Below are 409,244 nucleotides of genomic sequence, written 5' to 3' on the forward strand. Positions count from 1 at the left end.
CGTTTTTTAAATGGAATGAATAGTAGATACAATTACACTTTGAATTAAAAAATTAATGAAAATACTCTCTTCCTATCCATACACTCATAATGTATATAAAACGAAATATGTGAAATACGTGAAATGCGTGAAATAGCTATTTTCATTTTAAAAAAAAAAAAAAAAAAAGCTAAAATATGCAAATATAACAAAAGAGCAATATGCAAAAAAGGTATAACGGCACTTCAGGATTTCACATCATCTAAAAAAATTAGTTTTTAAAAGAAGTTCAATACATTTTTTATTTAGTAAATAACTTAACATTCTTTTTTCATTTCATGTATATATTTTACATATATATGTACGTTCATTTTTTTAGTGACATAGGAAATATATTATTGAGAGAGTATACATATTTTTAAGAACACTTTAAGTTAAAAAAAAAAAAAAAAACATTGTAATAATAGAGAATATAAATTAAAATAAATAAACCCTAAGAAATTAATAAAAAGTCCCTACTTTAATAATAAAAAAAAAAAAAAAAGAGTAGAAAGTTGTTGCAGTTCAAAATATAACCATTAAAAAAGGGCTACTAAAAGGAGAAAGCACACAAAAAAAAAAAAAAAAACACACATATATGTGTGTGTATGTTATATGTATATATATATATATATATGTACATATGTATGCATATATTTATATATAACAAATTGATTATACAAATTTAAGACATTAAATAAAAACACTTAAACATCCACAAAGAGAAAAATGTTAGAAGCTAAACTAAATAATGCATCTATTTTGAAAAAATTATTTGAATGTATCAAAGATTTAGTGAACGATGCAAATGTTGATGCCGATGAAAGTGGGTTAAAATTACAAGCATTAGATGGGAACCATGTCTCGTTAGTTAGTTTACACTTAGTAGATTCTGGGTTTTCTCATTATAGATGTGATCGTGAGAGAGTGTTAGGTGTGAATATTGCATCCTTAAATAAAGTTTTTAAGTTATGTGGAGCAAATGAATCTGTTGTTATATCCAGTAAAGATGATGAAGACAATCTTAACTTTGTATTTGAAAATAATAAAGAAGATAAAGTAACAAACTTTTCTTTAAAATTAATGTCCATTGAACTAGATTCCCTTAATATCCCTGATTGTGAAGAAGGGTTTGATGCAGAAGTAGAATTAAGTAGTAAAGAATTAACAAATATTTTTAGAAATTTATCTGAATTCTCAGATACAGTATTTATTGAAATAGATTCCAATAGTATCAAATTTACAACAAAGGGATTAGTAGGAGATGCAGAAGTTGCATTAAAACCAAGAGAATCAACAAGTGAAGATGATGTTGGTGTTACTATAAAATCGAAAAAAAAAATTAAACAATCTTTTGCTATAAAATATTTAAATTTATTTTCAAAATCCACTATTTTGTCAGACGTAGTTACCTTAGGATTAAGTGATAGTAGACCTATTGAATTTAAATATGAAATAAAAGATACATCTCCCGACGCAGATACTTTAAAAGTTGGATTTGTGAAATTTTTCTTAGCGCCTAAAATGGATGATGATATGGATAATAAAGATTAGAACTCCTTTTTTTTACCTTCCATTTTTCGTAAATATATGCATATACACACAAATGCTTATACGTATATATATTTTTAATTCGGTTATATTACATATTGGTGCATTATTATGCGCATATCGCATATGTCTATGTATATATATATATAATATACCCTCTACACGTATGTACATATACATTTATATAAATGTATACTTTACATATATTTATTAAAAACAGCCTTTTAAACAACAACCTAACATATTCAAACACGCTAATAAATAACATTAACTGTAAAATTATTTATAATATTTCTATCTTTAAAAAATCATCACAAAAATTTTATAACATTTTTTAATACAATTTTATGATAATATGTATTGAAAATAAACTCCCATAAAATTAATTAACCTGAACAATTATAATTATTTTGGTATAGGGGAAAATGACTGAAAAAAAGTAACAATACATACAGCAAATTTTTAATTTATTAGGTAAATTAAGTCATTCGCAAATATATAAATCACCTACGAATAATGAAAATATGCAATAAAATCGTTATGTACACTATATATATATATTTTTTATTTTTTTTTTTTATTATATATTTATTGAGTATTCTTTTGTGATATAACATTTTGTAAAATGGGCTCACGCATACAAGCGGATGGAACCGGGGAAAAAGGAAAATTGGAAAAGAAAAAGTAATATAATTTTATACTATTCTTATTTCATTTTTCTCCTCTTTTAGTACTCAAGTAGGAAGGGAAAAAAAAAAAATATATAACAAAATAGCAATTTAATAGAGCTACACGGAGCATATACAAAAACAAGAACAGATAAAAGAAAACAATTCCGGTAGACTAAATTAGTGGGAAGGGGAAAATAGAACGAATGATTTGAAAAGAAACAAATGTTTTATGCTTAATGTATTATGTGTTATGTATTGTGTGTTATGTATTATGTGTTATCTGTTTAATGTGTTATCTGTTTTATGTGTTATGTGTTTTTTATACTTTTCATATACTATTATATTTCATATATGTGGCGTGCAAAAGCTGCTTTTTTATTTTTTTTTATTTTGCTTCATTTTTTCATTTTTTTTTTGGGGGGTGGGGGGCAACTTAATAATTATAGCTAGCGGCGTCACGCCAAAGAACAAGCAAATCTACAAAGGCGTCTCTCTCCTTTTGCGTTTTTGTTTTAATTGGTAATTCTAGTCCCTCTGGGAAATCTTCAGTGGGTGGTCCATAGATACATAATGTTACCTTTGCATTCACTTTTCTAGGTTCTCGTTTATTACTTGCTTTTAATAACGGATGTGCTAATCCTTTCGATATATTTTTTATACGAACCACAGATATTTTAAATATATGATCTGAATCATCACCGATTATCCATTCCAAGGTACTCAAGTCTTGGCTAGCTTTCCATTTAAATGGTTTTCTTTGATCACTATTATGATATATTTTACACGAACCACCTTTTCTTAAAGAATCCTTAATATTCGAAGCTAAATCGTGTACACCATTAACATATGGATCTTTATCAAATTCAGATAAATTAAAGTCAAAAGTTAGTAGTGTATCTTTAAATGCATCCAATGGGTCTTCTGCTGAATTCATTGCATCTAATGTACGCTCAACTTTTTGTACAATTTGTTTATCCTCCTTTTTATTACTCATTTTTGATATAGACGACTTAAAACCTTTTACAATATCTCGTGAAATAGTCCTATCATACACTTCTGCTGAATACATTGCAATGTTATCTATACACAGAGCCAATAATTGCATAATAACAGAATCTCCTCCAAAATTATTTAAATTCTCCCTCGTTAAATTATCAAAACCAGATGCGGTCATCGAAATAATACCTAATCTATGGTATGCAAAATATGCTAATAAACCGAGTGATACTTTTTGTAATCTCAACTGTTTCAAATGATTATTATCATTTGCACAAGTTAGTACAGATTGTAATATTATATCAATCATTTCTTTATCCATACTAATGTTATACCAACCACCTAATCTTGCATTATGTAATTCTTCTTCCTCCTCACTATATTCATTTGTTACACCTTCTATATTTTGTGTATAATATAATATACAAAGTAATAAACGTAATGCTTCTAACATTACAATTGATTTTTTAACCGACTTACATATAAGATTAGCTATGGAAGGTACTCCACCACAATTACAAAATTCATAGGCTAATTCTTCAGATTGTATTAAACGTCTAACACATCTAAGAGAAGAAACAACTAATTCAGTCATTTCAAACTCTTCTGTTTCTGCTTCCATACAACTAATTAATATACCAAAAGCGTCTGCCTTTACTAATAAAGGTAAACTAGATTCAATTTTACATTGATTACTTAATAAATGAATAGCTAAAGTTAGTAAATTAATATCATAATCATATAATTGTATCACATTTATAGTTGCTTCTATTCCATCATTATCAGCAAACATTTTGGCATTTTCATGTAATCTACATAAAGAACATAGAATATCTAATAAAAAAAATATGACTTTTGTATTTTCTCTATTCTGTTTTAACACATTTAACACTGGAATTAATGTGATTCCAAAATTTTTCATATTTCTTTCTTCATTTTCCATAACTAAATTTGATAACGTACGTAAACCTGTCTCCAATTCAGCGTCAGGAAAATATTCATTTAATTTATTTAACCATGATTCATAGGAAACCTCAATTTGTGCATCTAGAAAATATTTAACATTTGTTGTATATAAAGACAGATTAGAAATAGCTTTAAACAAACTCTCAATACATCTTACAGCATTTTTATTATCACTGCCATCATAACTTTTTAAACATTCTACTAATTCAGCAGGAGCACCATTCGTTCCATAAGTTTTTTTCATGTCTTCATTTCTAAATAAAATGTTACAAAGTAAAACAGAAGCTGCATTTGTTACATCAAAATTAGATCTATATTCTCTTAAAATTTGTACATTTAAATCAGGTCCTTTTAAATTACAAAATATACTAGAATTAACCTTGTGATCTATACACATATTAGCTAACGCCAAACAACTGTTTGTTATAGTTGGTTCCATTTCTTCTTTATTTAATGATCTATATAATAAACTGACACATGCATCTACACCTTTTATTTCTCCAATTTGTGTCTTTATTTCTTTTACTACTGATAAACTTCCAACTAAAAACAAAACATCTGGATAAATAATTTTATCTGTATCAGTACTGTTTATAATATTGGTCAAACGAACTAACACATCTGCCTTTAATAATGTCTCCACATGTGCGTCAGATACAACTTTTCTCATAGCTCGAAAGGTGTGACGTAATAACGAAATAGAATAATCCCCATGATCATATTGATTCCATATATCTATTAAATAATGAATAGCTTTTGTGTTGTCATACACATTTCTATTATAAGCTGTTCTATCAATTAACAAAACACGATTTATTAGAAAGTCTTCTTTATCATCCTTTTCTAACGTTTCTTCTGAACACAAATTACCTACAGATTTACTTATAATATTCGCATAATCCTTTATCTCTTTAACCACTTGTTCTAAACCCTTTGGATTTTTTGTAAAAGCGCATAACGCACGACATGAGTAATGTTTTACATTTTCATTACTTTGTTTTACCAATGAACTAAAAGCGGTAGTCTGAAATCCTTTCTTTATAAGCTCCCCAATATTATCACTGTTCTCACAAAATAGTTCTATAGCCATATAACCATACGAATTGTCTATTCCATCTTCCGTTGTTGGTAATAGATTATCCTTATTATACACTCTTACTCTATCCAATACAAAATTCATATCTTCTTCTAAGGATGGTTCTTTTAAAACATTAATTTCCATTTCCTTTGTTTTATATTCTGTTAATAAATCATATATATATTTACATGTTTTCTCTTTCGGCTTGTCATCATTTACAGCATTACGTATATTATTAATTTTCATTTTCATATTATTAACAAACTCATCACCTAGTTCTTTCCTCCTTTCTTCAAGACTATTTTCTAACTCTTCTAATAAGTTAGTCAGTTCATCATTATTAGCAAGCTGTCGACCTATTCCTTCATTAACTAATAATTTTTCCAAAGTTTGCAAAAATGCTTCGGTCGTTTGTGCATCGTTTATTATATTATCATGATTACTTTGAATAATAGAAGGCAAAGCAGAATTTAATATTTTTGATGCTGTTGATGCATCTAAAGATGCTATCTCACTCAGTGCTTCCAAGACAGCTACATGTACTTCTTCATTTGATTCATATTCCATTAACTTTGCTAAATTATTCAACGCATTCAATTTATCTGCTTGATTAATATGTGTAAATAGTCCTGTGGCAGCTGAATCTTTCAGCAAGTTTGCATATGACTTTATGATATCTACTCTGTCTTGTGTTGGATAACTAGATAAATTTTCTTCTGATACTAAATTATTAATTTTTCTAAGAGTTTCGGAAGCTACTCTCTCATCTAGGATATTGGATAAAACCATTGTATCTATTAAATTTATAAATTCAACAGTTCTATCATTAGGTGAACCCAAATTTAACAACAATTCACATGATTCTATTACATGACCAGCATCCATATCATTTACATATCCAGATGTGCTTGACGTTTCTGCAATAGCACCTAATAATTTAATTCCAGACAAATAGACGCAATCGTTTGCTCTATTCAAATTCATAACTGCTACTGTCTGTTCTACTAAATTGCCCATTGAACCATTCCATTTCATATAGAGCAGTTTAGCTCCTTCTTCATCTTTCGCCACCTGTTCCAGTAATTCAAAAATTCCTTGAACAACGTTTGGCTTATTTTTATACTGTTCCAATACATCATATGAATTGTCTACTATCGGTGATAGTTTATCCATTACCAATTGTTTTGTATATGGATTCAAGACACATCCAGCTAAAACACTATAAACAGATGATACAAACTTACAGTTTGACAATCCAACTTTATTTGCAATCATATCTGTATATTGATTTAATATGCCCGCAGAAGCTACAGCCCATGCTCCCAATTGATCTTCATGATCATATTTCACACGATCTACTAATCTTTTTGTAACTAAAGCTACATTTGCTTGTAAAGAAACGTTATCTAATTCAGAAGATAAATAGCCATTTAATTGCTGCAGTGTGGCTTCTGTATATTGTAAAGCATCCTGAGGATTTTCTAACGGGGCTCTTAAAAACATCTCTAGTTTACTAGTCAAGTTATCTATTTTTTGGACAGCATCAGTATCACTACTTTTAACATTTAATATTAATTTCATCAATTTCTTTACTTGTTCATCAGCACCCATATATGAGAACAATACTCCTCCTAATCTTGATATCTCCTCATTTTCGTTGAAAATCATAGTCACATCAGAAATGATATCAACAGCACCCAATTCTCTTAGTTTCATTTTATCATTACCATTACATAATTTAACTAAAACAGTCATTATTTCTAGAGCTGTTGATTCATCATTCTTATTCTTACCTAACGTTTCTAGCAATATTTTCATAGCAGAATATTTATCTATTTTCATCTGCTCTTCTATATTAATGTGATCAGCAAAAAATGCTAAACATTTTGAACTGTCCTGAACAATAGGCAAATATACTTGATATTCTCCCATAATTTTAAACAGATTGTCAATAACACGAGTTTTCTTAGATATATTTGTTATTATATTTTCATTTTCAGTTTTTAGCAATTCATGTAAAGCTTTTATTGCACTTCCTCTAGAATTCTTATTTTTTTCTGAATTACCTATTAAACTCACAATTAGCGATATAAGTGTATCGTACTCTGGATGACTAATTAATTGATTTACACGTTTTTCACTTGTGCACATATGCGCCAAGCATCCAAAGGTACTCTTTATAACCATGTCCGATTCTGAAAAGTAATTTATTCCTTCACACAATTTATTAACTAAACCTAAGTTAAACGCTAAATCTGCATTTGTAATATCATGTTTGAGTAATAAACTTAGAGATTCTAATATATTAGAAACTGCTTCTTCCGTGTGATCATCTCCAGGGAACACTAAAAGATTTTCCGCCTCTATTAATACAGATACCATATCACTTTTAGTTAGATGCACTAATCCAATTCTTGTTTGAGAAATATTTATACATGCATGGGCAACCTCTGATATAATAGCATCATATAAACTTCTTCCTAAAATGCTATAATCTTTGTTACTTGTTTCTTTGTAGCAGTTAGGATTCTTTTTTAACCACGCTACAATATTACGAAGAGATTCTCCTATGTTACAACGAGAAGATATTTTACTTGCTTCTGCTGTTAATAATAATTCATTTAAAGAAACTAAATATTCATGCAATTGTACAAGATCTTTTTCTTTCATAGATTCATCACATAATTTTAAAAGATCCTCAATTTCTTTCGTCAAAGAATCTAATGGCATCAGAACTGCTAACAGAGGAGCACATGTTGTTTTAAGTTTAGGATTTTTTACATGGGTCCTTAAGGCATTTTGAAGTGGAACTAATGTATTTGCTTTTTTTATAGCATCCAGTGAATCAGGATAAATCTTAAGTACGTTTCCTAAGACACTAAAACCAATTATCTGAACATCCACATACATAGGAACTTTATGAATATATGTCACAATTTGTTTTACATATCCTTTATTAACCAAACTTTCTGAACCTACTACATTGCTACTTAAAATTATATTGTTAATCGCTGCAAGCAAATTCGTTTGAGTTAAACGAGATTCTGAATATTTTTTCATTAATTTAAATATACTGTCTAAACTTGCCTCTACAATTTCTTTATTGCTTACTTTGTATACTTCTGTTAAATAATTTATACATTCTGCAGATGTTATCAGTATATTATCATCTGGTTCCTCCCCTTCTGCTAATCTTTTTACTTGAGAAATACACATTATATCAACTATGGACGCTATCACCTCATGTAATGTAGTTGCTGCATTTAGTTTTAATATTTTTATAGTTTTTAACGCAGCTTTAATTAACTTAGTCTGTTCATTAAATCTTGGTGACTCGATCCATACTTTAATACCATTGAAAATACAAGAATCAGCTCCTTTGGATTCTAGTATACTTTTTAACGATTGAATTCTTGATAATCCAGATATAGCTGCTAATGTTTTGTATGCACCTTCTGGGTTTGATTCTGCTAAATTTATAATCGATTCTAAATTAGATATATGTCTTTGACAGTCACTTTCAGTAGCTAATTTCTCCATAATTTTTGTTCCTTCTTGGATAATAACTTCCTTAGTTTCGTTTTCTAACATGACAGTTAATACAGTATCAACCACTTGTTGATTACTCAAGAATTTTAAGGAATCCGACGCAGTTAACATTTTATTTATTAATTTCAGTCCAATTTCTGATATTGCGCTATCCTTACTTACTGCTGATAAAGCATTCGTAATACCAGTAACCCCTCCATATTGACTTATTGGTTCAATTGTTGTTATGTATTCCGATAATCTAAAATATGTCGTAAAACAATTTAGAAGATAATCTAATTCTGTTAAATGATATTGAATACACGTTGACAAAATTTCAATTGCTTGATTGTTTACCATTTGTTCATGAAATTCATTTATCATTGATGCAGAAGCTATACATGCCATACTAGCTTTTGCTAATTCAATTGATTCCAAAGATGCATATAAAATAGGAAATAAGGAAGCAAATAATGAATAACTGTTTATTTCATTAACATAATTAGATCGAGATACAAATGGAGTTAATGCATTACATATAGCACTTTCGCAATCGATATCATTAGGAAAATATGACAATGCCGTACAAAGTGTGGCAATGCCTCCATATTCATATACTATCAAAGCATGAGGAGGATTATTTGATATTCTTCCTAACATTCTGGATGCTCCAGCTACTAATCTAGAAATTTTTTCAGGGTTACTTTCATATTGTTGTAAACCACTATTGATTAATTCGATAAGTACAGGTATTCCTCCAGATTCAACAACCTTATCTGTTATAGATGAAATGTATGAAAGGGAACTCAGTAGTTCCAATGCAGAATCCTGCTCCTTTGATCCTTGCTCTGCTTTTTTTAGTACATTTAAACAGTCAGTTAATTGTTCTGGTCCTACAGCACATTTCATAGCATCACTTCCTTTTGAAACAATTCTAGGGTAAGACTTAAATTTATCTAAAATTATAACTGATTTTTCAATTATAGTTGGAACTACAAATCCATTTGAAGATAAATTCTTAATTGTATCAAAAACTCCTTCAACTATTTCTGCAGTATCGTCATTTATTGTTTGAAATGATAAACAATAATCTATTAATTTATGATGTGCTCCTCCTTTGTTCAAGTACTCTGAACTAGCAGGAGATTTAGATACAACTGACAAAGCAGATACTATCCCAACCCTCAACTTAATGTTATATGTGTTTGATGTAAACACATTTAATAAAGCAGTACTAAGTTCTCCCCCCTCTATTTGTACATTTGAATCGTTCATATTTTGAATAAACGTCATACAATTTTTTAATGTGTCTTGATCCGAGGGAACTGTTTTAATAATATCTACTATAGCTTCTACACCACCACTTGTAATTAATTTTTGTAATGATTCTAAATCCTTCTCAGAACAGCAATAATCAGACATAGCAAGCAATACTCTACTTGCGCAAAAAAGAATGTCATCATCATCCTTATAATTGGTTACTGCATTCTTTATTGGCTCTACGGCACCTCTATCCAGCGCATCAGATGCATTTTCTTTGTACGATTTTGATGTGGGATTGCAAAAATCAGATAGTGATCTCAATCCAAACATTAACATACGCTTAAAATTTTGATGTTGCACTATAGATGACACAGCGGTAATAACACCAGGGTCACCTCCCCTTCTCACTACAAATAAATGTGAATAATTATGCAAATTATAGCATCCTTACTAATAAGAAATATTCACATGGTTCATTTGCACCATATTTCATTATATATTTATATATATATAAACATATATATGACCACATCCTTATTATGTAAATGTAGTTTCAATGCAATACATACATAATCGGGCACATGAAATGTGTGAAAAACAAAAATTTTAAATCTGTCTTTCCAAATTGTAAATTTAAAAAAGAAAGTATTTCCTTCGTAACAAACAGATAATAGAAATATTTTTTTTTTAAAATGCAAATATTCGTCTTTCTTTTTCTTTACCTAGTGTCCTTGGCATTTTCTCTGATATAACGTATTAATAAAAAATGTATATATTTATGATGATTGTAGCTGTGCTATAAAGGACTTGGGCGTGTTCTTAGTTGTCAACGAAAAAAAAAATATTAATATTTAGTCCAATTATTATTTTTTTTTTTTTTTCTTTTAAATTTCAATATTTAAACAAACAGTTTTAATTAATAAGAATTGTTCTTAAAACAAATATAAGATACTTGTTAAAATAAAAATTCTTTTTGCACATGCAAGTTGCCAATTTCGTAATGCATTAAAATAACTAAAAAGACAAAATAAAAAACAAAGTTAAAAAAAGATATATTTTAATATAAATTTACAAGTACCATCTCTTTGTTAGCAACTTAAATATTTATATATTTTACTTAAAATATTTATGCAAAAAAAAAAAAAAAAGTACGTAATAACATATTACTTTAAAAATAATATGAATTTCTTGGGAACTAAAAGAGTACCAAAAAAAAAAAAAAAATATATATATATACATACATAATATTTATATGTATATGCATATATGTGTGTACACATATATGTATAAAAGCAAAAAAATAAAAAATGTGAAAAAAATGTATAAAATAAGATAAAAAAAAAAATATATTAAAAAAATAAAATTAAAACAAAAGAATGTATGCATATATTGTAAAAAAAAAAAAAGAAGAAAATTATATAATTGTAAAAGTGTTCAGTATAATTTTTAGTGTGCATTTGCATTCCCAACTTACAACCATAGTCTGTTCCTTTTTCTTTTATTTAATATTGTCTTAACTATATAAGAAAACTAGCTATAATTTGTAAATATACACGAATTTACACATTTTAACATGAACAATACATGCAAATTTGAAAAAAAAAAAAATTTAAAGCTATTTTAACACTTTATAACACAAAATGCAAATGGATTTTTACACAAGACAAAAAAAAAAAAAAAAAAAAATTTAATTAAAAATAAAATTATTTTTTTTTTAAAAGAACAGATTAATTCATAGTTACATTTATTCCAAAAGTGAAATAATCAATTCTGTGCATAAGAAGTGAAATTCCCATGAAGTTAATTCACAACTATTTTCACAAAAAAGTTGTGAATGAGTTCTATTATTTAAACATAACTTTCCATTCATTTAATATGTCACCTTTTTTTTTTTAGTAAAATATGGTGTTAATATTTTTTTAACTTTATTTTATATTTATATATGTGTAAAATAATATTGTGTTGCAACAAAAATGTACAGACAAAAAAAAAAATATATATATATATATTTACTATACGTGTACATGCGTTATCTCATACGTTTATAAATGTTTAACTTTTAATATAAATTTTATTCATATATACGTGTACAATAAAAACTACAATGTAAACTTTCAACTAATATAGTGTTTTGAACTAATGTCAATTATATTACAAGGAGTAAAAAAAAAGAAAAAAAAGAAAACAATAAAAAAGGAGAAAAAAAGAATAAGATGAAACTATATCCTTTAATTACTCATCATCATCTTCTGGTGGTGATTCTACTTCATAAATCCAATACCTTGAAAAGGGTGTGAAATGTTAAAAAAAATATACATATATGTGTATAATTTGCATATGTAAAATGCATGTGTTGCACTTATCTTTTATTTTTAATTAACTCATTACAAAAAAAAAAAATAATAAATATACACAGATTTAAATAAACAAATTAAATAAACGTAAATACTCGTACATGCACGTAAATATAAATAGATATACCTAAATGTGAATACATGCATGTAAACACAAACAAATATAAGTAGATATATTTGTAAAAATAAACCAATGCATTGTTTTAGAACTAATGCCTATTTCGTATGAAAGATGAAAAACTCTTTAGAAATATAAATCAGTTGTGCCATAACAACACAATAAAATATTCACACATATATGTAACAAAAAGGTTGATGAGGGAAAAACCTCTGATTTAAAATTACACATTTTATTTTTATGATAGAACAAACTGTGTTTTCTTCTTACAAACAAAAATATGTACACGAAGTAAAATTAATAAAAACATAAAAAAATATATAAATATGTATATGTGCATTATATAAATATTCGCTCAACACAAAATACTGCGTAGAATTGGGAAGAAATGAATAAACCCTTTTCATAGTGTTTATATTATACATATATTTTTTTTTTATTAGTACCACTGTCTCCCTATAACCTTTACTGTCATGGTTGTGTGAACTATTTCATCTAGCATATATAACATCGTGAAACATGGAATGGCTATGCTAAAAATAATAAGTGTTGGAATCCAAAAAAATAGAAATTCTACTTTTAAAACCATATTATAATTTCCCCAAACATTCAATCTTGTTCTAGACCAAAAAGGAATATTTTGTTGACTAACATTGAATAAGTATTCCATTGGTTTAGTTTCTTCTCCTTTAATCATTTTCTGTCCATTGACAATTACAATATTTTGTTTTGGTGTACTTAACCAATAATCATCCCAATGATAATTATCGAAATCGTATTCATGTTTTCTTGTTCCATCTTCATTTAAATGATCACGTGGATTACCATGATGATGATCTATATGATAATATAATCCCTTTGTGTGTCCTTCATGTTCGTGGACAATTTTTTCAGATAGCCCTTTGTCCTTAATCTCGTTTAATTTATTATTGGCAGGAGCATTCTTTTTTATTGTCGAAAATTCTTTGCATTTTAATGTACTTTCTCCAATAAATTTTTGCTTTATATAATTATTTTTATGATTACTAATTAAATGATTTATATTTCTTAAACGAACATATAGCCTGGAATTCATTTTAAACATTTTAGTATTAATGAAAGAACAAACATTAAATATACGGATCGGGGAATAGTAAAAAAAAAAAATTAAAAAGGTGTGTTTATAAACAAAAAAATAATATAACAATAATTTTCTATTCCTTTAAAGCAAAATACAAATTCTTTTCAGAATAATACTTTTAATTTAACGTTAAAGTACTTTTATATGTTAAAAATGTCAATTTTTGACATTAAAAATATGCATGTATGTACATGTTTATTTATGTATTGCTTATGTATCATGTATATATATACATATTCATATTTTATTTTTTTCCTCATTTATTCAGCATATCTTCTTAATACGCTTTGAATAATTTTTCACAAAATGAATATTTGTATTTAAAAATAAAAACATTCAAACATGTTTAAAATATACAGCTTGTTTTTTCTTGCACTTTTTTTCAAAAAAATTAAACGCTTACTTAAAATTTCCCCTCAAATAAGTGAAATTAAAATAAAAAATTCTTTTAATTTTGTATTATTTCTAAAGCCATTATATATATATTTTTTCTTTATAATAAATATAATAGGAGTTATATAGAGAATAATATAATTATGAATACTTTTTTCTGTTATTTCATTATATATTGCAAAATTGTTTTTAACATACTGTAAAAATTTTTAATATTAATATTAAGCAGTAGTTTTTTTATTACGTAAAACATTTTAAAAACAAAAAGGTCCATATATATATATACATACGAACTAATAATAATTAAGTTTTATATACCTTCACAACCATGTTCATAGTTTCTTAAGAATATTATAATATTTATTACACATTTTAGATAGAATCATTTTTCTTGAAATTATTGTTCGTCCTGAGGAATTGATCTTTATTTTTACAATGAACTTAAATACTGTAAAAAAAAAATAATAAATCATATGGATAGAACAGAATTCTATATGATTTAAGAATTATATGATAATATTTTTCGGCACACACTTTTCAATATAAAGTTTAATTGTGTTAATTTAAAAAAAAACAAAAACGTTTACTATGTAGTATTAAAGAAAAAGGGACTAATATGCGTGTTAACCATTAAACTTTCTAATAGTGCATATCGACGAATAACGGTATTTCAAAAAAATATATTTATTTTATAAGCTGATTGTACAAACTATTATTTAACGTTAAAAGTATAATTATAATTAGCAGAAAAAAAAAAAAAAAAAGAACAAAAACTGTAATTAAAGTTAAAAGAAAATAAAAAGGATACTTGGTGAGAAAGAAAAATTAGTGCAGAACAAATCCGAAAGATATATATAAAATAAAATAACACAAAAAAAATAAATTCTGGTAAAACATCCCTTGTAAATAAAATAATATAATAAATGTGTGGACCATATATAAAAACATGTGTGAAAAAAGAGAATACTGCAATGGTTTGTTATTGGTGCAAGTTAATAAAATAGCCTTATTGTAATATTTTTTTTTTTTTTTTAGTTTTATTTTGCTTTATTTTGCAAATTTCCCATTTTTACCTGAATAATCAAATTTGTTATTAACTTTTTTTTTTTTTTTTGAATGTGGGTAGATGATAAAAATGACAACAGGTAAAGTTAAAAAAATTTCGTATATTGCATTAAATAAATATTATAGTATGATAAGGCTTAAATGTTCCAAATATAGGAGTATTACATACTGTAATAATAATCCTTGTGAATTTTCATTTAATAAATTATCCTTTAATTGCAAAAGGTACTTAAACGATAATACTAAAAATGATTTAACTTTAGAATGGGAAAATTCAGATGATATAGTAGATTTACTTTATGAAGAATATAAAAATGTTGATCCACTAACATTAAGATTTGAAGAATTAGAAAAAATGATAATAGAAACGGTTGTAAATAAAAACAAAAAAAAGTTGAGTGGAAGCTGTAACGAAAGCGTTTTAGAAAATATACAAATGAACTGGTTAGAAAGGTATAATGAAGAAATTAGTTAACCCAAGTTTATCCACATATATATATATATGTATTTATTTATTATTATTTTTTTGTAATTCCTCGGTTTGTAATATTTAACGTTTGCATCATTCATTTGTTTGTACATTATATATGTGATTAGGCGATCTATTTAATCAAATATGCATATGCTGAAAAGGAACCTTTCTGGACACATTTATACGTATACATATTCGCTTATTCATGTATATGTCGTGTATATATATATATTTGCACTTACATGTACATGTGTACATATATATATATATATATATATATATTAATAAACTATTGAACATATATTTATTGATATTCTTTTAAGAATAAAAAAAAAAAAAAAAAAAAATTTCGTTAATAATTCACAGTTTTAATCGCATTAGTTCGTGCGTTTATATTCATTGTTTTCTTCTTAAAATTAGCACATGAATTTGTTTTGGTGCACCAATAACTCATGCAATATTTTTGCATAAAAAGTAATGGAAATAACATATACATATATATTTATGTATATGTACATGTTAACAAAAGGAATTGCTTTGTTAAATAATTTTTTGTATTTTTTTCGCAAATTATAGAAACGTCATTATTTAATTTTTCAAAGGAAATATATATTCAAAGAATTATAAATTACTTTTTTTTTTTTTTTTTAATCTTTTTCCAAATATTAATAGACAACATTCTTATACATGATGATAAAAGCATAAATTATAAGTAAAAACGATTTTGCATTTTTGTGAAAAAATAAACTCTGCAGATACAATATTTATATTTTTAAAAACATAAATTTTATTGAAATATTAACGAGAGCACTAAAGCGTTATATGTTGAGTAGACATAAAAAGAGTAAGCAAAAAGTAATGTTTTTTTTTTGTTTTTTTTTGAAGTCTTGTTCTTTAAAAAAAATTTTCCTTGTCTAATTTTTTTAAATACATATATTATATAAGAAGTATGAATATACCTTTTCCCACTTTTTGTTTATGATCTGTCATATTTCATAATACATGGAAAAACTAACAAGAGAAGAGTGTAACCATATTACAGAAAATACTAAAAATAAAGAGGTTATTTTATTACAATTTAGTTCTAATTAATTGTAAATTTTATTTTATTTTTTTTTTTTTTATGCCTCTTCGGTATTTCTATATATATAATAGCATTTTTTGGGACTACAGGAATTCTTAGAGTTTTCCGATGATTTTGTTTTGCGCTCAAGCTGTCATAATTTTTCGCCAGTATTCAAAATATAAACGCAAATATGTATCCTTATACATACAAAAATATATATATTTTCCATAATACCCATTTTTGTCATTGCTTTTCACAATTTTTTTAGTATTACAAAGAAGGATATTTAGAAAAAAAATGCTCAAATTCATGGTGTGGTTACGCAAAAAGATGGTTTCTTTTAAAAAATAAAAAATTATATTATTTTAAAACAAAAGAAAGTTTAAGACCGTCTGGTGTTCTAGACCTAGAATTAATTCATATGAATATTAACGTAAATATGAAATTATTTATCATTTGTGTAATATTATCCATCATTTAAAAAAAAAAAAAATGCATACTTAACCCTAAAAAAACAATAATTTTATATGAGAATATTTTTTTACATTTACCCACAGAACATATTGAAAATTAGTAGTTTCTTTTTGTTACAACTTTATATAATTCTTCTCTCATATTTTTTTGCGCTTCCATTTTTTTTTTTTTTTTCTTTCTTGAATTTTTATAGTATGATCATGGAGTTAATAGGAAAAGAAATGCCGACGACTGTTTTTTATGTAATATTCGAAAATTCTTGTACACTAATAATATTAGCGATGCTTTTCCACATTTCGGATGTTTTAATAGAACTGTACTTTGATATATGTATGCACACATATGAAAATACTTGTAGATGTATTATATATATACGTATATATTTACTCATGTATGAGTTCCTTTTCGCCCTTAATAGATTGCATTGAATCAAGAATGTACAAGAACGAATCATTATTAATATTAAACCCCCAAAATACAAAAGTCAAGTTTTATTTAAGGGTATATTTATATAAATAACAGTAGAACTAAAAATTATAATCAAAGGGAGCTCATATGTTAATACTAATTATATTTCCTTTATTAACTAAGATATTTTAACAAAATTTTGTTTGTAGGGTAATGATAAAGATATATGTGAGTGGTACAGTTTATTAAGTAATTCAATGATTAACAAAAAAATTACAACTCAACCTAAATTTATTTTTTCAGAAAATAATTTCTGGAAAATAGATAGGATATCTGTTGACGTTTTTGAATCTATCGCAGACACGGGTGATATAGTCTTATTTAGGTTAAGGAATATTTTCAAAAAATTAATCTTATTCTAAAATTTTTTTTTTTTTTTTTTTTATATGACGTGTATTTCAATAATGTATACATAATTTCTTTTTTGGCAAGTATAATTTTTTATAAAATAATATTGAATGATTTTTTTTTTTTTTTTAAATAAGGTCAAACGTTGTCTCAGCAAAACTTCAGCGTATGTTGACAAGGGGAGAATATGATCACATTGGAATGATTTTAAGGAATGACAAAAATAATTTATTCCTTTTAGAAGCGCTATCAAATATGGTTATAAAAAAATATACATACATATGTATATATACAGATGCATATGGGTGTCCAATAAGTATGGCACTTTAAAGCAACGAAGTTGAAGAATCTTTATTTTGCGAATTTCGTGCAGGGAATTGTCTTAACACCTTGGGATCTCTTTCGAAAAAACCGATGGAACGAAGCATATGCTAGGTTACTCCTTTTATGAGATATATTTTTCTTGTTTTTTTTTACTTTTTTGCTTTTATTGAATGATAATAGGCATTTAACAAAGGGTTGATTGTTAAACAAACAAAAGGCTCGAAAGAAGAAAAACTTAAAATGTACATGTGTTCACATATATGTATGTACGTATGTACATACACAAGGAAACATTTAATGTACGTACTAATTTATTTTCACTTGCACACTTTGACTTTTTTTAGGATTGCTTTAAGACGTCTAACATGGGATAACTCTGAAGAGAATCTTCGAAATTTATTAAATTTTTTGAAAAATACAATAGGAAAAAAATATAATTTAAAAATAATTAATTTTATTACTCCCAAATCTGGTATTTTAAATTTATTCCTATCGAACAAACAAAATTTTTTAGGCCATTCGATTCATGAACTTCATATTTTATGCTTATAAAAAAAACAAAACATAATGGAAGTAAAAATACATAGAATACTCCTGCATATATACATATATGTAAACTTTTAATTTCGCTATAATATCTAATATTAAATATTCTCTTTTTATAATAATTTTTTCCATTCACTTTTAGCGGGTACGGATAGTTACTTTTGCTCAGAATTGATAGGAGAGTGTTGGAAGGTAAGTCTTAAAAAAATAACGAAAAGAGGGAAAGAAAAAGGAAAAGAAAACTGCTAATATGTAAACATACATAAGTATATACATATAAATATATGTATACATGTTTATGTATTTTAATGTATATCTACAAGTACTACATTTTCAATTTTCCTTTTTGACTATTTAAATTCATATAACAACCAAAGATAATGGGTGTCATTCCTTTAAGTACCACTTGTTCTTATATTTGGCCAAGTAAATTATAATGAGAACATGTGTAAAAATATATATGCACATATACGTATATAAATATAATCATATAGATTTAAAATTTAAACATATGATATATTCTCTTCATTATTTTTATTTTCATTATTATTTTTCAATCCTCCTTCTATATTCTTTGTCTACGTTATAATGTCTTTTTTCTTTTTTTTTTTTTTAATAATACCCACAATCTGCCATGCGCCTATATATGTTATCGTTAAAGAAATATGTTTATAAAATGGATAACATAAGAAATATTAAAAACAAAAATTCCTTACCCTTATTAGGCAATTTTTCCGAAAAATTCGAAGAAAAAATTAAGTTACAGTCAGGCTGTCAGCTAAATAATGAACTGTGCATAGATTTTTCCCTATGAATAATTGACTTTTTTTCTTCCTCCTTTTTCCAATTTCGAAGTTTTAAATTTCAATTGCTTTTTGATTTGAAATGAATTTAAATTTGCACGTATATATATATATATATATATATATATATATATATATATATATATATATATATATTTGTATAAATATTTAAATATTCATTTATGTATATATGCATGTATGTTGGCAGAAAAGAAAAACTAGGTAATTTCCTACCAACTGCAGAGTGTCATTAAGAAATATTTTTTTTAACTTCTTCTCTACTATTTATTAGCTCCTCCGAAATTTCTTCATACTTTTTTGACTACTCCGCAATATTTATAGTGAAGGTATAGGTATTTACCTATCTTTTCTTTTTATTCATTAATCTTCATTTATTTATTTACCCAATTTTTTTTTTTTTTTCTTCCCATACTTATATATATACATCATATGTGTGTGCATTAATATAATTTTTCTAAACCAAATTAACACATTCCATGATAATACGAAAAAAAAAAATAAAGATATTAGACATAAAAAAAAAAAAAAAATTTGTCAGAGACATTTTAGAAGATTAATATTAGTATTAACTTTACAGATACTGGTAGGAAAATGGATTAGTTATTATTATTATTATTATTATCGTTTTATTGTTGCGCCTTTTATTATATCAGTGTTGTGAAAAAAAAACTATTGTCTAAGTTTTTATACTACCTTTTGATTAAATATCTAATAAAAAGAAAAAAAAAGATATAATACGCAAAAGCGTCTATATCATTAAAAAACAAAAAGGAATACGCAGAAGTTGAAGAATGAATTAAATAGTCACAGCGTAGCAAAAAAGGACACAAATAAAATAAATGCATAATAAAAATAATAAAGTTAGGCATAAAAACGCACACAAAATAAACACAGATAGAAAAGAGAAAAACCAAAAATAAATAAAAATAAGACATAGAATTAAAAGGTAAAAATGGTCTCAGGTGTTAGGGTATCAGAAGAATGTATTTACGAATTTAATAAATTGAAAGTTAAACATCTACACAAATATATGATTTTTCGAATAGAAAATTGTGAAGAAATTATTGTTGACATATTAGAACAGGATCCTGATTTAAAATCTTTGGATGATATAATAATAGGAATTAGCAACCATTTGAAAAAAACCGAATGTAGATACATTGTAGCAGGTGAATTCGTATATTACGAATACATACGCACGTACGATAAGTTGATGCTTTTATATGTAGAATGTTTTTTCTATTCCATTTTTTCTTATTTAGTTTTTTCTTATTCCATTATTTCGCTGGAATAATTTTTATTATTCATTTTTAAAATACTGTAGATATGCCAATTCCTACTCCTGAGGGTGTTTTGCGAAATAAAATATATTTTATTTTTTGGTCTCCTGATTCCGCAAGGGCAAAAGAGAAAATGCTATATGCATCATCTAAAGAATCTCTAGTACGAAAAATTAATGGAATTTTTAAAAGTTTCGAAATTACCTGTGACTTAGAAGAATTCGAAGAGGAGCTAAAGACTATTATTTTAAGCACCTAAATCGTGGCAGACAACTCGTTTAATGCCCATTCATAAAATACACACCTATGTATATATACACGGGTATATATATACATACCGTACATATCTAATGATAATAGTAATAATACAATTATTAACAACATGATTATGAAAATTGCCATTATATAAATATTACAACAAAATAATGTTATCGTAGGGGAAAAAAAAAAGCATTTTGTTATAGTGAAATATACATTCCTTTTTCGTAATATGCATTCTTCTTAACTATTGTCATTAATTTATTTGGAAATGAAGAAAAATATATATTTGTCTAAACATGCTTTACTTATAATATCTGCGGTCATCTCATTTTAATTAATTAAGTATAAATTTTCTATAAAAAAATAAAGAAATTAAATAAATACGAAAATATATTAAATAAATGAAAAGTATGAATTAGGATATCATATATTATTTATTCTATTCATTTTTTTTATTATTTTTTTTTTTTTTTTAATTTTTTATGTGCTTAAACTAAATTTACCATCTTGATGTAAAATATAGTCTTTATTTTTTTGTTTCAGTTTTTTCTTTTTCGATTTTTCATCTAATAAACTCTCTTTTATTTTAGATTTTATATTCATTATAGTTGACTCTATCAGCTAGAAAAAGAAGTAAAATTAATGAATTGAAAAATAACGGGTATAAATACTTGTTAAGGTAAAATCTACACATATTTACGCACACATATATATATATATATATATATACATATAATGATGCATCTATGTCATATGTATACTCTTTGCTTTTTATATTACGCAAGAAAAACCAGGTAAAAAAAGTGGCATATAATTATTGAATTTTATATTTTTAATTCGATGTATTTTCAGTAATATATATAAGAACTGCAAAACTAGAAACATCCTGAAGAATTTGAGAAGAATAAAAAAAATTAAATGAATATATATAAATACTTTAATATACACATTTATTCATTTTTCATTTCTTTTTTTTCTTTTTTTTTTATTTTATTGAAATTTTATTTTTACAAATTGACTGAAAAACTGAAAACTGTTGTTGCAAGCATGCGCCCATTTGTTATATTAAACACATTTATCATACAAGAGAATATTCCTATAAAATGAAGCAGAGGGTATTACACATACATATGTATATAATATATGCATGTGTTAAGGAAAAGTAACGTTTATTTTTCTCTTTTTATTATAAAAAATGAGCTTATAATAATAATAATAGTAATACTTATTATTAATTTAACCATAAAAGGACAGAATAGACACACAACTAAATGCCGTTACATTGGCTTCAAGCATTAAAGGAGGAAGTAAAAAAAAGAAGAATTTGTTTTTTTTACAATATATACAAACATCCATACATATACCTATACATGCATCCACATCCCCGCATGTACAAGCGCATATTTGAGACCAAGTACGTTTATACGCTTTATATGGGATAAAATAAGATAATGAACGCATTAAATATAAAGTAGTAGCTGAACAGTTGGTCCTATTTTTTTATACTTAAAAATATTGCGGTGCTTAAGGGGTTCCATTTATGCCCTACTAAAAAAGTATTATTAACACATTTATGGGTAACATTTCAGAGGAATCAAAAAATAAATTTTAATATACCTTTATTTTTTTTTTCATTATTTAAAAACAAATGTGTTGAATCTAAAAAAAAAAAAAAAAAAAAAGACATATATATATATATGTGTTTTTATTTTGTGAATAAACAATATGAACAGATGAGTATATATGTAAGATGAAAAAATAAAATTACTCTCAAAAAAGGTTGAGGAAAACAAAAATGATAACACTTGAGCTATAACAATGATTAGCCATAATCCTACAATGATTTTTTTAAAATACCATTAGTAAAATATGTCTTTTTATTCATATTGTTGATATACGGTCAGTAGTAGAGTATACATTTTACATTTTGGTTCGTTTAAAAATAAAAAAAAAAAAAAAAAGAACACACTATGCATGTATGTTTATATTATATATATATCTATGTTGTACTTCACCCTTTTAAGCATAAAAATTTACCAGACGTAATAGAATATAATTTATAAACACTTGAAAACGTTGAATTTCCTATAAAAAATATATTCTTCAAAAAAGGCAATATATTAGCACCTCCATATAAACATATATACATACATCTATACGTACATGCATACGTATGTAGTACTATCATTTTTCGCAAAAAATTACAACACTTTTTCCCATATTTTTTTGTTCTTTTGCTCTATTTATACCGCCAAGAGATTTATCATTATAATAATAGAACCGAACAATATAAATGTAATAGACACATTTTCAATACAACTTTTTAAAGAGCTTAGTTCATCTTTTTTAACCTTTCCAATTTTATTCTCATACTTCTTGGAATTTTTATTATGAAGTATATAATTTAGTATCATATTGCATAGTACAAATTTATAAAAAAAATATATATAAGAATGCGCGGTCACAAATAGAGTATATAATTAAAAAAAATTTTAAAACAAATTATTTTACTCTAAATTGATATATCTTATCAAAAATGAACAATAAAATTAAAACTAAAAGTATGAGTGGTATGGGCTTGGAAAAGAAAAATAAAAATTTTTGTAAAATGCAGAAAGACTGATAAGCATTTATTTTTTTAATATTATAACATGTAGAAGTATTAAACGTGTATATACATTCGTGCCTTTCTTCTAAATAATAATGAAATAAACATAAATATATATCCTCCAAAAAAAAAAAAAAAAAAAAAAAAAACAGAAGCAAAAACAGAAGCAAAAACAGAAGCAAAAAAGAAGCAAATAAAAAACGAAGAGCCAAAAGTGAAGCAGAGAAGTAAAAAAGTAAAAATTTATGAACAACTTTATTATTTTTTATACGTAATATATTTTTTCGTAAAAAGGTGCTACTAGTTAAAACACGGTTAGGCGTGTATACTACCATACGGTCACATTTACATCCATATATATACACATTAACATAAAGACTAGATGTTAAAAGCGTATTTTATGAACATGTAAAACAAATCCCTGTTGGGAGAAAATAAGAAAAAACTAAAGAAAAATGAAAAAAAGACAAATATGAAAAATTAAAAGAAGCAAAAAAAGTACATAAAATTATACGTAAGTACTATACGTACCCATATATACAAGTACATATTTCTTGAAGTTCAAATTTATCACATATTCTTCTCTACAAACGAAAAATTTGATGAACATGATTCCACATTACAAAATATTCTACAAAATGTATGGTTGAAAAAAAAAGAAAAAGAAAATAGATATAGCTGTTACATAATATATATATATATAAAAAAAAAAAAAGTTTAATGAAATAATCATAGCTTATATGCTTTTTGTAATAAGATATTCAAACGAAATAAATGCACCTACTGCGTCACTCATTTTATAGAAAAACATCTAACAGGTGATAAATAACACTCGAAATTATGCAACTGGGAATTTTTAACAATAAATAATTACGCGCAAAAACGTGTAAATATATATATATACATGTATATGTATGTATATGCATATGTACATACATGTATGTATATGTACATGTCTAAACAAGTAGACACATTCTATATGATTCAGTGTAAGTTCAAAAGGTATCCACATATAGTTCTAAGCACTTATAAATAATAAAAAAAAAAAAAAAATCATATAACTTAAAACTTACAATGTAACACCAATATTCTGTCCATTTAGTTGTTCCTCTCATATGTTATTCTTATTTAAGTAAACATACTGGGGTTCATAAAATCTAAGGAAGCCTGAAATACAGTATCAGGATTTCCTTTAAGTATAGTTAAATTATCATTTTCCAAATTGTCTTTATCTTTTTTATTTTTATTTTTATTTGCTCGTTCTCCTGATTTCCTTCCTTTTTTTTTAATAACCATGTTTTCCTTAATAATCTCATTATTCTCTACATTTCCGTTTGCTTCTATATTTTGACCTGTCTCCATATTACCCTTATCCTTTATATTTTCATGTATATCATCTATATTTCCATTTGTGTTTTTATTTTTTTTTGGTTTTATTCTTTCATATTTCCTTCTCGGTTTTTTAATTTTTAGTTCCTTATCCAGAGTTTCATTATTTCTTTCTGTCTTTTTTTTTCTTCTTGTTGTTTTATGTTTTCCTTCTACTTTTATACTCTTATTTATTTCATTTTTATTTTTTAATTTAAGGGCTTTCAATTTATTATCCAATTTTATTACCATCTTTCTCTGATCATATCCCATGTATCTGCTATAAACATTTTCGAAATGCTTTTTCATTTCATCAGTATCTGGGACCATGTCAAAATGTAAATGGTTAATAAACGAAGTTTGTTGTTCCCTTAAAAGGTTTAAAAAAAAAAAAAAATTACCAATGGAATATGTGCGTTTTGCTTAAACATATATTGATGCACAAATTCATGCACATATATAAATAAAAACAAAAACACAATGAACTTACAGGAACAATTTTCACATACTTGAAAGTGATTAAATATATATCTTTTGAAGAATAAACAATTTATTTTATTGTTAATAACAAAAAAAAAAAAACAAAAAAAACAAATGATATACATAAACGAATAATTTTTCCAAGCTGCACATTTCATGCACACACATTATTTTCCTTTTTTGTACCTCCACTTAATCGTAAATAACTTATTACAAAAATCAGAGTTCAGAATGTTTCTGTAATCATAAGGCGTAATCTGCGTTAAGAGTCTTTTTTGATTATACCCAACCTGTATGCGGTAAAATGGACGAATACAAAATGAAGGGAACAACTGCATCATTTCAGAGGCATAAATAAATACATATACATGTTTATACATATATATATATATATATATATATGTATAAATAATCACATCTTACACTTCTTATACTTACGAATGCGAATTCATTTGCCTTGGTTTCCGCTGTGTCTAAATCGAGCAGGCTATCGGTTGTGATGTTATTTAACGGTATATTGATCATTGTTTTAAAAAATTGCTATATATAAAATAAACAGAAAAAATTTGTATTTATATATTTATGTTTACATGTTATACTTATATGCACATTATTTTATATTTAAAACAAAATATGGCATACTTTCTATTTCTATAAAATATATTCATAATTACATCTAAAGATTTCTCATCTAAATAGGGTTCTTTGTTTTTGTTTTTGTTTTTTCTTCTCCTCTTTTTTGGTTTCATTTGATTTTTCAAATGTTCAACCTTTATCAAAAAAAAAAAAAAAAAAAAAAAAAAAAAATACAAAATGTTGGGAATATCTTATACCTACATATCTCCGTTACATACATCTATTTAAAACATAAAAAAAAAACTATATTTTGTGCTCTTACTAATTTATCATCTAAAGTTCTCTGATTAAAGTACATTATCAAGGAGTTTATATTCTATAAGGAAGAAAAGGTGTACGTGTTTATGTGCATATATAAGATCAGTGAAGTACATGCAAACGTACGTGCACATATGCATACACACTCCAAAATTAACCCTACCTGATGCACAAATAGCCTCGAGTTCTTAAATCTCGAATTTGCGTTATTTCTATTTTTTCCCAATAAATGAAAGTACTGATCTAGCCTGTAATTGTTGGAAAATTCTATTAAAGGCCATATTAAATGAAGTCTATCTTTAAATGCGTTTTTTAATATATCTACTACTTTTTCCACATTATTTATTATACAAGTAAATCCTAATGTACTTTTTATTTTGTCTAAACATATATGTATTCTTTTTATAATTAACATATCAATTTTTTGAAGTTGTAATTTTCCCATAAAGAAGGCCAGATTTTTCCTTCTCAAATTGTGTATGTCTTTTTTTTTAAATAAAGATAGCATATCTTTGTTATTATTGATATTCTCGTTTAAAGCAATAATATCATTTATATTTTTTTTCTTGAAAACTCTATTTAAACAAAAACTAAACTTTTTATACTTCTTTCTAAATGTGTTAATAGTATTTATTCTAATATTTCTACTTAAACTTTTAATAAGACTACGAGAACCTTTCATATTAGGTGTGAAATTACTTTGCGGGAAACATAACTTCTTCATATTTTTATTTTTTTTTATATATGAATTATTTTCTTCATTATTATATAAATCGTTAATGCTAGTGGCATCTTTACTTTCATAATATTGAAGCATCTGCGTCATTTGCATTTCTTTGGTTTTAATTTTACCTTTATTTCTTCGTGCTCCTTTTTCTTTTTTTATCATTTCCTTCCTAGCGTTTTTCCTTCTTGATTCATTGGTAACAACATTATTATCATCATTACAACTCTTATCATTAAAACTTTTAACATTATTATTATTAACATTATTATTGTCACTGTTGCTCTCCTTTTTGTAATCTTCTACTAGGAAATTTAACAAATACTTTGTAGAAAGGTCTTCATGATCACCCATATACGTATCATCCATACTGTTGAAATTGATCTGTTCTCCTTTTACATTTACATTTATTTTTCCCTCAGAAGATATATTATCCAGCATCATATTCATGCTATTATTATAAGAGTGTCCCTCACCTCTTCCCTCATAAAATTTTGTACTTTCCTTATTCATTATCATTTGATCAATTTCAATATTTACGTTTGCCGCCTCCATATTTAACAAATCAACATTCCTCTGACTACCATCCACATCAACATTGTTACAAAAAGATGGTGATAATTTTGTCTGATTTGTTAATTCTAAATTATTATTTTTTCTTCTCCTATATTTTTTTACTTTGCCATTTTTGTTTAAACGATTATTCAAATCCTTTTCACCTCTTTCCATATTTTCTGAACAAGTTATAATATTAAGCATATTGGTACTTCCTTTTTCATTAAGTATTTCATTTTTTTGAAAATTACTTTTGTTAAATTTATTTCTATTTTTATTGTGATCGTTTTCCAAATGCTGTCCATCATACATGTATCTGTTTTCTTCGTTTAAACTGTACATGCCACTTAAAGTTATGTCCTTATCATTAAAAGCTGTATTTTCCTTCGTCATATTTATGTTATTATTACTGCTATATTCTACACTGTTCATATTAATGTTCGTAGACAAGTTTAGCATACAGTCATTATTTTCACTTGTAAACCTATCTTTCGCATTAATATAAATGCCACTCACGGTTAGGTTACTCTGTACATTGTTGTTAAGGGGAATCAATTTACCTTGCTCGTTCATAAAAATTTTGGATGTATTGCTCTTAGTTGATTCCTTTTTGCTTATTCTAGATTTTCTGACTTTTTTTGCTTCTCCACTGTTATTGTTATTGATGTTGTTTCTGACAATACCACTGATATGACCTCTGATATTTTCCCCAACACTGTTTACACTTTTTTTTTTCCTCCTGACTTTGGGGGAGCTTAAAAGTCCTGCATTGGCATTGTTGGGTATAGGGTTACTATCTATGTTCATATTCATAATAAGGTCGTTGAAATTGCTGTTTATGTTATTAATTAATTTGTTGTTAATAAGGTTATCATGGCAGGTACCATTCATGATGGATATCTTAACATTATTATTATTATTATTATTATTATAACTATTATTATTATAACTATTATTATTATTATTTGTAATAGTAGTAGTAGCATTATTATTACTATTATTATCTGTAATAGTAGTAGTAGCATTATTATTACTATTATTATCTGTAATAGTAGTAGTAGCATTATTATTACTATTATTATCTATAATAGCAGTAGTAGCAGTACTATTATTATTATTAGTAGTAATAGCAGTAGTGGTAGTAGCAGCAGCAGTATCATAATTAGTTGTAATAGTAGCAGTATTATTATTATTACTGATAATACTCGTAGTAACTGTATTATTGAGAGAAGCACCAGGGGTGATATTTTCTAAATTTATTATTCCTGCTTTGTAATTATTACTAAACTTCATCTGTAAATCGTAGGATGCACTTATAATATAACTAAAACTTAACAGTGAACATTTTTCTAACTGATGTATTAAATTAGTTAAATTATTTGGGTAATAATTTTTTAAGTAGGGTATGAATGCAGCATACTTTTTCTTATTTTCATTAAATTCTTTATTTAAAAATAACCACACAAATTGTGAATCCACTTTAATTTTGTCATTTTTTATTAACAAAGTATCTTCTTTTTTTACTATTTCATTATTCAGGATGTTATTATCTACATTCATTAATCTTTCATTCATCTTTATATTTGTATCAGTATCCATATAATTATATGAATTTATCTGCATGTTATTACCATCTCCCTCTACTCCATTATGTCGATTGAAGGTATTTTCTTTAAATTTGTTATTAACAAGATCGTTAACATTCACATTGTTGCTGTGTGTACTTATATTATAGTTCAAGTTATTAATATTACTAGAGTGGTTTAAAGTGTATGAATCATTTAAACTTTTCAAGTCCTTTAAATTTCCAGCATTATTTACTGCATGGGCATCGACATAATTAACTCGGTTCATCCTATTTACAGTTTCATTTTCACCCAACATATTTTTTGCATTAGAAACATCCATATTTTTTTCTTTACTTAAATTATTATAATTTCCATTTAATGAAGAACTATTATAAAAATTATTAAAATAGGTATCATTGACTATGTTATTATTTATCATACCATTGTTCATATTTCTATTCACTCCTGACAAATTGTTAAGTAATATGTTTTGCTTTTGAGGAAATACCTGTTCATTAATACCGTACATATTTTCATACTGCTTTATAGAAGAGTAATTGTTCATTTTGTTTTCCATTAATTTGTTCCCCATTTTACTTTCTGCACACCTCGGATCTTCATTATTTGGTTTTAGCTTATCTCCGCCATAGTAATTATTATAACTATTATCAATAGAACCATTACTATAACTATAACTATTAATATTATTATTATTATTATTGATATTATTGTTATTACTATTAATAACATTATTATTGCTGTGATTAATATTAATAATATTATTATTACTGTAATTGCTATTATTAATATTATTTCTACTCGATGGGTCGTTATGAAGTCCTAGTGAGCCCGTCGAATTTGAAATAGAATTATTAAAGTAACCATTCATGCTGTTGAGCATATGTTCAGCACCCTTATTCGTTATAACCATCTGTTCGTTATTATTTGGAATAGTTTTATTTTTCTTTTCAGCACCCAAAGCAGAAAGAAGTTTTTCTTTGTCTTTCTTTTTCCTCTTTTTTGTACTCTCCATACTCATAGAATTATTATTAATAATTAAGTTCATAACATTTGTCGGGTTGTTTATATTATTAACGTAAGATGCACTTTGTATATTGTTTATATCATAAGTGGAAACGCTCTTGTTCACGTCTTCTTTACTTTTGTTTATTATATCTACATTTTGAGAAAGGGCAGATGAGTACATTTTTGGGTTAATTCCCTGTACATTTGAACTATTTAAATAATTAGTATTATTATTTAACACATTTGCACCATGGTCAATAACCAAAAAATTTGCATTCGTTTGATACGTATTATTTATCTTATACATAGGTGGTACGTCGTTATTGTTCCGGATAGTACCTCCAATATACTTACTGCTATTCGAATTGTAATTATTCTTTTGATGAAGAGAATTTAAATTATTATAATAGCTTATTTGAGAATTATCAATATTATATGGGTCCTTATTTGAATTATTTTTTATATTCTCAACTTGGAGTTTTTTTTTATCATTTAACGACATATTTAAACAAATATTGTAGCTTAAATTACTGCTTATGTTGTTATTCATTATAGAAGCATCTCCATTATTATTACTAATTTTATTTTTTTTATCCTTTAAATTGTTTATGTTAATCTTGTTCTTACTATATGTTTTCATATTATAAAAGGAATTGTTTATACTATTCTTACTATAACTGAAATTTAATTTATCTATACTATCCGTATTATTCTTCATACATGGAACTTTATCATCCGTCTTGTTATGTACGTCTGAGTGATTGCTTATACTGGAGCTTAAGCTCTTCCCATTACTTCCAACATTAGTACCTATATTCTTAATATTACTCTTTATATTACTCGTAGTATAATTCATGTTATTTAAGTTGCTTATTCTGTTACTCATGGAATCTGGATTATTAATGTTACTGTTACTATTATAGCTATTACTGTTGTTATTGTTCGTATTCTGAAAGTTAGGGAAAGTGTTAATTTTCCCCATGTTCATACTTAGGTTGTTGTTACTTAAATGGGCCATATTCCTATTTAAGTTGTTCATGTTGCTTTTTACATTACTAAGATTGTTATTTACATTGCTCATTTTTCCGTTCATCGCAATGGAATTTGCATTTGCACTATTAATTGCGTTTGGTTTGCTTACAATTGCATTAAAAATATTATTCCTATTACTGATGTTTGAATTATGGAAATTCTTACTGCTAAACATTTTGTTCGTGCTAAATGTATTAACAGCATTATTCGTATTATTCATGCTAATCGCACTATTCACGTTAATCGCACTATTCACGTTAATCATGTTCTTCATGTCAATAGCATCGTTGATGTTATTCACACCAGCTAAGCTATTTAAATCGTTTGTACCATTTCCTCTATTAATTACGTCAACTGTCTTACCTCTAATTAAATTGTTTCCAGTACTCCTATTACTTAAGCTGCTAGTGTTATTTAAGTTTTTATTAATGTCAGAAGAATTATAGAACTTAGAAGTAGTATCATTATTATTTAGCACAAAGTTTCGATAATTCGTTTGAGGAATATTCATACCTTGATCAATAATAGATCCTTTCATATTGTTAGAGAATTTATTGTAGTTCATAACATTTACTGATTTATTATTCATACTGTTATTTAAAATATAAACTGCGCTTTCATTTGTTTTTTGACCCATACCACCAATTTTCAAGTTATTTATTATGCTTGGGTTTTTAGTATTATTATTATTACTGTTATAAGCATTTTTCTTTATATTGTTGTAAGTATAAGTTATATGTTCATTATTATGACTATGTCTATTATTATTATTATTACTAATATTATTATTACTAATATTATTATTACTGTTGTCATTATAACTATTACTATTGTTATTAATACTATTATGAAAATTAAAGTTGTTGTTCACTGAATAGCTAATCGGAGAGGATTTTGACATACTCTTAAGGATGTTATTGTTATTATTTTTAAAACTGCTGCCGTTGTTTGGATGTGATGCAGTAGTATTTGATGGGCTTACACCCCTCTTTTGCAAGCTCCTATTAAGAGTACTAAGATTATTTATAAATGGATTGTTTGATACATTTTCATTATTTTCATTATTTACAGTATCTACATTACATTCTTTATTATTATTATTATTATTTGCGTTATTTCTGTACGAACTGTTTTGGGAGATGTAAAAGTTGTTATTCGGTTTCATTTTGCAATGTTTTTTTTATATGTCCGTTTGAATATGTAATTTTATTTACTACGAACTACTTTCTTTTTCTTTTTCTTTTTCTTTTTTTTTTTTTTCTTTTTTTGCACTATATCCTAAATTAAGCGATAGTTATACTGTTATAAATCTTTTGATGACTAGAAATATTTTTTTTAATGATGAATTCAAAATGGCATTTCATCATCATTGTAATCATGTAGGAATGCAAACATGTTTTACTTTTCACGTTTAGATTTTACGATTACATTTTACACTAACGTCGTCCTACGTTTTGCGCTCTTTATGTTTTGTGTTATGTTTTTTACTTCATATTCTTTTGTCTGCCATTTACTAAGTCAATTATTATAACACATATATATGTATATAACAGTACATGTATACATTTGTATGTGCTTGAATATTTTATATATTCTTTGTCATTTAAATATAGTATGTAGCAAACATTTTATTCTATCTTTTTCATCAATAAAAAGACCATTATTGTAACAATATAAAATAGAATTCTTTTCATTTACATAATTTTCATACTTTTAATTATTCACTGTTTTTAATTTTACAAAAAAAAAGAGGAGGAAATTAAATAAAATAAAGCTAAAATAAAATTAAAATACAATTGAAATAAAATTAAAATAAAATTAAAATAAAATTAAAATAAAATTGAAATAAAATTAAAATAAAACTGAAATAAAATTAAAATAAAACTAAAATAAAACTGCAATAAAACTGGAATAAAACTGAAATAAAACTGAAATAAAACTGAAATAAAACTGAAATAAAAATGAAATAAAATTGAAATAAAACTGAAATAAAAATGAAATAAAATTGAAATAAAACTGAAATAAAAATGAAATAAAATTGAAATAAAATTAAAATAAAAAAAAAATTAGAATATAAAATTATGATTTTATTAAATTGGTACAAAGAAAAATTTATCTGCGCATGACACTAATATTTTTATGTACGCTTAAAGGGGAAAAAAAATAAGTATGATTAAAAAATAAAAGCACAAAATTGAATTCATGAATGCGTATTTTCGTAACTTTAATTTCACAGTTTTCTTTTAAATTTAACGGGAAAATATATAATTGTGTTATTCGTTAAATGGAAAAAATGATTACGTACACAATCTACTCATATATATTTTATATGTGTGCATATATGTACTTACTTGTATAAGTATACTTTTATATATGAAGAGTCCATATGAAGAAATTGGCGAATCACCCGTTGACTTTATATTCAGTGCTGTTACGTATGTTACATATTTTCAGATGTTATTTCTCACGAGAGAACATCCACTACGATTACAATAATAAAAGAAAACTTTTTTAAGCATAACACAAAATTCTTTATAAGAATTGATTTCTTCTTTATTGTCTTGAACGATAATGAAAAGAAGCATAAAAATGTTTTGAAAAAAACAAATTTTCTTTAATTCTTTCAATATTAAAAAATTTTTAAAATAAAAATACATGTTAGAAAATATATTAAAATCAAAATGAACTTCATAAATAAGAAAAAATAAAAAAAAAAATTCATGCATGAAAGTATAAACGCTTATAGACTTCTGTTTTTTTCTTTTTATTTTTTTATTAAAGTACGCAGTGTTACTGGGTAAAAAATAATAATATAAAATATATAAATTAAATAATGAAAAATAAGCATAAACGACGCGTAAAATAATGAAGAAAAAAAAAAAATTTTTAAATAAGCTAGGGTAAGTGAATGATTATTACTACGAAAATGGAAGAAAAAATATATATGATGTATTATTATGGGTACAAAGTGTATATAAAACTTTTTTATCTCAACTGTACATATATAAATTTACATCAGTTCCTTCCGCTTATATGCATATATACATATACATATATATATATATATATATTATATGTTACATTTACTCATTTTAATGTGAATGAAAAAAGGAACGGAGGTAAGGGGCACAATATTAGCGCGAGAAATGTGTATACTTATAATAAAATATAATTCAATAATTTTTAAAATAAGAGTTCCAAAAAAAAAAAAAAAAATTAACGACCAAGTGCCGCAGCATGCGGATTGTTCAAAGAAGGAACAAACTGCGGGTATTTGGGACCTAAAAAAATAAAAATTTCGTAAACATATATGCATATTCATGTATCTCTTTACATACGAAACAATAAACGGTCAAAAAAAAAAAAATTTTTTTTAATTCAAAGCTATAATTTGTAGGATCCAAAAAATCACTTTATGTATAAAATGATTATATATATAATAATGTAAATACAAAGTGAATATTCATTAAAAAAAAGAAAAAAAAACTGTGCTGTAAAAAAATGTCCTTCAAACAATAACATTAATATAAGTTATAATGGAGATCTTTTGCTTTGTCACTTAAAAGGGAATATTGTGCACACAACTTAACTAGGTGTAAATATGCATATATATAATCACTTATAAATCCATTTTAAAACAAATTTTGTCAAAATTATACAAAAAATAAAATCCTATCTACATACATAACTTCACACATGTATATTATGTATATTTAAAAATTGTAATTCTTTTTATCTTACAAATTTTTGCTAAAAATTCTTTTAAAGACATCATCATGTGTTGTGATCTATCTTCAATTAAACATGAGAAAAATCTACAAGGTTAAATTATATATATATATATATATATATATATATATATATATATACATATAGACACATAGATATACATATATAAAGATGTGTATACATAATGTCACACGTTTTTTCCTTCATGCGGTCAGAAACACATATACATACACATATGAGGATATATAATGGAAAAATTAATGAGCATATATATAGGAAACATTACTTATATTCCAATGGGTCTCCTTGCTTCACGATCAACAGTTTCATATACGAGGGTGTTCTATTTTTCCTTAACACATTAATTATGTTTAATACTTGCACACCACAAGGATTACCGGTTGACCCTAAAAAATTTTTAAATAATAGGGGAAGGGGGGGGGAAAAAAAATTACATAAATGCATCTTCCACTACAAATTAACACAACACATATATATATATATATACATACAAACATAAATACATATCTTCTTTTCTGAATTACCTATATGATTTTCCGCATATTCCGAATTTAACTGTTCTATGGATTGAACTCCAAACACTGCATACATCCACTGGGGATTGATACTTCTGCGAAGGACAAATAAAAAGTGTACCGCACGTGTGCATGATCATGTACAGGCATTTGCGCACAATCATACACATGTATGTATGGACCGTTGTACTAATTCAAAATAAAATAGTCTTTCACGAAACAGTAATGTATAGACTTATTTTTCGAAATACCTCCCTATCCACATAACAATATGTTCCCCATCTTCAACTAAGTAACAACCATCTTGTGTCATAATTTCACAAGTCAAATTCAACGTGTCAGGTAGCATAATAGAATTGTTCTCATCATAGTTACCATGATGTTTTTCTAAATTGTGTAAACTAAACATTCTTGGATAAAAATAGGCTTCTACTGATTCCACAGGTATATTTTCAACTCTTGACCAATGAAAAATTCTTAAGTCAGGTGAAATGTCTCCACTATCCCTAAAAGAAATTGACTTTAGCATACCTAAAATATATACAGATAATAACCTAGCACTTTCTGATGGTAGTAACTGTGCCGATAACACCTGAGAACAAAGTGTTTGAATTAAATTTCTTCCATCAGCTATTTTCCCTTTCTTAGTAATATCTATTGCTTGATGAGATAATAATGATACAACAACTTGAGGATTAACTGAATCTGTAATGGTTTTAATATTCTGTGTAACAGGCAAAGCATAAGTATGTAAACGAATTCTTCTTTCACCATTAGAGTTCGTATATAATAAAGCTGACTGGACATAGACCACAGAATCTTGAACTACATTTTCTTCCAAATCAACAATAATACTAAAATTTTGATGAGAGTGACAATTTGGTAAAGCTAATAAGTCTACTCCTCTGAATTGAAAATTTCCATACCAGTTAGTAATTTTCCATCCTCTACTTATTCTTATTCTCATTACTGATTCCCAAGCAATTTCTGTTGTTAATGCAAATAATAATTCCTCTCTTAATTTATCACTATATTGATGTACATTAAATTGTGGATAATAATATAAAGAACCTCCTGAATTCTTAATTAAAGGGTATATGGTAGCTAAATCGAGATTATATAATGGGCATGCAAACAAATCTACTGCAATTTGATATTGTGTTATGTTTTGTGCTAATTCGGCATATAAATTATTAAAAGGAGTTAACATTTCCACTTCTCTTACCTTGGCATCTACAACATTATTTCCTGAACTATTTGAACTATATATATTTTTATAACTACTACCTTTATCTTTTATTTCTCTATTTACATTTACTGTTAGATCGCCAATATTTGGCACTGATGATACAAAAAATAAAAGTTTTCCACCCACTTTTTTTAATACCATTACTGCTGCTTTTAATGCATTACCAGCACAAGAATCACTCATTTTATTATTTCTCCACATAGTAGGTAAATTATCTAATAACACATCTATCACATTTTGACATTCATGGGCATTTACTAAAATATCTTCAGGTAAAGGGATAAATATATCTTGTATATCTGGTACTATCATCATTTGTGTTTGTTTTAAATTTGAATTTAAATTGTAAAAATGAACAGTAGAATCAAATGTCATAATTCCAATTAAGGTACGAGAATCGAATGAATTTTTATTATTAAGATCACTATTTTTTGGTAATAATTTTTTAATAGTACTACAAACCACATCTAATAAACCTGAATTAACAGATGTCACTGTTACATCAATTAAAAATAAATAAACAGGAGGTTGCGGGGGTCTTATCATGTAATCACTTGGGGCAATAAATTCAACACTACCCGTACATAATTCTGGTCTTTGAAATAAATCTTTTCTTTTTCCTTTCTCATCTAATGGAACAAAATAAAATTGAGGTGTATCATTCACATGATAGCACATGTTACAATTCCATTTTTTCCCTCCTGCTTCGAACCTAACAAATGGGTTTATATATGTTCTACATTTTTTACATCTAACAACAGTTGAATTTCCAAAATTTACTGATGATAACTCGGGATATCCCTCAGGTATTGGAGCTAATGGTTGTATTACAAAACCTAAAGGCACATATGCTTTCTGTTTTAATGTTGTATTTGCTGGCATATAACTTACAGAACTTTTTACAAAATGAGAAAATGCATTAAATTGTAAAAATTCTTGATAAGAATCATTTATAATTGGTTGTACTACATTATTTACATGTCCGCTAGTATCATACCCTAATACGTTTCCTTGTGTTTTTAATATATTGGTAGGGCTACCTTGTACAGGAATAAATTGATTAGGCACACCTCGATATTGTGCTTGGTTATTTAAATATGCATTTGTATTTGTTCCATCTCCATATATATTTTCGTTTATATTACTTGTATTCATATGTGGTTGATTTGGAATACTATATCCTCCCTGTTGCATTTGCTGTTGTGGATGATAATAACCTTGTATATACACATTTTCATTTCCTTTAAGATTATTACTATTACTTGCTATATCAGCAGTATTATTGTTATAAAAAAAAGGGTTGTTCATTGGTTTATTTACATTATTTTGATTACTGTTATTATAAAATGTAGCATTACTATTAGCATTGATATTGCTGTTGTTGTAACTGTTTAACCCTCTATTATTTTCATATGGCTGCATTTTAACTTCGAAAATTGTCTATTTACACAAGTGATAAATGTTCTTAGAAAAAAAAAAAAAAAAAAAACTAATGTTTCCTAATTCCTTTACTAGTAAATAACTCTTGCTCCTTTGTAATATATGGAAGTGAGTAAAGGAAATGGAGGAGAATCACTATATATAAAAAATAGCTTCAAAATATAATCGCAAAAGTAAATCTAAATGTACACCTAAACAAACACATAAAATACACAACAAATATACAGGTATAAATGTATATATACCCGCAAATGTACAAGTTAACGCGTAAATATACACAATAGTGTGCTCGCAAATTACGCAAAAATGTACACGCAAATTACACGAAAATATATATGTATATGTATGTATAATAAATGTATAATTTTTTCCTTTTTCACTAATTATATTAGCTATATAATCATTTGGCTATGTATTATGTTTCTTAAGCAATACTTTTTTCATCTAATAATTTTATTATCCTTTATACATATTATATCTAATGTTTTGTTTAATTTTTTTTTTTTTTTTTCATTATTTATGTTAAATTTCTTTCCTATGTTCGTTTTATTAAGTTTTTGCTTATTTCTGTAATTATGTGTTTAATTTTTTATGATTATGCAAAAAAATTAAGCAGTGCCACATATTTTTATGAATTCATAATAACACATACAATAATATATTTGTATGTATATAAAATATATATGTATAAATATACAAAACTTTTATTCGCTTAAGTGTATAAGTATGCACTAAATAGTTATTAACACAAATTGTACAACTTTTTGCTATTTTTTCTTAATAAGTGCTTTGTTATTATGAATATAATAATTACGTTCACATATATAATTATGTTCATATATAATATATCAACACGTTAAAATCTCTTTTTCCTAACAAATTTTTTCAATTTTTTTTTTTTTGGAATTTTACCTTATATAGGGAGCTTTATTATTTATACACTGCTACAAATCATCACACTTCAAAAATTTACAAAAAAAAATTAAAATAAAACAAACTAAAACAAAATAAAACAAAACAAAATGAAGAAAAATAAAATAAAATAAAATAAAACGATATAAAATAAAATAAAACAAAATTATTCTGTATTACAATATTTTCCCAAATTCAAAATATTCACGTAATTTTTATATTTTACGCGAAATTTCAATACAACATTTATATTACATCTTTGCGAATTCATGTTATTTTTTTATTTTAATTATGTGGAGTTTTTTTTGTATGATCTTTTTAAGAAGAATTTCCATTAAGAGGCTATTTACATATATATTTATTTTATATGTAGTTCACACACATACAAGTATTTAAATAATTTTATACTTTAGTAAATAATTTTAAATTGTACATTAAATATTATTTTTTTGGTCATTTCATAAAATTGCATACTCTTGTATGAACGTTATAATAAAGTGAATTATATAGTTCAGAGTTTTTACTGGAAAGAAGAATATATAATAGATGTACGTGGGCATATATACATACGTGTCGATATAACATGATGAAACGTATGAGTATGAGAAAAGTAGTAAAATAAGCACATTAATTTATATACCAAAACATGAACAAATTAATTGCGGAAAAACTGTAACTATTTTGTTACTATGTATTTCTTAGCATTATAGGCGAAGTTAAAAAAATTTGTGTTTATATATATATTTATGTTATTTTTGCCTTTAATCTCTTTATTTTTTTGTAAACTTGGGTCTCCTATAAAAGCCTCTGTGCTGTGCATAACTTTTTTCTTCTAAAGCGTTCCTTAACACTGTCCTTCCTTAAACTCATTTCTGTTATATTTTAACCATGTAAAAATATAATACTGTTTTTTGTTTAAACAAATATTGTTAAGACATTCATAAAGCTAAACAAACAGCGAGAAATAAAAAAAAATATAAATAATGAGAACATATACAATAAGCAAAGAAAACAGGAGAGGACAAAAAAGGAAAAGAAAAGAAAAAAAAAGTAACAGTATCACTTAATTGGCACTAAAATATATTTTACATGTTATTTGAGTATATGACACGCAAAAATTATTATAAAATCAAATTATGCACAAAAATGTATATATATATATAACGGTACACATAAGAGAATATTATGAAAATGACAGAAACTTTCTTAGTTGTTACCAGTAGTACAAGTTCTAATTCATTCTCTGTTAATATGATGTAAAGATGTTTTGTGCATTGTATCAAATTTATATCTGAAGTACCTATATCTTAAGAATGTGTATATGTAAATACTTAAAAAACTATATACCGTAAACGTAAATATGTGTGTGTGTAGGTGCATATTTAAACAGTTCTAATAATTAAAAAAAAAAAAGAAAAAAAAAACTTTTTTTTGTTTAAATTAAAAGTAGTCACTTATATGTATTAATCTGAATTATGTAAAAAGAAGTTTCTTAGAATATATTTATTTAAAATTTTTAATAAGATTAGTGAAAAAAAAAATAATAAAAAATTTCCTTTAATTTTTGATGAAAAAAGACTACATTTGTAATTATCTATAATTTTTACACTCTGTCCTTTACGCCAACTCTCGATAATTACTACTTAATCATTTTGTGTAATAATTCCATAACAAGTGTTTCCATATGTTGATGCTTACACAAGTAGTTCATATACTCTTCCAACGGTGAGATTGTATCTATTATTAACGCGCTCTTCAATTAAAATTAAATATAAGAATTGTATCTTTTGACTGGCAAATGGCGTGAAATTAGAATCTTAAAATTTTTTTTCATTTACGCATGGGCGAAATTAGCTCTTCCAATTATACTTTAGCTTATAAAATTATTCTGTTACGGTAAATATGGTATTAGTGTAATGATTTTTTTTTTTTTTTTATTACGACGAAACACCTATAGTAACACTTTTCATTTTGTTCAAATGTTAAAAGTCCAAAAACATTAGTGCTCATTAAAACAACAAATCATGTATACGAGAAATTTTTATTGCAAAGGTTTCGTTCTCATGTTTTCTAAAATATTCGATACTAAAGGTTGTACCTCTACATCGATATTAAAAAATAAAGCCCCACATTTTTTATATTATTATTTTTTTTCAAGTTTTGAGAGCTTATATGCTGTTATGAGCACAAAAAGGTAACAGAAAAACTGTTCTTAGTTAAACGGTTAAAGAGGTTATAAGAAAGCAGAAAGGCAATAATGACCATTTCATATTATTAAACTTATTTTGGAGATCATCTGAGAGTTATACGCTTTTGTATTAATAAATAATAAACTAAGCACGTATTTAATAATGTGTACTAGTATATATAGTCAAATTATCCATAAGGCATGGCATTTATATATTGTATAGATATATATGTATACATTTACTCACTCTCTTGAGCGGTTTTTCGCCTCCTCCGTTCAGTGCTATTATATTTTTGTTTCATTTTATGTTCTTTTGCTTTGAAAGTGTATGATATTTATTTAATAACGAATTGAATTTATATTACGAGCTTTTATTTCGTACCCCTTGTACAATAAATTTATTTAACCCTATCTATCATACTCAATATAATAACACTCTATAACGAGAAAAATATTGTGGTTTTACAAAAGCGTAATGTTTGTAAACACTTATTTGAATACGAAATGAAATTAATGGATTTCAAAAGTTGGGCTTTATTGAAATAGATACAAACAGAACGTATGTGTTATAAGCCTCCTCTATTTTTTTTACTAATAAAATTAAATATATACATTTAATAACATACATACAAACATACATATAAGGAGAGCAATAGTTCCTTACAAAAAATATTGTTCACGGAATACACATAGATTATCATAAAGCATATGAATAAATACGTTTGTCAAGAATACTTTTAAAAGGAATAGATTATGTAAAGGAAAAAATGCCTCTAAAAAACAAGTATGCAGTTTTAAAAATAGGAATAGAATATAATTACCATGAGGACGTAAGCGAAATAGATGATATTGATATAGATTTTTTGGTATGTAAACTGTTTAAAGAGAGCACCACAGACGGTAATCTTATTATTCCGTCTGAATATACTTCTTCTCTATATTCTAAATTATCGAATACATATAAAGTAGATCCCCTTTTTGGGAATAAATTTAATGATAGAGAAATTTGGAAAACAAAGATTTACGGTTTAATATCTGAATGGATTGATACAGATAACCCCAATGAGCATTTTAGTTCATACAGTATTGATGTATTAAACAAAGAAATACAATGGACTAGTTATATATTAATACCAAATTTAATTATTAATACACCATCTTATAATAAATGTGATAATTATGCAAGATGTATTAATGCGAATATTCATAATTATAACGGAGTATCCATAATAGTAAGGATACCAATAGCTAAAAAAATTGAACACACGAATTTGTATAGTAGTAATTCCCACAATGCTAATTGTGCAAAATCCTACAAAATTATAAACGGGTGGAATGTTTGGGCAAAATTTATCTCCTACTGTAATTATAATATATCCCATATGAACGTAGGCTTGGAACTTGTGAATGTAAAAGACTTCGAAATTAATGATATAAATTTAGATGTATGGAAATCAGAACCCGTAAAATTAATTATAATACCATTGAATTCATTTATCATTGATTCTAAAAGTGGATACCCATATTTACCAAAAAAATTAAAAGATTTGTTAATATTCTTTTTTAGAAGAAATATTGAGATAGTATTAACTGGATGGAAAGAAAGATTGAATCATTTGTATTATCAAGATAATGGTAAAAAAGACGTAGAAGGAATTAATGAAAAAATAAACTCAGATACAAGTTACTTAAAATTTTGTATGTATTATTTAAAAAGACTTTTTATGTCTATCGAAAATTTTGATAACGAAACTTTATTTGACCATGCATACTGGGACTACCTACAAATACCTTTGCAACCGTTAAAGGATAATTTATGCTCTCAAATATATGAAATATTCGAAAAAGATAAAATGAAATATGAACAGTATGAATTAGCTATTAGTAAATACTTATCCAAACGACTCCAAAATAGTAGTAATAATAGTAAAACAGTAAGTAGTATAGAATTCACTATTTTTGTCGTAGGAGCAGGAAGGGGACCACTTGTTGACTCCACCTTACGTGCCCTTGAAAAAAATAAAATTACCAATTATGAAATTTATGCTGTAGAAAAAAATGATAGTGCTATTTTAGTTCTTGAAAATAGATTGGAAGAAGAAGAATGGAAAAATGTTAAGGTTATTCATAGTGACATGAGATATGTACAAATAGAGAAAAAAGCAGATTTGATTGTTAGTGAATTGTTAGGTTCATTTGGTGATAATGAATTATTTCCGGAGTGTCTAGATGGAATACAAAAATATTTAAAGAAGGATGGGGTAAGTATACCCAAAAATTGTTTATCTTATGTTGAGCCTATATCTTGTTCTAGCCTCTATCATAAAATATGTCACAATTCTTTTTCAGGAAATAATGAAATGTTTTATGTAGTCAATTTATATTCTTATTGTAAAATATCGGAAGAACAACCAAAAGAGTGTTTCTATTTTGAAATACCCAATAAAGATATTAAAAAGGACAATACTCATAATAATCGTTATAAAAATATTAATTTTAAAATTAAATTAGATTCTTATTTGCATGGTTTCTTATGCTATTTTAAAAGTCAATTATATGATGATGTTTATATATCAATTGAACCAATTACTCATACCAAAAATATGCATAGTTGGTATCCATTATTTATCCCTATAAATAAAATCATTTTTTTAAGAAAAGAACAACATCTGTCTCTGAGTATTTGGAGACTAACTGATTGTCATAAAATTTGGTATGAATGGTGTATCAATGAACCCATTACAACAAGCATTCACAATTTCAATGCTCGACATTTTTTTATCGGAAAATAATAGAGATTAAAGTCATTTGAAGGGAGGAATGAACACCAAAAATAAAAAAAAATGCAAAGAAAAGAAATTAAAATATAATGAATAAGCAGTTGTTTAGTAGGTATCGTTTCCACCGTATTTCTGGAGTGTGTAAGCCTTTTTAATCCTTTTTTGTTTTATGTTATTCTTTCGTATATTTACTTTGTTTATTTATTTTTTTGTTCATCAATTTGTTCCTTTATTCACGTATGTGTTTGCTTATTTGTTTGCTTATTTGTTTGCTTATTTGTTTGCTTATTTGTTTGCTTATTTGTTTGCTTATTTGTTTGCTTATTTGTTTGCTTATTTGTTTGCTTATTTGTTTGCTTATTTGTTTGCTTATTTGTTTGCTTATTTGTTTGCTTATTTGTTTGCTTATTTGTTTGCCTATTTGTTTGCTTATTTGTTTGCTTATTTGTTTGCTTATTTATTTGCTTATATATTTGCTTGTGTATTAGTATAATTTTTTAATTATTTATTTATATTTTTATCTTACTTTGTAGGCCTACTATTTGCTTTATTATTAATCACAAACATCGATTCTCAATTTATTTACAGTTAAATTAGATTTAGCCTTATTTGTTCTAAGAACGTTTTTATCGTACCAAAAAATATGGGATACAAATTTTAAATCAGTTTTTGTAACTAAATATTTCACTTTTTAAAATTTTATTAACCCAGTATTATTGAAATATTATTTAAGTTTTGTTATTATTTTTTTTTTTTTAAATCAGCATAAACAAAAAATTTGCGTTCTAAGCAATTACTTTCGTATTAGTTGTTTTCCTCGACTTGTTACCATTTGATGTATGTTAAAATAATGTAGTATAGAAAAGAAGCCTACGAATAAATGCACATGCATTTAATATACAAGCATATGTACATGTATGTATATATTTATAATATATATATATGGCCTACCTTAATGAACGCACTATATTTGTACGAGTGAACAGGTGCATAAAGGTTACGTTGAATAATACATTTATTAAGCTAGTGCTAATAGATGACACTGTTGTTTATTTCTATTTTCGTTATGTATTCTTTTTCATCTTCCTTTATTTATAGGAAATTATCTCATATTCTCCCTTTTCCACATTAAAAACAATGGTACACATGTAAAAATATATATACGTATTTACACATATATGTATACACACACGTACGTACACAGAAATATGTACACACACATATGTATACACACATATTACACTCATATATTTACATAAAAATATATATTTTTGTTATTATATGCTACTATTTTGTGTAAAACTTTTCCTTTCAATCCAAAAAAAAAACATGTAATAGCAACTGCTACTAAAAGATTACATTTAAAAATACAACTTTATTTCGTAATATTTTCGCACAACATGTTTATTCGTTCTTTTTTGAGTAACATTTAATTCATTATAAAAATTTTTATCTTACACATGATTTCGTCTTAACAGATTTATATTCCCCTATTGTTTTCCAATATATCTGTAATATGTAATCAAAAATGTTATACACTTTTTTTTTTTTTTTTGGCTTGTGAATTTTTATTATTATAACTAATATGTATTAAAATTTATAATAACCTCTAAATATATGTGGGAAAAATATAAAAAAATTGTTCTTTGTTTTAAAATTACCAACAAAAGCATATAAATTTTTTTTAGTGTAGACTATATAAATATATAGCATACTTTTTCGGTCAAATATTTCATTGTGTTTTTGGTTTTTTTAAACAATATAAGAATTCGCTTTAAAAAATAGATTAACGCTTCCTTTTTTAAAAATACACGCATGGAAGTTATTAATTTTTTTTTATCTCTTCTTTCAAAATTGTAGTTTCAAAGAGTTGTATAATTAGTAATACACCCATTTATCGAAATTATTCATTATTCATTATTTGTTATTTTGTCGTTTTGTAATTTTGTTATTCTGTTATTTTGTTCTGGTATTCCGTTATTCTTTTTTTTTTTTTTTTTTTGCATATATTTAGATTCTATGGATGGATATTAGATATGTTTTATTTTTAGCTTTTTTTTTCAGTTTTTCCTTATTTTAAGTTTCTTTCCACTTTTCATATTTTATTTTTCTTTCTATTTTTTCTTATTTTTATTTATCATATTTTAATTTATTTTTATTTTTACTTTTTATCATATATATATTTTTCACACATGCTTATTTTATATATATGATAGTGAAATTAATATAATTATTTTTCACGGATTTTACACGTTATCAGAATTTGGAGAAGGCAAAAAACGTAAACGCATATTTATATATATATATATATATATATATTAAAAAAAGAAATAAAAAAAAATGCTCTGTATTTTTAGCATAATTTCCTTGTATATTATAATAGATGTATATATTAAGATGAGTGCATATATATTTATTTAAAGGCATTATTCAAGGATCGAACTTTAAAAGTTTAAAATAAGGATAAAAAAGCGTAATAACACTAATTAAATACCCATTATATAATGTTATGTATATATTATATGTATATATGTATGTATACATGTATATATTATATGTTTATACATGTATGTATATATGTATATATTATATGTTTATATATGTACATATTACGTTTATGCATATAAATATATATTTCAAAAGAGCAGACTAAAAAAAAAAAAATATATAATTTTTTATTATTATGTGTTTACTATATCTTTAGGGAAATCTTTTTCTTTTTTTTTTTTTTATATAAGAACTGTTATTAAAATATAATAAAAAAGTACATTTTAAAAGTATTTTAATATTATTTCCTTGATTGATTTTTTTTCATATACATATTTATGTATATTAATTCACTGATGTATTCACGCAATCTCATATTTTCTGTAATCTGTTTTTCTTTTGAACTTCGTTTTTACATTTTTTCCTTTTTCTTATAAGAACTATTACGTAAAACTATATAGTGTAATTAACAAAAAAACAAAAGATGTGAGAATATGAATTCGTATAAATATTTCAGTAAAAATTAATAAACGAATGATATACATTTACACAATAATAGCGTTTCTTTTAAACACAGTGAATATTTATTCACAATAAAATAACAAAGCATTATATATATATATATATATATATATATATGCATATATACGTACATTTATGTATATGTACAACTTATGTTCCTTCTTGTACAAATTCTTTTAAGGCCATTCTACTTCATTTATTGATTAATTTGTTTATCCTTTTACAATTTTTTTACAATTTTTAAAGTTTCAACACATATTCTAAAAAAATAGAAGATTTTTATGTTAATGGATTTAGTAAATATAAAACAAAAAAAAAAAAAAAAAAAAAAGAAGAAGAAAAAAGTGTATTGCATTGTAGTTCATTCAGTAGAGATATATTACATTATAAAGTTGTGTAATATTCTCTTGTTAGTTTTATTTTGGTGCTAAATAGCTTGTTGTGAATTAAATTTTCAATGTCAACAGAGCTATTATATTTTAAATATACTTTTCCCATTGATTGCTTCATAGGACAACAAGATGGAATGGAACAAGAGTTTTCAGTCGAATAGTATATTTGTTTATAATTTTCCTAACGAATGGATGGAAAATGACATAAAAAAAGTAGGAAACATAAATGAATAGGGAATATATAACATACATATACATGTGCGAAAGGAGAATTATTCTGAAATATGTGCATGTGTATACATACATATGTACACACACACACACATATACACATATATATAAATACATATATATATATACACATATATATACACACATATATATATACACATATATATACCCACATATATACACACACATATATATACACACATATATATACACACACATATATATACACACACATATATATACACACATATATAAACACATATATATATATACACATATATGTACACACATATATATATACACATATATATACACACATATATATATACACACATATATATATACACACACATATATATACACACATATATATATACACACATATATATACACACACATGTGTGTGTTTATTTCTCTCATCTTGTAGAACTTTTTGATGTTCGGAACAATAAATAACATAATCATAGACAAAGATATAAACGTGTACGCATTTATACAATATAACGACAGTGAATCATCACAAAAAGCTATTGAAGTAATGAATGGAAAAGAAATAAATGGAAAAGTATTGAAAGTTACTTCGACAAAAATGGTGGACGAGTGCCTAGATATGAATTCAACAAAAATGGACTCACAACAAAAATCACAAGTAAGAAATAAAAATTATAGAAACGCGTGTAAGTACATGTATATATATATATATATATATATATATTTCTATGTATACTTACCGATAAAGTAAAATAGCTTGTTTAACTTAGTATTTTTATAAATTATTTCCTTTTTTTATCTCATGACACATTCCTCTTTTAAGTTCTCTAATACATACAATAAGAACACACATTATTTTATTTTATTTTTTTTTTTTTTTTTCTGTTCCTTAGTCAAGTAACGATAACAAAAAAACAACACTTTTTGTTTTTTATCTGCCTCCACACTGGAATGATCAGGATTTATTTGATGTAAAATAATATTAAATTTCTTTTTCATTATTGCTTTAAAAGTTAAAAAAATTGTGTACATATATGACTTCACATATGTATGTATATATGTAAACTTATCTGTACAAGTTTATCCACATTTATGTGTATATTTATGTTTCTCACTTTTAAAGAAATTCAAAACATTTGGAAATTTAGAGAGCGCTACTGTAGCAAAAAAAAATGATAAATCAAGTAAGGGATACGGTTTTGTTGTTTACACCGACCCACATAGTGCTGCACTAGCTATATCAAATATGAACAAGGTCGAAGTATACACAGGAAAAAGACTTAAGGTAGGAATTTCTCAAAAAAAAAAAAAGATAAAATAAAATTAATTAAGATAAGAAAAAATACAACAAAATAATGTACAACAGAAAAAAGAAGTATTTTTTGCAAATATGCCTTTCATGTAATAACACATTTGAACACTTTCTAGGTTTTGTTAAAATCTAATTCTAATGAAAACAACAAGAAAAAGATAAAACCCGGATGTACGATTTTCGTTTTTTATTTACCTAACGACTGGAGTGACAAAGATCTAAAGAGGGTAAGAACAGAGTAAATACGAAAAAGGAGAAGGAAACTTGTATGAAATAATTAATGTGAAAATTGTGGAGAATTTTATCATTTATTTAAGATGGCTATTAATTTTTCACTCTTTTATTTATGTAAAGGAATATGTTTATTTATTCTTTCGTGCTTATTTATTTGTTTATATACATGTGTAGTTCTAATTATTTGCATTATTTTCCGTATTTCTTGTAGCATTTTTCGCATTACGGAAATATATTAGGTGCAACGATAAAAAGGGAAACTAATGGAAAAAGTAGGGGTTATGGTTTCATTAACTTTGAAAATCAGCAAAGTGCAATTAATGCTGTAGCGGGTATGAATGGATTTAACGCAGGCAATAAATACTTGAAAGTTTCAATAAAAAAGGGGGAAGAACAGTAAGAATTAAACGTAACAAGAATAAATATCAGCTATATTAGAAATCAATACATGCTTATCATTTTTAATTTTAACATAATTTTTTTTTTTTTCTTTTTAAAAACTTTTTAGGTACTTGGCTCCTCAATATGTAAATATAGATAGAATGCCCAACAATGTAATATAAAAGAATGAATACTATAAGGACGATATTTTTTCGTTACTTCAATTATCAATTTGGATATAATATATATATGCATGCATGTATATACATATAAACGTAGATATATGTGGAAATATAATTCTAATTTTAGTTATTTGTTCAATTAATACATTTTTTCGAAATTTATTCTATGTATGCATTATGCATATATTAAAAATTTTCTTTTTTTTTTTTTAACATTTATTTTTATTATTATATTTTTTTTTTTTATTCCCTTTTAGTCGTATACTTCCCCGCCTCCTCCACCTCCACCTATTTCATGCCACGGAAACGATTCATCAAATTTCGCTAATAATGAAATGTATTCTATTCAAAATACGTTACCAAATAATCGATTCAATTCTCGTGTTTCTACTAACGAAATGCACCAGTCATTTATTAATAGCCAGTATGGGCATTTTCCTTATAATTTTTTTAAAAATAATGAACAAGGGGCTTACATGCAGAGATCTTATAATAAGAACTATAACATGGGGAAGACCTAAATTATTTTATTTAATTATAATTCAATATATATATGTATATATATTCATATAAATTAATTAAATTAAAATAACTTCAAGAATTGTACATGTGTATAATAATATACATATTACATATATACCCACATCTGTATATGCGCATGCCTGCTTGTGCACATCTACAAATGTATATATATATATATATATATATATGTACGTACATTTAATACACGTTCATTTAATTAACGAAAATCTTTCTGTGAAACAATGTAAAAATGTTTCTTGTAGACTTTTCATATTTTTGCTTATTCCTTATAACATATTTATGATAATATTATAAGGTTTTGAGATTCAAATATATTTATAGAATTTTTTTCTCTCCAAAAAAAAAAAAAAAAGAAGAAATATATATTGTATTACTTTTTAAATTAACGAAATGTTTATTTCAATGTTTTACGTTATAAGAAATAGCTTTTAATTTATTACTCTGTTATATATATATATGCATGATAACCTTTCAATTTTGTTTAAAAGAGAGAGAGAGAGAAAAAAAAAAAAAAGAAAAAAAAGAAGCTTAATTAAAATATATACAAAAATAATAATGAAAATAAAGCATTTTATGTATGAATTTATGTTAAATTATTTACTTTTATTTTTATGTTTGGTATATATATATATATATATACATATATAAATAAATGAACCCCATTATACGCCACTTTTTTTCTTTTTTTTTTTTTTAAATTATAAAATGTATGGCTAACTTTAAAACTAAATATAATGTAACTATAATTTTAATAATTTAAAGCTGATGACATGAATTATTGTGTGTTAAAATAAACTCATTCGTAAGTAGGAATAACTTTCGAGGAATCATTTCAACAGGTCCCTTTTCGAATTGATCATTCTCCATTATACATATTTAATACGCTTATACTCGCTAGCGAAACGATATCATATCTACATAAATGTAAACTTGCATATATAATAGTACCCAAACAAAATAAGAAAACAAATAAAAAGTAAAATATCTGTGTGCAAAAAATTTTTATCGTGCTGTGTTATCCCATTCTTTGTACCATTTCCCATAAGGGAAGAATAATAAGGATAAGGTATGAACACATTTTTCCCTTCTCTCTTGATAAATTAAAAAAGTTAAAAAATTTTAAGCTTTTGTATTCTAAAGGATAATAAATGACGCGTTCTTAAAAAAAAAAAAAAAAAAAAAACATATTGTTTCCTAAACAACCACATATTAAAAGCTATAATTCTATATGTCTATCTATATTTCCCTTTTTTCAAACCTTAGGAATAACAAATCGGGGAAAATATTCATATTGGTCCTCATGTCAATAATTGTTTTTCTTCTCTTTAAATGATGTAAAGTATAAGATGTAGGAGAAAACAAAAAGACGTGTGACTACTTAAAGATGCAGTATTTAACAATAATTTTTTTTCTTCCATACTTGGAATGAGAGTTTAATTTTTTTTTTTTTTTTTTTTTTCCTATTTTATTCATTCCTTTTTTCTATTGGAATAACATATTCTTATAAAAGACGAGTTAACATACATGATTTATGCCTATATATATATGATCATATAAAAACATATACATTTATATGTATATAGATACATACATACATAGATGCACATGCACATGTATACATACTTATGTGCAAACAGTAAACGATGCAGTTTTAATATTTAATATTTAAAAAGCTTAAAAATTTTTATATTATGGTAGTTCCTCCTCTTTATGTACATAGGTGGAAAGAGGACACTACTATTACTCAATAAGAATATTTTTAAATTCTTTATCTACATTATTCGTGTAATCGTTTGCCTTTTCCTTGCTTGTTATGATAACGATACTTTTTTCAAATTCTTTAACCTTTTTTTCTAACAAATCTGCAAATTTATAAAAGTCTTCTTTTTTTGTGTTCATAATTCTATTTCTAAATTCAATTCGATCTTGCTCAGATTCGTTCGATATAACCCTTAAAAAGGAGAGTTTGCTCAGTTCAACTCCTCTTCTTGGTCTGTCAATAGTACCGATAGCATTAATAATGTATCTGAGTAAATCATTTTTCGTCATAGTATCTGCCATTTTCCTTAACCCTTGAGCTGCCTCTCTAAATGTTTGTAAAGTCTTTTCTAAATTTGGATCTCTAGCAGATAAAAATACTACGACTCCATCATATTCAATATCTGCAAAAACACCATAAGCGCCATTGAGGCCTCTAACAGTTTCCCAAAGATACGAATTTTTTAGAGCTGCTACAATTACTGTAAAAGCAGGATCTAAATATTCTCCTTCATTAAACAAAACACCCGACATTGATACAGAATTCACAAACGTTGGTATGACAAAAAATTCTTTTTTCGATTGTTCCCCTTCCAGCACTTTGCTTTGTTTTATTTCATCATTCCATCCAGTACCTGTTATGTTATTACCGTTGTTGTTACTACTTCTAACACTCGCTTCATTTTCCTCAAAATACATCAAAAGATTTTTAAACGTTTCTTTGGACTTCACAAAAAGTTGATTTAAGTCTCCAGCATCAGATGTTACACTTATTATTAAATTACTCCTACTGAATATTTTTTTTCTCATTCTATTTAAAATCTGCTCAAAAGCTGGGAAATCTGTTTCTGCTAACTGTAACTGTTCTTGCAATTTTAAATAATTTTCGTATCCATATGTCACATTGTGTGCATAATATTTTGAATTGAGATGAGACTTCACATACTTCATTAATATGGAATACCCTTTTGAACTAAATGCTGTTTTCATTCCATTAATTTTTCTTTTTAATATCTCTATAATTTTTTTTTTATTCGAAAAATCGGATTCTTTTAATGCTTCTAGTACAATATCTAATGCTTCATTACATTTATGACTTAATACATGAATTTCGAAATTAAAATAAGCATGTGCGTTATATTTATCTGTAACATTTAAACGATCACTTGTAGAATATAATGCTACGTTCGACATCATATTCCCTATATTTTTCTCTCTTAAAATTACAAACTCTTCTGATGATCTTTTATTCGTTTTATTTTCAAGAATTAGAGATTTGAATAAATTTAAGTAGCTCAGTTCTTCTAGTGTTAAATTGTCTATAGAAAATATAAACTGCAGATATAAAATACCACTAGTAGGCATTTCATAAATTAGAATTGGTACTTTTGTTTCATCCACCTTTTGTATAGAACCCTCATTCATATGTACTTTTTTTTCTGTAGATAATTTGCTTAAAATGTACTTACTTTGGAAATAATTCATATTTTGCTTAAGGATGTCCTTACTAGACTTTGCATAATTATATTGCTGCATATTATTTTCTTCCTTAACCTCTGTGAAGTACACATTTACCGGAATTTCTAACGTTTTTTTATTTAAATCCGATATACTAATAATGGGAAATTTATCTAAATGTTCAGGTGATTCTACAGTATTTTTGTACTTGTTTAATTGTTCAAAATCATTTATTATTTCTTCCTTTTCCTTTTCTGTAAAATTTTCAATTCTTTTCTTTAAAGACTCCTTTTCCAATTTCTCTTGTTCATTTCCATAATGTTCATCTCCTTCAAGTAAAATAACAGCACGATGATCATTATTAATGAAATGCTTTTCAACTATATTTTCTAAATACTTAGGTTCATTTTTTATTTTATGCTTAACAACGTTTAGATGTTTTTCAAAATCAAACATTAGCATTGGATCTCTATTATAATTCAATCGTGCAGCCATTTCAAATATAAAATCGATACTTTTTGAAGTTTTTAAATTAGCTTCTTTCAACACAAATTCTATATTATTTATTGCTGCTTCTACAGCTGATTTATTGAATCCTTCTTGTACAACTTTTTTCAAAGCATCCAAAACAACGTTTTCTACTTCATAATGTACTTTATCTATACTTATATTTCTTTCATTCTTTTCCTTAATTCCTTTTAATCCTATGCTAAAAACATATTGAACAAGACTATCATTTAAACCCCTATCAACAACACTATTACCCAAACCGCATTCAATTAACGCTTTATATAATACACTCTCTGATGTATGGGTCAAAAGGTTATTTACTATTAACAAAGCATAATAATCAGTAGGGGATTCCAAACTTAAATCTACATCAGAACTTTTACTTTTCTTTGGGTTTAATAACCAGGAAATAGAAACTAAATTTTCTTTTTCCTCCGAATGATCAGCAAATTTCTTCTTAACATAAAAAGGACCTTTTTTATAATCTTGATATTTTACATCCTCAACAGCATCATCTCTATATTTGGTCAAGTCAAGTTGACTCAAATAATTGTCCACAAAATTTAGAAGTTCGGTTGGATTGTTTTTGCTAAAAAAAAATACCTTAATTTTCTTAGGGTTGTAATTTTTGTAATAAAACTCTTTAAATTCTTCATAGGTTAAATTTGGAATTTCCTTAGGATCTCCACCACTAATATTTGAATGCACATTATCTGGAAATATATACTTCATAATTTCGTAATACAAATCTTGTAAGGGATTGCTAAATGATCCTTTCATTTCATTATACACTATGCCATTAAAAGAAACCTTATAATCTTTTATTTTTGGAACATCTAAATTTTTTTCCTCTTCCTTCAATTTCTCTACTTCGTATGTCCATCCCTCTGTTTGAAATATAAATTTATTCTCAAGTACATTTGGTTGAAACACACTATCCATATATATACTCATTATGTTGAAAAAATCTCTATTGTTCATTGATCCAGCCATATATATAGTTCTATCATTAAAAGTATAAGCATTTAAATGTGTGTTTAAGGTCCCTTTTTCTAATAACCCCATAGAATCTTTATAGTTGAAATTTTTAGAACCGGATAAAACTGTATGTTCTAATATATGTGGAATTCCTTTACCTGAATGTGTCAACGTTTTAACATAAAAAGCAAATGATTGATCAACATCTAAAGGATCATTTGAACCTAATGCTATCACTTGCGTTTTTGCCTTCTTATGCTCATACACTGTATATGTCATATTAAATTTATCATTGTATCTTTTTTCAACAATATCGTAACTTTTATGTTCCGGGCATTTTTCCTGAATCCAATCTGGTGTTTTATTCATAATGGCTGTAAATGAATATAAGTTTGTCGTATTTATGGAGTAAATAAAACTGTTGGTAAATAGGTTATATTTTCTTTTATCCACTCTGCAAAAAATGCCATTGACACAATTGGTGATAATGTTTATATATCCCAAAACTTTCATTAATTTCATTTATTACGTACGTATAAATAAATAAGGTAAAATTTTTTTTTTTTTTTTAATTTTGTTTTTAAATTTAAAAACAAATTATATGACAAAGATATTTGTTTTTTTTTTATATTTATTTTATTCAAGCTATGATATTCTTTTTTTGAAGTAAATACCAAAACGATTCGTGCAAAAAAAATTGATGTACTAATCAGTGTTCGTGTTTTAGGTGTACCAACAAATAATTGTTTAAGTTAAGGTTATTTCGTAAGGGGTACATAAATATATATATATACGCATACTCATTGAGCACTTTTCTTAGTGGTACCCCTTTATATATACATTATTTATTTTGTTTTTTTTTGTACGTTAATTAAAAAAAGTTTCAAATGTTTAACCTTATTTTATTTTTATTTTTTGTCCTATTCTCTTGAATAAAAAAATTTCGTTTCACCTTTATTTACTTTATTCCATTTATTGATTAAATTTCACTTAATATAATTTTACCCCTATTTTTAATTGAAAAATTTTTTTTTTTTACTAAGTGCATGTTATATTTTAGCATTAATGGGATCAATATTTTTTAGCTTTCTGCACGCCCGTTGCTTTAATATAGTCGAATACACATATTTCTTTGCTCAATATAATTAAAGAAATATAAACATATTTGGTCATTTACAAAAATATTAAAACTTACTTGTTTTTAGAAGTATGTAAATACACGCAAGTTTATGAGTACATTTGGTACATGTAAATATTAAAGCTTTTTTGCCTCAGATGCATGTTTAAATATAAAAGTGTATTTATATATAAAAATGTGTATACACATAAAAACGTTCATAAAATTGTAGATGCATTAACATGTGTAAATACTTAGAGAATTGTATAAACCCTTGACCATGTAAACAAGTGAATGCTTAAACTCGCGGGCATATGAATATGTGTACATATAATCATTTGCACATATAAACACTTGCACATATAAACACTTGCACATATAAACACTTGCACATATAAACACTTGCACATGTAAACACTTGCACATGTAAACACCTGCACATGTAAACACCTGTACATGTAAACACTTGCACATGTAAACACTTGCACATGTAAACACATGCCCATGTAAACACTTGCACATGTAAACACTTGCACATGTAAACACTTGCACATGTAAACACTTGCACATGTAAACACTTGCACTTAAACACTTGCACATGTAAACACTTGCACACGTAAACACTTGCACATGTAAACACATGCCCATGTAAACGCTTGCACATGTGAACACTTGCACATGTATATAGTACACCTGCATATATAAGCGCCTTCAAACATACGAACCCCAGTGAAGGTAGAAATACTTAATAACGTAAAGGAAAATGTTTATAAGTGAATAATACTCCCTCTATTCGTTTGCACATACATATATATATAGAATTATTTTTTTTTTCTTAATTCTCACATAAGCATAAAAGGGAATATTTTTAAATAGTTCTGTTCCATATTATGTTCCTGAGCACATTAAGTAATTTAAAAAAGGGGTAACAATAATTTAAATGAGTAGTACTACACAAAAAAATATAGCTATTAACAAATAAAAGCAAGAAAAATGCATACATGGTAGATAAAATAATTTTTCACCTATATCCCCAAAAATGCATAATCGTTTATCATTATGTATATATGCAATTTAAAGTACATCGTTTATTTCATTGTATGGCAAAATTATTATTTGTTTTTTTTTTTTAAAATTGATACATTTCCATATACGAAAAAAATTTCCGCATATTTTAAAAAAGATCCAATATCTGCATCTCAACCAACATTATAAGTATTAATTGTTATTTAATCATATATTCATATATAAACATTCGCGATATTACTATTTTACCATTTGAATGTTTTTTAAATACTAAAAAGTAATTATACGTAATCGTAAAAAAAAAAAAAAAAAGAATAAAAATATTATTTTTCAATAATGAAAAAGTACAATGATAAAAAAATAATTACTTCCAAAAAAAAAAAGAAAATAAGCATATATGTGTAGATGCGAATAAATTACAAAACTTTAGTACTTTAAATTTTTGTATATTCTAGCATGTTTTTTCCATACACATTATTCCACTGTTTTATTATTTCCCTAATTAAATATCCTAGATTTTGCTCTTTTATTTAAATTTTCATAGGTACGAATTGATATAGTAACCATATGGTTTCACCAATTACATTTCATATTTCATCAAACTTTTAGTCCGAAAAATGTATATGTGGAATTGTAATTTTAAAATATTTTTTCTTTTATTTCATTAAACTCATCAAAGATATTTTTATGTGTATATATATGTACCTATATAAAAACTTACACAAATGTATATATACAGATGCGTGCTTACTCGAGTTTTCAAATTCAGCACATACCTTATTACATTAGAATACAAAATATATGTTATATAAGTTATATAATTTATTAAATGAATATCAAACGTATAAGGGGAAAAATACTACATTAGTTTTTCACAATTACATGTGATATTGTATACTATAAAAAAAAATATACACTTCTGAAGTCCTTAGAAAAACAACTATAATAAAATATAACGGGGTAACATAAAAAATAATTTATACTAGTTCCTTTTTACTTTTAACGTTTCTATTCATTTGCGTCAAAGTGTATATATATATATATGTATGTGTGTATGTAGTACTGTACACGTGTAATATTATAAATATGTGTATATATACGTGCGTACATTCGTTTCTATATTGAAATCTATGTATTTTTATTACCCATATGCGCAATTATACAAGTGTATTTCACATTTTAAAAATAAAAACTTGTTATAATTAGACAAAATATAAAAATTATTTACTTGAAAAAAAAAAAAAATTAATCACGTAAAAATAATTTAACACATAATTTTTAATAAAATACAAAGCCCAACGTTTTTTATTATTATCTTTTAAAATATATATTTTTTCCAGTTAAAGTATGAACAAAGAAAGAGGGCTTTTTAAATTATTTCCATAAATGTGCTAATAAATTTACTATTATATTTATTTATCTGTTAATTTATTTATTATTGCACATTTTTGCTTTAATTTCGAGGGGCTTACTATATTCATATGAGTGTAGCTAACGGATAAGGAAAATCGCTATTTCAAGGAATTTTTAAAAAAATAGCGCACTTACGGGGAACTTAAATAATAATCTTATAATTTTATTTAAGTTCGCACAAATATCTATTATATATGTACACTTTATGTATAATTATTATATATAAATATATATATATATGTAGAATAATAAGTATATATTCATAAATATATCCCTATAATTATAAATATATATTATTTATGTGCAATTTCGTACATACTAACTTGTACTAATTTATAAAAAAAAAATTTAATTATATTTTTTTTTATTAAAAATCCAAATTTTTTACTTTTTAACGGTTTCACAATCCTGAATAGTTTAGAAATAGAAACCAAAAAAAAAAAAAAAAAAGAAAGAATTCACTGACACCAACCATTCACAAATTGATAACAGTGTTTATTTAATTATATTTACTTAGAAGTTTATTATATCATAGTTAACTACAATTACCTCTTTTTTTTTTTTTTTTTTTTTTTTAATAATGTTTAAGTAAATATTAGGTACGAAGAGCAGATAAACTTAATTATATATTTATTTATATTTATATATATATATATATATAAGTTTAAATACATTTTATTTTTTTTGTGAGAATTTTTTTTAGCATTATGATGCTTGAACAAATTTTATTGTTAGTATTAATATGAGCTATTTTTCATTTTCTTTTTCTCCTTTTTATTACTTGTTTTAATAAAAAATTTTTCTGAAATTTATATATACATAAAATTTTTTTAATTTACATATATAATTAACAAATATATTTATATATATATTTTTTATGTACGTATATATATATATATATATATATATATATATATATATACTTATACGAATTACACGAGAAGTAATATTACGCCTTATAATACACTTTTTCTTCGTATATAAAAAAGATTAAACTAGATTTTAAGTTATTAAAAATTACACAATATTAATTACATTAATGAGAAATATTGTTTTATACTTTTTGAAGTTTTAAAAAAATAGAAAATTTTGTCTTTTTTTAACATCCATTTATTCATTTTTAAATAATAAAGCTTTTTTTTAATAACATTTTACAAAATGTAGTAAAATATTTTGATGTACATGTATTGCATATGTACACATGCATATATATAAGTACATAAGATGTATAAATACATATACATGTACTTCGTAATATTTGCATGTTATGTATATTTATTTATACATATAAAGCTACATATGTACACATAAATGGGTATATATATATATATATATATATATACATACATAGGTACATAAGATGTTTACATTTATATACATATACATATAAATAATCTATGCATATTGTATATGTATGCATATCTACATTTTCGATTTTAATTATGTTTTTATTGTTAATTTTTTTGTGTGGATTAAATAGCTATTAATGCGATTATTGTATATAAAAGTTTAATTTTTTGTTAATAAAAAATAGTATACTAATAATATATAAAAAGCAGAAAAAGGAAAGTACAAAAAATATTTTAAGCTGATAGAAATAATACATTTAGGAAAAAAAAAATATACCTATATATATATATAGTAACAATGTCTTACAATGTTTACAATACTAATATGGCTGATTGGTAATGTTAATATACGTATTATTATCTTTGTATTTTTATGTATTGTGTTATTTATTTACGTAATATCATTATATTACTATAGTTTTTAAGTTTCTGTAATTTTTTAGTTACTCTCTTTTCATTTATATACTATATATATTGTTTTATGTATATTTGCTCAAAAGTGACGTAAAGAAAAAAATAAAAACTATATATATATGTTATCTGTTTTTTCCCATCATTTACAGCTTAAATAAACTAAGAGTGTATGACCTCAATCAGTTATGTCGAAAGTTTTTGTTACCACAGCATGGGAAAAAAGTTGCAATAGTAGAACGGATATTAGAGTACATTACAGATGTTGAAAGAGAAGAACAAATATATGAATTTATTTTAGCAACGAAGCCTTCCATTTTTGATTTAATTAGCGGAAGGAGAATAAATAACCCACTTAATAATAATATTATTAGTAACAGTCATAGTAATAATAATAAATATTTTAGTAATAATAATAATTTCTTTCTTAGTAATAATAATAATCACGCAAATAACCTTTTTTTATGTAATAATAATGATAGTGTTAATCATTCAAATAGTGAAAACTCCGTAATAAAAAAAAATAATTTACCCGTTGAAAGAAAGGGTAAAGGTAATCAATAGCACAATCATGAAGGAAAAATATACACATATGCACTTATATACGCATATGTACATATATGTAAATATATATTTGTGATGTACCTTATTCATTCGTCGTGTACATAAACGCCATAGACGTGCAATGTCTCCACTTTTCAGTACTATTTTTTACGAACGTATAGGCGTTTACATATATGCATACATATATATTTACACATTTATATACACACGTATATATACACGCGTACATATACACACGTACATATACACACGTACATATACACACGTACATATACACACGTACATATACACACGTACATATACACACGTACATATACACACGTACATATACAAACATACACATCTAATTCATTTGCGTACCTTTTTTATTAGCGGTGAAGATATACCAAGAGGACAGCGATTTTTCTTCGTGCGTTTGCGGAGGGATGAACAAAAATGTTATTAGTAAAAATTGCATAGTAAAATGTATAGAGTGCAACAAATTACAGCATGTCAGTTGCTATACTCAAAATGCATGTGTAAACAAAGACTTAAATAATTACAAAATATTATGTGTAGTATGTCGACTAAGAGATATTGACCCGTTTTATCCTCTGAAGAAAGTATTATGGATGAAAAATTTAAATGTGAATTCAGAAAAATTAGTGATTAATGCATGTGATATTAAAAGTTGGAGAAATGAAAATAAAGAAGTTATAATATTTTGTATGCATATTGACAAAAAAAATTTAAGTACTAATGTTAATTTAAAACAAGAATGGCCAAGGACTTTTATTTTAAAAGTGAACGGTAATGTTATTGAAAAAATTTTTGAACCCTCATGGGAACATAAACGACGGGATAGCCCATTAAAAATTACTCATACATTAAAAGCAGGAAATAATAATATTGATATAAATATAACAAATTATGAAATACCAAAATTATATGTTGTTGCTTTTTTATTATGTAATATTGAAACAGAACAAAGTATAATTGAAAATGTTATTGTTAATAGTTCGTTAAATTTTAAAGATTCAAAACAAAGAATAATTAATATATTATTAACAAAACATGATGATGATGAAGTTATGTGTATGGAAATTAATAGAAAAATTAGTTTGCATTGTCCTTTTTCTTTAGATAGAATTTTAATACCATGTAGAGGAGTAAAATGTTGTCACATACAATGTTTTGATTTAAAATCATTTATTGATGTAACTAAAAAAACAAAAGCTTTTAATAATAGATGGAAATGTCCTGTCTGTTCGTTATTTTTAAGACCAAAAGATTTAGTAATAGATACATTTATTACCTATATTTTATCACAAGTACCTAAAGACATTAAAGAAGTAGAATTGAGCAAAAGTGGGGAAATAATTTTTAATCATAACAGTGTAGAAGGGAAAGTGATTAAGCAGGTGGATGATATTGATTCAGTGAATCTTCAGAAGAGCAAAATAGAGATTAAAACGGAGTATAATACAGGTAACCAAAAACGATTGCACATGTATTCTTGTACAGTGTATTCATGTTTTTCGTGTGCATTAAATTTAAAAACTTAACTTTGTCCTGGTATATATATACATATGCGTATGTTTGGGTATATATATATATATATATATATATACAAACATTTCTCCGTTTACTTATTTTTAAAGCTCGTAACAGTATTGAAAGCGTAGGAGATAAAGACAATATATTCAGTCCTAATGAAATTATTATATTAGATTCAGACCCGGAAGATAACAATAATTGCAGTTCTTTTGAAAAAAGCAGCGTGCAAAAGAATCATAATGTTACACAGGGTATGCCTTTTGTTAATTAAATTTTCACACTTAGATGTATATATTGATAGAGTATATGTTACATATAAGAAAAATATTCACAGATAAGTATGTACGCATGCATATATATATATGTGTATATGCATAAACTTCGAAGTATATGTATTAAAAACGAATAAAACCAGACACAAACTACACATTAATACAAAATTCTGCATAGAAATTACATCTCGTTTAACACAATTTTTTTGTAGAATTTTCAAATTTATAAACGCATTTTCAATTAAAAGACAAAATGTTATGTAAAATATTAATTGAAAAAGAGGAAGAAAAAGTATATATATACTTATATGCATGCATGCATATATATATATATATATATATGTATATACATATACGCGTGCGTGGAGTTAGAATAGAAGAGAAAAAACGAATCTATGAGAAAAAGAAAATACACAAAGAAAAAATACATCTAAGCATATAATACACGAGATTAAGCGGGGGGAAATAAATATGAAAAAGAAATGGAAGTGTATTTTTTTCCATTTTGCTGATTGAAATTAATATTTTTATTGTTTCAACTACAAATAAAATTTACTTAAAATGAATTTTGGTTAATTAAGGAGCCAATTGAATTCTTTCCTTTCACTGCTACAAAATTTTATTATTTTATTTTTTTTTTTACACCCTTTTTATGCGCATAATTGCATATCTTTTTTGCTTGCATATATATATTATTATGTACATGCGAAAGTTTTAGGAGAGTTGAATGTTCGGAAGGTTTAATACCATAGAATTGTACATGTATATATAATTATACAAGTACATATGTATGTGTATGCGTGTGTACATGTATATGTATGTGTGTGTGCTTGTGATGTGAATGTGCCTACATATTATTTGTATATATACATAGAAAATATATTTATACAGTAATGTGCACGTATGCATGTATCGATGAAGACATATAAGTTTTTTTTTTTTTTTTTTTTTTTTGGACATTGCTTTAGGTGAACAAGAGGTCATATACATATCAGATAGTGATAATGAGGATAGTTTACCACAAACAACACACAATATTGACAAAAAAGGGAACGAGGAAAATTCTCCCTTTTTATTTGGAATGAATAATTATAGTACTAATAAAAGTGTTAATAATTTCTTAATGAGAAATATTAAAGGTTTAGATAAAAGAAATTTCCTTCCAAACTCTCGTATTTTTTTCAACCATATGGTTTTGGATGTTTTAAATGATATTAGTAAAATTCATGTGAATGAAAAATTGTCAACTGTGAACATGCAAAAGGAGAGAACACCAGATCCTAATAATAATACTAATACAAACAACAATAATAGCGGCAGTAATCATAGCGGAAATAATCATAGCAGCAGTAGTGATATTAATACTAGAAGTAATACTAACATTAATAGTAATATTAATCATAATAATAATAATGATTATAATTATAATAATAGTAGTAACAATAGTAATAGTAATAATAATAATAACAATAGTAATAATATTAATAGTAATAGTAATAATATTAATAGTAATAGTAATAATATTAATAGTAATAGTAATAATATTAATAGTAATAGTAATAATATTAATAGTAATAGTAATAATATTAATAGTAATAGTAATAATATTAATAGTAATAGTAATAATATTAATAGTAATAGTAATAATATTAATAGTAATAGTAACAATATTAATAGTAATAGTAATAGTAACAATATTAATAGTAATAGTAATAATATTAATAGTAATAGTAATAATAATGAAATTTCGAGCGCACCCCCTTTGGGTTTTTATAATAAAAGAAGCATATTAGCTAAAGATATATATCTTCTGAGTAGTCAGAATGCATTGAGCTTAAAAACAAATAATGAATATATAAGTAACCGTGATTCAGTAGAAGATAATAATTTATTTTATTTAAATAATGTGAAGAATGGGAAAATATGTTGTACACCTACCCCTCAAGGAAAGGATAACATAATTTCAATAAATAATAATTTAGTTGCAGTAAGTAATACTTTATTATCTTTGAATAAGGATATCAGTTGTAATAATAGTATTGCTAGCAGTCGTAAATATAGTAATGGTAACAGAAATTATAATAGAATTAGTGCCAGTAATGATAATATAATTGGCGGAAGTATGGATAATATAATTGGCGGAAGTATGGATAACATAATTGGCGGAAGTATGGATAATATAATTGGCGGAAGTATGGGTAATATAATAGGCGGAAGTATGGATAATATAATTGGCGGAAGTATGGGTAATATAATAGGCGGAAGTATGGATAATATAATTGGCGGAAGTATGGGTAATATAATAGGCGGAAGTATGGATAATATAATTGGTGGAAGTATGGGTAATATAATTGGCGGAAGTATGGGTAATAACGGGAAAAGTAAGGAGCACCTATCACTGCTTGACATTAAAAAAATGAGCGAAGCATTATTTTCAGAAAATGAAAGTAACAACCGAGCATGTTCTAGTGAGGAACAAAATTTCATTATTAATGATAAATCATGTATAGGCGAGAACAAGAGTAATTTTTATTTGAAAATAGAAGGTAGGTCTATTTTCGACAAAGATAAATTACCAAATAATGAAATAACCAGTCTTAATAATTTTGAGAGTTACAAATATCTTGACAGTGATTTAAGGGATATACTTGTGGACGAAAATAAACAAAATAAAAAGAAAAAGAAAAGGAAGAAAAAAGAAAGAAGAAGTAATACAATGGAAAAGATACGGAAATATGATAGTTTTTCAAGTAATTTTAATTTCTCCATGATTAATTTCAAAAGTAAATATAGTAGATGTAAACAGTTGAAGGATAGTAATAATAATAACAGTAATAAAAATAGTAGTAGTAGTAGTAATAATAATAATAATAATAGTAGTAAAAATAATAGTACTAGTAATAATAATGATAATAATAACAGTAGTAGAAACCGTAGTAACAGTAAAAATAGTAACAAATGTAAAAGTTGTAGTAGCACAAACATTAAGAATAAAATTTATCATGTTATGAATAGATCCAGGTACACCAAAAAAACTAACAGCAAAAACGATAGTTTAAATGGCAAAAAAAGTAAAAAAAAAAAGAAAAACAAGAAATAATGACCTTACCATACTGGTTGAACATATGCGAATGACGAGAACAATAACGTTCAGATAGACACAACAAAACGTGGTTAATAATACTCACTAGTAATTCCTATTTCAAAGTAATAACATATATATATATAATAAAACAACCAGAGGTGCATGTTTAAATTGTTATAACTAGGTTGATGTAATAAAAAGGTTTTTATTTCTATATCTGTAATTGTGCAATGATAATATAAAGAACGGAGGAACATATGGAAAAAAAAAATTATAACTGATATAAGTTTTAAAGTGTATAAATAATACGTGAGCCTATTATAAGAAATGTGAATTGTTTAAATTATTCTGATCATAAAAAGAGAAAAAAAAAAAAAAAAACGTAGTTTAACAGAAAATGAAGTTTATTTTATTCACACGTATATATATGCATACATACATTTAAGGGTATAGAATAGATAAAATACAGAAGGATATTAAAGAATATTTCTCCATCCTTGTAAAATAAAAATAAAGTAGAAAAACAGATGTATACACGTGTAAATATATACACATGTAAACATATGCGCATGCAGTACATATGTACGTATATTAGATTTATGTGTTAAGAATAGAAGAAAGTTGGCAAAGAGATATTATATAATATTGATATACCATATACTTAATATTTTTTTGAATTTTTAAGAAACAAGGGAAAACCATATTAATATTATAAGATAAATATATGAAAAAATTACTTTTCAGATTTGCTTAATTTTAACGTGTAGGAAGAAAAAATGCAAATACACATTAGTTCAACGGATACTGTTTTTTTAGTTCTAAAATAATTTTAATATTAATAAGATTTTCACTTCATTTCTTTTGTTTTGTTTTGTTTTTTTTTTTTTTTTTTTTTTTTTTTTTTTTACATAACGAAAAATGTATTAAATATTTAAGATTTTATTCTTAAAATGTATATCTGTTAGCATATGATTTCAATGTAGACAGTTATAATATTAATTAATATTCTCAATATATTTTTTAAAAACATTCAAGCACAATATACATTATTAACGTAACACCGAACTATATATATATATATATATATAAGCATATATTTTTCGAAGGTTCCGCGTCTTATTAAAATTTTAGTAAACGACATAATTTAGCTTCTCACCTTTAATCAGTCATCTACAAACATAAATATATACATATATATAAATGTATGTACTATATTTTTTTTTATTTTTTTTATTAAAAATGAAGAAGTATAAAGAGCAAATTATTTTTTATTTCAAATTTTGCAATAAATATACTATTCATTGAAGATAATATTTTACAGCTCCAAATTTTTTTTATTGCATAACATTTTTTAATAAATGTAAATGTTAAGCAAAATATGTGTATGTATTAACATATGTCTATACTTTGCGTTTATATACGTTTACGTACTTTTACATATGCTTTTACCCCGAGTTAACTACAAACGTACTGATTTAATTAAATTAATAAGAGTACCGAGAAAACTTGTTACCCCTGTTAGGTGTTTGTGCAAGTAACATTTTTTTTCAGAATGTTTAAAAATTTTCTTTTGCAGTTTTTAAAGTTAACAAACACTTCTATAATTGTCTTAGTTTTTTTTTTTTTTTCTTTTTTTTTGTTATAAGATGCAAATGCTGTAAATTTTATAAAAAAACTATGAATATTTTTAATCAACATATCTTCCATGCAACGTATTTATGGATGTGCTCATGAAAAAATAAGTTAAACAATTAAGTACATGAATAAATAAGTAAACAAACGAATAAGTAGGTGAATAAATAGGTAATTAAACAAATACATAGATGAATAAATAGGTAATTAAACAAATACATAGATGAATAAATAGGTAATCAAACAAATACATAGATGAATAAATAGGTAAACAAACAAATATATAGATGAATAAATAGGTAAACAAACAAATAGACAAATAAATGACAAAATGAATATTTACCTTTTTATATAGAGACATCTACAAATTTGTGGTTTACTTCCGTAAATTTTTTATTTTTATCCCTTTTGTTAAAATGCCCTTTTTAAGTGATTACATTCAAGATAAACATCTTTTACATTTTAAATACCCACTTACTAGGAACAAGTAAACAATGTCTATATATTACTTTTGCTTCAGTGAAGTTATGCTGAATTACATAAATACAGCTCGTTTCATTAATTATTGTATGCCATACAAGCATTTTATGTTAATGCCTTCTTGATTTATTTTATTTAGTTGTTTCTCTATATAATAAACAATTAGTGTTAGAAGTATATCGCTCATATTGTTCTGTAAAATTAACTTTTATATTAATATCGTATTATTTTAATTTTTTCCTTTATTTTTTTAATGGAAATATAAAATAAAAAAAAAGAAAATAACCCTTGTATTTTTTAACTTTTGTATTGTGTTGCTAAAATTTTGAATATGTATTGTATGTCTTTTGTAAAAAAAAGAAAGTTTAGCTAATTTAAATGAATAATATTATAAAAATTTTAAATATTGTAAAATTAGTTATTTCTTAATTTATTATTTCGTTATTTATTTCAATGTTTCAATATTTTTTTCATTCCCGTCCACTTCGTCAGCTTGTATGCTTGTGAATTCGTATTGATGTAAATGTAAACAGTGCTTCCTATGTTTTTTTTTTTTTTCTTTTTTGTTCCTTGCAAAATTCGCAAATATAGAATTATTATTTAATTTATTAATAAATATTAATTTTTTGCTTACTCTTTTTTTATTTATATGTTTAAAGTTTAGGTATCTTTTTACCCTTTTCTTCCCGCAATTTCAGTAAGGTTTCATAATCTATAATTTTTTGATCATAATCTTCATCATAATTTTTATCTTCTATAACGTATAGATTTATCTCTTTGTTACTTATATATATGGTTTTATAGTACCAAAAATTTAGCTTCCTAAAAAAAATAGAAAAAAAAAAAAAAAAAGTAGCTTATAAAGGCAATTGTAACACAGTGCGTAAGAGCTTCTTATATGCGCTTTTCACTAAATATTTGCTATAAGTTTTATTTTATTCATTTACACAATTAACACGTAAATACACACGTGACCACTTAAAAGACATAAGACTTCAACTTACGCCTGAGGTTCGTTTTCCATGAAAAAGTTTTTGAACTGCTCAGAGCAGATGATCTCTCCTGGTATTCCGTTAGATTCTATTTTGTTGGCTATTAATACATCCAATCCCCACATATCGTATCTAATTCTAACAGATCCGATGATCCCACCAACGCATGATCCATAATGTAATCCTATTCTCATACTGAAATCATGTTTCTTGAACTGTATTTTTATAGTATTAATATTGTGTAAAATAAGTTTTGCTAATTTAAATATATTTAGAATTCCTTCAACTGCTTGACTTTCATCAGTAATTGAAGAATTAGGTTGGCTAGTAGCTACATATGCATCTCCAATTGTAAAAAGTTTATACAATCCCAATTTAATTGTGTCTTTATCAATTTTAGATATTAATTTTTGTAGTAACTTTAGAACATCTTTAGGTGAAACTGTTTTACTCCATCTTGTGAAACCAACAATATCAGCAAATAAAAATGCTATTTGTTCATGCTTGTATGTTAACTGTAGATTATCATTTTGATATTCTTCTAAAACATGTCTCGGTAATATTCTTGTGAGGAAATCGTGTGATGTTTTTTCCATTCTATTTCTTTTCCTCTTTATTAAATACTGAGTTCTGTCTATATATTCTGAATACCAAAAGTAGAGGATATTAATAGAAAGAATCAAAATGATACTACAACATATTCGAATTTCGCTCAAATGTGTAATAAAGAGCTTAGAAAATGAATAAATAAGAAATACAAAAAAGAATACGAAAAAAAAAAATTTATGCTTAAATAACATATTTTTAATAAATATCAACTGCATACAAATAATTAACTCAGTTGCATCTTTCATAAAAAATAAAGATCTCTCATTTGAGTTTCCAACTAAATTACTATAGTGTATACAAGACAGATCTATTAATATAATACACCAAGAAGATAAAAAAATATTTAATATAAAAGTTGTCCACATCATTTTACTTGAATTATTTTTAAACTCCCTTAGTTTTACTTTTAATAAAAGCCATATGAAAGATATTATAAATAAATAAATAGATCTTATAAGCCATATAATTACGATAAAATCATTTGTTTTCGATTTATGATCATAATAAGATAACTCAATCACATTACATAAACTTAAAATTAGTTCCGATATAATAAATATTATAACTAATTTTTTGGTTAAATCAATATTTATTATTTCTTTATAATATCCTTGTGTGTATTCTTCTTCTAATTCTTCATCTCTAAATTTATAAAAAAGGTTATTAAAATTGGTGTCCTTTTTTTTATTTAAATGTAATGTGGACGTCAATTTTTTTAGCAGTTTCTTATTATACTTATCAAATTTATTTACGAAATCTAAGTTTTTGTTACTAACAGTTGTGCTTGTCTTAATAAGTTGTTCACTTCTCTTTGTAGTACCACTTAGAGGTGATATACTATTTTCATATTTATACTTAATAGATTTATTTCGTTCGCGTATATCCATACTTTTGAAATAACTTCTAAATATATGGTTAATTTTTGTTAATATACTCTTCTTTTTTTTGAGGGATGGACTGTATATAAAATATTCTTTTTTTGCATTATCATTTACTACGCTCATTGTTTCATTTGATTTTATAGCACAAGAACTATCTCCAAACTCTTCGGACATATAGCTTTTTCCATCCTCTTTTAAACTGTAAAAACTTATTTTTTTTGTGATATTTTTTTTCTTTTTTAACGCTTTCTCTGATTCATCCTCCTCCCTCTTTGATTTCGATTTATCTTCATAACAATAAGCATCATTAGAATCCTTCTTTTCCTCCTCACTCGCATCTTTTCTTTTTCCTTTCTTGCGGATCCCCCCACTTCCCGTCTGATCTCCTCCATAAAGTATATTAGCTCTGTCGCTTCCGTTGCCAATGATATTATCACTACTACTACTTCTATTGCTAGTATTACCACTGCTAGCACTATCACAACTACTTGCGCTATCCTTCACAGCGTTTTGTGCACTGCTAAAATTTACCTCCTTTTTTTTAAGCAAATTGCTCTCATTTAGTTTATGTGTGTTTTTTCCCTTATAACTATTTCCATTTAATTTAAATCTACTCTTTTTTTTTTCATTTCTTTCGTAGTTATTCTCAGGAGCACATTTCATGGCAGAACCAAATATTATCCCCTCTGCGCTCAGAAATTTTTTCACTTCTGTATTATTATTTAGATCTACTCTATTTTTTCCAAAATAATGACCTCCATTTAACGCGGTGCATGTATTTTTGTTTTTTTTACTCAAATCTTTATTCGATATTGTTCCCGATGAGTAATTGTTCTTATTTTGGTTAAATGTACCATTATTATGTGCATGTATTTTTTTCTTCATCCAAACATGTCCACACGGTTCGTCAACAGAAGAAACAAAGTATTTTAGTTTGTTTTCATAAAAAGAAGAATTAGATAGTTGCGTATACGTATCATCTACCATTTTTTGTGCTTCATGCTTAGAGGAATGAAAAAATTTTTTTTGTCTGCTCTTTGGGTAATCGTTTTGTTCATCGTCATACTCATTTTTTCTATTTTTAAAAGAAAATTTTCTTTTTCCTTTTTTTCCTGTTTTTCCTGTTTTTCCTGTTTTTCCTGTTTTTCCTTTTTTTCCTTTTTTTTCCTTTTTTTTGTTTTTTTCCTTTTCGCTCTTCTTTCCTTTTTTCTGGTTTGTCTTCTTGTTCTCCTCTAATTGCTGAATTTCCTTTTTTAATAAATTTTTCTTTTTTTTGTATATTTTAGTAAACAAATCATCGAAATTTATGAATTTTTTATCTTGCATTAGTTGGTTTCCATAATATTCAGACTCAGTGGAGTACTCATAATTTGATGTAAAATTATCATTTGCAAAATTGTATGATACTCCCTCATAGGTAGATGTATATTTATGCTTCTTTCCTTTTTTCTTTCTTTTAAAAACATTTGAATCTTTCAAAATTTTATTAAAATTAAATATAGGGGAGTAAAATTTACTTTGGTAATTTTTTCTTTCTTCTATATATTTTTTTATTATATGATCCTGTATTTCATATTCTGCTTTAAATTCGGATGGGTACTCTTCTATGTAACGTAAATACCGTCGTTTTTTCCTCTTTCCTTTTCCAACTGATTCTATACTATCCTCATCCACTAAATATTGAGAGGTATACAATGCATCAGACGCATAATCTCTTTTTTTGCTAACAATATCATTTGTTAAACTTACAGGAGTTTCCAAAATGTATCCATCATTTCTTCTTCCACTTAGAGGAGATTCAAAGATATATGCAGCATTTCTTCTTAAACTTTTTGCTTTTTCCAAATTTCCGAAGCTCAAGTATTTGGACTTTTTATAGTAAACATCCCTGGAATGGGTAAGAAGATTGTCACTTGCTATGCTCATAGTACTGTCATCGCTTTTGTTGCAGTAGCAATGTTCGCCTTTTTCATACATATCAAAAATATCTGCAATCAGCTTGTTCTCTGTTTTTTCTTTTTTTCTTTTTTTTGTTTTCGAAAGTTTTTTCACATCGTCCGTTTGCACTTTCGGCTTTTTTTTCTCATTCTTTTCTTCATTCTTCTTTTCCACCTTTTTTTCTTCACTCTTTTTTTCCTTTTGCTTTTTCCTCTTCTTTTCGTCTATCTCTTTTTCTCGATTCTCCTTCCCCTCCTTCTTTTCACTTTTTATCTTCTTTTTTCTCTCCTCTTCCTTAATCAGCTCCCCTCGTTCTTCCTTCTCCCACGCCTTTCCCTCAACGTTTTTCTCAAATATAGTGGAGCTAGACAATCCAAGCTCCGCAGGTTGTTCTTTTTTCCTTTTCGAATTATCTAAAATATCAACAAGTAAATAGGTTTTCATCTCTCCTTTTCCCTTGATGAATATTTTTCTTTCTTCCCACACTAGAGTCTTATCATCCTCTAAGTACTTGTATGTATCATATGAGACATGGATGTGATCTGCGAGGGATGTAGACTTCATTCTTGAAGCAGTATTAACAGTATCACCGAAAAGTGAATACTGAGGCTTGACTGATCCGATAACGCCACTTATTGCTTTACCTGTATGTATACCTATTCGCAGACTAATATTTTTATGTACATATCTGTCATAGGTAAACGCATTAGTATTGGTTCTGGTATTGGTACTAGTATTGGTACTAGTATTGGTACTAGTATTGGTTCTGATATTGGTTCTGATATTGGTTCTGATATTGGTACTAGTATTGGAACTAGTATTAGTGTTATTGTCAGCGTTAGTACCATTATTGTTATAGTTAATGTTATTGTTGCTGTCCAGGCTGGACTGTTGAGTGTCTAAAACTTTGTAGGTTATGTAATATTTTGCGCTTAGTTGAGCTATGGCCAATTTGATTGCGCACCTTGTATCATATTTAATTTTGTAAATGCTGTTGTTTTGTTTTTCACTTAGACCTGATGCAGCTAGGTATGACTCGAATACTGTTTCTATTTTGATGCAATTAAAATATTTTATACATTTATCAAAATATAAATATAAACTGTCTAATGTCTCAACTAGTGCATGGGGTTGTAAAGTAGAAACCATACTTTGAAAATCATCTATATCACAAAAAATAACCGATATAATTCCTCTGTCTTCTCCTGATATATTTTTTCCCACCATTATTCCATCAGCTTTGGGATGGCTTACTAATAAATATTCAACTAAAAAACTAGGTAACATTGTATGTAATATTTCTATCTGTTTAGCTAAATTAATCTTTTGTTTGTATCTAAAAAAAAACTTTTTTTTTAAGTAATAAATTTCGTAATATTTCATATATAAACATATTAAAGTAAAGCTTAATATACATATTAAAAAGGTTAGTACTTGCTGTTTACATAAACAGGAGATATTTACATTTTCTAAGTTATTTATACTTAGATAAGGATTTGCACAGAATGCTGAACAGGAAGAATCAAAACTCTTATTTTTATGATAGTACACCCATGTTGTTATTATTAGTATAATTACACAAATTAGTAATCCTTCTAATATTTTAAAAGAAATAAAATATATGTAAGAAACTGTAAAGGAATAAACTACTAGCATATTAATTATATTATAACTCACATTATCATATAATTCGAATATAAAACCAAGTATTAATAGAAATTTTCCAAATAAAAAAAAAAGAGTAGAATTAGAATTATTTCTTAACTTTATATATATTAAACACATTGCTCCTAATAAATAATACCATATCAAAGTGTAAGTTATGACGTTCAGATTATTTTTTGTAAGTTTTGAAGCTAATGCTTGTGAAAAAAATACTACTAAAAAAATTATAAACAGTATAATTACAATTATCCTTAGTTTTAATTTGTTTCTCTTTTCATATGTTTTATATTCCAAATTTAATTGTTGATTCCTGTATTTTATATTGATGTCTATAATTTTTTTGAAAGTTTCATAAATGAACTTGGTTTTGTTACGCTTGGTGTAATAATAGTTATTATCATCCTTTATTTTATAACTCCTTGGGGTAGGTATCAACTTTTGCAGATTTTTATTTTTATTGAAATCAATGAAATTATTTGTGTTATCGTCTACTTTGTATGAATTTCCCCACTTATCTTTTCCCCCTCTCTTTACAAACTTCTCGCGGAAGTAGTCAGAAATGTCTGGATATATGCTGCGGTCAGGAAGTGGAAAAAAGTAAAAAAAAAAAAAAGTAAAACAAAAGAAAACAAAGCAAAAAAAAAAAAAAAAAAAAAGCAAAAGAAGGCAAAGCAGAAGAAAACAAATCAGAACAAAGTAAAACAAAATAGTGCTCATATATATTAATTTTCAGTAGGCATGACAAATCACACAAATATGTAGAACAACTAACTTGCAAAATCATACGCCACATGCACACAACGTAAACACTTTCACTAGATAGATATAGAAAAAAAGAAATAGCCATTTATCCCATATTAATTTTTAGTTGTCATACTTGTTGCTTATAAATTTCATAGCTTTATCAACTAAAAAGTTAATATACATAATTGGAAACAGAGATACCCAAAAATATACATCTTCCGTGGTAAAAAGACTAAACTCGCATTTCCCCATTTTTAGACAATCAAATAGTGTGTATACATTAACATATATAAATAAAGAGCAAATAATAACAACCGCCATAATAAAGAAGTACAGATGCCACGTTTTCGAAAATAAAAGTATTTTTTCAGAAGTTATGAAAAAATTTAGGATAAATATGTGGAATGTAAAGGTTCGATGCGTAATTAAGTGAAAAACGAGAGTCCTTAAAATAAAGTATGAAATAAATGAAATCAGCGCAGCTTCCATAATTGTCAAAAATATAATCGTATTGTTTAAGAAGTATTTCCTTCTTGCCTAAAAAAAAAAAAAAAAAAAAAAAAAAGGAAGAAAAATACATATCTGTGGATTCACAGATACACACATGTTCCAGTGTACAATTAGGTTAAAATGAAATGCATTCTTTTTTCACATTTTGTTTTTCGTTTTTCATTTTTCTCTCCTTTTTCTTTCGTTTTTCATTTTTCTCTCCTTTTTCTTTTGTTTTTCATTTTTCTCTCCTTTTTCTTTCGTTCTTCATTTTTCTTTCTTTCTTCTTATTCTTCCATTTTTGTGTTACCAGCTGATAAATGTACGGAACGCGTCTGATGAATTTATACGGCAAGTCTATATCATAAGCTGAAAAGGCTATAATTAATAAATAATGAAAAACAGCAAACGTTGTTTGGGAGTATAAAATTGATGAAATGGAAGATCCTGAAAAATAATTGTCAAAACTGTGAAAAAAGTAGAACGAAACGATTGTGATCTTTAGATATATTATCCACAGGAATGCTCTACTATAAAAAAAAAAAAAAAAAAAATGCAAATAAATGAATAAAGAAGCAAATATAAATAATTTTCCGTTTAAAAACAAAAATTAATGTCTATTCAGCTACACAACAGGAATACTGAATCTTACGTGAATATGTGCTCAACATGTACCACACACGTACTAAGTATGTACTAATTAAGCATATACTAAGCATGTACTGACAAAGCATGTACTAACTAATCATATACTAGACAACAATGAAGCAAATCATGTATAAATGTGCACAAAGTCCGAAAAACATTAATTTTTTTCCTATTACCATAGGGAAAATCTGTTTAAACGACCTAATACAAGGAGATCACTAACGTGTTTAAACTTTTGCAGTACATAATCAGAAATACTGTACAGGACATTAACTTGTTCATTTAAACTCAAACACACACTTATAGTTGTATATTTTAATAAATAGGCATCATTTAATGTAGACCCAATACCTAATATTGTTAATCTAGGACTAGTAGAAGATAACAATTTTTTTATTATTTTCCCTTTAGTCTTATTTTTCAACTTACAAAACATAATAACTGTGGCTTTCATAGCTATACATAGGAACATTTTCTGCACTCCAAAAGGGAAATAAAATAAAATCATAATACGTAATATAATATATAACATTTGATATACATCGAAATTAATGTGAGGCTGTACACAAATTCGTAAGTAGCTTAACTGTTTAAGTGCATATGGCGAATTACATATATGTAAGTTGATAAGTAATAGTTTATGCACATTAAGGTTTATACTTATTGTCACAAATAAGCAAGTTCGTATGTAGCTTTATACATATTCCCCTCAATACATAGTGTTACATATATGCAAGCATGTATGTGGATGTAAACTGCTAAATCACAGTAATGCTAAATATGTGCATAAATCATTTTCACATAACTAACCATTGCATGCGCATTAGCCATAATATTTTTGATACTTGCATCGTTTATTGCGACAGCATATGAAGGAGGTTTTAGCTTTTCCAGGGATTGAACAAAATTGTTAAATAATATATTTGCCATATATTCAGTATTGTCTGTATTAAAAAAGTTTATTAGGAATAAATTCGAATTAGAAGCGATAAGATTGCATTCCAATGCGGTCAAATAGGTATCCTTTGAACATCCATTTGTAAATATACATGACCTTATATCAAACTTTATTATATCGTTAAAAGTTTCTTTTACTCCTTCTTTTAATTCATTTTTCAAACCTATTATGCCTACAACCTCCAAATCGTACAAAAAAAATAGTTTCATTAAATCGTATAATTTTAGGGACAATTTATTTCTGGAACTTTTTAGAAAAAGGTATTTTGCAATGTCTTCATTTTTTATTTCCTTTTTACAAATAAATAATATTCTTAAATAGTTCATTGTATATAGTTTTATAATTTTTTTAATTTTACTTAAATTATTTTTCGCTTGTGATAAACAAGGAATCATGTTAAAATCATAACCTCGAACATATAGTACCCCTTTGTCTAATTCATTTGCATATTTTAAAATGCACATGGAAAAATTATTACTTGTTAAAAAATCATGAAAACAAATTATATAATATTCTTTACATTCATTTTTTAAATTATAATAAAACACACTATTCTTATAACAGTAAGCATGAAATCCTATATTCTTTACAATGTTATATAAGCATACATCTTCATGTTCAATTGTATTTAAACTTTCCTCATCTGATTCCTCACTATAATCATAATTACGATGTTCATTCTCTTGTTCATTTTCATTTTCATGTTCATTTTCACTTTTCATATGTTGATCGCTATAATTTTCACTTCTACATTCTTTTATAGACATATGTAGGCATTTCTCATTAAAAATGATAATCCTGTTACATACACTCATTCCTAAAATAAATTCTTCTATTCGGATTGACTGTTCGCTCTTATTCTCTGCATCGTCAATTACTTCCTTGCAGTTATAGCTGCTTTTGTAATTCTCGTAAAATTCTAAAGGGAGTTAACCACATAAACATTGCGTCAGCATGTATATATATATATATATATACATTAGAGTAAAATAAGCATATAATTAAACACATAGATAACTCGAAACGTTCATTTTCCGTAAATTACGGAGAACATCAGACAGTAAATCATACATTTTATGTATCACGAGGTTTTACATGAACAGTTCATGCGATTTTTTAATGTTATAAATTTTTACGGTTATATCCTGCATTTAACTTGGATTTAATAAAAGATGTAAGTCTAACGTTCTTATTCAAAATTTCTTCGTTCAAGTAACTTTTATATTTTTCCTTTAGCAGCTTAGACAAGTCATCAACAAACGGGTCATATACCGAATTTACTCTTTTTTCAAACCTTTTTAGAAACAAACCGAAGTCTCTTGAAGGGAAGAGTATATTTTCAGGATCTTTAAAAATTCTTTCATCTAAGTTTAAAAGCTCCTCAATATTTTCTCTGAAAAATTTTATAAAAAAAGGAAAAGAAGTTTTTCTTTCAATTAAAAAAAAAAAAAAAAAAATTGTAAGGTCACTCCTATAAGTCGAAATGCAAATGCTCCGAGATTTCATAGAGTTTATTTTTGCTAATATATTAAACTTCTAATTTTGTACGCAGCTTGTTTCTGCCCATGTATGTATATATGTACATACATACATAAATAAATGTTTTTATATATATAAGCATTTACAAGTATATACACATGCTCACGCATAGACATACACATACTTATAATTATACACATAGACGTATGTATTTGCGCGTTTCTATTTGAACCTCTCTGCATCCAGTATGCTTAGAGTGGGCAACTGAAAATTTTCACAAGTATGAACAAAGTCTTCCTTCGCATATAAAACATTATTAACTACACATGATACAAATAGATCTTTTTTTTCTACAAGAATTCCATTCCTTGCTGTGGCTAACAAATCTACTGTGCCTAATGCATCATTTTTGTTTTTATTGAAAACTTTTGGTTTATCACTATCCTTGCTCTCTTTCATTCTTACATCATTTTCTGCATTTAAGAAAAGTTATTCAATAATTATTATTTTTTTTTCTTTGTAGTGTCGTATAACAGGTAAAATTACAAAAGTGCCAAAGGAAAAAGAGCAAAAATAAGAACTCATAATGCTGCAGTTTCCATCTCTTTTTGTATATATATATATATATACCTATTCTCAAACTTTGAATTATGTATATAAGGCTCTTTTCCGAATACATCATAATAGGCAAAACTAGTATATAAAGACCAATAAAATCTTCTAGAACATTAAAAAAGGAATCCTTTGTGTTATGGAGAGATTCATTTTTATGGTAGAAGGACATCTTTATTATAATACTTAGGAGGACAAAAAAGAAATACATAAATATTAAGTAATACACAACATTATTCATCTTTATGCAAAATGTTCTATTCTCTTCAATTTTGTGAGGAATATTCAAATTTTTTTTTGTGTCGGCCCCCGTGTATACAACTACTGCATCTATGTATTCTGCTCCTTTCAAAATGGAAGCTAAAAGAAGAAAAAGGTTATAATAAAAGAAAAAAAATAAATAAAAGCGGCAAAAAAGTAATAGTGCGTCAATAAATTTTTTAGTTGCCATAATAAGTTCCATAACTAATGGTGATAGAACGTGAATAGTAATGTCTTTATTTTATGAGGTATGTTTTATACTTTATTTTTTTTATTTGTTTATTCTTTTGTATATTCTTTTTTTTTTTTCTATACTTCATTTTTTTCTTTTTTTTTTACATTGAAGGACAAAATTTTTGTAGCTCAATATCAACGACCTCGGGTGCTTGTCCAGTTTGAAGTTACCTTCAAAACGAAATATATCCTTGTTAGGCAATTCACATCTAATGACGCCGTTTATTTCTGATAGCATTTTTAAATAATCTCTGTCAACTAAAAATAGAACAATAGAGCATGATAGTATTGCATACGCGTGTGCATACATATGCATATATATATATATATATATATATATATATATATATTTATTTATATCTGAAGAAGAGGAGAAAACAGTGTAAAATGTGCATTTGTACTTTTGTACTTATCTACTGGGTATTTAATGCTCTTTCTAAATAACCCATCTATTTTAAAAGAGTCTACAACTGCATTTAAATTATTTTTAACATAAAGTATGACTGCATCAGCTGGAAATTCATCACCTTGAAAAATTCTAATTATGTTTCCTACTTTTATGTCTTTAGTCATAACCTAAAGGGATGGAATTTTTTTTTTAAATATTTTACATTTTATTTTTAAGGACATGTTATAACAATTTTCTACGTAATTAGGATATTTATCTTTTCCAAATTTTTTGTGCTATTATTTTGCATAATTTATTTTTTATTTTTCATCTATTCTTGTACTTTTTCAAAGTAAGACATTTTAGGTACTATCCTAAGGTAACACTGCGAATTTGCATCCTTTATATCCTTCAGTAGTTTTAACTCATACAGAGTTTCTATAACAACTAAAATGATAATGTTTAAAAGTAAGGAGATGGTCGTATCAATAAATACATATTCTTTTGTTATTCCTTTATTAATTTCAGAAAATAAATAGACGGTTAAAAATAAGGAGTATACAATAACTGCGTCGAATGATATAAGTCTTCTAATGAAATTATATAACTGAAAAGAGGGTAAAAAAAAAAAAAAAAAGAGAAGAAAGAAAATGTTTACCGTCAATTAGTAATATTCTTAAATTGTATGTTTAGGTTAGAAAAACAAAATGCAATGAAAATTAAATGCAAATGTAACTTCAAAAAAAAAAAAAAAAAAAAATTCTTACAGAGAAATTATATATTCTAAAATAATTTCTACAAAATTTTTGTAAATCATCTTCGGAGGTTGGGTTTATAACAACTTTTCTGTAAATTTTATTATTTGTACCTATGTACTTTCTCTTTCCATCTAAATGCTATACATTCCAAAGAATAGAAGAAAATACATTTTTATTAAATCAGTATTAAAGAAGAAAAAATATATTAGATAAGTAAAACGTTGTCTTTTTTTTTTTTTTTCCCTCGTTTTACCATTAACGTTAAAGCTTCGGTTTTTATTCTATTTGTTTTCATTTTTACGTTTTATTTTTAAATAAAGAAAAAATAAATTTAAAATATGAAACAATTATTCTGTACTTTTTCACAGTAGCATATCAAAGAATGCCAAAAGAAAAAAAAGTAAAAATTGTCCTGTGTTGTATATATAGAATGCGTAAACTTCTCTTAGACGCTTAAAGTTCAAACAATGGGGAAAAAAAAAAATGTATTCTTATCCTAAATCATATTGCTATTAACCATATTGGAGCTTTATTTATTGTATATTATATGAATTATTTGTTTTATTTTTCAGTTGTATTCAAAAATAAATAAATCAAAAAAATTACATTGTTAAAGTAACAATTAATTTGATCAAGTGAGCTATTATTATTTATATGTAATAATTTTTCATTTTACTTTCTTTTACTACAGTTTAATGTTGATTTTTTTTTTTTTTAAGCATCATCTTGAATAATGTGTATATAAATATAAGAACGTTTATATATATATATACATGTACTCTTGTACACGTGTACTTATGTACGTATGTTAAATAGGCATAAGCAAATCGGTCAGGAGGATGTAACGCTACATTTTATTTTCCGACACATATAGCTCTAAAGAATATAGTGTATTCGTGCAATATTTCAATGTTCTACAAATGGATAAATATCATTTAATAAAATTGTAAGCATTATTGTAACTACGAAGTTTTTTTTTTTTTTTTCATAACTTACAAACAATTTGATTACATATTTTATTTTTTTATCTAAATGAAGAAAGACATATTACTTTTCATTAAGATTCAAATTATAACAGAATAATAAACATATAAATTCGCATACAAAAAATTAAATAAATTTAATTAAAAAGGTATTCACAATAACACTTGTTTATATGTGTTTTTATTAATGGGACCACGAAATATTAAGATGTATCAAAAAGAAAAAAAAAAAATTAAAAACTAAAATATTATATATATACATAAATCATAAGTTCCTATCATTTTACTTTAAATTGGTATTAATTGTGCAAAAAGATCAAATAGTGTTAAGGTTCAATGGGTAAAAAAAAAAAACTATTTTTAAAAAATTGATCTTTTTGGCATTGTACTTGCATTGTGTTTATTTTGTCTTAAAAAAAAAAAAAAAAAAAAAAAAATTGGGGGATTTTACTATCTACCTGTTTTTTTTAAAGAATAACTTCTACGTAATATATAAAATACATTATAACATATATACGTGGGTAAATATATATAACAGATACAACAAACAAATCAGTACTATTGTAAATATAAACTTGTGTAGGGGTGTCTATTCTTCTACAACATCCTGTGGATGCTGTAAGAAAATAAACTTTATTCCTTAAATTTATAATAAGTGAAGGGAAATAAAAAAGAAAGAAAAGAAATTTGAAAAATAAAAAAGGGAGAACCACTATTTATGTAATTCTTTTAAAACACTCATTTTTCCTGAATAATAACCGGAGAAATACCATGACATAAGGTACTTCAACAGTTCTTGTAAATCTTTATTTTGATTCATAGTGTTGTCAATTGTTGGATTAACAACATTTAATTTTTTCATAATAAACTGATCAAAATTGCTGCTTATGAAATTATTTTCATTTGTGAATGCATTTTCTTCAATACACAAAAGCTGAGAAGCTAAATATATGTTTAAAGTATCATCATTTTTCTTGTATTTCATAAATATATCACTTATTTCTTTATTGTATTTTTGGAAAGTCTCATTAAATGGTATTGGTGGTGGTTCTATCAGACTTCTAATTGTTTCATTGTTCATGTTAATGAGATAATTATTTATGTTTTCTTTTGTACACACATTTGTGTAATACTTTACATATTCCCCTTCGAATTCTTCCCCATATTCTCCTTCGAGTTCGTTTTCTCTTGTATACTTAAGACTAATTAATTCATCGCTGGAACTACATGCAAAGTCTTCTTTTTCAAAATCAAAATTAATCTTATTAATATTTAAGTAATTTCTTTTTCTTTTATTATTTTTCTTTCTATCTGCCAAAATGTTTATAGATGGGTTATAAACAATATTGCCTTCATTAGCTGTTTCCCCCCAATTTTTTATTTTATGTTCATTATTTAAAAAGGGTTTATTATTAATTACATTAACAAATTCTAAATCATCACCAGTTCCATATTTATCCTTTTCTTCATTGACTGATATATTGTCCTTACCATTGCTTTCAATAAAATTGGTTAATTCTTCATTTTTTTTATTTAAGAAATCTTCATTTTCTAAATTTCTCTCAAGTGAAGACTTTAATACATTTGTTATGCATATAGATATAATGTTTTCATCATTTAGTATGCTTTCATTGCTTAATTCATTTGTTTTTTCTTTTCTTATACCGTTATAGTTCTCATTATTTCCGCTCATTTTTATGATCTTGCTAAAAATGAACTTTTTTTTTATTGTAAATGATGTATAAGTTAATTCAAGATGAAGATCTTCGCTCTTTTTAGGATCATTCTCACCATTATTATTTTTATTCAAAAAAAAAAAAAAAAAAAAAATATATATATATATATATATTTTTGCAGTTAGATCGAAGGAGAATGAGGTAAGGTTTTTTCTTTTTTTTTTTTTTAATTTCTTTTTAATTAGGTCAAAAAAAAAGGTATGTAGTGATGTTTTTTTTTTTATAAAATAGGTGAAACAGGAAGAGTGTGTTTTTATAACTTTTCATTAGTATATAATTTTTTATTAATGAATTTGTTAATTTTTTAATGGTTCCCTTTTTTTCGATGAATTTCTTACAGCTAATGAAAAAATATGCTACATTTTAATTTCAAAATGCTGCTTTTTTTTGGCTTTTTATTTATAGTAACTGCAACTAATGAACTGATTAATAACAGTAGAACTTTAAAAGGTATGTATAATCGAATTATTTATGAAGCATTTTCGCCTGAACAGGTCATAATAATTAAAAAAAAAAGAGAAAATGCCGCTGCATTTTATTGTCCGTTTGAGAAAAAAAAAAAAAAAACCACGTTTGAATGCGTCAAAAGATATTTGCTAAAAAATAGTAAGAATTTATTTTACTTATGGAGTCACAAGATACCTAAAATACATCCAAATCAAATATTAGAAAGAGAAAAAATTTACACTTCAGAATTTCATGATGAGATAACAAGACGAATAATTAAAAAAAGACTGAACTATGTAGATATATCATCTTTCAGTACATATTGCTCATTTTATAAATTGTGTGTAAGTGATCTATTAAAATTTAATAATAGGGAAAAAGCATATAATACTCATATGGGAACCATGCGAAAAAGATATTTTGTAAAAACAGATCACTTAAATAGTGATCCACTGGATGAAAGCAGTTATATTTTTATTACAGGAGAAAAAAAAGAAAAATATGCAGAAAGTATTCCACAATTTTATGATAAATTTTATAGCTCTTTTTTTTATATAGTATATTATTATTATGTTACTTTTATGAATAACATATTGGACCATACTTTTTTTTTTGTATTTAACAATTATAAGGATGACAAGAGTGGAAAACAGCATAACAGTAATAAAATTGTTAGCAATAATTATATAATTTATAAAAATGAAATCATTTACCCATTTAAGCTTTTTAAGGAGGATACTACAACTATGATTAAAAATAGTAACACATATTATGATGATATAAATGACTTTTACTTAATAGAAATCTGTCATTACTTCAATGGAATAACATATAAACAAAACATGTATGGTTTGTTCAAAAGGCTATCTAATCTATATTTTAATATAGAACTCGTTTCCTACTTATTTCAGTTACCCCCCGTATTTTACCACACTCTAATTATTTTAATTTCTTCACTAGTTTTTGCTTATATTTTTTATAAAATCTTCTTAAAATATAAAAATTGTTTTTGAACAAGCAAATAATAACAACATATACATATCTTACATGGAAAAACATATGAAGTCGAAAAAAAAAAAAAAAATTAAGCTTTTTACTTATAAATAAATATTACATAATTGTTAATGAAATATTTTGTTATTTCATTTGTAAAAATTGGGAAAAAATATTTTGTTTAACTCTTCATTGGCATGAATGCTTACATACACATATATTACGTATATGTGTATGTATTCATATGCTTATATTAATTTTTCTATTTAAATAGCATAAATTTCGGTTTTAACATATATACAAATAAAAGAAATTCTTATTTTTAAACTGTATCAAAAAGAGGTATATGATTACTACACATTATTGTTATCGCATTCATTTTGTATAATAAAAAAAAAAAAAAGAAGTGTTCACATTATAAATTTTAGCATTTTTTGTTAATGCCTCTTTTTTTTTGAGAGTGCCTTTTTTAATTAACATCCTTTATCGTTACCATTAAGCAGTTCAATAGATTGATTTTACGTAATATAACAAGCATAATTTTATCTTAACTAGTTCAAATGTTCAGCCTATTTTTCGTGTTCTTATTACTCATTTTTTTTTTTTTTTTTTTTTATATTACTGTTACTTCATTTTAGTTAATTTTTTTTTGTTATTTATTATAATATACTATAAACAGATTATGACAGAAATATGCCTTTTAAATATGACATGTTATTTAAAATATAGTGGTATTCATTACATTAGAATATAGCGAAATTCATATATTTATAATATATATATTTATACGTATATATAATTAAGTTTAATTTTATCCCTCCACATTTTTATAATTCATAGCATAAACAGGAGAGCAAAAGTTTTAAAAAACAAAATTATTACAACATTATGTAAGAAGCATACATACATATTGGGACTTCATAAATAATTACCTTTTATGAAATATTTAATTTTAATTAAAATAAATAGAAAAAAAAAAAAAATTAGAAGAGATGGATGCATTAATAGTGGATGAACGAATTAGGATATATGCCTTATTGCCAATATTTATAATTGTAGTTTTAGTTTGTATAATAAAAAGTAATTTAGCACAAATGGTTCGACCTACCATGAAAACGGATATTGAGAAATTAAGACAGAAGTAAAATAAAGAATAAACATATAATACGCACACATAGATGTACATGCATGAATTACGACAATCTATTATTGCATATAAATAAAAAGAATAAGTAATAATTGTATAAATTTTTTTTCTCTTTTTCTTTTTGTTTTAAGCAATTTCTTAACAAGGTATACCCAGCTGAAAACTAATTACGGGTTTATCAGTCCGGTGGCTTTTCTAAGTCGAAAGTATTTTTTCAACAAACCGCAAGTTGGTTTCTTCAACGATTTGCCAGAACAGGCTAATCCTTTTGATGCACTTTTAAAACAAGACCCTTCGGACTTATTTGGCATGATGAAAAATCAAATTCCCTTTTTAGTTTTACAGTTAGGGTTAGGGTTTTTAATAAACCTTTTTTTCTCTGGGTTTTTAGTAGGTATGCCTCTTTGTACCTTCATGAGCAGATATGCATATATGCACATATACATTCACACGCAAAAGCACACGCACACGTCCATGCCATACACAAATATGTTCATATATATATTTTTACATGTTTACGCCTTTTTCTTATTTTTTTTATAGCAAAAATACCATTTCCGTTAACGTACAAATTTAAGTCAACATTACAGATGGGAATGGATATTGAGCTGCTTGATATGAAATTTGTATCTTCCCTGTCATGGTTTGTTTACATTTTTCACTGAACCCCATTTGGAAAATATATCTTTTTTTTTTTTTTATTTTCAAAATTTTCAGTATTAATATAACACTCCATTTTCTATTTATTTTTAAACTGTAGGTATTTTCTTGTTATGTTTGGATCGAACGGCATAATTAGTATTATTGATTATTTCGTTCTTCAAGGTAATTGTAAAATGATAAAATGGAAAATGAATATACAAATAAATAAACAGATAAATACACATACTAACAATCAAACAAACAAAATATTGAACAAATAAATAACATAACAGCTAATTAATATTCAAAATTTCTTTTTGCCATAAATTGATGTAGATAAGGATGGAACACAAAACAACGCAATGGATAATATAATGGCAGCCCAAAATCCATTAGCTAGACGTAACTGGAGGATAAATAAAAAGGATATTTTTTTATAATTAAAAATTGATAAATTAATAGAACGTTGAGGGGAAATGATCGAACAACACAAAACAGTTAAATACTCCATATGTACATATATGTATGTGTAAATTTATATATTTTAACTTAAATTTACTATATATTTTTTCATTTTAAACCTATAGAGCCGCCAAACATAAACAGCAACGTACCTGACTTAAAAACGTTTTATGAAAAAAAAAAGGAAGAATTAGAGAGTGTGGTATTTATAAAGAACATTTTACTAAGCCTTCATTTTTTATCATTCTATTTTTGATTGTTCCCATTTTAATATTTTATTTTTGTTTTTCTTTTTTACCTTCACTTAATGCTTTTGCTCCATCTGCCTGCACTCTGTCATTTTCTTGTCCACATAATGTTCAGGGGTCATTTAAACATTGCTATTTTTCTTTTTAATTTTTCAGAGGTATAAGTTTTTACTGGACAATATAGAATATCATCTTGTACAAAACTGGAAGTGAAAATTTTTATAGTTTCTTTAATATTTGTGTTTTTTATTAATGTTAAATTAAACTTTTTGCCTTTTTTTTTAAGGTATAACTTAATGAAATTTTATATTTATTTATTTGTTATTTTGTATATCAACAGTACATTTTGTTTTTTTCTCTTATGATTTCCATTTTTTTTTTTTTTTTTTTTTTTAAAAAACATTTTAAACTTTTAGAAAAAATGATTAAAATGAAAAATTTATTACCCAGTTAAATACATTACCCAGTTAAATACAAATTAAATAACTAAATACATGTATATGTATACAATATATTCACATACGCACGTATTTGTATGGATAAACAGTAAGTACATTCATTTGTAGTATTGATGAAGTCATTTTTGAAGGGGAAATGAAAGCATCAGTTCCATTATATGTAGATAACATAAGCAAGTGAACTTTTATTACGTAATATTCTTGAAAAATGATTGGGAAAAATAAAATTTATACAATAAATAATGAAAAATATAACGCGTATTTTACAGAAATAACAATTTAATATAATTTGTTTTGCATTTCACAAAATGTAATAATTTTTTTTTTTTAATTACAATTTTGTTTCTTTTTATTGAGTTACGTTAAGTATTTCAATGATTTTATGGATGTTATAAAATTTTTCATTTTATTTTTATGGTTTTTTTAATTTTTAAAGAAAAATAAAAAGCACATTAAGTGCATTTATTTGGTAAGTAAAAAAAAAAAAAAAAAAAAAGATTAATATATAGATGCTAACAAAGTGTAATTCATTTCAACTATTTTTTGTTAAACATATCCACGAACAAAAGTGGAAAAATACATACATATATACATATGTACATAATATATATAGCAATAAATGAATTCAAACGAGAAAGTGGAAACACAGAAGGATAATACATCCCCCTCGAAAGATGATAAAGATAACAAAAAAAAAGTAAATCATAAAAATTTGCATATATTTTAAAGTATCAGATTTTACATACATATTCCCTAACATATTTAATTGGTTATTATACATACATTTACATATACATATATATATATATGTATATATAACCATACTAACATAGGCATATGTACTGTATTATGGTTGTATTCGTATATAAAGTATTCATGTAATTATGTGGTGGCGTATAACTTTTGCAATATAGTTAAATTCGCATATATATTATAATAAACAAACATTCCAATGCTTGAATATATATATATATATATATTTTTTTTCTTTTTGCGTACATAGCCACACTTGCGAAAAGCAGCTGGAATTGTATGGAAGGATCCATCACTAGATGATTGGCCAGAAAATGATTTTCGAATTTTTTGCGGAAATTTAGGAAATGAAGTTACGACTGATATTTTGGCTAATGCTTTTAGGAAATATAAATCATTTAATATGGCAAAAGTTAGTAAAATAAAATTTCGAAAAAGATAAATAAACATATACATTTAAGTTAATCCTTGCTAACTTTCTGCATTAATCCGTAAACAATTAAATATATAAGTGTACATGTATATTTACAGGTGCCTGTGCATATTAAGCTTATCATTATTGTGCACATACTTCTTAATTTATGTAGGTAATAAGGGAGAAAAGAAATAATAAAACAAAAGGCTACGGTTTTGTATCCTTATCAGACCCCCAAGACATGTTAGATGCATTAAAAAATATGAATAATAAATTTATTGGTAATAGACCAATAACAGTTAAAAGAAGTAAATGGAAAGACAGAGAAGTGGACTCAAAGAAAAATAAGGACTTCGATAATTTTATAAAAGATTCTTATCTTCCAACCAAAAAATTTAGGAAATTCAAAAAATTTGTGAAATCCGATAAAAAAGGTTAGAATTAATTTAAAATTATGTGCGCTCAAGCTTTTTTGAAGTATTGTACATATTTCTTATCCATATTACAAACGTTTTATATTTATGCATATGAATGTTACGTGCAAGTAGATAGTTTTACGTATGAAAAAGCAAACATACGCATGTACATGTCTATATATGTGTGTATATTTTCGTGCACCTTTTTACAGAAGTTCAGGATAAGTTAATATCTAAAAATTCAAATAATTAACGAAGCAGGATTTACTATAATTTAAATTTGTTAATATGAAGATGTAGCCCTTAACAGGTAAATAGATATTTCTTTATTCATAAAAACTAAGAATAGGTTAAAAAGAAAAGTGCCCTTTTTTCTACCCATTTTTTTAATTTTGTGCTTCATTAAATTTATTTATATTGGCATTTTTGTTTTATTCCAATTGTTTTTTCTTTTCCATAAAATTATGTTTTACGTTTTACGTTTTACATTTTACATTTTATGTTATATTTTTCATTCATTATGCTTTATACTTTATTCCTTATTCTTTATACTTGATTTCATATATTTTTTTTTTTTGTGTGTGTGTGTATGCTTTTATTTTAATTTTAATTAGCTTTAACCATTTGTTGTCAATTTTAATTTAATATATACCATATTTACGGTTAGGAAAGAAAAGTGTATTTAAATAATTTTTTTTTTTTATAAAAATGTTAAGTTAAATAGTTTTTTTATTATTATTAATATTTTCAAGTAATACAACGAATTGTGTGTAAGTCAATAGGTGTATCAAAAAGGTATATAATACATACAAATATTTGAGTCTCTTGTCTCATATTTCTTTTTTTTTTGTATGTTTAAATTGTGTGTCAACGATATGGTTACAGTAATTATTGTTAGTATATCTTTGAATTTTTTTTTTTTTTTTTTTTTTTTTCCAAATTAAACATATGAACAGGTTTTATTGTTCTTTTCACTTGGCTAATAATAACATAGAAAAAGTGAAAGAAAAAAATAAACACCAAGTTATAAATGTTCTACTGTCATCTCCTCATATTATATATCATAATTATAAAAAAATAGTTATGTAGACTGCACCATGGACTTATGTTATATTACGCACACATGTATTCTTTTTCAATTAATTTTTTACTACCTTTTTATTAAAAGTTGATATAGGCGTTGCCTTAAGCTACATTCCTTCCCTCAGTACCTTTTTTTTTTTTTTTTTTCCCTTTTGTTAAATCATATTATATCTTATGTACGTAGATTTTCTTAAAATTTTCTGAAAGGATATGAATATTTATAACAAAATGACTAGTAAAAAAAAAAAAAAAAAATTTTAAGTAAATGGTGCGGAATATAATCGAAATTAAATTACAAAGCATATATAAAATATTTAAAAAAATTGAATTAACAAAAAAAAAAAGAATGTACACTTATGCATATTGCAGAGTAACATATTCATGAATAATCGAAACAAAAACAAAAAATAATTTTAATATGTGGGATTACACTTCAAAAGGTTGAAGGGAAAAACTGTGTAAAATGTACAAATGAATTAACGTGTTTATATAAATTATATATATATATATGTACACTTAATTGTGTATGCATTTTAATATACCCATTCTACGTATACTATTTGAGCATTTACATTAATGAATATCTTGAGCAATAAGAATGAATGTTTCAAAATGTTTGTTAAGCAGTTCGAAAATACTGAAGAGAAATGTAGAGTTTAAGGAAATATTTACTCCAAGATGGTTTCTAGATGCCCCGAATTACAGTCGTATGCCTTTATGGAGAAGATTTTTTGAAGGTCAGTACACAAATGGGTCCTTCTTATTTTTTGGAAACGCATGGACATCAATGTTTGCTTTTGCATTTGTTTTGTGGTTTTCAAGAATTTTCGATCCACCCCCATTAGAGAGAGTTGACAAGTATTGGTTAAATTCCCCAAAATTTCGTATCTTATCAGCATTTTATAATGAGGGTAAAAGACCAGGTGTGAAAATTTCTTTTATGACATATGAAGCTAGATATTTTTATAGAGGTATTGATCATCCTTTTACCATTAATGAAATTAAAGATTTGTGGTTTAAATTAAGAGAAAATTATTTAATCGAGAGTATACCAGCTATTCAATATCCTTATGTTTTTAGGCAGTACAATAATGTTTCCACCCCTGCGGATTTGCATGTGCATCTTCATTAATATTCATTTTGCTTTTTTCTTTCTATTTCTTTTCTGCATAGTGCTCTTTGCATTCTCATTAGACGTTCTTATTTACAGTTTCGTTCATAGTCTCATTTTTATTCACATCCTTATTTTGTTTTAACTTCTCCTTTTGCATTTTTTTTTTTTTTTTTTTTTTTTAAATTAATAATAAATTATTCGATAAAAGCGAAACCAAGTGCCTTTTCATGAATAAGCTTCCTTTATTTCAATGGCACATATATTTGTCGCCATATTTATATAAACATTTTTAATAATTAAAACATTCAAAACATTAAAGGTATTCCCAGTAATTGAGCGTACTATGGTACAGTTTTCACAGTAATAAATATTTAAAATGTGAAACATTTAAACATTTTGATTTATACCTTAACTCAAGATATGCACTAATTTCATAAGTTACAAAGGAGTCCTTACCATGTCTATTTTAACATCAGCGCAGACATAACATGTATTAATATTTTAAATCTTCCTTTTATTTAATTTAACAATTTTAATAAAAGTATGATTTTCTTCATTCGCTTCACCAAAAAGGAAGAGCACATCGATAATTGTAACTGTTTTTGTAGCATGCATTTCCTAATCCCACAACCCAAAAAAAAAAAAAAAAAAATATACACATATATATATATATATATATATATATATATATATATGCATATGCCCATTTACCGAGAATGAGAAACGTAGGGATATACAGTTTACCGCACACACAATGACGTGGAAATATGATGAACATGATGATGAATACCTTGAAAATATGAATAATATTAATATTTATTTATATACAAATCCTCAACTTTACAGTCTTCTAATATTTTTTGGAAGGGTTCAGAAATATAACATATGAATAGAATTATTAAATATATTATGCTTAAATTTACAATATTTATAATTATAAACAAATAAAATAAAAAAAATAATAATGAGATAATAACATTTAAATGTTACATTGCATTATATTATAAACAGAATAACAGAAAAAAAAAATTAAATTAAAAATAGTTCTAGATAAAACTAGAATGCATAGTATTTTTATAATACCGAGGTAATTCAAATATTTGCGCAACAATATTACGTGCAATTTTATTATAACTTCATACGCAATGTATTAAAAATATAAACAAAAAACTCAAAAAAAAGGGTGGGGAAGCATAAAAATGGTATATTTTAGTTTACGAATTCGCTAATTTGCTAATTCGTTAATTTGCTAAATTTGCTAATTTGTTGATATGCTAATTTGTTGATATACTAATTTGCTAATATGCTAATTCGCTAATATGTTAATTTGCTAAAATGTTAATTTACTAATTTGCTAATATTTTAATTTTTTGATTTTTTTTTTTTTTTTTTGTGCTCATCTGTGCAAGCTCCCAACTCCAGCTGGAGCTACTCTGAGCACAAAGACGTTGCCTCTTCTTCTGTCTAACCTGCTTACACGTTCATGTGCTCGAATATTAGATGTCAAAACTTCTCTTATATCATCCATAATTTCTCTTTTCACTTGATAAAAAGAATGTTTCAAAAAATCCACGTTCGTTTCAACAAATGTTGTATCTATAACATCCATGTCTAGCCATGCATATTTATCAAAAGATATATAAACTGTGTCTGTTTTCTGAGGAACTTGAAGGGACGTTTTAATATTTTTTTTTTTTAGTTTCAGCGTATACGGATTATTTGCTGATTTTTCATTAAAATATATATATTTTTTCTTATTTTTGAATAACCATTTTCTCTTTATTTTCTTAAAAGCTGTGGATAATCTAAACTTTTTTTTTGATTTAAACGTTTTTAAGCTGGTATCACTAAATTCAACGGTTTTCCAAAAATTGTCATTAAGGTAGTTCTTCGTGAGGTCTTCAGAAACGTACGAGCCTCCATCTTCATAATCAAATGTATAGCGCTTCAATTTGGATTTAGCATTATTTCCACTGTTACTTTCGCTGTTACTTCCGATGTTGTTCCTGCTGTTGTTCCCGCCGCAAATACCACCAGTGATCCCACTCTTGGTGGGATTAACCAACGATTTTCCATCGTCCACTGCATGTTCATCCCCCTCTATTTCCTTTTCCCTTTTATTTTTTCTGTCTTTGCCTAACAAATCGTCCTTAGTTTTTTTTTGCTTTTTAATATTTTCTTCCACAAATGTAGAGTTAGGAAATAAGATGTTATCACACATTTTAAACTTTTCTTCATAATATCTTTCCTGTAAGTTATTTATTTCCATGTTTAAATTTAAACAGTCTTCATAATTATATATTTTATATAATGGTAGCATTAATTTGAAAATTCTTTTCCCGAGGCATTTTTCCCTATTCCACGTTTCTGAGTACGTTAATGCTTGGTCTCGAGTATCACCATACATAACTATATGATTACAATGACTTCTTAATATAAAAAAATCTTTTTCCAAAAACTTATCTAAAGGATAATCTGGATTTAACAGAATTACCGTTTTTACTATGATCTGTTTTCTTTTCTTCTTTTTTTTTTTCTTTTGTCGGAGGGGTTTATTTACACTGACTTTTTTTTTTTTTTTTCTGTTTTGGTTAAGCTCCATCATGTTACATTCATCATTATGGTTCCTACTATCCCTATTGACCTTGTTGTCCTTAGTGTCCTTCCCATCATCTTCATCATCGTCTTCTCCCTCGTCCTCATCATCATCACTCTCTGCATCGCCTTCATTCTCACCCTCTTTGAATACATTGGAATTTTCCGAGCTTCTCTTAGTACGATTACTTTTCCTCAATTTAGGCTTCTCTTTATTTAGGACATTATAAAATAAGTTATCCTCTACACAACTTGCGAATCCGTTGAAAAAGAGTCTTGAACCACATGAATGACTTATTAGGTGAACATTCTTAACACCTGAATTGATAAGTTCTTGTATAAATGTCTTAAAGGAATTTCCTAAAACAGCCATTTCTGATCTCTTCTTTGCAATAGGATATGAAAGAGCAGAAAGAGCTCCCCACGTATGCCCTTCCCAATGAAAGACAAACGGTTGAATATAGGATGGTAATTTAGAAAAAGAAACTAAATGTGCTAACTGAGAACAACCATGATGTAATTTCACATTATAACCATGTATATATATAACAATTTCATCTGGCATACTATTTAAATTTTGTTTTAAAGATAAAGACTGCCATCCATCAACAACAATTTTTTCTTTATGTTGATGTCTGTATATTTCCCATTCATCCTCTTCAGCAAAAACTTGTGCAATAGTTTTATTTCTTTGCATATTAAATGGAGATAAATTAGGACTATTCAAACTACCAATTGATTCATTCAAGCTTCTCACTTTATTTCTTATAGAACCTATTATTTTTGTATTCCTACTTTTTGGTGTTTGTTTAGAACGTATAATTTTATCAATTTTTTTATTATTTGAAGTTATATGTATGGAACCTTTTCTGTACTGTTTTGTATACTTTTTTACAAAACCTTTTAATTTTGAGTTCTTCATTTTGTGTAAACTAATTTTTTTCATGGTTTTGCTAGGATGTTCCCTTCTATTTTTTTTTAAATTCAATAAACTTGTTTTAAATTTTTTATTTTTCATCTTTTCTTCCTCATAATGTTTTTGTATATACTCATCTACATCATCACTAGAATGTAAAGAATTTTTATTCCTTAACCTTTTCTGTGCCCCTGATTTAATAAAAGATTTAAATATGTCCGAAATAAACAAGTTTTTAGTTTCACCAAGTTTCTCATAATCATCTACAATTTTTGAAATGTCATGTTGGTTTTCACTATTCCGCTCCTTCTTATTAAACAAGGAGATCCCTTCAATATCATCCGATTCAGTTTCATCATAGAATACTTGCTCGCATGACACCTTTTCCTTATTTCCATTTTTATCCTTATCCCTTAGGGTCATCTTCTCGCGTTTGTCCTCATTCGGCTGCTTATCCGAGTGCTTATCTACCCTTTTGTCTGTTTGATTGTCAGTTTGATTGTCAGTTTGATTGTCGATTTGGTTACCAATTTGCTTATCTGTTCCTTCATTCTTGCACCCATTTTTTCCCTTACAATCACTTACTAAATTGACGATTTTCTTCCTCCCTCTATTCGAGTTCTGCACCTGGTCATATTCATTTTCATGGTACGAAAATGACATTTCCTCGGCATCTTGATCATCATTTCTTTTTTTTTCCTTATCGATCCTTATCATTTCATTGCTTTTATTTCCTTGCCTTTTGGAACCAAAAGTATGTTCTCTCCGAAATTTCACACACAAAACATTAGAACATACACGTTCCTTTTTTTGTGTTCTGAACATTTCGTATTCATTTTGACTGAAAAGAAGGTGTTCCTTTGTATTCTGCTCTTCCTTATACTCATCGGATGTAGAAAACGCACCAGGAGTACAAGCATCAAGTGATGTTCTTTTTTTACGAGAAAAAAATTTTCCCATTATTACTCCTTCATTAGAGTTGTCATTATTACAACAACTGAAGCTATTACTTGTGCAACTACTGATGCTCCTATTAGTGCTACTTCCAGTGCTACTGTTAGCGTTGCTGCTCGAGCTCTTCTCATGTACTCCCTCATTGTAATCCTTCACATCAACAACAAACTCATCGAGTTTTTTCGAACAAAACGACGAATTTGCCTTTGTCATACTTTCATTAATTGAGGAATGAAGAATGGTGGGGTAATTCACTAAGTCAATTTCTTCACTTAGATTATCAATTTTACTTTTTCTTTTTTTTCTTTTTTTTTTCCAACTTTCATATTCTTTCTCATTTTTTCCATAACTATCAATATGAGGTATATTACTATAATGATAACCCTTATTTTTGGGACAGTTCATAGGGGTACGCATACTAAGGTGATTCTTTTTACGATGATCAAACTTTTTACTTATGTGAATAGCATGACTACCTTTTTCTTTTTCGTCATTATATACACTCAGATCGCTAGGATAGCGTCTTTTCAAACGTTGCTTTATTTCAATTTCATTGTGTGACTTGAGTTGTAAATCTGTGAGAGTTACATCCTGCTTCGAGTCGTCAAAAAAAGGGCACTTGTGTATCTCCGAGGATTTAATTATTTTATTCATTTTATATAAATAAATATCATCATTTATTGAATCAAGCGATTTGTCTGATAATTTGTGTATGTAGTAGGATTGGCGATTTTCTCTAAACGAGTTTCTTGTAATAATATGACTACCTTGTGAACCTAATATTTTCATGTTATTTTGTATTTTATTTTTATTACTAAAAAAAAATTCATCATTTTCTTTTGTTTTAAATTTTTCATCATATTTGACAAGTTTATTTCTTTTGTACATTTTTTTATGTTTTTTCTCTTTGGGCACATTAACTAATTTTACAACAATTTCATCAAGAATATCATTCCTTCTTTTGATTGAACCTAATCGTTTATAATTATGCACTTTTAAACTCATAGTAACATGATCTAACGATATCATACAATTATTTGAGAAGTGTTCTGTAGTAGTACTACTATTCACTTTTAACATGTTGAAACACCATTTTAAATCATAACCTAAAATGTCTTCATAATTTTCTTTTAATATATCCTTTACTATAATATCATATCTGTTATTTGGTAATCTCCCATTTGCATCTTTTTGAATTTTAGGATTAAAAAAGTAGGTCAAAGGAAAATCATTAAAAAAATGTCCACTAATAGAACATTCAGTACATGCTACTCCATATCTGACATCAGACCAATCTTTACCTACACATGCAGCAAAACCAACCCTAGTATTTACAAAAAGAGAACCACTTCCAACTTCTTGAGATATAAAAGGACCTACTGGGTATCCATGAAACCAAAATCCCCTTAACTTTTCACCAAACGAATGATCCTCTATCCATTCCCCATATCCATGGGGTCTACCATATATATCTGTTTTTCCCTTATATCTTAACTGATGACTAAATGGTGCTTCATTAATACTATCTTTTGTAATTTTAAAACGCAAGTTTGCAAACTTTTTGTAAAAACAATTTATTATACGATAGAAAGATCGATAGGCACATAAGCAAAAACAACAAAAGTTATTACCGCACATTCCTGCAAAATCATTATAACGACTTATCGTAATATTTAACTTATTTGTTGATATCTTTTTTTTTAATATTCTACAATGTTCTGTACATGGACAGAAAAATCCATAGATGGCTAAAATGGGACCTATATAAACTATTATTTTCACTATTATAATTAAAGACAATTGAATTATTCCATATATCATCAAAATGTTTTCTCCTCTTGAACTCTTATCCGTTTTATCCTTTTCATAAAATATTAATAAAACAGATGCACATATAATAAATATATATGAAGCATATATTGGCCAATGTAAACTCAAACGTGTCTGAAATTTTGCAAAAATTATTACTCCAATAATTGCTAATGTAGCTTCTAAAAAAAATAAAAAACTTGTCTGAATTTCAAAACTAATAGTAAGCCTATTATTTTCATAAAAGGTTTGGAAATACTTCCATGATATTAATATTAAGCAAAATATTGTTATTATAAATACTATTTTTTTGGAGATCGGTTTTCTTATTCCATTAAATCTTCTTCGTAATCTCCTATAATCCATGTATCGAATTGTGTATATTAACCAATCCATATTTTTTAACTCATTCTTTGAATCTTTCTTTTTTTTCTTTTTTCCTTTATTTTTTTTATTCTCTCTACTACCACAATTGTTACTATTGTTTCGTACAGTTTTAATATCACTGGGATTGTTGCTACTACTGATATATTTTTTCCCTCTCCTATTGCAACAACAACAACATTCATTATTTACACACATCTTTGTTTTATTTATATCGCTTATGTAAGAACATTCACTATCCGTACAATAGGAGTTATCCTTTTTTATAATATTTTTAATAGCTTCGTCTTCTTCTCCATTCTCATAATCATCCTCTTTATATAATTCACATGTATTATTTTCATTATTACTTGTATTAGTACTGTTCTTATTTATACAACTTTTCCCTGCCTTTAAGGATTTCTTATTATTTAACTTGTTCCTACTTCCATAGTTTTGCTTCCGGTTATTTTCAAATTTTAAGTCAACACTTTCATCATTTACGTCTATGCAATTTTTATCTAATTTAGAATTTGCTTCCACCTTATCCTTCATTTTATTTCTTTTAATTTTGCTTACAACTTTTTCTTTTTTTTCATTTTTCTTCGTAGTAGTGATATCTGTAGTGTTATTCACCAAAATGATATCATTCTTTACAGTAGCATCCTCTTTTGCAATTCTATTTTTTGTACTATGCATATGCTGTTCTAAAAATAAATATGTATTTGCACTACTTTCTTCATGCTTGGTTGTTATTCTTTTTTCCATTTGCCCTTTTAAGTCTTCTATTTTAATATCTGTAACTCCTAACTTCATTTCACTACCATTTAGAAATAAGAAATTTGATTAATTATTTTGTAGCTCTCTTAATATTTTTTTTGTACTATCACTTGCACATATTTAAAAATGTTTTTAAGCGAACGCTTTCTTTCGCTTCCACTATTTTCATTTTTTTCTTTTTTTATACCCTCTTTTCATTATTAAAAATTCCTTTCTTTTTTTTTTAATTTTATAACACTCTCATCTAATGATAGAATAAGCACGAATTATCAATAAACTTCACGAAGGTTACATAAGTATATATATATATATATATATATATACATATATTATTTATGTAATAATGTAATGATTTTACTGCTGAATTATGATTTGTTTCTTTTTTTTTATTTCATTGAGTGTCAATCTGTAGTTGTTATTTCTTTGGCACACTTTTACTATACCACAAAATATTTCCTTCTTCCCTCTAATAATTTTTTTTCTTTTTTAGAATTTCTTTCTCTTCAAAAAGGGTTTTTTTTTTTTTTTAGATAAGCAAGAAAAATATTGACAAAAAAATTAATTATAAATAAAAATCTGTAGCTTTAATTATAACATGTAAATAATGCATACATATTTATTATATATTTATTTATATACATATTCAACCGATACAAGTTAAAAAAAAATTCATTCTTAAAATGAAAGTTATAAAAACATACAAGATTTTTCCATTTAAACATTTAAGGATACAAATACAATTATATGCAAATAATATGTACACGTATTATCGCAATTATTACAAGCACTTTTGTTAATTAAAGTTCCTACTTATTTTCAAAAAGTAAAAAAAATCTCCTATATTTTGTGTGAACAATTGCTTAAAAATAAAAAGTAAATTTACAGATATATGTAAAAATATATGTACAAATAAATGTGCATACAAATGTGTAAACAAAAGTGTAATCGAATGTGTAAAAAAACGTGTATACAAATGTGTACATATGCGTTTAAATTAAAAAAAAAAAAAAAATTGAACAGTTATCCTTTTAACCTTTTAATTTGTTATTGTGAAATTAATGTATCAAAATTTTATCTCTGTTTTTTCCTATTTTTCCCCTTTTATTCATTTACAAATTTTTGAAAAACAAAATTTAAAATTTTATCTTTTTAATTTTCTGTAGTTAAGGTATTTTTTGACTATGTGATATGTATATAACATTAAAAAATAGTTTGTTTTTTTCCTTTCTTTCAAAATTTCTATCACACATAAAATAAAAGAAGTTATAAAAATACATTATCTTCTGTTTACCTATTTGACCAAACGTTTTTCTTTAATACGTTATTACATTACATAACGTTTTCCCCTTTGTTCTTTTTTTATTTTTTAATAATCTAATTATAAATTTCTATCTTTTACGATTAACTGTATATATGCAATAAAAATATACCAATGTATGTTTTACCTTTTTTTAAGTTCAATAAAAAATATTTTTACAAATATATAAGCTAACAAAATAAAATATTTATGAGATAAGCACATTACACAAAGTGGTTGTTCCCTGAGAAATAATATCCACATACACTTGCTTAAAATTAAATTTATATATATATATATATATATATAAATATATATATATATGTATGTATATTTATATATGTGCATGTAAAAATACATACCTATACACCTATCGCGTTAACTCGCTTGCAACAAGAAGCTTGCTTTTATTTTGTTTTAATTAAATTGTAAATTTCTTAATTCTCTTTATTTTTTAAAGGCTGTTGTAAAATTCACCTTATCAGATTAGTATTTATATACATAGTTTAATTTCTTTTTATATTTTTCTTCAAAAATAATAAGAAATTTGTTGCATTAAGTCCATCCAATTCTTGTCTAATTTACAATTTTTGCAATCTACAAAAATGTGGTGAATTCTATTCCCATAATGATCAATTAAATCTTTAATTTTATACTTGATTAACTGTTGATTTTTAGTACTTTCATCTATATTGTTTACATCATTAAAAGTATTAAACACTAAAACAATACAAGACGCTTGTAAACACTCATCATTTAGCAAAAGGCTTATTAGTAAATTATTCTCCGTTATACTTTCATCCGATATATCCATTATATTAATAACGTACAAAATTGCATTTACTTTTACATTTCTATAAATTAATTGCCAAATATTCCTCATCTAAAAAAAAATTAAAAAATGCAAAATAATAAAATAATAAAATCTTTATTCATTAATAAAAATATTTGAAAAAAAAAACAAAAATAATTAAAATTAACTATTGGATTTCCCGAAAGATCCCAAAAACCAATTCTTCCATTTATTGACTTAATTTCTTCATAGTGATAAGATACTGTTGGTTCCATGTGAGAAGTGATGGTAGTCCATTCTTTTATAGTACGGAAGGGGAAATGAAAAAAAAAGAAATAGCTGTTTAAATTATTTTTTTATAAATGTGGAAACGTATATATATATATATATATATATACAGCTACATTTTGTAGCCTAGTAATCATAATTATTCACTCAATCGCTATATTAATTTTTTTGTGTTATTTTTATAACCAGGAATAAAATTATGGTATAATAGTGTCGTTTTTCCTGAACCATTAAGGCCTAAAATTAATATATTATACTTCTTGTCAGGTGCTTTCCTATTTTCCTCGACATTGTTATTTGTAAGAAGCGCTATTTTATTTACTGCGTTCCCCATTTTATGTACAAAATAGAACCAAAAAAAAAAAAAAAAAAAAAAATATAATATATATATATATATATATATATATATATATATATATATTTATTTATTTATTTATTTTAGCTAGTAAAAATATGTCAGAATTTATTATATTTCCAAATAATTTCTGCATTTTTATGCTATTTATAAATATCCCATTTTTCCTGTTTTAGCTGTAAATAGATCACTTAAACTAAATTTTAAACAACTAAAATTGCATTTTTCTTTTCGTGTAACATTTTTTGTAATATTTTGTTAATAATTTGGCCTTAAAAATTAATATATTTCTAATTGATGAATGAACAGTAAAAAATTAAAAAAAAGGTATTTTTTATGCATAAAAGTGTTAAATAAAAAATTATAAGTACAAAAAAATCTTTTCATTTAGACATTATAATTTGTACGGCTAATACACATTGTACCACAATTTTTGTGTAAAGCTGAGTATGTGCACAGAGATACTTTTTTATATTTACGGAAAATATTAAAAAAAAAATGTACTCATATGGTTGTGTAACATTTGTGTAATACTTATGTTACGCGTATGAAATATGTATGTAATGTATATATAATGAATATATAATGCATATGTAATGTGTATTTAATATATATGTATATATATATATATATATATGTATTACTGCCCTTGAACAAATGCCACTTACACAGTAAACAATGATTCTTATCAAGAACAAACAAAAAAAAATAATAAAACACATGTTTATATGTAATACTTATATTTATTTATTTTGCAACATGTTTATTACTTCACGTATAGGTTGTTTCTCATTTAACTCATATATTTCCGTTATTTTCTGGGTGTTGTCTACATTTATAATTTCCTCATGCCTTTAATTTGTAGTTTTTTTATGATAAAAATAAGCATCATTTTAATATTAACAAACTATGAATGCGTCCAAATGACAATTGCATCTGTTGACGCACGTGTGCACCTACTTGAAAAATACAATTTTACGCGTATATCTAAGCTGAGAATTTTATTTTTATTCTGCATTCCTTTATTTTAAAAATCTTCTATATAATAAAACATTCATAATTATTCATCAATTATCCATGATTATTTTCCTCCGCTAACTTAACTTATTTTCCTTTTCTTTATATTTCCCCCATTAAAAAAGTTAAAGCACATATATATCTAAGATAAATACAAATTATATGAATATTGTTTTATCTATGAGATATGTATATATAAATATATTTATTTATAGGTTTATTTGTCTGTATATTTATTTCTACTTGCACCATTCATTTTACCCCTTAACATGCTTTTAATTGTGAAGCAAATTTTTGAAAAAGCATTTACCACTTTATGTAGCTTTATTTATAACATTAATATAATATTTGGTTTTTGATTCCTTTTATTATTTACTTTATCATTTCTTAATTTCTTTATATACTCTAAAACTTATGGATTGTGTTACTATTTTCTCTTATAATGACCATGAGAACAATTTACTAGTGTGAACAAATAGTATATCATAACGTTTTACTTTTACTCAATTTACAATTTTCTCTGCTATTTATATTAATTACACATATTTTCTCATATTTATTTTTTTCGACCTCATTATCGTATTTGTTACTATATTTAAAATCCTCCATTTGACCAGCACCATGTTCATCAGTAATCGCACTATTTTTGTGTACATATTTTTCATGATCTCTATCTTCGCATTTACCACTGCTCGCATAATCACAATCTTTGACATTGTTTATGTCATTTTTATTTTCATTCTCATTTTCATTCTCATTTTTATTTTCATTTTTATTTTCATTTTCATTTTCATTCTCATTTTCATTCTCATTTTCATTTTCATTCTCATTTTCATTCTCATTTTCATTGTCGTTTTCATCTGATGTTAATTCATTATATTTGTTGTTTGTTCCGTCAAAGGAATATGGAACTACTCCTTTGCTCTTACACTTATAATATCGTTCCAGTTCTTTATAATTTTTTAATTTTGCTGTAAATTCTTTCGTACTGATTAATAGATCCATTAGACACGTAAATAAATAAGCAAAATATTCGTCTCTTTTTTTAAGTAAAAATTTTATGTTATCATTGATGTATTTTAAAATGCAATCAATTTTTCTATTAAAATGTTCTTCATTAAATAATGTATTATACCTGCTGCAGTCTAAGTTTATGTTACTGTATATATTTTCTATATTAACTTTGACTAACAAATTATTATTGCTATTACTATTACTATTACTATTATTATTATTACTATTACTACTACTATTATTATTATTATTACTATTACTACTACTATTATTATTATTATTACTATTACTACTACTATTATTATTATTATTATTATTACTACTACTATTATTATTATTATTATTATTATTATTATTATTATTATTATTATTATTATTATTATTATTATTATTATTATTATTATTATTATTATTATTATTATTATTATTATTATTATTATTACTATTACTATTATTATCATTGTTATTATTATCATTTATCCTTTTTATAACATTAATTAGAATTAGCAGAAAGTTACTCAATTCTACTGTGCTAGGAATTACACGAAAGTTTAGATTTTCTAAGAATTCCTTTTCATATTTAAAATTGCTGAAATACATAAATTTAAATAATTTGTTATCATTTATGAACTCTTTGAATATATTATTATTTGCGTTATAAAGTTGAGAAATTTGTACATTCCCCTTAAATTTTAAACGTATATCCTTCACCTCACCAATAATGTTCATAAGGAATTCACTATACAAATTTTCTGATGTGTTCATGTTGTCTACACCATATATATTATCACCTGTATCATGTGTAATATCTGCGTCATTTTTAACCTTTCCTTTTTGCTTCATTTGAAAATTTCTTTTTTCAAAAATTTCTTCATACTCTTTATATATAAAAAGCATAATATTCTGAAATATGTTCTCACTCGTACAATTTCTTAAAAATTCTAAAAAAAAATTAGTAATTATGTCATACCCATACCAACAATCAATGTTTATATGTCTCCAGTACTTTATATTAATGTTAGAATGATGTATGAATATATGTTTCGTTTTTGATTTCATTTCATCCTTGTTTGTCTTTATCATATTATTCGAATTTTTCATAACTAAATTATCATCTGTACTTTTATACACACTGTATGAAGTACCATTTATTAATTCCATACTATTTTGTGCATTCTCTCCTTCTGTTTTAATACTATTTTGGTATATTTTCGAAATAATACACGGATTATTGTCTTCCCCATCACATCCATTTAAGGACATATTATTATTATAAACATTATAGGTATTGAATGTTATGTTCTTAAAACTACTGTTATTATTACCTTTATTTGTGTTAATGGGGTCCATTATACCTTTACCAGTATTCATGTCAATAACGCCGCTGTTCATCCTGTTGAGCTCATCATTATTATGGCTATCACTGCAATCAATTATCTTAGTATCACCCTGATAAAAATTATTCTTACCATTTTGGTGAATCCCATAATTATCAATACTGCTATTATGCGAATCAAATTCTGACAGTATATGAATAATCAAATCAATATATTTTGTATGAATTATAATATATATTTTATCTTTGTCTAACAAATTTGTAAATCTAGAAGAGTTCAAAGAGTAAAATAGGGGTAACGATTTAAAATAGAAAATATTGTTACTATTAAATTTTATATTTGATAAAAACGTATGTAAAAGAGAATTTCTCTCTCTCCTATTTAAAAGAGACCAATTAATTTTTTTCCTGTTTCTATATAATGATAACATAATATCTTCATAATTATTTATTAAATGTTGTGTAAAAATAGCATTTGCTGATAATATGTTATGCATTTTCTTGTATCCTATTAAAAATAAAATTTTTTCTATATGCACATCCTTAAATTGAAAACTTATAATGTTTTTTATATCACTTACATTATGTACATACATAAATGCGTATGACTCATGATGAGTTAACATATCAAATGTTACTAATAAACGGAAATCCCTTAATGCCTGTAAAATATTTGTCTCCATGTTCTCATTATATAATTCATTAATCATTTCTAATAAGAGTCTACTATAGACAATGATTTTAATATCATGAGGAACTTTTACTGCATCGTAAAAGGAATTGCTAACATTGTCATTATTTTCTTCTATGTTTTTACAACAATAATATTCATTTTCATAAATGTTATTTGAGTATTCCTTTGAGTAGGATGGTAGCAAATTCATTTGGTTACTTCTACTATTATCATTAGAAGTTAATTCATTATAGTTATCACATGGGGAAACAATTTTTTCTCTATCCTCTTTGCTGTCATGTGAAGAAGAATAATGAAAAATATTACAATATAAATTATGCTTCAACACATTAGGCAAATCCGTAAAGCATAATTTTACTATGATTTTTGCTTCCAGTAGAAGAGATAAAAAAGACATAGAATAAAAATGTACATTTATAAAAATTACATTATTTAAATCAAATAAATAAAAATATTTAGAAGAATAAATTTTTTTGTCTTCATCATATTTAATCAAATGAATAAATTCAAAATTAAAAAATTCTTCTGTACCAAAATTATTATTTTTAATTTTAACAAAGTTATCGAGGCATATAGAATATATATTTCTCCTAATTTTCCTCGTATTACTGGAAAAAGAGTACACAGAGTTATCAACGAAATCTAACACTTTACCATCTCCATTTTTATTCACATCTTCATCCTCGCTCTCATTTTGTGTCTCATTCGTATCATTATTATAGCTATCATCTTTATGCATGCTATCTTTATGCATACAATCTTTGTACTTATCATCCCCATACATATCATCTCTATATTTATTAGTTCTATCTTCATAATCCCCCTCCTCGTCATCACATTTCGTTTTACAAAATTCCATTTCATTATTACCGGACGATTCCTTTTCTATATTATATACTATTTTATCCTTTTTTACATCCTCTATACATATATAGTTGTCTATTTTGCTTTTTAAATAAGATGAATTATAATTGTATACAAACAGCAAAGGCATGCTCTTTAAATAAGTTATTAACGTATCACGTGCATCATGTTTTTTAAAATCTGAAAAAATGTATTCCAGTAAATAAACTACGGAGGAAATTTTCTTTTCATTTAAACATTCTTTTATAAAACATACATAAATAGAAATATGCTTTTTTATTATACTTCTCAAATAATATGGTGTTAAGTTAAGAACATGTCCACAATTTTTTTCATGGTTAAATTCTTTTGTTAACGGAGTAACGGTACCATTTCCCCCCTTATCATCTGAGTAATGTGCTTGGAAACTATGCATAGCTTTATTATTCTTTTCCAAGTTCGTAAGAATATCTATTTCTCTTTTACATCTCAATTCATCATTATTCTCCTTGTTAGAACTATTCACACCGTACTTGTTATGTACATTCGTTGAATTTACAGTTTTATGCAAGTGGACAATGTTGTCAATTTCGTAATAGGGCAAGAGAACAGTTAAACCTAAGTCTAACAAAAAAAAAGTAAGTTGATTTACATATTTGCAGAAGGGATATATGTTAACACAGTTGTACATACTGCTCCAAAATAAGGAATATATTTTATCAATTTTTTTAAGACAAGGTAAAATATGAAGTTCTCTGCAATTCAAAAATACATTTTTAACAACGGAACAGAAAAAATCATTTTTGTCATATTTTCTTGGAATAAAATTAAGATATTTGCTCTTAAAAATTTGGTATATTTCATTAAAACTTTTAATTTCACTCTTATCTATTTTGTATATATAATCCAGGGTTATATTACCATTACTAATGCCACTATTACACCTAAAAATACTGCTCATCTTTTCAATTTTTGTATTATTATCCTTCACTTTGTTTGTGCTCGTTTCTGTAGTGTTTCCACTGTTGCTATTATAACATTTTTCCATTTGGCTTTTTTTTCTTTTAATCCATTTTCCCTTATGTTTGTACAATATTTTATTTGAATCATGTTTAAACAATTTTTTTACCGCATTTCTATGAGCTAATCTTAAAAAATGTGCATATAGCACAGATATATTATTTATCACGCTTTCCAAATTTTTATCTTTCTTCAATTTTTTTAAATTATAAATATTATTCTCAAATAAATTGACTTTAATATGCATAGGTAAACTATCAATATTTGAGATGATATTTAAATTTTGAAATAAATAATGTTTACGAAAAATCTGATAATGTTCAAAACATATTGATATGCCTACATCTCCTAATAAGCCTATTATCCATCTGCTGGACTTACTACCATTATATATTTGGCATTGCAAAAAAATTTCTAAATTTTTTTCATCTAAATTTAATGACGAATTTCCATTTTCTTCCTTATCTATATTATCTTCTTTTTTCCTTTCTTCTGACTTCTTAACAACAGAATCATAAAATTTTTCTCTTAAATGGAAATGGTTATTAGACATAGTAATACCTAAACTGGCTACATTTTCTACTCTTGCATCTTTTTCATTTATTTTTATAAAATCTAATTTGGTTAAATTTTTTGAAAAAAAAAAAAATTTTTCATTAAATTTTTTACACTCCAAAAATACATTTTCAATAATTTTTAGTAGTGACAACTTCTGTTTGTTGTACAGGCGAATGCATATCGTTCTATAGTCGTCATTGTTTAAAATATTTCTGCTTGCTTCTTTTAATTGATCTTCTCCTTCCACGGATTTAACCCTTCTCGAACTAACATATGTTGTTTCACCCTCCATCGTATTTATCCTTATCCTTCTCCTTTGGATGACATCTTTTTGGTTTCCCTCTTTCATAGTTACACTACTTCTAATTTTGGAGAGTTTCCGAAGGAATCCATTTTCATCATTTTTTTTTTTTTCCGCGTGTGCAAAAAAATAGTTATATAAAAAAAATTTTTTTATAAATTCCCCATCCTTTTCATCCAATGAACATTTTTTTCTATATATATTTTTTTTTCTATCATGCCATCCATTCCAATTTACAGTTTCATCTGCATTATTATTTATAGTGTTCATCCTTGCAATATCTTCTTCTTTAAGAGAAAAATTATTCTGTTCTATGCTGTTACATATGCTAAGTTCACTGTATAATTTCTGGTCATAACTATTTAAAGAAAATATATTAACTATATTAGTATCATTGCTTTGTTCATTATTTCTATTTCCCTCCTTTACCTTTGAATACCACTCAGAAATGTTATCACCATTTAGTATTATCAGATAATCTACTATTTGTGGAAAATTCTGAAACAGATATAAACAAATTAAATCAGCATACGTTTTAATCGGCTGGCAATTATTTGTGTCTAAATTTATTTTCTCCTTGTTATATATAATATTATAAGAAGAAGCATATATATTTAGCTCATCTTTATCCATCAAAAATTTCTGATAATTTTCATTTTTTACCTTTATATACAAACACATACATGCTCTTTTAAAAAAATGTCTTGGAAGGTTGTCTACTTCAAAAGTTCTTTTGTCTATAATAAATTTTATATCGAAACATCCTATATCATCTAAAAAGCATATGAAATTCTTTATTTCTTTAAATATTGTATTTTCATTCATCTCACTTGTTTTTTTTAATTCATTCTTTTTTAAATTATTTAGAGACATTTTACTCTTATCAGAAGCTACAATTTCGCTGATGGTACTTTTTAGTGAAAATACACTCTTTTCTTTGAAATTTACAGACACTTCTTCATTCTTCCATTTTAATAGTGATTCATTCTTTTTTGTGTTGATTATATTTGACTTAATTGATTTTTTATTTATGCAAGTTGTCATATCCGTTTTGCATGTCTTCTCCTTTCTGACCCTTGGGAGAGAACACTTTATTTTTGTTATGTTAGGAGATCGCGTTTGGCGTCTATACTTCCCTACAATTTTTACTAAATTTTGTTTCATTTTAGGAGACACTTTTTTTTCTATTATTGTTTTGGCTTTATTTACAACACTACTTACTTTTTCCTTTTTTGGTATATTTAATAAATCAATAGTAATTTCCCTAACGTCCTTATGAACAATTTTATTTTTCTGCGAACTGCTATTATGGAGTAATGAATTTTTAATATATATACACTCTTCTTTTTTCACCAAAACGCACTTGTTATTTGGCAAATAAATATGTTCAAAACATTGGCATTCTAATTTTTTATTTGCTTTTTCATTACTTCTAGATATTCCATTTTTTGAAAGATTTTCCTTTTCCACATAATTGGAATCTACGATTTTGTCCTCAATACATTGAAGGGCCTGATCACAAATGGAGATGTCAATTATGTTTAATGTGTTAATATAAGAAATTTTTAGTAAACCAGTTAATTGCATATTATCTTCATCACCTTTATTAGTTTCATTCTGTTTTCCCCCTTTGTTCTCTAATTTATTGATTATCTTGTTCAATATAGCAACTAACCTGGAGTGCTTTAGCTTCAATTGAATACAACTCATCTCTAACAAATTGGGGTATTTTATTTTAAATAATTTCGGTAATTCACACAAAAAAATGTTAAAAGGAATAGTATATCTTGTGATGAATACATCTTTAGCACACCACAGTTTATTCTTAATATAAATATATTTAGTCTTTTGTATATAATCTAAAAACATTTGATGCTCCTCCGTTAGGAATTGTCTAGAATCAGTTATGTCATGTTTAAATGTTTCACCTTTAATGGTATTTTTTAACTTTTCTTTTAATTTATTTTCACAAATATAATTTTCAAAATATTCATATATATCATCATACACCTTTGCTATATTTTGAAAACAAAAGCTTTTATAATTTTTGGTAAGCAATTCGACGTGATCCATTACAACATTTATGGAGGGTCTCTTATGTAAATTTAATAGGTCTTTCAAAGTTGAAGATATGTTAATTTTTTCCATTGTATAATTCTTTCCTTTTAAAAAAACTATATTAAAATATTTTTTATCATAACCCTCATTTATTCTAATAAAATCCTTCAAATATTTGTCATTTCCTTTTTCGGTAATGTGCTCCAAAAATAAATCATTACTATTGCTGATGTAGTTATTTGTATACACAGTAATGTTCCTACAAGTTCTGTTATTTGTACTATTCGATAGGTGGGAAATATTACTCCTTGCAGCATTATTATCCTCTATATAATCATCCCCATCATTGTCACTAGCAGCACGTCCGTGTGTGGTAGACCTTAAACCGTTCTTACATAACATTTTATTATTATTATTATTTTTGTTACTGTTACTATTTTTGTTACTGTTACTATTTTGGTTACTGTTACTATTTTTGTTACTGTTACTATTTTTGTTACTGTTACTACTTTTGTTACTGTTACTACTTTTGTTACTGTTGCTTCCATTTACTGATGAGTCATTTATCAAGCTGAGGTAACTAAATGCTTTACTACTAAAAATGGGGAGAAAGAAAAGTTCCCTCAACTTTTGCAATATTATAGGATCATCTAAGTAATTTATGTTTTTCTCTAATTGGCCAATTATTTTGTTCAAAATTTTCAGTTTATTCTGATAAGTACTTTTGCTAAAATATAATTTATTTAAATCTAGTAAAATGTCGTTTATATTATCATTTAATTTATACTGTTCATCGATGATTGTTAGACCTAAAGACTTCAGTTTTTCCATGTCTTTATTTCTAAGCCTTCTAACAAAATCGAAAGACAGTAAGTTTCCCCTATTTATAAAACCTTTTACCGTTGTGTTATTCGATTCTGGATTTGTACATTTTCCATCATTGTCGTTTTTGTCATTCTGTTTAAGTAACATATTCACATTCTGTCTATCCTCATCTGAAGTAGGTTTACCCTCCTTATTGCTTCTCTCCATATATATTTCGTAATATTCTTTGTCTAATGGAAATACTAATTCATTAATACTTTTAAAAATCTTTTCCTCATTAGGAAAACAAGGACATTCTTTTAGAAATTTATCTATAAGTTCTTCATCTAATTGAACTAAATAAACCAAAATTGGCAGACAATTTTCATATTGTACATATGGCAAATTATTTATAATAACATCGCATAAAAACTTATTAGTGCTCTTTTCCAGTTGGTTTTTTAATAAGTTATCATCATGAAATACTGTATCTATATCCTTAAAATTTAAAGAAACATTGTCTATATATTTCAAATTATGATTACAAATTTTTGTAATTAAATTGTACTTTTTGTCATTATATAATATATTCAAATAGTATAATAAAGCATTTCTAACCTTTTTACTTAAAAAGAGGAAATTTTTCTCATTTGAATATTCTATAATATCAGATAAACCCAAATAAAATGCTTCTTTTAAATCTTCTGAAATAAATATACATTCACTAAAACTTAACCATACTCGACCGTTAAAAAATAATTTTAACTTTCTTTCTTCATCAAATAATTGTCTATATAACAAATAACAAAGATTATCAAATGTTCGCTTAATGGATATGTCTAACAGTGGAAGATACAAACAAAAGTCATAGCTACAAAGGGAAATATTTAATTCTCGCAGTAACAACAAAAATTCAATATATATATCACATAATGAGGAACAAAAATTGTTTTCAGAATTAATATCATTTATTAGTGTTGTTTTGTTATTTTTTGTCCTCATAAATATAGGTAGATAATCTGTAAGTTTTTTAATACATCTATTATTAATATCGAGTGTTCCTTTTTCCACATTTATTTCATTATATTCATCTTTTTCGTAGGGTTCCTTTTCGAGTTTATGGATGAACCATATCTCATCCTTATTACCCCTGTAGTTATACTTGTCCTGTTCTACCTGCTCCTGCTGCTCATCATCAGGCATGCTTCTATCACTACTTTTAATTTCACTTTGGTAGACGACATATTGACTTACTAATTCTTTATATTTGTAATCAACAGAAAAATAACTTAGCTCCTTTCTTAATTTTGAATCTTTTTCTAAATTAGAAATACTTATAACTTTGTTATGCTTTCCCCATCTAGAAATATGGCCTTCATTTATCTCCATGTCAATATTTTTTATATTCTTCGAGAAAAGCAAGAATTCTGTTGTGGCTGTTTTAATTTTTTCATACATTTCACTTTTATCTAAATTTATTTCCAAAGGAAGTTTTATAAGTGTTCCAACGAAAGAGCTAACATTTTGTAAACCTAACGAATCAAAAATTTTTCTTAACTTAAATATTTTAGAATAACAAATTAACAAATTATTACATTCTGATATATCCTCCTTCACATTTTTGTCATTTGACAATTTACACATTATCAATATCTCCTTTAAAAATTCAATAGTTTCAATCTTAAAAGGCACTTCATATATGTCCAGTGCTAAAGTGTCATATATCAAATCAGTACAAAATGTGTTATTATAAAAAATAAATATTTCATAATATTTTTTTTCTTCTTTATTTACTATTCCATTATTTTGAGCTGTTAATTTTTTTTCAAATGATTCCATATATTGCACTTTTTTACTATCTAATATTTTTTTTTCTTGTTCCGTTGTTCGGTTACACTCTTTAAGAGACTCCTCACTATCATGCTCCTCCTTTTCAACATATTTTTCTTGTAGTGCACTATACGAATTATTGAAAATAAATATTTTAAAACTTCTTACACCTTCGCTGTTTGAGCAATCAAGATATTGTAGAATATTTAAGTATTCATTGATTTCCTTATTTTTAGCATATATCTCAGTTAAATGCTTGCATCTGTACAACTTCAAATTATTCATATTTACAAAAAGTCCTGTTCTAATTTAACCTAAATAGGGACAAATGGAGGATATAAAAGTAAATAAATCACTTATAGAATACCAGAAAAAGAAACGCAGCTTAATCGACGAAAAAAAAAATAAATAAAAAATAAATTAATTTTACGGCGAAATGGTTTAAGTAAACATAATTAAACAACGAAATGTGCAACGGGAGCTAGGGGTGGAGGAATAAAAAAAGAAAAAAAATACTTAACCATAGAAAAAAAAAACAATAATAATTTAAAATACTGCAAAAATGATAATTAACTGAAATAGAGCATACACATTATGAAATCCGATATATTTATTACAGCTAAAATTATTTAATTATTCATAATTAACAAAAGGAACGTCTTTAATAATTTTTTCATACATTTATTCATGTGCTGTTTAGTTTTATCGAAAAATTCTATGCCATAAGAATGTATATACATAAACTATAAGACGCGAGCTAAATTCTCAAAGGAATAGCGAATTTTTCTTTGCTAAATTAATAAAGATATTATATACATAATCATTTTTCATATTTTTATTTATTATACTTAATTATATCGGTAGAATTTCAGTAAAAGTCATATTGCATAACAAAAAAAAAAAAAAAAAAAAAAAAGAATATTAATTCTGCTACATTATCTGTATGTTTAAACGGGAAAATATCATATTATGTTACATTGATTAAAGTACACATTATATAATTTTAAGTGTCTTTAATGAGAAAAGTATAAGCGTCTGATTTATGATAAATTCGTTATTTAGCCATTTAGTTATTTTATTATTTGTAGTTTCGCATTTCCAGCCTTTTAATATTACTCCTTATCATTGTTGTAAAATACATCGTGTATATTTTTGCTATATATTTTTTCACTGAAATGTATTTCAACTTTATTTCCATCATACGTATATATATGTATACATAAATATATGCCAAAAAAAAAAAAAAAAAAACACCATTAATTAAATGTAGGCAAAAATAATAAATTAATTTTTGCTGTGCATTATTTTTGCTATTTTGTTCTAACAGCACATGTATAAATAAAGTTCTAAGTTGTATGTACATATTAACATTATTATTATTATAATTATAATAATTATTTTTACTTTTATTTTATTTTATTTTATTACTTTTTATTTTTTTTTTTGTAAATTAAATAAGGCAATTCTATTAATAAATAAATTTGCAAAATTAAAAATTAAACCTTTAAAAGAAATACTAAAAATTTAAATTAACATATCAATTATTTAAATATTTACGATTGGAAATGTCTATGAATTATAAAACTTATTACAACAGGTAATAAGGAAAATATATATTCTTATAATAAATAACAAATATTTATCTGTACACAGAATATTACATTTTATACACAAAAAACCCCCAATAAAATGGCAAATATCAAAAGTGTTTCTCAAACGAAATACTGTTAAAATGCTCCATAAAGCCAAAAAGAAAATTAAATTCTGTATAACGATAGTTATAACAAATTTAAAATTAAACAATAAAATAAAGAAGATACTTAATGCCGAAAAAAAGACGGGTTACACATTTACCATAACACCCTTTTTCTTTCGTAATTTACTGTTTCACATATATAATAACGACCAAAAAACACCAAAAAAAAAAAAAAAAATGTTAATAATATTTTGGAAATATTATTCTATAATTAAAAATATTATATTTTTTTTTGTAAAAAAAAAAAAAAATTAAGTTAATCTTACATAAACATATTCATGTTTTGAAACATTTAAAAAAAAATTTCTTTGATGTAAATTAATATTATAACTAAAAAAAAAATAATAGTACATAATTATAAATATTAACTATTGAAACATTAAAGTAAATTATTAAATAAATGTACTGAAATTATGCTTGTGAAGATTTAAATAAAAGAAAAAAAAAAAAAAAAACATAACAAAACAAAAGAGAATAAACAAATAAACTCTTTACAACTAAACAATTCATATATGTTACAAAAAAAAAAAAATAAAATAAATGTAAAAATAAGGGGAAGAATCAAATGGAGGGGGAATACATCCCCTTTTTTGGACAAATAACCGTATTAACAATATATCATGTGCTAGTTCATACGCTTGGGCTTACGCTTACGCACGTGCACACATATAAATATATATACATAATACATACATACAATACATATTATATGGGCATAAATGCACACATATGAATGTTGACAAATACAAAATAAATGAGTGAAAATAAATACAAACATACGGGTGTAGTAAGTGCAAACATGCGTATCATTATATATGTTAATACACTCGTAAGGAAGGTAAATGAAAAAAAGGGACACAGAAAAAAATAATTACACATAAATATATAACTTCTCCATTCATGTTCCTCTATTTTCCAATAAATATTTATAATGATGAAAAAAATATTTACATAAAAATATTTTAACAAAAAAGCTTACATATTATGTTATTTTATTATATATTATTTTATTTTACTCTGTTTTAATTTAATTTAATTTATTTTATTTTATTTATTTATTTTATTTTTTTTTTTTGTCTTTTATTGTAAATTTAAGACTGAACGACATGGATACTTTAACAGCTCGTAGTCATATGACTGTACAGAAAAACAAGACTGCATAAAAATAACTAGCTTTTCCAATGCACAATCCACACTAACTTCGTTTCCTCTTATTTCCATTAATCTTTCAGTAAACCCTTCATGCACTTGTACATACAGATTTCCTAATCGTACGTCTGCACCACATTCCTCTTTAATAATAGCCATTCTTTTGCATCCATCTGCTAATAACTTTTGCACACACTCAAAGGGAGCAACTAAATATATACAACATTTAGATGAGGACATTTTTGATTTTACGTAATGATATAATAATTGACATGCTCTTAAAATTCCAAATATATTTCCTTTTAATAAAAAAACATGACTATCAGCAAATCCAGGAAACCACACATCCTTCGCACTTTTATAAACAGAAATATGCAAAGATGATTTTATCGTTTTTACATGAATTCCTTTGGGACCCATAAATGAACCACTAATATCTCTTTGAGCTGCTATTTTTAATTTCCCAATTGAATTATTTGTATAAGCTAAATGAAACTTTTGAATAGATATTTTTGTGTCGTAATTATATTTTTCTTTATCATTTAATATGTTCTGTATATATTTGTTTGAATAATCGGCACTATCACAATCAGAATTATTTGTATTATCCTTAAGTGTTGAATAGCTGCTAATGTCATCTATTTTGTTATTTAAGCTCTTTAAAATCATGCTTTGTTTTTTTTTTAAATGCATGTTCTTTACATCAGTTAACTCTTTTTCTAGTTGTCTATTCTTAATCTTTAAACTATTTATAATATTTTGTAGTTCAACTATTTTATCATTTCTCATCATAGCTCTTGACTGTTTATCTAAGTCTTCATTATCACCTAAAATGAATTCCATATTGCTTTCAATTCTATTCATGTTGGTATCATACTTATCAGTGTCTATGAGGTTATTACATAAACTTCCACTAATATTACCTATATCATTGTTACTGTTATTGTTCTGGCTATTATTACTATGCCTGTTACATTTAATTTCATTCCCTTGTAAATTACTTAACTCGTTATATATATCGTCTTCTATATTATTAAACATGCATTCGCTATTTCCCATAATATATAGATCGTTATCACTGTTTGGTTGTAAATTATTTATTTCATTATAAATACATTTATTTGTAGCACTATTAATCATAGTATCTGTAAAATTATGCACATTTTCCATATTTTTATATACAATATTTTGTTCATCATCCACACTATAAAATATATTTTCCTCATTAGTTTTAAGGTTGTTATTATGAGTATTGTACATATTGCCCCTGATACCTAAATGAGGGAGGTACATATTTTTACCATTATTTATATCATTATATTTATCTAATTTGTTGTTAGTATTAAACATTATATCATCATTTTTTTCATCACTTAAATTATTAGGGATACTACAAAAGGTATCAGAATTCATACCATGGTCATTTTTAATACTTTGCTTATTACAACAAAAAATTGGGTTCATAATTTCTTTGTCCTTTTCATTTATTGATAAATTTATGTTTCCATCGTTTTCTAAAGGGTTGTTTGTAATGGGTAGGTAATATCCACCATGCATTTCGATACCTACGTCATATATATTATTGTTATGAATGTTATGGTTATTATCATTGCTATCCTTATTATCATTGCTATCCTTATTATCATTGCTATCCTTATTATTATTATTATTATTATCTTTGCTATCATTATTGTTATTACTGCCATTATTATTATTGGTGACATTTAAAAAATCGGGGGGATGAAGAATTTTCCTGTCCATATGCATTCCATCGTCCATATTGCTTGAGTATATATTAAAATTATTTTCTCTGATTATGTTACTGCTATATTTACCAGCATTTTTATTAAACTTATTAATAGCTTGTAAAGAATTCGGTAGGCTACCATTTCCCTTTTCATCTGTATTATATCTGTTATGCATAAAGGAATTACTATTTGAACACTCATTAAACTTACTATTAAGTAAATTACTTGACGAAAATTTTAAGAAGCCATTGTTCCTAGATTTATAATTTCTTATCATTTCACTTTTAAAAGAATAGTTGTCAAATTTAAAGTGATCATAATTAGCTGGTTCATAATTGGCTATATCATATTTGGCTATATCATAATTGGCTATATCATAATTGGATACATTACAATTTGCAGGTTCATCATTAACAAGATCTGAATTACCTTCAGGAACCCTTAAACTATTTTTGTTCGTTGAGTTGTTGCTCCTGCTATTATTTCCATCGTTACTGTTATCATCAGCAACCATGTCATTCTCATTATCATTACCACTATTACTATCGTTAATAATGTTATTAGAAGTTCTATTACTACTGGTGTTGTTAGTACTATCATTACTGAAATTACTAATGATCTTCAATTGGACATTATCGCTACTATTAATACTGCTTCTTTTATCCATCTTATTGTACATTTTACCATTATTATCATCACCAATGTTTTCATTATCTATATTTTCCTTATCCACATCATCAATATTATTACTGTTACAGCTACCATTATTATTCTCATCAACATTTTTCAAGTCCACCTTTTTGGTACTGTCATTAATGACTGACGAAATATCACTCGTTATCAAATTATTCATATTTGTTTTGCATAAGATAAGTTCGCTCGTTTTAGCTACATTTGCACTAATATTAGTTGTGGTTGATTCCTTGTTACCCTTTTTAGTGGTTTTACTAATACCTTCGTTTGAGTTATCCTTAATGTTGCTTTTACAGCTAGAGTTATTGTTAATATTAGTCTTGTCGTTGATATGTATATTATTTTTCACATTTTTTATATCAGTATTCTTCTTTTTCACTTTCTTCACGTTATTACTGTTCTTTTCCTTCTTATCCAAATGTTCCAAGTTCACCGCACAAATTAAAGTATTATCATCCATACACTTTTTTGCACATTCATTTTTATTTTTTTTAATAAATGAAAAATTTTTCTCATTCATATTCGCGCTATTCATACTGTAATTTACAATGCTACCACTGTTTACACCACTTATATTATTCTCCACTGTTTTATCTGCAATGGAAACATTTAAATTATTGTCATCCGTCAAAGTAATATCGTTACTATCATTTTTATGAATATTCTCATCATTGTTTAAATTGCTGCATGTTGTATCAATATTATTTCTACTATTCAAATTCTCCAAGCTTGTACCCTTGAAATGTTTGCTAAAATTAAAGGCATTAAAAGTAACACCTATACCATGACTATTTTCATTCTGTATAACATGGTTCATATTTCTATTCAAAATTCCGCTGCAAGTATCACTATCATCCATAGATACTATAAAAATGTTATCTTTTTCTCCATAATTTCCTTGCTCATCACCACTATAAATATTATTATTACCTTCTCCATGCATTTCAAAATCCATGGTCTTACTCAATTTCATTTTATCATAAAAACTCGAACAGCCTATCCGATTATTTTCCTTGCTTACAAAATTGTCGATCTCCTGATTATACCTCCAATCAGTTCCGGTGTCATCGAAATTTAAAAAAGACAAATTTTCTTGAATGTTCAAATTCATAGAAATATCTAAACCTTTTTCATGCAATTTTATATTATCATCATGATGTTCATTTTTCCCCAAAATATCAGAATTACCCATATTCTTCAAGTTCGATTTAATATTTTTTCTCTTTTTAAAAATATCTTCCTCATAATTCCTATGCATTACGTTCATATTTTCACTATCGTAATAATTATAATCTTGATATATTTCTTCATTTTCGTCCTCTTTGTTTTTACATGTATTTGTTAGAGTATTCCTGTATATAGTACTATCCGTCTTAATGTAATGTTCCTTCAAGTCTTTTGTGTTAACATGAACAGAACTATTGACTTTGTTGAAATTTTTGTTCATTAATGTAATATAATAATTCATATTACCATTAAATATCTTGTGCTGATTTTTAAAAAGGAAATGTTCATGAGATATATTTTTACACTCCTCACTGTTATCAATGCCTACTGGACATTCATTCTTTCTACCATTAGTAACCCCAAACGAAGCACAGGATTTATCGTTATAATTATCTACATTCACATTATTTAAATATTTCTCACTCATTTTATTATAGTATTGATAATTCTTTTCATTACTTAAATTACTGTGTGATATCGTATTTTCCTCATACATACTGTCATATATATTACTGTCATTATTAATAATACTTTCATTACTTCTAACATTAGACACATGCGTACCTACATTATTTGTATCAAAACCATCCTTGCAAATGTTAGAATTGCTGTAATTGTTGCAACGTCTATCCTCCTTATACTCTAACACCCTGTAGTAATTTTCCTTATCATTTGACATGCTGTTATAGCTACTACTCACAGGAGCATAGTATTTGTTCTTATCATTACTCCTAGAATTTCTTGATATATTAAAATATTCTTCGCTATTTACATTATCGTCTATCATATTTGATTCAATCATGAGGATACCATCTTTAATACAATTTCTGCTTGTACTTACACTTGGCACATTTTCATCATTTTGTGAAATGTCGTTGTTGTTCTCCTCATCATTTTTACCCCTAAAAGTGTGCATACTACTGTTAACATTATCCTGCCAAAAATTACAAGACTCCATACAATTTATATTTTTCATATTATTATCTACATTTGCAAATTCATTTATTTGAAAATTTTTTTTTATATTTGAGTACATTTTTTCGCAACTTCCATTAACTTCTGTATGTAAAAAGTTATTCAAGTTTTTTGTTTTTCTTTTGTTTAAATTGTAATTCTTAAAAGTACTATTATTCGTGTTATTAAACCCTCCGCTACTGTTAATACTCTTCAAATTTGCGTTTCTTAGTTTAGGTATACCCCTTTTGGAAATATTGTTCATATTAACTGGTTTATTTAAGCCATTAGACGTATCAATTCTTTTCTTGTTCATATTTTTACTCGTGTTATAACTTAAATCACCACTCTTACTACTATTACTAGCAATATTGTTACTATTACTGATATTATTTTTACAACTACTACTACTTCCATTACACTTATAATTATTCAGATGATTCTCTTCATCAAGCTCATCGTCTATAACACTACAGCCACCGTTACACTTGTCCTTTATAATTCTATGAACGTTCAACGGGACAAAAGCATTATCTAACATATTACTTTTACTATTTAAGTTATGATTAATTCTGTTACAGTTCGAATAATTTATGCCATCGTTTGAATTAAAAAATAAATCTTGTTCACTAACGCTGGTTGCAGTGTTCAATTTTTCGAAACTGCTAGATCCTTTACTACTGTAATAATTACTTTTATTCTTCTTCAAATCATTAAAAAGGCAATTATTATTATCATTATCATTAGTATTACTAGTACTATTACTACCACCGTTATTATTATTGTTGTTATAACTCTTATTTATGTTATTCTCACTACATGGACTTCCAAAATTGTAAATACCTTCTACATTATTAACTTCACTTGTTATCTTGTTTTGCTCTTTATTTTCATCTTTTACATTCACCTCCTCACTATTCGTTGTTCTGTATTTAATATTTAAAACATTTTCATAGTGTGAATTCGATATGCTTGTCTTTTCACTCACATCTTGTTGATTACTCGGTTTCGAATTTGTATCAATCTCTTTATTACTTATAAGAAAATTATTTATTTCTTCTTCCTGTAGATTAATAACACTTGATGGTGCATTTTTGTAAGTATCATCCATCTTCTGTTTTGCTAATTCTTAGTTTATTTTTTTAAAAGTGACTATTTACCCTAGTTAGTATTGTGCTCATAATACTACAAAATTTAAAACGGTTCTTAATCTAATGCAAATATGAAAATTCGTATATGTCACATACGTATATATATATATCTTTAGATGTATAGATATGTACATACATATACATGTGTACATGTACATATACATACGCTATTATAAGAATAGTGAATACCAACACACACGTCTAGAAGATAAGAAAAATATATTCAAATATATTAAAAAATTTGTCTTACGCTAAGCAACTGCTATATTTGTAATTTAAATTGTTTTAATATTATAACATTCAAAAATTAATAAAAAAATTATAATTCATTTACTTTTATAATTTATTTATAAATTTTACAGATGGATACATATATAAAGATTGCTATAACAAACTATAATCGTCACAAAGAAAAGGTTGTCAAAGTTAATAAAAAACAAATGGAGCAAGGAAGCGAGATGGGGATAAAGATGGAAGGAAAAAAAAAAAATTGAAAAAATAATAAACTATTTACGAAAGGCTTCTATAATTATAAGGTTTCTTAGGCATTAATAAAAAGTGTATAAATTAATAATTAGAATTTTTATTAATTCATAAGAACACAGTCATATATACAGATATATATGCACTATTTAACAAAAAGCAAATAAAAACATGAAATAACATAGAACACCAAAATATAACATGGGTAAAACGGAAAAAATGCAAATATTTCTCTTACATAATATCGAATCTCAATCTTATGCATACACACTTATTCACATATATATATATATATATATATATATATATATATGGACGTATAAAAAGACAAAGCTAAAAGCTCTTTTAAATATTCCCTATACATAAGACTTCTACAAAATATGTAATATTTGTGTTTAAAATAACTATAATAAGTATCACATACAAGTATATTTACATATACATATATAAACAAAAAGCTGCAAAAAATGGTTCGAATATTTAAATTTAGTCAGAAATTGGTAATGGGGTGTAAATTAAAAATATAAGATGCACTTATAAAAAAAAAAATAAAACAACAGAATTTTTTTTTTTCTTTTTATCTTTTTTTTTTTTTTTTTAAAAAAAGCTGTATACATACATATAAGTTTAAACACATGAAATTATCTAAATCTAACTATATAATCTTTCAAAAATAAAATAAATTACATAATTTATAGATATTGAGAGGTTATAACCAACTTTTCATATTTACATTCGGTTAAATGAAAAATTTACATTTTATGTATTAATTGTCACAACACACATACATATATAAGTAAACACACACATGTAAAAAGATAGATAATAAAAGCATATTTGTATAATAAAATATTAATAGATGAAGTATTTTTTTATTTTATTATAGTCTATTTTGTTTTGTTTTATTTAATTTTTTTTTTTTTTTTTAATAATTATCATAAAAAGAAAAGATCTCAAGAACTACATATCAAAAACTTTTACAAAAAAGTATGATAATTTTAATACAAAATAAATAAATTTGAATGAAAAATTAAGAAAAATAAAAATGTTCATGCAAAATAGGATATGTCAAAACACATATATTTACTACATAATAATAATTACATTTAATAGTAATTCTATTTAAAAGAATGAATAGATGTATGTAAGAATATATTATGCACACTATAATTATTTATGTATTTGTTAAATTATTACACATTTAACATTACTCAATAATCTGTTATATTCAAATAAAATTTACTTATCTATATACATATGCATAACTCTAAGTATATTTTTTTTTTTTTTTTGTAGCAGGTGCTAACTTGTTCATTAAAATTACATATGTTCATATACATATATCTATACACATATATATACATACATACATGCATACATACATACATATATATATATACACATACATGCCTTTACATAAGTATGCCTATATATGTATGTACATGTGTATTTGCAAGATATATAATCATACTCAACATTATAATATATATATACATACATTACACATTTATAAAATTAAAAAAAAGGTAAATATATATTTAATTTAGTCTGCCTTAGCATTTTGCTATAAATGTTATATAAATAAAAAAAAAAAAATCTTTAAAAATTAATAATATTGAAAAGCATGAATTAAATTGTCTATAAAATAATTTTGATGTTAAAGCATAGAATAAACACTCATATGAAAAAAAAAAAAAAAAAAACAAATACATAATCACTTAAATACACACGTCCAATTAAGTATACATACATTAATTTTATTTATTCAATAAAATATATTTTCCATGTAACCTCAACAACAATAAACAGTTCTATAAACATATGGACAAAAAAAAAAAAAAATTCTGATTAGAGAATTATTGTTAATGTATCATTATTATTATCAATAATATTCTTAATTGCATTTATTTTATACTTTATTATTTTTATTTTTTTTGTATGTTTATACCAGTTTTGCACATACGCGTTAGAATGCAATAAATCTCACACTTTAGAATACGTATTCTTGTATATACATATAAACACATATATAGATATATGCAGATTATTATCTCCAGAGATATATATATAATAGTGGTATGAATTTACCTACATAAGAATATTTATATATATACCCATATTTATACACATGTACTTATTTTTTGATGCATGTACACAAAGAAAAATTTGTATTATATAAATTAACACATTGTGCATTCATATGAAAATTATTAATAATTTATAAATTAATAACTAAAAATACATACATTTCTCATAAATTCAACATGTGTAATATTTATAAAGAATATGTGTGTGTACGTGTGTAAGTTTGTGTGTGTGTCTGTATGTACATTTGCATATATATAATTCTAATAATAAATACAGAATTTTCCACATATTTTTGTTGTGCATATACTTTTTTAATTAAAAAGTATTATTAGTATTATTTTATTATTTTTTTTTTTTTGTTTTAAAATTTGTAATACAATAAAATATTTGAAAATATTGCTTAATATATAAATGTATTAAAACGTAATAGTTAATAAATTTAAAAAACATAAAAATATTAAATAAATATAGGTATATTTCCAATTTTTTTTTTTTTTTTTCGTTCTCTTTTTCTCTTTTTTTTTTAAATAAAACTATATTTATTGGTTAAAATAAATAGATGATAAAAAAAAAAAAAAAAAGGTACATGTAATAGCATTATCACGGAAAAGAAATATAATATACTATTTTTAGTTAAAAGAATGTTATTATATCTTTATTTATATATATATATATATAATATACATATATAAAATATGTGTAAAAAATGAATAGCTTAAAAAATAATATATACATTATGCTTTTCATGCCTTTGTAAAAATAGAAGAATATATGTTATATATATATATATATATATAAATATTTACATTATAACACATAATTTTGAATTGTGTAAAAACTGTTTTCATAAACTACTGTAAATAAATTCATTACATATAAATTTTACATTAAAACTAATTTTCTAGATTTTTATAGGATTCTTATAAATGTATAAAACACATTAAATAATATAAAATAATATTTCATAAAAATTTCCTTTTTAATTTGTTATAGTGTAGTTTGTATATATTTTTTATATATGACACACATATAATATTATAAGCTTTATTCAAAGTTAAGATATACAATATACTATAATTTGGTAAAAAAATAATAGAAATAGTATCAAAACGTTTATTTCACTTTTTTTTTTCTAATTTTTTTTTCAATTATTCATATATTAGCACAATATTAATAAAAATGATTAATGCGAATGTATGCATACATGTACACTATACACTATATTACATATGTACATATATACTCTTAAGTATGTACGCGCGTATGCACTTATGTATACACTTATACACTTACGTATATACACTTCCGTATACACCTACGTATACACTTATGAATACATTTATGCATATATTATATATGTATATATTATATATTAATATATATACGTAATATACGTATGCATACACGTATAAGTGTACACATATAATTTATATATGAATTCATATAAATATATTTATATATACATTACTATTAAAAGGTTATTATTGTGTATCACTAAAAGTATTAGATAATTAGTAATGTATTATAAAAAATTTTTAAATAATTTTATTTACAATATATTTAAAATACTATTTCTTGCATTTTCATTTATATATGATTAGTCAAATAATTCGGAAAATATTTTATGCTTTACATTAATAAATATTTATAAATGATCATAAAAATGAGCTTTCCATATTTTATATTTCTGCATGCGAATCGAGAAAAATATGAAATTTAATATACTATTTTTAACACTTAAAAATTATGAATAGACTGATAAGATAAAAAATAAAATAATAAAATAAATTTTTTTTTACTATGAAGTTAGCACAGTAATATTATACTATTATTAAATCTGTATTACAAGTAATTTAATAATACATAAAAAAAATACTTTATTTTAAAGAAATGCATGCAATTTACATATATATATATTTATATTTTACATTTATTTTACATACATTTTTATACCCACCTTTTAAGTACACTTTACAAGCGCATTACATACTTATATCATATACACTATAAATAAGAAAGAAAAAAAAAATACTCCAAAAATGGTTATAACTTAACATTATTAAGCTATATATTACCATATACATATGTACATATATATAAAAATATGTATACGTACGTACATATGTGTTAGTTTGTACCAAAATAATATTTCATTTAACAAAAAATGTAAAATTGAAAAAGCGGCAAACACAAAAATGATTTTTATTACTTTTTCCTTGTACTTTGGTATTTGCTTTAATTCCTTTTTCAAGTTATCTGATACCTATCTTTAAATATTTTTTTGTAATATATATATAAATATATATGTTTGGAATAGGTCTGTTCAAAGCTATTTTCTTCTGTATTGTGGTAAGAAATATACGAATGGTCGTAATTGACTGTTAGAAAATTTACGTTTTTAATAAATATTATAACTATTCGGTTTTCACCTATTTTACTTTTGAATTTATGGATTTGTTATTTCTTTTTAAAAAAGGAAAAGAAATAAAAAATTAAATGAATAAGTAAAACACCAAGTATAAAAAGGAGTTAAAGCACTTATATATTTGGAAATTTATGTGCGTATGTGCATATAATTTTGTATATACATGTTTATAAATACATGTAAGTTCTGTCACATTCGATTTTATGCGTAATACACATATTTCCATAAGATACAACCCGATATAATCATAATAAAACATTTACACCACTAAAAGAATAGTAGATGTTTATTCATCGTATTTACTATTGTAATAATATAAACTCATAAAACGCAAAATAATAATAATAAAATGATAATAGTTAATGCTATATACTCTTCAAGAACTAACATTATTTCTTTTTATATAATAATTCATATGAAAATGTGCATTAAAATTTTAAAGCTCTTTTAACTATTTTCCTTTTTAATAAGGAAAATACATTTTTATTACTGCATCAAATATAAAGACAAAAAGAGGGTATATTAAAAAAGAAAAAAAAACGCATCAAACTTATACAATAAATTAAAATATTATAATACGCTATAATAAATTTATATTAATTTTGTTATTACGCTTAATGTAATGTATTTTATTTTTACATATGCATTTTTACTATATTATATTTGGATCGACATAATTTTTTTTATCATTCATATTTGCATTTTGCGTCGACATATCACAATTTTTTCAATTTCAATTGATAATTTCAAAATAAATTTAAATTATATATTAATGCTTTTTTAAAGGAAGATATATCGAAAAATTGTGTATATGTATATATATATATATATAACGATGATTTAATTTATTAAAAATTGGAAATCAAAACGGCTTTGCTATTTTTGCACTTACATGTGTATGTAAATGTGTGACTTCTGCTTTCAATTTTTTCCTTGTATTATCACTACTCCTTTCTCTGTTATTTTTATATTAAGTGCATTAAAAAAAAGATTATCACCCTTTTTTATAAAAAATCCTTTAAAAAAAAAAAAGCAACCAAGACACAAGCGCGTGTTAAGCAAAGACACATTGATTAATTAAAAAAATAAAGTAGCGAAAAAATAAAAAAATTAAAAATTAAGCATCAAAAAAAAGGTGTAAACATATAAAAAAAAAAGAATATTGCATTTTATTTTGTATTGAGTTCCCCTTTCTGTATTAAGCACATATATACATATATATATATTTTTTTTTTTATCGGATTTAACGAGACACGGTTTTTTGAAAAGAGTGCTTAAAAGAATAATTTTGCGAATTATTGATAGTAAAATGTAATGTGCAAAATTCAATTCTTAAAAAAGACATTCGTGTGTTGTTTTTTAAATAGTAAAGAGGTAAATTTATTTTTTTTTTTAAATTTTATATTTACATTTTACACTTAATACTTGCTTATGTGTTCTACTGAAACAACAGCTTAATCCTTTATGTTTCAAAAATATTTATTTATGTATATATAATTGCAATTATATTATATATGTATGTACCCATATTATAATAATAAATAGCATGCATTTTTTGTTTTTATTTTTGTTATAAAAGAAATTTTTAAATATTATTAATTCATCAATTAATTTACCTTTTCCCAAGTTCCCTCCTCTTTTTAAAATTACATGTGAATTTAAGTGTGCAAATTCCCCGTTTAAAATAAATGATTCGTTAAATAATCAAATTAAATATTTAATGTTTATTAAAAAAAAAAAATAATAATAAATTAAAAATATAAAATGCTTTCTGCGTTCTTTCAAAGGCATATACAATTTTTTTTTTTTTTTTTTCCATAAGCATTTAATTTTTTTTTTTTGTAAATAAAGATTTGTTAGTTCATACTTGTTTAAATATAAAAATTCTCCACATTTTAAATAATTTCTCCAATTTTTGTTTACATATTAACTCAATTTTTTAAAAAGAAGGAAATATAATAAAATGTTAAAAAAATAATTAAGATAATTATTGAAAAAATATGGAAAAGTGTCGTAAACGCGTTTCACCCTTAAGCAGTAAAAACTTGAAATAGCGATTAAGTATTTTCATGTATACAAATATATGCAATCATGAGAATACATACATAAACATACAAACATAAATGTACATACCTGAACATGCGTACATAAAGATACATACATAAAGATACATACATAAACATACGTATATAAACATATGTACATAAACATACGTACATAAACATACGTACATAAACATACGTACATAAACATACGTACATAAACATACGTACATAAACATATGTACATAAACATATGTACATAAACAAATGTACATAAACGTACGTACATAAACATACATACATAAATCTAAGCATATACAGCTGGAATGGAATTTTAAGTTCGTTATAATTCATTTTTTAAAGCGTGCATATAGTACCAAATAAAAAATACACGTGGGTTTATATATTTGGAAAAATACAACATAATGAAAAAAGGGGAGTAATAATGTACACCTCCATTCAAATTTTTAGTTAATAAGTTAACATAGTTTCATAAAATAATTTCTTTTCTTAATAAACCAAAATAGCAAGAAATCGAAGAATGTAGTTATCTCTTTTTTTTTTTTATTTAAAAAAAATACAAGTTACTTTTAAATGAAGTACCTTTATGCTCTGCCTCCTTATAAAGGAATGTTCCTTTGTAAATAGCTACATTCTTATATTTTTTTTTTTTATATATAAAGAAATTATCAATGTAAAAATTAATTTCACGTTGTTTTTTTCATCATTTTTTTGAGTTCATTTCTGCTTTATTTAGGGGTGTACAGTCAATTGAGAATTTTGAAAATAATCAAAAATTAACCGTAAGAAACTTGGTATATATGTACGTACGACTTATATATATATGTTTACATACATATATATGACAACTGAACGCCTATATTTCCTTACACAAGTAGGCACTTACAAATCTACATCCACACGACGTAAACATTTCTGTTGAGGTTATTTGTGAGCATTTATGCTTTCATGCCTTAAAAAACTAAGTATTATAGAGGCATAATAACAATTAAATTCTAATCGACATTTCGTTGGGAATGGGTTTCGCGTAAAAAAGAGAAGAAAGGAAAAGGGTGCCAATAGGAAATGCTCAACTGTAATGAGAAGTATATTATTTTTATCAGCAATTTTATTTTATTATAATTCTACCTTATTTTATTTTTTTTTTTATAACTGACTTTTACTATTCCATCAGTAGTACATATTTTACGATGCTTGTAGCTAGATAAATTTAAGTAATTTTTGAAAAAGAAAAATGCGCTAAAATTTACATTACTAAATCCTACATTAATTTTTGTTTAATCGAAATCACTTAAACGCAAAAAAAAAAAAAAAAAAGAATGAAATAAATAAAGAACTAAAGAAGTAAAAAAGAAAAAAAATTGAATTATAGCAAATATTAATTTGTCGAATTGATTCTACAAAGTATATACATACGCGTGGGTATACATATATTTGAAGTTGATTCGTAGGACATATCCCCTTTATGTTAACATGTATTCTACAACATTCCTTATATATTATCAGTGTACAATGTATTCCATTTGCGCAGATATTGCTTCATAAAATATTCTTTTTTTATTATTTCCCCGTTTGTATTTTTATATATTTGGAGAACTCTTGTTTACCTTCTATTCCTTTATTTTGGGAATGTTCATTTTAGATGTTTTTGTAATATTTCCACATGACATATTTATAGCATGAACAACTTTGTGAAAATACTTCTTGATTATTACTTTTCTTCAGATAAGAATAATTTTTTTTTTTTCTTTTTTTTACTTCCCATCATCCTCTGTTATTTAAATATTTTTTTTTTTTTTTTTTTTTCCTGGCTTGTTTCTGTTAAATTCAGCTTTTTCTCAAAAATATATGTTTTATTTAATGTATCTTCCTTTGCGAGAGGTATGACTATATCAAAAAGATTTTCTACAGATATAGAACTTTTATCATAAGAATGCTTGCCCTTATCTACCTGACTCCATTGATCTCTACACTCTTTTGTTGTATTCTCTTTATGAAACCTTCTATATGAGCCATCAGTTTTGTCTTTTTTACTGTTCGAAAAAAAATGTTCCAAGACTTTTATGTTTTCTAAATTTTTGTAACTTTTTCTTCTTCCTTTTCTTCTCCTTCGATTTTCCCACCTTAAATCAACTTCCCTTCTTATGCTAGTTTCAAAATTATTTATATATTTGTCTTGTATATTAAGACTATCCTCTGTTGTGTAATATAAATCGAAAACTTTAAAACTAATGTTTGTTTTTCCTGTGTTGGAAAATTCTATTTCGCTTTGATCTATTACATACTTCTCTGGAGTACACACATGTACACATATAGAATAATAATGTTTTATTAAATTCATGATGTGATACGTACATAAATACAGTGTCTTTACATTTAATTAGCTCATTTATCATACATATTGCATCTTGTATGCCTTATTTTGGACGTTTTATCCTTTAAGTTTTACATTTTATGTTATATCTTGCATAATTTATCTTTCTTACCTTTTATTTTATATTAATTTTAATTTTTTTTTTTATTTTCTTTTCACGCTACTTCCTTGATCCGATCGTTTAGCTATTATCATCTTCATATTTATTAATTTTTCATTTTTCATTTTTTTTTTAATTTTAATCCTTTAATAATAGGTATTATTCTCAATGAATGCAATTTTCCACTTTAAAATTATGCGTATTATACACATAAAATAATATTCCCATAATACAAACTCACGTTTAAGTAAAAGCATGTACACTGACATACTTAGACAACTATTTTTAACGACTTATTATTTAAGGATAGAAAATGAATATATTTTAAATGAAATCCCTGTTTAAGTCGCATATTACAATATCTTTTCACAGTTATCTCCTTATTTTATAATGCTACTACATTCTTGTTAAGGAACAAGTAGTAAAATGGAAAACCAAAAAAAATTAATATAACAGTCACCTTTCCCATTCTTTTCAAATTATGAACTCTATCCCAGTTATGCATAAATACGTAAAAAAGGAAAAAAAGCTTAAATGCGTTTGTTTTACAGGAAAATTATAAATTGTTACAAAAATTGATATGTAGTAAAAAAAATAAAGTAATAAAAAGTAAAATAAAGTAAAATAAGATAGAATAAATCAAAATAGAATAAAATAAAATGAAAAAGTGGAATACTTCAAAAGAACGTTAAGCAAATTTACTTATATCCTTTTATTTTTTATTTTATATTATATTATTTTTTTTTTTTTTATATCATCTCAAAAAATATTCGTATTAATATGAAATTCCTAATATTTCACATAAATTTTAGAACAAAAAGTATGATCACGGAAAACAAAAAGTTATGGGAAAAAGAAAAAAAAATTAAGACCCCTTTTTCTTTGCCATACATTCCATCCATTCTTTCTATTTTTTTGCGTAGATACATACGTGAGTATTATATAATATAGGGTTATTTTATTCTAATTCTTTCTACCATTTTAATTTATTAGAAAAAAATGTAAATCTATATAATGCTAATAAATATTTTGTTAAGCATATCTAACAGAATATATTTTTTTTCAATTTTCCAAAAAGATATATATATTTATTAAAAACATTAATAATGAGTTATATTTTGTTTTTTCTTTATTAATAATCGTAGGATCAAACTACACACACACAGGGAAACGACTTTTTTATTCAAGGGATGACATACATACGTTTCTTATTTAAATACAGAATTTTTTCTCTTAACCAAGGGAAGAAAGGCTTAACAATCGAATATATATATATATATATATATATATATATATATATATGCATACATACAAATATACGTATGTTGCGGAAGTCACTATACTTTTAAACGAATTATTTTTTGCTCATTTTAAAAACTCTGAAGAAATGTGCATAAAAAAAAATTAATGTTGTCACTAGAAATTTTTCAAAAATAATATATGGTGTTCAAGAAAAAGATATACAATTTAATAATGAATAGCACTTTGTTTATATATAACACGAATGAAATTATATTTATAATACATGTACACTTATTCCCGATTTTTTTATATATAAGCTACAATTTAATTTTCGCTTTTGCTACTAATCTTTTGGAGTAAAAAAAAAAAGAAAAGAAAAAAAATTGCGAAAAATTATACAAGCCATTCTTGTAGCTAAAAAATATACCTACTAGAAAATAAAAAGGAACGAATTTATCAGCTCGTTAAATATATACAGATATTTATACATAAAAATTATATATATGCGTATATATAAATAATCAGCTACTACTGCTGCGTGATGAAGGATGACCCGTGAAAAATAAACTCATTCAATATTTATAAAATAGTATTCCCTTATAGCACTAAGGTAGAGAAGAAAGTGTGAAAATTTGTGCTGCTTAATTAATCTACAGGTTGCGAAAGTATATACACTTGTATTTATATGTATATAAAATATATATATGAAATTTAAAAAAATTATGAGTACCAAAAATTAACACTCTTTCAGTGTTATATTAACAAGGACAATTTTCATGATAAGACTAAAAATGATGTTATAAAAATTATTTATAACACTAAGGATGAATAACACATAAAAAAGTCTCTTATTTGAAACGAAAAAAAAAAAAAAAAAAAATGGGTCAGGGAAACAATGTACACTGTTTTTTTTTTCATACTATTCACTTCTGTTTCCAACATTGGTGATGTTCTCAACTGAATTTTTAATCTCACCTTTTAAAAAAATTTAAAAAAAAACATTACCTTTTAAAGCCTTTTATTATAATATTTTTATATTCGGCTTGTGCTATTTCTTAAAATATGCACAAGTTTTATAAATATTCTAGCTTTTTATGTGCGCAATAAGAATAGCGTATGCATTTGTATGTATAAAAAATATATATTATATATATATAAGTATGCTTGTTTATGGAATAATGTTATATATAAGAATACATATTTATTTTTTTATTTCACATGCACTTTTTTTTTTACGTGCTCTTCTTATGACTTAAGTACAAAGCCCAAAAAAAAAAAAAAAAAAAATAAAAAAAACAAGGAGCAAAGAGAAATAAAAAAAAAAAATGAAAGGATTATTAAAATAAAAAGATGAATAATTAAAAATTATGAATTAAAAAGAAAAAAAAGAGATATTCCTTATCAAAATACAGTTAAGCATTTTCATTTTCTTATTTTTTTTCATCAACGTTACATTTATATTTTACGTGTGAAAGAGCTATAACATGTACTTACATCATGTACGTATATATTTATATATGCTTATGTATACATATATATATATATAAATATAGATATGCGTTTATATAAATTTGAAAAAACGGGATAATTTAAAAAAGTAGATAAGCATTTATGTGAATTTATTCTATTGCGAAGTACCATTTAACAATTGTATAATTCCTTTAATTTTTTTTTATGCCATACACGTATTGAAAATTATAGTGTATTATACATATATATATATATATATATACATAAACATCTATATAATTTTATAAAAGGCATATTATTGTTGTAGTAATATTGTAAAAAAGAGAGTACAAAAGAACAAACAAAATAAAATTAAAATTAAAAATAAATTTAAAAACAAAATTCAGAATAAAATTCAATGTAAAAATAAAATTAAAAAAAAATAAGAAGCTTTTAAAAAGCGTAAATTAATATTGAAGAGATTTTATGAAATTTATGTAAAATTTATTTTTTATATTTTTATTTAATTTTAAAATTAAATAGAGTATATTTTCTCTTTTATCTTTGTATATTATATTAGAAACGCCCAGCTCGAACACGTAATACGTAGGTTCACACATATATATATAATATATACGTACATATATATACGAACCTATATATATACATATACATATTTACATATAGAGCGCCTGTGAGGGACAAAGGAACATCAGAATTAATGACTATTCGGAATATAAGTATGGAAAATAGTGAGAACATAGATGCCAATGAAAATTCCTCTGACACAAATACAGCAAATTATATTCAGGGGAAGAATAATGAAAATATATCAGATGAATTGGATTTTTCAAAAGAAGAAAATGAATTAAATGGAAGCACAAAAAATGCAAAATCGAAGCAGGATAATTCAGTAAAAACAAAAAATTCGTCAGATAACAATGAAATTAACATTGATTACAGTGATCACAATTTTCCATGCCATCCAGCTCCACCTGTATCTATAAAACTATTTATTGGAAGGGTTCCAAAAAATTTTGAAGAAGAACAATTACGTCCTATATTTGAAGAGTTTGGAATAGTAAATGAAGTAGTTATCATACGAGATAAAATAACAAACATACATAAATCAAGTGCTTTTGTGAAAATGGCATCAATTTCAGAAGCTGATAATGCAATAAGGTCATTAAATAATCAGAGAACTTTAGATCCACAATTAGGATCACTACAAGTTAAATATGCTTCAGGAGAAGTTATGAAATTAGGTTTTCCACAAAATATTGAATCAGGTGTTGATCAAGCCAAATTATTTATTGGTTCATTACCAAAAAATATTACTGAAGAAAGTATAAAAGAAATGTTTTCTCCTTATGGTGCAGTTGAGGAAGTTTTTATTATGAAAGATAATTCAACTGGATTAGGAAAAGGATGTTCTTTTGTAAAATTTGCATTCAAAGAACAAGCCTTATATGCAATCAACACATTAAATGGAAAGAAAACATTAGAAGGATGTGCAAGACCTGTTGAGGTTAGGTTTGCTGAACCCAAGTCAGCTAAACAGACACAAATGCCCTTAACATTACAGCCTATGCAAAATGCACCACATGGAATTTCACCACAACCGCACATTACAAGCCCTAATAATATAAACTTCGGAAATAATTTTGGTGTAAACAATAATTATCCTCGACAAGTGGGTGCATGGAAAGAATATTATTCTGGAGAAGGAAGACCTTATTACTACAATGAACAAACAAATACAACTCAGTGGGAAATGCCAAAAGAATTTGAAACCATTTTTATGAACAATACGCCAAATATGCACAACCTTTCGGATTCATCAGGTTATTTTTATGAAAGATAATTATGTTTCTGCGTAAAAGAGCTTGAACGGGATATACATCCCATTTTTTTTTGCTTTCAATTAGTTGCATTAATGTTTAGGCGTCTGGGCAATTTTTTGAGGATTTTTTTTAAACATTATTTCATATTTGTGTTGTTTCTTTTTTTTTGTGTGCAATTTCTTTTTTCTTTTTTTTTTTTTGCTATATGTTATGCCATTTTTCTGTTTATTTATACCCCCCTTTTTACAGGTCCCCCAGGTGCAAATTTATTCATTTTCCATGTTCCCAACGAATGGCAGCAAACTGATTTAATCCAAGCCTTTGCTCCATTTGGTGAGTTGTTATCAGCGAGAATAGCCACTGAAAAGAATACAGGAAGGAATAGAGGATTTGCATTTGTATCATATGAAAATATTGAAAGCGCTGCCGCAGCAATTTCACAGATGAACGGATTTATGGCACTAAATAAAAAATTAAAAGTAACAGTGAAAAAAGGAGAAGAAGAAGAAATGAAAAAGTATGTTAACCAAAATGGAATAAACACATTTCAGCAAATTTCTCGTCCACAAAAAAATATCCCAACACAACCAAATACAGCACCACAACCGAACTTTGCTGCTCATCAAAATGCCCAAGCACAAAACTTTTTCTATTCAAATAGTAATAGTTATCGATGTGGTCCATATTGACATGCCCATTGTTATAACAATTTAAATTTTATTTTCAACTCTTATATGAAAAAGCGCAAAAAAATTATAAAAGTTAATATTAAAAAAAAAAAAAAAAATTTTAAATTAAGATTAAAAAGAAAATTATAAAATTAATGAAGCGTATATAATATAATTAAACTTATAAAAAAAAAAAAAAAAAAAAAAAAAAGATGAGATTATATGAGATGAGAAAATAAGACGATCTAATATGTACCATACTGCGGGCATATTGGAAGACAGTTGCTTTTATGCACGGCTCTTCATATTTAACTGTATAGAAGTGTTTACATATATATACAAATATTTGTACATATATATATATATATATGCCTAAGCAAATACCGTTTTTACTATATACAAAATTAGTGTACAAATGTTACTGAAGAAATGAATTATTAAGCTTTTGTAGAGAGAAGAATGGGGAAAATACATAAAAAGAAGAATATATACTATGTGCCTGCAGGTAAGAAATCGTAATAAATGTATTTGAAGCATTAAAGAGTATTCGAATGGAAATAAGTTCTCTTTAAAAATATGTTAAGAGTTAACTTCTATTAATTAATGTAAAAATATATGTATATAATTAGGCATTTAGATATTAACAAAGAGGTAATATCTTCTTTTTTTTTTTTTTTCTCTCCTTTTTTATCACTTTTTTTTTTTTTTTTTTTTTTTTTTCTTTTTTTTTTTTTTTTTTTTTCTTTTTTTTTTTTTTAATAAATATATATATAATATACAGCTATTTTAATATGTAATTCTTTTTTTCCCCTTTCCCTCCATAATTTTTTATTGAAAACATGTTAAAATGAATTACACATTTGCGCAATGGCTTTATTTTATTATATATATATATATATATATATATATATATTCCTCGACGCATGCAGTTTTGTTTATTACTTTATTTATTAGCTGTTTCGTCTAAAAAGTTAAATGAGTTATACTGCTGTGGATGTTGTTATTACTGCTACTGTTGTCATTATCGTTGTCGTCGTTATTATTATTATTATCGTTATCGTTATCGTTGATGTAGTTGTCATTGTCATTGTCATTGTTATTCTTGATGTCGATGTCATCATGGGCTTGGTATATTTCTAAATTTTAATCTTTAGTATTATTTTCAGCAGAATTTGTTTATTGTATAAATACATTAGTACAATATTTGTTTTTGTATTTACTCATTTTTATTAGCCCCTTCTTTATTCTCTATTGATTACAAGTTATTTTGATTTTTCCTCATTCTATATAATTCTACAATTTCGTAATTTATCTTGACATAATATAAATATATTTTTTATATTACTTTTATATTCCTTCTTTTCTTTCTCTTATTTCTTTGATTCCTTTTTTTTTTTTTTTTTTTTTTTAATCTCATTTCTTAAGTAAAAATATTTCAGTTAATTTGTGGTTACCTCGTAATTCAGTTTTTTTTTTTTTTTTTTTTTTTTTTTTTTTGTTAAAGATGAATTCGAAATTCATTTTCTTCAGTCAAAGTTTTTCATTTGAGATAATTTTTTCAATTTTTAAATATTTACAATCGTTTAATGGTTTATTTCTTCACCCTTATTTCTTATAAATATGTCGTATTTTGTTTTAAATAATTAATTATTTGCCAAGCTACCCATTTCCGTTATATCCCATTCTTATCTTCTTATTTTATTTTTTCTTATATCTTCTTTTTTTTTTCCGTACTTTCGGTTTTTCCCATTAATCAGTAGAGTGGTAGTCGTATTTTACTTTCTATATATGCATATGAGTGGGTACAGATGCTATTATATATACATTCATATATCAACATTTACATTTTAAATGTTCTCACACTTTGAAAAAAGGATGTTATGTATTATTTGTTGTACAGAGTGCAATATTTTTATGAGTTGTCTAATTTTTTTTTTTTTTTTTTCCTGTTATATTTGTTACTTTCTCCTTCGTTTAGTATTATAATGCCAAACTATATTCTATTTACAAAATGTGTCATATGTTGACAACTTAATATTTTGACATTCTTAATCTTGTAATACTTCTATCCTTATAATAATATTTGCAAAAATTTTGTCAATTTTAGATTTTATGCTTTTCTGCTATTTTACCTTTGCACATATTTGTATGTGTGTTGTTACAGCTTTAATTTATTTAAACTTTTCTCATACTTGTTTTTCTCCCATACATTTTTGCATAATTTTGTATACATAATGTTTTAGTAATTTTTTTTTAATTTTTAGTTAGTACATTGTTCATATGCATCGTTTTAATAATATATATATATATATATATATATATTTTTTTTTTTTTTTGTACTGTATTGTCATTGTTTGAAGAGAACATTTTCTTAAATGTTTATTCACAAAATTAAATATTCAAAAATTTTGAAAAAATATTAAAAGAAAAATACAGAATTAACAAAATACAAAAAAGAAATTTTAGAATTTTTTTTTTCTTTTCAACAATATGTAAAAACAGTAAAGACGTTACGAAGAGAGCAATGTTGGGGGTAAAGTGACAAGCTAACAAATAAAGAAAGACATGTACACTTATACATCTATGTATATGTATATATTAAGGCGTTTGTGCGCTCATAAATGTGTATACCTCTGTAGTAACCTATATATTATACACATGTATTTATGTGTTTATGTTTGCATGTACGAACGTATGTGAGTCTACACTATCCACACTGCTTCTTTACAGCTTTTTAATAAAAATAAAATGATTTTGACATTTAATTTCGTAACTGTCGACCTGCATGTGAACCTGTATGTTGTCATAAAATTTAAGGTGGAAAAGTTCTCTTTGGTTTTCGTCAATTTTGTTGAATCTTTTTCTTTTCTCGTCATATATAAATCCATCCTTTCTTTTTAAGTAACAGATACCTTCTATAGAATATCCAGGTACATATATTTGTATACCATTTTTTTTCAGATTGATAATAACAGCGTTAGTTATTTGATTTCCTATTTTTTTTATATAAAGATAAGAAAAAAAATCAACGGATGCCCTTGAGGCAAATCTTGCATTTCTATATTTTTCATTTAATAAGCTAATTTGTTTGTTTAAATAAATGATGTCTATATATTTGTTATCTAATTTCTCGATACCATATATATGATTTAATATTCTGTGCACCATTATATCTGCATATCTTCTAATTGGTGAAGTGAAGAAGGTATAAATATCTGCTGCTAAACCATAATGTTTTAACATTTGGTTATTATGTACATTATACCCTGATATAAAAACTGCTTCATTCATACATTTCGTAACTAAAACTTTTAAAATATTTGTTAAGATTTGATCGTTTTTTAAATTTATATTATTAAGTGAATGAGATAATTCCTTTGAAGTGCTATACTTAAAATCGTATACATTAATTGATTGTAAATAATCATTTAGCTCTTTTAAATTTTCATTTTTTGGAGGTGGGTGCCTTCTCAAAACACTAGCCGCTTTAAAACTTTGAAAAATTATTCTTGCCACTGACCTATTTGCTAGTAACATAAATGCCTCTATCAACTTATTTGTTTCATAACTAACATATGGTTTTAAATTTTTGGCTTTAGAAAAATCGTTTGATTCAAATTCGAATAACACTTCTGAATTTCCTCTTAATTCAAGGGCACCCTCCTCTGACCATTTTTTCTTTAAGCTTTTCGCAATTGCATTTAGTATTCTTAATGCTTGCGCTGTAGGAGTAGTATTATTTACATCATCGATAATATTTTGAGCTTGCTCATATGAAAAGGATTTATTACTATTAATAATACACTTGGAAACAGTAATATCACGTATATCATAATTAGTATCGAATGTAAAAATACAACTATAAGTTAGTCTATCTTCATTTTCAACCAGTGAACATAAATCTGTTGTTAACAATTTGGGAAGCATTTCAACTCTTTGATTTATTAAATAAACAGTAGTACATCTTTTTGAAGCTTCTAAATCCAGAGGACTATTCTGTTTAACAAAATAAGACACATCCGCTATATGAACACCAACTCTTATAATTTTCATTTCATCTATTACCTCAACTGATAATGCATCATCAATATCTTGACAACCTAGAGGATCAATGCTAAAGGTTAGAACATCTCTAAAGTCTTTTCTTTTTTTATATTCTTCTTCAGGTATTTTCCAATTATTCGGAGGTAAACACATATAAGCACTTTCACTAAATTCTTTCGTTGAAATATTATATTCATTATAAATTAATTTAGTCTCAGTTTCAATATCATCACAAGTACCTAGCACACTTAAACATCTTCCTAGAGGGTATTTTGAGTTATAATCCCAATTATCTATAATAACTATTACTCTTTTATTTCGTAGTTCTTCTTCTAAATTGCTTTTTATTATAATATATGGTATTTTGCTATTGAAAGCTTTAAAAAATAACATTTTTTTTATGTGCATATTTCTATTATTATCATACGCCTTAATTACACCACCATATTCTCTTCTGCATCTACTAATAATACCAACTACTTTTCCGTATAATTTTTTTTTACTTTCATTTAAACGTATTTGTTTTATACCATCATCCTTCGAATCTTCTTCATTTTTTCCAGGATGATTCCTTTCTTCATTGTTCTCTTTGAATTGATAGTTTTTTCTTTTTGACTGTACGATGGATTGCTTTTTAGGCGTATTTTCTTGCTCTCGCGTATCCTCCTTTTCTTCCTCTTTTACTTTTTCCTTCTGTTCTTCCTCCTCAGAATCCTCTGGACTGATCAACTCCTCAAAATAATCATCTTCTACATCCGACACTTCCCCTCTTTCTTGCAAAATTTCAACAACCACAATATCGTTGTGTATTGCTCTGTTCATTTTTCTAGCTCCTCTTATCACAATTTCTTCATTTTCAGAAACTTTTACTAATGCCATTTTATTAACACATATAATTTGAAAAACTCCTTTAACTATTTCATTATCTCGAAGCTTTTGAATTATATCCTTTTTACTTAAATGTGGTTCGAATGTTTGTTTTTTATCATAATATTTGTCATTATCTACAAGTATATGACTACCTTCCTGTTCTCTTACCATCGAATCGTGTTTATTATTTTCATTAGTCATATCATCTTCAAAATATATTTTTAACTTGTCTATATTAATTGGAGACCCCTCTTTTTTATTACTTTTTTTCTTTAATTCTTTTACATATTTAAATAAAGTAAAACAAGATATATCATTTTTCTCACAATCTTCTTTTAAAAACAAATTATTACTTATAACTATTATGTGTAGTTTTGGATTGTGGTGTCTTAGCCATATTACTATCTTTATAATTTCCTGTATTTGTTTTGTACTCTCCTGAACATTATCATCAACATAGGTAAATTTACAAAATTTATTCACGAAAACAGAATATCTTTTACTACTATTTGGTATATTTTCCTCTACCTCATAACATAGTTCATGTAATTTTTTATATAATATTTTATTGAATGTTCTGACATGTTCATAAATTGTCAATGGAATTAATATATTATCAATATTACATTCATATAAAAAATCCATATATTTAATTATACTATCCATATCTAAAATAAGAATATTTCTTTCTCCATCTAAAAATTTCTTCTTTTTATTTTCACAAACTTTACATTTTTCTATCCCGCAGCTTATATCATTTCTTAAATATATTTCTCTTATTATTTTTGTAATTCTATAATTCGCGCTGCATTTGTACGAACATTTCTGAACACGCTGATCGTTCTTTCTGTTTAGGAACCTGAACGTATGCATATTTTTCTAACTTTCATTGGGGGATCCTTGCACAAGGGGGGAAAAGTGTAAACAGAATTGTGGGGAAGCCAAGCTAGTGACTGAACTAACGAAATGGCAAAAGGATTAGCAAAAAAAAAAAAATATAAAATGAGTGCAATGGAAAGTAACAAAAGAAAGGAATATAAAAAGGCGACAAAACTAGAGGACAAAAGAAGTCAACTGAATGAAACTGTTAACAAAAGGTAATTAATAAAAAGCATTAAAAAGGTATTTAATTGCAGTATAGAAAATAATAATTCACTAATGAATAACATATGAGAAGAGTATTTTATAGCATTTAATGATTCTATATAACAACTGAAAAAAATATCTTGCATAGGATAAATAAATCATTAACTAAAAATAAAACAGAATAGAGCAAAATAAAGTGAAACAAAATAAAACAGAATAGAGCAAAATAAAATGAAACAAAATAAAACAGAATAGAGCAAAATAAAGTGAAACAAAATAAAACAAAATAAAACCGTAATGTACCTTAAAACAAAAACACGTGAAGAACATCGCTTGCGAAGTTTATTTTTCGTTGCGAACAATATTCACTTTTAAGGAGTGCAAGTGGAACTGTGAGGGAAAAAAAAAAAAAAATTCATGGAAAATGACTCACGAAAAATAAGGAGTAAAAGGAGAACACTAGAAAGCTAATTTGCACTTTAGTAGTGTTATTATTTGTATGCTTTTTCTTTTTTTTTTTTTTCTTTATATTTTTTCTTTTTTTTTTTTTCTATTATGCTGATTTGCTAATCTCGTGCATTTTGTGTAATATAATACACGAGACCTTCTTTTTCATAGCATATTAAAATAAAGAAAAAAAGCGAAATTACCCATATAAATAATTGAATGATTACACATTTATGAAAAAGATTATGAGATATTATGTGTACATTCTTTTTTTATTAAACATAACTCTTATTGGCTTTTCTTGAAATTTAAACGACGATAAAAATGGACAGGTATACATAATAATACCAAGCGGAAAATAATAAAAAGAGAGGAAAAAAAATTAAGAAAAAATTGAAGTAGTTAGGGAAAAAACTAAAAAGAACTGAAAAAAAACTGAAAGGAATTAAGAAAAAAAAAAAAAGGAAAGAATCAAAAAACACAAATAAACATTGAGTAATAAAAAGAATAACTAATAAACATAGTACAAATAATATTAGGATCATTCTTCATAAATAATCTTATGAAATAGACATGCTTACTAGAAACAAATGGAAATATGCTATATCGTGTTATTTTTATATAAAGTTTTTCTCTATTTTTCATTTCATGAACTTGTAGAAAAAAACCTAAAGCGCCTCCATCCTCTTATCTCATTTTTTGTAATTACGAAAGAGAAAATGTAAAAAATAGTTTGTTAGAGAAATCTGATAGCAAGGAAACAGTAAAGAAACAAAAAAAAAAAAAAAAAAAAAAAGAGTTACGAATTTGTTAACACAATTTTATGCCGTATTGTCATCACTATTTCATTTCTTATTTTTAATGAAAATTTTTGACAAAATTTTTTCCTAACGTTTTATTTTTATAAAGATAAGGATAACGGACATTCAGAAAGAACTAAGTAGTAGATGGAAGACCTTATCTCAAGAAGAAAGAAAGGTTAAGAATGACTTCATAACAGAGCAAGAGATAACGTGTAGTTTCGTATAACCAATTTTTTCATTGTTAAGTCTATAAATATGTGTGCCTTATTATTATTCCCGTTAGATTTTTGAAGATCAAGCGCAACTTTTAAAATTAAAATATAATGAAGAGCTCTTGGAATGGGTACGATAAACAAATGCAATAAAAATGCCAAAAAGCTGCAATATTAATTAAAAGGAAAAAAAAAAAAAAAAAAAAAGGAGGCTAAAATAATGCACAAAAAAGGGCTAAATATGGGAAAATAAAGGGGAAAAGAAATGAACAGCAATCGCTACCCACAATTACACATACTTCATTTTTTCCCAACATTTATTAACTTCTCAGCAAAAATCTGAAATGACGGACGTGCCAGGAGATATGTTAGCTCAAAAGCAGAGGACATATTTTTACCATATTTTTTCTTTATGGCCTCTTCCTTCTTATTTTAAAAATTTTACATCTAAAACGTGATGTGTAATATAAAAATGTATTTTTTTTTTTTTTTTTTTTTTTCCCTCTTTTTTATGAATACCGATATAAATAGCACAATTAAATTTCCCGTTTTGAAAATTCAAAAAATTATGCATTTAAATAATAACGTCAGAAAGGTAAGAAAATAATATAAAAGAAGAGAATGCTTATATGTTATTCAAAAAAAAGACACCGTTTTTTACTTCATTTCACATCACTTTTTTTTTTTTTTTTTTTTATCGTACTACAATAACATAGCAAATATCTTTTATCTTTTTGTTAACTTTTTATTAGATAAACCATGAGGCTATTAATATTTTCCAAAAAGCTTTGGTTAGTTAAAAATATAAAATGATGAAGTGTGGTTCCCATGGATATATGAAATAATATGAACATATACCCCTGCCTTTATTTAGATTACATAGTATTTCAAATTTCTCACCATTTTCAACAGATAAAATTTTTAATCGAATTAGTTAATAAAACAGTTGAATATAAAAATGAAAAAAACACTTCCCGATATATAACATCTCTTGATATAAGTTAAGATTCCATATGCTATCATATGTGATGACCGTTTAATATGATGGCTATTTATTCTGACTACTTATTGTTATCATTAAATATGATATCCATTTGTTATATCTATTTATGATGTCTATTTATTATAATGACTAAGTTTTCCTAAGTGTACACAGTAGTAAAATCACGTATCCGTGTATTATGTTTATTACTTGTGTATGTAACTCGTATGACGTTCGTACATTATGCTTGTTATGTTTTGTTTATACATATATGCGCATATATAACTACAATCATTTGTTATTTTCTCAGTATCGTGCATAAAAAGGGAAGGAATAAAATACAAATTTCTAGAAGGTTTTTAAAAAAAATTAAGGAAATACTTTATATGCTCTTATGAATATTTGCAATTGATAATTTGAAACAAATAGCTAGTTATTTAAAATAATTTTACATCTACTAATAACTAATATTTTGTAAGCTAAAAAATGCAAGCATTCTCTTTTATTTTGTGTCATTTATATAGATTGTTTGTACCTACTGAAAGAGCAAAGCACCAGCACATTTTTTGTTGAGGAGGATGAAAACGAAGGTAAGCTTTTTACGACATACAGTTATACGGATGTTATATTTCTATTTTGTAAAAAGGGGAAATACAAATTAATTCTTTTGTAACAAGAATTAAAGGTTTTCATTCGTTATTCTATTTTATTCTATTTTTATTATATTTTATGTTTTTTATTTTCTTTTTTGTTATTAACGTATTTTATAATTTTTTGAATTTTATAAATTCCGAATAATGTCAAGTTTAATTTTTCTATTGTTTCAAGATTATAGCAGTTCACACTTTCATACTTAAAGTATTATATTTTATCTTTTGTTTTTCTTCTACTAGGTCGTTTATACTCATTTTCCTTTTATTTTTCTTTTATTTTGTGTATGTACCTTTCTGTAACCCTTTTTCCATTCATTTACTTCAAAACAGAGACGATATTTGATTTGTGTGAAGAAGATAAAAAGGAATATAATTACGACATGGAAGAAAAGAAGAGCAGGATGAAGAAGAAATCACAAACTAACAAGACAAAAGAAAAAATCGGAGAAAATAAAAACATATATGCTGATATTACAACATATTTTAAAAAAATTTAAATGCAAAACTACATCTTTTTTGATCTTCTTTTTTGTACTATTACAAAATAAGAGAACATTCCCTTTTGATTTTAAAATAAAAAAATAAAATAATATAAAATAACAGGAAAAAAGCACAAGCTAGCTTTTTCGATTTTTTTTTTTTTTTTTTATTTTATACTAACAGCACGCTTTATTAAAAAATATCATCTATCATTCACATTTTAATTATGTAAAACTTTTTTTTTTTTTTTTTTCTTATGTCCACAAGTATAAATGTATATGTATATTCTAATCACATACCTTATCATATCCATATATATATGCGAATACGTGCATATGTATATTCATATAACGCATAAATAAACGTAAGGGGCAAAAACGAACGAATAAACCATAGGTGAATCAATCAGCTATGTAAACCTCTACAACAATCGTTTACATGAACAAATATACTTGCAAAATGTACTTGCAAATTGCTCTTACAGAATGTACTTACACATCGCAAATATGAGCAGCATCATTTATTGTAAGCATCACAATTATATATTCAGAGTCGACTGAAAAATAAGAGATTTTAAGATTGTAAGATTGTAAGATATTTTTACCTATTTTTTTTTTTACTTTATTTAATTTTGTTTCTTTTTGTTTCTTTAAGTTTCATTTTGTTTCGTTTTGTTTAACCTTGTTAATTTTCTTTTTAAATATATTTCAAAAGAAAAGCAAAAGATAGAAAAGAAGCTCCTCTGTACGTTATGACTTCATTTTAATATAAACAATAAGACGCTAAGGTTTTAAGCGACATATATTTTTATTCGCATTATTGTTAATTATTAAAGGTTAGCTTCCAAGTGTTATATAGGAATGAACTTCTAACCACTAACCGTTATGCATTAATTATTAACTACCACTCATATTGATGCATAATACAAAATAATAAATGGATTTTGGAGAGGGTGAAAAAACTATGGCCCTTATCGATGCAGACTTTTATATAATAAATTACAGAAGTTGCATAACTACTTATATACAAAGCATACATAATAATTTGCGAAGAGGTAGAAGAGATGCTTTACAAAATGGAGATAATAATGAGAATATAGAAAAAGCAAAAAAAATAATATGTATTTTCATGCTTCAAATATTCCTCAACAACATCGATAAAAATGTAAATCTATTTGATGTTTTACATGAAGTAATAAATAAATATCATTATTTAATAAAACGAGATGTTAAGTCACAGTGTAATAAATGTCAAGGGAATGCAGGAAATGAAAACAGAAATAGCAATCAGCTTCTTTTAAATAATAATGGAGGAGAAATCGATCAGGAGGAAAATATAATTGCCTTTGAAAACAAAAATGAATGGTTAGTTTCAGCAAGTAGGAACATAAGAATTGGGACCAGTCAACAGGTAGATATGAATAAGTATGAGGAGAGGAAAAAAAATGGGCAAAGCGGCGAAAGTGGAGAAAATGACAAAAATGGGCAGAGAAGCCAAAATGGAGAAAATCCTATAAACCAGTTAATTCACAACTTAATACAAAATGGTAACTACGTTAATAGTGAAAATATAGCTTCGTCTAAAATATGTGTGTTAAACATTAGTAACAAAGAGAAGGATGTAAAAAGTTCGTCGGAGTCGTTTGGCGATAATTTTTGTGAAGAAGAGAATTCTGAAGGCACTGAGTTATGCACAAATTTAAAAAGTGAGAAAGTGAAATATTGTAAAAAGGATAAATATACAAATGATAGTAATAACAATGAAGAGGAGTCCAGATGTAGTACATACAAATTAAACAATTTTCCCCCATCGCGTTTATGTAAAAAACGGTTTATAATAAATTATAATAATATAAGCTTAAAAATAAAAACCTTTGATAATGTATTAAATATGACACAATTTATAGAAGAAGAAATAGTAAAAAAGCATAAAATAAATGAGGAATACTTAAGAGAAATAAAAAATTTATATAGAATAATTATCCTCTCCAAATTACACATCGGTGTGTATAAATTTTTGTCCTTACTAAAAAAAAAAAATTTTTTTTTTATATTTTATACTTCAAATAAAAAATTAACTCATCTTCTATTTAAATATTTTAAAATTAGGAAGAGTTTTAAAAATCAATATACTTTAATAAATTCATTTGACGATTTAAAAAATTTTAAAAATTATAAAAAATGTCTAGTATTTAGCAATCGTCAATGTTTTGTGAACTATGCAAAAAGATATGGATACTTCAGAATAGCCAAAGGGAAAAAGAATTCATCAATATCCTCAAACTGTGATGATATTAATTGGGAGGATATAATAATAGCACATAATAAATGTAGTAAAGTTAGTAAAGATAGTATCGATAGTAAGGGTAGTACAGATAGTATGGATAGTAAGTGTAGTAAAGATGCCATATCATCAAACAGTTCAGATTATAATTCTAATAAATATAACGATGTTGTATATCCCTTTGAACGCAACTGCAATTTGACTAAAGATATATTATCATGGAGAACGTTTTATATATTTAATAAATATATTTATATATATGGAAAGGTAGTAAAAGGTTTTGGAAGAGGCAGTAAATACTTAAACATACCAACAGCAAATATTTTTAATAGTAATCTAACTTCAGCAGATATAATGCCAGGTATATACTTCGGCTTATCTAAATTGAAAAAGAAAATTTATAAAACTGTTATATCTATAGGGTATAACCCTTATTTTGAAAATAAGCACATAACTGTAGAAGCATTTTTGTATTACCAGACAAGTAATTTGTTCTATAATGAAAATATTCATTTAATTATTTTTGGTATTTTAAGGAGCGAAAGTAATTTTCCCTCCTTTTCACATCTAATACAAGCCATACAGTTTGATTGCGAACTCGCTCGAATTATTCTGAACAAAATTAAAAATGATGACAAATTTGTAATGTGTAAAAGTTACCTCAATTCGTTGTAATCACGTAAAACCGAAAAAAAAAAAAAAAAAGAAGAAATGAAGAAATGTAAAATTGAAGAAACGAAGAAATGTAGAAATGAGGAAACGAAGAAATGTAAAATTGAAGAAACGAAGAAATGTAAAATTGAAGAAACGAAGAAATGTAAAATTGAAGAAACGAAGAAATGTAAAATTGAAGAAACGAAGAAATGTAGAAATGAAGAAATTAACAGATCTTTTTTTGTGGCTATGGGGATGGACGTTTTCCTAATATACGCCCCTTATTATTTTTTGTCAGCTCGAGCAATTTCTTTTTTTTTTTTTTTTTACACCATTATATTTTTAAAATTATGTTAGAAGAAAAGAAATAATTATTTGAATACATCCAACTGCGTGAAGCGTATATTTAAGTGATGTTCTTTTTTTTTTTTTTTTTTTTTTTTTTTTTTGTCCTTTTCCAGGAGTAACATTTTGTGCGGGTACATATGCACACATACGTATACATATGTGTATACAACCTGCCTTGATTTTTTTTTTTTTTAAAGATTTTCTATTGCTCATCTGTAAACGTACATTGCTCGGCAATTTAATTCAATTTGCTTTCACATCACAAAAATCTGTTCGACATGATTGCTTCTTTTAAAATTTTCATTAGTTTTTTTTTCCTTTTTTTCCTTTTTTCCCTTTTTTCCTGTGTTATTTTTTAGCATGCTCGAGAAAAAAAATGCACGAAAAATGAATTATTATTCATTGATCTCTGAATAAAAAAGGTAAAATTGAAAATGGGCTTAAAATATATATACGCCCCTGAAATGTAGTAAAAGATGTGAAAATTTTCAACTCATTCGGTTAACTACTGTTTTTATCTACTTATTTATTGTCCTTTTCGATTCTTTCATTCTTAAAATATGTTATTATATAACATAAGTAGCTCTCTATTTTTCTTCTAGGTCACTTTTAATATTGACCATATTCAGTGTCTTACTTTTTTTTTTTAAATTAAAAAATTTTGACACATCCTCTTATAGTCATGCATATATGCTTACTGTTAAATGGGGTCTTTCCTTTCTCTTAATATGCATGTATATATATATACATAAATAATACAAACGCATATATACATAATACTGATGTACACATATATATATATATAGATGCATGCCCATTTACGACACTAAGCAGAACGAAAAAAAAAAAAATTACCTATTTTTTAAATCCTATTACTATAGTTGACATTTTTGATGTAATATATTGTTTTTTTCACTTGTACAATTTTAACGTAAGTGTTTTTATATATAATAAAAAAAAAAAATGAAGTTGTAATAAAATTTTTGAAATCTTACAAGATGTAAAATTTAAATATAATTAACACTGACACTGTTCATAACTCTTACTAAATTTCGCTATCAAATTTTTACCCTTTTATTCACCCTATAAAAAATGATCACTGTCAAACGGGCAAAAAGGTGAATGCACAAGTTAAGGTAATAAATAAAATTTTATTCTACTTTCTTTTTCTATCTTTTTTTTTTTTTTTTTCTTCTTTACGTTAACATCCCTTTAACACGAAATTGTGAATTTTTGATTTTTATTTACATATATACATATTATGCATTAAATGTAGTATGTCGCCTGGAGGCTCATTAAATATTATTATTTTTAAAATTTGTTATCTACATTTTGTTACATTTTGCTGCATTTTGTTCATTTTTCTATCTGCTTATATATTTTTTATTTTTTTGTGTTTGCTACTGTATCGTTTTGTACTTGTTAAAAATTATACATTACATATTTGCAAATTATTAACCATTTCTTTTTCTACTTTTCTCAATTTCTTTTTAATCTGTATTTTCTCATAATTTTGATAGAGCCCACATTTACTTCTATGCTTTTTTTTCCTTTTTTTTTTTTCTTTTCTTGCTCGTTTTCATTGCAATTTTGTCATTTACAGAAATGCCCCATATAAAAATATTTGCTTACAAACCATAGAGAAACAAAAAAATTGTAAAAAAGTAAAAAGGTGAAAAAAATAAGGGCATGTATATATATGTACATATACATTATAAATGTAGAAACGTGGAAGGAATTAAATGCATAAGTGTTAAAATTCCCATTTATTTAAGCTTAACAGGGATAAACATCCTTTATATTAAAAATAAATGTATTAAGCATATACAAAAGAGCAACCCTAGTTGATTAGCAGATAAAGTAGATTGCATGCCATTTATTTTACAAATAATTTAGTTTAAAAGTTCGATGAATGGAATACTAGCCCTAAATAGTTTTTGAAAATTATTTATCAGTGTATCAAGTCCTATGTAATATTTCTTCCATTTATATTTCATTAATAATATTATATCTGAATAAAATTAATTGTATGAACGTGTAATGTATATGTATACGCGTATGCACGTACGATATGCGTATGTACCCTTATTCAATTATGATATGCATATATACCCGTATGCACCCATAATATGTAGATATACCCGTATGCACGTGTAATATATATATTTCCCCATATGCCCATATAATTATATAAGTATATCCTTATGATATATACCTGCGCACAGTCTGCACAATGTTGAGCAAGCAACTACACGACCTGCGAATACAAAAGCAGGTGCAAATATTTGAAGACAAACACATTGATAAACTAACAAGAAATAAATATAGGCTATTTAGAAATATTTATAAGAGTATTATAGTGTCCCCATTGCATTTAGTATCAATAAAGAAAGTGTTAGAAAATTTGATAAGTATAAATAAATCATTTGAAGAATTTGAAAACTTATTTTATGTGGAAGAACAGAATACGGTACACTGTTTTTATGATGAAAATGAAAAAAGAGAAATTGAAATATACTTAAAGCATCGTGAATTTTTAACAGTAGAAGAAGAGAAGATAATTTTTAAAAAAATTAAAGAATTTTTAAAATTGTGTTCTCTATATTCAAATAAAAATGAAGTTAAAATTCTGATCGAATTTCTAATATATAAATATGAAATTAATGTAAAGTGTAGTCAGGATATTTTACTGTGTATTTTACCCAACATTTTTTTAGTAGAACTAAAAAATATTTTAGAAATTATATACATAGAAGGAACATCACCCTTTTTTTTTATAAATAATTTTAAACATGACCAATTAAAAAATGTAGACAAATCTGTTTTTTTGCAACATATAAAAAGGAATAATGCTATTTATAAAATTTTATTTGAGTATTTAATAGAATTAATCTTTAGTTCTAGTTGTGACAATGCAATCGTTAGAAAGAAGGAAACGCACATTCCATATATAAATTTTTTTATCACCATTACAGAAGATATTGTTAATAGTTTCATTGACATGCCCATTTATATAGTTGAATTTTACTGTAACGTGCTTCTTGTATTAATAAGCAATTCAAAAAAGGTCTTTGATTTGCTTGGGAAGAAGATATGTAGTGCGATAAAAGTAAATGAAATGAATTCAATGAACAGCTTAGTACAAGAAAAAGAGAATATTTTTCTTCTGCAAATTCAAAATTGCTGTCAATTTTTAGAAAAATTTTTGAAAATTTTTGATGTTGCTATGTTTAAATGCAAAAAAGAATTTGATTTATCATTTTTAAAAAATAAAATATTTTTGTTTATAAATTATGACTTTCTCTCGCTTCATGAAAATCGAATAAGGGAAAATTCGTTATGTTCTTGTTTTGTAAAATGTCTAATTGTTTTACTAAATATAATATACAAAAATACGTACAAAATATCATTCAGCAGTTATTTTAAAGAAACACAAGGGGATCTTCAATATAGTGATAACACAATGGAGCAACTAGAACAACAACAGCAGCAGCAACAACGGCAGCGAAGTGATGAGAAACACATTATGAACATAATAAATTTCGTAAAAGAAAACAAAAAAAACTGCTTTGACAGTAGATTGGACGCCATTATAGAGGATGGAAAAATGCTAGTAAAACTTTTACAAATATTTTATGAGTTAAATGATGCATACGAAGTTATTGACAATTTAATAAAAATTATTTTGATAAAAAGCTATTCCATGAAGTTAAATTTGGACCGATTAGACCTTATATTTTCCCTTTTACAAAATAAAGAAAATTATAAATTTACCATAATATTTATAGTTAATTTAATATCCTTTTATATATACCTTATTAGAAGAGAAGCACATAAAAAGAGTGATAAAGAAGGAACAGAGGGTATAACAGGAACAGTAGGTACAGCTGATATGGAGGAGGCAATTGAAGAAATGAAATTGGAACATGTGGACACCTTAGAATTGTTACTTAGAAAATATTGTTTTAGTAATACCCTAAATAACAGTGTAGTATATAGAACGCACTTTTATGAAATAGTTAAATATTTTATATGTGAAAATAGCGAATTATTTAAAAAGAAAATATTATTATTTGAAGTTTACAGCAAAATAGATGAGCATTTGTTAAAGCTTATTAACATGTTTAGTAACAAATTGAATATTGTCAAAATTTTTAACCATGTTAATGAAGAAAAAGTAGATATCGGTGATCCTGAAATTGTTGAACAAGCTCTGAAGAGCATTAAGTTTATTTATAATTATAGGTTGAGAGCAAAAAAGAAAAAGAATTCAAATGAGGAACAAATAGTAGAGGGAAGGGAGAAAGAAACCCAGAGAGAAAGAAGAACTGGTGAACAGTGCTGTGAACAAAGTCAAAAAATAATCCAAGAAACAAGCAGCCAACAAAGCCAAAGAGGAAATCAAACGAAAGACATATTCGTAAAAGACTTCCTTCCGTTGGGGTTCATAGAAAAAGGAATACAAAATATTGAAAAATCAAAAGGATTCCTCGAATGTTTATATGCAAGGGTTGTTTATCTTTTAAAAGAGAATAAAATGTTATTTACTGATTATGTACAGAAGTATAAAATAGAGTTGATAAGTCTTTTTCCATCCAAAAAATACTTATATCGAATAATTTTTGACGCATTTAAAGAATTGAAACTTCATAATTTTTGTGAAATGGATAAAAATCGCAATAAGATATTTTTGAAATTTTACATACAATTATTTATGATAAAACTGATAAAGATGCACAATAAAAATAAAGAAAAATTGAAAAAGGACAAATTTTTTAAAAATTTTATTAATATCAACTTTTCTTTTTTTTTTATAATATATGATTGTGAAAATAATAAGGATTTGTACATAAGTAATTCCTTTTTTTCACGAGATATTGTACACGGAATTTTCCAGTTAACAAAAAATTTCTTTTTTCTTTTGTGCAAATTAAAGAATGTCAGTTGTTACAATTTTGATGATTTCATCCAAATGCAAATGAAGCAACAAAGATACAAAACCATTGAAAATTTTGTAAAGCATAGTGTTCCTTTTCGCACCAATATCTTGATTAGAATACTATATTTTTTTTCAAATGTGGACCTATTTAAATGTTTTGGATCCTGCAATACAGAACTGAACACAACTCGTTATGAAGCACATGAAGTAGATGAAGGAGAATTAAATCAGATCAATGAAAATATTTTAACCGTATCTACGAAAGTATCATTAGATAATGAATCTAATGATGACTATGAAATCTGTAAAGAGAAAGAAATTAAACAACATGTGGAAAAAAAAAAATTAAGAAATTTTTTATTAAGAATATTTAAAATTTTATTCGTTAATATGGATAACAAGAATTTCAGTTATTATGCTTATACTAGTAAAAAAATGTACATGAGCGTAGTAGAATCATTTCAAAAAACAATAGTACAGTTTAATAACATTGACCCTTCAGTAACTTATTTCTTATATTTCAAATGCCTTAATTTATTTTATATGAATAGCACGTATTTAAAATTTGTGTGTGATACTTTAGATTACTTTATTTTTTTATATAACGTTGATAATATAAAAAAGTATATAAAGGATATTAATATGATGACCAATGCCGCTATAGAAATATACAAATACTTGAAAAAAAGAACGAGGAAATTAGATATAAAGAATTATTATGGAAATTGTTTCATGGGTATAATAATTCTTTGTACTCCATATGTTTTTTCTAGCACGAGAATTAGATATGTTATCAATAAAGCCAAAAAAATAAATGATAAAAAACGTGTAGTTATAGATTATCATATTTTAAATACATTGTTTGATAGAAGCAGAATTATGAAAAACGCAGGAATTTTTCATTTACTAGACAATGTGGAAAGTTGTCCCAGTTACCCAGAAAATTATATAACTGATGGCATCAGGAGGAATAAAGTTGTTAACGAAGCTAACTTTGTAGATGATAATAATAGCGCTAGTAATACTGTTAATAATAGTAATGATATTAGTAATAGTGTTAATAATAGTAATGATATTAGTAATATTGTCAGTAATAGTAATAACAGTAGTAGTAATAGTAAAGAAGAAAAGGGTGTTTGTCTTATGACAGGTGATAATAATAAGAATGAAGTAATAGGAAATATAGAAGATTCATTAGAACCATTATGTAATGAATATACTGTTCACGTTCATTCTCTTATTTACGGGCGAAAATGGGATAGACGCAAACCTCAGTGTTATGAAGTTATTAAATATATTTTATTTATATTTGCCTATTTAAATAAATATTTTTTTAATGTATTATTATCAAATTTCCATGTTGATATTTTTTACAACAGTATTGCAGTGTACTTCTTAAAAAAAAATTTAATACTCATACATTTAAGAAGAATTATGCAAAGAAATTCGTACCCATATAAAATAACAAAAATATATAAATTGATATTAAGCATGAATTGGAAACTCTTTTACAAATACGAGTACATCTACCCCTTTCTATATTTAATAGATTTTTATGTTAATGTGTTAGACAGTAGCTATCTGAGGAAGGCGAAAGTGGAGCGTTTAAATGATAGTAACATAGGCGCTTCGAATACCAATGCGAAGAGCATTATGAACAATGGTTTAAATTACGGTGGACCAGTAATCGAAAGAAGTAGTATTAAGAGTGCCGAGAATAAAAAACTAAATGAGAAAGTGAAATATATGAACAGAAAGTTACTTAAAGAATTTAGTTTACACTATTCTAGTAAGACCTCAAAGAAACCTATAAATATAATAAAGCTTAGAAAAATGAAAAGAATTAAATATTCAGCTATCTTGAATAATCCAAATATTGAAGAGATGGATAAAAAATTTTTTCAAAATCTGAGAGGCTTTTTCAAATATCATGAACAACTTATTGAACATTTCTACTTTGATAAAGAAAGTGAAATAAGGGCTATGTGTGAGTTAATAATTAAGAGAATAATAGAATACAATAACGATATATTAATAATTCAGTTATTATCTATTAAGAATTTTTGTACTAGTTCTTTATTTAAAAAGGATATACGTTCATGTATTGAAAAATTAGATATATATAATTTTATGTTATTTAAAGAATTATTTTCAAATAAGAAGGATCACAATTATAATTCCATATTGTTAATGTGCAAAAATGTGAAGAGTGTAGCAGAGAAAAACAAATTATTACTTTTTATAGAAACACATGTAGTGAAAAAAAAAACAAAGGGATCTCTTCGTTGTTTGAGTATTTTGAAAATTCTTATTATGTTATCAGACAATAATATAAATATTAGTAGTGATAATAATAGCTTGAACAATATTCATCATTATGTAGAATTTGTGAAAAATCATATAAAAATTTTTAAAAGAATATCAGTGTTTATAGAGACAAATAATATTTTATTTTTAAAAATAATCAAATATATAACAAATATATGTACCCTTATGTGTAATGTACCCGAACTAATAACATATCATTTATCGTTAGTTAAAAACAATTTCCTATCAGATATTGTTTCGTTATTTTCTAAAAATATCTATTTCTTTTATGAAGACATATCCTCACATATGAAATCTCTCTCATATGCCTTTAACAAACTTATAAAAAAAAAAATAAGGCTTTTTGTGGATTCTCAAAGGAAGCAATATTTAAAAGGGGCATCAACATTGGAAGGGGTATCATCTTTGGATGAGGCTTCAACTGTAGCTGAGATATCAACTATAATTGAGGCTTCAACTATGGCAGATGCTTCAACCGTGTTAGAAGATGCAGATAAAGAAAAGCAAACAAAGAGCCAACTCACTGACGGTAAGAAGAGACAAAACGAGCAGATATGTAGCCCAAAGGATGAATGCAGTATACGTGAAGTTTCTTTAAAAAAAAGGAAGTTAACTAATTATAATTCGCTTTCCCATTGTTCAGTATCAGAAGATGAAACACTTAGAACACTGATTGTTCATAAAAAAAAAAAAGGTAATCGTTGTTACATGGAACATTTTGTACAGAATGAGGGAGAAGCAGATATGATTAGCCATTATCATTTACACATATTTGCATTTATATGTACATTTATTAATAGAATTTTTAGAAACGAGATTATAGATTTACAATATTTCATAGTTTTGATGAAGAACTTAATGTTCTTGTTTAATAAAAATTACAGCTCGTATGTCATATCAATTTGTTTTATAAATTTTATTATAAAAATTAAAATAGAAGATTTACACGCATGCACACATTACATAACAGATGTTCTTAATATATATTATTCTCATGACATAACTTATTGTATCAGCAACCATTTGTTGTTGTTTCTTTCATTGTATTTATGCCCTCATTCATTTGTAAAAGATAAATTAGTGCAAAATGACCAAGTTAACAAGTTAAAGAAAAGGGGAAAAGTAAATACTAGCTATAATGACAATACTATTGGGTATGTAGAACATTTTGGCAGTATTAATAAGGAAAATTATAATAGTGAGCTTGAAAATAACAAGAGAATAGGTATAATTAATAGAACTACTTCTTACCCCGCTTATGTACAAACTAAGCTAAAATACATCAAACCACATTTAAAAAAAGTGAAGAATATGAAACTTTTATGTTTGAAAATTATTTCCTTAATTTCAATTATTAATTCATCAAATAAAAGTAGTATCAAATTAATTTCATATTTTATATATTTTTCCACTTTTCAAAACTTTATTCTCTGTTTTTGTTTTGCTAAAGATAAAGTTATCAATAAGAGGTTGAACATATTGTTCAAGAAATTCGCTTTTCGAAATACAGATACATTCATATTGGCACATATTCTGAGCAACTTTAAAGTCAGCGCTCGTGCTTCATGCAATTTATGTAATTACTTGAGGGAAAAAGGCATGGGTGATCAAGAAGAGAAAGAAGAGGAGGAACAAGTTGAAGTTAAGGTTGATGTAGCAGCAGGAATATCCGGTCAAAGGAGCGTGGAGCGACCGAAGAATAATAAACAGAACGATGTGCACTATTTTGAGAATTTATTTTTGTATAAATTTTTGTTTTACCTGAACAAGCAAAAAGAGTACATGGCATTCAACGAAGGATACAAAAAATATATGAAGCATAAAGAAAATTTGGAAAGCACAAATCAAGGTGCTGTTAACGATTTAGATAACAGTCATTTCGCTTATAATATATTTAACGATATTCTGAATATGGAGATAGAAAATAATGGAGATGATGTTGACAGTGGCAGAAGTACTAATAATAACAGGGGTAGTTGTAAAGTTAGCGATATAATAAACAGGAAACTCTTAACTTTTTATGATTTTATAGTGAACAAGCTGTTGAACATAAACTATGCTGTTGGTTCGCGCCTTTTTAATGAAATTATTGTGTTCATTAATCAAAGAATAAACAACCACATAGACGCAAAGCACATATTTGATGCTATAATGTATTCTTTATATAACCAAAAAAACAAAAAGTCATTTTCAATTTTGAACGAAATATATATACATAATATATTCAACAAAGCACTGTTCAAAATAAAGTTAGATAATTCTATGCAAATTTTAATTGTGTCAAAAATAAATGAAATATTAAGAAATCTGTTTGAGAAATATTACTTAGTTTTTGGAAATGAAATGAATGAAAGGAAAAAAAGATATGAATCAGTTGAGGAAGAATATTATGGGGAAGACACAGAGGAGGAAAATTGTGATGATTCTTCAAGAGAGAACAGTAGAACAAATAGCACAACGAATAGTAGTAATATCAAAAAGGGTAAAAAGAAAAAATCGTTGTACTCAGAAATGGACAAGATATATGAAGAGTATAAAAAATACACAGCACATGTAGGTACAATAAATGAGATTACAACTAGTGATGAAAAAGATTATAATTGTACGTTGGCATATACTGGTGCCTTTTCTTCCAACCTTTTTGATATAAATTCCTCAGGTTCAAAGGTCAACATAAATGATAACAACTGCATTAATAATTACGAGGAAGAGGACAATGGGTATATGAAAAATATTGTAGAATATGAATATGGTTCAGGTGAAATTCTGTATATAAAAGATACAAACAGATGTAAGGACTTAAACAAAATTTTTTTTATAGATAGTTATTATTTAAATACAATTTTAAAATGTATATGTTCCCTGTTAATTAATTTCCCCTTATTCACAAAGAAACGAATGATTGAATTGTTCTGTGCTTTATTTTTAAATAACAAAAGATATATATTAATGAATGAGAAGAATTTACTTAAGAGTAATTTCTATAATTTTAGCAAAGACAAAAAAGTAAAGCATATCAATAAAATTGTTATAAACCCTTTAAAAAAATTAAGTATATATCATTTATTTTTTATATTCTCAAATAATGATATTAAAAGTTGCTTAGAAAATATAACTAATTATTACCAGAAGAATTCGAATCTTTTTGAAAATCCAACTAGAATATATGATCATAATGGATCACTTGTTCTTAATAACTCTTTGTTTATATATCAACATCTGCTTGTATTTGCGCATTTTTTTGGTGCTAGCTACAACATAATCAGCGATTTAGGCCTAAAATTATTATTTCTGTTAATAAACTGTTATATAAGTAACTGTTATAAATATATCGCAAGTCTCTATGAAAAACATCAAGGTAAAATAATGAATTTAAACAGCCATGATTTCTGTTGTTATAGTGTTAAATACGATGTATCAAATCATATAGGGAATAAGACACAAGATGAGATGCTTATTGATCTTAGGGTAGAAGAACAAAATATAGTAACATCACTATTATATACATCATCCAAGATTAAGCTGACTTGTTTACAAGATTTATTTAGTAGACTCGTCTCATGTTTCGAACGAAAGATTTTTGAATCTAACGCATCTAATATTTTGGAATGTTATAAAACAGTCTATGAAAGAAGAATATATTTTATATACTTTTACAGGCTCTATCAAAACTTTGGTTCAATTTTAAGTAACAGGAGCAAGTACCTACTTGATCTACTCAACAATATCAAGCTGACTTTAATAGCATGTCAAAAGAATAGTGAATGCATATATGAAGGAAGCAAGTTCAGAATTACTGGAAACAACAGTGGTAGTTGGAATAACAATAATGATAGTTCCCTTTTGAGGAATGAGGCAGAAGAAAGAAAAGATGAGAACTATGGTAGAAATCGCGAAAATAAAGAAGACGAGGAAGATGAAAAATTTCCCAAATTTACAAATGATGTCGAAGACAATGTAGAACGAAAGAATAGAAAAAATGTCTTAAAAAATAAATGGTATTGGTTTGATCTTGGATATTGTGCATTAATTTGTTTATATGAAATTTTAAAAAATGAGAAAAAAAATCAAACAAATATTACACCTGTTTTTTATGAAATTTGTTTGGACCATGTTATAGACTGTTTTAACTTCTTTGTATATTTACCAAGAGTTCATGTAAATTATGACGTCCAAAATAATGTTAATGAAGATATAATAAGAAACAGTGAGCATATTGATATGAAAAAAACATCCATTATTTTATTAGACATACTCAAATTAATTTTATTTGAATTATATTCTTTATATCTTAACGATCCATCAAAAATACAAATTATGACTATGAGATTATCAATTAAAAATGATAATAATAATGCTAGTACTAAAATTACCATAGCTATCATATTAACATTAAAATATATTTACGAAACAATTGGCTATAAAGAATTATTCTTTTCTCTTCAAGATTTGTATCAAATATTTTCTGAACTAAATGATCATCCAGATGATGAAATTGAGCTCATATCCAAGAAGTGGTTTAATGAGATAAGCAAATATACGGGGAGGACTTAATACTCTTGTTTTACCGTGTAACATTGGTTATTCCTAAATTATTATCTATTATATTTTTTTAGCATAATTTAATTTTGACATTATATATTTTTGAAAAAAAAAGAAAAAATAAAAATAATAAAAAAATAAAATAGGTACATTTAGTCACATTTAAACAAACCAGTATTCAGCCTATTCATTTTAAAGACACATTAATATTCTTAACGCTTTATCAAAAAATGTTAATGGTGAAAAATTTTATCAAAATGAAGAAAAAGGACTGTTTTTTTAAAGGGTCTTAATGCTTACACATGTATATCTCTTCTTATATATATATATATATTTATATTCGTATCTTAATCTAATTCAACTTTTGAGTGTTCAAAAGTGTTATACATTAATATATTACTTTGCCATATTTGCAATTTTTAAAAGAATTTCTTATGAATATTTCGTATATATAACATTTTAATACAATTATATACATTATTTTATCTTTAAATTTTAAAATTGCCATTTGTAAAAAAGTAACACTGATCATGCACTCATTTATTTAATTGTTCGCCCATTAACTTGTTTATTTCCCATTTGGCTATTTATTTATTTATTCATTTATTTGTGTATCCGTTCATTTGTGTATTCGTTCATTTGTGTACTCATTCATTGGTGTATTCGTTCATTTGTGTAATCGTTTATTTGTGTATTCGTTCATTCGTGTATTCATTCATTCGTGTATTCATTCATTCGTGTATTCATTCGTATGTTTATTTATCTATCTGTTTATTTAATTTAATTTTTTTTTTTTTTCCCTTTATTCAGCAATCATGATAATCAGCTAAAACTCAAAAAAAATTTTAATTTTCTAAAATATTATGTATTATTTTGTACAGAAAAATAGAACTTGCTCAAAATAGTAAAAGAAAAAAAAAATTATTGTTTTTTTTTTAAAGTATTTAAAAAATTTATTTATAAAATTTACTTTAAAAAAAATAAACATTCCTCTAATTAAATGAATCCAAAAAAAATTTTTTAATGATTCAAGCAATAAATAAATGTAAAGCAATTACAACATCTATCTTTTCAAAAGATGGAAAAAGCAAAAATATTTTTTCTATATTTTTTTACAATAATATATATTAACACCATAATATTATTAGAACACATTATATCTCCATTACGTGTAAATATGCCTTTTTGTCCCTGTCACATTACTGTATATTAAATGAAGTATTAATATTTCTTCCTTTTTTTTTCTTTTTTTTCTGTAAAAGAAATAAATTTGTTATGTCAAAATGGGAATTCTAGAGGTAAACGCATACATTAAAGCTTTTGCATAGTTTTAGCTTTGTGTGCTCATATTTGGTGTGCATAATTTTTTTTTTTCAGAAAATCAAAGAAATAGAGGCCGAGATGGCCCGAACCCAAAAAAACAAGGCAACTGAGGTAAGAAAGATGTGCACAATGTTTTATTCTATTTTAATATTTTTTTCCTTTTTATTTCATTTTTACTTCATTTTACTTCATTTTACTTCATTTGTACTTGTTCTCTTTCGCTTGGTCTTATTTTTCCATATATGAATTGTTCGAACAAATGGACTTCTTTTTTTTAGTATCATTTGGGTCAATTAAAAGCTAAATTAGCGAAGTACAGGTACAAGCAAAGAAATATTTCGTGTTTCCATTTTAAAATTTTGTTCATTCCTTTTATTACAACATTGTGTAAAATTGTTCATTTATATTATTACTTTATATTATAATTTGTACACATGTCTACTTATGCATTCCGTTTGATATTATAACATTATTTATATCTTTATTATTTTATAACATTTTACTGTCAGATCACAACTACTTGAAGCTCCAAAAGGGGGGAAGAGAGGAGAGGGTTTCGATGTACAGAGGTTCAAATAAAAAGAGAAATGAAAATTAAAGAATGATATCACTGCATAGATAAAAAAAAAAAAAAAGAAGAGAATTGTTTGAATGTAACACACAAAATAAGTAAATTATTATTATTATTATTTTATTATTAGACAAGGAGATGCGAGAATATGCTTAATCGGTTTTCCCTCCGTTGGGAAATCAACACTTTTATCAAAAATAACAAGTACAACATCTGAAATCGCTGATTATGAATTTACTACATTAACGTGTAAACCAGGTACAATTCTAATAAAGCGCAAATACGAATTTAAGCAGCTTCTAAATTGCGGTTATGTTCTGTTTACTTGTACGTCTTTTCGTTTATTCTATTTTTGTTCTACTGTCCAATTTTTTTTTTTTTTTAACAGGAATTGTAAGTTACAAGGATTCAAAAATTCAGTTACTTGATTTACCAGGGATTATTCAAGGCGCAGCAGAAGGCCGTGGAAGAGGCAGACAAGTACAGAAGGAGAAAAAAAAAATATTTTAAAATTTTTATAATGTAAAAATAATAATCGTATGGAATGTATATTTTTAATTTTACTGTGACTGCTATTTTTTTAAAATAGGTAATTGCTGTAGCAAAATCCTGTGATATGATTATGATGATATTGGATGCAACCAGAGACAATAGACAAAAAATAAAACTAGAAAAGTATTTTTTTTTTTTTTCTTTTTTTTAAATACTCTAAATAATATATAAAGCATAGTATATGTAAATGAGAGTATTATAAAATTTGATTTTTTTTTTTTTTAGTGAATTGAAATCAGTGGGAATAAGAATTAATCAAGAACCGCAAAGGGTAAGTAGTATGAAAAATGTCCTAAGAAACAAATTTATTGTTTCTTTTATTAATATTGTTAGTGTTTTTATTATTATTATTATCCTTATCTTACATATTTTAAGAAATAAATTACCAGACTAATGATTACTTCACTTTTTTACACTTATCAGATAACATTAACGAGAAAGAAATTAGGGGGTGTTGTCATAAATAGCACTGTTCCATTAACTAAAGTAATTATATTAAATATTTTAATTTTTTTTTTTATTATTCTTTTTGTTCAATTGTTAATGTTGTTATTACGAATGCCATTGTTATTGTAACTATAATATACATTATTGTTTTCACAATTGTTAATATTTTTCCTTTTTCAGATGGACAACAAACTTATAATGAGCATACTCCACCAGTACAAAATACATAACTGTAATTTGTTATTTAACGAAGATGCTACTGTAAGAAACCCTATTGTGGATAACCCAAGAACTCATGGCGTCAATAATATCAAATACTTTTATTTTTCTTTTTTTTTCATAGGTAGATGATCTCATTGATGTTATAGAAGGAAACAGAAAGTATATAAAGTGCATTTATGTGTACAACAAAATAGATATGTTACCATTGAAGGAGATTAATACTATTGCTTCAGGGTATATCGGAGTTTGTATATTTTAAATACGCACACATATATATATATATATATATATATATATATATATATATATATGCGCAGTCTTATTATTTATAAGCTTTCTGTACATTTTGAACATTTCTTACGTTTTGTATTATAGTGAGAACACCGTTGTAATAAGTAGTAGCAAATCATGGAATTTGGATGTATTGAAAGAATATATATTTCAAAAGTTGGAAATTATTCGAGTGTACACAAAAGTTCGCAAAGAAAAACCTGATTTTACAAATCCCATTACGTTGACTAGACAAAGAGGTAACAAGAGATAAGGGGAAAAATTGAAAAAAGAAAAAAACGAAAAAAGACAACATATATAAAAAGAGTAATATTTTTTATTTTCTTCATTATTTTATTTTTTTCTTTTCTCATTTTCTTCCCTTTTTGCATTCTACCGGCTGATATGAATTTCTTAAGTACATAAAAGAAAATGTTCTATATTTCCACATTTTTCAGGAAGTCAAACTGTTGAAGCTGTGCTTAGTCAAATACATAAAGTAATGAGAACAATGATAAGAAATAAATGCGAAATTTTTTTTTTTTTTTTTAAGATATAATATTTTGCATAACGTATAAATGACAATTTTAATTTTAGGACATGATTAAAGATTTTAAATTTGCGTTAGTTTGGGGAAGAAGCACAAAACACAACCCACAAAGAGTTGACTTGCGTAAGCCAAAAATGGATATACCCACATATATACATACGTACATACATATATATATATATATATATGTATGGCACTTGCACGCGTTAATGTGGGCATACCTATTCACTTATATACCATTTTACATACGATTTGTTCAATTTTTTTTTTTTAAATCAGATCATAAACTAGCTGATGAAGACGTTATACAGATTGTAAAAAATGGCTAGCTAGAATAAAACAAAAAAGGATGTTTTTTTTTTTTTTTTTCTTTGTTTCATATCAAATTATTATTGTCTTTGAAAGTATGCTATTATAGTGTATATATTATGCAAAGAATAATATTCTCTACAAAGATGTTAATAAGCGATTTTTCTTTTCCTACTATTTTGTTCTTTTTTTCATTTTGATATTAATATGGTTATACTAATTTTCTTTTTCTTTTGATTTTTTTTAGAGCCAAATAAAAAATAAATACAAAATCTATTAAATATCATTGATGATCAACACCTTTTTTTATTTTATGTTACATTTTTGTTTATCTTCTCTATTTTATGCGAAACGCAAAAAAAACAGAAAATAAAATTTTTGGTATTTTTAAAAATTTATGCAGAAGTTTTAATAAAGTATTAAATACACATTAAAAATAAAAAATGGGAAAATATGCATATACGTAAATACATATATGCATTGGTGTATATACGTATGTATATATATATATACAGACGCACACTTGCGTGTCCGTTGTGTAACACAGTTTATCCGTTTAATTGGCTTATATCTATGCAATAAGTGCGCTAGCCGTACTGGACTGATATTTCCAGTTGGATGGTAACAATTTTTTTCTTTTGTAATATCTCGATATTCTATGTATTTTGGACTCGGTTAAAATTAATCTGAATTTGCAATCTTTATCCTTTTTATTTTTTTCCAAATGTTTTCTCATTGATACAGCTTTTTTTATTAAAAAATACAAATCTTCCGGAATCGTCGTAGCAACACCATGGGCTCTTAATATTCTTAAAATTTTATTTCCTGTAACTGCCTTTACCTGTGGTATACCATAATTATCTCTTAACGTTGCACCTATTTGAGATGGTGTTTGTCCTTTCTTTGCTAATTTAATTATTGCATCTTCTATTTCTGATGGTTTTTGTTTCAACCAACTTGGCTGTTTTCTTTTGTATGGAATTGTTGAGCTAGATATACCTTTTCCTTTACCGTACATGCGACCCATTGTTTCTTCTGCAAGCAAAAATTATGCAAATACTTGTATGTATTTGTATATACACAAATTAATGTGTTAATATATATATATATGTTTGCGTAAATAATATATTCCTACTATCCCTATATTGTAATAATAATTACAAATGTAATAGTACTCTTTCAATTTAATTTCGTTCTTCAAAAAAAAAATTAAAAAAAAAAATATTCCTCTCTTTGCTTAAATAAACACTATATTTTTTTTTTTTATTAACAAAACTAAATGCAAGTTAATTATATTTTATATTCAAATTTAAATACATTTACAAATTTTGTTCATTTCAATAATTAAAACTATAAGCAACTGAACAAAATGTTCTTATACATATTTGAAAATATTTAATTTAGCTACTGCAGAGGTACATTATATTACATATATGTATATATAATGATTTATTACATTTTTACGAATGTTTCCTTTTTTACCTTAGTGATTAAACGAAAGATATGTACTTTTACAATTATATATATTATATATATAACAATATTATATATAAATTAAATGTTTTTTTTTTTCTTATAAAATGTTAGAAATCTCTTTTCTGTGTTTTGAAAGAAAAAAAAAACTTTATACATTAAAAAATTTATTATTTTTTCATTTATAATTTATAGAAAATTTAATAAACAAACATCTTTTTATTTTTTCTTATTTTTCATCCTAGATATTTTTTTTTATAAAATTCTTTGAACTTTTCAATAAAACAGTTGTGAACATAAAAAATAGTAGCTTTTTTGCTATTTTTTTTTTTCTTTGTATGTAAAATATATTATTGTGCACATATGCATAATATATATATAATATATGCTTATTTCAAGTGTAGTAAATTTGTACATCAAAAATACTATCTCCTTAAAACAAATAAATAGAGACTGTTAAAATTTGTGCACATTTTCTATTATTGCATTACTAATTGCATCTTTGTATGCTATTAAACAATGTTAAAAATGTACATAATTTTATAAAGTTGTTATTGATTATATTTATTTTTCTTCCTTTTTTATGTATGCGTTTTTTCTAACTATCAACGAGGTGACCTAGGGGTACGGAACTCACCAATCCTCTTAAAATTGTCCGTTAAAGGGGGAAAATATATTTTTGCTTAATTTTCTGTTATTAACAATTTTTATATGCTTATTTTTTAAGTGAAATTATTTATTTATTTATTCATTCATTTATTATTTTATTCTTCTTTGTTTTTTATTTTATTTTATTTTATTATTTTTTTTTTTCATTTAACGTTAAAAGATGTATAAAAAGATAAAAACTTTTTATAAATGTTTGAGTAATGTTGTATATATGGATTTAACCATATGCTTAAACGGATGAAAGTAAAAATGTAAAGTTCTTCCCCATTAAGCAAGGATATAACATTATAAAATAAAAAATATTATTAATGTACACGTATGTATTTGAAACAAATTAATCTTTCCTTCAGCGAATTTCATTATCTAATAGTTAATAACTTTTTACTTTCCAATACAAAAAAGAAGAAAAAAGTGGATACCTTAAGGAATTTCTTTTTATCCTATGTTAGAATTTTTAATTTGGTCGTGCTTTATGTTTTTTTGCTGTGCCCTCTTATTCCTGTAATGATATAACATATATTTGTATGATAATCATTACATTGTATTATAAGAGGCTTTATAAAAAAAAAAAAATTTCCCCTATCTCATGGGTACCGAATGAATATTAATATATATGATATTTTTTTATGAAGAAATGTATAATAGTTTTATCATTTTATTCATTTTATTAAGGAAAACAAAAGATGTGTGTGTGTGTGTGAATAAATATATAAAGAACGATATCCAACGCGTATGCGTATATATATATATATATATATATATATATGTTCCTTTATAGAAAGACCAATATTTGAAAAGAAACAAATCCTACGTTCTTTTTATAGTCTAAAATTATGTGTTAAACTTTGAATCAGTGTAAAAACTGGGCACCTTTTATAAACTAATTATTAAAACAACATAAATATCTCTACAACTAAATGAGGGTTTACAAAAGAAAAGGAAAAAAGTTCATCATATCATATGAACATCATACAGTTAAAAAGTTTAGTTAAAAAATGTACACTTTTATTCATATTTTGAATAAAATTAAAAATATTTTTTTTTTTTTTTTTGATTATTTTATACTTAAATTTATCTATCAATAATTGGTGAAACGTGTAAATTTAAAAAGAAAAAAACAGTTTAATTAAAAAGTATGGTTTTTTTTTTTCGAAATGATAAAAAAAACAAATTCTATTATCTACTTCATTATAAAGCTGCTTCCTGATCATAACTGTAAGTCTATGTAATGTTTCGAAGGAACGGATAAGCAATAAAGAATTATTTCCGTATTTATTTTCCTTAGAAATGTAAAATGAAGTAATATAGTATGATTCTTATTATATGTATATGATGTATACTTATTTTTGTACGTATGTATATGCTTACATATATATTTGTATGAGCCTATAATTGTTCTTCTACTTAATTTTATCTAGCGCACTTGGTGGTGTGAAGGTGCAATAGCAATATATATTCCCGGTTCATTTGTAAATCAGGTTATTAACAAAAAAATAAAAATGAAAAAGTACAGTACATCATTCTCAACAATTTTATTGATAAAAATAGCTAATACGAAAGTATATATTTTTAGTTAGGAATTATTGTATCTGTTACACTAAGTGTTCCTTACTATAAAAACATGTTCATACAAACGCATAAATAAACAAATATATATATGTTAAATTTTTTGAGAATGCTATTTTTCTTTAGTAATATCGCTTTAACTAACGTTCACCTTTTCACACCTTGTGTGCACATATGATTGTTTATAACACTTGTGTTAACAGTACATATAAAACGTTATGATACAAGTGCTGTATATGATATATATACTTATGTTATTACTCTCTTTTTCGTCTCTGATTGTTAGTTAATTAAAATGTAACGAATTCAGTAATATAACAGTGAGAGATAATGGTGAAATATCCTACGTTCTTAAAATAAAAAATTATGTACCTTTTACTTTTGAACTAAAAAAAGATTCAACTACAACTGAAGTGCGCCTATATATAAACTTATTGAAAGATTTGTAAAATTAATAAGAAAGGGTAAAGCTATGTATATATATACGTATATACATATATATATGTGTACATTTTTTTTTTTTTTTTTTGCTAAATGTACTCCACTTCCGTATACCAAAACATAAGATATGGAAAAGTAAGATCTGGCGGAAAATAAAATTTATCTTAATTATACATTTACTTAATTGTTTATTTTATTTATTCATTTATTATTATTATTATTATTATTTTTTTTTTTTTTTTTAAAGAAAAAAAAATAATTTCTTTGCCTTTCAAACACAAACCGAATTACGTTTTTGAAAAGATAATTCATCCTTAAAAAAAAAAAAAAAAAAAAAAACATACTCAAATGCTTAACATTTATATATATATTTGCATTAATTTGTATAAGCATATATTATATTATACATATAAACATTCTCCTTTAAAAAATAAACTTAAAAAAATTGCTGCTACATACAATACACGTATAATCGTAAAACTTTATAAAACAAAATAAATTGCGAATATTCATAATAATTAACAAAATAAAATAAAAATAAAAAATAACCAACGTTTTTATATTAAAATATAAAATAATATTCATGTACATGTTTACACATATTTATATATATATAAAATTAAGTATTATGATTTCTTTTATTTATATATTTTGTTTTAATTAATCATTTCATTTAAACAAAAAAAAAATAATAATTTGTTTTTTCAGCCATATTTCCATAAAAAGTAAAAAAAAAATTGTTTAAAATATAAAAAAGCAGAATTGATAACTTTTTTTCTATTAGTACATTAAAAAGTAAAATACACGCATAATATATATTATTAATCATGTAAAAATAGTAATAATAAACAACACGTTTGAGAAATTTATATGTAAATAATATGTATTAGCATTATTACGAAAAGTTAAAATTTTTTTAGAAATTAAAATATAATTTACTTTAAGCATTGTTTTTTATCATGTTTAACACAAAAGCTTGTAACTATTTTAACCTTCCAAAGAATAGAAAAATATAAAACTACCTTAATACGTATCATTAGATTATTCGAGGTAAGCTTTTAAAATACGAATGTGTTATTATCACATTTTAATATATATATATATATATGTATATAATATGAGTGTACATGTATTTATGTAAGCACATATTACAGTGTATATGTTTACATGTATGTAATTTCGTACCTAAAGAACTTAAAATGAAGAGGCAAAAAAATTTGAGTGAAATACACATATAAAATGCTAATGATGATGTAAAGAATTATATAAAAAAATATTTTTTTTTATAACACAAATTTATCATATATATATGTGTATATTATATATGAGTAAATGTATGCATTATATATGCTTAAATGTACGAATTATATATGCGTAAATACATGAATATATGTATGTATGTATGTATGTATGTATGTATGTATGTATGTATGTATGTATGTATGTATGTATGTATGTATGTATGTATGTATGTATGTATGTATGTATGTATGTATGTATGTATGTATGTATGTATGTATGTATGTATGTATGTATGTATGTATGTATGTATGTATGTATGTATTATATGTTCGTATATGAATGTGTATATACGTATGTGCGTATATGAATGTGTATATATGTAGGTGCGTATATGCATATGTATATATGTATGTGCGTATATGAATGTATATATGTATTATGTCGTATGCATATAATTTATAACGAAGAAAAATAAAAATATTGTTACCATATATATACATGACGTATTTTTAATTTTTGCCAATATATATTTAAGTTATTACTTCTATTTGCTTAATTTTTTTTATTAGTCTTTTTGTAAAGAATGCATATATACATATTACTACTTATAAATGTATTTTGTAATATATATTGTATCTTAATATTATGTGCATAAGTAAAAAGAACACATTTTTTATCATTACTTTTGATATATATATATATATATATTTTTTTTTTAATATAAAATATACATTTTCGTTATTTTATTTCTCGTTAAAAAGTAAAATTGTTGTGCATTATTACATTTTTCCATGTTACCTTTTATTTCCCTTTTTTTGATTGCCTTTCACGTATTATCCTTTTCTTTATTTTTTTCTCTTTTTTATTTCAGATTTTGAAAACATCTTATTCAGATTACTATTTCTGTTAAACAAATATACATACACACAAAGATTTTTTTATTATTTCCAGAAAAAACAAATTAAAGTTTCCTTTTTTTTTTTTTTTTTTCTATATATATTTTCTTTTCTTTTTTAAATTATAAATAACATTTTAAGCAAAATGGGGTTACATTTATTTCCAAAAAAACTTATGCATTTAATAAATATGATAGTATCGGTCATATGCCCAGCAGTTAAAACATATAATTTACTATTAAATAAAAAAGATAAGCAGAATGAAGAATATGTGCAATATATTCACTTTTTAACATACTGGATAATATATTCTTCGTACTCTTACCTTGAAGCCGTATTATTAACTCATATTATGAATTATATTCCTTTTTATTCTGAAATAAAATTGATGTTTTTTTTTTGGTTATATAGTGATACTTTTCAAGGTGCAGGATATATTTATTTTAAATTTATTGAAAAGAATTATGCTCTCGTAGATAAAAAATTATGTGATTTAGTTCAGAACAAATTACCGAAAAACGTAGCTAGCTTTTTCACATTTAATAAATCTGATAAAAAAATACAGAACAAAGCTAAAAGTACTGTGTCCAAATAAGATATATATTAAGAACAGACTCTAATCAAATTTGTGATAAACACTCGAAGCTTTTTTTTTTTTTTTTAAATAGAAGAAAGAAAAAAAAAGGAAAAAGGAAAAAGGAAATATGAAAAACGGAAAATGAAAAATGAAAAAATTAAGACGATTTATGTAATTTAACTAGAAAACTGGATATATTACAGTTTGAATCATAACAGCATTAACTAAGTAAAAATGTACCATTTATTAGTTGGTATGGTTGTTGTGTACATACATATATGTATATACATATATGTTTTTTTTTCCCCCCCCCTCTATTCCCCATGATGATAGAAAAAGAAAATATGTAAAAGTCACGAAGAATGACCCTATTAGTATTTTTTAAGACTTATAGTTCGCATTATTTATATATATATTCTTTTCTCATTTATCTCAGATATTTACATTTTTTTTTTTACTCCCCTTTTTACTATTTAAAAATAACATGATAATCACTTTAAAAAAAAAAATAAAAGAAGGCACAGAATAAATAAGTGTCATTTAATAATGCACGCGGAATATGTTACCTTATACATGTATATATATATATATATATATACATACATGCATACGTACATAATTACTTATATTCATTTACGAAACCAAAACATTTTAGTACAAGGAATAATATACTTCTGTATACACTTATGTATAAATATATAGATAGATGCATACAATGTGTATGATATAATCATATTTGTTTTTAATTTTCATTTTTACAACATATATATATCTATAAATAATCCTTAGTTTTTAATTCATTCATAATATTAACTTTTCTGTTTTTAATTTTTTTTTTTCAAACCATTACTTTAAGACGTTTTTGTAAATATATAGAGAAGATAATATATTTACTTTTAGCAATATATAACCTCAAAAGAATTGGAGAAATATACATAAATTACCTTCATAATTTACAATAAAAAATAATACATTTATATGATATTTTGAAATGTTCCTTTAATTTCTGATTTAAGGATTTAAGCAAAAAAAAAAAAAAAAAAAAAGAAAAGAAAAAAAAAAGAATAAATCACTTCTGCCATATCAGTAACATTGATAAAACTTTTAAAATAGCAAAAAAATTTAGCAAACGTTCATATTTAATACTATCGTTTATCAAGTTGTACTAGGCATACATCTATATATATATATATATAAAACATATTTTAATTATCATGAGTATACTATTATATACCTACCTGGCTTGTATATCCACACGCTGGGTAAATATGTAGGTTCACAAACACATGGTTACGTTGCAAACTAATGAATCCATTTACGAGCTGCTGCATGCACAATTTTCAGACGTGTGCTCCACATTAAAAGAGACACACACTAGTTTAAGTACACCTCATCACAATATACTGAAGTGGGAGGGGGAGGACAATAATAATAGCCATAGTGTCTATTATTTAAGTTATAAATCATTTGCTCATTAGCTAGATGATTCATATGATATTGACTGTTGAGGTACATGTCCATTGCATTAGCTGGTGGTTTCATAAATTTATTTTCAAAACTCACGTTTTGTGCGTCATTTGCATTTAGAATATAGCTGTACACTGAGGAAGGGTTTAAAGGAACTTTTTGTTGTTGAACATTTGGGACAGTATGAACATGTTGAGCATTTTGAAAACTTTTGATATTTCTTGTATTTTTCTTACTTCCTTTACTTTTTTTTCTGTTATTTGCATTTTCATAATCACCTAAATGAATATCTTTGCCGTAATTATTTTTTTCATCCTTTAGTGAAACTAGTTTAGATATTTTTTTTTTTTTTGGTTTGTTGTTCTCCCTTTTATGGTCGTCCGTTAACTCTATCTTTATTATGTCTTCATATGATTTTTCTTCTCTGTTTGCATTACTTTGTTTTTCTTTCCTTATTGTACTATCATTTGTATTTTTATGTGTAATATTTTTTATATAAGTACCCTTATTTTTATCCGTATTATCCTTTTTATCTCTTATCTTCACAGTAGTATAATCATGGTTATTGTTCATTGTATTTCTGTTATCATTAAATTCAGTTTCGTATGTACATTTTGTTCTACTACTTTTTTGATGGTTTAATACATCATCATAATAGTTCGCTCCTTCAATGTTTGCTTCTTCATCTATAGCTTCCTTGAAGTATGACTCCTCATCTGTTAGTTCTTTCTCCGTATGCACTTTTTCCTTAAACATTTCTTCTTTGTAAATCCTCTTGCCGTGTTTATCATCAACGTATGTCTCTTCTTCAATTTTCTCTTCTTCATATAACCCTATGTTGTGTTTCTCCTCAACATGTACCCCATTTTTGTGCTTCTTTTTGTCATACTTCTCTTCATCGTATGACTCCTCAACTGTCCCTTTCTCAGAGGTAGTCATTTCCTCTTCATAAATCTCCCTATAGATGTTCTCCTCCTTCTCCTCCCCTCTCTTATCGAATCCATTTTCACGTCCATCTTTATCATTGCCACCATAGTTATCATTATCACCATCGTTATTATCACCATCGTTATTATCACCATCGTTATTATCACCATCGTTATCATTATCACCATCGTTATCATTATCACCATCGTTATCATTATCACCATCGTTATCATCTTCACCATCACTATCATCATTACCATCATTATTATTATCATAATCTTCATCTACTTCTTGCGAATGTGCATTTTTTATCAGTGCATCCATTTTTGTGCTATTCTGAGGGTTCACATTCTCGGAAGCAGTGTCATTATTCATTTTATCCATCATTGTAAACTGACTATAGTTGTATGGGTTTGCGTAATAATATAAATAGTTGGCATAATAATTGGGGGGCATATATGATATATTATTTTGATGATTGTAGAGGTAATATTCATATGGTTTTGTGAACTGAGAATGAGGATTAGACATAGCAGCTTCATTTTTGCCCATTTTATTATTTGTTTGGTTATAGCTCATATAAGGATTAAAGGTATTAAATTTCATTTGCATCATTTTGTTATATAATAATGGGTTTGCATAATTATAATTGTAGTCTATATAATTAAATTGTTTTTCTGAATTATTCATTATTTGTTCATTATTGTGTTCATAATTTATTTTATTTAATATAACAGAATTGCTTTTATTTTTTTCATCATTATGACTTCTAGCGCCATTTTTTTTTCTGCTTCTACTTTTATTAATTCCTTTTTCCTTATTACTATAATTAATGTTATCATTTTCGCTATTGTTACTATCATTTGTACTATTTTTCACCATTGTGTCTCCCCCAATACTCTCCTCAGTCTTTCCATAGCACTGATTAATGTCCACTATCTCGAAAGTATTGTTAATGTAGGCTGCGTTCGCTTCGTCGACTAAATTCACTTCATTAGATACATTCGCTTCACTCACTGCACTCACATCATCAATTTCGTTCACTGTACTACTTTTCTTTTCATCCTCTACATAATTGAAACTTGGCGAAATTGTCGTATCGCTATCGAAAAAATTATTTTGTTCACCCATGTTTTTATTAATAGAAGTCATGCCACTGCCATTTATAGTTGCGTCTTTATTTTTACTGTTATGTTCTATGTATTTATTATAATTAAAGTTTTTTAATTTTAATTGTTTTTCTTTATTTCTGTTTCTATTTTTTTTTTTTTTTTTCCTTTCTCCTCTATTGTTATGAAGTCCATTATTTCCGTTCATATGATTTATATTATTATGGTTATACACTTTCATACAGTTTGTGTTATTGTACCCATGTTCAATGTTTGCTATACTCATTACTTTAAAACTGTTTAGCATCATATCAAAATTTTTGTTAAAATTGTCTCTGTTATACCTTTCATTGTTATTACTATCATTGCTGTTTGTATTCATAATACTACCTTTTTTGCAATTGTTATTACTACTATTTTCTATAATATTATTATTGTCATTGTCATTATTCATTGACATTCTATTATTATTCGTTTCGTTTATATTCCCATTATCTAAAAAAGTTGTTAAGTCGTTTTCTCCAACTAACTCGGTATTACTTTTTTCTAATAAAATTTCTGGAATTCTTGGAACTCTTAGTTCATCAATGGTATGAGCAAAACGACATGTAGATCCATTTAAACAAGTTTTATTAGCTACAAATTTACACATAGAAGACTTATATGCAAATAAATTTTGTGCAGATTTTAATTCATCTTGGTTATGAGCATAATTACATTTTTTATTAAAACATTTTTCTCCTTTTAACAACTTATAACAAAGTTTTGTTCTTTTCAAATCTGGAATTGATCTTAAGTCTTCAATCGAATGAGCATAGTCACAATTATCTCCTTCTTTGCACCTATTTTCCATATGCAGAGGGCATAATTTAGTTTTCCAGAAATGCTGGCGAAGAGTTACGGACATTTTCATATTTCTATAATTAGGAATATTGTGTATTTAATTCGGTACAATGTGAGATAGTATAGACGACCAAAAGGAAAAAAAAAAAAAAGAGACAACAAAGGGGAAGCAATGAAAACGAAGAAGCAAAAGCGAAACAGCAAAAAAGAAACAATAAAAACGAAACCAACAATGAGCAACAAACAAAAAATTGAATTAATTAGGTGAAGAAAAAAAAAAAAAAAGGTCCAATTAATCACAACAATTGACAAAAATAAAAAATAAAAATAATAAAAGAAATAAAAAATTACATTGAAACAATATGAAATAGGCAAGCACTTTTCATCATAAGTAATAAAAAGATTAATTTTGTAACATTTTTTAACAATATTAAAATAAGTAGAATGTTTCTAATTGTCTTTATATAAATTTTCATATAAATGTTAATATCTTACAAACAATTTTATGCAGTTAGGTAGTTTATATTATTTCTGTTGACACACGAGAAAAAGAATAATAAACATACATGTATTTATGTAAATAAATATACATTTACTTCTTGCAATTTCCCTTTTTTTTTTAATTTTAAGCCAATAAATGAAATATCGAATGAAATACAAAAATGGAAGAAAAAAAAGAAAAATGTATGTATCTATTTATTTAAGGCGTATTTTTAAGGTATTTTTTTTTTTTTTTTTTTTTATAGTTTTTGTGAGGACAGTAATGTATCGAGTATTTTCTTGTACGTATATATGTAGATATATAAATTCACAAGTATAAGTATACATACACATACACATACACATACACACACGCACACACACACACACACACACACACACACTTAAAAAAAAAAAATATTTCCTATGTTTAATTATTTCCTTGCCTGTTCAGAATTTTTTTTCTTTTCATTGCATTTGCATACGCAACCAAAAATTGGTGAAATATATATATGCCAAATTTAAAAAAAGCCGAACAGTCGAATAACAAAAGCATGGAAAAAAAGGAAATTAAACTGTTTATCTTTTAGCCGTAAATGCGTATTCTTTGTGTATATACAAATAGCAGTTTTGTATAAAATGCTAGAACGTGAAAGTTGGATATATTTTTCTTTTAAGAAAAAAAATTAAATAATACACTAATTATACTGGAAATAACAGTCTTTATAAAAAGAAGACATATATAAAAATGAACAACAAAAAATGAGAGAAGTTACAACATTGAAACAGAATTCCTATTTTACATAAATATTGTTGAAATTTACCCTTAATTATGTTGTAATATCAAATAAAGCGTTTTTTTATTTTTATTTTTTTGATATTATGTACATATATATATGCGCTGAGAGAAAGTCAATTATTTAATTAATTGCTTGTTTTCCTTATGTATCGAAATAGCTACCTCTTTCTATATAAATGACTACTTTTATGCTTAGATGAAAATCACGTATTTTTTTGTAAATATAAGAAGCTAATGCATATTGTTACATAAATTAAAAAAAATGTTTAAATAAGAGAAATAATTTATAAAAAAAAAAAAAAAAAAAGATACCTGTGCTTGTACATGTACTTATTATTCCTTTCAATTGAAAATAATATCATTTTTAAGCGAATGACCACACAACATATGCAAAAGAATATAGACACATATGAAATATAATTCATTTCGAGCTTATACGTTAGTATATATGTTTATAGGTCTTATTAATAAAGAAATTAAATCATAAAATATAACACAAAAATATGCACAATTTGAATAATTTCCATAATTTTCATAATATGTATAATTTGCTTGTGATCTTGTTAGAATGATGTAGTACGGATACAGGTCATATGCCACTTTCTTTTTGTATTAGAATTCGGAATAAATGAAAGACAAACAACATATTAAGTATATGAAATAAATATTTAAATAAGACCTTTTTTTTTTTCTTTTTTTTCTTTTTTACATTAATATATATAAGAATTTATAATTTTACAAACATAAGGAAACTAAATGTATAACATTACAAACTCTTTAAAAATTTCTCACCCGCAGAATCTTCTAATAATAGAATATGTTATGTCATTCTATATTTTACTTGACAGATTTCATCGATCTTTCTGTTATACAAGATTGAGAATATATATATTAACATATATTTAATCTTTTCTACTTGTTCTATTTTTGCGCGTGTTCATATAAACTTCCGCCTTCCATTTAATAATATTTCCCTCCTAATACATACCTTTGTTCCTTTAATTCCTTCAAAATGAATCTTTTTCCTTTATTTTTTAGATATCATCCCATACATTTATTTGTTTTACCCTTTTGATTTTTAGTTTAGCCAAAAATGAATGTATAATAAAAAGAAAAATAAATAATATAATATAAACAATTTACATGTCTACATAAGGAGGAGAATCTTCTTAGTAATTTTCCGTTACCATAGAAGTAAGACCTAGCATGTCATTTTGTTCATATGTTCTTTCATATTCTTCTTCTTTTAAATTTTCATCCTCATCAATTTTATCACTAGATATATAACTATTTGAGGCAATATCATCAATGATCAAATCGTAAGGACACAATTCTTCTGTTTTACATAATTTGTATAAATTAGAAATTAGATTTTTAATTTTATGTGTAAAAGAAGCATCGCTATTTATTGTTATGTTCATGCTTTTTTTTTCATTTCCGTTCTCATGATTGTGAGTGTTAATGTTCGAATCACCAAGTAAAAATTTAAACTTGTCTTCCAAAGATTCTATTATTTTTATAATTAGCCCTTCAACAGTAGTTAGAGTACCACCAAGTGTGCCATATTCAGATGTTAAATCAACAATCGGAATATGAATTGATGCTGTTTCGGATTTAATTACAAATCTATTTAAATCACATTTATTTCTAACAGTGAGTATAATTTTTTTCCCTCTGGGGTTAATTTCCCCACTACTTTTAATTTCGCTTGTTTTAAAATTACAATTAGCACAAACATATGATAAAATTAGACATTTTTTAAAACCTGGTATGCTAATTTCACAAAAATTATTAACACCTAAATAATTGCAACATGGACAATTCGATGTAAAGGATTCAATTAATTTCCCTTCCTCCTCATCACTTATATTCTTATATTTCATACAAGTGTTTCCAGTGTCATTATGCATGTGAACGTATTTTTTTATAAAATCGAAGTTTTCTTTTTTTATATTATTTCCATCATCCTTTACTTTTATTTCCTTTGTGTTCGAATTAGTTCCTCCATGGTCTTCTTTTTCGTCAGTTTGTCTATTTTCGTAAACTTGGCTCTTTTCGTCAACTTCTTTTTTTTCGTCAACTATCCTTTTTTCTTCAAAATCCTCTTCATAAAAACCTAATTCATTTAACTCTTCTTTATTTCTCTCATAATGTTGAACAGTGACTACATTTGTGTTCACATCTTCATCATAATGTTCTAGTGAGCTTAACCCAGAAGGGTCCACAATTTCAACTGTGAAGGGTAATTCTTTTGATATAATAAATAAGGATAATTTATGGATAGTTGACTCAATCATTTTAATATAATTTTCTATTGTTATTTGTTGATACTTTTCGTTTGCACTAGATGAACGTTCATCTTTTATATAACCGCGGCTTCCTTTTTCGTCATCTGTATTTTCATTATCTTTTCCTTTTAATTGTTCGTTCGTATGGTCCTTAGCTGCATTTCTCGCTTCATTGTTTTCCTCTTTCGTGGGTGTTTTTTTTGGTATTTCGATATGTTCTATATTTTCGCCATTCCCATTTTTCTGTACTTCTCCCCCCTTCTCTTCATTAAGTGTGTCCTCACTAATTTTATTAACCCTATTATACATATCCTTTAAATTCTTTACATAATCACTAAGATTATTTAGGGAAGTTTGAATAAACCCTTCTATTGTATTAATAGACCCTTTTTGTGTTTCTTTCGGGATTTCAAAATCTATTTCAGGAATTTTAAAAACTCCATATTCAGACTTTATTAATTGTCTATCTAAATGTTCTTTTTTTGTTATTTTAAATATTATTTTGATACCTTTCTCCTTTATTGTATTTAAATCTTGAATAACATTATTTCTATAATTACAAAATTCGCACTCAAAAGAATGTATTAATGTGTTTTTAAAATAAGGAATTTCAATTTTCACAATTTTGTTTATTCCTTCTTTTTCACAATTTATGCATAAGGAACGCACTTCAATTGTATCATTAATTAAATCCTTTTCCCTTTCCCCACATTTTTCGCCTTGTTTTTCGTTTAAATTGTTTTCCATAGGCAATAAAATAAAATGGGGAAGGTAACACACAATAATGAAAAGTAGTATAAGGTAAATACAGCAGAATAATGCAAAATATAGTGAGAGATTTGTGCAAGATGTGATATGACAATATAATAAAAAATAGAATAAAACATAGTATTATAAAAAACTCCAAGTTGAGATAACCGCGTTTCGTAGGTAAATATGTTTCTCCAAATTTGCAGCAAAAATTGTGTTAAAAAGTGCTTATCTTACACATTGTAGTATGCATATATAGATATTCTGTATAAATGTATGCGCATATATATACCTAAGCGTTATTATACAGATAATAAAGCCATAATACAAATGAAACTTTTGGCCTTTTAAAAAGTTGAAAAGATAAGTTATTTAAATGACATTTTTAAAATAAAAAAGTTTTTAAAACATAAACAATTAAAAAAGGTGAATCGGGTTACACTCTTTTTGTAAAAGGGGGTATGTACGTTTTTCATTACAAATATATATATATAAAAGAGAAAAAAAGGGCCAAATATGCAAAAATTAAAATGGGAAAAGAATGAAAAAAAAAAAAAAAAAAAAGCGAAAAATAATGAAAAATAAATAAAATTTTATAATTCTGGCTTATTCAAATACATTCTTTTATTTTATATTTGTTTCTTCCTACTTTTTCCGTTTTGCCAACATTTTTTATGCAATATTTTTTCTGTTAAATATTTTATTTATTGTTTACATATTTTTATATATACGTTTATTTGTATATAAATGTTTGCTAATTTGTAAATATATGTTTATTAATTTTATTTATTTATTATTATTTTTTTGTTTTTTCTGTTCTATTTTTTTTGGTTTTGCTGTGTCGTAGTATTACTTAAATACTATGTGCTTCAAAGTTTTGGTAATCAGTCTGTAGTAACGGGGCTTCTTCAGTATTGTTATAGTCATAAATATAATATTTAACAACAAAACCAAGAGCGACAATAATGACTATATAGAAGAAAATGTAATTTACAAATATATAGGAAAAAATCGTAAAAAATATATAAATGACAATTGCCACTACTATCCATTTCTAAAAAAAAAAAAAAAAAAAAAAAAGTTTTAAAAAATTGTGTGAACTAATAATTGACATTGCCGAAGAAGGTTACGTCAACAAAATATTTAATTTTAAAATTGTGCTAACGTGTCTACATATGCGTACGGATATGTATATATGTACGTAAGCGTATGTACATACTTATGTGTACGTATGTTTACATATATATATATATTTGCTTGATGAAAAGTTCATCTGCGCTAATTTGGTTTTACTAAAATTTGGTTTTTGTCGAAAGTCATTTCATTTGGTAGAAGCTCGTGATAGTCACCTTTGCTTTGCATATTATCGCTCATATGTAATAAATTATAAATAGTTGAATTTCTGCAATATAAAAAACAGACAAATCGTTGGTTATTCATATTTATTTGTTAATTTTTTTTTTTTTTTCAGTTATTTTTAAGTGCACTATTTAAAAGGGTATTTATAGTATAGTAATTTTAAAGTATAAATGTATAATTATTGTATGTGCTTGCGTATGGTTATTCAGTGTGGTTGCTATTAGATGGGATAAAATGAAAAACGTGGTGTTCATCCTAGTTAATGACATAATACTGTACGTTCTTCTTTCCCATTTTTTCAGTGTTCTTTACACATAAATACGTGTGTTAATGCACACATATACATACATATGTACAAATGTATATATATATTTATATACACATGTACGTAGATATATATGTATACGCATATGGATATACACATATACGTGTGCAAAATGCCAAAATGAATCTTTTTTTTGTTGTTTTTAAGTAACCTTTGAGCTAAGCTGTTCACAGCATTTTTCATCAAGCCTACAGTACTCTTGAACATTTCGCCCAATTTGTCCAAATTTATTGTATTATGACCATCCATCTGCAAATAAAACATGAAAAATAATATTTCGTTTCTTAAAAAGGTAAGAAATTTTTTATTCCTTGTTTATGCATTTTTGTACCATTTAATATCAATGTACATATGTATGTATATTGTTATACTATATTAATGTAAAAACCACGCTGAATTTTCTTTACTTTTATTTAAAAATTAAGAAAAATGGTATGTTATATACTGTTCAAATAAAACAAATTGTGTATATTGTGTGTTAGATGATTTTAAATTTTTATTATCCTTTATACGCAGTAGACATGGAATTTAGAAAAACAAAGTAAAAACAGTGAAAACAATCTTAATATCAATAAATTTACATTTATTGTAAAAATGAGTGTTTTAATTTGGACAAACTGGTTTTTTTCGTTTTTATTTCTTTCATTTTTATTTCTTTCATTTTTATTTCTTTCATTTTTCTTTCTTTTTTCTATTTTTTTTTTTATTTTTATCTTCTTTTTTTTTTTTTCATGTATAATACACATATACTAGCAAAAATTTTTCAAATTAATTATTTTTTTGAAGAGGTGAAAATTAAAAGTTGGTGAGTAGAAGATGAAAAAAATAATGGAGGCCAAAAAATGAAGCGGAAAAAATGACGAGGTAAAAACGACGAGGTAAAAATGACGAGCAAAAAAAATGAAAAGTACAGGATGCAGAGTAAAAAATAACCGATAAAAAAAGAAATATATTAATTGAAGAGCACAAAATATGGAGTACAAAATGAGGAGTACAGAATGAGGAGTACAAAATGGAAAGTACAAAATGGAAAGTACAAAATGGAAAGTACAAAATGAAAAGTACAAAATGAAAAGTACAAAATGAAAAGTACAAAATGAAAAGTACAAAATGAAAAGTACAAAATGAAAAGTACAAAATGAAAAGTACAAAATGAAAAGTACAAAATGAAGAGTAAAAAAAGAGTAAAAAAGTTAAACTAATATGTCGTGATATATATATGCAAAATTTTTGCCTCCAATTAATGTTTGTAAAAATATATTTTCCTTTTCATGTTCTACTTTTACATATTTTTTCGTATGTACATTATTTTTCATGGATAAATTTTGTAAAATTTTGTTTTTTCAAATGAATGCAAAATATCACTACATGAAGTTTTGAAAACATTAACTATACAATTTTTTTTTTTTTATTATTTATTTCCTTCACACGTGAAAACCTGATCGCTGCTAATTTATATGCACATATATATATATATATATATATATATATATATACACACTCTTAATTATCTAAAATTTTAGTTTTACTTTTTACCTTTACATTATAGTTTTTTCTCTTTAGCCAAATTGTTCAAACTCTGCAAAAGTTGTGTTATGTCGTTAAATTAAAAAAGAGGTATTGCTAACTCTGACAGTGCGGTCATTGCATATATTGAATTTCTATATGTATGTTTACATTTGTACATTTATACACCCGTTTTTGTATATATGTACGTATATGTGTATGTGCATATGTATATATATATATATATATATATATGCATAACTGTGTTGTACTTTCTTACATGTTTGAAAAAATACTGTAAAGTTGTTTAGGCTGCAAGGTAGTGGAACTGGATAACGATTTCAAAGAAAGAATTCTCATATTAATGAGTGCATGTATATCTGTTTATCCATTTATTTATTCACATTTGGCTAGTTATTGTAACAAAGTGAACTAATGAAGAAGGAATGTGATCCGATGGCCCGAAAAAGAAATAGCCAAGAAGTGAATGGCTATTTACTTAACTGGCCAAAATAAACAAATTGAATTGTAACGCGCGTTGGATTAATTTATGTAGACCTCTTTTGAGACACCTCAATATGTAGTTATTCATTATCACCTTTTGTAAACTGTATATATATATACATATATATGCGAATAATGACACCTTTATGAGGATGAATATATTAACCTTTTTTTTAATTTTAGCACTTTTTACAAGAGGAAATTCATGTCTTTATAATAAAATAAGGTACAAAAAAAAAATAAAATTGTTTTTGAATAATAAAAATATCTTATTTAAAAATGAGTGCAAAGTTTATCATCTTAAAAAAGGTAAAATTGTAATGAAGATAAACTCTTCAAGGGGACCCATTTCTAATTTATGGCATGGTATAAAATTGGCAGATATAAAACTACGAAATGTAGGGAATTTCTTACATATATTAACAACTAGCCGAATAAGAAATATAATTCATAATAATTTTTTATATTGGAGTTATTTATTTAATAAATGTAAATTAGACAGGATAATTATAACCGTTAATGTATTCCTATATTTATATTTAAACCGAATAGATAAAAATGAAGAAAAAAAAATATATTTTTATAAAGGAAGTTTGGTAGAAGCAAAAGATGAACAAAAATCGGAAAAGTATAAATGTAATTATCATGATATTTATAAAAATAAAAATTATAAAACATTTTTTACGTCCATTTTTATTCATAAAAATATTCTACATTTATATTTTAATATGAGTTCACTAATATCCATATATAAATTAATTTCAAATATTTACTCAAATAGTCAAATAGGAACTATTTTTTTATTGTCTGGTTTTCTATCCAATTTTTTATCCTATATATACCACTTAAAACAAAGAAAGAAAAACATATTTTTTAACGATTTTATTAATCAAAATTATTCAAGTGAAAATATATCATTGCATAAAGATAATAAGATAATTTGTGGAAGCAGCTCATCCATTTATTCCTTATACGGAATGTATTTGACACATATTATATCTTTTTATTTTAAAAATAACTATATTGTTAATAGTTCATTTCTTTATAATTTTATTTACTCATTTTTAGCGTCCTTGTTTTTAGAAAATGTAAGTCATGTTAATCATGTTATGGGCTTTTTATGTGGCTTCTTCTTCTCCTTTCTTATACTATTATTTTATAATTAATTCCATTCAATATATTGGCACATATATATATATATATATATATATATATATATATATATATATATGTATATATGTGCAAATGTGTATGTATGTATGTATGCGTGCGTGCAGCGGTCTCCTTTGTAGACGCCAGTTACGTCGTTTATTCATTCACTTATTTTCACCGATTTGCTTTGTTTATCATTAATTCGTTTTGTTTTATCTGCAACATCTTCCCTTTTTTAATTTTTGTAATTTCTGTAATTTAAAAAATTTTTTTTTTTTTTTTTCTTCCTTTAAATAAAATTTTATTAATGTAATGAATACCTCAGAAATATAAATAAATATGATGCCTTAAATAACGTGAAATTAATTTTCTTTCTTTTTCTTTTTTTTTTGTAAAAAAAAAAAAGGCCATATGCAAATGGTTAAAAAATGAGATATGGTGGGGTAGTGTTTCTTAGAAATTATGAACTTTTTAAAACAAAAGGTAAATACAAGTATAAATATATTAAGAAGTTATATAAAAAATGTATGCTCAAATACGATGAAATAGAAAAGTGAACATAAATAAAATATACACACAAGCTCAAAATATGTAAAACTTAAACATGCACACGTATTTACATATGCCATTCGTCCAATTTTTTACAAGAAATCAGACACAAAAAAATTAAAGGATGAGATTTTGAAAATATCACCAAAAATGCAAATATTCATACGTTTAAAAAAAAAATAAAAAAGTTTTAAATACATTTACAGAAAACGTGCTTAAAATATTTTAAAACAAGTGGTTTAGTAAATATTCTTTACTTAAACTCATTCAATATAGCATCAAAATTTTCATCGCCATATGCATAGGGATTATTTGATAAGAACACATGGACAACTTGTGCATTATACATTTCCAAAATTCCTTTTTTCGCATTTAAAATATATTTTATTTTACAAAAAAGTAGTAAAAATAATATTTTATTTTTTTTTAAATTTATTAAATTCATGGACATTTCATCGGCAATTTTTAAAATACTATTTTCTTCCTGTGGTACAGCGCTTTTCTGTTCAAATTGGGGATCTGGGAAAAAAGAAGAAAAAAGAAAAAAAAAGAAGAAAAAAGAAGTGTCATTGAGTGAGTCTCTAAGCATTCGTGCGTTGAGCGGATTGTGCTGATATCGGTTTGTATGTACAAGTTCGTGAAAATATGCACATATCTATAGGTATGTATATATATATGTACACAAGCAGTTAATAAACCAGTGGGCATTTAAAATAACAAAGTTGTAAGAGAGTAACGGAGCAATGGGGTGTCGGAGTAGCGGAACAACGGAGCGACGAATGAAACAGAGTAATAACATATTTTTCGTACCCCTATAATTGTTCAAAATAAAGGATAAGCTATTTTGAATGAAGACAAGTTTTTCGTAGAGAAGTTTCCTCTCCTCTTCATCTATTCGTCTTTTATCCATTACATAATTATGAAGGTGTTCATTTATAAGGTAAAAGAAATAGTCTACTATGCGTAATACAATATCTTTATGTATTAATTTACACAAATCTTGAATTTGAAAAAATTCAAAAACTATAGCGATTGCTTTAGAAGAATTTATTAAAAATTGGTCATCTATGAAAAGAATATCTTGTTTTAAAAGATACGTAAATTTTTGCTTATAAATTTTAATAAACATGTTTTTAAAAACATTCAAATTTAAATGAAATTTATCAATAAACAGGTGTATTTTTTTTAAGATATTAATTTTATTTATGTATAAAATATTTTTCTTTGGTGAACATTTTATATGTTCTCTTTTCTTCTGCTTCATTTCTATTTCGAAGCTGTTTTTATCAAAAATATTATATTTTAAATGGTTATAACTGTTCTGTGCATGATATCTATTGTTACTATTTTTTTTGTAGCAATGTTTACGGTCCACATAACAATTATCACTGTATTTTTCACTGTGATTACTACCTTTACAATTTGTATTATTGCTTATACGATTTATATGCGTACCAGTATCAATGGGAGAATTTCCATCCCTGCCAAATAAGTAATCCTTATTTGTTTCAAAATTTTCAAATATTATATGTTCCTTAGAAATGGTAAAATTAAATAATTCTTTATAATTCATATAAACTCTGTTAATATTTTCTAACACCTTTTTTAAAAATATACTATCATTAATTATGCATAACAAATGTTCCTCCTTATTTTTTATATTCGGTAAACACGAAAAGCGAAAAATAAAAAAAGAGTAACTTAAAAACATATTATAAATATGTTTAATTATTTTATAAGAGAACAATATTATGTTAATATTTATAATGTATTTCAATTTTTCATTCATGTTAGAATTTCCATTTTTTATGTTATCCACATTCTTTTTTGAACAATTCCTTTTTTTGTTTTCGTTAATCTTAAACAAAACAGTATAAGACAAATGTACTATACGGTAAATTGTAAATACTAAATAAAGTAATTTCTTATGAATTCGTATGCAGTCTAGGTTACTTCGTCTAATAGTTATACTTACACTGTTTTTATCTGAACAGTGGTTAGAATGTTCTTCATCATTATTATCATCAAACATTGACTTCTTACCAATTTTACCTTGTTCCTTGTTGCCATCACCTGTTTTAACCTCCTTAGTTGTAACTAGCACTTTAGTTGTGTTACCCCTATTTAATACATTCTGGTTATGAACATTTTTTTCTGTAATTGTCTTGTCAACCAGTTCCTTTAGACTTTTATTCAATGCAATTTGCCCTTCCTCAATATATCTCAAAATTGTGTTAAAATTTAGTTCTTCTATATTTCTCAGATTGTAACTATTATTTATATCAAAAAATATATTATATACATAATTGTGAATATTTTGATCTACCAAAATATACTCTCCCTCTTTTTTAAAAAGAAATAAATCGTTTAATATAGAATAAACGTAATTGAGATAATAAATTAAGTTATTTTTAAAAATATTCTTAATTAACAGAAAAAATTTCTGCTCCTCTTTCTTCCACATATATATATAATATACATTACAAATATCCGTTAAGTTATTTCGTTTCAAATTTAATTTATGAAAAAAAGAAAATACATTTTTATTCAATTCTTTATTTAGTATATAGAGAGAAAAAAGGGTCTCATCGTTTTGTACTGCTTCACTGCTATGTTGCACTCTTTGCTTGATATACTGATATTTCTTTATTAACTTCTCTTTTATATTACTTAGCTTTTCTTCCTCATTGAAATTGTCTTCAAATTTATTAAAATATGCTTGCTCATAGCTAGTTTTATTTGTTTTATTATCAAAATAAAAATTAAATATATGTACTAATTCTTCTGGGCATATTTGTTTTCCAGTTCTAATATCTAAAAGTTTTTTTTCTTTTTTATTTATAACAAATAGCTGTTCTATAATATGGTGAAATTCGAACATACAACGAGATAAAATGATGAAAAAATCGTGACATCCTGTACCTTTATCAATTTTGTTCCTCATATCATTATCTTCATTAGTAGGAATACTACTGCTCGTATCATTCTGAACACAGTCATGATCGAATTTTTTAACATCCTCATTTTTATGGATTGAAATATTTGGAAAAAAATATTTCTTCAACATCTTTCCATTACTTCCTGAACTGTTCATAAATGTTTCATCATTTTTGTTACACACATTTGCACTTTCTGAAAATTCTTCCTTACGGGGTAAAATGTTCTGTGAATCTCTATTTTTGATACACTCTAATGACAAAAAGAAATTACTAAAAAAACTTTCTATGTCAATAAGGATGTATTCTTCATTATCAAATATATAATTGCTTAAGTATATTTTACTGAATAATATATCGTTTATTTCTTTTACCCTTTCAGATATTATGCCACTGTGTAGCGATTTATCATTATGTACACAAAATAGATAATTTTTAAATTTATTAAAAATGTTGTGAGAATCATCGGATATGGAAAAATTCATTCTATTTTTCCCTATCACATTTGAAACAAATTTTTTTACACTCTCATATGTTAAAGTGTTTATCTGTTTCACTTTATTTAGATTATGTAATATTTCTCTTCCATTCAAATTTTTTACAATGCAATAAAATAAGACCATCAATTTGAACAAATTTAAAAATAGGTAATTTTTTATTATTTCCAAATATTTAGTATGCTCTTTTAAAATATACGCAAAATACCAAAAGATAGAGTACGTAATTTTTTGTTCCCTGATATTTTCACTATTTAAAAAAACATCACTTGAATTCAAATATATGTATTTATATATTTTAATATTATCGCTAAGAACAAACATTTTTTTAAAAATAGTTTGCACAATATTCTTCAGATTATTTAATATGTTATCATATTTAATTTTAATTTCTTTCAAAAATATTACTTTGTTACTTGGATTAGGTGAAGTGGACTGTATTTGAAATAACTTTTTCAAATCTTCCATCAATTTTATGTCTGTATGTTTATCAGGCCCATCAATTGGAGCGGTTGAGTCATTATTACCATAGATTTCTTCATCACATTTGTTCTGATCATACTTGTTTTGACCATATTCGTTTAGGTCATTTTTCTTTCCATTCATAAAGATGCCTTGTGCCTCAAATTCTGCCTGTAATTTGTCCAATTTAGTAGTATTGTTAAATTGTGAATTATAATCTATGTAAGCATCCGCTTGTCTATTTTCCTCTCTTTTCTTTCCTTTTCCAAACTTGTTGTTTTCATTTTCATTTAAAGCGTGGTATAAATCGTCTTTTACACATTTAAATATTGCTTGTATTAATAAAATATGCAATCTACAATTTCTTAAATAAATTAATGATTTCCAAATATTTAATTTTTTATAATTTTTCTCCGATTTATCTAAAAAATGCATGTAATTTTTTAAACAGTTAAAGAAGTTTTTTAGGAACAGTAAGGACTCATAGTTTTTTTTTTTTTTTTTCCTTGTTATATATAATTCATACAAAGGGTTATTAGCCTTGAATTTTTTTTCAATATTTTTCATTTCCCTATTAAATTTTTCTGTCATTAAGATTTTATCACTATAGTCATTTTTTATTTTATTTTTGTTAATAAAATTTTCTAGATTTTTAATTCTCTCTATAATTTCATCATTAAAACTGTTTATTAGTTTATTTAAATCTTTAAATTCAAAAAACTTTTTATTTTGCATAACTTTTTTTACATTTATACAACCTATATTTTTATTATCCAATAAAAAGCCTTCTAAATATTCTTTGTTTTCTTTCTTTTTTTCTATTGATAGTTTCTTACTTATCGAAGATGTTGCGTCTTCTTTTAGGCCACTTTCCTGTTCAGAATGAATTTCATTGTTCAGATTTTTTTTTTTATTTAAGCTACCATTTTCAATATCACGACTTCTGTTGTTGATTTCCTCTTTTACATTTTTACTAAGTTTATCATTTAAATTTGTTTTATTAATAAGGGAACTCAAATAATTTATCGAATTGTTGCTAAGGAAGTTCTCGAATAAGTTCTTAATTTCAGGTTCATATGTTTTTTCATCTTTTTTTACGTTAGTGTTTTCTTTTATCTTTTTACTTAACTCTTTTAATTCATTCATAGTCTTTTTATTTTTTAATTTTATATTCCTATTAATCTCTCCTAATTTATTATTACATAACCTTTTATGTAAAAAGTAATGTATATTTTTGATTTGTTCTCAATCTTATTCATTTTAATGTTATGTATATGTTTACACATGTATAAAATTAGATTACCATAAAATTTTATGAACAATGCATAGTACTACTAATATAGGAACAAAAAAGGGAACAAAAATAGCTGTAAAAAAAAAAAAAAAAAAATATATATATATATATATATATATATATACATACATACATACATACATACTTAAATACATACATACATTTCTACACACAAATATATTTCTACGCTTTTGTACTTTATGTGAAAATAACACAATTCTTTGCCATACTTTAAGATAATATATTATCTTTAACCCTAAAGTGAAAACGTTCAGTATTATTACTACTGTACTCGGTGAAATTATATTAGTTTTTTTTTTCATAAAGTTTTATTTTTGGCTTGTTTAGAAGTTTTCTTTTCACAAATAATATTTACATTCGCCAGGAAAAAATTACTAGTAGAGTGATAAAAATATTTCATGTTCTGGATTTTTTAATTCTATTTTATATTCAAAATTTTTTTTTTTTTTTTTTTTAGAATAATTTTTTATTGTATGTAGCAATTACACTCAAGCAACAGCTGAATTTAATAAACCATAAATAAAAAATACAAAGCAATTTTAACTTGATCATACATACATATATGGACGTATAAACACCGTATGTATATATGTAAATATATGTATGCATATATATATGATTCAAAATAAATAGCTTAAAATATGGGGGATATTTTATTTTTATTAAGAAAATTTTGTAAGCGCAAAAAGTAAAAAAAAAAATAATATATATATCCTTATATATAGAGAGAGAACATCATATGTTTAATTAAACGTAATATATAACATAATTCTTTTACAGATGGAATCATTCCTTTTCACAAAAAAGGAAAAACAGTATTTTAAAATTCGTGTTTAATTTATTTTTTATTTTAAAATATAAAATAAAAAGTAAAAATGTTTTATTTAATTTATTAAAGGAAAAAAAGAATAAAACCTTCTATTTTTTAACATCACAACATTTGTTGCATGTTACATTTTTATATATAAAAGGTTTTATTTTGATATATTTTTATGTTCTACGATTTCCTGATTTTTCTGCGTAAGTCTTCCATTTAATGCTAATTACGTTATGAACTTGTATATATGCTAGAAGAAAATGAAGAAGAAAAAAAATTATATGTTAGTTGATACCAGCAAAATTAAGTTTGTTGAGAATTCCGAATCGGAAGATGTTGAATTTGAGGATGATGTCAATAGTAGTAATGTGGAAAACTTTAATTCCGTGGATGATACTTTAAGTGATAGTAACAATGAAAGTAGTGACCTCAAATCTACAAGCGGTAAAAAAAAAAAGAAAAAAAAGAAAAGTTTTGATGATAGTGATAGTGATAGTGATAATGATAATGATAATGATAATGGCGGTGATGAAGACAAAGACGACGAAGTAGAAAACGAAAAAGATGACGATTTCATAAAGATATCTTGGGAGAAAGATAAAAGAAATTACTATCAATATGAAAGTGAAAATTCGTCAAGTGATAATGAAGAAAACGATGAAAGAATAAAAGAAGCTATTTATCTAAATAAAAAAGAAAAAGAGAATTTGAATGAAAATGATTTTGATTTATGTGACATCTATATGACAGAAAAAGAGGACAAGATTTTAGAAAAAAAAAAGGGGGGCCATGGCATAGATGAGGAAGAGAACATTATTAAAAGACTAATTAGCGATGTGAGTAAGGATTTAAAAGGCAAAAAAAATGAAATAACCTTAGAAGGTAAGAATAAAAAGGAAATTGAACAAATAGTTATGAGTGAACAACAAGAATATAAAATTCTTTTAAAGGAGTTGTCTTCGAATATTCAAAAAGTTTTTAATGAAATTAATGATAATAAAAAATTATTTGAATTTAAGGAAATTGATGAAAATAATGTTAGTCCATCTGATATTAATAAGAATACTTTACTTTATCTTAAAAAAAAAAATGAAACAATGTTAACTTACATTATATATATTACATATTATGTGTTTCTTAAAATTATGAATTGTTATACTCATAATCACCCAGTACTAGATAAATTAATATATATGAACACAATCATTTCAAAAACAAATGATTTAGACAGTAAAATAAAGTTCAAAATTCAGCAGCTAAATAAATCCTCGGGTAGAGAGTTGGGCGAATTAGGGTCATCAAAAAAGAATGGTGAGACTATATCTAAAAAGGTGAAGATGAGAGAAAATGTTAGTAAAGGAGCGAATGAACTAGAGTTAGATGACGTGGAAGAAGATAGTGAGGATGAGGATAATGTTGAGGATGAAGATGATGTTAATGATACGGAAGATAATGATGAGGAAGTCGATGATGAGGAAGTTAATGATGAGGAAGTTGATGATGAGGAAGTTGATGATGAGGAAGTTGATGATGAGGAAGACGATGGTGACGAAGATGATGATGAGGAAGACGATGGTGACGAAGATGATGAGGCTCAGGATGGCGAAGTAAATGGTGATAACGAAAAATACAAAAACAAAAAATATAAAATCAGCAAAAGCCTTATAACGGAATACACAGATAGTCACATAAGGGAAAAGGAGAAGGAAGAAAAGAAAAAGAAAAGGGAAAAAATTAAAAATGAGAGAAACGTATTTTTAAAGGAAATAAAAGATATGGTATCAAATAGACCAGAAAAAATCGAAGAACATAATTATATGAAGAAAATGGAGGAAAAGTTAATGCATTTTGATGAAAAAATTTTAAATAAAAAAATTAAAGCATTAAATAAAAAGAAAAACAAGCTGAATAATTTAAGTAACGTTGGAATGACATCCAATGATTTATTGAAATTTGTGGAATTACCCGAAATGAACCAAGAAGAGAAAAATAAGAATTTGGAAGAAAAGAAAATTTTTAGAAGCAACATTAATAAAATCAAACAAATGAAGAAAAATAAATTAACAAATAACGTGAATGACGACTTTGTTTCCTTTAAAAAGTTTGACAAAATTAATAGCAGATATACCTCATATAAGAGTGAAGATTACAATAATTCTAATAATGCTAAATTTGGAAAGAACATATATAATGAAATAGATGATGAAAAAATCAAAAGTATGATAAGCTTTAAAAAAAAGAGAAAAGAAAATAAAAAATTAAACTTGGAACAAAAAAATAGAGAAATACGAAAAAAATTAGTGGACGAAGAAAATGAAATAAGTGATAGAAGAATACCAAATAAAAATATTATACAAAATAAGGGCTTAGTACGAAAGAGAAAATCAACCGATGGAAATGCAAGAGTTCATAACAAAATTAAATTTATGAAAAAAATGAAAACCTATAATAGTCAACATCCAAAATTAAAAGTTCATGAAAATAATTATTCAGGCGAAAAAAGAGGAATAAATCCATACCTAAAAAAATCCATAGATATCAAATAATAATTAAATTACAAAGTCAGGAAAATATAAAAGAAAAAAAGAAAATAATACAAAAATAAAAGAAAATTTTGCTCCATTTGTTTTATTTTTTTTTTAATTTTTTGTCACACATTGTGCACATTAATGTGCATATATTATGAAGTATACTTCATCATACGTCCATATATGTGTTATTTCTGCGTATTATACACATAATATATATATATATATATGTACAAGTTTACAATTATTTCATAAAAGGAATTCTTTTGACGTTTCTTAGTATATTTTGCTCAGTAGCAAATTTAAAAAATTTCCTATAAATATGTACTATATGCAAGCGTAGTTCTATCAATTAAAATGTTTATAATTAAAAATTTTTTCTTCTGTTTTCCTGTTTTCAATATTTACAACATATAACATTCACAATTTTTTATTTTTTTACATATAGTTTCAACCTTTTTCATCGTTTTAAAACTTAAGAGATATGTTGCATATATTTACATACATATAAAATAACTTAGCCATTTTAAGGAATCCTGTATCTCAAAATTAAAAAAATAACAAAAAATAAAACGTGCTAATTAGCATTTGTTTTGACAGATGCAATAAATTGTTATGCTTATCACTTGTTCAAATTTAGGTTAATGAAAATAAATATGCATACATATACATATATATAAATGTGAACATATCATATGAATAAAAAAAATATTTTGTCGTTAATGCTATAAATTAATATAGAGAATTGTGTCCCATGATAAAACACATTATAACATAATCAAAGTATATGAAATAAATACATATTAAAAAAATTAGAACAAAATGAAAAATGCAGAAAAAAGAAAAGAGTAAAAAGTAAAGAAGTAATTATATAAGGAACCAAAAACTAATAGAATTAGAAGCCTAAAGAAGAGAAAACAAAAAGCACAAAAAATTATTCTTGAAACTTGAGTCACATCAAGGGTAGTAAACAATGAAATGCTAAAGAATAAAGCATGTACTGTAAAAATAAAAAAAATAAATTATGAAAATATTATGGGAAAGCTTGAAAAAAAAAAAAAAAAAAAAAAAGGAAGATAAAACAAAATAAAATAATAAAAAATAAAATGCAAAAAAACAATAATAAAAATAAAAGGTTACATAAATTATAAGGAAATATTTGAAGAAATAGCTACGAAAAAGCAGTGTAATAAAATTATCCTTGTATCCTTTTTTTTTTTGCTTTTTTCCCTTAGAAAATATGTAATTTGTAAGAAGGTATGAACCTTTAAACATAAGCGTTTTTGCATTTTCTTTGTTTCATCCTTTTTTTTTTTTTGTTTTTATTTCCTTTTCTCCATTTTCCCATTTTTCCATCTTTATAAAATGATTAAAAATGTTTACCTATTTTTGGTTTATGCAATTTATTCGCTTCATATGTTTTCTTTATCATTAAGAATGCAAAAAAATTTGTTCAAGTATATTACACCTATATCAAGCAAACTTAATTTAACGAAAATTCGAAAAATCAAATTATTTAGAAAAGAAAAGCACAGAAAACAAGTTAATGTCTTTAACGATGTTGTAAATAAATACATAGGTACACAACAACATCTCCAAAATTTTATGACATCATTCATGAATATGTATGAAAACAAATAAAGTTCATGTGTTGTTCCTTGTTTATATACACTTACCACTTTGAAATTTTTCAATTTTGCAATTTATCAGTGTTTCATTTTTTCGTTTTTCCTTTTTTTTTCCTATCGCGTAGGTCTCGATTTGTTTTTCAAAAAACTTAACAATGTAACAAACAACGAGGAGAAACTAAATTACATAAATTTTTTGCATAAGATTGTTCAGGACAAAACATGTGAACGTCTGCTCCTTAGTAATAATTATATGAGAATAATTATTTATATATTAAATGAGAAATTTTTAAAATTAACAAAAAATGAAGAAAAAACGGAAAATGTTGATTATCAATTAATTTATAAATTTTTATTGATATTTAAAAATTTAACAAAATATAAAAAATTTTATCATGTTATTCTCAGCGATTATACACATAAAAATGTGAAAATATCCTTACTGTATATTATTATGAATATTTTAAATGAAAAGAGGAACAATGAAAAATACAAAGAAGCTAGTTCAATTTTTAATTATTTCACATCATTTTTTAAATACTCAGATGATAGTGGGAATAAAAATATAACTGAAGACACTTCAAATGTTGATGAAAAAAAAAGAAAAAACAAAAACAAAAACGAAAACAAAAATGAAAACAAAAACGAAAACGAAAACCAAAACCAAAACCAAAAAGGTGATATCGATGATATTAGAAATAAGATATATCATGTAGGTAAAAGTATATTATTAAAATTAAAGGAAGAAAAAATAAAAGTAGAAAACAAAACAAATGAAAAGCAGTGGAATTGTCAGAAGGAGGGGATGGTTAAAGAATGGCAAGAAGTAAAAAAAGCTTCAACATCCAACAACAATTATGAAAATGGTAAGGATATCGCAAATGAGGGGAAACAAACTAAACAGAATGAACAAAACAAAAAGGACGTAAATAATCATCATTATGAGAATAATGATAATAAAAGGAATGATGATCTTAATTCCTACAATAGGGGTGATATCGTAAGGGACAGTAACATTATGAAACAAAAAAGTGAAACGCAAAGTTGGAACAGTTCTAACGGTATCATATTAAATCCAAAAAAAAACATAGATGAAATAGATAACAACACAGATAATATACTTATTGATATAAAAAGAAATAAAAAAAATATAAACAATGAAAGGAAGGAAGTTGACTACAAAACGGTGAGTGGTGACCATGAGAAGGAACGAAATAATTCCAAAGTAGATGACAGTGATACGCAAAATTACAAAGAATTGGAGGAGCAGAAAAAGAATGCAAATAGGAGCAGCGAAATAAATAGTATAAACGAAATAACAAATAGCGAGGAAGGTAGTGTACTATTTCTTCCCTTCTACTTTAATAAAAATTCGAAAGACAACATTTTAACGAGTATAATAGTAAATTTTCAAAATAAGGAAGACATAATTGTGTACAAAAAAATAGCGAAAGGCAGGATGAGCGAGAATGGAACGGATAGGGTGAAGAAAAGAAATAATGTGTTCGACTATATAGGGAATGAGTACAACTGCAATAATTATTATGAAATTTATGATAACTACGCGGAAGATGATCAGGATATATTAAAATATGAAAAAAATAAGAATAGGAAAAAATTGCAATTAAGAGAACAAAAGGAAGAGGAAAAGGAAAATGATGGTAATAGAAACACAATAGATGAAACAAATGAAGAGGGTGAAGAAGAAGAAAAGGAGGAAGATGACGAGGGAGAGGTAGAGGATGAACAGGAAAACAATGAAGAAGATTCAAAGACAGATGAAAAAGATAAAGTAGAATACGAGAATAAATATGATGAAAATAATGTTAATATTGTGTTTAATGACTACGATATTAATGTAAAAGACATGGAAAATAAAACAGATACCAAAATTAATGTAAGTAGTGAAAATAAGAGTAAGTACATAAACATGGGATTACTAATTTTGGTTCGAAAAAAAATAAATACTACGGAGGAACATATAATTTTGAATAAACAGAATAATCAAATAAATGAAGAAATGAGTAACTCCAATGCAGGGAGCATTACCGATAGCAATAAAAAAGGAGAATGGGACAAGTCGTCAGCTATCAACTTACCAAGCCTGGGAAAACATAATTTATTTAACTATTTAAATATATATAAATACATAAATAACTTGGATTTAAAGTTTTCTTTATTCAAAAGGAATGAAAATAAAAGTAAGACAATTGAGGGGTATGAAGATATATACATAAAATACGACAACACGAAAGAGAAGAAGAATATGGAAAGCTATGTTCTTATTGGTATCATGAATTTTAACATGGATTTGATTAAAAATTTCAAAGCACAGAGTGAAAATGTAGTCAATGATACTACTAACAATAGTGTAGGAAAAAATGGAAATTCTATAAATATTACAAACCCGTATATAAATTTAACTCTACTAAAAAATTATGTCGAATCTTTATTCGTATACCTAAATTTAAATGACTACTTCACTAATAAGGTGCTAAAATTGCTGTATGAAATTTTAATAGAAAATAAGAATTCAGTTATTTATAATTTATATTATTATACTATTATAAAAGAAGAAAATATGAAGAAAATTATTGAAATATTGTCAAAAAATATAAGAAATAATTTACATAAAGCAAATACAACTCTTATACTTAGGATATTGTATATATTATGTTTTCAACAATCGTTTTATATAAATGTAATAGAAAAAAATGTTAAGGGAAAAGATAATTATTTACTTCTTTATAAAAATTTATCAAAATATATTGAAGATATAAAGATGGGGAACTTTATTAGAGAATTACAAAAAAATGAAGAATTAATTGAATGCTTGAAATTCTTAACTCTATTTTTTGAAAATAAATACAAGAAACAAAATTCTTTTTACATATCAGATGAAAAGAAAGAACAGTTTTTGTATGATAATAAAGTGGTAAAAAAAAAACTAAATAATATTTATAATAGACATTTTATATGTGAATATAAAGATTTAATAATCATAAGGAAGACAAATATAATATTAAAATCTTTAGGAGTTAATATGTTTGATCTATACAATGACATCATTTTTACTGATAGGGAACATAAAACACACGAATATTTAATGAAAGAAAATGATATCAAAAGAAATATTATTACTTATTTTACTGATAATGTTATAAGATATTTTGTCAAACTTAAAAAATATATTATCCCTAAAAGTGTAATGCTTCTAAATAAGGAACAAGCTAAGGAAAGTAATACATACCCATCCGTGAGAAACCAACAATATGGGGAAGTAAAACAGCATGTGGATAACCAGAGGAAGGAAGATCTTACATATCAAGAGAAAATGTCAATGAAAGGTAAGACCGATGTAAGAATTGAACAAACGAAGAATAATTCTTCGACTGTTCAGGAAAAAATGAGTGATCCTCCTAGCAGCACTGCTTATCCCAGTGATGAGATTTCCAGTGGAGGAGGCGCTGTTACTTCCTCTACGGAAGCTGCTACTACTGGAGCTACCACTGCTAATTCCGCTAATTGCACTTATCACTCAGATGAGGAGAAAAAGAGAAGGGAAAAAAAATACTTTTACAATTTAAACAACAAGGAATATATAAGTTTCGATAAATTTAGAAACATTGTAATAGCACTGAAAAAAAAAAAAAAAAGAAAATTAAGAATTCTATGTCTTGATGGTGGAGGTATTAGAGGATTGTTATCAATAGAAATATTAAAATGTATTAATAGTCATTTAAAAAAAAACTTGTTTGAATATTTTGATATCATATGTGGAACAAGTACAGGAGCAGTCATTTCCATTTTAATAGGTTTAGAGAAGGCGCACCTAAATGAAATCGAGTTTTTGTATAATATACTAATTAATAAAATATTTCAAAAAGATACATATGCTGTAAGAAATACAAGATATTTATTAAAACATTCTTACTATGATTCACACATTTTAAATGATTTATTAAACTCCTTTTTTAAAAATATTAGAATGTTTCACTATAATTCAGACTTCTTTACTCCGTACGTTTTTACTGTATCAACTCAAATGAATATCACCCCTTTACAGCCTGTCATACTAAAAAATTACAATGTTAACTTGAGGAAAATAGGAAATTATCAAGAGGGAGATAAAATAAATTATGACTCTGTTCAGGAAGGAAAGGGTTCAAAAAATGAGGACAATGAAGCATATGAATATTTAAATAATGATGTAGGAAGTGGTGAAGGAAGCAACAACAGCAGAAGCACTATTCAAATAAATGAGAACATAAGTAGTGTGAGCATTTACAAATGCTTCTACAACATCTTTGTTAAATATGTACTCAGGTGCACTACTGCCGCACCAGGGTTTTTCAATTTTTTTTCCTTTGATAATAATATATATGCCGATGGAGCATTATGTTTTAATAACCCTACTTTACTAAGTCTTAATGAAATGAAATTGATTTTTTACAACTATTTAAATAAAAAAAAAACAAGTATTTTTGATAAAATGAAAAATTGTTTTTTAAAAAATGAAAAAGTAAAAGAGAAAGAAAAAGAAAAAGCCATCAATTTGAATGATTATATTGACTGTATTGTAAGTGTAGGCACTGGTAAATTTAAACCAAAAATTATAAACGAGTTAAATGACAATAAAACGTATGATACATTTTTACGATGGGATGTTTTGTTAAAGCAAATTGTTTATTCTATAACAAACACGGAACTGACACATGATATATGTAATAATTTACTTGATAAAAACAAATACTTTCGTTTCAATTGTTTCATTAACAATATAAAGTTAGATGAGACTTCACCTGAAATTATTATGAAATTAAAACATATTGGAAAAAGATATTTCGAGGATCATAAATATAATCAAGAAAAATTAATTAACTTAATAAATATTTTAGAAGAAAAAGATGATATAAAGGAATATCATCAGAATCAGAAACGAGTATGGAAACCTTCCTACATTAGTTTATTCAAGTCCAAAATTTCAAATTTAATTTTTCCTAACGAACAAACATTTGATCATAGGGATTCTCCTCCCATCCCTAACCTTAAAACGATGCAAGGGAACGATAGTGCTATTTCAAAAAGTAGTGCCGACACTAATGCTACCACTACCATTTGCAGTAATAACAAAGTATCCCCTGATCAAAGGAAGGATGATACAAATTCATTGACCCATGGATCTAGCACAAACATGACAATGAACATGATAAATAAGGAGGGAAAAGCGAACCCTAACTCAGTCCCCTACCGAAATTTTAATTTCAAATTAACTGATGACGGTGATAAATTTGATCTGAACGATATTGAAGAAATATTAGATATAATAAATAAAAACAATAGTTCAATTAAAAATACAAACACATCTAACGGTTTCTTTAACTATTTTACAAATCTGTTTTATTATAATAATAATAAGTTTCTTAAGAAGTTAGAAAATATGCACAACAGTTTATTCATTCGGATGAAAAGGGAAAAAAACAATTATGTTAATGTTATACCTAACACGGGTATTAGGGTATTACTAAATGAAATTTACTATATTCTGCTAAAGAAAAATATTTATTTCCACACAGATGAACATGATTCATTAGCCGACCTTAATCAGAAAGACTACAACATCAACATTGATAAAATTATTCCATACGATCGAGTCAATTCCAAGGAATCTAACTTGAACGGGCAAGAACAAAATGGAAAAATACAAAACGAAAAAAAGTTAAATAGCCAAAATATAGGTGAACAAAAATTTGTAGAAGACGAAAGAGCTACAAAAAATGTAAGTAAAGACAAGAATAATAGTAACACAGACGAATATTACAGTAGTGAAAGCGGTTTGTATGGTGTAGATGCGAATAAGCACAATACTAAGGGCGCCCCAAGTACTAGAAGTAATGACAGTGGTAATAACAGCAATAGCGACACGAACAACCATAAGCACATGGCTACATGTGAAGGATACAAAAATACAGAAGGAAGTGATCCATACAATTCTGTGCAGCACCCATTAGACACCGCTAACAAGGAAGTGTTAAATGAAGAAAATAGTCTAACCAATATTGTTGACAATCCTCATATAAATAAAAAAAGAAATTTTAAAAATATTATGAGTTCGTGCAATATGAACTATGAATTTTTTAAATCATTAAATATAGAATCATCTGATGTTAAAAAAAATAATATAATACAGGTCTTAAGAAATTTCTTTTTTAAAAAAGATATTTAAAGTTTGTACATTAAAAAGTATGGCATCCTTATCATGGTTTACTGCAGTTTTTTAGTGATTTGGGACATTTGCTCAATTGTTTTCGCAGTTTTGCCATATTTTCTTTGTTTTGCTATATTTGCTTTGTTTTGCCATATTTTCTTTGTTTTGCTATATTTGCTTTGTTTTGCCATGTTTGCTTTGTTTTGCCATGTTTGCTTTGTTTTGCCATGTTTGCTTTGTTTTGCCATGTTTGCTTTGTTTTGCCATGTTTGCTTTGTTTTGCTATACTTGCTTTATTTTGCTTTACTCTGTTTTACTTTATTTTATTTTATTTTTCTATTCCTTCTTGTGCATTCCTTTTTTTATTATTTTTTTTTTCGTTTTTCACATATTCATGTATGTACCCCCTTTAACTATGCTTGTAACATATTCGTCTCTTTTTATTTTTTTTTATTTTTTTGTCAATTTAACTTTAACCATATGATAACTTTTTAAGTTGTGTTTTTGAATTTCTGAAAGCAAAAAAAATGTGCGGATAAAAAGTAAAACTTTCATAAAACGAGTTAGTCGATCATGAGCTCATGGACTTTGACTTAAGGCATGCAGAATCTACTGCATCCATGACTGTAGGGAGAAGGCGAAAAAAAAAAAAAAAAAAAAAAAAAATTATATAAATATATATATATAGCTAGAGAGAGGTGGTTAGATATATACAGTACAATGCACTATATTACAAGAACATGTGTACGTATGAGCAGAAGGTATGTGTATGCACGCGTTTGTTTACTTCCATATTTGAAGCCGTTTTTTTCGAGAACAAATAATCCCATAGCAGTAATACCACCAGGGGAACAAATGTTGTCCTTTAACTGTTGAACGGGTTGATCTGACGACTCTACCATTTTAACAGAGCCAAGTATAGTTTGCAAAGTTAATTTCTTTGCTAAATCCCTTGTTAAGCCATTTTTAACGCCTGCATCAATTAAACTTTCTATAAATAAATAAACATAAGCAGGTCCACAACCTGATATAGCTGTTCCTATGTTCATATCCTTTTCCTTTATTTCATGTATAACCCCACATGCACTAAAAATATCATTTACTCTTTTTTTGTCTACAGCATTCACATTTTTATTTACACAATAAATAAATGCACCCTCTCCAACTAAACAAGGGGTGTTGGGCATAACCCACACGATCTTGGCATCTTCTCCAGTCATCTACACATAGATATACATACCCACATAAATGTATTTGCATATATGTATATATAAATATATATATGTACATATATATATGTATATATACGCATAAAAGCATATGCGTATGTACAATATGCACTACACGATGAAGGATACTTAAACGAATGTCTGAAATATATATATGCTTGTGTTTTCTTTTTGTATGTTTTCTATACCTGTTCTAATTTTTCAATATTCAGTCCACCACATATGGAAATTAACAACTTGGAGGTCAAGTAGGGCTATCAAAATAAGGAAAAATTAAAACACCCGTTATACATATAAGTGTTTATATATGTATATTTATATGTGTATATGCATATATGCATATATGTGTAAATGCGTGTATGTACGTATTTATGTGTACGCATGTACGTACAAATACATATTCGTTAGAACACACGTTCACACTCATACGGAAGTTAGTTAAGAAGATATTATATTTTTCCGTAGTACCTTAATATCATTCAAAACGGAATTTGCAAGGTCCGGCTTAACTGCACAGATAATTATATCACACTCACGCGCTACCTAATAAAAGCATATATTATTTATTTTTATTTTTTTCCCGTACATTAATATAATTTTAAAAAAAATTTTATAATTTTATTATAATTTCATTATAATTTTAATTATATGTATAATATACTGTATGAGTGTATTATTTTTACCTCTTCGTTTGAGCTCAAATATTTCAAGGTGGTGTTTTTTTTTGATAGCGCATGGTAATAAATATTTTCCCTTTTAATTATATTAGAATTGGCAATTCCATTTGCTAGTGCAGATCCCATTTGACCAAAACCCATAAATCCTAAATATATAAATATATATACAAATATATGTCGAAAAAATATAAAAAAAAAAATAAATGTAGAGAGAAAAATAATTTTTCCAAGATTCAATGAAGTCCTAGCACATTTTAAATAATTCAAAGGATGTTTATGTTATTGTTTGGACATGTACAATAATGTATAATTACGCAAGCCTTTTCAATTAAAGACATTAATCGTTGATTATGTTTATTAAGAAATAATTTATTTAAAAAAAAAAAGGAAAATCCTACCTAACTTAATTTTTTCCATTTTTCTATAATACTCTATTATGGAAGTCTGCTTTAAAAATATATATATTTCTAGGTTTCTATATGTATTTCGAATTATACAGAAATACGCATCTGACAGTGCATAAATGTCTGATTTAACTAAAAATGAAAAAATACAAATTTAAACCGTGTAAAACGTGTTTTTTTTTTTTTTTTTTGTTAATTCTTAACAGTATATTATATAAAATACAGCTTAATTTTTTTTTTTATCTTTTTTATTTTTATTATAAAAGCCTCATAATGCAGATAATAATTAATTGCGATTTTACGCTTTTCTGCATTTGTAGGAAGGTAAGGTATTTAGAAAATATTCCTTCGAGTTATTAATCTATTTATATGTATATTATGTATGTATATATATATACACAGATATATATATAGATGCTATTTTTTGCTTTACTGTTACAACAGTATGGAAAAAGCTGTATTTTCTTTAAAGCATAATTATTATGAATTATAAAGAAAACGTATTTTTACTTTCATGAATTTTCGAAAACCCTTTTTTTGTTTTTTGACGTTTTTGTTGCTATTATTTTTGATAATAAGTATGAAAAAGTATTCGTGAGTATTATTTCATTATATGCAAAAAAAAAAAAAATAAATAAAAATAAAATATAAAATATAGAGTAAAAATAAAAAATGGAATAAAAGTAAAAAATAGAATAAAAGTAAAAAATAGAATAAAAGTAAAAAATAGAATAAAAATAAAAAATATAATAGTAAAAAATAAAATAAAAAATAAAATGAAAATGTATTAAATATATCTTTAATTTTAATGATATGTTAATGTCATATAGAATATTCTAAAAAGAGTTTATACTTATGAATAACTATGATGTTTGTAAAATACATTGAAGAAATGTAAACGTAAAAATGAATACATAATAAAAACAAGGAGGAGGCGCCATGTTTAATAATAAAACAAGGGAAAAAAAAAAAATATAGATAAACACATATAAATATACATGCATGCATAAAGATATATGTTAATCGCTGTGTAGGAAAATATATTTACCAATGTAATATACAGCATTTTTACTTTATATAGGTAAAAGCAGTTATTAATTAGGAATAATACAAGGGATATGAGAGATTCCCAGATTCTTCATTTCTTCTAATTTAACTACTTTGAATATTATATATATATATATATATATGTATATATACATGTATATATAATGTACGTTCATATAATTATGTATGCACTTATCAGCATATATTGTTTTATAAACTTCGTACTTTGAACTTCAAGCTTTTATGTAACATTTGTTTTTTGTTTTTTTAAAGTACAGATATAATAAAAATATTTTTCTTGATGTCGTTTTATGTTATCGTAACAATTTCGAAGAAATCTCTGTTTTGAAGTGAAGCATAATATATTATATTTTTCTTCCAATAAGTACAGATTTTAAGATGGATTAAGAAGGTCGTTTATTCACTTGAGTATATACACAGAAATACGTAGTATGTACATATATATATATATATATATATATATATATATATATATATGTACATACATACGTACAGGAAACTACGAACTAAATGTATGTGCCTTCCAGTTCCCACATCACTTTTCATTTGAATTTTCATTCGAATTATAGTTTAAGTCCTACTTCTATTTCTAATTTTAATTCTAATTCTTACTTTTGTGAGAATGTTTTATGGCTTATGCCGCATTTGGTTCACCTACAAATGACAGTATCGTCAATTTTAAGAATCATCATAACCGTTTCTGTTGCCAGCTTAATTGCGGTTGACGTAACTAGCAGAGGCTGAATAACATTTTCATCAATCATGTTTGAGATGGTACCTGTTCTAATGTTTATTCCATAATATTTATGTCCTTCTGCATGTTTGTTCCTCAATTCTGTTACTATATGAAGAGGTGATAAACCTGCATTTTCAGCCAAGGTATATGGTATTAATTCTAAGGCATCTGAAAAAGCTTTAACACATATTTGTTTAGAACCTTTTAATGTATTAGCCCACTGATATAATTTCTGAGAGAGTTCCATTTCTGGTGCTGCACCACCTGGTAGTATAGCCTTCTCTTTAATTAAACTTCTAACGACACATAATGCATCATGTAATGACCTCTCTGCTTCATCTAACATCAAATTGTTAGATGCTCTTAATAATACAGAAATAGTATTTTTTGATTCTACTCCTGTAATTTTCACAATTTCACCATATCCAATAGATTCTGTAACAACACTTTCTGCATAACCTAATTTATCTGGAGTAAAATAGTCTAAGCTAGCTATTGGTACACAATTACAAGTTTTTGATATAAATTCTATATCTTCTCTTTCTATATCTTTTATAACCATAATTTTAGCTTTGGCTAAAAAATCTAAAGCTAAATCATTTACTGCATCACGTAATATACTTTTTTGTATTAATAATAAATTACATCCTGTGCTAGCTATTTTTTTTATCATCTTACCTATTATTAATCTTTCTTCTCTTAATAATTTATCCATACTATTATAATCCTTTACAACAACGGTGTTGTCCATATCTGTTTTAGGTAAGGACAAACAGAATTGAATTAATCCAATTTTTGCTTCTGATAAATTTTTTATTCCATGTGCTCTTTTACTTATTTTATTACTTGTAAAAATTAGTCCATCTACTATTTCAGTATCTTCAATAGTGCCTCCTAACTTTTTGACAATCCTTATATTATTCAAGTCAACATTTCTATCTTTATTAATATCTGTAATTTTTAATATCACATCAACAGCTATTGGTGCTAATAAAGATGAATTATGCGAAACCACTTTTGAATTTAATGATGTTATTGCATTTTGTATTAAAATGTTTTTATCATTTAAGTCTATAGGTATAGACATATTCCTTAATATTTCTTCGCTTTTTACTGATGCTTCAAAAAAACTTTCTGATATTTTTTGACAATGAATATTCTTATCTAAAAGTGATTTACATACATTCAATAACGACCCACACATTACTACAACTGACGTTGTACCATCCCCTGCTTCTACATCTTGAGCCTTACTAAGCTCAACAATCATTTTTGCCGTTGGGTGTGCAACTGCCATTTCTTTCAAAATGGTAGCTCCATCATTTGTGATTATGACACCGCCTTTTCCGTCCTCTATCTATAAAAAATGAAGGGGGGGAAATGGAAAAAAACGTTTCCGGTTAAGATGCACATATACATTATATATATACATATATATATGGAATGCACATATGCGTACCGATATGTATACCCTCATACTACATATATACGTGGATGCGTATATATATATATATATATATATATATATATATATACATATATACCAATCAAATTGTACAGATACTAATGAACGTATCACATTTCATTTATGCTATATATTATGAACAAACCATTTTATCCATTCCTTTAGGCCCTAGACTTGTTCTCGTTACATCTGCAACGGCTTTAGCTGCTAAAATATTCATTTGCCTTACGTCACTTTGCTTCTCATTTCTATTTAAGTTCTCTGTGTGCTTACTCTCTAAAATAGAGCAGTAAAAAAAAAAAAAAAAAAAAAGGTAATTTTTTTAACGTTGTAAAGGTTATATGTCCAAACGGTACAAGCATAAACAGTACATACACAAGTGATATATATGCAAATGTTATATATACACATGTATTTTAATTTTATGTACTACTACTAAAATTAAGCAAACAGTTGTATATATTAACTTTAAGCATATGTTGCTTGTCATAATTGTTTTAATCTTCTTCAAAAGATGAGCAGCACAGAATATTCTAATTATACGTACGTATATTCATGCAAAGTGTATTGAGCATTATGTGTTACATATTATATGTTACGCATATCGTAGTATGCATCACGAGATATGTAGCATGTGTCATTTATGTAGGCAAAAAATTTCGAATTGCCGCTGAACATTTTTTCAGCCCCCCCCCCTCCTAAACAATACAATCTATGTATGTATTACATTGTAAGGGGAATATGACAATGAACTCACAGATCTTATTACCATAAAATAAAAAAAAAAATATATATATATACATATGTAAAAGTTAAAATATTCCTTTTTTATTATACATATAAAATCACATATATACATAACCACTTGTGTATTTATATATGAATTTTTATAAATTCTTTTAAAAAATTAACATATGAATTATTACTTGCTACTTCGGCCATTTTTAACACTATATGTGGAATTTACGTTTTTTCTGTTTAAATATTTGTATACATAAAATGGAAAGAACTGACTTATAATGTTATAGAGACTAATTATGGAGCTTCTTTTCTAACAAAAAAAATTATGAAAAAGAGTGAAAAAATTCTTTGCATTTATATATATTTTCCTACTTGAAATTGGGGAACGATAAAAAAATAAAATAAGTAAATATAGATAATTAAAATAAAATAAAATAAAATACAGCAGATGACAAAAAAAAATATATATATAATAAAACAGATAAAATAAAATAAACGATTAAAAAACAGTATAAAAAATGAAGTAGGCCACAAAGAAAATAATATACAAAATATAATATTTTATACCAGTAGGTGTATTTGCTCTAGCTGCATAAATATATTTTGTAATATCTTGTACACGTGTACCTATCTATTTGTACAAGTACATATATTTAACTACGCACTGCACAATATAAATTATATTTACGTACTTTCTATATTTGTTGATTGACGTTTTTTTTTTTTTTCCTATATAAACATATATATATATAAGTGGAGTAAAATTAAAATAAAATGATTTATTTTTCGACGATGGCTTTTTTTTTAAATTTCTTCATTTACATTTATATATACATACATATAAACATACATATGAACATAAGTACATATACACGTACATATACACGTACATATACACGTACATATACACGTACATATATACGTACATAAATATATGTATATGTAAGTATAGAATAAACAAGAGTAAAATATAAAAAAAGTATGGCTGAAAAATAAGTTAAAAATTAATTGATTCGCAGGTACATATATTTTTGTATATTTTAATTTGCGAATAAAGTTGTTTGTTGTTATATAAGAATGAACCCCACTTGTAGAAAACTTATTTGTAACATGTATTTTGTTTTTTTTTTTTTTTTGCGAACAAAATAATTTAAATATCTGTAACTCCTTTTCATTTCCTTTTTAAAGGCAACGCCCGTTTGTACTTTTGCAAATAATAATTTCTAATATTATAGGTTTATTTTTTTTCTATGTTTTTCTCATCCATCAGGGGAAAAGGACAAATGTAAATGTTCATACAAATAAATATATATATAAACATACATATGTATATACGTATATATATGTGTATAAAAGGGAAAGACGTACGAAGCTACGGGAAAGATTAAGGAGATAAATTGTGCACAAGATAACGCAAAGGAAGGCAAAAATTAACTCAAAACTGTGCAAGGGGATTATCGAAATAGCTTAGGAGGCAAGTGAAAATAGCTCCGAAAACGAGAAGGGAAAATAAAAAATGAAAGTGCAAAAGGATCCGTGTATTCCCTTAAAACTGAGCGATGTATTTTCCCCAGAGAAACCTAGTGAATCCAAGTGCAATGGTAGGCAATTAGACAAAACAAATAAGGAAAAATTCAAAAAGAAATCATGGAGCATACTGAATAAATACAAAATAACAGAATTTAATAAAAGTGAAAAGAATGACATACGTATAAGAAACAAAATATTCGTTGAAAACAGAATAAATAAAGAGATAGGAGGACAGTCAAGTGATGATAGAAGAATAGAATTGTGTGATAGGAATAATGGAGACAGTTATGACCATAGTGAAAAAGTTAAAACAAAGGTAGAAACAGAAAATAGAAATAATGCTTTAAAAGATTGTAAAAAAAGAAAGGTATATAAAAAAAGTAATTTATTAATAGCCAATGGAACAACAGGTATAATTGTTCATAATGGAATAATGTGTTTATCTATGAAAGGAATTCAACCATTTATTGTATCAAGTGTTAAGAAATCTTTTTGTATATATGATATGCATAAGTTGAGAAAAGCATTTATTTCAGATTATTATTCAGAAGATATTAAAAATTTATATTTTGCCAAGAATTGTGTTTATGTAGTTTTTAATAAAAAAGTATATAGAGTCAATGAAACTGGAGGTAGAAAAGTTTTCTTTTCAAATGATCATAAATATAACATCATTGACATTTTTGTTGTTACGGATTACTTATTAACATATAGCAAAAAAGAAATAATTTTATGGGATGACCAATGTAATGATGATGAAGCTTTTTCTGTGAGCAATTCATGCAGTGAGGATTCATCCCAGGAGGATGGACACGGAGATAGAGATAAAGATGTGGAGAGAGATGGCGATAAGGTAGGAGAGCGAGAAGAAATTAAAGATGGAGAGAAATTGACAGTAAGGTAGGAGATCGAGATGACGATGAAGTAGGAGAACGGGATGGCAATAAAGATGGAGAGAGAGATAGCGATAAGGTAGGAGAGCAAGATAACGATAAGCATATAGAGGAAAAAGGGGATGATAGAAAAAATGAAAATGCATCTGAACAGTGCACCGGTAATGGAAAATTAAGCTGTCAGGGTGATGGTCAAGACGGTACATGGGCTTCAAACAAATCATGCAAAGAAGGAAAAGAATTGATTGGAAAAAATAGTGTGAAAAAGAACAATGATTATGTATTCAAATGCATTTTACTGTTCGATGACAATTCCGATGTTGAAATTAAATGTATTTATCATCCAGATGGATACATAAATAAAGTGATCATACTAACAAATGAGAATAAATTATATTTATATAATATTAATAAAGAGAAAATTATACATGAATATGTATCAATAAATAAGGTAAACTTTAATAAAGGTAAGTTCATCAAATTAATGTCAGGAACATTAAAAAGAGAAGAACTTTATGTTGTTACATCAAATAATGAACTTTACATTATCAATATTGAAAAGGATGAAATAGTATATTCAAAAAATATACATATGAATGATGATACCATAACTTGTGTTAGTTTTTTTAATTATAAACATAATGGTGAAGAAATTTGTGCTGTTCTTCTTGGGACAGAACATGGGAAAATACTTATGATTAACTCAAAAAGTATTCAATATTTTATTTTAAGAAATGTACATGATCATGTAAAAAATATTTTAATATCTCCACAAGGGTATATATATACTGCTGGCTATGATAATACGATTAATTTACTAAACGTTAATAAAAGTACATTTACATTAGATATTATAAAGAAGAGAAATAGTTGTATTGGTATTATTAACAATATTAAATATATAGATGACGAACATTTCAAATTATTAGTATCAGCAAATATACCAGATAAAAAAGAAGGAAACTTATTTATCATATGTCCACATAACCCTGAACAAAATAAAGAATTTTCATGGAATAAAAGAATAAACATTTTGGATAAAACTATAATCGATTTTGACATAAACACAAACAGACATTATGATTGGAATAATATTTTAATTTGCCTAAACAAGTTAGATCGTGTGTATTTAGCATCTTCATATAGAAAAACTGTAGCAAATGAGTACTTATTATTACCCTCGAATATTATGAACAAGCAGCAGAAGCAAATGAAATCAAAAAATTTTATTAACAATGCTGATAATAATGGTGTTTTAAAGGATGACGCATGCGAAGATAACAATTTTATAGACGAGCATAATGATGATACAGAGGAATATAAAATATATGATGAACATAACTCTTTTGATTATAATATCAACTTAAAAAAAATATATAAATATGCGACAAGTGTATTAATATCAACCTGTGGACATATAGGTATTGTTGGTTACAGCGATGGAGAAATTCATTCCTTTAATATGCAATCAACAACATATAGAAATGAGTATAAACTAAATAAGTACTCATTTAAATCTAAGGCACATACAGATGGACTTATACTGAAATTGTATTTGTATGGTGTCAATTACTTCGTATCTGCTTCAAACAGCAGGGAGGATACCTGCCTCAGGGTTTGGAACATATACACTAGTGAACTCACATATTCTTACAATGTTAGAAGTGAGTACATTAACAGTTGTAGTAGTAATAGTATCGGAGGTAATGGCCTTGTCAATACCAGTAGTAACAGCGACGAGGTCAGTGAAGATATTTACATTTCCTCTTTCTATCATTTTAGCATCCTTACCGTTGTGTGTTTATCGAATAAGCACATATTGATTGTGGATATTGAGCAAAAGTGCATTACGAGAAAATTTCGCTTTTCCTTTTCAGTTACTTACGTTACCTTTAGTAAAGATAATAGATTAATATTCTTTGCTTTAAATAATCATACCTTATTAATATATGAAATAATATCAAATACTTTTGTTGATTATTTATTATTTAAAAACGATATTATTTCAATGATTTACAATGACATGTATTTACACACAGCACATAAAAATAACTATAATTTTTTAAATTCTTTTACGAATAAAAATTTATTTAATAATAATAAAAATAACTACTTTGTTAATGATTATAAATTAATTAATGCAATACCGATAGAAGATTTCTCAGATACCGACGACAATTATTTTTACAAGTGTACAAATTTAAAAGAACTAATTAATATGAAGAATAATGACATAGACAACACGTATAATAACACTTTATGTCTGAATGAACAAAACAATGATAAAGATGCATCATTAAATGAAAAAGGGGGAAATAATTATACGCATTTAATTCAGTCATATACGTCTAGAGAAAAACAAATTAATAAAAATTTATTAACAATGTCAGGATTTAATATGTCAAAAATTGCATATATTATATTTTTAGATAAAATTAAGGAAAAATGTAAAGTTGAAGAAAATGTAAAAAGAAATGAACAAATCCCATTTTTTCTCACAGCCAAGTTAGAAAAAAATATAGAATATGTAGATAATAAGGAAAAAGAATTCTTAGAAAATATCACAAAAAATGTTTTTAATAAAAGAGAACAAATAGAGGACCAAGAAGCTGAAGAAGAGAAACATGACGAAGCAACAGAAAAAGTGAACAACAGAAATGTTGTGAGAAAAAGACAAATTTTTAATAGGTATAAACCCCCCATGCCTTTATCTAAACTTCAGGAAATTCTGGCGAAGAACGAGTTCTCTTACATCAGTAAGGATCAAAAAGAAAAATGAAACGGCCAAATGAAATGACCAAATGAAACGGCCAAATGAAATGACCAAATGAAACGGCCAAATGAAATGACCAAATGAAACGGCCAAATGAAACGGCCAAATGAAACGGCAACATGAAATAGCAAAAATGGACAGCAACATGGGGCATCAAAACGAATGATAAGAACGAGGATATAACAAAGCGTCTCATGTTGCTTGTGCGTATATATATGTATATGTATGAACTTTTATATTTATTAATTCGTATTTATACATTTATTTTTAGACGTTCTGAAGTATCTCAAGAGTTTATCTCCGTCGGGTGTGCATTTTAACATCCTGTCTTTAAGTTCAAAGGAAGAGGTTACACATAAATATTTATATATATATACATATATACAAATATTCTAATTTTTTGCACACACCAAAATTTTGTACACAATATTATATATATATATATATATTTATATAAGTTGTCACGTTATTATGTCCACAATCACATGCTTTATGGGGGTACACCCCTATTGGTTTTTTCCCTAATATTTTATAGCTGGAAAATATGATGAATTTCTTTATTTATCATGTCAAGACGAATGATAATATAGATTTAATTCAGGCGTATATTTTAATATTCCTAAAAGTAAGAAATTTATTTTTTATTTATAAAATCGTATGTACCATAAACATACATATTATTATTGTAAAAATAATTCCCATATTAACATATTTTCTTTTGTTTGTTGTTTTTCTTTTTTTTTTTTCCTTTTTATTCCTTTTTTCCTTTTTTTTAATTACGTTTATATTTTCTTTTTAATTACGTTTGTATTTTCTTTTTATTACATTTATATTTTCTCATTATTACATTTATATTTTTTTTTTATTACATTTATATTTCTTTTTTATTATCTTAATACTTTTTATTTCCTATTTTTCTTCTGTTCTGTTCTTTTTTTAAGGCTCACGGAAGAAGATTAATCAAAATAAAAGAAAAAAATTTAAGGAACACTACCAATGTGTTACTTCAGGAAATTCAAGGAAGCTGGTCGAATATTAATTTTTTATTTGAAAATATAATTTTTTTTATCAAGTTTTTGACAAATATACAATTAGAATAATATACCGTAAGACGATCATCTAACTATTTTTTTTTTTTTACCACATAATTTGTTACTGCTTTTGTTTTTTTTTTTTTTTTTAATTTGTTCGCTCTTTTAAATTAATTTTTGAGTATTTATATTAGTTCAAATAGTTCTCTTCAAGTTCGATAAGTATGCAATGATTAATTCAGAATTAGAGCGCAAAGAGGAAAAATATGCAAGTAAAATTTATTAGTGCATTATTTTTAATCGACATAATTTTTGTTATATATCACGAATGTTGTATTTGACATATGACTGCATGTCTAAATACAGGATGTCACTTATAAAAAGAATGTGTTTTACTTTCATTTTCCAAGGGGTATATTTGTCTACATTTTTAATTATAGATAACTTTATTTTATTTTTTTTGTAAAAATACAATTTTTAATTAGATCTTTTTAACATATTGCAGTTTTGAATTATATATATATATATATAGAACAAATAAAATTATTAAGAATTATTTATTAAAAAGTGTTTGAAAATTACAAGAATTCAACAAGGTTATGTAAATATACATTTAAATGAGTGCTATAACTCGTTCATGTTTATTTATGAATATAACTTAGTTGCTTTAAATTCTTATAAAAAAATTCAGACATTTTTTCCATTATATGTTAGGAAATTACCCAATGGTGCATTGTTCATACAATACAAACAATATTAAAAATAAGAAAAAAAATACATGTACATAAATATATACATATATATATATATATATGCTCTTGTTAACTCTACGTTCAGATGATATGTAATAAATTGTCAAAATACACTTTTCTATTCCCATTATTTCCATATACATTTATTAAGTTAAAAAGAGCGTTCGTGATTTTCCAGCAAATTGGTCTTCATAAAATTTTGATGTACTATATAAAAAAAAAAAAAAAAAATATGTACAAATTTTTGTTTTAATATATAATAAGTTATTATCACCCGGACACCACACGGTAAAAGGGATGTGTTTCCATAAGAAAGTAAATATTCATATTAGCTCATGCATATATAAACATATTATTTTTCCTTTATTTTTTCTTTTACGCTGTTGTTGGTTAGCATCGATTACTCTTTGAATTTCTGACAAGTTATAGTTCTCTGGATTAAACCTAAAATTGTCAATTTTAATTTATTACACTTACAGTCTACATTATATATATATATGTATATGTATATACGAATAAGTCAAATGAAGAAAAATGGACTAGCCAAAATGATTAATATTTACTAAAATAAAAATAACTAAAATTTTTTTTTTTTTTTAAAATAGCTACTTGAAAACTTTGGAGTTTTGCATTTCGATTTCAATCAGAGGCTCCTCATTATAACTGAATTTAGAAGGAAGAATAAATAAAATGATAGTGAAAGAATATTGTATAGTCAAAATAACTAGACAAAAGGCAGTACACGCAAAGGAGTTAAACCTTTATATGTTGAAAGGTTACGTGCTCAGTGATGTAAGCACCGCTACTTTCTCTTATTTTATATCAAATTTGTTTTATCTCTTAACTCGATTAGCTCTAATTTATATTCTAAATTAAGAAATTTGTCTTTTTTCTGCTCTGCTTCAATATGATGAATTAATGTTCGGCAATTATCATTGTAGGAACCACAAGGATTATATTTTATGTTAATTCTTTTTATATATGCCAGAAAATTTACTTTAGGGAAAAAGTTAAATTTAGGCATTATTTATATATAAAATTAAACTTGCAAAATTGCAAAAAATAATGCAATAAATAAAGATGATAAATGATAATATCAAATAATATTCACAAAATATGAAAAATAGCAGAAAATGTTTAAAGGATAGATGAATACATGTATATTTTGAAATACAGCGTATTAAGAAAAAATAAATATACTTTTTATATAATTTAAAAAAATAACGAAATAAGGCGGAATAAAGCGAAACAAAATAAAATAAAAACGAATAGAATAGAATAAAATAAAACCACATAAAACAAAATTAAATAACCTAAAAAGTGATTATGCACATATATTAATAATTTACACTAAAAAAATGAAACGAAAATGTATGTATATAAATAATAGAAAAAAAAAAATGCCCCGAGGTTATGGGAAAAGAGATATACAGATAAAATATTAAAAATAAAACGAGTAACCTTTTAAAATTGATTGAACTTTAATTTAAAAACAAAAAAAAAACAAATAATAATAATATTTATAAAGGAAAAAAAAAAAAAAAAAAAAGAGTATACATTCAACACATTTTTTCCATTAAAAATATTATTTCTTAAATTTACTTTAAATTTTTATTTCTTTTCCATTTATGTAAATGCCTTAAAACAAAAATATTTTAGGCAGGGCAATCTTTTAAAGTTATGGTTTATGAAACTTTAGATTGAGAATACGTTTTCAAATATATAGCTTTGATGTAGGTCGTTCTTAATTTGCTGGATATTTTTACATAAGTTATCATCTCTTTCGACTTAATGCAAAAATGAAAAATTTCGTACGTATGTTTAGGTGTGTTTAAACATATGTTGAAGCAGAATTCCATAACCCTTAAAGGTGACCTTACACATATATTTATGTTTATACGTACGTAAAAACACGTACATATATATGTATATATATGCATATGTACGTATGTTCATATCCATGCAAGAACCACTAATAAGGTATAGCTTCAAAGTAGCTCTGTTTTATACTTCTTGCTTAAAAGGTTTGGAGAGGTACTACTTGAAGAACAGTCATTTGTAGGTGTTTCGTGTAACCTTTTTTTGGTAGATTTTGTAACGCTTAATTTTTCTACAGACTTATCACTAGACTTGAAGAAGTCCCTTATATCTCTATCCTTTTTATTTTGATTTGTACTATCAAATGGTTTATATTCAGATGATCTTCTTCTAACCTTGGGGGTATTAACTAATGAAGTTGGATATGATTTATTTGTATCATTTGTTAAATCTAACATAAACTTATCAAATTTATTTACTTCCTTTACATTTAGGGAATCCTCCATACCATTTAGTGCAGTAGTTAAAGTATTCCATTTTCTGTTAATAATTTTCCATACAATTTCATCAATAGTATTTTGTGCAATTAGATAATGAATATTCACATTTTCATGAGATGTACCTATTCTATGTGCTCGATCTTCTGCTTGTATAATTTGACCAGGTACCCAATACAACTCACCAAATACTACAGTATTAGCTGCTGTTAAATTTAAACCTATTCCACATGCGGTTAGAGATAATAATGCGATTTTCACATTTTCATCATTTTGAAAACTTTTAATATAAATTTCTCTTTTTTCTATTGGTGTTAATCCATCCACTCGTATGAATATGGTTTTTTTTTCCTTTAAAAATTGATCTATTTCATCCATTACTAGTTTATGATGACAAAATAGTAAAAATTTAATATCAGCATCAATTAAATAGGAAATATATTCTTTTATTGCTTTAACTTTAGCATATCCAGTCATCTTAAACAAATGAGATATGGATATATTTTCATCATCTGCACCATTACCCGAATTGGAATTGTTTAAGTTTGATAGATGTATATCATCAAAATCATCTATATTGATATTTTTCTTTGTTTCTAATTTTTTGTAGTAATTTAAAATTTCTCCTAATTCTTTGGGTGGTATTTCTACAGGAATTTTGGACCTTAATTTTTCAGGTAATTCTTTTAATACATCTTTTTTTAATCTTCGTATCATAATTGTATTGGTTAAAAATAAATGTAATTCTTCAGTATGTTTACATCCCACATATTCAATTTTCCTCGTATATATATTTTTGTCTTTAAAACAATATCTTTCACAAAACTCATTATAATTAAACAGGTTTGGAATTATACTTGACACCTGTTCATACAACTCAGAGGGTTTGTTTAATGCAGGAGTACCTGACAATAAAACACACCTTTTAGCATTTTTTATAATAGGTGTTATTGCTTTTGTTCTTTTCGAAAAAGAATTTTTCAAATAATGAGATTCATCACAAACTATGCAGTTATACTTGTTTTGATATTTATCATTTTTCGTTATTAATTCATATGAAATTATGATCATCTTACAATGACGTGGTATTTCAGCTTTTCCACTTTTAACAACACATATATGTTCTTCATGTATTAAATGAGATAGCCATCTTAAAGCTTGATCTTTCCATTGAAATCGGATAGAAGAGGGACATACGACAATAAATGGCCATTCTTTATGATAGAAAGCCATCAAAGCTAATGCCTGCAATGTTTTTCCTAACCCCATTTCATCACCTATTAATACTCTTCCATTTTTTTTTAATCCAAAATAAACACCTTCTCTTTGAAAATTTTTTAATTCTACATTTAACTTTTCACCTATTAACACATCTAATTTGTCATAATGTTCTTTTGTATATGCACATAAAGTATTCGTTAATATATTTGCAGTAATTTCTGATATTTTTTTAGGTTCTGAAAATTTAGAATAATTTTTAAAACATTTTAGTAAAAAATTAGGAATAGTCTGTACACCCCCTAATATGGTACACTTTTCTTTCAAATTATTTAAAACGTATTCATATTTATCTGATTCAAATGTAATACAAGAGTTATTATTCACTTTTTTTATAGTAGGATTAAATTCAGATAAAATTTTAAAGAGTTCTTTTGAAACAAAATTTTTAAAATTTATAAATTTTCTATTACTATTATTATCTTTTTGTACAATTTTAAAGCTGTCACCACTAAATATTTCAAATGCAACTACTATATCTAATTCTACTTTCTCTTCTTTCTGATTATAAAGATCATTTATTTCTTTCATTATGTTCTGCTCATAATTTCTATATTCGCTGCTGTTCATCTTGCCTACAATCTTTTCCCCCTCACTGCACCCATTAACACCACTGAGATTACTATTACTGCCATTATTCCTACTGATACTATTCCTATTATCATTCCCATTATTGTTTTCATTACTCTTACAATTACTGTTACTGTTACTATTACCATTAATGTTATGGTTAATGATATGATTATTCTTACCGTTACTCTTACTACGACTGCTACAATTATTGTTGTAGTTTCCATTCCTGCTTTTATCAGCGGAGGAGATGTATTTACAACCCGCCCTTTCGTAGTAGTTACTACAGTTAGTATTATTTTCATGCGTATTATTATTGCTTGAATGTTGCTCACTGTTAAGATTAATATCAATCATATTATCAGTTTCATTACTTTCCCCTTCTCTTTGTAGTATATAGTTTTTAAATTGAATTAATGAACCAGTAGGTTTATCTAGATTTTTAACCCATGTAACATATGACTTGTGTTTTTCAAAAACTTCTTGAAAAGTCTTTCCATTATATTTTCCAAAATTAAAAACCTCCATTTTGTTAATACACAATTTTTTAATGTATTTATGCCCCTTCAGATGTTATGTTAAATGGATTTATATAAGGACATTTAACGCACTTCCAAATAAGAGATATTTACTCCTTTTTACGTTTAACTTATTTTGATTTACTCCTTTATTTATTTCGCTTCTTATTCAGTTTGTTCCTTCTTATACTGTGCGCTTTTTTTATATTTTGTAACGATAATACTCACGCATATACATGTATATATGTATATACGTGTATATACGTATATGCGTGTATATATATATTATATGAATAAATATATTGTGCATATAATTTATTTTTTACGCATGTTTTCTCTTCTATTTTTGGGAGGTTATGCATACGCGCAAAATATTTTTCCATGTATATCTTTTACATAGCTTTTAAAATTAAGTGCATTCCTTAATATTATGTTACACGTTTTCGTATGTAATTAAGACATATGCATATTTTATGCATATCTATTATGTATATATACTATACATACATACGTGCATACTTCATAACATACGTAAAGCACATAAAGCGCTCAGAGCGAACAAAGAGCACTCGTATATGTGTTATTCATTTTTACCCACTTAACTATTCCTGAAATTAAAATTAAAGTGGCATAAGAAGATTATGCTATATTTTTTTGTTTCGATAAATTTTTTACTTTTTAAGAAAAAAAAAAAAAAAAATTAAATTCCTCTTGGGAAGAATTTCACGCAAAATTATCTCTTAAATATAACGATGCAATACATGAGTTGTTTTTTTTTCCTTTTTTTTTTTTTTTTTGTTTCTTTTTTTTATTTATTTTTCTTCATTTTTTTATTTATTTTTCTTCTTTTTTTTCATTTTTTATCTTTTTTATTTACTATTTCCGCACTTTCACACTATAACCGTATTAAGAGAAAAATAAAAAAGAAATAATTACATTTTTACGCTTTGCAATTTTATATAAAAGCTTTTAAAATGTAAAATTTACATTTTGTTTTACATGGGTATGATTTACGCTGTTTTGTTTTCACATAAATTTTTAAAATAAATGAATATTTATAAAAAAATTTAACACTCAGAATGTATAAAGCTGTTAAAAATATTGCGTTGACTATTGTTCAGAAGGGAAAAAAGAAAAATTAAGACAAAAAATTATAAAACGGTACATTTGTGGGAAATATTGTATATTACTGCAAATATATGTACGTATATATGCATGTATATATAATAGATATATATATACATGTTTGTATATTTTAAAAGTTTCCTTTACATAAATAATAGCAGAATAAGGGAAAACAAAAACATATATTATCATAAGCGGAATTGAAAATATACGTGTATATACGTAATTTCAAATTGTTATATGCATATATATGCAAGTGCGCAGGTGTACAGTTATGCAATAGTAAAAATTAATCGGTGAAAGACAAATAACAAGTGGATGTTATTTCTACCAGTAGGAAAACATCATATAAACATATGCATACATATATACAAATATATATATATATATATATATATATATATAGCAACGAAGTAGCTGCAAGTATAATTACATTAATGTTTTGCTTTTACAAAATGGTGGATAGGTACATTATTATCGAGGAGAAGTAAAAACATTAAAACGCAGATCATATTTCATAATTTAAACCATATGTGAAGTATTACCTTATAATGGAATCAGACTCATTTAGTTTATGTTGTATTTGAGATATGTCTATGTTCATAAGTATTTTAAAATCTCTATATAACTCCTTACTTAATTTTCTTGATAATATATATGCTAACAATAAAGGTTCTCTAAATAAGTACTTATTTTTATTATATAAATTTAATAAATTCATATAAATATATTTTGTAAAGAAAAACTTATAATGATGAAATACATGCCAGTAATATACAGTGGATACACAATAGGAACCTAACTGTAAAACTAATATATCTCTATCTATATAATTTTCAGACAGAGTTGTAAAACTTTCACATACATCTTTTAAAATAAAATTTAAATTATTTTCATTACACTCATTTCCCTTATATAAAAATTCATAATTCCCTTTAAAATTTTTTCTCTTCCTTTTTAACCGCTTTTCGTCCATATTACCAATATACCTATAACCATTGGACTCTTCATTTTGTTGTAAGTGATTCAGAATAAATTTTTCATTATTCATAATTGTATGACCATCTATATCGCTGTAATTATTTATTCGTACTAATAAATTTCTTCTTCCTTTTTCATTCTGATTTTTAATAAATAATCTGTTAGACTCTTTAATTTCCTTCATTTTCCATTCATCCTCTGTATTTATGCTACTATTATTCGATATATCAAGTGGACTATATAAAGTAGTATTTTGGCACATATTTCCAAAGCACTTAAAATTATTTACTTTCATAAAATTAAAAAAACAGTTATTCCATAAATCGGATGAATTATAAAACGGTTTAATAAAAAATACGGGGTATGCAGCATTTAATTTCCGATTACAGCAGCAGCAATATATTTTATTGTATTCTGAATAAAAAATAAAGATGTTTGCATAATTTTTTAAAATATTTTTAAAATTTGTTTCAAAAGGATGAGATTCAAATTGGTCCCTTTTTGATAAAATTTTATTTTCTATTTTTTGAATACATCTATTATAATGATTGCTTGATTTCTTCTTACTTATTTTACAAATCATTTTTAAAAAATCATAGTTATTAAAATTTTCTTCTTTCTTAACAAATTCATATATCTTTAGCATTTCATCATTTAAAATATCATGGATAACATTATCATTTAATTCTTCCATCAATTTTTTTTTAATTCTTTTGCTATAATTAAAAGCATATTCCCTTTCGTCACTCGACGTGTTTATAAAGCTATCATGATCCTCATTCTCATCTTCAAGAAAATCATCATCTTCATATTCGCCGGAGTCATATCCATCACATTCATCATTATCCGCATTCTCATTCTCTTCTTCACTCTCATATTCACTACTGATGCTTCGTTGTGCATTATGTTCTGAGCCTTGCTGCGTACTTCCTACGCCTTCCTTATCCCCCTTTGATCCCAGATCTTGCCGATCCTCCATTTTTCCTTCACTATCAGATTGTGTAATTTCCAAAATTTCTTCAAAATAATCCTTTCGATTACCCTCTTCTTCTATGCTTAATTTTACATATACTTCACTAGTGCTTTTTTCTATATTTCTATTTTTCTTTTTTTTTATTTTCTTTTCGCTTGATTGTTCAACTTCCGTTATTGAGCTAGAACTATCACTTAATATATATTTTTTTTTTTTTTTTTTTCTTTTGTTATTTTGATTTTTCATTTTCTCTTCACTAGCCTTAGAATCATCGTTATGAAGTTTACTCTGATCGCATTCCTTTTTTTCATAGCTATTTTCGCTATCAGTAATACAACGGAACAATTTTTTTAAGGATTTCTTTTTTTTTTCTTTATTGTTCCTCTTCATTTTATGTTTTTGCTTTTTTGTTTTCTCCTTTACTTTATCAGTCGAACCAATTGAATAATTATAACAGTCTTGAAGAGACTTTTTTTTTTCAAACTGTTTATGCATATTCGAATAATTTTCTTTTAATATATTTTCTAGGTTACTTACATTCTTAGAAATTTTAAAATAGTTGGCATCATACTGAAAGCTGGGCGATAATAAAGAAAGTGTAATAAATTCTATGTACAATTTAATTGATTTTTTCACACTTAAGGAGTTAAAATGAAAATCTTCATTAAATAAATTCTGTTCATTATATATTTGCAAATGTAATGCATATTCCTCTGATTGATTTTGCTCTTCATTTTCACTATCATATGATGCATTTGTCTCATCAAGTGAATTATCCTCCGTATGTTCATAATAATTAGAATAATCATAATTATTTGAATAATAGGAATAATCAGAATCTGCAGAGCATGGATTGTTATTTTTTTTATTACTTGTTAATAATTTCTTTTTCATTTTCTTTGTATTCTTTTTTCTTTTCCTTTTTTTTTTTTTCTTTTCTTCTGTGTCATTAATATTGTTTATATTTTGATCATTATTACTTTCCTTCTCTGCACTTTCACTTGATTCATTTTCACTAAAAAGATTTACAAATGATGTGTTATTTTTATTTTGCGCAATTCTTCTGCTTTTATTACTTCCATTATTCGACGTATCATTTTGTTTGATAATTTCTGAATTAGAGGTGAGGATATATCTATTTGTTTTATTTCCCCTAGTGATATTATTTTTTTCACATGAATTTTTGTTCATAATGTTATTACTGCTATTATTACTGCTATTATTACTTCTATTATTACTGCTATTATTACTGCTATTATTACTTCTATTATTACTGCTATTATTACTGCTATTATTACTGCTATTATTATTTTTATTTCTGTGAGCTTTGTGAGTGTAAAAGCTATATAACAAATCATGTTGGCCCTTTTCACTATATTCCTCGGTTTCGTTAATTTTATTGGCTAGTTGAAAATCTTTATTTATGACTTTTTTGCTTGTTAACATTTTTCTCGTATCTGTTTTGGCAAAAATATTATCGTTGCTTTTTTCAAACATAATAGATGTATTAATGTACTCATTAAATTTTGATGTATTTCCTTGTAAATTGTCACTTAAACGCACAATTCTTTTCTTTTTATTCGTATGATCATTTTTTTTTTTTTTATATTCCCTTTCTTCTTCTAAACTTTTTTTTTTTTTTTTCCATTTCTGTTGTTTACTTGTTCCTCTTCAGAACTGCTATCCATAATAATTTTTTTTTTTTTTAATCGAATTTTTGCGCTTAAACAATTTTCATTTAATTCATTATCATCATATAGTTTATTTACATTTTTAATATTTAATCCTCTAGAGAGCACACGCAATTTATCTTTTCTTGAATTGTTTGATCCCTTTTCGAATAGTTCTTCTTTCTTCTCTTTACCTTTGTCTTCTTTCTCGTGTGCATTTGGCTCATTTACATTTTCATCATTTCTATTATTAAAAGTTTTTAATTTTGCTATGTATCTGTTCATCTTTTTTTTTTTTTTTTTAAACATGCTATTTAGTAGTGTTCTAGCAAAAAAAAAATATATATATATATATATATTTTTTTTTTTTTTTTTCTTTTTTATTTGTTCTATTTTTATTATTCCCTTTTATTTGATTCTTATAAAAGTCTATTCAAAATTGGGAAGAGAAAAATATAAAAAACAAAACAAAGTCATTATGTACTCATATTAAAAGTTAAGAAAAAAAAAAAAAAAGAAACAAAATGAAACTAAATAAAATAAAGAAAAATAAATTAAAATAAAATTATTATAAATTATTTTTAAATTATAGTAAATTAAATCAAATTAAAGGCTATATACAGTAGAATCGAACCTGGAAATGACGATGTAGTTTAGGGAACAAAAAAAAAAAAAAAAAAAATTAAATAAAAATAAAAGAACTCTAAGAATAGCGATTTAAAAAAAAAAATATAATATACTCGTGTAAATACAAAAGAAGACTTCGTATCGATTTAATGCGTTTAATTGCAAAGAATGTTTATCCTTAGGTAAGTATAAATATGGAAGTGTAATTATAAACATATACATGTAAATAAAAACATATAACGTTAATTATATAAACATATTAGGGGAAGTATATATATATGTTTGAGTGTAAAAATATACGTGTAAATGTAAACATATAAGGGTAAGTATAAACATATAAGTGTAATTATAAATTTAAACATATATATATTTATATATACATATTTATATATATACATATTTATATATATACATATTTGTGTATATACATATATATATATATATAAAAATGTACATGTAAGCATACATACATGTAACATAAATGGATGCACTACAAGTGATGTTAAATAATTCTTCAAAGTTGTTATTTACATGTTATTCTATAACTCCCGTGATAATAATTTACACAGGAGTTAAGAAAAAAATAAAATAAAACTCAGTTGAGAAATAAATTATTCTTGTATCATTTTTTACGTACTAAGAAACTGCACTTATATTTATGCCGTATTTTTTTTTTTTTTTTTTTTAATATGGATATACAGATGATTCATCATAAAATTCAATGAAAAATGATAAGATCGATATATAAAAAATCTTTAATTTACGCTAATTTTTTTTTTTTTTTATATATTTTTGTTTATATATCTATATTAATTATTAGAAATTGAATATTTTATGCTTTTATTTGTTTAATTTTGTAGGTCCATATTTATATAAAGAAGATATAATGCACAAAATTTTTACATTTTTAAGTGCATCATATAAAATGTACACGTAAATAGTTTGTTAGTTGGTTTCTGTCATTGATTTTTTTTTAAAATATAAACATAAATTTATGTATGTATATTAAATGTATCCTATATATATTTTAAGTGTACATATGTGCATTTTAAGTACATGTATGTATATTTTAAATAAATGTATGTATATTTTTTTAAGTATACGTATGTATATTTCAAATATACGTGTATGTATATGCATGCATAAGTATGTACATGTATATATATATGCATACTGCTCATAATATCTACAATGTGCATATATGTTTATCTAGTGATCTATTTATCCTCTTTTTAAAATTGGATATAATTTGAGGTAAAAAACATGCATAAAATAACTGGAAAACAAAGTATTGCTTAGCACTTGAGCAAAATGGCTCACGAAAATTTTTCAAAATCCCTTCTACCTCTTACATTCATACATATTCGTAAATATTTTCACATACTTGCATATATTTGCATAGGTTTGTATATATTAAAATAGGTTTATATATTTCTTTATATAGGTGTACATATGATTAACTAGGTTCACATGCGCTTAAATAGGTTCACATGCGCTTAAAATGGTTCACATGCGCTTAAATGGGTACATATGTCATTATATAGGTTTACTTGTAATTACATAGGTTATCTTACGATAAAATGGATTCGCAAAGGATCAAGTGGATTCACAAATGATCAAATACGTTCATACATGATTACCCAAGCTCATATTTAGTTATACGGATTAACATATGATTAAGTAAGTTCAAATACATTTACACAGGATCAAAAGCATTCACATAGGTTTAAATAGGAACGTATTGTTTCACATGCACTTAAGTAGGTACAAAAAAGTTTGCACTGTTTCACATGCACTTAAGTAGGTTCAAAAACGTTTGCATAGTTTTACGTGCACTTAGGTAGGTTCAAAAATGTTTGCACTGTTTCACATGCACCTAAGTAGGTTCAAAAACGTTTGCATATTTTCATATACACTTACGTAGGTACAAAAACGTCTGCAATAGTTTTACATGCATTTACGTAGGTTCAAATATAATTGCAATAGTTTCTCATGCATTTACATAGGTTTTCATGGATATTTGAATGCTTCTACATGAATCCATGTTTATATATAATTATTTTTGATCAAAATTGATCCGCATGTATTCACATGGATTTACGGAGATTCACATAGATTTGTATATTAAAATAGTTAATTTACTAGATTTATGTTTAAAATAAATCATACAATTAAATTGGTAATTTATAGAAAAGGCAAAATTCTTTCCAACGATACATTGCCATGAACCGATATTTTCATTTTTTAAATTGTCTATCATATTTAAATTGTTTTCATCGTTTAAAATCTCTTTATTTAATAACTCATCATTTTCACATTTCATTTTTATTTGACTTGCTATATCCTTTTCATACTTATTCTCCTTTATAGCTTTTAGGCTTATTTTAAATATTTTCTCACTATTTTCGCTATTCATGCAAATACCTTTTATTTCGAATTTCGACAAATATTTTTTTACTTCGGTTTGTTCCATTTTTTCATGTATTGAGTTAAACAATATATAGGGATAAAATAACAAAAGTAAAATAAAGTGTAAAAAAAAAAAAAAAAAAAGGGAAAAAAAGTAAGGGAAAAAAAGGGAATAAATGTTGGAACAGTAAGGGGAATAATAGTAGAAGCAAAAAATGGAGTATTAAAGAAAATATAGGAGAAACTAAAAGAGAAATTAATATACTAAAAGAGAACGGAATAGAAATAGTAAAAAAAAAAAAAAAAAAATGGAAAGGAAAGGAACCTCTTTTCCAACATAAAAAACAAACATTGTGTTGGTGCAATTCCAATTCAGAAAATGAAAAGAAAAATTTTTATATTTCCCATCCAATTAATATAAAAATGTTTAAGTTTCCATTCTTTAAATATATTAGAAAAAAAAAAAAATAATATAATATAATATTGGCTATAACAAAAAGAAAATAATATATTGAAAATGTCTTTCCATTAATATTAAAAGAAAAAAAAAAAAAAATAAATAATAATAATAAAACAAAATGAAAAAAAGAAAAAAAATAATAACGCTTATATTCTCAAAAATAGACATTAAAAAAGAAACAATAGCAGAGAAAACATAAATATGATAATAAAAAAATGTTAATAATGGAAAATATAATCATCAATAAATGTAAGTTATTTTAATATATATAAGTAAATTTTCCTACGCTAAATTTTCTCTTCAAATAATGCAAAAGAGATGCAAACACTGTAGGGTTGGCAACCTACATACATATATCCTTATATATACACATAAACACATGAATATATATAGCCATATACATATAAACGTGTGCATATACACTCATATATACATAAACATATGCATATATACACATAAACCAACATACACACAAACATGTATATAGATACTCATATACAAATAAACCCATACACATATAAACATAGCATATATACACATATATAAATAAACTTAGCATATGTACACAAGTACATATATACATATACGTACACTTTAATTGAAAATTGTTTTCCCTATTATCCACGTAGTACATGTCACATTAAAATTTTATAACTAAAAAATATAATGAGCCGGAGTACATGGTATACGAAAAAAAAATAGAAACAACTACATACATATATATTATATATATATTTTAAATAGGCTATATTAAAAATATATGACTACGTTAAAAAAAAAAAAAAAAAAAAAAAGGGATGAAATGTGCCAAAAAAAAGGGAATAAATATAACAAAAAAAAAAAGGAAAAGATGTAACATATAAAATATAAAAAAAAGCTACAAATGAAAAGTTAAAAAATATGACAAATGAAAGGTTAAATGTGACAAATGAAAAGTGAAAAAGAATAAACACTAAACTCGGCAAAATAAACGGTCAACACACAGCACAGCGAAAGAGGGTGTATACCCATTTATGTGCCATATATGCTATTCAAATATTGAAGCCTGCTTTTCAAAGAGAAATAATTTTCCACATTATTTTTTTTTGCTGACTTCCATATGTTTATTAAAAGTATAAATGGAATACCTTTTCTTTGAAATGTTAAAAGAAAACGTATTTTTAATAAAATTTCCTTTTTCTTTAAGTTGCTATATTTCATAATATATTGTATTAATAAGTCAAAATCATTGTCCATGGCACCTTCTAGATTATCATTGTTTATATTTTCTTTGAACCATTTATATAACAAAACACTAATACTTTTTAATAGTGAATCATCTTTATTTAAATGATTCCCTAAATAATCATATGAAATAACATTTGTTATACACTCCTTTAGCTCTTTGTATGTATGTACATCGTTTTTAAATATACTAATGCATAACTCAACAAATTCGCTATTTCTTTTTGTTAAGACCCCATTCTGAATTAAGTATTTTTCCGCTTCACATATATATGTTTCCATGTCTTGCTCTAACAAGTATTTCCTATTCATCCATTTTAGTTTTTTCATGTCAAAAACAACTGAAGATTTGTTTAGTACTTGTATGTTGAAATTAGCGATAAGTTCATCCATGGTATAAAATTCTCTAAAAGGAAGTCATCAATTCGTTTCGAAATGAGCCAACATGGTGTGCATTATACATATATGTGTATATAATGCGTACATGTGTGTATTATACATATATTTTTATATAATATGTATATGTATGTATTATACATATATGTGTATATAATGCGTACATGTGTGTATTATACATATATTTTTATATAATATGTATATGTATGTATTATACATATATGTGTGCATAATGCATATATGTGGGTATAATAAATATAAGTGTGTACTCTGCATATATGTGTGTACTCTGTATATATGTGTGTACTCTGTATATATGTGTGTACTCTGCATATATGTGTGTACTCTGCATATATGTGTGTACTCTGCATATATGTATACTCCGTATGGTTACACTAAAATGTATTTATGTAACCATATATTATACATGTACATTTACAAATAAGAATTAAAGTACGCTTCTGCATTTATATGTACATGTACAAAATTCGTATTCCTAATTTTCTAACCTTTTTGAAACGCTACCCCATCCTAAGGTAGCCATATAATTAACTACACACTCAGGTTTAAAACCCTCATTCCTATAAATATAATATATATACATGTATATATGTATATATATATGTATTTATATATATGTGTTTATATATATGTATTTAATATATGCATTAATATGTATATATATATATATATATATATATTTACAACTGGTGTAAGATGAAATGGCCTAAATCTATAAAATTGCCAAAGTAAAAAAGGAAAAAAAAAAAAAACTAAATGTACCTTAAATTCTTAATTAAACATTCATTCTTCCTTTTACTAATTTTCTTTTTATCTATATTTGTTATAATTGGTATGTGTGCATATTGGGGAATTTTTGCATTCAAGGCCTCTAGTATTATTATTTGCCTGTATTGTTTAAAGTGTATTTGAGATGTGTATAACGCGCGTAATAGCGGGACGCTATAATTCATGTAGTATTCTACGTATGTGTATGCACATACAAGTGTACATATATATATGAGTAAGTGTATGTATATGTTTGCGTGTATAAGTTTATGTATGTATGCATGTACACGTGGAGCTATGCGCATATCTTACTTGAACGTATTTGAAACATGTTCAACACCCCTTATGACGTGAGATATTTTCATCAAATGATCATCCACTGAAGCTGCAAAATTGTATGTTGGCAAATAGCTACTTTTTAATATAATGAAATCTTCATTTACAACATCGACGATATTATTTTTTAAAAAATCTTTTAACACAATTTTTCTGTTATATGGTGATTTAAATCGTATTGTATATAACTTGTTTTCTCGTAAATATTTATTAATTATTTCCTCATTTAAGTTCCGACATTTTTGGTCGTATGTGTACTTTTTTCTCATCATTTTTGCCTGATAAGAAAAGATAACAAACAGGTTTTCATTAGTTTTTTTTTCTCATAATTTGTTTTCATAATTATTTTTTCATAACTTTGCTTTCATTATTTTCTTTGCATTATTTAACTTCGTTTATTTGTTTATTCAGTTATTTATTTACTCTTTTATTCATTTTTTTTGTTTTTTTCCTCCTTTTATTATCGAGGTTGTTTTAACTTTGGACACGTACCTTTTCCTTTTTTTGCCGTAACTCATCTTTCGTGCAAAAACAGAAATATGCTTTTTCTTGCTTAACAAAATCATGAGCTATTTTCCTAAAACGTAATTTTAAACATGCTTTTAGAATGATCCCCATAGAGTAATAAATAAGCATACGTGCGTATGTTTATATATATGCATATATGTGTATATATGTGTACATGAGCTCATGAACACATATGTCCCTTCATATAGTTTTCCTTTGTACTTGTAAAGTTCTATTTTTTGGGATTGTATATACGGTCCATGGTTACCCCCTTTGTCTATTCCTTCATCCCAGCTTAAATTGAGCCATCTGTTAATGATGAATGGAAAAATATATAAAATGGACTTTAATTAAGCAAAGGTGCGCACCTCGTTGTGACATTGTGTTGTTCCGTTATTTTGTAGACACTTTTCCTTACATGTTCATATATATATGTGTTTGTAATGTACACTCTTGTATGTATATATATATATATATATATATATCCAACATCAATCATCGCTTTCATAATAAGCACATTTTACATACTAAAAGGTCTTAAAAATAGTGTTCGTACTTTAGGTCTTTAATTATTTCATCTAATGATTCCTTGGTATTTCTCCGCATGTCCGTGTCTTCCAATCGAAAGATTAGAATTCCGTTCATTTGTTTTGACAAGATATAATTATATAAAAATGTTCTACACCCACCTACATGCAAAAAACCAGTCGGACTTGGAGCAAATCTTAATCTAGGTATAGTTACAGAAATATGGATATTTTCATTATCATAATTTTTTTCTGTACATTTAATCTTATATTTACAAAAATTCTTTTTAATATTTTTTAAAATAAAACTTAATTTATACTTTTTATGATATAATAAATGTAATTTATCATTTTCTTTTATTATATACAAAGACCGTTTTAAACCTTTTAACTCAATTGCGCTTATTTCAATTATTGAAATTAAGCTAGCCAAAAAAAAAATAAATTTCATATTTTCTACATTATACCCTTTTTTCTAGTTATGAAAATTGGGTGAAAAAATTTCAAATGCATAAATTCACATATGCACAGTTGCAATATGTTCATAATTTTGCAATATTTACAAAATATACTGTAGAGAAATTTTTTTAAAGAATGTTGTAAATTTCCTTGAGAAAAACGCATACATATGCGTTGCTTTATTTGAGTACATACATATGTATATATACACATATATATTTTTTTTTTTTTTCACTTTTGTACCATTTTTCTTGCACTTCCATTTAAGCCACTTAACTTATTTATTTTTTTCACCCGAAAAACTAAAAAAATGTATACGCATATATATTCATATATATGTATTATTTTTTGCCAGGCTTTAGAAATCAGTTATTTACTTCATTTGGCTAAATCTTTTCGTAACTACAGAGTAAAAGTAAACCATGCTGTAATAATGAATAACCGGGTTACTAATAATGAAAGCATACACATAATTGTAACTACAACAGAGAATGTAAATAAGGTTTAAACCGAAAATTCGAACTATCACAAGTATATTTTCTCACTGTAATGTTTATTTAAAAAAAAAAAAAAAAAATAAAGTAAAAATTGTATGATAAATGAAGTCAACCTAATAGTAAATTTTGACAGTGTTTCGCTTAATGTTAAAAATAAAATAAATCATGCTTTATAAAAAAAAGTACTCTAAAAAAATTTCCTACATACGGTGTTCATTTTATAATTTCAGAATATTATTTAATGATATTTTCTAATTTTAAGTTATATAATATACTTTATTAAATTAAAAATAAAGCAATTTCTATATATCAATGTTTCATTTTACATTTTTATATACTCGTACATGTATATACATATATACACATATATATAAATATATATATAATAATCTAAAAGCTGTTGAAATTATGTTATTACAATTACTTCTTAATAATATTACTATCTTAATTCTAATATTTATTCTATCCTTATTCACATAAGAAAAAAAAAAATAAAAAAAAGCTTTGAATAAATATGGGTATGTATGTACATATGTATGTATGTACGTATGTATGTATGTACGTATGTATGTATGTACGTATGTATGTATGTATGCATGTGTGTATGTATATATGTATGTAGGTAGATATGCATGAATAAATGTATGTATGCATGCATATATATATATAAAATAAACTGTACATAACAGTTATCTTATTTCTTTGCCGGTGCTTTGGCAGATACGGCACCTGGCTCCTTCTTCTCTACTGCTTTGATAATTCCAACAGCAATTGTTTGTCTCATATCTCTAATTGCAAATCTTCCTAATGGTGGATATTCTGTAAATGTTTCAACAACCATAGGTTTTTTTGGTTCCAAACTAACTAAAGCTGAGTCCCCTGATTTAATAGCCTTAGGATTCTCTTCAACAACTTTTCCCGAACGTTTATCTATTTTCGAATCGATATTTACAAATTTGCACGATATATGAGATGTATGACAATCTAACACAGGTGTATACCCATTTTTAATTTCTCCAGGGTGATTTAATATAATAACCTGTGCCGTAAATTTTGCACATCCTTTCGCTGGTTCATTCTTAGTGTCTGAAGCAACATATCCTCTTTTAATATCCTTTACTGATACGTTCTTAACATTAAAACCAATGTTATCACCTGGTCTTGCTTCTTCTAACACTTCCTTATGCATTTCAACTGATTTACATTCGGATACAACAGCTGAGGGAGCAAAGTTTAACACCATACCTGCTTTTAATATACCTGTTTCAACTCTACCAACTGGAACAGTACCAATACCACCAATTTTATACACACCTTGAAGAGGGATTCTTAATGGCTTGTCAAATGGTCTTTTAGGTGGCTCCATAGTATCTAATGCTTCAATAAGTGTTCTTCCCTTATACCATGGTGTTTTATCTGACTTTTCAATTAAGTTATCACCTTCAAAGCCAGATATTGGAATGAAATCCACTTTATCTGCTTGATAACCCACTTTCTTTAAATAATCTCTTACTTCTTTCTTAATTTCTTCATACCTATCTTCTGAATATTTAACAGTATCCATCTTATTAACACCAACAACAATTTGCTTTACACCTAAGGTAAATGCTAACAACGCATGTTCTTTCGTTTGACCTTCTTTGGAAAATGCACCTTCAAATCCACCTACTTCAGCTGGAACAACTAACAAAGCAACATCTGCTTGTGATGTACCTGTAATCATATTTTTGATAAAATCCTTATGCCCTGGTGCATCAATAACTGTAAAAAAGTACCTTGGTGTTTCAAACTTCCATAACGCGATATCAATAGTTATACCTCTTTCTCTCTCAGCTTTAAGTTTATCTAACACCCACGCGTACTTGAAACTTCCCTTACCCATTTCAGCTGATTCTTTTTCGAATTTTTCAATCGTTCTCCTATCTATACCTCCCAATTTGTAAATAATGTGGCCAGTAGTTGTTGATTTACCACTATCGACATGGCCAATGACGACTAAGTTGATATGTGTTTTTTCCTTTCCCATTTTTTATGATTTTAAATTAAAAAAGAATATACTATTTATTTGTAAATATTAAAAATGTGTTTATTATATACACAGAATATATTTTTGAAGTATATATAAAATTTTTTTTTTATTTTAAAATAGTGTTAAAAGAAAGAAATTTACTTTTTTTTTTTTTATTTGATTTAAAATAAATAAAACTTTTTGTATTTATAAAATTTAAATATAAAGAATACATATATATGTATAAAAATATTTAAATTAAAAAAAAAAATATAAAATACTATTTTTGTTTAACACAAAATGGCAATAAATTTATGACCAAGTCGTGATAATATAATGGTGAATATAATGTAAATTTTTTGCACATAAATTATGATATATATATTTAAAATTATATTATGGTTAAATTTTTTATATTTTTATAAAATATATATTTTTTCACAATTTATATTCTCTAGATAGCTTTGAGAACATAGTATTTTATTTTTTTTTTTCGCTATATATTTTTTCAATGGATAAAATAAATACTGGTGTTTAGAGGGGTGAACCCGAATATGGAAATATCTAGTATATTTTAATGATGGCAAATAATCATGTATAAAATTTTTTTAAAATTGTTTAAGATTTGAATTAGGAACATTATGAACATACGGTTATTTCACGTACAATAAAATATAAGAAAGTAGACTTTTTTCTTAATTTTTGCAAGTTAACAATTGTTCATATAACTTTTCATTTAAATGTTTAAAAATGATATATTTTTATATATACATAATATAATATTTTACACGCACATTTTTTTATTGTAAATATAAGATTTCTATGAGCACATACATTTATTTATATATATACATATATATATAGGTGGATATGCTATCATTTTCACTCTAATTTTTTTTTTTTATTAAATATATACATATATATACACTTTTTTAACCTTTAATAATTTTTGAAATTAATCATTTTTCATGTGTTTGCTTCGAGAGATACAATTTTTTCCATTAATTTAAATATATTAACATAATATACAAAAAATGCAATAAAAAAAAATTAAAAGCAAAATAATCAACAGGAACTTATTACTATTTTTTATTCTTTTGAAACAAAACTTTCTTTTTAAAATAAATGTATAAATTTTTTTAAAAAACATAAAATATTAAGATAAATATCAAATTCTTTTATATATTTATATTCTTCTTTAATTTAAAATCATAAAAAATGGGAAAGGAAAAAACACATATCAACTTAGTCGTCATTGGCCATGTCGATAGTGGTAAATCAACAACTACTGGCCACATTATTTACAAATTGGGAGGTATAGATAGGAGAACGATTGAAAAATTCGAAAAAGAATCAGCTGAAATGGGTAAGGGAAGTTTCAAGTACGCGTGGGTGTTAGATAAACTTAAAGCTGAGAGAGAAAGAGGTATAACTATTGATATCGCGTTATGGAAGTTTGAAACACCAAGGTACTTTTTTACAGTTATTGATGCACCAGGGCATAAGGATTTTATCAAAAATATGATTACAGGTACATCACAAGCAGATGTTGCTTTGTTAGTTGTTCCAGCTGAAGTAGGTGGATTTGAAGGTGCATTTTCCAAAGAAGGTCAAACGAAAGAACATGCGTTGTTAGCATTTACCTTAGGTGTAAAGCAAATTGTTGTTGGTGTTAATAAGATGGATACTGTTAAATATTCAGAAGATAGGTATGAAGAAATTAAGAAAGAAGTAAGAGATTATTTAAAGAAAGTGGGTTATCAAGCAGATAAAGTGGATTTCATTCCAATATCTGGCTTTGAAGGTGATAACTTAATTGAAAAGTCAGATAAAACACCATGGTATAAGGGAAGAACACTTATTGAAGCATTAGATACTATGGAGCCACCTAAAAGACCATTTGACAAGCCATTAAGAATCCCTCTTCAAGGTGTGTATAAAATTGGTGGTATTGGTACTGTTCCAGTTGGTAGAGTTGAAACAGGTATATTAAAAGCAGGTATGGTGTTAAACTTTGCTCCCTCAGCTGTTGTATCCGAATGTAAATCAGTTGAAATGCATAAGGAAGTGTTAGAAGAAGCAAGACCAGGTGATAACATTGGTTTTAATGTTAAGAACGTATCAGTAAAGGATATTAAAAGAGGATATGTTGCTTCAGACACTAAGAATGAACCAGCGAAAGGATGTGCAAAATTTACGGCACAGGTTATTATATTAAATCACCCTGGAGAAATTAAAAATGGGTATACACCTGTGTTAGATTGTCATACATCTCATATATCGTGCAAATTTGTAAATATCGATTCGAAAATAGATAAACGTTCGGGAAAAGTTGTTGAAGAGAATCCTAAGGCTATTAAATCAGGGGACTCAGCTTTAGTTAGTTTGGAACCAAAAAAACCTATGGTTGTTGAAACATTTACAGAATATCCACCATTAGGAAGATTTGCAATTAGAGATATGAGACAAACAATTGCTGTTGGAATTATCAAAGCAGTAGAGAAGAAGGAGCCAGGTGCCGTATCTGCCAAAGCACCGGCAAAGAAATAAAACTTTTATTCTTCATGTATTTTACTATTTATATTGATTACTGTTAAGAGGCTTTTATTTTATTATTTATTTTATATTGTATATTGTATATTTCATATTTTTTTTTTTTTTTTTTTTTTTGGTTTTAGCATATTTAGAATTATCTTGCTTAGAAAAATTTTACATTATTTTGTCGTTATGAGTAGTTTTATTAATATATATATATTTATATGATTGTATATGTACCTATATATATATATAACATGAAAGTTTCATGATTATTGTAATATTACATTGTGAGTATTAACTTGTGAAAATTATGTTTATGAACAGTTCATAAATTTTATTGGGAACTTTATTAATTTTGAATTTTAGCTAGTAAAAATATTTAAAAAAAAAAAAATTTATGGGTTTTTTTATGAAAAAGATGTGGCAAAAAAAAAAATAAGAAAAAGAAGAAAAAGAAAAAAAAAAAAAGAAAAAGAAGAAAAAGAAGAAAAAGAAAAAAGAAAAAAAAGAAAAAAAAGAAAAAAAAGAAAAAAATATCATTTAAATAATTCGTTACATATTTGTGTGTAAATATATATTTTATTTTAAGTTCTGACTAAATAACATAGCATAGTCAAAAAAAAAAAAAAAATAGGAAGAAAATAAAAAAAATGTAGGAAAATATATTGGTTTGTTTTATTTAATTTTCGTGCTCGGATGTATTACAATGCAATAAGTTTTTCTTTATATATATTTTTTTTATTAGAAAGGCATTGTTTTAATTTTTTTATATTTTATGCAATGATAATGTATGTATAGAACATATTTAAGAGTAAAAGCACAATATTTGTGATTTTTACTTGTAAACGAAAAATGGAAAAATATCATGGCTTGGAAAAAATTGGGGAAGGTACATATGGTGTGGTTTACAAAGCTCAAAATAATTATGGTGAAACATTTGCATTAAAAAAAATAAGATTAGAAAAGGAAGATGAAGGGATTCCTTCAACAGGTTAACATACAGTTATCTTTACAATGTGATCTTAATTTTGGATTGTTTTACTTACACATATATGCGTACATATATATAAGTATGAATATATGTATATATTTATGTTTCTATATATTTATGTTTGTATTTACGTATATTTGTATAAATTTATGTTCGTATGTATGTATTTATATGTAAATATATATAATATAAAACCAAATTTGTTGTACATTTATAAATAATACCAAATTCTTAGACAGCCTTCTTTTACCTACTACATATTATTATAAACACATGCATATGCATTTATATACAATCGCTATAATTTCCTATTTCGTATGTAGCTATAAGGGAAATTAGCATTTTAAAAGAATTAAAACATTCAAATATAGTTAAGCTGTATGATGTCATACACACAAAAAAAAGACTAATATTAGTTTTTGAGCATCTCGATCAAGATCTTAAAAAACTTCTAGATGTTTGTGATGGTGATAAATTGATAAAAAAAAAAAAAAAAAAATACTTTGCAGATACATTACCCTTCCAGACATTATAATTTTCCTTTTATACATAATGTCCAATGTTAATACACACATATTACCTTAACATGAACCTCCTAACAAATATTAAAATATCATATTTGTAGGGGGGCTTGAAACAATAACGGCGAAATCATTTTTGCTACAACTGCTAAATGGTGTAGCTTATTGCCATGAACATAGAGTTTTGCACCGTGATTTGAAACCTCAAAATTTGTTAATAAATAGAGAAGGGGAATTAAAGATTGCAGATTTTGGACTTGCCAGGTAACCCCTATAATGGTTAACTTAAATTATTACGTAATTTTTAACTGGTTTACTGTTCATATTTCTTGTCCAACATACAAATGGATATATATATATATATAAATATATATATACATACATATGTACACACATACTTACATACCCTTTTCGTATATAAAGAGAAGGGTAAAAAATGTAATTCTATCCAATAATGCTTTTACATTGGAGAAATGTTTCCTTAAGTGTGCATAAACGGGCATGTACGTATATATGCCTGTTTGTATATATGTTTGCATATACGTATGTACATGTAATTATGCACATATGCGTAATTAAATATATGCAGAGTCTTTGGGATACCTGTGAGAAAATACACACACGAAGTAGTAACATTATGGTATAGAGCACCGGATGTTTTAATGGGATCAAAAAAATATTCAACTCCAATTGATATGTGGAGTGTTGGATGTATATTTGCTGAGATGGTAAATGGTAGACCGATTTTTCCAGGAGTATCTGAAACTGATCAGTTAATGAGAATATTTAGAATTTTAGGTACGCCAAATCCACAAAATTGGCCAAACGTGATTGAACTTCCCAAGTATGACCCGAATTTTACCGTTTATGAACCCCTGCCATGGGAATCATTTGTAACACAAAAAATAAAATAAAATAAAATAAAACATAAATATATGTATATATATATATTTATATTGTTATTATATCTTTACATAATATGCAACTAGTGTAATCATATATATGAATTCACCATCTATATATACTCAAGATGCACGCTATATACAGAATATTTTTTCCCCAACATTTCACACCAACCTTCACTTATTTTTTGTAGTTAAAAGGACTAGACGAAACAGGAATAGACTTACTCTCAAAAATGTTAAAGCTTGACCCGAATAAAAGAATATCTGCCAAAGAAGCTTTAGAGCACGCTTACTTTAAAGAAAATAATTAACAGTATTTTATTATCCTTATATTCCTACATGTACACAACCAGATGGGTGATTCTTGTTAAATTAATTCGTTAAAATGTGCGTATATTCATATGTATTTGCATATATATATGTGTGTTTATATGTGGAACCCATTTCTATCTTACAATTCAATCCTTTAATATGGCACATATTTACACGTATATTATTTTTATGCATATACAGCATTTAACACATACATATATATATGTATATATATATATATACATAACATCCAAGATTTTTAAGTTTAATATTGTACCCTTTTATAACTAATAAATTTTAAAATGTGTACGAATAAACACCTCAGTATTATATTTCTTAAAATTGCACTTATAATAATCGTCAGTAAGGCACTTTATATGTTAGCATGTAAAACATAATAATTATAAAATAATTACCATTCAGTATGTATATTAGAAAATAGAAGAAAGGGGTGAGCCAAAATACGTCATTATTATATCTTCATTTTGATAATATGCTATTGTGCGCTGATTTCGATTTTTCTCTTACGAATTAAAGCGTCAACTGAAAAATAGAAAAAACAGCGATAATAACAAAATAAAAATACGTAAAAAGAAGTAAAAAAATGTAAAAAGAAGTATAACAAAATTAAGCTAAATGATAAAATATAAAATAATACAATGTAAGAGTTAAATTAATGAATAACCAATGTGAATTTTATCCTAGTGCAAACATTGTACATCATGATAAGCCTTACATAATATGACGAAATGTGGAATAATAATATTAATGAAGCGTAAACAATTAATTTTTACGTCCTTTTATTTAATATTTCCTATTAAATGGCATTGAAGATTTGCAGTTCATTTACAATGAACACATCCATCTGTTATTAAACGATGTTACCGCATTAGCCGTTTTAAAAAGAATAAAAGATGAGGTGGAGGGTATTATTCCTTCTCTGTTTTTACCCGTTTTTGAGTTTATATATAATTTTAAATCAATGTATGTTTATAAATTAAATATTTCTAAAAGATGTTATAGTAAAGTTCTCTACGAATTAATGTAATTTAATCAACGCTTATATCTTTTTCCAATATATTGATAATGAATACGAAAATTTTAATAAAGTGATATTTTTCTAAGGATAAAACAGAAAAACGGAAAAGCGGAAAAACGAAAAAGCGCAAGAACGAAATAGCAGAAAAACAAAATAGCAAAACACAGTGAACAGTTACATAAAATTTAATTAGACACAAATGATTTTAACCGTGTTTGTCATTTTCATTTTACTTCTTTAAGATTAGCAAAAAGGAAAGTAAAATATACCTTCATATATATACATACACATAATATAATTTGATGCTGTAGGAATAATAATAAATATTTCAATACATAAAAACAAAACGGAAAAACGAAAAAATTAAAATCATACGTAAGTTGTACATAAATTACATACAAATAATTTTTTTTTTTTTTTTTCCACGCATATTTTAAATTATGAACTTAAAAATTAAAGATCTCCCAAATAAATATATTAGAAAAAAAAAAATTGTTCTCCTACTTTTTTCTATAATTCATTTTAAATTAATTTCGATTATTTTGTGTAATAGGTAATGCTGGGTTTGCAAATATGTTTTTTGCGCGTTCATTTAAAGACATTTTTATTTCTGTTAATTCATTGTCGTCAAATTGCATCTTATGAGTTTTTTCTGCCTTTCTAATAACTACATTAATTCCTTTGTCATTACAGTTTAACAATTTCTTCACACAATATGTTTTATTATCCATTGTACTGTTAGACATACATCTAACATTTCTAATTTGACGGTGAGGGTATGGCGGGTTAGTTGTTTTTTCGGCATAAGTACATTTTCTATAATAATAGTTATTATTCCTATCACTGCAGTTCCTATCACTCACATGCCCATTATCGCTATTCCTGTCTCCCTCACCATTGTTGTTACCACTTTTTACCTGTTTTTTATTGGAGCAGCTATTGTATAATAAACATCCTAACACGTTATTATCAGGTACATTTCCAGAATTTTCTATACTTGAGCTATTTTTTCTTTTTACAAAGTCGCCATTAATACAGTTGGATGATGATTTAGAAACAACCACCTGCTCCCCTTTATTTAAATTATCTATATCAGGTTTGTTATAAACACTTTTCTTTGTATGATAATTGGCCGTATAGGATCTAGCGTTTTCTTTTTCCACATTTTTATGATGAATATACCTAATATTTTTTTCGTTCCTTAGGAAACAATTTTTTTTTGCCACATTATATACTTCGTTATTTGCTATGCAAGAATATACTTTGCAATTTTTCTCACTATAATTACCTGAACATTTTTTTACATTTCTTTGTTTTAATAACGTGCTTGAATCTATGCATTTATTAAAACTGCCATTAATACCGCTACCATTTCTGCCGTCATTGCACTTATTGGTAGGACCCCCTTCACATTTTTGTTCTTCTTCTATTTCTCTCGTATTACTTACTCGAGAAACCTTGGTTACACTATTACCCTCATACATTTTCATTATGGCCTCCTTTTTATCCTTATTCAAAAATGTAGATATAGGTGAACAGGGTAATACAATATTACACGAAGAAGCATCATTATTAGTACTAGTTTTAAAATACGGTTTCATTTTCGCTTTCGTTTTCGTATCATATATATTTTGATAATTTTGCATAATATTCTTCTTAATATTTCTATTATGATGATTCATGCACACATCAATAATACACATGTTACTTTTTTTTAAATTAGTTAAACGAAATTTTTGTTTCTCATTCACAAACATTGTATTACCGTTTTGTATATGCGGAAAACTCGATTTCACATCAAAATAATTCTCTGGTTCCATATTCATCAATTTATTACATAATGTATCATTTTTCATTATCTCTTCACTTGCCTTAACTATATCAACGCTGCTAACCTGTTGAACCCTTTCTGTTTTATCAGAACTAGAAGTGACACATCCCAAATTGTTAAAAGAAAGATGATTCAAAATGTATTGTTCAATAATATTTAATTCCTTTTCATCAAATGTATTAGATAAACTTGCCTTCAATTCCCCTTTCATTTCTTTTCTTATGCACATGAAATATTTCTTAAAAAGTTCATATAAATGCTTATTATTGTTTTTATCAAAATTAAAAGGATCATCACAATCTGTATTACTTAGTTTCCTTAAGTCTTCTATGTTACTACAGTTGTTTTTCTTACCGCAATACATATCATATTTGTCGTTAATTTCTCTGCTCCTGTTATCACCAGCGTAGATATAGCTAGAATTAATTTTAGGATTATCATCAACAGTAGCACCTTCTTCAAAGTAAGCCATTTCATCATACTCATTAACATCAGAGTTGATCTTATACTTATTATTATTGTGTATGTTACTGTCGTACTTTTCATTAATATTGTCCTGTTCTCCTTTTCCTATACTGTTGTACACATTTTTCTTATTCAAATTTAAGAGCTTATTTTGTAATTCTTCATCACATGTTATCTTAAAAAATGAATTTTCATTTTTCTTAACTGACCCTTTTTGCCCTAATAAATCTTTACTATACTCTTTTTTACTACTAGTAACAATACACTTAGATATATGAAATTTTGTATCTAATGGTACAGAATTTTGTCTTTTCGAAGTAACGTTATTTGATTTCTTATACTCAAAATTGGTAATCAAACTATTTTTGTTTTTTAATTCACCACTTGGCGAAGTAGAATACTTATTATTTGAGTACCTATTTTTACTTTCTAAAATTCTACTTGACGTTTCAAACGTATTTACATTTCTAGCTATCTCATTATTTTCGCCACATTTTTTATCTGTTATATCCTTTGATTTTTTGCATATAATTGTGTCTACCTTACTTTTAATATTCAAAACGTTTACACTTTTGTAAAACGGTATATTTGTGTACACTATGTCCCGTTTGCTACTACCTCCGCATTTACTGCCCCATTTTCCTCCACACTTACAGTCACAGTTATCTTCACAGTTACAGCTATAGTTACTTGCACATTTACCGTCATGTTTATGCTCATTAGCAGGACTACTCACATCCTTGTGCCTTAGTTTTTCTTTTTCCACTTTACTTCCTTCATTTAGCACTTCACCCCTTATACAGTCATTAATTTGTAATTCTTCATTATCATCACGTTTCCCCATTTTATCCATCGAATTATAAGAGATCAATAATTTTCCATCCGTAGGAACAAAACGGATATGCTTAGTTGTTTCACTTTTACTCCTAGCCAATAATTCTTTTGTCTTTACGTTTTTAGTACAGTATGTTTGTAAAATGGTCTCATTTTCACATTTTTGGGTATTCCTAGACAATATGTAATTTTTTTTCATTTTGGGCTCATTATTTTGTTTGTTAATAATTTGCTCTATACCACATTTTAGAGAAATTTCACTTACTGATCTTTTTCCCTCCTTTGAGTTCATCACCTTTGGACTTATCACCTTTGCGCTCGTCACCTTTGGGTTCGTCAATTTTGGGTTCGTAACTTTGGGGCTCATAACTTTGGGGATCGTAACTTTGGGGCTCGTAACTTTGGGGCTCGTCACTCTTGAATTTATGACCTTATCGTTCTTGGTGTTACAAAACATTTTTTTATTTTGGCATAAAATAGAATGATATTTTTCATTATACAAATCTGAGTACATAATTTCTTGTTTGTTCTCCTGCTGACGTACTGTTTGTACTTTACTTAGTACTGAATATTCCTTCTCTTTTTTTATCTTTTCTATTTTACTTTTTAGGTATTGTTTGATTTTTGAGTTCTTTATATTATTTGTGAGTATTATTTTTCTGTTACCTTGTAAAATATCCTCACCACTCTTACCCTCATCCTGTAAAGTGATACTTTGTGCATCTGATGTGTCTAGGAAGTTCGTATCTAAATTAGTAATGTTTTCATTCGATAAGCAAATATTTTCATTATCTTGTCCAGTTTTACCCTTTACATCATCTGTTCCATTTGATATTATTCCTTTAATATCCTTTTTATTTAAAGGGCTTCCTACTATATCCCTACTATTATCTCTCTTATTATTTTTACTTAACTGTAAACTATTAGATCTTTCCATGTTCAAATTTTTTTTTTCGCTCACGTGAACATTTTTCTTCTGTCTCGGTGAAACTATTTTACCTTGTCTCATGATTCTGTCATCCCATGGTTTTTTATTCTTATTATCATTTTTATTACTAATTTTATTACTATTTTTATTTCTATTATTATTATTACTACTATCATTTTTATTATTACTATCATTTTTATTATTACTATCAATTTTATTATTACTATCATTTTTATTATTACTATCATTTTTATTATTATTATCATTTTATTATTACTATCAATTTTATTATTACTATCATTTTTATTATTACTATCATTTTTATTATTATTATCATTTTTATTATTACTATCATTTTTATTATTACTATCATTTTTATTATTACTATCATTTTTATTACTACTATCATTTTTATTATTACTATCATTTTTATTATTACTATCATTTTTATTATTACTATCATTTTTAATATTATTTCTATTTTCTTTATCTAGTTCGCCCTTCCTTCTGTTGAGTAATATGATACCATTCATACCTTTACTTGAAACTGTCTTTTTTAATGTACAAAACATATCCTTCTTCTCAGCATGAATTTCCCCCATTCCACCATTAACTTTTCCTCTTTGATCAGCTTCATTTAATTTACTCTCTTCTTTTATATCTTTAAAAATTTTTGAAACATTATTGACAATATTATATTTTGGTAACCTGGTTAACATGCTACCTTCTGTATACTTCTTATGTACTCCTCCATCATTTCTTGTCATAGTACTGTTCTGTTCATCCAATTTCTTTTCTGAAGCAAAAGGTTTCATAGCAAGGCTAGTTTTCAATGAAGTAATTCTTTTACTCACGAATGGGGAAGTCTTTTTATTGCAAGTGTTGTTAGCAGTCGGCCTGCTACTACAATCTTTTTGAGTGCTACTAATGTTATTGCCATCTCTTTTAGATGTAGAACTGTTACTTCCATCTCTTTTAGCTGTATAAATGTTACTGCCATCTCTTCTAGATGTAGAACTGTTACTTCCATCTCTTTTAGCTGTATAAATGTTACTGCCAACTCTTCTAGATGTAGAACTGTTACTTCCATCTCTTTTAGCTGTATAAATGTTACTGCCAACTCTTCTAGATGTAGAACTGTTACTTCCATCTCTTTTAGCTGTATAAATGTTACTGCCATCTCTTCTTGCAGTAGAAGTGCTACTGCCATCTCTTTTAGCTGTAGAAATGTTACTACCATCTCTTCTAGCGGTAGAAGTGCTACTGCCAGCTCTATTGGCGGTGAGTATGCTACCATTACTTTTAGCAGCTATCCTATTACTACTACTTCTAACTGTAGAAGTGTAACTACTACCCCTTTTAGTGGTAGCCGTGTTAATATTACCCCTTTTAGCCGTTTCAGTATAACTACCACCTTTTTTAGCAGTATCCGTGTTACTACCACCCCTTTTAGCAGTATCCGTGTTACTACCACCCCTTTTAGGGGTAGTCGCAATACTGCTGGCGCTGACACCCCTTCTATTTCTACCTATACTGTTATTGCACACATTACCATATTTTGATATTTTAAAGACACCTTTGTTAATATGCACATTGCTGTTCACCTTAGAAATATTCTTACATCCATTTCCTACATTAAATGCAACTTCAGATAAACTTCTGTTAGTTAGACTTTTTTTCACATTTGTTTTACATGCAGTTTTTTGAAGAATTCCTTTTTTATATAATTTACTTCCACCTTTTTCTACCTCCTCGGTTAGAACATTATTTAATTTATTTTTCTGAGTTATTGACCTTAATTGTATATTTGATATTTTATAAGACATATCCTTCTTCGAATGTAAAGATATATTACCCTTCTTCTTATTTACCTTCATACATTCATGGTCATAATATAAATCTCCTATATCATTTGAACTTTGTAGAGCCATAAAAGTTACCTTGTTATTAAAAGCTAGTACTCCAAAAGGATCTGTGCTTTTTTCATCATCTTTTATTATTTTATTATTATGTGCATTATCCTTTTGATATTTATCTTTTTTATGAATACTATATGTAATGTCCATCTTACCTACAGTGTCTTCATAACTACTCATGCAGTTCTTTGGATCCTTGTAATCATTCCTTATTCGTTTTAAAAAATTTTTATATCCCAATTCAGCTGTTCTATTTCTCTTGTATTCTTTGCAAAGATATCTGTCACTCGAATTATCCGAATTAGAGGAACTTAATGTATTCCCGCTAACATGGAATAATTTATTTCCCCCTTTATTATGATCATTGTCACAATCACTATCACCACCTTTGCTATTACCAATGCTGTTATTATCACTATTGCTACTACCAGTGCTACTACTACCACCGCTTATATTACCATCCTTGTCATTCACCAAGGAACCCACATTAGCAATACTGCTCGAATTAATTGTTTTCTTATTCGGTGTAATAAAATCCGGGGTTATCCTCGTTTTGGCATTTACAGGACTAACATTAACAATTTCCTGTTTTAACTCCAAAAATGTTTTCTCCTTTTTGTATTTATTCATGAAATAATTCTGTTCATTCGTTACTCCTTTTTCAATATTAACTAGTTTATCATCTAAAAGTTTTTCATCACACACGTTAGAATATACATTCTTCCTCATTTTTGACATGCTCTTATTATTATATAAGAAATCCTTACTTCGATACAACTTATATTCACACGCATCATGAGAAGAATTACTTATACTATTGAATCTCGTCCTATATACCATATTTTGAAAATTTACATCTGTAAGTTTTTTATCAAATTTAATCGTGCTATTTGTCTTACCATTGACATTCCTTGTGTAACTCTTAAATTCAGTATCCCTACTATCCCCGCTATTCCTACTATCCCTACTGTCCCTTTTGCTATTATTTTCATTGACGCTTCTAACCTTTTCATCCATATTTTTTCCACTTTGAACATTCAAACGATCCTTACTACTTAGTATATAATTGTCTTCACTTGTTACACTTTTCCTATTTTCAATATCATACAGAAGTTTTTTATTTTTTATATTTAGATATAATTTATTTATTTTTTGTATATACTTATCATACAAACTTCCCCCATCTAAATTGTACACATTATTGCGTATACTATCTTCAGTATAATATGTTTTATCATTAATATTTTCCTTACTTTCAGTAACTATTTCTTTTCTCTTCTTTTTTAATGCACTCCCTTTGCAATTATCTCTTCCTGTAACAAGCTTTTCTTTACTATAAAATTTTCCAGAATTCATTTTTATTAAAATTGTATCTACGCTTCTGTCAATTAAGTCGTCTTTATTCTTTCCTTTAAAACAATTGTTTTCCTCCAGAGTTCTTCGTCTCATTTTTTCTAAATTATACGTAGATTTGTCCTTGATCCTTCTTGCTTGCATCCCTTCTAAATCCCCAGATTCTCCTTCAATTTGGTCAAATTTCTTTGCGTTTTTGTGAATATTTCTTATGTTTTTAATGATGTAATTGGTATGATCTCTTCCGCCTCCAATATCGCCGCTATTTCTGAAGCTAATCCTATTTTTTTTATTTATCACTTCTTCTTCTGTAGATTTATTCATATGATGCAAAGTTTTGTCATTTAACAGTTCATTACTGTTTTCCCCTATAACTTCAAATTTTTCCTTGTCGCTGTTCCTTAAATGCCAATCATTAGTCGTCTTCTTATGTAAGGATCTGTCTTTCAGTTCTAGGTTTATTTTGTTAGAACTATTTTTACTTAATAATTCTTTTTTCTTTTCCTTAATAACATAAATTGGTATATAGGATTTGTCTACTTTGTTAAATCCTTCAGTTTTTTGACTTAATTTATAGTTCCCTTCGATGGATGTGTTATTAATATTCTTGTTATCATTATTTTCTCCGCTTTTTATTACTCCCAAGATTTCATTAATTTCGCTAACCTTGTCAATTTGGCCAATTTGCTCAACTTTGCCAATTTCATCAATTTTATCATTTTGCTTATGTTCTCCCTTATTACCTTTATAAACATCCACCGCGCTGTTAAATATTACATCCTCACCAGCACCTACACTTGTTGTTACTTCTACAATTGTAAAATATTCACTTCGAGTATTCATATTTTCTCCTTCGCAAGGTATTTTACTACCATTTTCTAACGTGTCCATATGTAGAGATAAATTTAATGTAGAACAATTTTTACATAAATCATACTTATCACAAGAACGATATTCATTTTCGCTTTCAGATAACTTGTCATCATTTTTTTTTAATGTTTCTGACTGCATATCAACATCATCTAACTTTACATTTACAGTATTATCAAGGATGTGATCCCCTTTTTTGTTTAAAATTTTTTCACATAATACTTCTTCCTTTAGCATATTAATATTTGACTTTCTTTCATTTTTCTTCATCTCGTTGTAAACAATGCAAGCGTCTTCATATTCCTTCGTGTCTGCTTCTAAACTGATGGCAGAACAGCTCTTTTTTCTTTCTTCTGTTATAATTACTGAATGGGCCTTTTCGTCTATGAAGTTTTTTAGGCTCAGTTTATTATCCCTTTCACTGCTACTGTCATTGCTACTTCTACTACTTCTAATGCTACCACCACTGTCATTTCTATTACCACTAACAGAACCCACAACAGAATCGCGACAACCAGCGTTCGTCTTAGATGTAGACCGTCCACTGTTTGCTTGTACCATATCACCCATAATTTTAGAAGTGCAATAAAAAGATTCATTTGCAATGTTGAAATTTTCATTTTCCTCAGAATGATTATCATATTTATCCTTATTAAATATGTCTTCATTTCGGGATAACATTTTGTCACTCTCGCTATGCCCCAATATGGCACTCTCGTTACTTACTGTACATTTTTCTTCGACTATTTTCACATTTCCCAAATCTTTCCTTTCATCTATTTTTAAAGGGGTAGTTTCCTCCCTTTTATAGTTTTCCTCCTTCTCTGCACCTTTAGACACGTATTGGGGATCCTCATACTTTTCCTTTAAAAATCCCATTCTCCACTTTCCCTTATGTTCTAGTTTGCCCACTTTTTCGTATGACTCCGCTAATTCATTCCAATTTCTATTTACAGACGAATCACTTAGTTGAGAAATAAAAACATCGGATTCACGTGAACTAAGATCATCCGAACTGGAAGCATTTTCTTCATTGGTGTAAAAATTTTCTACTTCTAAATAATCTGCCAACCTTTGTTGTGTTTCTAAAATTAATGAATCGATATTCTCGCTATTATTTTCATGATCATCTTTGTCTAATTTACTTCTATTTCCAGTAGCGTAATAATTTAAAGAGGAATTTAAACTTCTTCTAGAAAAACACTGTGTCTTAATCAAAGTACTTATAAAATTAAAATCATCTCTTTTGTCTACCCAACACGAATTAATATTTTCATTCTTTACTAACTCCTTCTGAAAAGTTAATTTCCACATTTCTTGCATCCATGGGTCTTCTGATATATCACATAATTTGATTCTTTTATTTACATCTACTACCAACGCTTTTTTAATTAAATTTCTAGCTAATGGATTAACAAAGTCAGGAAATTTTAAATTACATGAAAAAATGGATTCTACAATTTGACTTTTTGTACCATCAAAAGGGACATCCCCTACTAACATTTCATATAATAAAACACCTAAAGACCAAATATCAGATCTCCAATCATATCCTTCTCCACTTGCTATTTCGGGAGAAAAATAAACAAGTGTCCCACATAAAGAAGAATGGCTTTTAGTACCTAAGATCATAGCAGACAAACCGAAATCTGATAACTTAGCATTGTCCTTATAATCTACTAGTACATTCTCCATTTTTATATCACGGTGAAATATACCCATTTGATTTAAGTAATATAAACCATTAACAACATGACAAAAATATTTATATGCTAGTTCATCTGGAATTATTCTTCGTCTAAAATTTTTTGATATAGAATAAATACTTCCTTTAGAACAGTATTCTAGTACATGATATACATACTCATCGTCCTGCATACATCCATACATTTTAATTATATTTACGTGACTCAATACAGAATGATATTTAGCTTCTAAATACGCTTGCCCAGCTGCTTGAGATTTTATTATATGATCTTTTGATATTTTCTTGATAGCATAAGATTGTGGACAGGTTAAAAATCTCATTTTGGTTACAACTCCAAATCCACCCTCTCCAATATTTCCTGCATCTGAAAAGATTTCCTCTTCATGATGAAATAAATTAATAGTTAGATCCTTTTCATATTTTATAAAAGTATCATCTAACAAGGAGTTTAAGTTTAAAGAATTAAGATATGCCTCAAACATTTTTTCGTTCCATAAATCGTTCGGGTAAGATATGCATAATATCGATTCAAGAAATTTTTCTTGCATATATCTCATTTTCTGTTTCCATTTTAATTTTTCATCCAAAGTATTATTTACGTAAGATGGGTCAAGACAATAAATAATTTTATCTATTAGATTTCTTTCCTTTTCAGAATTGGGAAGCATTATAGAGGTAAACTTCTTCTTTAGCTTATCTTCAAGTTGATTTTCACATGTGTTTTCCTCTCTTTCTTTATTAATTTTCAATAAATGCGTGAATATTAAATTCGTATTTTTCGAAAACAAAAAATGCATGATGTCGAGTTTTTTTTGTTTCTTTGTCTGCTTCTTTGCCTGTTTCTTTGCCTGTTTCTTTGCCTGTTTCTTTGCCTGTTTCTTTGCCTGTTTCTTTGCCTGTTTCTTTTTCTGCTTCCTTTTCTGTATTATTTTATTATTATTATTATTTTTATTTTTACTTATCTTTCTTTTCTTCTTTTTCTCAAGTGCATTGTCTTTGTAATCACAATCATTTTTATTACAACTACGACTACTACTACCACTTGCGCGGTTAGAGTTCGTGCCAAATATACCAACTCTCTTATATGATAATCCAAAATCATTTATTTCGTTTCTTAAACAATCCATTCTTCTCTTCAAACTTTTCCTTATATCAAATACCTCCTTGCTTAAGCAGAAACTATTTTTTCTACTTCTGTTTATAGTCACTTCATCGAAAACTTCCTTGATTTCCTTATCGTCAAAAATGTTTACACTACTTGAGGAGACGTAATAATTCTCTAGTTTACAGCATCCCGTATTAATTGATATTTTATTATCATCATTATTATTGTTATAATTTGTACTGTTATATTTATCAGAAAAGGTGAAAGAATGGTATTTAATTCTATCCTTCAAATGCACATAACCTCTTTCGTAATCCTCTGGTTCTTCACTAGAAAACGAGTCAGAAGAGACTACTAAGTATCCTTCCTTTTTAAAATATAATTCCAATTCCTTTTCTAATCTATTTCGCTCATCTATACACATATTATCGTCCTTTATATATGTAAATTTCCTCTCTGCTACAATTCCACCACAATCACCTACATCTGATTCTTCCAATTTCAAACTATTCTCTAGGTTTTCTTTTCCCATTGTCACCAGTGCGTCCACTTTACCAGCATCCATTTCCTTGGGAGAATATATTTTCTTTCTATTCGTGGATGTTCCTTCTTGTATTATCCTTTCGTCTATTCCCAAAAATTTTGCATCTTCCTTTTTTACCCCTATCTGTTCATTTGAAATGTGACTTAATTGTACATTTATATCTTTTATTTGTACTTCATTATTCATATGGCTGCATATATGATTCTTCTTAACATTATCCTGATTTGATTCCTTATAAATTAATGTCTTCGGTTTATCTACCTTTTCACTTGTATAACTTTGTGCATTCCTGTTATCCTTTTTCTTTCCTTTTTCAAATTTTCGTTTATTAATACTGATATGACTGAAATTATTACTATGCATATTTTCCTCTTCTATGTTTTTTTTTATTTGGTTATAGGATTGTTCTTGTGATAACAGAATAGCGCCCTCTTGCGTATTTCCTATTTTTATATCACCATCCCTGTGATATGAATATGTTTCGCATTTTTTAACATTACATATATTTGTGACTTCATTCTTAAAAGGACGTATTTCTTCTTCATTCAGAGTATTATTTTCTTTCCCTAAATCATCATATTCGTTTTTCTTTTCCTCATAAGTTTCATTTTTACTATTATCCTTTATTGATGTACAGTTTGATGCTTGTTCGGGTAATAAATTAATGTTATTATTTGACTTACCAGTTTTATCAGTCCTATCAATCCTATCCGTCTTATCCTCCTTATCTATGTTACTAACAATTCGTTCTTTTATATTTCCTTGAAATGATAAATCGTTCTTAAGTTTTTTTACCTTTTGGAATGAACTCAAAAAGAAACTATTATTTTCTAGTATATTTTTTTCTTCCTCATTTTTTAGGTCATGCTTACTAGTACTAAGACTTGCTGTTCTTTCGGATAAATCATTTTCTTTAATAAAATTTTCCTTTTTATATTTTTCACATTTATTTTTTTTAAAAATTATGTACGAGTTATGCGAATTGGCTTTTTCACGATTTAATAAATGACTATATGGCTGTGAAATTGGAAATAAATTTGATCCATCTGAAGATGTTTTACCTTTTCCCATCCTCAGGTTGTCTATTAATCGATATGAGTTCATTGCATCATATTCACATTTTGTGATGGTATTATTATCGCCATTATTTTCATCGTGTTTTTTCATCATCAAAGTGTCTGTTCTTGGTAACATAACTGCCATGTTATCACACCCACCCTCCTTTGAATGCAGAATATACTGTGTTATAGCTGTTTCTCTTATACGTTCTTCATCAGAATTAATTACAAATGTATTAGTTTTCATGTGTATAGTCTCATTTAAGTTGTCTTTTTCTTTATTACTATACCTCTGTAAGCTGATGTCATTATTGTCTCTTTCAGAGTTCATTACTTTTTTTCTGGTCATTTTACAGTTATTTGACGTTATGCTATTTTCTCCTATGGTATTATTATTTCCCTCCCCGAATAAACATATGCTATTTTCACGTTTCACCATTCTGAAATTGGTATTGTTAACATTGTTATCTTTTATATCATTTTTACGAGACAAATCATGGAATATACCTTGGCTATGTGTATTACCTTTAGAATAGCTTAAATTAATAACATTTTCATTACTAATATTATCCATATATACTTTATTTTTTTTATCTAACTGATTATTAACGCACTTTTTGTTAATAATATCTTCACCATATTCTTCGTAATTTCTTTCAGCAACCTGCCCTTTGGGACTTGCATAATTTGTATAAAAAAAAAGTCTATCACTTTTATTTCTTAAAGAATTTTGAAAAGAAAAATTATTATTCAAATTTAGTTCTTGATCGAAACAATCTTTAAGAATATTTTTGTTTTTACCAATTATCTTATTATTAATCGCATTTAAGTTTATTTTGTAACAGTTTCCTTCTGACTTTTTTTCATGGGACATATTAATAGTTGGATTTGTTGCGTAACGTGTGCCACTCATTGGATTCGTTCCATAACGTGTACTACTCACCGACTTCGTTGCATAAGGTTTACTACTATATGTCTTCGTTTTGTAACATGTATTACTCACTGACTTTTTTTCATAGCATGTATTATTTACTGGCTCTTTCTCGTAATACATGTTACTTGCTGTTCTTTTTTCCCCTTGGTACTTTATTAGTTTGGCAGTGTTAAAACAGGAGTTATAAAACCAATGAGTGTCTCCCATATCATTGAAGTTAGTATTTTTTTCTATTGTGATGTTGTTTAAACTGTTACCAATAACACCTGAAGTGAATTTATTTTTGCTATTCTTTGAAGTTCCATTCCGTGGTATATTTTCTTTATTAACATTATTTTGAATAACACTATTATTTGACATAATATATGGTTGATCCATGGGTTGATTTTTATTAAAATAATTCTTGTAGATATTATAGTTATTCTCATAATCATTAATATTTTCCTTACAGTTGTAGTTATAATATATTAGATATTTTTTTTTTTCTTCTAAATCCTTTTTTATTCTTAAATTTTGATCACATTCTATACTTCCATTAGTTTGCATATCTTTAACAAAAATATGTTTTGCCTCATTTTGGTTATTCTGCTTTGTATCAATCGTATTTGAAATATAGTTATTATGTAGGTTAATATTTCCCTCATTAATATTTTGTAATAAATTGGCATTTTGAGACTTCTTTATTTGTTTAATATTTTCCTTAATCTTATCGAAATAGTACTTTTGCATATTTACGTTTTGCACATTTACATTTTGCGTATATATATTTTGCGCATTTACGTCCTTCATAGTTTTATCCCGAATATTTATGATAATTTAGGAAGTTGATTCGCTGATATGTTTATCAATGTAAAGTATAAATCATCATTTAATTAAACGTGGAGCATTTTCTTGAGTTATGTTATGTGAAATAAATCACATGTTTTACATAATCGAAGATAAACACATAAATGCATAAACAAAAAGAATATTATATATAACATAAAAAGCTTAATATATAATATACAGCATACACCATAAAACGCATAATATATAGTATATATGCACACATCATATAACTCATAACATAGATCATAAAATAAGATCAATATGTGTCACAAACAAAACAAAACAAAATATAGTTTATGAAACAAAATGGTCAAGGTAGATCACAAAAACAAAGATAAAAATAGAAACTTGAACATAATAAGAAACAAAAAAAACAAAAAAATAAAATAAAATTGTAATAAATGTACGTTAACTAATTATATTCGTCATAAGCATCAGAAAAATACGACTGTTTTACAATTCATAATAAAAAAGACAAAAAGTTATAAGTGATAACAACAGAATTAATTTTTAAAATTATTAATAAGACATAACCTGATATACTTAAATATAAAAACGTGGTATTTGTGTAAAATTTTTTATAAATAACTACCATTAAATTTTTATAATTTTCCATGAATTAGTATATATATATATATATATTTATTTATTTATTAATTTTTTTTTTTCTTTTTTGTGGTTTACGTATATTAATTTTTGACAACAGACAAGAGTAAAAATATAACGGTTTCGGTTTTTAATAAACAAATAAATAATTAATCATTTTTTTAGATAAAAAATATAGTTTTTTATTTCAAGAGTTCTTTGTAGAATGTGTTGAAACAACAGTTTCGTTCTAACAATGAAGGTGTATACGTGTATATATATACATATATATATATATATGTATACGCGCGCGTATACGTTTATACGTGTTGATGAAAGAAAATATACTAATTAAATAAACTTAATATATTTTTATCTCTATAAAAAAAAATTCATTGGTACATTAATTTATATATTAAATCTGCAAAATAATTTTTATAAAAAATATATTTTAGGGGTGTTCTACAGAAGTAATCCTTTTCAAAAAAGATGAAAAAAAAAAGATTTTTCTTCATATTATAATTATTGATACATAAAACCATTAACAATGGAAAGTTCCTTTCTTATTCTGTCATTCTGTCATTTTATCATTTTATCACTTTATCATTTTATTATTTTATAGTTTTATCAATTTTTTCTTTTTTGCTTTTCCTTATTTTTAAATAACATATTTAAACAAAGATCAGGTAAAATCTAAATATTAAGCTTTTTTTTTCTTTTTTTTTTTTTCTTAATATTATATAATTTTAGCTTGTGTGCAATGTTTCATATAGCTTTAAAAAAAAAAAAAAAATGTTCATACATTTTTTTCATATTTTTGGTGAATTTTTATTAACTGTCATAATTTAAAGAAGTTAAAATTACCACAGTATATGAGAAAAGGATAATGAGAAAAATTACTGACAGTCTACTATTTTAATTTTTCCTAAAGCTTCTTTTATTAGTGATAAATGCGTATGTATATATATACCTCTATTAATACTCGTACTATGCCATATTATTCTTTTTAATATTCTTTTAATATGCAGGAATGTGCAAGTATGTGCACATAATTATGTGTTAATTATTTTTACTAATTTATGTGCTATTCATCCACAAACAAACACGTTGTTTATTTTACAAATAGTTTTCTGTGTTGCATCTTTTAATATCAGACTATTTTTAATGAAAAAATTTAATTCTACATTACACGTCGTTATAAATATTCATACTTTACACCATCACTGAAAAAATATATAATACCTATTTTGTAATTATGCTCTCTTCATGCTTTCTATTCATTGTCTATTTCTATTATTCCTTTTTTAATATAGAAAAAAAAAAAAAAAAAAATTACCTGTACATAATGGGCCTATTATTGAAAACCTTTTTACCTTGCTTGTTCATAACTTTTTTTAAAACGGTTCGTAACAACTCGCTTAATTACTACTTATAAATAAATAAATATATATATATATATATATATATATATATAATTATAAATACACATTTATTCTGCATAAAATGTTCTGTGAAAGAGATTCATATGAACCAGAAAACAACTCCCACAATTTAGAAAAAACATAAAAAAAATTATAGTAAAAGCAGTTACATAATTAACAAAAACAAAACAAGAAAAAAAAAATAAAAAAAATAAAATAAAACTATGTCACATATCTTTATTTTAATAAAAAGCTTGATGAGCAAAAGTTTATATATATAAATACCAAAAACACATACAAAAAAAAAAAAAAAATAGGTTGATGCCATATCTCATTATTCAATAAAAGTCCCATGTGGAAAAGTTTATTTAGATTAATACTAGAAACACAAAAAAAAAAAAAAAAAATGGAATAAAATAAATTATAAAATATTAACTGGATGTTCTCATAAAAGACGTATAAACATATAATTTACACGCACATATATATATATATATATGATAAAATTAAGGTATTTAAAACTGTATTTTAAAAATTTTTCATGTAGTTTCATTTGTTCTACGTGTTTTCTTTGTAGTATAACCGCAAATGATAATAATAAAAATAATATACTTATGTACACAACAAATGAGTGAAAATAAAAACGTAATAAACATTAAATTAAGAATTCACGAAAGCAGTATACTCAATGAAAGCCACGTATTATATTAGAACAGAAAAAAAAAAAAAAAAAAAAAAAATATATATATATATATATATATATATAAAATCATTAATTAGAAAATAGTGCATATAAATATCTTTTTCTTAACTACAACTATTTTAATAAGATAATGTAGAAATGAATATGTAGTAACATTATATAAATTTACAACATTTTGTCTAATTAGGAGTATACACAAAAATGAAATGGAATATTATACAAACAATTCAAACAATAAAAAACGTCTAATATTAAAAATTAACCAGATAAAATATATAATTTAAAAGATCTGTGTAATGCAACTAAAAATTAACGAACAACATGTGTTTATTCAAAAATTAATGCACATGTATAAATGATAAAAAAAAAAAAGAAAAAAACAAAAGTGCAATAGAGTTATCCCTACTAAAAAAAGAGTTTTTTTACAATAATTATAATTATACATATATATGTTCCTAATATTTATCGAATTCGGAAGCTCTGTAATAAAAAAAAAAAAAGAAAAAATTGTATATGACAATAATTCGTTGTTAAAAAGAAATATACTTATATTATGCCCAATTTAATAAAACAAAATTTCGTAATAAATTCCTGACCTAAATTTTCTTCCATGATTGTCTACCAAAAAAGCTCTTCCTATCATAACAAATTTTTGCAGATATGAAAAGTTGTATAAATTTATGTTTTAATAAGACAAACAAAACAGTATGAAAGAAGGATTATGCTTGATTTCTACAGTCAAGTGAATATTTTATTTTATTTTTTATATGAGTTACCATACGAATCATATATAAGTATGGGCTTCTCTTTAAAATGGCTCTTCAAACTGTTAAATATAAAAAACGTGTACGGTAACTTTTGTTGTGCAAAAATAGAAACAATACATCGTGTTTTTGAAACAAAGAATCGTTATACCATGAAAAAAAAAATAATAACAAAAAGAGATAAATAGATAAACAAACAAACAAACAAAATAAATAAATAAATAAATATATACATACATACATACATACATAAATATACATATTCGTATATGCAAAAGTTATATAAACTAGATTTGCTTATGTCCGCATTATTATTTTTTTCTTTTTTCTTATTACATGTACTCCTTATAAACAACAAACAGAAATAAAAGAGGGACAACAAATAAAGGAAATAACTTAAAAATTAGGTTTATGTAAAAATACTCCCTCGGGTGTTTATTGAAAATATCATTCATGGAGTAACCGTAATTATTATATGAGTATCTCTGACAATAAAAAAAAAATAAGATAAATGAAAACAAAATTAAATACATACATATATAAGTATATAAACGAATGAATAAGTATATGAAAAAATGAATATATAATAAATGAATGAATAAAAAAATAGACTGATTAACAAAATAGAAAAATGATGAAAAAACAAAATACTCTATTTTATTACTCTATGATATTCCTTTCTTTCATTTTCTCTCATTTTACGAACATCCTCGTAAAATGATCTCTGAAAATCAGAAAAATCGTCAGAATAGTTGTAATTTTGTTTATTCTTTGTCTCTTCTGGTTTGTTGCTTTTGCTATATGGGTTCTCACTGTGGTATGATTTTTCTATTAAGGGGTTATGTACAGGTTGTAGAGATGAATGGCATGTTATGTGTACATGTTATGTTGATATTTATATAGAAACATACACTTCTTAGCTAACTATTGTAAGATGAAAAATGAAAAATGTGCAATTCCACAAAATATTGTAATTACGTGAGTAATCGTCATTATGTAAGGCCTGATATGCTTCTTGAATCTGTTTAAATTTTGATGTAGCATCTGAACTTTTGTTTATATCAGGATGATATAATTTTACTTTTTTTAAGTATGCTTCACGTATTGTTTTCTTACAGGCATTTTTTGTTACACCTATAATAATAAGATTATATTAAATAAGTGTAAATAAATGAATATATAAATATATATATACTGTAGTTCTAATTAGGCTAATCCTTACACTACATAATATTTTACGCTCTTTCTATGTAACATATAATAGAATAAAAATCCCTTAAATTTCTAGTTATTACAATCTTATGTTTACAATTATGCATGTATTTAATTGCTTTTCTTTTTCTTTTTTTTTTTTTTTTGTACCTAAAATTTTATGATAATTCATTTTTTTCTTTTAAGAATATGTAAAACACACCCAAATAATGTATTATCAATAAAATAAAATATAATTCATAGGTGAAAAATATCAAAATATGTCAGTTAAATTAGTGAAAAATTCCTACTACATTTTTTTAAAAGAATTTAAAATTTTTTGGTTATTATTCCTTGCTAATCACTGTATACATATATATATAAATACATATTATATTACGAGAAATAATAAAAATTAAATTATTCTAAATTTTTAATATGTTACAAAAGGCAAAAAAAAAAAACATGAAAAAAACAAGGTTAATATATATAGCTTTCACCAATTTGCTATCTTTATTTTTCCTCTTTCTATATAAATATATTATTCGTTCACATTTGTTCGTCCGCGAAAAGTGCTGTTTGTTGCTTTTATGTGGAATGCTATTTGGACATAATTCCTTTTATTGATAATTACTATATATTTAGACAGAAACAAACTCTCCTTTATCTTTTTTTTTTGTTAATATATAGTAAAAAAAACAAACATGTTTAACTATGTATTAAATGTATACAAGTTAAAACACCCGCCTCAATTTAACAATTTCGGAAAATTTAAGATTATGCTATAATAACGCATTTTTGTTTTTCCCTCCCCCCTTTATATGTTAATATTCTATAATATATTTTTGTGCCTCACAAGTAATTCGCACATTTTTTTTAAAGATAAAGAAATTCCTCAGTATCTGCGCATTCAGATGAAATAAATTAAAATAAGAAGGAAAAGATAAAAAAGAAAAAAAAAAAAAAAAAGTAACAAAAATTGATTCCACTTATCCTGAATATATAGCACTACTACCCTAATTTGCAAAATATGTTCAATTAAAAAAATAAATAAATAAATAAATATATATATATATATATATATATATATATATATATATATATATAAATGTATATATAAAAAAAAAAAAAAAACAGTATTATAAATGGATAAGTTCCCTAAAAAATAAAAAATGAATAATTGTTAAAAGTAAAAAAAGATAAAAGCAATTTTTTTGTATACCATTATAATAATTAAGTAAAACAATTTTATAATATATATAGGATTGTTATTTTAGATGAAAACATTTTAACTTTGTTTTGTTTATTGTATTTATATTTTATTTTGGCAATCTGCAGATTTAAAATTTTGTTTGTTATAAATGAGCTAATATTAATTTTTTATGAAAAAAATCATTTTTTAAATGTTTGATTGTTTGGGGGAGGAGTTCACTTTCTTACAATCTGATTTATATGTACATGTATATATATATATATATATATATATATATATATATACGAATATGTGCATACATACATATATAAGTGCAAACATACAAATATACCTACATATATACGTATTTATGCGTGTACCAATCTTTGCAAATTCAAATATCACAATGCTTCCATTTTTATGAGTAAATGGAACAGTAAGGAAAAAATAACATAAAATATTGAGAATGCTTAATTTGGACAACTACAAAACAATGTCGTATATGTAAGTTTTAAAGGGAAAACGAATAATACATGGAAGAAAAAATAAAGGAATATTACACACTTAACATCTGACGCTTAAAAAATATAGATTATTACAAAAAAAGTGGAACCAAAAAAATATCAAAATGTGACAAAATTAGCACAAAAAAAACAGCGCGTTGTTTGTAACGCATTTTCTACGTATATATGTATTTGTGCCAAAAATGATTTAACCTTAATTTTTTGTTTAATAGTTTATAAATTTTATGTGTAACCCTTGATAATTTCTTACAGAAAAAATTATATTTTTATAGAAATTGAATTCCTAAAATGATACTTTATATGAAGCATATAGAGATAACATTAGAAACATAATAGTGTGTTTATTGGAGATTTTTTTTTTTTTTCTATATTTTTTTTGTTTTATTTAATTATTTGAAAGTGTAACAATAATATATGTATATTTTTTTCTTATTTTCCCCTTCTTCTACTTTACACCCCTTATGTTTTCAAACATAATAGCTTTACATGTAATAATGATTGTGGAATAATTTTTTTCATCCTTTTTTTTTTATTTTGAATGTAAAGAAATATAGAAAATTATATTAATATACAAAAATTAGTTTACGAAAACTTTTTTGCGCAGCACATAATTCTTAGCACAAAACGCATATTGAGTGTGTGATATTTATAACATTAAAAATATTTATTCATGCAAGTACGTATGTATATATATATATATATGATATGAGTACACACTTAAGCATATATTATGAATGCTAATTACATTTACACATATTTCATTTTTTTTTTTCGCGCAATATTGCAAGGAAAAAAGAGGAAAATTACAGTTTAAAAAATTACAGTTTAAAAAAATACAGTTTAAAAAAATACAGTTTAAAAAAATACAGTTTAAAAAAATACAGTTTAAAAAAATACAGTTTAAAAAAATACAGTTTAAAAAAATACATTTTTAAAAAGTACAGTTTTAAAAAGTACAGTTTTAAAAAATACGGTTAAAATAATACAGTTTTAAAAGATACAGCTTAAAAAAATACTGTTTTTAAAATGTGTATTTTCCTAATAAAAAAGATGAATAATTAAGTGCAAATAGCTATATATGTGCTCGTATGTACAGCTACGCATATGCGTGTGTACATATCATTTATTTGTATGTATGATAATTATAAGGAAAGCAATTTCTTTTGATATAACTTTGCATAGACAGCAATGTATTTATATTTACACCATTGTTACTTAACTGTTTGCGTATTATTGCTGTGTTTTAAGACATGTTTTAATACAAATAATTAGAATTTTCATTTGGTTTATTCATATGCATATATACACGTACATTTATGCCATGGACATAGACACATATACAAATAATATATACACGTACGCATAATGTATATACATATATATATATATATATACACATGTGCAGTCTTCTCTTTTTAGTATGAATTCTTTGCTAATATCCCCTAATCATATTCTTACAATACTTTAATTTTCCCTTTTTTTCCTTTTTTTTTCTGTAAACGTATAATTTTTTGTATGTGATGATTTTATTTTGTTTATAATTTTCTTTTTTCCTCCATCCCTCTTTTTTTTTTTTACAAAAAAAAAAAAACAAATTATACAGAATAACCCTTTGTTGTATGTTAATGCCTAAAATAAAATGCCAAATTTTTTTAAATTAAAAAAGTCCAAAGAAGAAAATGTGTTACAACCAAAATTAGTAACAAAAGCTATAATTTCCTCCGATTTTATCAAAAAATTACCAAAATATGAAGATAAAAGAACGATAATATATTATTGGGGAAAAAGGGTTATAAATGAAAATGATGATACACCTGAACATTTACCAACCATATATACTGAACTGAGTAGCGTAAAAATTAAGGAAATCAGTTGTAATAAAACATGTGCTTTATTTTTAAGCAATGCAGGAAATATGTATTCATTTGGAAAAGGATTACATGGAGAATTAGGACAAGGTAATTTAATTGTTTATAATGTACAACCTTCACTTATTGAATCAGTTAATAATATAAAGCAAATAGCTTGTGGTTATAATCACTCTCTTTGTTTATCAAATGATAATATTCTTTATTCATGGGGGCATGGAAATTATAATGGGCTAAAATGTAATTTTGATAAATTTGTACCAACTGTTTTAAATATAATAGAATATGGAGATGTAATTGAAACAACATTAAATGCTTTGTCTCATTTAATAAATAATTATGAAAAATGTGAAAGAAAAAAAAAAGTATGTACACAAATTTATGCAAAATATAATCAAAGTATAGCTGTTTGTGATAATAATACTTCTATGTATATATGGGGAGAAACATATAATAATTATTTGAAATATATTCCTACCTTTTTTTATAAATTTGAATCTAATAAAATAAAACAAATAGCGATGGGCAAAAATTTTGCTATTTTATTATTAATAAATGGTGAATTATATGGATGGGGAGATGGCACATATGGAGAGTTATGCAGACGTTCATTTGATTATGAAGGGGGGTGTTATTGTATTTATCCTGAACAGTTAATATTAAGAGATGCTAATAATAAAAAGTTACCAAATATTAATAAAGTAAGTGCAGGTGCAAGGCATGTATTGTTGATAACTGAAGATGAACATGTATGGTCCTTTGGAGATAAAATATCAGGACAGTGTGGAATTTCTGGTTTTCAAAATATTGTTACAACACCAAAATTTGTTGAATTACATGAAAATAATCAAAAAGCTAAAAAAGTATTTTGTGGAGAAAGACATTCAGCTTGTATAAATAAATTCAATCAACTGTACATGTGGGGTCATTCAGCACATCATAAATTAATTTTTACTGCTTGTTCAGATTTTTTATTAAATCAAAATGTACAGCCAGGTATTTCTATTCAATCAGGACTAAAGCAGAAGTTTAATAAAGCCACACTAATTTACTCTATGTTACATCAAAAGGTTACTAACGCATATTTAGGTGATGATTTTACAATTGTCGTTGTTGGGGGTGAAACATGTGAAAAACTTAAGCAAGGTGATCAGTACTCTGACAAAACATTTTATTCTGTTCAAGAAGAAAGCGCATATGTTTCAACGTAGTAAGTGAATCCACTTTGCATATATATGTTATACATTTTTGTCTTTTTAAATTCCTTATTAATTATTTGTTGAATAGAAGAGAAAAATAATATTAATTAAATATAGATCTCCTCTCCCTACATGAATCCATAATTGTTTTAAAATAACTTTTTAAATTTTATAAATATGTATAGTGTGTTCCCTTTTTTTTTTTTTTTTTTTTTTTTTTCATGTTATATCGTGCTTATTTTGGAACACTCTTCAGCGTTTATCAAATGTGCGCACATATAAATGCGTATATGTATAAATATTTATATATATATTTACTTATAATATATTTATAATATATATATAATATACATATATGCATGTGCATGTGTTTGTGTTTTCTTTTTCTTTTTTTTTTTTTTGTTTTTTCTTTAATTATTTTGTAATTTATTTGTTGAAGTTGCATATTTATCACCCGTTGCTTTAAATAACCTCATGTCATACCCACACACTTTAATTACGTACACTCCTATACATATATTTATATCTCCACCAGGTTGTGCAGTGTACATCCATACATTTACAGATAATATGGTGGACCAATTGGCTAAATTTTTCATTTCAATATATTTACTTTCAAACAAAATTTTGAATTATATTATTATTTGCATTGGTAATATATATATTTTTTGTCTAATTAAATTTTATAAGTAGAAAACATTTAATCGGGAAATTCATTTTTTTTTTTTTTATTTTAAAAATGGTATACATTTGTAACAGCTTATAGGACAAGCCATTGAAATTTTCAACAAAAAAAAAAAAAGAAAAAAAACAAATATAACAAAATATAATAAAAAAACGATAATTTGTGAATATTAATTCGCTATAGGTGCAAGACGAGATTATTTATTATTTGCTAACATATGTACATAAAATTAGTAATTTGTTCCCATCTGCTCCTCTAATTATTATGCGTTTAAGATAACAGGAGAATAAAAATATCCTCTTTAAAATAGAAAAACGCTCTAACTAATTGAAAAATTGTGCACATATCTGTGCAAAATTATGTACATCGCATATGTATCTTCATATTTTTATGTGCTTGTGCTTGTGCTTGTGCTTGTGTTTATGTAGATATAGGGTAAAATCTTCCTTCATGTTTGAACCGAGCAAAATGTCCTCTACGGAACTTCTTGGCCTATATAATTGTCTCATAAGTTTGTACTTGTGATTTAAAGTGAATAATGGTAAAAAAAGTGAGATTCGATTCAATGTATGTTTCAATAAATGAAAAAGAATTTATGATAACGCAATTTAGTAATAACGCTTTTGCTAAAGATGTGTGACATCTTAACTTAACATTCATATCTATTGATTCGATAATTTTCTCCGACTTTTTAAGGGAGAAATAAATTGTGTAAACATTAATACATATCTTAACTATACAAAACAATATTGTTAAAAAGGTAGATAGGATTATTTCATCTTCACTCGCAACTTCTTCATCTTTTATTAATAAAAAGAAAAAATCAATTAAAAAGCTTAAAACTGGAAAAAAAAAAAAAAAAAAAAAGTAGCAAAAAGTGTGTGCATATGTGCATGTACTTGTATGTATTTGTATTTTTATTTGTGTAAGGGCATATATATGTATATTATTTCGGCACGTTCTTTTGTGCGTGTGTTTTCGTAGGGGTATATTCCAATGAGAAGAAGCATTTAGTGCATTTAAAAAGAGTAGATAACAGGACTAGCGGACAAGCAAGTTAGTGCGTACATGCATATGCGTTACACATTGAATAATTTCTGCATTCGGTTTGTGAATTACCTAAATTGGTTGCAGTAAAGAATATTATGGAAAATATTTCAAAACATTCTTGGTGTAAAATTATAGAGAGAAAGAAAGAAAAAACAAAAATATATATTAAGAAAATATCTAAATAAAAAAAAATAGACCAAATATATCTGAGAGGAGTTTTATATAAAGGTGCGGGACCACTAATTTTTCGTCGAAATAAAGACAAGCGAATTTTTTCATATAATCCGGATATTCTGCGTAAAGACATTTTTATCCCCCTTCTTTTATTTAAAAATAAAATGTACTATTTTGTTGCTACGTTGACTTATGTTATAGTTCGCATATGTATTCTTGTACTTTCTACCTTTCTCATTAATGTATTTCACAACTTCCTATATAATACTCTATATTAATTTCACTTTTGCGCTCGTTCATATAACTTGAGCGACTTTGCAAAAAGGTGCATACGTTTGTGCTTATATGCGTGTGTGTGGATGTACATGTATGAATAGCGCTATACCTATATTACATGTATTGCCTACGTTTATGCATCTGTATATATCTACGCCCACATAAATGTAATACGATATAGTAATAAAAAAACAAACCTGGTATTTTTATTTAAAAAAGCGCACTCAAGTGATTTTTAAATTCTTTTCAATATACATAGGAAAATAAATGTTTGCTGATGTATATAAAAACATATTAAAAAAAAAAATTAACTGATTGATGATGTTCTTTTTTGTGTAATTAAGACTAAAAAAAAAAAAAAAAAAAAAAAAAAGTAAAACAAAATAACTCAATGCAGTACTTTGATGTACATTAAGACTACTATTCGTTACATATGAAAAGCATGAAAAGCGGCTTCAAAAAAAGAAAAAAAAAAAAAAAATACATCTACTTATATAATATATCTCTATACATATTTATTTATATGTGTACATAAATACACGCGTACATAGAGCAAAACTAAATAAACGCTGTCACAAATTTATAACCTTAAAAACACAAACTTAAAACAATTTTTCGAATGCTTTAAAAAATGTTAAGGTTTTCAAATTAAACAAAAGTGGAGGGGAAACATTCATAAATGCACTCTATCATAAAAAATACATGTGTATATATATGTATGCATATATATATGCATGTGTATAATTAAAATTTGGTTACGAGCACACAAATAAAAAAATAATAATAAGGATATAAAATTATGCATCAATCATATTTTTATAATTTGTAAAAATGGTAAGCAAATTAAATAAAAGGTGCACATTTTAGACATATGCTTTGTTAAAGTATACATTTATATATATTACAAAAATAAAAATATACCTTTGTAATAATGATATTTTTACGCAAACTTATTGAAAATACCATATTATACGATGTACACCAAAAAAAGAAAATACACACACAAATATACATATAATACACATATACATATACACATAAATATACAGATGCACGTATATATACATATAAATATCTATATATATATATATAAAAGACCATTTTCTTCTCCCCTTTTTTGAAAAACATACTATTTTGCAAATTTCGAAACAATTTCGTAAAAACCTTTCTATTTTTTGCCAAAATGATACATAAATGTAATTCTTAAACCTACAGCGGCTATACATTATCCCTTTTTAAAATAAAAATTTCTCTCTCTTTTTTTTTTTTTTTTTTTTGTAGAATCCTTTCAATTTGGGTATCATTTATAGGTACACATATCAACATTCTCATAATAATCTTCACCATCAAAAATGGCTACCATTTTTTGCAAAATGACAAAAAAAAAAAAAAAAAATAGAAAGATGTATTATACATTCCGTATCTATATCTATATATTTTTTTCCCTTCGAAACATTAGCAGTATTGTGCATATGCCATTTATTTTAAGCCTTTTTTTTTAAATATCCAAAACGGGAAAAGCAAAAGAAAAAAAAAAAAAAATTAAATTAAAAATAAATAACAAATAAGTAGCATATTAGTAACAAATAAATTACAAATAATAAATAAGTACCATATAATAAATAAATACAAAATGACAATTATGCAACGAATATCAAAGAATGCATAATGCGCACCAATAAATTACCTAATGATAAACTTCCACCCTGTCTTTCCCCTACATGTACACATTTTTTGAGTCATAGTCGTCGTAGGAGTTAAAATTGTCATCATAGTAACTTTCATTTTCATTATAACACAATTCATCATATTTCGTTTTACAAAAAATTTCCCAAGGCGTCCAATGAGGATACTCCGTTTCAATTTGTAGTTCTTTGTGGGCATCTCTACTCTCCCATGCTAATAATTTGGATAAACTAACTAAACATCCAAAGAATTTAGCAGCATATTTTTTATTTTTTTTAAAATCGGATAGAGTAAAATTTCCTTCATTTGATGGTTGAATAGCATCATTCATTTGACATAACCAATCTTCAAATTTGGGTTCCTCTAAATAATGGGATTTTAATCTTTCCATTTGTATATTAAAAAATACTTGAATTTCATGATCTCTTATTACACAGTCAGCATCTAAATCAATTAATTTAAACCAAAATTCTATAGATCTGTTAGTAGTCATATCTTCATAATTCATAATAAAATATATCCAGTCATTTAAGCACATATATTTTTGATTAGGTCCTGCTAATTTCATTGATATCCTTGACCATATTCTATTAACTATAAAATCATTTAATGAGTGATTGTCAAACCGATATAAATCATTGTCATCTATTAACATATCTTTACAACTACTAGTCTGACAGAAAGTACAATAGTACACATAAAAATGAGAATAACTAAAATACTGTCTTACATGCTGAACTTTTATTGTATCATCTAGACAACACCATATATGAGCTAAATCATGTTTTCTCAAATCATTTAAATATATTTTATTCGTATCATTTATATCTATATGATAGTATATTCTAACTATTACAGATTCTATATATCTTTCTAAAAACTCTGCATGTTCTAATAAAAACTGTAACGATTTATTCCTTCTTAATACTTCCCTTAGATATATATCAAAATCTTTGAATTCTAGGTAGTCTTTATTATTATCCCCTTTTATTGCATTAAAAAAATTTACAATAGAGCATTTTTTGTAAGGCACTTCTATATGCTCTTCTTTATGATTTGACGTTATATCTACTACATCTTCCATATCATCCAAAGATAATTCTTTTTTCCTACATTCATTTTCTCTTATACTACATAACGGAGGAGAACTATTCTCACCATGTATATCCTTTTTACTTTTATTAAATGAGCTACTATATCTATCATCATTGTAATAACTTGGATCCTTTGTTCCATCAATAAAACGATTACAGAAATATTTTCTTGTATCTTCATATGTTATAAAATCTTCATTTACTTTCTCAATTCGAGAAAACAAGGTATGACTCATATATCTACCTATCTTTAAAAAATTTACTACTATTAAATTTTCAAAGGATTCTAAATACATTTTATTATTACATACCATAAATATCTTTTTTAGTTTTATATCTGTGTCTTCATTTATTAACCTTCCAATTTTTACTGTCATCTTTGGTATTAAAATTTCTGCATGCGTCTTTGCACTTTTCAAATATATTTTATTATTTTCACCTAGTGCACCATTATTATTATTACTATCATTGCTATCCTTATTATCATTGCTATCCTTATTATTATTATTATTATCTTTGCTATCATTATTGTTATTACAGCCATTATTGTTATTATTATTATTATCATCATCATCATCATAATTATTATTATCATAATTATTATCAACATTTTTATCTTCATTAATATCTTCATTAATATCTTCATTATTATCATCATTATAATTACTACTACCATTATTATCATTATTACTAACATTATTATGTTTATAATTACTGTGTATATTATTATGCGCATTTTCATACACTCCTATCAGTGCGTCTCCCATCTCCTTGTTCTGGTTTAACATAAGCTGTCCTTGTTTATTTTTTTTTGGGGGTCCATCCTTATTCCTTTTACTTCCCTGTTTCTCAATTATATCATTTTTCATCCATCCACCGCTTACGTGAAGAAGGTCATCCTTACTTATCCTCTCTTCTACCTCCTTTTTCATATTTTTAGTTATTTCATCATTTAGTGTGTTAGTTTCCATATTAGAAAATATGTTGCTTCGGTTTTCACTTCCTCCATGTATTTCACTTTTTTCCTTTTCAACGTTGTACTTATTGTTATGCATAACAGGGTCAATACGAGAAATATCATTGCTGATAAAATCTGTGTCAATGTTATCCTTTTTAAAATTTTTCTTACTATCATCTGGTACAATATAATTATACATTACTGCAGTTATTTCATTCTTTTCTTTTTTTTTTTTTTTTTCCCTGTTATTAGTCAAATCGATGCATTTGTTACTATCATACGAATTAATCTCGTTGTTCTGTTTTTGCTTAAATGCATCATTAGTTCGTACATTTTCCACACTATGCCGATATTTCATGGTCATTGTATTTTTATTAGCACCTGAATTACAAGTAAAAGCAGAATCTGTGTTTATGCCACTCGATTCCCTTTCATTTAGTCTTTTCTTGATTATGTAATCTTTTTCATTACTTATACAGCTGTTTAAACGGTCATTTATTGGTTCGCTTAGTACATGCATATCCGGCTCCTCTTTGTTATTCGGTACAATATTTTTTTTGTTTAAATGATTTTGCTCCTTATGTTTATTTATCATTTCACAAAAATTAGAGGTATCCTTCACATCATTGTTATTATATGCTATTTTCATTTTACTACTTACTTTTCTTTGTCGTTGTTGATGTTGTTCTTGTTGAACATGTTTTTCTTGATCATGTTTTTCTTGTTCTTGTCTTTCTTGTTCTTGTCTTTCTTGTTCTTGTTTTTCTTGTTCTTGTCTTTCTTGTTCTTGTCTTTCTTGTTCTTGTCTTTCTTGTTTTTCTTGTTGGTACCTTTTCTGCTCTCTTTTTTCCCGTTTATGTGCTAGGAGATCATTTATTATATCGCTACCTTTTATACCCTCTCTGTCTATTATTTCTTCCTTATCAATTATTATGCTTTCTTTTCCTAATTCTCCCACTCTATCCACAGTAGTATGTACGACACTACTATCAGCAGACATAATGTTTTTAACAATACCATTACATGAATAGTAATTCTTTTCAGATTCTTTCTCTCCTTTCAAACTATTATATTCAATGTTTTTCTTTATATGATGAAATGGTGGTATTACATCCGTGTTAAAGGAATTTCCTGAATTACATTTAGCTTTGTGTAATTGATGATCTAACCAACTGTCTATCTCATTAGGATTTTCTTTTAATTTTATTTTTACATTTTGTATGAACAGCCAATTATCTTCATCCATTAAAAATTCTCTCATTATTTCCCCTTCTAAAAAAAAACGAGCAAACTTTTTTATTTCCTTCATTTCCCTCCTTTCAGAAAAAGGTGAAGAAAGCATTTTCAAATTCAAAGTCGGCTTATCATTATGTACAGGCGCCTTTGAAGAGCTTTTGCTTCCATTCATTTTTTCAGTAGCGGTGGATAGTAGTGCCTGTCAGTAGGACTAGTTAGTAGGACTAGTTAGTAGGACTAGTTAGTAGGACTAGTTAGTAGGACTAGTTACTAGGACTAGTTAGTAGGACTAGTTAGTAGCACTTGTTAGTAGCACGTGTTAGTAGCACTTGTTAGTCCTGCTTGTCGCTGTACTATTCGCACTTCGCTACTCTCACGCAACCTTCAAATTCTTCTGCTTTAAGTTTTATGTTACAATTTTTTACATGTTACTTCTACGAGTGGACAATTGTGCCTTAATGAAATTTGAGAACAAATACATGCATGTGTGTACATATATCAGTAGGAATATATGTAGGCATATTATGTATGTACGAACATTAGTGTACATTTTTTATTTTTAAAATACGTTAAAAATTTCATACTTTTTCCCATGAAAAATAACGTTCTTTGTGCTTTAATTATTCTGTATGGAGAGCAATTTGCTTGAGTCAGAAAAAGTTATTCACTCCTTAATCTTCGCTTACCTTAACACAGGCATATACGTGTATGCATTTATATACATACATATATATATACATACATATATATACACATACATATATATACACATACATATATATACATACGTACATATCCACATACACATATGTAAATACATTTACGCGAACATTTGCATATACGAGCTAGTTCTTCGTTTAGTCCACAAAAATTATTATAGTATTAAACAAAAAAAAAAAAAAAAAAAAAAAAAAAGGACATTAAATTTATTCATTAGATCATTTCATTAAATTAATTCAATTTATTTGAAAATAGAGCAATTTAAAATGAGGGTCCACGAGGGGAGTTATATGTATAATTACACATTTTGTATATGTATTATATGTACATACATATATGGGAAAGAATGGAAAAGAAATGTTAAAAATATATAATTCGTTCATCCCTCTTCTATTTTTACTCTTACATTTGTACGGTTCAAATATGGCATGAAAGTGAATTTGCTGTGCTGAAACAAAAACTAAATTAAATTATGTTAAGCTAAATTATGTTAATTTATACTGAATTAAGTTAAATCAAATCAAATCAAATAAACACGTGCCGAGCATCCGTAGAGTATCCAAAAAATATATGAAGAAATCAAAAAATAGAAGTCTCAGGGTGCTTAGCAAAAAATTTGCAAACATAAATATATATACATGTATAAATAAAAATGTATGTTTATTTATTTATTTAATTATATATGTGTATAATTATGTACTTATATATGCTATACACATTTGTATGTGTGAATCGGCCCTTCTTAACAAATCATCTGTCCAGTAGAGTAATAAAATTTCACCATGAAAAAAAAGTAATCACATACGTAGTGTGTTAATATATCTATGCTTAGGTTATTATTAGTATTATTTAATCACTTTTTTTTTTTTTTTTTTTTTTTTTAAGTTTTTACATAATTATTATGAACATTGTTACTATTCTCCGCCTTCGTAAGAATAAACCGCCATTTTGTGAATATCCCTTATGAGTGATAAGATTATTATGAAAATCTGCTAATGTTTTAATTATAATATAAGAAACATATGTACACATTATTATTTATGCGTACGGTTAAATTTATAATAAGGGGGGAAATAAAATTGTGTTTGTAATTTAATTTATTTTTCTAATTGTTTGTATTGTTTGTATTTTTTGTACTGTTTGTACTGTTTGTACTATTTGTACTGTTTGTACTGTTTGTACTGTTTGTACGGTTTGTACTGTTTGTACGGTTTGTATGGTTTGTACGGTTTGAAATTTTTTTTTTTTCCTACGAACAAATTTGCGCTAACATTAACGTGTCTTGTATCTCTGTGATATGCATGAAATTAACTGATAAAAAAAAAAAAATAATACTACGTAATGCATCTAATACAATGTAGTACTACCAATACCATGTGGCACTACTAATACAACTTAATACTATATAGTAGTAAAATAAATATTTAATATTTCTCCTTACTTATAAAGATATTACTGAGATTTTTTTACATATGAATATTTTAGCAATTATTTTAAATGTAGCAAATTTTAGTTTTACTTGAACAAAGACATCCGAACCAAAACTCTTAAAAGGAAAAGAACTAATATTGGTTGTGCTAAAACGAATAAGAAGTAGCAAATAATTACATTGTAAGTAGCGATATTTTATGTAGTGATGCTATAAGTAGCTGAATTATAAGTAGTAGTATATTTATTTAAAAAAAAAAGGTAAATAGCTCCATTTTTGCTTACAGAAAATACTTTATCATAAAATGTTCAAGTGCTTAAAATAAATTGCCAATAATATATAGTTACATCCTTTTCTCATATAAGTTTAAAAAATTCGTATTTTCTTATTTTCCAAATTTCTTTAGACACCTTTTTCTTTTAAACAAAATTTGTATAGAAAAGTATATAATGAATACACACACAAATATATATATATATATATATAATATATACTACGATGTAGTGCTTTTATGTAGGGCTTTTTTTTCCTTTGCATCCTACTTCAAATTTCCTTAAAAAACAATTTTGCTTTAATTTTTTATACAAATTTATAAATGGAAAAAAATGCACGTATTGAAATGGTAATAAGGAGGGTAAACAAAAAATTATAACTTAAAAATATAATAATAATCAAATAAAAATATTTAATTAAAAAAAAAAAAAATGGAAAGAAAAAAAGTAAAGGAAAAAAAAAGAGAAATAGAAATAGAGATAGAAACGGTATCAGAAATGGAAGCAGTAGAAGAAATCGAAACAATAGTAGAAATAGAACAAGGAAAAAAAAAAAAAATTTAACAATAATCTTAATTTATTAATATACGTTTTTGAAGAAGATTGTATATTTTATTAAAATATTGGCGTGTACAATCTTTATACTCTTCTTAGGAATTCTCTAACAAAGTATTTAACGCAAGAGTCTCATTCCAATCTGCCTTGATCAAAGCATTCTATAAAATGAAAAATAAAACGTGAAAAATGTGGGATGCTCAACAAACAGGACCGTTTTTACGTATTATATTATATCGTAGTGCACTTTATTTATGATACTACACTGCATATATGGTACTACAATATATTATATCATATAATGTTATATATATGTGTATATATTTTTTTTTAAGGACCTTTGCTTGATCCTCCGTAAAGCCCATTTCTGTTATCTTTTTAATCTAAAAAAAGTAGATGTAAAATTAGGAACAATTAAAATATGGGTAAATAAAAATGAAAGGAAAAATAGGGGACATTTTAAAAGTATATTTTTCGTTTTCCTTTTGGTATATTACTATAACTTCTCTTGGTTCTAATTTTGGGCCAGTGGCAAATGTTTTAGTCCATACACTGAACAAAAGAAAGATACAAAAACAGTTGCATATATGTATATGTATATGTATATATATATATATATAAGATTATGTTAATAATAAAAAAAAGCGTACATTTTGTTATATATATATATGTGTAAATATGAATACATGTGCATATGTATATGCTCCTCTCAGTGTTATACGTATGTATTGAAACCTTGCTGTTTTTAAAAAAAGCGAATAATTCTCTTTGTACATTTTGGCTACTTCCGCATCTTGAGGATCATCTGAAGGGAAAATGTTGAATGTGCATAAATAATGTTACAAGTACTTAAGATATTCTACATACACAAATATATGTGTACAAATGTATACACATATACATACATATAAACCTTTATGAAGTAATTATACGCATGCGCTTGTTCATATTTGTCGTGTATATACCAGGTTGTGGATCTGATAACAGAGCTTGAATTGACAAAAGTGCTGTTCTAATTGTTAGTGCAGGGCTCCATTCATTTTTTAAAACGTCCAAACATATTGCACCTGTTTGACTGGAAATATTCGGATGCCATATTTTAGTGTTAAATTTTATCTAAAGAATATGGGGAAAGTTACATGCATTAGTTTTTATTCACACGTATTGTATTCTTAAATTTCCTTATAATGGAGCAAAAATTTTCAAGGTGTTAAATACACGGATATATATGCAAATATGTTTACGCAAAAAAAAGGTGTTAACAGGTCATCATATATATTACGCATGCATATATATATATAAACATATAGGTATAATATATGCGTATGAACATATTATAGATTTAGATGGCTCAAATAATTACTAACTTTAGGTGGATTGTATGGATAATCATTAGGTATAGTTATGTCCAAAATAAAATGACCGTCTTCATATGGTGTTCCCGCCGGTCCCTTTATAAAACCTACCCACTCGAAAATATTTGAATCTTTTATATGTGCATCTATCTCCTGCACATTTTCGTTTTCAATGTCTTTTAATTCCTGATTAAGTATAGTATACATTATTGTGTGTACTGCTACTGCGTACATTGATTTTTCATTTTTGTAAATGCATCAAAGGGTATATCACTTCATAAGCATATGGAATTGTACATGAACATGTACATATACACAAATACATAAATATATAAACACAAACCATACACCAATGTAAATTTTCACCTATAAGTATTAATGTAACATATTTTCCTAACATTCTTCTTTTTCTTTTCTTTACTTATGTTACATTATTGTATTTTATCTTTTTTGTTTTTCTTTTTTTTTATTACCTTTTGCAATCTCAATAACTCCTTCGAATTTCGCGATGTTGAATTCATCCTCCATATACATTAATAATGAACATATATATATATATTAATGATGTATATATACAAATATATGTATATATTATACATATATATACTACATGTGAATAAATAGAGCTCTCTGTATTTTCCTTAGGAAACAATGTTGGAAACTATTCATACAAATATTGACATTTATAAAAATATATTTATGTATACACACAAGGTAATAATAATAAATTCACTATAGTTTAATTTTATCCACTATTTTTTCCCAAAATTTATTTCAGATAAACATCGTAAATATTGTTTTAATGTGTACATAATAAATATATATATAAATATATTCATATATATATATATATATATCTTCCATAACAATAAAATCGGTAAATGAAAAAACTAAAAAAAAATTATGTGAAAAATAAATCAAAAAAGGAAAATAAATTTTATGCATATATATGCAGCAACTTGTATTGAGAATAAAAAGGAAAAATGGAAAGATGAAATTTGTCAAGGGGAAAGAGGAAAAGGAAAATAGAAAAACAAAAATGGAAAAACGATAAAGGAAAAACGAAAAAAAGAAAAGTCATAAATGGAGGACGCAAAATGAAAAACGAAACAGTAAAAAACGAAAAAAATAAAAAACGAAAAAAATAAAAAAGTAATAAACAAGAAATAAACAAAAGATAAAAAATGAACAAATCAGAAAACTAAGCAATTAAAAAGTTAAAATATAGCAAACCCGTTTTAACAAAACATACGTATTTCTAGAAAATGTGCGTTTTTGAACTTAAATTTTTAATGTAACCATTTTTATATTTTCACATATGTGTGTTTATCCTATCATTTTTTATAAAACCAATATTTATATATATAATTAAGTGGGAAAAATAAAATATGGCCGAGTTGCAAATTTTACTATAAAAAGAAAGAATGAAGTTGAAGTTGCAAATTAAAACAAAAATATTGCATTGTGTGCGCCTTTAATACATAGGGAAATTACTGCATATCTGTACATATATAATTATAACCTACACCAAGTTACACGCAAACGTACAAGAAGAAAATTAATAAATGAATGGAAAATCCTGTGTATTTAATACATAACTACGATTAAAAAAAAAAACGAATAAATAAATAAAATAAAATAAAATAAAACAAAACAAAATAAAGTAAAACAAAATAAAGTAAAACAAAGTGAGGTAAAACAAAATAAAGTAAAAAAAATTAAAGTAAAACAAATTAAATTAAAATGAAATAATAGTGCTAATAAAAAATAAAATTAATACACGTGAAGCGATATTTAAGTATGTCCTATTTATATTATCCAATTATTATATCACTGCTTCAACATGTTTTAATTAACTGTCGTTCGCGAATTGTTGAAGCCGCCATTTTTCAATAGACTTTTACACATGTTTATATGTAAGTCCGTATATCTATGCGTGTATATGTATCTGCGTATGTATTTGTGTATATGTACTAAAATATATGCATATGTTTCTTTTAATAGAGTTTTTCTATATCAGTTATGTACCATTTTTACGTATTATATCTCTCATATATGTTAAGTATTACCCTTGTTCGAAATGGTGTTTATAAAACGAAAATGCTCTACATAATATAAATTATTATATATATGCATATAAATTTAACTTCCGAATCATACCTTTTACTTATATACAATACAAGTAATTAAAAAGGACATATATCTGTCTGAATTTTTCATTTTCCTTACGGATGTTTACTACTTCAAAGGGCAACCACGTTATATCTGTTGTTTCAGCTAATAAAAAATTTGTAATTTTCACTCATAAATGGGCATACATATAAACATACGTACTACATACATTCCTCGTACATACTATATGCATAGACATTCTGTTATTCATTTGCAAAGTTTGTGTGTATACGTTAAGACCGAAGTGCTCAATCGGAAATTATTCCCATTTTGAGCAGTTTACTGAAAATAGCTGAACAGAAGGACAATAAATAACTCTACATTCTTATTTGATATAATGTGTAAAAGCATATTAAAGTTTAAAATTTTAAGAAGTTACGCGAAAAATAATTCCTCGAGCTTTTTTTTTATTCAAATGGTTAAAGGAAATGTAGTGAGATAAAACAAAATAATGTAAAATTTACGCAAAAAAAAGAATATATTACGTAAAATTTACTTCTACATTCTTAGTCTTATAAAAAAAAAGCTCAAGTAACAAATGTAATAATAATGTCAACGTGCCTTACCAAGGTAAAATAAGATAGCTTACGATTAATTCCCCTGATGACGAACAACATCCATTTTTTTTTGTTTTTTTGTTTGATTATTATTTTATTTGATACTTTTTTTGAACCGTAAAATGTTGGTTAGCGGTGGGCATATTTTTTTAAGCTCTTAAAATCATAGCAAAGATAAAGATATAATTTTATATTGCAACCCTTGATTTTACATGATTTAAATAAAAAAATGTTTTTACCTTAAAACAGTAAGTTTTACATTGAGAAAAATTAATTTTATATTTTTATAAAATAGTCATTTTAAGATGCACTACAATGGGATTGTTCTGAATTTATGTAAATGAAAATAGTGTAAAATTGTTAAATGAGTTGTTTCAAAAGTAATCTCTGCGCATATTTGTATGTACTTATAAGTTTAAAATTAAACAAACTCTGTACGGGTATATATATGTAACTGTTTTCTTTACCTTATTTTGCTAATGCAGCTATTATCACAAATATATATATATAATATATATATATATATATACACATGTATTTCTTTTCTTTTTTTTTTTTAAAGGTATTATATATGTACAAAATGTCGTATTCAGGAAGGGAAAGAATTATTGTATAAATGGAGTATGCACAATGATGATTTTTTTTTTTTCTTTTGCAAGTAGAACATTACGCTGTTTCTTTAGATAAACATATTTTTTATATTATATATATTATATATATTATATATATATATATATATATATATATATGTATATATATATATTTTTTTTTTTTAAGAAAAATATTTTTCTTGAAAAATATATATAAGCAACCTCTATAATAATTAATTATTTAATATAATTTGTGACATTATGAAAATTCCCAATTATTTCAACAAAATTTAATGATATATTATATTTATATTTTTATAAATAAATATATCACCCGCGTATGATAGGCATAATATTTCATACATATTACTCAAATAAATATATACGTATATAAATATACGCCCACTTTTGTGTTCCTATAAAGCCCTTATGCTCCATAAAGAACAAAGATCAACAATAAGAAAAAGATAAATGCGCACAATTGTAAAAGAAAGGAATATATAATGGGTGATTATTTAAAAACTGGAACAATAAATTATGATTTAGAAATATTAAAAAAAAAACCTGAAAAGAAATTATCATTTGACAAGCAAAATTTATATCTACAAGGATATGGTAGACAATGGGGTGAAAAATTAGTATACAGTGTTGGATTAGCATATGGCTCAGGTATACAAATAATACATATATAAAAAAAAAAAAAAAAAAAATTATTTAATTTTAAATGTTTGCGTAAATGTGAAGAAAAATTAATAAACATTAATAAATTTGCTTCTCTACGATATGTATATAAAAACCTTGATGTATGAGAAGTGCGCTCTGATATAACTGCACCAAATTTGTAAATATGCAGAATGCCACTTTATATAGAATAAAAATACATCATTAAAAATGGCGTAAAAATGACGTAAAAATGATGTAAAAATGACGTAAATATGGCGTAAAAATGGCGCAAAAATGACGTAAAAATGGCGCAAAAATGACGTAGAAATGACACAAGTGTCACAAATATGGCATAAAAATAAAATTAATTATAGCGTGATAACAGCATATGAATATAAAAAACACACATATACATTTGTAACTTCTTACCTTTTGCAGGACTATTGTTAGGGGGATGTTGCGGCTTAATTAGTGGAATTATGAAAGGCGGAAAAACAAAAAAGCTATTTTTAAATTCAGTTCTTAATTCTACGTCTGTTATGGGTCCAAGTGTTGCAAATCAAATGGCGTCATTGACAATGATTTTTTATGCCTTAAATAATATGGTAAAGTTATTTACAAAAAACGACGAAATTTACAATTCTTCCATATCAGGTTTTTTAGCTGGGTGTATATATAAAAGCTCCTCAAACTACAGAATTTTAGGAAGTTACTCTATACTGTCGTCTGCTGTTTTTTCCTTCATAGATTATAGCTTTAAAAAGGGCTATGTATAGTTAGTCCTTTTTATTTTATTACCTTTTTACGTCATTATTTTCTTACGTTATTATTTTCTTACGTCATTATTTTCTTACGTTATTATTTTCTTACGCTATTATTTTCTTACGCCATTATTTTCTTACGCCATTATTTTCTTACGCCATTATTTTCTTACGCCATTATTTTCTTACGCCATTATTTTCTTACGCCATTATTTTCTTACGCCATTTTCTTTTTCTTCATTGTTTTTTATTTCATTGTTTTTTATTTTATTTTTTAAATAATCTCTTTTTTTACCACTTGACATCATTATCTTTCAAAAGGCACAGAAAAGAATTTTTTTTTAAATTGCGAAATTGTTACCCTGATGCACACACTTTTTTTTACCTTATCCTTCATATGTACAATTTACCTTTTCGCATTTTTTTTTTTTTTTTTTCTTTTTGAATTAAATTTTTTTACCTTTAATTATTATTTAAAATGTATATAGTTAAATATTAACATTAAAAGTAAATATTACAGTTTGACGTCTTTACGATTATGCCTTCAAAAAAAAATGCTCACTATATTTTCGTATATTCCTTCTTTACACAGGGTAAAATAGAGGGAGTATTTTAACATATATTCATACAATATATAATTATACCTTTCAAATTCCATGTAAACTGTTTTTTTTTTTCTTTTCTTTCTTTTTTTCATTTATTTACTTATTTATTCATATACCTGTTTATTTCTTTTATTGTCTATACAACTTTTTTGTAATATTAAAAAAAAAAAAAAAAAAAATTTAAATATCAAAGAAAATAATTTTTTTTTTTTATATTTTAAGATGAACAATTCATCTGATAAAGGGGGAACATTTTTTGCAGTGTTCTTTGCAACGATTCTTTGTGACAAATGTATAACGACTAAACTGTGAATTAGCGTTATACTAGACTTTTACCTTTGCCTTTTTCTTTTTCTTTTGCATTTTTTTTTTTTTTTTGTTGTAGGTACTTCAACTAAGAAAAAAAAAAAAAAAAAAAAATGAAGCAAATCATTTAAAATAAATTTTCGGGAACACTGCGAAAATTTCTGTAAAAAAAGGATATTTTTTTTTGGTACTATAATTGACAATATATGTAAACTATATGCAAACAGTTGTTTTTATATACTTAAGTTTTCTTTTTGCTTATCTTTTTCCATTTTTTTTTGCTTTTCTTTTTCTTTTTCTTTTTCTTTTTCCTTTTCTTTATCTATTTCTTTTTCCTTTTTTTTTCCTTTTCTTTATCTATTTCTTTTTCCTTTTTTTTCCTTTTCCTATTTATTTTCTTTTTCTATATCTTTTCATTTTTCTTTACCTTTCCTCTTTCTTTTTTTTATTTTTGTAACGCATTACAAAAAAATACACATTTAAATTTTGAAAATTAAACTTCTTACGGGCAATAGCAAAAAAAAAAAAAGGGAAAATACGAATTATGCAATTTACAAAGCGTATTATTTTTTTTCATCGTCTTTTTTGTAAAGAAAAAAAAAGATCAATTTTTTTTTTTTTTTTTCACATTACAATTTTGTAATACTTCTGCATTTTGCTACACCTGGCCATTATATTATTTTGTTACGTCATGGCACTGTTGTTTCAGTGTTTGATTTCATCAGTGCTTTCTAATTATAATTATTATTATAATTACGATTATTAATATAATTACGTTATTAGTATAATTACGTTATTAGTATAATTACGTTATTAGTATAATTACGTTATTAGTATAATTACGTTATTAGTATAATTACTGTTATTAGTATAATTACGATTATTATTATAATTACGATTATTACTATAATTACGATTATTACTATAATTACGATTATTACTATAATTGCAATTATTATTATTACGATTATTATTAGAGTTATTATTATTATAATTACGATTATTATTATTATTATTATTATTAATTTGAAATATTTAGGTTACATTATTACATATTTAATATATTTTTTCTTTTTTTTCTTTTCCTTCTTTCTTTTTGAATTTTTTTTTATATTTATTTCTTTTTTTTATTCATGGATTTATTTCGTTTTATCTCATTTTTTGTACATAGTACATCATTAAACGCATCACGTGTGTAAAATGCATTGTACCTGATGAACATGTTTTACATGTACATATTTTGTGTACACATTTTACACTAACAGTTTATATTCCTCAAAATTTACACGCCGCAGAATTTGCACTCCACAAAATTTATACTCCCCATAATTTAAACCCCACATACTTTATACTCCATACATTTTAAACGTGTTGCATCTCTGAAGGTCTACGCTTTTCACAATCCCTCTTTACGTTACTTTAGCGTTTGTACTTTAGCGTTTGTACTGTGTGTGTGTGTGTGTGTGTGTGTGTGTGTTAATGTACAACTGGGTAATATGCCAGACAACCGAAATAGGGAAAGGATATTTCCAAAGAAAGGTGAAGTTGACGAGTACAAAGGATCATACTCAAAGATTTTAAACTCAGGTGGTAATGGTATAACATACCTTAATTCATCATTCAATGGAGAAAGAAGTCAAGGGAAGGATGATAAAATTAACAATAATTATAATAGTTGGAAAAATAACCTGAGAAATGAACTAAGTAAAGTAAACAGTTTGATAGCAGATGACCCGAATATACAAGAAAAAAAAAAAATATTTTTTGAAGTGTATAAAAAATATTATTTTATAGAAATGACTGAATATCATAAAAGCCGAGAAAATTGCACGAATAATTTTTTAAATTTCCTTGAACGAATAATTGAAAAAATGTTTGAAGCAATAAAACATGGCACTTATAATATTAATAACTTGAATAGATTTTTTAGAGAATTTTTAAAAAATGATACAGAGTATTATAGAAGTGTTTCCGTAGGTAATCCAAGGATAAATAATTTGACACAAAGTTTTTTAAATATTTCTAACGAAGAACAACAAACAAAGAATAGTCAACTTACAGGTATCAATAAGGAGAACGTATTTTTAGGGGCTGATGGAAAAACAAGAAATTCCAGAGATGCTTCATATAATGCAAATAATGGCAACATTAACAATTATGATAAGAATTCCTCCAGTTGTAATGTCAGAGAAGTATACAGTAATGGTACTCATAGTATTAATATGAAAGAGGGGCAGACTAGCCCCTCCTCAGCTTATAAAACGATCCAAAAGGAGCACGAGAAAGATAAGTGGAAGAAAAAAAATAGAGAACACAGCAGAACTGGTGTTGCAAAGAATGATAACAATGTTAATAACACAATCAACAACATAAATAGTATCAACAGTAGCAGAAGAAGCAGCAGCGACCAAAATAGAAACGCCAACTCAGAGGTGAATATGGATACTGCTAATTCTGCGGATAGTGTATACTTTCTAAAAAAGAATATCTCTAGAAAATCGTCAAATAAAATACAAGAAATTGCCGATAGCGTTATTAACGTGAACGGAAACCAATGCAACTTAAATCATAGGATTATTGATGACTGGGTTCAGTACGGATTCATGAATTATACAAAAATAATGAACAGCATGAAAGTAAGTTGTGATATCATAGACAACAAAATATGTCAAAAGATGCTAAATATTCTAAAAGATAGCTATATGAAAGAACAAGAAAATTTAATGGAAGGGCTTAAAAGAAGAAAAAGTGATTTCTTAAAACAGTTAGATGTGTGCAAAAATTATTGGAGGTATTTTGAAAATAGCTATTCTAATTCAGAAATAGTTCGATCAGATGGAATAAAAGATTCCAAAAAAATAAAGTGTTCATGGTTATGTCAAAGAAAATATTTAAAAAATGTAAAAGATTTATTAAAAATACAAAATGAATATTTAGATATTATATATACAAGTGTTAAAATATTTTTCCAATTAACAGAATGGAAAAAAAATACTGTTCGTGATATATTATGTTCATATATACTCATATATAAAAGCTTCTTAAATTTTTATTTAAGTAATATGAATATATTATATGACTCCATTCTACAAGAAAAGAATATTGAAATATCTCAGTTTGACAATTTAAACTCAGTCACAATGATGGATGATGATGATTTGATAAAACATATAACTCCTTTTCAATATGATGAAAACTGTATTTCTATACCTAAATTAAATAATGCATTAAATATTATCAACAATGCCATCATTTTTTATAACAGTGAAATTAATATAAAATCTTTACTTTGTATATTTAGCTCAAATATTAAAGGTTATCTAACTAGTGTAGGCATTTTTAATAAATCACTCGATGGTGTTATTGTAATTACTTGGGATAAATTTATTCATTTTTTTTCAAATGCTGAAGATGCATCACCGCAGTGGTCATACTACATTGAAGACATAGATTTTAAAATTGTTAGAAGCACAAATGAGCAAAAAAAGATTTTTAGCGATACCGAAAAAAAAGAGGACTTCGATGAGCGGGGCAACGTGGACAATTCTGTGAAGGGTGTGCATGAGGAGACCAAGGGCATGCACGATTCGAATGGTAACAACAGCAGCGGCAACCACGGTAATAATGACAACAACGACAAAAACGAAAATAACGACAATAACGAAAATAACGACAATAACGAAAATAACGAAAATAACGAAAATAACGAAAATAACGACTATAACGACAATAACGACAATAACGAAAATAACGACAATAACGAAAATAACGAAAATAACGAAAATAACGAAAATAACGACAATAACGAAAATGGTAATAATAATTGCAAAAGTAACAGTAACAGCGGGAAGAATGCTTCTGGCCCTATGAGGGGCGACGCAGAAGACATCGCCGTTCACGGCTTGAGGACGAGATTTTCGGATGAGTGCTCCACTGCTCATTCCATTAGTAATGATGCAGATGATGTAGAAATTCAAATGAAAGAAAAGAGAAAAACATTGCTTATTAGTGGATGGTCATTCACCTTCAAATGTGCTACATGCCACTTAACTAATGTCTGTTATGAATTGCTAAGTAATCATTTAAACTCTCCATATTTTGAAGATGCTAATTCTTTTTCCAATTTTACGAATATTATTTCTAGGGGACAAATTAAGAATGATTTATTATTTACTAATGAAATGGCTAGTTTCTATAATAGAGGATTGGAGGAAATAGACCTTAACAAAACTGATATATCTGATTACAAAATGGATCTTCCAGCAAATGATAACCAACATGCAACTAACAGTAAGATCCTGTTAGACAAAGAAGACGAAGAAGAGGATAAGGAAAACTTAAAAATGAAAAACTCACAACAAGAGATTTTCTTGAGCAATTTTAATAAAAAAAAGGCAGTATTAATGGAAAATATGATGAAGGGGAATAAACAGAAAAATGTCAAAAGGGAAGAGGTAGAGGAGGAAGACAATGAAATAACTGAGGAGAAAGATAAAGATGAGAAGAAAAAGGATTATGAGAAGAATGAGGAGCTTGAGGAAGAAAACAGCATCTACGACAATTACATAGATAATAACAATAATAACTACATAGATAGTAACGACGACTACATTGACAGGAATGACGACAATTACATAGACGGGAACAACACTTATATAGATAGTAGCAACGAAAATGATATAGGCTATAGCAGTGACAACTACATAAGCAATAACAACTACATGGATAATAGTAACAACAAGGACGAAAGTGAATATGAAAGAGAAAGCGAGGAGGAGTCCATTAGAAACAATAAAAAAAAAAATACACGTAGGGGGAAAACTAAAAATAGAGCAAATTCTGGCAAAGCAAAAACAGGTAAAAAGTGAGGTCCGCCATAGATAGAGAAGAATGGGGAGGAAAAAAAAAAAAATTTTAAGCAAAACAAAATAAGTTAAAATAAAACTATACAAAACAGAATAAAATAAAATTTAAGCAAATCCCACGAGTCATGCACTATATACGTACGGATCAAAGGAAAGCGATATTTGGTCCATAGAACATAGTTATTGGAAGGAAATTAAAGAGGAGGATGCAAACTAAGAATGCATGTATGGCAGTAGGAAAATATGCATGTGTATATAACGTCTATTTGCGCATCTATTAAAAATATAAAATATTTTAGAGAGCTCCTCTACTATAAAGAAAACGTAGAAAATGGATTTCCGAATAACAGTAATATGATATCAGTTTTGTAGAAACCTGTATTTTAATTTTGACACTTCGGATATACACAAGAAAGTTTAAGGGTTGTATTGTAAAACGTAAAAAGTTAGTTTAAAGGATACATACATATATATATATATACATATACACATGCATGTATGTCTCTGTCTGTATTTATATTTGTACGTATGTATGCACATATGTACACTTAACAGTGTAGAGAAATGTGAAACTCTATGTTATTAGCTGCTTTAAATGTAAACCAAAAAAATTACAGGAAAATAAAAAGAAAAAAAGAAAAGAGATAGAGAAGTACCATTCATGCTTGTGCATTACCATGAGATGTAACACGACACTTCACATAGAGCTTCCTAATATTTATTTGACAGCAAAGAACGTAGGTTTTATTTATTTTGTTAAATATTTATAAACGTTCATTGACTATAATTTTAACGTATACTTAACTTTTTAATAATTTCTACGTTAATCAAAAATAAAGCAACTTATACATTTGAATAATAAGATTAAACTTTTTTGTTAATTTATTAATATTAGAGAAATGTTTTTTAAGAAACATGATGCATTATTTTTTCTGTTTCTATGTAACATTTGTAAATATATATATGTACATATGTGTGCGTGTGTGTGTATATATTTATATGTATATATAGACACATTTTCAAAACATTTGTAATTCCTTTAATTATCCTTATTATAGACAATACCGTGTTAATAAAAAGGCCACGTTAAAATGAGGTACAATATACAACAAAATGAGAATAAATGAAATAGCTACACATTTCACTTTATTTCATATCAAATCGTTTCGTTTTTTTGTTCACAACCCTGCAACCTTAATAAACAAATAAATCATAATGAAGATTGAAAATATTTTTCATTATTACTAAAATTATTTAAATGGGGATTGAGGAAAATAGATATAAATGGGAAGGATCATTAAAAAAGTTCTATTCTTTTTTTTTTTTTTTTTTTTCTAGCTATGTTGATTAATTTTTTTTTTTTTAAGTTACCACTTTTTAGGAGATTACTTTTTTCTTTTTTTTTTTCTTAGAACTTTCCTTTATTTTGCTAAAATTTTGCGCTTTTTCACGTTGTGCAAGTTTTTTTTTTTTTGGAGAAAAACGAATTCCCATCATATGGCCAGTTATATATATATATATATATTTGTATTTTTTTTTTTTTTTTTTTTTTTCTGTGTACGATATACATTTATATTCTTAAAGGTTTTTTGAATGGCATGAGATATTAATATCGTTTTATATGATGTATTTGTTGTATCAAATGTTGAATGGATGGTTGAACGCGTTTGAGAAATATTCATAATAAGCTATAATTGAACCACACTAAATGTCTTAGGTATAATAATATTATTTTACTACAAATATATATTTGGTTACATTTAAAGTATAGCCTTTATATTATGTTCATTATTTCGTACTAGCAACGAAAAAAAGAAACAAAAAAAAAAAAAAAAAAGGGAAATAACTGCACTTTAGCACATTAATGTGGGTGTTTCTTATATTCACATGTATCTGTACACACAGACTAATACCAATATAGGTATATGTACATAAATATGTGTGTGGGCGAATTATCAATGTGCATTTATTTTACAAATTTAAAATATATATTCAGCGCCGCTTTTCGCCTGTTTAACGTTCTGCACATTTACTGTCTATATGTGGATCCTACACGAGGTCATGTGAATAACTATTAGAAAAATGAAGAGGAAAATTAAATCTATTGTTATTGCCGTACCTATGTTTTTTTTTAATATCATTGTGAAAATTTCTTATTTTTTTGGACTCTGTGTATATGTTATGATAATTACTTTCTACATGACTTCTAATTTTTTCAGGTTTTTGTAGCGTGGAAATTTGTTTTTCATTCTTTATGTTATAAGAACCATTCGGCGTTGGTATACCATTTAAATATTTTGCATTACTAAATTTTAATTTATTTATTTCTTTTTTTAATGATTCATTTCTGTTTAGAAGAATTTCCATTTCTTTTTCTTTTCCTTCAAAGCATTTTGCTTCTCTAAAACTGCTATTTTTTTTTTGATTGTCTCGGATATTTCTGATATTTATGGTGCCTTTTGTATTTTTGTAAATTTTTTCCTTGCGAGAATTAAACATGTTACGTATACATTCATCTATTGATTTTGAATACAAGGGTAGTTCTTTTTCACTTCTCTTTACATAATGCATAACTAATTCACTGGAACATCTTTCATTTTGCATTAACATTTTGGCATATCGTTCCCTTACAGATACTTCCGATAAGGAAGTACTGCGGTTAATATGGCAGTTAGTATAATTTTTTTTATTATTCGTATTTCTCTCATTTTTCTCATTTTTATTATTTTCATCATTTTCACTATATTTATCATTTTCATCATTTTCATCATTTTCATCATTTTCATCATTTTCACTATTTTCATCATTTTCATCATTTTCATTATTTTCATTATTTTCATCACTTTCATCATTTTCAACACTTTCATCATTTTCATAACTTCCATCATTTTTATCATCTTTATTACTTTTCTTATTTTTTATTTTAATATTTTCTTCTTTATCTTTTAACATGTGTATATCATCCTGGACTGAGTTTCCCTTTGTTAGAGGTAGGCTTTGCTCGCTTTCCACGGGGTTGTCCTTCCGCACCTTGTCATCTTTTAATTTATACCTGTCCTGTTCATTAAATTTAATTAAGATATTTGTTTGGGCATTTATATATTTACTACTATTATTTTTTTTTAGCAGTTTTCTACAGCATGCTTTATACAAAATGTTTATGTTGTTATTCGAGTGTTTCAGCTTTTCTATTTCTAACCTTTTTTGGTCTAATTCTTTCTTATATTTTTCTATTATATCATTTAAGTCTTCAATTTGTGTTTTCCTTTTTTCACTATATATTTCATGGTTTATAGAAAGTACACTCATTATATTTGTTTTTTTTTTTTTTTTTTTTTTTTTTTCCTTTTCCATAATTAACGTTACTTAGTGGGTAATTGTTCGTCTTTTTAGCTTTCTCTTCATCCCTATCAAAATAAGGTTCTCTATGTAAGATTTTGTCATTTGTATATCTAGACCCATCTTGATTATTCAATTTTACTGTACTGTTCCCCTCAAAGGAAGATTCTATCCCCTGAAGGAGTTTCTCACTTCCGTCAGTTATTCCATGCTTTCCTTTATCGCTTGTAATTTGGTTTGATTTGTCATCACCCATTGTTTTTTTATTGTACTTTTCATTATTCCTGTTATTTTCATGATTTTCTTGATGCTCTGCTTTATCTCTTTCTAAATTAGCCCTTATGAAATCATCTTTACAATTATAATGCTCATGAGTAGTATTATTGTCCCTTTTTTTTTGATAGCTTCCTGTACTCTTTATACTAATTTCACTCTGCGTATTTTGTTTTTCTCCATCCTTTTCAGCAGTAAATTCATCACAGCGTGAAATATAACCATCATGGTTATTATAGTTATGGTTATCACTACTACAACGTGCAATTTTGCTATTTCTGTTATCTGTACTTATTATTTTGTCGCTTTCTTCTACACAGAGTTTTGCATTACATGTACTACTACTTTCACTGCAAACACTACAAAAAATATTTTTATTTATCCGTTTATTTTGTTTTAATTTTAATTTTTCTTGGTCATCAGACTGTTCAGAGTAAGGCAATTCCTTTTTATTTTTACATATTGAATGACCTTTTATTTCTTCCTCACATTTTTCCTCCTTATCCACAAAACTACTCCCGAGTAAGTGATGCAATTTAGAATCAGTCTGCACATCTACATTTGTATCTCCTCCTTCGCCTCCTTTTTTGCTTACATTTTCACCTCCTCTTTCGCCTACACATTCACCTCCTCCTTCGCCTCCTCTTTCGCCTACACTTTCACCCCCTCCTTCGCCCCCCTTTTCGCTTTCCTTTCTCCCCCCTTTATTACAAATCCCTTTTTCACTAATTACAGTTACAAACTTTTCATTTTTTACGTACTTGAGTAGTGAAGACTCTTGAATAAAGTTATATACATGTCTTATTGTATCTTGCAAATATTTTATTTTCTCCTTAGATGTGACCATTTCACAAAGTGGAATAGAATCAACAAGGAACTTGGGGCAAGTGATTTTGTAGCTTATAAATACTTTGGGTTTTAAAATATTCATTTCTTGATTATATAAAGGAATAATTTGAGAATGTATAAAATTCTTTTCTTTGTTTGTATCCTTTATATGATCATTAATTTGTATAAATACACTTCCTTCTAATCCTAATATTAACAAGTTTTTAATACTGATATAGGAGCATCCCAATTCTTTCTCATTATTAAGAAAGACAAATTTTAATATATTAGTTTCTTTTATACTAACCAACTTGTTTTTTATTTTAGCTAGTGTTCTTTCGTTATTTATTTTAACTTTTTGTTGTACTACAACAGTAAATATATGAGGATATTCATTTATATAAATGTTTCTTACGATTTTATTATTTATGTGTACACTTAATTGCGTTATATTTTTCACAAGTATAGGTTTATATATTGTAAAGTCAATAGTTAAACATACTGTTGTATTCATATTTCTGTACAAGCATATTTTATCATCAGGCAACACTTCCAACATTTGCATACTATTGATATCATTAGGAACATTTTTATCTTCTAACAAAATTTTGCTCCTACTTTTAGAATCACTTCCTCCTAAACCCTTCATCGTCATGTGTTCGGATATCCCCAATTTTCTGTTCATTTGTCGTGCAAGTAACTCTTTTTTATGTTTTATATTTACTGGGTCTAACAAAACATTTATTCCTCTGTTTTTCTCTGCGCATTCTAAATTATACCTATCTAATAATGTATAATTTTTTGACAATATACAATTTATTCGATGTCCATTTACACCCTCGTATTTTTCTTGGCAACATGTGCTAATTTGCATCTTCTCCTTTTCTCCTGAATTGTGCATGTTCTTTTCCTCATGAACACCCTGATTGGTTGACATGTAAATTGGCTTATACCTTGGTTCGTGAGGCGATTCAAAAGTTGGCCCATAAATTGGGCACCTTTTCTCTTCAACTTCTTGACGGCGATCTTCTCCATTTATACGACTTTTACTAATTTCACCATTTTTATCATTTTTATCATTTTTATCATTTTTATCATTTTCACCATTTTTATCATTTTTATCATTTTCACCATTTTTATCATTTTTATCATTTTCACCATTTTTATCATTTTCACCATTTTTATCATTTTCACCATTTTTATCATTTTCACCATTTTCACCATATTCATCATTTTTATTCGTATGGTTAAACTTCTTTGACCCCAATTTTATATCTCCATTTGGGGGCAAACACCTAGGCTTCTTTTCTCGTTTTCCGGTTATGGATTTTACCTTAATATTACTTTCAAAATGATTGTCATTTGGAATATTAGTGGTATTGGTGGGGTTAGCGGCATTAGCATTATTAACAATGTTTGTGGTATTGGGGAAGACACAACAGGAAATATGCGCCTCCTTGTCCACACCTTGCTGCACGGAGGATGCGTTTGCCTCTTCATCAATGTTTCCCTTGAGTGCATCAAATTGAGTGATACTTTTATTTCTATTTTTTCCAAAAATATTACTTGTCAGAAGGATATAACTATTTTTTTCATAAAAAGTTGGACATTCATATACTGGGGGAATATTCTCTTTAGATATGTAGACTCTTCCCTTGTCATGAATTTGCTTATTCGTGTCGTCCTTAGTATATACATCATAATCATAACAATATTTCGAATTATTCCCCTTTTTATATTTCAAAATATTATTTTTTATTTCTCTTTTTTTATTTATATTATTTTTAAATTCTATAGTATTACTTTTTAACTTGGTTGTATGACTTCTGTCCATTTTGCTGCTTCTGTGAAGCCCTCCATTCACACTAAATTTGCAGTTACTAAAACGTAGGTAGTGATTCCTTATATTACTATTATTAGTGCTATTATTACTGCTAATATTAGTGCTATTATTACTACTATTATTATTATAACTACTATTGCTATTACTGTTTCTACTATTATTATTATTTTTTTTTTTACTCCTATTCATATTATTAATTTTCGTTAATTTAGACACTTTTTTCCTTTTCGTGTTAATAAATGGTATGTCAGTGTTGCATAAAACTCCATCACTTAATAAAGGAAGACTATTTTTTTTTCCTTTCTCACTTGGGATTGCAATATTATTTATAGGACAACTTAATATATTTCTAGGTAAGCTACTACACTCATCGAACTGTTTATCATCTGCTATGATTGGATCAAATATATCTATTACATTTCCAGGTATATACGTCTCATCAACTAATCCTGTTGCAATTTTAGGTGCTTCTATGTCGTTACCCTCTGGGTCCCCATCTTTCATTTCTCCATAAAATAAATAAATATCTTTTTCTTTTTTAAATATACTTGTGTCATACCATGAATTCTTAGAAACACGTTCAAATCGTTCATTTCTAATACTTTTTATCTGAGAGATGGGCATATTAAAGTACTTCGGTCTTAATTCATATCTATTGAATATGTTTCTTTTCAAAAAGGAGCTTAGTCTCAGATCATCCTCCTTATTTTTTAACTGCACATTTTTGTGAAAGCTATACATATTACTATTCGAACTTAGCAGCTTTGAGGATATAAGGATGCGAACAAAAAGGGGAAAAGACCAAAGAGAAAAAAGAACAAAAATACAAAAGTGCAAACGAATAAAAGGGACGAAAAAAAAAAAATAAAAAAATAAAAATTCCAAATATAAAAACACTTATAATCTCTCTGATCAAATTACATTACCGAGAAAATTAACAAATATGTATTTTAAATAATTAGTACAAATAAAGACACATATTTATTGCCTATTGACGCCACTGTTGTTATTTCATAATTCATATTTCAGTGACTTCAAAATTTTGGCCAAAATTACGTTCCTGAGTATAAGAAAAATTGACAGTATTAAAAAATATTTCCACAAAAAAAAGAAAAAAATCAAACAAAAAATCGAACAAAAGATTGTATGTATATATCTTTTTCTTCTATTTTTTTTAAATACAGAATAATGACTTAGAACAAAAATGAGATTAAATAAATGACAAAAAAAAAAAAAATTAATTTTTATACCTTTTTTCAGTTAAAATTATACATTAAACATAGCTAACAAATTGTATATTCCATTATTTTGAGAATAAGCCAAATGAAACAAATTACAGCGGTTTTTCAATTTTCGTTAGTTTTATTATACTTATCATGGAAAAAATATAAAAAATGGACTTCCTACAAAAACTATGTAAAAAAATATTGACAAATTACTTCTTAACGGTTTTGGAAAAAAAAAAAAAAAAAAACTTATATATATGTATATGTATACATATGTATATTTTTAAAAAATTAGTGGTAACTTATTTTGGGGAACCATTAGAAAATATGTTCACTTTAATGATAGTCTACAAAAAAGCATGCGTTCGCGAAAGTGCTAACACACATTCGAATGTTTTTGTGTATATGTATTAAGCAAAATATGTATGTATGTAAGTATGTAAGTATGTATGTAAGTATGTATGTATGTGTGTATGTATGTATGTGTATGTATGTATGTGTGTATGTGTGTATGTATGTAATGTGTAGGCATATATTTATATGTACATATATACATATATACATTTGCACATTTTGGTAAGTTCAAGTTGCTAAAAACTTAATGTATTATATACGTGCACTTGCTAAACTTGCCTAGGGAAATGCCATATTAACAAGAGTATGTTTTAAAAAACAGAAATAAACCCACAAAGAGATAGTTTTTTATTTTTTTTTTTTTTGGGGGGGGGGGGAAGTAGAGATATCTTTTGTGCATTGCAGTTTTATATAAAAATTATTATGCAAAATAACAAATAAATTTACGGTTGATCTACGCAAGTGTGTATTTATTTGTAAATAATGAATTTTCTAGATGAAAAACGCACAAAATGATAAAAATAATATCGTTTTTCTGCCTCATAATAAAAATTATGCAATATCGCGCATAAATTATTATTTCTACAAATATGTACGGAAGAAAAAAAATTTTCAGAAAAACTTTTGTATTTTTTTGCGAAAAATAAGAAAATTTTCCCCATTTTTAAATAATTCGGAGATTGTTCCTAATATATATATACATGTATACACATTTATACATATGTAAATTTTTTTTTTTTTTTTTTATTCTGCCCCCTTTTCCTCACTTCATTTTCTTCTTTTTCCTCTCCTTATTACTGTTTTGTACGTTCTGGTTTCTTTCATTCGTTGCGGTCTTCCTACTTGGGTTATAAATTTTCATGCTAGTTAAGAAAAGGTCCCTTAAGCCACATTGGGTACATATGTCTGACAGTGTGCTCATACCCTTTGGGTCTATTTCACGCATGGTTTTTGGAAGTACTCGTGCTTCTTCTATATTTTCATATTCATTTAATTCAATATCATCCATACCTCTACAATCAAAATGTTTCCATCTCAATTTATTTAAACTATTGATGTAGAAATCTACTTCATCTTTGGGGCCTTCACAAATAATAATTCCGGGATAACCTATTTTTGAATATCCTCCAATTTTTAATTCTTTTGCCCACTTAATTATGCATGATCTTTTTACTAAATTAAGTATATGATGTGAATAGCATAACCTTCGGGCTAATATTTTTTTATGATTGGAAAAGGACATATTATGATAGTATAGAAATGGTAATTTGTCATCTATTATCTGGTTTTGATAATTTTGAAAATTTTCGTTACCTTCGTCTTCTTTTATATCACTTGTATTTTCCTGTTCATCTGATAAAGAAGAAATATGCTCAACTACTGCCTCTTTCCTATTTTGTATATTTTCGACTAATTCGTTGACTTTATATATAATATTTAAAATACTACTCTCTTGGTCCAAGTAATTTTGAATATCTTTATAAATTTCTTGATTAATATAACTATTCATATCAGGTGTGAAATTTTTTACATTTATATTAATTATTAAAAAAGATTTTAAAGGGTAATCCTTTGGTAACTCAAAAGTTAAATTTATTATGTTATCTGAAATATTTTCATCATTTAATTGCATATATATTATTGTATCACTTTCTTTATTATTTTCATTTTTTATATTTAATTCTTTATCTCGAACATAAATCAATTTTAAAGCTTCCAGTTCTTTTCTTTGCAACTCTTCACATTGTAGTAATATTTTTTCTCTTTCTTTTTTGTCCTTTATAACACACTCCACAAAAGTTTCATTGTCCTTCTTTCCCTCGTTTGAACTAGTGCCTTTAGTTTTTTTTTCTAAATTTTCCTTCTTCCCCTTAATTTTGCCCCTATGCACTTCCGCAGATTTGATATTACTTCTATTAATAATACTACTTCTGATATGACTACTTCTGATATTGCTACTTCTGATATTACTACTTCCGATATTACTAATTCCGATATTACTAATTCCGATATTACTAATTCCGATATTACTAATTCCGATATTACTAATTCCGATATTACTACTTCCGATATTACAACTTCTGATATTATTATCTCTAATATTAGTACTACCCACGTTACTACTATTACTGTTACTATTATGTATTTTTACTCCACTCAATTTGTCATGTGTTTTATCTCTTTTGCCTGGTAACATAGTATAAAAAAGAATTTATATTAAAACTGAAGTTAAAAAAGGGGGAAAAAATTATGCTACATCTTAATTCTTTTATCTTTGAGCTATTATATTTTTCATAATATAATTATTAATTTGTCGCAAGGATGAAAAGAATAAAAAAAAATAAAATAAAATAACAGCTAGTTTACATGAACAGTTCATAATTTTGTGCGCATCTCCGAAATCTTATTTATTATTGGGTATCTTCGCATTATTATTTATTATTATTTTTTTTTTTAAGTACACTTCATAATCATACATGAAAAAATTTTCCTTCATTTTCCTATTTGATATTCATTCAATCTGTTAAAAATATGTTTGATAAAAATACAAAAAAAAGAAAATTGTGATATATAATAGTTGCACAAACGGGTGATATCACGACTGATTGTACAGGGAACAATGATGTTTCTCAAACATCCGTATTTTGCTTCATTCACTTTAAATATTGTAAAAAATCGTACATATATTTACATAGTATAAAAAGGGAAAATACATGTATTACACAAAAAACAGATAAAGGAACAAGAACAAAAATCAGAAATTATATTTGAGTAAATTTATGCAAATATAACATATTATATCATCTGTATGTTTGTTTAATTATTTGAATAATTCTTTTTTACAACTATTTTTTTTTTTTTTTTTTATAGTTAAGAATATCTATGTATGTAATTAAAATATGCCTTTATATTGTACTTTCAAGTGAAATATTGAAAAAATAAAGATATATATACCATTTATTTTATATAAGTATATACATAAATTATACACGAATCTTAAGACGTACATCCTGTCATAATATAATTTAGACTTTGCAACACCTTTAATCATTTGTGTACACGCAATATTCGACAATTAAAAAGCAGATTTAAAATATTCTTATTTTTGTCTTTTTTGTTCTTTTTATCTTTTTTTTTTGGTTTTTTCTTCAGTAAATTTTTAATTAAAACATTTCTGATAATACGTGCAAATGTTACACTTCCAAAAAAGGAAAAAAAAAAAAATACAGGAAAATAATGTTAAATGAAATTAAAAATACAAAAAAAATGTACACATACAGTTGGACAGATCAACGAAAAAAAAAATTGGGAAAATTAAAAATGAAAAAACAGCTTTATTGCTTCAATTCCTTTTTTGGCTTGGGAACGACTGGAAGTGACATATTCTAAACAAAAGAAAAAAAAAAAATTTTTTAACTCATATATGGAACGTAAAATTTTGGAACAAAATAACATAAATAGATGTAATAAGCACATATATGTATTTAAATATATGCATCATGAGTCCTATAATTTACCTGAAGACATCGATATCTTATTTTGGCAATTGGTTCATTTTCTACAATTGCAAAATAAGCCAACCTAAAAAAAAAAAAAAAAAAAAAAAACAAGTAAATAAAAGCATACATATAAAAAAGATCACTTTTAGAGTAATACGTACATACATCCATGTTTGCATATATATATGTATACATATATTCCCATTAACATTTCACTTTTAAAATACCTTGAATAATGTCCAACATGCGATGCTAAGGTGTCTCTGTGGATATTCGTTAACCATTCCCTAAAATGTATAAGGAAAAAAATTTCAGCATAAACATGCATAAATACACAAATACAAAAATACACATATAAATAGATAAATCCATATACAACATACACTTCGAAAGTAAAGAAAATGTTGCATCATACGTTTATATCATTCTCAATTTATTATCTATGTGTGTAAATATTTATTTTTTTGAGGTTTTTTTAATATCGACGTACCACCTAGTTGTATCAGAATGACCTGAGCCTTGATATTTGCTCTGTAGATGTTCCAACTGTGCATGAATATTAAATCTATCAAATGTAGACATTTTTTTTTTTTTTTTGTATGTTTTACAAGAAAATTTAGATTCCCTTTTTTTTTTTTTTTTTTTTTTTTTTTGAATAATATGGACCGTAAAATTATAGGGATTTTTTTTTTTTTTTATTTAAATGTATAAATTATTAATCTACATACATAAAAAAATGTGAAAATTATATTCATTAATATGGTATTTGTATGTAACTTCTTTTCAACTTTATTTCATCTCCTTTTCCGTAAACATTATTTTTATATGAGCTCTCATATTTTTAAAAAATGGCTAATACGATATTAACTCTCTTTAAATTTATATCAATCGTATAATTTGGAAAGGTACAACATATATATACATAAATTATTTGATAAATAACTAAATAAACATATTACATAATAACATGTGAAAAGTCGGGAATTACCATATATCTCAAGTTTGAGAAAAATTTCCTCTTCTCGTGTTCTTTATAAATTCATGTATTAACTTGGGTAAAAAATGGAATGTAAGGTAAATAAATGACTTTTTTTTTTTTTTTTTTTTTTTTTTTTTAATACTGGTGAACTAGCATACATTATTATTGTTATTTTTTACAACGAAAATGATAATTTAACATTGTTACCTTGTGAACTGCTATTTTCTGTACATACTAAATACATTAAACATATTTTATACGAGTATATGTACAAAAATAGATAACTAAATATAATTAAATGGTATACTATATTAATATTTGTTCCTCTTCGAGTATGTGCCATATAAGTATTATATGTTGTATTTGTTTATAAATTTTTTACGTACTAAATGTACATTTTCTAAAGTTGGTTTTGTAAAGTTTATTTAATCAATAAAAAATAAATAAAAAAAAAAAAAAAGGAATTATAAAAAAGTTCTCCCATAAATCTATTGGGTGATTTTATTTTTTTCAATATAAGTAGAAAAAAAAAGTGCTCGTTTTATTATATTTTATTTTGTTATGTTCTGTTTTGTTTTTGTTTAATTTTTTTTTTTTTTTTTTGCTACTTTTGTATAATCACAGAATACCGGTATTCGTTCGTCATTTTTGAAATTAACAGAGTTATATACAACAAGTGTACCATTGGCTCGGCCTCTTCGTTATAACATAAGTTACTTTGCTTTACTGTATTTCATTTTTTATTATTTTATTTATTTAATATTCCCAAAGTTCTTTATAATTTTTATGCTATATATTAATGTGTGGAAATAATACAACTGATAAGTTTTTTCTCATGTAAAATACGTGCAAGTTTTTTTTCCCAAATATGTTAGTATAAAGAATGTAGTGTGTGCAATGTGTAGTACGATGTGTATAATATATAGCACACTGAATGGACATACTGGGAAAGCATAGGTTTTAAAGCGTATCAAAAGAGAATTTTCCCCAATTTTTGACTATGTTAAGAATAGTAATAAAAATATTGAAAACAGTAGAACGTTTATGATCTTAACTGAACGAATGATTACCCCAACAGATATTAAGCACACTTGTGAGTATATATATATGTACATATATTCTTAGCGAAAGAGCTTTATACAAAAACAGAGTTGGCAAATCGGCCAAATTGGTTAAATCGGCCAAATTGGTTAAATCGGCCAAATTGGTTAAATCAGCCAAATTGGTTAAATCAGCCAAATTGGTTAAATTAGCCAAATTGGTTAAATCAGTCAAATCAGTTAAATCAGTTAAATCAGTCAAATCAGTTAAATCAGTCAATTCGATTAAATTGGTCAAATAAGTGATTTCATATTTTGAAACTTAAGAAACCATAAAACATTGTTTGAAAATTTTCATCTGTTATATTAAATTTATTTGCATTATTAATCGGGGTGAGATCATTACTTTTATATTTTTTCATAAAAATTATAATCTATTTTGATAAAATTAATTTTTATGAAAGTTTATTCTACAAAATGAGATAATGAAGCAGCTGCTTGTTACATAGATGATGATGTATTTATATTATTTCTCCTTATATTTTTTGTATCTTTTTATGCACAAAATAGCAAAGTATACACATCCATGTGTTTATGTTGTTTTCTACAATGCATTATATATGGTTAAGAACACAGTTAAGTTAATATTAATATGTTTCTTATACAAATATGTACGTTCTCTTTATGTGAAAAAAAAAAAGAAAAAAAAGATTTTCTAAATGAGAGAGATAGTGGTATTATTATTATTACTATTACTATGGAGGAATAAAAATAAAAGGCACATTTTATAATGAACTGTTAATAATGAGTGAAATTTTTTTTTTTTGTGTCGTATGTTTTTATGTTATGCACGGGGAACCTTCTCCATACATGTATAATATATTTGTATATTTATATATACATATGTATAAATAATTTTTATAAAATTACATAATTGTTGGTACAAACGTGCAAGTTGCTATATATATACACCCATACATGTGCAGTTTTGTAAATTCACATGTGCTGAACATTTCATAAGATCATATGAGAAATTTAAAAAATGAACAAACGTTAAAACGGTTAGTATTTTATACTCCTATTTCAGACTACTAACCTGTGTACCTAAATTCGATAAGTTGAAACAAAACATGGAGGCAAAAAAGAGAAGATCGTTTGACGACATATGATTGGTTAAATGCATTATTTCACTATCAAAAAATAACAGAAGTAATAATAATAGCAAAATGTTTCACAGGTATTCGTCCTTATTAATTGCATACTTAAAAATAAAAAGGGGTCATCAGGATCATCATTATTATAATCATTACCACTATATATATATGTGCATATATATACGTATACATATATATGTATATATATATATAGGTACGATTTACAAAAGTTTGAAATATAATGCCGAAAAGCAGTTCTACGAAATATCAACTTTTCCCGTCTCCTTATAATGAAACAAATGGATAATACTGCAATTTAAATATTTTCTTTAATTTTCTATTATAAGATATATATATATATATATATATATATATATATATATATATATTTTTTTTTTTTTTTTTAATTTCTTTTACACATCAGTACTTATGGGAAAGCTCTTATTTGCACAAATTAAATTTTTTAGAACTAAAATTTATAAGAAGGAACGTAAAAATGTAATAATTTTTCATCATAGCATTTCTGTTGGGTTTATATACATATTTACATTTACGTTAATATATATATGAAAATAAAAAGGTAAAACTATTCTTATGTTTATGCCTATATAACCCTAGTTTTAGTGGTGTACATTAAAAAAAAAAAGGCGGTCTTTTTTTAACATTTGCGCACTTTTTTATTTTACATATAAAAATAGCATAAAAAATACAAACGTAAAAAAATACGAATTATTTTAACATTTGTTACTTTGTTCCTTTGTAGGTTAAATGCAACTGTCATAATATTTGTCACTGTAGTCAATAATTTTTTTTTTTTTTTTTCTAATTTTCGTATATTTTTTCATATAAAACAAATTTTCTTATTATACATACTCAAGAAAAGGTTCATACATATTAAAATATGTATATCGTATGATATGCAGTACGTATATATATATATATATATATATAATAAAATATTTATATATATGTATACATATGTATGTAAATATATGTAAGAAATGTACATATGTAAAAAATATACGCATGTATAATAAACTATTCGTAAAAAAGTGGGTAAGAACAATTTAATTTTTATTTTAAAAATAAAGAAATTAACGCGGTCATTATGCATCAAAAATCTACTCACGCAAAAGGATGTTAAATATTTATATATATATATGTATATAATATATGCATATAATATATGTATATTTTATGTATATATCTTTTTTTCTATCGTTATGCTTTCAACCATAATTTTATTTATATATAATGATTATAATAATACATATCAACATTATTATTATATATCTCTCATAACATATACAAAACGAAATGTACTTTTTTATTTTATTGTAATTACAATAATTACATCATATCATAAAAATAGCAGATAAAATATAATTCCTTAAAATGTCAATTTTCTCTCTTTTTTTTTTTTTTTTTGGTCCTCCATATATGTAAATATATATATATATATATATATATATGTATAAAATTTACGTTACGCCTTTGTTTTTTTTTAATTTTTATGTTTCAAATATACGCATATAATATTATTATACATAAAAGTATATATAATATATATATATATATATGTATATTTTTCTTTTTTTTTTTTTTTGCAAATGTTCTTATTTTCAAGTACAATTTTATTTTTCTTTAAAAAATTTTTACCTTTTATTAATTTATAAATATATATTTATTTTTATTTATATATTTAAATAAATATAAATTAATCGCAATTTTCATTTCATTTCAAAATTATCCTGTTTTTATTCTAAATCCATTACATTTTATTTTTTTTTGCATCTCTTATATATTTATTTTGTTAATATTTTTATGTAATTTTTCAATTGTACAAATTATTTTTTTTTTTTATTTTAAAATTGTTTATTTTTCATTTTAGCTTATTATATAAAGTAATATTATTTTTATATACATAAATTTATTATATATAAATTTTATATATATATATAATATTACTAAATATATTTGGTATAATATATATATATAGTAATATTACCCCAATTTCATTTTCTGCTCCTTGTTAAATCCATTTTATGCTGCATTTCTTTTTCTTTTCTTTTTCTTTTCTTTTTTCTTTTTCTTTTTTCTTCTTTTCATTTCTTCTATTAATGTTTTCTTATTTGAAGGAAAAATATATTGAGTCACATTAAAAGGGCTAAAATTAAATAAATTAAAAAAAAAAAAAAAAAAAAAAAACACCTTTTATTATATTAAATATAATATTTTCCTTTCGATTTGACGTTGTATACTACTTAATAATTTAATTAATAAATAAAAAATTATTATGAACGTATTAACGGATGCTAAAAAGAGGAGGAATATTATATAATAATAAAATTAAAAAGATACCTTATATAAATTTTATCGTAATAAGGAATAATGTATAATAGAAATATTTAATTTCTCTTTAGATGCTTTGTAAAAAAAAGGAAGAAAAAACAAACAGAAAAAGTAAAAAAAGCAGAAAAAACGAAATAAACAAAAAAAAAAAAAAAAAAATAGCAGAAAAAACAAAATAAGCGAAAGTTGTTCTCTTTAAATTCAAAATTAAGAAAATCTCTGTTTTAACATTTTCATAGAGAACAGATTATAATTTAGCTGCTTCATTATATATGTATATAATACATATATATTAACGCACGTATATATATATATATATGTATACATATGAGTACACATGGTATAAGTAGATAAAAATATATGTTACATGTACTGAGTAATATTATATTTCATTACGTGTGTGTTTTACATTCTACTTTTCACTCTTCGTTTTTCATTCGTTCATGTATATTCACAAATTTATATATATATATATATATATATGTTTATTTACTTGACACATATATATTTACACTAATAAGTCCCTTGTATATGTACACAACATAATAAGTATATATTATATATATTTGTGTACATTGTTATTCATATATATTATCCCTCAATATTAAAGTATATCTCTACTGTTACATAAGTGACTGTTGGTTTAAGTGAAAATATATAAAGAAATAAATATGAATTAGAATTAACAAACGAAAATTCTAGAATAAACAAAAAGAAAAATTAAAAAAGTATATTATAATAATTTAAAAAAAAAAATTAATGTTAGTATTGTGAACACAACACATTTATATGAGGTTTGAATGAAAAAAAATACATTAAAATAAATTTATTGGATTTGCGCACATACATAATTATATATATATATACATATATGTGTGTACATATTTCTGAATACAGTTACATCGGTATATATATATATATATATGGGCAAATGTACGTATAGATATATATTTATATATGTATATATATATATTTGTGTTGTGTCTGTATGTGCAAATCTCTCTTTTATGTTTAAATGTTACCGTTTTTACTTATTAAAATGTATTGTTAATATGCTTGGAGATAAAAAAAAATTTCGAGGAGTTGTACATCAGGATAGAATTTGCATTTACTCGAGAACGTAAAAATAATTTTTTTTTTTTTTTCTTTCAGATTGGAAATATGTAGAAAAAAAAAAAAAAAAAAAAAAAAAAAAAAAAAAAAAAAAAAAAAAAAAAAAAAAAAAAAAAAAAAAAAATACATTAATAATAAGTGTGCATTATTATCCTATATATATGTATATATATATATAACAAGTAACTGTCATGCAGCATGTATATATAAGCTTCAAATAGCAGAAATTTGTACGAAATAATATAGTATGTGTTGGATTGATTGTGCATGCATATATGTATGTACGTTTGTATATATAAGTATGTATTGATGTAGGTGCATATGTATTATGTATGTACGTATGTATTCATTTTTCAATATAAATTTCATACGTGTTTAAAATAGACGGAAACTTCGAATTTTAGGAATACTACAATAGGAAATTACTATTACTAGAATAAAATAAATAAACGTATTTTTGTAATTCTGTAATGTTAACTTATGATTTATTCCAACACTATTGAGGTAAGATTTCGTAAAATTATGTATATGTGCAATATCGTATATTCACAGCATTGTCATTATTTTCATATGTATGTGCGTTTATGGTCACCTGCATAAATATACACATACAAATACATACAACGCATACATAAATATATATTTATATTTTTATATGTATATCTTCGATGCCCTAATTACACACAAGTTGTGTTTTGTCTTATGTATGAGCCAAATATATAGACTATTGCACACCCTGTACAATATACTCTCTATTTGTACAAGAAAACATTTATATGTATATCAGTACATATTAGTCATGTTAATGCATATATACACATTAGTACTTACTCATATTAATATATACTCATATTAATATATACTCATATTAATATATACTCATATTAATACATACTCTTATTAGTACATACTCACATTAATACATATATATATATATATATTAACGCATGTACATAGTTATACAAATATGTGGGAATGTTGAATGTTTATTTTTAACAGTATTAAATATTGCTTAAACAAGAAGTAATATAAAGAGAAAAGTATATAAATTTTTTTTATATTTTTAAAATAATGTAAAATTAAATTAAGGAGGTAAAACATAACGAAAGTATACTAAATTAATAGAATTACATATTTTTATTTTTTTTGATAAACTGTGTGGAAGAAAATAGAATATAATAGATACTTTTTTGGATGCTTATAAAACTATGAATCGTTTGTACATTCATATGCATATGCATGTTAAACACGTACAAATGTGCATGCATTATATATATATATATATATATATATATATATATATATATATATATATATATATATACATGCGCATAAAATACGAACATGCATTTTGTTCATCCTTTTTACGTAAGAAAGTATATATGCATATATAAAGTTTACATATAGACGGAAGAACTGATTTGGGTGTATTTTTTGTGTTGTTAGGTAGGTACATTTGCATGATATATATACATATGTATGTATATATGTATGCATGTATATTTATATGTATTTATGTATAGATAGATACGTGTTGCGTTTATCCAGTCCATTATCTCTGCGTACTTGCACATTTTACATATATTCATTTACGTATGGACAATTTTTCTTATTCGTCCTTTTTCGAATAGTTCTTTTGGTTTATTATGATACTTTTGCATTATATTGTATATGTATAATTATTAATATATGAATGTGCGCTCGTATGTGTTTTACATATGCATGAATATAAAATACACACAGATGATGTGTATATGCTTGTTTTTACTTATTAGCACAAAATTACATTGTTTTATTGTTTAGACAGTCATGAGAAACATATATAACATGTTTTTAAGTATAAGCATATTTTAGTTTAAATAAAAATTTTTACGTGTTCGCATATGTAAGTATATATATATATATATATATATATATATATATATATATATATATATATACATTTATACATACTTATACACATACATTTATACATGTATGCTCATATAAATATTGACTATTTATATGTATACTTTTAAAAGTATTGCGGATACTAATGAATATATCCTTTCTGTATATATATGTTTCGCTTTTCTTTTCTTTTTTTTCTTTTTCTTTTTTATTTATTTAATTTTTTTTATTTTCATTTTTTCATTTTAGTTTTTTAAATTTTAGTATTTTATTTTTATGAAAATAAGGAGGTGTAAGAAAGATTTTTGAATCATTTCTGTACATTCTTCATGGTGGTTATACTTAAAAGAGGGCTACACATCTAGTGTTTATATAAATTAAACAGCAGTACACAAATACACGTGTACACAAGCATAAGCACCTATACATATATATATATATATATATATATATATGCATACCTGCCTGTGCCCACGTGCACTCATTTGTTATACACATTATCTTACTAATTAAGTAATAATTGAAGGTACAATAGTAAAAAGTATGATCAGCTAAGTCAGTTGCTTATTTAAAGTTTATTTTTAAAAGGGAATAAAAAGAAAAGAATACGACGCCAATAATTTGATAAGATTACGCACAAAGCTTAGAATAAATCTATTTTTTTTTTTTTTTAAAAAAAAAAAAAAAGAATATAATATAGTAGAATACAATACAATACAAAAAGAAAGAAGAAAAAAAAGTTATAATATAAATATAATAAGTTAGATAATTCAATATGTGCAAAAATAGCATCCTAGCGTAATAGCACTGTTGAAAATGCAGTTGTTTTTGAAAAATTAATATATCTATATATATATAAATATATATAAGATATATAATATATAAATATATATAAGATATATAATATATAAATATATATTATATATATAATATATATTATATATATTTTTTTTTTTTTCGGGGATATAACGGTTAACAGAATTTTTATTTTTATCGCTACGTTTTCTTTTTGAGCGAGCATACTGCACATATATGTATATATGTGTATGGGTATACGTATATATATGCACGTGTGTATATATATGTATGAACGTGTAAATATATGTGCACGTGTATGTATACATATATATATACATATGTACCCGTCATAACAAAGTTTACCTTCATTTTTCATTTCTGAAATGGACGATAAAGAGTATTATAATGATGTGGAAGTAGACTCGGTTGCATCTACTTTTGAAGCTAACAGAAATAAATATTTTTTTAACGAAAATATTAGCAGTAATATGATAAAAAAAAATGAATCGAATGTCGGTACTAACGACCATGATCGTAAAATAAATGTAAGTAATACCCTTAATCTTTTGAATAATACTAATAGTAATCATAATAGTAAATTTGGAAATACCAATAGTAGTATTAACTCCAGTACGTTCTGTACTGATAATTATACTATAAACAGCTCGAATAATATAATGGGTGCCGTGAGGAATTTCGCTTATAGCAGCAATGTTAGTAGTAGTAACACGTACAGTAACAATAATAATATAAACAATAATAAAAATAAAAGTGGTGGTAGTAGTAGTAGTAATATGCATAGTAACAATAATAATAATAATAATAATAACAATAATAGTGGTGGTAGCAGTAGTACCAATGCGCGTAACTGTAATAACGGAAGCAGTAATGCACATAAGGGTTCATCTAACAACACCGCGAATACATTCCACCCGTATAAAGAAGGGTTCAGTGATAGTATAGAAATAAATAATGTAAAAATCAAAATGTTTAACAAACGAACTAATAAAAATGTGAACAGTCATAACTATAATAGAAATAATTACAACAATGTGAATATTAATAAAAATATGAAAAACTTTAGAAACAGATTTAACCATTTTAATAAGGCTGGTATGAAGCAAGATGGGATTGTGCGGAGCACTTGTCGAGATGACAACAGTGATAGTATCGTCAATTGCATTATTAATGGAAGTGAAAATGGTAATGGTAGTGGTAATGGCAGTGGTAATGGTAGTGGTAATGGCAGTGGTAATGGCAGTGGTAATGGTAGTGGTAATGGCAGTGGTAATGGCAGTGGTAATGGCAGTGGTAATGGAAGTGGGGTTATAAACAGAATCGAAAGTGAAGGAGGAGTAAACGATGAGAGTGGGTATGCTGAGTACGGGCAATACAACCAGTACAGTCAGCTTAACGAACAGGGAAACTTAAATGTAGGTGTAGAAAAAGAGGATAATGTCGAAAGAGGAGGGGAGGGTGGTGAACATTCAACTGATACGTATTATGATTATATGCAACAAAGAAATGGTAAGGTACAGAATAATAAAGTTAATAGTCGAAATTTTTATGAAAATAAAAAAATAAAAAACAACAAGTTGTATAATAATAATATTATTCCTATAAGTACTGATGAAAATGAAAATGAAAATAATATTTTGAATATGAATAATATTGTTCATAATAACACAAGTAGTGAAAATAATGATATGCACAATGGTAGTAGTAGTAGTAGTATTATAAGAAATAGTAACAATAACAATGATAAGGATGTGATGATCTCCTCTAAATATAATCGTTTTATTACTGATGGAAAGAAGGAAGTTTATAATGAGGAGCAGAACCACTTTACTAAAGGAAATGGTATCCAAAATATAAATGATAATAATATAAATATGAATATACATGAACAACAAATGTATTATGCAAATACAAATAATGGTAATAATATAATGACAGATATAAATAGTAACATGAAGAAGAGGAAAAGTGTTATGTTTGACTCAAGCACATTTTATAAACATAAACAAAAAAAAAATTATCATAAAACTTTCAATGATTCATTAAAAAGGTATTGTAATAATTCTTTAAAATTGGTGGACAGGAGTATAAAAAAGAATAACATGTCGTTTGGTTATAGTAACAATAAGAAGAAGAATATGCAAAACGGTATGAACAGAAACTCTGTTCTGAGTAGCAGTAGTGGTAGTAGTAACTGTGGAGATAGCAATTACAGCGGTAATAATTGTAATAATAATAGTAAGGATAACAATAGTAGTAACGGCAGTGGTAATCGTAGTGGTAATAATAACGAACTAAATGACTACAAAAATGTGGAGGACCCCTTCTCGGAAGAATTGTACAGCATGCCGGGGGGAAATAACACTAACAGAAATAATAATACGAGCACATTTTATAATAATATTAACAAAAAATCGTTCAGTAATATAACTTTTTCGTTAAACAAATACCTAAACTCAGTTGTTAGCACTGATAAGTCGAAGAGGAATAACGCGAACATTGATCGTATTGCAAATGGGAGCAAGGTAGTGAGCATTAGTAATAATGGTAACAATAACAGTAGCACGAATGGGAATGGGAATGATACTGCTAATAACAATGAGAATGGCAATAGCAGTAGCTTAGCTAGCCATATAAGTATCAATAATTACAACGCTGTCAGTTTGGACTACAACTCAGGAGGTGTAAATAACAAGTATAACGAAACGAGTTCATATAAACACGACGATTTATTTCGTAAGAACAACTCCTGTTACAGAAGCGAAGGGTTTGATAACTATGACCAAAGTAATATTAATAGTAGTGGACTAACTTTTTTTAAAAAAAGTGAAGAGGGGGAAAAGTCTGATTGCAATATGAACAGTTTGAATATACTCTCAAAAAATTATAATATACCACAACAAAATGTACAAGATTTAAAAAGTATGATTGGTAATGAACTAAATTCTAATAGTAAGGTAATATGTGAGGGTGCAAATTATTTCATTATGGGAGAAGGAAGTATAAACAGCTTTAACAATATCAGCATTAACAACATGAACAACAATCAGAGTTACATTGAATGCTTAAGCGAAGTGTCCGAAATAAGTGATGATGAAGAGGGAGAAAATAAAAATAACTGCTTAGATGAAAGTACTAATGTAGATGAGGATGTTAAAAATGCTAATAATTGCAAAAATTGGAATAGCATGAATAATAGAGACATCAACCTGGGTGATTCTAATGCACCTACCGCATCTGTTTCATCTGTTGTATCTGCTGTATCTTCCTCATCAGCATCATCTGCCTTACCCAATATGGTCAATTCTGCACCTTCAATGGATAACACACTTTTCAGTCAACGTGTAGGAAATAGGTCAGACATGATGGAAACTGTGTATAACTTGTACAACTACAATAAAGATATGATTGGTGTGAATAGAGAAATGAATTCCAATACATCAGTTGTTAATAATTCAAGTTTCAAAGTAGGAGTAGTACAGGAGGGGGAAGGGGAGGATGAGAAGGATGCGTATGTGGAGAAGAGAAATGCCTACCACATGAAGAATGCAAATAATAGAGCCCATAATGACGACCAAAGTTATTTGAGCAGCTACGATGTGAATACTATAAGCAATGACAGTTATATTGGCACGAACTGTGGAAGTAACATCTTTTTTTCACGTGGTCAAAGTAAAGAAAAGAAAAACATAAAAAGCAATTTTAATGAAATGAATTCAATAATTGCTCAGAGTAAAAATTACACCATACATAACAGTAGTATGGACGGTAAATTTTCAAGTGATAATTTTTCGAGTAATCATTATACTAATGAAAATATAAAGGAGGACATTAAAATAAATGAAAAAATGGATAATATCATATTCGCTAGTTCTATTGAACCAGACGACGATACTAATAACCCTAATGATAATACAAATATGGATGAACACAATGAGGGGGCAACTGATACCGGTATAATAAACAATAATATAAGTACAACAATGATGAGAGAGAAGCAAGAGAATAACATGATAGAGGAAGATGATAGAGAAATTAAAAAGGCTTTTTCCATTAATCATGTAAACAGTGAAGATATGTATATCAACACTTATATGCCATACCCGCCAGAAAAGTATAACAATATTTACGAGTTGCATGAAATAAAAATTTTATCACCTCATATACTGAAAACAAAATTTCACAAAGAAGGTAAAAGCTATCATTCATCCTTAAAAGATGGAAAACTAATTTTACTACTTGACTTAGACAATACATTACTACAGGCTACTTCCTTTGCAAAATTTAATATGGAATTACCTTTAGAAAACTTTGTGGATGAAAATGGAGAACCCGAATTATATAAATTTTTTTTACCGTATTATAATTTTTTTTATTATTTAAAATTTAGACCATATGTACGCCAGTTTTTACAAATATTATCCTTATATTATGAATTATCTATATATACAAATGCTACAAGAGAATATGCAGATGTAGTAATAGCAATACTGGACCCTGACCGGAATTTGTTTGCGGATAGAATAGTAGCTAGATGCAGTTCTGCAGATAGAGATGAAAATAAACATTTTTCAAAAATATATCCAAATATTGATTCGAGATATGTTATCGCATTTGATGATAGGAAAGATGTGTGGTCAGATATTCCTCATTCTCATATATTAAAAGCAGAACATTATAATTTTTTTGAATTAAGTAAATATGACATTATTTCACATTTCAAAGAATCAACTACTTGTAAAAAGAAATTTGTCGATATGGATATGCATTTACATTATATGACTAAAATTTTTTTAAAATTACATAAAACATTTTTTGAAAATCCGTTAGAAGTAGATGTAGGGAAAATCATAGATACAATTATGTTAAATACGTTAAGTAATGTTGGAGTTTATTTCACAGGTTTTAGAAAAAATTCAAAAAATGCACAAAATGTGTTAACATCAGATTGTGAAGATAGACAAAAAGAAATAGCCTTAGAATTAGGTGCAAAAATTTACTCAAATTATGATATACCTGGTGTAACCCATATTATAGCAGCAAAGAATTGTACAGATAATTTAATAAAATCCAAAAAATCAGATTACAATCATATCCAGAAAGTACATACATTATGGTTATATCATTGTAGAGGAACTTTAGAAAGTGGTAACTCCACCTACTTTGATGCGGATGAACTTTGTAAAATATATAATAATAAACCTCCATTACATCCAAAGAAAGATCATTGGTTCTTTGGAAATAAAGATGATTTAAGAAAACAAGATGATACTAATGATTGCATTAAAATTGAAAATCTAAAATCAAGGATTTTCCTTGGTACAGGGGAATATACACATGACGCGGTTATCTGCTCTCCCTTTGAACAAATTAATATTAAATGGATAGAAAAGGAAGTTAAGTTAAGGCAAATTTATGATACCCCAGTCAATGTTGCATCAAATGATGCTAAGACAAATGAAAAAAGTCAATTTAGTGAAAACGCAAATCTTATGTGCCATAATTTTGATGTCGATGATAATTTCCCCTGTCTAGGAAGCACCTTTGAGGATCTTAGCAATATCAGTATGGGTTAACCGTCTTAATCATATTAGCCGCTATTATCAGGTGTTATTTAATGTACATGAGTATTCCTATGCCGAGTAGTGATAAACCCGTAGCTCACTTACCTTTGTTTTAACCCCATACCCATATTAGGTAGCTTGTCGCTAGCCACTTTGGTCAGTCATTTAACCACTTGGCTATTTTACTTATTTTGCCCCCTTTTTTGTTATGGCATTATTCACTCCACTATGCACTTATTTATTTATATATCTATTTATTTATTAATTATTATTAATTTTTTTTATTTTTTTATTATCTTTTTTATTTTTACTGTTTTCTTTTATTTATTTATTTTTTTTTTTTTTGTATTAAGTTTATCGAATCAAGCCTCGTCCCTCCCTTTCATACCTCAAAATGTTAATTTTTGTTTAAAAAAAATATATAAATATATATATACAAATATATATATATATATGTATATGTATATATGTATATGTATATATGTATATGTATATATGTATATGTATATATGTATATGTATATATGTATATGTATATATGTATATGTATATATGTATATGTATATATGTATATGTATATATGTATATGTATATATGTATATGTATATATGTATATGTATATATGTATATGTATATATGTATATGTATATATGTATATGTATATATGTATATGTATATATATATGTATATAGCGCTTTACATTTTACTACTTTAGTTTTTTCTGTTCCGTAATAAATGGTATACACCGTTATTGCATCATGCCATCATAATTATTATCATAATTATTATCATTGTTATTATCATTGTTATTATCATCATTATTATTATTACTGCTGCTTCTGTTTTATTTTTTTTTTTTCTTTCCTTATTTATTTCCATTTTATACATAAAAAGATGTTTAATTGGGCATCAAGTTTTTACTACCTATATGAATTACATTCGCTTGTGGCTTTTTTTTCTTTTTACATAAAAAAAAAAAAAAAAAAAAAAAAGCTACATGCACACGTGCACATAAGCACATGCATACATACGGCTGATACTGCTGTGTTTTAATATTTTTTTTTTGCAAATTTTTAACCTAATTTTTATAAATTAAAATATTTTAAGAAAATTTATAATTACGGAAAAATATCCACAGAATGACTTAACGGGAGAAAGGACTGTCTAAAGGGAAGAAGTTTTGAAGGTGATTTTTTAAGTGCATTCCTTTGTTATATATATATGTTCCAATTTAATACAATATAAATAAACTATATATTTATGCATGTATGTATGTACGTATGTATATGTATGGCTAATTTTGCTTAATTTTTCCTCTTCATTAGTTCTCACAATTACAAAATTTCATATTACTCATCAATGCATTCAGCGAGTGTTCAAAAAAAAAAAAAAAAAAAAAAAGAAAAACATACTCCACTTTATACAATATTGTTTAAAGGCAATGTATAGGAAATATTTTCACTAAAAGAACTCTGCAATGCTTTTTATATTGAGCAAAAAAAGGGAAATGATATATTTATGTGTATTCCACAGCGTTATGTGTACTTAATTTTTTCACACTAGCTCCGTTTACAGTATCACTTATGCTGATGTTCGGTGCAGAGGAGTAGATGGCACGTATAAAAAAATGTAATATATATATATATATATATATATATATAAATAAAAAAACAATAATAATAAAAATTCTACAAATTTTAAAATAAACTAGTGTTATTACTTTTATAATGAACTCTTCACCATATATAGTTTGGGGAATGTTTATATAAGCTCTTCGAAAGACATGTAGTTCGCAAAAATAATAGACGATGCACTTATGTGTATTTAGAAATATCAGAAATTATGTCTGCTTTTTCTTACCTCAAATTTATTTTTTTAAAAGTAAAGAAGTTCCGAACTGTTAACAAGTTACAAAAAGATAAAAATATTCTTCAATATGCAATACTAAATTGTGCAAAGCTTAACTGTAGCAAATGAATCCCCATACGTATCTATATGTACATATATATATATATATATATATATCAGTATATACATATATGCATAATTATATGTATAAAAATCCAATGAAATGATTGGATATCCTCTCCTGTTAAAGCTTGCTACTCAAGGTAAATACGTGTTCACTACTGTCTCTTGCATGAAGGCACAGGGGAAAAGATACTACCCTATAAGAGTATTTCAAAATACTTCTTTATTTTTATTTTCTTTTTTATTTTCATTTTTTTTGAATATTATACTTTTTTACAAAGAAATACGCAAAGAAGCAAGTTGTGGAAACCTCAAATTACAATGAATTTATTTCTTGCATAAAAATAGCTGTCTTGAAAGATTATCGATGAGAAATCCTATATATCAGTGCTAAAAAACAAAACAAAACAAAAACGCACACATCCCAATCGCATCAGCATATTACATAAAATTTATAAATAAAATACTCATAAGGATGCAAGTTGTAAAAAAGAGAAATAAAAAATTAAAAAAAGAAAAAGACTAAAACAAGTTTATATAACATAGCAATTTATTCATCTCATTCAGCCCCATTTCTTACCATAATTTTTAATCCCCTATTCGCTCTTCCCCTACTAATGCTCATCATATGAATAGAGAAAAAAATGAACAAGGAACCAAACAAAAGATACATCCACGTGTACTATGTTAAAAAGAATGATAAATATAGAAGACATGGTAAAAGGTGCGAAAGGGAAAAGGGTTATGTTACTATTGAAATAACAAGAATAGATGAAAGAAAATGCCCTTACAGAAAAAGAAAAAATCAGGAACTTCTCCAAAATGATAAGACCAATGAGTTTTTACAAAGTTCTATAAAAAATTTTTCCAAAAAAAAAAAAATAAAAAAAACATGGACCAAGATATTATATGACATATTACACCATACAACAAATAGTATAAATCAGAAAATAAATTCTTTCTTAAAATTTTTTGTTTTACATTCGGATTATTTTTCTAGAGCACTAAATATAAGCAGAGAAACATTAGTACAAGATTCTTTCAAATATTTCAATTCAGAAAATGCGAGAAGGATGGTAAACTGTACTAGTAGTAGTATGTATGAACAAAAATTTCATCAAACACAAATTACAAGTGCTATACCAGAAAGGAGGGATTCCTTTCATAAATTTCAGATTCTTAGTAACAACATCATACCGTGTAACCATTTAATGGGTATATTTGATAAAACAGAAGGTTCTGACAAATGCTATGCAAAGGATATTATGACGAACTTGTGTGATGTAAAAAATAAAATTCAGGATAAAAATATAGATCAAACGAATGAATCCTTTTTCATTAATGATAAAGCTTCTTCAAATGAGACAATTAGCATGTTAGATACATCAAATGAACAAAATAATTTAGAGAAACAAAATGTTAAAAACTTTTACATTTCCACAGTAAATAGAAAAACGAATGCGAAAAATATCAGAAAAATCAGCTTAATAGAGATATCCGTCGATCCGCAATTTTTTATTTCCCAAGATTTTTTGACAGACTTAGAAAGTTATCTAACATTGAACCATTGTCTTCTGTATGTTAAGGTAATGTGTAAAAGTGAGGTGCACACTTTTTTTTCTCATTTTTATACCTTATTTTGTTCCATTTTCCTTCCTTATTTTGTTCCATTTTCCTTCCTTATTTTGTTCCATTTTTCTTCCTTATTTTGTTTTCTTTTTCTTTTTATTTTTGCTCCTTTTTTTTTTCCCCATTTTTCTTTTTTTTTTTTCCTTTTTTTTCCCCACACATGGCAAATGTTCACTTGTGAAATTGCTCCATGCCTGGGTGTGCGTGAACATAAATTTATTTATCCGCTTCCTAGCAGACGCATTAAGTTACTCCTTTCGCACTTGTTTCTACGCTATTATATTATTGGATAATATATATATATACTACCATGTGAACACATATGCACCCAGTTCATCTATTCAATTTTACTCCATTATTGTTGCTCTTTTAGAAAAATAAAAAAGAACTCACGGAGATTCATCAAAACTTTTTTTCAATTCTGATAAATGTTGATGAAGTAAAATTTTTGGAAAACAAGTTGTCCAAGTCTGTACTCAGACATATCGTTAGACGATTAAATTCTTTGTTTAAAATACCAACTAATGATATTTGCGGCGTTGAGTTTTGTTTATATTTAAAAAATAATGATATGTGTGAGGCACCAAATTTTAGTGAGAAGAATATGTACACATATTCAATTATAATATTTTTAAATAACAAAAATACAAACTTTGTGGAATTCCCTTATTGCGGATTAAAAATTATGACCAAGACAGGTAACTGTTTAATATATGAACACAAGAAAAATGTGTCAAATAATAATATTTTTAAATTTGGTATGTCTGAAGAAAAATTATTTTTTTTAAAAATTAACCTCAAGGATCATATAAATTTGCATATGTTAATAGGTCGAAAACATGCTAAACTTAAGCATGATCAGTTATTTGAAAAAAATAAAATGACGTACATTTCTCCAAATAAAAATAATTCGAAAAATAATACATTATATTCTTACAACCAATATTTTAATGAATTTTTTCCAATACCTGTTCCCAATAATACGAACTTAATGAGAAATAGCTACTTATGTGTTAAAAAAAACATGGATATAATTAATAAACAAATAATACAGTTAAACACAAACAGTATGAGGGGCCTATTTTTACGGGCGAAACAAAAGGGAAATTATCCTCCTTTTTTTGCTTCCTCTCAGTGCTAGAATGAGATCAAGTGGAAAAAGGGATAGAAAAAAAAAAAAATATATATATATAAGCAAATAAAAAATATATATATATCCAAGTACAAATTAGTAAATATATAAAGGGGTATCTCTAAAGATCGGCGAAAAAACAAATGACATCTCGTAAAAAACTCATGTTTAGTAATATTTTTTATTTTGCTTATTCTTATGTATGCGTATATAGCTGTGCCATTTATATATTAATAAGAAAAATATTCCATCGAAAATGAATTCATTTGAAGTTCACTCTTAACCGGAATTTTTTTTTTTTTTTTTTTTTTTTATATGAAGAATATTTCACCAATTTGGTTATTTCATTTTGTTTAATCGCGTATCTAGCTGCACGTACTTGTATGCAACAAAATTAATCTGCCTTCATTTGGTACATTTGTGGAACATTTGCCGCTATGCCTTTATTATGTATGTGTGCATATACATACATACATATATATGTATGTGCGTATTTACATTTTGTAAGAAAATCAATCAAACCAAAAAAAAAAGGCATAAATATACCTATGACTATAATTCTAGTACCCTCAATACAAAAGGGTAAAGGATATAATGAAGAGAAGACATAATACTGCATTTATTTGTACATATTACAAGCTAACACTTATATTAGGTTATGAAAAGATTATGAATAAGAACAGTGAAGTGTTACCTTTTTAATCACGCCCACGAGTTATTTTATTTAATTTTACTCTGTTTTGCTTATTATATTATATTATATTATATTATATTTTACTTTATATATTATATGTATTTCCTAGATTATTTTAGAAATGGTGGGCTTTCATAAGAGCCTAGTGGTTTTACTAAAAAAAGAACATATATATATAATATGTACATTTCATTACTTTTACACATTAATTATGGCTGCAAGTGAACAAGATGCATTTTTAATTAACCCACCATTTGTATTTCCTTAAACAAAGATAAATACATGTTTTATTGTAATAATATATTTGAGTGTATTATACGTAACCGTTTAAAAATGCTACTTGTTTTCGTTCCTATGAATGTATACGTATATATATACATTGGCTTCATAAGAGAAAGTATATATATTATGATGATAATACCTCTTGGATGGAACATTACCAATATGACGTTTACGTGCATATGATTTGCTCTTCCCAAGTAACATTCTACACCTTTGTGTACTCATATCTTTTTGATTTTCTCCTTTCCAACTATTGTCCAAAAGAGGAGTTTATTTTTTTTTTTTTTTTGTGTGTATTTTTTTTGGGGTTATATTTTTTCTCCCCCTTTGCTCAAAAATTTGAGCCAGTTTTCGACCCTTTTTGATTTAAGGTCTTTAAAATAATTCAAATATTATAACTGGTTTTTACAAAATGTATACTGAATTTTACACACGTATTGAAAAAGGTAATATAGGCATGTCTTATTATTATAGGCTAAAAATTACCACTTTTCCTTTTTACCGTTTTCATATGAACAGTTCATAATTTTTTATTGTGTTCATTTTAAACATTATATGATAATGTATTAAAAACAATCTTAATTTTGCAAATTTTTTTTCAAAGTTGATAAATACGAAAAAGTATGATTATTCAATCAAAAAAAAAAAAAAAAAAGCACACATATACATTACGTGTATGCTACACGAATGTTGCACGTAAGTTACACGTCGGCTAAACATATATATAATGTTATACATATATGTACGAATGTGCATAAATATAAATAAATACGTGTAAATACATATGTGTATATACAGCACATATATATATATATATATATATATATATATGCACGCTTCAAATTTTTTTTTTTTTTTTAAATATTTTGATACAAATTATGCGCATATTTAAGTGACGGCACATTGGGATGTTTTACTTCGGTGAATGTAACACATTCCGGTTTGACAGAATTCCCCTTGAACTTTAAAAATGCTCCTTTATTTTTCATAATATCACAATAATTGGGGGCACTGAAAACAGTGTATAACTGACCGTTTTGTTCAATGGAATATCCTTCATCTCTTACTTCATGTGATCGGATTATAAGAGTAAGATTATTTTTTTTTAAGAAATTTTCGGTAATATCCGTACCGAAAGAAAAGCCTATACCTCTTTTGGATGGTTTAAATCCTTTTTCTTCATTGGGATCTGACCATAACAAATCTGTCATAACTCCTTCATCTAATGGTTCAGTATTCCTATCAATTTTTTCAATATCTTCTAAAGTTGTATTAGTATTACTTGGAATACCTCCATGACATATAAAAATCGTTTTATTTAATACATATGCCAATGGAAGAAATTTAAATGAATCCGAAAATAATACATGCATTTTTTCATCATATTTTTCTTGTAATTCTCCTAAAAAACCGTAAAGCTTGTTCATATTATCAGTTTCATGATTACCTCTTGTTAAATGTACATTATTTGGAAATGTTAATTTGGCTAAATATAAAAATATTATAACTTCACATGAGAAACTACCTCTATCAACAAAATCACCATTAAATAAATAAGAATTATTTTCTGCTGGATAACCATTTATTTTCATTATATTTAATAAATCATAAAATTGTCCATGTATATCACCACATACAGTTAAAGTTTCTTCTGGTTGTAAATTTAAATAAACTAATGTAGGAAGTTCTTTTAACAATTTAATTATATCTAACACAATTGCACATACACATTTTTTATTTAATTTTTGTTTAGGTACACTTATATAGTCTACTACTTTTTTTAAAAAATCGATATTTAAATTATTTCGGTCATATATGGGGGCTTCTTCATTCTCTATTTTAAGTGTATCTAGAACTAATGTTTCGTAATATGGTACTTTTTGTTCTATTTCTATAGCTTTTTGAAACTGTTGCTCGAAAAGGAGCTTTTTACATTGTTTTTGTTTCATTTCAGAATTTTTATCTTTTGTTAATTTTAATACTTTTTGAAAACATTCAGACGCATTTTTTAAATCTGATAATAGTAAAAATGAACACCCTTTTCTATAATATGCTTTTGCATAAAATGGATTAATTTTTATTGCTTCATCTATATCTTGTATAGATAAACCATAGTTTTCTAATTTCATATGACAAAAGGATCTGTTTGTATAATATATATATAAATCCGTTTCGTTTATACTAATATAATCACTACTTTTTGATATAACACTATTTTTATAATATTCTATCAATGCATTTTTATCTTCTTTATTTACTTGTATTTCACTAGACAATGTATCAGTTGTTATTTTATTTAATTTTTCTATATAACTAGGATCTTCTTCCTCATAATATTTTTTTATTATATCAATGGCTCCAGTATAATACTTTTGAGAAATTACATAATTATTTTCTTTAAAATATTTATTTCCTAAATTTTTTAAAGCATCACATATTTTTAACAATTCAATGCTTATATTCTTTTTTGACAAATTACACCTTTGGACAGGTTGATTTTCCTCTTCGTTCTGGTATTCCTCATCTTCTTCTCTGTTCTTTTCCTCCATCATATCATCATGTAATGTACCCAAGTTTGATGAATTGTCATTGGTACTTAAAGATTCCGCATGCTTAAAATGTTCATTTCCTATGTTTTCACCCTCATGCGAGTAATTTTTTTGGTACTCACTTTGGCAGTCACTTCGGTAATCACTTCGGTAATCACTTCGGAAATCACTTTGGAAATCATTTCGGAAATCACTTTGGAAATCATTTCGGAAATCACTTCGGAAATCACTTTGGAAATCATTTCGGAAATCACTTCGGAAATCACTTCGGAAATCACTTTGATATCCATTTGGGCATCCATTTGGGCATCCATTTTGGTAATTCTTCTTCTTATTCTCATCGTCTATATTGTTCCTGCTAATATATTTCATTTTTTCTTCCGTGCGTGCGTTCTTTGTATGCGTTACTTCAACGTTCATCATAATTTCTTTACTTTTTGATAAATTGTTTTTATTACTATATTCTGCGGCTTTTTTATTTATACATGGTATGTTCCTGTTTTCTTCCATCGCGTATATTATTTCTTCTCCTCCTTCGCACGTATCTTTTTCTAAATTATTTTTATATTCCTTTAAATTTGTTTCTTCAATTTTAATACCATTGTTTATTTTTTCTGTTACGTATGCCATTTGTTTTTTTGTTTTTTTTTTTTTTTTTTTAAGGTGAACAATAATATCACGCTTGCGGGTACGTACGTATATTAAATATGTACATGTATATATGTCAATATATATATGTATATAAGTATATACATATAGATTACATACATATATATATATTTTTTATGCATATGCAAGCATTACGTATATAATATATAAGTGTATCTTTTTACTGTTCTTACTTTGCTTCTCACTTTTTTGTCTTTTTGTTTTATTTATATATAAGTTTTAATGTTTTTTCTTTTTTTTTTTTTTTTTTTTTTTATGTTGTATCATCAAAATGTTCCTATTTATTATAGTATACGATCAAATGTATTTTTAATTTGACTGATTAATATTTAAAGTCTTTTTAAGCTGGTAAAAAGTTGATGTCATACATTTTGCTTCTTTCTCGTGTAGTTTAATTAAATATTCATTAATATAAAGTAATCATATGTTGGTATAAGGCTACGTATATATGCATATTTAACTATGCGTACATATATATATGTATATATGATATATATATGATATATGCATATATATATATATATATACAATACATTTAATATTTAACATTTAATTCTTGCATGAACGTGGGGCAAAACAGGAAGGTAAAAGAATTTTAATTTTATAATATCAATGTAAATAATTTAAATTTAATAGCTTTAATAAATAATTCCTATTATTGGCAATTATTTTAATTGTTTTTTATTTTACTTTTCTTTTACAAATATAAAACATGTAAGGCAAAAAAAAAAAAAAAAAAAAAAAAAAAAAATATTTTCAATTTTGCTCAATGAGGTTTAAAAAAATGAATAGAGTAGGGCATGTATTATAAATTATTTTAGGATATTAAAAGGAAAAGTGGGAAAAAAAAGTAAAAGGAAAAATGGGAATAGGCAAAATACAAAATATGCGAAAAAAATAAAAAAAAAATGATGAATACGAATATAATGATAAAAATTATAAAATCATGGAGGGGGAAACTTGGCAGTAAAAGGTTACTGTTCCGAAGAAAGAAAAAATATACAAGTCCTACCCATAGAACGAGATGAATTTATGTTGTTATGTAAATAATATTTATTCATTTAATTGGGTGCCATCATTTTTTTATTTAGTTTTGTTTTGACTTATAATATTTGTCGTATATATAAGCAAAAAGTAATTTGTTAAATTTCATTTATGTTTTCTCTTTCCAGCAGTCTTATGCATGTAGAGCTAATTTGGATGTGAATATGTGCTTATACATATGTACATATATGCCGATATATACATTTGTATATGTGCAGGAAGATGCAATTTAATGATCGTACGCAACAGTCGTAAGGCTTATTTTTGTTTTTGTTTTTATTTTATTTTGTTTTTATTTTGTTTTTGTTTTTATTTTATTTTGTTTTTATTTTATTTTGTTTTTATTTTATTTTTTTATTTTTTAATTTTTTTCTCATTCAATGTAATAAAAAGGTTAGCTGTAGAACAAATGCTATCCCGTACATAAAAGAACTCGTTATATTTAGTACACAGGTGTATTCCTTTAACCGTATTTGAATGATTAGAAATAATATAAGTTAAACAATTGCGTAGTTGTTGTCATTTTAACTGTATGTTAAAATAAATGAAAAATAGTATGCACAAAAAGAATTGTAGTTTTTTAATTATGATATGATGCAAAATAGAAATATTCTTAGGCAATAACAGTGCGCACAATTTTTTTTTGAGCCATTTACAAAAATAAAATAAATAAATAAAATAATATATAAATGAAGGAGGAAAAAGTCCTTTACATAGAAGAAGATTTTTATGAATGGGTCATACGCTATATATACACGTACATAATATATACATACATATATACACATATATATATGCATGTATGTATAACGCCATATCAAAATTTAAGAACGTTTTCTTAGTCTAAACTTGCGCTGTGACAATATTATAAATTCGTTTTTCCTGAAAAAAATAATTATCGTATCAGTTGCTATATTCTAAAAAAATAGGCTAATTATTATGGAAAAAAAAAATTCAAGTATAATTCGCCATAAATCATGCTTAATATCGTATATGATTTGTCTGTACCGTTAACATGCGCTTACATACATACATGTACGTATATACATGTACATTTATAAATATGTACGTATAAACAGTTGTATTTATGTGTTTGGTTAAGTAGGTCAACTTTTTTTCTGTTTTGAGAAGGGGCAAAATGACAAGAAATGGAGAAATAGCTGTTCTTTATGTGATATTAACAATAGTTATGAAGAATAAATAATACGTAAGTAATGTATAAATAATACATATGTAATGTATAAATAATACATGCATAATACATAAATAATAAATGCGTAATGTATAAATAATACATATGTAATGTATAAATAATACATACGAACTGCATAAATAATACATACAAAATGCATAAATGATATATACAAAATGTATAAATGATATATACAAAATGCATAAATAATACATATGTAATGTATAAATAATACATACGAAATGCATAAATGATATATACAAAATGCATAAATAATACATATGTAATGTATAAATAATACATACGAAATGCATAAATGATATATACAAAATGCATAAATAATACATACGAAATGCATAAAACTTTTTAAATTTACTTTACTTGTGTGTCAAATGAAAAGTAAAAATTTAAGTTTCATGAAAGGTAAGAGGAATTTGTTATGCGCTGTGTTTCAAAAATTTTTTGATTTTTCATGTGAAGAATAATTCGCAAAAATGATGAGATATTTGTTAGGGATACAAAAAACAAATAAAAAGAAATAAATAATAAATGCGCAAAACAATGATAAAATTTCACACAGAATTCTTCTTTTCCCCTCATTATGCGCATATACATTTTTGTATATATATAAATACATATACATGCAAAAATTATATACCTGTCAGGAAAAATATGAATAAGAGATAATTTTTTTTATGGAAGTATTCTGTGAAATGAAATACAAGTATTAATTAAATTAAGGAAAGGAACATATGTTATAAAGAAGCATAAATCATTTTTGTCCTTATATAAAGGCAATATGTGAAGAATTAAATGAATTATTACTAGCTAAATAAGAATAGTTTAACATCAAATACAATCTGTTCCTCCGATGTATACAAAAAAATATTTTTGGGGTAATAAAAAATTTCCTGTTTGATTGATTTATTCGTTTTAATCATTTTTTTTATTTTAATTACTTAAATTTTTTTTATTTTATCTTTCACGTTTAATGAGAGTACGGTATGATCTCTAATGTAACATATATTTTTATCCGTCCAATGCAAACATATTTTTTTAATTTTTTTTTATATCATGTACGTATTATTATTAATGAGAGGGAATCCACTACAATTTATTTTTTCCAACGACTGTATCATTAGCTACGTTTTTGGAAAAATTTTGTCATAATCTTTTTGTCTGTAGTAAAAGTAAAGAAATTAAAAGTAAAGAAGTTAAAATTAATAAAAAAAAAGAATAAGATAATTTTTTATTTAAGCCATCTTAGCACAGTTGGTAATGCGTTTGATTCGTAATCAAAAGATCGTGGGTTCGACTCCCACAGGTGGCTTTGCTTCATTAAAAGCAAGGGTGTAAATTGAATTAAAATAATAAGATAGAATATAAGCCAACTATGAATATTATATTAGAATATTACTATTACTAATAAGTAAAATAATAAGTAATAGTAATAATAATATACAAATAATAATATATTGTAAATATTATATAGGGAATTTTAAAAAATTCAAAATAAGTTTACAGTGTAAAAATTAAAAACTTATATATTTAAATGAAGAAAACATAAGTGCCAAATTCATTAAGAGGGAAAATAATTCATGAAAATATATGGAAAATATAAAAATGTTAGCATATTAATATATATTAATTTTTTTAGTACGTATTAAAGCGATGAAAGAATAAACAAACACTACCACCACATCACATATAATAAATTGGCTGTTCCACTAAGGAACGGTAAGAATAATTTATTTATATTACAAATACAGTTTAGTGTTGTACATGCATAAATAAGTGGGAGATAATCAATTTAACTATAAAATACTTTTATATATACATATATAATATATGTGTACTTCTTATTCTGCCTTTTTGGTACAAAGAAAAGGCTGTTTCAAATTTTAATAAAAAGTAAACCAAATAGAGTAAAAACTGCTTTTTTTTTTTTTCTTTTCAAACAAAAATAGTCGAGAACAAACTTCTTCTTTATAGTAAAATATATAGAAGGGCACAGCAAAATGATTTTGAAAAAGTCCATTTTACTTGTTAATGAAGTGTGTTATTAAATCTTTATACAGTAAATTAAAACGGACAAAAAACTTATACTTGTAAAGAAGGGGAAAAAGTTCGATATATTTTTCCGTAAAGAAGGGGAAAAAGTTCGATATATTTTTCCGTAAAGAAGGGGAAAAAGTTCGATATATTTTTCCGTAAAGAAGGAGAATAAGTTTGATATATTTTTCCGTAAAAAAGGAGAATAAGTTTGATATATTTTTCCGTAAAAAAGGAGAATAAGTTTGATATATTTTTCCGTAAAAAAGGAGAATAAGTTTGATATATTTTTCCATAAAAAAGGAGAATATGTTCGATGCGTATTTTCCCCTCTAATAGCTAAAGAGACATAGCAGTACTTAAAAATTATCATCATATATATCTGCATAAGTGGTTGGGATGAAACTGGTCATATTTTTACTTTTTCAAAAAGGATAGTAAAAAAAAAAAAAATAAATGAAATATATTTGTAGACCTTAAAAAAAGGGTAACTAAAAATCATGGGGGATTAATACATACGTACGTACATGTATATATATGTTCATTTACGTGTAATACAAATATTTGGTTCATGTTTTTTGTCGTGAAGATAAGCAAAAAAAAAAAAAATAAAATAAAATAATAAAGTAAATGTCAGCGGCGTAAACTAAAAAATTGGAGTAATTCAAAAGGATACCATTTACAAAGTGTATTTTTTTTATTTTCTTTTTTGTAATTTTTGTCAAATTTTTAATAAATTAAAAAAAAAAAAAAAAAAAAAAAAAAAAAGAGCTAAATGAAATTTGATAGTATATAAAATTCTGAAGGTCCCGCACACCGCTTATGGGAATGAATATACTTATTTATGTACGCGTGCATATGCATTTGTATGCATGTGTATCTTCCTGTGTGTTTACCCCTTTCTCGCTTTCCTACGTTTGAGTCTAATACTTGTTCGTGTAGAGGAACTTCTCCAAATCCTTGTAAATGGGGGAGTCGGGTCCATAAGTCTTTATGATATTTTTTTTTGCCTTGTGAATGAGGCTAAGGCCTTCCGATTTCAAATCAAGAAATAAAGCTAGCTTACCTGTTAAGAAAATATAATAACCATAGATGGGCGAATATTTCCCATACGATATTTCAATAGATTTAACATACTGGTTAGCAATATTATAAGCTAATTTAAATTCTTGTAGTTGTATGGATATGTATAAGATTTTTGCTCTCATTTTTTGTAATGAATATCTTGCATGATGATAAAAATTGGTCAAATAATCAATTTTTGATTTTATTTTATTTAAAGACTGTAAAACACTTTTATTGTCATAGGAATATTTTTCATTAAATAACGTATCTAAATATATGGTCTCTTTAACAGTTTCCTTTTCTTTTTCTATTAAACTTTTTATAATATTTTCATGTACTTCTCCTTTACACAACATACATTTCCATGTATTTTCATTTGCTTTTTTTAAAATCGGATAGGTTTTAAAATTATTTTTATTAAGATAACAAGGTTTTCTTTCCAGTTCTGATATTAAAACGATTTCCATATAACTTAAAAACTTTTTACAATTTTCTGAACTTGTACATACAAATTCAGTATTAAATATATTGTGACATTCGGATGCAATATTAACTTTACATAATTTACATGAACATGTAAAAAAATATTGATCCATACATATTGATAATCTCGTATTTTTATCAAATGCTATGTCAATATAACTAATCGTTAATTCTTCTCCTGGATATACATCCATTAATGTTTTTATGTATAATTTTTGATTTTTAAAAATTGTTACACAATTACTTAAACAAGAATGATTAAAAAATGGAACAGGTTTTTTGTAAAAACCTAAAGCAGCTGGCTCTAACTCATTATCAATTATTTGTAATGTATTCTTTGATATTTTTACAAACTTTTCAATAATATTCTTAAGTATACTCTCATTATCTTCAAAATTATTGAATATTTTTTTTTTCCTACTCATTAATGCTACTGCAACTATATAAGCAGGGTATTTTAAATTTTCATATTTTTCTTTTGTTAATTCACTAATACTACCACAATAATCATAAAAATTAAAATGATTCAAATAACAGTTGATAACTAATCTCATAGTAATAGATGGACAATATTTATCAAAAATATTTGATTTAAATATTTCACATTCTTCTCTGTGTAATTTCCACGCTCGCTCTAAACATATTTCACTACAGTATACCACATATTTGCAGTTAGGACAATATATACATTTGTTAAACTTCTCAAAACAGTAGAAGCACATATTTATTATTTTATAATTATTCTTTTTGTTATCCGCGTCTATTATTCTCGGTGTCATATACTTTACGCACAGCGGAATAAATATTTCTGGATGCGATTCCACTATGCAATACCCTGCGCGCATTTGACTTAACGCAACTACGCATTTACCCCTATCTTCCTTGTACTCTATTTTGTACATAGTGATAACATGTGGGAGGCATGTGAAAGGATATATTCAGATAGACCCTTCAAAGGGAAGTTATTTCAATGGGGAAAATATATATATATATATGTATATCAGTGGGAATGTGTTCAAAAGAAAAATTTACTTTTGCATGTTTTCTCTTAATTTTAGCGGTATTCAGAGGGGACGAAACGAGCTCATGTATTGCGCTGGACTCTATGTTTGTCCCTTCCCCCCCCAATATGAAGATCCTCCTTATTGGAAGCTACTCCTTTTGGAAGCTACTCCTTTTGTAAGCTACTCCTTTTGGAAGCTATTCCTTTTGGAAGCTACTCCTTTTGGAAGCTATTCCTTTTGAAGCTACTCCTTTTGGAAGCTACTCCTTTTGGAAGCTATTCCTTTTGGAAGCTACTCCTTTTGGAAGCTACTCCTTTTGGAAGCTACTCCTTTTGGAAGCTACTCCTTTTGGAAGCTATTCCTTTTGGAAGCTACTCCTTTTGGAAGCTACTCCTTTTGGAAGCTGCTCTTTTCGGAAGCTATGCCTTTTAGAAGCTGCTCTTTTCGGAAGCTATGCCTTTTAGAAGCTACTCCCATCCTATTCGCTTCTTCTTCGATTTCCCTCACTGCGACGCCTTAAAGAGCTACGCCTTTTTTTTAATACCTTAAAAATTTTTCTTCTCAAAAAAAAAAGTAAAAAATATTACATGAGAAATTGAGCTGAAAAGTTTCTAAATTTATACTCTCGGTATTTTGACAATAATACATTTCACATAACAATATTACATTTTTCAAAAAAAAAAAAAAAATTTAATTTTTCAAATAATTGAGCACAAAAAGATCAGAAATTATACCCAAATGTACCTTTTTTTTTCCATTAAAAAATGTTGTTTTGTTTTGGCATTAAAATGAATGCTAGCAAACTTGTTTCATTAAAAATGTTATCTGTGAGTATATGGATGGATATATATATATATATATATATATATTTTTTTTTTTTTTTTTTTTTTTTTTCTCACGTTAGAGTAATAAGCCATATGTGTTTATGATTACTCCATGTTAATATTTTTTCCTTCTAGTTTCACCTGGGTACCCTCATTATTGTCATTTTTCAATTCTAGCATAAAATTCCGGCGTCGTAAAAAAATTCTACTAAAGTGCTGCGGGTAAAAATATATATATACCATAAAGTAGAAACACATGCATATATATATATATATATATATATATATATATATATATATATATATATATATATATAAACAAGTTATGTATATATGTATAAACATGTTATGTATATATGTATAAACATGTTATGTATATATGTATAAACATGTTATGTATATATGTATAAACATGTTATGTATATATGTATAAACATGTTATGTATATATGTATACATGTTATGTATATATGTATAAACATGTTATGTATATATGTATAAACATGTTATGTATATATGTATAAACATGTTATGTATATATGTATAAACATGTTATGTATATATGTATAAACATGTTATGTATATATGTATAAACATGTTATGTATATATGTATAAACATGTTATGTATATATGTATAAAAATGCATATGTATTAATTTTATGTGCACTGTGATTTTATCTTTGCCTTACTAAGAAGACCTCCCAAAATCCATCATATAATAACTAAGGTGGTGAAGAACGGCTTAAAAAAAAAAAAAAAGCAGCTTCCATTTAAACACTATTTTTCCATAGAAATGAAGAGAGATAGTTGAATTTTTTAATCAAAAAGAGGGAAAATAATATATTCCAGTATCTCAGAAGTAGATCAAGGGTTAGGAATGGGGAACGTAGATATAATATATATATATATATACATTTATATTAACAATACACATGTAAAGCTGATGAGATAAAAAATTAATCATAATTCGGGGAAACTGCGAAAGATATAGCATTCTCGAAAGAAAAAAAAAAAATAAGGGAATAGAAGCAATTTACGTGTAACTTTGTAACAGCTTTTTTTTTTTTTTTTTTTTTTTTTTTTGGAAGTAGAGTATGTTTCGTGTTCTGCTCAACTGTACTCCCTTATATTATTTTGTTGTGTTTTGTTTTACTTTGTCCTTTTTTTCCATTTTCCTTTCTTTTAATCTTTCAAAAAGTTATACCCTCAGTTAGTCAGAAGTGTAGGACGTTGGCTCTTTTAGGACATTACGAAAAATTATTGTTTAGTGTTGTTCCCGTATACATATGCATAAGTATGAGAATATATATACCCTTCATCATACGGCAAGTACATATGAACATGCGTTTGTGTGAGTCCGTACCATTTCCTATCATTGTAGTGCATATTGACCCCCGTTTGCGCTATAAATAATACATAAATACGCGAATATATACGTACATTCAAGGTAAGGATGACGGGGTAGGGGCAAAAATATGATTACTACGAAAAAAGAGGTTTGTTCGTTGTGGAACAAATTCCTCCACAGAAGCTACCTCACCCCATTCCATTGTTTAAACAGTAACCGAGTTGTGAAATGTGTAAGATATGACTCCTTTAGTAGTTCTACAACTAGCTTAAACAGAACTGTGGATATATATGAACAACATGTTTGCAGTATAGAAGAGCTAAAAAGATGTTTATTTATTGAAAGAGTAAGTGAATATATGTTTAAAAAAATAATTCATAAAGCAAAAATAGATAGTAAGAATGATAGCAATGTAACTATTGAGGATATGCTATTAGTACTAGTAGTGTTTAATAAAAATTATCCATATTTTAAGGATGAATACCCAGAAGAGTTTTATCATAATATATGTGTGAACATACTAAGTAGAATAAAATTAAAAATTCATTATTTATATACTAGCAAAATGGTAATATACACAATGAATATTCTAACCAATTTAAAATTAGTTGACAATATTATATTAGATTCATATATGAATAAGTGTTCATACTTTATATTAAATGAAGAATACGAAATTTATGACCTTGTTCATTTTATTTCGATATTCAGTAATATACATATTATGAAACAAGAATCCAAATTTAAAAAGTTAAAGCCTTTCAACTGGTCTTTAATAAAAACCATATGTGATAAGTTAACTTATAATTTTGACCATTTATTTATGCTGTACAAGGATAATACTTATTCGTACAAGTTGAGGAAAGAAATTAAGGAACGTATGAAAATGATTAGAAGTGATCTGAGTAATAAGGCGCTTAATAAACTTCGTAATGAAGCGAGTGAGGATAAAAACCACTGTATGCATGGGATCCCTTCCGTGGGATCTTCTGAACCTGGAAAGCAAAGCTTGTTCAACATTAGCAATGGCAATAGTAGCCGTTTTGGATGCTCATCAATGTTTGAGGATGAGTCTCCGCACACACTAAAGACGCTTCTGCTCATCAGCAAAAGCTTAAGAGATTTGAAATATGTTCATGTGAGTTTATTAAACGAAGTTATGAATAAACTAAAAAAGGATTTACTACATACGAACGAACCATATATTAATATAAGTAGCCATGTAACCAATAAAATATTTTATATCATGCAATGCTTTTTATTTTTGCAATTGGAGTATCATATGTTTTATAAAAGCATCTTAAATGTATTTCAGAATCATTTAAAAAGATTAAACAATTTAGTAGTTGTTTTTTTTTTATTAGCAAAAAATAAATTATTCCCTTCTAAAACTATTCATATATTTGATTCAATTTTTATAGAAAAGGTCAATAATGGACTTTATGATTCGACACAACTCATTACCCTTTTAGAGTCATATGCAATGCATAAATATAGAGAAACTACTCTAATTAATTGTATACTTTTTTATTTGATTCCGCAAAATGGGTCCTTGGAAAGGGGACAAGAAGAATTACATGTTCAGATTAGGAAGAACAACATGTGTGGTCACTTCTCCCATTGTAGGGATAGAGAAGCAGATGCAGATAGAGTTGTTGGTGGAGGAGAGTACCACAATACGACGCAAAATGCAGACTTGTATGATCATTATGAAAAAGGAGGTTCACCCAGAAAGGGAAATAATATGGACCCGTTAGACTGCATAATGGAGGATACTACTGAAATTAAGAGCGGCAAAAAAATATATAGTAGTGGAAATATCACTGATGGTGATACACACACATGTAGTATAAATGATAATTATAAGGACAGATTAAATGGAACAAGTGGAATCAGTGATATTGGCAGTATTGGTAGAATTGACGATATTGGTAGAATTGACGATATTGGTAGAATTGACGGTATTGGTAGAATTGACGGTATTGGTAGAATTGACGGTAATCAAGGAGCAGGGCTTACAAATCCCAGCAGTTCTGGTCATGCCCACAGCTGCAGTAAACAGTACGCTCCACTCGACCTGAGTGAGAGCATAAGAGTGCTCTATAGCCTGTTCAAATTAGACATTTATGAAGAAAAGCTAACAAGTCAAATATGCAATTCATTGAACGATCGAACTATACATGTTATAAGCTACAAGTTGTTAATTAAATTATTACTATGCTTATGTTACTTTTCAATTGATAATGTAAATATATATAATTTAATGCTTAAAAATTTAATAAAATATGATATAATCTTAGATAGCATATATTTAACACAATTACAAATATGCGAACTTGCACTTAGGACTCAACATGTACCTAATGTATACCATAAATTAGATATTGAATGTAAAGAATATATTAATTGTATAAGAAATAAAATTAAAGAAATAGAGTATCATATTAAATCAGACCTACAAGAGAATGTAAAACAGATCCTTTTGACTTTTAATTTATGTGCAGAAGAGGAAGTACCCATTGGACCTTATAATGTCGACTTTGTTGAAGAGGATAAAGCTGTTTTTTATTTTGCAAAAGATTATATCTCAACAACAATAGAAAAAAAAAAAAAAATAAATTGTAGCAGTAGTACACCTGGTTATACATATGACACAAACTGCTTCTCGCAAAATTTGAAAAGTGAAGGAAACCCACAAAAAGGTAGTACTCCATTGAATCAAACGGGTAGTACTACATTGGGACAAACACGCGAAAGTTACATATCACAGAATGGTGAGCAACTTAGGATGGATAGAGAAAGTAGTAGTACTCCCCCCAAAGGGGTACACAATCGACAACAAATTGAAGAGAACAAAATAATCATAGAAGTAGATGGTGAACACCATTTTTATAAAAACACAAAATCGTACACATCTTTTTCAAAATTAAAACATAAGCTGCTAAATGATTTGGGCTATACTGTCATTAATATACCATATTTTGTTTGGGCTTTATTAAAAACAGATTTACACAAAAAAGCTTATATTAAAAAATTATTATCAGATAAGACTAATTTTCATTTAAGACAAATTCTATCACTTAATCAAAGTAATGAACCATTAAGTAAAAGTCAAGTTTCTCAAATAAACCAAACTGTACAACAGTCCAAGAGTAAAACAAACTTTTTGATAGACATTGCGAAATATAGAAAAAAAAATAAGCTGAAATTTTTAAAAAAGAAAATCAAAAATGTGTAACTTGGAAAAGGGGAAGGAAGACAATGTGGATGACAATAATTACGCAATTTTCTCTTTTGAACGTAGCCATTATTGTTTTTCTTTTTATTTTATGTCCCTTAGATATTATTATTTGGATTTTGTTCTTTTTCTTTCTAGCCACACTTCCTTAGTGGCAATGCTAATATAAGGTGGATGAACCTAATATGTTTCACAAGGGAAAAAAAAAAAAAAAAAAAAAAAAAAAAAAAAAAAGGGTTTTCTTTAAAAAAAATTATTATCTGTTTTTCTACATTGCGTACATGTCCACAGTTGTGCTACACTATTGAAATATAAAAATATAAAAAATATAAATATGTGGAAAATAAAAAAATATTGCAAAATTGATGGCGAAATTGTTCCGATTTCCCAACATTATATGTTACAATTCGGGTGAAAAAATATGCACAAATTTTGATGGCATTGTGCAATGTTTGATGTGTGAATGCATACTGTGTAAGATGAAATTTTTTTTTTTTTTTTTTTTGCCTCTCAGTGTGTACTGGTTTTTCGAGTTCAAAAAAAATATCAACGCAATTGTTACTCATATACGTACGGATGTGCGTGTTGATAAAAAAATTTACAAGGCTTCCTCCAACCCCGTTGGACTATGCTCCATGTGGCATAACACGCACACGTAAGGAATTAAATATATACATATATGTACGCATATATATATATATATATATATATGTATAAAAGTATGTACATATATATGGAAAGTACAGTGTAGCCAAAATGCTGCTCAAAGTAGTTCGTTGGCACGATGAGCATATCTATACAGAAAAAAGCACACACATGAATGTACACAGATACATGCACACGTACATATATACAGGCATACATGATTGCGATGATCGGTAAGCGTACATTGTCGACGCTTGTATCATGTGCCAGTAACTTCCTTAAAGAGTTTAATAGAATTTTATGCTTCTGTTTTATGCAGCTTATTCATACACTGACTGTCGTGAATTCACTAAAGTGTAAACATAATTGAATGCAGGGAGAAGTTGTTAGAAGAGATGATGGATGGTATAACGTAGGATATAACACCACATATGCAAGCGTATTCAACCACATATATAATTCCACATATGGTGGTAGATGGATCAAAAGTTGTCGATGTCCTCCTGGAAGTCCAAGTCGTCCTCATCAATTTTATCGTCTGTTTGATAATTCTTAAACGTGTTATACCCATAGGTGTTTTTGTTGGAAGCAACCCCATCTGCAATGGTACCAGCATAGTTGGGATGAATACGTAAGATGACGTTTTCATTATCGTGTTCATTTGTTTCTGATAATAATTTCATATCTTGATTAATTAATCTTTGAATAATTTTTTTTAATTTGTAGACCCATTCATCTACTTGTTCAGTAGATTCTGCTTTTGCGTAAACTTGTAAATATGACTCGATAAGTTGGTCTTGCGTGATACATTCATTATTATTATTAAATTCATATTCTTTAATTATTTCAAAAATGATAGCTGATATGTATTGGTATTCACTTGCTTTTATGGTAGTAACTTTTCTGCTTTGTTCCACATTATCTTCATTAGTATTACTACTACGCGCAGTGTTATTAATACCATTCCTATTACTATTTATGCTAGTATTCATATGATTATTATCAACTTGTTGTTCATCCCATTTGTTATTCCTATTGCCCATGAGTGACTTGTTCACCTTATAAAATTCCTCCTCAAGATTTATTTCCTTTTCATTTGATATCTTTTTCATAGAAGCCTTAAAAATAGCACAAGCAATTTCTACATGTTTTATATCAACAAAATGAGAAAACTTTAACTTAGCTACAGCTTCACTTAACCGAATAAGAGACTCTAGTTGACGTACTGTCATCCGCATAGATCGTTGTGCACCAGGAGAATACTCGATATTTCTAAAAGATACATAATAATGTATTAATTTATATTTTGCTTCATCAGTTAACAATGGTTTGACTCGTTTACTAAGCTCTAAATATATTTCCAATTTAATATTGTCTAATTTTCCTGCAGTTGCTTTTAAATGTTTTTCCGCTTCTTCACCACAGTGCATGGAAACTAAATGATTAGCTATGTTTGTGTCCTTGTCAATATCAATACTATCCAACATGGTGTAAAATAAATCAAAACGAGACAATAAGGGAGCTGGTATATTCACATTCTGAGCAAATGTTTTTAACGAATCATATCTACCATATTTTGGATTACATGCAGCAAGAACAGATGCTCTTGCGTTTAACGTAGCTTGTATACCTGCTTTTGTTATAGAAATGGTTTGTTGTTCCATGGCTTCATGAATTGCTACTCTATCTTTTTCATCCATTTTGTCAAATTCGTCTATACAGCAAATACCTTGATCAGCATACATCAATGCACCTGCTTCTAAGACTGTATCACCTTGATCTGGATCTCTGTGTACTGCTGCAGTTAAACCAGCAGCTGTTGAACCTTTCCCTGATGTAAATATTGCTCTAGGTGCAAAACTTTCTACATATTTTAATATTTCACTCTTCGCTGTACCTGGATCACCAACAATACACATATTTATATCTCCTCTTAATTTACAGTTAGATGTTATTTTTTGAACACCTCCCGTCATCATTAATAATGCACCTTTTTTTATTTCAATATTTCCCCAAATTTTTGGAGCAATACATTCTGCTAATATATCAATAGTATTTGGATGCATCGCTATATCTCTTAACCATTTCAAGTCATCACAATTTAAGATTTCTTCACAATTTATATCTATTTGTGTTTGTTCATCAAACGAGTTATTATCCTTTTTCGAATTATTTAATTTTTCAATTTGACATCCATATATACATAATTTATGATTTAAGTCTTGAACACCTACTCCTTTAATACCTGTTAACCCTTGAGATACTAATGAATTTTCATTTTTCCTTAACATCTGTCTAGCTACACTTCTAGGTATATCACCTGGTTTCATTAATGTTGGTATATCAGGTACAACAATTAAACATCCCGTAACGATTATACGATCTCCTGCATGAACAGAATCAACTATATCATTCCTTAGAATGACATCCATATTTCTAGGCATAGAACCTGGTGGACTTTCTTGAGCTATTTCTTGTAATCTTATTTTTTGCCAATCCACAAAGTAAGATTGTTCTAAAACTAAAGACCAATCATACATATTACTACAGCTAGCTGAAGGGCATTTACTTGGTTGAGTATATCGGAATTGTTGTTTAACTCCATTAATTATATTACCACATTCATTACATTTAAAAGAAGCTAAAGTTAATTCTGGTCTAACATCTGATGTCCTTGTAACTTGACCTCTAACACTAATCATTTCACCTAACATTTCACATCTTAAACTTCTTAACGAATGAATTGGATTCTTTTTATTATAAAAACGTAAACAAAGTTTACCCACTTCTCTAGTCTTAATTGGATTAATGCTTTCTGCTAATAATTGTACTTTTTGTTCAAATATATCTAAGATTCTTAAAAAATGTCTTTTTATATACATATATAATTGGCTTCCTATATCAAAGTTATTTTTATTAGTTGGCTCCCACATTAACACATGTTTCATATCAACAACTAATACCTTATTTCTTGAATACGAATTTTGCAAAATTGAAAATAAAAGTAATACATAATGAGCATCTTTTGCTATTTCCAGTGAACTTGGAAAATCAAAATTTAGGTTGTCCTTCCACACACTATCATTATCGTCATCATCATCACCATCATTATCATCATTTTCGTTATCATTATTATTATCATCATCGTTATGCTCATGCTCATCCGCCTTGTTCTCTATCCTAGTATTATCGCTGGTCATTCCACCTCTACGAACGGGACGTCTTTTTTTACTCTTTTTTTCAGTAAATGTTTTTAAAAATTTTTCGAAAACTTTTGCCATATTTTCATCTTGAACATATGATGGTTCCTCCTCCTCATCCTCATCATCCTCTTCCTCTTCTTCACCCACTAAATCGTTAATACTTAAATTAGAGCTCTCATCATATTTCCTTTTTTTTTGATATGTTGACGTTTCATTATTTCCAAAAGCACTGTGGGCATCAAGTCCAGACATTTCACTCTCGTTAAACATAACAGACATTTTTATGAAAACTGCTACAATACGGTAATAAGTTTGTTCCTCTCACACACTTGTACTTTCGTACCTTTACTCGGAAGGGGAGTACTATTTGCTTTATGTGTGTATATGATATCGTTGTGAGTCTTTGCGTGTGTTTGTGCGTCTTACGTGTCCGTTATAATGATTTCCTAAAATAAATTGTACACAGTGCCGTACAGGTAAATTAGCGGCAAAATAGGTATAATGTGGCTATGAATAACAACACGATTTAACGAAGCGCATTCGAATAATACATGCATATACTACCATACATACATATACACATAAACACACATTTATAACAGCTGCATAATTTCGACATACAAATACAGCACTTTTGAGTATTTATTTATTTTAAAATAAAGGAAAACAGTATATGCATAACTCTTTTTTGTCAAAATTGTCAGATTCAAAATACAGTGTAGCGTGTGCTACCACTGGCTAGGGTCTTTCGAGGATAAATATAGGCAGTACACGCGCGATGAGCATATATATATATATATATGTATATATATATATATATATATGTGTGTATCTACGGGAAGTACTATATTTACAAGCACATATGCATAAAGCGGATTTCTGGGTTTTATATGTCCTATTTTACACAATGCGTTTTGTTCAACCTTTTTTTTTTTTTTTTTTTTTTTCCTAAAAAAAAAATTTTCTTCAAAAACTTCTGCTACGATATAATTTTTTTACGTATACTTTTTACTTTCTTTCCACCGTTTCGAATTTATTCTGAAATGCTGTTCCAACTTCACCAATATTTTTTGGTTTATTCTTGGAGTATTTTATTTATGATTATCTGCAAATTACTTTTGCAAAAAATTGGGAAGGTACAGCGGCTGGTTAAAAATTAGGTACACACATATGCACATACATGAATAAATGCATACATGCGTATGTTCGCATATACGTGTACACGTGTGTATGTTCATTAGCTCTTTTTTTTTTTTTCCTGCTTGTTCAACTAATGGAGCACATAAAAAATACATACACACCTTCTTACGCGGCAAGACGTTTGAATGCTTCTTTTATTTGCTTGAATATCGGTAAGGTTGAGAAATATTTTCTGCTCGTAATTTTTTCCCCATTTGGTTAATTTAAATTGACAGAAAAAAAAAAAAAAAAAAGGGGAAAGCGATACGAAACGAAATGCGGTAAAATGAAGAGAAGTAAAAATTATGAAAATAAAAATTATGAAAATAAAAATTATGAAAATAAAAATTATGAAAATAAAAATTATGGAAGTAAAAATTATGGATGTAAAAATTATGGAAGCAAAAAATGAATGAGATGATAATGGGCATACCAGTAATACATATATACGTGAATGAAATACGCAATTCTTGAACAGTGTTTAAAAGTTTATTTCAGGGGTGAAAAAAGATGAAGTTAACAAAGCAAAAGAAGTAAATTCAATAGAGCCCTATACGAATAGGACAATGAGGAATATTTGTTCGAGTACATACAATTCGAAAACGAGCAAGAGGCAAAAAAAAACAAAACAAAACAAAAAAAAATAAATAAATAAATAAATAAATAAATAAATAAATAAATATATAAATAAATAAATAAATAGGATAAGATGGAAAAATAAAATACGATGTAACATTATATAACACGATAAAATAAAATGTGATAAAATAGAAAGACAAAAAAAAAAAAAAGATTATACAAATAAATTTGCACTTGTGTATATGTGCGTGTGCATAGAAGAGAGATAAAACTGGGCAAGGGCGACACACTTTTTTTTTTTTTTTTTTTTTCTGTTTTCTTTTTTCACCTTGCCTGTACATAAATTCCAAAATGAAATATCATTATTTTTTTTAAACAAATAAAGTATCACTAAATGGAGAAGAATATGAGAAATAATAAAATGTATATAATAAAAAGAAAAAAAAAGGGCTTAAAATCTAAGCGTAAAAAGAACAAAAAACAATTTTCCTAAAAATGAAGGAAATTTTTCAAATAGTCAAGACATACAAGGTGCTACAGTGTAATGTGTGTAGAAATGGGGTACCAATTTTTTTGGATATAAAACAAAACAACAAAATTTTTTAATTTATGATTACGTTCGTCCACTTTGACATATACGTCTTGGGTTTGTTTTTGTTTTTGTTTGGTCATATATATTTATGTACTTTTGTATTCGTAAATATGTGTGTATATTCATCTATAACATGTATTCACGTATATATAAATATATATATATATGCTATTATTGTGGGTATTTACAAATGCATTCAAATAAAATATATATCTGTTTAATACAAAATTCATTTCTTACATTTCTTTTTACTTGGACTCAAGTAGCAGGAAAGCTCAAAAATTGGAAACACAGTTTCCTTGCCATTTACCACTCTTCACCATTATATTTTCGTACACATTTTTTATATGTAATGGTAAAAGTTAACGGGTTATCCTTTTTCCATAAACCTTCGACTGGCAAAATTTGATACAATTTTATTTTCATCCCTTTTGTTTATTACCCCCATTGAATAACATCAGTGCGCTGCACTAAAAGAAGCTTTTCCTTCTCCAGTCACAAATCCCTCCGTGAATATCATAATGTTGGTAATTATTTTCCTTTTGATTTTTATTTTTATTTTTATTTTTATTTTTTTTTTTTTTTTGGAGCTATTCCTTTCATTCGTTTGTCAATTTCTTTCTTGAAATGGTCTAAATTTATAGTTTTGTTTTTTATATCATTAAGAATTTGCTCTTTGTTATCAAATTTGTCATCATACAAATAATCGATGTAATTGTTTTTTGTTTCTTCATAAATATTTTCCGTATTTTTATATGCCAATAAAAATTTCTTTTTTTGTTTTTTTATTTCTATTATTTTTTGATTTATTTTTGATAACGAAATGTTTTCTCTCACAAGAATATCTTTTTCTTTATCATCAAAAAAACCCACGGGTATATTTTTATGTTGCTCGTTTTTTGTTCTATTCTCATCGTCCTGTTGTTCCCTTGTTCTATCTGCAACAATGCTTTGGGTGTAATCGTTTCCATGTTGTCCTTTCTTTAACTTTAATAACTCGTAAATTTCCTCAACATTAAAGTTGGAACTATTTTCTTCATGTTTGTCGGGTTTGTTATGCCCGCCATACATGCTATTATATCCACTATATCCTCCATACTCTACATGATCTCTATGCCCTCCGTACTCCATACCACTGTCGTTAATTTTTTTTTTTTTTCGAAACTCATTTAATTCGTCTAGTACTTCCACATCCTCATCCTCCTTTTGCTCATTCATCTCATCATACATATCGCCTAAAATATATTTTTTCTTTTCTATTAGCATTTTATGCAAATATTCCAGTTCTTCATAATATGCTGTGTCTATCGGTTTATAGTGCGTTACATCATCTAAGTTGTTGTTAAACAGTTTCATTATGCTATCGTTGTTTTGTGTGTCATCCTTGCCTCTGTTCCTTCTACCCCATGTTCTCAACTCCTCATCATCATTGTTATCACTACGTCCGCCAGCACTGCTATCACTACGTCCGCCAGCACTGCTATTACTACGTCCGCCAGTACTGCTATCATTACGCCCACCGTCATTGTGGTCAGTACTTCCTTCATCATTGTTTTCCTTATTATCTTTTTCTTTCCCCTTCGATCTATTTATCCCATTTTTACGTTTTTTTCTTTTCCTTTTTAATTTCCTAAAAAAATCTTCATTTCCTCCTCCCAAATCTAAATTATCAGATGTCTGTTCAATTATTTCATACATTTCAACTATTTCCATATTATGTTCATTTTTTTCTTCTAAAATATTCTCGTTGGTACCCCATTTATTGTTTCCTTTCTCATGATCCATAGGATTATTACCATAAGTATTATGATATGATGCCGATTCATCTTCAGGTAAACACATTTGTATGCTTCTATCAAAATGGGCATCATTACCAAAATTTACAATATTGTTTTCTTTTACTACTCCACCTTTATTATCTTTTTTTATCTCTTCTAAATTTACCTTTTGGTTATTCATTTCGTTGTTGTTAATATCATTTTTAATAATTAGTTGATCGAAAAAGTCTGCAGGTAAATCTTTATTATGAAATTTTTTGTAACACCCTTCTTCCTCATCATTATTGGTACTATCAAAAACATCAATATTTTCTCCCTTGTTATTATTACTATATTGCATAAAGGCGTCGTTCAAATTCTTATTCTTATTTAGTCTATTCATTGGTGCTGTGGGTTCACTGATGCGCACTCTTTTAAGGATTCCCGTTCCTTTATTATTTTTACTATTACTGTTATCATTACTGTTATCATTACTGTTATCATTACTGTTATCATTGCTGTTATCATTACTGTTATCATTACTGTTATCATTGCTGTTATCATTACTGTTATCATTGCTGTTATCATTACTGTTATCATTACTGTTATCATTGCTGTTATCATTGCTGTTATCATTACTGTTATCATTACTGTTATCATTACAATTATCATTACAATTATCATTACTATTATTATTACTATTACTATTATTACTATAATTATTATTATTATCATCCTTATTGCAATTCCTCTTCAACCGACTTGTGCCAATACTGCTACGGCTGCTATTTCTGCTGCTGTTTCTGCTGCTGCTACCGTTTCCACTTCTTTTACTACTACCAATTCCACTTCTCTTACTGCTACGCTCATTACCTGTTACCGTAATGCCCTTTATTTTTTCTTCTACCACCTTGCAGTTGTCATCGTTCAGTCTGCGTTCATAATTTTTTTGAATATTCAAAAGGAGGCTTTTATGCGTACTATCCTTGGAATGATTTCTTTCGCTATCCTTTCTGTAGTCCTTTCCACAATCCCTTCCGCTATCCTTTCCGGGAAATGTTTTATTAATTTTTAAATTAAGGTTAGTTGCTCTATGTTCATTTTGCTTTTCACTCTCTTTCTTTTTATTTTTTTCTTCTCTCAATAATCTTCTCCTTTCTTTTTCTTTTTTTATTAGTTCCTTAATATTTTCCTCCATCTTGTCATCACTTTATCACAGCATAACAGAAAAAAAAAAAAAAAAAAAAAAAATTTCGAAATTACCAAAAGTTTTATACCAAATCGGGAGAAAGGGTGAGGAGGGGAAAGGAAAGAACGAAAACATAAAAACAATACAAAAAAAAAAGTGGAAGTTAAATGTACATTAGTTCGAATTAGTAGGAAATTAAATAAATAAATGAACGAATAAACGAGCCAACAAACGAGTGAATAAACGAGGGAATACACTAGAGAATAAACAAGCGCATAAAAGAGCGAATAATTGCGGAAGCATTTCAGTACATACACGTTATTCGTAAATCATGTCGAAAAAAATGCATAAACAAGCGTAACGATAAGGATAATAGTAACAATATAGTAATAATAATGGAAGTAATAATAGGAATAACAGTAGTGGCGGTATAACGAATAAACGACATTATACACTGTCATTTCAAACCTGTAGTTACACGTTAATATAATTGAATAAGACCCTATTTTACATTTCCAATTTTATATTAGTCCAAAATATGGTATGTACATAGAGAAATGCTATTTTTATATTTATATTTATTTTTATTATGCAAAAAAAAAAAAAAAAAAAAAAAAAAAAATATTTCTATTTCATATGTATACAATGTACAATTTTTCCCATACTACTACCGCTAACATTTTTTTTTCTTTTTTAGTAACTCCTCTTAAAAAATAATTATGTGTAATTTCCATTCCTGAAGGGAAATAATTTAAGCACACTACTCTGAAGGCATAACTTTTTGCACCTTTAAAAAGGGCATACTGAGCATGCACGTTAGGCTAAATTTTTTTTTTTTTTTTTTTTTTTTTTTTGTCCCATATGTACTATGAACGTACGTATGTACATATATTTTCATTTTCATTTTATTTTTTCATTGTTTACTTGAAATTTTTTTTTTCCTTTTTTATTATGATAATTTCCCCATTTTTTCCATTGTTTGTTGCTTTTTAGTAATTCGTTTGTTCTTCGTACTTCTTCGTAATTCCTTCGTCGTATGTCCACCGTCCTTCTTCCATCTTCATTTATTCTTCTCTCATGCATTCTTTCACTCATACTTTCATTCATACTTTCATTCATACTTTCACTCATACTTTCATTCATACTTTCATTCATACTTTCACTCATACTTTCATTCATACTTTCATTCATACTTTCATTCATACTTTCTTTTATTCATACGTTCTTTCATTCTTTTCTTTTCTGTTTTTCCTTTTTTTTTTTTTGTAAACATATCTTTCCACATATGACATTTCATTTTCAAAACCAACTGTTTGACTTTCATTATTTTTATTTTCTTTTACCCATTTGTATATTTTTATCAAAATTGTAGTGTATTTCGAAAAATTTGTAAAACTGAAAAAATAGTACATGAGCAACAGAAATAGGGATTAATTAATATTACACAAATTGCACACGGGACAATGCATTTCGTTATGCGTTAATTGGACAGGCGGTTAAGGCTTGTCATAAAAGTTAATATATGTACAACTATACAAGCAAGTTCGCTTATATGAGCAAATGTACAAACTTGTACACGCGCATACACATAATTTCATTCGTGCAAACATACATACCTAAACGTATATAAACGTAACACGTGTATATGTGCTTTGTTTGAACTCTTCTTTTTTTTTTTTTTAAAGCCCACTTTGGCTTTTTCCTCGTTATATATATATATGTACATATATATATATATGTGCACCCGGTCGAATTTTTTGTTTCATTACCAACTCTTTAGCAACTGTATAAGTAGAGAAAGTTAATTCCCCAATAACGTAAGAGCTTATCATTTTTAGCCGTTTTAGCCGTTTTAGCCGTTTTAGCCATTTTAGACGTTTTAGCCATTTTAGCCGTTTTAGCAGTTGGGGAACTTACCCCTGCCCACATAAATGAAAAGCATATACTTGAAAATTTTCGAGCTGTCAGAGCTGAAGGAGGAAGACGGCTCTGCTTATTATGTAAAAATATACTGGAGGAATAAAAAATATAAGACTACAACATTAAGAGATGGGTTTTACTTATTTAATAAGAGCTTCTTACTACCAGTTGAATCAGTAGGAGATGAAAAAAATGAAATACTGTCAGTCGAAGTTTGGAGTAATGCTATAATAAATAGAAAAGTCGCTTACACGTTTTTTTCCCTCGAATTTATTACAAAGGAAAGAATAATAAAAGAAAAAATAAAACTAATTAATATTTTAAAAAATTGCACATTAGAACTATCCTTGAATATAGTGAGAAGTGAAAATGATATAATTTTTTTTAATATAAAAGAAATATGTTATAACAGAACAGATAATGAAATAAGACAAGCTATATTGACATACAAGAATGAAGAGGATGTTATTATGCAGCTACAAAAGAAGAAACATAATTTTCCCGATAATATTGCTATAAATGATATGTCTTTACCTCTAAATACTTACAACAACTTTACATTTCAAAAGGATATACCAAAGATTGAACAAAATTATGCATTTCCACATAGCGAACAAAGGAGCAGGTTTCCTACTCATGCGACTCTGTTAAGTGCTCCGTTAGATACGCGCAATACTCATTACATTTGTGGAACAGATAACAGTTGTAACAATAGTAGTATGATTTTAACGGGTAGTAGTAGCGCTTACCCAACTCTCAACCGTGTGCAAGATGCCGCAAACAGTAGCAGTATTATGTATAACATTGATCGTAATAGTAATAACTATGCTGCTAATAATAATAACACCATGAGTGCTCATTTCCCGCGGAAAGAGAACGATAATGCCCAATTGGGGAATACCAATTCGTACGTGTCTACGTTTCATCAGGGATATATGTATAACTGTTCACCCTCACCATACGTAGAACAGATTTTATATTTTTCTTCAGGAAATAAGAAAAAGGCATTGTTGATAGGTATAAATTACTACGGCTCGAAGGACGAATTGAAAGGATGTACCAACGACACAGTAAGAATGAAAAATTTACTAGTTTCGAAATATAATTTCTATGATTCCTCAATGAATATTGTAAGATTAATAGATAATGAAAATGATCCGAATTATAGACCAACTAGAAGGAATATTTTATCTGCCATTACATGGCTTACTAAAGAAAACAAAGCTGGGGATATTTTGTTTTTTCTTTATTCAGGGCATGGATCACAACAAAAAGATCTTTCATATATAGAAGAAGATGGATATAATGAAACAATACTACCATCTGACTATAAAACGGAAGGACATATAATTGATGACGAGTTACATAAACACTTAATACAACCTTTAAATAATGGAGTTAAGTTAATAGCTGTAATGGACTGTTGTAATTCTGGAAGTAGTATAGATCTAGCTTATAAATATAAAATGAAATCAAGAAAATGGAAAGAAGTAAAAAACCCTTTTCACGTTGTATGTGATGTTAGTCAATTAAGTGGTTGCAAAGATAATGATTTCTCCTATGAAATAGATAACGGACGCAATGCCCCAGGGGGATCTATGGTTACTGCAATAATACATATTCTAAGCCCTACAAACATTATTTCGCCTTCTTATGAACATTTACTAAATAGTATAAATAGTTATATAAAAACTTATCGAAAGCAAACTGTTACCTTCATGGCTTCACAAAAATTTAACTTAGACAGAGTTTTCGACTTTGAACATGTTCTCAAAAATAGAAATGAAAAGCTAGGCCAAATAATTAACGAACATAATTTAAAGAAGAAAAAAAAAAAAAAAAAAAAAAAGTACCAGGATTTATTCGAGCTGTTCTGAAAAAAATTAAGTGCCGCATATTAGTTAAAAGTGGGTAGTTATTCATGTGTTCGTTTGTATCTATATACGTGTGTATGTATGCCAGTTTGTCTTCCTTTTTGTTTAATTAATTAATTAGTTTTATTTATTTATTTATTTACTTTTTTTTTTTTTTTTTTCCCCCCCCTTTTATTAAAGCTGAGCACCCCCTTTTCATGCGCATATATTTGTTCCATCTACCCATCTACCTTTGTTTCAGTTAAGGTGCAATTTTATATGTTATTGTGAATAATTATGGGAAAAAAAAAAAGAAGTCTATATTGTGTCTTCATTCAATTTTTGCATTATTTCATTATATTTTATTTAAGAATTAAAGATTAGTTTGGGTATAACTGTTTTGCATGTTTTGCAAGTATTGCACATGTAGCACATCTTGAAGGTATTTCATTTTTTTTTTTTTTTATTTCTATTTTTTGGCTTATTTATTTGTTCATTCATTTATTTTTCACCCTGCTGTTTTCAAAATCTCGAATTCGAAGGAACAGTAAAAAATAGATTGCTACTGATTTTACATAAACGTAAGTTTATACTAGAATGCAAAATATTTTGTCGATACAGCTGATCAGTTGTATTTTCCGTCTAATCCGTATAGCAGTTAATAGACTTAATTATAGCCTGTTTCCCCTTTTAGCAGTAAGTATGTGTGTGTAGACACTCATAGACGTAGTTATCTAGTTTTAAAAAAAAAAGGAAAAAGAAATCAATAACACGCGCTTATTATTTAACGGGGAAAGGGAAAAAAACAGAAAAAATGCCTTATTCACAAAGGTTTAAGTGAGGAAGTTTTTTATTGTTTCCCTGTCTTCATAAAAGTTTATTGTCCTTCTATTAATGTTCACATGTAACATATGTTATGGTTAAGAAATATACATAAATGTAAAAATATATTATGTATCCGTTCCTTCAAAAGAAAAAATACCTGACTTCTTAATAATTTTTTTTTTATTTTTTGCATTTGTTCTCCTTGAGCTTAGAAACTTTTTCTTCATTTTTAAGAAAACCATTTGTATAGTAATCAATTGCATAACTACACAGTAACCCCATGTGTAGACTTTTCTTGCGTGTGCAGGTATTTACAAGTGAAAGGACATATATGCAATGATCTTTAAGCTGCTCCTTGAAGGAGAAAAATTAGCCTCATTAGATCACTATATATTTTTTACATCATATAAAACTAGAGTGTAGATTTAAAGTTCTTTTCTTAAATAATAAACTTGTTTTGGAAATTTTATTTTTATTTTTATTTTATTTTTACCTTGCAAGACAGGAGAAAATGTGGAGAAAATAATTTTTGAATTATGGCTAAATAGCTATTTAAAAAAAAAAGTAAAAAAGTTACTTATAATTATACCAATACAAATGATATTATAAAAGAAAAGTAAAATAAATGGAAAGACCGAATTAAGTAGTAAAAAAAGAAAAAGATCAAAAATAGTTTATTGCCTTTATAATATTTCTAATTTATTATAATATATATTCATAAAAAATAAAAAATACTCATCCGTTGATATTTGACAAAATATCTATTTACAAAATGATGCAAAAATACATAAACAATATTAAATAACTCCTTTCCATAAACAGAACGATCTTTATGATCAATGCCATATGTTAATATTCTGAATTCAAAATGATTTATGAAAAAAAAGGTGCTTCACTACTTAAAAGGATGAAGCAAAACAGGTTGCAAGGTTCAACTGTTGATGCAAAAATTTCCGGAAATATAAAACCAAATAAAATGACTTAAAAACAAAAAAGGGACATCTTTCGAGTAATGAAAACTTAGCATGAACCCAAATACAACCATTAGAGCATTAAATATATGTGAAGATGAGGTAGAAGCAAAAGCAAGCGATATTATCCGCAAAATGATAAACCGAGTAATCAGCGGAGAAAACATTGCTATAACCAAAGAAAGGATGATAAATAATAGAGCAGTATAAGCATATGTAAAAAATAAAAAAAACAATAAAAATGGTACATATACGTGAATACACAAAAATGGTACGTATGGAATATATCTGCATGGAAGGAAAATATATAAATACATAATGGGTTTTTTTTTTTTTTTTTTTTTTTTTCCTTCCAAACTTTTTGATATACCCTAATTTTTTCTCTTATATTTTATTGGAAAAGAAAAAAAAAAAAAAAAAATTAATACAGAAATTAAAAAACGACATTTTCATCATTTTTTTTCTGTTTATACAGTTGTGTTTATATATGTATATATACATGAACAATGCTTTTTCATTATATATCTTATATACATACTATTACAGTATTTCTTGTATTAAAATAAAGCGCAACTCATTATTACTTTTTTAAACAGTCTTTCATATTGAATTATTATATGTTGTATCATATTGTAAAATATTATCATGTTTTCCTGTGTACTGAAGGCATATATTTATATAATGTATTTTGATATATTTACATGTATTAAGCACGTTCATGTATTTCTTTTTTTTTTTTTCCTCCATGTTTGATGAACTCTCTTAGGAGTATTTCTAATGCCTAATATTATGAATGAATTTCTTTCTTCTGCTTCATTTCGTTTTTACAAATTAACATTTCATTCAAGAAGCAAAAATTTCTTGCTTTTTTTGCTTTTTCATTTTATGCCCATTTTTGAGTCATACAATATTGTTAATAATTTTTCAAATTTAAAAAACAAATTAAAATAAAATGCATAAAAAGAAAGAAAGCAAGGATTCAAAAAAAAATAAAACTGGAAATAATAATAAAAAGAAATTGGTAAAATTTAGAAGAATTAAGAAAGTTAAATTTAAGGATGAACACAGAGTACTCCTACAAAATAACACCGGAGATGAAGATGTAAAAGTAAGGGAGATATATTTTGAATATTAAAAAATAAAAATATTTTAAAGGAAGATTTAAAATTCATTAACTTTTTGATAATGAAAAATTCCAAATTGAACATTCCACAATTCATTAATGCTCATGAAACATTCGAATGTATATTCCATAAACGAACGTATGTACGTACGTACATTTTAGTACATGTGTATTAATGTGTATATATGTGAACATTTATAAATGTAGATAAAGCTATGTGACTACAACATGCATGATTTTGTATATCCTTTTTTTTTTTTTTTTTTTACACTTCCTTTCCCCCGTTAACAGATAGTTAAAAAAAAAAAATTAAACACATTCTATAAAAAAAAAGAATATGCAAAGAAATTGGAAAATCAGAAAAAGGAGTTTCATAGATTACGAAAACAAGTGAAAAGTCAAAATTTTGATGAGCAAGGACAATGCATTTTTGCAATAAGAAATAAAGTTGAATGTATTTACGCAGCCCCGAATCAAATTCTCCAGGTAGCTAATTTTTATCTTAAAATTTTATCCTAAAAGAGATCATAAAAATTGCAAAAAAAAAAAAAAAAAAAGCGACCATATGTTTCTATGAGAGATGGCTTTCATTTTATCATCTTTTTGAGAAAAAAAAAAAAAAAAAAAAATATATTAATTTCAGCAATCGAGTACAGTATTTTTGCACACAGTGAATTTAAAATGTGAAATGTATGCATTGCATATGTGTGTATATGTATCTACGTCCGTGCGCTTTGCATGATCTTCCATGCAATTTTTATTTTCCTCTTTCCCCGTAGGAGTTAAGATTAAACAAAAAATTTAATGGTGTGTTATTACTTAATAATAAACAGAATATGCAAAACTTGTTTCTTGTAAAGTCTTATGTATGTTATGGGTACATAAAAAAATATAACTTTTATAATTTAATGGAAAAAAGACTTTTCTTAAAAGATGGAGATGAAATAAAAAGATGTGATTCAAATAAAACTATTGAAAAATTATTTCGAAAAGAAGGAATTTATTCATTTCCGTCCTTTTGTGAATACATTTTTGAATGTAAAGAGAATGTAGATATTATTTTGAAGAATCATGTTATTCCTTTTGATTTTTCCTTCTTAAATTCTGAAATTACATTTGATTTTTTGCAATTTAAAAGTGAGTTTGCAGGTTTTATGAAAGACGAAATTAACGAAATACTGGAAAAAATAATTTGAAATTTAAGCATACGTGTCGTGGGTAAATAGGTGTGCAGTGTGGACTAATATATATATATATATAATATATATATATATATATATATATGCACATGTACATGGAATTATATCTGTACATACGTATATGTTATGCGCAACTGCTAATTAGCTGGGCAAACTGCCTTTCATTGAAAATTTTGGTTTGTATTTTCATTTTTTTATCGTTTGACATATAAAATTTTTTTTTTTTTTTTTTTTTCTTTTATAACCAATTTTTATTGTAAATAATAACACTAAAAAAAAAAAAAAAGGGAAAAAGGAATAAAATTAAATATATATCACGCCAAACGTTATACGTTAAACGTTAAAACGGGAAAAAAGAAATTCACATAATATTCGCTCAAATGTATATATACATATACTTATGTATATATATATGTATGTATATAATTCCCCGCACTAATAAAAAAAAAAGTGCAAAATATAATATTGCACTTTCGTACACATTTTAACACACAAAAATGCATGTACAGTTAATGTAAAAAATAAAATATACATATAACGGTCATATATAACATTACCTTCTTTTTATTATCGTCCTGTTCGTTGGCTTCCTTGACATTTGAGTACTGCTACACTGCTGCAGCTCCTCATAACCATAGGCTGCTATATATACATATTTTCATATATGTATATATATATACACTTGGCGCTTATTCAGTTCTTCGTAATTTATTCATGAGTACTACTGCTGCTTATATATGCTTAACGCTTATTCATTTCTTCGTAATCGTGTTTCTTCTATTGGGACCTACACCAATCCATACGATTGGTGTATTTACATATTTTTCTATTGCCATAACGTATTTCCTTGCATTGTCAGGTAATTCGTCAAACTCTTTGCAATTTGTTATGTCCTCTTCCCATCCTTCAAATTTTTCATACACCGGTTCATACTCTTCTGTCGCATTCTCATCAACGGGATAGCAGCCCTTCTCCAGTAATTCACCTGTTAAAAAAAAGAAATACAAATTTGAGCTATTAACAATGAAATATAAAAAAACAAAAAATATGGATATATAAAAAAAAAAAGAAAAAATATGGATATATATATAAAAAAAGAAAAAATATGGTTATATAAAATAAAAAAGAAAAAATAAGGATATATATATAAAAAAAGAAAAAATATGGATATATAAAAAAAAAAGAAAAAATAAGGATATATATATAAAAAAAGAAAAATAAGGATATATATATAAAAAAAGAAAAATAAGGATATATAAAAAAAAAAAGAAATAATGAGATAACAAAATATAAAATAATAGTAGCACAATAAACAAATAACAAATAAAATATTGCAAAATACTGCGATTAAACAAAATACACAAGTTTTAATTAATTCACAAAATCATCACATTCGAGCACGGTCGCAGTCATGTAACTACTGGAAAACTACTTCCCTGGTAATAAAATGAACACAACTGGTCATTTAAAAAAAAAAAATAAAAAAATAAAAATAATGAAATGCACATAAACAACGTGGAGGAAGCTTCTATCATAAAAGCGTCTTTTTCCCCTTCATTTGCACTCAATTTACATAGTTTCCATTCTCTTCATCATTTCCCCCGATGCTCCAGACATACCTGTAGTTTTATTCTTATAATTAACGCAAAGATAAATTTCCTTCAACCCAGAGAGAACATCCAGCTTTGTTAAGTTAATTATATCAATACTATTAATACATTTGACATATAACAACATAGGAATATCTAACCACCCACACCTTCTTGGCCTTTTGGTAGTAGTCCCATATTCAAAACCCTTTTCCCTTAAATATATTCCTGTTTCATTATTTAATTCTGTTAAAAAGGGACCACATCCAACTCTTGTTAAATAACTTTTTACAACTCCTATAACTACATTCAATTTCTTATGGTGTATTCCAAGACCGCAAAATATTCCCCCGACTGTTGTGCTGCTACTTGTTACATATGGATATGTACCAAAATCAATATCTAACATAGCTGCATTTGCTCCTTCAATTAATACCTTTTTCTTACATTGTATATTTTTATTCATAAATGAAATTACATCTATTATTCTATCTTTTAACATAAGATGATAATTATAAAATAGGGTTAATTCTTCTTCTTTATTATAATCAGTAATATTATATAAATTCATTAAATGGTCCACTAATTTTATGTACATCTTTTTAAAATTTTCAAAATTTTTAAGAGCTCCTAATCTTATACCTATTCTTGATACTTTAGTAGAATAACATGGACCTATTCCCCTTTTTGTGGTACCTAATTGTTTTCCTTCTTTTAATTTTTTACTTTCTTGAATAGCATCTATTATTTGGTGTATATCAAATAAGATATGGGATTTGTTAGATAAGTATAACCTATCTAATATATTTCCTCCTACTGATTTTATCTCATTTATTAAAGACTTTACATGTATTACCATACCATTACCTAATACACTTATATTATTATCATATAACACACCACATGGTAATAAATGTAATGCATACTTCTTATCATTAACTGATATAGTATGTCCAGCATTTGCACCACCATTAAATCTGCATGTAATATCTGAATGTTTTGATAAAATGTCGATAATTTTACCCTTCCCTTCATCTCCCCATTGAGCTCCTAATATTGCCACCACGTTTCCCTTATCAACATTTGTTATGTTGTGCTCGAATATATTCATTTTTCGGACGGGGCTCGCTCTTGCCTGCACACAAACCTGGGGGAACTGCTATGTTTATATAAAGAGAAGTGAGCTTATATATAGAGAGAGAGAGAAGCGGGTTTATATATATATGCGTACAAACGGACGGATTGTTGGATAGACGGGTGACCGTATATAGAGTTAGGTATGTACAAATATATGCGCACAAATATGGTCTGGAAAAGGTTTCATAAAAAAAAAAAAAGAGATAACGGCCCTCTATCCGAGAAAAGTTAGAAGCAAGCATGAGGGAGGTGAAGTTTATAATTTTATATCAATGTTTCCTAAAAGTTAATAAAATTAAATAAAAATTTTTAGTTTCTCTAGTAGTTCTTTCAATCTTTTATGGTGTTATTAAGTCAGCATTGTGATGTAGAAAATGCGCCTAATTTTGTAGCTATACTGCAAACATGTACATGTACATGTACATGAACATGAACATGCATATATATATATATATATATGTACTCATTTGCGTATATACATGCATAGGCATCTATTCCTTCTTTATGCTTTTTTTTTTTTCGATATGTTATCAATTAAAAAAATACAGATTTAAAAAAAAAAAAAAAAAATTTCCCCCCCTATATATTTTACTATAATATAGGGTTAATTTTGATGAGTGCAGAAAAATTTATGAAAAAAAAAAAAAATTAAAACTAATTTAAGCCGCTGTTTCCTTCACATTTAGGTAAATATGTATATATATAGATATAGTTAAACATAGAAGTACATAGATATGATGATCGTATCTTATTTTAAAAAAATAGCCATAAGAGACGAAAGAATAAATGTATGTATGTATGTATGTATGTATGTATGTATGTATGTATGTATGTATGTATGTATGTATGTATGTATGTATGTATGTATGTATGTATGTATGTATGTATGTATGTATGTATGTATGTATGTATGTATGTATGTATGTATGTATGTATGTATGTATGTATGTATGTATGTATGTATGTATGTATGTATGTATGTATGTATGTATGTATGTATGTATGTATGTATGTATGTACGTATGTATGTATGTATGTATGAATGTATTTATGTATTTATGTATGTATGTAGGATGTATGTATATATGAACATACGAATGAATAAATAATTAAGAAAAAGAATATGATTTTGAGTTATACTGTAAGGTATTTAAATAGTACATATTTTTAGATCTAGATAAAATGAGAATAGTGATAATATGAGAAATAATAATTTTCAGTAAGCCATAAAACGGATAAGGTAATTGGTGCGTAGAAAAGAAACAAGAAAGTCGGGCTCGGTGAAGCTAAAAGTGTGAAAGAAATTACTTTTTAAATGTTTAATATTTTTAATAATATAAATTTTAAAAAATGCTCTTCTACATATTTACACTTATTATTTTTAAGTTTAAGGTCAATTTTTAAGAAATACTTTTTTTTTTTCTTTTTTTTTTTTTTTATCACTACGCGCAAAGGCTGGTAAAAAAGGGAGAAAAATAACATGGAAAATAGCTAATGCGCATATGTACATATATACATATATATATATATATACATTATATGTGCACACATTTCAAACTGCTGGAATTCTTTTTTTTTTTTTTTTTTTTTTTGATGGAGAATAAATGATGACTGCTTAAGTGCATACTCTTAAAAATTATGTAACGGTTAATTAATAAACACTTTAATACATAAATATTCACTGAAGTTATAATTAAATTTATTAAGGATTATATATCTATTCATAGTCATCCTTTTATTTTTATTATTTTCTATTTTATAATAAGCTATCCCTTTTTTTTTTCTTTTTTTTTTTCCCCAAAAATATAATACTACTAATTTAAGCTTATACGTTGTGGCGTGAGTAAATTTTATAATTTCGTTTTTTCCAAGATGAAAACTGCTATAAATTAGAGACTACCCCTTTTTTTTTTTTTTATTGCCAATTTTATTAAAATTTATTAAAAAGATAGCTAATATTTTAACTATAAATATATATGTATGTGTATATGCGCATGCATTGTATGCTTTATTACAACTTAATTTATGAAACAAAAAAAAAAAAAAACAAAAAAAAAAAAACATGGGCAAAATTGCGAGTTACATTTTTAAATATAATTAGGATTTTTTCTATATTATTTTATTATTTTATTTTATTTTATTTTTTTTCCTTTACAAAACAGACAATGCTACAGTTTTACACAAATGGTTATGTCAGGCCCTTATGCTTTTAATGCTTCATGATTCCCTTTGCAGGATATTTGGAACTAAACAATTTCTTTTTTTCTCATTTTTTTTCAATTTTTTCTTTTTTTACATATATTTTTTTTTTTCCATTCCATAAACAATAATTAGTTTTCCGTTTATTGAGAGTATTTCCATGGGTACTTTTAAATCATCATATTGTCTTAATGTATATCAGTAAATATGTATATCATATACTTATACGTATGTGTATATTTAATGTATGTTACACATATTTATATTTGTTCAACCCTTTTCTGGTATCCTTAAAGGCTGTTTTTTTCGTTTGCTCAAATTCTTTTCCTTATACTAATTTTTAAAAGAATTGCAATTAACTTGGATTTTGTGATTCTGTCTGTCATTCTGTTACTTTGTCATTGCCATTTCGTCAATTCATCATTTTTCCAATTATATGTTTATACATACAATTGTACATTTTACCCTCAAATACTTCCTTTTTCCCTTTCATTTGGAATATTTTCTTTTCCTTGGCAAACATTTATCTGCATGCTTTTTGTGAAATAAAAAAAAATTATTTTTTTCATCATAGCTATTAAAAATAAAATAAAAACTAAAAATCGAAAAATCAAAAATATCAAAAAATCAAAAAAATCAAAAAATCAAAAAAATCAAAAAATCAAAAAATTAAAAAAATCAAAAAATCAAAAATATTAAAAATATTAAAAAAAAATTTTAAAATAAATAATATTAAAAAAAAATTAAAAAATTTTAAAATTAAAAAAATTAAAAAAATAAAAGCAAGTGAACACTAATAACACAAAAAAAAAAAAAAATGATACAAAAGCATGTTTAAGGATGATGTAAAAATTTTTGAAAAAGAGATAAGGCAAATATTTGTATATGGTTAAAATATAATAAAATACAATTAAAAAAGTGAAACGAAAAAGAAATTAAAAAAAAGGGATAGGGGGACTAAAATTAAAAGGTCAATATTTAATATAATTTTTTTGTACATTTATTACAAGTTATGTTCTCATGTAAGTCTTTACTGGAAGTTACATTTATATTTGCGTTTACTTTTGCTGTATAATTTTCTTATTATACAAAGATTTCGAAAGAAAACAGACTTAAGAAAACAAAAATAATATAAATTCCCCATTTTATATACATAAATACATACATACATACGTATATATACGTTAATATACGTACATACACTTACATTTATGTGTATATATACATATATATACATACATATTCATACATATACATATCTAATAATATCCAAATTACCAAATAATTATTCCTAGTTTGTTAAATAAACGAGGTAAAGGGGAACAACGAAAAGTAGATGAGCGCAAAATATTTAAATAATCCCATTTCGTACTTCCCTTTTTTTTTTTATCATATATATGTACATACTTATGCATATATATATGTATGTATATTTTTATATATTTATATAACATGCCATTAAACTTTTCGAAGTACACATTTTACGATATATCAGAAAGAAAATAAAAAAGAAAAAGTAAAAAATAAAAAAAAAAAAGAAAAAAGAAAAAAGAAAAAAGAAAAAAGAAAAAAGAAAAAAGAAAAAAGAAAAAAGAAGAGTTATACATATAAGAAATAAACAGTTTGCGTTAAAACAGTTTTTATATGTAGACAGTGCGAAATTACAATTCCACACCTTGATTTTTTACAACCATCTTAAAAAGAGATCAAACGCATGTACATACATATACACGTCTAAGTGTATATATATATATATATGTGTGCATACAAACCTACATGTACATTTTATACGATAAAAATGAAGCAATAGGAAATGCTGTAATAGATTATAGAGCCCCCCCAGTTAAAACTCATTCATATATTTTGTCATTCCCTTTTTAACGCAACAATACTGGAAGGAGTTGCAGAAAAAATAATAATAATAAAATAAAAAATAATAATAATAAAAGCATAGTAAAGCAAAGAATAATAGAAGAATGCCAAATATTTTAGAACAAAATAACGTTTGAAATTGTGGATATAGAAAAGTGTATACATATTTGTACAAATATATTTTTTTAATATATTTTGATACTGTTATTTATTTTTTTTTTTTTGTAAACTTTTTTCTTTTATTTGATGTAAAAAATAAAAAGAAAAACAAACGTAAAAGCAAAACCTAAACCAATAAAAGTAAACAGAAGAATATTCAAATATGTATAATTCTTGGTTTGAAATTATTCGAACGATCTCCCCATATAACTGGGCAATGCTTGGTATAGCCTTGTCCTTATTTCTTTCAATTATTGGCGCAGCATGGTAAGGATTAAAACGTATGTGCGTATATGTATGCATTAGTGTGTGTACGTGTTTGTATATATATATACTTTTAATTATCATATGTAACCTTATATTTTATGTGCCTCCTTGTACGGCATTGCTATTGTACGAACGTTACCCAACCGAAGTTGCAGTTGTAGAGTATCTCTTGTTTACTATAAGCAATTGCGATATGGATATATAAGTGTTCATGTAAAAGGAGGCGTAAGTGCTTACATATATATATATATATATATATATATGCATTAATGCTTATTCAAACTACTTTTTTTCATATGTAGGGGAATATTCATTTGTGGTACGAGTATTGTGGGTGCGTCGGTTAAGTCCCCCCGTATAATTTCCAAAAATTTAATATCGATTATTTTTTGTGAAGCATTAGGTAAACCGCGAAATGCTCGCAAAAAAAAAAAAAAAATAATAAAAAATAAATTAATAAAAATACTAACACAAACATGAACACAAAAGCTAACATTAGTAATGATAATAACTAAAGACTCAGGCAAACCGGATAGATAAACGAACGAGCAAAATGAGTTGCTTAGAACATTTATGTTATTACACACACCATTACTCATATATATATATATATATATATATATATATATATATATATTTTATTTATTTATTTATTTATTTTATTCGTTCAGGAATGTACGGGGTAATAACAGCAGTGTTTTTACAAATAAAATTTAGCGGTTTAAATAAGGAAATTCATGCCCCATTGGTGTTAACAGCTAAAACAGATGCATTGATTATGAATACCATAAGAGGGGGATGGGCGTTATTCGCAAGTGGCCTTACCGCAGGACTGTCCAATCTCGTTTCAGGGTATTTTTTTCTTTAAAAAAAAAAAAAAGAAAAAAAATTAGCTCATATATATGAATACTACAAGTATTTCTGACGTTATAACAAATATGGATGCTCTATATAATGGCATAACGAGCGTTCGAAACGGTTCTATAGAAGGGTTTTTGAGCATATACGCGTACGTATATATATATGTATTCATTTGCTCCCCTTTATTTTTTCCCATATTCCGCTTTCTTCAGAGTTTCTGTTGGTATTACTGGCAGTTCGTGTGCACTTGGAGACGCACACAATTCAGATCTCTTTGTCCGGATGTTAATGATTGAAATATGCGCCAGTGTTATAGGTTTTTTTATTTTCCAAAAATTTTTTACGAGCAAAAATATGACTTGTGCATATATGAACATATGTACATGTACATATACATTTATGTGTGTATACATAATATATATAATACAATTTTTTTTTATTTTTTCTTAGGATTATACGGTTTAATAGTAGCTATTGTGTCCATTGGTGATATTCAGCTAACTTGAGGATTTTTTGAGAAAATATTTTGATGATTTCTACTTTCACTTTTTTTTTTAAATTGTTTTTGTCATATGCATCCATAATGAAATACATAAACAATAGTAATAATAGTAATAATAATAGTAATAGTAATAGTAATAGTAATAATAATAGTAATAATAATAGTAATAATAATAATAATAATAGTAAAAGTAATAGTAATAATAATAATAATAATAGTAGTAATAATGATAATAAAATAGATGCGTTATTCTATTTTTTTTCTTTTTTACCCTTTCTTATTGCTTATTTTTTAAAACTACTTTAATAAGATTTTATTACGTTTTTGCATACATACATACATATTTGTAAAAGATCAAGAATATTGCCTAAATAGGTGGTTTTACATGTACATACTTTTATATAAATACACATATATATATGTATACATTTCAGCTGTTATATTTTTAATTTTATTTAACCTTTTTTTTCCCCTCGTAAATTAATATATATATAAATATGTACCCATGTACATGTGCATATTCCTTTTTTATCATACTATAACTATCTCGCACTTTGCATTTTAAAATATTTTAAAATGATTTTTAAAAGAAAATACTTATGTACATACAATTTAGCCAATTTGTATTTTTGCTTGAAAAAAAAGAAAAGCAAAATGTATTTATTCTCTATAGAAATACAGGGAAACTCTGGGGGCTTTGGCTTTTTCGTATTTTATCATTTCCGAATATGCTAATCATTCAACGTATAAAATATACATACATGTATATGATATATATATATATATATATATATATATATATTAATATGAGCATATCAGTACATGCACATATCGCCCAAATAATATGGCAGGGGCATAGCATACCATTAGCCAAGAATTATAATTTATTATTAAGTAAACAGAGGGAAAGCCCCTGTTAACATGCCCCTTAAACTTTTTATTTTTATTTAAAAATAAAGAAAAAGAAGTTAAAGATCATTAAGTAGAGTTCTGTTAAGGTATATCATACTTAATGCTTCTAATGCGCAATCTGCATGAATTGGATAATATTCTAAAAGGAAGATAATGAACGGGGAAATTTTGTATATACCTAACTATTTGCAACATGTATTATACGTATAATATATATATATGTATATATAAATATGTATGTATATATATGCACATATACCTTTGCACATGCAGATATACAAATGCATAACGCCAACAGATAGGTATATATACCATTTCAGCATTATTGCCTTTCTTTTAAGTGAGCAATAATTTAGCGGTGTAAATAAAATTATTTTCCTTTTCTTTTGTTCAATTAAAAGGGAAAAAAAAAATAGCAGTTGAACTGCAGTCGTTCTGTACGCATGTATTTGTATATGCATGTATTCGTATATGCATGTATTCGTATATGCATGTATTTATGTATTTATATATGATATGTTTACGTATATTTGTATGTTTATTTTTGCTTAAGCATACGTGCGAATTTATACCTATATTCAATGAATGTATGCGTCAGGTAAAATACATATGTAAGCAATGCTCGATATTGCCACTATTGATAACTGAGGAATTGCGAGTTTTATATTATTCAACCAGGATGTACATAAATTTGAAAGTTGTTTGTATATCTACTGAATTGAATACATTATAAAAATTATTATTTTTATTTTAATTCGCACTTGGGGATGTTGTTAAGTATATTTACGTGCGTTTTACTCTCTCCCCGTTTAGCTAGAAAATAAAAAAAAATAATAAATAAAATAAACGATAAAAGATAAAATATAAAAATAAAAATAAAAAATAGTTAACGAATAACGAATAACGAATAACGAATTACGAATAACGAATAACGAATAAATATTAAGCTTAAAATAAAGGTAGAGATAAAAAAAAAAAAAGGGCTTCAATTTAAGCCTGCATTTTCATCGTTTTGCATTGAGATAAAAATTAATTTGCCGAGTTAGAGGACAGAGTTGCATTTTTATGTATGTACATATATTTCCTACGATTATTACTACAAGAAGGTAGAGAACACTTGGGCTATTAAAAAATTAGTGGGTAAATATTACTTCCATTTAGCGTGAAAGGCAAGTAAATTTGTTTGAATAAGTTAAACACATCATTCACTGTGCATATCGCTAATATATTATGCATATGTGCATGAACGATATGTACGTATAAACGTATGAATTTGCACATATACGTTTACAGTACATACACGATATTATATACATATACGCATAAATTCCATCTGACGTACAACTACGCGCGAGATTAAAGAAAAGTACAAGAAGAAAACTATACATGGGAAAGAAAAAAAAGGTCGGAAAGGAAAGGATTGATAAGTACTATAAGCTGGCTAAGTCAGCTGGATATAGAGCTCGGTCCGCATTTAAATTAATTCAGATAGCCCAAAAATTTAACATATTTAAAGATGCAAATATACTAATAGATTTATGTGCAGCCCCAGGAGGGTGGTTACAAGTAGCTTATAAAAATATGAAGAGAAATAGTACAATTATAGGAGTTGATTTAGTACCAATTAGAAAAATTGATAATAATGTAATAACATTGAAAAGTGATATAACGACAACTGATTGTATAAAAAAAATTAGAAAAATTATAAAAAATGAGAAAGCCGATGTTATATTAAATGATGGAGCTCCAAATGTAGGGACAACATATTCATATGATAGTTTTAATCAAAATGTATTAGTTCTTAATAGTATTAAAATAGCTTATATTTTTTTAAAAAGAGGTGGAATATTCATTACAAAAATTTTTAGAAATGAAGAATATATTTCATTAATTTTAGTTTTAGAAAAATTATTTAGTGTAGTGAAACATATAAAGCCTAGAAGTAGTAGAGATATGTCGTCCGAAATTTATATTATTGCTCTTAACTTTTTAAATTATAAAGTAGACAAGAAATTGTTTGATTATACTTATATATTTAGTAACGATTTTGTAAAAGACTCAAACAAATTGAAAAATTCCCAAGTCAACGATGGAAGTTGTACCAGTGAGAATGAAGATGGAGGAGCGAAAAAAAGTAAAGACAATGGAAAAGGAAGTAAAGAAGATGGAAAATTAAGCAATGATGACCATAAGAAAAAGAAAAAGAAAGGTCTGGCAACCATCCTAAAAGAAAAGGCTAAAAAGAACAGACAAGGATACGATATTGGAGATGATTACCGAGTTACGGATGTTTGCCATTTTATTAATAGTGAAAATTATGTAGATCTAATATTAAAGAACAACAAATTTACATTTGATAAGTATTATAACGATTCTTCCGATGCGCTTGTTAGAAGTACATATAACGCCATATATAAAAATCCTAGCACAACGGAGGAAATATTTCGCCTCTGTAGTGACTTAAAAGTACTGGGCAAATCGGACTTGTTTCATCTAATTAAGTGGAGGTACAAAATTAAAAAGGGAGTTGCTACAAGCGAGAAGGGGAAAGAAGAAAAAGAAGAAAAAGAAGCAGATGTAGAAGCAGCAGATGTAGCAGATGCAGATGTAGCAGATGCAGATGTAGCAGAAGAAGGGGGCAGGCACGATGTTGAGAAAAAAAAGGACGTCAAAAAGGGAAGCAGTGAAGACGATTCCAAAGTAGAAGAACTGAGTAACTCATCAGATGAAGGTACGGACAAAGACAGTATTAACGATTTTTCGAAATATATTGAAAAAAAAAAAAAAAGGGAGCAAAGGAAAAAAGAGAAAAAGCTTAAAAAAGAGCTAGAAAAAAAAAAAGGAAATAAAAAACATAAAATTTCCTGTGAAGATAATGAAATACATTTCAGTAAAGATATGCTGAACTTACTAAATAAACAGAAATTTAAAGATCATCTGAATATATTAAATAGTAGTAAATATAATGACCATTTAGAAATAGATCAAGATAATAACTCGTTTGGCGAAAAAGAGGATAACACTAATTTAGACCATATAAACAGTACCGAGTTAGATCGTTTAGAATATCTAGTTAATTTAGAATATGAAAAGGAAAAAATGAAAATAAACAAACGGATTCAGGAAAAAAGTGTCGACAAAATGACCAGAAGAAAAAGAGCTATGCAATATAAAGAAGAAGAATTAATGAAAATTGAAAAGTTAATGGAATTAAAAAATGAAGAATTAATGATGAAAAAAAAATTGCACGAATATCTAAGTGACAATGAATCTACAGGAAGTGGTATCGATCAAGAAATTGGAACTACCCTAAATGATAACAATGAGTTAGAGATTAATCATGACAAGGAAAATATTTCCCGAAATGCCATTAGCAGTAAATATGATGAAGTGATGAAGCAAAATGAACACATTAGGAATGTCGTCGACAAAATATTGACTCTAAGAAAAGATGTTAAAAAGGAGGAAGCGAAAGATAGTACTACTAACCGATTTTTTGATCAAAAAATTTTCTCCAACATATTCAGTCAGTTAGGCACAGAAATGGGTGACAGTGAGGAATATGATGATCAGGGGGAAGAGCAGGAGAAGGTGGATGAGGAGGTCGAGGAGGAGGTCGAGGAGGAGGTCGAGGAGGAGGACGATGATTACAGCCGTAATCCCATTTCTGCTGAAAATGTTTCTTTCATGAGAGAGGACAAACTGAACAGTAAATCCACCAACAGGGACGTGGCACGTGACTGTAGTGAAGATCATACAGATGAAGATATAAAAGAAATTGATGAACGTAAATTACCGAAAATTCCATTACCAGAGAAGCTAGCTAAAAAAGAGAGAAATAAAAAATTAAGAGAACAATATGGAAATAATGAAATAAAAATGAAAAAAGCAACATTTTCCATAGTAAAAGCAGATGAAAATACACAAAATTTAAATAACTACTTTTCAAATATAATTAAAGATGAAGATGAATTAGCTTTTGTAAAGTACATAGGAGAAAAATTAATTCATAAAAAAAGTAGAATGGATCTAATAGATGACTCATTTAATAGATATTCTTATTTAGAAGAAGAAGACACGTTACCTGAATGGTTTTTGGAGGAGGAAAAAAAATATAGAAAACCAGTCATTCCAATCGATAAAAACATACTAGATCAGTATAAGAGTAAAATTAATAAAATAACAAGAATGCCTATCAAAAAAGTTATTGAAGCAAAAATAAGAAATAAAAAAAGAGAAATAGCAAAAATGCAAAAGTTAGAGGCAAAAATTGGAAAAATCGAAAATAATGAGGATGACCCATTCCTTAAGCAAAAAGCTATAACAAATATTCTAAAGAATAATAAATTAGGTACGTACACGCATTCAAGAGAGGGAGACCTGGAACGTTCGTTATTCCGTTTTAACGTATCCTTTGTCCCGCATATATATATTTATTCGTCCATCGTTCTGCAGAGTGTTCCGTGTGTTTTATGTTACATGCGCATTATGCATAAACATATATATATATATATATATGCATACCGCTTTTCCTTTTATTTTGCACTATATTGGGAGTACATATTCCTTCATTGCGCAACGAATGCAGTGGTATATTTTTCAAACTCTGGGTGATTACAATGAATATACATATATGTACATGTTCTTTTTCATTCTTTTTTTTTTTTTTTTTTTTTTGTAGAAAAAAAACGAGAAAAGTCTTACGTTGTTTGTACAAGTAGAGGATCTCAGATGACCAGGAAGAAAAATAAAAAAGGAGGTAAAACCATGGTTAAGTATGTTGACAAGAGGTTAAAAAAGGATAAGAAAGCTAAGAAACGAATACAAAAAAGAAGAAACAAAATATCAAGACCTAAATATAACAAATCCAAGCCATTTAAATTTAAGAAGAAATTTTAAGAAGCATATATACATGCATATATATATATACATATATATATATATTATATAATAATGCTTTTATTTTATTCCGCATCATCAAATTAAGAAATTTCGTTCAACTGCTCCTTTTGCAATCATTTTACAGTTTCAATTTATTTTAACCCCTCGAGTAACAGATTAAAATATAGTAATAATAAGATTAAAAAAAAAAAAAAAAAAGAATATTCCCTTTTTTTATTTACCTTACGTGGTCATTTCTTTTTAGAAATGTATGACACTCATATTTTTAATCTTTTTTTTTTTTTCGCTTTTGGTTATATTTAAAAAAAAAAAAAAAAAAACTTAGTTGAAGTAGCAAAAATTATGAACAGTTCATATTTGAAACTGAAAAAAAAAAAAATAATAAATAATATAAAATAAAAAAAGGAAAAGTGAAGGAAAAATAAGAAAAATGAACAAAATGAAGAAGTTGAAGAGAATGAACAAAATGAACAAAATGAACAAAATAAACAAAATAAAAAGAAAAGAAAAGAAAAAGGAAGAAAAATAAACTATCATTTTTAATCAGTTCATTCCAATTTAAACGTTTGAACATTTTTCGAAAATTTTTCCCCGTTAATGTAGTTGTAATAAAAACTGTGGAATGAACATATTTCATGTTTTTGAATTTATAAACATCGAATAAGGAAAAAATAGGCCATAAAGGGGGAGGAAAGAACTATACCCACATATATGTACATCCTTCTGCAAAGATAAAGTATATTATTCATTCTGGAAAAAAAATAGAAATGTAAAATATAAATACGTAATGTATATGCGTAATATATGTGTGCAAAATATTTATGTAAAATATGTGCGCAAAATATTTATGTAAAACATATACAAAGATATCCATATACTTTTGTGCACAGTGTTACATATGCTCAAATTTTACATATATGCAAAGCACGTTTAACTGCACACAAAAAAAGAACAACAAACACGTGTATATTTAATGCGCCCCCATATTTTGTAGTGACGGTTGTTAAGTATTTCCTATTTTATATATATGTAAATGATAAAAATAGAATTTATGTACAATATTGAGTATTTTGTAAAACGTAGGCAATGGAACAAAAAATAAAATGTCTATACATGCATTATATACATGTTTAAAAAGACGCCCGAACAATTCCGTGGCGCTACATGTATAAGTATATATATGCATTTATGTACATATATATATTTGTACATATATATATTTGTACATATATATATTTGTACATATATATATTTGTATATATATATATTTGTATATATATATATTTGTATATATATATATTTATATATATATATATATATATATATTTTTTTTTTTTTTTTTTGGAATGTTAAAAAGTTTTGCGGATACAGTTTGCGAAAAAAGTGCGTATGCAGTTTTTACGCTTTTCCACAATATAATTGCTTATTTTTTTGGTAAAAATAAAAATAGTACAATAAAGGGTAAAAATAAAGCGCAAAGAACATAGAACATAGAACATAGAACATAGAACATAGAACATAGAACATAGAACATAGAACATAGAACATAGAACATAGAACATAGAACATAGAACATAGAACATAGAACATAGAACATAGAACATAGAACATAGAACATAGAACAAATAATATATATAACATAGGACGTGTAACCTTTCATGCCTAATTAAAACGTTTTGTAGTTAAAAATGGTCGACTGTTCTGGCCTCCCTTCAAAGAAGTTCTATTTCGAATCCCATGATAAGTACTTATGTGTAGTGAACATTGAAAATAAGGAAAAAAATATTTTAAGAATTTATAATTCGGAAGACTTAAAGATAGAAAAAGAGAAGGAATATATTAATGATAAATCAGTAATAGAAAATGAAAATAAAAGTCGGTTTTGGTTTTTTGGCTGTTTAGGAATAATTAAAGCAGAGAATACCAATTTTTTAGTAGTAGTTTCGGACGCAGAAATTATATGTTACTTATTTAATCGCACAATATATCAAATAAAAAAAATATCCTTTATTCAATTAAATTATGAAGAAGAATTTACTAACAGTGTTAAAGAAAAATGTTTATATGAAATATACTCCTTGGGCAGGAATGGGAAATTGACCAAATTAAACAATAACTCGAAAAGAGAGAGTAAAAAATTTTTTTGTAACAGAAAATTAAAGACGCAGAATTATGTGAATACATTATTTGATTCGAGTAATTTATTTTTGGAAAACTGCATGTTCAAATGTAATAAATTTTATTATAACGAAATGTATATTCATAAAATTAAAAACAGTACCTTAAAAAATGATACGTTAAAAACGATAATATATTTTATGCATGCTTTTAATAAAGGACCCTTTTATTTTTCTTATTATTATAATTTGACAGTATCTCTTCAAAGATACTACATAAATGAGTCAGAAAAAAGGAATGAAAATAGTATGACAAAATGTGAAGAAAACAATTCTGCACATGTTCAGGCTGCTGACCACATTTTATGTACTAATAGTACAAAAGGAGCATTCCCCATTTTTGATAAATTACAATTTAGAGAGATTAATGAAGAGTATACATGGAACTGGAAACTACTAAACAGTTTTGTCAAATTAGATGCCCCTGAATTTGTTGTATTTTTGACCCATGGATATATAAATTCAAATGTGATCCATACAGAAAATAGTAAAATAATATTATATTTAATTTCAAGAAAAAACAAAAACAGGAGTGGTGTAAGATTTTGGTGTAGAGGAGGAAATGACAAAGGAGATGTAGCTAATTTTGTTGAAACAGAGCAAATTGTAATTTGTAAAAATAAAGAAAGAACAAATGTGTTTAGTTATATATTAGTTAGAGGTTCTATACCTGTCTTATGGAAACAACAGCCAACTTTAAGTTTTAGACCAAAAATACATATTAATCCGGATATGAATGAAAATACACAAATAGTTAGGTTACATATGGAAAAATTGAAAAATACCTATGGGAAAATTTCTATTACTAATTTAATTAATAAAAAATTTGGTGAAAAATATTTAGGACAATGTTTTGAAAATTGCTTAAACAGATGTAATGTACAGCATAATTATACATGGTTTGATTTTCATAGTGAATTTAAAAAATTGAAATTTGAATGTTTACAAAGAACATTAAAAACAGTATATAACGATTTACAGGATTTTTCCTATTTTTCTTTTTCTATACCAAATGGTATTAATTACAATTTAGAGCATGGAGAAGCATATCCCTCATGGTCAAGTATAAAAATTGATACATTTCAGAATGGAATATTTCGAGTAAATTGTATAGACTGTTTAGATAGGACAAACGTTTTTCAAAGTTTTTTAGCTAAATATGTTTTATATTTACAGCTAAAAAGTATAGACATAAAATTATATGAACAAAATACTTTCCCATTTTATTTCTTTAAAAATGTATATGACGAATTAACTTATCGTAAAATTTGGATATACAATGCTAACGCTATAAGTATTATATATAGTGGAGCAGGTGCATTGAAAAATGACATAACACAAAATGGGAAAAGAACAATTAGTGGCTTGTTTGAAGATTTATGTCATGTTTTATTACGATATATAAATAATAATTTTCTAGATGGATATAATAATGATTGTATTAATTTAGCTACTAATGAAAATATAAAATATCCTATTAATTTTCTTACTTTTCATAGAGGTAAATATAATCAAATAATGCAAGTATTCATCGAATTTGTTATAATTTTTTCTACAGCTATATGTACTAGCCCTGTACAAAAATTATTAAAGTGGGTTTATTTCTTTTCCCATAATATAACCCAAACCATGATTTCACAAAGTGTTAATTATATTTTTTTTTTTATAAGGAGAAATTTTCATTTTTTTTTATTTCCATATAATCAAGCCAAGTATTTCCATTTTATATCCATTTTAGCAAAAACGTCTGGTATTATGTCCACGTCCTTTTTAGTTTTTTTGTTTTTTTGTTTTTATGTTTTCACTCAAAAAAGAAGAGTCATTTCGGCGCCAATGTTGCGAACAACCCTATGAAAAGAATGGAGGTGCACACGGAGTTGGGTGTTCGTAGTGAGTAAGTGGTGGTGAGAGGTGATAGGTGCGGATCTACATATAATTGAGAGTTTTTGCTCGTAAAAATATGGGGAAAATTTGGAAAATAGAAAAATTGGAAAAACGGAAAGAATGGAATAAAAATGGGTCAAAATGAGAAAAATTAAAAAAGGACTACTTACTACCCCCCGTTTGCGTTTTTATGAGTACACATTTCGGGAAAGAATGAAATCCTCCTCAGTTATTACAATAACGCATGAGTATTAGGTATATTGTGCGTATGTGTATATACACATATATACATGATCTTATATGTTTGTGTGCCTCTTCATGTACGAATGTACGCGTTTGTTCATAATTTTAACCGCACGGTTTTATCCTTGTTTAATTTTGATACTTTTTCGGAATGCTTGAGCAATGCCTTTTCCCCGTAATTAAACAGTGCTACATGAGTATAAATAAATAAATATATATATATATATATATATTTATTTATTTATTTATTTATATGTATATGTGTATATATATTTATTTATATGTGTATATATATGTTTATGCATTGTATATGTACATATGAATAGATAGCTTTAGCAGTTGTTCTCATAATAAAACAAGGTTTCTTTTTTTTTTTTTTTCCTTTTTCAATACAGTGTTATAATTGTTTTCTCTGCCTTTTATTAAATACTTCCTTTTCCCTTTGTTTGTTTTAATTATTCTAGTATAACAGTGTTTGCTAGGCATGTGCAAAAAATAAGTGAGGAATTTTTTTTTACATCCTGTATCATATGTACATTCATACAAATATTTATACGTGTATATATATATAAGTACCACGTATTTTCCTTTTTGTGCGAATTTTACTAATTTTCAGAAAAACGTGTGTGCGTCGTTTTCTTTAATTTGTGCTTTATTTATGGGCATATAGTTACTACCACTACTGAGTAATTTTCTAATTTTGTGCTTTTACGCTCATATTTTTTTCATCTTGTGTTTTTGTATTCATTTTTGCGTCTGTTTTTGCGTCCGTTTTTGCTTTCTTCTTCGCCTTAACTTTCACCTTTTTTTTTTTTTTTTTTTTAATGCTCCTTTTCCATTTACATGTCATTGCGAACTATTTTTCTGCTAAATGGAATTATGACGCGATAAAACGTGAGTCGCAGAAACATGATAAAAAAATCGCAAGCAGATAAAAAAATTACGAACAAGTGAAAATATACAAACGAGGAAAAAAAAAAAGAACAAAAAAACGCGAACAAAAAAATATGAACAAAAAAAACATGAACAGGCAAGAAAATATGAACAGAAAATAATACGAAGGAACAAAAGTTTGAACAAATAAAAATACGTACAGGTAAAAATGCTTACATGTAAAAATGTCATTGAGCTAATGAAAAAAAAAATAAACACACACACAAACAAATACACTCCTTATAATGGTTTAAAATGAAAAATACAAATCACTACTACAATTTGAAGGAAAGAAATTATAATAATAGCAGTTACGTGAATTTTGAAAATTTAAATACATCGCACAAGGAAGAGAACAAGAAGCCAAGAAAGCAGAAGGCACATGACATATTAAATAAAAATAAAAAAAACAAAAATTTTACAAATAGAATAATCAATTCAAATTTAGATAGTAAGGCACATAACACTAGTTATAGTAACACAAAAAAAAAAAAATATAATATAACATGTAACAAAAACACCATTACAAATGTAAAACAAAAGAACGCTTGTAGGGATTATTATATATCTTCTAATAGTTACAATAGTTATAATAGTTACAATAGTTATAATAGTTACAATAGTTATAATAGTTACAACAGCTGCAATAGGTACAACATCTGCAATAGGTACAACAGCTGCAATAGGTACAACAGCTGCAATTGGTACAACAGCTGCAATAGGTACAACTGCTGCAATAGGTACAACTGCTGCAATAGGTACAACTGCTGCAACAGGTACAACTGCTGCAACAGGTACAATAGTAATAATAAGAGGAGAGGGTATTTTGAAAAACGAGAATGTTTTACACTAAGTGAATCTTCAAATAGTACCGAAATAACTGATATAGAAAACGAACCAACCGATTTTGAAAAAATGCTAATTTATAATAATCATTCAACTTTTAGTGAGCATAACCAGTTAAAGAATAAATGTTCCTATAACACACATAGAAACAGTGAAATGAACGATAATGTGGATATGCATTTAAAAGATATTTATTTTGACGTACAAGCGAAAAGTGGAGAAGATGTAAAGCAAATGCACTTGAGTGAAAACCCCCCTCGCAGTTGGAGCGGTAGTAATAGTAATAATAATATCTGTAGTAGTAGAAGTAGTAGTAGTAGTTGCTGTGGTAATGGTAAGGCTAAGGCAATGGCCACCTGCAGACGCTTTCAGAGTAAAGAAAATATGGATAAGCAAATACTATTAGATCATATAAAAAGACTGGAATATCAGAATAATATATTCCTTAACAATTTGTTAAATATGTATTATGTTTGTACTGATTATATTAAAATGCAGGATGAAAAAATTAAAAAAAAAGAAGAAATAATTCTATTTCAAAGTAAAATTATAAGAAATTTAAAAAACAAACAGAATTCTGATGATACCACAGGTGTCAGCAACAATGTAGGTTATAACGACAAAGCCGACTATTCCTAGTTTTAACGCCTTTTCACATTTACATTAACTATGGAGGAAATGGGTATTTACAAAGTTAGAGCCTTATAAAGCTGCAAGTTTTCAACATGTGTGTATTTATATAAATATGTACGTATATTTAGGTATGTATTTTTATTTTTTTTTTTTATGAACTTTTATAAAGTTAGCAATTATACTTCAATTTTAGTTTATTTACGAAAAAAAGATATATATGGTGATATAAAAATGATAATAAAATATAAATAATAATAATAAAATATAAATAATAATAATAATAAAATATAAATAATAATAATAAAATATAAATAATATATTATTAATAATATAATGATAATAAAATTATGCACCTGCAGGTGTTATCCTGTTATAGGTTTTTTTTTTTTTTTTTTTTTTTTTCATTTCATATCATTGGTTATTTGTAGAAGTACTGTATTTTTTATTATTATAAGAATAAAAGAATTAAAGTGAAAATTATCTTTTTCGTTTCATCAATGTACACATTTAAGAGAACAAATATGTGTACTCACAAAATTAGAGCTACGAAAAATTAGAAAGTGAAAGGGTATATAAGACAAATAAAATATAATTGGTATACAAGGCAAAGATTAGGAGTTTCCCTTAAATCGTATAAGCTTAAGCATTGTAATCTTATTTAAAAATAACAGATTTTGTGATATTTTTTTAAGTTTTTATTAAGACAAATAATTGTTTTATACATTATTTTTATACTTATGTAATTATTCTTTGCGCTTATGTTTTGTAGTGTTGTATGTAGTTATGTACACACAAATATTTTACTCAACATTTGTATTATTTTTTCGTTTTATTACCAGTTCATAACTGTTTTTTTTTTTTTTTTTTTTTTTTTTTTTTTTGGGGTTGTGCGGGGGTTCCGAAACAGTGTTGTTCCTTTGTTGAAGCTGCTTGAAAAACAGTTTAAGCATTGTTACTATTCTTTTAATTTGAGACAGTAAGACTTTAACTTATTGTTCATTTGGTGGTAATTACGTGTTGTTATATTATTGATATTTGTTAATTCAAAGAAAAAAATGAAAGAAAGCAATTTGCATAATTTTATAATTTTTTATATTTCCTGCTTGCTCTAATCCATCTATACACACATATATTTTGTTAAACATAATATGCAAAAAAAAAATAAAATAAAATAATAAAATAATAAATAAAAATAAAGTAACATTAAATAAAATAAAAATAATAATTATAAATATAATACAATAATAAGTATAATAAAGTACAATAGTAAGTATAATAAAGTACAATAATAAGTATAATAAAGTACAATAGTAAGTATAATAAAGTACAATAGTAAGTATAATAAAGTACAATAGTAAGTATAATAAAGTACAATAATAAGTATAATAAAGTACAATAGTAAGTATAATAAAGTACATAGAACGGATATTTCTTCAAAACGTTTTACAAAAAAGACAGATTAGAATATTGTAGTTGACCCGTGTTCATAAAAGAAATGAGACGTAATACATAGGGCGCACAGGAAATAAAAGGGCTACTAAAATATATGCATATATTATGTATATGTGTGTGTATATCTGCATGGATGTGTGTAAGAATATGCGAAATATGAATGTAAATATCAGTCAGTTGGACGACACTGTTAGTAAACACGAGAGTGGTATAGAGACGAAAGGCGATATAATAATTAGTACAAAAAAAGAAAGAGCGAGTAATACATTCATAGAAAACAATTCATCAAACGAAATAAGACAAAATTTAACCCTTCGTTACCTGCTATTTTCTTTAAATTCGAATAATAACAAAATAAATAATCCTGTAGAAACGAAATTACATGAATTTCGTAAACTACATGAACAGCAAGGAATGCAAAAACTGCACGAATTGCATGAATTACGATACAATAATAAATGCGGCAAAAGAGAAAAATGCCTATTCCTTAAAAGTTATAATATATATTATGATCAAAAAATATACAGTAAGAATATACAAAACAATAATCGGAAAAATGGTCTCTACATAATAAAAGGGGGTCAACAAAAAGGAATGGAAGAGCAGCAAAAAAAAATACTACAACAAAAGAGGAATCCAGTACAACAAAAAAGAATAGAATTGCAACAAAAGAGGAATCCAGTACAACAAAAAAGAATAGAATTGCAACAAAAGAGGAATCCAGTACAACAAAAAAGAATAGAATTGCAACACAAAAGGTATCAAGTACAACTAAAAAGAAATCAAGCACAAATAAAAAATAATCTATGTGTAAAAAATACATACCACATTAACAATAGTTCATATATTAAAAACAATTGCATCAATTACTACGCTCATAATAACTGTACTGGTAATGCTACATGCAAAAGTTCATTCTATAATAATACAAATAATTTTTATTTTAAAAAATATAACTGTAAAAAAATAAAAAAAGATATCACATCCAGAAATCTAAACGATGGTATATATTTTAACGCAAGTGGATATAAAACAAGACAGCTATGTCAAAAGATGCACGCAATAAAAATAAACAACATGAACATGATAAAAGGTATGCACACCATGAAAAGCACCTCACCTATCAAAAAAGATAATAATATTTCCTCAAGTGCATTTCAGAGTCAAACGTATAATAATGCTAGTTGTACTACTACAACTACTGCTACTATTGTTAGAAAAAAAAATAATATCTTTCCTCAAATGATTAAAGGGGAAAACAGAAATAGTAAACAACCGTTTAAAGTATACAGTAATTTGATTGATAACCTATCTATATTAGGAAGGAAAAAGACCTGCAAAATGGGGGCCTCTAAAAAGAACAGTTACCAGAGCAATAGAAGACATATCAACAGTAACATTAATATTATTAGTGAGAATAGTAACAATAGCAGCAATAACAAAAGATACAGTAGTAATAGTTACAATAACAATGTTTACAGTATCAATAGCGACAATAATTTAAAGAGGAAGAATAATTCAAAAAAAAAAATGTATAAACACAAACACTGGCAAAGTGGACATTACAATGGCTCGCTTAATAAACCCAAATCAGTTACTCCTTGTTGTAAAAAAAATTTTATTTTAAACAGTTCATTGATCAATCTGAAGAATGATTTAAATAATAACCCTCTCTCTTGTGCAAAAACCTTTAGTATTAATTACTCCAAAGGCAGTAGTAACAAGGCCACAATTATGTATCGTATGTTACATAATATTAATGATACAACTAGAAGAAGTAATAATCAAATAGTAACATGTACAGGTAAGAACGAAAGAGGTATTTTACTTAATAAATATAAAAAAACAGATCTATCCTCTTCATTTTTATATCGAAGTTTTCGTTTTTATTATTCGAAAAGAAAAAAAAAAAAAAACTGTTCTCTATGTTCTTTATCACCTGAACATATGAAAAAATTGTTTTCAAAAAGTAGTTACAAGAAAAAAATAATTCATCAACCTACGATGACTAACCAATTAAAAAACACTAGTTACTATATACATTTATTACAAAATGGAGAAAAGGAAGCTCAAAGAATTGTAGATCAAGCATATAAGAATAAGGAGATCTTAAGAAAAATAATGTATAAAAATGTAGAAGAAGAAATAGAAAAATTTAAACTAAAAGAAAGATTAATTTATGAGCAAAATTGCAAAAAAATGGAACAAGAAATAAAAAATTCTGAACAGGAAATGCAAAAAGAGATAAAAATTATTATTTCTGAAACGAAAAATATTTTTTTAAAAATTGATGAAATAGTTAATTATATTATAAACAAAATTGTTAATGTTGATTTAACACTTAGTTGTAATTTATTAAAACATTATTTTCCAATGAAGGACCTTCTAAATATTTATTTATCAATTGAAAAAGACGAAAATGAAAAACGTAACATGACAAAAAAAGACACGATAATAACTGACGACCAAGGAAATTCCTCAATTCTTCATTACAATCAGTACAAGGGTGCATACACAATTGTGAAATTTGGCTCCTTTTGGACTAATATAAGACATAGCAAGTGATTTTTTCTCCTCTTCTAGGTTTTTGTGTTTTTGCATTTTTGCGTTTTGCCGTTTCCTTAATTGGATGGGCTTTCGCGCAAAGAGATCTACATGCACACACACGCGTATACGCATATGTACACGTACATACACGTACATACACGTACATACACGCACATACACGTACATACACGCACATACACGTACATACACGCACATACACGTACATACACGCACATACACGTACATACACGCACATACACGTACATACACGTACAGTTGTACATTTTGTAAATTACAATAACTTTATAGATATTTTTTCACTTCCTCCGCATGCCCATATGATGGGTCTGATTTTAAGAATATGACTCTAACTATATTGTTTTTTTTATCTTTTTGCAAATTTTTTTTTTTTTTTTCTATTCCTTTTACTCATTTTTTTACAGTTGTTTATCATTACATGGATTATGATTTTCTTACCTCTTTTATACTGAAAAGCGAATTAAGTTGAGTACTAGCTTCTTCATCATTTGCATTAATGTATTTTACATATTGTAGTAACTATTTATAGTTTTTTGTAATTTATCATTTGATGTACTTTACATATATCTTTTTATTAAATCTGTTTTGGTACATTTCCAAATTTAAATCGTCTTATTTTACTTTTGTCTTTGCTTTTTTCTTTATTTTTCTTTCCTTTTTTTTATTCTTTGAACTTAATGCTGATAGAATATAAAGTTCAAAGTATGTGTATATACATATTAAAATGGAAAAAAATGTTAATTCAAAAGTTTAGTTTTTTTTTTTTTTTTTTTTTTTTTTGTGTGTATTTTAAAAATGAAACGTTGGAAAATAAGTTATTTTATAAGTAAAATTGTTCAAAAATGAAAAAAAAAAAAAAAATTATGTACATGTACATACATATTATAACATTACAATATTACCATACTGCAACATTACTTATGTAGGTATATCCCTTTTTAGTTCACAGATTTATATCAAAGTTTATCCATACAAACTGTTTTTTAAAAAACGTAAAAAAAAGGAACAAAAAACGAACAAAAAAGTAGCCATTCTGCTTATTCGTTTTGGGAGATCTTCTTTGTTCTTTCATTATCAATAACTTCCACCTAAAAAAATAAAATAAAATGGAATAGTAAGGTACAAGTAAAAAATGCGTAAAAATATAGTAAATACAAAAACAAATTATCGCGGAATGAAATATTATTCTTTCTGCCTAAAATGTGAAAACCCATGTTGTTGCAGATATGCAAAAATATTAATATATGATAAAAAAAAAAAAAAAAAAAAAAAATATGAATAAGGCAAGGTAAAATAAAATAGCGGTCATCCTTAATGTTCTGCAACGCATAATTCTATATATTTTCATTTAATGCAATTTTGTTATTCATGAACAGCAAAACACATGTATTTCAGAAAAACATTTCTCTTCCTTCAAATAACAGTTTTAATAAAAATATATCCAATTTTAAAGATTACCAATGAATTAATTTGTTGTTCATCAATAAAATTTAATGCGTCTTCTGTAAGTAGAGCAACTTCTACATTTTTACTGCTTAATTCAACAACCTGTTAGAAGAAAAATAAAATATGTACACACATTTTTGCAAAATATATGAAGTCTTTATGGATATTTAAGTATCTTCAAATATGTGTAAGCAACCATCCACATAAATACGTACGTACATAAGCGTGTACATAAACATTTTCATAAGTATTTAAGTACGCATTTGCCTTCTTATGAATATTAATTCCATGTGCAGGTGTTACATCATATGGACTTGATGTGCTTACCTCAAATATAGCCTTTAGTGCTAAAAGAAGGCATTCATTTTTTTCCATATTTTCATGATAATTTTTTTCTAAAAATTCCTGTACAACCTTTGCATTTTTTCCAATAGCTTGAGCTTTCCATGATGCATAAATGCCACTAGGTTCTGTTTGATAAATACAAATTTCTTTGTTATTTTTAAATCCTGCTATTAGAGTTGCTATTCCAAATGGTCTTACGCCACCTCTATGAGTAAATTTTTGTTGAATTTTTGCCACATATTTAGCAATATAATCAACAGGGGCAGGTTCATCCATGTTCAAATAATATCGTTGGCACTCTAGACGGGTCTGAGGTGTTCAAAAGCGAACAAACAAAAAAAAAACAAAAAAGAAAAAATCTATATGCGGCTTAATGAAGTAAAATGCAGTGTAACAAAGTATAATGTGATATATATTAACTTATAAGCTAGTTAAAAAAAAAAAAAAAAAAAATTATGCACATAATTTCAAATTACCTTATTTACTAAAACCCTTGCGTCCGCATTTAATCCAGCAAAAGCCAAACAATTATGTTCATCAAGTTTAATCAATTTTTCCGTTGTCCTTGGATTTTGCAATTTTGGAATATTCTTTTTTTCAACAGCTAAAACAGCGAAATTTGTGCTTTTTATTGCAACTGCACACCCTCCTTTTTTAACTGCTTCTAGGGCATGCTCTACTTGTAATAAATGACCATCTGGGCTGAAAACTGTTATGGCTCTATCGTAACTCATTTTGTCTTTATATTATCAGTGCTACTGCTGTATCTAATTATAGTTTTGATTATACTTCTAGCTCTACCTCTAATTATACTTGTTTAGTTTACTACAGTTATGCAAAAAAAAAAAAAAAAAAAAAAAAAAAATAGGGGATATACTTAATTTATCACTCTTGTATCATGTATTGTATGAATACATAGCACTTATACATACATAGGAACAAAATATTCTTATATGTGTACATACATCCATACATACATATGTATATACAAATATATACATACATGCATCTCTCATTTATGCCAATGAAAAACAAACAAAAATGGAGCCCGAAGGTAAAACCTAGAATGTATAGAAGAAATGTATCAAGAGAAAAATGATAAAAGTAAAATAAAAATTAAAATGGAAAAATGAAAAAAGAGAAACAAAAACGATATAGAAATACACTTGACATAATAAAAAAATATAAATAAATAAACAAGGTTAGAACGAAAGTACGTTAAATACAGAAGAACAATAATAATCACACGGTAGTAATATAAAACTTTAACCCTATACATGATAAAAACAAATTTTGTCAAAAAAATATTTACATATAATATTATTAAAATATAGTACAGTACCAATTTACACAGCTCCAAATAAACACAGTTATTATATATAAGGTCCTCTTAGGTTATGATAAAAACTAGTATATATATATCTGAAATGGTAATTTTAAAAAATTAAAGTATTATATTATATTACATTTTGCTTTTGTATATTAATCCAAAACTAAAAGATAAATGCAAACGTGGAATAGGCACATATAATATTTATACATACATATATATGTACAAACGTACTTACGTACATACGCGCATAATACATATGCTTGTACTTAATTTTCACGAGGGTGGAATACTATGTACCTACTTCCTTTAAGAACATTATGTATTGCCGCTACTGCATGGCTCTTCCTCTTTTCTTTCTTACACCAAATAACAATTGTTTTAAACAAAATATCGTTCAGTAACATTTGCTGAAAAAATTATTAACACTGTTTGCACAGTAGATTGTGTTAGTGAAAAATAAAAAAAAATAAAGTCTGTACATATATTCAAATATACCAATTTTTTTTTTTTCGAATCGAATTATTTCTCTCTTTTTTGTATATATACGTATGTATACATATACATAACGTCATTCTGTGTTAATACAAATGTTCCATTTTGCTTAGCTTTACCATAATAAGTACAATTATCCGTGTATGTATGCATGAACGTATTTATGCATGAACGTATTTATGCATGAACGTATGTATGTATGAACGTATATATGTATGAACGTATGTACTTATGTATGAACGTATGTACTTATGTATGAACATATGTACTTATGTATGTATATATGCATATATGTAATATATGAACGTACATATTTGTGGTAATATAAATTTTTCAAGTTTTTGTGCTATCCTTTTCTCATCTTCTATTTCACATTTTTTAATTGCCCCTTTAAGGAGATGTGGCCTTGTTTTCAATTATTTTATTAAAACACACTGAGTAAACGATAAGATTAATTTTGTGTTACTCTATTATATATTACATTTTAATAGCTGTTATACTTCTTCATACGAGCGCGCCCCTTTTTATTACGTTTTTAATAGTATATATGCATGGGTACATACATGCATGTGAATATAAGTATATATGAATATATATATATATACCCGTACTTGTATATATATGTATGCCTACTCACTGTGCTATCCTTTTCGTTAAGTTACACAAAAGTACATGAACTGTGTGTAGCGGGTCGAAATACACTCAAGCCTTTGTTATAAAACAATTTTTTTTTATTCAAATATTAGTAAAATAGAATAGTATGGCAAGAAGATATGATAGCAGAACAACTACATTTTCACCTGAAGGAAGATTATATCAAGTGGAATACGCCTTAGAGGCAATAAATAATGCAAGTATAACCATAGGAATAATTACAGATGAAGGAGTAATATTAGGAGCAGATAAAGTTTTTATATCCAAACTTATTGATAAAGCTAATAATTTTGAAAAGATTTATAAAATTGATAATCATATATTTTGTGGAGTAGCAGGCTTAAATGCAGACGCAAATATTTTAATAAACCAGTCAAGATTATACACGCAAAGATATTTATATAATTATAATGATATTGAGCCTGTATCCCAGTTAGTTGTTCAAATATGTGATATAAAACAAAGTTATACTCAGTATGGTGGGTTAAGACCATATGGAGTGAGTTTTTTAATTGCCGGTTATGATATGAAAGAGGGTTATCAACTTTATCATACGGATCCTAGTGGAAATTACTCTGGGTGGTTTGCCACAGCCATTGGTACAAATAACCTTACAGCTAGTTCCATTCTCAAACAGGTAAAACACACGCCACTGACAGAGACAACTGATTGGATGTACACGTACACACACATATTTACTCACACACGTACATACACACATTTATGCATATATATATATATATATGCACATTTTTTTTCCTCTGAAATATGTTTAATTAAATGCATACAATTCGAAAGAAATTTTTTTTTTTTTTTCGAGCCAAATTGCCTTTTTTTTTATAAATTAGTCATATTTTCACTTATAAAAATATATTTATATATATATATATATATATATATATATATATATATATATATAGATGCATATAAATTTTTTTTTTTTTTTTTTTTTTTTTTTCAAAGGAATGGAAAAAAAATATGACCCTGCAAGAAGGTTTACTGTTAGCCCTAAAATCACTAGCCAAGAGTACAGATAGTGAAGTGCCTAAAAGTGAAAAAATCGAATTAGCCTATTTATCAAACAAAGATGGAGAATTTATTCAAAAATATTTAACAGAAAAAGAAATAGCAGATTTGATTAAGATATATACAGAAAAATGTGTCAAAGAATGAATATCTTAGCGTTTTTTTTTTTTTTTTTTTTTTTTTTTTTTTTTACACCCTACATCCTTCTACATTGTATAGTAGCTTCTACTATATTCAATCTTGTAACTTTACATTTTGACTGCTTTTATTTTTTATTTTTTTCATATTTTCATTATATTTATTCATTTTTATTTTATACCCTTTTCATTTTGCATAGACCGTGTGTGTTCCTATGTCTATGCCTTTTTCTTCTTTTTTTTTTTTTTTTTTTATCCAATAAGTTTTTAACACATATGAACGGTTTATTTTAAATTTAAAAAAAAAAAAAAAAAAAGGAACCACAGTAAAAAAGATCAATACTTTTTATTAATTTATTTATATGTTTATATACTTATTTATATATTTATTTATTTATATACTATATTGTTCATCTATATATTTAATTACCTACTTTTTCTTTTTTTTCTTTTTTTTATTTTTTTATAATATCCTCATTTTTTGTTCTACTTTTAATTTAAAAAGGTTCGCATGTATATATAATACGTATGTCAAATGGCTAAAATGAAATTAAAAAAAAAAAATATATATGGCTATACATATTTTAGCAAAATTTCATGCATTCTGAAAAAAAAAAAAAAGAAAATGCACATTTAACGAAATACCAATCTATCATTTGTAATACAATTCAGTGGTTGCTAGTTTAAATTACTCCATTAAGTTTTCGATTAAATTGGCGTACTTAATGTTCCAACTGTTTTTTGCAAAATGTTCCTTACTATTACATACTTTAGTTATTAACAAATGGGAATATATTTTCCATGTATCGTATATCAACATGCATATATGTATTACCATATGTTCATATTTATATATATGTACACATACGCATGTATGTACGTTCGTATGTATGTATATGTCTACACGATCTGGGCACCCGTTAGCAACGCACAATCATTCCACACCCTAAGAAGAATCCAAAACTAATTGCTCCACCTATTACTGAAACGGGAAAAATGAACAAATTTTTATGAGCAATGGAAGCATATAAACCTGTCAAGCTACCAAAAATACCACCAACCATTGTTCCCATTTTTATTCCCATTTTTACACTTTCTAAACATGCTCTTGTTCTATGACTTAAATTAAAATCAAAGAAATTTGGTTTATCATCATAAAAAGAGGAGTCTATAATATTACTACTTGTATATTTTGAAAAATCTTCATCATACTTATTATTATATGAGGTATCTTCTTTAAATTCAAATTTGGGAGGTGCAGTAAACCCCTTAAATTCTGTTAATTTATCCTCTTTTACAGATTTTGGTTTTTCAGGTGCAGATGCTAAATAATTGCTAAAGGGGGGTGGAGCTACATAATCGTCATACTCTGACTTTACTTTTTTATTTTCACTTGAATCTTTCTTTCGAAACCAATTCATATTGCTTATACGTTTATGAGCTTGTACATATGCATATGCATGTACATCTAAATAAATACCGTTACAAATACCTTAATACATACATTTGCATATGCCCTTATTATATGCGTACTTTCATTATATACATACATATATTCTATATATATATATATGTATTTATGTATATATGTATATATGTATATCCTCTTTTTGATCTACTCTGAAATGACATAAAGCATATTTTTATATATACTGTAAGTTTCTCTTTTTTAATTGTACATAAAAATATAAATAATAGAAGTGTATATATGCATTTTAACGCATTCCAGAATTCGGAGAAAATTTGCTTAAAATAATTATTAGGAAACGAAAACAAACTTTTCTTTTATTTCATAGTAAATACTTCATTTTTTGGTAAGTATTATATATATTTATGTTTTTTAAAAGCTATCCAATTATTATTATTATTATTATTATTACTATTTATTATATATATTTTTTTTTTTTTTTTGCATTACGGTACGTCATGTTCATAACTTGACAATTCGGTTTAATTTTTATGAAAAAAATTATATCAACATATTCACATAAATATTATACCAGTATATATATATATATATATATATATGCATAGGTACAAATATATTTAAATATACTTACAAAATATGTTTCATCTTACCTATCTATGCGCTTTCTCGTTAACGCTTTATTTCTCATCATTTTTGTAAAAATGGTTTATACTCCTTTTTACGAAATTGCCATTTTGAATATGTCCTCAATTTTTGAGAAAAATGGTAAGAGAGAAAAATAATCAAACATGAGTTAGGGTCCAACATCCATTTGCCTTATATATATATATGTATGTATGTATTTATGTATGTACTTATGTATGTATGTACTTATGTATGTATGTATGTATGTATTTATGTATGTACTTATGTATGTATGTATGTATTTATGTATGTATGTACTTATGTATGTATGTACTTATGTATGTATGTATGTATTTATGTATGTACTTATGTATTTATGTATGTACTTATGTATGTATGTATGTACTTATGTATGTATGTATGTACTTATGTATGTATGCATGTACTTATGTAGTATGTACATTTAATTTCATTGGTATGTTCGAATTATGTACCAATTTATTTGCAAACAAGCTCAATGAAATACACCCCGTGAGAGGAGTTAAAAATATAGCGTTTCCTGTTCTTAACCTATAAGCCTGTTTTTTTCCCTTTAACAGTTTTTCATTTGGACCTAAATTACAGGAACTTATTTAAGTGGAGTAATAGAGTTGTAAATACATATGGAAAGAATTCATTTGTTTAGATTAATAATAATCTTATGTAGTTACTATTTCCCGTATAATATGGTCTAAAATAATATGCATGTCAAAATTACGTGCAGGAAAAATGAAAGAAATTAACAGAAGAATATTTTATTATATTATATATAATAAGGTAAAACAGCTGGAGGAGGGTACGCGTTTTTTCGTTATTTAAATTTTCTGAAAAATTAAAAGGAGTAAAATTGTAAAAGTCGCAGAAATAAGCGATAATGGGCCTTTATTTTATTTCATTATTATTTTTTTTTTGTATTTTATTTAATATTTTTTTTGTATTTTATTTAATATTTTTTTTGTATTTTATTTAATATTTTCTTTGTATTTTATTTAATATTTTCTTTGTATTTTATTTAATATTTTTTTTGTATTTTATTATTTGTCATTATGATGGAAAACTTTTACAGCTGTACGAACGAGTACTTCGTCATATTTCAAGACGTGTGTTTACTCTCAGCGCATAATAATGCTGTGAACTGCGTAAATATATATATATAATATATATATGTATGTGTGTAGCTTCGTTAACAGTTGGTTTATTTTCTTTTTAGAAAAGCTTAAACGAGTTCATAAGGCACATAAAAATGAATAAGATAAACGAAAAAGGAAAAAAATAAGAAAAATGAATTTATAAGGGAAAAAAAAAATAATAATAATATAATACACAATAAAACAATAGGACACTTAGGGAAATAATTTTTTTATTTCCCGTTACCACTTGTTAAAGAGAAAAAACAAAAAAGAAAGAATTGTAAAAAACGTTTACTATAACCTATTGTTTTAAAGTATTTAATTTTTTACGTAGTAAATTTAAGTATTTAATTTTTTTTTTTTTTACATATTTTATTTGCATATACATAAAAATATACATATATTATATATATGAGTAAAACAAATTATCCTATTTACATTTATATATCGTCTAAAAATATAAACATATATATATATATTCCATTACGCATACGGATTTGTAAAATTCCATTTTTACTAAAAATAAAATTATTCAAATTATTTACCTTTTTTATATTTTTTTTTGCATATCTAATAAAAAACAATTATTTTAATTTTTCCTTTTAAATTAGTAATGCTAATGTTTCATATCGTATTTACATTTTTATTATTTAAATATACAAATTTTTAAATGCTATTATATTTTCCAAGATTTATAAAGAACAATTTCTTTTTTTTTCCACTAAAAACGGAAGGCATTGTTAAAATTTGTTCTCACATAATAAATATATATATATATATATATATATATTGTAGTTATATTGCATTTATTTTGTACATATATGTAATGCATGTATATAATATGTATGTATATCTGTAAGCATATTAGTACATATGTAAATGCATATTTGTATATATATATATATATAAATATGTAATAATATGTATATATGAATATGTAATAATATGTATATATGAATATGTAATAATATGTATATATCTTGTTACTATTACTTTGTTTGAATTATTCATTTTAAAAGGCAAAATTATTATTGCATCAATTTTCAATAATTATAGAGAAAATAAAAAAAGCAATGATTTGATGGATTTTCTTGATTGTTTTTGTTTTTTGCAATGGGTTTTTTTTTTTTTTTTTTTTTTTTTAAACACAATATTTTATTTTACATACGCAGATGATTTTTTAATTGTCGGCTAATTTATTTTGTTCAAGTGTTCATTATATATATATATATATATATATATATGTATGTATGTATGTGTATATGTATTATATATGTATGTATATATGTATGTATATACAAATACGTATACATAAGTGCGTAATAAATATGGGTGTTGTGAATGAGGAGATTGAGTACAAATAAATATGTGCTAAAGCAATGAATGGTTTCTTTTCATATTATATAAACGAAAATAGGATAATGAGAAAAAGAGAAGAGAGAAAAGGAAAAAAAATTATTTTGTAAATGTTGTTCTGTAAATATAGAGTTAATATTTCTTTTTTTCTCTCATCATATAACTTCCCATCATAGCACATCTCTTTTCATTTATTTATTTTATTTTATTATTATTTTTTTTTTTTTTTTAACATCCACTCATTGCTCTTTGTTCGTATACATTCATAACTAAAGCATTTTTCATTGCAGTATATTGTGTTTAAATGTTAAATACATTTTTTTTTAATTTTTTCAATAAAATATTTTAATCGTTATTAAAAAACAAAAAACAAAAAAAAAAAAAATTAAGACATTAGCACAATTCGGAAAGGAAAAAAAAAAAAAAAAAAAAATATATATATATATATATATATATGTACAAACGTATGTATACATATATATATGTGTATGTACGTATATTTTATTTTTTTATCGTATTATAAATTAATGTCAAAATGAACATATTCAGACTGACAGGTGATATCCTTCATTTAGTAAGTATGTATATACTTATTATGAAGTTAAAGAAGTCAAAAAATTGTATAGGTATATCGTGTCGTATGCAAGAACTGTACTTAATAGTGTTTCTATGCAGGTATAAAGACTATACAGTAGTAACATAAGTCATGATAATTATATATTTATTTGTATTGCTTACAGTAGTGAAAAGTTTATCAAGCGTTGCTTTTACCATCCGTTACTGTAACGTGTACCGTATATTAGCATATTGTTTGTTATATCACTATTCCGTGCTGCACGTTATACATTTCATTCAACTTTATTTTATTATCTTATATATATATATATATATATTTTTTTTTTTTTTTTCCTTCTCCTGTACACCTTAAACCAGATATATAGATCTATTTTTCGTGTTTGTAAGTTTTTACAATACTGTAATGAAAATAACGTTTATATTGACCATAGCATACACCATATACTTAATAAGATTTAAGTTACCTATTTCACAAACGTATAATAGAAAAGTAGATAACTTCAAAAGTGAACTATATTTAATTCCACCTTGCTTAGGTAAAAATACATTTACATAGAAGAGAGAGCATACAGGAAATGCAAAACATGAATACTTGTGTGTGTGTACAAATGTGTGTAAACATACGTATGTGCATATATATATGTATATATACATACGTAGACTTATGCATGTTCACGTGGAGAAAGATGCATAAATTAATGCACATATATTAAAAACCCCTCTTTCTGACATTTCGGTTTGTCATTAAAGGCCCTTCAATATTTAACACGTGTGCATTGCGCCCACTTTACAAGCTACCACATTATTGTACGTACGTATGTATGTACGTATGTATGTACGTATGTATTTACGTATGTATGTACGTATGTATGTACGTATGTATGTACGTATGTATTTACGTATGTATGTACGCATGTATGTACGTATGTATGTACGTATGTATTTACGTATGTATGTACGCATGTATGTACGTATATATTAATGTATATATCTATGTATATATCTATGTATGAATTTATTTGTTTATTATAACACATATTTTTATTTTTTATGTTTTTTATTTCCCCCCCCCCTTCTTTTCTTTCCTGTTCAGTGTTAAGCCTATTAACGTGTAGGACATACAATCTGTATAACATCCTTTGGTCTTTCTCCATATGGCTAGAGAGTGTTGCTATATTACCGCAATTGGTATTATTAGAAAAACAAAGAGAAGTAGAAAACATAACATCTCATTATGTCATTACAATGGGTTTGTATAGAGCATTTTATATTTTGAATTGGATATATAGATATTTTTTTGATGAAAAACCGTATATAAATGTTGTTGGATGGATAGGAGGATTAATTCAAACTTTGTTATATATTGATTTTTTTTATTATTTTGCTCTTGCGAAATGGTATGGAAAAAAATTAGTTTTGCCATTTAATGGTGAAGTTTAAGGTTAAATGGAACAATATTTATGAACACCTTTTTTTTTTTTTTTTTTTTAAACAATTTTAAGTTAATTATTTGATGAGATTAAGTATAAGTAATGGACAAAAAATAACAGAGATATGTAAAAATAATAAAGGTCTAGTAAAAAGGAACAGAATAGTAATGAAGATGTATGAAAAAAAGAGAGGAAATACTTTTATTCAAATAGCGTTTAAGAGAAGAGCATCTTTTTTTTTTCTTTTTTTTCCAATATATAACACTTTTCATTAATTTTATTTATAACCGTCATAATGCAACAATAATATAAACAAAAAAAATTACAAAATAAAAATATATTAATTTTTCTGTTATGTGAAAAATTTATGTAAGAAACTTGTCACATGTAAAATAGAACGATAAAAGGATAAATAGATCAAAGGAAATAAAATAGAGACGGAAAGGAAAAACAAAAAAAAACAAATAAAGTTATCATAAAAATTAATAAAAATGAAAATTAATTTGACATATTCTTTTTCTTATATATTATTATACCATTTTACATATACGTATGCAAATGTACATTCGTGTATGTGTACATGTACATTTATACAAAAAAAAATATATTATATATATATATATATATATATATATATATATATAATACCCACTTATACATATATATATATATGTATGTATACACATATTTATATAGGGAATTTCCCCCCAGCTTTCATTTATTTTTTTAATGATTTTACACTTATATTTTACACGTTCATGTAAAATGTTTTCTACTTATATTCTAAATTTTCATGCAATATGCTTTTTTTTTAGTTCAACATATAAATATATTTATGTATGTGTACATGTATGTATGTATGTATGTACGTGTATAGCATGTGACATTATAATTTAAAATTGTGCATGTTTATATATATATATATATGTGTACGTATACATTTGAATTCATATACATAAACAACAGCAACAGCAACAGCTACAGCAGCATCTAAAGCAGCATCTACAGTTACAATTGCAATTACTATAACTACATGTGTACTTTATTTCTATTTTCTAAAATAATTCAAAAAATTACGAATACATTGTTCGCGCATAAATTTATAGTGAATGGGCAATTTTGTTGTTAAAAAGGAAAAAAGAAAAAGAAAAAAAATACTCACATATATACATTCGTACATACATACATATATGTGTATTTTTGCGTGTGGGAAGCTTTAACAGTAGGCGCTTCCGTTGTTTCCGCTTTTATTTTTTTTCCTTCTAAATTTGTGGCTTCCCCCTTTTAAGCAGCAAATATTGCGTTTGCTGTATTACATGTGCAGCTATGTGTAAATATGAAGCAGAAAAATTATACCTGGTAAAACAAAAAGAGGTTTTCATGATTGCTTGCGCTGATTTATTTATAAGGGCATATAACTCCTGCACTTTTCTCATGCGTCATATGTAGTTCCTCTTAATGAGGAGAGAAAGTCGCTTAACTTGTGGAGGTCGCTTAAAACCCTTACAACATTTACAGTGATATTACAACGATTATAACGTTTATAAAGCTAAGTATAGTTACATAGCTGTAAAGTCCAAGTCGGAGACGATTTTGTTTCTTAAGAGTGCTTTGGTGAATCTGGTTTTACAAAGGGAACAGGAAGTCCTGTCCTTTTCCGTTTTAATATCTTTTGCAGAACAGTAAATAGCTAGACAACATGAACAAATATATGCTATATCTACTTGCTTGTTATGACAAGAACAAACAGCAATATTCGTATCTTCATTTAAATAAGTGTTTGAGAAATATTTCCTTGAATTATTTGAAGGAAGAAACCAAAATATAATAGTCTGTGTTAATATATCTTCTATATTATCATTACAGTTAACATTTAAAAAAATATTATTGTCTATATACAAACCATTCGTAATATTACAAATTTGTTCAAGTATTTGTGTTTTATCATTAAGAGAAAAAACATCAATAATAATATTATTTCTTTTTGCATTATAGGCTATGTTCATTAATTGTGTGTACTGATTTGTATAAAAATGACTTCTGGATATATCTAGTAAAAATATTCGTGTATTAATATGTTCATATATATTACAAATTCTGTTATTATAACATAGTGCCACTGCTAAAGCAGCAGATAAATTACTTTCAGTCATTTTATCACATTCGTTATCATTAATATAATTTATTAAATTATCATATGCATTATTACAATAATCATTTTCTGATAAATTGTTTTTTGCATAAGATATATAATTTTCATAAATTATTTTACAGTTTTCTGAACAGGTAGCTATTATACATATTCTTTCTGAACTGTTCATAAGACAATAAAATCTTATAAATTGAAATACACATTTAAAAAATTCCGACAGTTTTAATATTTTAATATTGTTCTTATCAAACTTTATTTTTAATCCTTCACACCATATTAAGAAATTTACGTCTATTACTAAAATTAAGTGGTTTCGTACTAACTTGTCCTCTTTTAAAACTTGTCCTTTTGTGTCTACTTCATTCTTGTGCATTATTAATTAGCTATATGTTTTCTGAAAAATAAGGACACTGTTTGTTTGTTTGTTTGTTTGTTTGTTTGTTTGTTTGTTTGTTTGTTTGTTTGTTTGTTTGTTTGTTTGTTTGTTTGTTTGTTTGTTTGTTTGTTTGTTTGTTTGTTTGTTTGTTTGTTTGTTTGTTTGTTTGTTTGTTTGTTTGTTTGTTTTGTTTGTTTGTTTTGTTTTTTGTTTGTTTGTTTGCTTGTTTGCTTGTTTGCTTGCTTGCTTGCTTGTTTTTTTTTTTTTTTTCGTTTTTTTTTTGAACAGAAGGATAGTTGCTTGGATTAGCGACTTTTTATGTACTATATTTTCTTACTTGCACATATGTTGTTTACATTTGCACATGTACAAAAATGTACATTCAAACACATTCATGTGTACATGCTTTGTTTTCCTCTTAAAAGTCTAGGGTCCCTCTCACGCAGTCATTATATGTAATGCATAAATTTTTACTAATTAAACATGTACACATGGAATGTACAAAAAAAAAAAAAAAAAAAAAAAAATTAAAGCAGAAATGTGTTATCAAGTAAAATGCCTTTCCCAAGAAAACTATCAGCAGTGCTGACATGTTGGAGCAAACATACGCATACGTGCATATACTTTCATACGTATACATGCACATGCGCACGTATATATATACGAAAATATGGAAATAGCTAAATTCTCCTTTTTGGATTAATAACAAATTTTCATTAATCTTTTTTAATAAAGGTAAAAAAAAAATAAAAATAAAACAAATAAATAAGATCGGCTACGTTAAGATAAGGTACGCCGAAACGGTAAACAGGCGAGAGAATAAAAGGCCTAGCCCAATTATCAGTTAAATTTAAAAAAGCTGAATAGCGTTAAGCACCTTTTGAAGAATACAAGCGCGTTCCAAAATAACACGTATTAATGTAAATAGAATGTATCACTATAGTTTTTTTTTTTTTAAATTAACACAAAATGATTAACTCTCATTTTAAAAAATATAAAATTCCTTTATTTTCGAAAATACCATGGCAAACGTGTAATAAACAATGCATAAGAAAAATTGAAAAAAATGAAGAAGCATTTTGTGCTACATATGCACGTACATATACACATACATACATATATATATGTACATGAATGTAGTAATATATGTACACCCACGTATGTATAACGTTTGGGTATATTGCAAAATCGTAATTTTAATTGTGTGCGGCATATATTACGAGTAAGCAAAAGTGCTATTGTTATATACCGTTATATGGTATACACTTGTTTACCTGGGCGCACACAGTACATACTAATATTTTTAATTTCTTTAATTTTTTGCCCTTCCTTCAAATTCGTTTTTCCTTTTCTAATGATACCAGAAATTTTTCTCTTCATTTACTCATTTTGTGAAACCCTTATTATTAACACATGCATATATATATATATATATATATATATATATATATATATATACATATGTATGTGCATATTTTCTTTAAACCTTTTTATTGACAATTTTTTATCTACGTAGGAGTACCACGTATGTACATGATTAACAATAAAGGCACGTTTACTAAAAATAAAGCAGTTTTGAGGAAATTCAAAAAAAAGGGAAAAATTCGGCGAAATGTGAACATAAAAATAACTTAGAAATTAACGGAAAAAACCCAACAGCACCTTCATGTGACAGTAACAATATTCATTACAGCTTCCAAATTTTTTTTATGTAATGCAGAGGTATCTACATGCCTTTGCAGAAGGTCTGCATTTACAAATTTTCGTAAGCATACAAAACAAATATTTAAATTACAGTCATTATTAGAGAGTTGATTAAAACTGTCGCTTTTTCCTACTTTGTCGTTAGCATTATTAATTTCATTAATGTCAATGTTATTGTTATTGGTACTACTTTTATTCAAGTTCCTTGCGAGCATCGTATGATTGTACAATTTTCCATCCCCTCTAGTCGTATCAGTTTTAAAAGAATTTTCGTTACAACTGTTTGATTTGCTAACATATTTCGAATTATCATTATTATCATTATTATTATTATTACTGTTGCTATTGCTGTTGCTATTGCTGTTGCTATTGCTATTGCTGTTACTATTGCTATGGTCATTACTATTGCATTTACTATTATTATTACTTTTTTGTTCCTTATATAACTGTCTATTTATATTATACAAATTTCCGTGAAGTCCTTTTTTTTGTAATTCTTCCTTGTCCGAAAAATCATTTTCCTCATCTGCTGAATCGGTAGAAAAGTGTTTTTTAATTATCTCTTTGCTTTTTTTTTCTAAATTGGAACCACTAGTTTCATTCATATTCATTTGTTCCATATTTTTTTTGGATGCCAAGGCAATAATTTTCGCTTTTTCTACGAGGTTTGATACTTTCGTAAGAATTGTATTTTCACTTTGACTGTTCATATTTTTATCGCAAAAATTCTGGCCGTTCATATTTTTATCGCAAAAATTCTGATCGTTCATATTTTCACCGCTAAAATTCTGACCGTTCATACTTTTACCGCATAAATTATGATTGTCCACATTTTTGCCGCTTAACACCTGACCACTCACAATACTGTTTGAAATTATAAGATTATCCTCCTCCTGCTCCTTTCCCTTCGCCTGATCAGGTTTCCCCAGCTGTTCATCATGCGTTTGTAAATTATTTTGCACTGTTGTAGATTCGTTATTGTTATTTTTGTCATATGCTGCTTGTTCATTTTCCAAGTAAAACCTCGTTAAGCATTTGGCTTTTTCATTCCACATGTAATATCCTTTTGAAAGAGACATGTAAAAGTTTGTATTATTATCAAAATAAATTTGATATACAGGATGGTAATAATATTGGCTATTATAATCAAAAAAAAATTCGGTTAGAGCAGGTCTTTCATTTTTAAAAATAATAATTTGAGATGACCATGTAAGGAAATATGTATAATTCATAAGATTAATATTTGCTATTGCATCAATATAATTAACAAAAAAATTAAAATAAGGTATAACATTTTTACCAGTAATAGCTGATGATTTATTTATATTTAATTTAGCTAAATTTATACATTGAAAAAAACATTCTTTTTCTTTTTCTTTTATATAATCAATTTTTAAATAATTATTTTGAAAACTAATATAATAATTTCCTTCTAATTCTTTCATCATTTTTTCGATAGCTTTTAAATTATTAAATTCAATAAAGCAAAATCCTTTGCGTTTATTTGATCCTTTTATATCGTTAAATAAATATATATAATCAACATTACGTTTTTCAAATATTTCATTCAAAAATTTTATAATATCTTTATGTGATATATTTCCATCAATGTCTTTTAAAATTAACATGTTCGTTTTATCCTCATCCTGTAAAATTGCCTTTATCGTTGTTTCGTAGTTTTCTATATTATTTTCAATGTTATGAAATATAGGATTATACGAGTAAATATTGTTGTTATAACTATTGCTGTAATTATCACTTAAACACATGTCGCTTTTCGTGTTGTGCAAGCCTTTCTGCTTGCTAAAACGTGAATCACTACTGTTGTTACTATTGATGTTACTGCCCATGTTACCTGTTACTCTACTGCCGATATTACCTGTTACTCTACTGCCGATATTACCTGCTACGCTGCTGCCGATATTACCTGCTACGCTACTACCAATATGACTCCTCTTATTACTGTCCCCCGCAGTTATATCCTCATAGTTGCCACTCAAATTTTTTAAGCTGTTCATGTTATCATTCGCATAAACCCCCTCCCCTCCTGTATGGGTGTCTACTGCAAAATTATCAAAATTTTTTGAGTCCAGATTTAAATTGAACATATCATTCATGTAGCCACTACTATCTTGACAACTAAAATTATTTTTTAAAAAAGGATTTATTCCCTTTGCTTCATTCTCTACAATTTGTGCATCACTTGTTTTAGCAGCTTTACAAAAAAAGCAAGTTGGGCGTCGAGAAAAATTTAAAAAATTACATGAAGAACAATACCAGTCATAAAATTTTTTTAATGCCTGCTGTTTTTCCTCTATATTTTTACCTTTTTTTTTTAATTTAAATAATGGGAATATATATGAATTGTTATTTCTTATTTCAATTAAGCAATCATTTTTTTCAAAAAGAGAAAAAAGTTTTCCAGATGCTTCATTGGATGGAAATTCAATTATACAGCACTGATCATCATTAATTTTGTTTTCAATTTGAGTACTTAATATATTATATTGTATATTATTAAAATAGGAATTGTTTTTTAAAAATTCCAAATTTTCCCTTACAAATAAATCATCTTTTATAGAAAAATATGATAATTTATTTATAAAAATATTAACAGGCAAGGAAAAAGCATTATTAATTGCTATATTTCGAATTATTTCATCAATCTCATCTTCAGTTATATCTTCTACTATTTTGTACATAAATACAAATCTCGATAATTCAATATTTATTTTCTTTTCTAAAATATCATTTATGTTTAATATTTTTTTAGCATTCATCATACTGGTATGCTCATATGTACCAGTCTCCTTATTCTCGTCTTCCTCATCATAATAATAATTGTTATTACTATAATGGTGGTTATAATTATAATTACCAATATTACATTTACTACTATTATAATTACTTCTATTATAATTAATATTATTATAATCATTTAATCTATATTTCTTTCGTCTGTGCGTAATATATTTTTCATCATTTGATCGAGTCGAATGTTCACTGTCACTATTTTTTGCACCATTGCGTGAGCCTCTTCGTCCCTCATCTTGTCTATATTTCGAATATATTTTATTTTCATATTTCTTACTCAAACTTTTGCTCACAGTACTGTTACTGTTATTGTTGTTGTTACTGTTATTGTTGTTGTTACTGTTATTGTTGTTGTTCCTGTTATTGTTATTGTTGTTGTTACTGTTATTGTTATTGTTATTGTTGTTGTTACTGTTATTGTTATTGTTGTTGTTACTGTTACTGTTAATGCTATTATTCATGTTGTTACTATAATTGTATCTAGCCTTTTTATGGCTATCCCCCTCAAAATCTGGACTTTTATTACTGTTACGTTTTTCATAATAATCCGTATCATTTTTACTATTATATGTTTTCTCTGCCCTTATGCGAACGCTTGTTCTTTCGTCATATCTTCTTATACTTCTTTTATTGTCATAATATTCTTCTTCATTACACTTGTGATATGGTCTTTCATACTTGTCGACGTGGCTTCTATTTCTGTCATACTTGTTACTATAGCTCCTATCTTTGCTCCTTTGATAATCGTTCTTACTAAAATTATCTCTTGGCATGTTTTTATTATTCTTATCGTAATATGCTATGTTTTCGGATATATTTGCTCGTTCGGCTCTTTCAACTACTTCTGCTCTTCCTACTCTTTCTACTCTTTCATTTCTTTCACTCCTCTCATTTCTTTCTCTTCTGTCCCCTTCATAATCCTCTCTCCTATAATAGTTTTTAAATTTTGTTTTTTCGTTGTTATAATAATGTTCTTCTGCATAATTTTCTTTAAAATTTTTACTTTTCGATGGCATTTCCTCAGTCATGAATTCTTCATAATACTATATATATAGATGGATAGATATATGCATATGCGTCATTGAGGCATCTTCCTCTCTTTAGTATTCAAGGGTATATATGCCTACACGCATCAGTATATGAATGTATATACGTACATATATAAATGTATACGCGTAAATATATATACTGCTTCAAAATGTTTTAAATTATCAGCTTTTCTTGATGCATATGCTGATTTTATTTTACTTATCTTAGAATTCTTTCACTTTCACTTTCTCTTTTTTTTTTTTTTTTTCCTCGATCTTGTATTTAAAAAGAAAAATTTATATCAAATATATTGCAGCAAAATGGATTATAGCAAAATTAAGTATACCACAATATTCTAGCTTTATTTCTTTTACTGCATCATTCATCCTCAAACGTGTTAAGCATAATATTTTGTAAATTTTCATATGAGCGTATATGTATATATTAATGTATAAGGGACGAAATACTGTAATTTTATTTAGAAAAATGAAAAGTGCAAAAATGCTTTTATAGGTGATTAATGACACTTTTTATAGAAAAAAGTTTCGGAATTAAAAAAAAAAATGTATGAACGGTACATATTTTTTTGAGTATTCATTCATTTGTTCATTTAATAGCATATTTATATGGGCATACATACATATACATTAATTTGTACGTATGTATATGTATATGTATATATAAGCATATGTATATATATAAGCCTACTTATATTCTTATCTGTACCCCTATTTGAACCTCCATTTGTGTTCCTAACTATACATTTATCATCTTACTCACTTGTATGCATAATTACGAATGAACTAGGAAAATGAAAGCCTTTCAAGCTTTACTCCAAAGAATATGGAGTTTTCCATAAAACAAGAAAACAAATAATTTTTTTTTTTTTTATAATTTGTACATTCTTAAGCGTATGTGTAACAAAAATAAAATATAGTACGACTACCTTTTTCTACGCATTAGCACATTTTTGTTTTTTCTGAAATATGTAGTATATGTATATTTTCATGTGAAAAATACAGAACAGGGGTGTATACTCCCGTTCAGGCGTGGGGTATTAAATAAGAAATTTGCTTTTTCCATTTTTCGATATTTCCATTTTTCGATATTTCTATTTTTCGATATTTCCATGTTTCGTTATTTCCATTTTTCGATATTTCCATGTTTCGTTATTTCCATTTTTCGATATTTCCATTTTTCGATATTTCTTTTTTTTCCATTTTTCCTTTTTATCATATTTCAACAAATGTGTGGCTACAAGAAACCATTACATAATATATAATGGCTTTTATTACTATAATCCTTATTCTGTTATTTATGTTTATCTTATTTGACTATAATTTTTGTTCCAAAGCATTAGTGTTCTACATAGGAAACAAATCCTTGAAAATTCTTAAGCGGTAGGATGAGGCACTTTGGAGCGTCCGTGTACATGCACATATGTGAATATATGAGTGTATACTTGCCGCTTTGCCCTCCCGTCAGTAGTATTACTCTTGCTGTACTTCTTTCCCTTCGTGCCTACGTTTCCGTGCATTTCGTTCTATAATGCATACCCTATTCGTCAGTATTGTTTATAGTCGTGCATGGATTCTTAATAATTGCTTAGTGTTTAGTGGTAAGTGATTGTTGCTTAGTCAGAGAATAGAACATCTAACAATGCTTGGGTCTTCTTGTGCAATTACTTTTGACTCTTGAGCACGCGGAGGGAACGGCATGAAAGGGAGATACACGTTCGTATAAATGAGTAGACATATGTATATACATGTATATGTATATATATATATATATACATATATTAACATGCACATATACAAGTACCCATATACATGTATATATGTATTCCCATTTGCACCCTTCTCCCAACAACAGATGTAGCAACCTGGAAAAAATTTACAGAAGCACCATTTATCTCTTATTTCCCCTTTTTCAACAGCTATTTGTGCACACATTTTATTTTTACATAGAAGAAAAAAAGACATACTTGAGTAATTTAATATATGAAAATTTAGAACAAAGGAAAGAAGATGAAGAAGAAAAAAGGAGTAGTTACAAAAGTTTTAATGATGGAAAAAAAAATATGAATAGTTTGCTTATTAGTACAGTAAACAAGATAAAAAAATATATATACTTGAAAGCATTACATTTATTTTTTTTTATTGTAGAATATACAAATATTTATGGAAATATTAATTTGAAGAGTAATATAAACACAAGAGAAGTATTGAATAACAACAGTTTTGGTGTTGTAATTATTGATTATTATTTACCGAACTGTGCAATAAAAAAAAAAAAAAAAAAAAAAAAGAAAAAAAAAAGTGATACTAGTAGTGAAGTAAGCAATACTAATAGCAGCATTGACCTGTACGATTTTGTAAATATAAAACAAGAAAAAAAAATTAAGTTAATTCTCATCGATAAAAAATGGAAGAGTGTTTTAAATATATCACACATTGACGATGCTGATGTCCAATTTTTATATTTACAAGATTCTGTTTTAATACAACATCTCCAATTTTCATGCATATTCCAAGGTGATTATTCAAAAACATCTTTTAACTCGAATGAACAGAAGAAGGACGATGCACTAACGGGATGCACTAAATGGAAAGGCGGAAATTGTAAAGGGGAAAAAGAGATGGTAAAAGAAGCAGTAAAAGTTGGGAATGAAGCGGTAAAAGACATATGGAACGAAGCTGTAAAAGACGTAGGGGATGAAGCGATAAAAGACGTAGGGAACGAAGCGATAAAAGACGTAGGGAACGAAGCGATAAAAGACGTAGGGAACGAAGCGATAAAAGACGTAGGGAACGAAGCGATAAAAGACGTAGGGAACGAAGCGATAAAAGACGTATTAGTAGCAGGAAGTGGGGAAGAAAAAACTATCCCCTTGTCAGAAAAGAAGGGTCATCAGGGGGAGGAAATAAAAAAATATTTCCCACAAAATGAGCTAAAGGAAAAGAGAAAATGGACATATATTTTGGATGGGTCGGAGGTAGAAGAAGACAAAGGGAAGAGTCAGTTGAAGAGGGAGAAGGAAAATCAAAACTACTACACAAGTAAGAGGTCTAGAATGGGGGAAAATAAAATGAAAGAGGAATTTAAAGCATACCTAAGTAAATGGAAATACAAAAATGTAAAAGGTATAATAGTTATAATACCTGAAATATTTTACAATTACGTAAATATAAACGATATGAAAAGGAATGTTCCGTTATATTATTTTTTAACGAAAGATGTAAAGGTAGATGCCTTTACAGTCATAGCCAAGTTGTTAGGGTATATTTGCATTCACATACATATTAATTTAAATTTTGGTTTATCCATTCCTTTTATTTTTAAGACGGAGAATACGAATATTTTAAATATTCCAAATGAGTTTAACGGGATAAGTAAGAATAATAGTAAAGATAATAATTATGATGATAATACTAGTGTGCAAAGGGACAACAATGTCGATGGGCCTGTGAAAAGTCAGGCAAAACAAAGTAGTCGATGGAAACAGAACAGTGCAATAAATAACAACTGTACGTGCAAGGATAAAAAGAATAGCAATGAGGACTACACAACGGTGAAGAAGTGTATGCCTGATGTTAAACATGACGAAAATGAAGCGGAGGGAAAGAAGGAGGAGAAGAAGGAGGAGGAGAAGAAGAAGGAAAAACAAAAAAGACATACCAGTACGAGTCATAACGACATTGAGAAGAGAACTAATCGTTATGTTACGCATCATCCTTGCAATGATTACGAATTAATGGAAAATAGTGATAGGAAAGATAAGCACGATGAGCATGTTAATCAGGTTGATCAAGTTAAGCACGTTAAGCATGATGAGGTAAGGCTAAAATCAAAGGAGTGTGAGGGTGCACGTACGTCTACAACTTCTGAACAAGTTCATGCACCCCTGTTTTCTTGCCCTTTCTCCTTTTTTAATGATAACATTAACGACCTAAATATAGCCATGTCTCATTTCAAAACACTTTTTAAAAATTATAATTTTATTTTCTTAAGTTTTAATGATGGAACAAATATCATGTTAAATTATTTTTTAGAAATAATTCAAAAAAAGAAAAAGAATAAAGGTGCAGGGGATAAACATCAAACGCACTTTAATATAAACAATGTTAATCCGTATAAATGTAATTTATCCAGTTATAAAAAGATAAATCTAAATGACAAAAAAATGGATTTATTCGGCATGGAGAAGGGAAAAGACAAGAATAACAGAAGACTGACTAGGGTAAATAGGAGCGACGACGAAAATGATGGCACAAATAAAATACATAACAGGAGTAACATTATGAACATTTTTTTCAAAGACAGGAGAAAGGAAGAAAAGCATCATGTGAAAGAAGAGAAAGTGAAGGAAGTGAGAGAAGTAAAGACAGAGAAAACTAGTCATAAAAAGTTCTTTAAAGGAATAAAGAAGTGGAATATAGACAAAATTATTAGTGATATAAAGGGAAGCGACAGAAGGAGGAACTTGCAGTATGTTCAGTATATTAATGAAGAACCGAATCAGAAGATGGAAAAAAGAAACACAGAGAATTCTAATGGTAGCTATGATGATGAAAATATTTTGGAGCAAGTCGTGAAGGAGCAGATGAGCTGTGAGGGGAGGGAAAAAAAGGAGGAGAAGAAGGAGGAGCAGCAGCAGGATGAGCAGCAGCAGGATGAGCAGGAGCAGGAACACTACTCACAGGACGGTGAATTTTGTGAAGGGGGAAAACTAGATAAGGATGAAGGATCAGTGGATAGGATGAATAATGATATAAGTAACAAGAGTAAGGAAAAAAAGAAACAAAAGAAGGAGGAGCAACTGCAGCAGTCAGGGAAAAATTCGAACGAGCCAGAGTTTTTCACGCAGTGGAAAAAAAAAATGAAGAAGAATAAAGGAAAGAAGAAGCTGAAGGGGAAAATAAAAAATATTAAAGAAAAATGGAAAAAAAAAAAAAAAATCGAAACTCTTTTAAATTTTCCAAAATTAAAAATGATAAATAAAAGTAAAGAACATATTTTAGAAAAAAATGATGAGTTAGAAAAAAGTGAAAATAATCAAGGGAAAGAAAACGAGTCCAAGTTGTTAGTTCCCACCATTCAAACACTCTCAAATGACAAGGGGTTAAATGCTGATATGCGTATGTGTAATTCGAAATATGATGACACGCATAGTAATAGTAGTGGTAGCATTAGAAACGATAGCTGTGGGGGAATACAATGTAACAGCAATGACTATGCTCCAAATCGTTATAATAATGACTATGCTCCAAATCGTTATAATAATGACTATGCTCCAAATCGTTATAATAATGACTATGCTCCAAATCGTTATAATAATGGCGATTCCCCAAATCGTTATAATGGTGCCTGCCCAAATAGCAACACCAGCAGCAGTAACAACGAGAACGGGAGTTTCGTCAACTTGAGTCGATTCCTCGAAGAAAAGCCCCAAAAAAAGGAAGAGGAGTGGGCTTATACGGACAACGCTAAAAAGAATGGTGTAGAAGAAAATAAAAAGAAATCGAGTGAACCCTTTTTTGAAAAAAATTTAAAAAATAAAATCATAAAATTAAACGTTTTAGAAAAATTTAGAAATAAAGAAATAAAAACAAATGAGACACCATATGAAGATGTGTCAGGTATATCACAGAAATTTCGTTACAAATTTTTTAAAATAAAAAATAAATTGAAGCAAAATTTTAATACCTTAGAAAATAAGAAAATTGTACAAGAGAATAAAAAAAATGTAGAAAGAGATAGAATAAATATAAATTCATTTATAAAAAATAAAAATGTAACAGTTGGAACTGAAGAAGATAGTAACAACTCGAACATGTGGGCATATGATGAATATGGAAAAAGACAATCGAAAGAAATATGTATATTAATTAATTTTTCATATAATAATATGTTTGATATATTTAATTATCCTGATGCTTTTGTAGAAAAAAAAAAAAAAAAATTTTCGATTTTTCATAAAATTTTATATACTATTAAAATTTTTTTTAATTCCTTTTCGGTTTTAGTAAAGCAGAAATATTTTTTTTCTTCAACTAATAAATTTACAAAATTTTTGAAGATGTCCTATTTTTATAATTTCGACCATAAAACATTAGAGAAAAATAATTTTATGGAAATTATGAGATACAATTTTTTAGTACACAAATATAGGAACAGAAATAGTAATGATTGTAGTAACTTAAGAAGAGAACATTATTCAGGCAGTTTTAATAATTCAATGATGAGTGAACAGTTCTTTTTGAGTGATAATGATTTTTGTAATGACAATGAAGAACAACATGTAAAAGGAAATCATGTAAACGATATCAAGGTGAGAAGCGGTGTTAACTGTACGAATAATTGTAGTAGGATACCTCCTAAGAGTTATAACAAAACTATTTGTAATTATAATTGCAGTAACTCTAGTAAGTACAGTGATGTGCACAACAGGAGTTTCTTCACTTCGGGTAGAATTGCCAACTGCAGCGGAAATAGGTTCAATACTGAACATGTGTGTGATAGGGACAAAGCTAACAGTACAACGTGTAATAGTGCCCGTTATATGGATGATAAAAACTGTAATGGCTTCCATATAAGCAATATACCCATTCCTCGTGTAATTATCGAAAGTAGGGATATATTCAATACGTTTAGTAGAAGCCATGAAGATGCTACTGTGAACGTGGACAGAACATACATAAATGATGATATTGTCTTTTGTTATGATAACACCAATCAGAATGGTCCAGGAAATAAGTTAATAAAAGTATGTGTTAATGAAAGGCAGGAGAGAAATTCCAGTAATATTGTGGGAAGCAAATCTTCTAAAACAAATAGCATAAAAGAATTTTCGAAAAATTTCCCCCGTAACGTTAATGGGGAAGATGCATCTTCACATAGTAAGCACGTCGGTGGGGTAAATGGGGAAGAGGGGCGAAATAGCCATTCAAAAGAGAGGAATAAGGTGTCTAATCGTAGTAGTAGTAGTAGTAGCAGCAGTAGTAGTAGCAGTGGTAGTAGCAGTGGTAGTAGCAGTGGTAGTAGCAGTGGTAGTAGCAGTGGTAATAGCAGTGGTAATAGCAGTGGTAATAGCAGTGGTAATAGCAGTGGTAATAGCAGTGGTAATAGCAGTGGTAATAGCAGTGGTAATCTGATGGGAAATGCTGATGAGCTGAAGCTAGGTCGTTTACCACTCGATCGATGTAATAACTCAGAAAGTATCTTGGAAGATGCCCTACAGGAAACAGCATGCAAAGGTAAAGATAAACATACAAGTAAAGATACAAGTAAAGATACAAGTGGAGATAAAAGTAGAAATAAAAGTAGAAATAAAAGTAGAAATAAAAGTAGAGATAAAAGTAGAGATAAAAGTAGAAATAAAAGTAGAGATAAAAGTAGAGATAAAAGTAGAAGTAAAGGTAGAGATAAAAGTAGAAATAAAGGTAGAGATAAAGGTAGAGATAAAGGTAAAGATAAAGGTAAAGATAAAGGTAGAGATAAAGGTAAAGATAAAGGTAAAGATAAAGGTAAAGATAAAGGTAGAGATAAAGGTAAAGATAAACGCAGAGATAAAAGTAATAACAAATATAAATATATAACCGCCGCAAAAGAAGAAGAAGAAAAAAAAAGAAAAAAAAAAAATTATGCAAGCAGTATTTCATATAAGGACTATACTGCTAAGGGTATTATGAGGGCCTATTATAACATGAAAACATTATATGAAAAATGGAAATTTTATTTTGAAGAAAGAAACATACATATGAACAAACAAGATTATTTTTTGGTCAATTTATCATTTATATATAATGTTTATAATTATATAATACTAATATATATGTGTACATATTTCAATATAGAGAGCTATTATAATTTTTGTGACAGCAAGAAATTTTATGAACTTGTTTATAAAATGAATACGTATAATAATAAAAAGAAAGGCTTAATATTACGAAAAAATAATATATATTTATCTTCAAACATATCAGTCATTCCAAATTTTTTTTATTATAATGATTATAAATTGTTAAAAGTTTTTTTCTATATATTACAAAATTCCTCCAATCAGTTCATTTCCAAAAATATAGAGCATTTCAATTTTCCCATTATTTTAATTTTCTGTTCAGACTCGAAGAATTTTCATTTCAATTATTTTGATATTACCAAAATTTCAAAAAATAACAATATTATTTATTTACTATACAAAAGAGGAAATGAGGGACTATTCCTCTCAGGTATGAAACCCTACATTTGGATTTACAAGATCCTGTTTGATTTCGTTGAAACGCTGTTTCTGTCCTCATTGGACATTTGAGCAAGGGGTAAGTATTGAGGGGTGTGTTTATGAACTGGTATGCATGATGAACGCAATTGGATGGATAAACGTAGTCATTTTATGGCCCACACCGCACTGCTGTTGTATGTTCCTTCCTTATTTTCACATACATGACAAAACTGTTTTTTCATTATTATGCTAATGCTCAAGTGGATAATATATTTTTGCTGTCATTGCACATTTTACCTTTTACTACATATTTTTTTTTTTTTTTTTATTTTTACATCCTCTTTTTTTATTTTTACTTTAACTTTCTTTTTTTGTACTTTTATTTTTACTTCCTCTTTTATTATTATTTTATTTTTTTTTTTTTTCTATACAACCATTATTCCTCACGTCATTAAGTTGTTCATTACATTTCTCCCATTTAACCGCAGCTTTTTTAAAATTTTGAAACGATACAAATAATTCGAGTCTTTTTTGTTAATAATGCGGAGGGAGGTCCGAATGGTTCTTCCTTCATTATGTAGAGTGAGAGGTTTAAGCATGGACATGCAGAAATGCTTGCAGAAACGTGTGTATAGATATGTACGTAAAAATGCACAATCAAGACTGTGCAGATACACATATACATACTTATGCGTCGAATCGATTTAACAATTTACCAATTTAATCAATTTTCTAATTTGTGATGCACTAAAAACAAAACGCTAAAGAACAAATGGGACGCCTCAGCTAAATGTAAAGTAACGGGCGTATACAGATACATATATGTATTGTTTATTTTTCTAAAAAGAGAAAATGTTAGCATGTCTGAATTGTACATGCGCACACGAACAGAGGTAATCCACAAAAAAAAAAAGCAAAGAAGCAAAGAAACAATGAAGCATTTAAGCAATGAAGCATTTAAGCAATGAAGCACTGATGCAATGAAGCACTGATGCAACGAAGCACTGATGCAACGAAGCACTGATGCAACGAAGCACTGATGCAATGAAGCACTGAGGCAATGAAGCTCTGAAGCAGAGTAGTGAAAGAAATGAAAAGAAAATATGTGAAATGGCATTGGAAGAAAATTTTCAAACAATTTAAAATAAACGTTAAAACAAAACGGAACGCAAGACGATCAATGCTGCAACTTCATCTCTATAAGCTTCTGCGCAAACTTCTTATGATTGAAGTTGTCCGGGTTTATCTGCACAGCCTTATTCTGGAAAGTGATAGCTTCATTTATCCTACCAAGGTCATCATAACAAGATGCAATTAAAGATAATACTTCCGTATTATTTGGTTCCTTTTTAAGTATTGCTTCAAAATGCGATAGGGCAATATTGCTATCAATATATCTATATAGATTACCTAAAGAGAACAAGGTAGGTATATTATTCGGATCCGAGGAAAGAATTAGTTTAAATGTATTTATAGCTTTTTCTGTATCATTCATTTGTTGATATAAAACTCCTTTTTTATATATATATTCAATTTTGGATGGATTGTAAGAAATAGCCTTGTCATAATAGAATAAAGATTTATCTATAAAATCATGTATACAACATAGATCCGCAATTTCATTATACACTGATGCAATTTTTTTATTTATAGTAACGTTTTTATTCTCATCATTGTGATAATTTGATGATGGATAGTCTGTACATGTTTCTTCATTATTGTTTCCTTTCCAATTAGAATTCACAGAATTATTTTGAACTATTTCTTGCGGCCTTAATTCAAATTCTACAATATTTTTATATATTTTTGCATTACTGTCTTTCATTTTTTTTAAAATTTTCAATGCTTTCAAATACAAATCTAAGGAGTCATTATAACTACAATTCCGTATCTCTCTTGCTTTTTTAACAATCAGTTGTATATCACTTTCTTTAAAATATATCTCTTCTTCAGTTTCTAATCTTTCTGAATCGAGTAGTTTCATACTCGCGTAATTATAATACTCCATATTTTTGCTGGCAGACCCTCCCATTGTTACCTAATAAAATGCGTTCAAATTGGGCGTTAAAAAAAAAAAAAATAAAAAAAAAAAAATGGGTCTTAACAAGTCCTTTCCCTTGCCGCCTAGCAGTTCCCTTAACTGTTACTGATACTGTAACTGTTACTCTGTTTGGACGTGTATTCGTGTGCAATGGTAAGAAAAAACATTCGATTTTGTCTGTTTAAGAATCAAATACGCACTTTTTGGAAAAATATACCTTAATTTTATTATTTTTTTTTATTATTTTTTATTTTTTTTATTTTTTATTTTTTTTATTTTTTATTTTTTTTATTTTTTTTATTTTTTATTTTTTTCGTTGCTCCTGCTGCTGTATTTTGAGCACTGGAAATATGAGGAGAAAAATTTTGTAATAATAGACTTGGTTAATTCTTGATATTGAAAAAAAAGAAAAGGGTGATGGTGCAGAGCGGGAAATTTTATTTTACTCTTATTTTTGTCTTTAATACTGATATTAATACTGATATTAATACTGTTATTAATACTGTTATTAATACTGCTATTTGTTACGCTGTAAAATTAAAATAATAAATATCTCTTAATGGATAGATAAAAGATAACTACATATGCGCATATATACATATATAAATATGCTAATATATGTGTACATATAAATATGCTAATATATGTATATATATATATATATATATATACGAATATATGTACGTATATATTTTTTCACATATGTACGCATTAATTTGCATATTAGTGAAGAGGCTAACAATTTCTTTTAAAATTGCGGGGAAAAAAAAATAATATAATACAATGTAATACAACATATAAAATATAATGTAGTATAATACAATATAATATAATGTAATACAATGCAGTATAATACAATATATATATATATATATATATAATATGTACCAATTCTTAAATCGAATTACTCTTAAAATGGGTGCACAATTTTCCACGCACAATAAAATTTCGTCATATATCACATGGCATTTGTTTCATATATCCTCTTATATTATTAGCAATGGAAAATGAATAAAAAAATACATGCAAAATAGAACTATACAAATGCGTATTGGCAGGCACTAATTCCTTAGTGTAAAATAGAATTATTAAATTCGTGCGCATGTGCTTATAATCTTAAATATTCAAAAATGTACGTTCAATGTATGTATTTATGTATGCACGCACATACATACGTGCCTTTATAAATATATA

The 409,244-nt window shown here is 25.9% G+C and overlaps 84 protein-coding genes, 1 non-coding gene and 1 pseudogene across 85 annotated transcripts, besides 1 other annotated feature; 41 read left to right on the forward strand and 45 right to left on the reverse strand.

The window, feature by feature from the left end:
- Positions 1-747: 747 nt before the first annotated feature.
- Positions 748-1,572, forward strand: PCNA1 (proliferating cell nuclear antigen 1, putative; the record flags this gene model as incomplete). The annotated part of the gene is made up of 1 exon (XM_029005886.1): positions 748-1,572. One exon carries the CDS (start codon positions 748-750, stop codon positions 1,570-1,572), a length of 825 nt encoding a protein of 274 aa, XP_028862431.1.
- Positions 1,573-2,673: 1,101 nt separating this feature from the next.
- PmUG01_11024300 (conserved Plasmodium protein, unknown function) lies at positions 2,674-10,401 on the reverse strand (the record flags this gene model as incomplete). The annotated part of the gene is made up of 1 exon (XM_029005887.1): positions 2,674-10,401. The coding sequence occupies one exon, from the start codon at positions 10,399-10,401 to the stop codon at positions 2,674-2,676; it is 7,728 nt and encodes a 2,575-aa protein (XP_028862432.1).
- A 1,902-nt stretch (positions 10,402-12,303) lies between these two features.
- Positions 12,304-13,618, reverse strand: PmUG01_11024400 (cytochrome c oxidase subunit 2, putative; the record flags this gene model as incomplete). The annotated part of the gene is made up of 2 exons (XM_029005889.1): positions 12,304-12,352; positions 12,990-13,618. The coding sequence occupies 2 exons, from the start codon at positions 13,616-13,618 to the stop codon at positions 12,304-12,306; spliced, it is 678 nt and encodes a 225-aa protein (XP_028862433.1).
- Positions 13,619-15,182: 1,564 nt separating this feature from the next.
- PmUG01_11024500 (iron-sulfur assembly protein, putative) lies at positions 15,183-15,596 on the forward strand (the record flags this gene model as incomplete). The annotated part of the gene is made up of 1 exon (XM_029005890.1): positions 15,183-15,596. The coding sequence occupies one exon, from the start codon at positions 15,183-15,185 to the stop codon at positions 15,594-15,596; it is 414 nt and encodes a 137-aa protein (XP_028862434.1).
- Positions 15,597-16,595: 999 nt separating this feature from the next.
- On the forward strand, positions 16,596-19,633 carry PmUG01_11024600 (conserved Plasmodium protein, unknown function; the record flags this gene model as incomplete). The annotated part of the gene is made up of 12 exons (XM_029005891.1): positions 16,596-16,655; positions 16,767-16,826; positions 16,928-17,092; positions 17,327-17,375; positions 17,552-17,634; positions 17,751-17,926; positions 18,087-18,207; positions 18,323-18,384; positions 18,618-18,745; positions 18,962-19,011; positions 19,197-19,245; positions 19,545-19,633. 12 exons carry the CDS (start codon positions 16,596-16,598, stop codon positions 19,631-19,633), a joined length of 1,092 nt encoding a protein of 363 aa, XP_028862435.1.
- A 962-nt stretch (positions 19,634-20,595) lies between these two features.
- Positions 20,596-21,182, forward strand: ADF2 (actin-depolymerizing factor 2, putative; the record flags this gene model as incomplete). Its single annotated transcript, XM_029005892.1, has 2 exons — positions 20,596-20,794; positions 20,968-21,182. 2 exons carry the CDS (start codon positions 20,596-20,598, stop codon positions 21,180-21,182), a joined length of 414 nt encoding a protein of 137 aa, XP_028862436.1.
- A 332-nt stretch (positions 21,183-21,514) lies between these two features.
- On the reverse strand, positions 21,515-23,598 carry PmUG01_11024800 (conserved Plasmodium protein, unknown function; the record flags this gene model as incomplete). Its single annotated transcript, XM_029005893.1, has 10 exons — positions 21,515-21,537; positions 21,688-21,805; positions 21,965-22,070; positions 22,196-22,280; positions 22,426-22,470; positions 22,691-22,729; positions 22,802-22,843; positions 22,953-23,018; positions 23,222-23,285; positions 23,434-23,598. 10 exons carry the CDS (start codon positions 23,596-23,598, stop codon positions 21,515-21,517), a joined length of 753 nt encoding a protein of 250 aa, XP_028862437.1.
- Positions 23,599-24,920: 1,322 nt separating this feature from the next.
- PmUG01_11024900 (conserved Plasmodium protein, unknown function) lies at positions 24,921-32,604 on the reverse strand (the record flags this gene model as incomplete). Its single annotated transcript, XM_029005894.1, has 6 exons — positions 24,921-25,530; positions 25,827-25,930; positions 26,079-26,180; positions 26,315-26,410; positions 26,539-26,592; positions 26,707-32,604. The coding sequence occupies 6 exons, from the start codon at positions 32,602-32,604 to the stop codon at positions 24,921-24,923; spliced, it is 6,864 nt and encodes a 2,287-aa protein (XP_028862438.1).
- A 2,051-nt stretch (positions 32,605-34,655) lies between these two features.
- On the reverse strand, positions 34,656-38,375 carry SEC24A (protein transport protein Sec24A, putative; the record flags this gene model as incomplete). Its single annotated transcript, XM_029005895.1, has 5 exons — positions 34,656-34,720; positions 35,181-35,254; positions 35,455-35,575; positions 35,714-35,799; positions 35,956-38,375. The coding sequence occupies 5 exons, from the start codon at positions 38,373-38,375 to the stop codon at positions 34,656-34,658; spliced, it is 2,766 nt and encodes a 921-aa protein (XP_028862439.1).
- Positions 38,376-42,260: 3,885 nt separating this feature from the next.
- On the forward strand, positions 42,261-44,285 carry PRMT5 (protein arginine N-methyltransferase 5, putative; the record flags this gene model as incomplete). The annotated part of the gene is made up of 1 exon (XM_029005896.1): positions 42,261-44,285. The coding sequence occupies one exon, from the start codon at positions 42,261-42,263 to the stop codon at positions 44,283-44,285; it is 2,025 nt and encodes a 674-aa protein (XP_028862440.1).
- A 3,278-nt stretch (positions 44,286-47,563) lies between these two features.
- PmUG01_11025200 (poly(A)-binding protein, putative) lies at positions 47,564-50,526 on the forward strand (the record flags this gene model as incomplete). Its single annotated transcript, XM_029005897.1, has 9 exons — positions 47,564-47,578; positions 47,795-47,887; positions 48,333-48,554; positions 48,790-48,867; positions 49,020-49,181; positions 49,325-49,435; positions 49,654-49,838; positions 49,951-49,996; positions 50,263-50,526. The coding sequence occupies 9 exons, from the start codon at positions 47,564-47,566 to the stop codon at positions 50,524-50,526; spliced, it is 1,176 nt and encodes a 391-aa protein (XP_028862441.1).
- A 1,762-nt stretch (positions 50,527-52,288) lies between these two features.
- PmUG01_11025300 (falcilysin, putative) lies at positions 52,289-55,765 on the reverse strand (the record flags this gene model as incomplete). Its single annotated transcript, XM_029005898.1, has 1 exon — positions 52,289-55,765. One exon carries the CDS (start codon positions 55,763-55,765, stop codon positions 52,289-52,291), a length of 3,477 nt encoding a protein of 1,158 aa, XP_028862442.1.
- Positions 55,766-60,455: 4,690 nt separating this feature from the next.
- PmUG01_11025400 (E3 SUMO-protein ligase PIAS, putative) lies at positions 60,456-66,040 on the forward strand (the record flags this gene model as incomplete). The annotated part of the gene is made up of 5 exons (XM_029005900.1): positions 60,456-60,493; positions 60,721-61,121; positions 61,556-62,599; positions 62,797-62,919; positions 63,909-66,040. 5 exons carry the CDS (start codon positions 60,456-60,458, stop codon positions 66,038-66,040), a joined length of 3,738 nt encoding a protein of 1,245 aa, XP_028862443.1.
- A 2,750-nt stretch (positions 66,041-68,790) lies between these two features.
- On the reverse strand, positions 68,791-81,088 carry GCbeta (guanylyl cyclase beta, putative; the record flags this gene model as incomplete). The annotated part of the gene is made up of 14 exons (XM_029005901.1): positions 68,791-68,959; positions 69,142-74,796; positions 75,100-75,503; positions 75,766-75,985; positions 76,280-76,578; positions 76,914-77,980; positions 78,198-78,454; positions 78,773-79,013; positions 79,171-79,512; positions 79,753-79,905; positions 80,049-80,223; positions 80,379-80,642; positions 80,803-80,931; positions 81,047-81,088. 14 exons carry the CDS (start codon positions 81,086-81,088, stop codon positions 68,791-68,793), a joined length of 9,417 nt encoding a protein of 3,138 aa, XP_028862444.1.
- A 1,400-nt stretch (positions 81,089-82,488) lies between these two features.
- PmUG01_11025600 (conserved Plasmodium protein, unknown function) lies at positions 82,489-83,469 on the reverse strand (the record flags this gene model as incomplete). Its single annotated transcript, XM_029005902.1, has 1 exon — positions 82,489-83,469. One exon carries the CDS (start codon positions 83,467-83,469, stop codon positions 82,489-82,491), a length of 981 nt encoding a protein of 326 aa, XP_028862445.1.
- A 417-nt stretch (positions 83,470-83,886) lies between these two features.
- PmUG01_11025700 (conserved Plasmodium protein, unknown function) lies at positions 83,887-84,972 on the forward strand (the record flags this gene model as incomplete). The annotated part of the gene is made up of 1 exon (XM_029005903.1): positions 83,887-84,972. One exon carries the CDS (start codon positions 83,887-83,889, stop codon positions 84,970-84,972), a length of 1,086 nt encoding a protein of 361 aa, XP_028862446.1.
- Positions 84,973-85,944: 972 nt separating this feature from the next.
- Positions 85,945-87,664, forward strand: EMC3 (ER membrane protein complex subunit 3, putative; the record flags this gene model as incomplete). The annotated part of the gene is made up of 7 exons (XM_029005904.1): positions 85,945-86,093; positions 86,231-86,493; positions 86,643-86,742; positions 86,860-86,924; positions 87,078-87,143; positions 87,329-87,405; positions 87,608-87,664. The coding sequence occupies 7 exons, from the start codon at positions 85,945-85,947 to the stop codon at positions 87,662-87,664; spliced, it is 777 nt and encodes a 258-aa protein (XP_028862447.1).
- An 864-nt stretch (positions 87,665-88,528) lies between these two features.
- On the forward strand, positions 88,529-89,746 carry PmUG01_11025900 (RNA-binding protein, putative; the record flags this gene model as incomplete). The annotated part of the gene is made up of 4 exons (XM_029005905.1): positions 88,529-88,606; positions 88,913-89,074; positions 89,250-89,511; positions 89,706-89,746. 4 exons carry the CDS (start codon positions 88,529-88,531, stop codon positions 89,744-89,746), a joined length of 543 nt encoding a protein of 180 aa, XP_028862448.1.
- Positions 89,747-91,174: 1,428 nt separating this feature from the next.
- Positions 91,175-91,708, forward strand: PmUG01_11026000 (conserved Plasmodium protein, unknown function; the record flags this gene model as incomplete). Its single annotated transcript, XM_029005906.1, has 1 exon — positions 91,175-91,708. The coding sequence occupies one exon, from the start codon at positions 91,175-91,177 to the stop codon at positions 91,706-91,708; it is 534 nt and encodes a 177-aa protein (XP_028862449.1).
- Positions 91,709-93,086: 1,378 nt separating this feature from the next.
- PmUG01_11026100 (conserved Plasmodium protein, unknown function) lies at positions 93,087-99,095 on the reverse strand (the record flags this gene model as incomplete). Its single annotated transcript, XM_029005907.1, has 1 exon — positions 93,087-99,095. The coding sequence occupies one exon, from the start codon at positions 99,093-99,095 to the stop codon at positions 93,087-93,089; it is 6,009 nt and encodes a 2,002-aa protein (XP_028862450.1).
- A 1,838-nt stretch (positions 99,096-100,933) lies between these two features.
- PmUG01_11026200 (ADP-ribosylation factor-like protein, putative) lies at positions 100,934-101,819 on the reverse strand (the record flags this gene model as incomplete). Its single annotated transcript, XM_029005908.1, has 3 exons — positions 100,934-101,287; positions 101,386-101,495; positions 101,672-101,819. 3 exons carry the CDS (start codon positions 101,817-101,819, stop codon positions 100,934-100,936), a joined length of 612 nt encoding a protein of 203 aa, XP_028862451.1.
- Positions 101,820-103,340: 1,521 nt separating this feature from the next.
- On the reverse strand, positions 103,341-113,600 carry PmUG01_11026300 (conserved Plasmodium protein, unknown function; the record flags this gene model as incomplete). The annotated part of the gene is made up of 1 exon (XM_029005909.1): positions 103,341-113,600. One exon carries the CDS (start codon positions 113,598-113,600, stop codon positions 103,341-103,343), a length of 10,260 nt encoding a protein of 3,419 aa, XP_028862452.1.
- Positions 113,601-116,151: 2,551 nt separating this feature from the next.
- PmUG01_11026400 (conserved Plasmodium protein, unknown function) lies at positions 116,152-121,953 on the reverse strand (the record flags this gene model as incomplete). The annotated part of the gene is made up of 1 exon (XM_029005912.1): positions 116,152-121,953. The coding sequence occupies one exon, from the start codon at positions 121,951-121,953 to the stop codon at positions 116,152-116,154; it is 5,802 nt and encodes a 1,933-aa protein (XP_028862453.1).
- An 8,873-nt stretch (positions 121,954-130,826) lies between these two features.
- On the reverse strand, positions 130,827-131,393 carry PmUG01_11026500 (conserved Plasmodium protein, unknown function; the record flags this gene model as incomplete). Its single annotated transcript, XM_029005913.1, has 1 exon — positions 130,827-131,393. One exon carries the CDS (start codon positions 131,391-131,393, stop codon positions 130,827-130,829), a length of 567 nt encoding a protein of 188 aa, XP_028862454.1.
- Positions 131,394-134,938: 3,545 nt separating this feature from the next.
- CELF1 (CUGBP Elav-like family member 1, putative) lies at positions 134,939-136,750 on the forward strand (the record flags this gene model as incomplete). The annotated part of the gene is made up of 2 exons (XM_029005914.1): positions 134,939-136,061; positions 136,311-136,750. 2 exons carry the CDS (start codon positions 134,939-134,941, stop codon positions 136,748-136,750), a joined length of 1,563 nt encoding a protein of 520 aa, XP_028862455.1.
- A 2,703-nt stretch (positions 136,751-139,453) lies between these two features.
- Positions 139,454-142,516, reverse strand: PmUG01_11026700 (exosome complex exonuclease RRP44, putative; the record flags this gene model as incomplete). Its single annotated transcript, XM_029005915.1, has 1 exon — positions 139,454-142,516. The coding sequence occupies one exon, from the start codon at positions 142,514-142,516 to the stop codon at positions 139,454-139,456; it is 3,063 nt and encodes a 1,020-aa protein (XP_028862456.1).
- Positions 142,517-143,500: 984 nt separating this feature from the next.
- On the forward strand, positions 143,501-146,323 carry HMGB4 (high mobility group protein B4, putative; the record flags this gene model as incomplete). Its single annotated transcript, XM_029005916.1, has 11 exons — positions 143,501-143,508; positions 143,837-143,939; positions 144,086-144,154; positions 144,263-144,322; positions 144,524-144,558; positions 144,723-144,786; positions 144,944-144,982; positions 145,104-145,191; positions 145,484-145,528; positions 145,698-145,763; positions 146,157-146,323. 11 exons carry the CDS (start codon positions 143,501-143,503, stop codon positions 146,321-146,323), a joined length of 744 nt encoding a protein of 247 aa, XP_028862457.1.
- A 919-nt stretch (positions 146,324-147,242) lies between these two features.
- Positions 147,243-149,264, forward strand: PmUG01_11026900 (riboflavin kinase / FAD synthase family protein, putative; the record flags this gene model as incomplete). The annotated part of the gene is made up of 1 exon (XM_029005917.1): positions 147,243-149,264. The coding sequence occupies one exon, from the start codon at positions 147,243-147,245 to the stop codon at positions 149,262-149,264; it is 2,022 nt and encodes a 673-aa protein (XP_028862458.1).
- Positions 149,265-151,824: 2,560 nt separating this feature from the next.
- Positions 151,825-161,412, forward strand: PmUG01_11027000 (conserved Plasmodium protein, unknown function; the record flags this gene model as incomplete). The annotated part of the gene is made up of 1 exon (XM_029005918.1): positions 151,825-161,412. One exon carries the CDS (start codon positions 151,825-151,827, stop codon positions 161,410-161,412), a length of 9,588 nt encoding a protein of 3,195 aa, XP_028862459.1.
- A 1,271-nt stretch (positions 161,413-162,683) lies between these two features.
- Positions 162,684-165,664, forward strand: PmUG01_11027100 (GTP-binding protein, putative; the record flags this gene model as incomplete). Its single annotated transcript, XM_029005919.1, has 15 exons — positions 162,684-162,698; positions 162,778-162,834; positions 163,002-163,042; positions 163,233-163,292; positions 163,425-163,552; positions 163,683-163,774; positions 163,884-163,969; positions 164,072-164,117; positions 164,270-164,332; positions 164,474-164,554; positions 164,637-164,749; positions 164,891-165,045; positions 165,244-165,284; positions 165,383-165,458; positions 165,615-165,664. The coding sequence occupies 15 exons, from the start codon at positions 162,684-162,686 to the stop codon at positions 165,662-165,664; spliced, it is 1,104 nt and encodes a 367-aa protein (XP_028862460.1).
- A 551-nt stretch (positions 165,665-166,215) lies between these two features.
- Positions 166,216-166,662, reverse strand: RPS15 (40S ribosomal protein S15, putative; the record flags this gene model as incomplete). The annotated part of the gene is made up of 1 exon (XM_029005920.1): positions 166,216-166,662. The coding sequence occupies one exon, from the start codon at positions 166,660-166,662 to the stop codon at positions 166,216-166,218; it is 447 nt and encodes a 148-aa protein (XP_028862461.1).
- A 5,414-nt stretch (positions 166,663-172,076) lies between these two features.
- PmUG01_11027300 (HVA22-like protein, putative) lies at positions 172,077-172,526 on the forward strand (the record flags this gene model as incomplete). The annotated part of the gene is made up of 1 exon (XM_029005921.1): positions 172,077-172,526. The coding sequence occupies one exon, from the start codon at positions 172,077-172,079 to the stop codon at positions 172,524-172,526; it is 450 nt and encodes a 149-aa protein (XP_028862462.1).
- Positions 172,527-173,882: 1,356 nt separating this feature from the next.
- PmUG01_11027400 (zinc finger protein, putative) lies at positions 173,883-176,918 on the reverse strand (the record flags this gene model as incomplete). Its single annotated transcript, XM_029005923.1, has 1 exon — positions 173,883-176,918. One exon carries the CDS (start codon positions 176,916-176,918, stop codon positions 173,883-173,885), a length of 3,036 nt encoding a protein of 1,011 aa, XP_028862463.1.
- A 2,384-nt stretch (positions 176,919-179,302) lies between these two features.
- Positions 179,303-181,168, reverse strand: PmUG01_11027500 (zinc finger protein, putative; the record flags this gene model as incomplete). Its single annotated transcript, XM_029005924.1, has 1 exon — positions 179,303-181,168. One exon carries the CDS (start codon positions 181,166-181,168, stop codon positions 179,303-179,305), a length of 1,866 nt encoding a protein of 621 aa, XP_028862464.1.
- An 856-nt stretch (positions 181,169-182,024) lies between these two features.
- On the reverse strand, positions 182,025-183,104 carry PmUG01_11027600 (conserved Plasmodium protein, unknown function; the record flags this gene model as incomplete). The annotated part of the gene is made up of 3 exons (XM_029005925.1): positions 182,025-182,225; positions 182,465-182,573; positions 183,007-183,104. The coding sequence occupies 3 exons, from the start codon at positions 183,102-183,104 to the stop codon at positions 182,025-182,027; spliced, it is 408 nt and encodes a 135-aa protein (XP_028862465.1).
- Positions 183,105-185,011: 1,907 nt separating this feature from the next.
- Positions 185,012-186,031, forward strand: ROM7 (rhomboid protease ROM7, putative; the record flags this gene model as incomplete). The annotated part of the gene is made up of 1 exon (XM_029005926.1): positions 185,012-186,031. The coding sequence occupies one exon, from the start codon at positions 185,012-185,014 to the stop codon at positions 186,029-186,031; it is 1,020 nt and encodes a 339-aa protein (XP_028862466.1).
- Positions 186,032-186,819: 788 nt separating this feature from the next.
- On the reverse strand, positions 186,820-191,607 carry PmUG01_11027800 (conserved Plasmodium protein, unknown function; the record flags this gene model as incomplete). The annotated part of the gene is made up of 2 exons (XM_029005927.1): positions 186,820-187,068; positions 187,336-191,607. The coding sequence occupies 2 exons, from the start codon at positions 191,605-191,607 to the stop codon at positions 186,820-186,822; spliced, it is 4,521 nt and encodes a 1,506-aa protein (XP_028862467.1).
- A 1,246-nt stretch (positions 191,608-192,853) lies between these two features.
- Positions 192,854-195,139, forward strand: PmUG01_11027900 (small subunit rRNA processing factor, putative; the record flags this gene model as incomplete). The annotated part of the gene is made up of 1 exon (XM_029005928.1): positions 192,854-195,139. The coding sequence occupies one exon, from the start codon at positions 192,854-192,856 to the stop codon at positions 195,137-195,139; it is 2,286 nt and encodes a 761-aa protein (XP_028862468.1).
- A 1,347-nt stretch (positions 195,140-196,486) lies between these two features.
- On the forward strand, positions 196,487-202,975 carry PmUG01_11028000 (patatin-like phospholipase, putative; the record flags this gene model as incomplete). The annotated part of the gene is made up of 2 exons (XM_029005929.1): positions 196,487-196,700; positions 196,875-202,975. 2 exons carry the CDS (start codon positions 196,487-196,489, stop codon positions 202,973-202,975), a joined length of 6,315 nt encoding a protein of 2,104 aa, XP_028862469.1.
- Positions 202,976-203,528: 553 nt separating this feature from the next.
- Positions 203,529-205,280, reverse strand: PmUG01_11028100 (pyrroline carboxylate reductase, putative; the record flags this gene model as incomplete). The annotated part of the gene is made up of 6 exons (XM_029005930.1): positions 203,529-203,581; positions 203,745-204,177; positions 204,375-204,440; positions 204,655-204,729; positions 204,870-205,009; positions 205,262-205,280. 6 exons carry the CDS (start codon positions 205,278-205,280, stop codon positions 203,529-203,531), a joined length of 786 nt encoding a protein of 261 aa, XP_028862470.1.
- A 1,705-nt stretch (positions 205,281-206,985) lies between these two features.
- Positions 206,986-209,478, reverse strand: PmUG01_11028200 (T-complex protein 1, delta subunit, putative; the record flags this gene model as incomplete). The annotated part of the gene is made up of 3 exons (XM_029005931.1): positions 206,986-208,428; positions 208,682-208,812; positions 209,463-209,478. The coding sequence occupies 3 exons, from the start codon at positions 209,476-209,478 to the stop codon at positions 206,986-206,988; spliced, it is 1,590 nt and encodes a 529-aa protein (XP_028862471.1).
- A 1,315-nt stretch (positions 209,479-210,793) lies between these two features.
- Positions 210,794-215,573, forward strand: UTP21 (U3 small nucleolar RNA-associated protein 21, putative; the record flags this gene model as incomplete). The annotated part of the gene is made up of 5 exons (XM_029005932.1): positions 210,794-211,660; positions 211,708-214,456; positions 214,745-214,821; positions 215,009-215,098; positions 215,415-215,573. The coding sequence occupies 5 exons, from the start codon at positions 210,794-210,796 to the stop codon at positions 215,571-215,573; spliced, it is 3,942 nt and encodes a 1,313-aa protein (XP_028862472.1).
- An 834-nt stretch (positions 215,574-216,407) lies between these two features.
- Positions 216,408-217,280, reverse strand: PmUG01_11028400 (conserved Plasmodium protein, unknown function; the record flags this gene model as incomplete). Its single annotated transcript, XM_029005934.1, has 4 exons — positions 216,408-216,463; positions 216,636-216,700; positions 216,866-216,919; positions 217,102-217,280. The coding sequence occupies 4 exons, from the start codon at positions 217,278-217,280 to the stop codon at positions 216,408-216,410; spliced, it is 354 nt and encodes a 117-aa protein (XP_028862473.1).
- Positions 217,281-218,244: 964 nt separating this feature from the next.
- Positions 218,245-220,947, reverse strand: PmUG01_11028500 (DNA helicase, putative; the record flags this gene model as incomplete). Its single annotated transcript, XM_029005935.1, has 1 exon — positions 218,245-220,947. The coding sequence occupies one exon, from the start codon at positions 220,945-220,947 to the stop codon at positions 218,245-218,247; it is 2,703 nt and encodes a 900-aa protein (XP_028862474.1).
- A 1,656-nt stretch (positions 220,948-222,603) lies between these two features.
- PmUG01_11028600 (conserved Plasmodium protein, unknown function) lies at positions 222,604-225,971 on the reverse strand (the record flags this gene model as incomplete). The annotated part of the gene is given in 2 exon segments (XM_029005936.1): positions 222,604-225,642; positions 225,657-225,971. The coding sequence occupies 2 exon segments, from the start codon at positions 225,969-225,971 to the stop codon at positions 222,604-222,606; spliced, it is 3,354 nt and encodes a 1,117-aa protein (XP_028862475.1).
- A 2,449-nt stretch (positions 225,972-228,420) lies between these two features.
- On the reverse strand, positions 228,421-228,786 carry PmUG01_11028700 (dynein light chain, putative; the record flags this gene model as incomplete). Its single annotated transcript, XM_029005937.1, has 1 exon — positions 228,421-228,786. One exon carries the CDS (start codon positions 228,784-228,786, stop codon positions 228,421-228,423), a length of 366 nt encoding a protein of 121 aa, XP_028862476.1.
- Positions 228,787-230,193: 1,407 nt separating this feature from the next.
- Positions 230,194-233,412, reverse strand: PmUG01_11028800 (glutamate--tRNA ligase, putative; the record flags this gene model as incomplete). Its single annotated transcript, XM_029005938.1, has 7 exons — positions 230,194-230,812; positions 231,312-231,383; positions 231,586-231,711; positions 231,904-232,205; positions 232,420-232,504; positions 232,657-232,743; positions 232,991-233,412. The coding sequence occupies 7 exons, from the start codon at positions 233,410-233,412 to the stop codon at positions 230,194-230,196; spliced, it is 1,713 nt and encodes a 570-aa protein (XP_028862477.1).
- Positions 233,413-234,611: 1,199 nt separating this feature from the next.
- Positions 234,612-235,943, reverse strand: PmUG01_11028900 (elongation factor 1-alpha, putative; the record flags this gene model as incomplete). Its single annotated transcript, XM_029005939.1, has 1 exon — positions 234,612-235,943. The coding sequence occupies one exon, from the start codon at positions 235,941-235,943 to the stop codon at positions 234,612-234,614; it is 1,332 nt and encodes a 443-aa protein (XP_028862478.1).
- A 1,200-nt stretch (positions 235,944-237,143) lies between these two features.
- On the forward strand, positions 237,144-238,475 carry PmUG01_11029000 (elongation factor 1-alpha, putative; the record flags this gene model as incomplete). Its single annotated transcript, XM_029005940.1, has 1 exon — positions 237,144-238,475. One exon carries the CDS (start codon positions 237,144-237,146, stop codon positions 238,473-238,475), a length of 1,332 nt encoding a protein of 443 aa, XP_028862479.1.
- Positions 238,476-239,315: 840 nt separating this feature from the next.
- On the forward strand, positions 239,316-241,191 carry PK5 (protein kinase 5, putative; the record flags this gene model as incomplete). The annotated part of the gene is made up of 5 exons (XM_029005941.1): positions 239,316-239,454; positions 239,778-239,921; positions 240,080-240,239; positions 240,565-240,868; positions 241,072-241,191. 5 exons carry the CDS (start codon positions 239,316-239,318, stop codon positions 241,189-241,191), a joined length of 867 nt encoding a protein of 288 aa, XP_028862480.1.
- Positions 241,192-242,758: 1,567 nt separating this feature from the next.
- Positions 242,759-256,566, reverse strand: ARK3 (serine/threonine protein kinase, putative; the record flags this gene model as incomplete). Its single annotated transcript, XM_029005942.1, is given in 2 exon segments — positions 242,759-246,361; positions 246,376-256,566. The coding sequence occupies 2 exon segments, from the start codon at positions 256,564-256,566 to the stop codon at positions 242,759-242,761; spliced, it is 13,794 nt and encodes a 4,597-aa protein (XP_028862481.1).
- Positions 256,567-259,769: 3,203 nt separating this feature from the next.
- PmUG01_11029300 (DnaJ protein, putative) lies at positions 259,770-261,462 on the reverse strand (the record flags this gene model as incomplete). The annotated part of the gene is made up of 7 exons (XM_029005943.1): positions 259,770-259,794; positions 259,911-259,950; positions 260,091-260,140; positions 260,415-260,563; positions 260,743-260,906; positions 261,057-261,212; positions 261,441-261,462. The coding sequence occupies 7 exons, from the start codon at positions 261,460-261,462 to the stop codon at positions 259,770-259,772; spliced, it is 606 nt and encodes a 201-aa protein (XP_028862482.1).
- Positions 261,463-264,624: 3,162 nt separating this feature from the next.
- On the forward strand, positions 264,625-266,064 carry PmUG01_11029400 (regulator of chromosome condensation, putative; the record flags this gene model as incomplete). Its single annotated transcript, XM_029005945.1, has 1 exon — positions 264,625-266,064. The coding sequence occupies one exon, from the start codon at positions 264,625-264,627 to the stop codon at positions 266,062-266,064; it is 1,440 nt and encodes a 479-aa protein (XP_028862483.1).
- Positions 266,065-267,229: 1,165 nt separating this feature from the next.
- Positions 267,230-268,094, reverse strand: PmUG01_11029500 (conserved Plasmodium protein, unknown function; the record flags this gene model as incomplete). Its single annotated transcript, XM_029005946.1, has 2 exons — positions 267,230-267,579; positions 267,857-268,094. The coding sequence occupies 2 exons, from the start codon at positions 268,092-268,094 to the stop codon at positions 267,230-267,232; spliced, it is 588 nt and encodes a 195-aa protein (XP_028862484.1).
- Positions 268,095-269,954: 1,860 nt separating this feature from the next.
- PmUG01_11029600 (phosphatase 2A regulatory subunit-related protein, putative) lies at positions 269,955-273,383 on the reverse strand (the record flags this gene model as incomplete). The annotated part of the gene is made up of 1 exon (XM_029005947.1): positions 269,955-273,383. The coding sequence occupies one exon, from the start codon at positions 273,381-273,383 to the stop codon at positions 269,955-269,957; it is 3,429 nt and encodes a 1,142-aa protein (XP_028862485.1).
- A 2,899-nt stretch (positions 273,384-276,282) lies between these two features.
- Positions 276,283-278,063, reverse strand: PmUG01_11029700 (ubiquitin-conjugating enzyme, putative; the record flags this gene model as incomplete). Its single annotated transcript, XM_029005948.1, has 7 exons — positions 276,283-276,348; positions 276,526-276,570; positions 276,685-276,739; positions 276,923-276,992; positions 277,153-277,303; positions 277,555-277,728; positions 278,016-278,063. 7 exons carry the CDS (start codon positions 278,061-278,063, stop codon positions 276,283-276,285), a joined length of 609 nt encoding a protein of 202 aa, XP_028862486.1.
- Positions 278,064-281,364: 3,301 nt separating this feature from the next.
- TIM23 (mitochondrial import inner membrane translocase subunit TIM23, putative) lies at positions 281,365-282,300 on the forward strand (the record flags this gene model as incomplete). The annotated part of the gene is made up of 2 exons (XM_029005949.1): positions 281,365-281,530; positions 281,963-282,300. The coding sequence occupies 2 exons, from the start codon at positions 281,365-281,367 to the stop codon at positions 282,298-282,300; spliced, it is 504 nt and encodes a 167-aa protein (XP_028862487.1).
- Positions 282,301-284,692: 2,392 nt separating this feature from the next.
- Positions 284,693-288,064, forward strand: PmUG01_11029900 (conserved Plasmodium protein, unknown function; the record flags this gene model as incomplete). Its single annotated transcript, XM_029005950.1, has 1 exon — positions 284,693-288,064. One exon carries the CDS (start codon positions 284,693-284,695, stop codon positions 288,062-288,064), a length of 3,372 nt encoding a protein of 1,123 aa, XP_028862488.1.
- A 2,046-nt stretch (positions 288,065-290,110) lies between these two features.
- Positions 290,111-295,085, reverse strand: PmUG01_11030000 (conserved Plasmodium protein, unknown function; the record flags this gene model as incomplete). The annotated part of the gene is given in 2 exon segments (XM_029005951.1): positions 290,111-291,391; positions 291,405-295,085. The coding sequence occupies 2 exon segments, from the start codon at positions 295,083-295,085 to the stop codon at positions 290,111-290,113; spliced, it is 4,962 nt and encodes a 1,653-aa protein (XP_028862489.1).
- A 1,602-nt stretch (positions 295,086-296,687) lies between these two features.
- Positions 296,688-298,121, reverse strand: PmUG01_11030100 (conserved protein, unknown function; the record flags this gene model as incomplete). Its single annotated transcript, XM_029005952.1, has 1 exon — positions 296,688-298,121. The coding sequence occupies one exon, from the start codon at positions 298,119-298,121 to the stop codon at positions 296,688-296,690; it is 1,434 nt and encodes a 477-aa protein (XP_028862490.1).
- Positions 298,122-299,259: 1,138 nt separating this feature from the next.
- SF3B5 (splicing factor 3B subunit 5, putative) lies at positions 299,260-300,006 on the reverse strand (the record flags this gene model as incomplete). Its single annotated transcript, XM_029005953.1, has 4 exons — positions 299,260-299,310; positions 299,443-299,506; positions 299,652-299,711; positions 299,915-300,006. The coding sequence occupies 4 exons, from the start codon at positions 300,004-300,006 to the stop codon at positions 299,260-299,262; spliced, it is 267 nt and encodes an 88-aa protein (XP_028862491.1).
- A 9,127-nt stretch (positions 300,007-309,133) lies between these two features.
- NIF3 (NLI interacting factor-like phosphatase, putative) lies at positions 309,134-314,344 on the forward strand (the record flags this gene model as incomplete). The annotated part of the gene is made up of 1 exon (XM_029005954.1): positions 309,134-314,344. The coding sequence occupies one exon, from the start codon at positions 309,134-309,136 to the stop codon at positions 314,342-314,344; it is 5,211 nt and encodes a 1,736-aa protein (XP_028862492.1).
- Positions 314,345-316,946: 2,602 nt separating this feature from the next.
- PmUG01_11030400 (conserved Plasmodium protein, unknown function) lies at positions 316,947-319,072 on the forward strand (the record flags this gene model as incomplete). The annotated part of the gene is made up of 2 exons (XM_029005956.1): positions 316,947-317,888; positions 318,305-319,072. 2 exons carry the CDS (start codon positions 316,947-316,949, stop codon positions 319,070-319,072), a joined length of 1,710 nt encoding a protein of 569 aa, XP_028862493.1.
- Positions 319,073-320,896: 1,824 nt separating this feature from the next.
- PP5 (serine/threonine protein phosphatase 5, putative) lies at positions 320,897-323,218 on the reverse strand (the record flags this gene model as incomplete). Its single annotated transcript, XM_029005957.1, has 1 exon — positions 320,897-323,218. One exon carries the CDS (start codon positions 323,216-323,218, stop codon positions 320,897-320,899), a length of 2,322 nt encoding a protein of 773 aa, XP_028862494.1.
- Positions 323,219-326,750: 3,532 nt separating this feature from the next.
- PMUG01_11030600.1 lies at positions 326,751-326,823 on the forward strand. The gene has a single exon. It is a non-coding gene (tRNA).
- Positions 326,824-328,468: 1,645 nt separating this feature from the next.
- On the reverse strand, positions 328,469-329,938 carry SET6 (histone-lysine N-methyltransferase, putative; the record flags this gene model as incomplete). Its single annotated transcript, XM_029005958.1, has 1 exon — positions 328,469-329,938. One exon carries the CDS (start codon positions 329,936-329,938, stop codon positions 328,469-328,471), a length of 1,470 nt encoding a protein of 489 aa, XP_028862495.1.
- Positions 329,939-332,396: 2,458 nt separating this feature from the next.
- On the forward strand, positions 332,397-335,507 carry PmUG01_11030800 (RAP protein, putative; the record flags this gene model as incomplete). Its single annotated transcript, XM_029005959.1, has 1 exon — positions 332,397-335,507. The coding sequence occupies one exon, from the start codon at positions 332,397-332,399 to the stop codon at positions 335,505-335,507; it is 3,111 nt and encodes a 1,036-aa protein (XP_028862496.1).
- Positions 335,508-336,634: 1,127 nt separating this feature from the next.
- MCM6 (DNA replication licensing factor MCM6, putative) lies at positions 336,635-339,607 on the reverse strand (the record flags this gene model as incomplete). The annotated part of the gene is made up of 1 exon (XM_029005960.1): positions 336,635-339,607. The coding sequence occupies one exon, from the start codon at positions 339,605-339,607 to the stop codon at positions 336,635-336,637; it is 2,973 nt and encodes a 990-aa protein (XP_028862497.1).
- Positions 339,608-342,272: 2,665 nt separating this feature from the next.
- PmUG01_11031000 (conserved Plasmodium protein, unknown function) lies at positions 342,273-344,660 on the reverse strand (the record flags this gene model as incomplete). Its single annotated transcript, XM_029005961.1, has 1 exon — positions 342,273-344,660. The coding sequence occupies one exon, from the start codon at positions 344,658-344,660 to the stop codon at positions 342,273-342,275; it is 2,388 nt and encodes a 795-aa protein (XP_028862498.1).
- Positions 344,661-346,582: 1,922 nt separating this feature from the next.
- MCA1 (metacaspase 1, putative) lies at positions 346,583-348,448 on the forward strand (the record flags this gene model as incomplete). Its single annotated transcript, XM_029005962.1, has 1 exon — positions 346,583-348,448. The coding sequence occupies one exon, from the start codon at positions 346,583-346,585 to the stop codon at positions 348,446-348,448; it is 1,866 nt and encodes a 621-aa protein (XP_028862499.1).
- A 1,217-nt stretch (positions 348,449-349,665) lies between these two features.
- Positions 349,666-350,478, forward strand: PmUG01_11031150 (annotated as a pseudogene).
- Positions 349,666-350,478: a sequence feature (conserved Plasmodium protein, unknown function, pseudogene).
- A 694-nt stretch (positions 350,479-351,172) lies between these two features.
- PmUG01_11031200 (60S ribosomal protein L7-2, putative) lies at positions 351,173-352,539 on the forward strand (the record flags this gene model as incomplete). Its single annotated transcript, XM_029005963.1, has 3 exons — positions 351,173-351,328; positions 351,635-351,829; positions 352,123-352,539. 3 exons carry the CDS (start codon positions 351,173-351,175, stop codon positions 352,537-352,539), a joined length of 768 nt encoding a protein of 255 aa, XP_028862500.1.
- A 755-nt stretch (positions 352,540-353,294) lies between these two features.
- ADSS (adenylosuccinate synthetase, putative) lies at positions 353,295-355,242 on the reverse strand (the record flags this gene model as incomplete). Its single annotated transcript, XM_029005964.1, has 2 exons — positions 353,295-353,527; positions 354,162-355,242. The coding sequence occupies 2 exons, from the start codon at positions 355,240-355,242 to the stop codon at positions 353,295-353,297; spliced, it is 1,314 nt and encodes a 437-aa protein (XP_028862501.1).
- Positions 355,243-359,661: 4,419 nt separating this feature from the next.
- On the forward strand, positions 359,662-361,132 carry PmUG01_11031400 (V-type proton ATPase 21 kDa proteolipid subunit, putative; the record flags this gene model as incomplete). The annotated part of the gene is made up of 5 exons (XM_029005965.1): positions 359,662-359,765; positions 360,068-360,168; positions 360,437-360,617; positions 360,839-360,942; positions 361,077-361,132. 5 exons carry the CDS (start codon positions 359,662-359,664, stop codon positions 361,130-361,132), a joined length of 546 nt encoding a protein of 181 aa, XP_028862502.1.
- Positions 361,133-363,426: 2,294 nt separating this feature from the next.
- PmUG01_11031500 (large subunit rRNA methyltransferase, putative) lies at positions 363,427-366,939 on the forward strand (the record flags this gene model as incomplete). The annotated part of the gene is made up of 2 exons (XM_029005967.1): positions 363,427-366,427; positions 366,722-366,939. 2 exons carry the CDS (start codon positions 363,427-363,429, stop codon positions 366,937-366,939), a joined length of 3,219 nt encoding a protein of 1,072 aa, XP_028862503.1.
- A 1,691-nt stretch (positions 366,940-368,630) lies between these two features.
- Positions 368,631-370,973, forward strand: PmUG01_11031600 (inositol-polyphosphate 5-phosphatase, putative; the record flags this gene model as incomplete). Its single annotated transcript, XM_029005968.1, has 1 exon — positions 368,631-370,973. One exon carries the CDS (start codon positions 368,631-368,633, stop codon positions 370,971-370,973), a length of 2,343 nt encoding a protein of 780 aa, XP_028862504.1.
- Positions 370,974-372,434: 1,461 nt separating this feature from the next.
- PmUG01_11031700 (conserved Plasmodium protein, unknown function) lies at positions 372,435-373,664 on the forward strand (the record flags this gene model as incomplete). The annotated part of the gene is made up of 1 exon (XM_029005969.1): positions 372,435-373,664. One exon carries the CDS (start codon positions 372,435-372,437, stop codon positions 373,662-373,664), a length of 1,230 nt encoding a protein of 409 aa, XP_028862505.1.
- A 1,602-nt stretch (positions 373,665-375,266) lies between these two features.
- Positions 375,267-377,675, forward strand: PmUG01_11031800 (conserved Plasmodium protein, unknown function; the record flags this gene model as incomplete). Its single annotated transcript, XM_029005970.1, has 1 exon — positions 375,267-377,675. The coding sequence occupies one exon, from the start codon at positions 375,267-375,269 to the stop codon at positions 377,673-377,675; it is 2,409 nt and encodes an 802-aa protein (XP_028862506.1).
- A 1,058-nt stretch (positions 377,676-378,733) lies between these two features.
- Positions 378,734-380,221, reverse strand: PmUG01_11031900 (proteasome subunit alpha type-7, putative; the record flags this gene model as incomplete). Its single annotated transcript, XM_029005971.1, has 4 exons — positions 378,734-378,784; positions 379,155-379,244; positions 379,470-379,796; positions 379,964-380,221. 4 exons carry the CDS (start codon positions 380,219-380,221, stop codon positions 378,734-378,736), a joined length of 726 nt encoding a protein of 241 aa, XP_028862507.1.
- A 1,851-nt stretch (positions 380,222-382,072) lies between these two features.
- On the forward strand, positions 382,073-383,139 carry PmUG01_11032000 (proteasome subunit alpha type-4, putative; the record flags this gene model as incomplete). Its single annotated transcript, XM_029005972.1, has 2 exons — positions 382,073-382,603; positions 382,930-383,139. 2 exons carry the CDS (start codon positions 382,073-382,075, stop codon positions 383,137-383,139), a joined length of 741 nt encoding a protein of 246 aa, XP_028862508.1.
- A 910-nt stretch (positions 383,140-384,049) lies between these two features.
- ROMO1 (reactive oxygen species modulator 1, putative) lies at positions 384,050-384,550 on the reverse strand (the record flags this gene model as incomplete). The annotated part of the gene is made up of 1 exon (XM_029005973.1): positions 384,050-384,550. One exon carries the CDS (start codon positions 384,548-384,550, stop codon positions 384,050-384,052), a length of 501 nt encoding a protein of 166 aa, XP_028862509.1.
- A 3,692-nt stretch (positions 384,551-388,242) lies between these two features.
- On the forward strand, positions 388,243-389,723 carry ERD2 (ER lumen protein retaining receptor, putative; the record flags this gene model as incomplete). The annotated part of the gene is made up of 3 exons (XM_029005974.1): positions 388,243-388,382; positions 388,641-388,819; positions 389,377-389,723. The coding sequence occupies 3 exons, from the start codon at positions 388,243-388,245 to the stop codon at positions 389,721-389,723; spliced, it is 666 nt and encodes a 221-aa protein (XP_028862510.1).
- A 1,549-nt stretch (positions 389,724-391,272) lies between these two features.
- TFB4 (RNA polymerase II transcription factor B subunit 4, putative) lies at positions 391,273-392,238 on the reverse strand (the record flags this gene model as incomplete). Its single annotated transcript, XM_029005975.1, has 1 exon — positions 391,273-392,238. One exon carries the CDS (start codon positions 392,236-392,238, stop codon positions 391,273-391,275), a length of 966 nt encoding a protein of 321 aa, XP_028862511.1.
- A 1,667-nt stretch (positions 392,239-393,905) lies between these two features.
- On the reverse strand, positions 393,906-397,787 carry PmUG01_11032400 (Ran-binding protein, putative; the record flags this gene model as incomplete). The annotated part of the gene is made up of 1 exon (XM_029005976.1): positions 393,906-397,787. The coding sequence occupies one exon, from the start codon at positions 397,785-397,787 to the stop codon at positions 393,906-393,908; it is 3,882 nt and encodes a 1,293-aa protein (XP_028862512.1).
- A 1,282-nt stretch (positions 397,788-399,069) lies between these two features.
- PmUG01_11032500 (conserved Plasmodium protein, unknown function) lies at positions 399,070-406,099 on the forward strand (the record flags this gene model as incomplete). Its single annotated transcript, XM_029005978.1, has 2 exons — positions 399,070-399,188; positions 399,661-406,099. The coding sequence occupies 2 exons, from the start codon at positions 399,070-399,072 to the stop codon at positions 406,097-406,099; spliced, it is 6,558 nt and encodes a 2,185-aa protein (XP_028862513.1).
- Positions 406,100-407,186: 1,087 nt separating this feature from the next.
- On the reverse strand, positions 407,187-408,041 carry PmUG01_11032600 (tetratricopeptide repeat protein, putative; the record flags this gene model as incomplete). The annotated part of the gene is made up of 1 exon (XM_029005979.1): positions 407,187-408,041. The coding sequence occupies one exon, from the start codon at positions 408,039-408,041 to the stop codon at positions 407,187-407,189; it is 855 nt and encodes a 284-aa protein (XP_028862514.1).
- Between the last annotated feature and the right edge of the window lie 1,203 nt (positions 408,042-409,244).

Source organism: Plasmodium malariae (assembly GCF_900090045.1).
Source record: "Plasmodium malariae genome assembly, chromosome: 11".
Classification (NCBI taxonomy): Eukaryota; Apicomplexa; class Aconoidasida; order Haemosporida; family Plasmodiidae; genus Plasmodium; species Plasmodium malariae.